The 455,155-nt window shown below is 51.0% G+C and overlaps 1 protein-coding gene, 1 long non-coding RNA gene and 1 other non-coding gene across 4 annotated transcripts; 1 reads left to right on the top strand and 2 right to left on the bottom strand.

Moving 5' to 3' along the window:
* Positions 1-9,005: 9,005 nt before the first annotated feature.
* GRIK4 (glutamate ionotropic receptor kainate type subunit 4) lies at positions 9,006-438,738 on the bottom strand. The gene is given in 22 exon segments (XM_078432856.2): positions 9,006-9,573; positions 9,576-9,804; positions 13,785-13,903; positions 28,232-28,360; positions 32,255-32,480; positions 34,015-34,180; positions 37,719-37,892; positions 41,510-41,619; positions 53,885-53,998; positions 85,650-85,853; positions 92,199-92,306; positions 115,351-115,455; positions 116,142-116,294; positions 126,399-126,560; positions 154,925-154,978; positions 159,556-159,734; positions 169,927-170,092; positions 174,564-174,661; positions 186,534-186,698; positions 308,089-308,220; positions 313,758-313,863; positions 438,243-438,738. Coding segments are annotated over 20 exon segments (3,003 nt in total). The 5' UTR covers positions 308,171-308,220; positions 313,758-313,863; positions 438,243-438,738; the 3' UTR covers positions 9,006-9,313.
* On the top strand, positions 38,818-43,751 carry LOC132660994 (uncharacterized). Of its 2 annotated transcripts, none has more exons than XR_013550042.2 (3): positions 38,818-39,601; positions 41,410-41,609; positions 43,555-43,751. It is a non-coding gene; the product is annotated as an uncharacterized LOC132660994 (long non-coding RNA). The 2 variants fall into 2 exon arrangements; XR_009601997.3 differs by having other exon boundaries at positions 41,451-41,609.
* Positions 396,615-396,699, bottom strand: TRNAR-UCG (transfer RNA arginine (anticodon UCG)). The gene has a single exon. It is a non-coding gene; the product is annotated as a tRNA-Arg (tRNA).
* Positions 438,739-455,155: the final 16,417 nt, after the last annotated feature.

Below are 455,155 nucleotides of genomic sequence, written 5' to 3' on the forward strand. Positions count from 1 at the left end.
GCCCCTATTGATTAAACTGCGAACTAGTCATTGAATTCAGGCGCGTCCCTGGGCTGTCCCCTCACGTGCTACCCATCAGAGCTAAGCCAGGTTACCCAGCTCCAGCCTGCTTTGGTACAAGTCGTATAACGGGGGGGCCCCGAGACCAGGCCCCAGAGGGATCTGAGAGCCAGGGGGGAGAAAATAGGGTTTCAGCATTTCCATCCGAGCTGACAAACTTAAGAGAAGAACTATAAAAAGTTTGAAAACTCCCTTTCTCGTAGGTTTACCAGTGGAGAAAGGCATCCACCGCATGGCTGTGTAGCCTAGAATTCCCTCCTTGTCCCGGAGCTGAGAGGGAACACCAGCTGGGTGGTTCCCCTTGTGCGGAGAGGGGAGTTTCCTCTGCGGTAGAGAATACAGCAGCCGGTCGTCTGAGACAGTGGATGGAAGGGTTGCCTGGCACTGGGTAGAAGAATGGGCACCAGCTGGAGACACATCGACCTGTCTCTATGGGGGGCTTATTGGAAAAAAATAACCTCAGATTCTTCCATGTTAGTTACCCCCTGCGGCTATGCCCCAGGCCACTTTCCTTACCACAAATCACCTCTAAGAAGTCTCCTACGAGTGTCCTGTCCTTCATTTAACCCTTAATCATATATTGTTTTAGGTTAGAGTGCTTCGTGTACTTGCCTTTTAACACAGATTGTAAATGCCTCAAGGGCAAAAACCTTGGTTTATAATTTTTATTCATTCATTGATGAACAAATCAGTGATTAAGCCACTCATTTTGCCAGCACCCACGATGGCTGAGAGCACTGAGCAACGCCAATTTTTTGCTACTGCAGAGACCCTAGAGATTTCTGCCTCCAGGCAGCTCACAATGTTGTTGGCTAAACTCACTGTGTATGGAGAGAAAGATACTAATGGATTCACATACAGTGAGATCACAATGGTTCAAAAACATAAAAATCGCTACAAGACAAAACTTTAATACCGAGTTTCTTTAGTTACTACCATTTGGGTTCTTTTTTTCCCTTCTACTTTTTGGATTTTCCAGATTTTCTATAATGCATATGCATTACTTTATTAATCATAAAAATGAAACCTTAAAGAATCCGTTAAGGAAAGGGACATTTTCCCAAACTCATCAAAACTAGCCAGACTTGTCAGTATGGTGATCAGTCTACCCGCTAGAGTTGTAATTTGTTGACCTTCAAACTGTTACGATGTTTTCACATTTTAAAAGCAAACCACCAAGGGGGAAATATTTGGTTTTCCTGGCAAGTATGAGGAAACTAAAGCTGATTTCAATTATTTTGGTAAAGCAGATCAATCCCATTTGTTCTGAGAAAATACCACCTTGGTGGACTTACACTGAAATGGATAACCCATGAACCAAGTTTTGGTAATATTATTTTGGACGGAAATCACTTTTTTTTTTTTTTTTTTTTTTTTAAATGTTTATTTATTTTTGAGACAGAGACAGAGCATGAACAGGGGAGGGGCAGAGAGAGAGACACACACAGAATCTGAAACAGGCTCCAGGCTCCCAGCTGTCAGCACAGAGCCCGACGCGGGGCTCGAACTCATGGACCGCGAGATCGTGACCTGAGCCGAAGTCGGCCGCTTCACCGACCGAGCCACCCAGGCGCCCCCGGAAATCACTTTTTGAGGATAATGAGGAGAGAAGGGAGAAGGCTGATTGATTTTTCCAAAGCTGGTGTGGGAGTTGGGAGGCTGAATCCCTCTAACCTGTAGAGAAAGCTTGTAGACTGCTGGAAGAAATCATTCCCTGGTACCTACTAACTGGACCAACTCTCCACCAGCCTCTGAATATTATCAAGCTGCTCTCCCCACTGGGTTCATGCCCGGTAAAATAAATGAAGTCATACTTTTGTCTGGCATAAATTATTAAGTTGTTCTATGCACGATTGCTTTAAATCAAGGGTGTATTAGCATATTCCTGCCACTCAATGTCCTACCTGCAGCATTTTCATGTACATTTGGTCTCGGGTGAATTTGCCTCATTCATTCATGCATTCATTCATGGGAACTCAGGATGTGCAAGGAATCCTACACCCTGTGAAAGAATAAAAAATGAAAAAGGCATTTGCTCTGCTCTTTAAGTACCTTCCTCTGGTGGGTGGGGGTAAGAACAACATATGCGTCAAGCACAGATACTTCAATGATGGAAGCGCTAAGGGCCGCGGAAAAAGTTTGAGAATGTTCAGGAGAGGGAGAGGTTATTTCCTCTGTCCTTGGGGGATGGGGATCATTGAGGACTTCACAGTGGAGATGGTCCATAAGCTAGCTCTTCAACAGGTAGGCGTTGGCAATATAGACATGCCTGGGGGAGGGCTTTCCAGGAGGTGAGAATGGCCAAAGCAAAGACCTAGAAGGAAAGCCTGGAAGAAATGGGATAAATACAGACTGGGAACTGGTATGGTTTTATTGCAGGGTAGAGATGGAAGGCAGGTGACAAAAGTGTCAGGAGAAGTTTGAAAGATCAGCCTGGGCCAGATCAGGGAGGCCCTTAAATCCTCTGGAAGTAATGGCAGCCTCAGCAAATCTGCTGCTTTAGTTGAAACAAAAGATGTGCTAGCTGAATAAAGATATTACTTCTGAACTCTGTACTTTACTGGCCAACCAACCCACTCAAATGTTAACAATTTCATTGTCTGACCTTTCTGAACATTGTTTTCTGCCTAACATGGACAAGGCTATTGATGGAAGTATGGGGTGTATAATGGAAGTTGACCTGCATTGCTCTGCTTTGTTCTGGTTGTGTTCAGTAACAACAGTGGCTTTGCCTTTTGTCTGGTCACTTCTTTTTTTTTTTTATTTTTTTTATTTTTTTTAAGGTTTTATTTATTTTTGAGACAGAGAGAGACAGAGCATGAACGGGGGAGGGGCAGAGAGAGAGGGAGACACAGAATCGGAAGCAGGCTCCAGGCTCTGAGCCATCAGCCCAGAGCCCAACGCGGGGCTCGAACTCACGGACCGCGAGATCGTGACCTGAGCTGAAGTCGGACGCTTAACCGACTGAGCCACCCAGGTGCCCCTTGTCTGGTCACTTCTTAACGCTAGAGGAACTTTGCTTTGTAGCTGACAGGGGTGGAGGGAAGAGATTTTAAGAAGTCAGCTCAGGCATCTTCACACTCAACTGGGGAATTGGGGGAAAAACAACTTTTTACTTCATGCATCTACATATACGGTTGGCTTAGAAATAAATTACATCAAAGAGCACTCGGTGAGAACCAAGCCAGAGGATCAAATCCAGCAATATTATCCAGTGGCATGCTGAGGTGGTCACGTAGAGCATCCTCTCTCTTTTGAAATGGGCATAAGGAGCACGGAGACAAGGTCTGGGCTAAACCGCTGCATGCGCATGTGCGCGCATGCGCACGCACGCTCGGTTTACCTTGCGTTAAGGGGAGAGGGGAGCCGCAAAGAAAAAAAATAACTGAAATCTCTCTGTATTGAACTGTTTTTCATCTGGTCCTCTTTAAACTGGTTCCTCAAGTCCTGTCACTACATCTGAGCTAGCCGGCATGCCCCATCTCATGGTAATGCTGCCTGAGGCTGTTGACCTACTTGTGACTTCTCTCCTTGACCTTCACATTTGACCAAGCTTTGGTGATTTCGAAATGCTTGCCTATGCTCACTTGGTGCTACAGGATTACAGATGATGTGGAAATGGAAGTCACATATCTGTTATTCTTAATGGAAAAGCTACCAAGAATCTAATCAGAACAATCCAAGTAGAATAACTTTCCAGGCGGACTCCATGTGCTATGGATAACAGGACGGTTTAACGGGCTGAAAAGGAAAATTGTTCTAAAATGTTCCTGTACATCACAAATTGGGGGGTTTGGTTCTGTATTGATTTTTGACATTGGTTCCACACCTTCGGTTCTGTATTCACACTCCCTTCCCCCCCACCCCTGCAATTTAAAAATATTTTACACACACACACACACACACACACACACACACACACATTTAAAGAGCTCATCATCCACTTCAGACCATTTCACTGCTTATTTCAGTTAGTCTTTCTGTATTCTATAGGGCTAGGCTGTTTGTTTCTGCAGCTAATCCCATTAATATAATTTAAAGAAGCCCTGGAATGAGATAGAGGTAAAAGATCTCTAAACAGTGTCACAGTGTCGGCAGCAAACACGAAGAAACATAATAGGAGAGCTGGAATCTTACCAAAAGGAACACCGTGGGTGACAAACAAAACAATAGCAACGACAAGCTATCTCTTATCAGAGGAGCGCCCCATTCGTCAACAGGAATTAACCATATTGCACTCCAAGCGAGATGAAGCACAGTCTCATTTTGCTGGCCATCAGAAAGGTTTTCAACACCCCCAAGTCACAAACACCCCTGCTTCCTCCACTAAGCCCATCTCAACTACCCAGAGTCCTTCGCCCTTCTGAATTTCTACATGGTTTATAGTCCAGATCACTTTGATATTTCATGCTTTACTCCCTAGGTGAGTTTTGTCTATCCAGGCAGAGTACAGATAATTTCTTCCACTTCTTCACTACTTGGCCACAGAATCGAAAGTAGCACTGTGTGTTAAAGAAATACCCTCTCAAGATCACTCCCCAACCTGAAAAAGGGCCAGCAGGATGAGAGGTCTTTTGGTCCCTCTGACTTCTCTGGCATAGTCCAAAGAGAACATCAGATTAGGTGCAAGAATATGAAAGCTGGCAGGATCTTTCAGCTAATTCTCTAGCAGATCATTGTGCTTACGTGTTTGATCTCCATCCTCCACGATATGAGCTCTGCACACGCTAACCCACTACTAGGGTCAAATCCCCAGACACAACCGCAGTCACAATGCATTGATTCCCTCAACACGCTTCAGTACGTTCCAGCCAGGGAAATATTTATATGCATGCTCTTAGCTAATATCAGGACAGCTTATATGCTCAATTGCTTTACGCCCCTTCCTTCTTAGGGCCTCAAGTCTGCCATTTCCAACCGGAGAGGTGGTTTTCTACTTTATTGCCTTTGTAGACTTCTTTCTCTCTCGACACTAATGCTATTTGTGTCATGGTAAAATTAGGATTTTTTCACTCATTAAAAAAATTTTTAATGTTTATTTATTTTTGAGAGAGAGAGAGCGTGAGTGGGGGAAGGCCAGAGACAGAGGGAGACACAGATTCCAAACCAGGCTCCAGGCTCTGAGCTGTCAGCACAGTGCCCAACACAGGGCTTGAACTCGCAAACTGTGAGATCATGACCTGAGCCGTAGTTAGACGCTTAACTGACTGAGCCACCCAGGTGCCCCTCATTCATTTTTGATTGAGGAGTAAGACATTAATAAAAATTTGAACAATTACGTTCTATCCAGAGTGACAACTTCTCGTGCCTGGTTGTCCTTAATATGTAACAGGTTTATTGACCCCTTTAGTTCTAAAACTTGGGAGCCTTTTTTTCCTCTGGAAGCCACATCAAGTTGTGAAATATACCTATATCTTTTTATATAGAGATACATATAAATTTACATTCATATTTATATAAAAAGATATTTTAATAAAATATTTATTTTTTCTCTAGGAGAAGAGCTTTTTGAAGGTATGACATCACCAATCTTTGAGGGACACCGTTGGATGACCAGATTAACAGACCCTGGGGACACTCTTTGGGTAATGGTGGGGACTTGCCTGTGGGGAGAAAGTCCCCTTTCGTAGAGAGGCTGGGAATAACTCATAGCTCAAGGCAACTAAAGGTTTAATTTCTGTCTTCAGAAGGCCCCATAGGAAGCACCAGCTTTAAGCAAAATCTTTATGAAAGGATTCCTTCTCTGAATTTTCCAAACAGGCCTCTTTGTTACTCCCCCAAGAGAGTGAACAACCAGTCAGGGAATTAAATCTCCCTTATCGTTTCCAGACTATTTTACCTTGCTGCTCACACCCCATTGGCGGGAAAGGCACAAACGGTTCTCTCAAGCTTCACTCCAACCACCAATCTGCCGTGTCTGAAATGCCCCAGCCCTTTCTGGCCTCATGTATTTGACTCCTACACCATGGGGAAGTCCCCCTTGGATTCCAAAAGAAAATTCAACTCCTTGGAATCCAAAACTAATAAACTTTCACAGAGTGGCCCCAGGTGGATTGGTTATCATGATATGTCAGTCTCACCTAACCAATAAGACGGCCGGCTGGCAAGTTCCCAGGATGAATATTCTCATATGAGCATTGGATTAGAGGAAGCCAAAAGATTTTCGGCCATCTACACGCTCAATTTACACCCCACCTGGGTTCTGGGGTAGAGATCTTGTGACGGTTGGGGCCCTGCAAGGCAATTAAAAGAAATAAAGCAAAGTATTATATTTTAATTGATGTAATCTTCAAGCTCCCAGTGGAATCTGGGGTGATATCTGACTAGAGTTACCCTAGGTAGCAATAGATGGCTATTCTGTGAAAGTGCATTTAGGAAGACAAAACCCTATGAATCCTGAACTTCATTAACATGTGTATCCGTTTGGGGGGGGGGGGGGGGAGGGCAGTGGTTGGCTCAGACTCCCAGGACTACAAGTTGAAAGAAGCCACCTAGACTTTCCTGGGATCTGAACAAAGAGCTCAAGGGGGTGGGGGAGTGGAGAGGGGAGAAGGGGAGGAAGAGAGAGAGATAGAAAGAGAGAGAGAGAAGGGCAGGTGGAGGGGAAGACACCAAGTGGGTTTATATTTTTATTTGCTTTTAGGGTACCTGGATGTCAGACACACCAAACTATTCTCCCCAAACCCAAACAGCTTTCATCCATCACTAGCACTTCAGGGTTTGTTTCTGTTTTATTGTAAATATTCCAGTTGAAGAAAGATAAACAGACAAGAAAAAACTGCTTTGTACAGTATACAGAGTCAGATAGAAAATACAGAATGGAAAAGAAAGCCAACGACGAACAGATAAAAAGCGGAGACATACCAAGGAAGACAACTAGTTGGGGGCAGGTTCACTCACCAGCTGGAGTGAGGTGCAGCGATAGTCCAGCAGCTAATAGAAACTGTCTAGCGCTGTCAGTCTTATCTTTATTCCACGCAGTGAAAGAAACAGACTTTATAAATGATTCATGGGGACATTTATTTCCCTAATCCATTAAAAAAAGGTTTGCTATTGATCAAGATATCCTGCTCATAAAAATGAGGTTGGTTTTTTTGTTGTTGTTTAAAAAAAAAAAATACCCAACGCTTCCTGCCCCAAATGTGATCTAACAGTAGGGACCACATTGTGAGAAGCAAGGAATGAAGCTGCGGGTTGGAGCAGTGTGGCACCATTGGGGTCTGCGGTCAGGGGGCCTGCGGTGTCCTCCCCACCAAATCCGTGGGACTTGAGGCAAGGTGGAAAAAAATACTCGTGTCCTCTTGTAGCTTGTCCTTATTTGATGGTCAAAGAGGAAAAGGAAAAAAAAAATTGAGATTCATGACAGAGAAGGTCAGCCTAGGACAACACTGGCATCCCTTACAGGAATAACCAGGAGACCATTTGTGCCCCCCCCTCCTCCCCCCAAGGTTGGGTGGATGTCAACCTACCCAAATGGTAAAAAAAACAAAAACAAAAAACAAAAAACAAAACCCATGGAATTAAGCTCATCATCTTCCAAAGATGTCTTTATTTTAGTACATTCAGAACAGAAATGTGAGGACAGTTTGATTCAAGGTGGTGGCGGTGATGGGGGGGTGGGGCTGGGAGCGGCTGATTACTTTTCTCTCCCTCTGGATTTTCGAAGTTGACAATCAGAAATTGCATAGAATTTGTTTTCCATCAGAAAGTGAAGACTCTCTGCGTGAAACTCCCAACTGGTGAAGCCAAGCAAAGGTCAAGGTCAAGGTCAAGGTCAAGGTGAAGCAGCGGCTGGGGAGCCTCACCCCGCCCATCAGATGAGCGCTCCCTACGGACCCTGCGAACATCTCACAAGTACAGCAGTAACTAGCAGCCATCTGCTAGCCTGGAAAGCATCAGTAACTCAGATCTTGCAGATGAAAGAGAAGTTAAATGCTTTACTTAAAGTCACGCAAGGGGACTTTTGCCCAAGCTGAGGGTAGGACTCAAGAGTTCCCAGGCCGGTGTATGAGCTGAGACACCCCACCTGTCTCCGAAGAAGCTGGCAAATTCTTGATTACTTAAGGTCTTTCCATTTAATACACACAGCGCGCGCGCGTGCCCACACACACACACACACACACACACACACACACACACATTTGCACCCAGGTCTCACATCTAAGAAATCACCCGATCCGTGACAGCCTAGGGGATCTGGCTTCACAGGCAGCTACTGGGTTTGGTTAAAGAGATAGCGTTGACAGAGTGTGCACCATACTGACAGGGCAGCCCCATCCTTCCTTCCCTGTGAACAGCACGCTCCGGGGGAAGCCAAGGCCAGGGTGTGGGAAAAGTGTATCACCTGCCCCTGCTCCTTAAGCAAGGCCCCAGGGCACCTTGTACATTCTGCTCTCCTCCCCTGTCTCTCTTCTTTAGAGATCACATTGACAAAAGACCAAATCGAACCGGTCATAGTGAAAGTCAGAAAGAGAAAGAGAAAGAGAAGACGTATTAACCCCTGAAATCCCAGGCATTTCAAGGTCTCTCTGAGTAAACTATGAGTGGGTTGGATTTTGGCATTTAAAAAATTACTTTAATGGACTTTTGAGACTCTCCACCTCCTTCTTCCCAAGACTCTTCTCCTATACTCCCCATTATCCCCAATCCCCACTCGGAAGAGAGAGGTCAGCACCTGAAATCAGACGCACTTGGCCGCTCGAAATCCTAAAATCTAGGAAAAAGAAACAGGGATTATTTAGAATTCCATTCCCTAACCCAGCCTCCCCCTCCAAAAACAAAAACAAAAAAACAACAAAAAAAATCCCAAACAAATGAATAGAACGGAGAAGACAACAAAGAAGAAAAGGCGGGGGCGGGGGGGGGGGGTGGGGGCGCGGTGCAAGGGAGGGGAAAGAAAAGGAAAATAAGAGAGCATTAACAAAAATATACAAATCCAGAAAAGAAAAACTTCCCTGTTTAGTTTAATTTGTTTGTTTTCCTGTAAGAACTAGACCCAAGGTACAATGGCCCCTTCCTAGGGGAGAATTCCACTGATGGTTCCACCAATTCATTGGACAGGTCTGGGCAAGGCCCCCCACCCCAGACTCTGTAATTTTGGCGGGAGGGAAAGGCCCACTGGGAGAAGGTGGGTCCTTGAGGTCGGGAGGGCGGGCGTCCCCTCGCCACTCGGGGTGCAACGTCTCTGGGTGGACCCAGCTCCCGGACCAGGGCGCTGGCTCTGGCTGGGGCGTCAGGCTCTCCGCTCTGTGTGTCAAGTTCCTGGATCCAGGCTCCGGAGAGAAGCGTGGACGCTGTACAAGTCCGGGCTCCCTGCGGAGCGCAGCATCTGCCCCCCGGCCCTCCCGCCTCCCCACCTGGCCTCCGCGTGTCCGGCGGCCCCCGAGGCTACTCGGGCTCGCTGCTGTTGGTGGTCTTTTCCCACTCCAGGCTCTCCTCGCTGCGGGCAGGCGACGGACGCGCCCGCAGGCCCTGGAACCTGCGGCACTCGGGGCAGACGCGGATGTGTGTGCAGCCGCGGGCCACCAGGGCGGCCTCCTGGGCCAGTCTCTGCGCCAGCTGGTCCGGCTCCCCGGCCCCGCACAGCTTGCCGTTGCTGAGCGTGGCGGTGCCCCGCGGCCGGCGCTCCTCGGGGCCGGGGGGCCGGGGCGGAGGCACCCCAGCGCGCCGCCGGCGGGGGTGGACACTGTCCTGACACAGGATGATGCTGCGGAGCTCGGTCACCATCTCCTGGCAGACGGACACCTGGAGGGAAGGAGGAGGTCACAGCCTAACCTCTCAGAAAGAGCCCCTGTGGGTCTCTTGAGCGTCCCCTGCGTGTCTCTGCAGGAGGGGGACTGGCGGGCCCGTGTCTCAGAATCACATGATCGTAGGGATGAAGATAACATGAAGGCCTTGCAACCCACCCCCTCCTTCCACCTGCCACTAAACATTCCAACGCCCTCCATACCCTAGAGGTCAACAGCCCTGCCAGCTGGTTGTCCTGTCTTTGTTCGGAGGCCTCCAAAGATAACGTCCTCACCATGTTGGGAGATAGACCGTGAAATGGTGCTTCCTTCTACTGAGCTCACAATCCCTCTGCGTGAAATTGTCATCCATCGATCTCAATTAAATCTGTAACTTGAAGCCTAATAAATGAATATCCCCTCTTCTGCAGGTCTGTCAAGTATTTGAAAAAAGCCATGTCTCCAGGAACTCTCTGTTCTCAAGCTAAAGACTCATTCTTTTGATCAACTGGGTATAGCTGGAGATGATAATCACTGTAACAAAAGCAACAACAATCACCACCTCTCCAGGTTCATAGTCTCCTGATAGGAAACCCTTGGTCCATCTATGTTTCGGAACGTTTTAGATTTTAGGGGCGCCTGGGTGGCTCAGTGGGTTAAGCGACTGACGCTTGATTTCGGCTCAGGTCATGATCTGACAATTGGTGGGACTGAGCCCCACGTTGCATTCTACTTGGGATTCTCTCTCTCCTTTCTCTCTGCCCATCCCCCGCTGAAAACAAATAAATAAACATTAAAAAAAAAAGAGAATGATTTAGATTTTAGAGAGGTAATAAAGCATACATAGAATATATTGCACGTCATACCCCGTGGGGTCTAGGGCAGACTCTATATATTCAAGCACATTAAAAGTTGTTAAGAGTGGGGCGCCTGGGTGGCTCAGTCGGTTGAACGTCTGACTTGGGCTCAGGTCATGATCTCGCTGTTTGTGGGTTCGAGCCCTGGGTCCAGCTCTGTGCTGACAGCTCAGAGCCTGGAGCCTGCTTCGGATTCTGTGTCTCCTCCTCTCTCTGCGCCGCCCCCCCACCCCACCCCATGCTCATGCTTTGTCTCTCTCTGTCTCTCAATAATAAACAAACGTCAAGAAAAAAAAATTTTTTTTAAGTTGTTAAGAGAGTAAAGTCTGAGAGTTCTCATCATAAGGAGAAAACTGGTTTTCCTTTTTTCCTTCTTTTCTTCTTATTGTATCTGTGTGAGATGACACATGTTAGCTGAACCCATTGTGGTAATCATTTCACAATAGGTGGAAATCAAATCATTATCCCGTATGCCTGAAACTTACACAATGATGTATGTCAATTATTTGGCAATAAAACTGGAAAAAGCACATTAGTTATTTATGTAGCAAAGCCTATGTACCTTACACCAAGTGAGATAAAGACCATAAATACTAACATTAGCTTCGCACCGGTTCGAATGTTGTCGCCAAATGCGTTTTGCATCAAATTTATAAAAAGAACTCGGCACTTTCTAAGCTTTTTAGGCTTCAGAATTGTGGGTGAAGAATCACAAGCCCGTGTTACTGCTGCTACCACTTCTACGTCTACTACTCCCGCTGCTATGTCTATGATACCCATTTCACAGATGTGGAAACAGAGGCTCCGAGAAGTTATTTACCTTGTGAAAAATTACTTGACTCATCGATGGCTGACCCGGATTTTGAACCTAAACCCACCTACTCCAAAGCACATGTATGCTCAGTTTAGTTCTCTACTCTGTGCTGGAAGGGATGCTTTCCTGGACTCTGATGGAAGAAGAAACCCGCTCTTTCATGGTCTTTCTTCCAATCTTCCGGTTCTGTCAACAGGACAGTTGTTCTACCATGGCCAGATAGCTAACGGAGACTTTACTCTTCATTTTGGTTCTCGGAAGTCCTCGCTGAATTTTTTAAGGTACATCCAGACCATGGGTGAACTCTTGGGAGAACCAAATGTGCACAGATCCTCTACTTAAAGCAGCTACAGAGAAGTAGTATCACCTGATGGGATACGGCCAGCATCAAGAATGAGGACCTGGGTTCTGGACCTCCTACTGTTACCAAATATCAGAGGTTCTGGGCAAGCCCCTTAACATCTCTGTGCTTCTAATAATGACTGTAACAGCTAAAACAATACCACCTGCCTACTCTATTTTATGTGGCGAGACACTCATTTGTTGGATGCCAATTAGGTATCAAGCACCGTGCTTTGGGGGGAAATATAGAGACAGAGGACACGGTGCTTTCTTTCAGGCAGTGTTTAGTAGGAAGGCAGATCCAAAAATAATTGCAACACAGTGTAGGAGTGCTCCGTGCACAGGTTATAGTGGTGACGGAAAGGAGGAGAAATGATCAACTCCTCTCATCCAGGGCAGAAGGCACGAGAAAAAGCTTCACAGGGAGAAGAACACTTAGGTTGAACTAAGTCTTACCAAGTAAGTAGCACCACCATTTTAGCAGTGGACAAAGAGAGAAAGCCAGGAAAGCTGGAGGGAGAGATAGGAGGGGAACCAACAAAGCTTGGTGCCGGGAAAGGCAAGGGAGGAGAGAGCTCCTGGAAGGAACTGTCCACTTCATCAAGGGGCACACTGAGGTCCAATAAGGCCCAATGGGTTCTCTGGTTTTGCCCACTGGGAGGGGTTAGACCTCTTAGCAATGACCTTTCAGTGCAGGGATGGGGAGGAGCCAGACTGCCTTGCATTAAGGACTGGCTGGGAGGTCCGGAAATGGAGACTGAGATAGTCGGATCACCTTGGTCGGCCAGAGGGAAAAGACAGCGCAAGAGCAACAGTCATCCTGTTATTATTTTAAAACAGAGGATAAACTTGCGCATAATTTTAGATTTTGGGGAGTCAGCAGGCAGCAAAAATAAAGGGGAGAACGAGGAGGACCCTAGAATAGCCAAGGAAAGATGGGATCAAGGGGGAGAGAGAGGGATGCCCGGGAGCATCTGCGGTGGGCCGCAGGGGTGGTTTTAGCTGTGGGTAGAGTTTTAAGCGGGAGTTGTAACTTGGGGCTGCCCACTCCTGATTTCCTGGGGAGATGGGAGATAAAATCAACCTCTGTGCACGGAGGGGCCAAGAGATGTGAAGAGTGGGTGACGGTCTGGAAGTATTAGCGGGTATGGGAAAGAGGCTGAGCACAGAAAAGTAAAAGGACGGGCAGGCAGTGCTGTACTGACGGCCCTCCCCCCACCCCCACCCCCACCCCCGCCTGAGGCTGGACTCCACTGATGGACGGGCACACGTACACTCCTGTCCTGCTAGGAGCTGTTTCTCCAGCATCAGTGAAGCCAGGAGGCTCAGGGAGATCCAGGGTTGAGAAACCGAGAGAGAAGCGACTGTACTTTAAAAGCCGAATGATGCGATCAGCACATAAGGATTTGTGCCCCTTCTCTGAGGCAGAAAAGGACACAGTCTTCTTCCTTCTAACCAGACCCTTCAGTCTGTGGGAAATCTACATTAACCCAGTTGCGAAGCCACAGGTTCGGGAATTAAAGTTACTCAAAATCCCCGGGGGAAAAAAGACGTAATTCTTGGGCTCACGTAAATTGGGGTATCTCTAAACACCTTTGCCGGGAAGCGAAAAACATCCTAAAGATCCAAGAACTAACGTCAACGGTTTCCACTGGCAGCCTGGTACGTTTGCCTGTTTTTCTCTGCCATACCACATCTTAAATTGTAGTTGTAAAAGGCTTCGTTGTGCATAAAACATTCATCCCATATGTATTTTGGCCGTTTCGGAAAAGAATCTGCAGCTCAGAGGTTAAGTGCGCTTTCTGTGGCTGCATCATTAGTAAGTGATAAAGCATGAACCCAGATCTCTCGCCCTCAGGATTGAGATTCTTTCCCCTGCACTGTCTTGTGGGCGTTCCACCCTTTTATGGGGTCTCAAAAAATGATTTTTGTACATGCCCGAGCCCGTCTGCCAACACTCCAGGTCGTACCCCTTTGAAGGTTTACCTCAGTAGCTTCCGAGTGTCGGAGGGTCCATAAAAACTCCAACATAGCCATAAAAATGGCCACGATTAAGCCACAAATAAGAACCACAAAGATTCCACCAATATTCTCCATTCCCAGTCCTGTAAGAAAGTGAGAACAAACGAAAGGTAACGTAAGAGGGCTGGAAGACATTATTATTCCACCAAAGATGCTGAAGGTCATTTACATAGCCAGAACTTGAGTCGTGTAAATACTTTACACACATATTCCTTGATAGAGCTATTCTTTTGAAACAAACAAACAAACAAACAAACAAAGGAGCGGCATTGATGGAGTAAAAGAGGGGAGAAGGGATCTGGTTGCAAAAAGAGGAGACTAGAGAGAAGCCTTCAAAAAGCCATCTGGGGGTGGGAGGGGAAGGTCATTTTAAGAAAAGGGTCATTGAGGGGCACCTAGGTGGTTCAGTCGGTTAAGCGACTGACTTCAGCTCAGGTCATGATCTCATGGTTCGTGAGTTTGAGCCCTGCATCTGGCTGGCGGTGTAGAGCCCTCTTCGGATCCTCTGTCTGCTTCTCGCTCTCTGACCCTCCCCGGCTCCTGCTCTCTCTCTCTCTCTCTCTTAAAAATAAATAAACATGACAGGTGTGCCCTGGGCAGCTCAAGACTTCAGCTCAGGTCATGATCTCATGGTCTTTGAGTTCGAGCCCCATGTCAGGCTCTGCGCTGACAGCTCTGAGCCTGGAGCCTGCTTCTGATTCTCAGTCTCCCTCTCTTTCTCTGCCCCTCCTCCACCCACACTCTGTCTCCCAAAAATAAACATTTAAAAAAAAATTTTAAAAAAACATTAAAAAGTTTTTTTTTATGAAAAGAAAACAAAACAGATTAGTGAAAATTTGATTTAGCCTACAGAGACATGATAGCAAAATACCTGTAAAGTCTAGACGTTTCATAAAAAATTTAGTGAATCTCTATAACACTGGGTTTATCGGATATAAAGCAGTTGTTTTAACTGAACTGTCGGTAGAAAAAATTCCGTTTACATTATCTGCGTCAACATGTTAGTTAGACAGTAAAACTTTTTATCCCTCCAGACCAGTGTTTGTCAAACTGGGCTACCCAACAGAACCACCTGGGAAGCTTGTTCAAAATATAGATTTCTAGTCCTTACACCAGACCTATGGAATCCATGTCTCTGAAGATGGGGCCTAGGAATCTGCATTTTAAATGTTTTAAATGTTTTTACTCATTTTTGAGAGAGAGAGCGCGAGCGAGTGAGCATGAGTGGGGGAGGGGCAGAGCGAAAGGGAGCTGCAGAATCCAAAGCAGGTTCCAGGCTCTGAGCTGTTAGCACAGAGCCCAACGTGGGGCTTGAACCCACAAACCGCAAGATCATGACCTGAGCGGAAGCCAGACACTCAACCGACTGAGCCACCCAGGAGCCCCGGAATCTGCATTTTAAAATACATTTCACCAGTGACTCTTTTCTAGCCAGGCCTAAAACGAGTGTGCAGATTGGTATTTTCAGAAGCAAGGTACATGACTAAGTTCCTTGAAGTCAGGCAGTTCCCAGTCGCCTCCTCGCTGCCTAGCATGATATGCAGCACGTACTCAGTAAATATTTGTAGGTTGTTTCATTTCCACAGTGTCAAACACTGTGTTTAGCTACGTAACTGGATGCTCTGTTTGGTCTCAGAGAAACCCAAACTTTAGGGGCAGTGTCATAAGCACAGGAGACCCTGATTCCCCAGGGGCCACATTCATAAATCAAAAAGCATCTTTTATCCAGGAAAATGCCAGGAGGGTAGCTTACACCCTGGGCTGGTCTAGAACGCTTGCATGTTTGAGTGTTTGTTTAATCGGTGAGGGGATAGGGAGCTATGTCAGTGTCAGGGAAAGCCAGCCTCAGGCAACACTAAGAAATGAGCCTAGTTCAGGAGCAGAAATCCGACACTACTTTCTGCACCTTGGATAGCTGGAAAAATAGCCCCACCTAGTCATTTCAAGACTCCCTGGCTTTCCTCTCAGGAAGCCTCAAGTGTTGCTTTTTTTGTTTTGTTTTTACAACAGCCCGGCTGGGTGCAGTGCCCGCCCACACTGATAATTTGCTACCACGGCTTACACCATGAATGCATCGCAAGGACCCTATACTTTGGTCTGCAGGTCTATGCAGTTGACTTTTGGAAACCGGTGCAGATATGAATCCTCTATTTCGAATAATCAAAAACAGCGGGGTAGTTAAAAACTCAATAATAAGGGAAGGCATAGAGGGTTTGGAGTAGATTTCTACTTTCCAGGAGGAAGATGCTTGGGGTTCCTTTGAACACCAGCCCCAGGTTACTGGGACCATTTGGGCAGAAAGTTGTTGACCATGGGAACAAGAGGATCCAGGTGAACGGGGCAGACACAGGGGGACACTTGAGAAAGAGGGCACAGAGGGGCCTGGCTGGGGCGTTCTGGCACATGCTCCAGCAGCAGGTTAAGGGGTGGCGAGAGCCGGGTGTTCAGATGTGCATCTGAGCCTCATGGATGAACCAGAGCCTCCAGCTGGCCCCTGTGGAGAAGGCCGGATGAGGGCCTCAGTGAAGGGGAAGGTGACCACAGTGATCCCAAGGATATCCACCTGTTCAGGTAAACGGAGTCCCCAAGCGACCACTGAGGTATAGAAGACTCTCTGATCACTTTGCGATAGTTCTGCCTGATACAGGAAAAATCCCCAAAGAAAAATAAGGAGCCTTTCTTCCCCTTCCGACTCCGTCTAGTGAACACCCATTCTCTCTCCTTCCTTCCCTGGCCAAGCTTTCTGAAACAGTTGTCTATATCAGAACTGTTTTAAGACATTTTCAAGCCCTTAAAACCGCGTACCTTTGGAGGCCCCGTCTCACATAAAAGCGAGAAGAAGAAAATGCACCCACATCTCCTGTTAAATGCGTTTTAAAAATTTTGCTCGTGACGTGGCTGAGTAGCAGGCAACAGTTAATTTCTAATGGGCTGTGATTTCTCAGCAATCATCGCGCATACCAGGGAATGTTTGCAAAACGAGAAAAAAAAAAATCTAAGCAAAAAAATTGTCTCTAAATGTAATGAAGTTTTTATGAATATTAAATTTAAAAATTAATGAAGTCGAAACAATGTTACATTTTGGGGATATTTAATTAAACATGTCTTAATTTAATTTTGCCGTTTCTTTTTGCGTGTTAGAGCTAGTACATTTTTTCAGACCTCAAACATAATTTTGGATTCTTGAAAAGCTTTTAGGCCCTGGGTATCTGAAGAAGAAAGTGGTTCTGTTCTGAATTTACTTTTTGTTTTTCCTGTTCACTCATCACCCCATGTGATTTTGTCTCGCATCACCAAAACCAACCCCCTACCAAGGTCACCAACGAACAGTGTGTTTCGAACCTACTGGAAGTTTTCCAGTCCTGATCTTAAGTGACCTCTTGGGGCACCTGGGATTGCCAAGCACTCTCCCTTCTTGGCTTTTTATAAAGACATCGCTGTCTTGCAACCTCCTCGGTGCCTCCGCTTGCTCTGAGGCACATTCTCCCATTTTCCTGAATTTGGTCTCTTGTCTCTCCTTCCCGCACTGGCTCGTACCAAGTCCTGGTGATTTTACCTCCTACATGCTTTTCAACTTCTTACCCTGCTAGTACTTCCCTAGCTCAGGCTCCCACTGTTTCTTGCTGGGACTGTTGCATGAGGCCTCCAAAATGATTCCCTGCTTGTAGTCATATAACTCAACTCTACCCTCCACTAAGTTTGCCTGAGTGATCTTTCCAAGATGCTAAAATCCAACCGCAATAACATCTCTAGTAACTGTTCCCAGTTCCCAGCGCACAGCATTCTGTTCCCAGCACCCTACCTTCTGTACCTTTACTCCCACTGGCACCTCTCCCTGGAGCCTACCAGCCCCCCCCCCCCCCCCCCGCCAGCCCCCAGACACGCACCAGGCTAACCTTACCCTTTCCTTCAAGACTTAGCTCATCTTACCTGGCTCTGTGAGTTATACCGCTTTGGTGTTTCATTGACAATGCACCGTGAATCATTCTAACGTTGCATAAAATAGTACCCTAGTTTAACCTGATAAATCTGGATTTCCCGCTAGGCTGTGAGTTCCATAAGGGGACGATCCAGGTCTGGATCGACTCTGTAACTCCACCATCATGGGGCCTGGCCCCATAATAAGAGCCCAGTAAATGTCTGCAGAAAGAACGAACAGAAAGCAAGAGGATAAAGACATCTCATATGTGGAATCCTGCGTTATCAAAAGCTTTGGATCCATACTGTGAAATGTATTCATTCCTAATTCATTTTAGTTTGAAATAATAGTAAAGTGCGACAGCCCTTGTCGCGTGCTCGCAGCCCGATCACAGAGGCAGAAGGCCCAGACTGCACAGAGTGGCTGGCCAAGGTGGGACTGAACACTGACGGTGAACCTACCACGTGGACCAATGGTACCGGGTCCCAGGCAGGTGCAAGGGAACTGGGGAGGGTTATAAACAGAAAGGTGATCTGTGCTGGGAGAAGTCTGATCAGATTAGGGAAAGCCTCTTGGAGGAGCTGAGGTTTTAACAGGATGCGGGTAGAAAGCATGAGTCACCAAAACACCCCACGGTCCTTCTTTCTCAGCTCCTCGTGTTTCAGGGCCAGCGTGTCAATCATGGCTGTTGGCTCAAGAGTGCCGATTCCTGGCTGAGCGGCCTCCCCACCCAGGAGCGAGGCTTGTATGCCACCGGTGCCTTTAGGAACTTACTGGAAAGTGGAAGCAAGAATAGATTGCTGGCAGAGCCTGAGTTGAGAAACAGATGGAGCGGGAGCAGGCAGCGAGCTCTAGGAGAACACAGTGGTTCCACTTAACACTGTCATCAGTCACTCTGCTAAAGTCAAATGCCTTCCGCAGCACACAGCCTCTACGCTGGCATGGGCACCCTCCAGTCCGACCACAGGCCCTCGTTGTGCTCACAGGCGCCCCGGCCCTTGCGAGGGGACGGCCTGCCAATCACCCCTCCCTTCCCTTCTTCAGACGGCCCACACAGACGCCACCTAGACAGATGGCTTTCAGACAGAGCCTCTCTTGACACGTAAGTCTCGGAGCCTCAGCTATGCCCCAGCCACGAGACTGCATTCACTGACATAGAATCGAACTCCCCCTGCAAAGTCTTGGTTGATTCAATCCTAACGCCGGCGTCACTCATAGCTTGTCCACAAATACAAATTACAGTTGACAAATGCCAACAGACAGCATTCCGTGTCTCTAGAACTAACAGAGGGAAATGGCAACCTGGAAGGGACTGCCGGTGATAAGACTGGAATCTCCACCCAACTGCTCTGCCATCAGCTCTGACCCGGAAATAATCACCTCTTGGATTCAGGGGCACATGCGTCTCAGGCCTTAACACCCTCTAATACCTCCAGATGGCACCGGGGAAATTTGCGACGGAGACGCAGGGAAGTTCCTTTTGAACAAGGAAGGGGCAGGGCTAGCCTGGGAGGCAAGAAGGCAGAGGCCACAAGAGCCACAGAGGGAGGTACCAAGAGAGACTAGCATCAGCATCCCAGCAAGGGAGAGTATAATTACTCTTGAACAACAGTCAACATACCTTTCTTGAGAAACCTCCCTGACCTGAGCCCTCCGCTGTGTGCTGAAGTGCTGTGCAAAGTTCCACACTGAAAACGCTTGACGAGACCATGAATTCCTTGACCAATAGGACTTTCCAGCACTTTCTATTTCAGAATCACCTTCACCTACATCCATGCAAATAGCTTCCGTGGTCTCATCTCCACGGACTTATTGATTGTAAATAGCAACTTCGCGAGTCCGTGTGGGAGCTGACCTCTGTGACCTTCCCAGAGAACATAGAACAATTCGTCAGGTTTGCACGACTGAGGACTGTGAGACAGTAGGCATCCCACTTACTCTTACTGTGACATTCATTGACTAGAACTGGCTGAGTCTGGAGACAGTGATGGAAGGAGAGCAGGCGAATGGACACGAGATAGAAGAGGGATGGCAGAGGCATCTGATAAATTTTGCAATTTATCAAAACATAAGCCTGGGGGAGGCACTTTACAATTTATCAAAATATGAGCGCGAGCGCCTCGGTTTTAAAAACATGTGCTATCTCATTCAATTATCATTAAAAACGCTGTGAAGAAGGCTCACTGTCGGCATTTTCCAGTTAAAGAAACAGGAATTCAAGGAACTTAAGCTAAGTTGCCCACGTTTTCAGGGCAGAGGTGTGAAATCTACATAAATCTGACTACCCAGATAGTGTTCTTTATAAAAATAGGGCCGACCTTCATGACTGTTTACTATGAGCAAGGTTACCAGGCTAAACATTCTAATTTCATCCTAACAGTTGCCCTGTGAAATTGGCACTGTGTTTACGTCCATTTTTCCGACAAGGCAAGTGAGGTACTGGAGTCAGCTAACTTGTCCGTGGTCCTGTGGCCAGTACGAAGTGTCAGATCCAAACTGAAGCCAGAGCCTGAGTCCTTACCCCCAGCCCACACTGCCTCTCCCTGGAACCAGCGTTCCTGATGCTACAGGGAGAGGGGATACAGAACTCACCCTGACACTTTGATGACTGAATTCATTCCTGGGACCCCTCCCCCAACCTCGCGTGACCAGAAAGAGGGTCCTATTAGTTCCGCTTATAAAATTCCCTGCTCTCCTTGACAATGTTACATCGAATGTTTGAATCGACGCTTTATCGACCTAACCTTGGCTCAGTATCCAAAGTTGGGCTGCAGCCTTCGGAGTGGCTGACCTCCTCTGATGCAGACACACTGGACCACCGTCTACCTCTGTTCCTGATCGTGCTTTCTGGCACCCCCCCGGGAGTTTCTCCGTCTCTCAGCAATCAATCTGATTGGATGAGGGAGAGGCTTCCTCTGCGAGCATCTCTCTGAGACACTATCTAAACTCCCATATTCAGATTTCCCGTCTTGGCTCTCTCCAGAGAAACCAGAGAACCGGGATAATCAGGCTGGGCCCCCTGAGAAGAGAGAGAGAGGATAACAGCCCCAGGTTCCATCCCCCATCCACCCCTTACCCTCCTCTTGCTGAGATGTCTCACACTTTCATTCCCACTGTGCCAGACAGCAAACTTCCTGCTCTCTAAGGATTTTGTGAGTCAATACCACTGGCCTCTTTTCCATCCTTGAAAGGGGACCCTGATTTTCACAGCCTGGTGGTGTATTTATGTTCCTTTGAAGACCGATTGTGAGCCTGTGTTTTTCAAGATAAAGGTATTTAATTTCCTTGGAATTTACCGACTACCTTTTTGTCTGACAATTGTTCTGCAAAGCCTTCAGTAACCCAATCCCCTTGAATTGGGGTGCCGGCATTCTGTGAGTGGCTAACGGGATTTCTTTTTATAGGGGCAGAGTGAGAGAATAAACAAGTGTTGCTGAAAAGAAAAGGCAGAAGAAAATGCAAGCGCTTGGAATGAAGCCTGCTGCTTTTTGTAAATTCCCACGTAGCCTACCACACGCTCCACCATTTCATTTTTCAGCTGCAGACGAAGGCAGATGGTCACTGAGCCATAGGCAGGGAAAGAAATTGGGGAGATAAAGCGAAGGGGTAATGTTGTGGTTGCCACCAGAGCCAAGGGAGGCCTGGCAAAAAGACTCAGGAGCAGTGGCTCCATCCCAATGTTAGGGTTCTTCTCCGAAATTTGGCAGCGATGTTTGAACTGTAATATTGGATTAGAAGCAGGGTAGCACCAGATCCTTTTCTTTGAAATTGCTCGCATTTTAATAGGATGATGAAGTAGAGACGAATTACGTCAGCTACTGCACGCTGCCTGCTACCTTCGGCAGATCGTCCTCGACTTAACGACGGCGTCACGTCCCCGGTAAAAACCCATTGTAAGTTGAAAGTATCGTTAAGTGGAAAGTGCATTTAATACACCTAACCTACCCAACGGGATGGCTTAGCCTAGCCTACCTGAGACGGGCTCAGGACGTTAGCCTATGGTTGGGCAACATCATCTCACACAAAGCCTGTTTTGTAACAAAGTGCTGACCAAAGCGAAAACTAGAACGACTGAACGGGCACCGGCGGGTGGTCGGTGTATCGACTGCTGACCGGGGTGATCTCGGGGTGACGGGGAGCTGCTGTCCAGCGTCACAGGAGAGGAATCACCCTGTATACCGCTAGCCTGGGAAAAGATCCAAATTCAAACTTCCAAGCACGCGGTACATTAAAACGTGTATAGCTTACGCACCATCGTAAAATCGAAACACTGCCAAACCATCGTTAAGTCAGGGACCGTCTGTACTTGAAAGCAAAGTGCCTACAGCCACTGTCAGCTTCAGAAGTCTCTGCAAAAAGGACCTTCTTCACAGTTCACTTCATTGCCGTCCCTGTCTGCGTGCTCTACGTTCTCCCCCTTCCCTTAGGCACACGTGAGAGCCCACTGACTCACATCACGAAAAGAAAGATCACCTACGAGCTACTCTGGAAAGCAAATTAAAGCGACTGCCCTTTGTTCAGTCTGAGACACAAGGGGAAAAAAAAAAATGTTCCCGTGGCTCCACTCCGGGCAACCACTTAAAGACTTAAAGGAAGAGATCCTTCGGGTTACACGGGTCCTGTTCTTCTGCCGCAGGAGGGGCTCCGTTGAGCAGTAGCTTATATTCCATAAGTCTGATGGCTAATTTGCCAGAGAGAGGCCAAGCAATGCAATGGTGCCTTCCGTTCCAGGCTGGTGCTTCTTGCTTGGCTTAGAGGAGGTCACACGGACTTTCGCTTGGCTTAGGAAGCCTTTGTCGCCTCACTGAGTAACGTTTGTCTGGGCTTCAGCCATGGCAGAAATGGGGCCGCTGCATTAAACGGGCACTAGCTGCCGTGGCTGGGAAGGGAGCCGAAGCCCCAGCTCTTATGATGATTTGCACCGCGTCTCCCAGACAGCACCCTTTGGACAAGACTGCGTATTAATACAGCTCACATCCTTTTCTTCCAAAGGACGGCGGCACAGAAGCAAGTTAACCCCGGCCAGTTGATAGAACCCTAGCATCTTCTGGGGCATTTGGGACCCGGGCAGGAGGACTTGTGCTATTTATTTTTCCTTTTCATCTGTTCCATTCTCTTCTCTGTGCCAGAGAACATTTGGTCCCCAAGTGCAGCTGGGAGCCTCCTGTCACTATGTCCTACCTTCCCTGGGAGCCCAATCTCCCTGTCTGCCTCCCTTCTCCAACCCTCCTGAACTCTGCTGTCAGATCGGTCCTCCTCAACCTCTGTGGCCCGGGGAAGGATTTCCAAAGCTAGTCCCTCGGCAAAAATTCTAACGTAAGTTTCCTCTAAGTTACCGAATGTCTACCTCAAGCCCCCATTTCCACCTGATTGCCACAAATGTAGATTTCTCAGTCATTTCAGGTTTAAATTTAGCTAAAGGCAGTGTTGTTTCTGTTCCTGCTTCACCCCAGATATATTTCAGGTCCGAGGATAAGAAGGAGGTGATGTGCCATGGGGGTGGGTTAGGTATCTGGTCTTAACGCAGGATTCCACTTAGATTTCTAGTATCTTTGGAGCCTAGGAAAATGCAACCCTGCCACAGGACCCTCCCTGCCCTAGGTCCCCATGTCCCATCCCTCATGTCCCTTCCTCACCGTGGCACGACACATATTTCTGGGGCTTTCCAAACTCCAGAAGTAAGCAAAAGTCTCTTTACCTCTTAGAATCCCCAACTAGTTCCATCTACTACTGTCTTGTGTCCCAGCAGGGCACAAGTCTCCTTCTCAGGGACCCTCCCGATTCTAAAATATCCTTTTCCTGCTCAGAAGCTCCCTGTCCCGGCCAGGGTGTTTTCTGTCTGGTATGCAGACTGGGTGGCCTGGGTTTTCTATTATTTTTCCACTCTCTAACTTCATGCCAAGCTTCCTTTAGTTATTAGCCTTCTGTATGGCAAAATATTCTTCTGGCAAGTCAAAAACCTTGACTTCCAAGAACAGTGTCTCTGCCGAGTTGCAAGAACTGTTGAAACTTAAAGTCAGTAAGTTGATTCTTTCTTCCTCCCGAGGCAATGACTGTCCCCTGAGACCATGTATGCCACCGAGAGCTCAGAATTCCACTCGACAGCACCTGCTTTCATCATGCCACATCTTACCCCAGCACCTCTGAGATCTGTAACTAACACTCTCAAACCCAGTCCAGTGTGCTATCATAAGCAATGCTCAGGATGTTGATGGGGCATCGTCCTGGAACACTAATTTCACTCAGAGTTGAGGTACAAAAAGCATTTTTACATTAAATAAACGTGCCTATGTTTTGTTGTAAGTTGCAGAATTCCTGTATGTTTTTAGGATAAAACACAGGACTCAGGATATTCCAAGCATGGTGAGCCGTTTTAGCCTATGGCCCCAGCCCCCCGGAGTGTTATGTTCAGTCTCTGCTGCTACCAATTCCTTCCATGGAAAATCCTGGGACATGCTGGTTTGCAGTCCAAATGCCTTTATCTAGTTTTCAATGCTCTCTTAACTCCAACCCCATCTTACTTATCGAAACCAACTTCTGAGTGTGGTGACTGTGCTCTACAACATTCCGAAAGCAGTGACTCCTGATAGAGGCTGCAAGGTTCAGGCCAAATGTCCCTAAAGCCTTCCCTGACCATTGCTCAGAATTAATCACTTCCTCCCCTGGGCTTCATAAACACTTTTTTTTTTTTTTTTTATAGTTCTCATAAGGCATTCCTACAGTGCAACCATTAGAGTGATCATCTGTGCCTCTCTCTAGGTTTCAAGCCTCTTGAGGACAGGGCCATGTCTTACTCCTTTTCATAATCTCAGAGCCTAGCACAGTGCCTGATGTGCTGTGGTTTACCATGTGTGCTGGATGCAGTGGGGGCTATGTGAACACTTTCTACGCCGACACCTGGGGTGTCAAGGTTCCTGTTTGGGAGCCAACAGACATAGGAAGTGGTACCAGTCTGGAGGTCCATGAGATGATTGCCCACCCATTCATTCATTCATTCATTCACTCATATTCATTTATTCATATTCATTCATATTCATTCATTCATTCATTGCTCATCCTTTCATCAAATACTGATGCCAGATGATCATGCTGGTCACTGAGATACAAAAATAAATAAGACACAGTCCCTGCCTTTGAGTTTTTCATACTCCATGGGGGACAAATGTCAATGGAAACAAAATAGATGTCACAAGTGTTGATTTTAGAAGAGCTATCTAGCCTCGAGGAGCACAGCCATACTTGTGGCTGTGGACGCTGTTCAGACCTCTCACTGTGCCTTAATTGCTCCCTTAGGCCTAGATTCTGGGATAAAATTAGTTCTCATTTCCTTTGTGACAGTCGGTTTTGTGGAGGGTTTAACACGATTTGTGTCATTCACTCTTCACAATAGCCCCGGGAAGTGACATTATTATTATCATCCCTATTTTCTAGAGAAGGAAACTGAGGCTCAAAGATGTTTCATAGTGATTATAACGAGGCCTTTTATGGAGTGGAGTCCATTTGACCCAATGTCCATGATCCTGAACCCTTCTGAAAACTGCCTGAGGGAAGAGACCTAGCCTCGTGCAGACCGTAGAACCAACACGTAAGCAGGAGAGTAAAAGTCTGATGAGCTTTCACTCATCAGAAGGAGGGTTGGGGAGGGGCGCCTGTGTGGCTCAGTCGGTTAAGCGTCCGACTTCAGCTCAGGTCATGATCTCGCGGTCCGTGAGTTCGAGCCCCGCGTCGGCCTCTGGGTTGATGGCTCAGAGCCTGGAGCCTGCTTCCGATTCTGTGTCTCCCTCTCTCTCTGGCCCTCCCCCGTTCATGCTCTGTCTCTCTCTGTCTCAAAAATAAATAAACGTTAAAAAAAAAAAATTAAAAAAAAAAAAAAGAAGGAGGGTTGGGGAAAGTCCACTAGACTTTAGGTAATACCTAGAGAGGGAGAGAGATGATCCAGACTGGGGACTGTGAGTGACAACTCTAAGGCACCCAGATCCTGTGTCATCATTCCTATACTTGCCAATTTTGCTGCCTTCCAACTGTTCCTCTGTAGGATTAGCAGGATGCATAAATAAACACAAACAAAGAAATATGTGCACAAAAGGGAAAGACCGGTGGCTGAGTTCAGGGGTCAGGGATGAAAAGGGAAACTGGAGACATGGGGCCAGCTCAGCAGTGAGCCTCAAGGGGACATGTAGATCAAATGGGGGTCGTGTTTAAAAAGGCAGGGGAGCTGGGGAAGACTGCAACTAACTAGTGGGAAGCAGGAGGGGAGGGAGATCTGGAATTGGAAGAGCCAGTACAGGCCTGGGTGGCAGGGGAGCGGGGGGTGCGGGGGGCATGCAGGATTCTGTGGGGGTCCCTGCACAGCTCTGAGCCCTTGCTCCTTGCCACCTCCCATTGAGTTCTAGCCTCCCTCATCGAGAGTGTCTCTGCGTTAACCCGTAAGTTTGGTTGGCTGCTCAGAGGCAGGAAGGACTGGACCTAGGGGACAGCTCTGGGTCTGGAGGTTGCTCAGGGAAGTCACTGAGGCACCATTTCATTGGTTGCTTTACTAACGTGACCAAGGAGAACACGGCCACTGGTAGCTTTGGACAACTAGCAGCCAGTAGCTTTAATCACACATCTCACAAATATGTATTGGGTACCTACTATGTGCCAGGCTCTGTAGGGGGCGCTAGGGACACAGAAACAAACAAGACTGGGTCCACATCTAAGGTGCCGTCTACCAAGCAGAGGAGATTGAGAGCTGCAATGCAGAGTGTTGAGTTCTCTGTCCAAAGTCACAGAAGCGCCCAACTCCCTGTGGGAGACCAAAAGCCACGACTGTTTCCCTCCATCTGCTTGGTAAGACAGGGCCCTTCACTACCACTCTCAAGTTCACCGTTACCACAGAACAACATTGGCGTAAGTTAGCTTATCAAGGATCGCCTCTTATTTTGACTATTCCAAGCCCAGACCGCTTGAGATTATTTTCAGTCCGTGTGTCTTTGGATGGGGAGGGGGTGGTGCAGGAGCATTTTGCTACCCTGTCTTCCCTAAGGACCGACCCGCTGTCCACCTCAGAGCTACTCGTGGGACTCTGGCTCTGTTCCACGTGCAGCACACAGAGCCCTCGCCCACAGCACAAATGTCAGCTGCTGCGTCTCTCCTCAGGGTGCTTATTGCCTGCAATACCCCCTCCGCCCCTCCCCCCCTGGTCAGGTCCTGAGTATCTTCAACACCTACTTCATTCTATCAAATCCACAAAAGTTTCCGGAAACTTCTCTCTGTACCACCCTCATTTCTTTCTTCCTGTTTTTTCTTCCGAACAGAGTTATAGCCTCCTCCCCACTTGATCTTTGGGGAGTGGAGAGCCAAGACATGTGTGGTCTCAGGGGGTTCCTGTGAGGGGAGGGGCAGAGTGTCTAAATTACAAAGGGCCTGCCCCCCCTAGGTCTGTATTCCTGAGCTCCTTCCTTGCAGGAGAGAGATCCACAGACAGACACTTGGAAACACAAAGTCACTCATTCACTGTCTCATCACGGATAATCATTCACGCTGAGCAGAGATGGAAACACATGGTATTATTCATTTTATTCCTGAGCTGCCTTCCTGGGGGGACAGCGTGTAGAGGTAAATTTGTTGTGGATTTTAGCAAGGCTGCAGGAGATTGCGAGGGTGACCACAGGATTTATTGCCCCAACCAGGACATTGTGAGACTTAAAGGGAGTTCTAAAGATAACTAATAGGCATTAACTGATCTATAACAGATGTAGCATGGGACTATCCTTCGCAACCCCCCTACAAAATATCCCGGATGCTCAGGGACCCTCAAACTCCTCAACCACACATATCAGTCAGCGACTGCTTTCTATCCAGCGTGATTTAACCTTCATTCATTCATTCATTCAAATATCCACCTGCCAGGCCCTGTGGACCACCCTATGAAGAAGACAGTCCTTGTCCTCACGAAATTTGCATTCGAGTAGAAGAGGTGGACAGTAAACAAAGAAATGCATAGAGAACAGAACATGAGGGAGTGATGAGGTCTGAAAAGAAAACCACAGCAGAGCTCACGTGATGGGAGGGATGTGTGGGGAGGGGAGGGAAGACCTCTCTCGGGGACCCTCCCCAGGGAGGCCAGGAGGAGGCCACGGAAGGCTTGTGTTTTATTCTGAGAAGGGAAGGTTTGTGCAGGGGAATGCTGGGATTTCCTCGCATCACGAAAAGATTCACTCTGATTACTGATGGAGAAGATGCTGTCGAGGGGCAAGAATGGGAAAGGGAGACCAGCAGTCGATCGGCTCTGGGACTAGCGAGCCGATGGGCACTGGATGCCTCCAACCAGCCCAGACTCTGGGCCAGGACTGGCCTTCAGCCCAGCCCAGCCCAGCCCAGCCCAGCCCTCCGTAGCTTGCAAGGCTTGCTGTCCGTGTGTTCCAGCAATCATCACCTGGACTTCGGACGCCAGAAACAAGGGACAAGCGCGCCTCTAGAACAGGAGGGGGAAGCCGCTGAACGCACTCACCTTTGGCTCTGTGATCTTCCTCCTTGGGGCACTTGCCGCCTTCCCACCATTTACGCTTCAGAATTTCGAGGCGGTTGTTCTCCTGCAGCTGGAGAATGGCCAGGTCGAACTCATCCCGGAAAACCGAACCTGTGGGGTCACAGGAGAGCCCAGAACACAGGGCGTGAGTGCCCTCTCAGGCATCACTCTGCTCCTTTCCCCAGTAGACCTCCTCACCAGTTTCCCCACCTAACATCAGGAGAAGAGAAACAGAGGTGGCGGGGGTCCCCGCAGGAGCATGGCTCTCCCCTCTGCTTGTTCTGAGGACCCTCCGTGCAGAGGAGGGAGTTCTGGCTTCATGCAGGGCACTTGGGCCTTCCTACTTTCCTTCTATGCTGACTGGTCTGTTCAGCCCATGGCCAAGAGCCCAGTGTGGGTCAAGTTGAAGCTTTTCAGACAGCATTGTGGCCCTACTCACCCACCACTTTCTACTAAGGTTACCCAGCCTGCCCACTGACACTCAGGAAGCTGGCTGCAAGGCATCCCGTCTGCCTCCTCCAGGTGGGAAATCTGTGCCATAAACCTCTCCCTTGGTCAGTTGTCTTCTATTTTATCTAAATTAATTTCTCAGGCACTTGCAACTCTTGCCACATTACCCCTGACAACTGTTTACCCAGAGCAGCCTCCAGTGAGAGAAGCATCACCCCAGAGTGTGACGGAAGCCACCTCTCATCTGTGTGCAGAATCCGGTCACCAGCCACCCCAAACTTCCCACCTGCCTGCTGAGTGGCCGACAACCCTCCGTCCCCATCCATCACTCTGTGCACACCGCTCCTCCCTCTGTCCTCAAACAGAAGGCTTCTGTTCAGTGCAATTCCTTTTTAATTTTTCTAATGGAATATGGTCAAGGAGCTTTGGTTCTGGAATTTGGCTTTAATCACAAAAATAGGCTTAAATGAGACCGTGGAAAGCTCAATGTCCCAGCACAAGCTGAGGCCGGAGATCATAGAGAAAAGGCTGCCAAGAGGCTGGAAACCAACTAAGCTGCTCAGTTTTCTTGCTCAAGCTCTGTGAAGGCCTGATGTGGACAGAGGCCTCGGGGCGGGGGGTGGTGGGGGAGGCTATGATGAAGGATGGAGGCAAAAGCTCAGAACACGTAGATTTGTGCTCTCAAACCGTCACAGGCACGGGAATGACCTGGGGATCTGACTGACCCGCCGACTCTCATTCTGTGGGTCTGGGGTGGGGCCTGAGATTGCGCATTTCTGACAAGCTCCAAGGGGATGCCCCGCTGCTGGGCCACAGACCGCGCTTTGACAGGCAAGGAACTAGATCAGCTCCCAGATCTCTTTGGACTCTGACAGCCCATGACACCACAGATGGAACCTTCCCTACTGGAGATACAACCACGCTTGGGCGGGTGAACCCCAAGCCCGCAGCACAGAACATGTCTATGCAACTTATGTGGGCCCATGTATAGTAGGTACTTAATACACTCGTGCAGTGGATGGCTACTCGAACTAACAGATGGTGCTAGGTGGTGAGACTAATGAACATTCCAGGTTTACAGACGACTGTCCAGCCCAGCCAGGCATTTCTAGCATTTCCAACCCAACCTCAGTGGCACACCAGGGGCCTTGAGAAAGGATTATTCTGTTTATTCCACATTTGCCTACTTTGCTCCTAAACCACTTGACTAACTGTCCATCTCATTCCTTGTACTGTTTCTCTTCATTTCCCTCGGTCCCACCACATTGCTTATTCTCTGGTTATGCCCTTACCTCCCGCAAAAGAATGACACACATGCTTTCTTGGACGTGACCTCAACTCAGATAAATTCTGGCTCATCAGTGGGTGGTGCGGTGCCCTTCTCAGCCTGATCTGAGAACCCAGACAAGCCCGTACCTCACTTCCCCACCTATCCTGTCTTGTCGAGCTGGTGGGACCCCCTCCGGCAACATGGTCCAGTAAGCGAAGCACTGAATTTGGAGACAGGCTCAAACCCAGCTCCTCTACTGACTGTGTGACCTTGGACAAGAAACTTGCCAGCTCTGAATCTCAGTTCTCTCCTCTAGAGTGGGAAGGACCACATCTAACTCACAGGTGGGATGACATGTGAAAATAGCATCACGTTAGGGGTGCTTGGGTGGCTCAGTCGGTTAAGCATCCGACTTCGGCTCAGGTCATGATTTCAAGGTTTGTGAGTTCAAGTCCCGCATCGGGCTCTGTGCTGACAACTCAAGAGCCTGGAGCCTGCTTTAGATTCTGTGTCTCCCTCAATCTCTGCCCCTGTCCTGCTCACACTCTGTCTCTGTCTCTCAAGAAGTCCATAAACATTAAAAAAAATAATAATAAAAATAAATAAAAAGAAAAAAAAGAAAATAGCATCACGTCAGACATAGAATAAATGCGTTTCCTTCCCTTTTTCCTTCGTCATTGATAAAAATTTCTAGAGTTGGTCCGCTTTAGGTCAACTCTCTAATAGGTGTGTTCCATGAAAACTTTGGAAGCATTTGACTTTACAGTCAAATTTCTTAAATTGCTGGAGTATCATCAAGGTGCATCTCACATTTGTTTTGTGGTTTACTCCACCATCTTGAAATAAAATGTAAGCCAATACATTTCTCAAAGGGGCCCATGATTTGCATATTAATGAACATCAATGAAATATGATGGTAAGAAGGGAGTACGTGGGTTTTCAAGGGCCCCGAGTGAGGCGTCTAGTTTATAGAATTCGTAGCATCAGAATTCACAGAGTTCGAAGATGAACCGTATCATTGCCTACGGTCACTGGTGTGGTTTCTGATCGGTGTTTAAGGAGTCATCTGCTTTTATCAAATAACACAAGGGACTATGGAAAAAATGGGGAGGGCACCAGTGTTCCTCCTGAACAGGCTAAGTATGAGACACTGTAGTAAGGCACCTGACTGGATTATTAGGCTTATCCTTCAGTTGCCCCAATTTACAGAATAACTGAGATTCAGAGAGCTTAAATAACCTATCTGAGGTCCCACAGGCCGGAGCCAGGTGCATTCCCAGGTCTGCCTGACTCCAAAACCATGCTTTTCACACTCCACAGGTATATAGTGAAGCCTACAGAGTTCTGAGTTAGGTAAAGATCAAGAGAAGGCATGTGTAAGGTAACAGCAAAGTTGTGTATACTGTATATTGATCTCCCCACATTGGTCTGATGGCCTCAGTTCCTGCCTTTCCCCCTGCTGCCTTGTACAGGACAACCTCCTATAAGAAGAGTGTTGGGCGAGGACAGCCCTATACGGCATGGCTCTCAGCGGTTGGGTGGGGGAAGGGTCCATGTCCCAAGCATCTGGGGAACATTTTCAGGTTCCCTCTTCAATCCAAAAAGCCGGTCAACGTGTTCCCTCTCATCTTCCGGTTGAGGTACTATCAAGGCATGAATATCCTTTAGAAAGCACAGCTGGGATACCTTTCTGGAAGCCAAACATCCCTACCTTGGTATAAAACACCGGAAGGTACACAGCTAAATACAGAGTTCCACTACCTATTCTCAATTACCTACGCTGATTTGGAGTAGATGGGTCCACGAGACCCACAAATGAATTGAAAGCTACCCCATCAATCATGTCAGTCTCCTTCTGTAATAAGCCTTTCACCAGGGACACTAGCAGCAAAATTCATGGAGCTTCGCCATTTCTTCCTTCTCCTTCCCACTGCTAGTAGAGAGACCCTCAAAAGGGATATGGCCAAAGGGCAGGAAGCAGGAGGAGGGAGAACAAAAGCCCTAAAGAGTCCACCGAGGGCATCAACCTGCCCTTTAGTAATTAATCAACTACTAACAAACCGATGGCTAGCCCTTCGATAACTAAAGATTGAGAACTGATCACTGATTAGTGGAAGTATGGGGGTTTGCTTATTATTTTTTTAACCTGGAAAATGCCCACCTAAAGTCCCTGTTAAGTGGTTCTAGAACGGGGTTGTCAAATTCAATGTTGCATTCAGTGGTCCTAGCTACTCTGACCCTGCCTGGATGGAGCCACCCAAAGAGGCTGGTCCGCTCCCGCATACCGACTGGCATGCCAATCCCATAGCCCTTGGTGTCCAGCAGGCCCCCAATCTGAGTGAGGTTGCAGTTTCGCTGCCGGTAGTACTCATTCATGGTAGATTCCAGAAGGAAGGCGTAGTTGGAATTCAACACCCTGGCGATCCCCTCCTCTGTGCTCTTCACAAACACGCTTGGCTGCTTAGAATACATGTAATTCCACATGCGCTGGTAGGTCTGATAGCGGGAATTCTGGGAAAAGAACACACGGAAGCAGGCTTAGGAAAAGAGGAAGGAAATGTTTTCCTAATGGGCACGTTGTCAGCGTGGAGCCTGATGTGGGGCTCGCGCTCACAGACTGTGAGATCATGACCTGAGCCAAAATCCAGAGTTGGACGCTTGACCACCTGAGCCACCCAGTCACCCCAGGAAATGGTGGTTTTAAAAGGGAGGGAATCAAAGTAGACCTTAAAATCCTGGCCCCTCTATTACTCAACCCCCTCATTATATTCAATAACCTTTTCCCTTTTCATCTCTCAACTGCCACCGCATCACGGCAGGAGGCGGGGATTGTGCCTACGATAAACTTTTACAGAAAAGCAAGGAAAGAACAGGGTCCTAAGGCACTATAAACTCTGTCTACTGGTTTGATCATTGGTTTTGCCCCATCTACCCTTGAGAGGTCTACCACTGCCAACCTCCATGTTCTGACAGAATTAAGAACGGAAATTCTGGAACTATCCTTTGCTGTCCTTCAGGCTGGAGGTGGTGGATTCAGGTTCATCAGGACGTCTAAAGACACCATCTGAAGGAAGAGTGCCGGCTATTTTCTGTTGATCCTAAACCAACTTGTCGATCACATATCCAGCACCGGCTTCTCTCTTACAAATAAGAACAAGGCCGAGAGAATTCTGGGGGTCTATCCACACCTGGGTTTGCACAATGCCTTCAGTGGTTATGGGGCCAAGAGACACTGAGACTGTCTAGGAAACAGAAAACTGAAGGCCTTGGACCTGTGTCCTGTGACAATGGACTTCTTGGGCGGTAGGTTGGTTAGACACCTATTAACTGCAGGGTAAGTCTGCTTTCTTAGAGATCCCGAAGCATATGAAAACTGCCCCTCTTGTCTGGCCCAGATCTGCCAGTCTTGGTGATCAGTCACTTGGTTTGTTGGCTAATACACAACTGCGGCAAGGTCTTCTCCAGAGCCTTGCAAGGAAACCTCAAAGCCAACAGGGTCCCGATCTGACACCTGTCTAGTTTGGGATATGTGCAATCAGTTCATACTCATCTTCGTGTTCCTTATACTTCAGACATTTGTGTAGTGTTCTAAACTTGCTTTATGTAAGTACTGCCGATAAAATTTAACCCACTTAACCAAACTTAAATGTATACATTAGCCTCAACCTATGCAGTAGTAGAAATAAAAGTACAGGTTAGATTTGCTGCATTTACGTGTATTTTTCTAATCGCCACTAAAACAAATACGAAACTATTGCCATTCAAAGATAGTTTCAACACGTCATGCTTAAAAGCATCTCGACTCCCACTAACGGTTCTTGCACAACACTTTGGGAGGCTGAAATTAACCCCAAAGTGCTTTGGGGACCTCATTCCAGGGGTATTTTGCAGAAGGGGGGGGAAAAACAAGCCCCAAGTGAATCTGCAGACTAGATGTTCAAAAGAGATAATGGGATGAGGATTGATGTTTTCATCTGCAGAGGACAAACATCTCAACTTTATCCTGCCCAATTCCCCATGTTGGTGAGCAACCAAATGGGTTTACTTGGAAGAAGGTCATGCTGGAGCCTCCGTGAATTGTGCCATACTCAATGGCGGTCTGGTCAGCCAGGTCATCCACTGACTCAATGGGCACATCCATGCGTTGCACAGTCAGGAAGGCTGCTAGGTTGGCCGTGTAGGATGAGATGATGATCAGCGTGAATGCCCACCTATGTAGGAAAAGACCAGGAAGTCATCGTTGCCCAGGCACGCCCAGGAGTCTTAGCCCCCGTCCCCAGTCCTGCTGCGACATAGGGGAGACCAGGTGTCCCTCTTTGGAAGGAGCTCCCAGCTCAGTCGGTGAAGGGAAGAGAAAGGAGGCAGGGCATATGATGTCAACAGAAATGAATCAGGTGTGTGAGGTTGCTTGGGAGACCATTAATTTTTTTTTTTCTTGTTTCCAAAAGGAGGTGGTTCTTGGGTTGCTATTCAAAAGAGGTGTGTCCATGCACATGAGACCGTCCGGGAGACCATGAGAAATGAGATAGGGAATGAGCTAAGGGTGCCGGCTCTGGGGGCTCTGTTTAGAACCCGAGCTGGGTCAGCTGCCCCTGTCCTCTCATGATGCAGTCCACCATCAGATGAGCATCAACCGTGTACTGAGCACCTGCCCTGAGCCAAAGACACAATCTCATGTAACCCCTACAACGAAGGGAGGCAAAATTCTTATCCCAATTTTGCTGATGAGAAATTTGCCAAGTAACACAGTGATACATCCGTATTTTAAAACCAGTCCTACAAAACCAGAAACCCTTTGAGATTAACTGGTGACAGGCACCTTTGAAGTGCGAAGAAGCTGGAATTAGAAACTACCCTTACAATGGGCAAGCTATTTCAAAACAGAAGAGTGTTTTATTGGGTAGAGCAAACTCATTTAAAATTAGAATAATTTTGCAAGTCAGGCGGTATACATGTTAAAGGCGTTAAAACTAGTTTGTTCACTTAAGTAGGTTAAATAAGCCCTCTCCCATCTGGTCAGCAGTGTGGATCTGCATCCCAATCCATTTGTTTATGGGAATTCAAAGACACATCCAAGCACAAGTGAGGCTGGATAATCACAAATTCGGAATTAGTGGAGTCTGAATTAATGAGGCTTTAGTCATTATGAAGACATTGCCAACTAAAGCGTAGCGTTTGCCACAGGATTCAGAGCAGCTTCCAGGAGACTTTTAAGAGTGGGAAGTCCCATTGTCTCCTTGGCCTCTGTGTCCAAGGACCCCTGCTGGTGGACTCCCAGATGTGAAGTGACGGGCATCTACTGACTCAATGGGTGCATCCGTATGCCAGACCACCAGTGAGGTGAGCTGGTTTAGTTCTGGCCTTGTTCCCCTCCCCCTGTGAGACCTTAGGGGAAAAGCCACATTCCTCCCCTGAGCTTGCCCGCTCAGGGAGAATAATGCCTGCTCTGCGTGTCTTTGGAGAACTGTGAGATCAAACGATTGGTGACTAATAATCTGTAAAGGACCAGATGAATGTGAGATACAGAGAAATGCAGGGATAGACCGTTACGCCAAACATGGGATGACGACCATCTGGTCAACTTCCCTATTTGTGACCTATAAGTGCCCGGTGTCCATCCATTCCTAAGACCTGCCTTCCTTGCTGCTGCCTCAGCTCATACACGCTGCTGGAAGTTCTTTCTCGTGACCATCCCCCAGAGGAGGCCAGGGAGGTGGGGTGATCCATCCCTAGGTGGAGGCTAGCATTCTGAAGCTGTTTGTGCCCTGGCTAGTGCCGTGAGTTAGTGAGCCCTGGGTGTGGCCTTGACTTCAGAGTTGGCTGGGGAAGTTCCCTCAGCCCCACGGCTACACTCCAGCGTCTGTTCCACCCTGGATGGCCATGTGTCTCTTTATGCCACTGGTCACAAGGGAATGGGTCAGAGAACAAAGTAGCTAAGGGCAAGCCTATCTTCTCTGCTGAGGAAGCAAATCACACACTCTCTCCAGAGGGGTCAGGGGAGCCCTGCTCCCTTGTGAAAGGGGCATCACTGGTTGCAAAGTTGGCATTCTTGTTAGCAACGTGGTATTTTCCGTCACTTGCTCTGGGCGAGGACTCTAAGGGAGGCGGCGATGGCCCTGTCTTCTGACCTCACACTCCTGCAGGGAGGTGACCAAACTGAGACCTTGATTTGATAACTCAGAACTCCGAGAGGCAGAGGGGCTCCCTAACAACTCAGGCACCCCCCCTTCCCACACACCCTCAGGAGTGGCGTAATGGAGCTCCCCTAGGACAGCTATTTAAAGTACTGGCGACCCTGTGGGCCAGGGCGGCACAGCCTGCAAGACTAGTGGCCTCCCAAGTGCTCAGGCAGACGTTGTCTGCAGGAGGGAAGTCCTGGGGGTCAGGGATCTGACAGGTGGATGAACCTGACAATGGGGCCCTACGTGCAGTGCATGGGAACACCCCCCTCTGGAAGGCAAAGCCCCAGGTAGAAAGAGATCAGAGTCTGCAGCTGACTTCTGCAGGGCTTCTGTCCAGATTTCCAGGATTTTGAGGGAACTCTGTGATTTTCCCTGCCAAGACCGCCCCTTTTTCCCGGTGGAAAGTTAAACCGGGTTGTCCCAGTTGATCCACTTGGTGATTTCCGGGCACAATCTGGGAACGGGTGAGCACCTTGCCCAGATGTTTTAAATCCTACTGTATTCATCATTTAGCAGAGAAAACAAAAATCCCAGCTGCGTTTTCACCTCTCCATCAGCTCTAGTCCAGTGGTTCTGGTAAATGTCCAGACACTGGTGTCCAAGGGTGAAAACGCCACTTTTCCTTTGGTTTACACAGGCTGAGAAGGAGAGGAGAGAACCAGGGTTGGAAGTCCTATAGGCTGTGACAGCCAAACCTGACAGCGGGTTTTTACGTGAGGGTGGGGACCGGTACTCTGCAAATGTGCCTCTCTGTGCTACACGCGCACACACACACACACACACACACACACACACACACACACATGTATGTCTGTTTCATTCCCCCCATAATGCTCAAATAGCAACTATGAGTCCACACATTTATGTATCATTTTCAAGTTTGCAAATTGTATTTCCATGCATCGAATCATTCGACCGTATTCTTTTCGCCCTGAACGAGCCAAGAGGAGACGGGAGTTTCAAGCTGAGGCTGGCGGACTGCCCGTGTGGACGGCTCCTGAGGTCCTGTCCGGCTCTGAGCCACTAAGAATTTGCCTTTCCCCACACCTGCCGAGGTGGACAGGTCAGGCAAGGCCCCAGAGCCGGGCGCAGAGGGACAAAGTTGGAGGAAGCTGGTAGAGGAGGAGAGATGTGACAGCCAGGTTTGAATTCTTCCAGCAGCCAAGTCCTGTTTCACACTCACATTTGCATAAATCTGCATATGCCTTGGCAGGCCCAGCCACCCAACCTCAGGTCATTTTCAGGTCAGCAAGTTACAATCGCTTTGCCTTGGGCCTTACAAGACTGTTTTCTGCATCTCCTTTCCTGCCCTGGCTCCCCTCTGTATCCAGACCTCTGAGGCAGAGGGAAAGAGGAACCAGATAAGATGGCACAAAGTGTGCCCAACCCGGTGCTCCCGGGCCTTTTGAGCTGGCGGAATGCAACCCAGCTCCCTGCTAATCTGTTTTGAAAGGCAGAGCTCTCTGTGAGGTTCCTGCCTACCCGCAGCCAGAGCAGGGCTTATCTGACGACTCCCTTGGTGTCCCCACCCCACTGGGCCTGGCCCCTTCTCTGCCCCGGATCTTACCAGACGCCACTGACACAGCGGGTGGATAAGGCTCGGGGGGCGATGGTGGACCCCTGCTGCATGAATCCCCCAACGGGAAACCAGAGGCTGTTGCCAAGGGAGTACTGATTCACCAGGAGGTTGCACCGGCCTTGGGCACAGGGGTGTGGGCTGTACCACTCGTAGGGGGTCAACCTGTGGGAGAAAAGGAACATAGACTAGTGCCACGGAGGGTGGGCATGATGGAAAGTGCTGGAGTCAGTGGGAGCGGCTCTCCTTTCTGGCCTCGCCTCTGTGCTTCGGGACCTGGCCTGTGGCCTTGGGTAAGCCACTTCCCTCTGCTGGACTTGGATTTTCCCAACCCCCCAATTGAGGGGGTTGGAGTATGTTGGCAGTTTTCAAACTGTTTTTCTTTCATCAAAAAAAAAAAAAAATGTTTTTTTTTTTTCCCAAATAAATTATGATGTGGAACTCCAAACCTAGAATAAAGTGACTGGAAACTGGGAGTGTCAGGGGTGGACAGCGGGGAAGCTCCGTTTTCTGCACCCCCTAGTCCCCAAAGTGGTCACAGAGGGATCCCAGGGCCCCACAGAGCCAGTTAGAAAACTCTCAGCCTAGGGGCGCCTGGGTGGCTCAGTCGGTTAAGCGGCCGACTTCGGCTCAGGTCATGATCTCGCGGTCTGTGAGTTCGAGCCCCGCGTCGGGCTCTGTGCTGACAGCTCAGAGCCTGGAGCCTGCTTCGGATTCTGCGTCCCCCCCTCTCTTTGCCCCTCCCCCACTCATGCTCTGTCTCTGTCTCAGAAATAAACAAACATTAAAAAAAAATTTAAAAACAAAAACAAACAAACACAGACTGCTGGGCTGGGCCCCTGATGCTCCTGATTCAGTAAGTCTGGGTGAGGCCTAAGAATATGCAAGTTCTTCCGTGATGTAGATGCCACTGGTCCAGGGACCACGCTGAGAAACACTGGCCTAGACCGTCCCTTGGGCCGAGGGTCTCCACCCTGTTTCTGTTTCAGACTCACCTGGGGGCGTTGAAAGAAACGTCAAAGACGAGATTCTGCTCCCAGAGGTTCTGATTTACTTTGTCCAGGTGGAGCCTGAGCATCAGGAATTTTTAAAGCCCCCCAGGTCAGTGGGATGGGCACACGGGGTTGAGAAGGGCTGCTCTAAGCTCCCTGCCCCCACCTTCCCTCCCTGATGCCCAGAACACCCCGTCTTCCCGCCCACCAGACGCACGCCTTCCCTCCTCTGCTCAGTGGCCCTGGCCGGTCGCCCACGCAAAGCATCCCAGCTCTGAAGAGAGAGATGTGTCTGGGCGTGTGCCGAGCAGGGCAGGCACTGTGTGCTCACAGGGTACTATTCGCATCACTGGTCTTCCTGTCCCTCCCCCAGCCTCGTCGGCACTCACTCTACAGTGGCTCGCCCACATTTCCACTGCCGCCTCTTGTTCCTGAATATGATGCCAGCGTGTCATCGTTGGCCCGCGTCCTGACATGTGCTCCTTCTCTCTGTGGCCTACGGAGCTGGCTTGCGCTCGGTGGTTCCCAAGCCTACAGGCCACTGGAAGTGAGCTCCAGAAATACAGATTCCCCGGCCCCGGCCCTAGAGGTGCTGAGATGACGGGACCTGGGAATCAAACTTTTTAAAAGCTCCCTGTCTGACTCGGATATCAGCTGGCTTGGGAACGGCTGCCTTAGATCAGTGGTTTCCAAACATTTCTTTTCACCTCTAAAATCTTACCCAGCAGTACAGTAGCTCAAGAGATAAAAGCGGAACTGGTTTGGATGAAGAGGAGTTGAGGCTCCAGAGCTCAGGCTTCTTCTCACCTCCAGAGTCTCTGGTGCCTCCCAAGAGCCTTCCTGACCTATGGAACCCTATTTGAAAACCAGTACCTACCTCAGGTCGGTAAATTATCCTATGTTCATGTACATACACACACACACACACACACACACAAAGTGGTATAATCAGACCTTTAGTACATTTTTTTGGTTAATCTTTTTGTTAATGCTGGATCCTGGGGGTAGTGAGTGAGAGTGTGTGTGTGTGTGTGTGTGTGTGTGTGTGTGTGTGTGTACGCGTGTGTGCGTGCCGCGTCTAGGGCAGGGAAGAAGGGTTGTTGAAGCCCCTGGGGCTGGTTGAAAAGCTTTAGGCTGCAGTGGGCATGGTGAAGCGGGCTTGTATGTCTGTATGTCTAGGAACCAAGCCCTAAGACTATTTCCAGGGCCTTCGGGGTCCCTCGAGAGCTGTGGCTGTCTACCCGCGGGGGCTCAATCGAAGGGGGCAAGAGTGGATTTCAGAGAGGTGGAGCCAGGGCTCAGGCAGACAGCTTCCTAAAAGCTGCAGCACACAGTGTGGTGGAGAGGAGAGAGAAAGTGTCACGCAGCGTGCCAACCTCCTGCGTGTCTCGTCCGTTGTCACTGACAACAGATCCTTGATAGTGGCAATGCCTACAGGCCCAAGGGGGTAGATGAGTGGTACACAGCAGCCTTTGAAGACTACTGGCTTGTAAGCAAGGCCTTCCTCTGTCTGGCTGGATCTCACGGGTTCAGGATGACTTTCCTCAACTTGGCTTTGATCTCCACTGGAAGAGGCACAGGCTGGGTGATAGAATACTCCCTGGGCAGGCTGGGGGCTGCCCTGGGGGTTAAGCACTCCGCTGCCCCTTGGGGCTCCGTGTTCCAGCTGGAGAGAGCACATGCTCTCCCTGAGCCACTGGGCAGACATGCCCTTGGGGAAGACCCTGCCAGGCAGAGTTGGGACGTAGGCTAGAATCATCTGGCCCCGCCACTGTGGCCCCGAGGCAAAGGAGACTGCTATGGAGGCAGCTGGAACGGACACTGCCAGTTCCCTTGAAGCTCATTCTGTGGTTCTTTGCTCCTGGGTAACAGCCCTTTCTGGTCCCCCACTATGGTCAGCTGAGCACTGAGCAGGGAGCTGGGATTCTGAATGAGTGACCTGTGAACCCCAAGGGCTTGTTCTGTTTCCAGATAGGTAAGCTGGCTCTCCTGAAGCCCAGGCTGACCCAACGGCCCAGCCCCAGAGAGAAACAACCCTCTCTGTGCACATTCATGGGCGGCCTTAGCCATGGGATGCTCTCAGGTTCTTCTGTAGGCCCAGGGATAGTTTCTATTTCTAGGGAGACGGGAGGGATTAATTGTCGCCAACCCCTGATCTGGACCAATTGTCTCAACTCAACACAACTTGCGAATGCCTCTCTCCAACCCGTCCTCCTGTCGTGTACCACCCTCCATGGCTCCCATTCACCAAGGCAGCTGTGTTTTCACTGGCAGATCCAGGCTAGGGGATGGGCCAGACCCTCTCCAGAGGGAACCTCCTCCTTTGCCCATGCCACGAGGCCTCTGGTCCCCTCACTCTGGATTCACAGGCTCTTGTCACTTAGCACTCTGCAGCAGATCCTGGCGAGGTCTGATGCCAGGACAGCCAAATGCATAGTGATCAATCCTGTCTCCCTCCTCCCCACCACTCTCTCTCCCCAAGCCCCCCCCCCCCCCAAGCAGGGGGCTCAGAGATGGGAGGGAAGAGGAAGGGGAAAAGGAGGGATGCAGAAGCAAATTCAGACAAGCTCACCTGTCTTCACCATGCACCTTGGGGAACATGTGCATGTAGGTGGGGGAACGGGTAGTGCCAGGTGGACAGCAGGGCAGAGGGCAGGTGGGGTCCTGAGTCCCTCTCCTACCCCCTCCAGTGTGGTGCCAAGGTGTCCTGCTCCCCACCCCTCCCATGCAGTTCTCCGCAGCGGACGCGAGGTGGCGGTGTGAGGACAGGGACGGGGAGAGGAGCGTTACCGAGCCACCAGGAAGAGGACGCAGCTGACGGCCAGATAGGCTAGAAGCATGAAGAGCCAGACGCCTGGAGAAAATGGGTCCAGGAAGGAGAAATAGCCAGGTTTGCGCCCCTGGAAATGGAGACAAAACCAAGATTCACCATACACATTCAGTCAGGATGGCCCTTGGGCAGGGCAGGGCAGGGCAGGGCGGAGGGTATGGGGAGTGCGGGTCTGGCCCCAGATGGCATTGCGTCGGGTTCTGGGTGACCGGTTTCAATGGCACTGGGACCCAAGGTGCAGAGGGGCTGCTCCAAGACCTATTCAGCCCTGACCTCAGCAGATGAAACAAAGGAACAGCTGGAGGCATGTCACTTCCTAGGTTGAGGAAGGCTTTGTGCTGGGCCAGTGGAACAGCGCTCAGCGCCCCCTACATACTGCCCTGTGTCGCCCCCGCCCCCGCCCCCGGGGACGGCATGGCGGGCTCAGGGGCACCTTAGAGCCACTGGTGTCTGCAGTGCTGGAGTACAACAGCACCCCTCTCGGACTCTCACGTCTTTCTCATGAGGATGCTAACGTGACAGGCCCCTTGATGTTTTTGTTTGCGGGCTGATCTCACACTGGGTGAGATTTCTCCCGTAAACCTCAGGACGGTGCCATGAGGCAGATTATTATGTTCATTTTACTAGCGAAGAAACCAAAAGCCAAGGGCAGTCAAGAGATGTGTCCAAGGTTACACAGCTGAGGAGTGGAAGAGTGGAGTCTCAAATGCACGCCTTCTGACACACAGCTCAGGGCTCTTAGCGTAATGCTGTGGGGAAATGTGGGCTGTCCCCAGCCCAGGGATGTGCCTGGCCAGAGTCAGAGGCGACAGCGGATGGAGCCAGGAACAGACACCTGGCCACCAAGCTCCCAGACATTTTTCTGGAGGACAGCAAACTGGAATGAGCTGTCTGCAGCTGTGTGGTCTTGGACGAGGGCACACCTTTCTCTGGTCTCGGTTGGAGGTACCTTAGATCAAAGGTGACACACTGGTGACTTACCACAGACAGCCCTCCCCTAATCTGTCTACCCTGCAATGTTTACCTATTCTGTATCCGTTGCTAACATTACATGATTGGGAGATGTCATGTAAAAATCCAGGTTTCTGGCTTTTTCTTCCTTTGTTTTTTTTTTCCCAGCAAAATGGGGCTTTCTAGAAACACTGGGCCCACCTTGTCAACTGGCTGGAGCTCAGTGGTGGTTGCCCCCTCTACATATGGCCTGCTCTCTCCAGCTCGTCTTTCTCTCTGTCCTTCCATACTGCTGCGGCTTCTCTGGGCAAACAGACATGAATTCTAGTGCCCTGTCGCTCATGACTACTTCCTTCTGTGTCTCTCAATTGAGAAATACCCAGGGGGGAAAAATCTTTCATTGTTGCTTTCTGAATCTGAAACCCCATTAGATGCTCAGTGTCAGAAATCTATACCGGATTATATCACAACGAGTGAATCGAGAAAAATGACAGCACTATTTAAAGCTGCCATATTTGGTTATGGGTGATAAGGAATGACACACAGTCATGGGAAAAACTCCTGGAGACTCAAGTTATAAAACACAGAACACCACACAAACGAGGATCAAGACATAAACATAGCTCCACTGGAAATGTATCAGTCATGCTGGCAAGGGAACATCTGATTCTTCCTGCGATTGACTGACGCCAACCAAAAGAGCAAGGAGGGGGCAGTTATTTGAGATTTGGGTCTGGGCGTCTACCGCCTTGGTCGGGGCTGAGCCCAAGCTGTTTAGGTGATGCCAAAGAGAAGTACGTTCCTTGCAGGCTCTGAACACCTGCTATTGGTTTTTTTTTTCCTATGCGGATGCATCAGAACACTTCCTTCCCCGAAGACATCTGAGTTACTGGTGCTTGGGGGCAAATCAGGTGTTATATGCCACAGGCATTTCTTCCGAATAACAGCTTTTCCTTAACCCAGAGATATATGATGGTGATACTTTCCTTCTGGAGAACTCAAAATGTTTCGCGATGTTCCCTTGATTTCAATACCCGGTCCTCTCTATTGACAGATGGAAGAACTGAGACCCGGGGAGGTTAAGTGCCTTGCTCAAATCAGTGGCGATGCCTTCCATTTCTCCGGTGCTCGTTCGTCAAGCTGCGCCATAGAGATGCCACTTCTCTTTCGTTCAGATGGCAGCTGTACCGCGTCTCCCTCTTCCTCCTTTATCTTTGCAACTTGCTCCAATAAACTCCCTAATTAATCTCACGCCTGCTCCCCAATGCCAGCAGGATCCCAACCTACTCCATCTCAACCCCTGAAAGTGCGCTGACGCATTATTTATTTATACCCATCATCATTTATTTTGACTGTGTCATATTGATAGGCATTTGTATTGATTTATACCTGTCTCTGTTGACTGCGAGTTGGGCCGGTTGCTTCTGGGGGACGATAGCCACTTTGGAGGCAGATAACTGATTATATCCAGTCTATGCCCCAACCATCTAGGACAGGCCAAGCCCCACGGACGGAGCTGAAAATCAGATGGCACCAAAATTTAACTAGTTCCTTGACTTTTGTACCGTACTTCAGACTGACCACACCAGCGCCAGCATTCATGATGCTGTCTGATGGTGGGAAAGATTCAAGGGGCTGGTCACCAAATGATGGCAATCCCAGCATGGTAAGGCCCTTTGAATATTAGCACAGGACCTGCAAAGTGGCCCTAAACTCCCCTTGCATGTTGAAAATCCCTCTTATCGGGGCGCCTGGGTGGCTCAGTCGGTTAAGCATCCGACTTCAGCTCAGGTCATGATCTCACAGTCTGTGAGTTCGGGCCCTGCGTCGGGCTCTGTGCTGACAGCTCGGGGCCTGGAGCCTGCTTCGGATTCTGTGTCTCCCTCTCTCTCTCTGCCCCTCCCCTGTTCATGCTTGGTCTCTCTCTGTCTCAAAAACAAATAAAAACATTAAAAAAAATAATTTTAAAAATAAAGAAAATCCCTCTTATCCACAAAAACAACCTGATGCGTGATACTGAATTCTATGCGTACTAGAAGAAATGAATTATAGTCAGAATGCTGCTGCTCTCCCAGGGTCCGGAGCCAGATGCGTAAGGACACCAGAGCCAGGTGACTCAGGACAGGCAGTGAATTGAGACACAGACTCTGGAGCTAGCTTGCCCAGGACTGAATCCCGGCTTTGCCACTTACAATCGAGTGACCCTGGACAGGTGACTTAACCTCTCTGGGCCTCCGTTTCCTCTTTTGTAGCATGAAGGTAACAATAAAACCTACCTCAGGGGGTGGTTTTGAGAGCTAGGTGAGTTAACACACAATGAGGGCTACATACATGTTGGCTTCCCTCTAATGGTAGCCATGAGGGAAGGGGGAGGGAGGAGGCAGTAAGTGACAAAGGATGGAACTTCTTTTTATATTGATTCTTGCTCAGCAGACAAGAAATCCCTTTTTCTGTCTTGTAGTGACACACGCTAAAGATGCTTGGGGGGAGAACGCCACGTGGCCACAGTCACTTTCCGTAACTCCTACTAGCATTCCTGTGTGTTATGACACACGAATCGTGAGGATTCGCCAGGGCTCTCCAGGGAAGCCATTAGCGCAATACCAGGCTCTCTTCTGGAAACATGGCTTTTAGAAGCCAGCGATTCCAACCTTTGGAACTCAGTTCCGCCTCAGCCTTTCCGCTAAAGTCACGGAGTGGGTCAGACGTGTGGCGGGTTCTTCCGTGTTTCTGGAAGGGCTGTGTATCCTAGTCACCATTTCCTTAGCGGTGACATCACAGAAATTAGTGACGCTGACTCTCTTCCTGCCCCCTCTGCTCTCCCCATGCCCTCCATGTGGTTTTGCCAGTCTTTAGAACTAAATGGCAGCATATTCAGAGTCTTCTTTCAACTACTGGCCGTGGTCAGCGGTCAGTAAAAACTCTTTAGGGCTGAAGCGATAAAAGAACAAAGTCTCCGTGTCTCCTGGAAGAGGCAGAAGAAGATGATTTCCTCTTGTCCCACCCTGGGAACCCATGGACAGCTTTCCTCAGTGTGTCTGCAATGGGCTGCCTTGATCATAGTTGGGTCTGCCATGCACTTCCCACCCCTGAAGCCAAGAAGAAAAAAAAAAAAGCAAGCAATTCATCCCTCCTCACAAAACCTACCCACGTGGGTTTGCTGCCTATGTAACCCACATACTAGCTTATCTATTTTCACTCTGCTGATTGGAAGTCTAGTATGAGGAGACCTGAGTTCTAATCCTGGCACTGACCTTGACTTGCTGAGCGATTCTACACAAGCTGCTCAACATCTCTGGGTGCGATTTCCTTCTTCCAGAAGATGGGACCCAACAATCAACATGAAGGGGGAATGTGAGAATTACTACAGCAATGTTGATAAAACACCTTGAGCTTCTTGGGATAGGAACGCTCAATAAATAACCCAGATTAAAATGATCATATGCTCAGGAAACCATATTTCCATTATATGGGCTATCATGTTGCTTAGCTTTAAGGAACAGAACTCGATTCATTTTCTGTTTTCTTACAGCAGCGTATTAAGCAGTATTAGAAATGACTCACTGGTTTACTTAGCATTGTTCTCCATTTTTCTAGGCAGTCTTTCCAAAATGAAACCGACCTTCTTGAAAACATGGGTAATATATCCAGCGAAAACGCTGGGCATTAATTTAATGTTGGCATTTATTTCTCTCTCACTTTTTAATTACTGTCTTTTTTTTTTTTTTTTTTTTTTTTTTTTTTTTTTTTTTACTTTTCTTGACAGAGAAGACTCTAGCTAGGAGTTAAGGGAAAAGAACAGAGTATAAAACTTTCCCATTTGTTAATCAGAGGTAGAGCGGGACAGTACAGGGAGAAAACAGTAAAGTTACGTTTTCAAGGTAGTCCAAGGTGCTCTGGCTGGCTTGGGACACTATATAGGATAACAGAGTACGATAGAGTATAGTATGGCATAGTATAGATAGTATCCTCAGATTAGAAAGGATTTTGAGGGTAGCCTAGGTGGCTCAGTTGGTTAAGTGTCTGACTCTTGATCTCAGGGTCATGAGCTCAGGCCCCTCACTGAGCTCCACACTGGACGTGGAGAACTTCCAAACCCCCCCCCCCCACCTTTTTTTTTTAATGTTCATTTATTTTTGAGAGAGAGAGAGGGAGAGAGACAGAGCATGAGTGGGGAAGGGGCAGAGAGAGAGGGCAACACAGAATCCGAAGCAGGCTCCAGGCTCGGAGCTGTCAGCACAGAACTCCACATAGGGCTCGAACCCATGAATTGTGAGATCATGACCTGAGCCAAAGTCAGACGCTTAACCAACTGAGCCCCCCCGCCCAGGTGCCTCCCTCCTTTTTCTAAGTCGAAAAAGAAAGGATTTTGAAAATTCCGCTGACACAAGGCCTTGACGCAGAGAAATACACCCAACTATACCATAAAGATGGGTAGTTGGGAGTGTATGAACTTGCAGACCAGAAACTCGGTTCAATACAACTTCCACCGTTGTGCTCTTTCCTCTTTCCATGGCACCGCTAGCCACCGCTAGCCTTAGAGTCCTTCCGTGGAAAACGGGAATCCCGCTACCTGCCTCAGGGGATTACTGTATGAAACCAGAGACTATAGGCGAAAGAGCTCCATAAATAAAGAGGTGCCAGGCAGATGTTAGTCAACACACAAGTATCCTGGACGTACACCCAACCTCGCTGAATATGTCAACTCTGAATTTTTTAAATGTAATTATGCATCTGGGGGCTCTCTATGCCAAATGTCAAATCTCAGGTTGGCTTCCGGCACGCTCTGATGATGCCTTGCTACGACAGTCAGTGCGTGCTTGAGGAATACAAACTTACTTTAATATTAATCTGAGCAAAACATCATTAGGCAAATTACAGCTGCAGAAAGAGAGCAGAAACTGCATGAGACGCTCTAATGTTAAATAGGAATGTTTTCGTTTTTCTGGGCTCTTCTCCCCTCCATTCACACAGATCTTTGAGAGCTTATGGTGTGCGTCAATTTCATTAAACCCGGCACTGCAGATGGCCTAGGGGTTCTACTGTTACAGTATATGCAGAACTTCTCAGTAAGAATGAAGGAGTCGATATGCCAAGGAAATCGAGACAGTCTTGAACTTCAGATGTCCTGTCACTTGATTCCCATCCGTAGAGTACCAGGGGACACCTCAGATTCTAATGGCTGGACTCTGTATGTATGGCTTGGGAGATCATCTGGCCCCGGCCAGGGATTCCGATGCCCCGTCAGGTGGGTACGATGCTGCATGTAGGATACGCGGGCTCAGGGCGGGAGGGAGAAGTGAGTCCTAGTGGTAGCCATGTAGGCCTGGAGCAGAAGATGCCCCCAGGATGCCTGTGATATCTGCCTCCCATCTCTTCCTGTTCTCAAGACCACTGGAGTCAAGGTCAGGAAGAAAAAAAAAAAAAAGAAATCTATTTAGGGCATTCGTTCTGCTGCTTGGGATACTAGGCCTCCTAACGGAAGTCAGGCTCCTAGGGCTCTGTCCTGTGCCATCAGGAGCCACAAAAGAAGGTGGTGCTCACTGCCCACAGGACCACAGGGTACTTCCCTCATCCTCCTTCCTGCCTTTCTTCTCTCCATAATCACGAAGCTAATATTGCCTGTTTGGGATGATCACGTTTCCATACCAAAAATCAGATCATAGAAATGTATGGCCTGACAAGAGGGTACCTTCTCCTCAACGTATCTCCCACTAGGATCCACTTGAGGAGAGATGAAGAATAGTGCAACACAGCATATGAATGCTATGCTAGAGGTGTGGGCAGGGGGCAGCCGCTCGGGGAAAGAAGCAATCGGCTCCATCTGGGGGACTCACACTGAAGAGCAAGTGCCATTTGAGCTGGGTATTGAAGGCTAGGGAGGAGTCTGTTACATGGTTGAGAGGCAAGCAGATGGGCATGAATCCAGGTAGGGGACAGGAAGAGGCCAGCTTGATGGTGAAGCGGCGAGCAGTATGGGGTACAGATGCCTGCGGTGAGGCGCGGAACAGGAAAGATCAGCTTTATTCTCCAGGCTGAGAAGGATGGACTTTGTCTTGCAAATGATGGGCAGCCAGTGAATGATTTGAAGTAGGAGGCTGATACGATTGCATTTATTTAAAAAAATAACGGTAAACTAAAAAACTACAATCCTCAGCAAGTCACATACATTTACGAAATGTAACAGCTAACACTTTCTTGTGTATATGTCGGGCACTGCTGTAAGTGCATTACTTATGTACTGCTGTATCCTCATGCTGTATCCACATAGGGCTCGAACCCATGAATTGTGAGATCATGACCTGAGCCAAAGTCATGACAACCCATTTTCGCAGATGAAAAAACTGAGACACGGGTGATATGCAGCTCGTACGTGTTTGATCTGGTTCCAGGACTTTTCACTCCACTGTGTCTTAGTGAATGTTGGCAATGCCCTTGACCCCCCTTTAAAAAAATTTTTTTTAATGTTTATTTATTTTTGACAGAGAGAGACAGAGACAGAGCATGAGTGGGGGAGAGGCAGAGAGAGAGGGAGACCCAGAATCTGAAGCAGACTCCAGGCTCTAAGCTGTCAGCACAGAGTCCAACGTGGGGCTCGAACTCACGGACCTCGAGAGCATGACCTGAGCCAAAGTCAGACACTTAACTGACTGAGCCACCCAGGTGCCCCTAGGCTCCTTTGATGAAGATACTGTACTGCATAAGAAACACTCTAACCTCAAGGAGAACACAAGCCACCATAATGGCAGGTTAGAGACAGAGAGCAGCAGGTTAGGGACAGAGAGAGCCTGAACCAGGTGGAGTCATTGGGGGATGGACAGCATACTTGAGAACTGTTTAGGAGGTGAGCTGACCAAGTGAAGGTGGAGGGGTAAGAGAAGTGAAGGGCAGCTCAGCTCACTGGGCGGAGATGTGATGATCTGAGATGGGACAGAGGAGAAGCAGGCAGAACTAGACTGAATACAGCCTCTGACACTGTTTTTGAGGTGCCCGTGAGACACCCAGGGGCCCGTGAGACATCTAGGTGATGTCTAGTCGTGTGTTCAAAATACGCTTCTAGAATTCAGGGGGGTGGTCAGGGCCAGATTTACAGATTTGGTAGTGGGTGAGATTACCCAAGCAGAGAGTTGTCAGAGTGAGAAGGAAAATGGGTCAGGGACATTCATGGGGTAGACAGACAGAGAAAGAGGGGTCCACAGAAATGCAGGAGAGGCAACGATCAGAACAGCAGGAAGAAACCGTGACCTGGATCCCAGGAATGGAGAGAGTGTTCAAAAGCGGGGGAGGGACCAACAACAACAAATGCCAGAGCCAGAATGCTCAGCTGGCCTCTGACCGGCAGCGAGTAGGTGGTCTAGAGAGCGAAACATTCTTCTGATTTTGGCCCTAGAGATGCCTGGGCAGAAACAGACGTTATACCCCAACAGTGAGAAGGAGAGGACCACATAATTACCTCTTGGTGATCCCATGTTCAAGAAAAACCCTAGATAATCTCAGATTGCCGGAAATTCCCAAATTATTTCTGATTGCCTTTCGACTTCACAGACATTCCTGCCATCCTTATTATTTTTGGAGGGTCCTGCGATATTTTCTAAACCGGCATTTATACTCCGGGTTAATTATTTTAACTTTTGCACACAGGTTCGACTATCGCCAGATGCTCACTTTTTGCTAATAATCACTCATGACTCAGGTGACCTCAGACATAGAATAAAGATAGAGATTCTAGGTCATGAATAGATTATAAGTGAAATTAAATTACCATATAGTTGTTCACAGGTAACTATCGATTAGAGAAAATTCACAATAAATACTCAGTATTCAACTTTAATTTTGTTAACACCATTTTATGAAGGATAGCTTCTCTGTGTAATTTTAGATCTAGGCTTTTGTGGTGAACTCGGCTGGGCTATCCTTCGGCATCCGCTGTTCCTGCCAGTTCAGGGTACAGATGTTTCAGATGCGGCCAAGTTCACCTCCAATTTGTTCTCACCAGGTCTCCCCTGGTTTCATTGATTCAGGATTGTTCTCTCCCCAGCTGACTTTTTGGTACTTTCTGAGCAAACTGCCTCACACACAGAATGCATTCAATAAATATTTGTTGAATGAATGCATAAACTGTCAGTTCTGCTTAGTGTAAGCTGTTCACGCCAATACTCAGTTTTTACCCAGCTCGGCCCCCCGTTATAAATCAGATCTGAGCAGCCATGTGGCGTACTAGGCTGGAAAAGGGGAGGGGTCCTGAACAGAAAGGGGAACCGTATCAGTTAGGGTTCTCCAGAGAGACAGAACCAACAGGGTGTGTGTGTGTGTGTGTGTGTGTGTGTGTGTGTGTGTGTGTGTAAAGAGATTTACTTTAAGGAATTGGTTCATGCCATTGTGGGAGCAGTTAAGCCCAAATATATAGGGCAGGCTGGAAATTCAGGCAGGATTTCTAAGCGACAGTCTTGAGGCAGAATTCCTTCCGCTTCAGGAAACCTGTTTTTGCGCTTAAGGCCTTCAACTGATTGGATGAGGCCCACCCACCTTAGCAAGGGTAATCTCCTCTACTGATGATAGCGGTTAATCACCTCTACAAAGTATCTTCACAGAAATCTAGGCATCACAGCCAAGGCAAGCTGACACATAAAACTTCACAACCCAAGAACTAATGCGGTCATGGGTTTGTGGTGGTAGGAAACACTTGGCCAACAATCCAATTAAGGGTGTCCAGAGGGTTGGTGAATGGGAATTTTGTTCTGGCCAGAGCTGATATTCCAGGCAGTGGTGGCCTGGGTGGTGAGGGCAGCCTAACAGCAGATGTCCCCGGGCAGTGAGTGGAAACCCTTGGTGTCAGGTGCCTTCACCCCCACAGTCCATCGGGTCATGAGCGAGGCTCTAGAATCCTTGGCATTCATCAAGAGATCAAGGCCAGAGCCTAGTTGTACAGCCTGGCCACAGCAATGTGGCGTGGAGAAAGCTTCTATGTCCCCATTACTTTGGGGTGCTCCCTCAGGGCTCGGTAGCAAGATTGGGGTGGGTTCAAGAGACTGTGCTGGCTGGATAATAGCTGAGGGATTAGTGATAGGTGTGACAAGAACACTGTCCCCAGAATTAGGAGACTTGGCTTCCAGGCCCAGCCCTGTATTAGTTCCAAATGTGACTTTAGCTTCCTCACCTGTCACTTTGGAATTATAATACCTTCCCTCTCTTCTCAAAGAACAGTCCGAAGGACCGAATGAGAGAAGGCACACAAGAATGTTTTCCAGAACACGTTATCCAAAAAAGATCACACAGATGAGGGGGTGGCAAGCCTGGTGTCACAGAGAGAGCAAGCTCGAATCACACCATTCCTGGGTTTGAACTCTGCTCTTTCACTATTATAAGAATAACCCGAGTATACTGGTGTCCTAGGGCCTGCTATGACAAAGTGTCAAAAATTGGGTGGCTTAAAAAAAACAGAAATGTATTGTCTCAGAGTTTGGAGGCTAGAAGTTCAAAATCAAGGTGTCAGTGGGGCCGTGCTCCCTCTGAAGGCTTTATAAAAAATTTTTTAAACGTTTATTCATTTATGAGAGACAGAGAGCACAAGCAGGGTAGGGGCAGAGAGAGACGGAGACACAGAAGTGAAGCAGGCTCCAGGCTCCGAGCTGTCAGCCCAGAGCCCGACGCGGGGCTGGAACTCACAAACTGTGAGATCATGACCTGAGCCGAAGTCGGACGCTCTACTGACTGAGCCACCCAGGCACCCCTTAGACGTTAGGGGAGGACTCCCTCCTTGTCACCTGAAGCTTCAGGTGGTCCTTGGCATTTCTTGGCTTGTAGATACATCATCCCAACCTGTCTCCAAATTCACACGGTCTTCTCCCCTGTGTCCCCATTTCTCTCTTTTTATACAGACACCTCTCGTTGGATTAGGACTCACCCTAATCCAGTATGACCTCATCTTAACTTGATTGTATCTGCAGAGACCCTGTTTCTAAATTAGGTCACAGTCACAGGTCCTGGGGCTTAGGACCTCAACATGTCTTTTGAGGGGATACAATTCAACCCATAACAAGAGTCCATAACATCACAGGTGTCTGGCACATGGGAGGCGCTCCATGAACCGGAGTTCTCTTCGTCGTGAAAGAGAGGAGGGGGAATCAGAATCCCCCTTAATTCACAAGACACACACATCAGTGACAGCGTCTACAGAGACCAACTGCTCACATTTTTTTCTGTTTTAGCCTAGAGGGCTTGGGATTTCGATGCTGCCTCCCCTCTCAGAGGATCAGCCTCCTCTCCTAAGATGGGCCGTGATCGTGACGGATGCTGAGGCCCAGCACGAGACAGCGCTCTTCCGAGCTGCTTGAATGGGCTCTGTGACGAGGGGACCTTTCCTCCTGCAGAAATGGGCCGTAGCGGCTACCAGCTCCGTGCGCCCAGGCTGGGACTGTGAATACAGGCAATCCCCTTTCTGCAGGGCTGGGATTTGGGGCCTGGGAAGGAGTCAGAAGCCAGAGGGTCACTTCTTCAGCTGGCCCGTGGGATGAGCTCTTGATCCCTCCCCTGTAGGGCAGGCTTTGGTGGTGGCAGGTAACACACTGGAAGACACCATGTTAACGTGACCTTGGACACCTATAATGACTCGAGTATTGGGGGGGGATCCACGTAATAGCTGTGCGCTTAGGGACAGTTTGGATGAAAGGATGAGAACAAGTTTCTTCTGGTTCGGTAAGAAAACTACGGAAAGTCAACTCTGCACGGGCAACGTAACTATCCACTTTGCGGATGGGGTACAGCCAGGGTACCCTGGCAGGCCCGTCCTCCGCTGCCCATTGGTGTGCTTTCGCAAACTCCTGTAGACGCTCACTGTACTCGCGCCAGCCAACCTAACCAGAGAAGCCTTTCTTTTCTTTTGTTTTTCGAGGACGCAGAAGAGGGGACAGACCAGAGATAAGCGATGTTATCTATTCACCAGTATGGATAACCCAGAGAGGAAAGAGTCCACATTCCCTCACCAGACGCAATGCTTGGCGTGAACCAAGGTGCACCGGGGAGTCGGTGAGATCCTTGAAAAGGCTGGGATAACTTATCGGGACTGGGGACCCTGTCCCTAGGCAGAAGCAGAGTGACCACTCTGTGGTCCCACACCCTGTGCACCGAGGGATGAGCAATCACTCTTGGTCATCTCTATTCAGTGAGGCAGAAGCAATTTTTACTGGAAAGCCCACAAGTGTGACTTTTCCATTCTTCCTGTTTGCAAGTCCGTGCAGCTGATGGGGGAAAAAATAGCCCAGCTCATTTGCATTTAAGTCTTGAAATCTAAATATTTCCGTGAGTCATTCATTATTACCATATAACTCAGTGTTTGCATGCAAATAACTTTAATGACATAAATGCTTATAAAATAAGTCTCTTACCATATGAACTCGGTAAAGAATGCTAATTCCCAGAGTCATGAATGGCTTGGAGAAATCAATCACCTTCTCCCGTTCAGCAGTAATGGTGAGGCCTGCCACAGCCAGGTCTGCTTTCTGAAAGGGACAGAGAAAGCCCATCAGTGGGGTGGCCATGTTAGATGCAGGTATGGGGACTTGTGACCAGAGGTCATCACTACTGGGGAGATGTCACTCTGGTCTGGTTTCTCTGTGTGGGAAGTGACTCTAGATAGTCACAGTACATCCCAGGCCTGAACATAACAGGACATGGGTATTGAAGCTATAGCTCATGGTCATTTGAGGTCAGACCCCTCTAAATACATCAGTAAGTATAAAGAGCCGGGGGCATCACTACAGACCGTTCAGAGATAGTCTCGCAACGCCCTAGGCGAGGGAAAACTGGCACACAGGCTGCTGGATTCTCAACATCAAGTAGTTTTTAAATTCAACTTCTTAATTTGCTCTGTCAACAGAACTTGATAGAGTTGCCAGGTTGTAGAGGACGCGTGGTGGGAGGCAGTTACAGCGAAAAACAAAAATGATGTAACCACGGAAATGAGAAACAATCTAATGCAACCCCACTCATTTCATGGTGAGGACACGGAGGCTCAAATTGAGCTGGTGGCCCGACGTCACAGAGTCTGTCCTTGTCAGAGCTAGGGCTGGACCCGGGGCTTCCGGGACCACTGGCCACTTACATTGCTGTTAAGGTTAAAATTCAGGTGCCATAGAACTAAAAGAAGGGTCTCTGGCCCTTCATGCAAAACCACCAGAATCTGTTCCAAGGACATTTCCTTCCTTCCTTCCTTCCTTTCTTTTCTTTTTCTTTCTTTCTTTCTTTCTTTCTTTCTTTCTTTCTTTCTTTCTTTCTTTCTTTCTTTTTCTTCCTTCCTTCCTTTCTTTCTTTCCTTCTTTCCTTCCTTTTCTTTTTCTTCCTTCCTTCCTTCCTTCCTTTCCTTCCTTCTTCCTTCCTTCCTTCCTTTTTCTTCCTTCCTTCTTCTTCCTTCCTTCCTTCCTTCCCCTTCCTTCCTTCCTTCCTTCCTTCCTTCCTTTCTTTCTTTCTTTTTCTTTCTTTCTTTCTTCTACTTGCACCTCAGGTGCCCAATTTGGATAACAGTCTGTCCTGAATTCAAGCCCTCTGGGTAAGGAGATGCTATAGGCTTCCTCGATGCTCCTCTTGGCCACTAAGTCCTTCCTTGAACCTAACTGAAACCCATCCTCTGGCAAAGCAAATTCAATTTCTTCCTATTGGGTCGGCTCCCTTTGCACATGCTATGGAGGGGACAAGCCCAGAACTGGTACACAGTTCTGGTCTGCGTGCTGCCCTCATCAACTAACTTAGCCTAGTCGCTTCATGTCTCTAGATGTCCTTGACCTCATCCTTAAGCCAAGGATGTGAGGTGAAGACAGGGCGAGGACCCTTCCCAGAAATTCTCTAACAGGGATTCTCCACATCTAGTCTCTGACCACCAGCATCAGAATCACCTGCAGGCCTTACAAAAATGCGAATTTCTAAATTTTCTTAATGTTTATTTTTGAGGGGGAGGGAGGGGCAGAAAGATCTTTTAAAATGTTTATTTTTTTTGAGAGAGAGATGGGGAGGGGGCAGAGGATCTGAAGCGGGCTCTGTGCTGACAGCAGAAAGCCTGACATGGGGCTTGAGCTTACGAACCGTGAGATCATGACCTGAGTCGAAGTCAGATAGTTAACCAACTGAGCCACCCAGGTGCCCTTAAAATGCAAATTTCTGAGTCACATCCCAGACCCCTGAATCAGACTGTGCTGGCGGGTCACCAGCATCTGTATTTGTAACAAGTTGCCCACGTGATCCTGACTACCACAAATATTGAAGAGCCATGTTTTATAACCGGGGCGTGTATCTCAGACTGGCCTCCACTGGTTTCCATTTCAGCTTAACTCCTTCTTCTAATTCTGGTGGATCAGCTGATGGAGAAGAGGTAGAGAGAAATAAGAAAGGGAAGTGTCCGACCATCTACAAACAGGCCGGGCTGTTCTGAACGAGTGCACACACATACACACACACACACATGCACGTACATGATTCTTCCTAAATCACTGCAAAGAAAATAGAGAGATAAACACGCTGGCCCTCATTGTGCACACAAGGGAATCTGAGATTTGTGTACAAGAAGGATAAATCCATTGGCAAAGGTCAGTCTCTTCTGCATTTCAACCTTGAGTCTCCACTCCTGGTCCGTGTTCCGTCTGCCAGAGCAGCCACGTGATCCTGGCGTAGGTTAACAAACTCAGGGCCTTATAAAGTGAGACCGGGCTTAAATAAAAGAAACAAGGGTGAAGACGTAAGAGATTTTTAATAAAAAATAAACATGTGAATGCCTCATTGTGCTCATTCTGCGTTTCTCCAAGAGAGCGCTGATTGCTGCTATCAAGTGAATCAATCCTTGAGATTAAAAAATGAAGTTTGATGAGAAGATTGTTAACACCTTCATTTGGGACACTTTGGAGGGCTGCTGGGGCCTTTCAGAACCTCAGCCCCCCGATGACAGCGGCACTGGCTGGAGGCCCACTCGAGAGCACAGGTGTACAGCAACAGAAATCAACCAAGCACAAAGGCCCAGCAGGTGCGATGTCAGACTCATGAGTGTGGGTTTCCAGCCAATTGGCAGCCCAAGCCCTGCATGAACCTTCGGAGGAGACGAGTTAAGTGGGTTGGATTGAAGGAACTGAAGAAAAGATCAGGAAAACCAAAACTCATAAAACGGGCAAAGGTACACAGCTTCCGGTCCCTCCTCTGGTTCTTTAAGAGCACATATTCCATCCACCCCCCAAATTAACCAAATTCAACAACTCTATCCCCAAGGTTTTTAATTTTTTGATGTTTGTTTATTTTTGAGAGAGAGAGAGACAGAGCATGAGCGGGGGAGGGGCAGAGAGAGAGGGAGACAGAATCTGAAACAGGCTCCAGGCTCTGAGCTGTCAGCACAGAGCCCGACGCGGGGCTCGAACCCACGGACTGTGAGATCATGACCCGAGCCGAAGTCGGACGCTCAGCCGCCGAGCCACCTAGGCGCTCCTCTATCCCCAAGTTTCTTTTCCTCACACAGCTTTCCTCCAAAAAGGGCAAACTTTGAATTGAAATTTGGAAATCATGGCACACGTTTATAAAAGTTGGCCAACAATGACATTATGGTAAAACAATTCCATATGGAGAGAAAGGTGGAAATGGACGGTGTCACAGGAGTGACACTTTCCTGGGTGCTTACAGAACTACCACATACCCAGAGGGGGTGTGTGCCCCAGGCTCCGACAGGGCATTTCTGTCCACTCACTAAGAGATGCTTCCCAAACTAGTTGGGGGCAGGGGAGGCAGGAAAGGAGGGGTGGGGTGGGAAAAAGCTAAAAGAAACCACGGAGGTGTGCTCGTGGCTGTTTCTTACACTTAATCAACTTAGTATAGAATAGTAATTGTCTACCCTGGCTTCCGTGCATCCTGAAGTATCAGCAACAACCTCTCAGGGTCAGGTTATTCCAAAAGATGTGCCTGCATTTTATTTCATCTGAGTTAAAAAGACATTCTGCTACAGGAGCACCTGGGTGGCTCAGTCGGTTAAGCGTCTTACTCTTGGTTTCGGCTTAAGTCACCATCTCACACTCCCTTGTGTTGGAGCCCCGCATCGGGCTCTGCGCTGTCAGCACAGAGCCTGCCTGGGATTCTCTCTCTCTCTTCCTCTCTCTCTCTCTGCCCTTCCCCCACTCACGCTGTCTCTGTCTCTCTCAAAATAAATAAGTAAACCTTAAAAAAAAGACATTATGCTATACAGCCATCTTCGATGAGACGATATGCCACGAAACCAAATGGACAGCCAAAGGGAGGTGGGAATGTTAAACTGTTAGCAACTGTCAGTGTGGGGGAAGGAAGGAAGTACGGGCATGCCCATAGCTCAGGCCAGCCCTGCCGGGTCTCTTGGCTGCTCACAGCAGGAGGGCTGTGCTCTCCCGTGGAAAAAGCAGTAGGCAGGACATCTCAAGACCCGGCTCTTGTTGCAGCTGGGCCACAAACTCATGGTGCCCGTGGGCAAGTCATTCCCTTTTCTGGGCCAAAGTTGTAGCCACTGTAAAATGAAAGGGTTCAACCAAATGCCCTCTAAACTCTTCTTCCAGCTCCCAGACCTCACACTTGGCATTTCGCTTTGCTAGAAGAGGCGGAGCTTAGTTTAACCGACTCCTTTTGCTCAAGGAGATGACGGCGGTCGGCAGAATCGGATGCTGTGGAGCAGTTGGGGAGAATGAGCTCGGAGGAGGAAACTGCCAGACATGTCGGGCCAAGAGCAGCAGTCGACAGGGACCCCAGGCAGGGGAAGAAAATCCAGAGAGGTCGGGAAAGTGCACCACCGTCTGGAGAGCAGGTCCGGGAGCGGTCCCACGGGCAGGGAAACCAGCAAAGGCTGGGACCCCCAGAGCCAGAGGAAGAGAGGGAGGGCTGACAAAAGAGAACTGGTAGAGAGTTCTGTATGCAGCATGGTGTTCCTGATCTTGGGGTGTTGAGTGAGTGTGTGTGTGTGTGTGTGTGTGTGTGTGTGCGTGCGCGCGCACATGCGCGGGCACACAGGGGCATATAAATACATTCCCTCCGAAAACCCGCTCTCCTCCCCATTTTCAATTGAAAGTGTTCTTTGAAGAGCTTCATGTTCTGCCTCTGAGAGATCCCCCTCTTTTATCTCCTGGATGTTTGTAGAATTTACAAGGGGAGGGCAGGCTGGAGCCAGCCTGGAGGTGACTTCCAAAACAGACTATCCTTTGCCTCGTGGAGTTTAATAGGGGTCATGCAACTGCCTCCATTGCTATCAAAGCCTGGAGGCCCAGTGTGGCTGCCGCTCTCCTCCCGGGAGCTGGGGCTTGGCTGGGAAGAAGGCGGCAGGTTCCCAGCAGGGCTCCCGGGTCGCCTGAACCTGCTGCCGCCACCCTGCGCCTCCCTGAGAACACCACTACCGCCGGGAAGGCGGGAAGGCGTCTGATGGCCGCAGATCCCGGATAGCCCGAAGGGAACGAAACACTCTTCTGTGTCCTTCTCCTCTTTCAGAGAGCTGCTGCCCTCTTTCGGGCAACATGCGCTCCCACCCCCTCAGCAGTGCCCCAGCAGCACTGGCCGATGGCCTCCGGTGGCCTCAGCCCAGCCTCCCCCTCCCACCTCCCAGAGAACCAAGCTAAAGAGAGGTAGGACAGGGCGGAAGGCCATGTGCCCAGAGCAACTTGGCCTCTCTGGGACTCATTTTACCGGGCTATACAGTGTGGACAATGCCTGGGAGAGTCCAGAGAGATGCTGGACCTATGTCTGGAGTGGCCGTTGACACAGGGCTAAGACTCAGCCTTCTGTGTGGGGCAGACCTGTCCTGACTCTGTTAGTACGCACTTGTTTGCTGTGTGACTTTAGGCGAGACGTTGAACCTCTCTAAGCCCCAGTCTGCCCGTATGCAAAGTGGGGGTCATCACAGTGCCTACCTCCTAGAATTGCTGAGAAAGCGAATGGTTCAAAGTAAGTACTCGGTAAATGTTTGCCTTTAGGATGATAATCTCAACAAGGGCCTCTGGAGACGATATCTTAACCCGGGATGAGATATCTTAACCCGGGATGAGTAGGAACATCTGGGCGGGGGTGCTGGGGGCAGCCAGGCTGTTCTACTTCCAGGTAGGGCAGAGGCCTCTGGAAACTTGGCCCCTGGTGGTCTTTCCCGGGTGACCTGGGACATGCACAGAGCTGTGCTGACAGGACGTGCTTCTCTGGTGTGGCTGCCTGTCTCTGAAGATTCACCTAAGGACCCTCTGAGGCCTCATGCTGTCCCCATGCTTAGAAAACTCAGGGAAAAAATGGACACTCAGCTTGGAAACCAAACTCAGTCATTTCCCACAGTGTCTTCCTTGTTATGTGATCCTCCTCTGGGGACAGCAGATGAAATGACCTCCCCAGCTTCCTTTGAATTCTCAGATCTGCTGTGCTATCTCTGATGGGCTTCTAGATCTTTTTTCTCTGGCTTTTTTTTTCTACCGGGTCCCCCTCCCCACCCCAAGTCCTCAGTTTCCTGCCCCCTGGGCAGCGGGGGGCCCAGCTGTTTTTCCATGCCAGCCCCTTTCCGCTCCTTTGCCAGTCACATCTGCACATCCCTTATTTCACCTGCTACTCAGGCCCCATAGTGCCTCCCATTCTTTGCTGCCATTTATTTAACTCTGTAATTGTGTTACTTAACTCTGGAAAGCTTTGGGAGGCTACAGTTGGAATGAGAAAATGCTACACAGAATGAGGTTGTACTGAGCATTCCTGGAAACCTTCACTCCAAGGTAATTGTGTCTGGAGATCCCTTGTATATCGAAGAGGCTTACCGAATTCCAAGCAAGGCCGGTCTGAGGCTGCAAGATGGGAGCTGGCATAACGCATATAAATACCCAGATAGGGAGGAGCTCCGTCCGAGTCCATCAGGGAGGCTTGCCAGGGAAGGATAACTAACGCACATTAGGCCCTGGCTGAGGATGATATGGGGCCACTGAGCAGGCGCTGTGTCCCGGGTTCCCCCCTTGAGTGTGGGCTCTCGGGGTAGGCAGCGACAGCCTGCACAGCCCCCAGTGTCCCCTCCTCCTCTGCAACGCTCAGCATTCCCTCACCCCTCTTTACAGACTCTCCACCTTGCTGTGGGCAGCGTGCAAGGTGCTGAGATACAGGCGTGGCCCCGTGCAGCAGAGGGCTTGCAGTCCGGAGGGGAGGTGGACAGTCATGAGACAGTCGAACTATTTGTAAAGTGACAGCTGCAACAGGTTTTATAAAAGGGTCATATAAGGCACCATGAGAAGGTACAAGAGGGGGTGGATAGAGTCTGGGAGGTCTATGGGGGCTTCCCCCAGAGGAGATGCAGTTGCCTGAATAGGAGCTACCTGTGAGAAGGCCTGGGGTGAGCACGCCCAGTGGAAGGACCGCATGTGCCAAGGCCCCGAGGCAGAAAGGTACTTGGTGCATTCCAGAGATTGGAAGAAAGCCAGAGTGGCTGGAGAACACAGGACTGAGGAGCCTGCTATAAGATGAGGCTGGAGAGGCAGGCAGAAGAGGCGACAGCTTGAAAAGCACTTGGATGGCCCTGAGTATTTTAAGCAGTGGATGGCCTACAAGATACAGTTTGGAATACTAACCTCGCTAACACCTATAGCCCTTCCTGTGTGTCAGGAGCTGGACCGAGCACAGTATGTGTGTCATCTCACTTACCGCTCACAAAACCCCTAGGAGGTAAGTTACTATTATTATCCCCATTTTACAGGGCACAGTGAGGCATAGAGAGGTTAGGGAACTTGCCCAAGGTTGCACAGCAAATAAAAGGCAGAGCCGGGACTCCAACCTGGGCAGTTTCATTTCAGAGGCTGTATCGTGAACCTGCACCAAATTCAATTGGCTCTAGTGAAGAAAAAAGATTAAAGAGAGGCAAGAAAGGACCATCCTCATTATTATTTTCCCATGTTCGCTATTTAAAAAAATTTTTTTTAACATTTATTCATCTTTGAGAACCAGAGGGAGGCCGAGCATGAGTGGGGGAGGGGCAGAGACAGAGGGAGACACAGAATCCAAAGCGGGCTCCAGGGTCTGAGCTGTCGGCACAGAGCCCGACGTGGGGCTCAAACTCGAGGAGTGCGAGATCATGACCTGAGCCGAAGTCGGACGCTTAACTGACTGAACCACCCAGGCGCCCCGCTTGTTTGCCCTTTATACCACTCCACACAGGGCAACCTGATGTCCATGCCCCCACTCCATCAACATCAGCCAGCTGGACATGGTACCACGTCCCAGAGATGCTTTCCACCCCTTATCCTGCTGAACCTCCTAGCCAGCCATTCTTCTCAGCCCCTTGCCCGGCCCTCCTGAATGAGGTCAATGTCAAGGACACACAGCCCTCCCTCCACGTCTCTGACTCCATTGCCACGCATCACCGGCACCAGGCCAAATCGGGCTCACGTTCCAGCCCTGCCAGTCCCCGACTGTGACAGTGGGTAGGTTTTACATCCCCTCCAAACTCACTTCTCGCTTCTGTAAATGGAGACGATAATCACCAGCTCGGGGCTGTTGTGAGGACAAATGACACGTAACGCGCAAAGCACGGGGCCCGGCATATACAGAGGCTCAATACATAGTGGCTATTAATATTCTTTTTCTACAAAGATGAACTTTGACACCACGACAACTCTACCCTTCCTCCCTCTTAAAAAATTATCCACGATCCCCACTCCCCTGAAGTCCGCCCTCATGAACTCCTGTGACTTCAGCCTCACTTCCCAGGACCCCTTGGGCTCCCCCACCCTGCACCAGTCTGGCTCGGCTGACTCCAAACACCTTGTACTTCCTGACAGCAGTGGCTCCCAAGGCGTTGCTTCCTCCACCTAGAATGTCCAACCCACATCGCCACCTACCCTCCAAGGCCCATTCACAGCTGACCTCCTCTGCAAAAACTTCTATGGCCTCCCCAGGAATGAGCCTGTCCTCATATCACCAAAGGTGATAAGACACTGCTTATACCACTCACGTGGCATAGGCCATATAATGCCCTGGATTCGAACAGGGGGCCAGGGCTCGTACTCGAACTCTGTACTTACTAGCTGTGCGACCTTGGGAAAGGACTTACCTTCTCTGTGCCTCAGTTTCTTCTTCCATCAAGTGGGCATAACAGCAGTTCCTACCTTCATGGGGCCTCTGTGGGAATTAAATGAGGAACCCGTGCAAAGGCTCTGCCTGGCACAGAATAACTCAGAAGATATTAGCCCTTCTAATTATTCTTAGTGTCGTTGTAGACATTCATATCTTAGCTCCTCATTGGATTATAAGAAGCAGGGACAAGGATTTTAAAATATTTAATGCATATAGCATTTCAAAGTTGCCATTGGTCTCATTTTACAGAGAAACCGAGGCCCAGAGAGGTTAGTAATTTGCTCAAGTACACAGAGCTAGGACAAGGAGGAAGTGAGCTTCAGACCCATATGGAGTATTAGGACCATTTATGTGGCTTTCTGATGGCTGCACTGGGCACAGTGATTTTCCCAAAGTGGGCACACGGCGAGTCCCTAATGAACAACCAGGACGGCCCACGGTGCAGGACACGGGAGGACAAGCCACCAAACGTGGCCTGCCCTCGAGTCCCTTCATGCTGACAGCAGAATCAGGCAGATGTCTGACACGTGCCTGTAAGCAGGGGGGATTTTATCAGGAAGTCAGAATGTTACAACCAGATTCAGGTCATGACCCGGATCGGTCAGATACAATCCTCATCCTCCAGCCTAAGGCAGACTCGGGGCCCTGGATCCCGGCCAGAGGGCTCCCTTTTCCCCTTATACCCTCCCAGGCCCAGTCCCCCCATAAGCCCGCTCAGGAGAGAGCTTGCCCAGGTTCTGTGCTTACAGGCGGCTGTCAGGGGAGAGGTGTTCGTTCTCCCCCCAGGAAAGTCTAGGGATGGTGAGGACAGTCACGTCCTCGCCGGGCCCGGTGGCCGGAGAGAAGAGGAAGGACTGGCTCCATGGAGCCAGTTTCTAGACTCTGGCCGGCCCTCAGTCCCTGCTGTGCAGTGGCACAGATTAACATCTGCAGCTCAGCCCATTTGAAATTAGATTATCTGCTTACTTCCTGTCTTTTGATCGATTTACCTGCTGGGTGTCTTCCTCCACCCCCCTCCCCGCCACCCCCCGCCTAGTGAGATGCCCAGGGACCTGCCATGACTCACTGAGGTCACCAGGCAGAGCGGCAGTGGATTCTGAAGGAGACGGGGGAAGCTCACTCCCACTCCTGGCGCGAGCTTCTGCAGAAGTCATCACTTAGGCCTTCCTAATAACATGCCTGAGAAGGGCGCACATCTGCTCTCCTGCCACAGGAGGCAGGCTGTCTTCCCCCTCCTCCCCGTGGGCACTGGGGCCGAGCATGAACTCACTCTCAGGGCTCACATGCCATCTGCACGACGTCCGGCGTCCTCGTCCACTGGGGACACTGGATGCCAGCCCCACCCCTTCTGCTTTCAGGACATGGGAACAGGGGTAAGGGCAAAGACAAGAGCACCCAGTTAGCACGCATGCCCGCACGCACCGACCAGCCAGCACCCGGGCCCCCGAGGCTGCCCGCCCCTATCGAGGGGGAGGCTCTGATCAGAGCTTTCGCGAACCGGTCTGAGCCCAAATGTGTGGGATTTATCCGTGCTCACTGGGCTGGGTCCGTCCTCAGTAATGCTCGGGGCGCAGAGGGCCAGAGCAGCGTTAGTATTCCTGGGGAAGCGGCGATGTCATTCGCAGGTCCGAGGGCTCCCCGGTGCTATTTCTCGAGGTGACAGTCTGCTCTCAGGGTTGGATGAATTTCTTTAGAGTTAAATTAAAATCCCCATGAAATATTTAGTTGGCTCAGCTCAGGGCTGTATTATTGGCCTATGCGGGCAGATTTCAGTTAAGAACCAGGCTGAAGGTAAGAAGGGGTTGGCAGGTCAGCCACCAGTGAAGTGGTGGAGCACCGGAGGGTCTGAGCAAATGTTGACCTTTGACCTCTTGTCATAGTCTCCCGTTCACGGGCCATGGGCCTTCTTGCCTTTTGGGGAGAGACAGATGTCTGTTTAAATCCCAGCCCTGCCATTCGCCAGCTGAGCAAATTACCTCCAGTCCGGGCTTCAGTCTCCTCCTCTCTAAAATGGGTGAAATAGGGGCGCCTGGGTGGCGCAGTCGGTTAAGCGTCCGACTTCAGCCAGGTCACGATCTCGCGGTCTGTGAGTTCGAGCCCCGCGTCAGGCTCTGGGCTGATGGCTCGGAGCCTGGAGCCTGTTTCTGATTCTGTGTCTCCCTCTCTCTCTGCCCCTCCCCCGTTCATGCTCTGTCTCTCTCTGTCCCAAAAATAAATAAAAAACGTTGGGAAAAAAAAAAAATTTAAAATGGGTGAAATAATGTCTTTTATGTTTGCTGTGAGGATTAAATGTAATAACCTATGTAAACGGAGCTCAGGTGCGGTCCTGCCTCTTCCTCTCTCCCCTTCCAAATGTAGTTTTTCAAGGGTCTCTTGAAAAACGAAAGCAGATTATGCTGTTCTAGTCTGTATTGACTTAATCTTTTTTATGCCCATGGCCCCTTTCAGCACTCTGGTGAGGTCTGTGAACCCCTTCTTTAGAAATGTTTAAAAATGATTATTCTGCCTGGGTGGCTCAGTCGGTTAGGCGTCCGACTTCGGCTCAGGTCATGATCTCACGGTTTGTGGGTTCAAGCCCCGCGTCGGGGTCTGTGCTGGTAGCTTGGAGCCTGGAGCCTGCTTTGACTTCTGTGTCCCCCCTCTTTCTCTGCCCCTCCCCCGTTAGCACTCAGTCTCTTTCTCTCAAAAATAAATAAAATAAAAAAAAATTAAAAAATGATTATTCTATTTACTGTATTGCATAAGTGTATTACACAGAAATACAGTTGTCAGGCTGTCTGGGTGGCTCAGTCACTTTAGCGTGTGACTTTGGCTTAGGTCATGATCTCACGGTTCGTGGGTTCGAGCCCAGCATCGGGCTCCGTGCTGACAGCTTGGAGCCTGGATGGAGCCTGCTTCGGATTCTGTGTCTCCCTCTCTCTCTCTCTCTCTCTCTCTCTCTCTGCCCCTCCCTTGCTTGCGCACTGTCTCTCTCTCAAAAATAAATAAGCACTGGGGGAAAAAAAAATCCAGTTGTAAAATATTTTTACATCTTTGTGCCACAGTGACCTTGGAGCTACAGGTAGGTCTAAGACCAGCACTATACTGACATGACTGGTGACAAAGTCACAGGTATGGTTCATATCAGTATGCTTTGTTGCCCACATTCGTAATTAAAAGAAATAACACATTTCAGTTTAAATTTAGAAACCAAATAGATGTAAATTTTCCTCTTCTAAGTTTATGGACTCTCCTGATGCTATCTATCCTCAGACCCTTGGGCGGGCAGGCAAAGAACCCACAGAAACTTCTCAGCTTACAAACAGTACAGGCTGATCCTTGAACAATGCAGGGGGCGGGGCGCTGACCCCCTGCCCAGTCGAAAATCTACGTAAAACGTTTGGCTCACCCAAAACTTAACTACTAATAGCCTACTGTTGACCGGAAGCCTAACCGATAACAGTCGATTAATTCGTATTTTGTAGGTCATATGCATTAAATATCATATTCTCACAATGAAGCGAGTAAAGAAAATGCTATTCAGAAAATATGTCGTACTGTATTACACTACTGTACTGTATGTATAGAAAATAAATCTGTGTCTAAGTGGATCCAGGCCACTCAAACCCAAGTCGATCAAGGGTCAGCTGTAATCGTTGACCACGGCCCACGGGCGTCAGGGCCCGCAGCCTACTCACCACACTCCGGCCATGCTGGCCTTCGTCTTGCTCCTCCGACAGGGCAAGTTCATTTGCATCTGCACATCTACGCTCTTCTCCGGCTGCAGGGCTCTGCCTTGGCCTTGGCCTTGGCTAGGCTGGCTCCTTCCCACCGTCCAGATCTCCAAGTGGTTTTCGTGTGCCCATCTAACGGACCCCTCTCTCTGACGCTCTGTCTTATTGTCCTGTTGTGTCTTCTTCACAGCAAACATTACAATGCAAAGCTGTCTTATTTATGTGTTCATTTCGCTGTTTATTGTCTAGAATGCAAGCTCCAGGAGGCAGGAACCTGTAATGTGTTTTTTTTTGCTACAGCCTTATGAATACCCCATTTCCCCCAAACTGATAAATCCCCCAGGCCACGTGACAATAAAGTCACCAGCAGGCCGTGTGTTAAGAGGCACTAGATCTCTACTGGCAAGCTTTCATACTTCTGCCCGTCTCCCACTCCCGCCAGCTGCCAAAAAAGCCAGGTGGGATCTGGGGCACAGCGTGGGGCCCCGCCACTGAGCGCCGCTAACTGGCCCACGGGGGGATCAAACTCGCAGCCCCGACTTCATAAGCAGGGGGCTTGCTCTGACCACGCCAGCCCTACAAGGTTCCGGGCCTACGCTGTGAGAGCACGTTCAGGTTCAGACAGGCTCAGGCAAGTGGCTTCTGCTGCTGGAGGAATCTGACAGCACCACTAGCCCACGATGCTGTCTTTCTTTTATTTCCCTTCCCACCTGTCAGTCTTGTAATGAGAAATGGTGCCACTCACAGGCCTGTTATTAGGACTGTTTCGGTGCGATGAAATCAAGCAGCACCAGGTGATGGAAGCATTGCTGAAGTTACAGAAGCTTCCCCTCCTCCCCCGTCTCTACTCCAAGCCGACAAGTCCCCTCCACTGTCTCACTCAGCCCTCACTGTCCTGTTGGACAGGAGGGAGCCCCCAGCTCTGCTTCAGACTGGCCACTGAGCTGCCCCACGGCACGAGCAAGGGTGAGCGGTGATCTGACCAGTCAGATCCAAGAACCGGGTAGCCCCAGCTTTGTTCTCGTCTCTTATCAATATAGGCACAAGTCAAAACCGTTGCAAAGGGCAGGAGGGGAGGGCATTTTCTCAGGGATCCCTGTAGTTTTTTGAGGAGAGAGCTAGAGACGTCATCATAAACCTCTGGCCACTCTTCTTGGGTGGCAAAGTCCATCTGGTCGACTTCAGAAAGGTGTCCCACCTTGTTCATATGGGTCATGTGCCTACCAATAATAACATCCTCAAAGTGCTTTCCCAAGGCTGCATTTGGCTCCACAACAACTACAAGGTCAGCAGTAGCCAATTTAGAGACTGGGGAATGAGGCTCAGCAGAGTTATGTGGTATTAAATTGGGGGTAATGGTTGCCTTTGGGAAGGAGGGGTGTATAGAGAGAAAGGAGGCGTGTTGGCGGGGTGGGACAAGGGGCCCTCAGCGTGCTGGTCATGGTGTTATTTCTTGACCCGGATAGTGATTCCATAAGTATGTCCCCTTGGTGACAATTCATCAAGCTGGCACTTAAGATTTATGTGCTTTTCTATCTGTGTATTTAAATTAAAATGTTTTTCAAAAAGTTAAGTGATTTGCCCGAGTAGAAGAACGAATGGCTGCCTTCACGCCTGACACTGAGCACCTTGCTGACTCCGAAACCCACAGGGGCTGCAGCGGCTGCATTAACTGTGCCACAGTCTGGGAACTTCACACACCCAAGAAAGGGACACTACTGTGGATCTCTGTTTAAACGCCTGAGTGATGGCTAATTCAAGAAGGACGGGAAGGGACAGCTGGATGTTTTAACGCGATTTGCATTCGCATCTGGATGGAGAAAAGTCTAGCTCCCTAGTCTGGTCCAAACAGCTGAACAGACTGAAACTTCTGGACGAGCCAACTCTTTGTCCAATGAACACCGGGCAAAGCCCCGGGGAAGCCTGGCTTTCCCCTGGGGAAGCCTGCTAGGAGCTGCAATCACCCTCCAGCACTGAGTGGTTCCCATTCTAGGTGGGTCTTGAAACCTAGAGGAGAGGGGAAATTCAGCCTGTCACAGATTCAACAGCAATGCTCTCGTAGTGCTTTGTGACAGAGAGTTGTCAGAGGGCCCCGGGTTTAAGTCTGCCTCTTGGTAGCTGTGTGACCTTGGGCAACTCACTTAGCCTCTCTTAACTTGTTGTCTCATGAGCAAAGTAGGAAGGGTAACGGCTTCTATTTCACTGGGCTGTGAGGGTAAAATGAGCTAATGTACAGGGCCTGATGCAGAGGAAATGTTCATTGATCAACAAATGCTCACTGCCATTGTCACGCTCTTCCTGATCCTGGCATCCTGCCTCTATCCTGTCTGTTCTCTTTGAAGCCCCCAGGACCTGGCCTCTACTCTGGGCTGCGCCATCCTGCCTGGGGCGGGGTGGGGGGGGGGTCCTCTGAAGGCTAAGCCCTTCTACCCGATTTGCTCCTATGTGAGTCCCCTTCACTTTCGACGGACACCAACGTACACGCGTGCTGTTACCTGACGCCATCCACCTTGTTTTGATCTCTTGCCTGTGGCCCCACTGTTCGCCACTCCCCAGCTGCCAGCCAGGGCCCCAGTCCACTGTTCCACTGCCATCCAGGATGTGGTGGGTCTGCTCAGGGTGTCTCCCGGATTTGGATAGGGGATCCATTTGGCAAGAGTCGACAGCATCTTTCCGAGCAGTCCAAATTCATTGAATGGACCCCAGGCTGCCATTTTAAAAGAGGTGGGCCTTTGTTCTGTTGCCTCAATTGCAAATGTGGACGCAGTTGGAACAGGAATGTGTCACCAAGCAGGGGAGCATATCTGAGGGCTGCAGAAGATAAGGAATCATTCCACAGGTTCTAGAAAGGGTGGAGCAGAACAGGGCTCCCGGCTGCTTCGAGAGCTGCCAAAACACCACCATTGGCACGATCAAGACAGGCCTGGTTCTCATGCTGACAAATGGCGGGATGTCAGCTGCTCCTGACAAGCTATGGGATGGCAAGAAAAATAGCCTGTGAATAAGCCCCTCAAAGCATATAACGATTCTGGCCGAGAACTGTGAGACGGGGAGGCCAAGCCATGGCAACAAGCAAGTTGAACACCACAAGACCTTCTGGTGCAAATTCATTTCTGTGAGTGAGAGATGGCCAGAGGACAGAGGGAGCTGTCACATTCAGATTCTTTGAAGCAGGCCTATTTATTCACAGGGAGACAAGAGATGAGCGGGGCCTGCCTGCTGGGGCAGGGCAGGGAGCCACAGCAGCAGGATCTGATGACTGAGGTACCGCTAGGTAAGCAAAGCCTGGTATGTGTTCGGGGCGGCTCTGTGTGGTAATTAAAAGAACACACCGTGGACCCATCTGAGCTTGGAGTCCGCCACTTTGCAGCCACCACGTGGCTTGGATGAGTTCACCTCAGGGCCTGTTTGTGGATCTACAAGACGGGGGTAAGAAGACATTGCCTTGTAAGGTTCTTTAACGATTAGATGAGATAATATTTGCAAAGTGATTGTTAGTACGTAGTGAGTGCTCGGTCAAAAGCGCCCGTTAATTATCTTTAGAGTACTTTCCAGCCAAGGGACAGGCAGAAGGTCAGCACAGGGAGCCACAAGGGCTTGAGCACGGCACATGAGTCTCAGGTGAGGTGACTCAGACGTCCGGGCAGGTGATCCGGGAGCCTGCTCCATGATGCTCAGGCCACTGCTACCCCTCAACACACAGACTCAGGAAACAAAGCCAGCAAGTACAACGGGACAAGGTTTACTCCAAGGGCAGTTGGAAGATGAATGTATGTGATGGGGGCTGAGAGGATACCCAGTTAGGCTAACTGAAGATTCAAGAGAGGACAGAGGTGAGCTGTGATTCGGGGAACAAATTAGGAGACGGGGGTCGGGGGGTGGTGGTCAATTTAAAGCCAGACAGCCAGCCCTGGACATCCTTATACCTTGGCGAGAGGAAAGAGGGGTGAGGTTGCTTATGCAGGGGGGTGAGCTGGAGGCCCAGCTGTGCATTGTGGGGGAAGGCAGAGATTTATAGGAAGCCTGTGTAGGCCCGATGGCTGCTGCGAAAGGGCAGCCCCAGAGAAGACATCAACTCCTACAGCACCAACCTGCTGAACGCACCAGCATATCTAGGCCAATTGTGTGCTTTCCCTGTTGCTAGTCAAAGGGATCATCTGAAAACTTGTACCTGGTTCTTAGCATCAGGCTGTTCTGTCCAGGCTTGAACTTTCTTGGGGCCAGGGGGTGTAATGGTCCGTTCTTTTGCACATGCCTTCACAGCATCCCATCCATCCATCTATCCATCCGTCCATCCATCTATCCCTCTGTCCATCCATCCATCCACCCACCCATCCATCCACTCATCCATCTGTCCATCCGTCCATCCATCCACCCACCCACCCAACCATCCACTCATCCATCTACCCATCCACCCACCCACTCATCCACCCACCCACTCATCCATCCATCCATCCATCCATCCATCCCATAATTGCTGAGTGCTAGTGTATCCTGGGCCTGTTCCAGATGCTACCAGTACACGAATAAGACAGATGTAGTCCCTGATCTCAGAGAACTCACATTCTAGTGAAGGGAGATGCACAAGAATCAAATAGTCCCATTATAAGCAAGAGGATTTCAGATGGTGATGATCTCTTTGAAGATAATACAACAAGGTAATGTGGTAGAATGTAACTAAGAGAAAAGATGGGGGTTCCTTAGGGTGGCAGAGAAAGAATGTATCTTGGAGGAGGTGACACCTGGTTTAGATCTAAATAATGAGAGGGAAATAGTAGATTGGAGACTTGGGGAAAACAGATTTTTGGTAGAACGAAGAGCAAATGTACGGGTTGTATGTTGGCATGAAGCATGCTGTGTCCAAGGAACCAAGGCAAGGCCAGTAGTGATGCAGCAGAGAGAGCGAGAGCCAAGTGACAGGAGATACAGGGCCCTGGGGGCTCTTGATCAGTCCTTCAGATCCTAGGGATATTGGTGAAATTGTGGCTGATGCAAAACAGGGCACAGGGGGAAGAGATATGCTCATTTAACATGTGAGCAACAGTAGCCCAGGAAGATTCAGCTGCTAATTTACGATTCAGGGACAGACCTTGACTTGCAACTCAAGGTATTTTTCTCTAAGCCTAAGAGGACATGTGGACTGCCTAGCACCTTGTCACCTAACACAGGTGCCTCTTCCCCCAAGAGATGGCCCGGAGAACCTTCCCTCCAATTTCTGCTCCTTGTGCCCCCCTTTCCCACAAGAAAAGGGCAAGAAAAGAGGGGGGCTCAGAACAGTACAGCAGGCCACCACTATTGCACGTAGCATCTGGAAAGCTGCTGGACCTCCCCACTGTGAGAGCAGGACTGGTTATGGGCTGCTTGCTCTGTTGATCTGGTAAACTTAGGTAGTGTCCAGGCATGGTGTGGCAAAGAGGAATCAACCCAGGTCAGCCTGGGAGAGGGAAGGACCAGCCCCGGGTGCCTACATCTCAAGGGAGCAGGTGCACATCCCTGAGTGTGTGTGTGTGTGTGTGTGTGTGTGTGTGTGTGTGTGTGTGTGTAGAGGGGGATGGATGGCAGGGAGGCTGAGGACCTGAGCTTTAGGCCCAGAGACGAAGTACAAGGACAGCCTCCTGCAGAGAGAGAGGGGTAACAGGCGACAGGGACAGGAGAGGGCTTGCACTCCCTGTGAGTTACCACATGACAGGCACACTATGGAGACTGTAGTTCACTGATTTCTAACCCGGAGTTGGCTGCCATTATTTCCACTTGGAGAATGAAGACCCGGGGGTCAGAAACGCTGGGTGACTTGCCCTCACAGCTTTCACCTGGAAGAGCAGAGATCTGCACAGGTGGCCCAGGGGGCAGGAAAGGGGTGTGGGGACAGGGGTGAGCATGGCCACTCCTTCCATTTCTGCACCGCGTGTATCCTGATGACTCCCAACTGGAGAGCAGGCCCAGCTCTGCCCTCCCGCTGGCCTCCCTCACCCACGACCTCCTGTCCTTCTCGCCCTCAGAGTCCTGCTGGCACTTCAGACCCATGTCATGTACTCCGTGTATGTCTTCGTCTCCTAAAGGTACTCTCTTTCTATGTACTATTTCTCAGTTCATGACTTTACCAGCCACCTGTCATCCAAAACAGAGAGCAGGAGTCAGCCCGGAGTCTGCCCTTGCCCTCCCTCCCTTGCTCTCTCCCCATTCAATAACCAAGCCCCATCCATTTTACTTCTGCAATGCCTGCTTAATCCATTACCGCAACTCGACTCTCACTGCTGCTGCCATCATTCAAGTCTTCATTTGAATTATTCAGTAGTCTCTGCACTGGTCTCCTTGCTTCCAGTTCCTTCCCACTCTATCCATCTACTGAACTGCACGGGCACCAGCGGTTCTCAAAGTCGAGAGGCATAGGCACCAGCGGTTCCCGAACTGGAGATCACGGGCACCAACCAGTGCTCTCGAACTTGAACGTGCATCACAACCACCTGAAAAACCTGTTAAAATGCAAACTGCTGGGCCCCACTCCAGAGTTTCTGATTCAGTAGGTCGGGATGGGGCCCCCAAGTTTGGATTTTGCACAAGTCCCGGATGATGCTGATGCTGCTGGTTCAAGGTACACAATTTGAGAACCACTTCCTTGGGGTCTGTTTCTACACCAAGGACCTACTCAGGTCAGTCCTCTGCTTAAAAAACAAACAAACAAACAAACAAACAAACGAACAAACAACCCAGAAACTCCCTACTATCTTTTAAATCTTTAAAATCGAGCCCAAACTCCTGCGGCACCTGGGTGGCTCAGTTGGTTAAGCACCCAACTTGGGCTCGGGTCATGGTCTCAGAGTTCATGGGTTCGAGCCTCGCATCAGGCTCTGTGCAGACAGGAGATCCTCTGTACTCCCTCTCTCTCTGCCCCTTCCCCACCTCTCAAAAAAAAAAAAAATCTTAAAAAAATAAAATCAAGCCCAAACTGCTTACAGTGATCCTCACCACCTGGCCTAGCCATGCCTTTCCCGCATCACCTCAAGCTACTGACCTCCCTTCAACCTGTAATGAGCCTACATCGCACTACTCACGTTCCTTAAGGCTGTCAAATATTTCAGACTCTGCGTCTGCCCACACAGTTCCCGGCCTGCAACTCTTTCCCCCCTGGAGCTTGTCCACTTCCTACTTGTCCATCAAGGTCCAACTTGACTGTACCTGCCTTTCAGGCATCATAGTGTGTTAGAAGGGCTGTGGACTTTGATGTCAGCCAGGCTTGGCTTTGAATTCCAGATCAATCCCTTGTTAGCCGTGTGACCTTGAATTAGCCTCTCCGTTAAGCTGGGGTTAACCTCAGCGTCTTCATTATAAAATGTGAATCATAATAGTCATCTTTTAAGATTGTTGTGGGAGAGGAAATGATGTATGATAAATGTCTGACAGGTAGTAGGTAGTCAACAAACAATAGCTATTATTATCATTAGCTCTGTTCGAAAGTTCTGCCTGGCTTCCTGGAGACGAACAGTTTCCTTTTTCCTCTGTGTTCCCACAAAGTTTTGTATGATTCCATTTTGCGTACATCACATACTATGGTCTCATTATTTTTATACATTGGACCTCATTCCAAGTATAGCTGGGGCCATTGTATGACTTAGAAAAAATTGATCCTCTCAGCAGGCGTAGTGGGCACATGGTTTGGCAAACTAAAGGCTTCTCTGTAGGAAGAGAATCTACAGGTGGATCCATGCCCCCACCACTGCACATGCTTGGTGAGCAGTGCGAGTGTTAGGTTTCAGGCCCTGTTCACTCCTTGTACAATATACTACCTGTACAACTGTATTTGGAGGTTCTATGTATATAGCATGTGAGTTCAGGGCAAGTAAGAACCGTGTCTTATCTACCTGAATCCACAACTGATGTTGAATCAATGTACCCACGGGCAGGTAATATTGGCTGAGGATGGGAAATACATCAGCAGGGTTAGTTAGGGCTCTGGCCTCAGGTGCAGGGGTAGGATCCTTACTCCTGTGGAGAAAGGGAGCCCAAGGACCAGGGGTAGACTCAGGCTTGAGGAATAATCAGGAGCCGAATTGCTAAAACTAGATGGTGAACAAGAACGTACTTTGGGGACTGAGACAGAGGTTAAGTGCCCAGGTGTTGAACTGGAGTTCGAGAAAGAGTTCTTAGAGCCCAGAATATGAACGAGCCTGCAGATAACATCTTACCTCTGCCATATGGGGTGGGCAATCAGGACCAGAGTACCCTTAGAAGATACTAACATACCATTTTCTATAGCTTCCTTCCCCACCCCTGCCCCACATCAATTCCTTACTGCCTGTCTCTTCTGCTGAACAGCAAGCCAATCTCTTAGAAGGCTTTCAGATGCCTTAATTAATACATTTCCATTTCTTTTGCAGACCCCTCGCTCCCCTTAACAGCTGGCACTCAGTGGGGAAGGAGGAAATAATTCCCAAGAAGTGAGCCTCTGACAATTTCCCAGCCTGCTTCTAGACGCCCATGGGGTTTGGAGGAATTCCCAGTCTGAAGCTGCTGATATAACTCTGAACACGACTGAAGCCCAATCCCCCCGAGAGTCCCATGTCAATTCCTGTCGAGGTCTTTTCCTGAATCTGGGCCGACCTTCTCTGGACCTCACACTCTACAAGGCCACTCTAAGGGAGATAAGGATTGAGGTTGTGTACCTTCACAGGTGATGCACAATGCCCTTACTTGGCCCCGCCTTGCTCAGGGCTGAACTCACATCCGTCGTGGCCACACCGGAGCAAACATTTCTCTGATGGGTCTGTACTCCCCCTACCTCCACACCACCTCGTCTGTAACCTTTCAAAGGCAGAACCAAATCTGATCTGTCCTCTTACCCCCACCGAGGGTAAAAGGGCACAGTGACCTACACATAGTACGTGTTAAATTACCTTCTGCTGATTGATTATTCAATTGATAGCCTGGTTTTCTAAGCCTTGGGTTGACATCTGCATTGACATAAACTCGCTGATGGGTGACCTTTCTAAGTTTATGCAAAGAACGCTTATTGTACGGCACCTCGTTCCGTAGGATTCGAAGGAACTGTTTCTTAATGCTTTGCTGTGTTCTAGAAATTTCTGCTTGTCTGCCTGCCCTTCTAGCTGGAGGGCTCCTAGAGGGAAGGAACCTGGGTTCAAATCCGAGCACTTCCAGGTGTTGGCCTCTCGGGGGCTGTGCCTTCTTAGCCTCTAAGAAGGAAGCAGTTACAAAAGCCCCCACCCCCAGGATTAACGGCAGGGAGGACAGAAGTGTCATCCGGGTGTCCCTCTCAAGCTGGCCACTCAGAGCCACCTGCAGCCTATTCCTTCCTCCCCGTTGTTCCAGCAGATCGGGAAGGTTCGGCCGCAAGCGTTCTGTGTGCCAGTCAGCAGTTCACATGTGCTCTTTGCAGCGCAGTGAGGAGAGCGCAAGATTGGGGTCTGGGGGGGGCAGGAGTCCGGGCTCTGGCCACCCAGGGTGTATCTGCGCTTGCGTTAATCACTCAACTCTGAGCCTCCATATCCTCATCTGTGCACGCTGGAACAAGAATTCCTGCCTCTCGGGTCATATGAGGGTTAGATGAAATGCCACGCGTGGAGTTCCTATAAAGTGCCTGGCCCTTGTCAGGAGTGATCAGCCCCCTCTCCTCCTACGTGCTTTCCTGGGGGCTCAGCTTGGAACTCAGGAGAGACGTGACCAAATGTCTGGAGCACAGGAGACCCCCATCCTGATTCACCACAAAGCCAAGGGAAGTAAGAGGAAGAAAAAAAAAAAACCCTGAAGGCCTTAGCAGAACCCTCTGGTGGATCTGGGGGCTCGTCCCAATCTTGCGGGGTGCGCGCAGGTCGCCTCTGGATGGGGAGAGGGAAGCAGTCCCCAGAGGTAGACGGGACAGCCCAGCTGTATTGGTGGCCGCCGTCACAGTCATCTCAGAAGAATGGGAGTGTGGCTGCAGTCTCAACACTGCTTTTATTGGCTTTTTATCGGGTAGGTAAAAGGAGGTGCGTGGCAGAACAGAAGCTTTGAGAACTAGAAATGAGACAGAGTCGTGTAAAGGCAGGGACTGCTGAGAGGGAGGGCGGAGGCGGCCGTGGCCCAACATGCAGTCCAGGGCTCTGGCCCTTTTCTTCTCAAGGACAATGGTCTGTGAATAATGAGCCAGACAGGACGGATTTTCTCCCGTCCGGGTCTCGGGGAGTCGCAGGCCAGCACTGCGACTTGACCTGCATCCCTCACGATGCTCTTCTAGAAAGGGCCATTCCCAGAGTCAAACAGCCATCCCTCTTTCCCTGAGAGGCAGGTGCCCAAACCCACACTTAAAGGCTTACACAAGAGGGACGTTCACCCCCACTCAATGGGCCCTAGAATTAAATGGTGAGATCCCCACATGTCGCCATCTTTTTCTGGGCACCTTCACTGCCACTGCCTTGACTCGAGGCCCATCCCATCCACCTGATCCTGGGACAGCTGTCTAGTGAATACGCCTGCATCTGGTCTCCCCAAATCCAGTCCATTCCCCTCTCTCCTGCCAGAGGAACCTTGGCGACCAAGCCAGAGCCAATAATGCCGCTCCCTTCTTCCAACAAAACAGACCATCTTGCTCTTCAACAGCTCCCCATTAGCCTCCTGGACAGAGTTTAAATATCCAAACACACGAGTCCTATCACAACGGGCCCCTGTCTACAGCCCTACTCTCCTCTGCTCCTTCCCATGTCTGACTTCAGCCACACAGAACCACTCACGCTGCTCAGTACGTATCTTGGCGTTTGCCGCATCTAGAGCATTCTCTTCTACCAAGAGGATCCTTCTCCATCCTCAATACTTCCCTTTCCTTGGTGAGCCCTTCCCCGTTCACACCTGTACCACCTTGCCTGTCCTTCTGCCAGACCTGTCCTTGCCCCTCACTACCCATCTGACCGTGAACAGGTTCCTCATCTGCAACATTTGATCGCTGTGTGGACTAAATGAGTTAATACAGTCAAGTGCCTAGAACAGCACCTGTCTCATAGGAAACACTCAATAAATGTCAGCCATGATTATTATCACTATTAATACAGCGCGTATCACATGGTACTGTAATTCTTGCTTTACCTTTCTGGCTCTTAGAGTAGACCCTGGACTCCTTACTGGCCATTCCCCACATCCAGATAGTGCTTGTCAGGGAGTGGGTACTTTGATGAATGAATGAGTGATCACTGAACCCCATCTCTTCCTGATTTGAGTAAATTCAGAAACCAAGGGGAAGATAGAGTAAAATTCTCCCTGAGCTTGGATATCACATGGGGGAATGCGCTGAACACTCAGTTTTAGCCCCTGGATTGGTATCTTTCTTTTAAAGAATAGAATTCTCTGACCTATTTGCAGTTAAAATAGTCTGGCTTCATGGTGAAAAGTAATCCCAGGGGGACTAGTTGTGGTATTTTTTTAGTTCAGCAAAATGTCTCTGGACAACCTTCCCAAGTGGATTGAGGCCACGGACAGCCCACAATACCAGGCCTCTGGCAAACTCGCTCCCCAATCCTCTCTCAAAGGGGCCCGGCAGGGGAGATGGAAGGAGGCATTTCGGCTTCATTTACACTTAACTCATCAAAATGTCACTGGAAAGAGCGATTTGATGTCAAAGGCTTACGAGCCTTGGTTCTAAGCCTTCCAAAGCCCTTTTCTCTTTGAACCTAAATGTGCCATTCTGCCAACACGGTGTTGAATGCCAACAGGGTGGTTGGTTCTGAACTTTGAAGCCAGAGGAGGCTTCCTCTTCCCGAATGTGATTTGCAGCTGGGTCCCGAGGATGTGAAATGCAGTCTCTCCCCTTCCTGGCTACCAGTCCTCGGGGCTTAACCGACAAGAACGCCTCACCCACACTGGGGGAGAGAGGAAGGGGTCACAGAAGCCGTCTGCCCGGCTCTTGCCCTTCACAGATGGCGTGCAAACCCTTCATAGGCCAGAGCCAGATCTGGGTACCAAGTCCTGGGCACCCTCCAAATCCTCTGCCTAGGAGGACATCTCCAAAGTGAATGCCAATGGTGGCTGCGGGGACCCGAGGCTGCCATTGCAGCAGGTGAGGTCGTGTCCTGCCGCGGACTGGTGCCTGGGCTTGACCCTGCTTCTCTGCTTGCTGGCTGTGGGACACTGGGAGAATCATTTTGTACTTCTAAGTCTCCGGTGGCTTATCTCTACGATGGGGATAACGACATCTACTTCACGGCGCTGTTGTCAAACGGGTAAGGAGCGAATACTGGTGAAAGCAGTTTCAGATGGGAAATCACTGCAGAATCTTGTGAAGCGTTACGGAGACAACAGCCCGGACGGATATGCCCCTGATGGCGCTGCTTCCCAGTTATCCGCCTTGGGAAGAAGTTCTCGCGCCTTGGCCAGGACTCCAAAACCCTTTCACAAATGCTCCACCCCCCACCCCGTGCTCGGCCCGGTCCTGACGGTCACCCAACCCTGACACTGCTCCAGCCTCGTGGCGGGCTCTGCGTCCTCCCCCCGTCCCCGCCCCCATTCTCAACTCTGGGCAGCTCTTGTCCATAGGGAGTTCATTTTGAACAACAGCCAACCTTTCTGCTCCACAGCGCCCTCTAGCGACAACCCCTTCTCCTGCTTTCCCATAAAAGCAAGGCTTCTTTACAGACCATTCATTCCTCCCAGTTTCGACCCCTGCCATCGTATCTCAATCCGGCCACTCACGAAATTGCTCTTGCCAGTGACTTCTGTATCGCTAACTTTCTGTACTTCCTTTCAAGGGGTGGAAAACGTCTTTACCCATTTTCTTTCCGGGGCCTTCGGCAGCCTCCCGAGCCTGTGTTTTCCTCCTGGGTGATTCCTTCCCCACTCGTGGCTTCAGCAGCCACCTCCGATTCACCGCGCACCCTAGCACCCACAGCATCAGGGTGCCGAGCCCACTGTAGCCAACTCCTTGCTGAATGCCTCTACCTGGATGTCCGAAAGGCATTTCACAGTTCCCCATTCCAAAGCTAACTTCGTCCTCCCTTTTCCTCGCAGACCTGATTTCCTTTTGAATTTTCCACCTCAGCGACTGGCATTACCATCCACCCCGATGTCCAAGTTAGAAATCTAGGAGTCTTCTTACTGAAATACCTGTCTCTCGTGGTCCACTCTCATTTGGTCCCTGTGTCCTGGTGACTTCTGTATTAACATATACTATGACCCCATTTTCACTTGTGTAAAATACATATTCATTAAGAAATCAGAAGGGAAGGGGTACCTGTGACTCAATCAGTTGAATATCCGACTCTTGTTTTTGGCTCAGGTCATGATCCCGGGGTTGTGGGATCGAGCCCCGCACTGGACTCTGCACTGAGTGTGGAGCCTGCTTAAGATTCTCTCTCTCTCTCTCTCTCTCTCTCTCTCTCTCTCTCTCTCTCTCTCTCTCCCCCTCTGCCCCTCTCCCCCACTTGTGCGTGCTCTCTTGCTCTCTAAAATAAAATTATTTTTAAAAGAAAGCCAATTTAAAGGATTCACTATCTGACCACTGACAAGTAGCATCTATTATAAGCCTTTTAATGGCTTAACCAAAGAAGCAAGAGGCATCCAGACAAGGCATAAATGAGGTAGCCCCACGATCCAAAAGTTTACTCCTGAAATGAGTCTAAGAAAGCCAAGACCTTTGTTGCACAGGCAGGCTCCCCTGCCTCTGTCTTGTCCCACTCTTCCAGCCGTCCACACTCCACACTGGGGGCCCTTCGTCACATGGGACCTTCATCAATGACCGCTGCCTGCTTCCTAGCCTCATTTCCCACCATGCTCTGTTTCAGGCATCCTAACCTAAAATGGAAATATCCATGCATCTTCAGCCTGGCAGCTCATGCTCCTTCCCTCCCGGCACGCTCTTTGCTCTCCATGTCCCTCCTGTGCCTGGCCAACCTCTCTTGGTCCTTAAAGACTCTGGTCAAACATGACCCCCTGCAGGTGTCTCTCCTACACGTCACCAGCAGAATCAGGAGCCGGTCCTTCAGCCCTTGGTCCATACCCTGCTCTTCCCCATCAATGCCTTTCTCACTTTTACCCAACTTTCACCCAACTATCTCCCATCAAAGAGAGACCCGGGAGCCACCCACTCATCTTTGTATCTGAATACCTTGAACAATTTCAATTAACACTGTAAGTAAGTTTACTGGAGTGACACAGGAGGATCCCTGAGACTGTTCCTGGGGTACCTCCTTCTTCACACTACTTCACTCCACCCCTTCCCCTCCAAGTTCACCTCCATCAAGACAAACCATCACTGTGGGCAGGCCTGCTACGGGCTCATCCGGGAAGGATCTGACTGGGGCCAAACGAATCCAGATCCGAGAGCCTCCCCAAATAGATTCATCCCGCTCACCTCTGCGGCTCAACCACAGGACCGGGGGGAGAGGCCACCCACCTGGTCCAGTTTATGTGAATCTACTTGTCACTCCAAGCACATTCCCACCTGTAATGGGATTTGTGCCAAAAGACATATTCCGATGATTTCCAAACAGATGCAGAACACATGCTTGAATGCTCTTCTACAACTAATAGGCCATGTGTCCAAGCCCGAGAGCCTTGGATAAGCAGGTGATAATGGACGTGAACTCTGAGGCTCTCGAACACCCACTGGAGATGGCCCACGCCTCTGTACTTCACTCCGTGTCACTCAGACATGCGGGAAGCTGTTGTGCTCTTCAGACTGTCTACAGAAAGAGATTCCTTAGCCAAGGGCTATCGGCCCCTTGTGTGTGGGGTGTGATTCCCCTTTATATCTAGCCTCTGTCTCTCTTACTGCAGGCCAACCAGGCCTCATCTTGCTGGCTGTCCAGGGGAAGCGGGTGGGCAGCCTTGTCCATGCACACCCCGGGGGCCTCACCCTTTACACGGTCTCTTCCCCCAGATGTCACATGTGCCACGTGGGTGAGCAGCCCCCAAAGCCACAGGCGTGGACAGTGCGCACGGACGCACTGGCCCAGGAATGCTGCGCCCCCATGACGGAATCTCAGGCTTACCCCAGTGTGATGTTGTGAACAACTGTTTTCACTTGCAGCTGTTAACAGATGACGGGCTTAGTTTCCTTTTTTTTTTTCCTATGGGGGAAGGCATTCTCCTTGAACAAGAGGGGGTCACGGAGACACAACCTGGTGTACCTCCAGGAGCCTAATAATAATCATTCCTGAGGGGTGCCTGGCTGCCTCAGTCCGTAGAGCATGTGACTCTTGATCTCAGGGTTGTGAGTTCAAGCCCCACGATGGGCTTTGAGCTTACTTAAAAAAAAAAAAAAATCACTCCTGGTCCAAACCAGCTAAGGCTCACCTCCGGGCTCCCCCAGCGAGGAGGGGGATGGAGTCATGCTCAGTTTTACCCGTGGCCCCTGGACAGATGGCGTGACAGCAGCTGTGTCCTAACAATCCATAGCACATTCTGTCACTGGACAAGGCCGCAGGCAGGAAGGGGGTCAGCTGCTCACACCCATTGGCTGCAGCTTGAATTAGGGGAGCTGTCACTGTTGATTCAAGATCTGACTTGTCTGAAGGCAGCCACAGGGTTTGGGGCACATGGGGAGGTGACACCCTGCGGGGTGAACCTCAGCCGAGGAGACTCAGCAGGTGCATTCTCCTCCCCATCGCTACGGGCTGTCCGGTGAGGCGGCACTTTCCTGGGTCTCTCTGAAGAGCGAACACTCAGCTGGGCTTGGAGCAGAGCTATGGCCAGCCCAGGGACATACTCCTTTAGAAGGACGGACAGATGTCCTCTTGGCCTGCCATTCCCCTCCCTTCCCCCTCACTTCTGCTGCCTTGGAAGTGCACACCCTCAATTAGCATGGGAACTTCCCCCTTGGGCTCAGTTTTCCAGGGAGCCCTGACTTAAGGCAACTCCTATGCCTCCTATATGTCAAACCCTCTGTATGTGTGTGTTATTCCTCTGTATGTGTGTGTTATTTTATTATTATTTTTAGTTAATTTACTTTTTGAGAGAGAGACTGAGCAGGGGAGGGGCAGAGAGAGAGGGAAAGAGAGAGAATCTCAAGCAGGCTCAACACAGCACAGAGCCCGACACGGGGCTCGAACCCACGAACCGTGAGCTCATGACCTGAGCTGAAATCAAGAGTCAGACGCTTAACTGGCTGAGCCATCCCAGGCGCCCCCATGTGTGTGTGTGTTATTTTAGATCCTTAAAATTCTTCCCAATGAACACTGAAGGCTTGCAGAAGGGACAGAAAGGATAAAATAACTTGGCAAAGAACACACAGCCAGTAAGCGCATGGACTGAAACTTTAGCTTAGGTCTAACATCGGGATCTGTGCTCTCTCAGACCATGAGCGCTGAAGCCAGAGAGCCCAGGGCTTCAATGTGGACTCGGTACTTATTAGCTATGTGATCTCTGGCAGGTTACTTGACCTCTCTGACCCTCCCTTGCTTCGTCTGCAAAAGTGACAGATTTAGATGTGGTGAGCTCTGAGGTTTCCTTCCGTTGGGACATTCAAAGCCCTGCCGTTCCAGCCTCTGCAATGTTTCTGTACGACAGGATGGATCTTGGCTTTAGGACTAATGGAAGCCTAGGGAACATCTTGGCAGACACATCGAATTGTTGAACCTGGGGAAGGTGGTGGTCCCAGCATCACCCGTTCCAGCCCAGAATCAATCCCAGTGGCATCCAGACAGCCTCTGGGCTGGGATGCTCGTCCCATCCTTCAGATACCAGCTCCAGCGTCACTTCCCGAGGGAAGACTTCCCTCCCCTGCCCTCTCGCCTCTCGAGACTGGATCCCACTGCCCTCTGATACGTCCTCACGGCTCCTTCTACTTTTCTTCCCTTGCGCTAACGGTTTGAAATTCTATATGCATGTGATCCTTCATTAACATCTGTCTCTCGCTGGTAAGTTTCATGAGGGCAGTGTCTGCGTTTATGGGGTCCCCCCCACTGTATCTCCAACATCTGGAATAGCAGAAGGCATTCAATAAATATTTATTGAATTAATGGTTTAAGTAATTAACTAGTTGATATGAGTAGCTATGTCTAGATGAGACCAAAGCAGCAAGGGTTTGGGCTTGAAAGCCAATCTGGGGTGAAGTTGAAGATCCCTGGCTGATTGCCTAAGTCATTCAGTGTGTAGCCGCGTGTCCTTGAGTCCCAGGCTCCTCCCCTCTCCCTGCCGGTCCATGTCATAGCTCATTAGGGGGCTGATAAGGGGACTGGCTGTATACTAACTCTGACATCCCTGAAGTCGCCCTACCAGTCACCAGGTAGGCCAAGGAGGGCTGAAGAAACGGACTCAAGGTGACCAAGTTTGCCGGTAAGAGAAGGAAAAGTCATGGCAGTTCAGCTTCCTGGGGTTTAACCACCGGGCTCCACCTCTGCAGTGAAATGCAAATAAAAAATCTGTTTTTTTTGGGGGGTGGGGGATGAGGGGTTGAAGCATGGGCACCATCAGCAGGGTGGGCTCGAATCTCAAAGATAGCAGACAGGGTCACCTTGGTGGCTCAGTCGGTTAAGCATCCGACTTCAGCTCAGGTCATGATCTCACGGCGTGTGAGTTCGAGCCCCGTGTTAGGCTCTGTGCCGACAGCTCAGAGCCTGGAGCCTGCTTCGGATTCTGTGTCTCCCTCTCTCTCTGCCCCTTTCCCGCTCACACTCTGTCTGTCTCTCTCTCAAAACTAAATAAAAACATTAAAAAAAATCAAGATAGCAGACAGCTCTCTGAGGAAATCTTCACCCCTATGCCCTGCCCCTGTGAAATGCTCCCTGGGCTCCCTAGGCCTTCTGAGGCCTTCTGTGGCCTTCTGTTGACTGGTCTGTCCTCTGTATGAGAGCCTCTCCTTGCCAGCAAGGCCTCACTTCTGAAACAGCTCACACTGGAGGGTTCAGAGTCTTGCTATGTACCCTGCCGGGTCACTGCAAATGCTGTCTATACAGCCAGGCAATCTCCTAAGCACCCCTTCTCCTCACCTCTTAAATAGCTTTTCATGCTCCTGTCTATACAAACCATTTCACCATGAGGCATCAAAGACTGCTTATTTAATACCCAACAGATATTTTTATCCTTGAAGACGATCATGGCAAAAACGTATCTCGTACCCCAAGCCTGGTACATATAAAGGGTTAAAATCGTATTAACTCAAGAGATAAAGGGCAGAGAAAAAAGAAGGAAGGGAAGAAAAGAAGAAAGCCAGGAAGAAGGGAAGAGCAGTGTGGAGGGAGGGAGCATGAAAAGGAAGGAGAGAAGGCGGGGCCCAGTTGGAAGGGTACCTTTCTTGGTGACATCAAAGTCCAGCTGCGGTGGGGTGCGGCGGTGAGAACAGCGCAGGCCCGGCTGTTATACAGATCTGGGTTCAAATCCCAGCCCTGTCTCATACTAACTATGTGGCTTCAGACAAGTCATTCAAGCCCTCTGAGCTTCAGATGGCTCGTTTGTAAAGTGAGGATAACATCGAGCTAAAGGGTATGTTTAAAGAGGATTCAAGATAATGTATGTAAAACCCTTGCACGTTGGCATTCACTGGGAGGCTGCAGGGGCTCCTTCTGCACATGGAAAGCACAGAGAGGGAAAGGGCTTGGTTCAAGGTCGTGCTAGGAACCCAGGTCTGTGCTCTCTGCACTGAGTGCCCATCACCAGGACCCGGCCACAAAAACTCGGTTACGGAAATAGGGGCCGTGAAACAGTAACGACTTAATTAATTTGTACAGCTGTTAACAGTGTGTGCCAAGAAAACAAGAGATGTCCCCCAGGAAGAACTTTCTATATCCTTGCTCTAACCAAACAGATGACTGACATTCTATGATGCTCACCTGCATTTTAACCAACTCCCCACATTCACCCTGAAAATCTACAGCCTGTCCAAGTGCACCTTGGCTCGGGTCTGTAGAAGCACGTTAACGACAGCAGAGAGTAGTACGAGAAGTAATAACGAAATAGCCGTAACCGTGACCATCTCCTCTGACGGTTGAACCTTTTCCCCCTGTTATTTTACCATGTCTCCCTTGACCGCCACTTCTCCAGTGTCAAAGTCAACTGATGTGGTGTGTTCTATTCTCCCGGGCCCACCCAAGCTCTGCCAGGGGGTGCTACCGAGCCGTAAAATCGTCGGAACGAACAGAAAGCACCAGGCGTATCCAGAAAACGGACCCCGAACCCAAACCTCAAATCCGTATTAATTGGTCAAGACCTCCATTACCTGTTACAGGTGCTGAACTGGGAGAGCCACAGGGCAGGGATCATGGCGGTCTGCATTACTAACGTTTACCGCCAGTGCCTGGCTCAGTGCCGGCACGGAAAAGATTTGTGCAAAAAAATGGACAAATACATGAAAAAGGCATGACTGCCTGAATACGTGGATGGTTCATGAGCATTCGGCAAACCTCATGCCCTTCAATTCCCCCTCCCCAGCCCACCCCCAAGTCTAGACCACCTGTTCTTTCCTTACCCTAGCGATCAGCTCCCCGACCATTCCCGTCCAGGTGCCATTGGCCTCAGGAACACCGTACACACCATCCCCGACCAGGCGGATCTTGTAGTTGAACCGGAGGATCTCTGCCAGCTCCTTGAGCATGTCCACACAGAAGCCCTCGTAGCGGTCATTGCCTTCCATCTCCTGGTGGTTCCCCTTCAGCATTAAATACGGGTTTTCCTGCAGCAAAACTGGGCAGCTGTCATTCTCATCTTAGCCCTGGTGTCTCAGCCACGAGGGATGGGGGTGCCGGGGCAGAGGTCGGGGAGGAGACGAGGTAGAGGGATGGAAGTGACTGGGGCGATGGGCTGCTCTGGAGGTGGCAATAAGCTCCCCTCCTGGCCTCAAGACACTTCTCTTACCAGGAACACACAAGGGTCTCAGTGCACAGAGGGTCAAGCTGAAGCTCCTCCCTCTGGTGCAAGGTCATCATTTGACCTCACCCCCTTCCCATCCCTTCTTTCTTTCCCTTCTGTTTGTTTATTCCACATGGACCTGTCACAGGGCATTATGAGATACTAGGATACTGACAATATAGCGGGTGAGGTAAGAACATGTACTGACCAAATGCAACCCAAGGCAGAGCAGGTCCAACCACGAGAGCTCTGGGAAGAGGGGTGGGTCTCTCTGGGGAAAACGTCCAGAGAAGTTTCCATGGGGGAGGTAAAACCCAAGCTGGGTTCCAGAGGGGGATGGAATACAGATGGAATAGTGTTAATGGAAGGCATCAGAGGCAGGGGAAAGGCAAGATCAAGGGCATAATCTTGAGTGCAAAGGAGCATGGCCTCTTTAGGGGACAACGGACCCTCCATTCAGTTGGAGCATGGCTTGTGTGCCCGGAGGATAAATTAGGGTCAGAGGGGCCTTGGGTGCCAGGGCAAGGTGGGTACACAGCCTACATACATAGTAGGGGAACATGGATGGTTTGAAAGACTTAAGGATTAAGAATATTAAATAATAAGAGAGAGCATCTTGGGGCTAGGGCAGACTCTCTCCTGATGTGAGATACTGAGTCCTGAGCCATAGTTTGGCTCAGGATAGAGCGCAGAGAGCTGGAAGAAACACAGAGAGGGCCAGGCTTGAGGGCAGGTGGGGTGTGGGGTACAGAGGGTAGGGGTCCTCAGACTATTGGAGCCTGGGTGGATGTCCAGAGGAAGGTGTCATCACGGGCATGGATGGTCTGGAAGGGAAGACGATTGGGGACGTGTTGAATTTGGGGTACCGGCAGGCTATCCCGGAGGAAACCCCTGACCGAATGCTTAAAATGTGGACTGAGGGCAAGACCGGGGCAGGGATTGGGAGGCCTCTGTACAGAATGGACGGCTGAAGCTGCAGGAAATGTGAGGCCATCGGCGGGGGAAGAAATGGGGGAGGACAGAAGGGGGACAAGAGGACAAGGCCCTGATCTTAGACAGTGGGAAAATGAAGAGCAGCCATAGAAGATAAAGCAGAAGCAACCAGAAAAGTTGAAAATCAGGAGAATGGGGCCATGAGAGCCAAGGAGCAAGGAGGTTCAGGAAGGAGGGTGCACACGTTCCCCTGCAGAGATGAAGCAGGGCTGTGAAGGGGGCCCCTGGCCAGGTGTTGCTGGCAACCCTCCCACGGCAGGTGCAGCGGGGCGGCAGGACTCCACAGGAACGGGGAGTGAATGCAAGGTGCATGAGAAAGAAGGTACCGGAACTTTGAGAAGTCAGGAGATAAAGGCAGGCAGGCACACGGCCTCTCCACCCACCTTCTACTGGCCTCGTCTCTCCTCCAGCCTCGGTTGCCCCATCTGCAAACCACTGGGCTGGAGGATTCCCCGAGGGCCCACCAACACCACGACTTACAATCCCCCAAGCTGGAGGCAGCTGGAGGGGCAGCAGGGTGTGGGCAAGGGGGTGGCGATGGTATCTGAGGATGGGAGAGGCCAGGGTGTATTTGCAGGTAGAAAGGAAGAATCCCTTGAGAAGGAGAGATCAGAGAAGGAAGAGAGGCGCTAGCTGGTGCAGTGAGGTCCTGGGGCCAAGTGGAAAGAGACAGGGCCAAGGCGGCAAAGAAGCTGGGAAGGAGGCCTGTAGGTGAGGTGGAGACATGGACGTGGACACAGAGAGGAGGGGAAGGGACAGAGGTGAGGGAATCCGTGCCAGGCCCCAGAGTCACGTTGGGGCGGGACTGAAGGCTTGGTGTGCAAAGGGCTTAGCAGAACTGCTCAGGGGATATGACAAGGAAGGGGTAAGACGTGGGCCCAGGGAGTACCAAGGCCCAGAGGAAGTCGGGAGGCTGACCGTTGATGGGTAGCTGTGAGTGGGGATGGTGAGGACGACCGGGCTTGGGACCCGCACGAGATGAGATGGCTGAGCATCAAGGTGGAGATCATGCTAGAAGCTAAGAGACACAAGTGCTGAGACACTGGTTTGCTGAGCTCAAGTCAGAAGGGGCTTCAGGGTTGGGGAGGGCTGAGAGTCAGACAGCCCAGAAGTCATGAGGGGAGGGTACAGGAGGGTGATTTTGTGAGCGTGAAGTAGGAGAGAAGAAGGCAGAAGGCTGTTTGTCAGGGAGAGGGAGCTCTGTGTCGAAGGTGGCCTGGTTCTGTTTCATGGCCAAGTTCACTGCCATGTCCATGAGGTGGACCAGTCTCCTGTCTTCCACACCTGCTGTCCTCCACTCAAGGGTTTCTCTCTGCCCCAGCTGCTCTCCCTCCCTTTCTCCCGCCTAACCTAACTCACCTCTGTCCTTGGGGGTCCCATCGCCTCCTCTGATGCCAACTCATTTCTCAGAACTCTCACTGCCTCACATGGCCCAGTCATCCTCTAGGCCATGCTCCCAGGTAAAATGTAAGTGGGGCCTGGATGGACTCTTCCCCTTCCCTGGTACCCCTATCTGGCTCCGGCACCAGGCCCTTGTGGACTGAGTGAATGCACAGGGCTTGGCTGGGGGTTCCAGCCCTGGGTTGGCAACATCCCAGGCTACCTTTACTTATCCCAGGGAGTACCATGAAATTCTTTTCCCAGAAACATTCTACTCTCAAATTAACTTAACGCTCACGGGCACGTTCATAGTAAACATACAAAAGGCCAATCTTGGGGGCGCCTGGATGGCTCAGTCAGTTAAGCATCCCACTTCAGCTCAGGTCACGATCTCACGGTTTGTGAGTTCGAGCCCTGCATTGGGCTCTACACAGAGGGTGTAGATCCTGCTTGGGATTCTGTCTTTCCTTCTTTCTCTCTCTGTCCCTCCCCTGCTTGCGCGCACTCTCTCTCTCTCTCTCTCTCTCTCTCGAAAACAAAATAAACATCCAAAAAAAAAAAAAAGCCGATCTTGGAGGGAGGAAACGTGGGAAAGCCAAACTGTCAGGAAGGTTGGGGCTCCCCAGCACTTTGAAAAATGTAGGGGCCGAGTGCTGGCTTGGAGCCGGAGCCCCTCTGTGCTGGCATGAGGGTTGGGAGAAGGGAAAGGGGAACACAGGCAAAATGTTCAACTCAGGGTAAGCGCTCAAGGAGTTAAGAGCTACGGCTAATTCTGTGTGTGTGCTATTAACCAATAAATCATTCACATGTCCCAAGTGTACCCAGACAGGAACAGGAGACGACAGGGATATGTGCTGAGTGTTAAGGGGTGAGTCGTTCAGGATTACTGTTTGCCAAGGATAACCCACAAATGGTCACTGGGGACTAAATTAAGATAATCGTTCCTCGTGAGAGTTGTAGCAGCCATCTTAGACACAGAGGCACAAGAAAAGACGTGTGTCCGGATCATACTTACCATGTTGTTAAACGTCACCCGACACCAAAGTGCCCTGCTGTCACAGTTGATGAACACACGTGTGCATATGTGAACCACATGCGCGCGTGCGCACACACACAGAGTCAGATTGACTTTCCCCATCTGGAAACACACCCCTGTGGTCTCCGTGTCCCCGTAGGTCTGTGCCAAAGCTCTCAGCACCGTCCAATTTTAGCCCCTGAGAGGCAGGAAGTACAACCCAGCAATGTCCCCATCTCCCTCTCAAACTCGCGTTGGCTTTTAAGGGACATCCTTCTACCCTGTAGGAAGGAACTCCTTTATTCAAATTCTAATCGCCGAGCTCCTACTTTGCGTCAGGAACCCCAATCTTCGAGGAGTTCCCATTCTAGAAGGGGATATAGAATGTAAACAACAACGTCTGATAGGAGAAATGCCACCACGGAGGTGTGGGCAAAATGCTAGAGACAGGGGAGGGCAGGAGTCAGGTTAGGGAAGATTTCACGGAGGAAGTGACATCTGAAGAGAGGTCCGAAGGGTGGGTGCAGAGGCATTTCCAGTTGGAAATGGGATTTCGGGGGAAGGGTATTCTGGGCTGAGGGAACAGCAGGGGCAGAGGCAGGGAAGGGCATGATACAGTGAGGAAGTGTCGTGCAGTCTGGTACTGCTAGATCCCAAGTTGCGTGGAGAGGAAGCAGGTAGGGCAGGCTGGGCTTGATTAGGAGGGGTTTCTACTCGGAGTGCAGGGGTGGAGGGTCCTGGGCAGTGCTGAAGGATTGTAAGTGACGAAATAACAGCATAATTCTGATTTCAGAAAGACCACGCTGACAGAGGGGCAGGGAGTATGGGGAGGTAGACTGAGAAATTGAGAAGGGAGCCTCTCAGGACTTCGTGCTCAGGTGAAAGAGGTAAATGGGCCTCAGTGAGAGCACGGGCTTTGGGGACGGACAGCATGGGACTCCAGAAGCCTGCGGGCGGGAGGTCCCAACAGTGATGCTGTGTGCTGACCCCCCCCCCCCCTTGGCCAGGACCGCAGCTCACCACTGCCCAGCTCAGCCAGGCTCTAGGAGCCCTCAGGGGCTGTGGTGATACCACCACTCTCCAATCTTTCTGGCATTTCCAGGTTGGTTCAGAGAGGCTAAAGCTGGAGCTGACAGTGGGGAGTGACCAACAGTCTGGGAGCTGGAACTGCTCTCTCCATCCTTCGCTCCAATCGTTTCCTCCTTCCGCCTGGAATATTCCTTCCCGGACAGCCACCTGGCTCTCACCTCTCCCCGTCAGGTCTCTGCTCAGATTTCCCTGGCTCAATGGGTCCAAACTGACGCCTGTGATCTCAGCTCTGTCTATTCCTGGGTACCCACAACAGCACCCAGCATAGTGTCCCCCAAATATTCACTGAAAAAGTGAATGAAAATATTCAGTGACTCCGTGTCTCACATGAAGGGAACACTCAACAGTGTGGCATTCAAGTTCCTAAGCACCATAGCCCGTTTTCTGGCCTCCTGTTCCCTCCTCTACCAATGCCCATTTCCTGGAAAAACGGCCCTTTTCAGCATTTCCTAAATGCCCACAGTGCTGTCCTTCATTCACCTCTCCCTCCCCATCTCTCCCTGTCTTTTGGAGCCTGTCTTCTGTGTCCCTTCTTCTCCGGGAGGCTTTGCTAACCTTCCTGATGGCATGGGAACCCCTTCCTCCTTCAACCCCCATAGGGCTAGCTGTGCACCTTTTTCCTGACTTTTACCCCAGTCTGCCCGCAGATCAAAAATTCTAGTCTAGGGTTCCTGTGCCCCAGGAGTTCATGAATGAAGTGATGGGGGTCCCTGAGCTGTTTCATTATCTCAGAAAGCCTAAAGAAACAGACGCATTTGCAGACCTTGCACATGTAGCAGTGATAAGGCTGAGCAGACTACCCAGCGCATCGAGTCTCTGCTTTGGGCTGGACTTATATCAGTGTGGCAGCATTGGTTATCTCCTGCTGATAAGATACTGTGCCAGGCAGGGAAATATGCTTTTGATTAGTCAAAAGCAGAGAGTGAGGGGAGAGAAACAAACTAATTATTGCTTAATATATGCAGTTGGTTTAACGGATACATCTTTTAAAACACGAGATCGTCACGGGGGAAGAGGCCGACCTTGGCCGTGAATGCACTTGACCCAGGCCACCTACTAAATTATGACCTCTTTGAGGCTAGAGACCGAGTCTTCTTCATCTTCGTGTCTCCAGGAATGAACACGGTGCCTGATCCATGGGGAGAAGGGTTTGGTAATTGTTGAGGAGAATTGAATCAAATAAAAAAGGCAGATGGTCCCTTGCTCTATAGATTGAGAACTTTCTTTTGACCGTCTGGAAATGAAGAAACAGGCCATAAAAACCCACTGGAATTCAGATGTCCACTGCAGGGGGGCATCTGGTACACAGTAGGCACCAAGCAAAGTAGGCTGCCGTGAAAGAGTAGGGGCCACCCCGGTGGACCGGATCCAGCCCCCTGCTGGGCTTCTCTGTCATAAGGTTCCCTTCCCCGGGCCATGCACAGCACCCTGGCTGTCAGGGTGCCCCTGGAAGAGGTATGCACAAACTGTGGTGTCTCTTCACCCCATCGCTCTTCCCCAGCTGCTCTGGAACTCATCAAATATCATTTCCATATGAAACAGCAACTCGAGTTTAATTACACTGTCATAAATTGGCCTCGGTGCTGTGATTAGAGCGCCCGTCTTGTGTTCACTGGGACCCCGGGAGCTCCTGGAGCTGGAAGAGGCACCGTGGGGAGCTGCAGCTGGGAGGCCCAGGACCACCCCGCTTACCAGGATGGTGGTGACAACCAGGGTGGTGTTGAAGAGACTGTCGGAGATGTTGGAGGCGTAGAGGCGGCTGTCCATGCTGAGGCCATCAGCCACGTGCCACTGGCCAATCTGAGGAGACAAAGGAGAGAGGGCTGGGAAGAAATGGGGCAAGGAGGCGGCTGGGGAGAGCGGGGTTGCTGAGGTCACGCAGGCCTCCAGGGTTGAGAAGCAGCAGAGAGGCCAGTCCCCTGCCTTCGGCTGGGCTATATGTAAGGCACAGAAGGAGGCAGGGATATGGAACATGGACAAGAGGGGCGGGATTAGGGCAGGGTTACCGTTCCATAGGGTTGACGGGGTCAGGGAAGGTGGAGGAGGGATCGGAGAGGGGACAGGAAGATAGGGGCAAAGACCCAGGAGAGGTAGAGGAGGAAAGCAGAGAAACAAATCAGGAACCGAATGCAGTTTGGCGACATTCTCTCAGACAGAAGGGAAGGGACCAAGTGGATCACATTATGTTGTGGCAGGCATGAGCCACAAAGCTCCTTCGCTTCAGCCTTTCCTTTCCGTGATTCTGATTATCCAGATAAGAATCAGAATGGTATACCGGACAGAAGTGACATCGCACTAGGTCCTTCAGTGAACGTCGCTGAGGGTTCAACGAGTGAACGAACCCGGAGAGGAAAGAGCTGGGTTCTTGCCCTGGTCGGTTCACTTGCTGGCTGTGAGAACCCGGGCAAGCTGCTTAGATCTTTCTGAGCCTCAGTTTCCCCAGCTATCAACGGGGGTGGTAATGTGTGCCTTGCCTTCTTCTCTGAGCCAACCAAGACCACGGATGCTCCAGTTTGAGGCTAGGTTATTCAGCCAGGCCCAGGAGCATGCACCTCAAATGCGTAACCTCCCCCCAAAATTACTGAACCTCTCTGAGCATGTCTCCTCATCTACAAAACGGGAATAATAGCAAACCTTCCCTGGGTCATAATCAGAACGTATTTAGCCTGACACTATTTTCCTCCCTCTTCCCCGTTGCCTTCACTTCTAGGGGGAAAAGTACACAACTTACCCAGCTCTCCGTTCTAGAAAGTCATCTACACCTAAGCTCAACATCACTGGGTTTTCAGATGGTTTGTTTTCTCAGCAGAACCCTTTTTATAAATACGTATGTGTGCGTGTGTGCACACGCATGTGTGTAAATACCAATATATTTCTACTAGCCGAAGCCCCTGGCAAATCATGTCTGTTGCTGAGTGTCCGAAGTGGGCGGCCAGGAGACGTGGCTGACAGCTGGCTGGAAACCCAATGAAACGCACACATCTATCTCTGCCAGGCACCTCCAGGCACCAGCAGCAGCTTCCCTGGAAAACCGTCACAAGTTCCATGGATGCCATGTGGCTCTGCTCACCAGAGCTGGGCTCTGGGTTCCCCTTGGGGAAAACTGAACAACAACGAAGACGCATCTCACCCTTGGTCCCCACCCCCTCCCACTCCGTAGGGCCAGAGGGTTGAGGGTCTTGGGGAACAGTAATCACCCCTCTGACATCCTGGCCTGGAGCTTGAAGAGGGGAAGGCCAAGCCACAGGACCGATGGTGTCCACGGGTGAGCCTTTCACCTGCCAAAGGGGAGATGACCCAGATGACCCCAAAACTCCTCTCCAAGACTCTGTGAGGATGCCACTTGAAGAGGGGGTGGGCAGCTTTCTCCGCCTCCGCACGGGCAGAAGGGTCCTGGACATACGCATATTCATTTCTAGTTTACAAGCAGTGTCTCGTGCACGTCCACACGGGAGGTCCCGTTTGACAGATAAAGAAACTGACATTGAAATAAAAGAGCCTCCCCAACTTGTCCTGGGGCCACCTCACCCACTGGCTGAGAGGCCTGAGCTTCAGCCCCAGGCGCGTCTTCCCAAGGAAGCCTCCGTGGCCGTCCTGCCTGGCTCTTCCAATGCCCTACTGCACGTTTCTGCTTGCCTGTCTTCCCCACCAGCCCGTGTGGGGCTTGGCCAGTTTACACTCATGCCCCAGCATCTCGCTTAGGGGCTGGTACTTGGAAGCAGGGGAAGCCATCATCTCATGTCAGCAGGTTGCTGCTGTTGGTGAAACATGGACAGAAGGCGAGGGAGCCTCGTCTGGGTCTCTGGAGCACCTAACTGCCTCTCAAAGGGACCAGCCACATCAGGTTCTTGCTGCGCTTCCCTTCTGCCTCTCTCTGCAGGCGAAATGGGTGGGGAGAATGAGGGATGAGCTTCTGGCTTTTCAAGCACAAAGGGGAAGGGGAAAAACAGAGACCAGACACCTGCTGGGCTAGATGTGTTCTATCATCTCTCTGAACTCTCCCCGCAACTTTGCGGATAGTGGTGGTGTTTTGATTTATAAGGAAACTGGGGCTTGGAGAGGTTTAGTGCCTCGCCGAAGCTCATCCACTCGGTAGTGGTACCCGGGCTTGAACCCAGAGCTGTCCGGCACCCAGAACGAGACTCTCCTGTCTCTGCTGCTGGGCCTTGGGTAGGGACGCCGAGACGTGCTTCATGAAAGCGGGCCCAGCAAACCAGAGAAAGGAGCCTCAGCCATTGGGCAAGAACCCCGGACAGAGCTTTCCTCTCCTGGGTTTGGACCCTGCACAAAGTCAGGCGGAAATGACTATCCTCTCGGAGGAGGCTCATTTGAAGATAGATCCGGCCCGTCTGCAAAATGGCGAGAAATGGTTCCCCGTGGTCTCTGAGGGTGGGAAGGGCCAGATTTAGACAGAAGGACATAAAGAACGCTTGGGCTGGATGTCAGCATTTGGATGTCTGACACAGGAGTGAACTTCTCAGAGTCCTATCTATAGTCACCGAAGGGCCCGCGAGACACAGCTCCCCCCAGCCTCACCTTCCCACCTCGGCTGCGCTCAGGGGACCCGATCTGCATGAACCGCCTGCCCCGGCCCCGGACTCCCCGATCTTACCCAAGCCACGAGATAAGTTCCCACAAAAGCCAGGGATAGAAATGATTTACCCGGAGCCAGATCTGAGAAGCCTGAGCAGTGTACTGCCCCCACCCCCCACCTCTGGGGACACAGCAAAGAGACTAATTAGCCCCTAAGCGCTAGTCAGGAAATGCATCTCCCACCCACCCTCCCATTAGCCCCCAAGAAATTAATAAACTCGTCAGATGCAACAAAGCGGCTTGGCAGTGATTCCTCAGAGCAATCTAATTGCAGAAAGGCGGTGGGAGGGAAAGCGAGAGACAGAGCCAGGCGCCCTGGGATACAGGCTAATTGCCCCACCCACCGGGCACCTTCCATGCCACACACATGCCAGCGGTGGGCAGGAGATCCGGCTCTCATCGCTGACAATCTGTGACTCTGCCTCCAGCCAGATTCCCTCGCTCCACCGTGCTGACGCCTGCCCTCAAAACCTCCTGCAGGAACAGCTGTTTTGTAAGCCTCTTGCACATGCCCACATGTGTGGGCCTGATTATGTTCAAATAATGTCTTTCCACGGGCCTCCCTCTGCACTTTCTGTCTCTGCCACTTGTTCTGCCTTTCCTCCGTGTCCGTGGACTCGGGCAACACCGTTAGCCTATACGGAGCCTTAATGCAGGTAAGGAAAAGGCCCCCTCCTCCTGGGCTGATGTGGCCCCGCCCTGCAGGTGCACAGCTGGGCAGGCCGGATTTCAGCCTCCGCTCGCCCTTGAGCGCTACGCTGTGTGCATCACGAATGCAGTGGCCCCGGAGCGGGAGGACCTGAGTTGAACTTGGGTTCTCTGCTTATGAGCTGTGTGGCCTTGGGTAAGTTACTCAGTCCCTCTGAGCCTGCTTCCTCCGTCTACCAAGTGGGGGTTAAAATAGTGATTATTACTTCATAGAGTACTTAGGGAGATTAAATGAGACAGTGTATGGGCAAGTACTATGCAAGCGTTCATTAATTTTTAACGCCGCGGTCTGAGGCAGAAGGTGGATCTCTTCTGTGCCCCACAGAGGGCTTTGCACCGTGGACTTGAGTTTATTAGACCGATGAGACCAGCGTCTCAAAGTCTGGTTCCGGGATCAGAGTACCAGGGACAGAAGTACAAATTCCTCGGCCCCACTCCAGACTGACTAAGTCAGAAACTCTGACTTAGGAGAAGGGTCCAGCCATGTGCGTCGTAGCAAGCCCTCCAGGGGATTGCGATGCAGGATGAAGGAGAGCATCGCAGGAAGAGCAGCTCAGACGACAAACATGATGACGGGGAAAGGCGAAGGCGTAGAGGTTAACAGGGATTCGGTGGTGGGCCACGAAATGTTTAAAATCCAGCTCTGCAGGAAAAAAAGGCTCCGATTTGTAACGCTGGGGAGTAAACACTCCCGGCTAAGGTTGAGTGCAGGCTACCAACGTGATGTCACGGAACAGAGTCGGGAAGAGATGTGTTTAGCAGCCCTCGCTAGCTGGGGCAAGCTGGCTCCATCACCACACTGAGGCCCACCTGCCCTCACAGGCTCTGTGTTGGATGCTCGAAGTAGATGCTTACAACTCTCATTGCCACTTCACTTTATTAGGAAGGAAAGTAGGGGCGCCTGGGTGGCTCCGTTGGTTAAGTGTCCGATTTTGGCTCGGTCACGATCTCACGGTTTGTGAGTTTGAGCCCCACATTGGGCCCTATGCTGTCAGCACACAGCCCGCTTTGGATCATCTGTCCCTTTCTCTCTCTGCCTGTCCCCCATTCATTCTCTCTCTCTCTCTCTCTCTCTCTCTCTCAAAATAAATTAAAAAAAAAAAAGGGAAGGAAGGAAAGGAAAGTCCATGTAAGATCATAACCAACCCAAGTCACAGAGCTGGTGAGTAGAAAAAAAACAGGATTCAAAACAAGGCCAATGTGCTGCTTAATGGAGATCATAATTTTGAAAATGAATGTGTACTTTGTCTCACAACCCATTCTGCTGCTCCTACAAGAAATATCTTATGATTGGAGTGCTCAGTCGCATATGAGCATTTCTGAAAATAAATGATACGGGATGTGTTTGCACGGGCACAGAAAGTATCATTTACCCAACATTCCTAAAGGACACACGACTTATGCTAATTTGGGTCCATACACATTAATTAGCGTCTTGCTCCTTAAGCACTAACAGTTTGGAGATTTCAATTATTTACCCGAAAATTCTGTGAAAGAGAATTCTACTTTCCACTGTCCTCTCAAACAGAGTGAGCGTCTTGACCTTGGTACGGTGTCATTGTTACAAAGCCAGTTATTATTACACTGTGCTGTGAGATAACGTTGCTATGGATTGCTGAAATGTAGATGGCCACTTCGTTTCTGTGCTTTGAGAAGTTAATTTGTCCACTTTTCACAGCGTCTACTCTCCTTAAGAATTGTCACTTGGTAGTGCTGTCGGGACAGCTGCCTTTGACCCCAGGGCGAGCAACCAAGGGACCAGGCTGGAAGGAACCGTGGTAAGGAGAACACAGATAAGGCTGGCCGGGGCGCCGGGGCTCTGGTGAATGGAATCCGTGGCATCGATACAGAATACCCACAGTCCTTTGGGAAGGCCACTGGCTGTACAACTGAATGAGTGTCTGGGACCGGCATTTAATTGGTGTGTGACCCTGGGGCAGTGTAAGCAAGCTGTTCAGTCCTTCAGCAATATGCCTCGGGAAATGCCTATCCAGGGCCATGACCACAGGGGTCCCCTGCTGCTTCCCGAAAGAGCTGGTAGCATGTCACGTGGAGTCTGGAGTCCCGCATTAGCATCTAGCACTGTCACCACAGGGCCTGGTGGCCCTGAGCAAGTGGGCAAACTTCCCGGACTCTCCCCCTTCCCTGGCCTCCACTCTAGTCCTGGTCCCCATGGAATTTCCCCTGGACGAGGTTACACTCTGGGCCTCTGTTCTGCTCTCCACATAGCCCTGGGCGGTCATCCCTACAAAATCTCAAATATGATCGCATTAGCCCCTGCTTAAAACCTTTCAATTGTCCCCCTTTTGCTTTTTAAGGACAGAGATCCTTCACACGGCCCAGCAGGCCCTGCAAAGCGGGCCTCTGCCCACTCTCCACGCTCACCTCACACGGTTCGCTCCAGCTTTCTCTGCGTTCCAGCCACACCTACGTGTTCAAGTGCAACAAGCTCCTGTTGCCAGGGTCTGTGTGCACGCAGACCCCTCTAGAACTTTCTTTGCTGCATACCACCCCTGACCCCTAGCCTTCTCTCAGCTCTTCGGGGGTTGGCAAATCAGCCTACAGGCGAGATCTGGGCCATTGCCTGTTTTAGGAAGTAAAGTTTTATTAGAACACAGCTAACCACCCCCATTCACTTACGTAGCATCCATGATTGCTTTCATCTATAGGGGTAAAGTTGCAAAGTCTAAATATATGTTTTTTAGATGTTTATTTATTAATTTTGAGAGACAGCGTGAGTGGGGAAGGGGCAGAGAGAGAGAATCCCAAGCAGGCCCCACGCTGTCAGCTCAAAGCCCTGGCGCAGGGCTTGAGCCCCTGAACTGTGGGCTGAAATCAAGAGTTGGACACTCAACCGACTGAGCCACCCAGGCGCCCACAAAGTCTAAATATTTGCTATCTGGACCTTTGTAGACGTTTTCCAAACCCAGACCTAGTTCCTAACAGTTAATCCTTCAGGCCTCAGTTTGAGAGTCACTCCCCCCCCCCCCCCCAGGAAGCCTTTCCTTTTTCTCCCAAAGTCAAACTTGTCCCCAAACCATATTCTCTTTCCTTTCAGAACATTTGGCTAGGCTGTAATTGTGCACTTAGCAACGAGACCATTGCTCACTGCTTGTCTTCTTTTGCTCTGTCATCAAGGGAGAGCCCTCTGCTGTCACCTGAGGCGGGTGGTCCTGCCTGGAGCAGCCACACCTGCCTCTCCCTCACAGCCCTCTCCCTCCCGCCTAGAATCACTCCGGGCTGTCATTTTGCCCATTTGCTCTGTCCCAAGTAGGTAAAATAGGGATTCGCTGTGAAAGCCCTGAGGGATTTCCTCGCATCCCTGCTTGTGTCTGTGCGTGTGCACTCTGCAACATTTAATACTTTATGGGCATTTAGATGATTGTTCTTTGCACTTAGCGCTGTCGGGATCCAGCTTCTACAGAAGCTGACGTAACTCCAAGGCCAGGTGAGTCCTTTTGCTCCACAGTCAGAGTTTGCAAATACTTATCGATCACCCTTGTGTGCTGGGCACTCAGCCACTGGTTGGCTTCCATAAATTTCCCAAATTCTGCATAACAGCCCTGTTATTCTTCCCACCTGAGAGATGTAGACACTTCAGACGACAATAATAATGCTTAACACAGGCACTTCATACAAGTTATTATTGGGTGAATGAGCAAATTCGTGAAAGAAAAGAAACCGAGACTCAGAGATGTCAGGCAACTTGCTGTGGGTTCCAGTTAACAGAAGGTTAAACTGGGATTTGAGCCCATGTTCTATTTACTACTCTACTGTCTGGTCAAGTTGGGGCAGGTGTAGGCCATCTTGACCTTAAGACCTGGATCTTCCCACATACCTCTCTGATCACTATAAACTAGTTTGTTGGTGAATACAGCCCTGAAGACGGTCCGCTACAGACCCCACAAAAGTGATCCTGGTCAAGGTGCAGGGTGCTTGCTTAGGGACTTGACACAAGGGAATGCAGGGTTCGGGCGGGGGGGGGGGGGGGAGGGATGTCCCAGAAGATCCACATTTTCTTTCCTAGTCTGCCATGCCTAAGCTGTGTGGTCTTGGGCAAGTCACTTAACCTCCCTAAATCTTTTTCATCCGTAAAATGGAAACAAGTGAACCTACTTGTCCATATGGCACGGCATGACTTGATAATCAACTGAGATAGTGTTATGATGGCTTTTGATGGGCCACGAATGTGAGATAACGGTAGTACAGTCTGGTGGCAATGCAGCTGACCAGAAGTCAGGAGATTTGACTTCAAGTTTCATCCTGCCCTTGCCATGTGGCTTGGGAAGTCCATTTTGCTACCGATAAGATAAGGGGAATCTTCCTTCCCTTCTCTACTTACTGGGATGATCTGAGACGATCACATGTGTGACAAAAGCTTGAAGTCCTATCCACACGGAAGCTCTTTTCATTCCAGATCCTTGTTCTCTGGGACCATCCAAAATTGGATAAACCATAACCACGGACTCATTTTTTTTTTTTAAACCTCAGGTTCAGGGTTCAAAATCGAAATGCTCATTAGGAAGGATGCATATAATAATATATATTGGCATCTCGTTGAGTGCACAGAACTGTGTGACATATAGGCTGGAAAAATGACAGTCAGGTGTGAGACACTATGGCTAGAGACCCCAGGAATGAATTGAGATGGGCTTACAGATTCAGAGTCTCCACAGTAGAGGACTGTACCTCGTTTGATTGAAGGCCAGTTAAAAGGCTTGTAATGTAAGCCGCTACAGTAAACACCCCGGGCATGAAGGAATTAAATGTTTACTGAGTTTAAATCCAATATCTCCAACCATAAAAGTTTAGTTTCAGTGGGAGGTGGGAGACTGGGTCAGAACTAAGGACCCAGTTGATTGCCTGAGGGGTGATTTGGGGAACAAAGGGTGTTGCTGATGTCGGCCAAAGACCGTCCCTTAGCCAAAATATTCTTTCAATACAAAATATGTGTTTCCATGCAGAATGTTGTGAAAATTCAGGATCAAAGGACCACAATGGCAAATGCCAAAGATAAGAGATCAGAAACAAGCCTGGAGGAAACTGGGAAGACAGTGGTATATCAAAGGAATTTCACGGGTAATTTCTATGAAGCCACGACCCAGTTGGTCTAAAGCAGTGTTTTGTTCAATTGTGGCTCCCCCCCATTAGTGGGCTAGGAAATCAATTTGGTGGGGTCAAGACCTGAACCTTAAAAGTGAAATATATATCCGGACTATATCAGAGCACAACGCGCGTGACAGGGGCAACCATCGTTTCATAAGCTTTTGTTTCGGTTATGCGCAGCCGTGCTGTTAACGTGCATCTTGGATCGCAACCTACATGCGGTTCGTGCTCCAAAAGTAGGAAAAAAGTATCGGATACCTTGCCTGTTCACTATCATCAGCCCCTAGCAGAGTCCCTGGAACAAAGCTGATGCTCAATAAATACTTTTTTGGCCTCAATAAACTCCTAGTCCTAGTCACTTATAAAGACTAACTATAGGAAAATCATACAAGCTATTGCTTTTGAACATTTATTTACCGCATGCCAGATACTGGACTAAATGCTTTATATTCATTAACTTAATCTTCCCCACCACATGACTAGGGTGGATGCTTCTATCATCCCGTTTTACAGACTAGTAAACTGAGGCTCAGGCTCGGGAAGATGAGGTTTCTCGCCTAAAGTTCCACAGTTAGGACAGAGTCAGACCCGGGCAGGTCCACGGGACTACACTGTCCCCAACATATTAATTCTCCTGGGCTGTGGATGTGTAGTTAAACAGTTAGGGGACATCTGAATTGCTATTCTTTATCCACTGGTATTTGCCGTAAGGTTCCTGAGAGTCTGCATCCCTGAAGTCAGCCTTTGCTTTTCCCTCTCTTTGATTCCAACCTAGAAGAGGATATTTAAATAAAACTCGAGGAAGGGAAGCTTCAGAATTCCAGCCTCCCAACCTGGCTGTGCCATCAACCGGCTCTGGTCTCAGAGGCCCGCACCAGACTACCCGCTCTGGGAGGCCCTTGTTTGGGCTCGTCACGCTCCCCTTCACTTGGGGATGCCCCCCACCCCCAACTCAGTCAAGTCCCCATCATAAAGACTCATGCAGAGTGCCCCGAACCTCTCCTTTGCAGCATGCATCACACTTGTAATCACACAATTATTTTAGGTATTATCTGTTTCAAGCCCATCTCCCCTACTAGACAATACACTCCATGAATGATGAGGCCCTGTCTCATTCCCTATCATATCCCTAAAGCCTAGCATGGAATCAGGGCTTAGTAAGTAGTTGGTGATTGCATTAATAAATTCTTCTTCGTAGTTCTAGCTCCCGGGACAGTGCTTGGCCCGTAATGTATAACGGGTGCTCAATAAAGATCTGATTAATTGCATTATGAAATTCCTTTGGGAAAGTCACTTCTTTTTTAGCCTATAAAAGAAAGATATCGTCTAGTCTTATCCAGTTCTAACCTGAATTCCTAAAAATGCTGGGTATATTTTATGATGTGGTATAGTGTTTCTCAGTGCCTTGGGGGCAAAGCCAGGGAGAGAGAGCTCCGAGAGGGACAACACAGAGGCCTTGGGCAGGTGACTGGAAGCTCGGCTACCCGGGCATGTAGAAGAAGCACCATGAAGGTGGCCATCAAGAAAAGGGTGTAAGGAAGGGCCCTTTCCTTCCTGCCATGAAGTAGCTCTCTCTGAGCCCCGTGGCGGATGCCTGGCATTTCTCCATTAGAGCTTGGTCTTGGGGCTAAGACCCTGTGTTTGGTTAACATGAAAATAAATTGGAAGCATTAGCATTTCTCCCTTGTGGATACCATTTACGAAGGGATGACTGGTTTGATGCGAGGGAAGAAAGGAGTCTTCTACTCAGACCACACCTGAAAAACTGCATACTGTTGTTCCAGGCACCCTCTTTAAGTGGAGCTTAAGTGGAGCACCTTCTTTAAGTGGAACACACTAGTGAGTGTTTTCCAAGGAAACTGAGCAGGCAGGTAAAGATATTAAAATCATATTATATAAGGAAAAAGGAAAGGCAGACATGGGAAGGATACATGTGTGGACCCAGGAAACAGAAATAAGGACAAAAGGAAGAGGCTGCAGAAAGAAGTAATTCTGCCCCATAGATAGAAAATCTTTCTAACAAGAGCTTTCTACTTTCTATAGGCAGTGAGTTCCGCGACACTGGGGGCATTCAAGCACACACTCTATTTCAGGAAAACACATTTGCAAGAATCCAAACATCTGATGAGAGTATTGGTCAAGAGGACCTTTATGATTCCTTTTTGGCCCCAGGATTGTAAGATCTAGATTCTACTTCTTATATCAAGGGAACCAGAAGAAAGGCCAGGGCCTCAAGGAGCAGATGAGGCCCTCTGGCATGATAAGATAACAAGAGAGGAGGGGTCTGGGGTGGTGAATACAGAGAGAAAAGGCCACCGTAGGACAAGTGCACACATTCCTGGTCTTCTCTCCTGGCTGTATCTGATCACAGTCGATTCTCATCATTTGCACTGAATGACATTCACTAAAGTTGCCACAAACACTGAACTAGGGAGATGCGGGATTAGGTTCCTAGGAGCCTCTGTTTACAACATTTTCATCAACCAGACCACACATAACCTCGCTTCATGCGTGTTTCTGCTTACCACCACCTTATTGAATATATATTGTCAGTTCATTGATATTAAACAACAGGCTATAACTCACGCCTGAATGATGCTTTCTGAAAACCTGTATTTTGTCCGTAAGGCACATCACATATTTCTTGAGCTTAGCTCCACTAGACAGCATGTCTGCACTAAGCTGGGGGGTCATTTGCAACAGCAAAGTGACCAGGAAAAAACACACCGGTGTGAAAGACATGACACTAAGTGGGCCACAAGAAAGGCCACGTGTTTACCATACCAGGGCTGAAACAAGAAGGCAGACACTGCCTGTTCGACCTCAGCTGGGAACGTGCCTGTCGGCTGACTCACATTTTTCACTGTTCTTTGCACGTCTTATTTTTTTTTTTTTTTAATGTTTGTTTATTTTTGAGAGACAGAGTGAGCAGGGGAGGGGCAGAGAGAGGGAGTCACAGAATCGGAAGCAGGCTCCAGGCTCTGAGCTGTCAGCACGGAGCCCGATGCAGGGCTCGAACTCACGGACCGCGAGATCATGACCTGAGTGAAAGTGGGACTCTTGACCGACTGAGCCACCCAGGCGCCCCCTCACTGTTCTTTGCCCGTCTGAGGAAGCACCATGAGCCCAGACTCTGGGATAAGGTGAATTTTAGGGAGTGGACAGGAATGGAATCCACCAATAATGAGGATCGGATGCACTCTGTGCGTGCTCAAACGTTGGGCTTTTGCCAAGATGTGCCCAGACCTCCATCCCGAATCCCGAACCTTTGGGATGCGAAGTGGCGTTTGCCCCGGCCCTCACCACTTCTGCCCAACAGAACAAACCCACAGCGGCCATTTTCGGGGACTCTAGCGACAGATAAATACCATCCAGGACAGAAGTGGAGCTCAGTGCACAGCAGCTCGGACTAAAAACGCCACCCTCCAAAGATGCGCTCGGGGACTTACTAGGCTCTCTGACCAGCTCAGGACTTCAGCAAATTTCCCTGCTCAGGGCAGTGACAGTGCCCAGACTGCCTTTCATTTTTGTGGTTTTGTTTCTCTTTGTTGGACAGAAGTGCTTTGGGAGTTGAATAATTTTCTTTATCAGGCCCTCCTTTTCCCTCGTGTGGTCCAACATCTCACCGACTCTCTTCCAAACGTCCGGGTGGGATGACCAAACCGGTCTGGCTCAGACTGGCACGGGGTGGGTGCATGGCAGAGCCTGTAAATATGAAGGGCCAGCCGCACATCCCCCTCTCACCTCCCAGAAGGTGGAAGGTATTGCAAATTAGCTGCCAAGGAGAGAATTTATCAGGGAGCTCAGGAATGCTTGAGATTTTTCATCTTCCAAGGAAATTACTGCCAATGAACATGCCACAGTCAGGGCAAGGAGAGAGCCTGGCTTCATTTGTTCAACTCACCAGGTGGAGAAGTGTCTTGGGAAAGCAGTTGTACTAATAACACACGACTCTGGGCTCTGAGCGGCAGATGCCAATTGAGCTAATGGTTCTAATGAAGTGTCTGCGCTTGAAGGAGGCTGGTTGTTCCCTGTCCTTCAAGACCTGGTAAAATGCTCAGCTCTCAGGGAAGGGCTGAGAGTGGCCCATCGCTGCCCCAGGAGGGATGTGGGCCCACAGGGCGGCGGCTGGGCCTCACTGTACTCCGGGCAGATGGGGAGTTTCTAGCGTGGGGGTGTGGTGTTAGAGAGGCCCTAGATGGTCCAGATTTCCCCCAAGGAATGGAGCCTTGACTTTTGGCTCTTGTCTTCGCCCCTCCCAGAGCCACTGCAAAGTGGTGGTACATGGGATGCTGTCACATTAAGGAGCAGAGGAAGGACAGAGGTCAGGGATGGAGAAGAAGAGAAGGGGAGAGGAAGGCAGTGAGGAGCCTACCCTGAAGGAGGGAGGGAGGGCTGGAAGGCAGAGCTTATTTCCCTCAAGCACGGGCCGGCCTTCGCAGCATGCTTGCAGCGGGAGTGATGAGGGCACATGGCTCAGCCCTGCTTTGTCCTTCTCTCTGCCATGAACCAGCCGACAAGCAAGGGTCCGGGAATGCCGCGTTCCAAGATACAGAGAACTATCTACACAGACATCTTCATGAGAGATGACAGGACTCAATTTTGCACCGTAAAGGAGAATCCCCCAAACACATCTATAAACAGCATCTCATTTTGTTCTCACAGTAATTCTATAAAGCCCGCGAAGCAGATATTATTACGACCATCAACCCTATTTTACCGGGGGAGCCGCTGAGGAACAGAACTCTGGGGACCGTGACAGCCGGGGCCCCTGCACACGGCTCCCCGTCACCTCCCTGGGTTTTCCTTCCCCACCCCCCCGCCTTCACTCCCCACACCTCTGGTCTGTGGCGTGCCCATCTCGCATCAGAGCGGATGACGCTGCTTCATGAGACCAAATTAGCAGTCAGCCTCTTCCAGCTCTCCCAGGCATGAGCTGGCTGAAGAGGCGCAGAAAAGAGTCACTCTGTACTGGCAAACTTCCCCAGGCTGGGCTCAGGCGGGACGCGTGATGGGGCACAGTGCAAGAAATATATTTAAACTGCGGCACTTTGAAGCCCCGCTCGTCTGCCCAAACGCGGCCCCCCGTTTGAAAATTTAAGTAGCTCTAATTTGTTTGCCGGCTGATGTGTGAATAAGCTTCTGCAGTCAGTGAATTTCCCATCAAAGCTGATAAGCAGGAAGTGCCAGGGCTCTGGGAGAAAGAACCAGATGTATGTGGGCCAGGGAGACAGGGGGAAGAGAGGGCCCTTCAGGTCACGGCCTTCCAAAGCCAGCTCATCTGCCCCTTGGCTGTCATCTGGGGGGTGGCCGGGAAAGCCAGATGCCCTCACAGGAGGAGGTACTGAGGAGCCCTTTAATTAACTAGAGAGGTGCTGCTCTGGGGGCATCGAATGAAATGAGAAGGGACACATGGATGGTGATTTGCAGGCCTTTTCATGTCACGGCTTCGAATTCCAGCTGTCAGCAGGGAGGCTTGTCATATGAACTCTGAACAGACTGGGGAACAGTAGCTTTAGAGAGCTCTCGTGACAGCATCCTAGGTCCCCAGGGCTCTGGCGTCCCTACGGGATGGGAGGGCTCCTCAGAGCCGAACGGCACATCCCGAATGTTCCCCACACAGTCCCCGGACCCTGGCACACGCCAGACCCCCGGTCGCCGGCTCATCCCTTTCTCCAGGCCTGTGCTGAGCCCCACTCTCGGCAGGGGAGGGCCGGGTCTGCCCCGAAGGGGTGCCCAGCCCTGGTGGGTGACCGAGAACACCACAGGAGAGGCAGAGCATCTGGGCGGTTGTGGCACCAGGGGGGGCTCAAGGTGAGCAGGGCCCAGGGTGTGACCGCCTCGCTGGGGAGCGGCCATTTCACTCTGAGAGCCAACAGGGCCACTGAGGGGTCTGAAGCCCCGGGCGACACACAGGCCCATCCACATTCTCCGGCGGGAAAGCCGGACCAGATGGCCTTTCGGGTCTCCGCCAGCTCTAAGAATTTATGATGTTCTAGGAGACGTCGGCTATTTCAAACCTCACGCCAATTCCCTTCTCCTGACTCCTTAACTAAAAGGAAGCCGTAAGTGACTTCTGAGTAACCTTCAAAGCAGGCCCCCCTCTCTCCCCGAGACAGGCCGCCTCAGAATTTCCTCATCAAAGGCAACGTCGCTGGCTCGTGGGGAACGGCCCGCCGAGTGGCCTCCCCAGCCGGCCCCCTCTTTTCAGGTCTGTCCCCCAGCCGGGGAGCTGGCACACGAGGCCGCTGATTTCCAGCAATCAAACCCCCGCTCCAGCGCTCTGAGCCAGGTTCCGCACAGGCAGCTTCAAAGGATCTGCATATTTATGGTAAACTCCTTCCCCAGACTGAAAATGTATTAGACGGTAGCAGGCATGACACTCTCTGAGCAGCGTCTCCCCCTGGCGACCTGTCTGAGCCGTGATGGCTGTTCTCATTCGCGCAGATGGGACCTGGGCTGTCACCGAGGCTCGTGAGGCAGGGGCCGGGGAAAAGGGCACAGATGTGGGGCAGCGCCTCCCGCATGGACAGGAGACACCCCCACCCCCCCCAACCCCGGCCCTCACTCTTCTCCCAGGGCCACCTGCAGACAATGGTAGCGTAGGCTCTCATCCGACACGGTATTTTTAGGGGTTTCTGGTGTTCCTGGTTTGTTTGCTTCTGAAGTGGGGAGCGGGTCTGGAGGTGGGGACGGGGTGGGGGGGACGCCACCAGCAGGTCTGTTAAAACTGCCATCGAAGCAGCGGAAGATATTTCCCGCGTCCCCGGCCATGATAAGACATGTGGCTGGCTGCCTTTACACGACTCAGGGGTGCCATCAAAACAAGCCACAAACACTGCACCATCCCAGACGTCCCCGCCAAAGGGGCAGGCGTGCCTGTGTGTGGGCCTGCAGGGAAGGCAGCAGGAGAGGAAAGTCAAGAGAGGCAGCCTGTCCTCCTAGCAAGCGGTGGGACCTGTAGGGACTCAGGAAGCTGGGGCTGGATAGCCTGAAGCTTCTGGAGGACATGGGACCCCTGAGTTCTTGGTTTGCAAGGGTGACTCACAAAAGCCATCTGGCCCATCCTCCTGCCTCGTTAGAACTACACGCAAGTCATTCCAGAGAACCAGCCCCTCAAAAAGCTGAGTTTACATCAGCTTTGGAAAACGAAACATGGCCATCAGTTCCCAAGGCTTTTTACTCGCCCACTCTTGGCCAGATCTGCAAATCTCTCCATCTCCATAGGAACAGACTTAAGTAGATAAGTGGTCCAAGGAAAGGGTGGCTCAGGGATGGTTTCTATGAAAAGTTCATGTGAAAATAACCCCGGGTGTTTTGGGGGGAGGGGGGCACGTGGAACAATGAATTGACCCCAAGGTCCCGATTTCAAAGTGAATCAAAAATTTGAAGGCTAATTCCGGAAAGGAAGCTAATGCAGGGAATGGAAAGTTAGTGTTTGTGAGGGTGGTGCTCTCAGCTCTGTGCCATTTGGCCCCATCTGGAGTGTGGTCCTCAATTGGGGCCTCGTGTTTTAAGAGAGGCCCAAACAAACCCAGAAGCGTCAGTGGCACCAGATTTGGAAGCCACGTTGCATTGGGAACGGTTATGGGCCACTGTTTGCCGAAGGAAACAAATCAGAGAGGCCACTACAGTAACTGTTGACCACAATTTCTGCCTTTCCCCAAAGACCATGAGCCCTTGAAGAAACCATGACTCCTTTATCTTGCATTCCCAGCCCTTGACACAGAGGAGGTGCTCAAACAGTGCTAATGCTAAATCTTAGGAAGAAGAGAATGAATGAAGAGAAATCGAACTATCTTCAAATATATGAAGAGTTGGTAAAAAGAAGAAAGAAAGAAAGAAAGAAAGAAAGAAAGAAAGAAAGAAAGAAAGAAAGAAAGGGTGAAAGAGAAAGCGAGCCATTCCGGCTGCTTCTGAGGGCAGAATGAAGAGGCAGACTTTGATCTAGTACCTGGAAGACTTGGGAATGTGTCCTTGGGGAGGTAGTGAGTCCCCCAGCCCAGGACGGACTCAAGGAGAAGCTAGGTGGCTGCTTCTCTCGGGGTCCCCACGGAAAACATTCTTGCATCGGGATGGGACATTAGACTAGACGCCTTGGAGGTCTCCCCCAACACATTCTGGGGCCAAGCTGCAAAGTAGAAAGATGTGGACGTTGGGGCGCCTGGGTGGCACAGTCGGTTAAGCGTCCAACTTCAGCCAGGTCACGATCTCGCGGTCTGTGAGTTCGAGCCCCGCGTCAGGCTCTGGGCTGGTGGCTCGGAGCCTGGAGCCTGTTTCCGATTCTGTGTCTCCCTCTCTCTCTGCCCCTCCCCCGTTCATGCTCTGTCTCTCTCTGTCCCAAAAATAAATAAAAAACGTTGAAAAAAAATTAAAAAAAAAAAAAAAAGAAAGATGTGGACATTGAAGATAACTAGACCTGGACTCAGTTAAGCCTGGAACGTACTAGCTGTGCGGATGTGGACACATTACTTTATCTCTCTCTGTCTCAGTTTCTTCACCTGCAAGACAGAGAGCGGCCTTCAGGTACGGCTGATACAAGATGACAAATCTTAAACATCTCTGTATACCACCCAGTATGGGGTGCCATGAAGGAGACACCCAATAATACAGTGAGCTAATACTGTCATACGTCAGTAGAGCCAGCTTGCTACCCAACCGTAGGCAAGCAGAAGACAGTGCCAAGCAAATCTAGTGTCAATCATCCTTGGGTTTAACGAGGACAAACGTCGAGGGGCCAAATCATCCACATCCCACAGAGGAAGAAAATGGAGGTACTCCTCTGGTGATAATACAGTCTCACAGGAAAAGTGAGATCTGCATCTTTGGCTAGGGAGGTCCGGCCCCCATGTCTTAGCCCTCCCTCTCCCAAAGGCTTAATTAGAGCCTGTTAAGTCACTTCCGATCCTTAGATGAAAGGTGTGCTCATCTTATTACAGCCCTCCCAAAGTCACTTGAGGGCTGCTCAGAATCTCTGACCGTTAGACTAAGTGAAATGAAGGAAATCAAGGGCCCGCTAATGCTGTACTTCTATTTTTCCCTTGTCTCTTTCAAATCTGATTTATCCCGAATGAAGTAGGGAGATTATACTATTCCAATGCCATCCAGGGCATCTTCTGGGAAATGAGAAGGGAGACTGTGGGATGGAGAAGGGAGATCTCACATCGGCAGCACTGGAGGATGGGCTTAGGGCACCTAGAAGCAATTGCCTTGACCTCTATGGCCATAAATAAGCAATATGGAGCTGGTCCAGGTTCAGAAATGTCACTTAGAGGATACTCTGGGGAACATGTTCCCCCCTCCCAACAGAATTCCAAGATGGAAAACACTCTCTAAACAGAATCAAAATAGTAATTTTTTTTAAATGGTAAAAAAAAATAACCCTGGATTCTGAAAGACTATTTTTAAAATGGTAATAATCCCTTAATCAGCCACCAGCAGGGAATATGGCATTTGGTTCAGACATTTTACCAATTACAACCCACTGGGTCCCTGTGTGGTGCTTTCTAAATAATCAAAACCAGCTCTTAATAGTCACTCGCCCAGACAGGAAGAGAAAGAACGAAACCAAAGCCCGATGAGAAGACACCATTACTGAAGAAAGCCCAGCCCAGCAGGTCACTGGGAGCAGGTGGCAGACAAGCCACAGGCCTGTGTACAGTGTTTTGATTTGGGGGCTTAGGGATTGATTCCAGGGAAGTGAGGGAAAGCCAGGAACATGGGCTTTGGAGCTGGACAGGCCTGAGCGTGAATTTCAGCTCTGCCCGAAATGCTTGCTAATAGTGGGCTTTGGTCAAGTTCCTGGTCTTTCCTGAGCCTCGGTTTCCTCATTTGTGAAGTGGGAGTTTATCTGCCTTCAAGGGCTGTTCGCCAGGTCAGAAGTGATCTGTGCAAAGTGTCTGCGTGATGTCTGGTACACGACAGGTCCTCAAGAGATGTTAATTCCCTTGTTCCTGGTCACTCTCCCTTCCTCTGTCAGCACCACCTTGGATGGCATTGGAAGAATGTTAGAGCAGAGATACTGACATTCCTCCCACCCTGGAAAAGAAACCCAATTAATCATCACTCCCCAAACCACTTCTTCATCCTATAATAATCAGGGGAAGGACACCTATCAAGAGGCAAAGATTCAGCTGGTGATTGAGATGGGACCTGGGGACCAGAACTGCAAAGCTGCCTCCATGCCCATGATACAGTGTTCGCTGATATTCACAGAACCTGAGCTAGACAGGAAAGCAGCAGGACAGTCACTAGATCTGTTGAAGAAAAATGGGTAATAAAAGAGGATTATCACAATCCACTTAATAAATCCAGTCAAGAGTCGTGTCCCTGGAGAAAAAGGAGCCCTCTTGCACTGCTGGTGGGAACGCAAACTGGTGCAGCCACTCGGGAAGACAGTGTGGAGGTTCCTCAAAAAAGTTAAAAAGAGAATCACCCTGTGCTCCAACAATCGTACTATTGATACCAAATGATTTCACTCATGTGTGGAATTTAAGAAACAAAATAAACGGGAGCAAAGGGAAAAAGAGAGAGAAAGACAAATCAAGAAACAGACACTCAACTACAGGGAGCAAACTGATGGTTACCAGAGGAAGAGGGTTAAATAGGTGATGGGGATTAAGGAGGGCACTCGTGATGAGCACCGGGTGATGTACGGAAGGATTGAGTCACTATATTGTACCCCTGAAACGAATATAACACTTTATGTTAAACAACTGGAATTTATATAAAAACTTAAAAACTTAGGGGAGCCGAAGGTCAAAAATACCATCTTCTCTGACGGTCACACTGGCTCAGAAAGATGGGGATGGGACGTGGGGAGGTCGAGAGGAAATTCTATGCACAGAGAACGCTATTTGTCAAAACACAGCCCGTGGCCCACCTGCACTGTAATCATCTATCTGGGCGCTATCAAGAATATGCAGATTCCTGAAAGGCACTCAGTTTTTCCGACTCAGAATTTATAGCTATGGGGCTTGGGAATGCACAATTATAGCAAGCACCGTTGGTCGCTCCGTGCACATCTAGGTTGGAGATGCCCTATCTACACCGACAGCATGTGCCGCCAAAGAAGGACCAGTAGCTGCTGGTTGGGATGTCCCAGAGCAGAACCCTTTGCTGGGCTGGGCTGGGCTGGGCTAGGACCTCGGGGCCGGGGGCTGGTGATGCTGTTTCTTAATGACCCAGGCAGTCCTGCAGCCTGGCAGCTGGGAAAAGCCAGGCTGAGTGGCAGCTGCTAGAGAAGCAGAGTTAAGAAGAGGTCCTTTGAGCCTAATCAGCTGTCATTCAAGCAGAGGGTGGGATCAGGGTCACCAGCCAACTGCCACCGCAGGTGTTGCTTGGGTGATGGAAGGGGGCTCTTTCTGGGGGGCAGAAAGCAGGCCTGAGGTCTAATGGGGAGTGTTTCAGAGCCTAGAATTGGGCTTTCTATGGAGTAAGTCTGGGGCTTGGTATGAACATTATGTTCTTCTAACTACTGCTTCCCCACCATGATTATCTCCACGCACTTCATTTCCTTACCCTATTTAATTTTTTTTTCTATAGCACTTATGACTACTGACGCTATATTATACATGTATTTGCTTGCCTAGTGTTTGTCCCATACTACGATATAGGCCCCACAAAAGCAGACACTTTGCCCATTTTTTAAAACCTGTGCTTAGAAAAAAGTCTGGAACATAGTAGGCATCAACAGGTATTTATTGAAAAAATGAATGAGCGTTCTTCACTTCACATCCCTGAGCACAGTGGGGGCTCACGGAAGAGTCAACCTAGCAATTTCCCTCCAGGCTGGAGGCTTCATTTGTTCAGGGAATTATGAGCTCGAGGGCAAGATCTGAGCTTAATAACCCCAAATTACACTTATTTTGGCCCTGTGTCACCAGACTCTGAGCTCTTTCTCAGTTCAGGGATTGTGCCTTCTGCAGCCTGGTTCCCTCTGTGCCCAGCACAGTGCCTGACACATAGCACATCCTCATTTATTGGTTAGCTAAATGCGATGACCATTTGGTGATATTCTATCCCAGAGTTTCTGGCTATCTACCTAAACCTGGACTCTCCTTTTATCTTGTTTTCCAAGAAGGGTGACCTTGCCTTGTGGCCTAGCATAATCGCTGTCGTTCTGGAAGGCACTGCACTCAATGTCATGAGAAGGGCTGAACTGCAGCCTCTCAGACATGGGGACAGGATGGTGGGACAGAGATGTGGCAGGGACTCCACAGCGTAGCCTAGGGTTTCATTGGGGCCACCTTGGGTGCTCAATGACCATATCAGTTCCTGGGTCCTAATCAAGGCTTACCCAATCAGACCTTTATAGGGTGGAGTCTAAAAATCTGTATTTTTAACAAATTACCCAGGTGATTTTGATGCATGATTTGTCTGTCATAATGGCTAAGAACTTCAGCGTCAGAGTCAGAGATCTCTGGGTTCCAAACCAACTGGCATTACTAACCATTCAAGACCAGGTCAGTCCATCTCCTTGAGCCTGGGTTTCTTCACTTATAAAATGGGGATTAATAAAAGTACCTATCACAAACTACCAACTAAGACGAACAAACCCTAATGAGGATGAGACAAATAACCTGAATAGTCCTATAACCCTTAAAGAAATTGAATTTGTAATTTATGAGTCCCCGCAAAAGAAATCCCCAGGCCCAGATGGCTTCCCCTGGAGTCTTTTACCAGACATTTAGAGAAGAATTAACAGCATTTATATACAACTTTTTCCAGAAAACAAGAGAAAGGAAAACTTCCCTATTCATTTTGTGAAGCCAGTATTACCCTGTTACCTACACCACACAAAGCGGGTAAAAACAAAGCAAAAAACCCCCTACGCTCACGGCAGGCCAGTATCACTCAGAAGTTAGATGCTAAATCCCCAACAAAATATTAGCAAACCAAATCCAGCAATGTCTAAAAATTATACACTATGTCCAAGTGGGATTTATTCCAGGTGTGTGAGGTTGGTTAAACATTTGAAAATCAATTAATATAATCCACCATACGATCCAGCTAAAGAAGAAAAAAATATGATTGTATCTGTTGACCCAGACAAAGCACTTGACAAATTCAACACCCGTTCACGGTAAAAATTCTCGAGAAGTTAGGAAAGGGAACACCCCCAACTTGATAAAGAACATCTACACATCACCTACAACTAGCAGCGTGTTTTTAAGTTTCATGGTGAAAGGCCGAATGCATTCCCCCTAAGGTCGGAAACAACTTAACAGTATTAACGTTGAAGTTCTAGCCACTGAATAAGGCAAGAAAAGGGAATGCATGGCATCCAGATTGGAAAGGAAGAAATAAGATCGTCTCTATGTGCAGGTGACAAAGAATTAAAATACAAAGAAACTGAAAGTACTTAGTTTGTAAGGTTAAATGAGAAAATACCTATGACACACCTAGCATGGTGTATGGCCTGTGGCAAGAACTTAAGAAATGAAAGCTGCTATGTGATGACGGTGACCATGGAGAAGGAGAGAAAGAGAAAAAGAAGGGAAGAGGAGGAGGGAGAGGAGGAGGAGGAGGAATTGGAAGAAGAATCTTAATGATCTCCCGGAAAGGTGAGACCCTTCAGAGGCCCTGTTCAGCTACTCTGACAGCCAGATGTTCTCCAATACGTCTGTTTCCCGCTCTAATCAGTGCATCATTTCCTATTTCTCTGGCTTTTCTAAGGCTGGAGAAGGGCTAGCCTAAGAATAGAGGGTTGATTATCCGGGCGATGGAGAGGCTGGGAGACCTTCAGAGGCACCTGGGATGGCTGTCAGAATCCCTGTTTCCTCTGATGCGAGAGGACGGGAGGACGGGAGAAAGGGAGAAGGAGTTGATGGAAGAGAATGTGGAAAGGAGTGGGGAGTTGGAAGGGGCCTCAGAGGCTGGAGACGTCCTGGGCAGACAGGAGAAGACAGGTAGCAGATGGGAGAGGAGGGCTGTGACCAGCATCAGCCGGGCGTGGGTCAGTCACGAAAGAGCTGGCGGAAGAGGACCGGCCATCCACTCCGATGCTGAAGGGATCCAGTCGGTTCCTTCCCTGCAAGCTCTGGAACCTGACACTACTTCAGGGTTAGGGCGAAATTCAGGGAGTAGAGGAACCCAAAATAGCGGGCCAGGCCTGGGAATTCCTTCCTTATGTGATTCCCTCTCACCACCCCCCCCCCCCCCCCCCCGCCACCGGCGTCCCCTACAGAGCATGACTGACTGCTCCCTCTAGCTAATCTGCTAGAACAGCAGTCCCTGACTCATGCCAGCGGACGCGGTGGCAGGAAGCGGGGAGGCCTGTGCATGCCAGCATCTGTGCCCAGGATGCGGCCCGTAGCTCCTGGGGACAAGGGAGAGCAGGGGCCATCCTGATGACAGGGGAGAAACGGGAAGGCTGGGGACACGGAAAGGAACAACGAGGAAGGATGTGCCACCATGGCGGCAGACCAGGACTTACCTGCCGGAAACCGTTCCTGGTGAACTGTAAGATTTTCAAGGCATAGTTGGACCTCTGGCCTTTGCTGTTGAATTCGATGTGGCCGGTGAGACCTTCCAATTCTACCTGTCCAAGAGAGAGTGAGTTACAGCACCAAACAGGCCCCGTCTGCCACTTGGCTCCAAGCATTCCACCCGTGTGTTCTTCAGGATGCCCAAGAGAAATGAGGCCATCAAGGTCCATTCTCCCACCTGTCTCTCAGCCACAGGAGCTGGTGACTACAAATGCGATGTCTCTGGAACCAATTCAGACTTGGCTGGGGCTGGAGGAGGAGAAGGACGCCCCACACCCAGGGACCTCGCAGCTGCCGTATAAACCAACACAATGCCGAGACGGGAGCCTGAACTCACATCCTCCCGTGTCCCTCCTCCAGGCTGTTGGCTGCTAGTAGAATCTGTCCTCTTTGGAGGACACCCACCTTCAGGCCTGCAAGAAGTCAGGGAGACCTGACTCTCAATGCAAAACGCGAGCTACGGTGCACCAGGCTTCTCTGCCGGGAGGTCTTCTTCGTGGGCTAGAGAGCCATTTCCGTCCCGCTAGAGGACACGTGGGCAGCACAGCACCAAGCCCGGCCCCCTGGGTGGGACTTCCGGGATCAGAGGACAAATGTGATCCGCGGTGCACCGAACGGGGTCACCGCAGATGGCTGTTGTCTCTGGGACTGTGATGTACGGCGGAGGCCCGGAGGAGCAGGGCCTCGAACCGGGGATCCCCCCCCCCCCACGCCCCGCAGGGCCCCTGCCGCCCCTCACCATGCGCAGGTAGTTCATGAGGCTCGTGCCGTGCTGCCAGATCTGGGCCGAGCCGCAGGACAGGGGCTTCACGCCGATCTCCTGGCTCCGGTTCAGCTCCTGCACCGCAGTCACCACAGCATAGACGGCGTCAAACAGCAGGGCCGAGGAGAGCTGGGAGAGGGCGGACAGCGGGCCGGGGGGCAGAGAGAGAGAGGAAGGGATCGGTGTAAAGGGGGAGGGGGAGGGAAGGGAAAGGAGGAAGAAAAGAGGAGAGGAAGACAAGGGAAAAGAGAAACAGAAGAAATAAGGGCACCTCTTTGTCGCCCTTGGCTCACCTCCTGTGTCTGGACCCGCTCTGCTCCTCACCTACGAGTCCAGGCGCTTGCCCAAGGCAGACAGGGGTGGCAAAGGCTTCTCTGGGATTCGATCATCAAGCTATCCCTTTGGACCCCAAACGACTTCAAGGCTATCCCTTTCTCTCTCCGCTCCAGGGGTGTAGCAACTTCCATTGCTCTCAGAATCCCCAAGAAGGGGATGGAGCTGCCTACCTCAGGACAGGGAAGGACCCGGGACACTACGTTCGGATATGCCCGTGCCACAACACTCAGCGGAAGGTCCCTGACCCCTAGAAGACCCCACGATGTCCTTTCTTCCTGGAGACACCATCCTACCCTCAGTCTACTTTGTGCCACTCCGTGTAACGGGTAACTGTTGAAGCACAGGGTTGAGTTCAAAGCCCGAAGATGAGCAGGACCCTATTCTTGTGACAGATTACAGCAGGATGGAGGAGGCGTGTGGGGAGGCGGGACCCAAATAAGAGTAACGTGAAACTGAGTGAGGGGGCGCACAAAGGTCTGTGGGGTCCATAGAGGAGGATCCCGTGGGGTGATGAAGAAAATGTTTCTCGGAGGACACGGCGTTGGCACTGAGCGCTAAAGGATTTTGGTAGGACTGTCATTGGATCTGGGAGGGGGAGCGGCTGGGAAAGGGAGAAAGGCACTCCAGAAAATGGAGAGGTGGAGAGTGTGGTGTGCACTTGCGGGGGGTGGGGGGAGGTGGGAGGGGAAGAAGCAATAAACCAGAAATGCAGACAGGGGTCGCGCTGCAGAGGGAATTAGAGCCAGAGGAAGAAGCCAGTGAGGTCTGTTCATATTATCACCTCCCTATTAAATTGCAAGCTCTTCGGGCAGGACCAACCGAGGTCATAACTCTGTATCCCTCACAGCATCTAGCACCAGGACCTGGTATGTGGCAGGACCCCCCAAGACATGTTTCTTGAACTGAATGAAGCTTGGGAGTGAAATCTGCCCACAAGACTCAGCCAGAGCACTACTCGATGAGGTCACTTGGATGTCCGCAGCTTTGGGGAGGTGCAGAAAAACAGAAGATGCCCGTCCTTGAGGGGTGGGCCCTCTCAGGAGGCAATGACACCACGCTGGGCACACAGTGTCCCTGACAAGAAAAACCTACGGGGAGTAAATGATGATAGCGTCAAACCATACAGGAGCCCTGAGGGGAGGCCCCGGGGGAGCAGTGAGATTGGGGTCCGGAGGCCCACACACCATCCGATTATCAAGCAAGCCCCTCCACTGAAGAGCGACATTGCCATGGGCAATTCAGTACTGTCCCCCTGGACGGTCCCCTGCTGTGACTTCTTACAGCCTCCTCCTACCTGGCCAGGCCCTGGGAGAGACACCCCTCCGAGGGCGGGGGCAGGGAGGCCACCTTGGGACCGCTGGGATCTTTTTCAAGCTCTCAAGACAGAGTGTAAGCATCTTGAGGCCGGAGGTGCAGGAGAAAGAGCTTGAAAGCGGGAAGACCAAACCCAGAGTCTGGATCCCAGCCCTCGCGCAGGTGCTGAGCGATCCCAAACACGCCGTGGAACCTTGGAGAGAACAACGGTTTCTGCAAACGACTGGCAGCATCCTGCCTCACAGATCCGCAAGGTGCTCTGCAAACTGCAAAGGTCAGGTGCCACCGTTCCTGAGGGCGGGGGCCGCGCACCCCCAGGTGCGGGCAGGTGTCAGCTGAGGAAGCAGTTGCTGGCTGAACTAAGGCTATGGGGAGTAGCGAGAACGGGGAGCTGCGAGGCAGGAAACAGGCTGGGAAGAATGACTTCTTCCCTTTGCACTTCTGCCACCTGCCTGTGACGGCAGCTGGGGAGGCTGACTCGGGATAATCTTTCTAAAAGGCAATTACAGGGGAGAACAGCCCAATAGAGTTTCTCTGCCCTGATCCAAGCTCACTTGTACTGTAAAACTGCCTCGCGCGTGTATTCATTCCTCCCCCTTCTTAGCCCACCCCCCCCCCCTTCTCTCGCTCCTTCTTTTCTTTCTTCCCACATTTATTCAGCTTCCACCATCTGGCAGCACTGTAGACCTCAACATCTCCCATTCTCCTCTGAGACATCCACACAGGCAGGAGCACCGGGTCCCCGGTGTCTGCACTGGGCCTTCTTCCCTCTCAGTGCCATCTTTTCTGTCCCCTGGTCCCAAAGCACCCTGTGGCCAGGACCGATAGAATCCTCTGCAGTCCTGGTGACCAGCCACCTCCCCCGAGTCCCTCCCACCGGTCACCTTCCGCTCTCTCTCCTCTAGCCACTGCCCTTCCCCTCTGCAGCTCAGCTCCTTCTTCATTGATTTGAGGGTCACCTGCTGGCACTTGAGGCTTCCCAGCAAGCCTACAACTGTCCTTGTCCTTTGCACATAATTCATTTTCCCCTGCGCACATGTGGCTCCTTTATTAATGGACCTCTCACATTTCCTTGCCAAGAGGACATATGGAAATGATCAATGCCACAGACTCTCCCCTTCCAGCTTAGACAAACGTTGACCCGAGGTGAGGGGGGGGTTGGCTACCCCTACTGACATTGGCCCCTAGACCCTTCTGTTTGGCTATTTAAATGGTACGGTAGGCTAATTTCTGTCCCGCCTTCTCCTTTGTCTCCCAGCTAATCTCTCCGTCCGCAAAGTCTCAAAATCTCAGCCTGTTAGGTTGGAAAGGATCCTAGAAATCAAATAGTCCAACTCTCTCCTTTTACTGATGACAAAACCGAGGCTCAAAGAAATCATCTCCTGCCCAAAGTCACCAAGCAAGGCAGTGGCAGGACCAGGACCAGATGCCCGGGATCCTCTCCTCAGTCTGGTTTTTCCTCCTGTGTCTGCAGCATGGTCTTTCCACCCTGCTCCCCGCCACCACCACCAACCCCCCCCCCCCCCCCCCCGGTCTCCTCTTGAGAAGCTGGTGGTGAATCCTCACTCTGTCAGATTTATTCTTGTGCCCGGCCTCACGGGACTACATGGGCAATCTTCTAGATGTGGTCACCTTCTCAACAGCAGACAGGAGAGACTCTTGGGCCAGAGAGTCAGCAGGGGAAGGAGAGTGGGCAGGCCTCTCTCTTGTCCTGGGTTCGGCCATCACCCACTGTGCCTCCTGTTCTGATGGGTTTGTTTTCACGCTAGCCTCTCCGTTAAGAGCCATCTGGAAATTCTGTTGGGACAGGACTTATAAGCAGGACAGAGGGGCAGTGGGAGGTTACTATCAGTTGCTTAGATCGCGCCCTTCTCCCCTTTTTCCTATCAGAACCCCCATTTTGTCGCGGGACGCTCCATCCCCCAAGCAGCCATGTGCTTCAGGGGTGGCCGACCCAGCACCAGCCCTCCAGTGACGCTGAATGGTCCAAGAGTCATCCCATCCCCCTACCGATAAGTGATTCAGGACCGGAAAAGTGGCCCAAGTCTGTCCAAGGAGACATGAACTGAGGCCCAGAGCAAGGGGCCCCTCCTCAGAAGAGCTTCCTGTCTCTGCCAGAGGCAGCCCTTCTTCCTCCACTGGGCATTACTGTGTTGGGACGTGATGCCTGGGCCGATAGCAGTCAACCTAGCTCCAGCCTGAGGATGGATCTGACACCAAGGGGAACGGAAGGAAACCCGATTTCCAAACACACCAGTCCCGAGTCTCGACTCTCGACCTGCTGTGACTTGAGGTGACACATTTCCTTTCTCTGCATAAAGCGATTTAATACAGGATTCTCCCTGCTGGAAGCTGGATGTACTTTAACCAGTACCGAGGCCACAGGGATACCCTTCCTCCCAGGACACAGCTGCCCCAGGCCCCCCAGAGAGGCCTGGGCCGCACCCCTCCAGAGGCCCTTCTTCTCAGGAGGTGGCATGCTAGTCCCCGAGAGACCCCAGTCCCCATAGACCGGCAGACGCAGCTCGCCGCGCCATTTCTCACACCCTCCCACCAGGCCCCACGCTCCTTCCTGTCACATGCTTGTTGTTGTTCCCACTCGTCTGGGATGCGGTTTTCTTGGCTGATGTCCTCTTATTAGCAAATGATCCGGATGCCGGGAGACTGGCGTGTGGCTGTTTGCCGTGTTCCTTGACGTCTCTGGGGCCTTCAAGATTCTTCCAGGGCTTCTAGTAATGACACCCCAGAGGGGGATGCTGGGGGCAGGGGCCGGTGGAAGGGTCAGCCTCAAGGCCCCTGTCTCCTCTCCATCTGCATACTTCCTTCAGAGAGGCGACACGGTGACTGTCCCCGGTGCGCTCGGGGCTTCACGGTCCTCTCCGCGGCTCAGCCTGGGCCGATCTGAGCTGAAGACCTCCCAAGCCCCGAACACCATCCCTCCAGACTCCCGTCTCCTCAGGGCGCTCCGGACAGAACCCGACCGCCCCTCTCTCGCAGGCTCCTGGCAGCCCGCCCTGGTCTCTCACCTGGATCTTCCAGCGGCTGCTCTGAGCCCCGGCCGCCCGTCCTGAACTCCTCCTGCTCATCTGCCCCCAGATGCCAATCTCCTCCACTCAGCCCATTTCACCTCCGGCGCGACAGCCCGTAATGTCTGCCTCGTCAACTGTCCGATCGCGCCGCCGATCTCCATCCCCAAGCAGCTCGCTGCTTTTCTGCTTGTTTCCTCCCTCTGCTATTATTTACTAATTTAGCTCTGGCAAGCATTTGGGATTGCGGTTGGGGGACAAGCAGCTCTGGTACCAAAACAGCACTCTGTCCAATGCTCCACTCTGAGGCCCCAGTCCCCTCTGTCTTCGCTCCTTCTCTCTTCCATCCCATTCACCACCCTTCCCTCCACCGCCCGGCCTCTTCCTGTGGCTTCCGTGCCCCATCTGTGAGTGTGTCTCTCTTGTCTTGTCTCAGCTCTTCCCTGTCCCCGTGTCTTCTAAATATTAAATCCCCCAAACGGCTCAATCCTTGTTTAAAATCCTCTCCTCTTTCTTGGCACCAAAATGGTGCTTGGCAAGGAACTCTCGATTCTCTTGCTTTTTAATATTTTTATTTGGTTCTTCATTGTTATTTTCTTTTGAGCTGTTTGTAAATTGTTTAGGGGAGTGCAAGGCTTAGTATAAATTAAGATGAATCGATCCGACTCAGGGAGTTGTGGCTTGAGTTTCTTCCCCTTCCCCTGAAGGAAAAACTAAGAGTATCTCCCAAGCACACACCTGTAACCCTCACCTCCCCCGATGTTCTCGCCCTAGTTCTCCCGATGCCCATTCTCTTGGATACCCGTTTGTCTCTGAACCTCTGCAGCTTAATCTCTACCCCTCAATATCAGACCAGGACAGGAACCATTAAAATCTCATCGAGTAGTCCGTACAATCTGGGTTTTATTCAATGAAATAAACACTTAATGACAAACATCTGTTTGAGCCTAAATTCTAATTACTTAACCTAGCCATCTGTAATTTTAATGATTTTCCGCGATTTTTGTTCTTTGCAGCGTGATTAATGGGGCCGGCGTGGGGAAGTGGCGGTTCTGTGTCTCCGTCCTCGGCTCTCCCGCCTGCAGCTTGCACAGTGTTGGGCAGGGGGCACGGGCGTGGCTTGCGGTCAGCCAGCTGGTGGTGCCGCCCGGGCCCGGGCGGCCACACTCAGCTTGAACCGCTGAGTCCCGCAGCTCGGAAATGCGACGAGTGCAGAAGGCACATGGGGCGTAGGGGAGGCGGCGGAAGAGAAAGGGAGGGAAAGGAGTCATGGGGGATGTCAAGCGGGGGAAGGGAAGAGTTGCGGGGAGAAGACACGAGAAGGAAGAGAGATTGGAACGGAGACTGAGGGCAGAGGAGAAGGGGGAAAAGAAGAGGGCCCTGGAGGCAGCAGAGAGCAGGTCCCCATGGAATTGCTGGCTGCAGCCTTTTTAGGAAGCTCGAAGGGGAGACAGAACCAGCCTGTGCCTTCCTGGAACATGATTACTTCTCGCCTTCCAGCTCCCCGGCAAATGAAAGGGCTGGGCTGTTTGTGCTGGGAATTTCAGCCCCCAAAGAGACAGGAAGAAGCACCGCTTTTCAAAAGGCAGTTGCTAAGTGAGAATCCTCAAGAAGGATTTGTTGCTGTTTGAAGCTGTTCACCCTTTCTTTCCACATTCTTCCGGGTGTGGGGTTTCTGTAACACTTTCCCTTCCCTCTCTGGGGGGTGGGAGGGGTCGCACCGAGACCATGGGTGCAAGGCTCCTGGCACCGAGAGGCAGGCTTAGGCTCTAATCTCACTCTTCTGTGCCTCAGTTTCCTCATTTGCCACGGAGGGGTGTGTGACCACTCTCGCTGGCTATTGGGATGTCGTAAGGAGGAAAAAGAGGTGGGGGTGGGATACTTCCGTGGGAAGTGCTGCCGTAGACTTCAGCTCTGTGCACGGATGAAACAAATGGAAGGGAGCGCCCCGGTCCCCTAAGCTAGAAAGAACACATGTCCCGATTTTGCTGGCAAGAAAACCACAGGGTTTGGCCAAGAGAAAGCCGACTGAGGTACAACCACAATCCGGGACCCAGGACCAGCTGTGCCCTCCCGGTGACCGGGGCTAGGTGTCAGGCTTGCCCTTAAGCTCCTCACACCTCCCCTCTGAAATAGGCTTGTACTCTTGTTCTCCACCCCCAGCATGGAGGGAGCCTCTGGACACGCCCCCTCCCTGAATGCCCCCCAACATTCTTGAGGAACATAAGGTGCTGAGGCTTCGGGAGGTCTGAGACTGGGATTGGGAAGGAGAAAAATGAGGTCAGGAGGGTTGCTTCCACGTGACAGGACACGCGGCCCCGGCTCCACCCGGCACAGCGTCTCACACACTAAGTGAGCAGCAGGGCGGTCTTGGCTTCCTCCTCCTCTGGGATGCCCTCCCTGATCGTTCCAGGCCGAACTGAGGGGCTTCACTCTGCTTCCACAGGGGGAGCAGCATCCCTCTCAGGGGACATTCTGGGAAACTGATTAAGAGGTCTGGTGTGTTACCACATGATCTGTTACTGTCCTGCCACCACTACCACGAGACTATGCCAGGCTGGCCTCCCTGCTGGGCCAGGGGAAGCAGGAGAGATAATGTGGAGCAGAACTGCCCTAGCCCAGATTCACTGAATGAGTTGTTTAGACGAGCTGATCCCCGGCCAGATTAGGAATCCGGAGCTAATCCCTCCCCCCCTCCCCCCCTCCCCCCAGGTGCTCCGATGCACGAGCGGCACAAATGCTTCGCGTTACACGCTTAGTGAGATTTAGGGGCTGGTCGTTACACAGCATTTCTAGCAAAAGCGACCTGATGTATTTACTGATGCCTATCCCAGTGGCTGGCAGATAGCATGTTGAATAAGCCCATTCAATGAGTAACTGTCACTTTAAGACGGCATTATAGCCCACTTTATCTTCCCGAGAATCTTCTAAAGTGGTCTAGCATAATCAGCCCCAAATTATAGATGAAGAAGAATCTGAGGCCCCGAAGCGTTACAAAACTGCGACCCAAGATCACAGAGCAAGAAAACGGCAAGGCTGGTATTTAAATCCAGATCCTGTGCCTCCGAGGCCAGTACTCTCTTCGGCACGTGTGAGCACGGCCAGCCCTAGAGACCCGTGAGAGGCACGGGGCTGGCTTCCTCGTTGGGTCCTTACAAATTCCCCCACTGGGTCCCAGGGAAGGCCTCTCGCCTGCCTGCTTGTGGTCAACATGAATGCTGATGGAAGGGCTGAGACCCTCAGAGAGTAACTGGAAATACGTCACACGGAACCTTTATTTCACGAGGGCCAGATGCCAAACGTGGGACAGCCTGGGTTGGAGAGCAGGCAGCAGTTTCCTTTCCTGATGTTATGCTGTGAGTCTTTCCGGTCCGCCAGCCTCATCCAAATACCGGAGCCACGGTGGCAGGACCGGGAAGACAGGCCTGCATCCGGCTGGGAGGGATGCACCTGGTCCTACCGCGACACTGTGCTTGAAGACATCCCGCGCTGTCCCTGACGCATCTACCGGCAATGAGAATCCCCCTTCTTCAGATGTTTCACCCCTGCCAACTCCTTTCTACGGATTCTCACTTCTTTTGGGTCTAACATACGTTGTTGGGATGTGCCCCTTAAGCCTTTCTTGAAACTCAGTTCTCAAGTGCCCTTCTCCCACCTGGCTCCTTGATCAAAGCCCCCTGAGCTTTGCATGAGCTCTGACCCTTTAGTTACCTCTTCCTCCCTAAGATTTCTACCAGGCTATGCAATCAAAGAAGTACAATGTTTGCTGGGAGGTCACTCTGTCCATGCCCTTGCCTTCAGCAAGTCTGCCACTGGATGACCGCCTTGGCCAACCACTTAGGTGTCCATTGTGCAGATGTTCAGAAATGTCCTTGCCCCAGACGTGTATCAGAGGCAGGCGTGCTCCTATTTTTTACATGTTTTTTTTCCATTTTTTACTTATTTTCAGAGAGAGAGTATGTGCACAAGTGGGGGAGGGGCAGAGAGAGAAAGAGAGAGAGAGAAGGAGAGGGAGATGGACAGACAGAATCCCAAGCAGGCTCCGTGCCGTCAGCAGAGAGCCCAACATGGAGCTCGATCCCACAAACCATGAGATCATGACCTGAGCCGAAATCAAGAGTTGGATGCTCAACTGATTGAGACATCCAGGTGCCCCATATGGCTCCCATTTTAAAAGCCACAGAATGTCCCATTCCAGTGGGGTGCCCAATTCCCCTGCACCTCTCAGGCCTACTTCTTTTCCGGTTCTTTCTATCTCTAGCTCACTGTTCCACCTGCCTCACTTACTCACTCATATGACAAATACCCACGAACTACTTTCACTTCCCCAGGCCGACTGACAGAGGCAAGAGAGTGATGGCCCTAGAAAGAGGTAAGATGGCCGAGCAGTTAAAACTCTGAACTGGGTTCTGATGCTCGTTCCTTTGTTCACTAGCCGTGTGACCCTGGGCCGTTCACTTAACCTTTCTGAGCCTCAGTTTCATCAGCTGCGAAGTGGAGATACTGATGGCAGCTCCTTCAGAAAGTTATGTGAGCATCACCCAAGCTGTCTTATGGGGCTTCGTGGGGCTGACACGTCACACGGCTGGGACGGGACCTAGAAAGCCAGGCAATCCCAGTCCCCTGAGAACTTGCCTTTTACCAGACGGACACGAGCACACATACTTGACCTGTCCTCACAGAGTAAGGACATCAAACCCAGCGGAGTATGCCAGGGACGGCTTCCCTTCCATCACATACGCCGCAGGGGAAGGGAGTAGAGAGAGGAAGAGCGTGGGTGAGGGCATAAAGGAAGCCTCCCCGGATGAGGACCTACTCAGGGCGGTGGTCCAGTGTGATGGAGAGAACCGTGGACCCGGAATCAGGAGTCTCCGACTCGAATTTTGCCCTGCAAAAGCCCTGGCGTTAGACTTTGAACAAGACCTCCACGGCCCCACCCTTACCCCCATTCCCAGTCTGGGCTTCAGTTTCCTTTATCGAAAAATGAGGAAGCAGATGAACTAAAAGTGCCTTCCACTCAGAGGATTCTTTTTTTTTTTTTTTAATGTTTATTTATTGAGAGAGAGCGAGCGCCCACGATCAGGGGAGGGGCAGAGAGAGAGGGAGAGAGAGAATCCCACACAGCCTCCACACTGTCAGCAAAGAGCCTGACATGGGGCTCGATCTCACAAACCATGAGACCATGACGTGAGTCAAAATCAAGAGTCAGCCGCCTAACCGACTGAGCCACCCAGGTGCCCACAGTCAGAGGATTCTTGGATCCTAAACTCAGGCAGGCCCCAGCAACAGCACGACCGGGAGTCTGGCCATAGGGGACGCGCAGACATCACTAAACGACGGCTCCGTGGCCCTGCAGGGCGGTCAGCCTGCTCCCCTCCACCAAGCTCTCCGTTTACAGCTCATCCCCGTCAAACCTCTCTCGTAACCACTTCCCAGCACCCGTACACACCTCTCTTTGAGCTGGGTGGGGCCGGGCAGGGCAGGGCTCTAGGAGGGAGTGTGTGTGTGTGCAGGTGAAGGGGCACCGGGGGTAGCGGGGGCTCCGGCAGGTACTTACCGCAGGGCCAGTGAAGGGCACGTGGTCGCAGTTCTCCTGCCAGGACTGGTTGAGGCTCTGGGCAAACTCTTGGAAGAAAGCATGCGACTGGTTGAAAATGGAAAATCCCAGGATGTTGACACGATCATCCACGAGGCTGTCCATTCTCTGGAGCGAGAACTCCTGGAAGACCCGGCAGTCAGAGAAGAGGGTTAGGTTAGCCAGGGAAGAGGTGTGGGGACGCACTTGGCTGGGGCGCATCTGGGGGGCACATCTGGAGGACCAGAAGGACTTCTGGTCCAACGGACACTTGCGGGTGGGCACCCTGCTCGGTACTCAGGGTCCAGAGAGAACCACGAGTTGTTCTCAGAGGGCTCACGGTGTTGAGGGAGGGGAGGAGAAAAGAAGCGAAAAAAGCGGAATGATCTCTAAGAGAGGTGTGTGCGACACGTGCTGTACGGAGAGAGGAAAGAAAACAACAAAACTAACGTGCCTGGTGGAAGCAGGGCTGTGTCCAAAGAAGACGCGACCCCTGAGCTGAGTCTTGAAGGAGGCAGAGGCATTTTCTGGGTGGGGAATGTAGATGGGCAAAAGCGATGCCACACAGAAGTGGCCGTGATACAAAGGCATGGAGGTGAGGAAGTGTGACACCCCCCCCCCCCCCCCCCCCCAGCCAGCTGCCTGCGATGTACTTGGACAGGGCATGGCTCCTCAAAGTGTGGTCTCCAGAGCACCTGCCATCGGAATTCTCCCGGCTGTCTTTTTTTTTGGTTTGTTTATTTATTTAGTTTTGAAATCGAGCGAGAGAGAGCATGAGCAGCGGAGGGAGACAGAAAATCCCAGGCAGGCCCAGTGCTGTCAGCACAGAGCACGATGATGTGGGGCTCAAACTCGCGAACCATGAGATCGTGACCTGAGCGGAAATCAAGAGTTGGATGCTTAACCAGCTGAGAGCCACCCAGGTGCCCCAGTCTCGCGGGTAACTATTTATTTTAAATTTTTTTTTTCATGTTTGTTTATTTTTTGAAGGAGAGAGACACGGAGTGTGAGCGGGGAAGGGGCAGAGAGAGAGGGGGAGACACAGAATCCGAAACAGGCTCCAGGCTCTGAGGTGTCAGCACAGAGACCGACACGGGGCTCGAACCCACGAACCGTGAGATCGTGACCTGAGCTGAAGTCAGATGCTTAAATGACTGAGCCACCCAGGCACCCCTCCCGGGTAACGGTAAAGGGAAAAAAAAAAAAAAAAAAGTGACAATCCCTGGGCCCCACCCAACACCATCTGAATCACCTGAGCTGAGGCCCAGGAGTCTACGTTTTTAGCAGGTGCCAAGGCTGTTTGCACACCGATGTCTGGGAGTCACTGGGTGAGCACGTGGGATGCAGGGGCGTGGAGGATGGTGAGAAATAAGGCCGGAGAGGTCAGCAGAGGCCAGAGCACAGGGGCTTTCTCCTGTAGGTGATGGGACCCGAGGGGACTGTCAACAGAAGAGTGGCCAAACCAAGTTTGCTGTGGAAGAATCTCAACCTGCCGGTCTGCACGGAGGGTTGTGCCTTCACTTGTTATATTTTTTTCCATTCATTTAACAGACATTCAAGTGTTTATCATGAGCTAGACACAGGCACAAAGGATGTTCTGGGTACAGAAGATACGAACAAGAGAGACACGTGTCTTGCCCTCAAGGAGCGTGTGGGCTGATGGAAGAGGCAGATTGTAAGCCCGTAAATAAATAGATATAATTTTGGTCATCTATGGGAGGCTGTAGTTGGTGGGGGGGGGGGGGGGTGCTGCTACTTTAGAAGAGGCAGTCAGAGAAACCCCATGCGCAGCAGTGACATTTAGAAACTCAAGGGAATTCTCCCAGGACCCGTGGCCCTCTTGCAATCCCTGGGCCGGAGCCAGCTGATCCCTCAGCAAGCTAGAACCTGCGGGCATGAGTCCCATCAAGGCTAGTCCGTGTCAGAGGGAGAAGAATCGCCCTCCTCAGGCAGGGCTGAGCTCAGCGTCCAGGACCTCTAAGGCTCTAGGCAAGGAAACCAGGCAAGAGGGTGTGGATTGGTTTAGCTCACCAATCCTGCTCCTGGAAGAATTCTCCGAATGCAAGTCAGGTCACTTTCACACACTGAAGTCACATTCGTCACACGTTCGCTCTGAGTACCTCACACACGGCTCCACACCCCGTGGGCACACAGTAGTTACGGACCCCAGGACTAACCCATCGGCCACTCTGCCTGACATGACAGATGGGAGGTGCCTGGGGCTTACTTTCCGGCTGGGCAGAAACATTGCTTTCCTTCAGGCAGACTCCCTTCCTTAAGACTTAGCTCCTCCAGGCCCCTGGCCTGGCCCCTCACATCTAGAGCCACTGCCAAGGCCACAGGTCTGATCTCCCGTGCCCAGAGTCTAGCCTGATAAACTGCAGCTTACAGACCGAAGCTACAAAGATTCCTTTGGATCCTCTCATCCCTGACAGCGTGGAGTCGGATGAGGATTAGGTAGATGTTAGATCCTGCCACATTCCCGTTAGGGGAACACAGACACCTCAGAGAACGTATTGATTCACAAACTGATACGATCTCCGAGCTCTCAAACAGGGCAGCTGTCCATGCACCGTGGCCTCCCAGCAGCACAAGGCACAGGTGGCTAAGAAGAAGAGATGCATCTGGCAGGGGAGGGGTGTGGCGGGACAAAGAGCCAGGCTGCTGTCAGGCAACTGAGGGGCCTCACCAGCTGGAAGATGTCCCCTCTCCCTTGGTTTCCTTGTCAACGTGGCCACAGATCATCTCTCCCCCTCTTCCTCCTCTCCCCCACGCAGGCTGACAGAAGGAGGCTCATCTCAAGGGAGCCCTGACGTCTCAGGTGTCTGCAGACTCACAGAGGCCATAAGAGCATAGAGTGACTAGGGCTTTGGTGTTCAAATCCAGGTTCCGCAAATGCGTGCAAAAGGCTTGGCATCGTCTTGGGCACACAGAAGCGCTCAACGTATGACAGTGACCAAAATCCGACCCTGAGATCTCAGGCAGCTTCTGACCCTCTACCTGAGTTCCATTTGCTGTGGAAACCTGAGTTGGAAAGGCGTTTCCTTCAACTCTGTGTTCTGGGCAGAGGAAGAATGAATGAGTTAATTACCGACACTTAAGAGACAGCCCCTCCAGAAGTCAGCCAGGGTGTCTTTTTGCTTTTAATTCCTACCTTCTCATCCCTCAATTATATCCTTTTTCAAAGGCCCCCTTAAGATAAAAAGATCCAGCAGCTTCCTTGATAACTCAATCTATTTATAATGACTCACGGGAGAGCTTGTGGAAGGACAAGAAAGGGGGCGGTGTGTTCTCTTATCAAAATTTCCCGGGACACTCTTAGACTCTGCTCCCTGAGTGCCCTCTCAGTTAGGAAGTGCCTCTTTATGTCTAAACCTGGCCTCTCCTGCCGCCGTTGAAGGCTGATTTCTAAATGAATATGCAAAACCGCCAGTTTCTATACAATGAACATCTTCTAAGCCAGCGTTTCCCAAAGTGTGTTCCTCAGGACACTAGCTTTTTCCAGGATGTTAACAGGAATTGCACCACAGCAAGGTTCCACGTTACGGTAAGAACAGACTGCTTAGGACACCTGCCTTTTCACGATTCGTAACACACGCTAGCATGTTAAAAGGCTTAAAGACGTCCTCCAGCAAAGCAGCTCGTTTACGTTCTGTTCAACCCAGAACCTTCCAAACATATTGACCATGGAACGCTTTTCCCCTCCAAAACCTGAGCGTCTCACAGTAGTGCTCTACAAAATGTGCTCAGGGAAACGCTACTCTAAACGCATTCAAGCAAACATGGATTATAAACCCCAAATCAAGCGGTGGAAACATTTTGCTGAGAGGGATGTTTCCTAAAGTTAACACATTTGAGGATTGGAGGGGATTAAAAGCCATCTGGTTCCTGCTGCCCACCACAAGCTCTAAGAATGCACACCTGGCTCCCTTGGGTTCCCTATGTTCCCCTAACCACACAGCCTGGCTGGCTGCAACCTTCCCTGAAAGGAGAGGAAAGACTGGAAGCCGTGGGGTGGGACAGATTCTTACAGGAGCCTTCATTCTCTTCTTGTAAGTGCTTCAGGAAGGGAAATCCTAAGGGTCCCCACTCCCAATGGGAGTGGATTCCATCGTTGTGACACCGCGGGAAAGCAGGGGGAAGAGCAAATGGTAAAGCCGAATGGCAGAGGACGCCAAGACCAAATCTTCCGTTACTCCAAGTCTGAATGAATTTGTGACAGGCTCTGTACTGCACCTAGAGCAGGGCCTGATACCCAGAGGCTCTTTGGTAAATGTTGGCTGAGGACTGTTGATTGAAGATGTTTCTCATTGACTGAGGACCCTGGGGTCCTCAGCGCGCCTAACTCTTACCACTAATCCACAGTCTTGCTCCTAAAGCAGGCGTAAGAACACGCGTAAAATTTGCGCCACCCCCCGCCTGTCCTCTGGACGTCGCGTCGCATTATCGTGCTTCAAAAGACACATTCTTGACAGCTTGTTTTCTTACCACTTGGCTTTCGCATCAGGACATTCTTAAATGTGTACGCACGCACGCACGTACGGGTGAGGGCGTGTGTGCGAATTCTTGAGTATGCAATGATTTGCAGGGAACTCGATAGCTACAGCCGAAGGTCATGTCGTGAACGAATTCAGGGGTTACCCTTGGATGAGGGGTATTTTGAACAGGCGTGGAGCAGGGCTTGAGAACACCATGGAGAGGTCATCGTCACGAGTGGCACAACCCGTCTGAGTGTCCCCTCACTTTCTCCAGCAGGTGGGACGTTTCCAGGGTCCTGGTCTACCAACGGGCATCTGGTCACGTGCCAGCTGCAGAGACTTCATGGCTCTCCAGCCGCCAAGCTTGGAGCACGGGCAGGCTGTGAGCCCGGGGACAAGGTCGGGCGACGAGAGCGCAAAGCGCAAGAGGTTTGAATGGTCCAGATTCAGTTCTCTAAGGAGAAATGCAGAAAGCCAAACAGAGGCCCCCGGGTGCAGTCCATTACCTCACCCTACATCACCTGGGCCTGGGCCCGCGTCAAACGGGGAAGTAGCGGAAATGGCATTCTATGATGTTCTATTTGCCCTACAGCCCCTTCTCCCTTGTATTTCTAACCCAGTAGCATATTACTCTTCCCCCAGCTACATAAGCTAGAAATTCCAAATTTTCCTTCATCTTTTAACTCCCCATCCAGTCCATTGCCAACTTTGTCAAATCTGTCTCTTGCACGTCCCTCGAATGTCTCTTAAGTCTGTCCCTCCCTTCCCGTTTTTTTAAAGATTTTATTTTAAGTTCTTTTATTTATTTTTATTTATGTTTTTTATCTTGAGGGAGAGAGTAAGAGAAGGGGAGGGGCAGAGAGACAGGGAGACAGAGAATCCCAAGCAGACTCTGCAGTGTCAGCACAGAGCCCGACACGGGGCTCGAACTCATGAACCGTGAGATCATGACCCGAACCAAAAACAAGAGCTGGACGCTTAACCAACCGAGCCACCCAGGCACCCCAAAAACTGTACCTTTAAATAATCTCTACACCCAATGTAGGGGTCCAACTCACAACCCTGAGATCAAGAGTCACCGGGCGCCCCCATCCCTCCCTTTCCAATCCCACCAGGTCAGGCCTTCATCGTTTCCCCTTTCTAACAGCCTGTTAACTAACCAAGGCCACACATCCGATCTCAGGAGACGTGGCCACTCCACTGCACAACCCCCAGGGGCCATTTACATCGATGGCAGTGTGAGGGGTGGCCCCTGGAGTTGTGCCGTGTGGCAGTCCCATCAGGAGACATTAGGGTGCAGCAGAAAGAACACAGGGTTTGAAATAAGACAATCCTGGGTTCTAATCCTGACTGGCCACAAACTAGTTGAGTGATCTCGGGCAGGTCAGTAACATCTCTGAATTGCTGCCTGGTCACCTGTAAAATGCAGAGAATACCTGCCCTGCAGGGATAATCCATGGCAAGCGGCTGGCGCAGAGTAGGCATTCGTAACCTGTGAGTTCTCGTCCCTCCAAATGCCGTCCCTCCTCCACGCTGCCCCCTTCTCTTTCCTCTTCCTGCTCCCCATGCTACAGCTGGATCCTGACAAAGGGAAATATCGGGCTTGGGGGTTTCTCCTCTCTCCTTCTCTTCCCCCTCACTCTTCAGGAAGCTTTTCTTAGCTACTCGTCAAATGAGAAAAGTTTTGCTAAATAAGTTGCCATAAGGTGTTAATTGCTTGGTGTGGCTATTTGTGTCAAGACAGAAGGCTTGGCGTTCCAGATCTTCCAACCATAAATAATTACGACAAAGCAATATTCACAATAATAACAACCGCTACAATTAATTGAGCGCCTACTATGTGCCTGGCCGAATTAAGCACTTCACACGCAGGATTTCAATCCATCCTTACGGCAGCCCCATGACATAGAAGCTGCCACAGTCATCACGTAGCTGAAGGAACTGAGGCCCAGAGTGGTGATGTGGCTCTTCTGAGGCCACACAGCTGTCAACAAAGGGGTTTGGATTCAAACCCAGGCCCAGCTGACTTCAAAGCCAGGGCTCCGTGTTCTCATACCGCCTACTACTCACCACTGTGCGGCCGCGGTGGGGAGAGCCACCAAGGGTCAGGGGTGCTACGAGCTCACTGGGAGAAGGCGGTAGAATTGCCAGCAAAATGGAGTTAAAACTGACTTCAGAACACACGACTCGTAAGACCGATGAGATTTGCAGCTACAAAACGGACACTGATAGACTGAGTAAGGGGATCACCACACATCGACTAAATCTCGGCACGAGAAGGATTGTAATCACAAAGGGAAGGGGTCTGGGGCTTGGTGGGGGTCCCAGACCGAGCAACTAAACGATGACCCCGAGAGCACGGGCGAGCCAAGGTTTGTGCCACACCACGTATGCTCAGCATGAAGAGCCCAGAGAAGGAAAGTGAGCGGACCCCAGGGTGCAGCAGGTGGGAAGGAAGTGGAAAGAAAGGCGGTATGATTGAAGATGTGTGTGGCCGAGGTGCATCGAGAAGTGGGCAGTGAACGCAGCTTCGTGAACTTGGCCGTCTTGCGTGAGTTGCTCAGGACCCTCAGCCATCCCTAAGACGCCTCTGCGGTCACCATCGTTTGCGCCACAAACGCTTCCCTGCTGGCTTGTCGGCTCTCTCGCTCATTGCTGCGTCCCTAGTGCCTAGAGAAAGGCAGTGAAAGCCAAAGCTGCCTCATTGGTTTAATTAAACGATTAGGAGAATAATTGTTCCGGACAGAGCAGGCATAAATGTAGAGTTATAACGTTTTAAGGCACATACTATCAATTGGTACTTTGTCCTCGATTTTCCTCACTGAAATCCCATATTCCGAAACCAATCTTTGCTTTTTGCATTTTTTAATCTCTTTATTTTTATCTCTTTTAATTAGACAAGTTTTCTCGTTACAAAGTGAGGGGGAAAAAAACACTTCACAGTGAGGCTTAAAAGAGATCACGTACAGGAAAAGCACTATACAAACTCAAAGGAAGATACAAACTCCTTGAGTGATTAGCATTAGTAATAGTAACAATAAAATCGCTCAAGGAATGCATTTTGCGTGCACTTTCAGGCATCGTTAACAGGCAGCGAGGAGGCAGCATGGGGCGGAGGCTCCCAGATTGTGCCACAAAGGCGAGCCTCTCTGTTCCTGCGTGAAACCCTCAGCTCCTGGTGGCCCGTGGCAGTGGCCCAAGAACCTGAACAGCTCCCTTCCTGCCACGCCCACGGACAACCCCTAAAACGTGCCATTCTGATGCCTGATGGCCTCTGGAATCTCCCTGAATTCTGCCACCCAGACCTAGTTGGGTTCTGTCTTTCTTTGGTTTCTATTCTTTTTTTTTTTTAATTTTTTTTTAACGTTCTATTTATTTTTGAGACAGGGAGAGACAGAGCATGAACAGGGGAGGGTCAGAGAGAGGGAGACACAGAATCTGAAGCAGGCTCCAGGCTCTGAGCTGTAAGCACAGAGCCTGACGCGGGCTCGAACTCACAGACCATGAGATCGTGATCTGAGCTGAAGTCAGCCGCTTAACCGACTGAGCCACCCAGGTGCCCCTGGTTTCTATTCTTTTTTTTTTTTTTTTTTTAATTTTTTTTAAACGTTTTTATTTATTTTTGAGACAGAGAGAGACAGAGCATGAACGGGGGAGGGTCAGAGAGAGAGGGAGACACAGAATCTGAAACAGGCTCCAGGCTCTGAGCGGTCAGCACAGAGCCCGACGCGGGGCTCGAACTCACGGACCGTGAGATCATGACCTGAGCCGAAGTCGGCCGCTCAACCGACTGAGCCACCCAGGCGCCCCCCCTGGTTTCTATTCTTAACAGTGGTGTCTTCAAACACACCCTTGCTTTGTGGCTGCTTTCGCCCAAGACTCTGCCTTTGATCCCTTCACCTCCATGCCCAGCCCTGGCCTCTCACTGCCTGAGAGGGGAGGCCAGCAGCCTACCTCACCTAAAGCCCAAGTCATTTATTAAACATCTATTTATTACTGAGTTAATAACATTCACTGCTTCTGTCGTCACGGCTCTGCTTAGCTCACAAGGCACTTCCATAGATCACTTCTGGTCCCCACAAGGACATTCATATTCCCATTTGCGGGAAGAAGAAACCAAGGTGCCTGGGAGTTAAGTGTCTTACCCAAAAGACAGACACAGGATTAAGACCCGGGTACTGGCATAGAAGATCAGTGCTTATTATCCCATTTCTCCCGACTGTGCACCCAGAACCAGGTCACCAAGAGGCACAGGATAAACTAAATACATGTGCCCTTCCCTGAGGTTGCTCAGGATTGACAACCTTTTTTTAAGAACTTTTTTTATGTTTTATTTTTGAGAGAGAGAGAGAGCGCAAATAGAGGAGGGGCAGAGAGAGAGCGAGACACAGAATCCAAAGCCGGCTCCAGGCTCCGAGCTGTCAGCACAGAGCCCGACACGGGGCTCGAACTCCCAAACCACGAGATCATGACCTGAGCCGAAATCGGACGCTCAACTGACTGAGCCACCCAGGTGCCCCCATGACTGACAGCCTTTTATGTTCTCACCCCAGGAGTACTGAGAACACCAAAGGATTCCAACTTCTTAGGCTGTTATGATGAAGCAAGATATCCTTAAGACTTTATCATTCCCATACTTGAACTCCTGATCCTTCCTCCCCCATCCGATTCCCGCCCTTGGTTGCCTACTTGTGAACGTGACCATCATCCACCTGCCGTTCAGTTTAGAATTTGTAACTCCTTCTCTGTTTCTTTCATTCTCTCACGTTGCCCATCTCATTCAGTTGTGCATGTATTCATTCCTGGTCATCGAGAACATTTTACATCCTCCACATCTCTTGAATCTTTCGCCTGCCCACCATCCCCACCACCTCTGCCTCAATTCAGATCTTCACCAGCTTGTTCTTGGACTACCAACTAAGCCATTTACATCTCTCCGAGCTCCTTCTCGGGGCTACTGCTGGAAGGATCTTCCTAAACTATACATTTGATCACGAGTCCCCCTCTACTTCCCAATGCTCTTGACCGCAAACAGGGCAAAAACAAACTTAGGTTTACGCACACGTCTTTTCATGCTGTGAACCCTGTCTACTCCTCTGTTCATTCTTCACCTTGACCTCCTCCATCCCCCAAGACAGGCGGGACGAGCCCTTGCCTCAACCCGGCCACCACTGTAGATATACATATATCATCAGAACTTTATATCATGTGAGTTTGTCCAAAGCTGCCTTCCAAGGACTGGGTGCTCTGGAGACAAATGCGCTCATATCACCAGCACTTACACTGGTGCACGACACAGAGAAAGAAGTCAACACTTTTGGTTGAATGAACCTAAGAAGAGAGTGCCTGGCCGCTTGTCCCTCACCTTACCCCATGGACAGCATGGACCTTTCAACTTCCCGAGGCTCTTCTCTATGGCTATATCCATTCATTTTTTCCGGGGACCCAAGGCATGGCGGAGGCCAGGTCCCAGACCCCTGTCTCATAAGTGCCCTCTCAGCTTGTGTCAGGAAAGCCCTGATGGCTCCAGCCATGAGGAGTCCAGAGCGGTGGGTACCCGTGCATCCCCTCCCTCCCCACACCCGGTTTCTGTCTGTCTGTTAATCTGCATCAAAGCCTCTGCTCTCTGCAGGCTGGGCAATCGCTTTTGTGGAATAGGGCTTTGAAGAAAGTAGCAGCTGGGAGGCTAATTCATACCTGTCAGTGAATTCCATTTAATGGGAGATTTGGTCCTAAACCTCTCAGCCCCCAGATCTCCTGGATTCTTCTCCCTACATGCCTCCTATTCATTTCTCCCCGTGACCTAAACACGCGTATCTGTTCCTCCCAGGGACCCAGTCCCTTCTCTGCTTCTCTTTCCCAACACGAATCCACAAACAGGACTTCAAATGCAGACCATATTCCGTCTCGTTTATTGATCTGTTCCCTGTACCTTACCCCATGCCTGTGTTTAGCAAATGCTCAATATACACTCGTTAAATGAATTAACGTTCACCTGTAAACACCCATCAGGGTGGGATCGCCTTTCCAAAGCCTTTGGTCATTTGCTCCCAGGAAGAGGAAGGCAGAGGCTAGGGGGAAAGACCTTCCTATTTCCACCCCAGCAGCCGTGACCGTCTTCGTTTTGCACTTAGAAATCTGTTCTGTGCCTCTGGGACTCAATAAGTGGTTATCAACTGTGAAGCTGAAACCTCCGTGGGTCAAACTGACATGAGAAATAGTGGACACTGTGCTCTCCCCTTAGGCTGGGGATTGCTACTGCTTCTCTGCAGGTCTGCTTCCTTTATCAGACATCGATTCCTTACTTCTGAGGTCCCCTGCACTCAGGATCCATTGATCAGGCCTCCCGTCTCCACATCAGGCGCTAAACCTGCCTCTTCCCAGGTCCCAACTCATTAGCCTCAGGCACGTAGAGACTCGAGGCATCCCTTTCACAAGGGACATAAGGAGATTCTGAGGAAGGTGAGTGATGCGGTCAATCCGTAGCCCTGGCCTCCTACTGACTCTGCCCCTCGGCATCTCTGCAGCAGGACCAAAACGATGGGCTCCCGCAGCGGCTGGGACTCTCGCTGTCTCTGACATGCTCAAGATCAGTCAGGACGAATGTGACTAAGGCAGGACCAGAACCCAGGCCACCGGGCTCTCAGACTGTTTCCCACAGGGGAGGGAACTGTAATACCAGGAGACTTTCAGATCTGGGCCATTTTTACCTCATTCGTCGCACAAAAGATATGAGCATCTCCTATAGATGACACATCCCACTAGGCACTAGATACACAACAAAGCCTGTCGCTGTCTTCAAGGTCTATATATACCTACTCGGTGGCAAGCCGGAGGCGAGTCCCAGACAGTTGGTCAGTACAAGTGCTAGGGGTACGGATCAAGGGGGTCCCTTGTATCAGAATTTCTGTGGATTTTCCTAAGCTGAGGGCTGGTTGCAAGACAAGGCCTGACGGAAGAGCAGGAGCCACCCGGATGGAGAGATGGGAGGAGGAGCCCGGAGCCCCAGGAGCGAGGGTGTGTGATAAATTCAGGGAACTGTACGTCTCTCAGTCTGGCTGGGGCGGGCTATGGGTGGTGGGGAACAGGGCAGGGTAAAGCCCAGAGAGGGAGGTTCGTAAGAGGCTGCTTTGGACTTTATCCTGAGGGTAATGGGGAGCTACTGAAGGATTGCAAGCAAGAGAGAGCATCTGGAATGGTTTCCAGAAGATCTTAACTCCTGGGCAAGATAAATCCAGTTTTGAAATCCAGGGGGGTTATTGCCGGAGGCTTCACCCGGTTGGGCAGATGTCACGTTCACTGCTGGGCTGGGAACGTGAGGTGTCAGAACCGCAAAGACGGGGCTGGGGGGAGCCTCGGATGGTGATTAATTGAGCTGCTGATGCCTCTGACACTGAGTGGAGCCTGATGCTGGTGACAGAGAAGCTGGATTGCTTAATAATAACATTACTTGATACTCCTAATGGTGCTTGTAATACAATAGCACTTATAATGTAATAATAATAATAATACGATTTGCCATAACGTCTTTTATTCTCAGACTCCCTATGCTTTCCAAACATTCAGTAAACCGCAAACATTCTTCTCAGCAGGGCCCAAATTCCTCAGGACCAGGAGCTCCTGTGGTGCGAATGCAGTGCCAAGTGGCCTCAGTTTCCCTCTCCGGCTCTCAATCTTCTCTCTGGGGCTGGTTTACGGACCACCAGCAGGGACTGGGGTGCTCCCTGCCCAGAGCCCTGCAGCGGGCCAGCAAGGAGAACCTGGCTGTATCACCTCTCAGGAGATACGTCATTTCCTGTCCCAAGACTCTCCAGTCCCTTCTTCCTGGTTCCACGGCTGTATCTCTTGTCTATCCTTTCAGCAGGTAATGGCGGGGACAGATGGCAAAAGAAATAAACCAACATACAAGGTTGGCAGCGTGGTAGGGAGGATTGGAAGGTGGCCCCCCAAGAGTCCCCCCCCATCCCACAACTCACTCACTCACTCTCTCTCTCTCTCGTCAGGACTGGGGCTATGATGGGTTCTACTTCCATGATTATGTTATGTTATAAGGCACAGATTATCCAGGTGGTTCTGACCTAAGCACTTGAGCACTTTAAAAACAGTTTTCTCTTGGGGCGCCTGGGTGGCTCAGTCGGTTAAGCGGCCGACTTCAGCTCAGGTCACGATCTCGCTGTCCGTGAGTTCAAGCCCTGCGTCGGGCTCTGGGCTGATGGCTCAGAGCCTGGAGCCTGCTTTGGATTCTGTGTCTCCCTCTCTCTCTCTGCCCCTCCCCCGTTCATGCTCTGTCTCTCTCTGTCTCAAAAATAAATAAAACGTTAAAAAAAAAAAAAAAAAAAAAACCAGTTTTCTCTGGCTGGTTACAGACAAGGAAGTCACAGAGATTGCAAGTGTGAGAAAGGCTGACATAGGAGGAGGTTCTGTTAGTGAGATGAGATCGGGATGTCACAGAGGACCAGAGAGTGGCCTCTGAATGCTGAGAGCAATCCCCAGCCAAGAGCTGGGAAGAAAACAGAGATTTCAGTCCTGTAACCACAAGGACATGAATCCTGACAACAGAAATGAGCCTGGAAGAGGTCCCCGAACTGCGGATGAGAAAATGGCCAGCCACCATCTCGATTTCAGCCCGAGCCGAGAGCCCAGCCATGCCATGCTGGACATGTGACCTACAGAACTGTGAGCTAATAACCGGGGTTATTTTAAGCTGCTTTGGAGTTATTTGTTGCACAGCAACAGAAAATTAATACAGCACGGAAAAAGCAATAAAGATCAGTGTGATAAGGACAAGGTGTGGGCTGGGAGGTCACGGGCAAATTCTCAGCTCCACAAGCTCAGCACATGTTGATTGAAGGACCCCAGACCGGGCTCTCAAACTTCTCTGGTTCTCACTTTCCTGCTTCGTAGAACTGGAACACCTATCTGGTGGTGATATTCTGAGGACTCAAGATCCTGGACGTAATGCTTAGAACGGTGTCTGCACATGGGTGGTACTCAGAATCAGGAAGCGATCACTATTTCATTGCCAGCTATGGAAGCGGGTAGATTTTTTTTTTAAATATTTACTTATTTTGAGAGAGAGACAGAGAAAGTGCCTGCGCGTGAGGGGGGGGGGAAGCGGCAAAGAGAGAATCCCAAGAAGGCTCCCCGCTGTCAGTGCCCAGATCGACTTAGAGTTCCATGTCACAACCATGTGACATCATGACCTGAGCCAATATCAAGAGTTGGATGCTTAACCGACTGAGCCACCCAGGCCGCCCTGTAAATGGGTAGGTTTTTATGATCAGACCCGTGATTGGACATGACCGGGGACTACTGGGTCACCGGACAGAAGGGGAGGCCGATTCCTCTCTCACTGAATTAATGGCACTTCTGAATCGTTAACAAATTTGTGACAGAGGGCAAGGCAAGTCTTCCTTTCTCCCAAAGCTCTATTGCACAGAAGGCCTGGGCAGTCACAGGGGTCCATTTCCATTACGTTTCTAGAGATTCTAAACCAGAGGAGTCCCCAGGGTCTACTTCTTATTTCAATTTGATTGATTTCATATGCACAGTCTGGTGCACCCAGTCGGCGACACACACAGGCGTAGATGAGCGTGTGCGCGTGTGTGGGTATGCGTGTAGGGGCAGACAGAGGGAACAACTTTCAATTACTGTTAAACGGATGATACACAAATATCTCAACCTTAGTTCTGGGAGCCCCGCGGGACCCACGTTCACTGTCATGCTGTTTGTCAAACATCAGCAAAGGGGTTGTCTGATAATTGGCTCCTCCGATGCGAAGCAGTTTTTTCCGCCTCCGCTAGGGTCTCAAAACCCCCTATCGAATGCTTCTCCGGTTTCCATCGATTTTCCTGGCAATATTCATTCCACTCTTGCATCCCCTGCCCCACGTGGTAAGGATTCAAGTGCATCTGGAAGCTCCTGACTCAGCTTTAAAAACCAGACCCCAGGGCGAAGCCCAGATGCCGGGCTCCTCCCCCAACCCAAGCTCTGGGATAAAGGCCTAACTGGGTCATTTCCAGTTTCAATGATCCCGCATCCCTGCTACCGGTGCCTGGTTCTTCCAGGATAATTGACCACAGTGCCTCATTCCCCCACCGCCCCCTCAGATATACCGATTAATCAGCCCCGGCTGAGACCAACTCTTGCTTTGGGTAGACAGCAGATGAAGAAACACGAGCGGCATATCTCAAATATGGTAGTTCTTGGAGAAGCCTCCTAGGCAGCTCGGGATGACTCTCTCGGTCACCCGGGCTGGCCAAGGGGAAGGTTCTCGCCCAACGTGACTTGGTGAGCATAGCCACACATCTGCAGCCCAGGCAGGCCGTGGCTCGATTCAAACGCCTCCTGGTCCGTAGCCCCCTACCGGGTACGGTCAAGAGTGAGGAGAGAGGAAGTTTCAGAAGCTCCGAGGCAGGGGTGGCCATCTGAAGAGCAGCAGTAACACAGGAGGACTGAGTATTAGACACGAGTCCTGCCGGCCCAGGGCTGCTGGAGCTCCAGCTGAAGTTAATCTACACCACCTGGTACCTTGAGTCGGGTCTGGACCCGTGCCTTCTGTCATCTGCCCCCTTGACGGCCACCACAGCCGCCTGCGGCTTTCCTTCCCCAGGGCTCAGGCTTTGAAGGTCCTGCCAATAAAGAAGAGCAGAGGACGGGCCACTCTGCCAGTCCAGGCTGAGCCTGCTTCACGACAAGGAACGGGGCAGAATCGTTCGTCCATCGGATACTTACAAGTAGCTGGCTTCATGAGCACATCAGGGCCACCCCACTATAGGACCGGCCCAATCTCCCTACTTTTCCCCAGGCAGCCCTGGCTTCACTTCTCTCCTTAGGTCAGTAGTGCCCATCACCTTGCAGGGGGACAACTGTTGACAGCTATCCACGTGAGCCTCAAGTGTCTCAGGCATGTGTGACAAGCTACGTCCGCACTCGAGGTGTTAACTCGGGTCCACTTGGGACTCAACCTCCCCTCTCCGCCCGCCTTACACAGGACAGCAAAGCTGGCTGCCTGTGTGAGGAATGAAGGCTCTGAAAGGTTCTCCCCACCCCAAAACACCTTCCTCACCAACTTCACAATTTTCCACATTATCTGCTTCCTTGGTTAAGGCCTTGGTTAAAAAGCAAATGTTGTCTAAGGCATTAAACTGTGTGTATCCTTCATTTAGATAGAACGTCCTGCCCATCCCCCTTCTCCACCTGGCTAATCCCCAGAGATTCTTTAAAGGCCCCTGGGGTGCAGCCTCCTCCAGGAAGCTTTCCCTGAAGCTGTCGGGCTAGGCCAAGGGCGCCTTGTTTGATGGTCCCATAACGCCCTGGGAAGATCTTCCTCGCTTTATTTAACCTGTTCACTTACAATAATTTACTTGGGTTTATCTCTCCATCTAGTGTGACCTCCTCGATGACGGAACTTTATTCATTGTTGCATCCCTGACACAGTGAGTCCTCCGTCAGTGCTGATCCAGTGAACGTGTGGGCCTGCGGGCCGGGGGACCTCCGGTCCCCACTCCTGGCTCTCACTAGGAGAGCTCAGGTGAGTCATAACTCCCTCCTCAGTTATGTCCACAACTGTGAAATGACAAGATTTAGCCAGATGCTCTCAACGGTCCCCAAATTCGATGCTATCCTCATCCATTACCATATTGGCACAAACTGAGTTTTGAGACCGGGGAGGCCCGTCATCCATTGGGGAAGCAGGCTGGGCACAGGGGACAGGATGGCTACTTCCGGGCAAGGGAAAGTAAGAGAGCCGCACAGCTCAAGAGTCAGGGGTGCTCGGTCCCACTGTGGGGACCTGGCCTGTGGGGGCCACGGGAGAGATATGCAAGGCGGACAGAGACACTGAAAAGCCGTGTGGAGGAAAATCACCTACTTCACGTGGTAAACATGCTGGTCAGGAGAAGTCACTCAGCCATTATCATATAAATGGAGTCCAATTCATGAAGTCAACAGCATTTCAGAGTCGAGAGATCTCTGGAGACCCTCTAGTTTATTGCCAGGGGAGGAAGGACTTGTTCAAGGGTACACACATGGTCAGTTGGTGGGACAGCCAAGACAAGACCCTGGGCCTGCCAACGCCAATGTTAAAAAGTCCATCAACTCTGTGGGGCAGATGGGATGTCATCTGACCCAAACCTGGCTTTGCTGGCTCTGGTTCCATCTGTCTCCACCCCCCTCCCTCGCTCCAGCCGCATTGCTGCCCCCACACCCTTGCTCAGACTCATGCCTTACCTCTGCCTACGTATCCCTCAGCCATTCTCATTTCTCACCATCCTTTAAAACACGATGAAAGGAAGCCATATCTGTAAACCTTTCTTCACGCTCCCGAAGAAGCACCAAATGCTCCCCTCCTCTGGCCTTCCATACCTCGCAATTACAAACAGAGCTCTTCAAGCCCCACCACGCAGCTGCTTGGATTCCCCAGCATACAGTAGGCACTTAATAAATCTCTGCCGAATAAGTATAGTCGATTTTAGCATTTTCCAAAGGTAAGTCGCTAAATCACGGCTGACTAACCACTTTATAATCCTATAACTCGGGCCAAGGGGCTTCCAGCAGTCAGCCACAGTCTCCCCAAGTGCAATTGCAACGAATAACTCTTCAGTCAATACCTCCTAAATCTCCTTCCAATTCTCCCTGCCATTCCTCTTTCTGAATACACCCCCTCCGTACCAGCGACCTAGCTCAGAGCACAGGCACAGGGGGGTCAGCAGCCAGAGAGCACAATTTTGGAGTTAAGAGCTTCTCCTTAAGATGCTGGCATACCCGCGTGTGTGCCCAGGAGACATTCGATACTGCCGGACCCGCTACGTCATAGGGTTGGCTTTGGAGGGGGGTGGTACAATGGAGGTTCAGACAGACACATGGGGAGCTTCCACTCCATTACTCCTTTCCTAGTTACACTAAAAACATATTTATTCACCAAAGTGTACTGTATTATGCAGGGTAGTTCTTCTAGAAGGCTCAATAAAGGTGAAGTATGTAGATTGACTTAATAATTTTGCAATGAACTACACTTTAGAATCAATTGCTCTGGCACTAGAAAGTTGTCTGACTGATGGATTGTTAGCTGCTGGCTAGCTCTGTGTGTGCATGTGTGTGTGTGCAAGAGTGTGTACCCGTACGGTGTGTGCTTTTGGTAAAAGACTAAGCTACAGAAGACGCTTGAGCACCGTGGGAACTGTCATTCTAACTAGGTGAGAAGCCAATTGTGAAAGGTTTCTGATATTAGCTCTGATGAAACTAAAGGCAATAAATTGGGAAACTGAGGTTTAAGGATGGACATACCCAACAGAGAAGCAGGAAAGAAGGAAGGGAAGGGAATAATGTTTACTGGCAGCCCACTGAGGAGTTCCACGTCCTTCACAAATATGTTCTGTGAACGGAACACAGGGTGCTGGGAAGGTATCAGGGGAGACCCCCCTGAGGAAGTGACATTTAAGTAAGATCTGAAAAAAGACAGGGAGGGTTGGCTCACCAAAGCAAGGATCAGAAGGGACGGACAGTGAGCACTTCCTCTGGAATCAATGGTTTTCTTCCTCCCTGTCTGCCCTGGCTCCCCTTTCTGTAATCATTTCAGCAATTCCAATTCCTTAATCTCTCTGATAGACCTTTAGAAGAATAAACATAGGCTTGGTCTGCTTGACAGTAAAAATGAACTCGGAGGAGAAAAACTGGCTGCATATATTCATTCTGCCCAAACAAGACAGAGACAGGGGCTTAGAAGGGTTATTCCTTGCAAGGACTCATTGGGACCTGGCTACTCTTTGGGAAGCCGAGGAGCTGTTGGCTGAACAGAAACTGCTCTCGTGGGCCATGCAGGCCCTCCAAGTTCATGGTCATTCTCCCTCACCTCCAGGAAACATTCTCAATCTGAGGGTGCTGTGATGTGGAATGCCCCTGGCAGGGTGTAGGATAAAACAAGTTCAGAGCTGGAAAGACCCCAAGAGATCACCTAATACAACTTCATCATTAAAAAAAAAAATGTTTTTTAATGTTTGTTTATTTATTTATTTATGTTGAGAGACAGAGCGTGAGTGGGGAAGGGGCAGAGAGAGAGGGAGACACAGAATCCGAAGCAGGCTCCAGGCTCCCAGCTGTCAGCACAGAGCCCGACGCGGGGCTCGAACCCACCAACTGTGAGGTCATGACCTGAGCCAAAGTCGGCCGCTCAACCACGGAGCCACCCAGGTGCCCACAACCTCATCATTTTATAGATGAGGAAGTCAAGCCTGACGGGGGCACAAATGTGATAGAATGAAGTGGTTAAGTGCTAGAACCACCTGGGATCATGACCTGGCTCTACTACCTTGAGTTTTAGGAGCCTCCCCTAGCTCATCCCTAAAATGGGAATAAAGCGGTGCCTCCCGCTTGAATGGTCTTGAGGTTTACGTGAGAGAATAACTGAGAAGCACTAATGACAGAGCCTTGAGTGTGGAAAGTATTCACTAAGTCAACCATCATTACTGCTGTGTCACTCAGCTAGTTCACAGCAGGGCTATAACTAGAAGTCATAGCTGCTTCTCTGGCCTGTCCTCTATCTGACGAGGGCTCCTGCCGCTGCAAACCCTCCCCATGTCTCCCAACATGGCACGGCCAGCACCCAGCCCCTTCTCTCTAGATTCCCCAAGGGAAGAACTCTGCGGTGGCCGTGGCCTCTCTCTACACCCCACAAATGGCAGTCTGCCCTCCGGCACAATGGTGGGACCAGGAGCACCAAGGTGTAGGCCCGGCCTGGGGCACCACAGTGCATCGGTGATCACGGCACCCAGCCAGCCATGCCACCGACACCTGCCAGCCCAGGGCCCAACTATTTCCTGCCTTTCGCTGACATTTCACCACTCGTGACCCTTAACCTTAACTCTCTACGCTTCTCCCCAGAGGCTGCAGCTCCTTCCTTTGGCACCGGGCCCATCTGTAGTCTCTGGCAACAGATTAGGGTGATTTTATCTTTTCTATTAGGCGGTGATTGCAAATCTCCCTGGGTTCATTAGTAGCTGGTAATCCCTCCAGATTTATTAGCTCAAACTGTGCCTCCTCCTTCACCTTCTCTCTTCAGACGACACCTCTGCTGCCTCAGCGGCCAACTGGGCTTTGCCCAAAGGCCCTTAATTCCTCGCGTCCTCTGTCCGAATTTCCATCAGTCTTGCCGAACAGTGGTTCCTCTGCCAAAGCCCGAGGCCGAGTGGAGGACAGAGACTCCTTCCAGACTCCAGAGGGGAACGAGCTCGGCGAATCCATAACAGTCCTGAGCGTGCCCCACCTGGAGGTGCCAGACGGGACCGCCATCCTGGACACGCACTCCAGGGGCCGACCCTTTTAGTTTTTTTTTTTTTTTTTTTTTTTTAAATTTTTTTTTTTAACGTTTATTTATTTTTGAGACAGAGAGAGACAGAGCATGAACGGGGGAGGGGCAGAGAGAGAGGGAGACACAGAATTGGAAACAGGCTCCAGGCTCTGAGCCATCTGCCCAGAGCCCGACGCGGGGCTCGAACTCACGGACCGCGAGATCGTGACCTGAGCCGAAGTCGGGCGCTTAACCGACTGAGCCACCCAGGCGCCCCCGACCCTTTTAGTTCTAAGGGAGCCGACACCCTTATGACTAGGTGCTAGTCAGACTTCCACGTGCACGATCAGTTGTCCCGTAACAGACTTGCCAGGGCTTCACACGCTAATCGTTTTTCCAGCACACGTGAAAGATATGTGTGACAATGATTAATAATTTAATAATGTGGCGGTGTGGCTAACGGATCACCAAACCCGTTTCCTCATCTGCTTGGGTGCACAGTACCCTGCTGGCAGGTAGGCAGGTAGGTGCAGGCATGTGACTGGGTGCTAGCCAATGGAATCATGAGGAGAAATACTGTGTGTCGCTCTCACAGCCTCCTGTGTCTGATCCGCCATGTTTTTCTCCCATTCCGGGCCACTAGGAGGACATTTTTAAGAGCCGGAAGAAGCCTAGGCCCTCAAACAACATTATGGAAGGCTGCCCACTTATCAGGAACACCCTCTGGGGGCTTGAGTTGAATGAGAAATATAGTTCAGTTGTGTAAAGCCAGGAGATTTAAGGGTTTATCTGTTATGACAGTTGGTATGACCTACCAGATGCAAAGTGTTATCAATAGCTGATTTTTAATCTCACCCGAAATTTTTGAGATGGATATTATTATTCCCGCTTTACACATGAAGAAACTGAGGTCCCTAAGAGCTTCAGGGGGCACACAGCCAGGAAGCTCCTGACCTGGGGGTTTTCACCAGTTCTGACTGGGTTTTTAACACACTGGCTACTTTCTCTCCTCACAAAGCTTCTTAATCAGTAGGACTCTCAACTTCAGCCATTCTTCAACAAAGAAGCCTTGCTTCTTTTGATTTGCAAACTCCAGAGAGAAATAAGAAACACATCTGACCACTTCACACCCATGAGGATGGTGATTATTAAAAAATAAATAAATAGGGGCGCCTGGGTGGCGCAGTCGGTTAAGCGTCCGACTTCAGCCAGGTCACGATCTCGCGGTCCGTGAGTTCGAGCCCCGCGTCGGGCTCTGTGCCGACAGCTCGGAGCCTGGAGCCTGTTTCCGATTCTGTGTCTCCCTCTCTCTCTGCCCCTCCCCCGTTCATGCTCTGTCTCTCTCTGTCCCAAAAATAAATAAAAAAACGTTGAAAAAAAAATTAAAAAAAAAAAAATAAATTAAAAAAAAATAAATAAATAAATAAAATAACTAACAAATGTTGGTAAGGATGTGGAGGAACTGGAACTCTCACACATTGCTGGTAGGGATGAAAAATGGTGCAGCCACTCTGGAAAATATTTGGGGGGCTCCTCAAAAATGAAGCATAGAATTTCCATTTGATCCGGCAATTCCATTCCTCGGCTTATACCCAACACGACTGAATGCGGGGACTCAAACAGATATTTATATACTCACGTTCATAGCAGTATTATCTCCAACAGCCAGAAAATTGAGGAACCCTAGTATCGGCTGATGGATGAATGGATAAACAGAATGGTCTACACATACAATGGAACGTTATTCAGTCTTAAAAAGGAAGGAAATTCTGACACATGAATGACCCTTGAAGACGTTACACCAAGTGAAGTAAGTCATACACAAAAGGACAAATAAGAGGTACTTAGAACAGGCACATTCATAGCAACAGAAAGAACAATGGTTGCCAGCGGTCAGGGCAGGGTGGTGGGGGGAAGAAAGGATGGGGAGTTATTGTTCAGTAGGTGTGTGAACTTTCAGTTCAGGAAGCTGAAAATAGTTCTGGAGACAGATAGTGACGACGTCAATGTGAGTGTACTTATTTCTACTAAGTGGTATACTTAAAAGGGGCTAAAATGGTAAATTTTATGTTTTGTGTATCTTCCCACATAAAAAAAGTAAAAAAAAAAAAATAAAGCTGTGATGCCTGCCATAACATGGATGAACCTAGAAAACAGTGTGCTGGTGAAATGAGCCAGACACAAAAGGACAAATATTGTATGATTCCACTTGTATGAAATATCGAGGAAAGGCTAAGGCACAGAGACAGAGAACCTGTAAGAGGTTACCCGGGGCTGGGGGGAGGGGGATGAAAAGTTACTACATAATGGGTACAGAGTTCCTGTCTGGGGTGATAAAAAGGAAAGTTTTAGAAACAGTGATGATGGTTGTATGACATTGTGAATGTAATTAATGCCAAGTAATTTTCTTGTTTGCCCTGCTCTGCTCCCTGTTTGGGTCTGGACTCTCACCCTCCCTCTGGTCTACGTGCCAGGACTTGCTTCCTTCTGGTTCCCGTCCTGATCTCTGGCCAAATGAACATCCTGGTTCGTAGTTTTCCATTAAAGTTTTAAAAGTTATGAAGTTACCACTCCTCTGCCCTGGGCTCCCACGTTAGCCAGGTACCCACAGAGGCCTGTTCCCACCTGTTCATTAGAGATTTGCTTTGTTGGGACTAAATCGCGACCCATCAGAACCAGAACCAGGGCAAGAAGCTGTTTCACCAAACCTCCGACCCCAGTACAAACTATCCCAAATCTCATTCTGAAATAGATGTGTAAATAAAAGCCCTGGACATCTGTTTTGCTGTTTGCTACAACTGTGTGCCTCCAACATCTATAAATTTCCCACCAATGACACCCTCCTCTGGTCAGGAGAGGGCCTGTCCCTATACCCTGGTCTCTCCCATCTCGCTGAAGTGTCTCTCTCATTGCCTGACATCTCACTGTCACTCCTTCACTGAGCCTCGGCCTCTGCTGTACCACCAGACCTGGCTCTTCCCTGGACCTGTCCAGGCCTCCCTGGCTCTGTCCATGGTAGCTGCATGGTCCTCCTGGCCAGCGAGCTCTGGCTCACTTCCTTCCCTGTGTCAGTCACCCCTGGCCCCCAAAGCTCGGGACTGGCACACTCAGTCTCCTGCTGCCCAGACCCCGACAGAGAGAAAAAACGGCTTTCTATAGGGTCAACTAAATTGATGGGTTAGAAGTTTGATTCATGATGGATATTTTTCTCCCAGCTCTTATGATGGGCAATCAACTGATCAAATCTAGAGCAGTCAATCGAATTCATTTATTACAGATGCCCTAAATCAACCAGCCTTCTTTTTTTAAATTAAAAAAAATTTTAATTTCCATTTATTTTGTCATGCAAATGTAGTTGACATATAATATTACATTAGTTTCAAGTGTATAGCACAGTGATTTGACAATATTTTATGAAATGCTCACCACGAGAAGGGTAGTCACTATCTGTCACCATAAAAAGTTATTATAATATTATTGACTATATTCCCCATGCTGTACTTTTCATCCCTATGATGTAAATTTTTTTTGTAACTGGAAGTTTGTACCTCTTAATCCCCTTCACACATTTCACCCATCCCCCCACCCTCGTCTCCTCTGGCAACCATGAGTTTCTGCTCTATATGTGAGTCTCTGTTTTTGTTGTTGATTTGTTTTTTAGATTCCACATATGAATAAAATCGTGTAGTATTTGTTTCCGTCTGACTTATTTCATTTAGCATCATAGCCTCTAGGCCTATCTGTGTTCTCACAAATGGTAAGACCTCATCATTTTTATGGCTGAGTAATATTCCATCACTCACACACACACACACACACACACACACACACACACACACACACAATCTTCTTTATCTATTTATCCATCGGTGGACACTGGGTTACTTCCATATCTTAGCTGTTGGGGATAATGCTGCAATAAACATAGAGGGTGTGTATATCTTTTTGAACTGGAGTTTTCACTTTTGTTGGGTAAATATGGACAGAAGTGGAATTATTGCACCATACGGTATTTAGATAGGCAACAGACACATGAAAAGATGCTCAATCATCACTGATCACCAGGGAAATGCGAAAGCAGAACCACAATGAGGTACCAACTCACACCTGTCAGGATGGCTAGAAACAAAAAAAGGTAAGAATAAGTGGTGGTGAGGATATGGAGAAATTGGAACCCTCACGCACTGTTGGCGGGAACGTAACCGGTGTAGCCATCAGGAAAACAGTATGGCAGTTCCTCAAAAAACTAAAAATGGAAGTATCCATCAGCCTTCTTAATGCCTAGAAGGGAATGAAGTATGAGAACCTGATCAATTACTCAGTAATTACCAACACAAACAAACCCTACACTGGTCAGTTCAGCCATGTATAGTAACTAACCTAGTTCTATTCATCCCTTGGAAATAAATAAGATGGCATTACAGGAGTCACTATTACAGGCCATTAGAGGCTGGGTAGCAGATAAGTATCGCCTGTTCTTTTTAACACATGGGAAGCATCAATAGGACTTCTAAAAATAATACCTTCTCTTTACGAAACGTGTATTGTGAGGCGGTTGCTATGTGGTTATCATCTCCAGAGGCAGGTATCATGAGCGTCCACTTACAGATGAGGTGTCTGAGGCTCAGAGAGGTTAAGTTACCTGCACAGGATCACACAGCCGGTAGCTGGTCAAACTAGAGTGCTAAATCACATCTGCCTAATGTCAAGGCCCATGCTTTTCCAGCTCATGGTGGTAGCTTTCAAAAAGCTAATCTGAGCACCCGCTGCATCACGGTGGCAGAATTCAGAGAGCTGGGCCATGATGGTTATCCCCGAGGAATTCAGAGAAGGAATATATAAGTATTAAAGTCCAGGCGGCATGTGTAGGTGGGGGAAAGGGATGTGAGAAACATGGAGGGAACTCATTCCCTCTGTACAAAGCCCCTCCCTCTCTGTTCCAAGGCTTCAACTGCAACTAGGCGGGAAGAATGGACTTACAAATAGTTTCTTTACTCTTGATAGGGGCCTGTCCTTTCTAGAAAGCCAAAGCACTAACGAGAGGCTTCCAGAATATTCTCCCACTGATTCTCGCAATGGCTCTGCTCCTATTTTCTTGAATGTTATTCAGCCATCATCACTCATACAGATATAATTTTTTTAATTTTTCCTTGCAAACTTACAAACTGTGTGAGTCCTGTTAATTCCAGGTTCAAAGAACTCTCTGACTGAGGCATGTTCCCAGAGCTCATCACATTCAGTTTCGGGCCCCCCGAAGAAAAGAAAGCTCTTTGAAAGCTGCAAGTATCACAGTGCTATATATAAAACAAATACAATGCCTTAAAAACACACAGTACTTTTCAATTGACAATGCAGTTTTGACTTATCCTCACAACAAACTTGTGAGGTTTTATCATCCCCATTTTTTTTTTTTTTTACAAAGGAGAAAACGGGCTCAGAGAGTCAGCGTGACTCCCCCCCAACGCCACACAGCGTATAAAGCAGAGTGGGGCATAGACCTGGGTCTCCTGACTTCACAGGCCTGTGCTTTTTCTCCACGAGATAAATCGTCACACTCATTATTATCAGTCCTGAAAAGAGGCGGTGGCAGTACATAGCGTGGGTGATGCGTTCTTAAAAATCTCCAAGCCAAGCAACTCCACCTCGTTCTGGTGACTGTCCTGGGAACTCATATTCCAAATGACTGGCCTCCTTCCATCTGCTAAGTCACGGCTATGACTTGCTACTTAACTTTGTCCTCCTTTGCTGACGTGGCTGCCCAATGTGGGGGGCACCCCTGGCGGGGGTGCATGAGGCAGCCCCTGGCTTGCCTCTTCCCTCTTCTTCCCTCCACTTCCCAGCTCCCCAGATGGAACCCGATTGTACTTCCATCTCCCTTTACTCTGCTGCCAACTTCCCCGGGCTCCCCCAGATGCCTCCTTACTTTAAGCAAATGCTTCTGCATTGCTCTGGGAATAGTCTAATCCTTTTCTCCCTTTTTACATGTTAATGCCGTGATTTACAGCAGCAGTGCTGGATAGGAAAAAAAATAAATAAGCAAACAAAGAAATTCTTTCTGTTCTACATTTTGCCCGGTAGTCACTGGGAGGGGGCATGAGAGGGACTGGGGTGCTGGTCGTGTTCTAATGCTGGATCTGGGTGCTGCTTACACAGGTGCAATCACCTGAAAAACATTCACTAATCTGTGCACCTATGATTCGTGTGGTCTTCCGTATGTATGCTAGGACTCCATTAAAAATCCCAACCACAGGGGGCGCCTGGGTGGCTCTGTCAGTTAAGCGTCCAACTTTGGTTTTGGTCAAGATCTTGCGGTTCGAGAGTTCGAGCCCTGCGTCAGGCCCTGCGCTGACAGCTCAGAGCCTGGAGCCTGTTTCGGATTCTGAGTCCCTGTCTCTCTGTCTGTCCCTCCCCCACTGTGCTCTCTCTTTAAATAAAGAATTAAGCATTGAAAAAAAAAATTCCAACAACAGAGTAGGCAGTTGGGTGGGGGTGGTGAACTGGGAAACGCTGAATGGCTTTCTGGCAAGCCTGTGTTGAGGGAGTCCCTATACCAGAAAAGAAGCCACACTCGATTCCTCCAAAATGTCTCGACTCTGAGAGCAAAGGCCTCCGCACGCTTCAGGGATAGCAATTCCACAGCAGCCCCGAGAAAGGGCTCTTCATAAGAACCTACATACAGCTGGAAAAGAATACAGATCACAGAGTCCCAGCCTGTGTCTGTGAGCAGGCATCTCCTCAACCGTGCAGGACATTTCAGGAAAGCAGGTCCCTAAATCCAGGAGGGACACTGCATGATCCCCTAGATCGCCCACCACATATGTTGGCTGAGAAGGTCGTAACTTCTCCAGAGCCTTTTTCACTTTAAGATTTAAGAGTCAAACCTGTAGATGTCGTGTTCTGCTCCCCAACCTAGCAGGGATCTTAAAATTCATTGACATCGGCCTTAAATCCTCTCAGTAAGTAACTTTCAAGGATGGATGTAAATAGATAAATGAACAGTAATTAGCTAACATGCCCATCCTGGAGCAGGCAGTAAGTCTGAAGTGACTCACTGTTTCCTGGACTTGCCATGTCCTTTCAAACCTCCAGAGACGTGGATAAGCTGTTTCTTAGGCAGAACGCTCTTCCTTTTTTAATCTAGAAAAAACCCTTAACCCCCTTTAAGGCATAGCCTAAAGGCCTCTTCTTCGGTGAAGCATGTCCTGCCTGTCCCACATTGAGCAAGTGGCCCCTGTTGCAGGATCTAGAGTGCTTTGTCTACACATCTACTAGAAGTTACCCCTTTGCACTGCAGTAGGTACTTTGAGTTTTCCCAAGGCAGGCTTGGTTTCTTATTCTCATTTTCCTCCCTAATGCCTGGCCCGGTCCCTGTTACACAGGAGGTGGTCAAAAGCACGTCTGCATGAAGGGGCCACCGAGCTAAGTGATCTCGACATCCACGCATTTATGAAATAAAATAAACCTCTTCTCTGAATGACTGTTTATGACAGCTCTGTTTGTAACAGTCAGAAAGGGGAAACAACCAAAATGTCCCTCAGTAGGTGGATGGTTAAGCAAACCGTGGTACATCGACACCGAGAAATACGATTCAGCAATAAAAAGGAACGAACTACTGATTCATGCAACTTGGATGGTCTCAAGGGCATCACACTGAGTGAAAAAGGTCATACACTGCACAATTCCATTTATGTAACACTCTCAAAATTATAAAACTGTAGAAATGGAGAACAGATTAGGGGTTGCGAAGGGTTAGAGGTGGTGGGAGGGAGGGTGGCGGGTGAGACAAAATGGCGGCATGAGGGAGACCTTTGGGTGATGAGATGGGGTCGTTTTGGTTACAGTGGCATTTACATATATCTACACAGGTTTGATAGACTGGATATTTTGATATCCTGGTTTTGATAATCACACCGCAATTATGTCAGATGTAACTAAATGGAGGAAACTCAGTTGAAGGTACATGGTACCTCTCGGTACCTCTCTGTACTATCTTTGCAACTCCTGTGAATCTATAATCATTTCAAAGTAAAGTTAGAACATTTTTTAAAAAACCAGTTCTCTGAGGTTCCTTCTACGGAGTGTCCATCCTTCACCACAACCTTGCATATTTCTTAGTATTTTACGGTTTCAAAATGCCTCCGTGTAGATTAAATCATGCAACCCTCTGACATATCTGTTCTTATCCCCATTTTACAGACAAGGAAACCAAGGCTCCATGCTTGTTGAAGAGCACACAGTGTGTGGCAAAGCTAGTTCTCCAACCTGAGTCAATAAAATTTCTATAGACCTGTTTTTCTCATCTGCAAAATAAGGGGATTCGGCAAAGGCAGCCTCTGTAGGTGGATCCGGTTCTAACCTCGTACGATGTGTACTTTTGGGGCCCGGCTGTCCTACCTTTGAGCATTAAGGGTCTGACAATCCATGGTTGGACTGCAGGCCAGTAACTGGACCTACAGAGAAGACACATCCACCAGAGGACTCAATGCTAGGTAGCTGGTGGCATTTGGATGGAGGCAGTAGACTCCCCCAATTCCCACCCTCCCAAGGCTAAGAGTTGTTGAGATGAGAATCCCACTAGCTCCTGGACTTCCATGTTTCTAGAATGCCCTGCCTCTCTGGTTGGCTTCTGTTCCTCTGCTTTAATTTCCCCCATTCCCCATCTCCTGGGCTTCATTCCGTCACACCCCGCTGACTCTAATTATTGATACTCTGTGCCAAGGAGGTGAGCTGTGAAAATGTCTTACCAGATTAGTGAAGATGTACGTGTAATAGGCCGACACCATCCCGAGTTCAGCTGCCTGCAAAGGGAAGAGAAGGAGATTAGAGAGAAAACAAAAACCCACTAGAAGTGAATGACAGGAAGGGCTCCAAGTGTCTGCCATTTGTCTGACCCCCTTCCCTTCGGTTCTTACATTGCCCTTGACTTGGAGGATGACTTGGTGGAGGGTCTCTCCCCTGCCACCCTGCTCTCCACCCCTGCAGTGACACTCACAGCAGCTGATGTTCTCATGCACAACACATTCCCACGGATATAACCAGATATTATGGAAACCAAAATGGCTTTAAGGGAAATGAAGCAAATAATAAAACAGGCTAAAATAATTATCTCCCAAACTATTAGCAATAACAATGGCTAGTACGTACCCACTCCTTAGTATGGGCCAAGCACTAGAAAGCATTTCGCTTGGGTTAAGTCGATGAGGTAGGCACTATGACTCCTCCCCCACGCCCCATGTTGACAGCCAGGGACATCAAAACACCAAAGGGCTATGGAACTGGTACAAGATCATACATCTCATAAGTGGAAAAAGATGAAATTAAAGCCAGGCGGCCTAATTTCAGTCCTTTTCACCAAACTATACTCTCCCCCAGAGGACCGTGATATTGATGGAGGTACTGACAACTCTCAGGGGCCGAGGCAGAGTCGGGAGAGTCTGTGGGTTGTAGGCAATTCCCAAATTAACTCAACCCGACAAATGCGAGCGAGCCAGGCTCCTAAGAGTCTTTGAATCTGCAGTAATGTAGGAAACAAGTGAATCATTTGCAAACTTTGGTCCTTTATTAGTAGTAAGGAACAAGCTGCTTGTGACATGCCTCACCCTTGATCAGAGCACACCCGCGTGTTATCGTCCCAGAGTTGGGAGGCTGTGACTCCAGAACAGCCTCCCTCTTGTCTGATCTTTGTAGCCATCACAGGTCCCCCACACCAACCTCCCCCGTCAGTGTGCCCGGCTTTGAGCATGACAGGTGCCACAGAAGCCGACAAGTAGATCAGGTAAATAATGAGCCCGGCTCTCCCCAGGGTCCTCATGCCTTCTGACAGTCAGATTTTCATCATGTATCTTGCAGCCCCAGGGCCACTGGGAAACCGCTTCTGTCGGGACTATGGAGGTGCGTGAGGGGAAAACAAGGGCCAGGGTGATTACATTTTCCTGTTACAAAGTGTTTTTCTCTTGAGGAACTCTGGTAACTTTGTGAACGTTCTTATAGGAGCCCCCACAGACTCCTCTAAGAGCAGGCTGGAGTCCTTCTATTGCCACGATTCCACTGGAGACCGAAGTACAGAAGGGCTCTACACCAGGGCAAGACGGTGCTGGGGTCGGTCACATGGGGCTCGAGGCCTTGCTTCCTCCTCAACTGCCAAGAGGCTGGTATGGCCTGATGCCCATCCCCGCCCCCCAACAGTCCATATAAAAGTGCCGTTGCCGGTTCATCACTGCCTAGATGGGTGGGAGCCCCCTGGTTACAGGGATGGGCAGGGGCCAGGGGACGGGGAGGGGGCACCGTCAGATAGTTAAAACCCATTTGTGAAGTCTGCTACCCAAAGATAAAAGACAAGAGATCCTTGGTTTTTAAGACCGGAATTCTGGGTAAACACGAAGTTTGTTGCCGGAACAGCTGCTCAATAAAGTAGGGGATTACTCTGCAAATCCTTCTGAAATCGAGAGACAGCAAGCAGAGTGTTGCCAAGCTCCAGGGCCAGGCTTGCGTGTGCACACCGAGCCTTCCGGAAGCTCCCTGTGCTCTCTGCTCACACTGCTTCCCACACTGAATCCATCCTTCGTGGAGCCCCACCCCCCAGCCCCCAGGGCTGTGCTGTAACCCTGGAGAGGAGTTGCCTGCAGCCCCAGCCCAGACCCGATGCAGGGCATCCCTGCTGGGGGCACTAGGAAGTCAAACGGAAACAAAGGGAACTGGTTTCCGAAGCCTCGCTCGTCATTGACGGGCTTGGTTCTAAGGTCACAGGGGCTGAGGGCAACAAGTGGTCCCAGGAAAGCCTGCCACTGGTCACCCAGCAGAACCCTTTGCCAATAATTGTCATTACGGGGAGAGTTTTCTTCAAAAGCACAGCCATTGACAAAAAAGTGTCGTGAATGAAAATACCCAGTATTGGCAAGGGTGCCATAAGATACCTATACACTTATGGGAGTATAAATTGTTATGGCCTTTTTAAAAGGCAATCTGGCAAATCATATCAAAACCCTTAAAAGCATGCATATCTTTAACTCGGTAATTTCACTTCTGGAAATTTATGCTAAGAAAATATTTGTGAACGTGCATAAAGATTTATGTACAAAGATGCGCATCCCACATTGTTTATTACAGCAAAAGATTGAAAACAACCTGTACCTCCAACGATAAAGGGATGGTTAAATAAATTATGGTATGCCCACATGATAAGAAATGATGCGCCATTAAAATATTTGCAGACAAATACGTAACGACACAAAGCAAAACGCATGGCATATCGTTGAGTGGGAAAAAAAGCAGGTTACAGAAGTACATGGGCCGTGCGACGATCATTTTGAAAACAAACAAATGTGTCTACAAAGGTAGATAGGCTAGACCACAAAATTTCACAGTGGCTGTCTCTGGGTGACGGAATGTCTTACTTTTCCATGTGTCCCTGTAAGATTTTTCTATCAGACCTCAAAGTCAAGGCTTCAAGAAAGAAAGAAGCAGCTATGATGATTTCTATTTGCTTCTATGTGCTTTTCTGTACCTTCTAAAATTTCTTTTTTTTTTTAAAAGTTGAACTGAATAGAGGTGAGAACGGTTATATGGTTTTTTAAAAATTTTTTTTAACGTTTATTTATTTTTGAGACAGAGAGAGACAGAGCATGAACAGGGGAGGGGCAGAGAGAGGGAGACACAGAATCTGAAACAGGCTCCAGGCTCTGAGCTGTCAGCACAGAGCCCGATGCGGGGCTCGAACTCACGGACCGTGAGATCATGACCTGGGCCGAAGTCGGATGCTTAACCGACCGAGCCACCCAGGCGCCCCTGTACTTTCTAAAATTTCAACGACAGACATATTATTAGAAAATAAAAGAGCCCGATCACGCATGCTGGGAGCCATAAAGCATTCCGGAGGTTATTACACTATCATTATAAGGGATGCCCCCAAAAGGCTTCAGCCTGGAGGCTGTCCAGGGATGGGCTCTGGCTACTGCAGCAGGGACTGTGCATTGTCCTGACTGCTCTCTGCAAGGAAGGGGACGATTATCTTACTCCCTGCCCCCAGCTTCCCCTAAAACCTAGAGGATTTTTTCCATCATTGATAACTTCATTGATCATAGGCCCAGACATAAGAAAAGAAATACAGAAAAAAATTCTGTGTGAGTGTGTGTGTGTGCATGTGTGTGTGTGTGTGTGTGTGTATGTATGTGTGAGAGTTGGAGTATATGCTCCCAGACAGACGTGGGTTTGGAGCTGTGCAAAATTACTATAGCAACGGGCTGAAGGGACAGCCCTCAGTACTGAGAGAACTCATTCAAATCTCTTATTAACTCTGAGACCAAAACTAGCTGAGGAGGGGTGGGTAGGAGAGGGAGAGGGGGAAGGGGAGGAAGAGACAATCAGCTGAGTGTCTGGCGGGCTCCTCACAGCTTGGCAGAGGTTAACAAGGAGCCTCGCTCCCCCAGTGGAAGATGGCAGGTTGAGTTTAAATGTGCAATTAGAGGGGCCCTGGAAGAGGCCAGTGTGCCTGGGGGAGCTGCTGGGAGCCACAGGGGAGCCCGCAGCAGGGTCTGTCTGGGGTTACATGGCTAGCCCAGCCACCAGCCCAGGAACTGGTGGCAGGGGACTCTGAGGCTGCCCAGATGTTTCCAGCTGTTCCCCTGGCACCTGACTTCTCTCTTGGTCTTCCTCTGTCTCTCTCTCGTTCTCAGATGGGCCTCACTCACAGAGCTCCAGGTTCTCTTACTGTGAGTTCTGATCCAGGGGCTGCCACCCTGCCCCTTGTATTCTGAGGAGGGGTAGGTAGAAGAAACTGCTGATTAGCTGTCAGAGACAATGGGTACCGGCCCGACTCTGCTCCTCACTGGTGGAGCCTCGGACAAAGCCGTTCCTCTCCCAGAGTCTCAGTGTCTTCATCTGTCGAGGGAAGACAGGATACCGGCCCCACACAGTCATCGAGAGGATTATGCTGGGATATTACACAGCAGCAGTCTGCAAACTAGTACACCGTACGGGGATCACAGAGGACGGTACACACTCACGGGACTGCCCAGCTTGTCAAAATACGGAAGTACTTTTGAACCACTTGGCACACAGCCTCTGCCCCAAGTGCCCTGCCCCCACTGCCCCAGCCCCTCCTGGGAACCCACCGACCCTGGCAGGGTCTTAGCTGGGGGCTGCCCGCCTGGCTGCACCAGGAGTTAATATTTTTATAACATCATCCTCATTCTGCTTTTTCTTTCAGCTTGCAGGAGCCATCCATCGCAAGTGAAGCACAGAGAAGTCTGCCAGGGTTCGGAGGCCATGACCCAGGGAGAACACCCAAGGCAAAGAGGGAGCAGGGCACCAGCTCAGGAGGAGAGAGGGAGGAGGGAGAAGGATGCTCCCCGCCCACCGCACCCGGCCCGGCTCCCACCTTCAGGAGGATGGTTTGGGACATGGAGGCGTTGGCATGGATGATGATGGTGGCTGTCTTGTCGTCCCGGATCTCCTTGAGGAGCGGGGTGGGGTCTCGGGTGTCATCCAGCATCCGGACGGAGAGTGTGTCCTTGGAGATAAGGAATTGCCGCAGCAGCCTCTCCAGGTTTAAAAGGCCTGGAGGGGAGAGAGGATGAAGCCCCTGAGGGTCCGCCGTGCTGCCTGGGGAGACACTGGAGCAAAAGCGAGACAAGCAAAGACCGGGGCTGGAGGCGGGGTCGTGGGTCCGGCCCTACTGCCGGTGCTGAGCAGGCGTCTCAACCTCTGTGGGCTTCGACAGTCCCTTCTAAAGTAAAAAGGATGCTCCCGAGCCCCTATGGCCTCCCCCAAAGCCCTCAGCAAGGCTCTTCTAAAGAGAGACGGAGGTCCCTCGAGTGGGTTGAGGGCCCACTCTCCTTCCCACAGCGCTCGGGAGCGGCCGAGACCAGGGTTCAGAGACCAGCGGGCTTGGGGTCTCCCCCTAACTTGGCCACCCACTCATGAAGTGACCTTTTCATGTGGCCGGGGCTCTTGGCCTCAGTTTCCTCATCTGAAAAACGAAAGTAACAGCAGCCGGCTCCCAGGACGGTGGCGAGGACTAACTGAGATAATCTGTAAAGTGCTCAGGCCCACGCCTCACCCATCACGAACGCCCATGGATGTTCACAGATGTTCCATCTAGCCCTACAAGAGCCCAGCCTTTGTTTTCATGTAGATGTGGGGGAGGCGTTTCCTCAAGATCATAAGGCCCAGTTAACAGGCCTAACAAAACCCTTTGAATTCCTCAGAGCAGGGTGGCTGCATTAAGACCAGGTATCATTATGATGGTAAGAGGACAGGCTTTGAACTGCACTCCAGCAGGCAATAACGTGGGCCCAGAACAAAGCGAAAATATGGGATTGTGAGCGAAGGACTCTCCCCACCACCACCTCCCCCCCTCCCCCCAGCTGTCTGCTGTCTAGGAGCAGGGGTGGGAGGAGGGTTTCTGGAATGTTATCACTGCGACACAAGGGTCTCAATTCAGCTTTGCCTCTGAAAAGGCAGGCCAGGAAGAAGGTGTGTGTGAGGGGTGGAGGGTGGGGTCTCCCGGGAAGACAGTGGTCTCAACTCCAACGGAAAGAGAAGCAAAGGCATTCGTTCCCAAAAGCAACGACAAGAGTAACAGTTATTGGATCCTGATTGTTTCTATTCTGTTCCAGAAAATGGGCTAAATATTCTACGTGGCTTTTCTAAGTCCTCACCACAATCCTACGATGCATTTTAATCCCACACACAGAGGGAAACATGAGGCTTTTGGACCCGGCTCCATACCCTGGATGGCAAGGAAGGACTGGCTTTCTAACCAAAGGCCCCTGGGCTCCGCTCTCTGCCCCAGCTACAGGATGTTCATTGCAGGCCTGTCTTGAACGTGACCCCAGACTCCCCTGGTGCAGATTCCTCACCCTCCCGACCCTCAAAGGTCAAAAGGTGAGAGAGAGACCGGGAGGGGGGCGCGGGGAGGGCTCTGAAGGGCATCTCTTCGACCTCCCTTGATTTGTAGAGATGATGAAACTTGCCTAGTCACACAGGGACGCAGCTGGGACCAGAGTCCCCACTTTGTCATCTCCAGCCAGCCCTCTTCCCATGAGACCGGGTGCCTCTCAGGACACACGCATAAGCAGCAGCACACACAGAACCTAGGAGGGGCTCGGGGGCGTGTGTCTTACATCTCTGGACTCGGGGACGAAAGCCCCACACCGGGCATGTTATCTGACAAGGATGAGGTGGCAGGGTGGAGCCCGAGGGCCCGGCGGTGAAGCCAGGGGCTCTGGGAAGGTAGTGCCAACCCCCATCCTCCCACCATGGGTCCCAACAAGGCGGTCCGGCAAGCCGGCAGCTGCAGCAGGAAGGGAAAACTCTGGGAGGGGCGGGCGGTCATTCAAAAGAGGCTCCATGGGGCACCTGGGTGGCTCAGTCGGTTAAGCGTCCGACTTCAGCTCAGGTCACGATCTCGCGGTCCGTGAGTTCGAGCCCCGCGTCGGGCTCTGGGCTGACGGCTCAGAGCCTGGAGGCTGCTTCCGATTCTGTGTCTCCCTCTCTCTCTGCCCCTCCCCTGTTCATGCTCTGTCTCTCTCTGTCTCAAGAAGAAATAAACGTTAAAAAAAAAAAAAAAAAAAGAGGCTCCAGAACCAGTGGGCCTCTCCTTCCTTCCCCCACAGGGTCTCGAAGGAGACTTGTGAACCTCCACTCCCACTGCTGTCTGTGCCCCCTGCAGCCCCTCACCACCACCCCCATCAGGAGGGGCTTGACCCTCACCAGCTGTGTGATCTTGAGAAGTCGTCTAACCTCTCTGAGGCTCCGTTCCTCATCTGCAAAATGGGTGTAACAGGGGAGAACTCACTGAGATGCTGGAATGTGTGGTTTCACTGTTCCTTCCGCATTTACTCATCCCCACAACAGCTCAAAGGCAGGTGTGGCTCAGTGAGGCCGAATGAAAAGGGACTAAAGTCCAAGCCTGTTCAACCAACATCTGTGCGTCCCAAGAAGCCAGGCACTGGGCCCATAGGACGTCAGCAGAGAAGAGGTATCATACAGGCCCTGCCCTCTGGGAGCTTAGAGTGCAGGGACTTGCAACTAAGTCTATAACAAGGTTCCCACCATACCCATATTTTGTTTGATGGGCTAAATCATCTGGGTTTCCACGGGGCAGCCTCTTTTAGTTCTGTGTGTAAAATGGAGAGAATATTCACCTTCCTGGAGAATATTCACGCCTTCCTCAGAGGTCATGAAAAGCAAAACCCCACCTGCACGAAGGTCGGAGCACCTGACCCCAAAGACCCTATACAAGGGAGGCAGGGGAGGCCACAGCCGGTGCTCCTGGAATGCTGGCCATCTCTTTGGCTCAAGAAAAGATCTGCCTGGGCATGCTATGGGGGAGAGGGCAGCTGGAGGGGTGAGTAAGGGAGTGGAGGCAGAGGGCAAGGCTACTGGTCCTGGAATGTAGCAGGGAGGGTCTGTAGAGTCTCTAGAGTCAGCCTGGGAAAGAGGCCAAATCCCCTGGGATTCCTCGGAGTGGCGGTGCAGTTCAGCGGGATGAGACGGGGAAGCTTGGAGGATGCCACGGGGATTAGGCACAGCATGGAGACGCTTGGCCAGGGCAGCATAGGGGCAGTTCATCCCTTTAAAACTGGCAGGTGCCCTAAGCTTCCAGGGAAGACCTCCTAGACGTGAGATAAACTGGGGACCCTGCTTCAATTAATGCCCAGCGTGCCTCACCCGACTGCCCCTGGGGTGCTTTGCTGCCCTTTCAACAAGGAAGTAGCACCCCCCCCCCATCTCCTCCAGCATACTGTGCACATGCTGAGTGAGAAGCAGGGTGGGGACAGGGAGGGGAGAAGGGCAGCGAGTGCTCGGAGGGCTCTGCATCCCACCCAGGATCTCTGATCCGTCACCCCTTTCCCAGGCTGGAAGCAGCAGACAGGGAACAGGGTGGCAGGTGAATTCCAGGTGCTGCTGGGATTGGTTAGTTCTGGTGGCTCCCTCCACCCCCACCCCTACCCAGCACCTCAGTGTCCTTACCTGTAAAGTAAGGATAACAACTGCCTTACAGGGTTAGTAAGAGGATGTCAAGTAAAGCAGAGCAGTATCCGTCCCCTAGAAGATGCTTCACAACTCTGGTTTCCATTCGACCCCTCCCCCACCCATTCACATCCTAACTGTCCTTTCATCCCATCTCCTCCTCTTCCCAGATTTATTATCCAATCCGCAAAATACGGCTCTTGGTTAGAAACCATGTAAAATATTTGGTAGCGTATACGCATGCATATATGTATATACATTATAGTATATGCATAAGCACTCAGTATTTCATGGTGGTGGGTAGGAATCCCACTTCAAACTCTTCTGCACACACCCAGCGTGAGGCAGGGGGCACAGTGCTGGCTGGTGGGCTGAACTAGAGACTCCCAAGGAAGACTCCCAGGGAAGACTCCCTGGGAGACTGTGGCGTGGGAGGGGGGGTGCAGAGAGAGACCCCACATCTCAATAGAGCAGGGGAGCAGCGGTGCCAAGTGGGGAACAGACACCATGCCACTTGAGGAGCAGCTGAAGGAAGGGGGTGCCTGGCTCAAGAAGGGGCAGACTTGCTCTTGGCAGCCTGAAGGACGACACCCTAGAACAGGGTGGATGGAGGTCACAGGGAGACAGATTTAGCTTAACCTAAGGAAGAACCTCTGTCTGAGCTGTCTAAAGATGCAGTGGACTGCATCATAAGGTAGTGAGTTCCCCGTCACTGGAGGTAATCAAGGAAAGCCTGAAGCCCCTCTTGATGACTGTCAGAGAGTGAATTAACCCAGGGAATGGTAAGTTGCTCTAGAAGAACACTGATGTTTTTCCAGTCTAGGGATTCTTCAGTTCTATGAATCAGAAAGGGATCCCTTTTTCTTTTTTATTCCGGGCAGTGGAAGGAATTTGCAGAAGGGAAAGTGTGGTTTAGTTACATTAGGAACATTAGGAGTTTTTCAGCGCAGTGTGGCATTTTCCAATCGTCATTCTCTTCCCCTCGATCTGTTTAATGGCACTAAGGGATTCGCCGAAGGCTGCTGCTGCCACCAGAGGGGTTAAGAGCTGTTCTCTTCCCAGCTTCCCCTCCACCTCCACCCCAGCCCTCTTCTCCTGCGGGGCCCTTGGCCCAGCAGCAGGTCTGCCTGCCAAGTCCAGGGCTGAGAGGGACCTGGGGAACCCATTAGTCTCGCTCAGGATGCAACGGGATGGATCGATGAGAGCCTCAGCAGGCCGGCTGTTCTGGGAAGAAGGAGGGAGGCTGGCTTCTGCAACCGGAAGGCAGGGGGCCAGGCAGGGCGGGAGGAGGAGAGAAGAGCTGTGAAAGGCACAGCCGGGGTTGGACAGGGCCGTAGGACAAGGACACAAATACCTAAGTGATGGGTCTACAGGGGCACAGAGGACCCTTGTATCAAAAAAAAAAAAAAAAAAAAAAAAGAATAAACACCCATTTCGACTGGCATCCCTCTCTCTCCACAGGCTGATTCCCTTGGCTACGGGCTTTGGTTCTAGAAAAATGCTAATACTCCCAGAACAGACAGCACTTTGACATCTTGTGGGAGGCAGCTGATGTAATAGTGACCTCAGAGGTCTGTAGCAAGGATTTAGGGAGATAACATGGTTCACCATTGCACCCACTGCCCTGAACCTGGAAAGGCTCCATTTCCCTTCTCCCCGTGCCGGCCGCACAGGCCTCAGGGTGTGTCATTTTCAGTTTTCAGACCTTTCCTCGGCAGCAGATCCTGATGGAGGGATGGGAATGAGAGTCTACGGTGTTGCCAGTAGGGAAAAGGCACAGAACAAGTTCAAGGGCCTGAATGGTGCATTTCACCTGCTTCTTGGTTTTTGTCTCATCCCACAGCTGGGCTTGGCCCTGAGGCCAGGCAGGGGAGACCAGGCTACAAGAGCCAGAGGAGGAGAGAGACAGGGCCTGGGGGACGAGGTGAGGCTTCCTGCTCACAGGAGGGCTGTCCTCTGCCTTGCCTGGCCCTGTGGGCCATCTTCTCTGATGGTGAGGGTGGGTGTGGGAAGAGCCTGGCCTCTGCACTCCTGCTGTCTCCTGGAAGGAGGAAAGAAAAGGTCTCTCTCTTCTGCCTTTTCCACAGTACTTGGAGAAGCAGGGGGAGGAGGTAATAAGAACCATGTGTGTTAAAACACTTAATCTCTCTTTTCCTCATGCATCTAATAGGAATGTTTATGGAGTTCATCTCCTATGGTTATCACGAAGTTTGTTTGTTTATTTATTTTTAACGTTTATTTATTTGTGAGAGAGAGTGTGTGAGCAGGGGAGGGGCAGAGAGAGAGGGCGACACAGAATCCAAAGCAGGCTCCAGGCTCTGAGCTGTCAGCACGCAGCCTGATGCGGGACTCAAACCCATGAACCGTGAGATCGTGACCCGAGCCGAAGTTGAATGTTTAACCCACGGAGCCACCCAGGCGCCCCCATTATTGTGAGATTTAAATGGGATACTTTAAAAAGCCTTAGCAGGGTTTTGGGCACATAGTGAGTGCTCAACAAATGGTTAATTTTTTCTCATATGAGGATAAGGCCTCCCACAGTGAGTGCCTCCTGGGGCTGGCATGGAGAGGTCCACTAGTGCCCCAGTATTTTCACAAGGGGGTCTCCTCCACCCCTTGCTGCCATGACCTCAATTACAGGATACAGTAACAGTGAGTAAATGTTTATTATGTTCTGGGCCCCCATACCTTCCACCCGAATGCCCTGAAAAGCAGTATTATTCCCACTTTACATAGGAGGGAACTAAGGCTCAGAGAGGCGCAGTGATGTGCGTGATATCACACAGCTCCTGAGTGGCGGAGCAGCTTGGTTTGACTCCAAAGACGGTTCTCTTTTACTGCACATTCTGCACTTCTCTCCAGCTGTGCCTCCTCCCCGGGATCGGAGTCTGCTCCTCTCCCACCACCTGGACTGAGTTTCGCAAGCACAGGGACAGTAGGAGGACAGAGCTGAACTCTGGTGGCTGTCCTCCAGGTCCTGACTTGGCGTTGTTCACTAGGGCTCCAACGGGGGCGCCCGGGGAAGCTCAGTCGGTTAAGCGACCCACTTCGGCTCAGGTCACGACCTCACAGCTCGCGGGTTCAAGCCCCGCGTCGGGCTCTGGGCTGACAGCTCGGAGCCTGGAGCCTGCTTCAGATTCTTTGTCTTCCTCGCTCTCTGCCCCTCCCCCGCACGCACTCAGTCTCTCTCTCTCAAAAACAAACATTAGAAAAATTAAAAAAAAACAAACAAAAACGGGCTCCAAGAAGGAAGGGAAGGAAAACTGGAGTGTGCCTCTTGTTTCCTAAGTGTGGCTGCCGTGTCATGCTCGGTGTATGTCATCCTATTGAATGCCCTCGGCCATCCTTCCAGGGATGTGTCGTTGTCCCCACTTTATAGGCAAGACAACAGGAGGCTAGAGAGTTCCGAAGTCACCTTCCCAAGGTCACACAGGAAGTAAACAGGTGGCAGAAGGCATAGCGGCACACGACATGGCCACAGAGAGCGTAAATACTTAGAACGCCAAGGCGAACGTAAGAAATATACATGTGATTTGAACTTCACACAAAGGTACCAGGAAGATACGTAATGCCTGTGACCAAAGGGAGTCTAAGGCTCTGGGTCCATCCCGAGCGTCTCAAAAGCTTACTGTGTGTCAAGGCTGGGTGATCTCACCAATGGGGCCTCAGGGGCCATGGTGGGAACCCCAACTCTCCTCGGAAGCCCCCAAACAGCCACGTCCCCTACGCTCAATGGTGATGACCAATATGGCATGCCCAGGCCCCTTGCCTCTCCCCCAGCCTCATTACAACTAAGCACTTGTGGGTGTTCTTTCTCCCCCGATTCAAGAAAAAAAAAAAAAAAAAAATGTAAAACACAATACAACTCTACTTGGTCCAAAACCCGCTTATTAAAAATCTGCTTTTGGAGAGAAGGAGAGCGAGTGGTACGATTCCCCATGGAATGATCTCTGTTATGCCTAATTCCGATGGCTGGAAAATAGAATTAGATGCCTGTTCCTAATTCAAATTTCAGTGTCTTCTGGACCTGCATTAATAAGGAAGGATGGGGGCGCCTGGGTGGCGCAGTCGGTTAAGCGTCCGACTTCAGCCAGGTCACGATCTTGCGGTCCGTGAGGGGCGTGAGTTCGAGCCCCGCGTCAGGCTCTGGGCTGATGGCTCGGAGCCTGGAGCCTGTTTCCGATTCTGTGTCTCCCTCTCTCTCTGCCCCTCCCCCGTTCATGCTCTGTCTCTCTCTGTCCCAAAAATAAATAAAAAACGTTGAAAAAAAAATTTAAAAAAAAAAAAAAAAAAAAAATAAGGAAGGATGGCAGAGTTTCTCCTCCGAAGCTCTGAGCTACATTTCCCTTCAGTCCCTGATTTCTTCACCCTTTGATTAGATTTTAATCCTCCTTGCCCTTGAACTTCTCCTGCGCTGCCCGCCCTTCCCTGGGCCCTGGTGGGTGGGACCGGAGTCACTCAGCAAGCCTCAATGGATGAGTTCTTCAAGCAGAGGCAGCACTGTGTGGTCGATGAGTCCCTCCTGGGCTGTGGCCCGGCCTCTCTGGGACTTGGGCAGGCTCATCCTTTTCAGGACGGGGTCTGGGCACGGCCATCCTGCATCCCGCTCAAGGGAGCGAGGGGACACGCTGCTCCAGAGAGAGCTCTGCCCCTCAAAGGACAACGTGCCCACCCTGAGCTGGGGCTCTGAGTCTGTCTGTGCAGACCAGGAGGGCGGGAGGGGCCGTGGAGGAGGACATTCCGGCTCAGAGTCAGAGGACCTGAGTTAGAGTCTCGCACCAGCTGTGCGACCTCAAGCAGGTGCCCGAGCAGCTTCAAGACTCTGTTTTCTTGGCTCTGGAACGACCGGGGAGGAGGGAAATGGAATGGCAAAATCGTAATTGAAAGTGCTTTGCCATCTGCAAGGACTCGTATGAATGTCAAGGAATATTGTGATTCTAAGGGAAAGAGCCTTGGTCTAGGAGGCAACAGACTCTAGCACAGTGCTCAGTCCACAGGAGGTGCTTAACTGACAGAGGAGTAACTTCCTTCCCAGGAAGAGCTGAAGCGGAGAGAGCAGGGCTCACCCTACGCGCAAGAAGGACTGAGGCTAGACGTAAGAAAGAACTTCCCATCAGGCTGGTGAGACATTGGACTCGGCACTAGGGAAGGGCTGCAGGAGGATCTCTGCCAGGAGAGATTTACGGCCTGTCCTTTGTCTCTTAACATTCCTGCCGTATGCATGGAGGGCACCAGTTCGGTCCTGCCCGAGTGGGTCTCTGGCAAACATTTCTAGGGGAGAATCCTTGAGTTTGCGACACCATCCGGCGATTCGAGGATGCCGTACGAGGAGGGCCAGCTGGTGGAATGCGACGTTGCCCAACTCCCTTCTATCAACTACTAGCATCCGGTGGGCTTTTCTATCAGCAGCCTTTTGGGACTCATGGTCAAAACTATTTGGAAGGGAAGAGGTAAGTGGTTGCTTTGGCCACAGGACAACTCAGAGCATCCGTGCTAATGTGTGCTGTGAATCTCCATGAGGGGGAAACAGAATGAAGTGTTTATCCAAACGTTTCTCCTTTTCGTTTTTTATTTTGGCCACAAAACACTTCTCGTCTAAAGCAGTGCTGTCCGGTAGAGCTCTCTGGGATGCCGGACATGTTCTGTGTTTGCACTGTCCACAGGTGGCCAACGAGACTGAGGAACTGGATTTTGACTTTTATTTACCTTCCACATGGGGGAATTCCAAGACCTCAAAACCCACTGGGTCCTTGTAATAATTAAAGAAACTATATAGAACGTACACAGGGTTGGGACTGTTACTTTGTTTCTTGGGTAGCCCCGAGTAAATCATACATCTGTGTTTATGCGAATAAGGGAATGAATACCCATCACCGGGAGGCCGTGGGGTGCAAGTGCCTGGTAAAGAAGGTGGTTTTGACCCTTGACAGGGAAAGGGCCTTTGTTTACAGATGCTGTAGCGATTCGGGGTAGAGAAAAGACTTAAGCATGCAGAGCAGTTCGGGGAACCCATAAAAAAAAAAAAAAAGGAGCCACGATGGGAGGTGACAAACCTTTGCCAACAGAGCCCACCCAGCCCTGCAGGATGAGGCCTACATAGGCGAGGTGCACAGGACACAGATGCCTGGGGCTCGGGCACTGGGCCCCAGGGGCAGGTAGTGGCCAGCACCTGCCTGACCACATGTGGGTACACAGCTGTCACTGGAAGCACACAGATGCACAGATTTGCTGGCTTAAATTAGCTAAATCTCATAAACACTAAATTTATGTTACAAATCGTCTGACAGTCAGAGACACCGTATTTCTAAAACCTGCATTTGCAAAAAAATGCTTTATCAGGAATTGCCCTTGGACCTCGTTCCATCAGCAAAACCCGCTCTCCAGGGGAAGAAGCTTTTCAACCCATCAAGTACAAAATGCATCCAATTTTATATTTTCCCTCTCTCTCTCTTTTTTGTAGCTCCTTAACAATGAGGCTGAAAATGTGGGAATTGAGTCTGTGGATGCAAAAAGGCTTGGAGGTTGGCCAGTCTCCCTGTAACCCAGTTCTCTCTGTTCCGCCCATGCCTGGCAAAGGGTGTTCCTGGATGTCTCTCTCTCTCCCTCCCTCCCTGCCACCATATAGACAAACAGCCAAGGACACATGGGAATCATCCCCGCCATCTGAGGGAGCCCTCCCCAACCTGGCTTACTCCCAGCCAGGGGCAAATCGATCAGGCTGAAATCCACAAGCCAGGACTGTGTGGGGTGGAGCCCGGCTGGGGAAACTTACATTCTGCTTTGGCACAGATGAGGCAGGCGGTGGTGCAGTTGAAGAAGTTCAGGATCCCAGCTACAGCCACGCTGATGTCGGTGTTGCTGGGGTGGAGGTTCAGGGTTGTGAATCTCTGGGACTGGAACTTGATAAATTCCTCTGGGGCCACTTTGAAATGGGGGACCTGGGAGGAGGAGCAAAGAATAGGCAGCAGGGAGGATCCAGGATGAGTGAAAAAGCCAGCAAGCCTGAGTGAGGCGGGGCCGTGGACAGTGGATTCTTCCGCGTAAGAAGAAGGTCTACGGAAGACCTTCGACGCACGTCGGTGGAGGTGCAGCTTGCGGGATTCGGGACCCTCACCAGAGGAAGAAGACAAGATGACATCCTTGATGTTGTACTTGACAGTGCTTAAAACAGGACCACCCAGGATGAGAACCGCTTCCACCAGAGACCCGTATAAACATACTGTGGGCCTTGGAGCTGGGGTCTGTGGCCCTGAGAGGCCAAAACAATAGGTCTTTATTCTCAGAACAACTGCCCACTGCAAGGCAGCCAGACAAAAGGCTCGGGGAGGCGTAATCCTTATGATATTTTATTTGTAGTTAATAAATCAGAGCAGAGACGACAGAAAGAGAAAAACACTGCCCTGGGGACTAAGCAAGGAGTCCCATCAGACCAGCCTGGCCGACAAGTGTATAAACCAGCTCCCAACAAACTTCCTATGTGACAGCCTGGACCGGGTGCCTCCACAGACATACACATGGAGTAGGGAGCGCCTGCCGCAGGCTAAGGAGCCATCCAGAGAGCCTCTGAACAGAGCCAGGTAAATAAAAACCTGCTCTGGCTTCATTAGGACCGTGTCAGCTTCTCTCCGCGTCTATTACTGATCTTTCCGGCAGGCACTGCCCCTGCCTGCTGCCTCTCTTCTCCCGGGAAGAGATATTAACAGGCTGTGATGCTGCTTTATTGGCAGCTTAGGCTATTGGGTGGGTAATAGGAAAGTTAAAGCGTAATAAGCTGCCATCCACCTTGATTTGGTTTTGTCACCCTCATCCCTGGTAGCCAGAGCCAGGAGAGCCGAAGGCTACTTGCGTCTATCGGAGATGGACTCAGGAAACCTCAACCCCTGTCCTTCCTTAGGACCAGTGCACTATGGGAGGGCCAAGGTACAGCCAGCATGGTTTGGAATGATGTTAAAGCAAGCGGGACTGGGGGTAGACAGCAGAAAGGACTTCCTGGTGGTGAGTTCACCGGCTCCTAGAGTGGGTTATTCAGAAATGACTGCAGACGCTTTCTTTGCCTGGGCCAGTCCGAAGTCTGGGATAATGTTGAGACGGTGTTTATAGGGGTCTGCTACCTTGTCCTTTTAAGATTCTGGGAGAGGTCAGCCAGAGACCAGAGCTCCTCTGAGACTGGGGGCAGGAGAGAGCGAAGATTTAGCAGAAATCAGGAAACTCTTGAATTCAACTAGGATTAGCCCTTGAACCACAGAGAGGGCACCCAATATTTTCTAGCAGAGACTGAAAAATGCACACCTGGAGAAACCCTGGCGAGTTATGAGACAAGACTCAGAAGAGTGAGGTGGATCTAAGGGGTGTCACAAGGGGTCCTTCTTCCCAGTTTGTATTTTGCATCCCATACAATCTGTCTATAAAGAACAAATGCGCCTTAAAAGGAGAAACCGTTCACCAAGGAGCAAGATGGAGGCCAAGGCCAGGCAGGGGCAGGGTGGCCAGGCTGGCTAGCCGCTTCCTGTGTGGCCACCCAGCCTACTCGGTTCCAGCTAACTCACCCCCAACAGAGTGTAACCTTAGAGACACCCTTGAATCCACAGACCCTAGAGATGGATCAGGAAAAATATTCCAGATATTCAGGAAAGTGAAGGACAAATGAGGATTTTGGGGAGGAGGAAATGAGAGCCTGTGTATGAAGGACACAATGGCCCAGTACCTAACATGTAGTAAGTGTTCCAGTAATGCCTACTTGCTTCCCTTCCCCTTTTCTCCCCAAATCTAGGGGCTCCTGAAAAAGCTCTTGAAACTCTTCCGTGCAGGGGTGAGGCTGGAGGGGCCTCCCCAGAAAGTGGAGTCGGTGGGAAGTCTTCCGCACAGCCCGGCCATCTTGCAGGCGGCTGGAAAACCAGCCAGCTGCTCTGATGGGCCCAGGCAGGGTTGGCCCGGGCCAATCCAGCTGATTCTCTCTCTAGGACAAAGATCAATCCGTAATTGATTTGCAATTGCAAATGCATCCCAGCAAGTCATCGTGGAGGTGTGTGGGGGAAGGAGAAGTGAGGCAGAAAGCGAACTCCTCGGTGAGAACTCCATTTCTTTTCCCTGGAGCGGAGGGGAATCAGTGTGAGGCAGTTCAGCCTCATAAAATATGAAAAGAAATGCATAATCTGAATGGAAAGGAAAGGATGCTCTGGAAGGGACATGACCAGACAAAGGAGGGGTAACCGGCTGGCTGTTCCCTGGGCAGCACAACCTGTCCGGCTGGTCAGTGGCACAGGGGCCAGGGTGGCAGGGTGGGGAACACGGTTATAAATCAGGGTCTCTGCCCCTGGCCTGAAATGCCAAACAGGGTTAAGGGATATGTGTTAGCGGAGGGAAAAAAAAAATCCACTGAACCCCACGAGGAGGCCATTTTGGAGTGGGGGCTGGGGGGTGACTGTAAGGGACAGTGAGGCAGTGTGATGGGGAGGGGGGTGAGAGGAGAAAAGAGGAAACGGGGAGCTGAAGTCTTGGCAACCTCACTTGGTGAAGATCACAGGGACTGCTGGAATAACAGCCTGCCAGAGATCTGAGCTGTTTCTTGGAGCACGGCAAGAAAGATTTAAATTAAACATCAGCTCTAACTTCCTGGGGCCAAGGCCTGTCAGATGGGGGGGGGGGGGGCGCTGAGTACAGGGGTGGCGGGGGAATGCAGTGAAGACAGAAGCACCTTTTTTGGCCTAGGATGAGTCAAGAATCATCTTTCAGGACATCTGAGGGGGTAGAGATGGGGAGCTCTCCGCAGAGACCTGGCCTGTGGCAAGAAGGCTCAGGGGGCTTAGCCTATAGGGCAGTGGCCCAGGGCTGGGGAGGCGGGGGTGGGGGGACAAGACCAGCCACAGGACTAGAGCTAGGACGGCAAAACACTTTAAAGTGCAGGTAACGGGGCGCCTGGGTGGCTCAGTCGGTTAAGCGTCCAACTTCGGCTCAGGTCATGATCGTGGAACTTGCGAGTTGGAGCCCCACATCGGGCCCTCTGCTGTCAGCGTGGAGCCCGCTTTGGATCCTCTGTCCCACTCTCTCTCTGCACCTCCCCCGCTTGTACATGCTCTCTCTCAAAACTAAATTTAAAAAATTAATAAAAAAATAAAGCGCAGGTAACAATTCTGAGAGTGGGTTCATGAAGAGGCAAGATAGATATCTGGGCAAAGACTCAGGGATTCGCCGGGCGTTCTTCTGACCGTGAGAAAAGTGGGTGACATTAAGGGCGTAGGCTCCAGGGGACAGTAGGGGGGTGGTGGTAGGCTCCAGGGGACCGGGGGGAGGGGGTTAGGCTCCAGAGGATAGAGGATAGGCAGCAGGGGCGGCTTGCTGAGGCAGTATCTGTCCCGTGGTGGGTTTTCTCCTATTTCTAGAATCAGATCCTCCCAAAGCTACTGCTCCTGGAAGGCTGAGCCTCCAGGCCCCAGAAAAGGTGCAAGACTGATCCTTCCTTCCTCTGTCCCTCTGCCCTGCCCTCTCCCCGGCTCCTGACCTTGCACCTCCCGTCACCAAGCTCTGTCTGTTCTCGAAGGACCCTGGCTAGAAGGCTCTTCGGGGCAGAGAAGGGCTGAGGGGGTACTTTGCCACTGTCTCCCAGGGATGTATGTGAAAGGGAAGACTGACAGATTCCTGGAGAAACTAGGAAGGGTTCCAGCAATAAGCGAAACAACAAAGTTTCGAGTTCGTTTTCTCCAGGGGAAAAGGAGGGAGAGAGTTGATGGAACAGAGAGCAGGCTATTACTCAGAAACTCATCCCCAACTGTCTTTATCCCCCATGGAACTGGAACCAGTGGAAATGATCTCAACACTGAAACGACGGAAGCTCAAGTTCAAGGTGACACCTGAGGAAGAATTCACTGATTGAAGAAGTAAACACTGGAATTGGTGAATGGGGAAGAAAACCAAAGACAACCTTTTCCTAGAGAACTTAGACAGCAAGAGTTTCAAACTTTATTTTAGCAATAAAATGTAGCAGTGCCTCCCCCGCAAAGGCATTCTTTGCCAGAATCGCCGTATCTAAACAGAATCATGAAGCAATTCCTGGGGAGCTCAGACTTCTGTCTTCTTGGTGTCCACAGCCTCTCCCTCCACCCATCACCTCCAAGGGCCACCCCCCCCGCCCCCCCGCAACACCCCGCCCCGGGACGCAAAGACCCAGAGCAGCTCAGTTTAAAAGTCCTGTTGTGAAATCTCCCCTCCGTGTCCCCTCCACCGAAACAGCCTGGAGAAAAGTAAGTACCCAACAAAGGACCACTTCTTTTCACTGTTGTGATGTTGCTGTTGTTGGTAAACACCAACCAGGCCCCAATGGGCTCCTCCAGACCTTGAGAATCCATGACATCTTTGGGCCCAGGGCACAGGTTGCCAGCCCGGAGACAGTCCCCGGGCTGGCGTAGCACTCACCTCCTTCTCCCCACAGATGTTGCTGATGATAGAGCTGGAGGCCGGACTGGAGGAGGGTCCCAGGACGGCGACCACCCCCTTGGGGAGGATCTGACACACTGCGGCCAGCAACAGGACGGAGCGTGGGCAGCAGGAAAGGAAACAAGGCACTCATCAGGCGGGACGGGGGCCGGCTCCCCTGCCTGGGGTTCAGGCTCACGCCCAACCTTCACCTGCAGGACCCTCACCTTCCGCCACTCTCCCCCCAGCCTCCTCCCACCTTTCCAAACTCAGTGCCTCTCCTCTTCTGGACTATGGGGCTCCAGGACAGCTTTATTGGAGTTTATGGAAGGTATTAAATGAGGAAATGACCCAGGTTATGACAACATACGGCCACAGCCAACAGGGTGTGTAAATTGTCTTGGCTGTCACTGAAGGACGGGGGCTAACGGCGGAAACCTGCGGATTCCATCCTGCCAGACCTGCAGCGAGGGTGCTGGGAGCCTCAGCATGGCTGCCTTGGGGGCTGAGGGCCCAGCTCACAGATCGGTCACCTGCCGTGCAGTCTGTCAGCCCCTCAAATCTAAAGAGGAAGGGGAGGGGCGCCTGGGTGGCTCAGTCGGTTGAGCGCCGACTTCGGCTCAGGTCACGATCTCGCGGTCCGTGAGTTTGAGCCCCGCATCGGGCCCCTGTGCTGACAGCTCAGAGCCCGGAGCCTGTTTCGGATTCTGTGTCTCCCTCTCTCTGACCCTCCCCCATTCATGCTCTGTCTCTCTCTGTCTCAAAAATAAATAAACGTTAAAAATTAAAAAAAAAATAAATAAATAAATAAAGAGGAAGGGGAGGGGCGCCTGGGTGGCTCGGTCGGTTAAGCGTCCGACTTCAGCTCAGGTCATGATCTCACGGTCCGTGAGTTTGATCCCTGCGTCGGGCTCTGTGCTGACCGCTCAGAGCCTGGAGCCTGTTTCGGATTCTGTGTCTCCCTCTCTCTGTGACCCTCCCCCATTCATGCTCTGTCTCTCTGTCTCAAAAATAAATAAAAAAAAATTTAAAGAGGAAGGGGAGGAAGAAAGGCAGACAAGCAGTGGGACAAAGGGTGGTAGAGAGGATACAGAGAGAAGAAATCAGACTCAGCTAAAGCCAAGGGAGCAGGAGGGAGATAAACAGAAAGAGAAAACAAGAGGGAGAGAGAGAGAGAGAGAGAGAGAGAGAGAGAGAGAGAGAGAGAGAGAGGCAGAGGCAAGGAGGAGTCTCATGTCTCGATGGCATCCCCTGTCACTCTTGCTCACCTAGACCCCAGCTTGGTGCACCTGCTTCCCCGAGTGTGTTGGGCCCTTTGTGATCTTGGGCTTCCCCACGGAGAAGGAGCCCTTCCTTCCTCTACTCTGGACACTCACCCTGTCAAAGAGCACCTCAAATGCCCTCCTCCTTGCGCCTTCCCCGGCTCCTTTGTGTGGAATTAATCTTCCCCATCTCCCCCAGGGCCCCTGAGGCCCCTCGTGGATCCCTCTGTACTGAGACGCTTGTAAATGTGCCGAATTCAGCTTGTTGCTTAGATGTCTTTCTGCTCTCACTAGATTTCAAACCCTGTAAGGGCAGCAGCTGAGCCATACTTGTCTCTAAGACCCCGCTTCTCACCTCCTCGGTGTCCAGCACAAGGTTTTCTAGGTGCCCAGCTCACAGTCATTGAACGAATGAGTGGAGGGATGGATGACTATGCAATCAGAAGAGCAGGAGAGAATCTCAGATTTTAAAACGCTACAGACTGAGCACCAAAGGATGGGAGAAAAAGGAGGTGACAGAGAGAACCTGACCGTGGTATCAGAACCCAAGAGTCGCCCGCTGGAATATGCACTGAGGTTCCAGGACACCCTGCAAGGCATTCTTCACTGCACAACTCGAAACTTGACTCTGGACACATTTTCTTCCTACTCACGTCAAGAGTCAGGCTGAGCCATTTCCAAGGCCAGTAAACTGAGGTTAAGGGATCAGTCCAAGGTTCCTTACTGGGGAGGCGGCTGCAAAGCCACACCTGCAACCTAGATGTTCTTTCTCCTAGGGTGGGGTCCTAAACATTGGTCCACACAGCCACGTGATGGCCCTCAGGGGCCCTCACGGGGGGAGCACCAGAGTCCAAATCCCAGTGTTGCCGTTTCACACACAAACCACAGGCTGTCCTCCCAGCCTGAGGCTCACGCAGGGATCCCGCCACACCGGGCATCTCAGCTGCGGGCCGTGGGTACCCGAGCGGAGCTCATCTGTACTGTGCCTGAAACATTCCCAGTGACAAAGTAGCCACAAGCCGGCTTCATCTCTGAAGACTGCTTTTCCAAGTTAAAGCAGTTGGCATGTAAGTTAGGCCATGTGATCTCAGCCAGCTTAACTCTTACTGGCCACTAGACGCTCTAAGTTCGTCGGCCGTCAGACTCCTGCACCTTAGTGCGTCTTAGTTCCTGATTTTACCGATAAGGAAACACCACCCGAGGGATGTTCAGTGACTCCTCCTTAGAGGAGTCAGGCACCTAACAAAGGTCAGAGCCAGCACCGGAATTCAAGGGTGTTGACCCCATCCTGTCCGGTGCCCATTTGGCTATCTCGAAGCCCCCCCCAGCTCCCTGCAGCCACCCCACCCCTCCCTACCCACCCCTCCGGTCCAGACCCCCATCCCATCTCTTTCTACTGAATCTGCTTCCCGAGGTCACCAGTGACCTCTTAGCAGTTTTCCCATCCCATTCTCTTTCTGCAGCACCTGATGCGGCTGACTGCTGTGTTCTTTTGAATTTCATAACCGTCCAACCCTGATTCTGGTCAGTCTTCTTCACTTCCTTTGCTGATTCCTCTTCCTTTCTCCACCTGCTAAATCCAGGTTTGATCTGTGCCTCCCTCTCCCCGGGCAATCTCACCCTTGCCTTGACCTCTACTCTCCTCCCTGCCCAGGTGATCCCGTACTCCGACCTATGTCCTGGGTTAAAGGTCAAGTTCCAACCACCTGCCAGACATTGCCACGGGGACTTCGCTCTGGTATCACGCACCCATCATGTCCATGGCAGAGAGGAAAGCCTGTCTTATTTACTTCTGTATCCTCCATACTTAACACAGGGCCTGTGCTTCATAGTTATGTGCTCAATAAATAGTTGCTGAACCACCCTGCTGCCTGCTCAACACTTTCCATGGAAAACTGGAAATAAGCTACAGGTCCAGTCATAAGGGAACACTTACCTTAAATGTCGGTCATATACCCACATGGAGTATTATTTAGGTATTTAAAATGCTTAGGAACAGTTTATGACAGTATTAAAAATATTTATGAAATAATATTAAGAGAAAGAAGCAGGATATGAAATTATACATATATCCACATGAAGGCTACAACCAAGCAAATACAAAAAACAGGCGCTCAGGAACAACTGTAAGAAGATGTTATAAAAGCCCGCATTTACTGAGAGCTAATTATGCACTTTATATGAACGGACGTATTTAATTCTCATAACGACCCGATGACATAGGAACTATGACTGTCAACTTCATTTTACAGATGAGAGAGTGGGACAGAAAAATTAAAGGGCAGAGTCGGGATTCACACCCTCAGTCCCTGAACCCAGGTCGGCACCTTCACCTTGGCACCCTGCAGGCTCCCACCGTCCCACGGTGATTAACTGGGACGTTAATGGGGATCGCTTTGGCCAGTTCGACGTTGCATGATTTTCTTCCCCCTCTTCTTTTCTGGTACTTTCTATAATGAGCATCTACTCATTTTATAACACATCATTATAAAATACAGAAGGCATAAAAAAAAAAGTTTCTTCCAAGGAGGAAGTAAAATTCAAATGTGTGTGATTTCCTCAAGATACTACCTTTCCTGGGGCGCCTGGGTGGCTCAGGCGGTTAAGCGTCCGACTTCGGCTCAGGTCACGATCTCAGGTTGTGAGTTCGAGCCCCACATCAGGCTCTGTGCTGACAGCTCAGAGCCTGGAGCCTGCTTGGGATTCTGTGTCTCCCTCTCTCTCTGCCCCTTTCCTGCTCACACTCTGTCTCTCAGAAATAAACATTAAAAAAAAAAAAAAAAAAAAAGGATACTACCTTCCCAGCCCTTCCTCCCATCGCACAACTGACTATTCCACACCACCCCACCAGGAACATACTTCCAATTTTCCTACTCGAGCCTGGTCCCAAGTAGTTCTCCCTGACCGGACCTGGGATTCTTAACCTGCTGCCTCAGATCTGGGGGGTAGAAGTCAGTGGTCTGTGAACACTTTGCGGGGGGAAAGCGACATCATTAATTTCTCTCCTAAGTAAAACTTGGCATTTCCTTCAATTGTGAACATAGGCGACAACCACGGTATCTCAACAGTACGTGTGACTTTGTCACCAACGGACACCCCAAATCTTTTCCTGCCACGTTGCAGTGCTTCAGACAATCTCAAGATAACATTTATATCATTATTTCAAAATCAGGCCAGCAGTTGCACCTGTTGCTAGGTGTGGCCATTTAATACCTTAATGAAGAAGCTCATTTGTTAATGTATCGTTATACAAATATTTTTAACTCATTGCCATATAACTGGTTTCCTTGGTCATCCTTTCTATCTTATTCATTTAAAAACACTTTTCTGAGAGGGAGTCCATTAGCACTATTCGCGCCCCCAGGTGACCGTGGTCTAGGCCCTCTCTTGCCCTTCGGCTTGGCAAACTCCTACTGATCCTCCAGTGCCCAGCTCAGACCTTGCCCCCAGGCAAGAACACACTTCCCCCTCCTTCTACCACATCACACTGTGGCTCTGAGTCAGTCCTGCCCTGGAGCTGCTGAGACAGATCCTTCCCTGTTCTCTGAATTCCTGGCCAGCTTCTGCCCCAAGCTGGTTCATTATGTTGGGCCTCAATAGAGAGAAGCTTCTCCTAAAAATAAATTCTTTTAGAAGGCTACAATCCCTTATTCCCAATTCCAAAAATCCGAAAGGCTCTGAAACTGGATGGTTTTCATCAAGCTCATTTGGTGGCAAAATCTGATCGAAACAGACAGATGTGAGGTTATTTATAGTATGCGAATATTTGAACGTAAGTATGCATTTATTTGAGTCTGGGGTTCTGCCCGAAGCCCCGCTAGAGAGGTTACTTGATGCATGGTGCGTGCACCTCATGACTTTTCCCGTAGCTGGAAAGTTCTAGATTCTAAAAACATCCAGCCTTAGAGGTCTGTGGACCTGTGCCGTTCCGACCATCCATTGTCTATCTCCCACAATAGACTGGGAATCCCTTGAGGGCTTGGGTCACATTAGTTCGGTTCTGACAAAAAGGAACTGTTCAAAAGATGTTTGCTCAACTGAATTGAAATGATCCAAAATGATCCAATAATCCCCATGGCCTGGGGACCTCCTGGGGTCTGGGAATCGTTCTTTCGTTCCTTACGAAGGATGCCTTGCTCAAGAAAAATGGAAACTTTATAAAGGGCCTCAGCTCTGAAACCTCTGGAACGCTGACTCGATGGGCCCGGCCCAGCTGCATGACAGCCCTGGGCAGTTTGTGAGAGGGACCGCTGGGGAGGGAGGTGCACCTTACCTCTGCCTCCCAGGGGGGCAGGGAAGAGAGGGAATGGAGACGTGAATGACATTGCCATGGCAACAAAGTTTCCCAGCCAGCAGAGGCATCGGAAGACCAGGGTCAGAGAAGCTGCTGGAATAAAAGACCATGATGGGGTGTTGTAAGGGGAGAATGGGGTGGTTCTTCCCCTCAAGATGCCAGTTCTGGCCTTGACCCTGAGTCCTTCTCTTGACTCTTTACAGGGAGAGGAAGGGTCTGTCTGTGATGCAGACGGCGTAAGAGGGGTTAAATGTAGGCATCGCTGATTACAAGGCCCTCCAGGGCAGGGGCAGCTTCCTGGGTGGGGCAGGGTCCTCCTCACTCACAGCCTGGCACTCGATGAGTCACTCAGTGGCTCCCTGAGCCCCTTGGTGAACAGGCCTGGCCACGGGGAGCTGACAGTGAGGTGGACCAGCAGGGGCTGGGAGAACTCCGAGCCCCCTTCCGGTCAAAACACCTCGCGATGCTAAAGCCCAAGTCGGGCGGGAGGACAGGGTCTCTGGGTCTGGTTACGCGGCAAACCCAGTGCAAAGCGAAGCCTGACTGCCCCGGAGCAAAGCAAACAACGGCCTCCATCACCCTGGAAGAACCAGCCTGTGCCAGAGCCTGCGGGAGTGTGCTCCATCCTTAACCCTCCGAGAGCGGACAAGGGCTGAATGGGGGGCCTTGCCGACCCCCGAGCCGATGAAGGGGGCATGTGACGGTGACAGCACCAGGCCTCTGAACCATCCTGCGCTGGGGGGGGGAGGGTTCTCCCTGGTCAGAGAACTCAAGTGCCGCTGGCTCCCCCCACCCAGGGCGTCTCTTGAAAGCCCTCAGCCTGGTCCTGAACAGCACCACCATTTACTGGGACATTCCATGTGCCAGGCGCCGGGCTGGCAGACGGGCCGGCGCCCTGAATTCTTACAGTCACCCTGCGAGGGAGAAGTTGGTATACGAATTCTCCTTCTACTCCTACTCCTACTTCTCCTACTGCTGCTGCTGCTGCTTCGTAAAATTTATCGAGAGTTCACCCTATATTGGGCACTGCTCTCAGTCCTGTCAGCCCATCGCCTCATTTAATACACACACACACACACACACACACACACACACACACATACACACACAAAAAACCCCTCTTAAAGTAAGAACTTTTATTATCCTCATTCTATAGGCGAGGAATCTGAGGCACAGGAGCTAAGCCCAAGGTGCTGGCAGAGCCCAGGATTAGGATCCTGGCCCGTCCGACTCCAGACCCTGACCCCGAGTCTACACCGCTCTCCAACCCCGGCCCTCACCACTGCCCCACAGAAACTCTCTGCTTTAGCCACGCCCAACTGTCACTGTGCCCCCAGCCAGTGTGGCTTCCTGCCTCGAGCGCTGGCCCGTGCCACCCCGCAGTCCACATGGGTGCCTTCTCTTCTCTTTGCCCGCCAAACATTCCCAAGTCCAGCCCAGAGGCACGATCTGACCACCAGCTGCAGCTAAACACTACGTATTTCCACCCGCCCTCTGCCCACGTCTGAGCCACGCGGCACAGCTACTGAACTTTATGTCACGTTTCAGACGTTTCTGGGTTTTAACTGCCTCCTGGGAAAGACTGTGAGCCTCTGTCTCCCCACCTGCCCCCCAGCCATGAGGAGGTTGGATCAGATGATTTCAATGCGTTTCTGAGTCCACATTACACACATGGGATGTGGGGAGCTCAGAGAGGGGGCAGTGAGGGATGTTTGTTGAGTGACTCATCGCCGTTCATAAGACTTTCTCTTGGCTTCTCACTTTCTCCCCTGACGCGGACTTGGATTTGGTCTACTGAACTGATGGGAGGAACGCTTGCCCTCACTTACTGGAGGCAGCTTTGCATCACCCGAGGTCATGCCGCTGGACCCTGTGAGGCGCTCGGGAGCTCATGGAGGAAGGGCAAAACCCTGCGGCCCGAGCACCCCACGCCGTGCTCCTCTCCGCGGGCACAGGGGCCGCGTGGGGCCGGATAACCAGTGCGCCTCTGGGTCTCCAGGGGAAACAGTGTGGACAGCTGATAGCACGCTTGGCCTCACAGAGACAAGCCAAGGCAGAGGCGAGGGGTTGACAGGGAGGCCCCTGCTTCTGGCTCTGCAGTAAATTAAACTTCAAACTGGCTCTGGCAGCAGCAGGGACAGTGCCTCCGGGCGTCTGGGTGATAAGGGGGCGGGCGCTCAGTTAAGCTCAGATACGGCAGCCGCGGGAGACGCGCTGATCTGTGGAACAGAGCCGGGCAAGGCCTGTGGGAACCTCCCTGCACGAGAAAGGCTGAGGTGCAGATAAGATACAGAAGCAGGGAGGGAAAGGGCCAGGCGGGAAAGAGATGACCTAGCAGGTCTCGTCCATCCCTCTCATTTCAGATCTGCGGGCTGCGCGGAGGGAGTCGGGAAGCCAAACATCAAGAAGCCCGAGGCAATGACGGTGACAGGGCAGGGGTGAAGGGAACCCCACGTGGGCTTGAGGAAGCCTTACGGGCGACCCTCACTTTAAATAAGCCCACTATCTGAAAATCTAAGTGAACCAGAGACAAGAGGAGGTGATTTTGCACTTGTAACTTTCCAGCGTCTGGGGTTGTTGTTAATTAATGCCCCGTCTGGTCCTTCCCATCTCCCAGCCTGGTTTTCAACCATCAGATGAGGAAGTGGAACCCTGGACGTCAGCATCTTCGGTTTCTTGACACTTTGAGATCTTAGATTCTTGAAAGAGTCGTTGTTCTCCTCGATGGATAGTCCCGCCCCGAACATAATTCATTAAAGCGTGATCTATCCAGAACTTTCTGAAACCCACCTACTGCTAATGAAAGTGGACAGCATGGTACGTTGCTGGATTGCTACCGCAAACTTAGAGCTGGCCTCTGCTTTCCACAACCAAGAACCGCTGGCGTCTCCTTCGTCCCCTTGGAACAGAGCTCCTGGCCGTGGGTGACAGGTGTGAGTCTGGGGGCATTGCTCAGGGCCCCAGACTGACTCAGATAGTTTTAAGTTAATCATGCAAATTAGCCCTGGGCCACCAGCCTGGGGAAAACACAGCCCATGACACTGAGCAGCAGCTGGCTTTGGGTGGCCCATCACAACTTCCAAAGGCTCCACGCTGTCAGGTGCATCAAGTCCGGAAAACTGGAAAGGGAAAGGGAATGTCCAGTTACGGCGGACGCCCCGTGAGGCGTGCTGACATTAAGACAGGCCACTCGAGAAGAGCTGGGAGGCAGACGGTGCTGTCACCTCCAGGTGGCTGGAGTCTGAACACAGGAGAGAGGGAGAGGATGATAAGACAGGAAGGAAGCCTGCTCAAAGGAGACGAGGAAAGAAAGCCAACAACAAAGTCCACAGGGGCCGTTTACCGAGTACCAGTAACACGCACGGTACTAAACATCTCACCTCCACCGACTCATGCTGTGCCCTGAGCGACCCTAGGAGGTGATATTACCATCACCCTCATTTTACAAACGAGGAAACTGTAGAGGTGACTGGGTGGTTCAGGCAGTTAAGCATCTGACTCTTGATTTCTACTCAGGTGATGATTTCCTGGTTTATGAGTCTGAGCCCCACATCATTGCGGTGCCTGCTGGGGATTCTCCTCTTCTCCCTCTCTCTCTCTGTCCTTCCCCGGCTCATGTTCTCTCTCAAAATAAACTTAAAAAAAAAAAAAAAAACACAAAAAACAAGGAAACTATAGTACATCCTATGCACACACAGCTAATAAACAGTAGAGCCAGGATTTAAAACTGACCGGTCTGATTCTAATATCCATGTTTCATTCTTTATAACACAGACTCCCCAACGTAGGGATTGCAGATCTACCGTCCCTCCTTGATCCGGGGACCCCATCTCCCTCCTATCTCCTTCCCCCAACACGGCCACTGAAGTCCAGTCCCTGCCTGGAATCAGCCGAGAGCACTAACCCACCGCCTGTTCTCTCCCTTACTTCGGGAGGGAAACAGCTGGGCTGGAACATTCCTATGAACTATCTGGGTGGTGTTTAAAATCCATTGTGGGGAAGCAGCTCTGGCTTCAGATGAAAGGCCTTTGGGGTAGAAAGATCCAGAAACCCTGTTTCTAACGAATGCTAATCATGCCTCAAACACAGTGAGATGTAAAAGCTGAACCATGGGTTACTAGCTAATAAAATACTTGCGCCTAAAAGAAGGGCATGAAAAAGACGCCCCAAAGCTCTGTAACGTGGAATAAAAGTATCCGTTTCCTTCATTCCCCTGATTCATCTGGCTAAATATTTTAGATGTATTGACTTTACTAAGACAGGCTGCATGGGTCACTGGGAGAGGAAATTTACATCTGCTAATGACCCCCAACCACAACGGGCAATCTGTGCTCTCTGTTCTGCCCCAAGAAACCAAAGGGAAGGAGGGAGGAGCTGGCTTTTCAAAGTACGCACCGCAAAGCTATTTAGGAACCTAGATCCTTGTCTGGGACCCAACCTCCTAGACAAAGATCCACGACAGACTGGACTAGGAGATCTCCCAAGACGTTGCTGGTATTTCTGATTTCATTCAGAAGGTGTAGAGACATTTGGAATCTTCCTTTCATTGTACTAGAATTTCATCTCTTTGACAGCTAGGATTTCCATCTGCTCCTTGCTGGATCCCCATTGCCGAGAAGAGAGTCCAAGAGGCACTCACTAAATATTTATTGACTGAACTAATGAATAAGCGAAGGACTATTTCCGGTACCTGTTCCCTCATTCCCCTGTCCACAGGAATCTGTGTCAATAGATCCTGTTGGACTCAACAGTCCTGTTCTGTATGGTCCCTAAGAGTGTTCACTCTCCCCAAGGGTCGTTATCAGGCCATCTGGCCAACACCTGTGACTTGTGACATCTGCCATGGCAAGATGAGCTGGACCCATCAGATCCTCTACCTTGCAAATTCAAACCAAGAGGTGCCGAGGGAAGTTGCCACTGACGTGCACGCTGAGCAGAGACTGTAAACCCCTGATGGCAGGGACCGTGTCTACCTTGTTTTCTGCATCGTTCCCAATGCATGATATTCCGAATCATGCCTGAAATAGAGTAAATGCTCACTAAAAGTTTCCTGAATAAATAGACATTGGGCCTGCATGGCCATTATGGAACAGGTGCATGATGAATGAGCCAGGGAAAGCAATAAGCCAGAGAGGGAACAGCACAGATTCGATATCCCAAGAGCCATAACGGAGCTATGAGACAAAGATCCTAGGCTTCCTCCCTTCCTGCCCTCTCCGAAGCCACACAACGTCCTCCCTACCACACGTGGGCCAGTGTGATATGTCTCTTCTCTTGCAACACTAATGGTCCAGATCAGAGCAGTGCTGAGTCCACACACAGAAGACCAGGTGTCTCACATGTACACCTGAGCAGGTGGCTCTTTTATTTTAGTCCGGTTTTGCCAGTGAGCGTAACCAAAGGCTGACGTGTGTTACAAAGGGAGCAGACGGGGCAAAGTCTTGGGGAAGAGACGTTATCACCTCTCTGGGCTGAGAGGCTCCTCTCCTTCCCTCTGCACTGGGGTTGTTCATTTCCAGCTCAGCTACGAGCACCAGCGCACCGAGTGGGAAGCTCATCCTGTAAAGTCGTCAAGGGGATACCAGCAACACACCACAGAATTCCAGGGAGGGCATAGCAGACGGGGTGCCGGCCTTGCAGGGTGACCACGTGAATGCAGGCTTCCGGACCCGCTCAGCCCTCAGCTAGCTCTGTGGATGGGCAAGATAATCAACGTTAAGATACTCAACGTTGAGCCTCTGTTTCTCTTATAAAGTGGGGCCAATAACACCTAGCTCTCAGGGTAGTAGCATCAAAATCAGTGCCTAGCACATAGTAGGGGCTCCACGCATGTGACTCGAGTGACCTGTTGCAGAGGGTCGTGTGTTATTTTAAGTGATTTAAATCTCACACCAACCTGCAAGATTTGCAAAGTAGAGGCTAGCACTCACATTTTGCAGATGAAGAAACTGAGTTAAACGGGAAAAGTAACTTGTCCAAGGTCACCCACACAACAGCCAAACTCCATCCCAAGTCCCACGGTGCTGCCCTCACCACAAAATTGCAAGACGGGTGATCAGATGTGCCTGGATTAAGCTGGCCCTGGGCTGGCCATACCTCTCTTAATCACACACAAGGTTTCGTTCAGCGGTTTGCGCACGATACGTCCAGGAGTTGGATGAATCAATAGATGAAGGAATGAATGGGTGGGTGAATGCACGAATGAGTATCCTGTCTTAATTCTACTCCACACATAACTGGCAACGAAACCTGGGGACCTCATCCAGACTAAGCCCTGTGGGGCCTCCTGGTGCATGTTTCTCTCCCTCTCTTGGGAACGGCTGATCGCAGGCCTGGTGTGGGGTACAGCTCACACTATCAGCCCCTCCTCTGCCAGCAAGGAAAGCAGAGGGCAGCCCTGCCCATTCTACGTACTGGTTTCTGCAGTCTCGTACTCGCTGTCTCTGAGAAGCTCAAAGATGTCCACTTCGACCTTGGCCTTGCCCAGCCTCTCAGGAGCGCGGTTGATGCGGTTCTTGGCCAGGGTGATGGAGAGCCGCTCCCCTCTGCTGCACTCCATGGGGTCATCCAAGATAGCAGCTGTGGGCAGGCAACCACACGGAGACAGTTGGTACCCTCTCCCGTCACCCTCCTCTTTCTCCAGTCTCCCCCCACTGCCACCTTCCTCTTCCAGGCAGCTCCCCGCGTCCCCCTCCACCCTGCCGTCCTCGGAACTATTCCCAAAGCCAGCTCTCTACATGCTAAGGGTCGTGGTTCGTAGCCAGGCGCAGCCATGAATTCTAATGTGCATCTCTACCTCAGGAACCCCATCACGTCATAGCAAGGCCCCGGGGGCCAATGTGTACGAGGTCCTGAGACCCAGGCGTGGCGATACGCTTGGATGTACATGTGCACACCGGCCCGCGTGTGCAAAGGAAGGGAGACGGTGGCTGTCCTGTGAAAATGGCATTCTGGGCCTCTGCGAAACTCTCCCTGAGATGAGAGGGTTAAAGGAAGCCAGGCATGAGAGGGAGAGCTGTGGCACGAAGGAGCAGGGTCAGGGTCCTGCCGAACCCGGGTGCTCCCGGCTCAGACACTGACGAACCATGGCAGCCGGTGAGCGAGGCAGTTTCTCTGAACTTCCTTTCCTCACTGAATGTTAACAGTAGTAAGAGAACCTCCGGGGGTTGGTGTGAGACTTCAGTAAGATAACGTACGTGGGTGACACATCACACGGATTTCATCGGCGTGACTTAATAGGAATGGTTGGAGGGAGGTGGTACCGATAGCTGCCCAACTTCCGGAAGCCCTATTCAGGTAGCACAGAGGCCCAGGTTCGGATCCCAGCTCCATCCTGAATTAGCTACGAGACCTCAGTTTCCTCACTTGGAAAATGGGGAGAGCGCCCAGTCCTTGGGCTTCTGTGAAGATTACGGGAACAGTGTATGCAAAGTGCTCAACATAGTACCTGGCACATGGTATAAACACTCAACAAATCGAGCTCGGGATATCGTTCATTCTCTCGGCAGAGGAAGTTACAAAATCGAGCATCTCTACAAAGCTCGTATGTGAATGCTCAGAGCAGCACTATTCATAATAACCCCAAAGTGGAAAACCCCAAATGCCCATCAACTGACGAGCGAATAAGCTAAATGTGGTATATCCACGCAATGGAACGGTACGTGACAATAAAAAGGAAGGAAGTTCTCACACATGCCACAACATGCATGACCCTCGCGAGCATGATGCTAAGTGAAAGAAGCCAGACGCAAAATACTGCATATTGGATGATTCGTTTATATGGAATTTCCAGAATAGGTAAATCCACAGAGGTGGAAGGTAGATTAGTGGTTGCCTGGCGGCAGTGGTGGAAAAGCTGGATGGCATGGGGGAGTAATTGCTAATGCACACACAACGTTTCTTTTCGGGGTGATGAAAATGTTCTAAAATTGATTATGGTGATAGATGCATGATGCTGTGACTATACTAAAAACCACTGAGTCGTATACTTTTAGTGGGTGAATCGTGTGGTATCTGAGTTATATTTTAATAAAGCTGTTACAGAAAAAAAAAAGGAGAAATATGAAGTTTATCTTTCAGAGGTTTGAAGGCTCAGAAAAGCATCACGGGGAATCACGCCAAATAGATTTCACCGACTCGTGGCCCTTGAATCTCTGTGGCTGGTGTGGACTGAAGAGACCCAGGTCCCATGCTGTCTTCTCTGGATCCTGCTCCCATACCTACTGTGACCCATTTTCCAAACCAAAAACCAGGACACAGAATATTACAAAGCCTTTTTTTTTTTTTCTGATTTGTGGATGTATTTATACGCGTTGCCTTGTTGAACGATGAAAATCAGATTCATTGACACAGGTTGGGCCATACATTGGGCAACGGAGGTGCATCCAAAGACGTAGGCATTTAAGTGGGCTTCCGTGAATTAAGTAGCAAAGTCCTCACACACCTGGCGTGATCACCACCTGCCTGAGGACACCCACAACCTGCCCAGGTGGCCTCAGAAAAGCGAGACCAGGATGAGACTACTACTTGGGAAGCAAAAATCTAAACGATTGTATGGGGCTGGCCCAGGAGGAGGACCCTGGGAAGAGAAAAGAAGGGCAACCTACAGAAATGATTTTCAAATGGTGTTCCTTGGAGGGCCCTGGGTCCCATTAGGAAGCAGCGGGGGAGGCCACATGGAGGTCTCCAGCCCACGCCAGCTTCAACCAGCACACCTCCCCATCAGTTTTGGATATTTGGGGTTCCACGTAAGACTCGATATGAAAAAAAAAAGTCGCACCATTAAAAACAAAATAAGGGGCACTCAGGTCATGATGTCACAGCTTGTGGGTTCGAGCCCCGCATCGGGCTCGGGGCTAACAGTGTAGAGCCTGCTTTAGAACCTCTGTCTTCCTCTCTCTCTGCCCCTACCCTTCTCATGCTCTCTCTCTCTTAAAAATAAGTAAACATTTAAAAAAATAAAATAAAACACAATAATATAAAATAAAATAAAATAAAATAAAATAAAATAAAATAAAATAAAATAAAATAAAATAAAATAAAATAAAATAGAATTAGAAATCACTAGTCTAGGGGCGCCTGGGTGGCGCAGTCGGTTAAGCGTCCGACTTCGGCTCAGGTCACGATCTCGCGGTCCGTGAGTTCGAGCCCCGCGTCAGGCTCTGGGCTGATGGCTCGGAGCCTGGAGCCTGTTTCCGATTCTGTGTCTCCCTCTCTCTCTGCCCCTCCCCCGTTCATGCTCTGTCTCTCTCTGTCCCAAAAATAAATAAAAAACGTTGAAAAAAAAAATTAAAAAAAAAAAAAAAAAGAAATCACTAGTCTAGCCTTAAAGCATAGAAAAGAGACATCTGAAATGCCAGGAATGGGCAGAGCCATCCCACACAAGTCACGGGAAAGAGGGACTAGATCCATGGCACGTGAGCTTTACGTTAGCGGGCACGCATTTATTCAGTGACAACATTAGCGTAAGTGCTTAGTAGACACGATCTCACTCAATCTCTGCAACACCTCTGTGAGAAGTGTGTGTTCTGTGTGTTATTCTCATTTGAGGATGAGAAAACAGAGGTCAGAGAGGTCGAGGGACCTGCCCCAATTCACAGGGCTGGTGAGCGGTAGAGGCAAAAGGTAACCCCAGGTCAACCTCACGTAGACCCTGGGCCCTGAACCAAGGCTCATCTTCCTTCGGTGCAATTTGTCTTCAGGGGAATTTGCTGCCGAGAAGAGGGTGTACCAGGTAGGTGCGTCTCAATCAACTCAGGCTGCTGTCACAAACAACCACAGACTAGGTGGCTTATCTAGCAACCATTTTTTCCTCACAGTCGTGGAGGTGGGGGATCTGAGATCAGCTAACATGGTTGGGATCTATTACAGACACCTGCCTTCTTACATGGTCCTCAGATGGCGGAGAGGGAGGGACAACGTTCTTTGGACTCTTCTCAGAAGGGCACTAATCCCATCACGGAAGTCCCCCCCCCGCCCCCGACCCTTGTGACCTCATCAAAATCGAATCCCCTCCCCAAGGTCCCACCTCCCCCAAGGTCATCTTGGGGGTTAGGATTTAACACATGCATCTCGGGAGGACACAATTCAGTCCATCGCAACAGGGTGCACGAGCCTTTCACACACCATAAAGAAAGTCTTGGGGCCCCTGGGTGGTTCAGTCGGTTGAGTGTCCGACTTCGGCTTAGGTCAAGATCTCGAGGTTCATGAGTTCGAGCCCCGCATCGGGCTCGCTGCTGTCTTGCTGCTGACAGGCTGACAGCACGAAGCCTGCTCTGGATCCTCTGTCCTCTTCTCTCTCTGCCCCTCCCCTGCTCCCGCTCTCTCTCAAAATATAAGTTAAAAAAAAAAAAAAAAAAAAAAAAATTAAAAAAAGAAAGTCTCATCAAGGCAAATCAACTCTGAAACACTAATAGACAGGACCCTGGGCCTCTGGAAATTCCCCTAGCTAATGCTCCCAACCCCCAGTAAATTTCTAAACTGGGAGCCTTTTTCTCTTTGGGCCATATGACCTCGCTCTCCCCAACTTTTCCATCGATCACCTTGTAAATATTAGTAAATCACTTGTAACCAAGTAAATTAATAAAACAATCTCTCGGAAAATGCCCACGTCCCCTGTAAGTCTGGGAAGGAGCTCAGCCCTCTAGGGGGGCGGGGGGCGGGGGGGAGCTCCCTCAGCGATGTTTGGATCAGGCTCATGCTATCGACGCCTCACTTGTCTCTGTCACGTCAGTACACGAAGGGCACAATCCCACCTGGACCAACAGGAGGCAACACACATACGATCGTCTGTTCCGGGTCTCTTCTCCTCGACAGCACACCTTCAGGACACATGCTGGGAACTGAATGTGTCCCCCCCCCCCCCCCCATTCACATGTTGAACCCTCAGCTTCCAAAGTGACTGTGTTTAGAGACAGGGCCTTTCAGAGGTAATGAAAGTTAAATGAAGTCATGAGGCTAAGTCCCTGCTCTGAGAGGATTAGTGTCCCTGCAAGGAGGGACACCAGAGAGCTCTCTCTTTCTCTCCCCCGGTGTGAGGGTGTGGCAGGAAGGCAAGCCAGGGAGCAGGCTCCCCCCAGAAAATGAGTCTGCTGGCACCTTGACCTTGGACGTCTGGCCTCCAGAACTGTGAGAAATAAATGTCCGTTGTGGATGCCACCCACTCTGTGGTGTTCCATTATGGTGGCCCGAGATGACAAGGAAAATGTGCCAACACCAACCCAGATGTACAGGACGGCCGCCAGCCATGGAACACCACATAATCAACTCACAGAGCATCACTGGACACACCCGGAGACAGAGGGATCATGACCAGGTGGGGAAGAGGGAATGTGGCAATGTTATATTAAGGGGCATATGAGGTCCCCTGAGCACCTCTTTCTTCTTTTCCTCCCCACTGGGTTCAACGAAGGGACTCTGCAACTCTCTCCAACCTCCATGCTGTTCTGGGCACCACTTTTCAATTCAGGGTTTAGGTTTTTGACAATGATCAACTCCTGTCTGGGAACAGCCTCAACTGGGTGGCTGGTTGGCCTCGGCCATATTGAGGTCAGAACCCAGATTCCGGGGCTGTGGGCACAAAGGATGAGGTACAGGCTCAGGCTCTTAGGACACCAGAGGAACACGTCCCCAACAGGCAGTCACCAAGAGCAGGCTTGCTGTTTGGCAGTCCCTGGCGAGGGGCCCCGTGTGTGTCTGGAGAGCAGCGTACTCAGGACTGAGTGAGCAGCTGACGCTCCTGTCCCCCAGGCCTGGCTGTCCGGTTACGCCAGGATGCTGCTCAGAGTTCCTAGCCGCCTGCCGAAGGAAGAACAGTATCATCTGGCACATCGTCCAGCCCCGGGGATGGTTCTTCAGAGAAGTCAACGAGGAAGCATGGTAATTACGGCTGGGAGATCGGGGGCTACAGCAAGGACAAGGCTGAGACGGAGAGATGCAATCAGGGGCCAGGGTCTTTCTCATGCTTCCGGCCATGGGGACTCTGTGCCCGGGGACTCTTCCACAATAAGCCCTCAACATGCCTCTTTCATGCCCAGGGAGCTGGTGACCCCTTACATTGGGCCTTTCTCCCCACAAGCCAAGAGCTTTACCTCTGCCCAGTTCTCTCAGAGTTCCTTTCAGGCTCATGCGAAGGAAAGGGTGGCCTCCCGACTCTGTGCCCACCTCCCCTCCAAGGTTTCCTCCATGTTCTAGACCCAGACCGAGGTCTACTCCAGAGAGGACACCTCCCCTGGGGCTGGCTGGCCTGGCTCTGCCCACTCTACTCCCTTCTGGTTCACCCAATGAGTGTGGCCATGATTATCACTGACCTGCTCAAAGTTCTCAGGCCTCCCCATTATCCAATGGTTGGTCCCATTTGAGTTTCTAAGATGGCATCAGGGCCTCTGCACTCTGGCTTCCGCAGAGCACTCCCTTTCACCCCCATAGCGACAGCGCCCCTATATCAGGACCAGGACTGGCCTACGTTCCTTCCTCCATTGCCTCTGCTGACACTGGCTCCACCCCTATTCCTCCTTTCCTTATAAGGACCCTCCTTCTTCCTCCTCAGACCCACCTCTTCCAAGAAGCCCTCCTTGACTTCCCCAGCCCAGTACTCTCCTGAGATTTCCCCAGCGACCACTCATTGCCCTGGAAGGGTGCTTACCTTAACATCGAGGTCTTTCTGTAACTTCCCTCAACTAAATTGAACCTTAAAAGCTCAGAGTGATCTCTCCTTCCTTTGAAACTCCCAGGTTCCCCGTCCCAAATTAATTCCCTCTTCCTTAAAACTCCCACAGAAATTTCTCTGTACCTCTCATGAGACACTCATCACTTTTGACTTTTTTATTATGCCTATCTGTTTATCCGTCTTCTCTCCCGGAGGCGGCCGGCTCCTTGAGGGTGAGGGCCAAGCCAAATTCATCTCTGTACCCTCACGATTCCAGACACGTATGCCGGAGGCCCTTAATGAATGGTTATTGAGTGAGTGAATAATAGGAGGGGGTGCAGAAGCATGAGATATCGCTCAGACTGAGAACAGTCCCTCGGAACCGGCACTGCAGGGTGCAGGGCCCGCGTGGGGGCCTCTAGGGCACCTGGGGGCCGGCCCACCAGCTCTCCCTCCCCGAATTCTCAACAGCCTGGAAATCACCCCTCAGGTTGGAAAAATCAGCCTCCTTTAATCCCTTGGGTCTTCTAGAATCTCTCTACTCAAGATTTCCAAGCACTTTGATAACTTTTATCTCTGTAAGGTGGGTGGGGGGGGGGGCGGTGGGGGTTGCAGAGAATTACGGGAGAGCCTTTACGGGCAGTATCTGTAACACCGCCCGCAGCTGTTAGAGCCCTGTGCTCAGAGAAAGAGATGCTTGGAGCCTCCAGGGAACCAGTCAGCTTTGCTCCCAGGCCGAGCCCCAGCCCCAGGATCACCATTCACCTGACACCAGCTTCCCATGCTCACCTCTGACTTCTCGAGGCTCTCTTCTTACCCCTGATGGTCCCTGTCATCCTTCCTGTTGGAGGAGGTCACATCGCTGTGTGGGTCGCTCCACCAGAAACCCACACCCTTCTTCCTCACCTGGGGTGCAACACAGGACTGCCATCTGCCCCTGGCCTTGCCCGGCCAGCTCCCCCTCACATTCTGGACTGTATTTGTTTCCTGGGGCAGACGTGGGGTGGGGGGGGCTTAAATAACAGAAATTTCTTTTCTCACGGTTCTGCAAGCTAGGAGTCCAGGATCAAGATGTCAGCAGAACTGGCTTTTCGGAGGCTTCTCTCCTCAGTTCATCTCCCTGTGTCCTCACGTGGTCTTTCCACAGCTGCATCTGTATCCTAATCTCCTCTTCTTATGAGGACACTTGTCATTCTGGATTAGGGCCCACCCTAACGACTTCATTTTAATTTAATTACCTCTTCAAAGACATCATCTCCAAATGCAGTCTCTTAGTTAGGACTGTAACATATGAATTGCAGGGGGGCGGGTCAGTCTTGAAATACGTTGGACTTGGGCTCAGGTCATGACCTGAGGATTCTTGGGTTCGAGCCCCGCATCGGGCTCTGTGCTGACAGCTCGGAACCCGGAGCCTGCTTCAGATTCTGTGTCTCCCTCTCTCTCTGCCCCTCCCCTGCTCACACTCGGTCTCTCTCTCCAAAATAAAGAAACATTAAAAAAAAAGAAGCAGCATATGAATGGGGGGGGGGGCACACTAGTGAGCCCATAACCTGGACCTTCACCTCCAGCCATTGCCCAGCTCCCACCCCCTCTCCCAGTCCTCAGAGAGATTAATCCGAGGCCACTTTCTGGAACTGCCTTCACTTTGTGCCCCCACCTTTTTTTTTTTTCATGTAAGTATGTGAGTAAGTAAGTAAGTAATCTCTACACCCAATGTGGGGCTTGAACTCATGACACGGGGATCAAGAGTCACATGCTCTTCCAATTAAGCCAGCCAGGTGCCCCTTTCCAATAGGCTCAGATAATGAGGTCTCTGGTTCTAGGAGAGCCTCCCCACCCTCCACCCCCCGCCTTGCCACCTCACCATGCCCAGCTGTCCCCTCCTGACCCTCTGCCTCTCACCACACTTCCCTTCCCTCCTTTACCTTCAGTCTCTCCCCAGACCAGCTCGTTCCCTTTTGCTAAAACGTGCTCAGGCCCTCCCCTCCCCCAGGGACCCTCCATGGACCACAGTGACCATGTGTCACCCTCTGACTGTCCCTTCCATCTTACCTCCGATTCGAGCCAGACTTCTCAAGTGATGACTCAACTGTTGCTAACTTCACTTCATCTCCTTTTCCCTTAAACTGCTGTAATCCGCCTTGTGCCCCCACCACCCCACTCGGACTGTATGCACAAAGTCACTGTCAACAACCATGTGTGCAAAGCCAGGGGACGCTTTTGATTCTCCGTCTAACCGCATCACTAGCTGGCAGTATTGTTTACTATCTGACGGGTGTTGTTCCAAGGACATCGTATGATTGTTCTGCTTAGTTCCACACAACCCCACAGCTTACGGTCCCGTTTTACAGGTGAGAACACAGAGACAGGGGCAGGTGGAAACAACTTGCCCGAGGTCACACAGCTCTTGATGGCAGCCTGGGTCCACAGCCTGTGAGCTGCCAGACCACTTGGTTAAGCTGCGTCTCAGTTTCCTCTGAACCTGAGGGTGCTGAGTGTTCGAGTCCCAAGTTCTGAGTCTTTTGTCTGAAACCCTCAATTTCCTTGGCTTCCATGACAAGAAGTCCCTGGCATTTTCTTGCTGCTCCTCTGACCATTCTCTCAACGTCCAGTCTCTTGCCTACCCTTTAATACTGGTGAGGCCCCAGGGTCTGTGCAGAGCCTTCTTGTTGCCTCCCTCAGAAGCTTCCTAAGTGATCTTGTTCACAGCCCCCTCCAGGAGGATGTCCTAGGTCACCTGCCTGATGACATCTCCACGTAAATGTCTGATAAGCATCTCAAATTTATTAAGACTCAAGGCAAACTCATCCTCTTCCCTCTTATGTTCTCCTTGGCTTTAGCTAATGGCAGCACCAGCCATACAAGCATCATGGCCTCACCCCAACTCCTTACCTCCAAAGGCCCCGGCTTTGCCCCTCACTGTATCCCGAATCAGTCCCCTGCTCTCCATCTCAACACCACGGTCCAAGTTCAGTCCTTTCACGTCGGCTACTCAACTGCAACCTCTTGACTCTGGTTTTCCCACCAAACTTGCCGCCACCACCTGGCAGTCCCCCATCATGCCCACACACAGCTGCCCGTCACTCGAAGGTGCAAACCCCTGCTTTTAGCTTTGAGTCTCAAAATAAATGGAACTCCTTGGCATGGCAGACAAGACCTGGCTCTCCTTCTCGAACCTTATGTTCCTTCTCTGCTCATCCCTCTCTACCTTCTGGAAATACCAAACTACCCTAGCACCACCTAAACCCACACACATGCCGTTGAGTGCCTGCACGTTTTTACTCAGGCTCTTCCTTCTGACTTCCCACCTTTGCTCACGGATCACTCTTATTCAGAATGAGTCCTCCACTCAGACGCCCCCTCCTTCCAGAAGCTTTCCCTGAACACAGAAGTTGATCAAGGGCGGCAAGCATGCATCCCCATAGAATCCCATGCATCTTATACTCTATTTCAATGATCAGTTTCATCTTTAACTTCCCCTCTTGAATCTTTTCTATCCCCAGTGCCTGGCATCCTGCCTGACAACAGGAGGCACTCCGTAAATGTTTAAGCCAAATCTGTCTTGGCTTTTGAGGGATGTTATGCCAACTTCTAATCCTTCCTTCAAAATTACTACTCTGACCCATACGTATATGGCCAGCTGATGTTGACAAAAGCGCAGTTAGAAAAAAACGGTATTTTCAACAAATTATACTGGAACAGTTGGATATCCATACGTTTAAAAATAAAAAAAAAAATAAAAAAAAAAAGAACTCCCAACCCTGCCTTGTGCTATGTATAAAAATTAACACAGAATGGATCCTAGCCCTAAATGTAAAACCTAATGCTATAAAACTTCTAGAAGAAAATATTTGTGGCTTTTAATTAGAAAAGACTTCTTAGACATGACACCAAGAGCCAAACCCATAAAATAAACAACTGACAAACTGGAATTCATCAAGATTTAAAATGTCTGCTCTTCCAAAGACACCATGAATGGGAGAAAAGACAAGCCACAGACTTGGAGAAAATATTATACAGAAAGCATATATGTGATGAAGGACTTACATCCAGTATATACAAAGAACTCTCAAAAACTCAATAATAAGAAATCAAGCAATCCAACTTTTTAAAACACGGGCAAAGATTTGAATAGACAGTTCACCAAAGAAGTTACATGGGTGGTGAATAACATATAAAGATATGCTGCTCCACATCATGAGTCATAACAAGATGTCACCATAAATCTTTTTAGAATGGCTAAAATTAAAAAGCTCAACCACATCAAGCTGGCGACGATGTGGAAGAATTGGAACTTTCATAAGCTACGGGCGGGAATGTAAAATGGTGTAACCACTTGGGAAACACTTTGATCATTTATTTTTATTTTTATTACTTATTTTTGAGAGAGAGACAGAGTGTGAGTAGGGGAGGGGCAGAGAGAGAGGGGGGGAGACACAGAATCCGGAGCAGGCTCCAGGCTCTAAGCTGTCAGCAGAGAGCCCGATGCGGGGCTTGAACTCATAAACCGGGAGATCATGACGTCAGCTGAAGTGGGACGCTCCACCGACCGAGCCACCCAGGAGCCCCAACGGTTTGATCGTTCGTTAAGAGGTGAAACATGCCCCAACCATATGACGCAGCCATTCCACTCCTAGGTATTTATCCAAAAGAAAGGAAAGCTTGGGTTTAAACAGAGACTCGTACATAAATGTTCACAGCAGCTGGCTCTGTGATAGTCAAAGATGGAAACAAGCATCGAGAGGGAAGTGAGTAAATACACTGTGGTATATCCATACAACAAAAGACTACTCAGTGACAAAACGGAATTTAGGAAGCCAGACAGGGGCTCCGTGCTGACAGCGTGGAGCCTACTTGGGATTCTCTCTCTCTGCCCCTCCCCTGTTCTCTGTCCCTCTCAAAATAAACATTTAAAAATAGAAAACTTTCACTACTTTGACTGTGGTGATGGTGTGAAGGGTGTACCTATGGCAAAACTTACCAAATTGTATACTTCAAAATACAGGCAGTTTACTGTAGGCAAATTATACTTCAACTTAAAAAAAAAATGCCGTGATGAGAAAAAAGTTACTACTCTTCTGGCTCCTTCCCACTTTCTCCCCACCCTCTCTCCTCACCCTCAGCAAATGAGACATTTTAAACTCTGTGGTCTATACCTACTGCCTCCAATTCCTCTGCATCTTCTCTGTCCTGAGCCTCCGCCATCGCTGAATTCGTCCCCAGAAATCACCAAGGTTCTCCCTCCTTCCAGATCCAAAAGTCTTTCTGTGGCCTTTTAGGGTTTTGAGGCTCTGAGTCATATGCGACTGGAGGCTTTTTTTGGGGTTGCCGTGTTTTAACATCCATGCTATGACCCTAGTCTGATCTTCATTCTGGTCACCTTTGCTCCAACCCTGCTCTGCCTCCAACTCCCTTCCCTCATTCATTCATTCATTCATTCATTCAAGTTTATGTATTTGCTTTTGAGAGAGAGAGAGAGAGTGCAAGTAGGGAGGGGCAGGGAGAGAGGGAGAGAGAGAGAGAGAGAGAGAGAGAGAGAGAGAGAGAATCCCAAGCAGGCTTCGTGTTACCAGCACAGAGCCCGCCGCGGGGCTCGAACCCACGAAACCACGACATCATGACCTGAGCCGAAACCCAGAGTCAGATGCTTACCTGACGGAGCCACCCAGGCGCCCCTCCTCCCTCTTTCATACAGCCCTAGCTGGCAGTGTTCCCCAGACCTCACCCTCCGCATTCAGTCCTCGGTCCACATTTTCTTCATTGTGTACTTTCTCCCTTGAAGGATTCATTCTCAACTAACAGCTCCACGCAGGTAGGTAATTCCAAAACCCCTATCCCCTGCCCCGCTGCCCAATCTCCACGCCAGACTCCTATCTCTGGGTGCTAAAGGGAAATGTCTCCTTGGAGGTCCCGCCAAACTCCATGTCCCAAAGGTAACCCATTATCTTTTCAGAGAACGGGGGGCTCCTTCTGCCTTCCCAGTTTCAATGAATGGCCCTTCTCTTACACGTGGCCCACGGCACAGCCGTCCTGCACTCTCTCTGGCCCTTTGGCCACTCCACTTGCCCACCGAGGACCCCTGCTCTCTTTCTGCCTCCCCTGCCACCAGCCCTGCCTCTCTCCCGCAATACCCCTTACCTGTTTCCCGCCTCCAGGCTCTCCTGCGCTAACCCAGCGTCTCCACATGGCAGATTCACCTGCCTGGTGCCCCCGTCCTCCACAGTCCGGCGCCCTGACCCAGGCACGTGCTGGACTGCTCTGGCCCATGCTGATTCTGCCCTCTTCCAATCCCCTAACGTGCTCACGGTCCGTGCCATTCATTTAGCACTTAACCCGGTGCTTTGTAAGTGACAGAGGCAATGCATCCATCTACTTAATCATTCCTTTGTTTATTAATTCATCAAATACCTATTAAACATCAATCTTAAGCAGGGCACTATGTACACAGAGACGGGTAAGATGTATTTCTGCTTTCAAAGCGTCCAGATAGGGCCATCAAATCAAATGGCCACAACCCAATATGGTAAGTAATAGGACAGAACCCCATTATGATCCACCCATGAGCCGTCCAGGTGCACTGGGAAATGGCAGAAAACTATGACTGGGTCTTTGGCTCTCAAAGACATTTCCGGGAAGGGGTGGAGACACTCAGTGGTGTAACGGAGAAAAATCACAAAGCCCCCAGCTTTTCTGGGAAAGAGAGAGACGTTTTAGGGAAGGCCTCACGCACACACGTGTTCAGTGCCTCCTACGCACCAGGCTTCACAGAAGAGGCAGCCTCGAAGTAGGCCTGTGAGCTCCCTAGAAAGGCAGGGAACTGAGGCGTGTTCCAGTGTGCAGAGCCCCCAAAGGCGTGACTGGTTCAGTGGATGCGGGACCGGCTGGAAGGGAGGACAGAAGCCCGAGCAGGAAGGATCTTTGTCCTGCCAGGGACCCGGAAGGTTAACAACAGAAGGACCTGTGACAGACGGTGACATCATCAGATTTGCATTTTAGCGCCATCACTCACAGCACTGAAGATACAGGGGGGTGGTAACTGAAATTTGAATAGGGAAGGTGAGTTTGGGGGTGACTTTAATAGCCCAGGAAAAAGAGGTGAGGCAGGTATTGAGGGGCAGGACAACGAAGATCAAAGAAGGGGGGGCAGAGCCGAGCAAGATTCACGAGGTGTAGGGCAAGGGTGGCCGGCTGTGGAGGGGGAGGAGGAGACACAAAGGGCTTCTGGCCTGACTACTTAGATGGTGACGTCACTGACCAACATCAAGAACACAGCGGGGTAACGACGAAGGCTGCTCTGTTTTGCTTCTGGAGAAGGGCGCAGATGATGAGATTGGGGTGGTACTCGTTTAAGTTTGGGGCACACCGTTTAGCAGCGGACAGTCACTGGCCTGGCTCCCAGAGAACCATCCAGGCTGGACACGCAGACCTGGGAGAGCGCAGGGCGAGGCTGGCAATGACAATTTGGATCTGCCAGCGAGGAGAGAGGAGGAGGGTCGAGTCAAAGACCCCGGGGACTCGACACCTGGGGAGAATGTGGAAAAAGGGAAGCTGATGCGAGAGGCTGGACGCAGCGGTGAGGCCGGCTGGAAGTCAAACGAAATAAGGACTGGGAATTGTCCATGAGATTTGGCAACCAGGAGGTCACCAGGGACCCCGGTGAGAGCCATTTGAGGGGAGGGGTGGGGGCAGCACGCAGACCCAGCTGCTTGAGAAGGGGCTAAGAGGGCCAACGAGTCAGGTATAGCTCTCTTCTGGGGAAGGAGCGTGATTAGGGCGGAGGTGGAGTGAGTCACATTGCCCAAGGGAAGGGGCTATAAATTCCGAGGACAAGGGCTCAGAAGAAGGAGCCCGAGGGGAGGGAGAAGCGGATAATGTCAGCAGCAAGGGGGCACTTTTGGAAGCAAGTCCTGCAAAAAGGCCAGTAAGAAAGAGCCTAGAGCACAGGGTACAGGTTCATGCAGGCTGAGGGAAGGGAAAAGCCATGGCAGAGACTGCTCGCTGGCCACCAGGGGTTCCTTTTTTCTCTTCCTTTTAACAATGAAACACCCTCAGTGTTACCTGGACACGTGACTGCCCAGCTACAAACCACATTTCCCAGTGTCCTCTGCAGCTGGGGGAGGTCTGGAGCTGAAGTGGGCCCGTGAGTTTGAGTCGAAGTAACCACGGACCATCGGGCCATCCCCATGCCCTAGACGCTCCTTCCTTTTTTTTTTTTTTTTGCCAACTGGAAATGGTGACATTGGAAATGGTGACACTCCAGGAATCGAGTGGAGGGGAACTATAGACTGATAATGGCAACAAGGCTTCTTGGCTTCCCTCCGGCCAGCCCTGAATCATGACTGACCTATAGACTCACTCACACTCCTGAGCCATACCCTTCGATCTTTGAAATTCGACACGTTCGGTCTCTCTGCTACTGAAGCTTAGCCTATGTTCCACCTCGGTGCTGTCCCACAGGAATACAACGCAAGCTATGTTTGTAACTTTAGGTTTTCCAGGAGCCACATTTAAAAAAGTAAAAAGATATTTAAGGGAAGGGAAGCAAAAATAATATAAAAACAGGGAGGGGGGGCAAAAACATAAGAGACTCTTAAATATGGAGAACAAACAGAGGATTACTGGAGGGGTTGTGGGAGAGGGGATGGGCTAAATGGGTCAGGGGCATTAAGGAATCTACTCCTGAAATCACTGTTGCACTATATGCTAACTAACTTGGATATAAATTAAAGAAAGAAATAAAAACTAAAAAAAAAAAAAAAAAAAACCTAAAAATAAACAGGTGAAATTATGAAATTAAGTAATACATTTTATTTAACCAAAATTTCCAAGTATTACTATTTCTATATCTAATCAATATAAAAGTGTTGAGGGGCCCCTGGGTGGCTCAGTCGGTTAAGCATCCGACTCTTGATTTCAGCTCGGGTCACGATCTCACCATGTGGGAGTTCGAGCCCCATGATGGGCTCTGCACTGACAGCATGAAGCCTGCTTGGGATTTTTTCTCTCCCTTTCTCTCTGCCCCTTCCCCACCGACTCACGCACTCTCTCAAAACACATAAATAACATCGAATATATATAGACGTATAAAATCGTTGAGATCTTTTGTACTGTTTTCATACTAAAACTGTAAAATCCAATGTATCTTTTGTACCCAACAGTACATCTGAATTCAGACAAGCCGCATTTCAAGCGCTCAAGAGATAGTGCCTCTCATCCTAGACCATGCAAACGTAACACTAATCGATACGACTCTAAATAACCATTTGGGGGAAGGGGGGTTGAGACAGACTGAGCTTGGGAGCTTTATTTTCTCTGAAAAGAGGCAAGACTGTCACCTTCTGAGCCGTCACGGCACAGATGGGGGAGACGGTTTCAGGCTCAGGCTTAGAAGAGGCGCTCCAACGTGTAAATAAATGTCTTTGTGTCGGCCAGGTGGAAAGGCAGAGAAGTCGGTGTCTCTCTGCAAGCAGCCTCAGGGCAGGCAGGTGCCAGAAGTATCAACAGTGGGAGTTACTGGGTGGGAGGGCAGGACGAGGGGACAAAGGAGGTGAAGGCACTACCAGGAGAGGGTTTGGTGAAACCCACAAAAGGTTATCCAAATGAACAGACCCTGCGGGGCTGAGAGGCTGCATAGGACTTGGACATGTGGATATGGCAAGAGCGTTACCAGTGGGAGCAAGATGGAAAAGGGGGGAGTATATAGGAAGACTGTGGGGTTTGAAATTTAGGGTTTCGGAGGCAGAAGAGGGTCAAGCGTTGCCACAATCCAGGGGGTGGATTAGACAGTGATGTGGACAGGAGAAGGCCGCTGGAGGTGTCCCTTAAGTATCCTCAAGGTAATGGGACTAGAGGGATGGACTCATGGACACAGATGATCCAGCGAGAACAGAGAGGTAGAGAAGAGAGGAGGCGGTGAGCCAGGGATCACAGCCGTGCACGACAACGGCAGGTGCAAGGTGAATGGAGACACGTCCTGGGGGACACCGCAGGACGGGTGGGATGTCTGTGGGCTGCACTGGGAAGCAGGGAAATACATCTGCCACTCTCTCGAGTGAACAGCTGTCCCCGGAAACAGGTGAAAGGGAAGCATTCCATGGGACAGATTTGGGTTCCCCACAGAATGGAGCTCCGTGTCAAGCTGAAGAGGGCCCACAGGGAGGTCCGGAGAGGGGGTACGAACTGGGGAGAAAGCACAGAGCGGCAGGGGGAAGTGAGCCCAGGGAGGACGGGCGGTGGGGCCAGCACATGAGAGGGGGGCACAGTGCCATTTCCTGGCGCCACGAGTGGCTCTCTGGACGGTGAACACCTCGAGCGCAGGAACCACGTCCCATCGTCTCCCGTGTCCTCCACCGGACTCAGCACAGATCCAGGCAGACACGAAACACGCGTGCCTTCCAGACTTGTCAAGAGACCTGGGCCTGTGGGCGCCTGGGTGGCGCAGTCGGTTAAGCGTCCGACTTCAGCTCAGGTCACGATCTTGCGGTCCGTGAGTTCGAGCCCCGCATCAGGCTCTGGGCTGATGGCTCAGAGCCTGGAGCCTGCTTCCGATTCTGTGTCTCCTTCTCTCTCTGCCCCTCCCCCCTTCATGCTCTGTCTCTCTCTGTCCCAAAAATAAATAAACGTCAAAAAAAAAAAAAAATTAAAAAAAAAAAAAAAAAAAGAGACCTGGGCCTGATGTGTGTTGACTGTTGGACTTTCACAGCACGGTTCACCTTTAGCTTCATCCCTTAATCCTTCATGCTCCCATAGTTAACAAAAGGACATGACCCCTGAGAAGAAATTTATGAATAAAGTCCCTGCCATAACCAGCAATTACATCTGCATTTAGTGCCTTATTAATACGGCCACTCTGTAAGGTCTCTGCATACCCCATTGATATTCCCAGTTAACCCGAAGCTGTTCCTTTCTCCCTCTGGATTGTGCTGTCTCCCTCTGGGTTCTCTCTGGGGGAGGACAGTCCCCAAGTGTTCTCATGGTCACAGAGGGAGCCACCGGCTTCGCCCGTGGCAGCTCCCCTGGCCGGCTTTGGCTGGACCAGACGCACGATGGTGGCAGGGCAGTGCCTGACATACCCACGCTCAAGGCTCCCTGCGCACAGAGCCAGGCAGGGGAGAGAACTAGCGGGTGCTGGAGTTGCCTGTTTGTCTTTTCTAATAGCTGCCGGTGACAGCCTTCTGGCCGAGTTATGGGCTAAAGCAGAAGGAAGACAGAGGCTCAGGGAGTGATGGGGGCTGGTGGGAGCCCTCACGGGTCTAGCACATCCAAGGATGCCAGGGAGGTCTGCCTTGCGTCCAGAGGACGCTGAGCCCGGGTCAGCTTCACTGTCCGGGGGAGTTCAAGTCGATGAGCTAGCAGAGCAGACGCAGTTGAGAACACAGGAGGTGGAGACACGAAGCAACACGGGCCCCTGATCTCCAAGACTCAGGGACTAGCTGGGGAGACAAAAGTGGGGAGTGAGGCAGACAGCACAGGCAGTGTGCCAGGCAGACTCTGCCAGGTGAGCTCGGCGGGGAAGCGGGCAGGTGCCACCCCCAGAATCCCTCCACCTCTGAGTCACCGGCGCTCCACATGGTCTGTGACTCTCCCCCATCAGTCTTCATCTGGTTACATCATCATTACCTCATCCCCCTCCCTGAGTCTATGGAGAGACCCTAAGCCATTAGAGGACTGAGGGGCTCTTGTGTTTGTCTCTGCATTTTCCCCAAGAGTGTGAAGAAAGGAGGGCCATGCCTCCTATAGCTTATAGCGCAGGACCTCGTCACCTCCAATCAGAAGTGACAATTACAAGGGGAACTAGAAGTCTGGCACCTGTGGATGATGCTGACGTCTCTCTACTCAAAGAGGGCAAGTAAGAGATAATGACCGATTAGAGCAGCTTTGAGTTCTCTGCACGAATATGGCCAGAAGAATCCAAAAGGCCATGACTTTGACTGTTTCCGCCTTATGGTTACCTGTCTCTTTTCCCAGGAGGTCAAAGCACAAATAATGGATCCTATTCATTGTCCTCATCCCCCCTGGGAGTGAGACCCGGACAGGGAACATTTGTCCAGGAGGACAGTGGGGTTGAGAGAGTAAGCTAGGGCCTCACAAAGGGAGAAGAACAGAATGTTCATTTGCTCATTCATTCAAAAAAAAAAAAAAAATTCAGATAATGTCAGCTGCTCTGTTGCCTTCTTCCTAATGTGGGAAGAGAGGAGCTTCATATCAACAAAATGTGTCAAACTTCTAACTCACATTGTAATTCCTGTTTGTGATTGGGGAGGACAGTCACTGTTCGCTGTGCTGGAAAGCAATGTTCCCGTGGAGCCTCCGTCTAGAACGTAGGTAGGAACTCTGTCTCACTCCCCATCAGCCTCCCAGAGGCTGGCACCTCCCACATAGTCCACTGACGTCTCAAACATCTTCCGTAGCACCTCACCAGAACAAATACCTCTCAGGTCTATCCTCCCTCAAAAACTCATTACGTGTGCCATATTTCTCCTTGAGACTAACTTCCGTTTTAGCTGGTGTCCCTGGGCACCTCAGGGTATCCCTGGGGAATCATGGAGGCAGTGCTTGGTGGAGGGGATGGTGAGGAGGGGCTGGGTGGCCCCGTCAGGGGAGATCAACAGCCTTTGCCACCTAGGGTCCGGACGAGCAGCCCAACATGCGGGAGTGAGACACGCTGACAGGGGCATCTGCCCAGGTTCTGTGGCGGGACTCGGCAGACCACATCTGGGTCTTGGCAACCTCACGCCTGACTGGCTGAGTTTCCTGAAGACAATGCTGTGGCCGTCATCAGAATATTCAAACGCACAGAGGGACAAGGGAAAAGAAATAGCTCTAACCTGCAGGAGATAAAAAGCAACCCCCATTCAGATGCCATATGCCACAGAAGGAAAAAGCTAGTAAATTTAATTTAGTATAGACTATGCAATTACCTGCTTTAAAAATTAAGGACTGAGACCATAAACCCACTAAACTCCGAATCTTCATAATGAGCAGTTAAGTGAGAGAGAGAGGAGAGAGAGAGAAGAAGCAGAGAGAGGAAGGAAGAAAAAGGCAAGAGGAAAGAGAAAGGGTGAAGGGAAGAGGAAGGGAGGAGGAAGGGAGAGAAGGAAGAGGAGGAGGACAAGAAGGGGAAAAGCGGGATCAGCAAGAGCGTGAGACAGGTGCCAAGTCAAACAGGGCGAAAGCATGACACACGCACGTTCCCAGGGGAATTTTCTGTGCTTGGGGTCTGCTGATTCTGTTGCCAGAAAGACGTAAAGTCACAACTGCAGGCACAGATGAGGACAAAAATCGTACCCTGTTGAATAGAAAATATTCACTTTTTTTTTTTTCTTTCTACTCCTGCAACCACCAGCCCGCTTAGAGCGGGGTTTCTCAGCCTCAGCACTGCTGATACCTGGACCAGGAATGTTCTTGCTATAGGAGGTTTCCGGGGGTGGGGTGGGGGGCACGTAGTAAGTTTAACAGCACCCTGGCCACCATGACTAGATGCCCGTAGCACCTTCCCCAGTTGTCACAGCTCCCCCTCCCCCACCCAACGCCTCTGGATACTGCCGTTGGCCTGGGGCAGGGGGAGGCAGGCTGCCCCCCGGGGAGAACCACCAGCTTAGACCCCTGTCACCTCACAACTCCACTCTAGCCTCAGCAGCTCCCCTCCTTTCCTGCTCCACACCCCCAGCCAGCACTTTGAGGGTGTCACCTTCACTATTCAGAAGCACCTAAAAGCATCCCAGGGTCTACGGAATGAAGAAAATAATACTGGATATCCACTCGGTGCCAGGTTGTGAAAGAGACCGGTGAGCTGGACTGAGACCCAGACTCAAGATGTCACGCCCTTGTTGGAGAAAGCAGACAATGAGCATGTAAAGAAGGATGTACAGGATAACTGCAGAGAGCAGGAAGTGCCATAAAAAACTAGGGTACACCACGATGGAAGGGGTCAGGGAAGGAACATCTCTGAAAAGGCGTCACCTGAGCTGAGAGGCAAATGAGGAGGAGGAGGAAGCCATCCATGGGGAAGAGGGCAAGGACGTTCCGAGCCAAAGGAGCCCGACAAGAAAGGCCTCAGCAGGTGCTGGCGCTCAGTGGCTTAGTGAATGAGGGGGAGAATGGAAGAAGGTGAAGAGGGAGACAGAGGGGATCATATTGCCTCATGGGCCATGGTGAGAAGTTGAATCGTATTCTGGCTGCAACGGGCAGGCACTGGAGGGTTATAAGCAGAGCTGGAACTCCCTGGCCCAGCACTACGCTTCATAAACTAGCCTGTAACCCACGCCCAGCTTCATCAGCTTCTACTCCTCTGTACAAACTTGAGCTTTGCATTAGGAGCCCCTGGAGGGGTATGAAAGCAAAGACTGCCAGGTCCTGCTCCCAGAGTTTCTGATTCAGTATCGGTGTGGGAAGCACCCCCGCACCTTCATTTCTTTTTTTTTTTTTTTTTAATTTTTTTTTTTTTCAACGTTTTTTATTTATTTTTGGGACAGAGAGAGACAGAGCATGAACGGGGGAGGGGCAGAGAGAGAGGGAGACACAGAATCGGAAACAGGCTCCAGGCTCCGAGCCATCAGCCCATAGCCTGACGCGGGGCTCGAACTCACGGACCGCGAGATCGTGACCTGGCTGAAGTCGGACGCCTAACCGACTGCGCCACCCAGGCGCTCCAACGCACCTTCATTTCTAACAGCTTACCGGGAGCTGCAGACATCGCTACTCCAGGGACCACACCCTGAACAAACTTGACTCTTTTCCGAGATATGTCTTCGATCCACGCCATTTCCATTTGGAGACTATGCACCACTCCATCCCTCCTCTGCAATCTCGATGCATTGAAAACCGGGTTGTTCTCAAGGTCTGGCTCCAAAACGAACTCTCACACGTACCTTCAGTGGTCACCCCAGGCAAAGGGGCCACTCCCCACTGCCCAGCCATCATACAGATTTTGTTTACAAGTGACCTGTAATAGACACACTCATCAGAGACTCTCAGATCCCTTCTAAACCATGACCTCTAACCAGGGAGGGACCCCATCTTCATCAATCTGTTTCCAATCCCTCTCTATTTTCTGTTTTGAAGGAGGTAAGTTACAATTAAATCTATTGCTTCTAGGAATGACTAATATCGTGTCCTCTTTCCACCTCGCACCCATTCGGATGCCTGTTATAAAAAAAAAAAAAACACAAAAAAAATAAAACAAAACAAAAAACCAGAAAACAACAAGCACTGGTGAGGATGTGGAGAAAGTGGATCCCTTGGTGCACCATTGGTGGCGACGTAAAACAGTACAGCCGCTAGGGAAAGCGGTACAGGGTTTCCTCAAAAAAATTAAAAACAGAATTACCATGTGATCCCGCAATTCCACCTCCGGGTATATATCCAAAAGAGTTTGATGTATATGGGTGTATATCAAAGAGATGTTTGTACAGCCATGTTTATAGCAGCATTACTCACAATTGCCAAAACATGGAAGCAATCCAAGTATCCGTCAAGAGATGGCCGGATAAACAGAATGTGGCATATAACTATAACGGAATATTATTCGCCCTTAAAAAGGAGTGAAATTCTGACACACGCTACGATATGGATGAAGCCCGAGCACATTCTGCTAAGCGAAAAGCCAGACACAGAAAGACAAATACTGTACCATTCCACGATATGAGATACCTCACAGTGTTCAGCTTCATAAAGACAGAAAGTAGAAAGGTAGTTGCCAGAGGCTGGAGGATGCGGGGAACGAGGAGTTATTATTTCACGGGTACGGAGTTTTGCAAGAGGAAGAGAGTTCTGGAGACTGGCTGGTGGCAATGGTTGCAAAACAACGTGAATGGACGTAATACCACCAAACTGCGCACGCAAAAATGATGAAGGTGGTTTTGGGTTATGTATATGTTACCACACCTAGAAATGATTTTTTAAAAAAACACAAAAAAATTGTGTGTTCTTTTATAGCTTACAAAGCACTTTCGGCCATCAAATCTCACGTGTATCTATCTTGTGCTAATCCAGGAGATAACGGTAAAATCCCACCAGTCCCCCTTTCATAGATGAGTACGCAGAAGCCCAGAAAGATTAAGCCCACTCGAGAACACGCAGCTGACGTGTCGAGGGATTAGAAGCAAACATCAGATCCTCTGCTCCACTACAATACGCTGCCAGGTATATCACAATGCTTCTCCTAGAATGTTCTGTGTAGTAAATCACCTTTAATGTGCTAAGTGATGCATAAATAGTAGCTGGCTAGTTGAGAGGAAGGAAAGAAGGCAGGGAAGGGAGGAGGGGACAGAAAGAATTATTTGACTTGCGGAGGCTTCCTCTCTCATGATTTAGGGAAAGGGGGAAAAAGCACTATTTACTGGATGTTACCATGTGCCCAGAAGTTTGTATATGTTTTTCCTCTTAACTTTCACATACCACAACCCTATATGGTGGGCATTACGGTTATCATTTTACAGATGATGATAAAGAAAAGAGACCCCTGAAATCAGGGGTCTGACCTCTTTCACTATGACTTTGAATCCAGATCTGTGTGACTCTGGGCTCAGGCTCTCACTCCCAGGAGACACAGAGTTCTAGAATGTTTGGTTGCCAGCATGAGGCATCCATGTCTTCTTGCCTTTGGCTGGCAATCAACCCAACTCTCTCTCTTCCTTCACCACCCACCCACCGGAGTAACTCGAACTGAAAGGGGACGCTTTCCTGAAATTTTCTCCCCTCCTCATGGACTCACCCACCAGCTGTATTTTGCCCCATCCTGACCACCCACTCTGTCTAGGCTTCAGGATGAGGAAAGTCAGGGCCTATGGGAGCTTCTCTTCTCCTCTGCTTTCCTCCTGGCCCACACAGGGCTACGTACCATCTCCTCCAAGGAGCCATTGGTCCCTCCTCTGTGTCACTGGACACACACCTCCCAGGGACTTCACAGGGGGCAGAGAAGAATCACACCCAGCCAACCACGCCTTTCTCAAAGACCTCCCCCTCCCTCCTGAAGGAAGGTACAACTGGTTCTGGTGCACCTCTTCTACCGAGCCAGCACTCACCCCTCCCCAGGCTGACAGATGAGCAGCAGGGGTGTGTCCCATCCAAGGCTGGACAGGTTCCCAGGGAACCCACTCTCTGGACTCACAAAGACATCTCAGACCACCTCTTCTGAGTCAGTGCTTTCTCCCACCCTTGCCTCCAAGTAGTCTGCTATCCCGAGCTGCCTGAGCCAAAGGCATCCACAGGCCACTCTGTTACAAGAATGTGGAGGGATCTGAGTTCCCACTGATTAGAAACAAAGGCTCATCGACCTCTGCGTAATGAACTTGGTTGCAAATGTGGCTCCAGCCCCTGATTTGCCATCAGAATCTATCATTTAGTACTTTCCTTCCTCAGCACCCAGAACCGGTTAATCTCCCAAACGTTACCCCACTCCATGAATCTGAGGGTAATGAGGTCGACTTGCGCTTTTATTTATCATTAGAGCTGGCAGACCCAAAGGGTAATTTAGTGTTTGAAAAGGCTGATTTTAAAACTTTATGTCAGGGGACGCATTGCCAAATGCAGTCTAATAACTGCATCATTAAATACAGACTAAAGTCTTTATTTAAATTCACGTTCATTTCACCTCTGTCTATAAAACATAGGGATGTACAACGGAGCAAGCCCTCAATCCTCAAAACAAATTTCTCTCGCTCGGTTTTCTCCCCACATCAGTCGTCCTGGAGTCGGTGGGAGTTCGCTGGGTGTCTGATCCTGTCTCTCGCACTTTTCAGCCCCCCACTCATCAAAAGGACACTCATTGTTCCCCAAGCTTCTACAAGGCAACACTGTGCTAAGCAGCGGGGATGCCGAGTCGACGTGCTCCCGGTCCCTGCCATCGAGGAGCAACCAGAAATGAAATGAAAGCACGTTTTCCAACGTGACAGGTTCAGAACACTCTTTCTCCAGCTATCTCCCCGAGTCAATCCTCACTTCCTTCGGGTCTCTGCTCTGCGTGGCAGTAGAGCACCGAGTAGGAAATAGCCCCTTGTCTCCACTGTCCCCGACGCTTCCCCTCACCCTGCTGTGCATCGGTTTTGTCCCCAGCACTTATCAACATCCGGCACACCGTGCGTTTCCTCATATGTGGCGGGCTGGTCCCGACTGCCACGTAAACCTGTGGGCAGAGGGTTGTGGGACGGGCGGGGATTTTGTCTGTTGTGTTTCCCGCTAGGTCTCCAGCCCCGGCAGAGCAGTGGACACACAGCAGGCCCTGGAGCCATACTTGTCGGTGAGGAAGGAGTCGATGCTGTAGTAGAGGTACACGTACAGGGACTCTGGGGTGCTGGGGAGAGACCTCCACTTTCTGTGGGGGGTCATCCAGGAAGGTTTCACAGAGCAGGAGGCAGTTACACCGGGTCGTGAAATATACATTTACTGGCTGGGGAAGGGAAGTTGCCTAATCCACAGGCAGAGACATGAAAGCACCCTGTTCATCCAGCAGGGACCGGGGGTAAATGGAGAGAAGGGAGAAAACGAAGCTGGCGGTGGTGGTGGTGAGGGGGGTGGGCTGTGAAGGACCTTTTAGGCCATTTAAAGGGATCTGAACTCGGGGCGCCTGGGTGGCTCAGTTGGTCAAGCGTCGACTTTGGCTCAGGTCAGGATCTCACGGTTTCTGAGTTTGAGCCTCGCATCGGATTCTGTGCTGACAGCCGGGAGCCTGGAGCCTGTTTTTGATTCTGGATCTTCATCTCTTTCTAACCCTCCCCCACCCACGCTCTGTCTCTCATTCTCCCCCTCTCTCAAAAATAAAATAAAAAAAAATTTTTAAATAAATGAAGGAATCTGAACTTTATCTCAAAGGTGCTAGTTGAGCAACCTGTTAACAGTACCTGGGGCAGACCTCCAGGCGAAGTTTCTAGGTCCCTAGCTGCTGTCCCAGTACAGGTCTCTGCTAGTCAGCCCCCAAGGTGGCCCCTATGACGTCAGCCTCCTGGGATTCACAGCCCTCACACCTTACCAGGGTTGGTCTGCCCTGCAGCAGACAATAGGAGTGATGGGATGTCACTTCTGACACCGTGTTCTATCTTAGGGACACACACACCACCACCACCACCACCCCCCACCACCACCCAGGCTCTGGTCTGGGGACAGCAAGCTGCTGTGCATCGACCAACCCTATGGAGAGACCCACAAGGTCAGGTGCTGAAGCCTCCAGCCAATAGCCACCGAGGAACCTAGGTCTGCCAACAGCCACGTGTGTGAGCTTAGAGTTGACAGCGGCCATGGTCAACAGCACAGCTGCAGCCTTGTGAGAGACCCTGAGCCCATCCACCCAGGTAAGCAGCCCCTGGATTCCTGACCCCGAGAACCGCATGAGACGATAAACACTGCTTCCGTCACTAAGTTTTGGGATGATTTGTTATGCAGTGGCAGATCACTAATAGAGCCTAAATCCTGTTCAAGAACATCCAGTGACCACCAACACCCCCCCCTCCACCCCATGCCTTGGGGACAGAGACTGGAGTAGATAGAGATGGAGGCTGTCCCTTCTGTAAAGGTCACCAATCCGAGATTCCTAATGAGGTCAGGCAAAGAGGAAGGGGATGCAAAGCCCAGCGGGTGGGAGAATGCCTGGCCCCCTAATGCACCAGGACTCTGGGGCGCTGGCCACCTGCCACTGTGGCCCACATGGGTGCCAGAGGTGCAGGAAGAGAGAAGAGCACGGGGCCGTTTTACTGCCATCCCGCAACATTTAATTCATGAACTCGTCAGAGGGCACCGTTAAGTAGCGTCTGCATAGCAGTAACAGAGCAGATGATTCAGGGCAGATCAGACTTGGCTTAGAGGCTGGCCTTTCTCTGACAGGTCTATTAAGCGTCGTTAACACCACCACCCCCCTTTTAAAGTTTATTTTACATTGAAAGAGAGAGAGAAAGTGAGAGGCAGAGACAGAGGGAGAGAGAGAATTCTAAGCATGCTCTGTGCTGTCAGTACAGAGCCTGACGTGGGGCTCAAACTCGTGAACTGTGAGATCATGATCTGAGCCTAAACCAAGAGTCAGACACTCAGCCGACTGAGCTGCCCAGGTGCCCCCTCGTTAATACTCTTGATAAGACGGCTTCGGTGCCCAGGTTCTCAGCCACGCCAGACGCTTTTTCAGGGAAGTTCTCCCAGCCTGCCATGGCACCACAGGGTCAACTGTCTACCAGGGGACCACCGAGTGGCAAAAGAGGCTCGGCCTGACCCCAGCGACCATATTTTATTTTCTTTGTTATTGAGATATCATTACCATATAACACTGTGTTACTTTCAGGTGTAGGCACGCTGGTGTAATACATTTATGTACCGCAATATGATTACCACTGAGCTAACATTAGGATCACTTAACATTTCTTTCTGTGGTGAGAACAATGAAAATCCAGTCTCTTAGCAACTCTGAAGTTTACAGTATAGTATTGTTGACTATAATCACTATGCTGTGCATTACATCTCCAAGCCCTAACGACAATAAAAATACCTCGCAAACAACCCAAGAGGGGTGAACTGTGTGATGGGGAGACAGTCCCGTACTCTCAAACTCCACTTTCCGCTCTACCATTTCGTGTTGGCCCTTGGCAATGTGCGTGGTTTGTCTGACCCAAGGGTTTGCCATTAGAGTCTCCATGCGGTTTAAATAAGCCGCATATCAAGCGGCCCCCATGGGGTCTGGAATACAGCAGGTGCACGGTAAAGGTCTTCTCCCGGATGATACGTCAGAGACCTATTCTACCCCATGCCACTCCACCGACGCACTGGAAATTCCCCTTTTCTGCGCTCCGTGCGCCCATGAAATATCCGCAAACAGTTCCTGTCACTACTGTCATGTTTTATAATTTGCGAAGTGACCTCGTTAGATCCTTAGATAACCTGCTGAGGTCTAAGGGGCCAGTATTGGTAGCCTAGGTCTGCACAAGTCAAACAGGTGGCAAAAGGAAAAGTGGGGACTAACTTCCAGGCCTTTTAGCCACCTAACCCCTGGCGCACCTCTATGCACATCCCCAGCCTTTCCCCCTTAGGGGTTCCTCTTGTGTGGTTTGCATGCGGTTTCACACGTGAGAGTCCAGATTCTTCAATCCACGCCACATTCTGGGAAGCTGGGGCCCCAGGCTTGTCAACAGACCAGGTGCAGAACAGGCAGAGGCCCAGGGGCGTTCCAGAACATGGGATAAGGCGTGCCATGTCACAAGGCTCTCATCCAATACCAACTCAAATGAAGCTAAAAGTATTGAAATCATAAAGCAACCCAGGGTGCCCAGGGCAGAGAAAGGGGTGGGAAGGAAGAAATGCTGGGCTCCCTCATTTTCCTCCCCACCCCCAACACCTAGCTGCACCTACCTCTGTCTTTATCTCCTGTCCCACCTCAGTGGCAGAGGGGCCACACATGCATCATCTAGTCCTTCCGCAGTCACTTAGATTTTCATCCATTCATTCATCCATTCCCTCATTCACCTACCCTCAGCTGGGCCACCACATGGCTCAGCAACCCCATGCCATGATCCTACCATGGTATCTTTGACCCCCCACTCTCCTACCTTGCCTTACAGATGACAGAGAGAACACAGGCTATCAGGTCCCACTTTGCCATGGTTAATTCTGTGTGTCAGGTTGGTGATGTGACCCAGATACACGGTCGAATACAAGTCGATGTCACTGTGAAAGCATTTTCTAGGATGTGATTTCCATTTAAATCAGTAGACCGTGAATAAAGCAGACTACTCTCCATCATGTGGATGGGTCTCATCCAATCAGGTGAAGGCCTTATAAGAAAAAAACTAAAGGGGTGCCTGGGTGGCTCAGTCGATTAAGCGTCTAACTTACGATTTTGGCTCAGGTCATGACCTTGCAGTTTGTGAGTGCGAGCCCCACATCGGGCTCTGCACGCTGACAGTGTGGAGCCTGTGTGGGATTCTCTCTCCCTGTCTCTCTGCCCTTCCCCTGCTCCTGTTTGCTCTCTTAAACAAATAAACTTAAAAAGAAAGAAAAGAAAAAGGCTAAGATTCCCAAGGAAGAAGAAATTCTGCCTTCAGACTGCCTGTTGGCCATTTGTATGACCTCTTTGGAAAGATGTTTATTCAGTTCCTCTGCCCGACTTTCATCAGATTGAGCTCTTTTGTTTTTTGTTTCACATATGATTTCATATGTTTCATATATAACTTGAAAATATTTTCTCCTATTCCATAGGTTGTCTTTTCCTTTTGTTTCCTTTGCTGTGCAGAAGGTTTTTAGTTGGATATAGTCCCACGTATTTTATTTTTGTTGCCTTTGCTTTGGGTCTCATACCCAAAAAATTACTTCCAAGATCGATGTCAAGGAACTTACCCTTGATTTTTTCTTCTAAGAGTTTTACGGTTTCAATGCTTAAATTTAAGTCTTTAATCCATTTTGACGTAATTTTATGTATGGTGTAATACAGAAGTCCAGTTTCATTCTTTTGCATGTGGCTGTAGTTTGCTCAACACCATTTCTTGAACAGACCTTCTTTTCTCTATTATATATTCTTGGCTCCTTTCTCATAAATTAATTGACCATATACACACGGGTTTATTTTTGGACTATGATGTTCCATTGATCTATGTGGCTCTTTTTAAGTCAGTACACACTGTTTTGGCTACTCTAGCTTTGTGATACAGTTTGCAATCAAGAGTATGATGCCTCCAGCTTTTACTTTGGCTAGTAGGGGTCTTTTTTAGCTGCATACAAATTCTAGGGTTGTTTTTTTCTATTTTTGTAAAAACTGGCATGGGATTTTGATAGAGATTAACCGAATCTATAGATTGCTTTGGGTAGTATGGATTTACACCAATATTAATTCCTCCAATCCACAAGCTCAGAATATCTTTCCATTTGCCTTAATTCCTTTCATAAATTATAGTTTTCAGCGTACAGATTTTTCACCACCTTTGCTAAATTTATTCCTACGTATTTTATTCTTTCGGATACTATTATAAAGGAAATTGTTTTCTTAGTTTTGCTTTTTGATAGTTCACTGTTAGTGTATAGAAATGCAACCAGTTTCTGTATGCTGATTTTGTATCCTGCAACTTTACTGCATTTGTTTGTAGTTTTAACAGTTTTTTGGTGAAGTCTTTAGGGTTTTCAGTATATAATATCTTGTCATCTGAAAAGAGAGACAATTTTATTTCTTCCTCTCTGATTTGGATATTCTTTTCTTTTTCTTGCCTAATCGCCCTGGCTAGGACTTCAGTACCACGTTGAATAAGAGTAGTGGACATCCGTGTCGTATTCCTGATCTTAGAAGAAAAGCTTCCAGCTTTTCACCAATGAGTATGATGTTAGCTGTGGGTTTGTCTCATGCGGTTTTATTGTGTTGAGGTATGTTTCCTCTATACTCAGAGAGTTTTTAATCATGAAAGGATATCTGCATCTACTGAAATGATCTTATGATTTTCAGCCTTTCATTGCAGTAATGTGATGTATCATAGTGACTAATTTGCTAACGTTGAACCATCCTTGCATCCCTGGAATAAATCCGACTTGATCGTGATGTATAAACCTTTTAATGTCCTGCTGAATTTGGTTTGTTACTATTCTGTTGAAGATTTTTGCATCTATGTTAATTGGGGATATTGGCTTGTAATATTTTTTTTTTCTTGTAGTGTGCTTGTTCGATTTTGATCTCAGGTAAAGAAGTAAAGTCTCATAAAATGAGATTGGAAGTGTTCCCTGCTCTTCTACTTTTTAGAAAACTTTATGAAGGGTTGGTATTAATTCTTTAAAGGTTTGGGAAAATTTACCAGTGAAGCCATCTGGTCCTGGCTTTTGCTTACTGGGAGGGTTTTGATTACGGATTCAACCTCCTTAGCAGTACTTGGTCTGTTCAGAGTTTCTAGTTCTCCATGATTCAATCTTGTAAGTTGTATGTTTCTAAGAATTTACTCATTTCCTCTCGGTTGTCTTTTTAGTCTCTATTTCATTGACTTCTGCTCTGATCTTTGTTATTTCCTTCCTTCTACTAACTTTGGGCTCAGTCGGTTCCTCTTTTTCTAGTTCCTTGAGTTGTTAAATTTGATTGTTTATTTGAGATCTTTCTTTTTTCTCCATGTAGGGGTTTATCACTATAAACTTTCCTCTTTGAGCTGCTTTTGCTGCACCCTATAGGTTTTAGTATGTTCCAGTTTTCTTTGTCCCAAGATATTGAATTTCTCTTTAATGTTCTTCTTTGCCCCATTCGTCATCTAGTAGTATGTTGTTTCACCTCCACATATTCGTGAATTTTCCAGTTTTGCTCTTGTAATTGATTTCTAGTTTCACACCATTATGGGTTAAAAACATATGCTTGATATGACTTCGATCTTCTCAAATTTATTAAGACTTGTTTTGAGCTTAACATGTGATCTATCCTGGGGAATGTCCTCTGCGCACTTTAGAAGAATGTGTATCCTGTTGCTGCCGGATGGACTGTTCTATGTCTAATAAGTCCACCCGGTCTAATGTATTGTTGAAGTCCAATGTTTTCAAGTTGTACTTCTTGAGGGTCTGACCCTGATGTCTGCTACACTTGCGAACTCTCATTTATGGGCTTTATCTGTGGAAATCCTTTGCAGCCAGGGCTGAGAGATTTATCCACTTGTGGGGCTCTGCTTTGCGGTCAGGAGCTTTGGGATCATTACCAGCCTGCTACCACTTTTTATACTGATGTTGCAACTTGCTAATTCTTGGGCCGGCAGTATAAATTCAAACCTCAAGCCCATTAAGGGTACCCCCTGGTTATAAAGTCTCAGAGAGGCTATTTATTCTCACTCAGTGCCCAAGTTATCACCCTGTGCTTAGGAGTGGACTATTTTATAAGTCCCATTTCACTGAGGGCGTCTTTGTGTGGGATTCTCAATTCTAACACTCTGTCTTACACAGTTCCAAGGTCTTGCCTCTTACCTCTTCATGGCCAATGAAATCCAAACTTCTTGAATCCTAGCAATGCCCCTACTTCCCCTTTCCAGGCTGCCACAGCATCAATTTACATGCTTACCACTTCACTTTTCTGCTTTCTCTTCATTTTCGGTCCCTGGTGGGTGTCTTACTTTCCTTCTTGTTCTGTTAGAGCTCAAAGGTTTGTTACTGTATTTTATCCAGCATTTCTTGGTATTTTCTAGGAGAGGGGTTTTCGGTTTATCTAGCCAGCCATATTGCCAGAAATAAACATCTGCCGTACTTTAATTGTTTGCCTGAACATCTGTCTACCACCACCACCCCCCCCCCCCCCCCCCGCCCGGGTCTGCAAGCTCCTCGAGACGGTACTCTCAGTGGTTACAAGCATGGGCTTCAGAGCACAGGCTGACCGGGGTCAAAGCCTATTCTTGCCATCTACAACTATATAACACTGGGCAGGTCGCCTAATCTCTATGCCTCAGTTTAGCCATCTAAAAACAGTAATAACATTAGCATCTACTGTGTTGATGATTAAATGAACACATGCGAAAATCTTCAAATGAAAACCAGAACACTTAATACATATTGCTATTATTGTCAGGGTAGCACACAGCAGATAGAGGCTCAGCAAATATGTATTGAATTCATTATTTTCAACTTTATATCCTCATTACCTAGCCTAGTAATGCTGGCCCATCACAGCAAATACATATTTGATGAGTTAATATGATGATATGAGTGAATGAATGCATCAATATTTATGCATATTCTCTTTACCGTCCCAGGGGAAGAGACACCCCTCACCTGTGTAAGACCAAGACTTCCAGCAATATCTTAGCTCCTGCCCTTCTCCACCTTTTCACATGCTTTGTCTCCTAACTCCACCTTCCCACCCCTCTTTCCCCTTAGAATATAACACGCTCTCATTTGTCCCATGTAAAACGCACATACACCACACACACACACACACACACACACACACACACACACACACACACACCCCTTCTTTGACTAGAAGTCTCTTTCTTGCATATCCTTGGCTATTCACCAAATTCAGCTTCGGGACCAACTCCTTTCTTGACCTTCTGAGCCTGGGGCAGATGTCCTTCCCCATGAGCCACTGTTCCCTGCCCGAATTTCCATCCCAATGCTTAAGCACGGCATGGTAATTGTCCATATGCTAGAGGCTAGGGCATACAGCTCTCCTCTTGGCATCCCCAGTGCCCAGCACAGAGCCCAGCATGTGGCAGGTGCCCAATAAATGCTGACACAATAAATGAATGACTACAAGCCAGTGATGACACAATATTTTTGCAAAAAGTTTTTTAAGTTTACTTATTTACTTTGAGAGAGACAGAGATAGTGTGAGTGGGGGAGGGGCAGAGACAGAGGGAAAGAGAGAGAATCCCAAACAGGCTCCGTGCTGCCAGCACAGAGCCCGAAACGGGGGTTGAACTCACGAAACCGTGAGATTATGACCTGAGCTGAAACCAAGAGTCAGACGCTTAACCAACTGAGTCACCCAGGTGCCCCATGGTGACATAATATTTATTATTCCTACTCCCATGAGCTAAAAGAGAAAAAAGAAAAAGGGAAGGAGGAAGGACGGATGAACCTTCCATAGTTGCAGCCCCATCAGCCTCGGGATTAGCTAAGTGACTCCATTAGCTGTGAAAGTTCCTAATTAGATTTATCTTTATGGCTGTCCTGATGAACAGGCCTGGAAAAAATGATGGCCAGGGGCTAGGAAAGAAGCCGCATCTCACACATTTTGACACAGTCTGAACTTCTAGGTTCAACTCTCTGTCCCACCAATACACTAGCTATGGAGCAACTCTGGGCTTCTAGTCTCTCTGAACCTCAGTTTCTTCACCTATAAAATGGGCATAATGGTAACAACACTATCATCGCCTTACTATCTCCCAGAGTTTTGTGAGAAACAGTGGGTGTGCGTGCAGGCATGCATACGCACCCTGTAAACAATAGAGTAAAACCCAAACATTCTCGGATGTTGCTGTGACGTCTGCCCTTTCTCTCCCAGCATCGATCCCCACCACGTGCTTGCTTTGGCCAGAAATTATCTGCCCCAGAGACAAAGTCTCATCGCATGAAATACAAAATTAAGCCTAAAATACCAAAATGTATACACAGGGTGAGGAAAAAAAAACCCCTAAAATTCATTCAAAACAAAGCACACCCTGCCAGCCAGTCTCCAGTGGGACTGGCCAATGGCAGATCCTTCTTTATAAAGGACAGAGCAAGGTCAGAGAGGACACAGAGCCTGATGGGGTGATGGGGCCGGGGAAGAGTTGCCTCTGAGACGGCGGGAACGCGTCTTCAGAAAGGCTAGCTGGAGTCAGAAACTGCACTTTGGTTGACTTCCCAGTTTTGCTGAGGGTCAGCCCTCATTAACTTTCACTGTGTGGCATAAACAGATGCTGGGAGTTGAGGTCGTTTTATCATGCCACTGTCACCCGAGTGGCTCTGCACCGCAGAGTTTGGAAAGATTTGTGTGTGTTTGTTTTGTATGCCACGCCTTCGCTATAAAGGAGAATCATTCAACCTTCCTGCTTCCCCGACTGCACCCAGGGGGGCTGCAAACCTGGTGAGTCTTTCGGTGACTTCTTACTGACTAATTGCAGGCGCTCCTTAGGGTCTGGCAACAAACGTGGGGGTCCCGCGCTCACGAAGGCCCTGCTAACATGCACGCATTTTGATGTTACTGGGAAATGTCAGGGAGACGGCCCAGCCACCGATTCCCAAAACTCACGCTTTAAATGGTATGTTAGTTAAGCTGGGAGGGTGTCATGGCAGTACCCAGGCAGGGAGAAGGGGAAGAGCTGCCCGCGCGCTGTTGACGAAGGCTTTGTGCACCACGAAGCGCTGCCCAGATGTTATAATGTCCCATATTCACAGTCAAGCCACTTCCTGCGGCCCCTCAAGAGTCCCAGTGAAGGACACTGAGGTTGTCTCCCCATCCATTCTACCCGCCTCGCACACTGTACGACAGCAACATGGTTTAGGGACTGAACCCTGCTCTGGGATTAGTTTAAATCAGAAGTTAGCGTGCTATGTGGCCCATGAGCCGAATCTAGCCTGCCACCCATCTTTTGGGAGGGTTTTTGGACGGCCTGCAGGCTGAGAACTGTGACATTTTAAAATGGTTGGGGAAAAAAAAAAAAAAAAAGAAGACTATTTCGTGACACGTGAAAATGATGCGACATTAAAATATCGATATCCATAAATAAAGTTTCATTGGAGCACAGCTATGTTCATGTGCTTCGGCCACTACAAAGCACCATATGCAAAGACTGTATGGCCCACAGAGCCTAAAATATTTACTATGCAGCCCTTTATGGAAATAAAAAGGTTTGGTGATTCCTGGTCTAAGTCAATCACAGTAGTCTCCTACCAGTGTTTCTCTTGTAAGAACCCAGACTAAGCCATTCAGAGCCAGGCATTCCCCCATGACAATAATTGGTTCAGGGTGGTTAGCTTGCTCCAAATTGGCCCATTAAGACTCGTGGAGAGAGAACTCTGTCTGGTGCTCATTCTCGTGCTAGACCTGAAAACATTGCTACTGAAAGCCCACAGTATCAGGGGGGGCCAATCTCAGGATAAAGCCAATGCCACGGCCAGCGCACTCAAGAGGTGGGAGCAACCCGAATCCCTGCTGCCATCACTGAATCACCAGAAACAAACAACAATGGCTCCTGCCCGCCCTGCCTCCCCCCCAAATTCCACTTCCTGCTGTGGAAGCTGATTCATTATCTTATCCATTAAGCTGCACTGGGTTTGGTTTTCTGCTACTTGCAAACTAAAGCAACCCTCAATTTTCTGGCCATTTGCACATGCTATTCCCTTTGTCCAGAAGGTTCTCCTCTCCCTGTCCCTTGTCCCGTCAGCCCTGCTCATCCCTCGAGTTTCACAATAAATAACAACATCTTAGGAAGGCCATCTGTGACGTCCTAGACTAGGTAATGTCCCAGGGCTATACACTGTCCCCATCCACAGAGCCCTGGACTCACCCTTCTGTAACACACACCATGTATCTACCATTAAGTGTTTGTCCCTGACTCCTTGCTAGTCTTCTCGTTCCGTTATAGCCCAGACCATGTTTGTCTTGTTCTCCACTGTGCCCTAAGTGCCCAACGCGGTGCCTGGTAACTAGGTGTTATCTAAACGGCATACAAGCAGCATTTCCCTGCCTATATTTTGTGGAATAGCAGTGTCCCATGAGATGTCATTAGGTAAGAGACACCCGAGACATTCTCATTTATTCGTGCCTGTGTAGACCAATTAACATCCGGTGATTATCTTCAGCTACTCCCTTTTGTCTTCTGCAATGTTTCACTCCGTGTCATATACGACCTATATAGTCAAGAGACACTCAACTGTTATTAAGTGTGCAAGGTCTGAGATTTAAATAATTCCAAGGAACAAAGCTAAGCCATTGTCTTCACCGCAGGATTTCTCAGAGACCTCGTTACACCGCTGGGCATCGCTGAGGCCCTGATTCGGCGCTGCTAAGAGTGGAATGTAACATGCGCCATTTTCCAAACTTATCTGCCAATGGTACCCTTTTCTCTAAAGCAAGTCATACCCATGGGGTGCCTGGGTGGCTCAGTCGATTGAGCCTCCGACTTCGGCTCAGATCGTGACCTCAAGGTCGGTGAGTTCAAGCCCTGCGTCGGGCTCTGGGCTGACAGCTCAGAGCCTGGAGCCTGCTTCGGATTCTGTGTCTCCCTCTCTCTCTGCCCCTCCCCCATTCATGCTCTGTCTCTGTCTCAAAAATAAATAAAACATTAAAAAAAAAAAAAAAAAGGCAAGTCATACCTTACTAGACTAAACCTAAAGTTTGTGGAATGCTGGTTTATAGCCTTTGGGGAAAAGACAAATATAGAGGCAAAGCACTAAGAGGTCCTCAGAAGTCTCCAGAATAAAGTAGCTAGTCTGCAAAAACACTCCGGAAACACGGATGTTAGGCACAAGGCCCCCTAGGTCCTCAGAATGGGAAAAGCGAGGCAGATAGCTAAAAGCAGGGGTGTGGTGCAGGGGAGGTCCTGCACCCACGTTGTGTCCTATTGCTGAACAACGAGCCACCCCTGCTCCCAGGGTAGTGTTAAGGGGCACAGATTGTGTTGCACTGAGAGTAAGGGATGTCCAGGCAAATGGGTCCTCAGGGGTCCCATAGAGGCCAAGGACAATCCCCTGGCTCGCAGCTCAGCCCGACCTTTATCCTGCACGGGGAGCTAACACCATCCCTGACACTTGGATTGTTGGCCCTGGAAATAATTCCTCTCTCTGGTGAAGTGGGGGCCAGTTACTCTGCATGGTTCCCCACTGCTGGCTACAAGAGTGGGCTCCACCCTGTCGGTTCTCTCAACTGCGAGGGATCTGCAAAATCTTTCATTAAGGTATTGCCGAGAAGAGGTCCAGGGGAACAGCCCGAGGCTTCGGGTTCCCTTCTTGTTTTCTGACAGCATCCAGTGCTGGGAGTGCAGAAAGCCCACCCCCAGAAGCCCAGAGGGCAGGACCCGCATGGAATCAGCATTTCCCCTCATCCAGTCTCTCCTCCACAGACACGTGAGACATGGTCACAGCTCTCTGATCACTGCAGACCGGTGGCTCCACGCCCGAGAAGGAAAACCAGTGTTTGAATGTAGCCCTCCCCCTTTTTTGGAGACCAAGTCTTACTTTGCAACCCCCAAAGTAAAACAGAGAGGGCTGGGGGACTGAGGTTTCACTGCTGCCCCCTGACCCCACAATTTTTCTCCCTTTTATAGCTAAGGAGGTAGACTGATGATGGATAGAGAGAGGCTAATGGTTACTGAGGCCTCCCTGGGTCACTGGAATGTTCCATATGTTACATAGTTCTGCCTCCTAACCCCCTGGGAGACAGACAGTACCATCATCCACGTTTCGCAGATAAGCTACCCGAGGCTCAGAGAAGTTAGGGGACTTACCCAAAGACATAGCCTGAGAAAAGTCAAGCCACGATTTGGCAAGAAGCCCATTCTCCTTCCAGTAGGTCACCCTACCTTCCAGAAAGGCCCAAGACAAGTATCATGGCCCAGTACACAACACACGCCAGGCCCAGCCTAGCAGCTGCCTCCCCAAAGGCTGCTTTTAGGGAGTCTGCTGGTGTCTGCAGGGCTGGTGGCTCCTGATGGCCAAGGACTCGCCACCAGTGGCCTCTTGGGTCCACTCTTGGAGGCTCTCCCCTGCCGGGAGAGGGGGCAGCCCCACCTGATGCTGCTGCCGTGCCACCGATGAGACACTCACGGGCCATTGAGCTGATGAGCAAGTACACGGGGCTCACTCAAGGGTGGAATTCTGTACCTCCTTCAAGAGCAGAAAAATCAGCTCCACTGAACTGTGTTCTTCAGGCAGGAAATGAGCTGAGCATAGGCTGGGATGTCTGGCTGCAGGTGCCTTGTACAGTGGGAGGCAAAGTGGAAGGGGAGCGGAGTTATCCAGGCTGCATCAAGTCCGCAGAGAAGGTAGCCGGGTCGCAGCCTCCGGGTGTGGTAGGCCTAAATGCTCCCCGAAACCTGCTTCCTGCCTCTGGAGAAATGAAGCCGCCCAGGGGCCAGAATCCGAGCTGTGTGCTCACATCAGGTCAATGGCAAATCTGGAAGATCTACAGGGTGGGACTACTGGGATCATTTTGCATGAGGGACTGAGAAGACACAAGAGAGGAAATTCTCCCTGAGAGAGAGCGAGCGATGGTAAGCTTGGTTTAAGCGTTTAAGAACTGGCAGGAAGAGAAATGATCTGGGGTCCAGCATTGCTCATGGATATCACCCTACGCTTTGAGTCAAATCCTAGAGGGCATGCAGTGAGGAACAAGCAAAAACAAGAGAGAGGTTTTCTTTAGGATACTGAGCAGAGAAGCCAGTGCGGTTTCCTTCCCTGTGCAGCAGAGGGGGACACATTTCCTCCACGTTAGGACACCACAGAGGACTTCAGGGTCAGGAGTCAGAGACGTGCCGGGAGCCACTGGGGCCCACAGAGGATCTGAGGGCGGGCTCCAGCCATTTGCCGGAGTGTGAGGCACGATACAGAGAGGGCGCCTACGCTAAACTGTTATTCCTCAGGCCGGTGTGGCAAGAGCAATGCCATCCATCAGTTTCGGGTGGTGCCGGGGACCAGCTTTACCATCAGGCCGGAAGCATCCCTCCTGTCTTGGGGAAGGCACCACGGGTGGGGTCTGGAATCCCGTAAACAGATGCTGCTGGGGGAGGCACACGTCCAGCACTCAACCCCAACAATTAACCTCCGCCACCCTGGGCAAGCCACTTAACCTCCCCAAGTAAGTTCCCTCCTCTGTAAATAGCGACAGTAACAGTTTACCCGCCAGGTCATCGTAAGGAGCCAAGATGATAGAATGTCTGGGACCTCACAAGACGCAGCAGAAGCAACCAAGCCAAGATGCCTCCCAGGACAGGAGGACAAGGCCAACTGTGTCTTCCGTTAGCATCACCATGAAAGTCATTACGGGGATTGAGGGGCTCTCCAAAAGCACTTTGTTTTCCTAAATGGTTTTCACTGCTCATTTGCTTAGCAAACCTTTTCTGAAGAGCAGAGTTAGCTCTTCCTTCCCCGGGGCTCTGCCATCAGGGCTCAGCCCACTGGCTGGATAATGCGTGAATGTTCTCCTCACTACAGACTGTGGACTGCGAAGGCAGGCACTACCCTATTCACCCCATTTGCCCCTATATCCTCCGTGCCTAGCCCAGGCCTTGACCAGAGACCATCTCAATCACTGTCTGTTGAACAAATGGACTTTGAACCTCTGCCCTGACTAATTCCAAATTACCAGAGCCCAAAGTAATGGGGTTTCAATGTAATTAACATGGACACGTTTTTTTGCAATTCAGATTGATATCTCGCTTCAAAGGACGCCACTGAAAAAGTGAAGAGACAATCCACACAAAAGGAGAGGAGATTTGTAAATCATGTATATGCTAAGGGACTTGTATCTAGAATATATAAAGGACTCCTATAATTTAATGAAAAGACAAATCACCCAATTAAAAATGGGCTAAAGATCCGGATAGATATTTCTCCAAAGAAGATATACAAATGGCCCATCTGCACATGAAAAGATGTTCAACATCCTTAGCCATTTGGGAAATGCAAATCAAAACCACATGAGACAGGATGAGGACAAACACATCCTGGCAGGAATGTAAAATGGTGTAGCCCCTTCAAAAAAACAGTTTGGCAATTCCTCAAAAAGTTAAACACAGAATTACCATATAACCCAGAAATGCTACTCCAAGAAATAGGCCCAAGAGAAACGAAAACATGTGTCCACCCCAAAACTTAGACACTAACGTTCAGAGCAGTGTTATTCACGTTAGCCACAAGGCAGGAAAAAAAAAAACCCTCCAATGTCCATTAAGATGAATGGATAAATAAAACGTGGAACATCCACACCATGGAATATTATTCAGCCATAAAAAGGAATGAAGTCCTCGCACATGCTACAAGGGTGAGTCTTGAAAACGTGACACGTTCGAAGCCAGACACAAAAGGCCACATTTTGTAGGATACTGTTCACGTGAAATATCCGGAACGGGTAAATCCACAGAAACGGAAACTGGACAGGTGTTTTCCAGGGGCTGGGAGGGATGAGGGGGTTGAGGAATGACTGCTAAGAAGGTACCGGGTTTAGGGGCACCAGGGTGGCTCAGTTGGTTAAGCATCCAACTTTGGCTCAGGTCACGATCTCACGGTCCGTGAGTTCGAGCCCCGTGTCGGGCCCTGTGCTTGGAGCCCGGAGCCTGCTTCCGATTCTGTGTCTCCCTCTCTCTCTGCCCCTCCCCCATTCATGCTCTCTGTCTCAAAAGTAAATTAAAAAAAAAAAATTAAAAAATTAAAAAAAAAAAGAAGGCACCAGGTTTCTTTCTTGAGGTGATGCAAATGTTCTAGAAGTGATGGTGTTAATGGGTGCACTCATCTGCACACATGCTAAAAACCACGGACTGGTTTACTTTAAGTGATGAGTTGCAGGGTTTGTGAATCCTATCTCAGCAAAGCTGCTCCAGAATACAAGACAAAACAGATTCGGACGATTTCATTTTTCTGACATCTCACTCTTAAGACTCTTAACTCTGGAAAACAAGGGTTTGAGCTGTATCTTCCCTACCCAATCCCCTCCAGCATCTAAAACAGGGCTGGGTGTAGAACAGTACACCTTCGTTGCGTTGAAAGTCATGACTATTTCAGCCCAACATGAAAACGGGGTATGGAGACTCTCGTTTGAATTCAGTATCATCAGGGTCATGATCTCCTGGCATCTAGAGGGGACACGCTTACCTACTTTACTTTTGTCTGACCACAACTGGCTAGGACGGTTATGATCTCTATTGTGAAGAGGAAACAGAGGGCCACTGAAACTAAACGCCTTGTCCCAGGCTGCAGTTGGTGAATGACAGTGGTACAAACAGATTCCAGTATTGATGGCCTCTCTACTATTCCCGTCGCTAGGCAGAGCCACCCTAACTTTCTCTCTCTCACTCTGTCTCTCCCAGCAGGCAGGCAGACAGACACACACACGCACAGCCCACACTGCTGTCCGCTGGCCCAGGGTTCGGTATCTGCCTCTGTTCCCCAGCCTCTGGCCGGACGCCCTCGAGACCTCTCAGATTCACCTAGACAGGCTGAATGCAGAGCAGGGCTCAGGCAAAGCAGCTCTGTTCTGCTCTGGGGAAAGCCGGGCAAAGCTCCAGAGCTTTCTTGTCGTCGCCAAATCACCCATCCTTCACTCAGCCTCCCCCCATCCCCCCGACCCCCCGCCAAGGACATGGTAAGAGGAGCAACCCACACTCTCAGGATGACTTCCCTGGAGGCTGCAAGATGGAGGGGGGGGGGGCACGCCCAGGAGGGGGCACCCAAAGGGCATCTTCCAGCCGATTCCGGCATCCCTGCAGCCTCCAAGCCAGGATGGAACAGGGGCTCCTCGACCGCACTGCGCAGAGAAGGCAAACGGGCCCCGAAACCTGCTCTGTGTCACATTCTTGGCCACACTCTGCGCCTTGGCTGCGTAAACAATGGCAACAGGTGGCCCTTTCCCCTGCTTTCAGGACCAGAGAGCAGAACAGAAGAGAAGCACCCACGAGGAGATCTCTGAACGGGAGCCTGGCCCCTCAGCGAAGCTATGAGCTCCCTGCCACCTGGCTGCCATAGAGGGGGCCATGAGACACAGTCAATCTACAAAAGTGGGGTGACTTTAAAAGGGAAACACAGGGGCGCCTGGGTGGCTCAGTCGGTTGAGCGTCCGACTTCGGCTCAGGTCACGATCTCACAGTTCATGAGTTCGAGCCCCGCGTCAGGCTCTGGGCTGATGGCTCAGAGCCTGGAGCCTGCTTCCGATTCTGTGTCTCCCTCTCTCTCTGCCCCTCCCCCATTCATGCTCTGTCTCTCTCTGTCTCAAAAAACAAAACAAAACAAAACAAAACATTAAAAGGGAAACACAAATTTAAACTGATGACCTTTTAGGACTCATTCAAAGGCCAGCTTTGTAAGACTACCCAGGAGCATGAGAAGAAGCCGCGGAACTCAAGAGGGGAGCGGAGATCCCCACTCCCCATCCCACTGGGACTCCTTTGGTCTTTGAGCCACTCCTCGATGATGGGCTGGCCCCACCCCGGCGGGCTGAGCATCCGGCAATATGGGAGGGGGCCACCATGCTGAGGATGACTCCCCTTGCACAGTGACGCCCTCTGTTCCCCACTCGTGACCACGGACCACCTCCAGGAGAGCCGCCGCCTCATTTTCAAGGACTTCTACTAAGACAGAGCTGGATTTGAAGTCTCAGGAAGGACACCTTAAGGGTTTGTTTTCATATTTATTTATCTCTTTTGAGACAGAGACAGGGCACAAGCAGGGGAGGGGCAGAGAGAGGGAGAGACTGAATAGCAAGCAGGCTCCACGCTGCCAGCACAGAGCCCGAGGCGGGGCTCGATCCCGCGAACCATGAGGCCATGACCTGAGCCAACATCAAGAGCCGACACTTAACCGGCTGAGCCCCCCAGGGGCCCCTCAAGAACGAGATCGTCAAACTCTCCTGCTCCCTGGCTGAGTGGCCCTGGGCAGACCCTGGCCCATCTGGGGAGGGTCTTTTCCTCATCAGTCATCTCTTCTTCTCAGGTTGTGAGGGCAGGGCTTGGTATGAGGATGCTGTCACCCGGTGGGGAACACTGGGTGTCTTATCAGAGCCCACCCCAGTGCCTGGGAGCAGGGGTCCTCAAACGGTGAGCTCCCTGCCCCCAGCTATGTGCTGGAGGTACAGATAGATCCCTGGGCCCCACTCCTGACACACCACGTCAGTCCCTGGGCTGGGACCAGGGGACCTTCGTTTCGACAAGCTTGCCGAGGACTATTGTGCTCCCTTGTCTTGGAGAAGCGATGTTCTCAAAGCACAGAGCCCAGCCTGGAAGGCCCGCGGAGCTGGGAAGGGAGGGGCAGGGCCCGGGAGCAACCTGCAGACCTGTGTTCTGCTGGAACAGCGGGGCTGCTCTTACCGGATCCAGGTGGCTGCCCTACCATGACCCTGACCTGCCTGCTCCCTCAAAGCTGCATCCCGCCCCTCCCCCGCCCCCACAAAGAGCCTTGCAGCAAGGGCTCCTGGGAACTCTAAGGAGAGCCCAACAAAGCAATAACTCCCCTCTCAGAGCACAGGCTTTGGGAGTCTGCCTGCCAGCTTCGCCAGCCCATTCATTTTATTTATTTTATTTCATAAAGCTACCGATAGGGCTTCCTATGCAAATGACTCCCAGATGAGATGCAAATTGGGATTCCGAGCCAAAGAACCACCGAGGGTTTTTTTTTTTTCTTTTTTTCTCCCCCCCCTCCCTTTTTTTTTTTTTTTTTTTTTCCTTTTTTAATTGTAATAGCACTGCAGCACCCCCTGCCTGGTCCTCTGCCCTCCACTCAGCAGCCTCCTTGCCACGTGCTTCCTGCTGGCAGCCACGGGCAGGGCTCTGCTCCCTCCTGCCAGGCATGGGTTCTGTGCTTGGGAGAGCCGGTTCACTGTGCATGGGGAGGGGGCCTGGGTGGTGAGCAAGCCCAGAGGGGGTCTTGTCAAGGTGAAAGCATAGCTTCCTCTCCCCCTGAGATTCTCCTGCTGGAGTCTTTCCCCGCCCCCCCCCCCCTCCTCTGCACCAGTCACATCTGATGCAAACATTGTTGCAAGGAGACTTCTCCTTGCTTAACTTTCGCGGTTGCAACCCGGCTTGACTGCCCATGTGTTTCTTTGAGCCTTGCAGAGCCGGGTTCAAATCCTAACACAACCACAAGCCAGCCACGGGACTCTGAGCAAATGACTTCATTTCTCTGAACTTCCATCCCCTCATCGGTGATGAGGATAATAATGCCTACCTCCTGACTTGGTGAAGATCACGTGGAATAATTTATCTAAAGTACTCAGTACAGAATAGCTCATCAGTAGACTCTTATACCATTTTTAAAAAATGGCACATGGGAGAGCTCACTTTGAGGAGCCTGTGTACGAGAATGAGAGAGGGAGGAACAGAGAGAGAGGGAGAGAGAGAATCCCAAGCAGGCTCTGCACCGTCAGGGCGCACCCCAATGTGGGGCTTGAACTCACAAACCGTGAGATCATGGCCTGAGCCAAAATCGAAAGTCAGACATTCAACAGACTGAGCCACCCAGGTGCCCCTCAATAACATGTTTTTAATGACCGTCGTCATGGGAGAGACAAAGAGGCTCCATTTTTGTGCTCAGTAGCTTATCCCTCGTCTCTCCACAGAGTGGTATCAGCTGGGGGTGGGGGGGTGGGGTGGGGGACAGCCTCAGGTCCTGGTCTCAACTCTGCTACAAAGTAGCTATGTCAACTCCAGCAAGTCACTGCCTCTCTCTGCCTTACTTTCTCCACCTCTAAGACGCGGAGGTCACACCAGGACCTCTGAGGCTCCGCGCAGAGCAAACACCTAGGGATGCTCTACGCCAGACTTTGGCCTCCCCTCGGCTCCCCCTGCACTGCCAAGAAAGCCCATTAACAAATGGCTCTCGCACACACAGCACAACATCAAACTTGGGACCTACTGCCAGATTGATTTCTCTTTCTCATCCGTCAGCAAAACAAAATAATAAAAGCAAATTTTCAAGTAATTCCGAAACTTTTCGCCACCCCGCCAGAGCCCATTAGCCCTCCCCCGGGGAGTCATGTCGCGGCTGCCTCAGTGGGACCGCCCTTCTGCAGAGTGGCGGTGGGTATTTCCCGTCTCTTGGCTGCCTCTCCTTTGTGAGGCTGTGGTAACTGCACTTGGCTAAGCCTCCGAGTCTCAGCTGAGCAAACCCAGACCTTTGGGGTCTGACTCTTTTTGGGGAGTTCCTCTGCTCTGTTTTGCTGCCTGGAAAGCTCACGGCAGGTTGATCTGATCCACACGGCAGCATGATTTCCACAAATGGGGGTACACGGGGACAATGGCAGGGCTGTTCGCTTCTCTGGAGCTCCTCATCACCATATGAGAGTTGGGCAAAGAGAAGCCCACTGGTCGTGTTGCAGCCCCTCCCCCAAGTCATGCCCACAGCACCCGGGGCCACGGGAGCAAGAGGGGGCTCTCTTCTAGCTGGCACCACGGCTGTCCGGGTCCACAGGACAGCTACTCTGGAGTTTGGGAGGGCTCTGTGTCCTCCCCAGCCACACCAGATCAGCAGAAGACTGTGATGGGCAGGGAGAAGAGGGAGGAAGTGTTCGCAGAACTCACGGGAGCACAAACCAGTACAAGGGGGGGCCGAGTACAGTTGTGACTCTGCCTACAAAACCCCCAAACCCATGCAGCTCTCACTCCTGCTTAAATACACCCACCCTAGGCTGAAGGCTCGGGGGGCAATAAGACGAAAGAGGAGAGGGTGGCTTAAAACACTCAAGAACAGCCCCTGAGCCCAAGCCAGTGAGTTAGAAACAGATACCCACGAAGTTTTCAATCCAGGCAATGGATGGTCAGCAGACCATCCATAGGAGGCTGATTGGATTAAGAGGTTCTCAACCTCTTCTGGGCTCAATTCCCCGGCCCCACTCCTGACACACATACCAATGACATGGATTGCCTGGAATTTGGCTAAAAGGCATTACCATTGTCCCGAGAAAGACAGGGATGGTTTGTAAGAGGTGCCGGGGAAGAGAAGCAGATTTCTATAATAATCGTAGGCAGATGGAAGGCTGAAGCTTGCCCAGCCTCTCTTGCTCCCAAAGGACCCTGGGTGATTCACTGTCCAGTGGTTTCAATAGAAACCTTATCTTCCACATGCAAAATGCTACAGCACATCTATGAGACACCGAAATTCTCAGAGGCAAGATATTAATATCACCCTCATAAGCACGGACAAATATTAATGGAGGGCTCAATACTGGGTAGCGAACACTGCCATCTATCTTGTGAAGGGTCTCAAAGAACAATAACCTGATGCCAATCCCCCAGCCACTCCTTAAATAATTGTAGGGGGAAAATAACCAGTAAAGACAGAAAACAAGTGGCGAGTTGCCAGGAGAGAGAGGCCGGGAGCTCCAGAGGAATCTCAGGATCTGAATGAAGTCTTGCCCTAGGTGTGCTGTGAGATAATCCTGGAAAGGTGACTCTAGGGTGGGGGTGGGGGTGGGGGTCACTTTACTCTTTGTTGAAATGAGAGTTTGGAACGAGATGACATCCAATGGTCAGCAGAGGAAGTAGGTTTGGAGTCCTATTGTGAATGATGAGTAGGAGTGAGGGGGGCATTCAGCATCAGATGAGAGCCAGGTACAAAGACTAGAGCCAGAAAAAGACAAGTCACGTTCCATTCATTCATTCGTTCATTCATCATTCTCTCCAGCTAGTCATTACTCTCTCATGTGCTGGGTGCTTTCAAGAAGCCGGGGTCACAGCCAGGAACATTACAGCATCTGTTTGCCACACAGCAGCCCAGGACACATACCCAACTCTCTCTTCTCCCTGCAGACATGGGGGCCTGCTTATATCAAGGAGAGGTTTAAAAGTGATCAAAGAAAAAAAAAGCGAGCAGAAAATGAGGTACGAGAAGAAGACAGAATCAATTATTTCAAGCAAATTAAAAGCGCTCAGCAGGGGCGGACGGAGATGGAAGGAAGAAGGAGGAGGCTAGGAGTGTGTGTGGTAGACTCAGCAGCCAAGTGCTTGAGGACGGCCACAGAGGGGCGGGGAGGGGGGGGTTCACCTGTCCGCAGCCTTCCCGAGACCACCTTCGGAAACGACCGCAAACCCCCCAACCAGGGTTCGGTGGTGAATGGAGAGGCTGAAGGCTGGTTCTCAGAACAGAATCACATTCCGGACCGTGCTTCTTAGAGAGGATACTGAATTAGCTACATTAATCCACAGAGGCGCCTGGCTCGGGGTAGCAGTGATAAGCTTAATTAAACCATTGAGTTACTGGATCATGGGCTTGGGCTGCAAACAGTCAAGTTCACACATCATGTTAAGGATTCAAACCCACATGGCCCTCACCTTGGGTCTTATTTGAAAAGCATACTTGAAGAGGGCGAGCCTTCAGAATTGGTGTGTGTGTGTGTGTGTGTGTGTGTCTGTGCATGTGTCTGTGCACGAAGACTTTGTGCCAGGTCCTGTGCCCATTTCTAGAAACCATGTTAAAATTCCGATTAAATTATCTGACAATAGTGTGCACAATATTAACCACAATACAAAACATATTAACAGTAATACTGGGCTGTGCTCGCAAGAAGTCATTAAGCTCAAGTATGGCGAATGGCATATGGAACCAGGAGTCCTGGAAGCCTGTATGCCTCCTCTCCCCGCTCACACACACCTCCGGACTCTTCTGAATATTTCTAAAGCAATTTCTAAAGCCTTAGCTATTTGTCTGACTTTCTCATGAGCCTCAAACCACCTTAACACTCCTGACTTTACATCTAGGGTAATCCGTTTATGGGGGTTTTGGATTTTTTCCATCACTCCCTGGCCTCCTTCCAGACACCTTCACCACCCCTAACATAGACTCGGTTTGCCACAAACCCTCAGAGGGGACAGGACTGCGGCGTGTTGAGACAGGCCGGGGATGCCCAGGTCTTGCTCAGAACTGAGTCGCCGGGCGCCTGTTAGGACATGCAGTTAGTTAAACAGCTTCCGGCTAATGTGAGCTAACGACCAGCAGATGAAAAGGATACGCTGAAGAAGCGCCTTCTGCTCGCCCACTAATTGCTTGTTTGTGTAACTGATGATCATGGTACTCATTAGGGGTTGTTAGCACATCAAGGCAGTGCCTGCTGCTATTGGGGAAGGCTTGAGTTTGTGGACTTTAATTGGTTGTTGGGAGTTGGGCAACAGCACACACATAGCTGTTACTTCAGGGGTGCTCTACCTCACAGAGCCACCGGTACTGAGAGCTTGCTAGGTTCCAGGCATTTTACTTCATGTAATTCTCCCAGCAAGCCTGCTAGGAAGGTATTATTATCCCTTGTTTTAGAAATGCGGGAACCCTGGCTCAGAGAGGTTAAGTGATTTACATAAGGTCACACAGCCTACCAGTGGTACAGCAGGAATTCCAACTCCAGAGCCTCAACCACACAGTTCAACTGTCCCCTTCTTCCAACACCTGCCTTCATACATCCTGTCTTCATAAATTCAAGAGTTGTCTGTGTTTGAAATTCTACTGAGTGATATGCTAAGAAAAGGTGAGAAAGCCTGAGCTCTACCGCCTCTCTTCTGAGGAATCTGGGTTTCCTGATGATGACGGAAGAGACCTTTCCATCTGATGCCTGCAACTCCTGCATATTTCTTGATTTCCCCCACAGCACGGCTGATTACAAATGGCAACTTCATTCCACCTTTTGGGATGTGTGCAAGCAAGCTACTGCCAGTCTGCTACCTTGGACAGTTCCTTGGCTCCTAGGGTGTCTTCTCTGCCAGCACTCCACGTTCTGAGTCCTTGGTCTCTGAGGGCACAGAGCCCTCCCCTCTAGGCAGGACAGAAGAGGGGTTTGGAGGAAGTAGCAGTTAGCACGGCTCATCTTGCTCCCATGACTTATGTATCTACCTCCCTACTCGTCCTACCTGACTGTTCTGTCTTATCTGCTTATCTGCCTGTCCTCCCTCCCTACCCGTCCTACCTCCTTACCTATCTAACCCACACTCTAGTCAGCAGAGCACCTCTGCTTACACGTACCAAACTAGATGGATGTTCTCTGGCAAAAGACGCTACGGATCACAAGTTTGAGCTCCTTAAACGACTGTGTTTCCTTCAAGTTTTCAGAAGGGGACATGACATTCTGGCTTAGAGAAGTTTGATAACTTTCCCAAGGTCAGCGAGCAAAGAGGAACAAAAAGACATCCTTGCTCTTTAGGTCCTAGGACACTCGGCACTGTGGGGGAGGCTGGAGGAGGAGGGAGAACACTGGTCCGCTTTAAATCAACCCCAGATGCGTTATCAATAAAGACACTGACATTTAAGGAGCGCTTTCTACTTTACAAAGCAATATTACAAGAAAAAATAATATTCAATCCATATAGTAACTCTGTGAGCTGTGTGTACGATGGTGTCCATCTGACCCAGGGAGGGGTTAAAAACCACACTCAAAATCGTGAGTTAATAGCACCATTCGAATCCCAGCGCTGGTGCTGGATGGCGAGTCCTGATGCTGGATGGCGAGCCCTGAGGGCTTCATTCAGGCTTAGCGTTCAGTGGCAGGTATTACTGTCACCAGATGAAGTAGCACAAGGGGCTCCCATTACCCTCGAATCCCTCCCAGGTCACATAACTGACATCATCAGTGGGGATGGGGCTCGACATCCTGTACTCCAAACCCAGCTTCATCTCCCTCTCAACCTTTGTCCTGACCCCTAAATAAGCAAAAGCACCAATTTCCAGAAAGATCTTTCACAATTTTGCCCACCTGTCTGACATCACAAGAATCCCTTTGACGTATGGGACAGAGGTTGTCTGGTCCCGTTTTTCAAGGTCAGTAATGCTCTAGTTGATTCTAATTTAAAATGTTCATACCCTGTCCCCAATCTTTCACTTCAAAGAATTACTTTCCAGAAAAGCTCCCGTAAGTGTACAAAGACTCGAGTACAAGGATGGAAACAACCCACATGTCCATCAAAAGGGGAATGTTACTCAAACAACAGAATATTCATATAAAGGAAGAGCATGTAACTTTTAAAGTGAAGTAGGTACATTTATATAAACTGAATAGAAAGCTGTTCACAATATAGTGGGAAAGGCCAATTGCAATACAATACGTAGAGGACGATTCCCCATTTGTTTTGGAAAGAAGAAAAGTATATAGATTTAGTATGAATAGGAAACAATCTGTAGGAATGTTCCTCCATGGTGGTTAAGCTGGCAGGTGGGGGAAGGGAAACAACAGGGGCTGGGAGTAAACTTTCTAGAAGAGTCCAGCAGACTCTGTCAGGAATTGCTCCTGTTTCCACTGTTTGCCCTCCAGCTGGGACTAAGATAGAATCTCGAGGCTTCTCCCCAACAGTCATATTTGGGCATCAGTATAGATGCTTCGGGCCAAGGTCATTGCTAGTTACACCCCTACCCAACTCCCTCAGCCCCCAAGGCCCATCCAATTCAGAATAAAATCAAATCATAAAAGTGAAACACAAATTTATTTACCACCATGGTAGGATTGGGCCATTTATTTCTATCAATGTTCTACCCAGAAATTGCCTTTTAAATGGATAATGATGATTGTGAGGGTCCAGTTATTACCTTGAAACCTCACATTTTGATCTATCCAATGCTGTTCTCTTATATAAATAACAGTTATTACTGCAAAGTGATTTTTTCCCTTGCACTTCCAAAGCGTTCCTGCAGGAGACGGCAAGAAAATGGATTCCATTAATATTCCACTTAGAACGGTTGCTTTTTCCAGCACTACCTTCCACATACATCTCCTCATGAGTCTTTATTTTTACAAACACCATTCCCTCCACCCCGTACCGCCCCACTCCCTCCGCCTATCTCTCTTCCTGCTTCCTCCACGCTGGAGAAACAACACTCCATCCCCTGGGTGGTCAGTCCGTAGCTGGTATGAGGCCGCCACCTGTTTTGCCAGAGACCCAGCGCCGAGTAAATGGTGGCTGACATTATTATTGTCACCATTTGCAGCCCTACTCCCCGCACCGGCCAGAGAACAAGGCTTTCAGCATTTTTTCCCCGCCCATTTGGTACTAATTAAAACCCCAAAGCAAAATGCATAAACAACCAAAAGTCACACTGAGTGACATAAGCTGAGGACGGTGGTATCCTGGGTTCGGTCCCATGTCCAGGCCTGGTGGGGGGAAAGGAGGCGGCTGAAGCCCCACACAGCTTCTTGAACATTCCCGAGTCCACGCGGAGTCTGATGGAGCCTGGTTTTAACAGACCCCCAACAGTTTCTTTAATGCTCCCTCCAGCCCCACTCCCTCTGGAAATAGGTTGTTGTTATTAGGAAGTATTTATTAGGAAGTATTCATGAAAGGCTCTGTCACCGCAAAGTGCTTTACAGCCATTGCATGGGAGAGACCAGGGGCTGGGAGAATCGCACTCCTGAAGTCGCTGTCGCGAGAGTCCTTCCGCAGAGCACCTAAAAGGACCAAACCTGTCATTCCCTGCAGCAAACCCAGATCCTGACTTCCCTCCACACAGTGCCATGCCGTTTGTTACAGTGAAGGGGCCAGTTCACACCCTGAAGCTCTTTCATTTGCAGTAAATCATTTTGTCCTGACCATAATCTTTAAAGGCAGATAAGATTGGTCCCATTTTATAAATGGGACAATTGAGGCTCAAGGAGATTAGCTAACTTGTTCAAGGGCATAAAGCTAGGAAGTCAAAAAATATAAGTCAAAAAAACATTTGTGAGACCTCATCCGTGTTAAACCCTGTGTTGCCTCCTTAGACACATCATCTATGCAACAACTCCACAGTAATTGGCAGGGCTAGGACCGTCCTTATGCTAACTCTGATGATACCCAACCTTTCCTCAGTTCCTGAATGAGATCCCCATCTCCAGATTCCCAGATCAGGTACATTCCTCTACATCTCTACTGCTGCACCTGCTTGGGGCCATTGGGTGTTTCCAGGCCTGTTCTCTCAGCCTGACCACTCCCCCAGGGCAGGCAGGGACTCATCTTACTCCTCCTCTCTCAAGCCCCAGCATCTACCACAAGGCTCAGTGGCACTCAACAGGTTCTGGCTGCAGGAAGGAAGGAAGGAAGGAAGGAAGGAAGGAAGGAAGGAAGGGAGGGAGGGAGGGAAAGACAATGATTGTGATGCATATATATGTGTGAGTATTTGCATACGTGGGCATGTGCATGTGTGGGATACCCAGGAGAACAGAGGCATTTTATGTCTGACCTGGAAGGGTCAGAGATATGGGGAGGGTGGGGAGGGTCGGGTCCCTCAAAGCAGTCTCAGCCCTTGGGTTCATATAAAACCAAAGGGAGACGCTGTCTCCCTGGTAAGGTGAAGGTGCACAGGAGAGGTGGGAGAGACACAGGAGATGGCCCATAATCAGAGCGTTTTGCAAAGCACATGGCCAGGAGAAGGCTGAGGGAGGCCACCGCACTTTATAGATGCATTAACGAAGGCACCCACAAGGAAGGGGACCCGCTCACAAGGAGGAGAAAAGTCCCTCCCGCTCCGTGGGAACACAGTGGCAGGGAACCCGGGAAAGCCAGGATCTCAGGCAGATACCCGAGATAGCTACCCAGGTCACCAGACAATGTTGGATTGCTTCCCTGGCAGTTCCCCCGCCCTCCGCCTGCTGGGGCTCACTCTCTATGGGTGGGGTGCACGGCAGGTCGTGACGCTCAGAGGCCCGGCTGAGACAGGGCCATGGGGCAGCCGTGGATGATGTGGGGTCGGCAGGTTCCTGAGCGGATGCCCCAGCCCTTACCCTTACTCTAGCTGGAGTCTCTGCCCTTCATGTGAAGGTGGGGAGTCTGGGGCTGAGAGCCACTGCCTCTGTGAGACACCAGCTGTGATTGTCCTCAGTCCCCTTGATCTTCAGATCAAAAGCAGCTGCCTGGGCAGCATGTGACTGTCCCAGTGGCCTAACTACAACCCACTGCTATGCGCAGGTATAACAGATTGTAGATTCTAGAGTCCCGCCAGGCTCAGGCATTTTATGAAAATTCCCGGAGGCTGAGAGTGGGCTCAGAAGGGGAGGGGGGGGGGTTGCAAGAGAGAGCAAGCTAGACCTATGCGATGCCAGACATCTGGTTGGATCTGCACAGGCTCAGCCAACTGCCCATGGAGTCCAGATCCCAAGCTGTTCAATGTCATGCAAACCAGCCATCTGCATTTACCAAATACAGACTCTGGCCACCAGATGGGCTTTTCTGGTGGACAAGCTTGCAGCACGTGAGGTCTGCTGGCTGGAGCACAGTCGTCTGACACGGGCAATGGGTTTGGTGGGCGTGTGGTCCTGTTAGTGCGATTCTGTTTACAGCCACAAGAGTCACCTTTAGCCTAGGCCTGCCCTTTAGATATTAGACAGGCAGGGACTGGGCCAGTTCCGTGTAAATTCACCACAAGTACGAGACAACAACTGTATCATGTAGAACTAATGCTGAGCATTGCCACCTGAGGATCGAAAGGCTATCTATCCACAAAGCAGTGTACGATTCTGGCTCCGATGTATTTAGAGGAGAGAGCGAAACATTTTGTCTCCCAGAAAATCAGAATGGGAGAGAAAACTCTAGAAGCAAAAGAGAAAAAGGAGGATTTCTCTCCTATGGGCCTCAGTTTTCTCGTTTACAGAAACCTTCCTCTGGCGCCCTTGCACCTTACGACTCCCCGGGGCAGGGAGCAGGCCGAATGTGCAGATTTGCAGCCCCGTGAGAGCTCTGGGAGGTGCTGCAAGGCTTGCCGGGGAGGCACCGCAGAAATGTCCAGACCACCCATGGAAAGCTTACGGGGCCAGATCAGCTAAGCTGGCCCCCCTGTGTGGCAAGCTGTGTCCTAAGTACTTTTGAGACAGCAACCCATTTCACTCCTACAGGAATTCTCTGAGGTGGGTATTCCACACTATCTCCATACAGATGAGGAACCCCAAGTCTGGCTCTGTATCACTATGCCATCCTGCTCGAGTGCCCCTGACCATTGAGGATGCGTGGCTGCAGGGTGGGCGGGGTTATCAAACTGGGCAGTGGAGGTCTGGGGGACAGGTGTGGATCAAGGACTACCATGCTCCTTTTAAACTGCCAGGCTGCTCTGAAGAAGGCATCCAGACATGCTGTTAAAGTTTCTCCGCCCCAACTTTTTGGCTCTGATCTTTCAACGAACAAAGGGCTACTGTGCTTCTCTATTTGGACAAGTCAGAGCCGGCTCCCCACTGGCTGCGTCTCCAACAGCAGACCCCCGCTCCACGCCTGCCTTGTCATCAGGCGCCAGGCCCTCCTGTCTCATCGAGATGAGAAAGGGCCACTGCTGAGCTTCGGAAGGAAGGCATGAACAAGACGCGGGGAGAACCGGCTCTCTCAGCTTTGCCAAAGCAGGTGGTACCAGAGATCAGAAATCCGGGCCGATGGCTCGTTGAGCCAAGTAGCATCCTCCCGACAGTTGTCTGTTGTTGCCAACAAGCGTGGTTCCTCCTGCCTTTCAGGCCCCGCTTGCCCAGCATGGAAAACACCAGCTGGCCCCCCACCAGCTTGCTCCAGGTCACTGGCTGGGGCAGGGTGTGGGGAGGGGTGTGGGGTGGAAGGTGATGGACTCTGGCAGAAGAATATGCCATGTAGCTCATCTTCTGGGCAGAATGCCCATGTCATGGAGTTGGGTAGGATGCCCTTGCTGCCTGGCACTAAGGTTGTTCAAGGGCTTTGCTGACCCATCCCTTAGCCCCTCTTCTATATCACACGATGCGCCCTTGAAACCGTGGTCTTCATAGTCTCAATCTCACTTTCCATTCTCACCTCAACACACCCCTCTGGGCTCATCTCCTCCACTCTGAGATGGCCCTGGCCAAAGTCACCGATCACCTCCATCGCTCTGAAGCCCATGGGCAATCACTCTGCTTAGCCTCTCAGATACATCCATCAGTGAAATACCTTCTTCCTGAAGCTTCCCTGAGAGCTCACTCATCTGTTTCTTCTTAGCTGTGGTTTCGCTTTCCTGCCTCAATGGCTGTTCCCTCTCAATCCCTCCTTCATCCCAGACTTCCAAATATTGGGGTGCCCCCAAGACTCAGCCCTGGGTTGTCTTTCCTCTCTACACTCTCTCAGGTGACCTCACCATTCCCGTGGCTTTAAATTCCACTTACAGATTCATGACTTAAAAATATCGTTCTGGGGCACCTGGGTGTCCGACTCTTGGTTTTGGCTCAGGTCATGGTCTCATGGTTCATGAATTTGAGCCCCTCACCGGGCTCCATGCTAACAGCACAGAGCCTGCTTGGGATTCTCTCCATCTCAAAATAAATGAATAAACATTAAAAATATATTGTTCTACCTGCTTATTGTAAAATAAAAGAGAAACGCAGAAAAGCACACAAAACAAGTAAACAGCTTGGTGAGTTATTACAAGGTGGATGCCCTCATAATAACTACACAGGTGAAGATCTAGAGCTCTCTTGGCCATCCAGAAGGCCTGCTGGTCTCCAACCCAACCAGAGCCCCATCCTCTCCTCTGAGCATAGCCGCTTTCCTGACTTTTATAGTAATCTCTTGGGTTCCTTTTTTTCTTTTATGGTTTTGTCACCCACGTGACACCGTAGTTTAGTCTTGCCCATTTCTCGAAATTCTTTCAATATTCTTCAACTTACAGAATTTCTCCTTCGTCTCCTCCTTTTCTTTACAACCTATCCGTTCGTCTGCCCGTGGGGTTTCCCACAGTCTGGAATCTGAAGCCTGCACACTCCTAATGCAATTCAGCATGCAACTGTCTGTGTTCCCATCCAGAGGCTGCATCAAGCTCAAGTCCAAACCTTTAGCCGAGACTATAAGCAATGCTGCTATGCCCTTTCGTCACGAGGCATATAATGTCTGCCTTTTGTTCTTTTTTCAGTATTAGCAACTGTTGTTGCTCAGTGTCTGAAATCTAAACCTAGATCCATTAATTCATATTTCCTTTAGTTTTCATATATCAGCCTGGATCATTTTACACAAAGACGCTACATCCACCTAGTAGTTGGTTACCCAGGGTCACAGTTCATAGAGGAAACATAGCAGACGTGCTCATTGCCTTTTATTTACCTGGTTTTCAAGGTAACAGATTAGCTTCCTGTCATCCTCAGATAATGACCAATTAGGTAAGTTTTTAAATGTCATTATGAGGGGGCACCTGGCTGGTTCAATCGGTGGAGCACGTGACTCTTGATCTCGGGGTCACAGCTCCGAGCCTCACGTTGGGTATAAAGATTACTAACAAAAATAAACCTAAAAAATGTCATTATGGACTCACGGATATACACATATTAAGCCCGTGCTTAAACATGGGTTTCAATTCACTGCAATTATTATCTTTATTAAAGCTCAAATTGTCCCCTTGACCAACGGGAATCTCTTTAAGTTGGCCTTTGACATGACCTGTTCCAGTCTTATTTTGTATATTTCCTGCCCAGACCTGGGGAATCTGTCATTTCTCCGGGCAGCCCTGGTTTTTTAGTGGGAAATGGTGCAGCAAGACCATAATCTGGTTGCATCTTTTGGTCAGTTTCTATGCCTTTTTCAGTGGATGGAGCCAGGGGCGGCAAAATAAAATAGAGCCATGATATCGCATATATTATGTGTGACATATAAATACAATGTCTATAAAACATGCACGCAAAATTTATAAAATAAAAAATGCAGTTCAGGTCGACAGGGTTTTTACCTTCTCTACTACTTCTATACTATACTATCAGCCCCTTCTACACTATTGATGATCTGTATTTCCATTCTTTTTACACTGACACTCCTGGCTCACGAGGAGACAGCAATGATGGAATTAGAACAACCCAGAATGACTCATTTGCTTTATCCCACACCAGACATACAACAGTCTCAGACCAACAGTATCAATACAAACACTACTATGTGCAATTATGATTATTAAAAAGTCTTAGAATGTTTTTGGAAATGTTATCTCTATTTCCACCTTTTTTTTTTTTTTAACGTTTATTTATTTTTGAGTGAGACAGAGAGAGAGCCCAGGTAGGGGAGAGGCAGACAGAGAATCTGAAGCAGGCTCCAGGCTCCGAGATGTCACCACAAAGCCCAACATGGGGCGTGAACTCACAAACGGCGAGATCGTGACCTGAGCCGAAGTCAGACGCTTAACCGACTGGGCCACCAAGGTGCCCCCTGCCTCTCTTAAGACTATGTCTATACTGTCAGATCATGTCGACATCGCATCGTATACTACAGCCCTTCCAACCCTCACATAGTTCTGGTGATACAAGGAACTGTGTGTTTAATGTTCACTCCCGGGCTCGTGTCAATGTGTCTCTGGTCATTTGGTTATCGGAACTCATTCTCTAGCAGGTTCCTGAGGAAGGACTTGTGGGAACAAAATTCTCTGAGTTCTTACACGCTCTTCTGACAATAGTTTGTGCTCTTAATACTTGAAGGTCAATCTTGTGGAGTATAAAATCCTTGGCTCTCACATTCACATTTTCTTTCTGGAGCACCTTTAATATGTCACTCCATTTTCTTCTGTCATAACATGTGGCTGCAGAAAAGTCTGATGACAGTATCATTTTCTTCCCCGTATCAGTCACTTACTTTTCTGCTTAGATGCCCTAAGGATTTTTTTTTCTTTTCCTTTAAAGCTCAGGAATTTCACTAGAATATGTCTTGGTCTTTCTGGGTCAGTATTTTCAAATGTACAGTGTGCTTTTCCGATGTGCTGCTTTAAATATATATATTTTTTTAATTTCAGGAGATTTTTTTCCTGAATTCTAATTTTTAGGATTTGTTTCATTGTCTCACTTTAATTTTTTTGTTTCTGTTTTTTTCTTCAGGGATACCCATCACCCACGTATTGAATCTTCTTTGCCTTCTTCAATATTTGTCACTTTCTTTCAAACCATGGTTACCTCTTGATTTCTTTTTGGTTTTAATTTTGTTTTCCTCCTTTACGTCTTTTATTTCTCATAAGGCATTATTGACAATGTTTATTTGCTTTCATGTTCTTTGTCATTTAGTCTTTATCTGTAAAACAATATTTTTTCTCTTATTTCTAATTCTTTTTTTTTTTTTACGTTTTTTCGTCTTTATTTATTTTTGAGAGAGACAGAATGCAAGCAGGGGAGGAACAGAGAGAGAGGGAGACACAGAATCGGGGCAAAGAGCCCAATGCAGGGCTCAAACGCATGAACTAGGAGATCATGACCTGAGTCAAAGTTGGATGATTAACCAACTAAGCCACCCAGGTGCCCTGAATTCTTAAATTCTATCGCTAAATTTCTAAGTTTTTCTAATCCCGATTTGTGTTAGGTTTCATGTCTGGTATCACTGCTAAATTTAAGCTCATTGTGGAAACAGCATGTTAGTGGGTTGTTGTGTTTTGCTTTGTTTTGCTTTGTTTTGTTTTGGAGCAGGTCTTCCTGCTTTGGACACACCTGCTTTCACTGCCTGCAGGGATATTACTCTCATTCTCTCTTACAGGAACTTTTATGGGGTTTGGATACAACCAGTTCATTTTTGTGTGAAATGAGTTTTCCTGAACTTTGATAAAGAAGCTTCGTGCAGGTGCCTTTTCTAACTCCACAGAGCTCCCTCTTGTACGGTTCATGTGATGTTAAAAACACAGAGGCTTGCTTGCTGAGATCTCCTGGTCCTGTTCTCTTCCCCCATCTCTTACCTGGACTTTATTATGATTTCCCCAACGCTTTGGGTTTTGATTCCAACCCCTGCAGTTGCTCTCCAGGGGGGACTCTGGCAGGGAGCCCTGGCAGGTCAGGTTCAAGAACATGCAGGAACCATCCCAGCCCCTTCGGCCTGCGTGCTGGGCTCCCTGCCCTCACCTACTACTGTAGGGAGCAGAACCAAGGCGGCCCCCCAATTTCAGCTGCTCCTCTCGAAGTGCCCCACCAGAATCTCCACTGAACATGTGTTGCTACTTGGAGGTTCTCCTGATCTCAGGTCCATCTCTCCTCTATCCTCCCTGCTCATCAGGTATGGACATCAATAACCAGGTATGGGCATCAATCAATAACCAATCAACAAGTCTTCTATTTGTTTCATGGGTCCTCCCCATCTTATTGTAACTTGGGACTCCATGGGGGAAACCCTATCACCTAGTTTCGTTGTCACTGTTGCCTACAGGGTTTTGGCTTTGCTCTCCCATTGTTCTGTCTCCTTTACGTGGGGATTTGGGAAGGTCCAAAAACTGTGCCACCACTATCTCACCAAAATCTCTCCTGCTAACTTTCACATATTATCTCCAGGCCGCATGTCTCACCTGACCTCATCTACCCCAACTACTAATCGATATGGCCACATGGAAGTCTACTAGGTGCCTCAGACTTAACTTGGCCAAAAGAAGCCAATTTCCCCCCTCCAATCTACCATCTCCAACAGTCTTCCCCCTCTCAATAAATGGTACCACTTCCTCCCCCCCCCCCCGCCCCCCCACCAATTGCTCAGGCCAAAAACCTCTTACCCTCACACCCCAAATTCACCGTCTCCATCAGCCCTGGCCATTCTCCCTCCAGAACACATCCCTGATTCAATTACTAGGTCCCGCCTCCATGTTTTGCCCTGGTCAAGGCCTCCTCTTCTAGACTTTTGGCCTCCCTGCCTCCACTCTCCCTTCAGGGTAGCCAGGGTGGTCTTTCTAAAGCATAACTCACCTTATGTCATTTCCCTTGTTTAACGCAACCCAAAGGTTTCCCACTGCAGATCACCAAATTCCAACACCTCACCATGGCCCGTAAGACCCTGCCTAATTTGGAGCATATCATTTCCTTGGATTCCATCTCTTTCCACTTTCTCTATATTCTCTCTGTTCCAGACACCTGCTCTTGTTTTTGTTTTTGTTTTTGTTTTTTTTTTTGTCCCCCAAAGAGCCCCATATGCGTCTCATCTCAGGGCCTTTACCCCTGCTGTTCCCTCTGGTTGGAATGCTATTCCCCTATGCTTTTGCTAACACTGCCTTTTCCTCATCATATAGGTCTGAACTCATACCCTAGGCAAAACTGTTCACTACTTTATCTTACTCTTAGCATTCTGCCTGTATTTCTCTTTTTCGTTCATTCGTATATATAAATATTGTCAGCATGTAGATCTTCCACCACCACCGTGAAAATTCTCCTTGTGGACGGTGATACCACCTGGTACATATTAGGTGCCCAATGAATATTAGTGAATTATTTTTCCATATACCTCTGGATGTGGCCAAGGGAACCAAGCCCTCTGCCACAGCAAACTCTAGAACATGAATATTTTCCTAAAATTGCCAGCTGCCAGCCTCAACCTTTCACTCAGGACAAGGCCCTGCCTAGGCTTCTGGATAAAGTGTCTGGACCACCTAATTCCTGTAAAGAGTCATGAACTCTGTTAGAACCAACACTCCCTTTCTAAAACCAGTATTTTATAACACGCCTTTTCTATTCTGAAATAAAATTCACATATAACCGCACACATCTGTCTCATTGTGTTTGAAAATCCACATAATTCTGTATAATACAAAGAAATAATTTCACAGGTAATTTATAATGAACTATTTTATTATGCAAACACTTGAGTATGACTAACCCGTAAGACACGATGAAGTAGATGTTTGCACCTTATGCAGAATCACCGTGAGCACAGCAACTATAAATTCAGACCAACAGGGAACGTTGTGTTAGCAACTCAAAGGCCACATGCTGAGTTGGCTACACTAATGAAGAGTGATGGAATTTTCCAAAACGTTGAACAAGTTTTGGTAAAGTTCAGAACACAACAAAATTACTTAGTAGTTACATTAGTGGAAAATTCAATGCATGCTCAGCTTTTCCAAAAAAATATTCTGTATGTATAAATAAAATGTAGTTCGTGTCTAGGTTCAGGTATTTATAGGTCAGTAAGTTTATCACTTACAAACATGTCCGGTAGAACACCTAAGTCTTGCAGGAAGCAGGATACGTCTTCATTGTGGACTCTCCTGAACCTTGTAGAGTGCTGGCCCATTAAACACCCGTAATGCTCCCTCCTCAATCATTGTGAAGCCAGAAGTGACCCAACACAGTTACAAAATGCCTCCTCTGTTAATATTACTGTAAAATACCAGCCTTGCTCATGGTCACAAAAACTGGAAACAACCCAAAAGTCCTTCAGCTGGTGAACAGATAGACAGACGTGCTGTGGCCCATCCATACGATGGAATACTATGTCGCAATAAAGAGAAATACACTTCTGTTACAGGCAACAACACAAATGACTCTCAAATGCATTATGCTAAGTGAAAAAAAGCCAGACTGAAAAAAAGGCTATACTACTGTAGGTCTTAGAATACCATAGACTAAATGGCTTGTAAACAACAGAAATTTGTATCTCATAGTTCTGGAGGCGGGAAAGCCCAAGATCAAGGCACCAGCAGATTCAGTTTCTGGGGAGGGCTCACTTCCTGGTTCACAGACTGCCGTGTCTTCTCTATGTCCTAGCATGGTGGAAGGGGAGAGGGAGTTCTCTGGGGCCTCTTTTATAAGGGAACTAATCCCATTCATGAGGGCTCCAGCCTCAGGAACCTAACCATCTACCAGTCTATAGCACTGCCTGATTCCACTTCTATGATCCTTTGGAAAAGGCAAAAAACAAAACGAAACAACAAACAAAAAAACTACAGAGCTAGAAAACAGTTTAGTAGATGTCAGGAGCTAGGGTGGGGAGAAGGTCTGACAACAAAATGACACAAGGGAGTTTCTAGGGGGTGATGCCACTGGTCTATATCTTGGTTGCAGTGGAGGGTTAAATGCTCATATGTGTTCGTCAAAACTCACAGAATTGTGCACTATAAGAAGTGAATTTTACTATATGTAATTATACCTCAAATTATTAAAGTATTAAAAAAAAATCGGTACCACCCCCACTGAGAAACACTGGTACAGAGCTTCTTAGCTTCAAAGCATTTTCAGATGCCCTGCCCACTGTGAGGAAGGCTGGGCAAGACTCACTGACCCAGTTCTGGAAATAAGCAGGAGAGCACGTGGGAAACTATATGGGACTTTATATGGAAAAACCAACATTTAGGTTGATGATCTGGTTCCAAAACCTGAAATTTACCACTTGGGTATATTTGTGTGACCCAGGGCAAGAACATTTCTCCTCGAACCTCAGTGGCCTGTTAGTCCTGACACTCTCTGATTCAATGATTTGCCCTAGGCTGTAGAGCTCGTTAAAGGCTGGTTAATGACAGGCTTCGAAGTCCTGACCTGATTGTTACCCATTACCTTCCCTGTGTTAATAACGAGGAGACTTCTCACAGGCCATGCACAAGGGAGACCCAGCAGCTGTCCCCTCCTGCTGAGGGTCAGCACAAAAGCCAAGGGATAGGGACAAAGCCCAAGCACAGCAATGGGTGGAAATCGCCGGCAAAGGGTATTGGAGGCAAGTGCTTATTTGCATGTGGGATAGGAAGCCCAGAAGGTGGCAGGCAAGTCTGGGCAAGGCAACTTTGTGACAAAATCAGAAATCAAGGCCATTCTTGCTGCGAACTGTCCTGACTTTGACAAGGTCCTCTTTGAGGACCACAAGGTCCTTTGAGGTCCTCTTTGATGACCAGAAGTACAGGGATTCTCAGGGGCTATTTCCCACCCCCCCTCCGCCACCTCTCCCCATCTTACTCTGCTGCCCCATTTACAGAACACTTACGGCTCAGTCTTTCCTGAAGGCTGCCTGTCTAATCACCTTTAAGGGGTAAAGGAAGACACTTCACACCATAGACCTTTAGAGGGTCTTCCCAGTCAGGTGCCTGAGCTCCAGCTTCCAAAGGAAACGCTTAGGGTACCTTCAAGAAGAGCCAATACTAACTGAAGACTGTTACAGACCCTGGGGCCTTACCCAAACAGGAAGGAAGGCCAGTTATCAGAAATGGAAACCTATACCCCAATCCTATTTCCTTTCTCCCTCTTCAGCTCACCGCAGCCTTTCAGAATTTGAACCCTTCAAAATCTTTTGTTTACGGTGCTGCTACTGAGGCGCCATTTACTGAAAGGCTGTGTTTCTGAATAAAGCCCTGCTAGTTACCACCTCCTTTAAACTTCCTTAAGGAAAACATAATTACCAAGTAAATCTCATTTGGGTTCACTCAATGCTCCAAAGGCTTCAGTACTGACTGTCTTTACCCCTTCAAAAGATTCCTTGAAGCCTGGAGACACTTTGTGTGCATGCAAATGAAGAAAGGGCAATGTTTGGGGGAAGCCTGTTCCTGCCTCCCAGGGTGGGAATCGCCAGTTCCTTCCAGACAAAGTGAGGAGGCTGGCTCCCAACTGAATCAAGATGCCTCCTCGGAAAAGCCTCACAATCTTTCTGATCCTCAGCTAATCCAGCTGCAAAATGCCATTACTTCTATCACGGTGGAAGCGGTAGGATCAAGCAGAGGGTTCTGAAAAAGAAAAATGCCACCACAGAAAAGCAAGAAATTCTCCCCTGGAGTGAAAATGGTTGGGGCTGATTGAATGTCACTTGCGCCCTGCGGTAACCTGCTGGGCACCCACTAGGGTGGCGGCATAGCACAGTGGGTGAGCTGGCCCGAAAGCCTAGTGCTGGGTGGGACTCCAGCCACTTCCTAGCTGGGTGCCTTAGCTCAAGCTAACTTCAGTTTCCTCATCTGTAAACTAGTATTTCATTCCTAAAGATGCTGTGAAAACTGGGCTGAAACCTGTAAATTACCGAGAAGAGTACCTGACACATAGACGGGGTCATTAAATATTATCTATGATGGGGCGCCTGGGTGGCTCAGTCAGTGGAGCATCCAACTTCAGCTCAGGTCATGATCTCATGGCTCGTGAGTTCGAGCCCCGCATTGAGGTCGCTGCTGTCTTCTGTCCCTGGCTCTCTCTGCCCCTCCCCCACTTGCGCTCGTTTGCGCCCTCTCTCTCTCTCTCTCTCTCTCAAAAAGAAATAAATCTTATAAAAAAATGTTATCTATGATGATTCCTTTAACTGCCTGTATTAACCATGTCTGTCATTTTCTGGATTGAGGCTTGGACCTCTGGGGCCTTACAGGCCACAGATGGACTGACCCTCTCTCAGGGTCAGCCAATTCCTAAAGATGATAGATAATTACTTTTCAAATACAAACCAGCCAATCCTGAGCCCACACCTCCAACCACCTCCTTTATTGGGCTCTTCCACGCCAGGCCACCATCCACCTGCCCTCATCATCCCAGGCAACGGGGGACAGCCCCTCTGCTCCACAACCCACAGGAATGACTCAAACCAGCCAATCCAAAGCCTACTCGCCTTGCCTCACCCCTCCCTTCCCACAAAAACCACAACAACGGATCTTGCCCACATGTTAGCCTCACTCCCCTGCCTCCAGACCGGCCCTGGTGTTTCCCCACGTGTCCCCAAGGTGTGGCATGTCCCCGCCTCTGGGGGAACTGTGAGTCATCTCCTGATCTGTTGGCTTCACCAATACCTCAAGTTTTCTAGTAACACACTGTATTTTAAAACACTGCCTTTGTCATAGCTTTTATTCTCCCCAAACTGCTCTCCTGACGGTCACCCACGATGTCTTAATTGCCAAGCGGGTGGCCTCGTGTGTGTCCATTATTTCTCTTGCCTTTACTCTAGTATCTGGGTTGGATGACTAGCTCACAACTTAGAGGTCACCTATTCCAAAAAGTTTTCCTGAACCACCTCCCCGAGCTCCCCGACCGGTGGCCCTCCTATGTGCTCCCACAGCGACTGTAATTGCCCATTTTTGTGGCTACAGACCTGCCCTTAGCAAGTCAGCTCAGGAGAGCCTGAGCCGCATCCTCCCTGCGGTGCTAAGCCGAACACGTGGTGCTCGGTAACCATTACTTGAGTGAATGAATGACTGCACGAGGACATAAACTCATCCAGTTTTTATAACTTAGCAGCCCTCAACTATTCACCCCTCTCTCTTCTGTCCCCCATTCTTCTCTCTTCCTTTCCTCTTCCTCCACCGCCTCCTGGCTCCTCTGTCCTTCCATCACGCTCGGAAACACAGCAGTTACCTCTTTGTTCATTTCCTTTATTGCAGTATGTCCCCCTCCAACGCATACGGCACCCCCCACGGTAAAATTCTTAACACATAACTAAAATCTTCAGTCTACATCCATCCCTGCCCCTCCCCGGCCTCTGCCCTCCCCAAATAAATATGAAGTCCCAAATGCTCATCCTTGTGCTGGCTCCTCCCCTCTTCCCCCCCTCCCCCCACTCTGCCACCACTCCAACCTCCAACTACCCATGGCTATGCACCATTACTTCCCATTGGAGAGCTTACTGCCTTCCCTGAGCGAATCCCGACCAAGGCAGGGCACACACACACACACTCAGCCTGCCCCCCCACACTGTCCAGGCCTGGGATCAGGGTGGGGGGCGCTCTCCGGCACCACCCCAAATGACCCCTTCTCCCCCATGGCCGTAGAACTGCAGGGGACTCAGCCTTGAGACCTGGAGTATGGTGGGAAAATCTGTATTTGCTCACGGCCAAAGACACATCAGAGGATGTCTGGAGAAAACAGTCTACAATAAACCAGAGTCAAACACAAAACACGGTGTTGATCAATTTCATGACCAATCCTGTCTCGGCAGACCTTAATGTGCTATGACTGTGACCAGGAGAAGTCATTTTAATGGTCATGCCAGCAGGAGCCCTTGCTTCTCAATCTCCCCCCTGCCCTCCTCTCTTCTCTCCACACACACACACGCACACAGTGTGCTCCACTTTCTAGATATGGGGCAGCAGAGTGTTGTTCCTCAGCTCAGGTGCACTTTGCTTTACATAAATTTGTTTCCTGAAAGAACCTGAATTTTTACAAATCAAATCTCAGTTTCCCCAAATCTGACTTTTCTGGTCTACTTATCCCTTTCTCTAACTGATCCCGTAGGAAACAAAAGTTCCCAACATTTCCTCATGTTTTCGCCTTTTGTTTTCAGCCTCTCTTCTCGGCCTCTCTGTCACACGGGCAAGGATGCTGTGTAGCAGAAGGAATCTAGCTAAAACCTCCATGCACAAAGAAGGTCCCTTCCGCTCTATGTCTAGCCATTGCCCATTAGTTTTCTGTTTCGTAAATTCCGATTTTGAAAATGAGGTGGGAGAGGGGCGTGTCTAGCTCTCCCGTGCCAGATGCATCTGGTTCTGAAATGAAACGCCTTTTTCGTATGGGAAGGGGTGTCTACAGATAACTCTGACCCCTGAGGCCTGAAGGAAAACGAGAAGGGCAAGCAGGAGGTAGCACTAACATGTACGAGGTTGCCAGGCCTCTGGGAGCCTGACTGCACATCTCAGCCCATCTTCACAACTAAGAGACAGGTATCACTATCAGTCTCCCTTTACCAAAAGAGCCAGCATTCAAGATCCGAGGGGTCAGGCAGGGGATCCAAGGTCCCACAGACAGGGGAGTGTCTGAGCTGGGATCTGAATTTAGATCTGACTCTAAAACCTTCACCTGCTACGAGGTAGTCTCCGGAAGGAGGCCCTCTGTGCAACTAATCCCCCCCACCCCAATGACCTCTGAGGCCAGAGGACAGGAAACACTGCCTCATGTGTGTCTACGCAAGTTGCTATACTCTTTCTGTATGTTAAAAGCCCGTTGTTTTCCTTCTTTAAAGCTCTACCTCGTTCTAGAAAGGACGGGGGGGGGGGGGGGCGGGTTTAGCAACTCTTGTTAAAGCTAGACTCAGCCAGTCATGAACGATGGAGAGGAGAGTTATCATGAAAGGGAAACCAGCCAGGATGACGGGGAAGGGGGACAAGGTCCAGGCAGCCAGCTAGGGAGGCAGGCCGCAGACAGAGTAAGGAGCTTCCTGTGGCCTCGACGTAAGGGCCCAAGGCAAAGAGGCCAAGGCAAGGCAAGACTGAGTCAAGGCAGGGCACTGGTGGACGGACCGTGTGCTGGGAGACAGGCATCAGCAGGGGGGCTGACCTTCCCGGTGCATCAGACTCCAGCCCTGGACGTGCATCTCTCTGTCCGAGCTGAGGACGGCACAGGAGGTAAAAAAGCACTATGCTCAGCTTCCTCCTACAGGCAGCGCTCAATATGCGCTTGATGCTCTCCCTCCTTTCTTCCGTCTTGGGGCCAGGATTAATCTCATGCTGGGACAAGGCTGTACTTACAGCTGCAGGTTAAGTGTCCCCAGCTTAGAATACCAAAGAGAAGCAGGAGCACGAAGCCGGGCAAAATCACTCTATTCAACGACACCAAGCTCTTTCTTAACCTCAGCCTAAATCCGGCTTGTGGCTGTCTACGTCTATTTCTTCTCGCTCAGTCCTCAGGGAAAATGGAAACTGGCCAGCATCCACTTCTGAATATGAATGCTTTAGCAACTTAGACACGTTAGCCGCATCACTCCTCAGTCTATCAAGAGGGAGGTTTCCCCGCTGCATTCCCTTCCAGAATGCCCCGGTAAAGGCAGAGGAGAGGGGTCCGGGGGGCCCCGACTGCCTTCCAGAGGCACTGGGAGATGGCATGCTGCTACCTTGGGAACTCCACTGACAGTCTCGGCGCCGCTGTCTCGTGGCTCCAGCGCTGAGCCCCGTCTTTGTTCTTGGTAAGGCATCAGAAGGCAGGAAGGCATCGGAAGAGAAGGGAGACCACAGGCTTCTCAGCACCCAAAGCAGCAAGCACATGACTTATGACCTTCCTTTCCCGGAACCATGTGTGTGTCTAGACAGACACTTAAGGGGGAAAAGCCGCACTGACTTAATTCTGTTTGCACTTTCCCCAAGCCCTCTTGCAGCAGGCGATGGTCTCAGTTCAGGGGACACAGCTGGCACCAGCGAGGCTCTGAGAGGTGCGCCTTGGTGATTTTCTGCCCCAGCACAGCGTGGAGCTCAGTCCCCATACGTGCACATTCAGCCAGAATGTCACTGTGGGTTAGGTTTCTGCACTAGAAGCCCCTACACACACACACACACACACACACACACACACACACACACAGAGAGAGAGAGAGAGAGAGAGAGAGAGAGAGAGAGAGAGAGAGAGAGAGTGCTTTCCACCAAAGAGCTCTTTTACCACCTCGTTCAGCCTCCTCACGTCATCTTGGTGAGACAGGAAGCAGGATGATTCTTCCTTCCCTTCTTTCAAGGAAATGGGGACTGAAGCGGTCAGCTGCTATAGCCACAGACACAAACCAAACTCTGGAACCCAGTTTTTTGGCTTTGGGGCTCGAATTTCCTGGCCCTACACGGTCCTTGTAAACAGGCTAGGCGGTCGGGGTGGGGGTGGAAGAGAGGGGAGGCGAACCCTGTCCTTCTGCACCACCTTAGCATTGCTGGGGCCTTGGCAGGCTCACAGCACCTGAGAGCAGAGTCAGGAGTAGATTGCACGAGGGCAGAAGAAACCCAGAGGGGTGGCAGGGTCCCCACCCTGCTGACAGTATGAGTACTTCCAACAGGACCCCAGAGCACTTTTCTGGAAGCATCTGCTCCTGCCCTGCAGGGCTGCTCACCACCCGTGTTTGCAGTCCCTTCCTACTTCTCTGCCCTCAGTCCTGCCTGCTGCTGCCTTAGCCCAGCCAGACAGTTCCCCCCAACCCCCTGGCTTCCAGAAAGGCAGCCAGGTCTGCCACAAGCATGGGGCATTTGGCCTCCAGTTAAAAAAAAAATTAATGTTTATTTATTTTTGAGAGAGAGAGAGACAGACCGAGACCTTGAGCAGGGGAGGGGCAGAGAGAGAGGGAGACACAGAATCCAAAGCAGGCTCCAGGCTCTCAGCAGTCAGCACAAAGCCCGACACGGGGCTCGAACCCACGAGCTGGGAGATCACGACCTGAGCTGAGGTTGGATGCTTAACAGACTGAGCCACCCAGGCGCCCATCATTTAGAAGTCATTCGGTCATATGTGGCAATCTTCTGGCTGGACCCCAGACTGCCAGTCTGAGCACCAGGGGCTGCTTCCTCACCATCCCCTCCCCTCCCTCTTGAGTATGAAGTGGTCCCCACAGCAAATATTTATAAGATTTGGCCCCTGATCCCTGCCAAGACTCCATCTCTAACCCTTCAAGCTAAAATCCCAGCTCAGGGTTGTGCAAATAGGCCATTGTACCAGGGCCCGAACCCACTAAACGTGGTTCAGGGAGCTATCATGCAGCAGACCACCCCTCCCCGTGAACCCCTCATTAGGGGTCTACTCAGGGATGCTTTCTCTCCGAGCCCCTGGAGGAGAAGATTCTCTCTTTCTCTTCGCCCTCTTGGAAGGGATCCTGTGCAGGGTGAGTGATGGCTGGGGTGGGGGCGGGCCAGGGGCCTGAGCTTCCTTCCTCCCTGTCTACTGGTCACACTGCGTTTCTGTTTTCCCAGCCAGCCTGCCAACTCTTTGAAGGCAACGACTGCATCCTTTCTTTGCGTCCTTCGGTTTGCGATCTGAGCCTGCAAATAGCAGGCACTCGAGTCACGTTGGGTAAATTAATGAGTTCTGTAATTGCACCAACCCAGGTTTGAGCTTCCGCAAATCAGGCTCTGGTTCCTCCGCCTCAGCTCTGACACGGTCACTCCCATTTCAGAAACTGTGGCCAGCTCCCTACTGCCCTACAGAACGGTCTGGACCCCTTGCCCTCCTTGTATCTAAGATCACCGCCATCAGGCTCCCGCCTACCCTCTGGCCCCACTCTCCTCATGGCGACTTCCCATGCAACCAGTTCTTAAGCGACCCCAAAGCCCCTTCTCTGCTCAGATTGTTACTGACTGGGTGCCTCTGCTTGGTTTATTTCCCACGCCTGGAATCCACTGCGCTCCCCACAAAGAAAAGGCTCAGGAAGAGGAGGCTAAATTCATTTGAATTTAATTAAAATTGGAACCCAGAGGAGGCCGTGTCGTATTTTCTGCTTCAGTTTCTCCCATTCTATCTGCAAAGTGAGACTCTCTGTGCCCGAGTCCACTGCCCCCACGGCAGCCAGCCAGCGAGTCACTGTGGAGCCTGGCGCGAGAGAGAACGCTGTAGGAGCGTGATGCTTCCTTTCCAGTGGCTTGGGGCCACCAGGATTCAAGAATCCTAGAGCCCTTTGCAAATGTCATTCTCCATACCTGACTGGAAAGTCATCGGTGGGGAAAACGAATGTCTAGAAGAGGAAATGTGAAGGGGCGGGGGCAGACAATCGGGGAAAGGGAGAGGAGGGTGAAGGAGCAGACATCCGTGCCCCCTGTTGGGAGGTGCCCAGGGCTGCGGGTTCTTCTGATCAGATGGACTTCACCGGCCAGCCTCTGGGAGGCTCGTGAGCTTTTGGTCTCTTTGTTTGTTTTGAGAGAGGACTCACAGCTTTCATTGGCTATGACTCCAAAAAGGGCTTCTTTTTCCTGGATTATCTGCTTGCCCTGCTACAGGAGGCAGGGAATCCTGTCTCTTCAGGATTCTGTCCCCGGCCCTCTGCTCCATTCTGGTGGGAGCATCCACCCCCAGGGCCTCAATTACAGTTTGAAAAGCAGACTCCCAGCACCTGGTCTGGACCAGCGCTCGTGACCCTGTGCGAGCACAGACGTGGTCAATCCCTATCGCCAGCTGCATCAGTCTTCTGAGCTCCAGATCCACGTGCATATGAAGTTACCCACAGGAGGCACAGCCCCACTGGGAAGCCCAGAGGCACTTCAGAATCGGCAGGACTCAAACTGAACACCTCCGGTTCGCTCTCCTCACTGCAGCTGCGGCAGTGTCTCGAAAAAGAAATCTGATCACGCTCTTCCCTGCTTCTCACTCTTTAGTAGCTTTCCCCTGTACTAGGCTAAAGTCCAACCCTGCTCAACAGGATTGCTAAGGCCCTTTATGATCTGGCCCCTATCTACCCTTCCAGGCCCATCTCTTTGCCCTTCCCCCACCCCTACATTTCATGAGAATATCAGGTACTCTCTCACTCAAGCCTGTGAGCATGCTTTTCCCTTTGACGGCCCTGCCTTTCCATGCTCTGTACACGCGTGCCAACGCTCACTTTTTATTTAAACTTCAGTTCTCAGTTTATGTCACGATTTCTTCTAGGAAGGCTTCTCTAGTGGCTTGATCAGGTCACAGGCCCTTGCTAAGTGACCCTTCGGTACCCCATCCTTTCCCCTGTGAGGTACGTATTTGACACTTTTCAATCAGCGCTTAGTCCTCTGTATCGTCCTCTAGATTCTAAGTCCTAAGAGGCCACAGACTGCTTCTGCCTGCTCACCACTGGGTCCACAGCATGTGGTTCAGTGCCTGATACACAATAGGTGCTCAATAAATAGTTGCTGACAGACAATATAACTGGGAGAATAAACGAATGGAGGGAGGGAAGGAGGTGGAAAGAGAGGGAAGGAAGGAGGAAGGAAGATATCAGTCTTTTCCTTCTGAGAGTCCCTTGTCTTTACTCCCGTTTGCAACAGACACAGGCACCAGCACTTTCCTTTCTCCCAAAGCCCCAGATTGTGGATATAAACTCAGGAAGAGCCTCCAGGCCGGGTGAATTCCTGGCATCATTAAACTTCACTCCTACCGAAAAGCCAGGATAGCGCATCACGCACACGGCATCCCGTGTGGGGTGCGGCACCATGTCTTGGACACAGCAAGTTCTCGGTCCTAACGACGGACACTGTGGACAGCACCGCCAGGCGTCAGTTTAAAGCATGCCCGTCACACCCGTTATCTCGCACGGAAAAGGTGGAAGAGGAGCAGAAGTGCAATGCTGTGAGTAATGCTGGGCATGCCGTGCGCTCTGGGGTACGACGATCAGGGTCTGAGACCCAGATCCCAGCCTCCCTTCTGTTCCTCTCAGTGCGACCGGGAATCGGCAGCAAATCCCTTCTCGACTCACTTTCCCGTTCTGTAAAATGGAGACTCGAGCCCTCCTCTCTCTCTCCTCCAAGGCTGCTGTGAAGAGATAAGGCTAGCGATGTCCCACCTAGGCAAACGGAACCATGAATATTCATGTTGTACATCTCCTAGGACGACCTTAGCGGCCGCAGCTCATCCAGTCACTTGTGGCCACCTTGCAGAGCTGGTCCCGTTGTCTCCCCTCCTCCCTGAGAAATCCTTTGTAGCCAGCGAGGATGAAAGAGACATAGCCACATCTATTACCTCCTACAAGCCCCGGCCATAAATCCCACTGCAATTAAACCTAGCCTGGGAAAGGGCTCGAAGCACAAAACACGCTGCTGCTTTTGCATTTGCCAGTTACCACATGACAGTTACTGAGGAGCCCAGTGTCAGCCACGAGGGGTGGGGGGCCCACGCAGCCTTCTTCCTGAGCCCATACGGAGTTTACCAGCCAGGGTCTGGGGGCTCACGGCACAGGAGCACCACCCCCCGAGCCTGCCGATCAAATCTGCAGAGGGCACAAAACTGGGAGGGCGTGCACTCAGCCTGTCAGGTGACAGGACCCAGATTCAGAAGGACCAGAGGAAAAGAATACTGAGGGCACCCGACAAAATAAAATCTCAGGCGGAAAATGCAAAGTCTTACATTTGGGTTCTAGAATTCAATAGCAGGCTTATAAACAGGGGGACACTTTGGGTAGGTTTACTAAAAGAAAAAGATGCGGGGGCGCCTGGGTGGCTCGGTCGGTTAAATGTCCCACTTCGGCTCAGGTCATGATCTCATGGTTTGTGGGTTCGAGCCCCATCTCAAGCTCTGCACTGACAGCTGGAAAACTGGAGCCTGCTTCAGATTCTGTGTTTCCCTTTCTCTCTCTGCCCCTCCCCTGCTTGCGCTCTGTCTCTCTCTCTTTCAAAAACAAGTAAGTGTTAAAAAAATTTTTTTTACAGAAACAGGTGGGCTTTCCTCATTCGTTACTAAAACCACAAGCGTGATAAGGGCCGACGGTGACGAATTGCTACTCATTTTTTAAAAAGCACAATTTGGGTTGTGTTAATAGCACAGCATGTGGGTCAGGGAGGGGACGGCCTCTCTGATCTCGACTCTAGCCGGATTAATGCTCAACACGGTGACCAGGGTGGTCACCACTCTCAGAAGGACAATGACAAACTAGATGAGGACAGAGTCCAGCTAGTGACACGGAGAGGAATCAAACCACGTGACAAGTGGCTGAAGGGGCAAGAAATACTCATCCTGGGAAGAGGAGATCTGGAAGGGGCATGGAGACCGACTTCCAGGGTGTAAAGGACCATCAAGAATTAAGAGCCCGCTTCCCTAGGCCCGTGAGGGCCAAACCAGGGCTTGCAGAGGGAAGCAACAGGCTCAGATTTGGACTTGACATCAGGAAAAACCGACGCTCAAGAGGCAGCAAGCAACCTGTCCCTGGCAGGATTTAAGCAGAGGAGGCATTTAGGAGACGGCAAATATGTGAGAATCTGTGGCCTCAGCTGATATTGCCTCTGCAAAGCACAGAACTGTGCTGGAGAGTTCCTGACTGAGCAGAACAACGGTTACAGACCGCTTTGGCTGAGATGCTCCCGGAGACCAGCAGGCCAAGTGCAGAAGGGGCAGAGAGAGAGAGGGAGACAGAGAACCCCAAGCAGCCTCCACGCTGCCGGTACAGAACCTGACGCGGGGCTTGAACTCACAAAACCGCGAGATCATGACCTGAGCCAAAACGATGAGTCGAACGCTTAAACCTACTGAGCCACCCAGGCACCCTTCCTTTTTCTCTCTCAAGTCCTGCCTCTCGGGACACAGTTTCTGCCACTTCTGCCTCCTCTCCGCTCAGCGCCCAAACCAGCATACCACATGGCTGGACATCAGGACACAGCGTCTCCAACAGCTCTTCTGAGGAGGCTTCCGGAAAGCATCCACAAGAGCAGGTCGGGTGCCCCTGCACCCCAGCTCCCTTAGCACAAAGTATTTTCAGTACCAGAGCACTTAAACGTTTTACAGTTACCACCTACTAATCTAACGTCTCTGCCGCACGAAGGCTGAAGGAAGGCAGGACCTTGGCAGGTCTGTCCGTTACCGTCTCTGGGGCACCTGGCACCATGCAAGGCCCACTGCAGGTGCAAAATAAGTATTTCTGAATGCATGAGTATATGAATGAACCGGATTCTAAGTGAAGGGACTCAGAGTACAGTATGTTTGGGTGGACCCAGGACTTCTAGGCTTCTCATCCCTTCAGAACACCCCTCCTGTCTCCTCTGGGTCGTATGTCACCTTTGAGGCTTTTCTGCCCTGACCTCAAGTTCTGGTGAGGAAGTGCCTTTCCCCTCCAAGCCAACAGGACTCCTGCAGCTTCCAGATGCATTAGCTAGCTACACCTTATCACTGGATAGTACCATTGCCAGCAACATCTGGGGAAGTTCTTTCCTGGGAAACAGGAAAGACTGATCTGTTTGATATGGTTTTGCCAGACACTAGAAAAGGTGGTCTCCCTTCTGTCACGGGAATCTCTGCCCTGGGATTCTATCTTCCTGAACTTGGGCTATCCTGGGAGATGCCCCTTCAATGAAAACACGCCCCACTCCAGGGTGTGACTTGGCAGTATTTGAAATGGATCCACAACACCCCCAGGCCCAGAGGCATGAACCACACCAGGGTTAATATGCTCCTTCCCCCTGCACGCCTTGACCTAGGCTTGTGGCAGAGACAGGTGAGGGTCCCCAGGAGGTCTCTAACTAGGGCCGACAGATAAAATGCAGGATGCCCACCCCAACCTGGCCAGCCCACTGAAAATGTGAAGCCCCAAGAAGATAAATGCCTTTGCCCTATGCCTGAAATGCTCCTTCTGAGGAGTGAACACGGCTGATCTTAAAATGAACATTTTATACCTCACTTTTGTTTACCTTCTGCCTCTGCTTGCTGCTGTTGCTATTAATATTTAATGTCTCTCGAGGAAGGCACGCTTCCTGGACATAACAGGCTCTGGCGCAGAGGTGCTCACCGCCTCTTACAACTTAGAGGGGCCCACCCTGAGCCCTACGGCAGCCAGGGCACCCTCCCCACCTCCTACAGGCATCCTGGGTACAGCTGGGAGGTTCTGCGCTGCCCTCCAGAGAATGATAGTCTTGGAGTCTGCTGAAGGTTTATTTATTTACCTGCTTCCTGACTCACTGGGCCTCTGGCAAAGAGGCCTCTGGGCACACAAACAGATTTTAAAATAATACAAATCATTAACATTTAAAGTAGTAAAGCGGCAACAGTTCATCCCGCTTTCCAAAGCTGGCAAAGCGGCTGAGAGAGAGGAGGGGAGCGGGGGTGTGTGTGTGCAGGTCTCCATCTGTGCAGGTCAGACCCACTGGGGAGTCAGAGTCTGGAGGTGCGCTTTCTTCCTGGGAGAAATACCAGGGGTACCTGGCGCCCCCTGCTCACAGAAACCCCCATTCATTCCAACCGATTAAGAAATGCTCTACGGTGAGGGGTGAGTGGCAGTGATCAGGAGAAAGGGGCCCACAAAGCTGGTGCCTTACACAGCCGGAAGCGGGGACCAGTTTACCCCAAACTGGGGCCAGACTCAGAACCAATATTTGCTTGGCCGGTGAGGGGTCAGCGTGAGACAGCACGGTCTACCAGAAGAACGTGGGTGGAGGGCCAGAGGCCCCAGCTGCATCCTGACTTTTGTCATTCACAAGCCGGGTGTCTCAGTCAGACCTCCTCACCTCCCCATGCCCCGGCTCAGTTCAACTCAGTTTTCTCATCTGACAAGTAACGGCGTTATTTAATTTTAGGGCTGGAAGATGCCCCAGAAAATATCTAGTCCAATCTCCTCGCTGTACAGAGAACATCTGGCCTCCTTACTGCTCAACGCTGCGGTAAGGATTCATCGGCACACAGGAAGGACACTGGTACTTTATGGCATCAGGATTTAAGATTTGGGGTCAGTCATTTCATTTTGTTTTTGTCTTGCCTCTCGCTGGCCACGATTCAGCCGCGACCAGAGGCATCTCTGAAACAAAACTCAGAGTTCCTTTTACTTATCAGAACGTGCTGCATGCGCGTGACTACTGCACCGTCTGATCCCTATGAGGGAGGCAGGGCGGGTGGGGAGAGGGGGTAATCAGTGTGGCAGATGGGAAAATGCAGACAGAAAGGCACACTCTATGTCCCATGGGTCATAAGTGGCTAAGGGAGGACTTCCTGGTCATCTTACTCTCTGTCCAGGGTTCTTTCTTCTACACGACTCTGGGTTTTTTTGTTGTTTTTTTTTTTTTTTTTTTCCTGTTTGTTTGTTTTATTTTATCTTGTTTCGGAAAACTGAAAACTCTCTTTGGTGTAACCGGAAAACCTCAAAGAGCCTCAGAAAGAAAGGAGCTTTGGGAAACGCGTGAACAGCTGTCCAAAGCATTCTGTGTATGAAACAGTTTCTAGATTTGTCTATTTGCAGGGATAGCCAAAGGTGTCATATAAAAGGTAAGTATGGTTACTATTAAAATCCCACATTGCAAAACCAGATGGCATTAATTCCCCAGGACTCCTATCAAACTGACCTTTTGTTTTCTATAAGCTAGTTAGCATTTGGAGAGAATCCCTTAGGAAATAATTCCAAAACCCTGGTAGAAGGTGATGAAAGGGGTCAAGGAAATGAAGCCTCATTTTCAGATGATAACACTTAGTCCAGGAATCTCTGGAACTATTTCTGGAGTATCCCTTCCCTGGCCGGTACCATGTCTTAATTACCCTCACGTCTCCGGCACCCAACACAACCAAAGTCACAGAGTGGGCACGCTGGCATTCTAGATTCGGGGGAGGGGCTACAGTTGGCTCTCAAACTTCAGGATTCTCATGAATCACTGGGGTGCTCCTTAAAATGCAAATGCCAGATGTGAAGATTCTGCAAGTCTGCGTTTGAAAGAAGTTCTCCAGGGAAGATTCTAAATAGGTGATCTTCGGCCCCCACCCGCCCTTTGAAAAACACGGACCGGAAAGGACTCTGAGTTTCCAAGCTGGCAGTCCTCCTGAGGGCTATTAATATATCTCCCATCCATAGAGTCTGCCCCCAGGCTCTTGGGTTTTATAAATATCCCTAGGCCAAGCAGGTAAAGGTTACCACCCAGACTTTGCTCAGGCTCTGGGCCATTAGCAAGGAGCCAGCTGGCTTTGCTGGAGTCCTAGGAACACCCAGGCAAACCTCCCTCAGTGAGGGAGAGGGTGGGGGGTGGGAGACGGGAAACGGGCATCTGCGGACAGCAGTCCTCGGCTGTCGGCCACGGAGCACTGGACTGCCGCACAGCAGAGCCTCAGCCTGTGCAGCAGCCAGAGAGGAGAACATCAGAAGGACAGTGGGGGCTCAGCGACTGTTTTCTGGCCCAACACAGCTGAGGGCAATTAACCTTTGGAGGGGCAGCTTCATTTCTGGAACGAGCAGCTGCCTCTGTCTTCTGGAGCCTGTTCACATTCCCACAAGGAGCATCGGGCTCAGGGCATCTCCCTGGACGTGGCTCCGTTCCAGGGCCCAGAGATTCAAAAGGGGGAGGAAAAAAAAAAAAAACCAAAAAACCAGAAGCTGGCCAATCTGCCAGCTGCCAGGCTATACCTCCGAGCCCCACACTCATCCCCGCCTCTGCCTGGCTGTTAAGTAGGAAGATATTTCTGGTTTCTCCCTGATCAGGATTATTCATCAGGGATTTCTGGTGAGCTGAGATAGAGGTGGGAGGGGGTGGGGAGACTCACCACACACAAATCCCACTTCGCGTTTTTCTCACAAAGGGTCTCTCGCGTGTATCAAAGAAGCAGATCGAAAGCTTCATGCCTGTGCCCCCCGCCCAACCCAGAGCAGAAATGAGGGTTGTGGCCAAGATTCGCTTCCTCAGCACCTCGCCTTTATACCCATTACTACATCACCAAGTCCCTTAGGGTTCCGAGCATGTGATGACATCCAAATGACTATTCCTTCTCCATGGCTCACGGGGAGACTGTATTTTCCAGAAATGGTCACACCTCCCATTCCGTACGCTTGTCTCATGACGAGACCCTGGCACACTTCCCATTGAGAGGTGGGGTCTGTGGCCCTCTTCCGGAGTCTGGGGACGGGGGGTGGATTGGGCTATGATGGAAGTGATGCTATGTGATTCTGTGAGGTCAACCATAAAAGGCAATACAGCTTCTGCACAGTTCTCCGGGGTTGCTCAGTCTTGGGACCTAGCAGCCGTGCTGTGAGGAAGCTGAGGCAGCCTGAGGAGGACCCCACATGGAGAGGTCCGTGCGGAGGAGAAGAGAGGTCCCTGGTCTTCAGTTCTGGATGGGTCTCCAACCAGCACAACCTGCCAGTCACCTAAGTGAGCCATGTTGAAGCGGATGGTCTAGGTCCACACACACACTCACACACATACACCCTACTCTCAGCCACCCCCGTCGATGCATCATGGAGCAGAGACGAGCCTTCTGAACCCACCCCCACTGAGCCTTGCCTCACGGAAGGTTCGTGAGCGAAATAAATGACTATAGTTGTATTAAGTCACTCTGGCTGTCCTGCCTATCGGTCCCTCTCCCTTACCTTTGCCAGTCTGTCACCGAGAGGGCTTTCTGAGGTTATGACGCCATATGGATTCTTGGAAAGAGACAAATGAATCTGCAGGGGGACAGTTCAGAGTTGATTCTGCCCTCCTGGACAGGTCCCTCCTCAGGCTTCCCCTCGACGGTTTGCCCTGAGCAGAGGGGCTGTGCCTGGCAGGCTGGTGGCCAAGTCAGGGGGTCTCAGCCCGTGAAGTGATACATTAAGAGCTGCCAGCTCCAGCTCCCAGGGCATGTGGTTCTAGCTCAGGTACACAGCCCCCGCCCTGTAGCTCTCTAGAGCTAGCTCGTCTCCATACTTTCTCACACACAGCCCCCTCCTTGTCTCCAGGTCTCTGTAAATGAGCAGCACGATGCAGCATCCTCCTGAGGAGCCCAGCGCTGGCAGGGTCACCCAAGCCTGGGCGTGGGGGGTTCGATGTTGATAAATACAAAAAAGCCCTGCTTGGTTATAACGAGAACTCTGAGGAGCCTCAGGATCTTTGCAAGAGTCAGAGAGGATCCCTGGCTATTTATTCCTTTCACGGTGCCTGAGATAGTGTCAGGCCGTGGCCATGTGGTGTCAGAATCCAGTATGGTAACATGGTGATGACAACAAGAACAGTGCTTGTAAGGGACAAGGCCCCCGAAGAGAAATCAGGAGACCCCCCCCGGGCAGGCACCCCACAGAGGGGCTGGGACTGGCCGCCATCAATTCAGCCAACAGCTTCCCAGGGCCTTGCTCTTAAGCCCTCCTCTCTCAACCTTCCATAGTGCTCTGATATGGCATGGAACAGACCACCTGCTCCCGTTTGTCTGGTGTGACTAAGATCCCAGCGGGTTGAGTATTTCCTGGGCCAGAAATCAACCTGTGAGGGGTTCCCTGTGCTCCTAAAACTTCAGAAACCACCACACACAGCCTATCAGCCAGGAGTCCAGCTGCCGTCCCTTCGCCCGTGTGGCTTATCCAATGGCCTCCGTGCTCCCGTGTTCCGCAGAAGAGGAGGGACTCAGGGCAGACTTGAGCAGAGGTTCACGTACAGACCCATGAACACATCCCCACGTGCACATTCACACCCACTCCCTCAGAGCCCCAGCAATGGACACAGTCACAATGAAAGAGGTGGGGAAGCAGGAAATGAACAAAACACGGGGGCTGAATCAGACAGGAGACCAGAAGAAACCTGGTCTGAATGTTGACAAGAAATCTACACAGAGCGGCTAGAGGGGTAGGTTTGGGGGTAGGTCAGGGTCGGACCTTGGGCCTTCCATCCCTTCCTGGGAGAGGTGTGGATTTCAGGGTGGATCATCAAACTTCCATAAACAGGCAGGAGGAGGTTTCTGTGCTTCCCCTGAGTGGATACCAAATGGGCCTGGTCACGGTCCATGACCATGGAACTGTGCAATGCTCAGACCAGGCTGGACAGCAGGAAGCAGTTCTGGGACCCAGTGCTGGGAGTAAGGGGGTCCTGGAGGCCTCACAGCAGCTACAGGAGGATGTCAAAGAGTAGTCTGAGATACTAGGCCTCTGGAGAAGCCGAGTGGAAAATGAAGATTGGCTTTGGACTTTGGCATTGAACTTGACCCCCCCAAAAAAAGAGGTCACGGAACTGTGTAAAAAGTGGCTTTGAAGTTTTATTAACCATGACCCACGGGGAAAAAAAATATCTATCACATCATTAACCAAGACCCACATACCTCTGTGTATAAAACCGAAAGACTATTTCATGAGACAATAACTCTTTGCTGTCTAGGATGCCCCTGGTGTGTTCTAGTCCATTCTTTTTTAGCTTGCTACAATTACTGGTTGCGACCCACTAAATTGATGTCCCAACCTACTAATGGGTCCTGGCCTGCAGTTTGGAAAGAGTGCTCTAGAACAAGGGTTGGCTAATGATGGCCCACGGGCCAAATCCTGCCACCTGCGTGTTTTTACTGGAGGTGAAATTCATACAGTTCATCTGATTTCAGACATGTGCTTCAAAGGGACTTCATACACGTGCACCAAACTCAGGGGCATTTGGTGCATATGCATTTACAATGTCGTGCAACCATGTCTCTCTAGTTTCAAAACGTTTTCATCACGCAAAAGAATGCCCCATCCCCTTTCGGTAATCACCCTCATCCCATGTCCCCCCATCCCCTGGCAACTACTAACCTGCTTTCTGTCTCTAGAGACTTGCCTATTTCAGATATTTCACATGAAGGGATTCATAAGATATTTGTCCCTTTGTGACTGACCTCTTTACATAGCGTTTTCAAGATGCATCCATGTTGCAGCATGTATCAGGACTTCATTCCTTTTTTTTATGGATGAATAATATTCCATTGTATGGACAGACCACTATTTGCTTATCGGTTCATCTGCTGATGGACATTTAGGTGGTTTCCACCTTTTACTGATGCTATGGATATTCATATACAAGTCATATACAAGACATTCATATACATATGATACAAGAATATCATACACAAGATATTCCATACAAACATATGCGTGGACACACGTTTTCATTTCTCTTGGGTACCTACTGGGGAGTGGAATTGTTGGACCATATCGCGATTCAACGTCTAACTTTTTGAGGAACTGCCCAACTGGTTTCCGCAGCGGCTGCGCCATTTTATATTCCCACCAGCAGTACACAAAGGTTCCCGTTTCTCCACATCCTTGCCAATGCTTGTTATTTTCTGTGTGTTTTTTAACGCTTCTCTATTTTTAAGGTAGAACCATCCCAGTGGGTGTGAGGTAGTAGGTCACTGAGGTTTTGATTTGCATTTCCTTAATGACCAGTCAAGTTTAATATCTTTTCGTGCACAGATGATAGACATTTGTATATCTTCTTGGAAGAAATGGCTATTCAAATCCACTGCCCGTTTTTATTTTTTTTTTTTTTAATTTTTTTTTTCAACGTTTTTTATTTATTTTTGGGACAGAGAGAGACAGAGCATGAACGGGGGCGGGGCAGAGAGAGAGGGAGACACAGAATCGGAAACAGGCTCCAGGCTCCGAGCCATCAGCCCAGAGCCTGACGCGGGGCTCGAACTCACGGACCGCGAGATCGTGACCTGGCTGAAGTCGGACGCTTAACCGACTGCGCCACCCAGGCGCCCCCCATTTTTAAATTAGGTTGTCTTTTTGTCGTTGAGTTCTTTGTATGCCAGATACTAAATGCTTACCAAATATATGATTTGCAAATATTTTTCCCCATTCCGTAAGTTGTCTTTTTACTTTCTTGATAACGTCCTTTGATTCCACAGAAGCTTTTGATTTTGATGAAATCCAATCAGTTAATTAATTTTTTGCTTATGCTTTCGGTGTAAAATCTAAGAATCCACTGCCACATCTAAGGTCCTGAAAATTTACCCCTATGTTTTCTTTTAATAGTTTTGTAGTTTCAGTCCTTATACTTAGGGTTTTGATCCACTTTGAGTTCAATTCTGTATGTGGAATGAAGTAGGGGCCCAAACACATTCTTAGCAGATGACCTTTTCCTATGTATAGAAAATCCTGAAGAATCCACCAAAACACTACTAAAGCTAATAAACAAATTCAGCAAAGTGGCAGGGTACACGAACAACATAAAAAAAATTAGTTGTGTTTCTAGGCATGCCTGGGTGGCTCAGTCGGTTAAGTGTCTGCCTTCGGCTCAGGTCATGATCTCATGGTTTGTGAATTCAAGCCTCACATTGGGCTCTCTGCTGTCAGTACAGGGCCCACTTTGGTTCCTCTGTCCCCCTCTCTCTCTGCCCTTCCCCTGCTCGTTCTCTCTCTCTCTCTCTTTCTCAGAAATAAGTAAACTTTAAAAAATTACTTGTGTTTCTAGGTATCAGCAATGAATAATCTAAAAAAGAAATTAAGAAAACATTTCTATTCATGTTAATGTTAAGAAGCATTAAATAGCTAACAATAAATTAAACTAAGGAGGTGAAAGATTTGTACACTGAAAGCTAAAAAACATTCCTGAAAGAAATTAAGACGATCTAATTAAATGGAAAGACATCCCATGTTCATGGATTAGAAGACTTAATACTGTTAAGGTAGAAATATTCCTCAAAGCATTCTACAGATTCAATGCAATCCCTATCAAAATTCCAATGGCATTTTTACAGAAATGGAAAAGCTGATCCTTAAGTTCATACAGAATTGCAAGGGACCCTGACTATTGGAAGCAATATTGGAAAAAAAAAAAAAAAGTTGGAGGACTCACACTGATTTCAAAAATACCTACAAAGCTACAGTAATCAAAACATTCTGGTACTAGCATAAAGATAGACAGGTAAACCAATGAAATAGAATTGGGAATCCAGAATGAATCCAAACATCTATGGCCAACTTATTTTCAACAAGAGTGTCAAAACTATTCAATGGGGAAAGAATAGTCTCTTCAACAAATGGTATACCACATGCTACCTGTTTTAGTAAATTAAGTTTTATTGGAACATAACCCTGCTCATTTGTCTATGGCTGCTTGTATGTTATCATGGAAGCACTGAGTAAATCACAACGGAGACAACATAACCCACAAGTCTAAAACATCTATTATTTGGCCCTTTAGGGAAAAAAAAAAAGTTTACAGACCCTTGTATAAAATATTGCATCTCATACCTACCTGTGGGGCATTCCTTCATTCAACAAACATTTATTGAGCAATTACCACATACAGCAGGTGTTGCTCTAGATACAACACTGTATAAAACAGACTAAAATATCCTCCTGGAGCTTACATTCTAGTAGGTGAACTATCCAGGACAGCCCTGCAATCTAAACAAATTCAACGGCCCCTTGGGGAGGAGAAGCAGTAAGACTGTCTGCAAATTACAAGCAGGCTCCCAAGCTGAGATAGAAGCTATGAATTCCCTAAGCCTGGGCTCACCTAAATGCTCCCTGTTTGTTGGTCCATGTCTCATTCAGCTGTATCTCCGGAGTGGGGGCCAGAGGTGCCTAGCAAGCAATGAATCATACGGCTCTTTTAAAGATCCTAATACGGTTACAGCATTGCTACAGAGGACAATGGTAAGTAAAATGCAGTCCCTACATTGCAGAAGATCCCAGTCTAGTGAAAAATGAACCAAACGCACATCACCATAAAACACTATCACTTAACGAGCACCTGATAGGTGCAAGGCACTGTGCAAAAACTTCTCTAGTTATTACCTCATTCAATCCTCACGGGAACACAAGAAAGTCTGTTATCACATTTGATAGGTGAGGAGGCCGTTTCAAAGAGCTCGGTATTTTGCACTTGGCCACGAAGCTCGCGGATGGACACCAGAAACCTGAACCGAGACTGTATGAGTCTAAGGTTAACCATTCGATTATGAAATAGAGACACACAGAGCTCTCCCAATTGTCAAAGCACCTGTCTAGGCTCTAATGACACAATGATGATGGAGACCAGTACTCCTTACACCAAAGCATCCTGTATCTGTATCCACCCTGACCCGGAAGCAGGACCTGGCATAATTCACCTGCCTGCAGGAATCTATTAGTGATTCAGAAAGCAGGACACAGACGTTAATGAGACAGTGACAGGAACACCAGGTACATCCTCAGTGCCCCCCCCCCCCCAAGAGGCTTAAATAACAGTATTTCAAAGGAATTGCTTGGGGAGATACAAGAGACAAGGAAAGCTGCAACAAGGAGAGGAAATGGACAGACAGCAGGATTTACAAATGATCACAAATAGTAGGTATGTGCTTCTCTCCGGTTCACCCAGCCCACAGAGCTGGGGCTGAGCTGAGCAGTAGGCTCTAAAGGCTTCAGAGCACGCTGGAGAACCTATCAACTGACCAATAAACACAACAAGTCTAGGTGAGCCCTTAAGTTGTATATATTATCTCCTTCTCCCCCTCTGCTCTCTTCAAAACATATCAGCTCAGGCCAGGCTACCTCTTTGGAACATTCTACTACCTTCTTGGGAAGCAGAGGGCAGACTGAGAAGACCCGAGGCCTTGGGTCAGAGATCCAGGTTTCCCCACTTAGCACCGCACTGTCTGTTCACGTGGCCTTTAGCCACAGGTGGTTCTTTAAATTTAAATCTAAATTAACTTAAACACAATTGATAAGACAGCTCAGTTGTACTAGACACATTTCGAGTGCTTGATGGCCACACATAGCCCATAGATCCAATATTAGGCAAAGCATCCATAGAATATTTCCATCACTGCCGGAAGTTGTATCAGCCAACACTGATTTAAAAGTCCAAGACCACGGCCACCCGGGTGGCTCAGTCGGTTAAGCGTCTTGACTTCGGCTCAGGTCGCGATCTCACAGTTTGTGGGTTTGAGCCCTGAATCTGGCTCTGCACTGACAGTGTGGGGCCTGCTTAGGATTCTCTGTCTCTGTCTCTCTCTCTCTCTCTCTGCTCCTTCCCCCACTCGCATGTGCGCTCTGTCTTTCTCAAGATAAATAAATAACCTTAAAAAAAAGAGTCTAAGACCTAAAGGCAGCTGCGCTTCCTCTTTGCACCTTATTTTCTTCATCTGAAAAGGGGAATAACACTACAAATACTGCCCTAACAGGACTTGCCGCGGGAGTAAAATGAGATCACGAACTCACAAGTGTGCTAATGTATTCTTCTTTCCCTTTTGATATAATAGGTCTTCCTCCCCTGACCTCTACCCAAGCTGCTTTCTGCAGGGCTCAGCCCTTCAGAAACATCCCTACCCCTGGCTCAGCTACTCTTTCCCAGACTGTGACCCATGGAGCGAAGACAATGGGGAGCATTAAAAAGCAAAGTGAAACAAAAATACCCACAGGAGTGAGCCCCACCTCTCAGTCCGCATGTTACTGGATCTCTTGGGAGCATTTGTTAAAGCAGACCACTCTTCCCTTGGCTTCCAGAAGACCACACTCATCTGGTTCTTGCTGTTAGATCCTGGCTGCACCTTCCCATCTCTTTAATCTCTTTTCCTTCCTTCCTTCCTTCCTTCTCTTTCTCTCTTTCATCTTTTAAAAAAATATTTATTTATTTTAAGGGGGGAAGGAGCAGAGAGAGAAAGAGAGAGAGAGAATTCCAAGCAGGCTCTGCTCTGCCAGGGCAGAGTCCAATGCAGGGCTTGATCTCACGAACCATGAGACCATGACCTGACCCAAAATCAAGTCAGAGGCTTAGCCGACTGAGCCACCCAGGCACACCCATTCTTTAATCTCGTATTGTCAAAGCACCGAGAGCTTTGTCCTTGGTCCTCTTCTCTAGCCACACAAACCTAGGGTCACGGCTTTGAGCATTATCTGTAGGCTGATAAGTTTCAAATCTGTATCTCCAGCACAGTCCAGGGCTTGAACTCCAGACTCACATTTCAAATGCCAGCCGCCAGTCCTCCGACCGGCCTCTCAGACTGAGCCCAAGACCGAACTCAGGCAGCAACTCCTTCTGAAACCGGCCCAGGTCCCTTCCCCGTCTCAGCAAACGCCAACTCCATCCTTCCGGAGCCAAGCCAAAAGCCCCGGAGTCCCTCTTGCCTCCCCTCTTTCTTTCACATCTCCTGTTTAAGCCATCAGGAAATTCTGCTGGGTTTACCTTGAAAATCTGTGCAGAACGCCACCCGTTCTTGCTGCCTGTGCCAGCCGCCCACATCTCTCCCCCGGAGCCTCACATCCACATCTCTGACCTTACCTCCTGCAGCTCTGCCACTGCTCCTGGCCAACCAGCCACGTGGTCCCCGCGCCGTGCCCTGAAGGGGCCAGGCCTGCTCCTGCCTGGCGGGGGCCTCTGCGGTTTTGGACTTGGTTCCCCCTCTGACATGCTCTTCCCCTCACGTCCGCATGGCTCCTTCTGCCACTTCTTTTAAGCCTCTATTCAAATGTCACTTTCTCAGTGAGGCTTTCCCCGGCCACCCTGACATTTCACACCCCTTCCCTCGGACACTCCCCAGCCCCCCTCCCTGCTTCATTTTTCTCCCTAATACTCACCCCTAACAGACTGGATACACGCACACCTGTACCTGCACATACAATGCACACAATTCACTGTTTATATTCTTTATGAGGCGGGGATGACTGTTTTAATTCACCGCTTCACACCCAGTGCCTAGAACAGTACTCAGTCCAGAGGAGGCACTAAATAAATATTTGCTTGGTGAATAAATGGACCAAGAGGCCCTGGTATAGACCTTACACTTCATGGGGCTATGGAGGCCTCCGTGGTCACCAGTGGCCCCAAGTCCAGAAGCTCAAGGGCAAGAGCCCTGGAGGAGCCAGCCTGATCTTTCCTCAGAAAGTACAGTTTGCCGCAGGCTTTGGAGGAATGGGGCTGGAGAGCATGAGCCACCAAGAGGGGATCAGGGCAGTGGGACAGCACCTTGCCACCCGGGGCCAGAGGGCCACACACAGCCATACGAACTGAAGCGACTGTTCTATTAACACCTAGTAGCGATGGGAACCATAAAGCAGGAGACAAAATATGTGCTGGGGGCTGCCAGTGATGCCCGCAGGAAGAATTCCCTGAGCCAGACAGGGTTTCTCCCCATTATATACAGCAGGAGGGTAATGGAGTGTTAATTAAAAACTCTTACCTGGGGCGCCACCACACTGGGGGCAGATGAAAGCCAAGAGCCCACTTGCCCTGATTACAACAACACACTGACAATATATAAAACATATAAACTCAGGGTGGGGTAAATGGGCTCCTGAGATCTGTACTCCCTCCGTCCCAGGGTGGCAGAACCAAACAAGCCTCAGGACCATCAGAAGCTCAGGGAGGTTTGAGGGGCTGGAGGGCAACTAAGAAGCAGGTAGTGGCCCGCTGGGATGGTGGGACGGGAGCCGCAGAGATGAGGAGTGGCGGGGGCGGGGGAGGGGTGGGGGAACCCAGGCGTCATGGCATGACCAAGCAAAATCGCTTCCCAAGGTGAAGTACAGAACAAAGGTGAGGGTAAGGATATTATGCATATTGCCTGGAGATGGGCATCTGGGGCAGAAGCAGGGGGGAAGTCAGCCCCATGTAAAGAGCTCCGAAATCCTGCATCTTGTTAAGGTCTCATCCCCCCGGGGGGCGGCCACGGTTCTGCGCAATTTACAGACGAGGAGCCAGGGCTCAAAGAGGTTCACTGGCCCAAGGTCACGCAGCAATCGGCGGCCAGGGACAGAATGTGAGTAGGGGGTCCCTCTAACTCCAAAGCCAGCGGTTCTTAACAGCAACCCCTACGAGCCTTTCTGGAAACCTGGGGCACATTTTTGCCCTCCATGTGTAGTAATGACTAGGCATTTATGTATTGAAATCCGTTTTGTTACTTCCTTTTAACTTATCCTTTATATCTAAGACATTATGTGTTAAGTCACGTGCGCAGAAAGGTTATATACTGTCTCTAAATTTCATTTTAGGACAAAGTGGCCTTTTACAAAAGACTCGTTATAAAATGGATTGGGCTGAAACTGCGAAAAAAGGCCACACCACACAAGGCCAGAGAGGCGAGTGGCATCACTTTGGCTCTGGCCAAATCACTCCACCCCCTACCCCTGGGACCCTGGAACAAGAGAAGAACAGGTTAGTGCAGGAGCTGAGACCCCCTGTCAAGACCACTCTGGGCCCCCCCACTCACTGCTGCCAGCCCTTCCCAGAGGGACGGGCCCCACCCCCACACCACCCCAATACAAATCCCACCCTGGGAGTGTGCAATGGCCCACATGCCTGAGCGTGCTGCTGACACCTTCACAAAAGCCATTCTGCGGCTGGGGAACTTGTCCCCCCATGTGCTTTGCAGCTCGCTCCTAGCTCATCTGGAACCCCGGAGCTCCCTCCCCTCTGGCAGCTGGCGGGGGCTAAAGGAACGCATGCTGTCCTAAAGGTCAGACTTTTGTGAGACAAGTTTGAAGACAGCGTCCTGTCAGGCATTTAGGATTTGCAGTGAGCTGATGCTTCAGGCTGTCCCTTGTCATCCCCCTTCACTAGCACAGCCAACCAAGGGCTCAAACGGTCCCCCCTTTGAGAATAGAACTGGCCGCTTAATCCCAGTTGAACTGCAAGGCAGAGCTGGCCCTGGATGGGACTGGAGGGCCACAACCAGAGGGACCAAGAGAAAAAGTTGGGGACAAAGGTGACTTTGGGTGGGTGGAGGCAGAAGGCAGCTTCTTTCATTAGAGGCAACACGCAAACACCAGTGAAGTCCAGCGGTGACACCGGACAAGGGCCACATCAGGGGTCCAGAGGTGGGGCTGTTCCACACGTCTTATCTACTCCTTGGGTCTGTTTCTCTTCTGAGACACGAAGGAGTTGGACCAGAAGATCTGTAAAGGCCTCTGCTCAGGTGTGACAGCCTATGAGCTGGGGTTGGGGGGGGGGGGGGGCGGGCCGGGGGGGGGGGGTGGGGGAGGTCCGTTCATTGGCAAGGACGGTCCAGAGAGCAGAGCAGGCTTGCTGTCGCTGCTGAAGGCGCCAGGGTCTGGGCGTCACCCTGGGCGTCTTCCTGTCCCTCACGTCCATCCCTGCTGCCACTGTCTTCCTTGGCCAAAGCCTCAACATCCCTCGCCTGGCCTGTAGCACTGGCTTCATCCCAGCTCTCTCTCCCTGGTGCTGCCTTAGCGCCATCCCAAGTCCATCTGGTTGCCCCTGGTTCTCTTCCAAATAGAATCATGAGGAAGCCCCCACCTACACCGAGTCCCCACCGCTCCCAGGATAACACCTTGACTCCATGCTGGACACAGGGCTTCAAAGCCCCTCTCTGACCTCAGGTCTCTCACTTTGGGCCTCACTGAATTTGAGCTTCCCGGGCTCCTCCCCTGATATTTCTTTCTAGAACCACCTTGCTGAAAGTTTAGCTTAGACTTCACCTTCCCTAGGAGGCCTTCCTGTACCCCTGGGCAGAGCGGAGCGTTTGCTACTCAGTTCATATCGTGCCTCCAGTGCCGTGCGTACTGGGTTATAATTATCTGCAGAGACCGCCTCCCTCGTTAGACCCTGAACACCTCAAGATGTGTGGGACCCGCACACATCGTCCCAGACGCGAGGCAGGGAAGACTGACCTTCCTAAACCTCAAGTTCAATCTTGGCTCCAGCTGGCTTTGTAGCTTTGGGAAGTCCCACCTCCTCCCTGGGCCTCGGTTTCCTCATCTGCAGAACTGAGTGCATAGGATCTGATTCTGAGGCTCCATTCTGGTCTGATGCTCTGGGCCCTGTCCCTCCCTGCCCACCGAGCAGGACTGTAAGATACCACGTGGGTGCGTGTCTCTCCCTGGCTGCCACTGGGGCAGACACACTTCGGCATAGACATGCTCAGACACAGCCCCTGCGGAGATTCATCCTCTTGCTCTGCACTCCCAGGGTTAATTAGCCTGCAGCATCCATAGGGCTCCTTTCTCCTTTAATAGCCAATTAGATCTCGTGAGCTCTATTGTCATTTGTAGGACAAGTCACAGAGGCGCTCCCATCTTGCAGAAGAAGGTAGCCCAGATCCCTCTGCTGGAGAGGGAGAGCCGGAGGTCTGCTGTTGGAACAGGGGCTTCAGGAAGAGCACGAAGGGAGGTCCCCTCGGGAGGAGAAGAGTGTCCAGGCCCCCAGGCATGTGAGAGGCATGTGAGAGCTTCGTGCTTGCCTCCACCCGGCAGACCACGGGGCAGGGCTTTGCGTGACTGGTGCGAGGTCCCTCGGGCCCACGCCGGTGCTCTCATGTCAGAGGGCTCCTTGGGGGCGGCACACAGCTGGGTCCACGGGCAGTGGTCTGCATGGTGACTCCATCTGCCAACCCGCCAGGCCTCGACAGGGCCGATCGACATCCAGCCAGACTGCTCTGCTAATGACACTGCAACTCACCCTGGTCACCAAGGGCGTCGGCCTGCCGCCGCTTCAGCTCAAGACGGGGCTTTGGCTGCGCTAACGAGGCAGGGATGGCTCTGCCCGTCTCCACCCTCCCCACCCGTGGCTGCCTTCCAGGCCAGATCCCGCAGGCTGACCTCTCTCCCTCTTCTGCATAAATGAAATTTCTGACAAGCATGGCCTGAAGCACCCTTGGCACCGAAGAGCTAACGTCTCGATGTGGCCAGAGAAACCTCCCTCCAACTTCGCAGTGAGAACAGAGTGAGTCGTTCTCAAGGGGGCCTGGGTGAAATATGTGCCTTGGAAACAATCCCTAGGCAAGCCGCAGGAGGCCCTTCACTGGCAGGTCATGGCCGTCACCCTGGCTGGAGGGAGAGCCAGGGCCTCTCTGGAAGGACAGACTGACGCCATGACAGGCTGGACAGTCGGGGTGGGGCGGTGGTTGGGTAGTGGCAGACAGAAAGCCTCCAAGCACAAGCCCAGGGCCACCAGAGCTGAAGGCCACTGGCCCATCGACAGCCCCTCTGGGGTCACGCAACAGTTTGTAAACTCCCAGCTAGGAACACAGGTCACCCATTTCTGTCTACAGGTGCAGCTTAGCTTGTGTGAGGGATCCCTCCCCCACCTTCTCCTGGGCCTGGAGGAGCGGGAGGAGGGCTCTTAGCCAGGGGTCTGTGGGTCTCCTCCCGTGGGACTGTGATCATAGATGGTACAGGCCTCCAACGGGGTTGGGGGGCAGGGGGTGAGAAGCAGAAAGTAGCCTCAGCTGAAGCTCAGGATCGTTTTTTTTTGGTTTTCTTTTTTTTTTTTTTTTTAACCTTCCTAAATGCTCTGGAGGGGAAAAGGAAATAATAAGGTTCCTGTGATCAAGCCTGAGGATGATAAACTAGGAAGAATAAGAACTCCAGGAGGGAATGGGGAAACATTAGGGAAGGCTGCAGTGTTTTATGGTCTGTGCTGCTTTTCTTTCCTTCTCTCTCTCTCTCTCTCTTTTTTTTTTTTTTAAAGGGAAACAAATTAAAGGGCTTGGATTTTAATGAGGCTACAGAAAGATACAAATTATCCTGAGTTTGTTGGAGGGGAGTGGGAATAGACTCCAGGCCTCCTCTTTCTCCTTAGCCTCCCGCTCGCCCCACTGTGACCTCCGGGAGATTCAAGTGTCTATTTAACCACACCCAAGTGACCTATGAATCAGGCTCCAGGAGGCCGGTGCTGGATGGAAGGGACCTCAAAAACCTCATTAATTTCTACTTCTCAAAGTGTGCTCCCCACAATACCCTTGGGGGCCACAGTGGGGTGTTGGGAGGCAGGGAGAAGGGAACCTCATCCCTAAGCCGCTGATGCTCTGGCTTTGACCACAGCGGTCCCATCTTTACCTCCTGGGATTCTGTGTGTGATCTTATCTGCACAAAAGGTTGAACCACTAAAAACAAGTTTGGAAAACACTGAGCTGGTCTGATCATCTCATTTTACAGATGAGGGCGTCCAAGGCTCTCCAAGGGGGAAGAGCTCAGGTCATACTGCCAATGAATGGCGACGCGGAGATTCAAGCCAAGGTATCTTGACATTTAGGCCGGCGTCCTTCTTCCCACGCCACTCTCCCCCCAGCCATGCTGTCTGCTCTCATAGTTTCTTCGGCCGACAATGCCGAAGCGATGCTTCAAATCCAGACCCCTCCTTCACGTCCCAGAGCTATGCATCCAGTGTCTGCACCAGTACTGCTTAGATGTCCGTGGGCACCTGCAGTCCCCCACATCTGCCGCTCACTGCCTGCCCCTTGCTGGATGCCTGCCTCATTGGATGGATCATCTGGCCACCCAGGCACCCAGTGGCAGCTCCAGGATTTTTATGGTTGGGAATAAAAGGCGGTCGGGCTGAAAAGAGGGGATGGTGCTAGTGAACTTGTCTCACAGCTAAGTCTGCAGGACAGGCATACTGCTCTTCCTTAGGTTATATACTTAATTGGGGTGCTAGGGATGTAATGGGAGATGTCCTCCTGACTCAGCCACTACAGTCATCCTAACTAGAAAATGGGAGACATCCTTACCTCCTCCCTCATGTTCACCACCTCCCCGCCCAATCGATGACCAAATCCTACTAAATGGACCTCCAGAACGACTCCTTACTTCATGGTCCTTCCTCTATTTGCTCTATAAGACAGGTCCAGGTCTCCTCACCTCTCCTAGATCAGCTTTGGAGGGCAGGGACTCTGCCTTTCTTACCTTCTTCTGCATACTCAACACTCTCCAAGTACCAGACGCATACTGGGTAAATACCTGTTCAAAGGATGAATGAACAGACGGACGGATGGATGGATGGATGGAAGGATGGAAGGATGGAAGGATGGAAGGAAGGAAGGAAGGAAGGAAGGAAAGACTACTATAACCTTCTCTTGATTGGTCTTTTTTATCACCCTCTGGGGCGCCTGGGTGGCTCAGTCAGTTAAGAGTCTGACTTTGGCTCAGGTCATGATCTCATGGTTCATGAGTTCAAGCCTCTCATTGGGCTCTCTGCTGTCAGTGCAGAGCCTGCTTTGGATCCTCTGTCTCCCTCTCGTTCTGCCTCTCTCCCTGCTCGTTCTCTCTCTCCCTCCCTCTCCCTCTCTCCCTCTCTCTCTCTCTCTCTCTCTCAAAAATAAATAAACATTTAAAAAATTACATAAAAAGTAAAGTTTTATCACCCTCAAATATGCCTTCCAGCTTACCGCTGAGATGACTTGTCTAAAATGTAAATTTCTAGGGCGCCTGGGTGGCTCAGTCAGCTGAGCATACGACTTCAGCTCAGGTCATGATCTCATGGTTCGTGGGTTCGGGCCCTGCATCAGGCTCTGTGCTAACAACTCAGAGCCTGGAGCCTGCTTCAGATTCTGTGTCCTCCCCTCTCTCTGCCTCTCCCTTGATCATGCTCTGTCTCTCTCTCTCTCTCTTTCTCTCTCAAAAATAAATATACATTAAAAATTAAAAAATAAATACAATGTAAATTTCCAAGGCGCTCTCCTCACCTAACCCCTCTCTGAGAGTTCGCTGTTACTCCCAAAGTTCTCTGGCACACTGAGTCTCCATGGCTTGGCCCTGGATTCCTCTTCAGCCTCACATCCCTGACTCCCTTACTGTCTTACTTTTTATTCTCCTTTGGAGTATCCTTCTATCTTCTTTTCAACCCAGCTCAGGGGACATCTCCCTTAGAAGCCATCCCAGCCTCTGCCACCCCTGTTCTAGGCTGGTGGGCACCTTGCCTCCGGTTCCACGGTGCAAATCTCCTTCCCTGCAACTGCCACACTGAGTTATCATAATCTGTGTGTCATTTCTCCCACTAGACTGCACACGCCTTGAACACCAATCCCGTGTCTTACTCGTCTGTCTCGCCAATGCCCAGCAAAAAGACCAGCACGACGAGCACAGTTGGGTTTTGAAGTGAGTGCATGTGCCCCCATGCAGTTATTTCTGAGAACTGAGACCCCCTCAAACACCTTCCCCAGAGCTGAGGGTGCTCTGAACAGACGGGTGTCTCCACCATGGACGAGCCAAGGCTTTCCCGTGACATTTTCTGACGGGGCACTGCTCTTGTGGGTCTACTCCTATGACAGGCTGGGTGTGGGGACACGAGTAGAGTGGCCCCTTCCTTAGCTCCCACCAAGTACACGAGCACAGTTGACCCTTCCTACGTCCCACCATGTACACCGGTATGGTAGACCCTTCCCTACCTCCCACCGTGCAACAGGGAAGGCAGCCATTATAGCCGGTACCACTAAAACTTGGCTAGTTGTCCACGCTGGGCCATCCTGTCTTCCCTCTGTTGCCTGGCTGGTCTCAGAAAGGATGGGATGGGAGGCCACCCAGAGAGAGGCCATGCTCAGGCCAATCCAATGCACACAACAGAGGAGGGTACCCTCCCAGCAGCCCCAGACGGGAGCAGCGAAAGGTTGGGTGCAGTGTCAACCTACGGGGAAAATTCCTAAACTCTAGGCTACAGAACGTGTTCCATCCAGCTCTACAGTGCGTGGGGGGCTCCAATGTGCCCCTCAGGCCAAGGGCAGGGGAGCTGGAGGCACGTGCGTCCCACTGCACAAGAGGCGGGAAATAACCTGAGTTCAGGATACAGGCATTAGGACTAAAACAAGTGAGTTTGTTGTTTGGATTTTTTTTTTTTTTTTCCTATCAGACCATGCCAGAACAAAGCCACTAGCCCCCAGAAGCTGGGTTCAATGAAGACAAAGGAAACCGAGTCCTCAACTTAATGCTACTCCCTCTGCAAAACCCTCTCTCCCACTTTCTTTAAAAGAGGCTGCATATTGCTTCAGATTCTGCGTTTCCCTCTCTCTCTCTGACCCTCCCCCGTTCATGCTCTGTCTCTCTCTGTCTCAAAAGTAAGTAAACGTTAAAAAAAATAATAATAGGGGCGCCTGGGTGGCGCAGTCGGTTAAGCGTCCGACTTCAGCCAGGTCACGATCTCGCGGTCCGTGAGTTCGAGCCCCGCGTCAGGCTCTGGGCTGATGGCTCGGAGCCTGGAGCCTGTTTCCGATTCTGTGTCTCCCTCTCTCTCTGCCCCTCCCCCGTTCATGCTATGTCTCTCTCTGTCCCAAAAATAAATAAAAAAACATTGAAAAAAAAAATTAAAAAAAAAAAAATAATAATAATAATAAAAAAGAGGCTGCATAGAGTGGAAAGACAGACTTTTTTGGAGTCGCCTCACAGCCTGAGTTCAAATCCCAGATGCATCATTCACTAGCTATATACTCTAGGGAAAGCAGCTTCACAATGCTGAGCTCAAGTTTCCTTAACTGCAAAAAGGAGGCAGCAACATATGCTTATGTGTGAATCACGGAGGTAATGCATGTGGAAGTCTCACACTGTGCCCGTGACACCACAGTGCCCAGGCACTGGTACCTGCTGGTTCGCGCCTCCGTCCACTCTCAATCTTCCCGACCTTAGCATCTACACACTTACAGACTCCTAATCCCCATCCCAAATCGGGGAATCGGATCACAGTGAGAATAAGCCCATTGCACGGGAAGGTAAAGTTTAGGGTAGATGACTGGGGAACAGTGAGGCCGAGGTAAGACAAGAAATACACAAGAGCATCATCGGGGGGAAAGGAGCAAAAAGCCTCCAAAACAGGGGTCCCCGACTGCCCCCCATTTGGTTGGAACACACTCTGAAGTTTGCGCCCTCTTGTTTTTACAAGAAGCTAAGGAGGGAGACTGAATACGACGGAAAGTAATAAAAATGATTAAAGGAATTAGGAGGCTTGACCTATAAAGGGAGGTTAAAGGCACATAATATGTGGAAACCAGAGAACTGGGCCCTACGAGGACATGATAACTTCCCATAAATATGCGAGACAGAGCCACATAAAAGAAGGGCAAGAATTATTTCAGGCAGCTTGGGACACCATTAAAAGAAGAAATGGCCTGAAACTAAAATAAGAGAAAGTTAAATCTGGACCTTGGGAACAATGGCTGGTGTGTGTGGGGGGGGGGGGGGGGGGGGGAGGGGGGGAGTTAGGGGACAAGACGGCACCTGGCTGCTGATGCCAAGTCATCAGAAAGTGAAAGCCACAGGTCCCAGGGCTGTTGTCCCCGTTTGGGAGAAACGGCCCCTTCGGGACCCATCTCGGCTGCTCAGAAGGTGTTCTCACTCTCCACGCTGAACTGCTGTCTCCAGGCATCCGACTCATGACGGGCAGGGCCCTGGCTCCCGGTGCCCAGCTGCCCAGAGTCAACTTCGCTCTTGAAATAGAGAGAGACAGGTGCAGCCAGCTCCTGCTGCGGCAGTTGGTTCGGCCGGCTGGAGCATGAGGCCAGGAGGCCAAGGTCACGAGTCTGAGCCCCGTGTGGGCTTTGCCAGGGTTGCAGTGACAGAACGTGCTAGACAAGAGCTATCCCCACCGGTGCAAATGTGCCTAAGAGCACAAGCCCCACACAAAAGGACCATCCCCAAACACGGGGCTGCAGAGTATTATTACATGTGAATGCTACTCACCAGCACCCTAACACACTCTCAGGAGTGAGCATTTTCATGCAGTACTTGACCACCACACTCTAAAGCTTCTCCCAGGCCTGGGGCGGGGGTGGGGTGGGGGGTGCGCGGCATTCTGCCTGAGGGCCTCCGGCCTTGGCTATGGCTGCCGAGGGGCAGCTGTGCCTCTGCACAAGCTCGGGCCGACGCTGCCTGTGAGCATCTCCCCAACCTGTTTGCACAGATCCTCCCACCCAACCATAAATCATTTTTACAGCGCTTCTCAAAGCTCACATAAAATTTATCTTGCTTTTTGCCTGAAATTGACTCAAAAAAAAAAAAAACTTTAATTACAATAAGAGACACCTGGAGCAAAACACATAGAAAGCCCATTCAATACTCATTTATTCATGCGATCAATAAATATTTATCGAGCACCAGGAACGCACAGGCATTGTGAGGCTGATGGAGGCTACAAGATGAAGAAGGGATTCTCCCTGCCTTCAAGGAGATTGCCTTGGTGCAGGTCGGGGCTGCTACCAATAGACGGCACAAAACACAGTAAGAGAGGCAGGACGGGATGTCTGTTAAAGGAAGAGCCAACTATCAGGTAGCTCGGAGGAGAAATGAATCATTCTGATGGGGAGGATCGGGGAAGTTTTCAGAGAGGAGGTGACATACGATCTGGGTGTCGAGGAAAGAGTAGAATTTCGTCAGTTATACAGAATACCATGAACAAAGCCGAAGCCAGGGGGTCAGGAGAAAGCTGCATGTCTGCAGGAAGGGTGAGTGGCCCAGTAGGACTAGAGAACAGGGCCCCAGGGTAGGATGGGGGAGGGTGCAGAAGAGGACAGTAAAAGGGAAGTACGTGTTGGTCAGATCGCAGAAGAGCTTAACCCACACCAATTATTAGGTACTTTACTTTATAAACCCTAAGAAGTTCTCTTTTTTTTAATTAAAAAAAAAATTTTTTTTTTAACGTTTATTTTTTTGAGACAGAGAGAGACAGAGCATGAACGGGGGAGGGTCAGAGAGAGGGAGACACAGAATCCGAAGCAGGCTCCAGGCTCTGAGCTGTCGGCACGGAGCCCGACGCGGGGCTCCAACTCACGGACCGCGAGATCATGACCTGAGCCGAAGTCGGCCGCCCAACCGACTGAGCCACCCAGGCGCCCCAAGAAGTTCTTGAGCTGTGAACAATGGCCAGGTCTACATGTTAGAAAGAAAACACGGGTTCAAGGTGTACAACAGACTCAAGAAGAGGAGATGGGAGGCAGGTAGAATGTTCTCCCAGGCAAGAGGTCGGAAAGACCAGGGTAATGGCAGTGACCATGGGAATTCTGTTTCTGCAACATTATGGGCACTTTATAGCAATACTGGAGCAGAACATTTCCTCAACCTGTTCCTTTTGCCTGGAATGTTCTGCACCCCATCCATTCGGCTCACTTCAGAGGTCAGCTCAAGCATTTTCTGGCCCACCCAAGCCCTGTCCCTGCCCTGTGCTCCCAATGCCACAGGGACATTCTTGCATCCAGAACCCAGCACCTCTGTTATTAGTCATCTGGTTACTTGTCAACCTCTACCATCAGACTGTGAGGTCCTTAAGGGTTGGACTCTGGTCTTCTATTTATCTCTGTATTCCTGGGACCTGGTCCAGACTGGGCACCCATAAAGGGTTCTGTGATAGAAGGGAACATCCCGGAAGCACTCTCTGTGCATGCATTTTCTCTTTCACACCCACACACATAAGCACACTCCAATGGGGTCCACACAGGGGCCAGTCCCTTGTCCAGTGCCTCTCGGCCATCCCACCCTCACAGTGAGCCCCATCGCCCTACTTCCATTGTAAGCTATCCCGCCTAGCCTCTCTCCACCCCATTAAAATATGACAAATTATTTTCAGCTCTCATGCAGGACTCCATATTGGGTTATCTGGGCTGAAACACAATCTGTTTGCTGATATCAAAATGCTGCTGCTCACCCCGGGGATTAACACTCTGACAAAATCATTAGAAACCTGATGGAGTGGCGAGGCCTCCTGAGCTTGCCGAAAGCTCATTCCTCAGCCTAATGAATGCCTTCCTCCCGGGTATGTGCTTACAACCCATCCATTTCCCGGCATCTTCCTGGCCGGGCAGCCTAGACACTCTAGTGAATACCTCCAGGAAGGTTCACACCAGTAGGCTGGGCCACCTATCAAGACTCCCAGCTAAGAATTGCCCTTGTAAATTCCATGGCTCTTAGACGTTAATAATAAACATTTGATTTCTACTTCCGGCTAGGATGGGATAGTATGTGGCAGATCAATACTTCCACTGAGAACAAGGAGAAATGATGAATAAAATACAATAATCTTCTGTTTTAAGGCAGCATAGACCTGTTGGAGCAACGAGGATCAGAGAGGCTACAATGACAGAGAGAGGAAAGTGAGGGGAGGTGAGCTGATGTTCCCTATGATGTTCTCTAGTAGCTTCTAACCTGGAGGGATTTGCCATTTCTGGGCACAGGATGAGAGGCTGGAAGGCCAGGCTTTGCACTGGCATCGGGTGGCGGCTAGGGAACCAAAAAAAAAAAAAAAAAAAAAAAAAAAAGCCAGCAAAGCTTCCAACAGAGTTAGGACTAGAAAGAGAAAATTAGAAATCTAAATGACTTCAAATGCATGGCCAGTTTTCCCCTGAGGTCATTTACAGAATTCTCAAGCTGATGGAGCAGAAGGTCAAAAAACAAACAAACAAACAAACAACCTAAGCACAAAGCATCTATCAAAACAGAGATTTTCCTGTAGTTTCAAGGTACTGAAGAGACAAGACTAGAATCAGGACCCAGCAGAGAAGGGAACCAGTGAACACGCCAGGCTCTCAACGCTGGCTACTCCCTCGGGAAGGGGTGAATCAGAAGTAGATTAAGCTATATCAAAACACGACGCAGTTTGGACTCAGTTCAGTCTTTAATTGGATTAAGATCATTAGTTTTACTCTGCCTAGCAAAGAGTGAACTCTCTCTTGAAGATTACAGTGTCTATAGCCTATACAATGCCTAGCATTCAATAAAAAAAAAAATTATTAGGCATACCTAGACATAGAACCATATGACCAAAATCCAAGAGGGGAAAAAACAACAACAACAACAACAACAGATGATAGAAACAGATCCATGGGTGATTCAGATATCAGAGTTAAAAGGACTTTTGATGAATTTGTTCAAAAATGGAAAGTGAATGTACAAGATAGATGAAAATAATGAATTTCACCAGAAAATTGGAAACACCTGGAACCACCTGGAAATGTCACAAGTGAATAATAATAAACATCTTAAAGAACTGGAAGTTCATTAAAGGAACACGGTAAAGTGGGAAAAGCATTGGGACCCAAGAATAAAAAGACAAAGGCTTGTGGTCCCTGTTCTGCTTGTATCTAACTAAGAGAGCCTGGGAAGTCACTTTACTTCCCTGAACCCTGGTTTCCCCATCTGTCAAACAGGCTAGAGAGCTACTCTATCTACCTCAGGGCATCAGGAAGATATAATAACATACACGAAAGCTCTTTATAAATGACCAATCATTACACAAATATAAGGTACCATATTATATAATAGTCTGACATCAATTCAAAAGCAAGTGTTTCAGCTCCATCACCTAAAGTATTTTCTGTTTATGACAAGTAATTTGCATGCCCTTGACTAATGCCCGTAGTGTTATAAAGGGTTTTTACCAGAGAAAGCTAAGACAGGAATAATAGTAAAACAGCCAATGCTCAGTTATGCTGGGGTTGAGTATTCACTCTGCGGGTTATCCCCACAGGACATTTGAAAATCCTAACCTAGCTTCTCCCCCTGCTCAGCATGCTTCTGGATCATCCCCTTCTGGTTTCCAGATGGTGTATGCTCATGGAATGCACACCCATATTAATGTATGCCAGAAGAAACATAATCAGCAAGGTAAATCTAAAGCACAAATACCTCAATGCCTTCCAAACCCAAAGGCAGTAATATCAGGACAGTCTGGTATTTTGATTCTCCACACTCTGCTAGTATACGGAATGGAGAGTAATGGATTAACTTTCACATGTAAAGCCAACACAGCCCATCCCCTCCCAGTAGGACATTTGAGCTTCCCTGGCACGGGATGGACAGGCACAGTGCTACGCCTTTTAGAGAATAAAACTATCGTAAGGTCATAAGCTGGCCCGAGTGGAGATTTCAGTCTCCCAGGGAAGATGCCATGTACCCAAGTAATGACCATACGAGGTATAATGTGATTCAAGTACCATCGGAGTGACAGTTAAAGAAGTACAGGAGTGTGCGTGAAAGCTGATTTGGGATTGAGTTGATCACAGACTTGGCCAAGGTAGCAACACAGTTTGGCCTTGAAAGACGGCAAAATTGGAAATAATCCCAGCAGAGGAAAGAGGATGAGCAAAGACACAGAGCTAAGAAAATGCAGGGTGGGTACAAGGAATTGAGTTCAGTTGGATAGAGTTATCAATCATGAATAACTTTTTTTATAAAAGAAACTCATATTTATTAAGCATTTGCTACGTATTATCGTTTTATACAAATTATTCCAACCGGATTTGGTTCTGAAGCCCATACACTCACCGCCTCTGAGGGTAGCATTACTGACCCATGGCCTGAGTGGCCCTATCAATAAGTGTGGGACCTTCTGCACACAGCTGGAGCTGCAGAGGGGTAGGGTGGCAGATGATCCGGAAGTTGTTTACACAGAGATGGTATTTACAGCCACAGAGTGGAAAAGACAGCCCAGAAAGGGTGAGGGAAGCAGGAAGAACTCAAGGAAGAAGAATAACCCGAAGAGAGACAAAAAAGGAGTCAAGAGTAGAAAAAGTGAGAAGGAAGACTCTGGTCTGATGGAAACCATTACCAACAGAGATTCGAATGGAAATTGAGATCAAAAAGGAAGGTGTAGTCAAAATGGCACCAGTCACCAAGAGGTAAAGAAGGATGGGAGGAGGAAGACCAAGAAAGCACCATTTAGCACTTTCTGATTTCATTGGAGTAAACCAAGAAAGCACCATTTAGCACTTTCTGATTTCAACGGAGAGAAGAAAGCCAACAGCAAGGTGTACGCATGGTGAGAAAGCTGGCCTGACCCAAGGATGTGGGCACAACTGAGAGATTTCAAAACTTTCCCGATGGCAGGCATCCTCTGGGGATGTTTTTCAAAAATATGAATTTCCAACTCTAGTCCCAGTCCTACCAATCAGAATTTCCAGAAAGGAGAGTCCGGGAAGCAGCCCAGAAGATTCTTAAGTCACCAGGACTAGATTGGTGTTTTCCAAAATTGAATGAACGTGAGAATCACCTGGGGATTTGGCTACACTGTAGATTCTGGTTTTGTAGGTCTGGGGTAGGGCTTGAGAGCCTGCGTTTTAACATATTCCCAGGTGATGTCAATGCTGCTAGTCTGAGAACCATATTTTTCATGACAATGGACCAGACCAAGGCTACCTTATCCCAGACAGCTAGGTAACAGCACCTGGCTCCTCTTGGCAGCTTTCGTTGTTACCACCTGAGGACCGTACTCCTGGCTCCTTTCCACACTCACCAACAGATGGCAGCAGATCTAAACGTCATCTTCCAACAGAAGCACAGGCGAGATTTCCATCCCATCCCATCTGGACTTCCTAGATGCCTTAAAGAGCACCCTTTATTCACTTTCCCAAAGTGGATCAGGTGAGCACAGAAATGCTTCCCTTGACTACTTCAACAGAGATAGAGGGTGAGTTCTCCCTCTGCGAGGCTCTTATACCATATATTGTCTCTACTATCCACTGGGCACTTAAAATATTTTGCCTTACTATAGTTATTAAATTGTCTTGCGTCCTCATTCAATTTTTCATGCGTGTTAGTATTATCTCCCCAAGCTCTTAGAGGTCACGGAATCAAATACTATCCTTCCTCTCAACCTTGACTTGTGGTTTGCCCATAACACTGAGTATGAACGAGTGACTGGATCAATCAGCCATCAATTAAATCAAGTGCATATTCTATTTGTTTCACTCTTTCTTCCCAGGAAAGAAGAATGCTTAGCAGAATTTGTTAATGGTCTGGAAAGGCTCTGTACTTATCTGCAAGTCTGCATTCATGATGTATCCCTTGAGAATCTTACAACACATCACTAGGGAAAACTTCTCCCAGCCTGGCAAATAGACGCTCCAAGACTGACGTTTACTTTATCCAGGGCAGGATGGCAGGCTGCACTAACCACAGTATCAACTGGCCCATCAAAAGAAATACTGGTTTTTCAAGACGATTCTTTTCTATGGCTAACCTAGCATTATCAGCCAATATGCTCCTCAGACACAAAATTCACAACTTTCCACTCTTTCTTGCTGGTTAAAATACTTGGGGCTGGTTAAGATTCGTACCAAAGTCCTTTAGTTTTGCACTAGACTATGGCTATTTTGCAAAGTGGCCCCTGAGCCTTGATTCATCTTTCTTCTGTGAGCTCAGTCATAGGCCCTCCACATGGTTCTCTCCCTAGAAGACTCCCAATAACACCCCGATTTATATATCTGTCCAAGACTTCCTGTCTGAGTTTAACATGTTATTTCCATTTGACACTCTGGCATCTCCACTCGGACATCTGTGGATTCCCAGATGGAATCCTTGATCTCCCCTTATCCTCCACCCCAACCAGGCTTGCTCCTCTTCCATTCTCCCCATCTTAATAAATAATACCTCTGGCTACCTAGTTGCTCAAGCCCAAAACCTGGTCATTCTTGACCTTTCCTTCATGCTCTACGTCCAATCTACTACCAAGACTGGGCAATTCGACTTCATTTTTTTTTTAATTGTTTATTCATTTTTGAGAGACAGAGAAAGAGCACGAGGCAGGTAGGGACAGAGAGAGAGGGAGACACAGAATCCGAAGCAGGCTCCAGGCTCTGAGCTCAGCACAGAGCCTGACATGGGACTTGAACCCACGAGCCATGAGATCATGACACTTGAAAAAGAACGATTCACTTCTTCTACTGTTCCCAGATTGTAAGCCAACATCATCGCTGGCCTGGATTATTAAATGGTACCCCCAAACTATTTTTTGATCTTTCAACTCACTCGTTCGTTTGTTCCCTCGACAATTTATGGAGTGTCCACTCTGTGTTAGTCAAAAGAGCGTGACAAGCTCAGGAAAGACCCATAAACAAACCTGCTAGACCCTAGGCACTTATGAGGCATGATGACACTGAGGAAGGGTGTGAGCACCAGGAGGGAGGGGAGAACGTATCAGGGAACACTGCATGGGGACTGTGACATCCAAACTGCATTTTAGAGAATTTTGGACAAAAGCGTTCTGGGTGCGGTGGCAGGTAGAAAACTGTGGCATGTTCTGGGTGTGTCAAGCACAGCCCAGAGTTGGCAGAGTGGGTGGCAATGTGACTGGGAGGGGTAAGTAGGGGGACTCTCTGAACTGACCTGTGTCCCCTGAAATTCATATGCTGAAACCCTAACTAACCCCCTATACCTCAGAGTGTGACTGTATTTGGAAGGAGGGCCTTTAAAGAGGTGATGAATGTTAAGATGAGCTCATTGGGGTGGGTGGGTCCTAATCTGATCTGACTGGTGTCCTTATAAGAGGAGGACATTCTGGACACACAGAGACAAACCAGGAGTGCACCTGCACAGAAGGAAAGACCACGTGAGGAAATGGTGACAAGGTGACCATCTGCAAGCCAAGGACAGAGGGCTCAGGAGAAACCAAACTTGCCAGCACAGTGATCTTAGACTTCCAGCTGCCAGAACTGTGAGAAAAGAAATTTCTGTTGTGCAGGCCACCCGGTCTGTGACACTCTGTCATGGCGGCCATAGCAAATGAATCCTGCTATAAAATTGGTACCACATGCACCTGAGTTGGGACCTTCTCCTGGAGGTCACGGGCAACCAAGGAAGGGTTTAAGCCAAGAAAAGACTCTCTATCCATCTATCCCTCACTCCCCATCTCCAATGTGGGGACTGGGCCAGAACTAGAAGTACAGTCCAAAGGTTTATCTGCAGAAATGATATCTTACCTGAGGGATGAATAGGAGTCGGCCAGATTGGGGGGAAAAAAAAAAAAGGCAGCAGGACAAGTAATGGTCTAGACAGAGAGAACAGTGTGTGTGTAAGCCCCTGACACAGGAAGGCTCTTGGCACAGGGAAGAAACTGGTGTCAGGTCGGTGTGGGCAGAGCTCGGGGAGAGAGGGAGGGGGTCAAGGCTAGATCATGCCTCATAGGCCTCAAAGGCAAGTGTGTCCCCCCTCTGGAGAATTTTCCTGGAAATTTCCAGGCCAACTGGAAGGGCCTGCTTGGGGCAGAGGCTGCAGCCACAGCCTCTGGTTGCTGGCATCTTTCCTCCCACTGGGCAGCCAGGGAAGCCCTCCCCGTGGCCCCGACTGTCTGCCCATCAACGCCAAGGTGACACCACCAAATTGTCTTCCCAGCCAGTGCTCTGAGAGACACCAGGATTTGCATTTCAATTTGACTTCGTTCTGATGATTCCAGCCAAAGCTTGGAAATCGCTCCCCCTGCCATTCTCTGCCCGATTCTGTTTTCCTTTTTTCCCCCTCCACCCCTGTGGAGGGCTGTTTTTTTTTCCTTGACGTCCTGCTCCTCGATGCAGAGAAAAGTCATCCTTAACAGCAGTTTTATTGCCCGGTGATATTAACACAATGAAGGAAATCACTGCTAATTTTTATGAATTATCTCATCATCTGCAACTAATTAACAGCTGCTCCAAGAGCAAGGCCACAGGCTTCCCCTCGGAGAGCCTTTACCACAGCCCTACCCTTGCCGGCAAGGAGGGTCCTCTGCTGGGGACGGGCACGTCCTCTCCGACAGGGCTCCCCACCTCGAGGCCCCCAGCCCCAGTGCTGCGCTCTCCTGCCTACCCCAGCCTGGGGAGGCAGCACTGGGCAGACAGGCACGGTTGGCGGTCTCTAAGCGGCCCGTGACGAGGATGATTTAGGTTAGCTGGAAACTTTATTAAAATCCAGTCTAAGTGGGCCGCCGCTGTGCTCTGTTCTCATTACCCTCCCTCTCCAAAATCAGGCCTTGGCCTCTGTGCCACGCTGAATGTGTCTATAAAACTGAGTGAACAGGCAGCCAACAGCTAAATGGCACTTAATCAGGGGATAATCCAGACCCAGGTGGACAGTAAATACTTGGAGGGGCAGAATGAAGAGAGGGAGGGAAGAGAAAACAGCAGAGGAGGAGGACAGCAGGGAGGTTACGATGCATCTGTTGCAGCCCCGAGAGAGACGAGAACTGCACAGAAACACCGAACCCCAGGCTGGGGGCGACCACGGCTTGAGAAACAGAGGCCCAGAGAGTCAGCAGTTCCCGCAACCCGGGACTCGTTCTCCTCCTGGGTTTCCCTCCCAAGCCCTGAGTTTCTCCAGTCACCGTTCCCGCCGCAGCCTGGCTGTCCCCCGACCCCTCTCTACCCCTCCCTCCAACCCGATCTGACCCTGTGAGACTCCTCTCCTCAAGTCCCCCGGCCCCCTGGCATCTGGCCAAACCCCCAGGCAGCCGCTGGCCGCGTCTGCACAAAGGGAAGGCCACTGAGGGAAGATGTAAAAGGGGGACAAAGCCTGAGGCCAACCCACTCCATTGTGGGGTGGCACCTCCCTGGGTGGGGCTCGGGCATCAGAGCCAAGCAGGGCAGGGGACCCCTGGGATGCCGGGTCACAAGCATATACAATCTCTAAAGGTCAAATGCTTCACGCAGCGTCTTCCACTATAACTAGAAAGGCTGGAGACAGCACATTGTAGTGACAGATAGATAGGACGAGGTATGGGGAGGGCGCACCTGAAATCCCCCTCCCAGGTCTCTTCCTCCCTTCCAAACTCTGACACAGCCAGTTAACAGCTTCCCCCCTTCCCCCAACCAGAATGTTCCAGGCTCTTTGCTGTTCTATTTCAAGATGCATAACTTAGCTCATTTAGTCCCTGTTTCCTGCCCCAATGTCCCCATTTTCAAAGCCAGTGGGTATACGGTCCCATGTGGAACAAATTCCTCCTCCACAGCAGCCCAGGATAAGAATGAGTCATACATTTACTCATTCATTCCAGCAATGTTTATTTACCACCTGCTATGAGCAAGGCCTGGGGAGTGCAGGTAATAAGAGAAACCAATGCCTAAAAAGCTCCCATCGCTGTTGTCTCTTGAGTCACACACACCGTGGAATGGGTACACAGGAGAGGCAAAGTCCTGGAGCTAGAAAGGGTGGAAAGGGAGGTGTCTTACAGGAGGAGCTCACGGGTCAGCAAGCCGTTGAATGATGACTAAAATCCCACCGGCCGGCAAGGTGAGAGGGTGAGCATTCCAGGCAGAGGGAGCAAAGGCCCAGACACCTGAGAGGCAAGGATGTTCTGGAGACTCCCATGTGTCTAGCGGGTGGGAGGCAGGCTAGTGAGTGGTCATGTGGCAGACATGGGGAGGAAGGCGTGGTACCGCACGATGATGCCATCTGGAAAGTCTGCAGCCTGCCTACAAAGGCTTCAGATAGCCTGAAAAGAAGTTTGCACTTTCCTCTAGAAACACAAGACTACGAAAGAGTGGGTAAGTGAGAGGTGACAGGGAGGGCGCCAGGGGCTGGGAGGGGTGGCAGTGGGTGTTGAGAAGGTCAGTGAGCCAAGTTCTCCCCATGAGGCAGGTCCCGCTCTCCTCCAATACCCGGGTGGGGAAGCCTTGGCTTTGGATCCTGGTGCGTTGGGGCCTGGAAGTGCCCAGGATCCCCGCCACCTGTCACTTTCCATGGTCTTGGCTGCCACACTCCGTGGTTTAGGCAGGATGGGGTCCACCCATCTGAGAAACCTTTCCTCAGCATCCCGAATGGCACATTCCCTGCCCCTCCCTAAGGGGCCCCCCAGGACTATGTTAGGTAAGTGGCCTGTACCCTGGGGACCGCAGACGTCTCATCCTGAATGGCTTGTCAAGCACCGCAGGAGAGCACAGGGAAGCCAAGGACTCCAGCCTCCACGGACAAGAAGCTTTCCATTCTCTTCCTAAGCTGTTTACTCAAAAAGTTAAGCTTGGTCCAAAGAGGAGAAGGGCACTGGTTTTGAAGTCAGGCAGGTTGGTATAACGGGCATAGGGTCTCCAGAGGCAGACGGGGCTCCAGCCTCATACCAGCTGTGTGACCTTGGGTAAGTCATTTAACTTCTCTGAGCCTCAGCTTTCTCATCTATGTAAAATGGATATGACAACAGGATTAAATAATTTTAATCTTTACATTTTATTTATTTACCTTGAGAGAGACAGAGACAGAGAGTAAGAGCAGGGGAGGAGCAGAGAGAGGGAGAGAATCCCAAGCAGGCTCCACGCTGTCAGCACGGAGCCAGATGCGGGTCTCAAACTCACAAACTGTGAGGTCATGACCAGAGCCAAAATCAAGAGTCGGATGCTTAACCCACTGAGCCACCCAGGTGCCCCAGATTAAATAATTTTGAAAAGCACAGTCCCTCGCATGTAATCAATACTCAATAAACATTGCTATTATTATAAGCCTAGACATTTCTGGCCCCCAGAGGCCCAAATCTTACCCCCAACTTTTCTCTCCCTTTTAGAGTACTCCCTCTCACCCCCATCACCACTCCCTCTACCTCAACGGATTGCCCCATTTTATATAAACTCTCGATGAGACCCCTTGCCTGCTCTGTGGGGCCACCTGCCAAGCCACCTCCTCTATTCTCCTTCCCCTGGGGTCTCCTGCTGATCGTACTTCTCAAGGATTCTCCAGGCCCTTTTTCTCGGTGCCTTCCAGGAAAAGAAGCACCCGGTACATTTAACAGGGCTGAATAAATAGCGATAATAATATATGTTCAGCCATTAGCCGCATAAGTAATCAAAGATCACTGCCATATGATTCCTGGTTAAACATCATTTGGAATCTAATAAATAAGTGGCTATAAATAAAGGCAGCATGCAGACTCGTCCCTCTGTGCAGTACAGCCTCTGGTCTTATTTTTAGCCTAAAGGTGCCTTCAGCGCTACTCCTATGGTTCAATTTTGAGTTAATTTCTCTCTCCCAAATGTCTGAACAGGAAGCCTGCAAGGGTAGGACACGGAGGAGGGCACAGGTACCGGGTCTGCCTTCTGCTCCTTTAAAGAACTGAGGTGTCCCAGGGGTCTTGGGTGAACCTTTTCATGCCCACCTTCTCCCCGCACCTCCCCCAGGGGCTCCATGGCGGCGGGGAGGGGGGGGGGGCACCACAGCAGGGAGCAGGAAAGGGAGATAGCTGGTGTGGCGGACAGAATAGAGGGATGCCGCCAAAAACCTGGGTTCAAACCCACGGTCTTCCAGATTCTGTTTGAGTGACCGTAGCCTCTCCAAGCCTCAGTTTCCATACCTAAATACCAGACATTATCAACTCTACCTCTGGAGACTCTCGCAAAATTTAAATTATGCCATCTATAGAAAGTGATGGGCACATATTAGGGGCTCGGTAAACATGGATGTCATTCCATCTCTTGTGACAAGGCCTTCTCAAGGGCTGGTCCATCACCCTCCCATGAAGCCCATTCTGGAGGGAAGCGGGAGATGGAAAGGCAAAACGAGCCCAAAATGCCCGTGTGCCCATGGTCCCCGGACCACCACCGTCACCATGTTTAATTCTAGAGCTGACCCTCTAGCCCTGGATGCCTCCCTGTTTTGTACTGCCCTACGAACTCCTTCATGTCTGAGAGTCCTGCCTTTTCCTATTTAGAACATTCACCAAACAGTTTCTGTCCTGCACTTCCAAAGAGGCTGGCCCACTGCAGGGTGCTGTCAGCATTCAATAAAGCATTCAGTAAGTACCAGGGGATGGAGAGACAGGTTGGACCAGCTTCTAGGTCTCCAAATTCCTTGCCCAGAGCAGTACCTCCTACATCATGTTGTTTCTCAAAGCACTATAGGATCTGTCCCTTTCTGGAAGGATGACAGGCGAGCCCCTGGGGGATGTTATTCTCTCCGGGCCCTGTAGCAGGAAATAAACACAGCCCTCCCAGCCAAGCCCAGCTGAGCCCACCTACCATGGCCTCAGAATGACATTCAGCTTGTAGGTTACTCCTTTAGAACCCTGACGTGTTAAATGAACATGATGAAGGGCTTCCTGTTACACAGTCTCTTCCCGGCTCTCTCTCCCCATGTGGTACAATCTCGGTCACAGTCACCTGGCCGTCCTATCGAGCTCCCTCCACCCAGCAAGGAAATGCACTGGCTTGGCTGCTCTCAACTGCCGGGTTCTCCTGTGAGATGGCTGATCGTGAGAGGAGTCAGGCAACGTGGGCCGAGGACTGGACTTGGGGACGGTTTCCGAGTGCGGGTACTGTCCCCTGAATAAGGCACTCCTCATGAGAAGGCTTTCCAGTGGCTCAGCCTCCCATCTTGGAGGCTGTCCAAACAGAGGAGCAGAATAATGGCCCCCAAAGACATCTACCCCCTAATCCCTTGAAGCTGCCAGTGTGTTACGTTTCATCTACTGTTGCAGATGTGATTTAGGTTATAGACCCCGAGATGGGAGATTATCCTGGATTATCCCAGTAGGCTCAATATAATCTCCTGAGTTCTTAAACTCGGACAGCCTTTCCCGGCTGAGCTGCCACGTGAAAATGACTTGACCCCCAGCTCTGAGGATGGAGGAGAGGGGCCACGAGCCAAGGGATGCGGCAGACTCCAGAAGCTGGGAGCAGCCTTAGCTGACAGCCAGCAATAAAACGGAAACCTTGATTTTATAACTGCAAAGCACTGAATTCTGCCAAAAACTCAAATGAGCAGGAAACAGATTTTCCCCTAGAGCCCTCCAACAAGGATACAGCTCAGGCGACATCTTAGTTTTAGCCCAGCGAGAGCCATGCTGGACTGCAGAATTACAGACTGGAAGATAATGAATTTTTCTTGGTTAAGCCACTAAATTCATTGTAATTTGTTATGGCAGCAATAGAAAAACTACAGTTGTAATCATTGTGATTATAGTAATAATTAATAGAACTGCTGATAACTATTATTTATTGACCTATTAGTTATCAGGCACCATGCTAGCCATTTTGCATGTGTTATCACACACATAAGCCTCAACAATCATCCAGGTTGAGTAATATTACTCCCCTTTTATGCTAGAAAACAGCTGCCGAGTAATTTGTCCAAGGTCACATGCTGAAACTGTAATTCAATTCTGACTTTGTCAGTAAAGCCCATCCGCATCCCGTTACCCCATGATGAGACCCAAGATGATGTTTGCCACGACGTTGAGCAAACTGTTGCTATTTTTAAAGAAACAAAAAACAAATGAACTAACGCTTCTTACGTATTACTAGATGCACACACCAGGCACAGCACTTCACACATCTCCTCTCAATTAATGCAATAACGTCCAATGGCAAACTGTTATCTCCTGTGTACAGATGGGAAATTGAGTGCAGGAAAGGTGGTGTAATTTGCTTAAAGGAATATGGACAGTAAGGGAGAGTCATAACCATGAATTTTTAATCCAACGCCGACTTGTTCCCTAGTGCCCAGGATATGAAGCCTCAAATGTGAACTCCAAGCTCCCCGAGGGGACCGCCCTTATGGCTTCCCAGTAAGACAGGCACTAGCTCATGACCCAAAAGGGAGCCTCCCACCCCACGCTACCACCCCAAGCCTACAGCAGCGGCCCTCCAAGAGAGCATGGCCCCCGTCTGCCCAGGGGCCAACATTGCTCTCTGGGCCAATGAGGCAGAAGCTGATTAAACACGGGAAGAGTCCCAATAGGGGCAATCCACAGATGCCTTCACTCATTTCCACGAACTCCACTTACATCCACTTAATCTTAATTCCTTTGGCTCTCTGGCTTTCCCAAATTGGCTCTGACGGGGAAATTAGCATTCAACCACCATTTCCAGGTAAAGGTCCCTTTAGGTTCAGAAACCCCAAGAGCTCCACAAAGTGCAAGGAGAATTCCTTACTGGTGATCTTCGCAACGCTCGCCCACTTGCCCAAAGTCTGTTGGTCTGAGACTTCCAGGTGGCTGCTGGTGGCAGGTGGGCGGGGGATGGGGTTGGGGGCCACCTGGTGAAATTCTCCTCCCACACAAACTGATGGCTGGTGCCTCTTTGGAACAACTCCTTAGCAGAGCTTCCTGCTGAGGCCCCCAGGGCTGTATGTTTCCCTTTTCTGTCATCTCGGGGAAAATCCCTGTTCTTTCATCTGTGAGCTGAAAGCTCAAAGTCTCATGTTGTTAGATCCCTGCCACTGGGGCGAATTTATGAGTGTTGCCAGCAAAGTGGCATTCCCTCCCCTGCCCATGTCACTCCCTGCTTGAAAGACCATGTACTAGAAAGGATGGGAAAAGCAGATCTTGGAAGAAGCCACAGGGGTGACAACTCAGCAAACCTCCGGCACCAGGCTCCCTAACACAGGTGTGTTTACCCAGGTGACACTGGAGCACCTTGCTGCAGGGGTGACACCGGCTCTGGGTGTTGAGAGCAAAGCCTAGCCTGTGAAGAGCCAGAGGGGGGACGTTTCACAGGCATAGGTGCGACCTAGATGAACGTCCTTTAGCCCAAAGACTGGTCAGCCAGGGCTTGGTGGGAATGGGTCCACCAAGGGCTCTGAACCTGGAGACCAGACCCCACCAGCCTGGAACAGGTGCTTGTGTTCGACTGGAAGCAGTTAAGGGGAGGGCCTGCCTGTGATTTGGGGGCCACACGCTAACTGGGAAGAAGAAAAAGAACCCATTCGGAGGAGGGTGACCAGGATGCTGAGAAGGAAGGAACAAAGGTACTGATGATGCGTCTCTGGAAAAAAGGGAGACAGGAGGAGCTGTGAAATGACAGTGTTACAGATCTCAGAAATGCCATCACCGGGAAGAACAGAGACCGGCTCTGCATGCTCTTGAGGGACGGGCAGTGCTAGGACAGTAGGCGGAAGGCACAGACAGACAGATGTGGGCTCAGTAGAAAGAAAAAGCCATAGTCGGCACTACTCAGAGTGGAACGGGTTAGACTGGGGTTCCTGCCACCGTCAAGATTTTGTGAATCTCAGCACAAGTGGACAGGCGGAGTTCAGCACCGGGAAAATCTGCTGGCAGACAACAGGCAGGTACCCTGGCCAATGCCGGAAGCGTCAGGAAAGAGCTGGAAGCAGGTGGCAGGGTCGCAGCCGGGAGGCTGGGTCCGGATTCAGGTCCCCAGGCCCTCAGAAGACGGAGACCAGCAAGGCCCGACCACAGGCGCAGGGGAGCTTGCGCACAGGCAAAACGTCAGAGTGAGGTCTCAGACTTGATGACAGGACAGAAGCTTGAGCACCGCAGTGGCAGCACAGGTGGGGGATGATTGTAAGTCACCAGCCTAGTGTTTGGATCTGAGGGGACGAAGTAAGACCAGCAGCCAAGATTCACTGTGATGCTGAGTCATTAAACTGCTGGCTTAGGCTTCCTTGGAATGGGATCAAGATTGGCCCCAGGACCCGGGGTTTGCTGCAGGGATCAGAGAACACAGGGACAGGGAACCAGCACTTAGAAAGGGGCACTTGTTCAGAACTGCTTCTGTGTCAAGGGAGAGGACCATCGTCCCTGGTTTCCAATAGCTGGCAAATGTGAAGCTCCTTTGGGGCGTCCCTTGGGGCCACGTTATTCATTTGTTCAGTAGCTATTTAGTGAGCACTTTCTATACACCACGCACTATCTGACATGCTGGGGAAGTAGCAGAGAACAAAACAAAGGGCTTTTCCTGACGGGAAGACTCAGACGATAAGCAAGTAGGACCAGTTTGTCAGGTGGTGATAAGCGCCATAGAAAAAATCAAGCAAGCGAGTGAGCGAGAGAGAGGGGGTACTGTGGGGCAGGGCGTGGCCTGCAGGAGATGACAGCGGACCATGCAGACATCCAGGGAGGAGAGTTCTAGGCAGAGAGCCCAGCAAATGCAAAAGCGCTGAGGTGAGAGCATACCTGGCACGTCTGAGAGGAAGCAAGGAAACCCGTGGGGTCGGGGTTGGTCTGGAGTGAGCAAGAGACGGAGCGGTAAGAGATGGGATGGAAAAGTAACACAACGGTGGGGCAGATCGTGGAGGGCCTTGTGGGACGCTGGAAGGATGTTTCCTGTTACGCTGACGTGAGATGAGAAGGCCCTGGGGAGGTCAACAGAGGACTGAGTCCAAACAGATCGAATGGCACTCCCATTCACGAAATGGTGGAGATGGGAGGAGCAGCAGGCACGGGGAGAGGAATCCACACCCCGATTCTGGATATGTCAAGTCTGGGTTTCTCTTAGCCATCCACATGGGGAGGGTAAGCAGGGGCAGGAGTCTGGAGTTGGGGGAGAGGTGGGAGCTGGACAGGAGAGGAGAGAGCCATAAACCCGTAAAGCCCTGAGACTGAATGAGGTGTCTAAAGGGCGGGTGTGGAGGGAGCTGTCTTAGAACCCTACGGCGCATCCATATTCAGAGGTCAGAGAGCTGAGGAGGAACCGGCAAAGGACACTGAGAAGGAAGAGCCGGCAAGGCAGGGCAAGAATCAAGATAGGAGTGTGACCAGAAGTCAAGAGCAAGAAGTGTTTTGAGGAAGAGGGAGTGAGGAGCTACGTCAGTGCTGCTAGGAAGATGAGGCCTGGGGACAGATGACTGGATGTAGCCAGGCGGGCATCCCTGGCAGGGGCAACGTTCTGGGAGGGGGTCCTAATGAGACGGTAAGAGAGAAGAGGGAATGGAGGCAGCTTTGATCAGGCAATTCTCTTGCAGAGTTTCCATGTAAAGGGAAGGAGGGAAATAGCGGCTTAGCTGATGAGGGATGTGGGACTAGGGTGGTTTTTAAGATGGGAGAGCCTTCAGATCCCTTAGCCAGGACCTGGCACCATCATCCCAGTGTGGGAAGCCCACCTGGGGCGGGGGCGGGGGGGGGGGGGGGGGGACGACAGAGCTCATCAGGATGCTCTTCGGCTTGTGGGGTCGATGGAATTCAAATAAGGGACAGATGGGTACACATCAATGACGACACACGCACAAGCACGGGAACATTCGTGCGACTTGCATGGAAGATTCTGGAAGCAAGAGCTTTCCCAACCAGGTGAGGATTCTCAGCTCTGAGAAAGAGATGAATTTAAAGCAGGGTTTAGAAAAAGGGAAGGGGGGGGGGTGCTGGGTGGCTCAATCAGTTAAGCATCCGACTTGGGCCCAGGTCATGATCTCACAGTTCATGGGTTTGAGCCCCGTGTCAGGCTCTGTGCTGACAGCTCAAGTGCCTGGAGCCTGCTCCAGACTGTGTCTCCCTCTCTCTGTCCTCCCCTGCTCACACTCTGTATCTGTCTCTCTTTCAAAAATAAATATATACTTTTTTTAATTTTAAGAAAACGCTGCTAAAAGGAAAAGGGGAAGGGCGCCTGGGTTGGCTCAATCAGTTGAGCGTCCCACTTTGGCTCAGGTCATGATCTCACGGTTCACGAGTTCGAGCCCCACCTCGGGCTTGCAGACGGCGCAGGGCCGGCTTCGGATCCTCTGCCTCACACTGTTCCGAGTGCTTTCTGTGTGGCAACCCACCGGCCTCTCATAAATGCCTGAGGTGGGACTCCCGTTGCCCCACCTTCTAGACGAGGAAATCGAAGCACTGAGTTATCAAGTGCTTGCCCGAGGTCACGCAACCAGTAAAGGGTGGAGCTCAGACTCAAACCCAGGCAGTCTGGCTAGAGCCCATGCTCTGGCATACGACATCTACACGATGCTGGAACCTTCCAGAGCCAACCCCGGTGCTATCCACAACACACCTGGCTCCGTTCTCCCTCGGCCGCCAGCTGCCGATAAACCTGGAATAGCCATGGGAGACACCTGGGCGAGCCCTAGCAGAAGGGATGAAGAGAAAGAGACCCACAGGGACCCTGTCATGGGTTGCCACAGATGGTCACTCGCCCCCCAGTCGCAGGTTTCCTCAGTAGGAGCACACAGAGCCAGAGGAGCTGAGAGCATGTGGCTAATGTCTGCCCTCGGGGTAGAGTTTCAGAATGGCGAACCTCTCCTCCGAGAAGGGTAACGCACGCAGAGAATCTCAACGCCAGAGAGCCCCAGCCAGGGCTGCAGCGCCTCCCAAATCTAGCACAGTGGCACCATCTGCCCGGCCAGGGGCTTGGGTATGCCAACACAGGCACACGCTGTGCCCCAGCTGGTCTGGGCTCTCTTCCCTTTCCACGGCCCTCTTCGGCGGTGTGGGCTTCGTGGGCCTCGCCAACCCAGCCACCATGACAGCTGGACCCCATGACTCAGCTCCACGGGAAGAAGCACACAAGACGACACGGCGGGGGGGGGGGGGGGGGGGGCCGCTGAGCAGCCTGACAGGTGTCTGCATCCTTCCCGATGCCCAGCGTTCCTCAGCAGCCAAGGCCCAGGCCCCGTCAAGCTGGTACGGATCCCGCAGGCCAGAGTAAGTGTGGCCGCTGTCTTGCCCGGAGCCAAGCCGCAAGGCTGAGAGTAGGATGTCTGGGCTCTGCTCGTGCACACCTGTGCTTCCCACCCACTCAGGCTCACACGCACCCAGGCACTTGGCTGAGGTCTGGCAACAGCTCCCACTGGTGCCCATGCTTCTCCGACTCCCCCATCAGCGGCCGCGGGGAGACAAGAAACACCTAGACAAATTTCCACTGACGAAGTGAAAAGAATCCGCAGGGCTCTGTGTCTTATCTGGCTTGCCCATGCAACTGGGGCCAAATGAGGTCACGGCCTAAGTTCAGTAGATGGTCACCTCCATCCTAAGGCTTATTAATGGCTGTTAATGAGAACACGATGATAATGGACTGTCTCCCTATGGGAGTAGGAGAACAGACCAAAGGCCAAAGCATTCTATCCCAGAATCCCAGGTTGAAAGTGGTCTTAGAGGTAACAGGCCCAACCCCCACCTGGATGCTGAAATCCCCGTCCAAACTATCTGTGGCCACCTCCAGCTGTACAAGCCTCGGTACCCAGCACGGGTCATTCCGTCCATCTAACAAGCGTTTCTTTACATCAAATCCAAATTTCTTTCCATAATTTCTACCTTCTCCCCATAGCCCCCCCCCAAAAATAGAGCTTGCTAAGGATTCACTCCCACTGTGAGGGGCACAACGAGAGCCCAGGGGGAAGCAGGCCGTTCTAGCACAAGTGAACAGAGGCAGCCACACAAAATTAGCCATAATCCGGGAACACCAGACCACCCCTTCGCTCTGATAGCCCTGCTCCTGGGACCTTTCCCGGTTTTGTCCCAGAGATCAGTCACGATGTATTTAAGAAAACACAACATTTCCTACTTACTTGTCTATCTCCTTCAGCTCAGCCTGATTTCATGAGGTCCTGGGTGTCAGCACGCTGGCCTCTGGTGGCTCTCGGTCCCACCCATCAAGAGAATACTGCCAACAAGCTATTCAAGACTCTGTCACTTTGGCTGTCTATATTGCCTCTGCTCACCAGAACCACTCAGCCACCACCTGGGCTGTGCCCTCTCCTCTCCTCCCTTTGAAGCCACCACTCTCCTCCGTATGAGCTTGGGCAAGTCACAAACTCTGGGAACCTCAGGATCTTCTTCCATTAGATGTGCTCCCTCCCACCTGCCTTGCAGGTTGTTGGGGAACTTGAATTCATACGTGTGTAAGAACACGTTAAACACTGCAAACCACGGCACAAATGCCACCAGGCACCTGGGAGTCAGGAGTTGTGACACCTGCCAAAGGGGTCCTTTGCTAACCTGATTGGGAACTTGGTTTTTCTTATCAGTAAAATGAAGCCCGTCTGTACCAAATTCAATCCCCACTTGTCAGCAGAAGAGACTGTGGCTGGAAGCCGTACTTCACAAAAGCGTTCTGGAAAGGCTAAGAATTTAAACTTCCTGAAGGCATCCTGTGTGAGGCTCTTGGAAGAAGACAGGCTGCAGGTGAAGGCAGGTGATGACATCGTGGGCTGAGTGACCCCACACAGAACACTGGCCTGGGTGCCTGCGTAGATACAGCTGAGGCTCCCTGCTCCCCACTGGAGCTGTAGCAGCAGGGGTGAGTCAGGAGGCAGGGGGAGACAGCCTTGGACAAGCATACATGCTGTAGACACACACACACACGTGCACACACACACACACAGACTTTTTTGGTAAGATATTTACTCTTCAAATTACATGTTATACACTTATTGTTAAATAAAGCTGCTTGCTTTTTTTGAGCACTGACCAGTATCTGGGGAGGGAGAAATCTGACAGGTCAGCTCAAGTTTCAAAACTTGCCATCAGTTCATGCATCCAGCAAACATTTAGAAAGTATGACTATGGGGCAGGCACGGTGCTAGACCCAGGAATACGGACGTAATAAGGCAGGCACAGATCCCCTAGGGTGCTGGGCAGGGGAGAGACCGGTGTCTCAGAAATCCTTCTAGGAGACAGATGAAGGAGAAAGTCATCAATTTCTATTTGTCACTAATGTGAAAGACCAATTGATTGCCTATATGGGTGACTCAATTTGGAAAAGCGATGAAAAGTTACGTGCCCATCAAAATTCCATAAATCACATCACGTGGCAACATTAAGAGAGCCCCCTCCTCAAAAACACCCCCTAGTGAATCTTTTGCAAGACACAGAATTCAGCTGGCAGATTTGGATCTCCGTGTGTCAGATATATTTAATACACGGCAGAACAGGATAAAAAAAACAAACAAACTGTTTTTTATCCTTCCCTCTTACCTCCCCCAGTTCTCTTATTATCTCCATCTTTATAACATTTGAATGTTCTATGTTTAACGTTCTCTCTCCAGGACTTGGAGCTCATTGGGGGAAACCAACCAAGTAAAAAATGGTAGTTGTAAAGCGCCTGGGTGTCCTAGTAAGGCAGAGTGTCAAATAAATCCAGACTCTTGCTACTTTACCACCCAGGGAAACTTTAAACAAGAAAGAGGTCCAATTGCTCCAAAACCTGCTGGTGGGTCTGATGCCACCCACACTCCTTCGGACTTCTGTGCCACGGCGAGCAAGGCTCTCAAATCCCCAGCCCTCAGTTTCCCCATCTGCGAGATGGGCGTTCTCTGTGCCCAGAGGAACTTATTTGCGGGTAAAAGAGTCGACCAGAAGCTAGAACTCCATCAGCAATGGCTCCATCTGTCAAATCCTTTACCAGGTAGAACACGATAGAGTTAGTATGACCGTGCGGATAATGGGATATCCCTACCGTCCCCGGGGGTGTCCCAGCCACAGTGAAGGAGAGTAGAAAGAGACAGCTTTGGGGACAGGTTCAAATTTCAGTATCTATGTGACCTTGGACGAGTCCTTTAAACTCTCCGAGCCTTCGTGTCTTCATCTGTAACATCGGGTCGTTAATTCTGACATGGAGATTGCCCTAAATCTGTGAATACTAGCACGGTGCCCGGCAGAGGGTAAAGCCTGTCCGAGCGGGAGGTACTCTGGTGATTGTTATCCTGCTGCCATATCCTCAGTGCTTGGCACAGAGCACTCAACAAACAGCAGTCCAGCGAATTAATAAATGGAGAACTATATCACCGTACTTATCATTACAGCCAAAATCTGCTTTGGAACCCAATCAGGATCCTTAGGCCACTCCCCTTCTCCATTGTCAATGACAGATTGGACATTTTCTCCTTCTCCTCTCTCTCCTTTCTCTTCCCCATCCTCCAGTAGGTCTATGCCTTTAATCGTATATACGTAAGACCAGAAGACAGTACTTTAAAACGACAATACCAAGCATGTTCTTGGGGAAGCAGGGGGCCAGGGACTCATCCGCACATCCCATTCATTGAGTCTGAGTGATACACTTGCATACACGAAGTGTGTCCAAGGTCGATCGCCCTTGGAGTTCAGAGTCTGGTGGGAAAAGGCCAAAACAGCTACATAACCCAGTAGGTGCTGGAACAGGCGTTAAGTACCAGGGAATGGGAAAATGGCAGGTAAGAGATGATTTCTCCCCATGAGGGACGGGGTAATCGCGAGAAAGGACTCTGCAGAGGAAGAGCTACTTAAGCCAGGGAGAGCAGTGATGGGAGAGGAGGAGAGAGGGAGGAGAGAGGGAGGAGAAAGAAGAGTAGTGGTGGTCGTTTTCCAGGCAGAGAAGACGGAATGGGAAGAGCCGGTCCCAGGCACGCGAGGCCGGTGGGGAAAGCCCAGAGTCAACCTTCCTGGTATAGTTGGGGAACAGCAAATCAGTGTGGCTGAAAGAGGGGCCGAGGAAGGAGTAACAGGAGACAGTCTGGAAAGCTAATACTCAATACTTGGAGTATTGGAATACTTGGAAAGCCAAGTACTCAATACTTAAGCACATTGAGTACTCAATGTGTTCTGGGCAAGGGTGACCTTTGCTCATGTCAGGAACAGGATGGGAGAAAACCACCAGAGACAACACTGCTGACAGTGAATCTGCTTCCCCGGTGGCCAGGGGACCCCGCCAGTGGGCGGCAAAGAAAGCAGTGTAAGAGGAGTCCAGGGGACTGGGTTCTAGTGCCGGCTGCCATCAGCCCGGCCACCTACTCGCGATGTCCCCTTTAGGCCGTCTTCCTCATGGATAAAATGAGCAGCTTAGAGAATGGGATCCTCAGAATCCTTCATGGCTCTAAGACAGGATGATGAACCTTCGAAGGAATGACGGGCTGTAGAGATGGGGTGGGGGTCTTCTCTGAGCACTTACTAACTTGTGGCTCCCACAGTCATCACTCAGAGAACCCAGAGGGACAGAAGCAAAATCAAAAGACATTTTCAGAAGACAGATGACTGAAGGGGGCTGACATATGTGTGAGAGTTTGGGGAATTTATGCAGGCAGCCTCACAGTCATAAATAAAATCCCTTTCTCTTACCCAAAACCTCATTCGGGGGGTAAACACCGGGCACTGTAATAGACAATTTGGCTGTATCTCCCGCCCCGTGCCTCACTTGAATGAAAAGCAGCCGTCCCCAGGCACGGTAATGGGTCTGGCCACCTCTTTACAAACATCCATATTGTCACCGGCGGACAAGCAGGGCTGAGGATGGAACAGGACGGGCAATTCATCTCTGAGATTCCTCACCCCTTCACGCAGCCTCACCCTCCGAGCTATCTATCCTGAGGCGGAGGGGTTTGGAAGGAGCCCAGATCACCAAACGCAGGGAGACGTGACCCTGCGGGAAAGGGGATGAACAGCACCCTCTGCAGGTCGGGGGAGACTCCTGCACCCCCCACCACCCGTGCTGGCCCAGCCCACTGTGCACAGGGCTGCCCGCTGACAAGCACAGCTACTTGTTTTCTTGACCTACTTCTCTTCCCATCCCTGCCCCACTCCAGATCCCCTCCGGAGCCCACAGTAATTAGCACCTTTCCATCCATTAGGTTCAGGAGACTTTTAGAAAAGCTCCCGGCCCCCAGGATAACCAAGGAGACGGCAAAACGGGTCCTGGCACTGTGGCTCTGGTTTCCCTTTTCTTTTCTTTCTCTTTGTTGGCTTAACTCCGCTTCCTGGCCTCTGCAGGGGATCGGGCCCGGTTTGACCTTCCAGCCTGGCTGGAAACCGGCTGCAAGTGGCCTGGCGTGAACCAAAACACAGAGGGCCAACAGAGTCTTGACAGAGCTGGACAAGCGATGCTCCAGGGGTGGGTATGGGAGCACGAACGGTCCCTTTGAAGCCCTCCGTTGTCAGCGTAGCAGCCAAGAGAGGGCTCTGTCAGCTCCTCTTTCTGCTTCCCTCCCAGAGAACAAGTGTCAGGAGAGCCAAGGCCGTGAGGCGCTGCCGTTTCTGGCTCAATCCCTTTCCGCTTCCCATTAGCGACAAATGGAAATTGATGGGTTACCGCTTTATCCACTCATTTGGAGGGGGAGAAAACCTCGCAGCAAATGCTGAATAACTGTAGGCATCTTATAAATTAAGCATCTTAAGGAGATGAACCGTTTTGCATTGCTGCTAAGCAGAATTAAATTAGGTTTTGAAGTTTCGGTAGAAACAAATGGGGAAGAGGGAGGGAAGGTTTTGTTTTTTTAATTCCTTTTCTCTAAGCATGCAGAGTGGCGTGTCGAGGGCAGGGTGAGGGGAAGAACTAAGTCACCTGTCTGCATTTCTGATTCCAATCAGCTGCTGCTGCATATGCATGGCGAAATGAGCCCACAAGTTCACACGGGACAGCTCGCTGAGATGCAGTCCGGCCTCTGGCCCGTGGTGCATGGTCTCGCCAGGTCTCGGCTTCTGGCTCACCTCTGCCCACCCTGGGCACCCCAACCACCATCAGCACGCCAACCTCTGGGACTGTGGACCGGTCCTGATTGCAGCCGGAGAAATGCTGCAGCTTAAAGCCAATTCCCTGGGACTCGGCGTCATGATAGCTTCCTTCCGTATCAGCCTCTAAAGCTTTCAGGTTCAGGTTTAGGATCTAGGATCCTGCCTTGTTGACACTACCCCATTTCCCCCCCTCCGCAGCTCAGTGTGGGAAGAGGGGCATCGGTACCCGTCTATATAACTCGCCTAGGTCTGAGACCTTCCAGGGCTGTTGCCCAGCCTTGCTCCAGGGGTCCCGCTGTTAAACCAGCTTTCCTAGGACCAACGACCCACCTGCCTGGGCTTCTCACTGCTGTGCCCCCTTCTGTCCCCACTGACCCCCTTCCCCATCCACACACACAATTCCCCAATCCCTGACACTCCACGTCAGTCCTGGGCCATCAGACGACCACACAGCGTATGCCGGACCGAACCAACTCCTTGTCCCTGAGGCTGACGCTGTGTCCCCGGGACCCAGATCTGCAGCGCCTCAGCCTGCAGTTAACGCGCCTTGCTCGGTCCTGGGAAAGAAGAGGCACTTGATTTCCCAGGCACTCCCAGTCCTCGCTCTAGGGACGAGGTCGCCGACAGGGCAGGTGGCAGCATTGCCTGCCCACGCCTTGAGTGGGCATCCCAGCAGCAGCAAGGCCGGGGAGAGAACATGTGTCACTGAAGGGGCCTTGCCTTCCCTCTCCAGAATCAAGCCAGATACCAAGTCAAGGGCCCCGCCAAGGAGTTGGCCAGGGTCACTAAGAGCACTCCCTGACTTGATCTGAGGCACACTCTCCGGGGAGGGGAGGGGAGGGGAGATCTCTTCCCTGATCTCCAGCCCTGGATCTGGAATCCCCACAGCTCCTCCCAACCTCCTCCTTCCCCTAACAGCTGCCCCTTCGTGCGCCAGGCCGAGCCTTTCACACACTGCAACTGGGGACTTGGCACCCTTAGTCTCACAAGGGGGCTGGGCACATTGACCAGACCGGAGCTGTGCGCCTGTCGGCTGCCCCCTGCCACCACTCCTCCTAGCCAGGCTAAACTCAGGAGGGCACAGTGTGGGGCCAGATGTCCCCGGTGGACACCTGGGATTAACAGGAGGAGGCATCCGCCAGGGCTGGGCTGTCCCCAGGGGGCCGTATGAGCAGCACTTACCGATCCTCAAGGAGTGTGGACTGCAGGCGACCATCACGAGCCACGCGGGAAGCAGCACCAAAGGCGCCGAGACGCGGGGCATCTTCTATGAATCCTCATGGAGCCCTCTGCTGGTCTGGGCATGACATAACTCTGCGAGAGAGTGGGGAGGGGTGGGGAGCAGGTGAGTCCCGTGCCCCTGCTAGGTAGCCACCCACCCAGCCCAGTGACTAGAGGTAGTGCCCAGAGGGCCCCCGGGGAGAGGGCCCGCAAGCCCCACCAGAACCGCCGGTGGGAGAGCTCCAGGCCAGCTCCGGGCCTCTGTCCTTCCTCCCTGTCCCCAGGCCCACAGAAGCCTCAGGTTCTAACTCCATCCCGCTGATCAGATCGGGGGCACACGGGTGTAAAGGTGACTAAATGATGTGTGGGGCTCCACCGTTCTTAAATCTCTAACGGGGGATGAAAACCTTCATCCGCTCTTACACAGGAGCCATGAGCGAGCAGAGGAGGGAGGGGTAGCAAGGCGGTGCCACGGCCCTGGGACACACTACACACACCGCTCGCTGGGGAGTGGAGTGGGGACGGCGCCGCGTTCGAGTCCTGCTCCTCCACATGCTAGTTAGGTGGCCTTCCTGAGGACTTCTCTCGGCCACCCAACTCCGTGTCCTCACGGGTAAGCCCAGCAGGACAACAGCCACGTGGTAGAGCTGTCCTGCACATCGAGATAACGCCGGACAAGCGGCCAGGCTATACAACAACAGTCCCTCCCTGGCACACGCGGGAGAGGTCTGTTCTCAGCAAATGCTGAGGACAGAAGCACGCACACCAGGTCATCGGCTGGTTTCCACACCTGCTCTTGCTACCTGCTGAAAACCAACCCCTCCCCATCCTTCTTGCGCCAACCCCTCTGCCTCCAGAGGCAGGTGGGCCTCTGACGTCAGAACCAGAGCTAGAGAGGGGACTGGGGCGGGGGGGACCTCCCTGAGACCTCTCGGACATCCTGAGAACCGAGTCGATAGCCTGCCAGCTGCACCCCATCAGTGGGGTGAAGGTGGGGCCAGGAAACACGTGGCTATGCCAATCCCGGGTCACCCTGGGTTAGGAAAGTAGTATTAAAATGATTCTTCCTCCACCCCCTGGACAGACAACCCAATAGATAGATGGGCAAAAGACTAGAGCAGGTATCCCACTAATAACTACATCCAAATGTCTCTTAACATTTGAAAAGGCGCTCAGCTTCACTGGGCATCAGGAAATGCAATTTCAAACCACAGTAAGTTAACACTATGCACCCAGTGGAAGGACCTAAAAAAAGGACAGTACACGGAATGCTGGCAGGGATGTGGAGCCCGTGGATACGACTCTAGAAAAACTGGTCTTTATGCTCTTGAAATCCGGAGTTTTGCACTTACGCTAATGCCCCAGCCACCCCACAAGGAGTGTCTTTTCAACAAAAATGCATGGATATGCTCGCCAGAGATGGATTAGAATGTTCGTGGCAGCGCTCTCTGGATTCCTCCAAACTGGAAACTACCCAGATGGCCAGTAGCAGAATGGAGAAATACAGAGTACATTCGCATGATGGAATGTAACGTGGACATGAAAAATCAACAATCAACAACCCCACGTAACCGTCCGGATGAATCTCATGAACGTGATTTGAGCAAAAGAAGCCAGGCACAGCACAGTACGTACAATAGGATTCTTTTTATAAAAAGTAGGAAAACAGGGGCGCCTGGGTGGCTCGGTTGGTTAAGCATCCGACTCTGGTTCAGGTCATGAGCTCACGGTTCATGAGTTCAAGCCCGGCGTCGGGCTCTGTGCTGACAGCCCGGAACCTGGATCCTGCTTCGGATTCTGTGTCTCCCTCTCTCTGCCCCTCCCCTGCTTGCACTGTCTCTCTCTCTCAAAAATAAACATTTTTTTTAAAAGTACAACTGTTAGAGGTCCAGCAAGTGGTTACCCTTGAGGGTGGGCGGTGACTGGATGGGAACAGGTGGGGTCTTTTGGGGGTGCTGGCGATGTCCCGTTTCTTACTCTAGGCGGTGGTTACACAAGGGTGTTCAGTTTGCGAAAACGGAGCTCTATACTTACGATTACGTTCGCTTTTCTGTGTGTGTGTGTTACAGACCTCGGGTAAGTCTGTTTACCGACATCCCCCTCCGCCCCACACACACTCAATGTTCCAGCCACACCCAGCACTTGGCAGTTTCCTGTGCATACCTTGTTCGCTCTGCCTGATTCTCCTCTCCTGCACCCCTGCCCCTGGCCAGAATCCCGACCCTCTCTATGTACCCCTGCAGCGGCCTAGAGAGGCTTTGACAGAACGTCTCCCCATTGCTGCTGCCTTTATGTGCACACACATGGGATCAGTGTGGGCTTCCTAGGGGCAAGGACAGCTGCCAGCATGCTGTTATATCTCCAGAGTCCACAACAGATGCACAGTTTGTACTTGTCCGATGGAAGGCCTCGAGCAATCACCCCTGCTATTGGGAGTCAGAGGGAAATAAAGGTAAAGTTCAGAGGCAAAGACAGCTCTGCTTGTTGGCCAATCCGGCCCAGAACCTTTGTCCTTTAATTCATGGGTATTGGTGCAATGACAGATTATGGCGAATACCGTCTCAAGAAAAGCTTGACATTCTTACTCATTATGGATGAAGTCGATCGTTCGGTGATTGTCTCCCCAGTGCAATGCAAGCTCCGACAAAGGAGGTGGGGGACGGGGCAGAAATCTTGTTCCTCTGTCCTCAGGGCCTGGAACAGGGCCCAGCATATATTACAGCTGCCGTAAATATTTGTTGAATGGGTAAATAAACGGTCAAAGAGGAAAGAACTGTAAAAAGCTGGTTAGGCTATATAAAAGCAATACTAACCATAATCATTTATGTCAAATGCCTCCCATTTATGCCCGATCAGCACGCCGCATGGTAATTATTATTCAGACTGCTAAATAGGTGTCAGATTAGCCTGTGTAAATTCTATGTGATGACACAACTACACCCAGTTCGTGCGGGCCTGACTTCTGTCGTTCGTGGCGGAAGCCTAGCTAATTCTGGAGACCACGTGTGAGGACCACAATGTCTGAGGTCCCAGGCTGCTCTTCAGCCTCGACTGTATAACCCAGGGCACAAAGAAAACAATCTCCTCTCAAACCTTACAGGAATAAAGAGAGCCATCGTGTTACATGACTGTAACGCTCAGTGGTTTGCAAACTTCTTTCCACAGTCTCTTTCTTATTTAACACACAGGACAAACTCTATTACAGGTGAGGAAGCTGAGCCCCAGAAAGGTGAAGTGCCCAGTTCAAGGTCACATGGCGGCTATGGGGCAAAGCCAGGGCTGGCCAGGTCTCTGACTCCACTGGCTTTTCTTGTCTAGCCTAACCACTTACATACGAGCACAAGAAGATGAAGCTTTCAGATTCTTTGCCAAAAAGCACAACGAAATTTCAGGTCTTGTTTTCATTTTAATGTTTAGATGAATCTGGTCTTAGAACCAAAGAGGGCAGCCGTTAACAACTAAAAATATTTTTAAAACATTTTTAAATGTTTATTGATTTTTGAGAGAGAGAGAGAGAGAGAGAAAGAGTGCAAGCAGGGGAGAGGCAGAGACAGAAGGAGACACAGAATCCAAAGCAGACTCCAGGCTCTGCACTGTCAGCACAGAGCCCGATGCAGGGCTCAAACTCATGGACTGCGAGATCATGACCCGAGCCAAAATCGGACGCTCAACTGACTGAGCCACCCAGTAGCCCCTCAACTAAAAATATTTTAGTAGTTTTTTATTTAACATTTGAGAGAGAGAGAAAGAGGGCATGAGCAGGGGAGGGGGAGAGAGAGAAAGAGAGGGAGACACAGAATCCGAAGCAGGCTCCAGGCTCTGAGCCGTTTGTTAGCACAGAGCCCAGTGCAGGGTTCAGACTCTCGAACCGCGAGATCATGACCTGAGCTGAAGTCGGACGCTCAACCGACTGAGCCACCCACGCGCCCCAAAAACATTTAAATAATTTAGGGATAAAAGAGACATGATCCCGGGGATACTGCACCAAGGCCCGCTTCCCACTAACACTGTCCCTCCCTGGGGAATGTCTCCTCCTCCTGTGGCTCCTTACCACCTGCGTGGTGTGGCTTCCAAATCAGCATCCCATGCCCAGCGCTCTGCCGAATGCACAATACAGCTGCCTCCTGAAATCTCACTGGTGTTGCACAGCACTTGAAACGCTCCCCGTCCCAGGCGAAAGGTATCCTCTCCACCACGCGCGCCACCTGCTTCTCCTATATCTTCCTTCTTTGTAGGCGGCACCACACCCCACTCATCACCCAAGCCAGAAAGCTGAGAGACGCCCCAGATTGCTCCTTCCCCACACCCCATTCTGAGCAGTCACTACTTGCCGACAACTCTGCCTCCGTGACCTTCTCTGCATCACCACGGACTCCCACGCTCCCCCCATCCGGGTATTCTACGGCAGGGACCCAGACCTTGGCAATAGCAGCCTTCCTGGCCTCCTTCCCTCGGGTCTTTCCCTCCCTGGGTGGCTCCCCATTCGGCTGGGGGTGGGGATTCTTACTAAAACCCAAACACGATCATGACACCTCCAGGCCCAGTCTCCCCGAGCTCTCCGCTGCCTCAGGGATCCAGGGCAAACTCCTCACTCCAACAGGCAAGCCCTTCGTGACCTGGCTCCCGCTCACCTGTCCCTACCGCCCCCCACCCCGCACCACTGCACCTGACACTCTAGCAGAGCCTGAGCCCCGACTTCTCAAACATGTCACCTCTGGGCCAGCTTCCACACCGGATATGGCCTCAACCCGTGGTGGCCTGGGTTTCTATAGGCTAAACTGCATCCTCTCCCCTCTCCGTTTTTCTGTGATCCCGTCCCCATATGCTGCCACCAGGCCTGGAACATTCCTCATCAGGGCACACAACCCGCTATGAGGATGCTATCTTCCCACAGAACCAGCAGCAGTGATGGCAGGGACTGTGACAAGCACCTAGCATGCTACCTGGCACATAGCAGGTGTTCAACTAACATTGGTCAAATGAATAAATGGACAGATGACATCAAAAAGGCATTTGCTGGAGCGGGCGGCTGGCTGGCTCAGTCAGTAGAGCATCTAACTCTTGGTCTTGGGGTCATGAGTGCGAGCCTCACGTTGGCGACAGTTTACTTAAAAAAATAATAACAAAGGAGGCATTTTGTAAAAAGGCATTTGCTGAGTTTACACCAACATGAACCAAATTCCCGGTCTGACTCGTCCATTTTGTACATTTGCTGCGGTTAAAACCAACAACCTACGCAGACATCACGGTATAGATCCGGGCAAAGAGTAATCACAGCATGGGGAGGGAAACAAGCATTCACTGCTCTTTTTGGGCAAAATTTAAGTTCGAAGCAGGTATCTAAGTATGGATTCGGATCTCCCAGAGTCTCTGACAGTCCTCACCTGAATAGAGCCGGGCCTCACTAAGGTACTTTTGGGAACCTAGAAGGCAGAGAATCCAAACAAAGCCCTTTCCTGTGTCACTGAGGGCACGGTTCTAGACACGGGTAGTCTGCCCATCGGGCCACACCTGGATGGAAGCCAGGCTGGTTTTGGCTCTGAACCTCACTGAGGGAACGCTCCCAAGTAGTTGACTCCCCCTTCAAAGCCCACCTCCTCATCGGTTTACATGGGAGCAGCAATGCCTACCTCACAGGGTGATGAGCACCAGGAGAGCAGGGAACGCGTTGGAATTTTCCACCTGTGTCTCCAATGCCTCGCACAGGCTGACACATAGTAGGCACTCAAAAAATACCTGTGGAAATAATGAAAGAATCCGGTCAGCTAATGCATGTGGAAAAGGCTCTGTCAGCATGGAGTGTTCCCTTGTGACTTACATTTGGAGCCCTTGCCCACAAGGAACTCCCAATCTAGACCCAATTTCTCCACGGCACAGGCTCCCCCGTGAACCTCCAGCTCCCACCGTCCACCGTGGCAGGTAGTACCTGATGGCAGGCACACTGCCCCACGAGTGCTGGGAAGACGTGCTACGTACAGCCCCAGCTCTCCTCTACCATTTACCCGCCCAAGATGTTTCCTCATCCAAACACCAAAAAGCAGACGTCACCACTTCTTCTGAAAGGAGAACCTAATTTCCATTTTTTTAGAATCTCAGGACGGGTTGGCTTCCTCAAGGCAGAGGATTCCTTGATGTCTCCAGACATCTCTGACTGCCCCCCTTCCATGCTTATATATATATTTTTTTAAGTGTTTATTTTTGAGACAGAGAGAGACAGAGCGTGAATGGGGGAGGGTCAGAGAGAAGGAGACACAGAATCTGAAACAGGCTCCAGGCTCTGAGCTGTCAGCACAGAGCCTAATGCAGGGCTCGAACTCACGGAGTGTGAGATCTGACCTGAGCCGATGTCGGCTGCTTAACCGACGAGCCACACAGGCGCCCCCTATGCTTATATATTTTTTTTAATTTTTAAGTTTATTTGAGGGGCGAGCAGGGGGGAGAGGGGCAGAGAGAGAGAGGGAGAGAGAGAATCCCAAGCAGGCACCACACTGTCTTCACGGAGCCCGACGCAGGGCTTGAACTCAGGAGCCGCAAGATCATGACCTGAGCCGACGTCAAGAGTTGGTTGCTTAATCGACTGAGCTACCCAGGAGCCCCCATGCTTGTATTTTGAATGCACACTCTTATTCACTGCGACGATTCTCCCTCTTATTCACTGCGACACCTTCTCCCTCTTATTCACTGCGACGCCTCCAGCACCTGGACAGCGCCTGGCGCAATGGCTGCAAATACACCTCATGAAATGGGTGAACGAACGGGCGAGCGGCTCTTTAACTCTACGCTTACTGATGCCCTCTCTCCCCATCACCAGACTGTGACGGGATGCAAGGGAACATCCCTTTTGGGTATCCTTCTGACACACCTGCCATGTTGCCTATACCGAGGAGAAGCTTAGTAGGTGTGCCTGTAGATCCCCAAGAGTGTCAGTTCGTACTCACAGACCGCACAGCCTGCCCATGGCTCACTGTGTTCAGGCAGCGAGCACGCCGTCTGGACCCCCCTGGCCCAGTTGTGCTAAATGGCCTCTCGTCTCCCGATTTGTCAGCAGTCCCTCTGCTGGTCTCTCTCTCGTCCTCACGGGCCGGTTACGCTATTAATCGTGATTTTCCAGGGTGGGTCCGAGAGGAGGCTGACAGCTACCAGATGGTGTTTGGTGGCAGGGAGGACAGAGGAAATTCAGAGGGGCAGCCAGATTAATTACAGGTTTCCTCTCATGTGTGGGCAACAAGATCTTGATTACTCCTCATGATGCTCCAGGCTCCTCAAGACAAATGGATGTGAGTTTCTCTGCTGTTCTGACCCCCACCCCCCTGCCCCCCGGCTGGGAGAAACTCCCAGCAGCAGCCAACAGCGTAGACAGAGTGTGTAGGGAGGCAGGATGGCAGTGTGGCCAGGACAGGGGAGTGGAGCCCCCCCACCCCCAGGCCCCATGGCCTCCTTAAGGGAGAATCAACCTTCAAGACCTGATATGGTTGGGCAGCATGCATAAGTATTCTGTGTCCCTGGCAAGTAGCATGACACCAGGACATAGGTCTGTCCCAGGAGGCAGGGACCTGGGTGCTCACTGGCTCTGGGAGATAGCTCTCCGGGCCTCAGTTTCTCATTCTGTAAAATGAGGGAATTGGAGTCAACGATCTCTAAGTTCTTTTAAGTTGTGCCATTCCGCAGTTCTAGGAATTACACTCCGCGGTAATATGTGCTGACTATTTACTTCCTCTGTGCAAAGTACTATTTCAGATCCACTGCTCCTCAGAAGAGCCCTGTGAGGCAGATACTCTCGTTCTCTCCACCTGCAGACATGGAAACCAAAGGGGGGAGGCTGAGTGAGATCTACTAAGGTAACTCGCCTGGCCAACGGGAGCCCCAGGTCACCAGCTCCAGGACCTAGTCCTACTATCCTCTACAAGTGCCTTCTCTCCTATCCCAAACCTGGCACACAGTTGATACTTGAGGAAATACTGCAAGTGATGATAATGATTATCATGATGTTGGAGAAGGGGAGTCGAATCCAAGGAGATCTAGGCCCCATCTGCACATTTTTCAAATCAGGAGACACAAGCCACGGAAAAATGAGTCTGAGTGTGTCCCTTGGCAACACAATCGGTCCAGGTGTCCTCAGCTTTTACCATTTACCATCAGGAGATGCTCCCAGGACTTTGTGATGAGACTGTGCCAGGTTAGCCAAAGGTGGCTTGTGTCGCCCTGAGAGTTGGACCTGGCCTGACTCAGCAAGATAAAATACAGGGACGTGGCTGGCCCAGCCCAGGCCTGATATCAGGGGAGGACATTTAGGGAGGACAGCAACCCCAGGTATCTGCTAGTACTCAGGACACGTGACAAGGGACGGCTGTCCCCAATTCTTGGACACAAATGAGCAAGACATGGTGAACAGCCAGTCTCCTTTCCCCTCCAAGCCGCCTCCTGTGTAGGTATCAGACTGATGCCCTCAATCCACTTCTAAACAACTGCCTCTTACCAGGGACCAGAACAGACGTCCCTGGCTTCCATTCCCGGACGCCACTATGTGTCCTTAAGCTGGTTACTCAACCTCTGAGAGCTTCATTTCCACAAACGTAAACCAAGGGCAATCGGACCTCCCTCGAAAAGCTATTGAACTAGTCAACGTGAACCTCCCTTCTTTCCTCTCTCCACCCGCATTCCGGGCTCCCTCCGGTCCTGTACACAGGTACCCCGGACCACACCTGCATCCTTTCCCAACAAGATGGTCTCCCAAGCCTCTTGCCACTGCAGGGTGGGGGTGGGGGGTGGGGACGGTAAGAACCTGCCAAATGCTACTCCAAGCCAACGCCATACCACAAGCTTTCCCTGAAGAAGTTAGTCTTCCTTCCTCGCTCAGACTCAGCCTAGCAGAGGAAAAAGATCAGGGATTGGCGGTGGAGAGCTGACTTTGGCCCCATCTCTTAACCCCTCTTCTGTAAAGTGGGGAAATTCTACTCCTACCACCCCCCTTATAGCGTTGCCAAGAGGACCAAATGAGTGAATGAGCAGAGCGCTACTTTGCAGGTGAGTGAAATGCTTTCTAAGCAAAATGGTGTGCATATCGTTCCTTTCCGGTAGCCTGGCCAAGGTGTATAAATACGCTTAATACCGCTACAGGATTTATACTTTATTCATTCAACAGAATATTTCCACTGAGTGTCTACCAGCAGGCATTGTCCAGGCCCTGGGGCTTACAGTCAGGGGAGGGATATTAATCCCACAGCCAGGGCACAGGTGCCACAAGTACAGACAATGAAGGAAAAGTGCAGGACGCTACAGAGTGTGTGACAGGGGGACCTCATGTGGCAGGAAGGGAAGGCTTCCCTGAGGACAGGATGTTCGACCTGAGTTGGCCAGGTCTCTCAATGGGGACAGAGGGAGCAGGGAGAAGGAGATCCCAGACAGAGGAACGACACGGAGGAGACCCGGACTGCTGGTGGAGGCCAGCGCAGTGCATTTAGGAAATGGCAGGGGCGGGGTGCCTGGGTGGCTCAGTCGGTTAAGCGGCCGACTTCAGCTCAGGTCATGATCTCGCGGTCCGTGAGTTCAAGCCCCGCATCGGGCTCTGTGCTGACAGCTCAGAGCCTGGAGCCTGTTTCAGATTCTGTGTCTCCCTCTCTCTCTGCCCCTCCTCCATTCATGCTCTGTCTCTGTCTCAAAAATAAATAAACGTCAAAAAAAAAAATTAAAAAAAAAAAAAAAGGAAATGGCAGGGGATTCGTAAGGCTAGAAAACAGAAACATCTCCGTGTATCTGTTGTGTTTACGTCCAGTCTCCCTCATCAGGCGCCCCCAGGTCCCGGATATGGCTCTGCATCTAATGCCGGCTGCCTCCATGAACCTCGTACGGGACCTAGCTTCCTTCACAGGCAAGGTGAGGAGGCCACAGCATATGGATCTCTTTCCCGGTGCAAAGGACATGGCTACCGGGGAGAAGACGGGGAATTAATCACCCGCCTTAGTGAGCCAGGAAGAGGATCCAGGGGTCGGATACGAAGGGCAAGACTGGCTCTGGATGGTGAAAAATGTCCCTGGCATTTATCTGAGGCCACTAGGCTGGGCCCTGGGGGAGACGAGCTCCTAGCAGAGACCACGTGAGCCGAGGCTTTGAAATAAAATTGCCCAGAGCCGGAGCCGTTGGTAACACATTTAGAGCAGAGAGACCTTGCAAGAGTGTCCACAGAGGAATAGAGAGTGAGCAGGGGACAAGGCAGTTGCAGAGAGAAGCTGCTTTTTCAGGACAGCATTTTAATTACCTGCAGATAAACACAGCTCTCCCTCTCCTGCTGTCTGGGTGTCTGGGAGGAGAGGGGCTATCCTGGAGAGGCTTGTCGGCACTGCAACCTTGCATACGGAGATCTGAGATCTGGAAAGGGCAGGCCGTGCAGCCTGGGAGAAGAGAAGGCTAGGCTGGGTGGGAGCCGCCTGACGCGGGGAGGGGAGGTGCATCAGAATTTAACCATCCGAAGCCAGAGCTGGGTTATTATAGATTCACAGGTGATGGTATGCAGACACTGTCCCAGCTCCACCGAGGTTAAAGCCAGAGGAAAGTGCTCTGATGTTAGTGACAAAGAAGCAAGCCCGGACCTGAGAGCTGCTGGGTCCCAGACACAGAGCTGTCCCTTGGCCTGGCCCCACCACGTCCAAGTAGAGACCTCACTGCGTCTGTCCTGTCCACAGTCATGTGCATACCAGTCTTTTCGGTGTCTCTGACACCATCGGCAGAAAGTAAGGTCCTGTCGTCTTTTCCTAAGTCCTAGCCAGAACGGGACAAAGCAGCTATCCCTAGGTGTATTCATTCCTCGGGGAAGCCTGGGACATTCCCCCTTGTACTCCCAGGGATACGGGAGGAGTCAGGGTGAGGAGGATAAGGAAGCTAGATATTGTAAAATAAAGGTGCACCAAAAAGTAAGGGGTGTCCCCTTCAAGAGGCAAAGCAATTGGGCTTATTGTGTGGGTGTCGCGCAAGCTGAGCACGATCTCTGGGAATCACCTAAGAGCCCGTGCAGGGTCCATCTACCCCTTCCTTGCCCTCCAGCTCCGTTAGCATTGATGGCCTTCTCCTGGCACCAGGCTCCATGAGAGGCAGAGAACAGTCACTGGCTGCTGGCCAGTTGCCCCCTGGAGAGGGTTCTAGAACTGCAGTCAGGGTAGGAGGGGAGACTTGCTTTTCATTCTGAAGTGTTCTCTACTGTGTGCGTATTAAGAGATTGGATTGCTTTTTCAATTAAGAAATCTAGTGAATAATTTAAAAAACAATAAAGAATCCCAACTTTCTCAATGACTGGCTCTCAGGTGGGCACGTTGCTTACGTCCCTGAGCCTGGGTCCCCTCCTCTGTACAGTGAGGCTAAGAACACCTCAGGTTCAAGTGCTCAGTGACTGACTGCTGGGCCTGCCCAGGTCCCTCACGGCCTCTCTGGGCCACTTGTCACCAGCTGCCAGAAGAGCAGGTGTGGCTGTTCTGAGCTGGCCCTGGAGCCTGGTCCAAGGACACACTCCCGTCCCAGTCACACTCCAAGCCAAACACTCACCTCCCCTCTGCTCCCCCCACTTCTGCCAGCTACCGCCCACCATCCCAGTCTACCTTCAGCCTCAGCGCTCACCTCTGAGCACCCCATACACGCACGAGCTCTAGTTCTTGGCTGGATCCCAAGCCCTGGGCAAAAGGAGGGCCTTCCCCCTGAAGGAGACCCCGATTGGGGGTGCCGCTGTGTTCAGCTAGTCTCTGTGGGGGTCAGGAATGCAGAGGGCATCCTCTCCAGCGGCTGCCCTGGGCTTCTGCCTTTGTCCCACGCCACAGAAGAGAGCACAGCTCTCATTCAGCCTGCTGATGTCCCATCACTTTCCCTGTGCCATGACCTAGAAGAAGTCACGGAATCTCCAGGCACACGACGCAAGTCTGTGGGTTGGAAGTCCGGGGGCATACACAGTCTCAGAGCGGCCTCAGGGAAATATGACTTCCTTAGCTAAGCAGGGGAGCTGTCCCCACACTCAATACCCCCCACCCAGGGACCGTGGTAAAACGGGCACATAACCAGGGGAGCCCAGCTCCAGCTGCCAGAAGGGGAGAGAAAGGCAGCCAATGAGGCTGCCCCCTGGGCGGGGCTAAACGCCGCACACTCAGTGATGTGCTGGGCAGTCACGGGCCATCGGACCTCTCGGATGTGCGGTCTGTCCTCAAGGAGCTCACTGAGAAGTATGAGGTCACAAGCAGCACACTGGTGAATGCAGGATGCAGGGCAGTAACGAAGCGGCTTCCACAAGGCAGGGCAGCCTTCGCCGCCAAACGGGAAAGAAGCGCTGGGAAGACAGAGGCAGAAAGCATCCCTGGGCCTGGACAGGTGAGCACGATTCTTGGACAGTGTGGGCACATGCTGAGCCTTGAGGCACACGCTGCTTAGGAAAGGAGACCTTCCAGCACGTGCCAGGAAAAGCAAAGGACAGTGTCCAAAGGACAGTGACTAACCCACTTGGCAGAAGCACGCTATCCAGAGAAAGGTAAGTGTTGGGGTCAGATTCTAGAAGGCCTCGAACGCCAAGGTTAAGGAGCTTGGACTTTATCCTCCAGGCAATAATGAACCGCCGAAAGTTTCTGGGCAAGGGAGGGCCAATACTGGAGTTGCGCTTTAAGGAAATCAACGTGCCCAAGGTGTGCCAGATGGCCTGGACAGCAGGGAGGTCAGTGAGTGGGCACTTAGCCACGTGTGAGGGGCTGTGAATGGGGGGCGAGTCGTCCCTGAAGGGAACTGGCCCCGCACTGCCTGAACATTAGGGTACTAGATTTTCCCACAAACTGGAAATCAAAGCTTCTGGGCCACCGAGTTTTGGGTAGGGACGCAGACTTCACGGATCTCCAAGGAAAGCAGAGCTCGCTCGAGGCAGCTCCAGAGTTGCGGCCTCAGCAGGACATGGGATCATCAAACATTTGGCAGAGACTGGATAGGGCCCAAATGAGAGCGACCGGGGTCAGGAGGACCTGGGGTCAGGAGGCCTGTGTTCAAACCTGGCTTTGCCGCTGTCCCCTGCAGGACCGTGGTGTCCCGGGTCCCCAAGTCTCTCTGCCCCTCAGTGTCCCATAAAATAGCAGACAGTGCGACATGCCCTGTGTCACAGGGGGGCCCCAAAACGTTTTCATAACACGTGATCAGAAAGTCGGGAAGGTCTCCTTCTAAACTGATCTCTCTGGTTGGTTTCTCCTTACCTCCTCCATCCCCACCCCCAACGTTTTATTCTCTGTCTTTTGTTCTAGAATACACGCTTGACTCCCCGTCTCTCAGATTGATCGAACAGATGAGTGATTTACCATTGTTTCCTCCAAAACACCTAAGACAAGGTTTTCCACCTAGTTAGAGCTCAATGAATGTATGATTAATTAATAAAAGTGAACCTATAGAGGATGTTTTAATCCTATCCGTCACCGCCCCCACCACCACCCTCCACTCAGTGACTCATCTTAGTAACAATGCTAGGGAAAAAAAACAATTAGGATGGCAAGCTGGGAGATCTCCCCCCTGCCCCCCATCTCCATCCGCAAAACTCTACATAATTCCTCCCAGAGGAAGGCAGGACAAGGCAGGGGTTAGGAGCACAAACTCTGTGTCCACTTCAGACCATTCTCCGAGCCGGGGCTCTGCTTCTTACTAGCAACGACCCTGGGAAAGTGGGTAGCCTCCCCCAAACCTCATCTTCCCTGCCCACAAAATGGAGAAGATGGGAGACGTTCCTAAGGCGGCTTTCAAAGATTCGCTGTGATCTTAGTAGTGTTGGTACCGAGCTTCCTGAGAGCTGTTACTATGTTATTGTGACTATTGCTGTTATCGTCCCAAGCCAAATCACCGTGATTTGAGGGGACTGGCATTTGGGTACAGACTTCCCATTAGTGTGGAGGACTGGGAGCGCTCTGTGACTGCCAATACATCAAGCTTCTCGTAGTTCTCACCTGGAGAAAGCACCTCAGGTTGAGCTCTGAAATGCCTCGACCCCCAAGCCAATCTAACATCCTGCTATCAAGTGGCATCTGGGGCTGGGGGACACAGAGTGGATCAGTCGCCCTTCTGGCGCTAACCCAGCGTTAATGGTGCAAGTGAATTACAAACAAGGCCCACCTGCTGTGCTCAGCAACAGAACCCGGCAGGAGGGTAATTGTCCAGAACTTGAGCACAGGGGGACACAGCAGGCAGGGAACACATTAAACATGGGGAGGAACGACTTCCCAACACTTTCCTTCTCCATACAGACCCAAGGAGAAGCCAGCGGGCAAGGGGACGCGAAGCCAGCAGGCGCCAGATGGGGAACGCTCCAGAACTGCAGAAGAAAGGTCTCCCAGCAGACCACAGCTGGCTGTCCAGGCCAGCACCTCCACAGATCCGAGAGCAAGGGAAGAACATCCAGCTCCACGCAGCCTGATACTCCTACATGAGCTTGGATGCCAAGGATGTCCAGCATGGCCAAGGGCTCCACCCCACAGGAGGGCACCCTCCGTGATACCAGCCCCCACACGAGTGACCAGGGGTAGACGACGGGCTCACCAAAGCTGGTGGAGGCCACGGTAGCACGAAGACCGTTCATCTGCTCATCCATACACCCAATATGCATTTATTAGGCATTAGGGGCAAGGGGGGGAAAAGCTAATATGACACAGACGTGCTTTCAAGGAGAGATAGGCAGAGACATCGGTCACTGGGCACAGGCTAGGCTGTGCAGTCACTCAGCGAAGGCCCAAAGCAGTGCTGCTATAAGGCAGAGAGCTCCAGCGCTACCCAAGCACAGCTCAGGAGGCTTTGTAGAGACAGACCATTATGCCCATCTTGAAGGCTGTAGATACACACACACATGCACACACACACACGCACCCTTCATACAGACGTGCATTGCATACCACATGTGCATCTACATATACGTGTAGCCAGGTTTTAGGCATCTAACAGGGAAACATGAGGCCCAAGGCTCTCATATTTCCACCAAGTTCTTAACATGCTCTGAAGCCGAAAGGAAAAGGACAAATTCAGGCACACAGCACAATGCAAGCCTTATCTTTGACCATCTTCATGGTTCATGGTCTCCTGCTGGCAAGGTGACCCCTTGCTCATTTCCCCTTTTACTGCAAAGGGTCATTTGCCAATGACCTGAGAAATGCCTTTACTGAAGGGACTTTCCTCCCGGGGTTGGCTGCAAGGGCAGCCTTCCTCCTCCTCCTCCTCCTCCTCCTCCTCCTCCTCCTCCTCCTGAGAGATCAGACGATGAAAAGGGGCAGTAACATTTCAGGCAGGCGCAAGCTCCGGAAGGCTGGGCTCCAATCCCTGCTTCCCCCATTTACTAGCTGTGGTCAAGACACTGACCTCTCAGCCTCGGATGTCTCATCTATAAAACAGCAACGTAACAGCACCTACCCCACAGGGCCGTTGGCAGTTTTAAACGAGAAATGCATATAAAGTGCTCAGTACAGTGCCGGCACATAGTTAAGCGCCCAGTAAATATATTCCAAATCTAATTCGCAACGGCACCACATTCCTACTACCTGGGAGCAAACAGCTCTACTGATTTTGTCCACACGTTTAATCCAGCAAAGAGCATTTCCATTAGCACAAGTTCATTCATTCAATAAGGATTTACTGAGCACCTAGTGTGTGTGAGACGCGTAAGGTCTTATATAAAATGGCAGGGTCCCCACCCTTGAAGCATTTACGAATCATAAAAGAGAAACCCGCCTGGGTCCTGCAGAAGTATACACACACACACACAATCTTACACACATTTATACACATAGGCACACACGTTTGTGCATACACACATAAACACGGTCCCCTGCCCCTGGAAACTGGCCATCTACGTCGGAAGTACTATTATCTACGTCCTTTGACTTGGAGTCTAGGCAGAAGGCAGACTGGTGATGACTATACTGTTTCTGGAAGAGGAAACTGAGGCTCAGAGAAAATAAACGTTTGGCCCAAAGACTAGGGAGAGGGTGTCCCGGGGACTAACATCACTGGGCATCCACTCTGTGCCATGCATGTGCAGGTGAGTAAGCCTCTTCCACGTGTTTTCGCTATCCGGTCCCACAAAACCCCTCTGAGGCCCTCGTCAGAACCCGCCTGCAAAGACGAAGAAACAGCAACTCAGCAAGGGTAAGCGATTTGTCGAGGATCACAAAGCTAATATGCGAGGGGCCAGGATGCAAACAGCATGTCTGACTCAGACCCGCCAGCTTCTCCCACGGGAGCAGAGAAGATTTAGTACATGGCACCGGTCTGATGAATTGCGGCCCGTCTGGCTGCAGGCCCAGCAGTCTGTGCTTAGACCCTCCCATAAATACTGGTGGCGGGCCTCCTATGCACCCGGCATTGCGCTCTGAAGTGTAACCCTGAGTCCCCCAAGTTCCTCGTGCACTCCATGCATAGTCCCACCTCAGGGCCTTTGCATGGGTTCTGCCCTTCGCCTTGAACATCCTTCCCCGGAAGACTGGCACATGCCCTCGCCTTCTTCTAGACCCCGACTCAAATCCCAGTCTCAGGAGGCCTTCATTCTCCCTGTTCTATTTTTCCTTTCTTCCCAGAGCACTTACCACTTCCTAGCTTATTATGTAATTTACTGCCTTATTTATGTTCCTCATGTATACGGGTTGCCCCTACACACACCTTCCAAAACGTAATAAGCTCCCCAAGACAAAGAATTTTGTCTGCTTGGTTCTTTATGTGTCCAACGTACCTAGAGCAACGCCTACTATACAGAAGGTGCTCAATAAATGTAGTGAAGCAATACGAGAAACGCGTGAGCAGTAAGTGGGTATTAAGACTCTATCCTCAGAGGGCGGATAAGGCTGTGTGTATTCTGGGGCGGGGGCTGTGGCCTCCAGGAGTCTCCCATTTCTTTCTGCTGGGGGAAGGGAGGCCTCAGGAGCATGAAGATTCGAGGACTTCCTATCGATTCCTGTGACAATTCAGACACAAAGGCAGCACTGGAAGCTTCCTATTTACAATGTTCTGACAGCAAACAAGATGAAGTGAGAAGGGCATCAGAGAATTTCAAGGCGTTCTCGTCCTGGATACAAGGAGAACCCAAGGCTGTGTCAGAGCCCAGCTGAAGTCAGGAAGCCAGGCTCTGCTTATCAGCACATCCCGAAGGGACAGGAAGACGGACGGAAAGGCAGGGTGACGGTGGGTCCTCACAGCCTGGAAAATCAAGAGAGTGAAGGAAAGCTAACTCTTGGTGAAGACAGATCCCAGGATCTCAGTGCTGCAAGGGACCTTGGAAATCACCTAATACATGGTCCTCACCTCACAGATACAAAACCGAGGCTCAGAGAGGGTAAATGACTTGATCAAGGTCGAGAACTGGTGCCAGACAGAGCAGCCTCTAAAACCCAAGTCTCCTGCCTCGATCAACACCCTTTTCACGTAGTGAGTACTACTAAAATGTTTTGGGGTTTTGTTTTTCCTTTATTTTATTTTCAACTTTTTTTTTTTTTTTTTTTTTATTTTTGGGACAGAGAGAGACAGAGCATGAACGGGGGAGGGGCAGAGAGAGAGGGAGACACAGAATCGGAAGCAGGCTCCAGGCTCCGAGCCATCAGCCCAGAGCCTGACGCGGGGCTCGAACTCACGGACCGCGAGATCGTGACCTGGCTGAAGTCGGACGCTTAACCGACTGCGCCACCCAGGCGCCCCTGTTTTTCCTTTATTTTAAAGAGAGAGAGAGAGAGAGAGAGAGAGAGCGCACACATGCACGCAAGCAGGGGAGAGGGGCAGAGGGAGAGAAAGAGAAACAGAGAGAGAGACAGAGAGAGAGAGACAGAGAGAGCCTCAAGCAGGCTCCATGCTCAATGCAGAGCCCAATGTGGGACTCGATCCCACAACCCTGGCCTCACAACCTGGGCTGAAATGAAGAGTCAGACACTCAACCGACTGAGCTACCCAGGCGCCCCTAAAATGTTTTGGTGTTTTTTACTATCTTCCACAAACCAGCCCCGTACTAGGTGCCGGAGGCACATGACAATGCAGAAAACAGATAAACATACAGACGGCCATCAAATTCAAATACGAGGTGCACAGTGTTATCATGGAGGAAGTGTGGCCTGGTTGCCATAGGAACACTGGGAAGGGGTCCCCCATGCCACAGTCGGGGCATCAGGAGGACTCCTCAGAAGCAAGCATGTTTAAGCTAAAGTCAGCCAGAGGGAAGGGGAGTGACCTGAAGGGGAGAGGAAACAGGGATCTTCGGGGATCTGAAAGCAGTGAGAAATGATGCCCAGAGGGAGGCAGGACCCTGCCATCTAAGGCTTTGGCAGCCACACTTAGAAATTTGAATGTTATCCTAAGGGTAATGTGAGCCATTGAACGGTTACAACTAAGCGAGTGACACAATCAGAATTAATTACTTCTAGAAAAATCACTCTGACTGCAATCCGAAAACAGTGTTAGAGGGTTAAATCTGGAGTCTGGGGCGATCGGTTAGATGGGAGCCGAGGTCTTGGGGAGATCTAAGGGCGACCCGAACTAAGGTAGCAACAGGGAGAGGCAAGTTTGCATCGGAGACCTTTTTAGGAGGTGGAACTAACATACCTGGTGATAAGTCGTGGATGGTGAAGAAATGGGAAGGAGTTCCAGGCTTCTAGAATGAACAACTGTGTGGATGCTGGTGCCACCGGAGGAGAAACTCGGGTGGCCAGGGAGAGAATGACACCCCACCCCCAAAGAACAGAGGGATGAACCATCAGGAGAAAGGGACAGCGAACCCCGGGACGGTCAAGAGCACCTGTGGCACATCTGTCAACCAGGAAGACGGTTAAAAGCGAGCCCTTGGAATTCTCCCATCCGGAGCTCAGACCGTTTGGGCCTAAACTCCAAGTTCACTCTTGCACCTGTCCGCGGTGCTCTGGATTCAGCTGAGCCCTGTGCAGGTGTGACTTCCTTCCCAGGGGCTGACCCTCTACTCTTCTAAGGTCAAGGGGCCATCTCGGATAGGAAGGATGTTAAGAAAGGCACAGAAAGCTATTTCTCACTGCTGAAAAAGGTGGGCCCCTGGTTATCAGGCCACTTTGGAAGTCGTAATTGAGAGACGGCAGAACGTAGTAATGAAGAGCTCAGACTCTGGGGACAAACCGCAACTCCACCACCAACTAGCTGTGCGATCTTGTGCAGGTTACTTAACTTCTCTGTGCCTCGTTTCCCTTGTTTGGAAAATGGGGTTCAAGATAGGTGCCTTTGCCCAGAGCCGGGAAGGTGAAGTGAGTATTTGCTAAAGAGCTTAAAAGAGGGCCCGGCAGATAGTGAGCACGACCTAATTGTTAAATTAATGAAAATACATGCATAACATGGGGATTTAGATGCCGTCGCCAAGAACAAGATAACGGGGAACAGGGGAGGTGCGGTTTTGCAGGCAAAGGGGCTCGGGAGGAAGAAGCCTTCTGCAGTGGGGGCTTTAAGCGCTCTAGCACACTCCTCGCTGGGGAAAAAAACTGGGCTGAGCCAAATGAATAGATTAAACCAGGTTTAGCCTCAGATCACTCCAAGAAGTCATTATTCTGGGTGTGGATCCTCTTTGAGAAGTAATGTTTACTTCGGAAACACAGCAGTGGCACCCCAAATAGCTTTGATGTATGATGTGGAATTTGACCAGCCTCCGTTATATTAGGGGAGGTAGTCCTGTTTTATGCATCAAGCTCTCTCTAAAGCACTGAAATTTACAGCATATTTGCTATGCAGCTCAGCGAAAGGTGTATGAATAAAGAAAAGCCTGCTCAATCAACACTGCTCAGCCAGGGAGCCCGAGAAGCTTCTCACTCGGGCTGCGACAGGGGTCTGCCAAGCGCTGAGGCGGGGGGTGGGGGTGGGGGGGGGTGGGCAAAGGAGCCCATCCCTCGAGGGCACCCTGACATTGTGTTTCTACAGCCTCATGTTCCTGCTTCCACTTTGTCACTTGCTAGTGAAAACAATACAGTCCAAACACGAGGTCACTCGCTTCCCCCGAGATCACAGGCTCCGAGCCTTGCCTCTGGGAAGGAGAGGAAAAATATTTGTTCACGTGTCTGCTCTCCCTCTTGCCACCACCCCCGCTTTCCCTTCCTTCCTGCATCTTCTTTTTCTCTTCTGTTGTTCCCGACTCCTCCCTCCCAGCCGGCTACCAAAGGCCTACGTCCAGGGCAGCCCAGGGCACCGGGGTCCTCAGACACAAAGGAGGGAGAAGCTCATTTTGTATGAGCTGAGTCTCCGGGTCTCTGGGAAACTTCCAGAAAAGGTTGCTCCTGCCCAGCCAGACATCTCTGACCACGGTCCTAAACTCCAGTCCCATTCTCAGGGACTCAGGACGCAGAGAGCAACACCGTCTCCAGGGAGGAATCCTGGCCGGTCCCCAAGATGACCCAGTACAGCTTTCCTAAACTGCTTTTCTTAGACCAGCTGGTATAAAGACCAGCCCTAAGCAAATCTGTTCACTCATTTGTTCAACCAACACTTCTGAGCATCTATTCAGTGCCACGCACCGGCCTAAGGAGTTAAAATGTTGCTGTTCAACACTCCTGCCCTCGGGGAGTACTACAGAGTGCCATGGAGGGGGCAACGGGCGGGGGGTTGGGGGGGATCCTAAGTTCCCCTGGAGATGGAGGTCAGAGGAGGCTTCCCAGGAGAACACCATCCACCCTGAGGTGTAAAAGAGAACTAAGACAGACAGACATGTCTGGGGCAGCTGAGTGGCTCAGTCTGTTAACCATCTGACTCCTGACCTCAGCTCAGCTCAAGTTTGTGGGTTCGAACCCCACGTCAGGCTCTGTGCTGATAGAGCTGAGCCTGCTTGGGATTCTCTCTCTCTCTTCCTCTCCCTCTGTCCCCACCCTGCTCGTGTGTGTGTATGTGCACGCGTGCATGCACACTCTCTCTCAAAGTAAATAACTTACAAGAAAGACACGTCCAAGAACCTTCAAGGCCTCATTATTCATGACAGTCAAAAACTAGACATCCCAACGCTGACCAAGCACAAAATCAATAAACTACACATATCCACACAATGGAACACAGCAACGAAAACAAACCGTAACATGGATGAATCCCACGAAGAGGAGGTTGAACAAAAGAAAGCCAGACGCAAGAGATGCGTATTGTAGGACTCTGAGTTCATACGGTTCAAAGAGAGGCAAACTGGGAGTCAGGACAGTGGAGACCTTGGGGTCCCAGGGACTAGCTGGGCATCTGTGGGGGGTCAACTGTGCTATTTCTCAACCCAGGTGTTGGATAAGGGTGTGTTCACTTTGTAAAATTTCAAACCCGCACTCTTATGATTTCTTTACTTGTTTATACAGTTGACAGACTTCCATGAAAAAGTTTACATTAAAAAAATTTTAAGGGGCGCCTGGGTGGCTCAGTCGGTTAAGCGTCTGACTTCGGCTCAAGTCACAATCTCACGGTTCATGAGTTCAAGCCCGGCGTCAGGCTCTGTGCTGACAGCTCGGAGCCTGAAGCCTGCTTTGGATTCTGTGTCTCCCTGTCTCTTTGCCCCTCCCCCACTCGCACCCTGTCTCTCTCTCAAAAATAAACATTTAAAAAAAATTTTTTTTAAAAATTTAGACAAATGAGAGATAAGCTGGCAAAGTAGAGATCCTGTTCATCTTCAATGCCCTTGGCTCCCTTCTTTCACTATCCCTCTGCTACCACCCAAGTGACCTTATGCCCCTTCCACTCTACGCTGTACCTCTCTCTCTGTAGCCACACCGAAAGCATCAGATTAATTAATTCATACTAAATTGTCCATGACTACAAGCAGCTCCACAGTACTACCCCTCCCTGGGGGATTTCCTTTTTGATAAAGTGGATTTGCCTGAACTCAAAATCGTAACTACTACTGGGCAGGAACAAGGAGACATCAATGGCGGGCACCTCCCTAGCGCCCTTTACAGCACCTGAAGCCACTGCTCAACCTGGAGGCCGTATGACATGCTGAGTTTCTCGCTTCTTCCTGGAGAAAGGGGCACGGTACAGGGAGGCACCTTTTGCAGGGGGCCCTGGAGGGAGTAGACGAAGAAATGTACAAATGCTCGGGGCAGAAGGAAGCTGGCGGGGGTCACGGGTGTGTCCACGCACAGCTCGCCAGGGAATCTGCAGTTGCAGGTTGGCAAAGAACAGACAGGATTTTGACCTCTGCCTCTTAGTTTACGTAGCTGATTTAGCGTGCTTTGGGCAGCTCCGTCGTTTCTAAGAATTACCCAAATATTTCCCCGCTCCTGAGCAGGAGGGAATTGCTAGGTGTGTGACCCCACAACCAGATACCTCTGACAAAAATTCACAGCAGCCAGAGCTGGAGCCCACGACCTAAGGCTCCAAAGGGATTTCTGGCCACACCTAGCTGCCCCCTACTGTCCTCCCATCTTCTCAGTCCGGAAAGGGGAAAAGAGAAGGAAATAAATCCCATGACTGTTCAAGGTCCCGGGGTCCCAGTGGTCCGTTTTCTCCCAGGCTTTGCTCCCTGGCTGTCAAGACTGAGCGCAACTGAGCAGGGGGTGGGGGAGACGGTGGCCTCTAGCTTCCCCGGGGAAGGAGGAGATAAAGGCCACCCGGTCTGGCCATCTGCTCCGGCATCCAGGCAGTCATGCGCCCGCTGGCTCCCTGAGCTGGACAAGGAGACTGGCAGAGAGAAGAGAGAGAAAACCCCTGGGAGCTGGGAATCGTCCCCCTCCTGCCTGTGAGGGTCTCATGAGAGCTCTGGAGATGAACCTCTATGGTCTCCCAACTCTGTTCCCAAACCTGCTGTCTCCAGATCAGTGGGTTTTCCAGACATAGCAACAGGTCCCCCGTCTGACAGACTCTGCCCTGAATAGATCCCCAGGGGAACAAAGACTTTCTCTGAAGTGCCTCTAGGGAAAGGCAAGCTGCCAGGCTGGGAGTCTTGCACCTGGGAGAGCTCCTTCCAGAAAGGCCAGAGCAGGGCCCTACAGACAGGCTCTGCAGGGAGCTAACCAGGGCTGGACCCCTGAGGGAGCAGAAGACTGCGTGTAACAGGTGGAGGCCTCTCCGGGCTACCTCTGCTCCCACCTGGGAAGCAGCAGCAACGGACAGAAAGGAGGCGTGAATCCCTCCCGCACCTTCCATGGGCTGTGCGACCTCACACGCGGCCCTGGCATGTAGCGGGGTCTCAGCGAATCTTAGCTGTCATGTTCAACAACAAATACTCTAACCACCTCCGAGAGAGACAAAGAGAGTGCCATCAAGCACAGGGCACCACAGTCCACCTCTTGGCATTTATTAGGTGACTTACAACATGTCAGGCACCACGCCAAGCACTTTACGTACATTATCGCTCTTAATCCTCCCACAAAGTGCAAGCAGGTCTGAAGAGCCCCATTTTAGAGATGCGGTTCGGCAAGGTGCCGCTGCTGTTCTGACATTACACAGTTTCAAGTGGAAGCAATGTGGGATTTGAACCCACGTTTGGCCCCCCCAAAGTCCACACTGCTAACCGCTAGGCTACCCCCACATGCTCACAGCTACTCAGCTGCATAAGCTAAGAGGTTTGCGGCGGCCTTTTTTGCACATCTCATGGTAGACGTTCTGCGAGTGGGATGCTACTCGCACGAAAATCTCCCAACCCGGCCGTGCTTTCTTTCTGCCTCTGCTTGGCTCCTCCCGGCGACCACCACCAAAACCCGGCAGAGGGGAGAGGGGTTCACATGCCCTGCCCCTGCCCTGCCCTCACCCCACACCCCAACACGGCCCTTCCCCTTTCACCTAGGAAGCTTTTCATCTTCATTTAACCCCTTTACTTGAAAAAGCTCCGTCAGTACCATTTTCGCGCTTAGAATTGATCATAGAATAGTAACAGTGAATAGCTTCTCGGGTCCCTAATTGAACACCACCAACGGCAGGTGCAGCAGTCTCACTTCAGATGCGGGGTAACGTGCTGGAAACTTCTAAGCCAAAAGATTTTTTTTTTTTTAACGTTTACTTATTTTTGAGACAGAGAGAGACAGAGTGTGAACAGGGGAGGGGCAGAGAGAGAGGGAGACAGAGAATCCGAAACAGGCTCCAGGCTCTGAGCTGTCAGCACAGAGCCTGACGCGGGGCTCGAACTCACAGACCACGAGATCATGACCTGAGCCGAAGTCGGACACTTAACCGACCAAGCCACCCAGGCGCCCCCAAAAAATTTTAAGATCAATACATGAGAACACACCCGTGCTCGGGGGTGCAGAGACGAGCCGGAGCCTGCTGGATGCAAGAGGGCCTGCCGTCTGCTCCTAATCAGGAAGGGCTGGGATGCCTAGGAGATGGGCCCCCGAGTAGCTGCCTCTCTGATTCAGAGAGCTGCGCGAGCCTCACATGGCTTCAAATATTTAAGCACTTTAAATATATGCCGATGATGATAATTACCCTGCCGACGGCATTTCATCCTAAATGAAGGTTCAGGCCAAGAAGGCGCAGAAATCACTGTCACCGCACAGACAGCGCTCTTGCTTGACTCCGGTCCTCGCCATGGCACCAGTGGCCCCGAGGGCAGCTGTTACCCAAGGCAAGAGGCAATGAACTTAGAGCCAGGTGACAGAGGTGCTGCCATCTGTGTCCCTGAGTGAACCAGGTGACTACTAGGTCTCCCCATCCATAAAATGAGGATGATGCCGTGGCGGGCCTCACAGGCTCTAAGCGAGGAAGAAGGAAACCACGTGTGAACTCTAATAGGAGGGTGACAGACATGGACGGTTGGTGAGGCATTAGCGGTGACTCCCCCAACGCAAGTGTCCCTAGGAAGCAACGCCCCGCAGAGAAATGGACCTTAGTGTCCCCATTCTTGGCACACAGAACGAACGTGCCCAGGTTTCCGGGAGAAAGGCCTGTTCACCCACGAACACAGAGGTCTCTGGAGGCTCTGGGTGCAGACACCTGCAGGGGACTGGGAATCCCCAATTCAGCTGGCGCTTCTCCACCCCTCCCCCCAACCCCCGCAGGACTCCCTGGGCAGTGCGCCTCGAGCACCGAGCACTGAGCACCGTTCCTAAAAGTTTTCTGCAAGATGAACTGGGGGCGGGCAGAAAGGGGAGGGGCACTCAGGAAAAGCGGGACAAGTTTCAGACCTTCGTGACTCACGGCCTAGAGCGAACATGGAGGCAGGCCTGGCCGGCACAGCAAAGCCCCTAGAGATGAGCACAGAGCTCTAAGTGGCTCCAGGATGCCAAGAAGGCATATGCTGCAGCTTGAGAATGCAGGTGAAAATAAAGAAGGGAGATGAGGACAGAAAGGGAGCAACCGGGTACGGAAGCCCCACCATGAGCTGGGCCCTTCACATGCTTTGTCACCTAACCCCCATGAATCTCACAGGTGGCTGCTCCCGTCCCCAGTTTTCCAGATGAGGAAGCCTGCAGAGGGAAGGGCGCGTGCCCCTACCTGCTGCGTGACAGTATGTGGCCGTGCTGGCCTGCAGCCGGGGCCACCCGGTTCCAAAGCCCACGTTCTCACCCCGCACCCCACCAAGCTCCGAGGCTGGGGCTCCAGGCCGATGTGTCCCGTGCGCCTCCTGCAAATCCAGATAGATTCTGGGGAGCTCTGGGGTGAGAAGAGATAGGACACAGACCCTCGTCCTCAAAGAGCTTTCAACGTAATTTGAGAAGCAAGCCCAAGACTCATAAGGCCGTCATAACAATCAGCCCTAAATTATGAGAATTAAGAGTTCAAGGAAAGGATCATCTTCAAACTCTTTTTCGTGACGTCAGCGGGGAAAGACCTCTCCTGACCTCATGGCCCCTACCGGCCTCCACCCTCTCTCTCCTCCGATGACTGGGTTTCTGAACTTACGAGACTTGTCACATCTCTTCCTGGACCCCAAGAGGCTCCCATCCCACTCGGAGGCCTGGCCCTGGATGACACGTCTACCCAATCTGTGCCTCGATGCCCGAGATGTGCACCTGTGCCCTGGCTACTCAGAGCGTGGCCTAGAGACCTCAGCAGCAGCATCACCCCAGAGCTGGTGAGAAATGTGGAACCTTGGGCTCCACTGCCTTCTTTTTGTTTGTTTGTTTTTAATGTTTATTTATTTTTGAGAGAGAGAGAGAGAGACAGAGCATAGCAGGGGAGGCATAGAGAGAGAGAGAGAGAGAGAGAGACAGACAGACAGACACAGAATCCGAAGCAGGCGCCGAGCTGTCAGCAGAGAGCCGGATGAGGGACTCGAACTCACAGATGGCGAGATCATGACCTGAGCCGAAGTTGGACGCTTAACCGACTGAGTCACCCAGGCGCCCCAGAATCTGCCTTCTGACAAGGTCTCCAAGTGATTTGTGAGCACATTAAAGTTTGAGAAGTGTTCTGGAACTCCCAACCAGCCTGGCAGCCAGCACTGTCAGAAATGGAAGGCATGGTGATGATAATGATGCTGGCAATGAGAGATGTGACAGCTGACATGTTTGGGGTGCTGTCTCCGAGCTAAACGCTGCGCTCCATGCTTTCTGTGCATCTCTACTAATTCTCACGAAAGCCCGGGAGGGGCCGGTGCTAGGATTACTCCCATTCTACAAACAAGAGAAGTGAGGCAGAGATGGGCTAGCCAGCTCGTCAACGACAAAGCAGGGACCTGGACCTAAACCATCCAACGCTATGGCCCCTGCACATTCTTATCTCCTTGGCCAGAGGGCTTCTCCAAGAACTTAGACGTCACCTGGGCACACGTTCTCATCTCACAGAGGAAGAAACAGGTCTAACAAGAGAAGGGGCCTTGCCCGAGATCCCACAGCCAAGACTCCAGAACCTGGTCAGTGTACTTCCCAGCATCCCACACCACCCTTCCTCAGCACCTGATAGTAATGCACAAAGGGACCTGGAATAATCTTAAAGTCGGCAAAACTAAATCATTAGCTCTTTTTTAATTTGTTTTTTTAACACTTACTTACTTTTGAGAGAGACAGACAGAGCGCAAGTGGGGGAGGAGCAGAGAGAGAGAGACAGAATCCGAAGCGGGCTCCAGGCTCTGAGCTGTCCGCACAGAGCCCGACGCAGGGCTCGAACTCAGGAACCGTGAGATCACGGCCTGAGCTGAAGTCAGATGCTTAACTGACTGAGCCACCCAAGTGCCCCTCATTAGCTCAACATGATATGGACTCAGGAACCATAACAGCAGCTCACCCCCAAGAGTTTCTCCCTTACCGGGAGCTCGTGAGACAGGGTCCCAGCCACCCAGAACACAGCCCGGCGCCCTGAGAAGAAGAGTCAGGAGCTAGCGTCTCTTCGGATGTCACGTTTTCTTGGCAGCGCAGGGACGGGTGGAGACGGCTGTTAGCTCAGAACCACGGCACAGGTATTGCTTCAAAGCCTGGACTGCCTCCTCCTCCCAGCAGGCTGCCAGGAACACACGCAGCCCAAGACTGTGATTCACTGCTCTCCTTCAAGCATGTTTCAGTTTGTTTCCGAAACACTCTCAGAATATTATCACAAAATGGTCAGGCAGCCTTTTGTCTGAGCTAAAGAGCAGGCCCCTGGAGGCCTGGCTTGCCCACTCCCGCGGGGCTCGGCTCGCACGTCTGGGCTGAAGGGCCTTCTGTTCACCCCAGAGACTGACAGGTGAAAGGCGGCCAAGGCTGTGAAGGACAAGGAAGAGGCACAGCCATGCAGCCTGGGGCTGGGAGGAAAGAGAGGCAACTCTCCAGCCACTTGACTTGCAGAACGAGCTCAGTGGGCTCCTAGACCCCAGCCGGGAAGGGGTGCTCCCCGCCCTGGGCCCACTGCACCCCTGCCACCAGCACAACCACCGAGTACCTTTCGCGTCTGGGCCGGGCGTTCTGCACCAGAGTTTTGCCAGTCCAAACCGCAGGCTCACGATATTGGATTAACACTAGGAGGGCTGGGCCAGGTCCAATCCGCACGGAGGCCTCTGGCCTGGTGCAGACAAAATGTCAGGCTCCAGAGGGGGTGGGCAGACAGTGCCTCTGAGGGCAGAGCATCCTGCCTCTCCCAGCGAAAGGCCAGCTCCCCAGCTGCCCAGCACGGGGGGGATGCCAGGGAGGCCAAGGTGGCTGGAGCTGTCGATACAAACAACAGCGGGCTGGCGGGGAAACTCTCTGCCGGGGAGGACGATTGGAGGAGAGCAGGAGGGAAGCTGGGTTTATTCACACCTGCTAGAGGTGCTCTGGCCTCCTCTGTTTGGGAAGAGGGGATTGGCCAGAGGCCTGAGCACGTAACCAGGTGCACGTGTGGCCCAGAAGAGAGATTCAGGGAGGCTGGGAGAGCACGAGGAGCATAGAGGGGGAGCAGCTGGAAGGCGAAGGGCAGAGGACAGCACCGGGAGCGGCGGGAAAAACAGCGATTACCATTTCTTAAAGGTGTGCTGACTTTGGAGCAACCTGGCCCCACGTGGTTGGGATTTTATTTCACGTAATCCTCAAACAAGCCGATGAGGGAGATACTGGTATTGCCCCCATTTCTTGCAGCGAAGAAACTGAAGCTCAGGTAGCAAGGTGATTTGTCCAAGACCACGTGGGCGTCCAGTGGTAGAGACAGGATACAAACTCGGATCATCAACCACCACCCTGAACCAGGTCTGTTCTCACCACGTGCTTCCCACCTCTCCAAACCCCCACTATCGTCCAAGGCCCAACTCTGGCCACCTCCTCCATGGTGCCCTCCCGGACTCCACTGGGCTTCCCCAAGCTGGCCCAGGCCGGAATGGCTATGGCACTGCCATCCGTGCGTGCAGGCCTGCTTTGACTACCTTGTTTGGTGGTTATTGCATCTTCCGGACTAGGCTGTGAGTTCCTGAGAGGGCAGGAGACACGCTCCTCACGCCCGATGTCCTAGCATAATGTAAGGCATACACAGCTTGCTCAATAAATATTTAAGGAAGGACGGAGGGAGGGAAGGAGGGAAGAGGGATGCATTTTTCCCTGAAACCCTCTTTACTTCGCATTTATTTTTCATGGTGTAGGAGGGAAAAAATGAGAACTGAGCATGGGGTTTTTTACCCTTTCTGGAGAAACCTCCCACCCCAAAAGCTGACGAGACTGCCAAGGCCTCAGGGCCCGCCTGGGCCCCGCGGGGCAGGCTCCCACAAGACCCTCTCCTCCTCTATCTGACAATAACATGGACCAGCGCACGGTGCCGGGATGCAGCTGGCAATCTTTGTGGCTTCACGGGCTTTGGCTCTCCGCACAGGCTATGTGTTGTCCGGGGGATGCTGGGAACCCAGTTCCTGGCTTTAGGAACCTACTGTCTCCAAGGGATGCTCTCACCCAAAGGGGCATGTGACAGTCAGAGAGGCCCAGCGAACACCAAATAAACAGGTTTTCAAGAGTCAGAATCCTCATTTCTGCCAAGGGAACGGGCAGCCAAGAAGCAGTGAGTGGTATCAGGGGTGGCTGGGGTCTCCTGATGCCAGGGACTGAAGATATATTTCCAGGGCAAGATAAATAACTCCTCTAAGCTGAGAAGACAGCATTCAAATCCATGAGCTGCCAGGGTCAGAGATGTCACATCAAGGCCCAGGGGATAAAGACGGAGCCCACTCACCCTCCTCCCTCTACCCACCAGCTGGCCAAGTGGGGAGTTCCTCCCCGCATCCAAGCCACCCTTATAGCACCCCCTCCATGGAGCAGGCCTCCCTCCCTCCCCCAGCCTTCCTTTAGCACGCCTGCCGCAAGCTGCCCCCTCTCCCCCAAGGCTACGGTTTTCAAAGCACTGTCACAAGCTCTCCCCTTATCATCACATCGTGGGCATTCTACGCCCATCGTGCAGATAGGGAGACTGAGGCTCAGGGGAATGAAGGGGCACGGGGATTGTGGGCAGCACCTTGATGTGAGTTCAGGAGTTTTCTCTGGAGTGTGCCTCGCCATTTATTCTGCCGGGGATATGTTATGACCTGAAGAATGAGCCGACTTCGGCTCAGGTCATGATCCCACGGTCCGTGAGTTCGAGCCCCGCGTCGGGCTCTGTGCTGACAGTTCAGAGCCTGGAGCTTGCTTGGGATTCTGTATCTCCCTCTCTCTCTGCCCCTCCCCAACTCGCACTCTGCTGGAATCCTGCTGGAATTGGGGAGTGCGCAGACTGATGGGGGCCTCTCTCAAGGGCTCCTCTCTGCTTGTCTGGCTCAGCTGCTCCAGGCAAGGATAGTCAGGCCTTTGTTCATGGCTCTAGCAGGTGCCCCCAGACCGCGTGCTCATGCTGCCTGGGGCCCAGGAGCCGAGGGGCCAAGAGCTGTACTTACAGCTTTGCAGTGCCTGCCCCTCAGGACAGGTGGCCTTTCTCCCCAGGAGGTGACTTGGGAGTTCAGGAGCTTCTGGCCAGCCCCGGGGTTGTGTGTGTGCAGCAGATTGATAAAAGGATGGCAAGGCCCCGGTCATACAAGGCAAGCAGGCAGGAGGTGAGGACCACAGGGAGGGGACTTGGCAACAGCTGGTCCTGCAGGCCTCATCCCACTGCCCAGCCTGGCGCTCCCAGAGGCACGGGGCCCAGGAGGGAGCAGGGAAGACAGAAGGAGAGAAAACTCCAGAACCGGGGGGGGAGGGAGCGGAGCCCGCCCACCCCACTGCAGAGAAGCACGGATGGACACTTGGGTGAAGAGCCCACGTTCACAGCCAACGCCGGCAGAGCGGGGACTAGAGCTCCGCTTTACGGCTCTCAGTCTGGTGCTCTCCCCGCACCTGCTATGCGCCTTTTCCTCTGGGGAAGGAAGACCAAGAGAGCGAAGGCTCCCATCTAATGTCAGTTCTGCGAGTAAACGGCCAGTGGTGTAACTTCTTATGAATAAAGATCTGGAGTAACTTAAGCTCCATGATGCTCATTCATCAACCAATATTAGTGAAACACCTACTATGTTCTATCCTTGGGGATTCACAGTAAATAAATTGGACTATGACGCAGATGGCCAGTGAACCATACAAACCCACCTGTACCCCCAGTACCGGCCCAGGGGCTCCCAAGAATAGATCAGCACGGCCAGGTCTGCTCCTGGGTGCCACTGACTCGTGTGCCTGGGGCCTCGGGCAGAAGAGACCCTTGAGCCTCCAGGCACCAGGTGGCACTCGGGAACTGGTGTGCTGACCATCGGTGTTGGTCAGTGCTCAGGCCGGCTCTCTGCCAATCACATCAGGTACATGCAAACATTCTATTGTGTTCTGCCCTAGAACATTCTGGCTAGGTGACCCTACCATCCTCCTGAAAAGCCCTGGACAAGGAGGCATGGGCTGACAGAACGGTGAGAGGGTTTCCAGACTTTGTAGGTGCAGAGCAAGGACTGGACAGCAGCTTGGCCATCCTTGAGATTGGATCCAGATGGAGGTTCAGACAGAGTGATGGGCGGCGCGAACTCTGGGGGGTCTCTCGGGGCTCGGTGCTCCCCGAGGAAAGCCCGGATCAAGGTGAGCTTGAGAAGGGAGCTCATCTGCAGGCAGTATTGGTCTGGTGGTGGAAAGACGGTCAGGCCATCGGATACAGGGTCCTAGAACCGCAACCCCGTGTGGTCCTGAGACAGCACAACCTTTTGAACAGCTTGCCTTCCCACTCAACACAAGTCATGCTTCCTCCTCTGGTGGCACAGGATGCTCACCAGTTTTCTTCCAAAAAAGTATCTGCACCAAGTCAATCAAACAGGTAAAATGGCTTCAAAGTTCTTCCTGGTGTCTAATGAGAGTAACTCAAACCCACATTCCATGACTTGGCCGCTGTTCCCCTGGGGGCAGAGTCCTGGGGGCGTGTCACCAGCATGTAGGGGAACGGGCAGGGAACTGAGGCCCCCTTTCGTGGACTGCCAACAGGCTCTAGATCAATAGCAGCTGTAACAACTCAAAGAGGTACTCATACATAACCTTTTTATGTGATTCCCCCAAGTGAATTCTTTCTTAAAGCATCTTTTTTTGGGGGCACTCTGAAATAATTAAAGTCTTCCATCAAATTATCCTAGAGATCTCTTTCCATGAAAAGCCTTTAATTTCATCCTCCTTAATGTAATTCTATCCTGGCAGATGAACTTGGCTTTTCATATTTCTTCAGATATTGTGTCAGGGCCCTTAATCGGAGGTAGAATCTGAATGCAAGGGGTGTGGAGCGGTGTCTGTGCATCAGAGCCTGGGGCGGGGCAGGGGTGGCCACCACAGACACCTCCCCACACCCTCATCTGCCCGTCTCCCCCTGCTGACCAGTGGGTCCCCCCACGTGTCAACTCCACCTGGAAGTGCTGACTCACCGGTCCACCCACCACCTCCCACCAGACACCCTGCTGACACCATATCTCTGGCACTCTGCTTGGAACCGGGGATGAATAGATAAGACAACACAGGCCAGATGGAACTTCTGTCCGCTGAAACCCCGACCAAAACGTTTCCTCTACTGGACAGATGGCGCGGTCCCTATTAAAAGGGGGGGGGGGGGGACTCCAAGATCTAAAGAGAAAGAGCAGCCGAAGAGCTGACCCATCAGTCATTTCCAATGTTAATGACAAGAGGCAGTAACACTGAATGCCTAACCTAAAATGAAGCAGTCTGTTAATAATTCACCCAGGCGTCTGGGTGGCTCAGTCTGGTAAGCGTCCGAATCCTGATTTCAGCTCAGGTCATGATCTCACAGTTCGTGGGTTCGAGCCCCATGTCAGGCTCTGCACTGACAACACAGAACCTGCTTGGGATTCTCTCTCTCCCTCCCTCTCTCGGCCCCTCCCCTACTCTCTTTCTCTCTCTAAATAAGCGTAAAAAATTTCACTCATTTCTCTTTCTGGCTCCGTTTTCCCTCCCGGCTGCTCCTTGGTCATTCCCTTCCTTATTGCCCTCCCGCTCGATCTCTTTCCCAGCTGATCGCACTGTGAAATTAAAATCTATTTCTAAATATTTGTTTAAAATGAAGTCTCATGATTGCTGGTCTTTACTTTTATTTAACACGGGTGCATTTCACCTTACCGAAGTCTCTCTTCCACCCCATGGCCTCCCCATCAGATAACCAGATGCATGAAGCGGTCTCTCTCTGGTGTGGTTTTCCGAGCTTTTTTTCTGGGGCAGCAGGCGGGCAGGGCTGGGGGTCAGGAGGGGAGGCGGGAGCCTGTTCACAGTACTGGAAGAAAGACTTGAGGGTCCGCACTAACGGGTAAGGAAGGTGGAAATGCCAGCAATTCCCAAGGCATTCCAAAAAATGCAAAATACTCTGGGAAGGGTAAGAGATCAAGGGTCTGTCCTGTGAAGGACTTCACTCAGTTTGCCTTCCCTCCTCTGTGCCAGCTGGCTCCAGAGACGGTACTGAGACAACCAGGAATTCTGGGGTGGCCAGTGCAGAGAGGCGGGCGAGACCTCCAGGAGCACCTGTGGGCTATTTAGAGTGCAGAGCCTGGATGGGGGGCCAGGAGGGGACTGCTGGGGGATGGAGGCCACCAAAGGCAAAAATTTGCTAGAGCCTGGCCTGGGGCCCAGCCTTTGTACCTGGTTACAGGTGAGAGGCTGCAGTGAGCACAACCACACAGCCCAGAACTCTGTCCACAGGTGCCACACTGAAGGCCACAGAAAGGACTGGGCAGCCCGTCCTTGGGTTGTCTGTAGGTGTTGCTGCCTGAGGACCCCCACGGGGGGCCTCAGGAGCCCTTGATGAGAGGCTGAAGCAGTACACGGAGATGTTTGGATTTTGGCATAATTATTGCGATAACAATTTAATCATTTAAAAACACTATATTGTGTTGCTCTAATGAAGAGAGAGGCTCTTTTCCATATTGTTTGTGCCATCTGTGAGCAATTTTCACATTAGCCTCTTAGAATGGCAAAGCGGAGGCCCGACAGTGATGTAGAGGGGCAGAATGGGGAGGCGAGGACGTGGGGGAGGGGAGAGCAGGGGAAGGGAGGAGAGAGCTGAAGCCCAAAAAGGGGAGGTCGTCAGCCAGGGGTCCTAGGGCCAAGGGAGGGCCAGCGAATGGAGCTATGGCTCTGCCTTTGCCGGCGCTTCACAGCCAGAGGAGAAAGAAGTTCCTGAAATTTGTGGGAAGGACAAGGAAAGGCAGAATAGCCCAGCACTATAATTTTCAAACTGTGGGTCCTTGAAATCAGTTAAGTAGATTGCAACCAGAATATGTTTGTAATGACATAGGATGAACTGTATCACAAAGAAACAGTGCTCACCGCTGAGAGAAATCAGGGCAGCCTGGACAAGTTCCAGGGCAAGGGCAAGGAATGCCCAGGTAAGCCTGTGACGTCTTGTGTCAGCAAGGAATTGCTCCTAGGCTAACAAGGGCGTATCCAATATTTTTTTAATTTTGTGTATTTTTTTCATTGATTTTTTTTTTTTCAAATTCCAGTATAGTTAACATACAGTGTTTATTAGTTTGGGGTCCTATCTGATGAGCAAGAATAGTGAGGGTAACGGATGGAAAAACACTGAAACATACACGAGTCCCTAACTGTAGTGGGATGAAAGGTGGTCCCTCAAAAGCTAGGTCCACATCCTAATCCTTGGAACCTGGGAATATTACCTTAGATGGCAAATGGTTTGATTCAGCCGAAGACCTTGGGGGGAAGGCTTACCCTGGGTTTTCAGGTGGGCCCTGAATGGGATCACACGTATCCACGTGACACAGAGACACAAGGGACCGTGTGGCCAGGCAGCAGAGACTGGAGTGATGTAGCCAGAAGCCAACGAAGGCCTGAAGCCCCCAGCAGCTGGAAGAGGCATGGAACAGATTCTCCCCTAGAGCCTCTGGAAGGCACACAATTCTGACAACACACAATTCTTGACTGGGGGCGTCCGGCCTCTAGAACTGTGACGGAATAAACTGCTGTTTTCAGCCACCCAGTTTGTGATCACTTGTTACGGCAGCCACGAGACACTAATACAATAACGACACCCAGAAAAGACAAAGCCAAGAGCGATGAAGATAGGAACCCTCACAGCACACAGACATAGTATTTCAGTTTGATAATACAACTATCTGGGGGTAATCTGGGTTGGGCTCTGAAACGTATTTCTTGGATCACATCAGAAAGACGGAAAAGCTGGCCCATCTCTCCGGCTGAGATTCTGGACGTTGGAGTCCAAGTGCAGACAAGCAACTCACTTCTGCCCCCTGCAGGCTACGTGGCCTGGAGCAAGTCACTTACCCTCTTTAGGCCTCCTGTCCCACAGAGTCCCTGTGTACTGCGTCCTAAAGGAACGTTAGTTGTTCCATATTTGCTGTTGTGGCTAATAGACACATGAAGACAAGCACAAACTATACCCCATGCCGTGTTAATTATTACAAAGGCCCTTTGCTGCCCCAGCTGAGAAGCATCTAGGGATGCCAGAAGTGTAGAGTGAATGGACTAAAATCACGCAAGCAAGCCCCTTCCTTTCAGCGAGGAGGAAACTGAGGCCCAAAGAACAATGCCTTGGCCAAGGCCGTGTGGTTAGTAAATAACCAAGATGGGACTAGATCTTAGTCTTTCAACTGCCAGTCTAAGGCAGAGGCACACTAACTCCAACTCCCCCTAAGACAGCACGGCCACCACTCCTGGTGGCCTCTTTCCAGCCCAGGCCTTTGTCCCAATCCCAGGGCCCTACTATAAGCCTCCTTTGTGTCCAACCCACAGGAAATCCCCCAGATGCAATGCCCATTGATTATCTGGGAGAGGCTTTCTGCGCCAATGAGCTTTCTTTGCACCAAACAAGCTCACAATATCCTATGATTACCTGTTCAAATGATTCCAATATTTCTCCCTGACAGCTCCAAGTGCCCGATCCCCTGATCCCATCTGGCAAGGGGCCTGCAGACCTCCAAGCAGCCAGCTGATCAGAGACAAGAAAATGGACCGCGAGGAAGGCCTGAGCAGGGAGAGGACCCTCGGGGTCACCCGCCAACCCTCCAGACTCAGTGCAGCCCCGGCAGCTTTCCTGACCTCACCCAGGACTCGGAGTGATGTTCCTTCCCTAGCTGATAGGGGCTCTGGGCTGGGCAGGCCGTGTAGACCGCTCTATGGCATCACTCAGCCAATCTGCAGCAACAGAGACGAGGCTAGAGGAGTCCTTGTTTTCAGCACTGAGCCACCCAGCCCTGAAATTAACCTGAGGATGCAGGTTTTGGGGTCAGGCAGATCTGAAGTGGAATTCGAGCTTTTCCGCTTCCTGGCTGTGTGATCTCGGGCAAGTGACTTAGCTGTTGTCTGAGCCTCGTCTGTAAGAGAGTGGTAGTGATATGTACTCGACCGGACTGTTGTAAGGATTAACGAGATCGTGTTTGCAGAGGGCTTAACACAATGCCTGGCACATCATGCAGGCCTAATAAATAGGGGCTGGAAGAAGCACAGACAGAGTGGTGGTAGTCGCTGAGGCAGTAATAGTTCTATAACACTCGGCAAATGGCAGGCGCTAACTAAATGCTTATTAAATAAATTGAACAAGAAGTTTTCCACAGGGCTGTAAACGTCTGCATTAAAAGCTTTCCCCATCCACATGAACCATTATGCCTTTTAATCATCTAGTCATCCAACAATTATTGAGCACTGCTTTAAACTGAATATACCCGCCCCCCAAACTCGTATGGTGAAATCCTCACCCCCGATGTGATGGCATCGGGAAGGGGGAGACTTTGGAGGTGATTAGGTCATGGCGGCGGAGCCCTCGTGAATGGGATCAGGGCCATAATAGAGGCCCCAGAGAGCTCCCTCACCCCTTCTGCCACATGAGGTTAGAGTGAAAAGATGGTTATACTGAACTTGCCATGCCCTTGGACTGTCAGCCTCCAGAACTGTTAGAAACAAGGGCCTGTTGTTACCGAGCCACCCAGTGTGTGGTATTTTGTTGTAGTGGCCCAAGGGGCCGAGGCAGGCACTGAGTAAGCGTCAGGTGCTGGGCTGGACCCGGGAATACAATGCAAAGGGAGGCAGACAGAATGCTGCTCTCAACAGACCTCCTTGGGGTTCTAAACCTTAGCCGCCTGGTGGAGGGGAAAAGGCCATGTTGAGAATCTGACTGAAAGTTTCAGACTCTTTTCCAGAAAAATACACATCACTACGTAATGTGTAACATTTCACCAACATTCAGGGGGCTCAGAAAAGGTTGGCAAGGAGAATGTCTGACCTAAGCGAATTTTGCTCCAGCCGCAGTGGTCTATTATCACTCCCGGAACCCCTTCTGACCAATCTAGCAGAGGCTGAGGGGGGCCTTCAAGGAACCCCCGAGCCCGGTAAAAAGAGCTTGATGCGGAGGGGTGGAGACTGGCATCACTCGCACAGGCCATCATGGTGTATCACAGGCTTGTTCAGAGCGAGAAAAGCTCATCGGTTCATTGCCTGATGCACAGGGGTATCTGGTCAAATCTGAGCAGCCTGGTCTCATGTCTGCAACCTGTCTGCTCAACTTGGCTTCACCTGCTGACCTTGCGTTTTCTGACCATTCTTGGGAGGGGTTCGGCACCTGGCGTTTGTCCGGCTCCAAGCTTTCTACCGCCCACGCAAGGCTCTGCCTCCCATCTGGCACATGGGCTACAGCTGCCCACTGTTCCCAGGTGCTTGTTACAGATCTAGCCTCATTTCCCCTGGCTCATCCATGCTGGGCCGGGACACGATCCTGCCATCAGGCCTTTGCTTATGCCGTTGTCCTAGAGAGAAACCCCACCCCCTCCCCACCCTCACACTGGTGAATCCTGGGGAATTTTCACCTATATCCCAGTCCACGGCACTCTCTCTTCTGTATTCATCTTCCACAGATGCCAGGAACATGTGCACACGTCCTGTCTCTGCCCATGGGAGCTAAGCCCCTCGAGGGAAGGGTCTCTGTCTGACCCACCGGTGAATCCCCTAGAGTTTAGCACAGTGCCAGGCACCTAACAGGTGGCTCGGTCAATGTTGCTTTCTTCTTTGGGAAAGCAGAGACGGTGTCCAGAGAGGGCTGGGTTGAGGGCTGGCTGGGAGGCTGAAGACACTCGGGCATGCTAGCTGAGCCCAGCTCAGGCTGAGGCACTGTAGGGCCAACCTCCTATTCCATCCACCCTGGCTGGACAGCTTAGGGTCAAATCTTCTGGAACAAAGTAGCCAGCTTGCATCTGATGAGAGAGAGAGCTCGTAATGGTTCTTAGAGGGCCATGTCTGTCATAGCCGATTTGAAAGAACAATCTAATGGGTTCTTCCTCCGGACCTCCTTATGAAAGCTCTGTTCTCCAGTGCTATCTTTATGACTTAGCTCTGGCTAAGCCGTACCTCGGGATCCCTCAGTGAAGGGATTACTGACCCAAAAGCCCAGTGGGTACAATCCATCATGGCCTGGTCTGTTCCTCTGGCCCCTCCGCTCCCGGGGCTGGCCCAAGCCCCAGTGGCTCACATCTGGCCTCATCCACAGCCCTTCTCCCCAGCCACACTAGGCATGCATGGGTCTCCACATTTTCCCTCTGCCCCTTACCCCCATAAAGATCCATAGCCAGCAGTGAGGCGCCTGGGTGGCTCAGTCGGTTGAGCATCCAACTTTGGCTCACGTCATGATCCCATGGTTCGTGAGTTCGAGCCCCATATCAGGCTCGCTGCTGTCAGCCTGTCAGTGTAGAGCCCCCTTCACACCCTCTGTCCCCCTCCCTCTGCCCCTCCCCTGCTTGCGCTCTCTCAAAAGTGAATAAATATTAAAAAAAAAAAAAAAAAGATCAATGGCCAGCAATTTTTTCAAGCTCCTAGGACAGGCAGGACCCCAGGTCTCTGTGACTGTTATAAGAACCCTGGGTGCTTGAACTGCGGGCTGGCAGATGGCCAGGACCCAAGGGAGACTTGGGTCTGAAATCAGTCGTTAGCCTGTTGCCCTTGGTGTAACCCAGTCACATCCTACGTCTCCCTGACCCCTGGGATCTACGAGCTACAAGGGATAATGGATTCTATTACTTATCACATGAAAAAACTAGGGCCCGGAGAAGAGAAGTACAAGGACACACAAGCAATTAGTGGCTTTTAAATCAAGATCTCCTACTCCAGGGCTCCTCAGCTGTACGATTAAAATGAAAACTGAGCACCCAGTTAAAGAGGGCCCTGGGACCCTCAGTCCATGAGCCACAATCAGGAAGCCTGATGACAAAGTGACTGCAGCAGGCCCTGGGGGCAAGGGGAGTGCCAGCCAGGCCCAACAGGTAGAATGTGTTACTGAGAGATCTCCGGGGGCTCCCTGGGACAAAGAGAGTGACAAGCAGGAGCTGGCATAGCCGGGCTTCCTGGAATGGAGGAGAGAGCTGGGCCCGGGCAGCTGCCAGACCCTGCCAGGCAGAGACAAATTCATCAAAGGGCCGGAGGCTGGGCCATGCCTCAGAGCCTGGTTTAAAGGCGGCTTCCATCCACCCAGGCGCAGGTACCGATCAATCCATAATCCAGGGGGTAATTAACGGACTTTGAGACCAATTCTATCTCATATGGGTGTCATTGAAGAAGGAGGCCCACCCAGCCCGTTCAGCACCTCGACATGCCCGCCTGCATAAGCAGGCCCCCAGAGCCTGACACGAAGCGGGAGAGCTGTGCAGGGCGGGTCGAAGGGCCTGGTTAGAGTCCCAGATCTGCCTCTTACCAGCTGCATGAACCAGGGCAAACCACCTAAGCACCCCGCGCCTCTCGGTTGCCTCAAATGGAAACTAAGCACAATGAGACCTGTTTTAGCGGAATAGCACGAGAACGAAGGTGAGGTGCGCAGGAAAATCACTTCGGACGCTGTCTGGGCACACAGGAAACCCTAGATAAATGATTGCCTGTTTGCGGTTTTCATAAATCAGATCACCACTGCCAGGCTCTTCGGGAAATACAAATTGCAGAAATGCTCCTAAGCCTAGATGGTGGCCGGCATCTGAGTGCGAGCGGGGGACGGCCGCAGGAGCTCCCCTTACCCCAGGGGACCAAGCACGGGTCAGAGTGGCCGGGAGAAGCCAGGGGGCCCCGCCCACCGCCCCTCGCACTCAGCGACCCGAGAACTTCCAGCTGCAGGCACCTGCGACTCACCCAAGAACTTTCTAGTCTCTGCAGCCCACGCAGCCCACGTACACAGGCAGACGTGGCACAGTGTGCAGTCAGTGGCCAACGGGATACCTTGCCCACTGCTCTGCTGGATCCCTCACAGTCCCCAGTGGCCTGGGTGCTGGTTGCCCACAGTGACAACCTCGAACCCACTCTATTGTCTTCTTTCTCTTTGCTCTCGTTTCTCAGGCAAATGATGGTTCCCCGGGATCACCTCCCGAGTAACCACCTGCACTTAGGGTCTTCATCCCAGATGGGCCTCTGGGGAGCAAGCCTGACACAGGGTGTGGGCCGGGCCCTGTGGCGAGGGCCTGCTCTCATCACCTAGCAGGGGGGCAGGAGGGAGGGAAGAGGAAAGAAACTGGCAAGGACGTGGGCAGAGCCTTCCTATGGAGAGAAGGACGGAACAGAGGAGAGGGTGAACCCACCAATCCCGTTAAGACCAAAACTGAACGCTGGGAGAAAAGGTTGTGTACCACTGAGTCAAAGTAGAACAGAGCGTTCACGCACTCCCCAATCCCAGGTTACAGCAGGGCTGCTGACGTCGCCAGAAGGATTCATCAGGCCAATTTTTAAATCCTACCAGACATCCTGAGACAATGAGTGGGTAGGCTTGCAGAAAGCCCACCCTGTGCCAGGCTCTTAGATCATGCCCTTGGACCATATAGATGTGTATTCAGAACGTAAGAGCTTCCCTGTCTCCAAATCTGGGGTCACCTTCCAACCAAGGATAGAATCACACAGTTTCTGTAACGGAAAGACATGGAGGGCGTCTCCCCCAAATCCGAGCTGATACATTATTCCCCTTCCATCATTTCCGCAGCACCCTCAAGGCGAGCATATATAATGCGTGCACACGCACAGACACACGTAGGAACATGTATGCACACACAAAGGCACAAACGCATTCTCCCTCCCTCTCTTTCTGGACTGCCCTGCACTCCTGGCCAACTCCCTCAGTGCTATTTGCCTCGTACATTCCATTCACACTTTAGCCCTACGCAGAATTAAGAGGATTAGCTCTTATCGAGAGCTGTGTATCTCCAAAGCTCTTACCAACATTAGCTAATTAAACAGACACGGTCCCCTTTCCCTTGGCTGTAGCATGTGGAAAAGTGTAAGACATGAATTAACAAGACCCGGGTTCTAGTCCCAGCTGGGGAGCCACGTCTCCTCCTACAAGATGCAGAGAAATACAGGCATGCCTCAGAGACGTTGTAGGTTCAGTTCCAGACCAGTAAATCAAGGATCATTCCGGACCAGCTCAGTAAATCAAGGATCACAATAAAGCAAGTCAAATGAACTTTTTGGTTTCCCAGTCCATACAGAAGTCATATTTACACTATACTATAGTCTACTAAGTGTCCAATAGCAATATGTCTAAAAAACAATGTATGTCCCTAAGTTAAAAAATACTTTAGAGGCGCCTGGGTGGCTCAGTTGTTTAAGCATCCAACTTTAGCTCAGGTCACGATCTCATCATTTGTGGGTTCAAGCCCCACATCAGACTCTGTGCTGACAGCTCACAGCCTGGAGCCTCCTTCAGATTCTGTGTCTCCCTCTCTCTCTCCCCCTCCCCTCCTCGCACTCTGTGTCTCTCTTTCTTAAAAATAAATAAACATGAAAACAGATACTTTAGTGGCACCTGGGTGGCTCAGTCGGCTAAGCATCCGGCTCTTGATTTCAGTTCAGGTCATGATCCCAGGGTCGTGGGATTGAGCCCCATGTGGGACTCCACACTCTCTTCCTCTGCCCCTCTCCCCTGCTCACTCTTTCTCTCTCTCAAATAAAAAAAAAAATAAAATGGTAACAAAAAATACTTTATTGCTAAAACAACGTTAACCATCATCTGAGCTTTCAGTGAGTTGTAATCATTGATCACACAGATCGTCATAAATAAAACATAGTAATCATGAAAAATTCGAAATATTGTCAGAGTCACCAAAATGAGACATGGAGACACAAAGTGGGCAAACGCTGTTGGAAAAAAACGGCACCAACAGACCTGCTCAAGGCAGGGCTGCCACAGACCTTCAACTTGTAAAAAGCACAGTATCCGCAAAGTGCAGTGAAGCGAAGCACGATAAAACGGGTGTGCCGGTAGTTACTAGAATACCCCACACAAGAGATGAAGAAACAAAGGGTCTAAGTGGCTCACACGAGGTCAGTCAGCTGGGAAGTGGCTGGCCTCAGCTGCAAGCGTAGGTCTCTCCAGCCTCCAGAACCCCTGCTCTCTCACCCACGACTACATACAGATAGTGGTGATCATTCCCATTATCCTCACACCCCAAGATGACCCGGCAGAGGCCGGCCCTTCCGGCTCAAATGACTGTCTAGCCCAGAATCCCCACCGCCCACACACAGAGCTCTACGCTTCCTAGGTGCGTGACTGTTTGGAGTGTTTTTTTCACGCACGCTCAGGTTCACATCACGTGATCACGGCCCCGCTCGCCTCCCTGGACTCAGAGGTCATTTCCCTTGCCCCATGCCCCCTACCCCATGCCCACAAGAGCCCCTAGCCCAGGACTCCACCCGTGACGGCAGCTCAGAGCCATGGCGTGGTCTCAGCCTGGAGCAGAGCAAGCAGAGGTCCCCTCTTCCTTCCACAGATTTCACAGAGAAAGCCCCAGTGCCGGTCACTAGCCACCAGGAGGCAGCTCAATTAACCAAGCTGTTAATGAGGGATACATTTACAACTTCTATTGTCAAGTCTAATAATTCCCTTCAACTGAAATCTTTTGCCTTCATTAATGTAATCGGTGCCTATCAGGGCATGATCAGAAAAACTCTTAGGATTTCTACCCATCATGTTGAATCCTACATGCCATATGTTTCATCGCTGGGACTCAGGCTCAGTCAATTCTTCCGAATGCTGTTACCCCTTAGCAAGGCTAATAAGGTTTTGTTTTTTTTTTTCTTCAAAAGTCTTAATAGGATAGAGAATTTGAAGAAATCAATGAGTAACTAATTACCCATTAAACATTATTTGCCCAAGGGAGCCTGGGTGACTCAGTCAGTTAAGCATCTGACTCTTGATTTTGGCTCAGGTCATGATCTCATGGTTCGTGAGTTTAAGCCCCATGTTGGGCTCTGTGCTAACAACTCAGAGCCAGCTTGGGATTCTCCCCCTCTCTCTGCCCCTCCTCTGTTCTCACTCTCTCTTTCTCAAAAATTAAAAAAAAAAAAAAATAAGAAAACAAAACAAAACACAAACACTATTTGTCCAGTACTCTGAGGACACAGAAGTATTTCAAAAGATCCTCGCTTTCTGAGAGCTTAGAACCCTGGAGGAGTAAGAAAATTAGCATAACAAAAAATGAGATAACAGGTTGATAGGTTCCTGTACTAGAAATATAGGAAGGAATCATTCATTCATTCATTCATTCATTTATTCAATGAAACACCATTTAGACGATATTAATAGTAGAGTCTATTACAGACATACCCTGAAAGTTCAAAGTGGCGAGAGGTGTCCAACAGGGATAGAGATAAGGTATATCCCCAAAGAGCCTGCAGGAAATAGGCTATGTAAGCAAAGTGAGCGGTGGACAAGGTAAGATGACAAGGAAGTCAAAAGAAGAATGAGCAGAAAAGATGGAATTAGCCGGGATGGTTTTGTGGAAGCAGCAGGACCGAAGGTACCACTGGCCTTGTAAAGAGGTAAGCTGGGTCTCGGGCTCCCCGTCCCTACGAGGGGACCCTGAGCCCCAAAAGCACAGCGTTCCCCGCCAAGCATGAAAAAACTGATGATTAATCTTGAAAAATGAGAAGCTGGTACGTTCAGGCCCGCTGGCTCCATTCCACGCTGTGCTCACCAGGCCTGCAGTTAGATCAGTCATTCTTTTGCCTCAACATTTACCAAAGGCTGGTACCGAGGATGCCAGAGAGGGCGAGGCCCGGTCTCTGCCCTCACTGAGCTCCCGGTCAGGTGGGGAAGAGAGGCAAGCACAGTCCGGCGACAATGCAGAGGGATAAATGCTTGTACCACACACACACACACACACACACACACACACACACACACACACGAGGGGGGACATCCAGACGCGGGCGGGGGGCGGTAAGGCAGCAGCCCCAGAGGAGGCGATCAGTTCAATCCTGAAGGGCAGGCGGGAAGTGGGTGGGCAGACTGCAGCCACGCAAGCAGACGATGATGACAAGAGTACAAGAATTACAAGAATTACAATGCACCACTGGTAGCCTCCGTTTTGGAGTGCCTCCCTTTGGTGGCAGAAACCGTGCTTGGTATTTCACACACCCCCTCGCGCACGCACACACCACTTCCGATCATGGTGGAGTAGGTCTGTTTGGGGATACAGGCGGTCCTCGTAGCGGCACGACATCTTAAGTATTAGTGCCTCGTTGGATAAAGCAATGACTTTCTCATGGCCGTGCAGCCCGTAGGCGGCAGTGCTGAGATTCAAATCTGTGCCCACTGTGCCCATACTATCTACTGTTCTGTACTTTGGAACTTGCAGGGGACGGTCACACATGAATTCCTCCCTGGCCACCCTGCACAACTGAGCCATCCACAGGTCCACGCAGCCAAAGGAGCGACGCCGTCGGGGGGCGGGGGGGGGGGGGGGACCCGTCCCCAGCCTTAGCGCTCCGGTCTGGCATCCCTGGTTCTGCCTCAAGCTGTGCCCCGCTTCCAACGATCAACTATGGCAGGCTCTTTCAAGACTCCCTGCTCTGACATTCTCCGACTCTGGCTCTAGTCTTTTTTTTTTTTTTTTTAAGTTTATTTATTTATTTTGAGAGCGAGAGAGCACACAAGTGGGGGAGGAACAGAGTGGGGGGGGAGAGAGAGAATCCCAAGGAGGCTCCACACGGTCAGCACAGAGCCCGACGCGGGGCTTGAACTCACGAACCATGAGATCATGACCTGAACTGAAACCAAGAGGCAGGCGCCCAACCAACTGAGCCACCCAGGCGCCCCTGGCTCTAGTCTAAAAGGCCTGACCAAGGCACCAACAGGGAAAAAGAATGTAGTCAGAGTGTCCCATCAACATGTTTCATGCGGGCCAGCCTATGACTTAGCAAGGACCTCCCATCCAGGAGGGGAGACCTCCCCAGAGCAGGGGGGGTGAATCCCCAAAGTCCCTGAAGTTCAAGACGCCCCAGGGGGTTCCTATCTCCCTGTTTTTCCTCACTTCACCCTCTCTGAAGTGGGGCTGTCTGAAGATGCACCCCGTTTGCTCCTTCCAACGCCTAGAGTCTGCTCCACGAGCCACGAAGAACATGCCACATCGTCTTCCGGGCACGCTCCTTCTGGAGAACAGCGTTCTCCACCGTCTGGTCCCCCGCTGACCCCAGCTCTCCACCTGCCAGGGTCCCCCGCCCTCCGCTCCCAGCTCCTGGGCCAGGTGAGAGACAGGTGGGAGGGACAGCTCACTAGCAGGACCCATGATGCCAGAAAGCTGTCCCTCCCACCCACTCCCTCCTGCACACACACAGCAACACGGTGTTTTCTCAGGCTTAAGGGGCCGGGATCCAGGAGTGCTGCACAAGAGAATAAACAATCTCATCTCAGAGTGTATATTTTGTCTTCATTATGCCACAGTGAAGGTGTTAATATACAACTTACAACATATTAATCACCCCTCTAACTTCCAAATGCTAAATGCATCATTAACATGCATGTTTTCTTCAATTACTCGGCTGTTCTGGGGGAGGGGAGCAGTCGGCTGTCTCCTAAATCCGTCTCCTGTGGATGGCTCAGAGGCCATAAAAGGCAGCCTAGGCCCGTACCATGGAGAGCGGGAGGTCCTGCTCCCTGCCTGGCCCAAATGCAGGCTGGTCATAAAAAGCACAACTGAAGCCAAGAAGCGAGGGGGAGAAATCCAAAGAGGGAGCAAAAGGCACAGGCGGGGGGGGGAGAGAGGGACGTGGAGGAATCGAATCCACACCAAAGGATCACAGAGGCCAACGAGCCTAACCGCCTGGTTTCATAAATGAGAGGACTGTGGCTCAGAGAGGGTAAGTGACATGCCCAAGATCACACAGCAGGTTAGAGGGAAGATCAGAAAAAGAAGGGGTAGAAAAACTGAGTGTGGAAGAGGAAAAGGCAATAGGAGGACAAAGTGGCAGGAGGCAGGTCTGTAAAACAGTACAAAGAGGGAGAGAAAGCAGCAGCAGAGAGGGAAGAACAAAGGACGAGTGAGAAAGGGGGGGAAATCTGAGCCCAGAGCGGTCTCCAGCGTCACCCCCAACTGCCCAGCCCCCCAGGCAGGAGGCAGCTGGGCAAGGGGGGTTAACACCTCTGATAGGGGACACACAGACTGGGCTTGCGGGGGAGGGAGAGGCTGGGGCTGGGCCTCTGCCCCAGGCCTCCAAAACATAGCCAGACTAAATATGACACGCAATTAAAATGTCATTACCCCACAATGGTGCTATCCAAACTTCAGTCGGAATTTGTTACAGGCGCTGGTGGCTACAAAATCAATTTGCTATTGTACTTCAGCAAATCAGATTCAATAAGCTCCCTGCTAGTGGGTTGCCGACCAGCCCTGAATGGAAGAGGGAAGAGAAGAAAAGGCTTCTGCTGCTAGGTCACTTTTTTGTCCACAGGCTGCCATCCAGCCAGGCCTGTCCACCTTGAGGGGGAAGCATCCAAGGTCAGCACGCGACGGCGCTTCCAAAAGGGTGCGACTGGGGGGTGCTCGGGGCCCAGCGAGCAGAGAAGCAGGGCAGGAGAGCAGGATCAGCTCCGGCAGGTACCGTCCTGGGCCTCCCAAAGACGCAGGTCCTGATGATAGTTAAAAACCCACACAAGTCATCACAACCCATGCGGCGCTTTGAAAATACCAGCTGTTGGAGCCTCACAACTTGGGAGGTGAGCATCACTGTTTTGCCCACAATGAGGAAAAGCTTCAGAGGGGTTAGGAGCGCGGCCAAGGTCACCCTCTCGGTAGGGGTTGGGCAGCGACTATGTGTGCCAATGACAACAGCGTTCAGCCCTGAAACCACCCCTCCCCCCCCCCGCCCCTCTGCGCGCGCGCGCACACACACACACACACACACACACACACACACACACACACTCATGATACAGCAGAGTCTGCAAAGCCCCCAGCAGAGTGTGACCAGCGGGGCCGGCCCGAGAGCCACCATAAAAGCGCCCCACTCAGCCTAGCGATTCTGAGCACTATCAAGTCTTCCACACAAGCTGCCGCCCATCTGTCTCCTCTCTTCTAAGCCCACTGCCACATTCCAGGCCAGGACCCGGGATGCCTGAAGCAGCCTCCTCGCTGCCTCTCTTCTCTCCGATCATGCACGCCAGCTCCAGAAACATCTTCTGAAATGCCACACTGACCTTGACACTTCCTTGCTCATAAACGTCACACAACTGCCTCTGCTCTTAGCTTCTGCTCCCACCACTCAACTGAGAACGCCCCCTGCCCCCAGCCTAGAGTCCCCTCACTGACCTCCTCACTGCCCGACAGATGCTGTCAGTCCCATCTTATTGTCTCTTGGTAGCCACTGTTACCTCCTCCCACCTCCTTCCTGGAAACTGCCTCCCTGGGTTCCTGCGGTCTCACTTGGCTTTTGTTTGTCCTCTCTGGTCACTCCTCAGGTGGCTTTTCTTCCTTAGCTTGTGCCATAATTTCTCGTGTTCCCCAGCTCTTTCCTCAGTCACCAGCTCCTCTCACCCCTTACATGACTGTAAGTGACTTCATCTGAGCCCATGGCGTTGGCCGCGTCTCTACCCAAATGAAGCTCAAATCTGTGTCTCGAGCCCACATCTCTCTCGTAAATTCCAGATCCCGTCAATTAGCCGCTTGCTGGATGCTTCCCTGTGGCACCCCGAACTCAACATGCCCAAGCTGAACTAGCCAACCCCCTTTCTGCTCCCAAATGATTATTCCTCCTAAATTCTCTCTCTGAATGGCGTCACCACCCCGTTATCCTGGGAATCACTCTCCACATGCCCCTCTCGCTTACCCACCGCACAGATGCTGGCAGTTCCCTGCCCGCAGCCCCTGGCAAGTGCCCGGACACCCCTCCACAGCACACACTCCCTCATGGTACGTCCTCATCCTCCCTGTTCCTTCTGCACACTTACTCTTAGTCCCCGAGCTCAAGGATGGAAAGAACGACCATACAGCCTCTTCCCCTCACCCTCTGCCACTGGCTTGGCCACCGTCTGATGTGGGATCTGGAGATGCTTGGCAGAGACCTTGCCCTTCTGCAAATGTTTACAGTGCTATGTAAATAACCTTTCCTGGAGATGATATATGTGGCCTCCCTGCCCTGGGCCTTCACAGGTCCATGCCAAGTGGCTGTCAGGGTGGCTGTTCAAGTGAGACACCGAGGAATGTGGGTCTGCACCAGAGGGGTGGGGAAGGGGATATAATAAAATACCGTACGAGGACAAATCTGGGCCCCATGCCATGAAAAATGTGAGTCTGTCCTTGACTTCGGTGGCAAATGAGGCGTGAAAACATATCAAAATGTGATATTCAATATATGGATGTATTTAATATTTTATGAGACTGGAAATCGGTTACCGAAGGTTTGAACGATAAATCAAGCACCGAGCAGATGAACTTTTTCAAGTGTCTGCACCTGATATGTGCCACTCCCCAGGAGGAAAAGATGGAAGAAAGAGGGAAAAAGAGGGCAACAATGAAGGGCCTAGAGACTCTGGAAGGTGAGATCCAGAGGCCCCGGGACACAGCTTGTTTAAACCCCTGCCCCTTTGCACGTTCCGCGCTGGCTGTCTACAAGCCCTCTGCACCTTACTTGTCTAAAGAACTTTATTCATCTTGCAAAATCCGGCAACTTCCTTGGGAATTCTCTCTAAGCGGCTTTCCCTGGCCTTGTACGCTCTTGCCCCAGACCCACGGGAAGCAGGGCATGTGTTACTCTGTGTACAGTGTGGCCTGGTGTTCTGTACGTGACAGCTGGGGACTTACACACCCACCTCCCTACCACACTCTAAGCTCTCTGGTGATCGAGACCAGGTCTCCCTCACTTCAATATCCTTCAGCGCCTGGAACAGTCTGGACACACCACGACGGCCCAGAGGCTCAGCTAGGAACTTGCTGATGGTTTTCACATTGTTCTTTGAAGTCAACTTCATGGAGACCCTATGCTCTAAGTAGTACCTGTCCTGTCCAACGGGTGAGAAAAACAAGGCTCAGAGCGACTGTCACCCGTGCCTAACACTATCCTGTGCTCACCTAGAGGACAGGCGGCTTATGTGCCCTCCTGCAGCAAGCCCAGAGCCTTGCCTGGGGCGAGTCTTCAAACATTTGGTGCATGAATGACTACTGATTCCTAGCCTCCCTCAAATACTCATTTGGATGTTGAGTGGCCCTCACATCCATCTATCCCAGGGGACCTCCAACCCGGTGGATCATCACGATCACTTTGGAAATTTTTGAAAACTCATGAGTTCTGGGCCTCGCTCTTGGTATTTCCAGTTAAGCCTGGGGTGGGGGCTGGCCATGTAAAATTTTTTTCCTTACAATGGCGCACCTGGGTGGCTCAGTAGGTTAAGAATCTAGCTCTTGACCTCAGTTCAGGTCATGATCTCACAGTTCATGGGTTCAAATCCCGCATCCGGCTCTGTGCTGACAGTGCGGAACCGGCTTGGGATTCTCTCCCCACTCTTCTGCCCCTCCCCCACGTGTGTGTGTGCACGCTCTCTTTCAAAATAAATAAATAAACTTAAAAAATTTTTCTTTCCTTATAAATTTTTTTTAACATTTATTTTTGAGAGAGAGAGGGAGACAGAGCATGAGTGGGGGAGGGGCCGAGACAGAGGGAGACACAGAATCAGAAGCAGGCTCCAGGCTCTGAGCTATCAGCACAGAGCCCGACAGGGGGCTCGAACTCATGGACCTTGAGATCATGACCTGAGCTGAAGTCGGACGCTTAACGGAATGAGCCACTCAGGGGCCCCTTTTTTTCCTTATTAACATTCCCTGGCCTATTCTGACAATGAGGCAGATTTGGGGACCACCAATGTGGCCCCTCTAAACCTCTCATTTGAATTGTGACTACGTTTTTCTCCAGCTCAGATTTTAGGGCTCACAGAATCCAGCTGGCTGGCTGTCCTTCTTAGGACAGGAACTCTTTCTGCTTATTATCACCTTCCCCCTACTTCTTTTTCTTGTGAAATCCTCCCATGTCTCTCCATTCAGGGCACAGCTCCCACTGCTTGGTGGTGACTATGAGCTTATTTGGACTCCCTGGTCTGCGCCTACACCAGTCAGGGCTGAACCAGCCCCATTCTGAAATCTGCCTTGGCTGGACCATCAGCTCTTCCCAGACAGTGCTCCCCCTTCCCGGCCAAAATGAAAGTTATCTTCATTTAGTTCCTCTCTCCCTGAGACAGGAAAAGAAGGGAAATATTCGATGGGGCACCATCAGCTATGCCAGGGCGCCTTGACCTTGACCCCACTGACACGTGGGGCTGGATGACTCCTGCGGAGGCTGCCCTGTGCACTGTAGCAGGGGCGGCAGCACCCCTGGGCTCCGTCTACTTATGCCAAGAGTGCCACCTCCACCTGTGAAAACCGAAAATGTCTTCAGACATCGCCAAATGTCCCTGACGGGCACAACTGCCCCCAGTTGAGAACTAAGGAGCTAAGCCGGCAAGGGGGCAAAGGACTTATCTTTGAATCCCAGCTCTGGCCCTACCCTACATGCATTTCTTTGTCTTCAAGATAGGATCAATGACATCCCCCATGCAGAGTTTTTGAGAGAAGAAAATGAGACCGAATTAAATAAACTACTTAGGTGAACATGCTAGAACAAATTGGGAGAGGTTTTTAGAGCAAGTGATGAAAGCCCATCCATAGTGGGGTGCAGGTACACCAGCTTTCAAGTGATAAACTAACTCAAATAAATAAAAAGCTCTGATGTGTAGCGTTTGCTGATATCTATGCTGTGAGTAGGCCCAAAATGGCCAATTTCAAGCTACCAACCTGATGTTACTGAACGCGGAATTGGGGAGAGATGTGTAGAATCACTCTCTTGAGCCAGCCAAGCCAATAAAGTTAAGTGTGACCTGGGCAGGCAGGTGGCAGTGGGAAAAGGTGGGCCTGTGGCCTCACTGGAAAGTGCCTCCCTGCCCAAAGATGTTCAAAGTCATTTCAAAGGAACAGCATTTCTGGACAAAGCACGTCTGCGCATGGGACCCAACCCCCCTGCCCCCAATTTGTGATCTCAGCTCTGGAGAGTCCCCAGTCAAAAATCATTCCTCAGCCTTCTTCCTCCTTCTCTTCTGCCTTCAACCTCTCTTATCAGAGCTAGCACTGAACACAGTGGACATGTTTCTAGTATTAACGAAATACTAATGAAAACACAGTAAGAGGGTGCCTCGGTGGCTCAGTCAGTTGAGCATCTGACTCTCGGTTTCAGTTCAGGTCAGGATCTCATGGATCGTGGGATCGAGCCCCATGTTGGGCTCTGTGCTGACAGTGCGGAGCCTGCTTGGGATTCTCTCTCTCTCTCTCTCTCTCTCTCTCTCTCTCTCTCTCTCCCTCTGCCCCTCCCCTGCTCGTGCTCTCTCTCTCAAAAATAAATAAACATTAAAAAAAAAAAAAAAGACTGGCGTGTGCTCCTTCACTTCTCTGGGCCGTTATTTTCTCATCTTCAAAATGGGCTATCAATGCCCGCCCCAAAGGGCTGTGATGCCAAGCCGGTCCCTTCCTTCCTCTTCAGGCGGTCCCCATTAGGGCCATTCACCCAATCCCAGAAAGGGCCTAGCAGTCTCTGAATGGGGCTGCCGGCCTGTGAGAAGTCAGCAGGGTGGTAATCAATTCCTACAGAGTTCTATTTTATCCACTAAATGGAGACTGGCCCCAGGAAGCAAAAATGCTTACCAGTTGAGAATCGCAAAAGGATGTTTCCTACACCCTCATCATTACAGAGAAACCAGAAGTGGAGGGTCCAAGGCCTGTCAAAGGTAACACCCGAAGAGGAGGGGCCAATCTGCATGGAGCTGGCCCTCAGGAGCTCTGGGATCAATACCATAAGTGGTGCAAGCTGGAAATTTAAGGAGATGCCCGGATGAAAGAGAAGGATGAGAGCAGACAGAAGCCGGCCCCAGGGTACCTGGTGGGTGCCTGAGCTGGGTGGCAGGGACCCAGGCAAAATCAAAGGCGAGGATCAATGGCCCAGAAGGCTAGAGTTCCACTTCAGTCCTCTGGGCCCGCAGGGGCCTGCAAAAGTCGGGGCCCACCCCAAGCCCGGGGCTCCACGTTTAAAGAAAACACCAACCCCTTAGCCCCACGGTAGCAGAAAACAAAATATGGAAACGCGCCCTAGGTTTGCATCATTTATGCTGCTATTTTTCCGTCTCATTAACTCTGGATGAAGAACACATCCGGGCCAGCTTCAGTTGTGCCCCATTCAGCTTTGAGTCAGTTTTACCCCAAACTCTCAGTGGCTTTTTACTTTCCGCTTCCCCCACGCGATGGGCCTGTTTATCCCTTATTTATTTTGCTCATCTCAGCCCCTTTACTTCTGGGAGTGATTCCAACAACAGCAACAACAACAACAAGGCACCACCACACACACAATCAATTAAGAAACAAGCTGCTTGCAAATCGCCAGCAAAGGAGAAAAAACCTCCCCTCCTCGCTATGGCCTCCCTCCCCCTTGAACATGGGGATCTGATCTTTAAACAAAATGCCACGGATGTTCTGTGTGATTCGAATCGGGTCACTTGCCCAAGGCCCTTCTGGCCCAAAATGAGGGAGCAGGTGAGTTCTCGTGAGTCCTCGATCTTTTTTTTATTTTTCCAGGTCCCCGACCTCTCTGGGTGTGTGAAGCAAGCAACAGATTTACCCCTCCCCCGATTTCACTTTTAATACATAATACAAAACGTTCCCGAAGGGGATCCCCACACAGCCCGGAGTGGAGGAGCAAAGTGAAGACCCACGTCCCTCCTCAGCCCTCTTGAAGGAACAGACAAGAACCAGGCAGGCCTTGTGGGGAGGCCCCGAGAGTGGGAACCCCACCTTCCCGGGGTTAGCCTGAGGCACTGCTTCTGGAAGGCTGCCATTTGGGCCAACAAAGCTGATCTGACATTTCATTTGCAGGAAAACACTTTATCTTTTTTTTTTTTTTTTTAAGACAAAGGGAAAAAAAAAAAAACCCCGCACCCTCATAACACCTTTTCAAAACTCTCTAGGCTCTGAGCAACCCATAAAGTCTGACAGTACAGGTGCCTAAGGAGTCAGCCTGGGGCCAGGAGGGGCTGGGTGCCTCACCCCCACCCCCCACCCCCTACCCCCCCACCCCCTCACCCCCCCTCCACCCCCCCCCCCCCAGAGAGGCAGCCTCCACTGAGAGCAAACAGTGTAGCCTTTGGTGAGATAGCCTCAGGGTCCCCACACTGAGGGCCTCACCTCCCGGCCCCCCCTTCCACCAGTTACATTTCCATCTAAATGGGAGCTGCCAACACCGTCCTCCCCAGAACCTCTGCCAGAGGGCTTCAGCCACCTGCACAGGGGTCAAGGGGTGAATTCCAGTTCCCTTCTGGAGCTTTTCTCCTGGGCCCTGTGCTAGGTGCTCAAGCCAAGGCCAGAAAGGATAAAACCAAAAACCAGACAACAGTTTTAAGCAGCCCCAAAGCCTTTCACCTTTGGGTCACAGGCCTTCGGGGCCTTGCTGTGTTTGACTTGCTCTCAGAGTGACAGATCCCAAGAAGGTGCAGCTTGGGAAAGGCCCAAGGTGCTTATACTTCCTACTGCCCTGTTCTCTCCCTATTGGAAGGAGAGCTTCAGAAGCAACCCTGAAATGAAGCCCACGCCCCAAAAGTGCCGAAGGCAGGCTGCCTTGGAACTGGTGCCACAAATCTCTGATGAGAGCGGTTTCTGCTCACAAAACAGGTCACTATGGCCTTGGAGGCCTTGGAGGAGAGAGCTGGTGGGCCAGGAATACAGGATCTGAGACGGAGCTGGCAAGATAGATAGAGACTCAATCACTACACTGATTCCTCTGAACCTCTCCCTCCCTCGATGAGCCTAAAACTCTCCGGTCTGCATCTCCCAGATCATGGGGGTGGAAATATGTAAAATTCAGACGGAGAAATGAGAGCAGGCGTGAGCCCCAGAAAAAGGATGAGGCATGGAGCACCGAGCTGTCCCCTCCATCATGCCTGCAGCCACAAGCCACGGAGCAGGAACGGGCCCTACCACCAAGTCCAAACATGGACTCTCAAGCGTCTGGTCCAGAGAAAGAAAAAAATAATGGAAGATAATGGCCAGTTATGAGGCTGTGGAAAAACTACCAAAGGGAGGTGCTGTTTTCTCATTCTCTGCACGTTACAAAAAGAAAAGAAACATCTGTCTGGCACAGCCTTGGTGACATCCTGTCCAGATACAGAGGGTCCATAAGGCCCCCCTCTCCAAGCCCTTAGTTTACAGGACCAGGAATCGAGAAGCAGCCTTCTGAAGAACATTACCCTTTATGGGAGATCGCAAAATGCTCACAGCTTTCCCACCGCTGGACGTATGCCCTTTGTCATGGGGCTCCCTAGCCCTTCCAGTTAAGAGGCGTCTCTTCTCCACCTCCTGAATCTGAGCATGGACATGTGACCTCCTTTGGCCAACCAGATATGAGCTGACATAAAATAACAGAAGCTCTAAAAGTGGTTGTCCATTAGGATTTCCCTCTTCTGCTCCGAGGAACCTTCTACTGCCACATGAACGAGAAAATATAGGGTTCACACTGACAGTTACGGGCAAAGAGGAAGGATGGATATCTGTACCTGTGTCTCTGTTTACATCCACCTATAATATATATGGAAACAGAGGCCTAGAATAGCCTTTTGGGAAAGGGGGAGACTCTATGGTGTTTGCCCCAGCAGAGACCGAGTGAGGCCATCCCAGACCCTGCCTTAGTCAAGTCAGTCCAAACCAAAAGAACAACTGTGCTAACACAGAGCTGTGAAAAACAATAATGTTTGTTTGTTTTTTAATGTTTGTTCATTTTTTGAGAGAGAGGGCATGAGCAAGGGAGGGGCAGAGAGAGTTGGGGAGACAGAGGATCCAAAACAGGCCCTGAGCTGACAGCACAGAGCCCGACACGGGGCTCGAACTCACGAACCGTGAGATCGTGACCCGAGCTGAAGTCGGACGCTCAACCCACTGAGCCTCCCAGGCGCCCCATGTTTGTTGCATTAAGCCACTAAATTGGGGGGAGGTTTGTTACACAGTGGACGTTAACCACCACGCTTTGCCATCCACTCTTCAGAAAAAGAATTGGTTGGTTCCCTCAGGGTTAAGGCGGACTGGACCAAGCAGGCCAGGAAGCGTCCGGGGGCCAGTGAGGAAAGACCATAAAGTCAGCACCAGAAGGCTGAATTCAAACTACCATTCTGCCACCTGCTAGCTGTGTGTGGCCTCAGGCAGGATCCTGACTCGGAGCTTCTCACCCTCACAATGGGGCTGGCAACCTCTTGCAAAATGTCGTTGTGAGAAGGAAACGACAGAATGGATGGGAAAACCCTGGACAACACAGCAAACGCTCCATAAGTCCTCGTCTCCTTTGTACTCAGCCACACTAGACGGCCAAGGGGTCCTTCCACCTTGATGCACACAAGAGTATCAAGTGCAGGTCCCTCTTAGGACCCACGCTCCCTGACCTCAGATCAGCTTAAACTGCAGGGCCACACAGGGGCAGGAGGGAATCTGTCGCCAAGACAGCCACTTGGATCAGTCGCTGAGGCGCTTGGTTTTTAATCTCTTTGGAGGAAAGAGACGTTTCATCCAACATTCACTGCATCAGCAACTCTGTAAGTAAAATGCAGAAAACACAATGTCTTTATTCATTCCATCAAGCGGTAATTAGGGCCCAGAATAGGAATCTTCGTCGGCAGGCACTCTGGCTCCTAAAAGCCAAGCAGGTTTCTAATTGGGCTACAGCACGACTTTGGGGGCATCGCAAGGAGGCCGCTGAGGAGGGACTCATCCAGAGCCGCAATTTCCCTTTTCCTCTCATACCTGAGGAGAAAAAAATTAGCATGCTGCACTGTACCAGGAAATTAGACAAAGTGGGAGCCGCACCAAATAGGCAAAACACACACAGCCCACAACCTGGAGGACCCCCGCAGATCCCTTAATGTAAAATGTTGGCAAGGCGCTCGGCTGAGGCAGCCAAGTACGACGGAGAGGCAATTTGATTTTTGTTGTTTAAAAAGAAGCAGCGAAAGAAATTGCCTTCACGTTACACCGAGACTCTGCTGTCTGCCATGGGGTTCAGCTGAGGGAGTTGGAGGGCTGAGGCAAGAGCAGGGGAGAGGGCAACACCTGTCGGGTAGAGCCAGCCAAGAAGGGGACGAGCAAGGAGGGATCTAGCAATCACGGAGCTCCCAGAGTGCTTTGCATGCTTCAGCATCCCCCTGAGTCCTCTCAAGAACCCCACTTGGGAAGCATCATCACCCTGTCACAGCGGGAGGGGCTTTGCACCCTGTCACCCAGCAGCTAAGGAGCAGAACCAGATTGGAACCCAGGAGGAAAGAGGTCAGCCTTCCAAGGTGAATGGAGATGCTTCTGGCGACCAGGGACTGTAGGAACAAAGTCACCTGAGGTTGGACTGGCGTGGGGCTGGTGTGTTCCCAGCTGTGTGAGAGTAGCCACTGACCAAGCCAAGGTCCTGAAGCAACCACCCCCCCCCACCCCCCACCCCCGCCCTCCGATGCCCCGTCCCAGTATTTACACATAAAGAAGCACCAGGTGAGGAGGTAACTGGATGGAACACATGTCTAGCTGCTGAAGCCCCTTTTCAGACTCCAACCCCCCATCCACTTACCTCCCTACCCCGGCCCCTTCTTCTATACATTCTAGAGACACAGATACCCAGACATAAACAAAGATACATAAATACAGATATTCATCCTTCCTCTTTGGAAATAACTTTGTGGGCTGGAATCCTACTCCGGCCGTTTCCCCACTTCATCTCTGAAGCTCTCCCTGGCTCCCCATATCCTACTATCCAGGCATAACTCACCGTTCCCTCATCCGTGTCCCCACAGCCCCTTTGCCCACACTCACCGCATTGTATTATGTCTACTGGTTACCAGGGTGGTGTCCCTTTCTAGAATGTCAGAAGAGAGACAATTTCTTATTCATCTTTGTATCCCGAACACTGAGCACAACGTAGGACACACAGTGAGCACTCAGAAACATTAGAGGAAATCAATTCAGCAACCGAGTTTCGAATACTTACTATGAGCCGGGTGTTAGGGGTACAGTGATAACAAAGGGATAAACAGGCAGCCCCTCAAGGAGCTCAGAGTCAGAGGAGGGGGCAGACAATTAGGGACCTAGGCTACAGTCCAGGAAGGGCTCTGCTGGGTCAGAACAACATCCTGGAAGAACACGGTCTGGGGAGGGAAGCTCTGGGAAGAGGTTGCATCTCAGCCAAGACCTACGGAAGTGTTGGGAGTATCGGTGAGAAGAAGAAAGATCTGTGCCAGGCACATGCAGAGGTCTAGAGAGAAAGAAACTAGAGAACATTCTAGAAACTATAATATCATAGGGCAGTACAGCTAGGGTACAAAGTGTGAGATGTCACTGAGTAGCAGAGGACAAAGGTGGGAGAGTTAGCATGGATCAGACTGTTCCTCCATTCACGCGATCAGTGAACACAGGAGCTGAGGACCTTCTCTCCGTGACGTACTGTATATGGCGAATGGGCCAAAGTAGTGTGCAAGAGACACAGTCTCCGGCCATGTGGAGCTCACAGTCTAGACGGGAAGAAAAGAATAAAACACAAGAAATACTCTCAAAATGTGCTAGAGGCTACCAACGAAACTCATCAGAGCAGAGACAAAGAAACAACAGGGGCAGGAAAATCTCTCGATGGGGAGGCAACGTGGGACCCAACGCGCTGGCCACGACCAGGTAGAGAGGATCCAAACAGAGGGGACAGTATGTGCAAACCTCCTGGGGCAGGAAAGAGCGTGGCCTGCCCAAGGGCTGACATAGCTAGTGGAGGAAGAGTGTCAGTGAGGATGGGTTCAGTTGTAAGCAACAGAAAGCCTTCCGAAAAGTGGCCGGAACCATAAAGACGTTTATTATCCCACTCAAGAGGAGACTGTCGATTACAGGCTGGATTCTGCAGTTTAGTCATGTCTTTGGGGACCTGCTCCCCCATCTGTACCCCTTCGGCATTGGCAGTGTCTCGCCTGATGGTGTCCAGGACCACATCCTCACCCAGCATCTGAGAAGCAGGAAGGGTGCCATGGAGCCAACAACTCCATGCACAAATCTCCCACCTTTCCTACAAGCTGCCGGCAGACATTTCCCTGAGTCCCAAGGCACAGAACCAATCACACACCCGCCATGAAACCAAACACTGGCACTGAAGTCATGGCATTACCATGATCACCCTCCTGGCACGGAGGTGGAGGGAAGGGCTCATCTCCCCTGAAAATACCACCACCACTTTCATGGAAAAAATCCCCTCTGTGTGAACACAATCAGGCTTCTGCTACAATGGAAGATGGGAGGAAAGAGGAAATGGCTGTTTGGAGGACAACCAAATCAAGAAGAGTGCACAAGCTGAGGCTGGATAATTACAAGGATGGGCCAGATCATACAGAGCCTCATAAGGCACAGCAAGGAGTCAGGATTTTATTCATTATCCTTAAAACCACTGAAGGGTTTTAAGCAGAGGAGTAACATGAAATGGCCTATGTTTTGAAAATGCCGTGCTAAGGGAAGGACAGGAAGCAAACGTGGAAGTAGAGAGACCAAGGAGGAGGCTACTGTCCCAGGTCAGGAAAGAACATGGTGGCCTGGACTGATGGGTGGTAGGGGAGTTGGCATAAATTCGAGACACATGCGGGAGGTGCCCCGGCTGGACGTGATGGGATAGGAGATGGGAGGTGAGAGATGGGAGAAGTCAGGGATGACACCCATGTTTCTGGCCTTGCAAACTGCTGGACGCCATTTCGTGAGACAGGGGAAGATTGAAGGAGAAACAGATTTGGGGAAAGAAATCAAGCATTTGGGTTGTTGGGGGAATATATATATATATATATATATATATATATATATATATATATACACACACATTTGCGATACCTGTAGGACATTTGAATGAGAAATCCAAGTACACGGAAGGAACTGCAAGATCAGAGCTCAAGAGAGGAATCTGGAAGTCATCTGTATAGATGGTATTTAGCGCCTGGGAACAGGTGCACTCACCTAGCAAGAACAGAGAGCGCAGAAGCAAAAGAGAAGGCGGCCTGGGGCCGACACTTGGGACATCCGATATCTAGACAAGAGGAAAGGAGGAACAAGCACAAGGCGGGGTGGGAAGGGAGTCAGGGGAGTGCAGTGTCCAGAGCCCGGAAAAAGTGTCTCCAAGCAGAAGAGGGTGCCGAATGCTGTTGAGAAGCCAAGATGAGCAAAGGGTCCGTGGGACCGGGCCACATGAAAGCTACCGGTGACCTGCCCAGGGGGGAGGGGAGGTGGGGACAGAGGTCAGACTGAAGCAGGCAGGAGAGTGACTGGGAGGTGAGGGAGCTGGGCCCAGTGTGCCAACGACTCCGCTCATGGCCAGGAAGAGGGGCAGAGCTGGAGCAGGCTCTGGTCCGCATCCTCTGCGGAGAGATGCTGGGCTCGGCCTGAGAGGGGGTGGGAGGGGAGCAGGGAGGTCCGAAGTGAGAGAAGGTAAGCAAGGGAGCCTTGGGGAGCAGAGCGGGAGTCTACTAGAGAAGGAGCAGACTACAGGAAAATCTTCTAAGGTCAGGAACTGAACCCTGATTTTCAGCGGGGCATTCCCACCCCTAACGGCCTCCAGGGGATGTAGCGCTGAGGGGGGGGATCAATCGGGAAAGTAGCGCAGGGTCCATCATTAAAGAAAAACAGGTACATTTCTGTAGGAATCCCCGGCAACCATCTCTAAAAGGGTGAGTGCAGCCATGTTTTGGCGAGCCAGACAGCATGTCCCCAAGGGCTTACACACAATCTCTGAGATGCTTCATTTCTGAAGAATCTGTAATTGGCACTGGTTCTTCAGCTCGAACATAAAGTTTTCCGGTCCCTAAAGCCTCTCTGTCAAGTACTTAATGACCTGTAAACCAGTTACATAAACTAACAGAGCTCCAATTTTAAGGAACCTAGCAGCAAATCCTTCTGTAAAGTGACTTTTTTTTTTTTTTTTTTTTGATGATGATGCAAACGGCCTTGACCTAGTGGGTTTTCCTAAAGAGGGGCCCACCTGCATTCCTGGAGCTGTGCGGTCAGAGCAAGCACAGGTGATTTGTACCGACATCTTGTTATTTCCTAGGACACTGACACGCATCTGCTCAAATTAATTACTCTTCCAAGATCTCTCCCCTGACTCATCTGATGGGCCAAGCTCCTGTGCCGGCAAACACAGATGAGGAGGGGGAGCTCGAAGGGGGGCCCGGAACAAGGACCGTGCAACTCAGCAAAGCGGAAGTATCAGCACTTCCCTGGCACCAAAAACATTGGTCTGTGAGCATCAATCCAGAGCTTCAAACAAACACCAGAGCCCCCGGACAAAGACAGGGGACAGCTGTGTGTGACTGCCCTGACCTAGGGAAGTTTCCGAGGAGAGGCGGCAGTAGAGGGGAGGGTGGGAAGGGCAGAAGGGAGCAGGGGTGCACCCTGAGTCATCTGGGGTTCACCTTTCCAACACGCTGTTAGGCTAAACTGACGACATGAGAACTCTGGCTACGATGAGAAGACCTCAGGAGGAGGAGCGTGAGGTGACATGGAATGGCACAGATTTGTTCAGGGAAGGCGGCTGTAGGATGGCCCTGGTGACGGATTCGCTCCCCTGCCAAGCAGGGGCACCGTCATGCCCAGGCCCACCCGCCAGAGGCCGGCTGTAGGCCCGGGAAGAGGGGTGAGACAGCCCAGTCCCCAGATAGGGCCAGATCCTTCCACGTGGGGTGATTTGCCTCTGTTCACCCCTCCAGACCAGAAGGAAGTGACTGTCTCAAGCCTCAGTTCAAGAACAGCCTCCAGAAAGCCAAGGAAGGGAGGGAGCCGAGGACTAGTTAAGGCAAGACCCTTAAAAGTTCCTCAACCTCTCAGCACCAAAAAAGATGGCCCTACCCATCTCAGGGGCTGCTGAGAGAATCAACAATGGGTGTGAATCACTTAGCAGGTGCCTGGCATTAGTCAGTGTGCCACAAATGAAGGTTAGGTGGGGCCTGGAGAAAGGGACCCTGTGGCACAGGCTGCCTCCTAAGGGCCTAAGATCCCACTGACATGGGTCACTCGCTCAAGCATGAGTCCCTGTAAGGTCGGATTTGGAGTTCCCAAGAAGACACCCAAATCCAAATCAAGGGAAGGAACAAAGCATATCTATGCACCCACTTAATGACTCCACAATCACACTGAGTCCCAATTACATCTCAGGCCCTGTGCACAGCCTAGAGGTACAGCAGTGAGGGAGACAACAGGCCAGCAGCAGGTGGCTGGAGAGCAGGGTACAGGGGATTAATAACTAAGGATTCGTCTGGGACCGCAGACCCAGGCCACCAGGCTGATACACAAAGCCAAGTGTTTGTTCCAGGTAGGACGTCAGGGCCTGCGTGACAGTTTCACTCTATTGCCCTAGGAAAGACCGAGTCAGAGGCTGTGAGGAAATGTCCTGCTCAGGCAGGATGAACTCAAGAAGTGAGGCTCGAGGGCCTGGGGGGAAGGGCGGGGCAGCTGAGAGGAAGCAGAGGGAGGTCAGGGGCAGGCGCTGGGGTGGAGGTGAAAACACTAAAGAGAAAGAAGAAAGAGCCAAGGTACTGAGACCTCCAGGTATGTATGTACCTCTACCTATGCACATACCTCATACATGGGTATGTCCTTGAATTGGCAAGATGCACCAGTAAGAAAGACCAGGGTCCCAGGGTTGACTCTGCCCCTGCTTGATGTAGTGACCCTGTGACCCTTACCTCCCTCTCTGGCCTCAAGGGTTTGGGTCGAATGACCTTTAAGGCCCTTTCCTGTTCTGGCCTTCTGGGAGCGAAGGAGAGAGAAACCTTTACATGGGAAAATGCCAGCTGCCGAGGCAGGGCTGTGCATGGGTCCCCCCGGCCCTTTTGGCTATCAATACCTTTTAAATATATATTAAAAGAGACAAATGTGCTCTGCCCTGCCGAGGACAGCCATTATCATGGACAGACGGGCAATGCAGGCAGGGGGTGGTGAGAGGCCCAAGGGGATCCTCTATGGGAAGGGTCATGTTTTGTTGCCTGAGTCCCCCCCGCCGGTAGGCACAGAGTGCAAACAGGAAATGCTCCCAAAGCTAACGGGTCAAAGGCTCAGTGTCTTTGTGCATTTTCCCAACACTCTGAGCTCTACCCTCCAGCCCAGTAGCTTCATCTTATTCAAGAGGCCCAGTAGAACGAAACATGGGTAACCAACACGGAGGAGGTTCCAGTGGCTGAGCCAAGAGGAGTTCCTGACACTATCTTGGGCCAAAAGTAGGAGCCTCCAAACTGTCAAGCCCTCCCAAGGTAGGTCTTCACCATTCAGAAGGTGGCCAGGGTAGGATGTTGACCTCTGCTAGGAAGAGGCCTACAGCCTGCAAGCTGTCTTGTTTGGCCTGGGCAGTGAGTTAAAATTACAAAGTAGAATGGCTCTCCCAGACCAGCAGCATCAGAATTACCGGGAGCATCAGAATTATTCATCAGGATTCCTGACTCTCTACTGATTCAGAAACTCTGGGGGTGGGACCCAGCAATCTGTGTTTTCACTAGCTCTCCACATGATGCGGATGCCCGGTAAAACTTGAGAACCACTTAGCTAGTATAACTAGATAGGGGTCATTCTTGGGCCCAATACAAGCTGTTGAACAACTGCCTTCCACTTGGCCTGCTTGTGACATTTATGTTACCAGCCAGCCGGGTGCCATACTGCATCTGACTTTGGTGACCCCTGGCAGAGAAGGTAGTTCCAAACTGAGCAAAAGCTCTTGATGACGAAAGAACTGGGGAGGGGGGGAATCTTTGATGAATGAAAGGGTAAACAAACGGGGTATGCACACACAATGGAATATTGTTCAGCTTTTAAAAAGGTGGAGCGTGGGGCGCCTGGGTGGCTCAGTCGGTTAAGTGTCCTACTTTAGCTCTGGTCATGATCTCATGGCTTGTGAGTTCGAGCCCCATGCCAGGTTCTGTGCTGACAGTTCAGAGCCTGGAGCCTGCTTCAGATTCTGTGTCTCCCTCTCTCTCTGCCCCGCCCCCACTTGTGCTCGCTCTCCCTTTCTCTCTCTCTCTCTCTCTCTCTCTCTCTCTCTCAAAAATAAATAAAAACATTTAATGAAAAGGTAGAGCTTGAAGACATTAAGCTAAGTGAAATAAGCCAGATACAAAAGGACAAATATTCTGGGGCGCCTGGGTGGCTCAGTCAGTTAAGCATCCAACTTCAGCTCAGGTCATGATCTTTCCACTGTTTTCCACAGGTCGTGGGTTCCTGCCCCACATGGGGCTCAGTGCTGATGGCTCAGAGCCTGGAGCCTGCTTCAGATTCTGTGTCTCCTTCTCTCTCTGCCCCTCCCTGCCTGTGCTCTGTCTCTCAAAAATAAATAAATGTTTAAAAGAAAGACAAACAAAAAACAAAAGGGAGGGGCTCTCTATGAGAGAGCTAGAGTAGTCAAATTTATAGAGACAAAGAGAAGAATGGTGACCCAGGGGCTGGGGAAGGAAGGAATGGAGAGTTAGTATTTAATGGGTACAGAGTTTCAGATTGCAAAGTTGGAAAAGTTCTGGAAATGGATGGTGGTGATGGCTGCACAGTAGTACCTCTGAATCACCTGCCCATATCTCCCCGTTATTTCCAGAATTAAGTCTTTTCTTTTTTTGATTTTTTTTATTACAGTAAAAAGCACATATCATAAAACCTGCCCTCTTAACCATTTTAGGCACACAGGTCAGTCGTGTGAAGTTTATTTACATTGTTGTGAAACAGATCTCCAGAACTTTTCTTCTTGTAGAAGTGAAACTATACCCATTAAACAACAATTTCCTTTTGTCCCTTCTCCACAGCTCTGCAACCACCATTCTATTTCATCTATCTATGAACTTGACCATATACCTTGTATGAGTGAAATCAAGCCACATTCATCCTTTTGTGACTGGCTTATAGCACTTAGCATAATGTCCTCATGTTGTAGCCTGTGATAGAATTCCCCTCCTTTTGTAAGGCTGAATAATATTCCATTCTATGTATGTGCTACATTTTGTTTATCCACCGATCCATCACTAGGTATCTGGGTTGTCTCTGCCTCTTGGCTATTGTGAATAGTGCCACTATGAACATGAATGTGCAGATATTTCTTCAGATCCTGCTTTCAATTATTTTTGGCTATATACCCAGAAGTGGGATTTCTAGATCATACAGTAATTGTACTTTTAATTTTGGGGGGAATCATATTATTGTTTTCCACTGTGGCCCACCAACGGTGCACAACTCTATACCCCTGTCGATACTTAGTATTTCTTTTTTTTTTTTTTTTTCTTTTTTGGTAGTAGCCTTCCCATGGAGCGTGAAGTGATATCTCACTGTGATGTTGATTTGCACTTCTGATGATTAATGATATCAAGCATCCTTTCATATGCTCATTGGCCCTTTATTGATCTTTGGAGAAATGCCGGTTCAAGTCTTTTGCCCATTTTTCAGTCAGGTTGATTTTTTTTCTGTTGTTGGGTTATATACAGTCCCAACCTTCTTAATGTGAAACCCAAGGCCCTTCCAGACATGGCCCAGCCAACCTTTCTTCTTATCTCTGATTATCCCCTACACCACAGTTCTCAACTGGGGGCAACTCTGCATGCAGATGTCTGGCAAGTCTAGAGACACAGTTGGTTGTCACAAGTCGGGGCTGTAAGGCTTGGCTATAACTGGCACCTCGTGGGTAGAGGCCAGAGAGCCACTTCGTATCCTACAATGCCAGGGCAGCCCCCATAACAAAGAATCATCCGACCCAAAATGTTGAGAACGCTGTCCCGCACTATTCCCTGACACCAAACTCTTCCATTCATTATTCCAAACACTTTGCCCTTGGCTTACACCCTTGACTCCTGGGATGCCTCTCAGGCCACCCCACCAACTGAATCCTACAGACCCCACTCCTGCTGTAAGACTTTCCTCACTCATCTAGCTCACAGTAACTCCCTGCCCTCTGAAAACCTACTCGAGATTAGCCAGTAAAGACTCTGTATTACTTGCTGCCTCCTCCTCCCGGTGAAACCCTATCCCCTTCTGTGCTTTCACACAGTAAGTACCAGATATGTACTTACTGATCAGTTGCCAGGCAGTAAGAGGGAGAGTTGACTGGCAGGGTGGTCACCTCGCCCTAACACTCCCAACACCAAGAACACCATACTCCAAGAAACTTCTGCCCCCACGGACCCCAAATCCAGGCACCGCGAAACCTGAGGACAGAACCATGAAGAGAGCCCCACCTAAGCTCTTTCGCCTCCCTCTGGATTCTGGGCGTCCCCAAAGGCAGGCCAAGTCCAGCCACAAAACAGCAGAGATGAGAGCTCCGGACATCTGTCTTGCTCACCTCCAGCCGCCCGCCCTCTTGAGTCTGCATGCCCACTGTCTGTGGGCCGAGGCTCACAATCCAGGGCGATAAACTGAATTCATGAATACGATTTAGCAAACCCGGGAGCCAAGTGACTGCCAGCGGTTTTCATACAGAGCCCTGCAGGGCTGGAACAATTACGCCATATCAGTTTGGAATTAGAAAGATCTCTTAATAATGCAGCCGGCTGCTCCAGCAGCGGCATCCTTGTCCAACAAGGCCATGATCCACCCACCCAGTGGGAAAGGCAGCTCACCAACCTCCAGCCGCCTGCTGCCTCCCCGTGAAAACACACCCAGCACCGCAGCTAACCGGTACCTGGCCCGGGAATCCGGGCGCAACACCAGGCGTGCCTGCTGCGTGAGCCAGCAGGCTGGCCTCGCAAGCAGGATCTGGGACGAATGCGCTGGGCCCAAACTTCAATCCTGAGCAGCTCTGACTTGCCCGGTACACAAGCTGCCGTCCCAAGCACCTTAACACGCCCACCCCGACCTGGAACCCCATTCTGGAGAGATCAAGAAAGAGCGTAACTCCCTTCTGTCCCTATGTCTCATGCGGTGCTAAGCGATTCACATAGGCCATCCTATTAGATGTCCTTATCCCTATTTGGGGTGTCAGAGACTGTAAGTAACGTCTCCGAGGTGACACAGGCAATAAACGGCAGGGCTAGGATTCCAACCTTGAGCCATCCGATCCAAAGCCATGCTGTTCTCCCCATGCGACATTAGAAGAATCCTTTTTCCATGTCAAAATGGCTCCACGATTCCCTGCAACCACTCATCCCCGCCAGCGCCGCCTTCCCTGGGGGCCTCTCACCCCTGATTGTCAGTGTCATTACATGAGGCTTCTTTTCACCCCAGCTCCCATTATATCATCTCAGCCTGGCATTGTAAAGCAGCCCCATCATAAACATCAGCTTGATTATAAGCAGAGACTGTTGCCTCTAATAAATAAGCATGCGTAATGTATACAGAGGGAGAAAGAGACACCTCTATATTTTCAGTTTTGTAAAGACAAATCGCCTCGATTGTTTAATCAATAAAAATGCCTCTCTAACTCCTACTGTTATTACAAAGCAATTTCAGACAGAGTGAAGAAGAAGCATCGCATCTGTATTCCTGTCAGGACAGACAGGGTCTGATTAGGCCAACAGATGAAGATCAGACCCATCACCCATCCACGGAAGGCCTGTCTGGTCCCCCCCTCACTGCCATGCCCGGGCACAGGAGAAACGAGCAGGTGTCTTGATTTCAACGGCACATTAGGTTTGGGGAAGGCCAAAGCACAGAGAGATTCAGCTAATCAGGGATCCCTAGGGACAAACACACTCTACAACTCAGAAGGATAAGTCTTGCTGGTGTGGGGCAGAAGGAGGGGACACTAAAAGAGGAGGGTACTTGTCCTAAATGTCCTCACCGTCATCTCTAACCTTCCATCCTTCCAACCCCTGTCAAGTGCAGACACTCTGCTTCTCACAGTGAACAAACTCCTCCTCCCTGACCTTCCTGCTTCCCGTCTCCTGGTCCCTATGGCCCTGGTTCTTTACCTGAAACAAACACGTGACGACAGAGGGATGGTCAAGACGTCACAGAAAGTTTGTCACTGATTCACCCAATGTCCACATGAGAAAGTTTAAACTCTGCTCTCTAACTAATGGCTCTTCCTGAATCGGCCTTGTCTTCTTCCAGACTCATCCCCTCCCCATCCTCCTGCCCATGCGTCTTTCCTCTGGCTTCTCCAAACTCTTTGTAGTTTCCTGAAGAACGTACGCTTTACGCCCCTCCACCTGTGCACGTTCTAATCCCTCCCCTGAAATGCCATTCCCCAGTCCTCTCTTGGCAAACTCCTACTCACGCACTGAGACCCACTCATGTGACCTCCCCTAAGGTCCTTCCGTGCTCCCCACCTTATGCCTTGCCCCAGAGCCCCGCCACCCCATGCACACAACTCTATTGCTGCACTGGGCGTGTGGCACTCTACGTGTTGGCTGACCTGCTTCTATGCACCAGTGACTTGCAAAACGTATATCTCCAGCCTTTACCTCTGTCCTGAACTCCAGACTCCTTTGTCAGCTGTCTCCTTGCCAAATGTTCTTATGCCTCATGGGCTTTTCCAAAACATCACTCCAAACTCCCAGCTCCCAAACTTGTTCTCCCCTATGTTCCCCCATCTTAGAAAATCGCACCATAATCCAACCTGATGCTTGAGCCAACACTCAGTCACTCTGAATTCCTCTCTTTTTTCCCTCGTGTTCCACAGCCAAACACAAATCCTAACAATCCCATCTCAAAAACATATCTAATGTAAAAGAAACTCAGTGGAGGAAAGATAATCTTCTCAAGAAATGGTTCTGAGGGGGGCCCAATGCCTCAGTTGGTTAAGTGTCCAACTTGGGCTCAGGTCATGATCTTGCGATTTGTGGGTTCAAGCCCCATGTCAGGCTCTGTGCCAACAGCTCGGAGCCTGGAGCCTGCTTCGGATTCTGTGTCTCCCTCTCTTCTCTGCTCCTCCCCCACTCATGCTCTGTCTCTCTCTCTCTCTCAAAAATAAACATGAAAAAAAAATTTTTAAAAACAGAAATGGTTCTGAAACTCGTGAATATCCATTTGTGCGCACACACACAGACACACACACAATCAAAACAAAACAAAACAAAACAAAACAAAACAAAACAAAACACCTTAACCCATACCATACCCCTCACCGTATATAAAAATAGCTCAAAATGAATCATGGACCAAACCAAAAAAATCTAAAATTATAAACTTCCTAGAAGAAAACATAGGAGGAAATATTTGTGACTTTGCATTGGGCAATGAGCACTTAGATACAATACCAAACTACATTCCATAAAAGAAAAAAAATGACAAATTAGACGTTATCAAATTAAGAGTTTCTGCTCTTCCAAAGGCACTGTTAAGAGATATGAAAAGAATCCAAAAGAGTTGAAAACAGGGTCTCAAAGAGATATTTTTACACCCAATTTTATAGAGGCATAATAATCCAAAAGTATAAGCAATCCAAATGTCCACTGACATTTGAAGAGTAGTATGTGTATACAATGGAATATATCATTCAGACTTAAAAACGAAGGAAAATCTGTCCCATACTATAGCATGGATTATATACCTTGAGGACACGGTGTTCAGTGAACTAAGCCAGTCACTAAAGTATAAATACGGAATGATGCCACTTAACGAGTAGCCAAATTCAGACAGTCAGAAAGAACGGTCATTGCCAGCGGCTGGGGGAGCAGAAAGTAGTGAGCTGTTACTTAATGGGTGTAAGATTTCAGGTGTGAAAGATGAAAAGAGTTCTAGAGATTGGTTACACAACAGTATACACGTATTTAGTGCTCTGGTACTTTACAGGTAAAAATGGCCACGATACTAAATTTGTGTTATTTTTACTACAATAAAAAAAAAAAAAATAGAAACTACAAAATCTGGACCGTCAAGATAAAAGCCTCATAGAGGCTGTCTTCCGAAACCATTGTCTGAATGACAACAGAGGAGTGGGCTGTGATAAAAGAATTATTTTATGATAAAATTTTGTGATAAAAGAATATTATAAAAGATAAAAGGAGGTTTTAGTCTTCCTCCTATTTTCATAAATATCCTGGGGTCTTATGATTTAAGAGAGAGGAAGAGACAGCAGGTGTGGGAGACCAGAAAAGGACAAACCACAGACCGGGAGAAAATATGTGCAAATCACATCCCTGATGAAGAACTTATATCCAGAGTATATAAAGAACTCTCAAAATTCAACAATAAGAAAACGAACAAGCAATACAAAAATGTGCAAAAGACTTAAACAGACACCTCACCCAAGAAGACAGACGGACAGCAAATAAGCAGATGAAAAGATACTTACATCATTAGTCCCTGGGGACAAGCTAATTAAAACCACAATGAGGTATCGCTACCTATCCATTAGAATAGAGAAAGATATTTTTAAAATTGAAAAAAAAATTTTTTTCAAAAAAGGACAACTGGGTGGCTAAGCTGGTTAAGTGTCTGACTCTAGATTTTGGCTCAAGTAATGATCTCCCCGCCTTGCGCTCGCCAGCTCTCTTTCTCTCTCTCTCTCAAAAATAAATAAACTTAAAAAAAAAAAAAAAAAGAACACCACCAAGTGTTGGTGAGGATTCAGAGCAAATAGAACTCTCCTACATCGCTAGCGGAGATGCAAAACGGCACAGCCAGTGGTTAGTTAAACACGCGCTCACCGGATGACCCAGGATTTCCACTCTTGGTATTGAGCCGGGTGAAATGAAAGCTTACGTTCACATAAAAATCTGTATGTGATAGTTTACAGCAGCTTTACTTGAAACTGCCAAAAATGAAAAACGGCCCAAATGTCCTTTAAGTGGTGAATGAATAAACCAGAACTTTTATAGATGGAATACTACCCAGCAGTAAAAAGGAGTGAACTATTCATTTATGAGCAGCATGGCTGACTCTCAAATACGTGACGCTAAGTGAAGGAACGCATGGTGGGTGCTAAGACTCCAAAAGCTACATCCTGTATGATTCCGTTTGCATGACTTTTTAGAAAAGGCAAACCCAGGGGCGCCTGGGTGGCTCAGTCGGTTGAGCGTCCGACTTCACCTCAGGTCACGATCTCGCGGTCGGTGAGTTCGAGCCCCGCGTCAGGCTCTGGGCTGATGGCTCAGAGCCTGGAGCCTGCTTCCGATTCTGTGTCTCCCTCTCTCTCTGCCCCTCCCCCATTCATGCTCTGTCTCTCTCTGTCTCAAAAATAAATAAATGTTAAAAAAAAAATTTTTTTTTAAAAATAAAAAAAAAGAAAAGGCAAACCCATAGGGACAAAACTAGACAAGTGGCTGGCAGGGGTGGTGGCAGGGGAGGGGCTGAAACGGGCCCAGGGGAATCTGCAGGGCGATGGGAAACGCTGCATGTCTTGACTGGCGATGGTCACACAATGTGGGCATTTATCAAAATTCACAGAACTTCACGCTAAATGGTGAATTTTAGTGCATGTAAAGTGGGCCTTAATAAAAAAGAAAAAAAAAAAAGGAAAGCACACGTATCTGAATCCTGCCCGATAGGCTTGTGTCGTTGTTACCAGGGCCACCCTCTGCCCAAGCCTCTGTCAGCTTTCAGCCAGCCTGCTACTCAGTCACTTCTTGACTTTTCCTCCCTATAGTTTACTCTTAAAGAGCAGTCAGAATTACTTTCAAATATAAATCAGATTATGTCACCCCCTGCTTAAGACTCCCCTGTCTCCTCGTCTCATTTGAGAGCAAAATCCAAAATTCCTTCCGGGCCCCCAAGGCCACGCCTGGAGCTCTGGCCGCACACCCTCCCCTTTGTGTGCCGCGAGCCAGCCACTCTGGCCATCTTTCTGTCTCTCAAGGACACCAAGCATGACCTACGTGGGGGATTTTGCTCCAGCCTAATCCCCCCTCCCCCGGAAGGCTCTGCCCTGACCTCCGTGTGTGGGGTTCCTTCTGACCTTCCAGGTCTAAGAGTAAAGTGTCACCTCCTTGGAAAGGTGCCCCGCCAGTTCCCCCTACATGCCATCACGCCAGCCTTAGCCTCTCCAGAATCCTCGGTGCCAGGGCAGGCACAAAGTCTGCATGGACTTCCTGGTATCTTCAGGAAGGAATCTGCCTCCGAGCCTTCCAGGGCACTCGCCTTGGGGTGAGACGTGACTCAGGCACGGGGAAGGCACAGCGCTGCCTGCGGGATGTCCAACCCCCCACCCCCCACCCCCCACCCCCCTGGGTGGGAGCACCTAACCCAGAACTTGCAACAGCCAGTGAGGGGCAGAGCCAGGGCTCAAACCCGGCCGCTGGGGGGTTATTGGCATGAGCAACCCTCTCCACCTCTCACTCTGAGTACCTGTGGAGGTGGGCCACACAAGACAGGAATACATGACAGGGCACCGTAGGGGGCGCCCAGCCCCCTTCCCCCATCCTGCTGTGCAGCTCCAAAATGGTTCTCGGGTTCCAGAGTCTGATTATACCGTGTTGGACTAAGAGCCAAGCATGTGTGTGACTAGGCAGCTCGTTTACAGAAGGAAGGGAAGGTGGCTAACAGCGGCTCGCCCGCTGCCCGGTATGTCCCAGAAGTTTTTGTTGTGTTGTCTCATTAACACTCGTGACAACCCCGTGCGGTTGGCAACAGCATCCTCACTTTTACGTGACCTCAGAGAGGGCGCCCCCACTGTAAGTGGCAGAGCCTTCTGGGGTCCACACCTACAGCTGGTTCCATCGCGTGCCTACGGGCAGCTCTAAACCCCCCTCCTCTCTCTGGCTTCTTGGAGGTCTTTAATCCAGCACATTCTCAGCCCAAGAGCGGAGACGCAGACCAGAGAGCCCCAGAGGACTATGGACTGTGCCCACCTGGGCCCCTCCATGTTCTTATTTCCAGGTTGCTGTGGGTATAGACTCACGGCGGAGACCAGCCTGGACCACACGTCCCCGCTCTGGGGAAGGCAACCACCGCCCTACTCTTTCCCTGCCCCCCAGCCTTGTTTCTTTCCTTCTCCCGGTCTGCCCTGTCTCTCCCTTTGTCTGCCCGTCTGATTCTTTGTCTCACACACGCGCATGCACGCGCATGCACGCATTCGCACACTGCACCCCCTTCTCTAACTCACTCCCTTCAGCTGTTCGGCTCACTCTGCCAAAAGGGTAGGATCCTGACAGATCAAGGCTCTGGAAAACCCGCTGCAGGGGATCAAGGGGATCAAAAGGATGTCTGGGCTGCGGCTGTGGTCCCCAGGGCCAGAGCCAAGGAGTCTGTGCACTGCACAGGGGCTCGTGGCTGCTGGGCCCTGCTCGGCATCACCAATCCTCGTGAAGCTCTCGGCACTGTTAACCACCCCCAGTGTGGCTGTGCTGCAACACCTGGCCGCCAGGGGGGAGGGACGCTGTCCAGCAGCTGCTTTGGGCCAGCACAGCTGCAGCCCAGGGGTGAGGCTGTGCAGGGCTGGAGACAGAACAGCACGGACTGGCATAATTTCACGCCTGGCCTTTGCTAGCCGACAGGTGAAACGACTCTGTGATCCCCTAGCTATCTAAATTAGTTGCATCTTAAGAGCCCCCTGTCCGGCAGGAAATGTCCCGTTAAATCTTAATGATCTGCCTTCCGAGAAGCTCCCCGGGCCTCCTGCTCCCTTAGTGGATACCTGGCCCTGGAAGAGCAGAGTGGGACACGGGTGGGGGAGAGGGGAAAATGAGCACCCAAGACATGCTGCCCGGAATGGGGTCCCATGCAGCTTTCATTGGGCAACTGTCTTCAGAAGCTAAAGGAAGAAGGTCCTTCCAAACCAAGAGATCTCTGTCATCCCATCCTGTGCTTTCCACAGGACTTCACCCCCTCCCACACTCAGACTCTGAGGCCACCACCCACTCACCCACCGAGAAAACCACCTGGCCCCCCTCCATCTCAGGCATTTGCTTAACGGCTCGACTCCACAAGATACAGAATTTGGGACAAAACCGTACCCCACCCTACTTCTCCACGTGTGCAGCTGAGGCTGGGACAAGAATCTCTCTTTGAAAGGAAGATGCCACGTGACCTTCAGATGATTCATATATTAACTACCTGGATAAACAGTTTCTCCTATATTCTCATTATCACCTCTCTTGCTGAAGCAACAGTGCAGTATTTCTCTTTTATATCCAGGATGGAAGATGCTTCTGGTGACTCCTGAGGAGAGGAGGAAAATGACGAGGGAAGGAGAGGGCAGAGCTTAGGAAAAGAGGGAGCAGAATCCTCCCAGCTCCCCACCCCAACATGGGCATGCCCAGCGGGAGCTACGGTAAGATCTCAAGCAGAAGGTCACCTGGAACCAAACAGCAGCCAACCTTGTCCCTGGCACGGCACAGGCTGGTAGGCACAGAGGGGATTTGGGCACACAGGCTCACGAGGACCCAGCCAGCTCCAACGGCTCCTTGCATGACCTTGGCCATGTCACCATTGGGGCCTGCCTCTCCAGAGACACTGCCACTTGCTCCTGGCCAGCATGGCTGTCCATGATCACCAGAGCTACAAGCAAGGTTCTTCATCGACCCTTGAATTAAACCCTACACATTCTTGGCTGGACCCTTCCCTTCCTCTTCTCTCTCATCTCCCATTACCTTTGGCCTCCACCTGCTCGGGTCATGAGAAAGCCAAGCACAGTTGTGTGAGCTCTCCCTACTTCCTCCACCACCCCTGGCCAGTCAAAACTCACCAAGTCAAGAACCCCTGCCTCTCCACACTCCCATCCCTCTCCTGGGCGGGGTGGGGGGGGGCAGGAAGGGAGGCCCTGGTCCTCCCGAAGTCCAGCCTCTCCCCGCAGAGAAGACAAATCTATCACCAACTTCCATTATCGCAACCCAGTTTAAAGTTATTATTATGGATTCTTAAGATGTCAACAATGAAGAATCCTATTGTCCCACTAATTAATTCAGCAATCTCCCTGAAATAATAGGAGTTGTAATTATAATTCCAAACTCACCCCTCGACCACTGGAATCAACTAATTAAACAACAATTAGCCAGCACCAGGCTTTCATGGGGAAGACAGACCATTCCTTTTTATAGCTACAATTAGGCAACACATTCAATAATCAGAATGATATACAAATTCACTCAGGAGCCCAGTAAATTACGACCATTCATACTCTGTTTTCCTATGGTCGCCTCCTAGAAAACGAAAGGGGCTGTATCTTCCAGTGATGGCTGAATGTCGTCTGGACCCCCTTTGAGCCAGTCTGCTCAGGGCCCCCCTCAGTAGCTTTCTGCTGATCAGTTCATCAGCACAAGGTGAGGGTGGAGGGTGCTGGATGCCCACACCGGGTTCTGCCGGCATCCGTAGCGATGCCGAGCAGGAGGTCAGAGGGGCTGGCGGTTTCTGGAGGGAGAGTGGCAGAGAACCAGCTAAGAGCAGGAGTTGTACATACAGTGGTACCCGGGTCAGTGTGTGAGGCACGTGCCCCCAGCACACTCACTCTCACAAGCACACCCCGTTCGGGAAACCCTTGGCATCTCCTGCAAAAACATCACGGTGGGGAAGGAGGGCTTGGAGGATGGTGCTAAGACCCACATGCCCGAGGGAAGTGATGCAGGTGGGTTTCTTGAGGAGCCACCCAATCGGGTGCGAAAACTAAATCAGGTAAAAGGCAGTGGCTGGGCCAGGAGAGGGGAGGAGAGGCGTGAGACAACAAATGGAAAGACACCCCCAGCCCGCCCCAGGCTGAGCAGAAAACTTACCACGCTGCAGATTTTGCCAAAAATACGCCTGTCCTCAAACGGAGCAATCAAAGGGTCGTGGCACGAATGTGCGTAACTGAATCATCTCAGCTTGTCTACCTGAGGGAAGGGGTGGGGGCGGGTATGGCAGGGTCCTCTGAAGGCTACTGGGAACAGCCCTCATGTGCCCTTTCCTAGAACTCACGGAAGGCAAAGTGGGCGGGGGGGTGGGGGTGGGGGACTCAAAAAAGCACAGGAGAGCTTCAGGAGAAATTCAAGGGAAGGGATTCTTTTGCAGAAGATGTGGGAAACCCCTCGATGGCAGGGACCCCTTCCCTGTCACTCAGTATGGACCCGGGCACACGACAGGTGCTCAACAGACATGGATTGAACAGAGATGCCTGGTTCTGGGCCACTCCTCTGCTCAGTGGGCAATGTGGGGAAATACAGAAGAAAGAGCTCCCCCCACTGTGGACTGATCGAGGCGTGCTTCAGCAGAGGGACAGCAAAGGATGCTCTCGGTCTGTTCATTCACTCCTTCAAACCCATTTACTGGGCATCTACTCCATATCCACTGCACGCCAGGCACCAGGGGCTGCAATATGAGCAAGACTGGCCTGATCCCTGCCCAGACACGGTCAGTCCTAGGGAAGGGGGACAAGCCAACAGCCGGGAGGAGCAAGAAACGCAGTGATGGGGAGGTGGAGGGCATTAGAGCCTTCCAGAAGGAGAGAGACGTGAAGAATGCCAAGGAGGAAGCCAGGTGCCTTCATTTCCCCATCTGTAAAGTGGGAGTAATAAGAACACCTGCCTCATAGAGCTGTACTAAGAACTCAACGAGAAAAAAAAAAAAATGAATTAAGTGAAAAATATCTGCGTAAGGTGCTCCAACAGGTCCTGGGGCAGAGCACGCACTGTTCAAGTGTTTGCTGTCATTACTATTACCATCCCGCCATCATTCTCGCCTTGAGGGAACACCGTAACCATGGCGGTCCATCCTGCCCAGAGACTCCATCTTGGATACGTGCTCTCTGCCCGGTTCCCTGCCCATTCTGGCATAGCCGTATCGCATGTGGCCCACTGCTCCATTCGCCCACCACGTATGGAGCCCCTGCCACACCCTGACACATGCTAGGGCATGTTGGGACCATGGAAGGGGTTCCCAACTTGCTCTCAGGAAGCCTACGATAAGGCTGCAGAGAAGGCACGTGATGAAGGACTAAATCTCACATCAGGGAGTCTGTCCTGGAGGCCCTGGGTTGGTCCCGGAGGCCAGAGGATGTGCCAGGAGAGGCTCTCAGGACTGAGCCAGTGGAGGGGAGTCAGCAGGAGTCCCAAGGCCTTGCCATTAGCCACGCTTCAGCCACCTTCTGTCCAGGCCTCTGAGGCACAGAAGAGCCGGAGTGAGAGCAAAGGCTTAGCTGTTGGTCCAGGCCGCCCCTACCCAGAAGGGGCTGGCAGCGGGTCCTGAGCCCCAAGCCCTGAACCTCTGTGGCTCCCTGGCTCCTGGCTCAGGCCCATGCACACACCGTCTGTGGTGGGAGGACCACAGACTGCTGGCTGCAAGTCTAGCCCCACCCGCTCCCCCTGCCCCCTCCCACTCTGCTCTCTCCTATACCGGCTCCCCACCATCTGAGTCCCAAATGCTCCAGTTCCAACTTTCCAACTTTCCATCCTGACATCCACCTCCTCCTCCCCCCTCCTTGGGCGACAAGATTTGAGCTGACATCAAAGAACCTGCAAGCTTGAGCTGAAGGTTGCTGAGCTGAGGCCCAGGGTCCCCTGCAGCTGTGGGGTAGCATGGGTGGGCGGTGGGGCCCGGACTAATTCACTGAGTCCCTGTTTTCTGCTCAACTTCTCCATAGCAGCAAATTGCCAAGGCCCTTTTCATCATGCCCCAGCTCTTGGAAACCATAAAGAGCCTGATTAAGCACCCTCAGAAACACGTTCAAGGGGAAATTCTCACACACGCGAGTACTGATTTATCCCCTGATGACAATGGCAGGATTAGCTTTATTGATCAAGCATCACCATCAACAACAAACATTTATGGGGCTCTCACTCTGAGCAAACTGCCTGTCCTGCTGCTCAAGCTGGATCCTGAGGGCCCCATACCGAGTGAGCAAAACCAACCGGGCTCGTGGCCTTGGGGTGACTACAGTCCACAAGTGGTCACACTGCTTTAAATACACTTAATACCTCAAACAGCAAGATGCTGTGATTTTTATGACACCGGAGCCTAGAGCTTTCTTCGATCAGTAAGATACCATAGAGTGAGTGAGTGAATGAATGAATGAATGAATGGTGTACACTCTTGATTTTCTCTCTCCTTGCAGAATATTTAATGGCCTTACTTGGGTCATTTCATTGCTAATTTCTAGCTCAATCAGAAGGAGAGGGAGGGAGTGGAGGAAATGTAAAGGAGAAAGACACAAATCAATCAGTGATGTTCCCTTCAGCACTTCGGAGAAAGGTTTTGTGGAGAGGCAGATGAAAACTAACAGCTACGGCAGAGCGGGAATTATCTGTGGATGGTATTTGCGCAGGACTTCCGGCATGAATGGCCGTCTTGCTTCCACTCTGCCTGGAAACCTTCCCAGGAAAGGTGATGCTTTAGGAGAGGATGAAAAAGGAGAGGATAGGAGGCAGCCTCCTCCAGCAGGGCCAGGCAAGTCCTCCCAGAGCCGGCCTGTGAAGAAGACAGCCTCTCCCACCCTGTTTGCCACCACAACACGTGCCTACCTACTGAGTTACAAGGGACTTGATGGAGAGGAGCCTGACTCTCTCCCTGATGCGCTCCTCCTTCCCTTGCTTGATTCAGACCCGAATTCTTCCAGGCAAAGGCAACCAGGCCTGTTGTAGAGGGAATCCCCTCCACTGACTTCCTGCTAATTCAGAGGGAGCGGGCTCTGTGGCAGACAAAGGGAGGAGGCACCAAGCAGACCGGCCACCCAGAAAAGGATAAGATGCCGGGTCATCTCGCAGACTCTGGGGTTTCCCCCGGGGGACACCATGCCCTGGACAGGGACCGGGCCAGGGCGCAGGGTGTTGGAAAGACACACATCAACAATGGGACTGGCTAGGGAGGAAGGGGAGAAGAAGGGAGGGATGTTGAGTGAGACCAGAGGGATGATCAGTGGCAAGGACCAGGGAGCACTGGTCCTGGTCATGGTAGGAGGAGCACAGATCACAGCTCAGAGGGAAGAAGAGCACTGGACTTGACCCTGTGGATCTGGGTTCAAGACAGTTCTGATCCTCACTAGCGCGACATGTCTGGGGGCCCTGCCTTCCTAAAAATCAAAATGCTTCAGCAGGGGGAAGGGATAAGAAATAGGGTCACAGGGGCTATAGAAAGCAGGAGATCCTACCCAGGCGGCTGGGGGGGGGGGGGGAGTGGGGGGATGGGGGGTGGAGGAGGAGAGTGCTGTGCACCTGGTGCGGAAGGCACCAGCCCAGGGCACATAGCACCACACTGCGAACTGTCCTCACCAGGCCTTTGGCCACTGCACACTTTCTGAACCAGAGAAAACTCCTAGTAAACTCCAAGCCAAAAAAGAAGAAGATGTGAGGCCCTAGAAATAAGGAATGTATGCAGGAAGGCAAAGGGAATCCCTGGGACCAGAGAAGAGGAAAAGTCCCAGGAAAAGTCCCAGAATAACAGCCTTACTGGTCATCCAGCCACAACAGCGGGGTAGAGGCAAAGTCTGCAGGGAGCAGGTTGGAGCTAAGTGTCTGATGAGACTGACCTAGAAGAAAATTCTTCTTCTTCTTTTTTTTTCTTAAGTTTCTTATTTATTTCAAGAGAGAGCGAGAGAGAGAAAGAGCACAAGTGGGGGTAGAGAGAGAGGGAGAGAGGGAGACTTCCAAGCAGGCTCTGTGCTGCCAGCACAGAGCCCATCGTGGGTCTCGACCCCATGAACCGTGAGATCATGACCTGAGCCAAGATCAAGAGGTGGACACATAACTGACTGAGCCATCCAGGTGCCCCGAGGAAAATTCTCCTGAGAGGCTACTGGTAAGTACCAAGAAAATGAAAGCAAAAAAATTAAGCCAAACAAAGCAGTTATTAACTTCAGGGAAAGAAAAAAACAAAAAGAAACATAACCATAATATAATAGTCCGCTGTGAATAATACTCAAATAGGCACAATGTGAATCCTGAGTATTGATTTAACTAAAATTTAAATATTCTATATAGAGGGTAAGAGTCAGAGGAGACGGCAATGTAAGAGAACTAAATCCTCATTACCATAAAGAGAAAGTCAACAGATAATATAATTAATGCATTAAACCGCACTACACGTATTATTTAGACCTATGTATGTATGTAAATGTCAGAAGAAACATACCAAGTTGAAAGCCATCGCTTCTAAGGAGGGAGGCTGAGAGGTAAGAGAAGGGTAAGGCAGAGAAATACTGGCTGTTGTTAGAACCCTTATAAGCCTTTTGACTTATAACTATGAGCAAGTATTACAATCAGTGATTTTTCTTATTGGTAAAATACCCAAAATGAAGTTTACCATCTCAATCACTTAAGTGTGCAGTTCAGTATAGTTGCAAGTATATTCGTGTCATCGTGTACCATGAGGTTTCAAAATCCTCAAACCCTGACCTTCTACGGTTGGCAGTAGAGGGAGGCTTTCCAGTGAGACGGACAGCAGGCTCTTTCTTCCCCTACCCTTGTCCCCTAAGCGGCATCTTGTCCCACTCATTACTGCAGACACCAACAGGATGGACTCAGAAAACAGCCACCATCCCTTTCAAATAATGCTCTGCTGTGGACACAGTTCCTTTGCCGTAATCCCCAAAGCACAACTAATGAGACTAGAATGATTCGATAAGACTTTTCTAACAGCCTAGAAATACAAAGGGGAAAGGAGCAAGAGGGACACTCATCTACCCAATCTGCCCTTTGTCGGTCCACTTAGACCCTCTCCGGGGCTCTCGCTTTACCCTTCCTAGCCCCTGCCCATCTGTACGGAGACAGTCCGGCTTCCTCCAAGTCTGTATTCGCCAGAGTAAGGCCCCAAGTTTCTCCTCCGCCACCCTGACGTGCTCTTGACCATTCGTGTTTCCTAGTTAACAGCCTTCCTCTTGTCCCGGTGACCGCCACTGTGCAGCGTTACCCTTTAGGGAAGCCCACACCTCCTGCTCCAAGCCAGAATTCAACATAAAATCCCCAGTAATTTACGAGGGGACACTCACATATGGAAATGAGAAGGGGGGGACAAAAAAAGGGGGGCTCTTACTGTGGACAAAGTAGTAAACTTTCCGAAGCCTCAGTTTTCTCATCTGTAAAATGGGGGTGAAAGTATCTGTTTCAATCTCCGGGTGGTTCTCAAGATCCCATCAGATGATGGATAAAAGGCAGCGCGGTGAACTCCAAAGTCCCTCGCAACTGTGAATTATTACTGTTAACAATACTTTTTGAAAATTAGCAGACTACAAAGAGATCTTTGAGTGGCGGGAGACCAGAGCACTGAAGTTAAAAGCCTCCACCACTGGGGAGCCCTGTCCCAAAGTTAACCATGGGGTATTCTTGTCTGGTTGGTCTGTTATCCAACCTGCAACAGTGCCAGCTGCCCTGCCTGGAGCTACAGACGCCCCGGGCACAGTCCTTGATGCCTGAGGCAAATGGCTCCAAACACCTGTGCCACTTCCCCTTCATAAAATAAAATTGCTCACTAATGCTCTCCGGCTCCTTTCATACGAATGGCAACAGCCGTTGTTCTTATTGGATTGTAGATGAATCACTTGGAAAATATTTTTGGGCACATTATAGAGGCAATAACATAAAAGTACCTGGAAAATGGTTCTGTTTTGTTTTCCACTTTGCAAACCCAAACTGGAGCCTGGGGTTGTATTACATATTTTTGTCTTTTTTTTTTTTTTTTTTAACAGAACTGTTTTGCTCATTTCCTCTCCGTGCTGGGAAAAGGGACATGTTAATCACTCCTGAATGGGAAGCAAAACCCTTCAGAGGGTCTAGCTCAGTCTTCGGCAGGAAAAATTTCAGCGAGGGGAGAGGTCAGCCTTAAAGGCCAGCCTTCAGATCTAGGAAGAGGGACAAGTAAGAATGTCTCCACATCTGCACGTCTGTCTCCACTGAGGACAGGAGAGAAGAAAATGGCAGGAAGACGCTGTTAAGCTTAGTCTACAGATGTAGCTTTCGATCATCTTAAATAGACCCTGTTTTTAAAAAGCATGGATTTATCTAACATCTGAGGCCTTATTCAGTAGGAAGGAATGTGGGATCTGATCTCCTTTCTCCACAGTCAACTCCAGGCTGGATGACCCCCAACAGGTTGCTTAACATCTCTGGACCAGTCACTTCCCCAAAGAGCAGAAAGTAAATAATATCTTACCTCCACCGGAAGATCCTGAAATCCCCTAGGGTTCAAGAACTACAATTCCTCACTGAAGGGTCTCTACCAACGAATACTTTTTTTTTCCCCCTTTTCATTTTTCAGCTAAAATCTGAGACCTAGAGTCTGAAGGCCCAAAGTGCAAGACCAAAAGCTGCAATGTTACCAAACCTTGGATATAGGACTTAACCTCTCTGGGCCTCACCCACGTGTCCATCAAGATGACAGTCACTGGCACCACAGCTAATGCTCACTAAACGTGGCATCATCCCCCTTCCAGCTTAAGTACCAAAGTCACCCTCCAAGCCCAGAACAGCCGCATAGCTCAGCTCTTTCCCCTTGATTTCCTGTCTTACTTTACTCCCTTTAGGAAAAGATGGCTTTGTCCATTCCCTACCAACTAATGTGCTATTAGTTAAGTTTTCTCTTGTGGCCAGATATTACCTCTGAATTATAAGCGGAAACGCGGAGATGTAAGAAAGAGCCAGGGGGGACGGGAGTAATTAATGAGACAAAGCCGTGAGCCAGACCCCCTATTTCTGCTCGGGTCTCATTAACCAGCCAAGGCTGCCCTGGGTTGGAGGCCCTCTTCCCTTACCTGTCCCTCCCCACTCGGCTGTTCTCTGTTGTACCTCCTACAATATTGGATCTGTTAAATGCTTTATATTCCGTTTGCCAACGCAGGGATGATTCAGAACAAGATTGGGTTATTACAAATTCAGGAGGCAGTACACACACGGCTGTCATGTTTCAGTTACCCTTTCTCTCAGTTTAATAAAATTTGCCACACTAATACAAAGCCATCTTTTATCGTTTTCCCTGCAGTTGTAACAACTTGTCCAGCTCCCTCCTGCTAATTAAAGGAGGGGATACAGCAGCTCATTGGAAAGCGAGTTTCCGGGGAGGCTGTCAATATCTTCGCAGCCACTTAGCTCTGGTTCTTATGGTCCTTTAACCACCCGCTCCTCCATGATACGAGCCCTAATGAGGTCAGCAGCTGGTGGCGACAAAGCCGGCAGAGCCGCGCGCGCGGTGGCGGTGGTGGCCGGGCACCTCCGCCCGCTGGCAGGAGAGCAGCACAGCGCTCCCCACGGGCCGGATGACGCGGGCTCCGCAGTCCGTCCTCCCACGCCTGCCCCAGCATCACTGCCTCGGCCCCAAGCGTGTGTCACCTCCCTGGTGAAGGGTCCCCAGCAGGATAAGCAGGACTGGGGCGGAGGGAAGGGGGGAGGGGGTGTCAGACGCGCCCCCCTCGCCCCGCCCCCGCGTGGAGCAGATCACCGGAAAGGGGGAGGAGGTGGGAGAGAAGGAAATGGGGGGGGCGGGGGTGGGGAGAGAGGCGCTATAAACAAAGAGCTGCCCTTGTGCGAAGTCCTGAGATGGGTCCAAAGCAGCCGACTTCCGGAAGGCCCACGCTTTGTTCGTCATCCCACTCGGGAGGCTTCAGGGAGCGAGGCGGGGAGAAGGGCGGCCGTCTCCACTGAGAACATCTACTTCCGCGCCCGGCCCCATCTGTCCGGCTGATTACCTGCTACCGCAGCCGGGCCGCTGCCCTTTCAGAATAAGGAGGCGCGGGCGCATCGTCATTCCGGGCGCAGGCTGCCTCCCCACGCGGGGTGGGCAAGCGCCCACGGGCTGCGTCTGCAGGGAGCCCAGGGCCTGGGGAACTCCCACCCCCCCAGGGCAGGAAGCCTCTCAGTCTCTTGCGTCTGATGGGTGGGCGAGTTGGGGGGGGGGGGGGGGGTGAATCCTGCCCCAGGAAGCACCTGTCTCCTCTCTGGGTCCTAAGACCCTTCCCAACCGTGAGTCGCTGGGACCCCACTCCTGACGTAGCGTAACGTCGGAGAATCGGAGCAGACAGGGCCAAGGGCAACGCAGGGGCAGGGGCGCTCTCAGCCGGCTGCCCCTGCCCGCCCCTCGGCTCAGCCCGGCCCCCTGATTAGCATGCGGCGGCCGTCGCCCCCTTCCGTCGCCCCGCGCGCGGCAGCCCGGATTCCCGGGCCCTCTCGCCGCGCGCGCACACTAATAAGTTTACAAATGGAAGCCGGTGGCGCCGGTTGCAATAAAAGGCAGAAGCTCCGCTCGGGCGCTTCAATGAGAGCATTTTCCCCCCTAACAAGGGGCTGGATTCAGCTGCCTGCCGCCGTCTGAGCTGGACGAGTTGCCAGAGTAACGAAAGCCTAGCGCACACGTGGTGAGAGGGAGCCGGGCGGGGGCTCCAGGCTCGGCCGGTCACCGCGCCGTCCACGCCCAGGCCCCAGGACTCTTCCTTCGGGCCACCAATCCATTCCTCCCGGACGTCACCAAGCCCCACTCCCCAGCTTCCCCACTGCACATGTTCTCACCACGATGGCGACGACGACCCCCTCCCCCCGCCCCGCACTCCCACCCCGCGCCAACCCCCAACTTCCAAAGGCTTCCACAGGCTCCCTGGAAGTCTGTATTGAATTCATGAGACACAGCTGGCACACTTACTCCGGGAGGGACAGATAATGTACCAGGCCCTCGGGCATCAGTCGGGAGTCAAACGAGACTGGTGGCTGGTGCTCAAGGTAGGCCCGGGAGGCACAACCGATCCCAGAACAGGCAGATGGGGATTCATAAACTCTCTGAACAAGAGGTGGGCTTCTATGAAGCTCTACGAAGGGTGGCGGGGAATTCAGAGCCAATAACCAGGAGTGCCACATGGAATTTCCTTGGATGGAGGACCAAAGGCCAGAGTTCCATGAATGCTTAGGTCAGCTAAGCCAAAGAAGCCTGCTGGATGGTGAACAAAGGGCACCCATCCCACCCTTAACCACAAGATGGCTGCTGCCGCTCCCTGCCAGCCGCTGGCCTAGCTTGGCCTCGGACTGAACTTAGTTTTTGGTCCTCAGTTCGTAGAAGTTCACATTTTACTCCAGAAAGTTCAAGTTGTCACCCACCCACCCTGCTTTCTTCCCCGGAACCCGGAAATATAGGGGTTGTCTTATCTCTTTTTTACAAGCTTTTCCTTGGGCACTAGTTCATCCAGGCCCTAGAAAGTGTCCCCTAGAGCCCAGAGAGGCTGGGGGATAGGAGAACTTGGAACTTGGCCCTCCTGCACTGAAGGCTTCCCGACAGCTGCCTTCCCCATGGCCATATGCTAGTAACCTAGGAGAAGCTAGGTCCAAACACAGTACTCACTGGCCAAGCACCCCCTAGGCCATACAGGAAAAGAGGCCAATAATAGACTCCGTCCATATGTCCAATACAGAAAGAGCCTACTTCGTTTGTAAGGGACAAAGAAGGGGTTTGCCTCAGGGAGGGGAGGGTGGGGTAGGCGCTGAGCCAGCTGGGCCCCTGCCTGCATGACTGACATCTCAATAATCACACGCTTCCCACAGCCCAGTGGTCAGAATGCATCTAGTTCAACCACACAAGGCCAGAACAGGGCTCGTGTCCGTGGTGAGGATCCCCACCGCCACCAAGCAGGTGGGCCACACGTCTTTGGGGACAGCCTGCCCACCCTGGTCCCTCAGACCCAGTTTCTCCCTTTTCTCCACATGACAGCCCAATATCTAATCAGCACTAAGTCCTGTGGATTCTGCCTTCTAGAGATCTCTCAAGTTTGTCGACTTGCAGACCTTAGTTTCAGCTTACATTTCTCGTGAATATCTGTCGCAGCCTCATGATTTTTCCACCTCCTGTCGTCTAGCCACCCTACCATCCCCAGAGGATCTCAACCTGTTCCCTTATGGATAAATCCTTGCCGGTGGCTTTCTGGTGCCCTTAGCCTGACACAAGGCCCTTCACGTCTGATCTCTGCCACCTCTCTGGCTTCTCTCTCCCTTGCACCTTGGCTCCAGCCTGCCAGCCGTTGCCCAGACACAAATTCTCACTCAATTCTGGGTGTCTGTTGAAGCTCTTCCCTCAGCCTTACTATGCACTGAAAAGGGCGGGCCTACGCCGGCCGACTCCATCTTGTTCTGTGTTCTTCACCTTGACCACGCCTCCTCCCCTTGAGTAACCTCCCGCTCACCTGTTCAAACTTCCTAATCAAAACACGCCCCGGTGACCTGCGTAACAGGACTCCGACCCTTCCCCAGCCAATCGGCTGAGGCCACAGCCATTACCTCACCAACTGCCCCTAGACCCCAATAAAACCTTTGTGCTTTTGAAACTTGCTCTCTCTCCCCGGTATCTCACCGCTGCGTCGGTGCAGGTAGGGGATTGAGCTCGAGCTAGCTCGAATAAAGGCTCTTTTGCTTTTGCATTAGACTCGGCTCCCTGGTGGTCTTTGGGGATCACGAATTCTGGGCATAACAGCACCACCTCTGTTTCTTCCCTTGGCTGCCTCCTGTACATCCTTCTGGACTCAGCTTAGGTGTCACCTCCTCCAGGAAGCCCTCCCCATTCCCTGAGTTTGCCCCTCAAATATACTCACCTGTTCTCCTTCTCCACTGAGCTTCTCAGGAGCAGAGCCCGGCTCCCTCCTGACTTTTCAACAAGGCCTTACTGGCAAATGATCAAAAGTGATCAGAAGTCAGATATGGGTTTGATTCTCAGCTCTTCCATCTGGGAAGGTCATTTCATTTCTCTGAATCACAACCGCTTCCTTATTAAAACGGATAACGGGGGCGCCTGGGCGGTTCAGTTGGTTAAGCTTCCGACTTGGGCTCAGGTCATGATCTCACAGTTCGTGGGTTCAAGCCCCGCATCAGGCTTTCTGCTATCAGCACAGAGCCCGCTTTGGATCCTCTGTTCCTTACCACCACCCCCGCCTCTCCCACGCACACATGCTGTCTCTCTCTCTCTCTCTCTCTCTCTCTCTCAAAAATAAATATTAAAAAAGCAACTAAAACAGCTAACAATATTATCGTAAGACTTGGGGCTAAACGAACTAATGTGTTTAAAGGATGTCGCACAATGCCCAGCACAAGGTAAGCGGTCTGTTCTCGCCGCTACGTGTATTTCCTCGGTATCCAGCACATAGGGCATGTTTCAACCACTTAGCCACGCTTGCTGAGTAAGTGACTGCGTGAAGGGAAGAACAGCACGTGGCTTAGAGTATCTTCACCAGCCCTGGCCCTTCTCCCCCAGATGGGCTTTGGTTTGTTGGTAGCCTGTTTCATGTGGGTCCACAAAACCTGGGGGCTGGTTCACACTCCTAACATCAGATGTATGCAGTGTAGACAAGAGTCAAACCCCGATACGTGGATGGGTAAGCAGCAGGAAAGAGAAACACGGATAAGTCGGAGGGTCTCTGGGCCACCCTGGGGCTTGGGGAGGAGAGAAGCAGCTGCGGGAATGGTCGTGTTCTTCTGGAAGACAGACAGTGTCCTATGTAAAGAGGCCTCCCCCGCGTCTCCTTGTCTTTGCTGCGTCCTGACCCCTGGGGAATATGTGTGCTGCTCCTCTGTGTGGTCTGGGAGGCCCTTCCTCTCCACAAGACCCTCTCACAGCTTTTGCCTTTGCCGGGGCAGAGGACGCCCAGAGTGGCTCTCCAGCAGCAGAAGGAACTAACGGGAACGGAACGGCTCTGGTCAGCAGCACCCCGCTTCCTCCGAGGCAGGAGGGCAGGGGGCCTCGCTGGTGGGTGGGCAGGGCTGGTGGGTGGGCAGTAGGGCCAAAGTAGGAGGGAAAGAAGAGAAGGCGGCTTCAAGCCCAGCAGGAGCTGCCCCCAGATGCAGATCTAGAACACAAGGCGGGAAGTCTCCATCAAAACGGGCTGAACTTCAAAGTCTGCCGCAAGCTACCCTCTCCTGCCTGCCTCAACCCCCCGGGGAACTGGGAATGCTCGCGTTCCTGTTCCAAAGCTGCTGCCTCTGAGAGCCACCCTCCTACGGAGACCACACACAGGGGGCTGGCCAACTCGCTCCCCTCCCGGGCTGTTTTGCAATTTTAATTTCTCACCTTCCTAAACAGCCAAGATTGATAGCATACTTGACAGAAATATTTAATTTTCCAAATGCCTATTATTCAAAGGCTGTGGAAATCTCCAGCCCTCATATTTCTGCATTAATATCCATCTAGCGCCAAGGCCAAAGAAAGATCTTCCCAGAGGCATGGGAGAGGGGAAGAGGAGGAGGGGGAAATCCTGGGCAGAGAGGAATGACCCCTAGAAAACCACCCACGAAGCTCACACCACTCTCCTAAACCAAATCAAACGTTTAGGCTTTTTATCGTTGTTATTAACATCCCCGAGTGGTTACTACATGCCAGGTACGTGCTAAGCGATTTTAACAGCTATCTTGTCATTTAATTCACAACTCTGTGAGGCAGCCACTGTCACTATCCCATTTCTGAGATGAGGAAACTGAGGCACAGAGTAATCTAAAATCACCCAACCAGTAAAGGGAAGGGCTGAAATTAAAGCCCCCATTTTTACCGAGTCTTACCCACCATCATACTGTCTCTTTTGTACACATGATAGAAATACTCTTTTTCTAGTAAGTAGTACTTCTATGCTATAGTCAATTTCATCTCCTATCTCATTAAGTAGATTCACTGATAAATTCAGTGTGCACATATGTCTGAGGTCCCTGTCACACACGGAGCACTGCTGTGGGGAGAGCATAACACACGGAAGGTGAGGTCTCTTGTCTACCATGATCTGAAAATCCATCTGGAAAACTGGTCATATATGATCCCTGCGCAATCTATACAGATATCGAATCATTATGTCGTGCACCTGACACTAATATCATGCTAAATGTCAATTATGTCTCAATAAATGAACTTAAACACCGGGCATGTCTGCAAACAAAACAAAACAAAACAAAACAAAAACAAAAACAAAAAAACCCAAACCGGGCATGTATGCAAACAATGCAGCAACAAAACAAAGCAGTCTGATAACACCACCTACCCAGGGGACTCAACTCTGAGATCAAAGAAGAAACAAGACTTCAAAATAAATAAGAGACCCTCCCAGACTCCACTCTATGCCTAATGCAGATAGAGTTTATTCACACTAAATGCAAAAATGGACATGAAGACCAGGGAGGCAGGCAGGCTGGCAAGGGCGACAAGAAGCAACTGGTAAAGAGGAGAGAGGAGAAGATCATGAAACAGACAAAGGACCCAAGAAGTTAGCGGTATGGGGCCACGTGATGTGGGCCACAGAATATCCGGGGGATAGCTCATGTTTATCATAATGACCCCGAGTAATGAGAAAAATGATCAAACTGTGTTCTGTGTACAGGGAGCGCCCAGGTGGCTCAGTCGGTTAAGCGAATGAATGCCTCTTGATTTCCGCTTAGGTCATGATCTCACGGTGCGTGAGTTCGAGCCCCACGTCGGGCTCTGTGCTGACAGTGCAGAACCTGCTGAGGATTCTCGCTCTCCTTCTCTCTCTGTCCCTCTCCCCTGCCTCTCTCTCTCAAAATAAATAAATAAACTTAAAAAAAAAAAAAAAGATGCCTGTTAGTGAAACTTTTTTTTTTTAACGTTTATTCATTTTTGAGAGTCACAGAGAGACAGAGCATGAGCAGGGGTGGAGCGGAGAGAGAGGAAGACACAGGATCCAAAGTGGGCTCCAGGCTCCGAGCTGTCAGCGCAGAGCCTGACGTGGGGCTCGAACCCACGGACCGTGTGATCACGACCTGAGCCGAAGTCAGACGCTCAACCGACTGAGCCACCCAGGCGCCCCTTAGTGATACTTCTCTCATGGCCATTTGGATGGCAATGTTTAAAGTGGCCAAAATATATATATATTTTCACATTTTGGCACTTAAAGAAGGAAGTTATACCCTGTAACTCATTCTGTAGTGAAGCAGCACAGCCTGACTAGGACTGGGAGCTCCCGGTGGAAAGATTCTGTCTGGCCCTCTCTGCTCAGGACGCAGCACTGGTAAGCACCCGACAAAACATGACCGGCCTTCACAGGGGTGCTGGTGCCCACATGCCTCATGCATGCACAGCTGAGAAGATAGAGGAAGCTGGGGAGCCCGGGCCCCCTCCAAAACCAGGCCTGGGGAGCCCAGGACCTCACTTTCCCAGCTCCCAGGAGGCCGAGCTTAGAGCAGAATTGCCACTCCTTGGCCCAAGGGGGTCTTTGCTACCCCCCACGGAGTCACCACCACCATTCCTTCTCTGGAAGGAATCCTAACATAGGTTGTCAGCACATAAGAAAGGAGGTGCCTCTACCTCCCTTTGCCTGCTCCTAAATGGATCTAGTCAACTGCTGCCTGGAAAGGTGACGGAAACAAAGCCAAACAACAAAGCAAAAAGGTGAGCGTCCCTTTGGTGAGCAAAGCTCATCACTATGGTGAGGCCCTATCAAGGACCTCAGAAGTCTCTGTAAAACCACCCACTCACAGGTGATGAGCCAGAGCAAGAAGAAAAGTAAGACACAAGACAGGGACCCACCGATGGAACCCATGCCATGTCCGAAAGGTGAAAACGTCTGCCTGCTTTCTTTCTACGTGAACCTAAAACGTCCCCTGAAGCCATCTCGCTCCCCTCTGTCAACTGAATACGTTGAACCGTCACGGGCACATCATCGACTCACTTGTTCATTGTTCATTGACTCACTTGTTCATACCTCTACGTCAGCATGACTGAATGAACCAAAAACATCCATGAGGCTTTTTACTTACTTCATAAGGGGGAAAGGAGCTAATATTTCCCAAGCACTTACTCTAATACAGACACTTCACGTAGGCTCGTCTCATTTAATCTCGTAATAGCCCTCTAAGGTAGATATTATTTCCATTTTATGCGTTTAAGAAAACTGAGGCTCAGAGAGGTTAAGCAACTTGCTCAGAGCTGCAGAGCTAGAAAGCATCAAAGCAGGGGTTCTGTTTCCGGACCATCTAACCCTGAATCCCAAGTGCCACCAACAATGCCTTCTCGGCAAAAGAGCAGAGAAAGGCCTCTGGGGTCACGGGTCTGGAGACAAGGAAGACCCCTCTCACTTCACATAAGAATGTTCTTCCTTTCTGGCCTAAGCTCGTCTGGCATTTCAGGGGCTGACTTTCATGATAAATGGGCCCAGGGCACACACGAGATGTAATATGTCTTGATTTAGTGAAGCGCTTGATAGGTCGTCTGATGAAATTTTACTTGCAAAATTAATTCAGATTGTCTTGGCTGGGTGCTCCCATCACCCAGACGGCAGAGAGGCTGAGACACTGTAAACAAGTGGTCAAGAGAAGAGGCTGGGACGGCAGGAGTGCAGCATCAGAGGCAGGTGACTCCAGCAGCAGGAAGTAGAGTGTTCTTTCCCCTAACACAAGGACAGGTGCCTGCAAGAGGTGTGCAGGGAATGGAAGATGAGCTGGACATGAGAGGCCCTGGCCGGGGAAGAGCGTTCGTCCTCGGTGCTTGCCAGTGGCAGGGGGCAAAGGAAGAGCAAAATGACCCCCAGGGGCTCCTGCAGTCCTTAATTCTATGTGGTCATCACACAGGGCCCAGAAACGCACTGATGGAGGCAGAGGAGAAAACAGTCAGCCTCGGAGGCTGACACGGGGCAGCTCCAAGAGGCAGCTGCCTGCCTGAGAGTCAGGGTGATCTAAGCCTATCAGGCCAACTTTGCAGCGGGAACGGGAGGCTGGTGACTTCCAGGGGCAGGAGGCTGCCCGGAGGGGTCAGCCAAGTGGGGGATGTCAGCCCACCCCAGGAAGGGGAGGCTGGAGGCCCAGGAGGGAAGGGTGGCAAGATGGAGCAGGGGGGAGTGACTGAGGAGGAGGAATCAGAGGCGCTAGACTGACACAGGGGCGGGAACGTGACTGTCACTCACAATTAAGGACAGAGTGGAGAAGAGATGAATTACTGCAATTATGAACCTATGGAGCACAGCAGGAAAAAAAAAAAAAAAAGAAAAAGGAAAGAAAGAAAGAAGGAAGTGTTCTCCTGTCCTCTCGTGTGCATGCATAGTAGGTAAGAGGAAAGAGGTGCCATTTTTGTTGTCCTAAAGCAAAGGCTAGGTGTTAAGCCCGCTCCAAAGACAGATGTCACCCAGGATGTTGAGGAAGTAAGCAAGAACCTAGGGACGAAAGGAAACTAGGCAGATCCAAAAGGAAGCAGGTGCCAGAGAAACCCTCATCCCCGTCTCTCCGTGGCGTTGGCAGGAGGTAAGCGGAATTGATCGGATAGGGGGTGGAGGGGTAGGTGCTGCCTCCTGGACGCACCCTGTGTCATCCTGGCAAAATGACTTGAGCTGACTTGCATTTTAAACGGCTCACTCTGGCTGTGATATTAAGAATAGGCGTGGGGGGGGGGGGCAGGTAGGATGCATGGGGAGGGGGAGAATGGAAGCAGGGAGGTGGAGAGGGAAAGCAAATGGGACTGGGGTGGTGGTAGCCAAGAGAAGGGGTTAGATTTGGGGCATATTTTGAGGATGGAGAAAACAGGAATTGCATATGGGTATGAGATGAAAGGAATCATGAATGAATGAATGCATGCCCCAGTCTGACTGCATTATTATGTGGACCCAGGGGCAGTAACCTTTTCCTTACCCAGGCTTACCCCCACCCCTGGCAATCTTCTCTTCAGTTTAAACCTTGACCTATAGCCCACCCCTTCCAACTGTCTGATCCCCGGCTTTCATCCAAGTTCAACAGCCCTTTGTATGCCGGCATGGAAGCCTAATCACCACCTGAAAGTGTATTTCTCTAAGAACCGGTTTCAAGTCGCCAACAGCCAATTTGTAAATAAACCACTAGAAATATGACCTCTACATAAGTAGGAAGGGCCCGTATAAACGCTGTCATTGCCTAAATCGTCAAATCCAAGGCAAAGCAATTTCTGTTGCCCCTGAGACTAATGGCCTGAGCCCGGCCATGATTCTCAGTGGGCAGGGGCATCTGTAACGGTGACGGTGGGAACAAGCCCCAAGGCCTCTCATGATGACAGAGTGGCTGGGGACAGATATAAAAGGAACTTGCATACTTTGTGCCACTCACAGCTCTCCTGGGAGGCGACAGAACTGCAGGTGGAGGGCAAAGCCTCTGCCCCTCCTCCCACCTCCCTATGGAGACACTGGACGCTTCTCAATTCTATCTGCCAAAGAAACTGCCTAGAAGTGGGTAGGTCAGGAAAGGCAGGTGGGCCGGGAGAGGGAGGGATACCTGCTGTGTGCATCTGGCAGCAGCCTCAGCCCCACTGTGAATTCTACTGAGGGAAGATGAGCAAGTCTGGGAGTGCTGGCTAGGCTAGCCAAGCACATAGCAGACCCGGTAGAAAGCTTTCTTAGCAACCTCGGTGCAAATCCGACTCAGAGAAACAAAAGCCAGACCTCTGAGTGCTGTGTCAGCTGCGGAGATGCTTCTCCACTCCTCCTCTGGCCCCGCTGCCTCACCGTGGCTTCTGGTTCACCACTCAGTAATGAGAGCTCCCACACCTAATGAATAAACAGGAAGCCGCTAGCTGGGCTCTGCATTCGGAATCCCAGCCTGCGAAGAGCACAGAAACACCGTGCTTTCTGGGGCTTCACGTCTCCATTTGTGGGAGCGAAGCATGAAGTCATGATAAGGATGGGTCAACGGCACAGCGACACCTGCACTTTGACCCAAGCGTGCAGAGCCCGGAGGGCGCGTGGGCAGCAGCTTGTGGTCTGGTCTCCCAGGCAGCTGGAGCAGCCGCCCCGCCAGTGGGCTCCCGTGGGCCACCCTTCCAGGATGCTGGCATTACAGTGTGGCTGCAGTCTCCTCCCCAGACCTCCTCCAGGGATGGCCTCCCCACACCCCCAAGCTGAGCACATTCCTCATCTGGCAGGAGGCGGAAAGATGCCCAGGAGCTCTCCAACCGAGCCCCTCACAGGAGACTGGAAGGGATCAGGGCCCCGGACCTCCCCCCTTGACTTTATGCCACACACCAGCATGGGGAGAGGGAAGAGAAACTTGGAGAAAAAGAAAACCCAGGGGGAGGCAGGAGCCCGTGCGGGGTGGGGGGGGGGGGGGAGCTATAAGACTGAGAGACACTGTGGTCCCACACGGAGATGTGACCACCGCCCTGACACCAAAACAGAGGGCGGAACAAGCTAGGACACATGCAAAGGCTTTCATGGCAAAGAATAATGAATTGCCCCCGCCGACTATTCAGAGCAGAAACTTGTCCCTGCCAGTGATAGCCTGGGTTCAAAACACTCGTGCAATCCACGGATATTTTTGCTAATCCCGTCTGGGCCTGACCTTAGTTTTTTAATGTCAGATATTCATCCACCTTTCTTTCATTCAGGGAGCTTTGTGGCTGCTGATAGCATGGGGCAGGTACCAGGGGGCGCTGTGGAGGTAGGGGGGCAGGGACCGGGGGGTGGGGGTGGGGGGTGGCGAAATCTACAACATCCGCCTTAAGGTAAGTGTCCCTGCATGGAACCCATCACAGCAGCACCTCCCTCCAAAGTGGTTTCTTGGGTTTACAGCCTGACCTTGACCCTGGGGCCTGGACCCTCCCCCGGCCCCTCCCCCACTCTGCCAGTGTTGAGAGCCCACAATCTGTTGGGAGCCCACAGTCAGCTTCTGTACAGGGTGAGAAATCTCGGGGCACAGGTGACAGACGGGCAGGCAACGCGCAGTTACTCGGCCTGTTCAGAGTCAACAGTACCAGTCCTCACTCCTGGCCTGTTCTCTGACCCCTTTTAACTTCTCCCCGCCTCTCCAGGCCCAGAGGACTCTCTCACTCACAGCTCCAGGCCCTGAGGAAGACAAGTGCTGCTTTCTGGTTCCAAATATAACCCCCGAGTTCAGATCATAACTTCTTTTTCCTACAGCTTCTTGGAAAATTAACTGATTTCTCATTTCTCTAGACCTGGGTCTGGTTCCCTCCGTATCTAACACTGTTGATCCTCTGACCCCACTCCCTGTTGCTGCCTCCTCCCTTTCCTTCACCGCTCCAGCTGGCCCCTCCACCTCTCTCCTGGAAACCTTCTCCTCTCTCCCGGGTGGCCTCCACGTAAACAATTCTAGCCTCGGGGACTGCCTGGAAGCAAGCCACACGGTTGGCCACAGCATCTCCTCATCCCTTGTGGTTTCCATGGCACCGCCTCGCCTGGTTTTCCTCCCTCAGTCTCCCCGAAAGGCTGCCCCACTCACCCCATAAGTGTTGACTCTCAGGTTTGGTCAGTGACCTTCCTCCTCCTCACCCCACACTCTCCCATGGCGATCTGTCTAAACCCTCACTGCTGCCTGTTAGCTGATGACCCCAAACCTTTATTTCCAGTGTCTCTTCTATCTAGAGAGTTGGGGGATATGCATCATTATACGGTGTTATAATGATGCATATCCCCCTTGCAAATTACCCCTAATCCTTCGCGCCTTCCTCCCCACCTTTTCTCACCTAGCTAAATCCCAAGTCCCCCTGCCCTCAACTACACATCTTCTCCATGCCCGCACCTCAGCACCCGAACATTTCTGGACAAACCCACACGACCAGCTGGCTACTAGCACCTTAGTGTATAACCAGAAGCTTCCAATAGGCGCTCATCATTGTCCTGTCTGCAATTCCCCCCACAGATCCCTGGGAGAGCGACCCCAACTCCCTCAGACTGGCATTTTACACCTTTGCCCATCACGTGTAGCTCATGGCCTTGACCCCCAGTCCACTGAGAACACAAGTCAACGGGAGCCCCCTAAACTTCCCACCACCTGGTCTACAGACTTGCCTCTGTCTTTTGTCACATTCTCTGTCATCCGTCCGACTATACACCAACCCATTTGTTTTCCAACCCCTCCCTCTTTCAAGGTCTTCGTTCTGGAAGTCACCCACTCTCCCCTATTATCAGTTTGGTCACCGTACCCCTTGTCATTTCCACCACTATACACACGCGCTCTGGCGTCTCCAGACTTTAAAAATAAAATGCGCTCAGAGCACCTGGGTGGCTCAGTCAGATATTAGGCATCCGACTCTTGGTTTCAGCTCAGGTCACGATTTCATAGTTTGGAAGTTCAAGCCCCGCATTGGGCTCTGCACTGACAATGCAGAGCCTGCTTGGGATTCTCTCTCTCTCTCTCTCTCTCTTTCAATAAGTAAATAAACTTAAAAAAAAATAGAAATAAAAAAAATAAAAATAAAACGCGCTCACTGGCACCTTCCATTCCAACCCCTAGCCACGACTCCTGTCCCTGCGTCTGCTCACAGCATCCCTCAAAGACCTTCCCACGCTCTTTCCCCCAGTCCCTTCCTCCTGTCTGCTCTTCCGTAGCTCCTGTCTGGCTTCTGATCAAGGTCCCCAAGGACCCCCCTATTGCCAAACCCTGCAGACACTTCTGGACTTGTCTCCTTCCCGTGTGACCCCTCAGCACCATGGACGCCGTTGACTGCTCCCTCCCCTCCCCATTCTCCAGGCCCTCCCCCGCCGTGAGATGCTGGGTACCACACTGCCCTGGCCTCCTCGCTCCCTATCTCCATGATGCTCTCTCCACTTCTGCCTGGCTCTCAGCCCCCAGGGCTCTGTCCCCACCCATCTCTATTTTCTCCACACGTTACCGTCTTTCCTCCTAATCACTGGCGACTCCCCAACCTGGACCTCTAGCCTGAGTAAGAGACCCACATCCGACTGCTGACCTGTTATCTCTGTACTCGGTCATATAATCAGCATCTCAGATGGAGAAACCCCAGCCCCTTCCTCCTCAAACCTGTCAGATGTCACTTTGCAGCCTGGTCCTCCTCCTAGGCGCCCCACATCCCTCCAGATCACTGGTGGGTGGCGGTCCCGTTGATTTTATGCCAGCGTGCACCGTGACCGTGGCATCTGCCCGTTCGGCCACCACCAGCCCCCGTGTTTAAGCCACTTCTCCCACCTCCTGAGTGGTCTCCAGCTCCCACTCTCACCCCGCCACGGTCCCTTCTCCCCATGGCTGCCAGAGTGGTATTTTTCAAATATAAATCAGATCCTGTCACCCCTCAGCTCAAAATCCTTTAACGGCTTTTCATTGCACTTGGAATCAAATCCACGCAAGTGACAAAAAACCCAACTCAAACTGGCTTAAATGATAAAAGCTAATTTATTGATAGCAGAGTGGCTGGACGTGTTGCAGAGCTTACGTCTTCATACCTCGATATCCACGGGTGCCTTTTCCAGATGGCACCCCGGGCAGCTGGGGGTCAGGGGTCGGGGGGGGTGTGCTCAGGCCCAAGGGGCTCTGTCTGCTCAGAGACTGACCACCCCCCCCCCCCCCCACTCCACTGGCTGCCCCCAAGCCAGCCCTTCTCAGCCTCCGCTCTTTTTTGTCCCAGGCTCCTGCTATGAGCTGAGTGGCATTTCGGGACACGTCACCTTTCCAGGCTCAGGGCCGGGATGCTGGCTGTACCTCCCCTTGCTCTCTCCTTCTCTAAATCCTTTTAAAGGAAAGAGCCCTTTCAACACCTGCTACTACTGCTCACATCTGGCCGGACGTTATCACTCTTTCTTTGCTACACTTTGCGTCTGTCCACAACTGCCACTAACTGGGCCTCCAGGGGGCATGTCTCTTACGGGAGGACCAGCCAGGAAAGAGAGCATCCTTCCGAGCCCACCGATCCCTCAGCTGCCTGCCACGGTGAAGCAGGCCCCGCACAAGACCACAGGCCACGTATGGCGCCTGGGCCTGCGTGTCTGACGGGCATCGTATGGGCGCAGGTGTTCTTTGCCCTTTCTCCCCTGCAAATTCCGCCTCCTCTGCTGAGCGACTTTCGATGAATCTCAACCCCTCAGGACTCTGGTGTCCTGTCTGTAAAATGAAGGGGCTGGGAGAGTGACCTTCGGGTCTATTCCGGCTCTGACATGCAACGCTTCTCTGGCCTAGAACGTGAGTCTGGAGTCGTGCATCCGCACAAAATGTCTGACCCCAAAGAAGTTTGCTGATGCAACATAAGGGGTCTCGGGGCTGGGGTAGGCGGCCCAGGGACGTGCCTCCACTTTAGGGCGTGTGCCCTTCAGGTCTCTCTGGAGACCCCCACTCTCCACCTGTTGGCCCTCCATACTGCCATCACAATATCCTTCCCAAAACCCCAACAGGGTCCCGTCATTCCCCTTAGGCCCTCCTACCTCGAAAAGAACGTTCTGGTCCCCCCCAGCAAGGCAATCGGGAACCACGCCGCCTCCAGCCGCTACTCCTCTCCTCCCTCCCGCAAGCCTGACGTCCAGCAGAGCGAGACGGTGCACCCTTCTCTGACCACCCCTCCTATTCCCACGCCACCATGCCTTGGCTCGGGTGTTCCCTCTGCTTGGAATCCCTTCCCGGCCTCCATGCCTTTTCCTCAACTTCATGCAATTCTACCTAACGATCAAGGCTCCGCTTCAACGTCCTCTGTGCGTCCTCACCCACCCCTGCCGCACAGTCAGAATTAAAGGCCCATCACCTGGACATCCGTGTCCCGGGCCTTTTACTTATCTACACGCCTACCACAGCCAGCACTTGTAACATGGCCCGAGGCCCGGTGCAGGCGGGGCGGGGGGGGGGGGGGGGGGGGGGGGGGGAGCAGGGGCCTCTGGAGAGTCTGGCAGGCCTGAAGGAGCGGCAGGCTGAGTTGCGTCCTGGCACCAGGTCAGACTCTCAGCTGGATGCCTGTGCATGCGTCTCCCCGGCGTCCTTCCCCCGTGTGTGCTCCTTCAGGAACACTCGGGAGTCCCCCCGACAGAAGGCCAGGCAGCCTGCTCACCCTGGCAGGAGCCCAGCAGCCGTGCGTTGCACATTCCCCTCGCACCCAGCACATTTATCCCGCTAATGAGAAGTTTCTTAAAGCTCTAACAAGGCTCTCTCCACCGAGCAGGTTCATAGCAGATTCTTATAAAAAATAAATTCAGCGCATTAGTGGACCCACAGGGAGGGGCCCGAATGTACCAAATACCGAGCAGTTGCTGTCTTTTAATTAAAAAATAATGATGAGCTCACGTAATTTCTGGTCTCTCCCTAAGAAAGATTTTCTGATGTTCCGTGCAGAGAACGCGCATGTTTTTGTTAGGACTAAAAACGACCTCTGAGTGGCTGGAAACAGGAAGAAGTCTTCCGTGCTTTGGGCTCACCAGCTCCAGGCCCCACTCGGGCACCTTCTCCCCTCGCTTATCCGATTACTGTCTTGAAAGCGTGTGTGAGACCTCACGCCGGTGTGACCAGCCTGAGGGAGTCCCGCTCTGCTTCACCACATTCGTCTGTCTGTCCCTGCAGCCATCCAGCCGCCCGCTGAGGTCCCCGGGTGCTAGGAGCTAGACACGCAGAGATGCCCGAGGCAAGGTCTCCGACCTCCGGGAACCCAGGGTCTAGCTGCAAAGAGAGATGTCAAAACAAACTAGCAAAGACACTAAAGGCCACGGTGGAGGTCTGTCTGCCCGGGGTGCTGAGGGGGCAAGAGAAGAGGAGTGTTTTCTAGGAAAAGCTTCCAAGTGAGGCTTCCTGGTGGAGAGCACCGCACCGGCGCCTGAGGAGGAGGACGAGGGGAGGAGGGGAGACAGAGGAGGGAGCACTCCGTAGTGGGGCGGCCCAGGCAAGGGCCTGTAGCAGACCAGGCGCCAGCGTGGAGAGGGAAAGCTGCTGGAGCCCGGGGGGGAGGTTCCCGGGGGGAGCCTCTGCACGCAGGAGGTTTAAGCTGGACGGCCAAAGCGATGGCAGAGCCCCCTCACCGTTCGGAAGCTGTGCTCGGTCCCAGAACCTGGGATTAGAGATCGAAGTCCTAATTGGTTTCTCCAGCAAGATTCTGAATCTTGGAAATATAAGACTTCTTATGTTTCCGTTTTAGAGCCTGTCCGTGGAGGCCTAAAGCACCCCCAAATTCCCTCCTTAGTCCTAGGAACCACACAGTAAGGAGCTGGAGGTAGATGGGAGGGTGTCTGTGACTCAGAAGGGGCAGGGACACATAGAAGTGTCCACGGCCCCAGGCACCATGCTTGTGCACACCAGAGACTCCAGTCTCCGCCTTCCACACACTCTGTGTGGCAGGACACCCACGGGGTCACGCTGTGCCCAGCCCCCTCAAGGTGCTGCACTGCGGCCCAGACTGCAGCCCCCCTCCTCAGAGTGGATCTCTGGGGAGAAGGAACCGGGCCATTGGAACAGCAGGTGCAGAAGCCACACACCCACAGCCTGGCAGGAAGCGGGCGGGCACGGTCCCTCAGGAAGTCCCTCGCTATTCCAGAGGGAATCGTTCCAAACTGTCTGGTCTGTTCTCACAGGCTCACCCTCCCTCCCCTCTCTCCGCCTCCTTGGAACACACCCCTGATCACTTCTCTGGACCACATCTAGTTTTAGGCCATTTTTCTTGAGGTGCAGCCCTGAGAAATCCACAGGCAAACCCCCATCAACGGGGGATGAATCAACGCGTCTGAAATGGCTCAATTAATGCTGTAAGGGGTGGTTTTCAGCGAGGGAGGATGTCATCCCAAGGGACCCTGGGGGGGGGAGGGGACGGGGGACGCAGAACCCGCTGTGTCTCAGGGCCAACACCTGGACCAACCGCAAAGACCAAGGATTCCTGGTCGCTGGCCACAGAGGTGCCTCCGGGAGAAAGTGAGGGTACCCAGGCCACACTGTGGGGCACCTGGCCACAAGGTGGGGCCCACAGGTGAAGTGTGAAGCCCTCAGGCCCTGAGCCACGCCCCTCGCTGAGGCGGGAAGGACCCTGTTCCATCCACGGCTCATCACACAGCATCAACGGAATGAACTTCTCATTATGGAGTGCAGCTCAATGGTTCTCAATAACTCTTGCTCTGTCTTCATAAAGCCTGAATTAAAGAACCTCTAGGTGTTGTTATCTAAAGATTCTTGGAATTGGTGGTCCCTACCTGACAATTATAATCAAGATTTCTGGAGTCCTGAGTAGTTAAAACCTAGTAAACAGCTTCAACTCCTCCCTTTCAAAATTCATAGCTGTTGCTATTTCTTTCTTTTTTTTTTTTTAGAGAGTGATGTTTATTTTTTTTAATGTTTTCATTTATTTGTGAGAGAGAGAGAGGCAGAGTGTGAGTGGGGGAGGAGCAGAGAGAGAGGGAGACACAGAATCTGAGGCAGGCTCCAGGCTCTGAGCTGTCATCACAGAGTCCGACGTGGGGCTCGAACTCACGAGCCGCGAGATCATGGCCTGAGCCGAAGTCGGATGCTCAACCGACTGAGCCACCCAGGCGCCCCTGTTGCTATTTCGTATAAGAGACAGGGAGTCTGAGAGCAGGGGTCCTGGAGCCAAACTGTGTACATTAAAATGTCCTCATTTTCTGGCTGTGTGACCTTTGCTGAGTTACTTAACATCTCTGAATCTGTTTTCCTCACATATAAAGAAGGGTGGGGTGCCACGGTGGCTCAGTCAGCTAAGCAACCAACTTTGGCTCAAGTCATGATCTGGCAGTTCGTGAGTTCGAGCCCCGCGTCGGGCTCCGTGCTGAACGCCTCAGAGCCTGGAGCCCGCTTCGGATTCTGTGTCTCCCTCTCTCGCTTTGCACCACCCCCCCAGCTCATGCTCTGTCTCTCTCTCTCTCGAAAATAAATGAACATTAAAAAAAATTTTTTTTGAGTAAAAACTAAAAAATCATGAATAAGGGTTAATAATAATAATGTCTTAAAGCCCTCAGAATGGTTGCTTACTACATCACAATTCTTCAACACATGTCACTCATTATTACTGTTATTAATTTTACTCTCCATGGTAGGATGATTGAAGGCTCCCACCCTCTCACATTTGCCTCGCTGTATTTTTAAACGATCTTCAACGAGCATCTATCATTTTATAATTAGAAACAAAGTATCTTAGGAAAATAACCTTCCATTAAATTGACTTAATATAGTTTCAGCCAAAAGAACAGTCTAAAGACTAGAAGACAAGGTGGTTTTGAGTGAGCAGAGCTCCATGCTCGGGTTGACTCCCAAACACACAAATGTGCTCTCAGGGGCACCTGGGTGGCTCAGTCGGTTAAGCGTCTGACCTTGGCTCAGGTCATGACCTCACGGTTCGTGAGTTCAAATCCTGCATCGGGCTCTACGCAGACAGTGTGGAGCCTGCTTGGAAATTCTTTCTGTCTCCTTCTCTCTCCGCCCCTTCCCTACTTGCGCACATTCTTTATCTCACAATAAATAAAACTTAAAAAAAAAAGTGAGTAGGACCAGCCCTGCCCTGAGGAAGTGCCTAGTCGTCTGGGGAAACAGACCCAGGAATAAACAGTGTCAACACCCTGAGTGACAGGTGCTCCAGGAAAGTTGGTTAAGGTTTAGTGGCGGCTCAAAGGAGGGGCAGTCAGCTCTGCCCAGAGGGAACAGCCCAGCAAAGGCTTACACTGGGTTTTAGAGAATGAGTAGGAGTTCGGTAGCTGGGGAAGAAGGCAAAGACAGAATAACACCAGCAAAGTCCCTGAAACCTGAGCTAGCACAGCACATTCAAGAAATTATACCTAGGGGCGCCTGGGTGGCTCAGTCAGTTAAGCATCCAACTTCAGCTCAGGTCATGATCTCACAGCTCACAGGTTCAAGCCCTGCAACAGACTCTATGCTGACAGCTTAGAGCCTGGAACCTGCTTTGGGTTCTGTGTCTCCCTGTCTCTCTTATAAATAAACATTTAAAAAAAAAAAAAAAAAAGAAAGAAAGAAAGAAATTATACCTAAACCCTGTGCCTGGACCCCAACCTTCGGTGGGGGGGGGGGGGGGGGGGGGTGGGCGGGAGTGGGGTGTTGTAAGGGGGAATACACTGAAGTGATGAGCAGGGCCAGTTGGGGCAGGCCTTATACAACAAACAAACAAGTGGTTCTTTGTATTTTTTTTTATTTTTTTTATTTTTATTATTTTTATTTTTTTTTTTAACGTGTATTTATTTTTGAGACAGAGAGAGACAAAGCATGAACAGGGGAGGGGCAGAGAGAGAGGGAGACACAGAATCGGAAGCAGGCTCCAGGCTCTGAGCCATCAGCCCAGAGCCCGACGCGGGGCTCGAACTCACGGACCGCGAGATCGTGACCTGAGCCGAAGTCGGACGCTCAACCGACTGAGCCACCCTGGCGCCCCTGTTCTTTGTATTTTTGAGGTTACAGCCCTCTTTGAGAACCTGATGAATGCTGTCAACATTGTACCCCGACCCTGAACCCTATCAGTGACCCCTACGTGCTAATAAACCCCAGGTTACAAACCCCGGGTGAGCATCCTCAGGAAGAAACTTGGTAATATGACCACACCCCTTTGCTGAGAGCCTGCACTGTGTGGTTTGGGTTATTTCCCCCCCTTAAAGCAACATGCCATACTTTCTCATGATAAAGCCACCCTGCTCTCTCCCGGCTGGATGCCCAGCTCTGTGGGACCTCGGTGATCTCTTGCCAGACCCTCTGACAAACCCGGGGTCACCATCACGGACAGGGGCTCAATGAACCGAGGCCAGGCCAGCTCACAACGGGCTCTGTTCTCATCCCCATCTGCCCTACCCTATGCCGTCTGTTGCCAAACACTTTCTGCACCTGTGACAAAGTCACAGCCAACCTCCCCCCCATCCCACCCCAACAGTAACTCAAGTATTTTTAAATTCCTTTTGGTGAGCAACCTTGGAAGGCCTTCAAGAGCCAAACAGCCTACAGCTGCCGGTTCCCTTTACCTGGCTGCCTCCTTACCCCCCAAAGGGATCCACTGAACCGCCCCAGCACACACGCCCTCTGCAGAGACCCACTGTCCGGCTCCCAGCGGAGGCATCTGCCTTCTGTGTCTGGCGACCCTGTTCAGCTGGGAGAGGCTGACATGGCTCTGAATATTTAACCACTTTAAATACCTTGGATAATGATAATAACTTTGCCGATGGCAGCTCGAATTAAGCTCCGGATCAAATAGGATTTGTGGGACCTAAAATACTTCCAGTTAGATCCCTGGCCAGCTTCCCTCACGGTAAATGGCCACAAGGGGCAACTGTGTATCCCAGGCAGAGCACTGGACTTGGGAGTCCAGCTGTAAAGAGGGGCGAATAGTACTCTTTCCCATGGTGTCGTTGTAAAAAAGCAAAGGAGACTGTGTTTGCAAAACGGCTTCCTTTGGTGACCCATTGTGACACGGATATGAAGGTAAGGGACCATTACCACTGCGAGTTTAAGATGCTCACGGTTCATCCACAGGGGTCCACCCTGTGATTTTCTGGACCTCTTACCTAGAACCTCTTCAAGACCATAGTGACGCAAGGCCCAGGACCATCCCATGAAGCTACCCCAGCACCCCAGCAAGGGGGGCCGTGCTCTCGTCCTACAGGGAGATGATCCCTCTTAGGGCACCTTCCCCTCAGCAGAGTGCCCCAGTGCTAACCTCCTACCTTAGGGAGCCCTCTCCCAACCAGAGCCTGAGTCCTCTCAACTGATCTAGAAGTGGCTTTGGCCTTGGGGATTCCCCAGGAGCTTTGGGGGCAGGTAGTCAGGGCCACTTCCCTTCCCTTGCACAGAATTTCCCAGCACAGAGAGTCAGGAGAAAAGAAACCTCTAACCTGGCCCCTGGCCCAGCGAGGACACTGGCCTTCCCTCTGCCGGGAGGCTCCTCGCCCATCCTGGGATACAGTCGGAGCCCTGAGTCCTGGCCTGGAGTCACCACTGTCATCGTGCAGACTCAACTTGTCAATGAATCGCACTGACTCGCCCATGGAGAAACGAGCCCTTCTTTTTCTCCTGACTTCCTCCTTCGCTAGGATGAGCTCTAGGTGACTGACCAAGTAGGCTGCCTGTTTAAAGGTCTCAGACAAGCAGCAAACTCCAGCCCCTGGCCTATCTCGGCACTTCAGAAGGAGAAGGAGAACCTGAGGCAGTGTGCCCGGCCAGCCCTAAGAGGCAAGGAAGCCAATGATAATGGCTAATGCAATACAGACAATTTCATTACTAATGTGAAAATTGATTCTAACTCACGGAGAAAGAAAGGGGAAATATGCTTGGAATGTTAAGTCCCAAGGATCTGGAATGGCTGGATGTGCCTGCCCTGGGAGAGGGAGGCTTCTGCAAGGTAGACCTCGTGGTGGGGAATCAGACACCTGCCTGGTGTGGACGGGGGTGGGGGCAGGGGTGGCCCCGGACACTGGCTACCTCCCTATACAAGCACCTGCCTGTAACCAACTGCTGTGCTCCATTTTCCTTCCCAGGAAGGGACAGCATCTCCACAAACATCCCCCTCCCCACTGACCTGGTACCAAACCCGTCTGAGAAAGGAGACCCACCTGGAGACAAGCACAGACCCGGAGGGATGTGCGGAGCTTCAGACACGGTGGGTGCCGTCAGATGCCTGTTTCTTCCTGTCTCCAAAGAAAGCCTTCTGCCCTCATTACGGCTGTGTAATGTATGAAAGTCGGTGGCTGTGACATCAAAACACACTTTTGTTTATTAAAGCTAAGTAATTAGGCCGAGGTTCTTATTTAAACACTGGCCTTGGCAATAAATCACAAACTTGCTCTGTGGTTTTCCTTGCTGTATGACATACGAGTATCTATACATCCCTGCCCTCCACCCTGGCTGCATCCTCTTAGCAAGGAAAAGGCTTGTTTGTTTGGGCGGTTTTTAGGAACAAATGAGTATACGTTCCAACCTGTGCACAGAAGAATGTGTATTTATTCTACAACAGATTCGCTCATTCATTATTGAGCAACTACTTTGTGCGTGGCGTGGGGCCAAGACGGAAGCGACAACGAGGGGAAGGCCATTCCACGGTGTGGTGGGGGTGGGAGGGCAGCTTTGCAAACGCACGGCCATAATGTATACATGCACATACACCTGGCAGACGTGGGTAGAAAGTGTTGGGAGACCAGAAGAGAAGGAAGGCTTAATTCTGTCCGGGGGAGGGGGGTGGGGTTTGGAAAGAACTTCCAGGGGGCATTTGCGTCCGGTTCCAGGGAGGACTCCCCTAGGCAGTACAGAAGCTGCTCTGGCGAGGTCCCCGAGGTCGCATTCATACACATGCATCTGCCTTGTCTTTGTGCCCAATAAGTAGCAATGCAACATCCCTATTAAGGACAGTGACTATTTTGTTTAAAAAAAATTTTTTTAATGTTTATTTATTTTTGAGAGAGAAAGAGACAGAGCATGTGCAGGGGGGAGGAACAGAGAGAGGGAGGGAGACACGGAATCTGAAGCAGGCTCCAGGCTCCCAGCTGTCAGCACAGAGCCCGACGCAGGGCTCGAACTCACGAACCGTGAGATCATGACCCGAGCCCAAGCAGGACGCTTAACCGACTGAGCCACCCAGGTGACCCTGACTATTCTGAAGCTTGCTATGCAGCTGGGACTGTAGTGTATTTACACTTCTCCAGCTAGGTGCTTTCCCCACTGACCGCCACCCACATTTCCCCCTGCTTTCCATTCCCTCAATTTTAAACAATCCAGTAGCCAGGTAAGGAGAGGATGATGGAGCTGTGGGAAAGAAAAGGAGGAGCCCTATATGTCCACTCGTGGGGCAAAGAGTAAGGGACAGTGACACAGAGAAGTTAGGCTCTCTCCTTTAGCCACACTGCAAACCTTCAAACGTCTGAAGCAGCCACGGGGAATCTTCTCTCCCACCTTCCTGCAGCCCCTTGCCACCTTGCCAGCCTGCTCCGGAATGCACTGCGGCACTTGTCAGCATGTCTCAGAGCGAGACTCTTGGCACGGAGCACAGAGCACCGTGAGCACGCTCTCATGAGGGTGCAGGGTGGAGAACAGGCCCCTCGGCTGAGCACGCGGTGGTCCTCAGCACGCACTGGGCGGCCGGAGCTCGTGGTCAGCCCCACTGCCAAGGATGTGCGAGGCCCGGCCTCCCCATCCTGCGACCATGTAATTGATTTTTTAGAAAATCTATACGCAAGACTTCCCATTCGCTCAGGGCTAATTCCATCGTCTTCGGTTTGGGCCCATCTTTCTGCCTATCGATCGTTCTACACGCTGATTAGGTCAGCCAGTGGGGTAGCCCTTTCCTGGCCGGCCTGGTGCCACGTGTGAATTTGACAGTCTGCCTTCTCTCTCCCCATCCAAGACCTCGATAAATATGTCACCCGGGACGGACCCAAGGATGACGCCCTTGGCACTAGAGACCTACAGAAAGGGCTCAGTTAACATTCGTCACACAAATATGAGTTCTTGCTAGGTCTATCCCCATCCTTAATCAATGCCCTGGGTCCGACTGTTCAGCCAGCTATGAATCCACCTGTCTGTACCGCAGGGGAGTTTATAGCCTTCCCTTCCTTCCTTCCTTCCTTCTTTCCTTCTCCTCCTCCTCCTCTTCCTCTTCCACCTTCTTTTTTTTACAGCTTTCCATCTTATCCCTAAAGACACCATCAAGACATGGCTTAAGACCCTCTGAGATTAAGACATCCATGTCTAAGATACTCAAACGTGGTAAGCTTTTGAAAAAGAAAGGGAGGGGGCTTGGACCCGGCGTGTTCTTCCTGAACTGCTCCCAGCCCTGGTGGGTGCCTCTCTTGTCTTCCCAGAGCTCCAAAACCAGCTGCTTCACAGACTCTTTCAAAATATTGGCGGAAGAGGGCACCATACTTATGTTTTATCATATTTTTTAACCTACCTTTTCCTTGTTTGTGAAAACATTTGCCTGTCTGCAGACTTCCAGCACCTCTCACCCTCTCCACGATGTCTCAGCGCGATGCTTCCAGAACCGCCTCTACACTTTCCCACTGCTCCCCGGAGAATGAGTTTACAGTCACCTCTTGTTGGTCCTGGTTCCCAATGCAACCCTGGCTTTGTCCCACCGAGGTATAAATGCAGCCAGGCGGCCAGCAGGAGCCCGCTGAGTTTACAAATACCTGATGCACATACAATCGTGCCTCCTGCCGAAAAATTAACACCAGGCCCGCTGACTTGAAGGCAGGTGACGGCTTCGTTTTCCTATCTTAAGGACGGCTCGTTGTGCACGAGCGAGGGGTGAATAGGCGTGGCAATGCAAATGTGAGCATATGTGCAAGGATGTGGATATAAAAACTCGGTATTCACTGAGCTCCTGCTGTAATAATAATAGTTAATATTTTATATCACTTCGCTCAGGTACTAAGTGCTTCATAGATTTAACGCACTAATCCTCACTACAGTCCTGTAGGTGAGTACTGCCATTATCCCCGCTTTGCAGCAAACAGAAGCCTGCAGCTGTAAGCGGGGGAGAGAGCTCTCTCGGGATGGGCACCCAAGCAGCCCGGACTCAGACGCCGGGCTCTCAACGATGGCTGCCTCCCCCTAGGCATGATTACAGACATCGGCAAGACCCCGTCCCAAGCCTTACACTTCATCTCCTCTAGACCACAGCGTCTTTACATCTAGACCCCCCACTACTCTGGGAACATGCCATTCCCACCACTGCGTGAACCACGTTTTCCACCACTGTGCCCTCTGTTCACACCACCGGCTCTGCCTGGAACAGCCTTTGTCCTCTTGCCCACTCAGAAAACTCCTATTCATCCTTCAAAGCCTAGTTCAATACCGTCTTCTCTGTGAATCGTGTCCTAGGGTCCCCCTAGGTAGAATGATTTGTTCCCTCTCTCCTGGGCCTCCAGCAAGCTGTCTGTACTACGCTATGGCAAGCCCGTCTAGATCAGGCTTTATAAACAGTGAAAGATTCTGGAACGGGGATGTAAGAGCTGACAAAAATAGCAAGGATAAGTCTGCAGGTTGTCTGGGGCTTTCACTTACTAATTCATTCAATAAATATTTACTAGATACCTACTGTATACCAGGCACTGACTGTTCCATTTTTTTTTTTAATGTTTTATTTATTTTTGAGAGAGAGAGCGCGACTGGGGGGGGGACAGAGAATCTGAAATGGGCTCTGTGCTGACAGCAGTAAGCCTGATGCGGGGCTCGAACTCACGAACCGCGAGATCATGACCTGAGCCGAGGTCAGACGCTCAACCAACTGAGCCACGTAGGTGCCCCTGGCTGTTTTTGATGCTGGAGACAGAGCAGTGAATACAACACAGATATTCCTGCTTTCACGGAGCTTACATTCTAGCGAGGGGAAACAGACAATGAACAAAACAAGTAAAATATACAGCATACTAGCAGATAGGAAGTGCTGTGAGGAGGAATACAGAAGGGAGGGAATAGAGAGCAGGAGGGACAGACAGGGATGTTTTCCCTTTGGATCCTAGTCCAAGACTCATTCTCAGCTGCCACTGGAAGGTGCCAACCAGAATGCCAACCAGCAGGTGTTCCTTTAAGAAGACCCTGAACTTGGACAGGGCTTCGGAGAAACTGCAGGGCCCCTCAGCTGCCTCCCTTCCACCTCTAGCGGTGGAGACAGGGAGTCAAACCACCCCGCTCACCCAAGGAGGTAGATGCGGATGCGAAAGAACATCTGAGGGCACAGCCGGAAGGGACACGTGTCCACAGCGATCACATCTAACATGAACTGAGTGATGTCTGTGCGCATGGGCACATGGTGCCCAACACTTTCCATGGATTATTTCATCGAATCCTCACAGGTCTATACGGTGAGGGCTACTGTTATTCCCCTTTAATGGAGGAGAAAACTGAGGACTGGAGAAGTTAAACATCCTAACTAAGGTCTCTTGGAGTTTAAATGATGAGGAGGGGACTTAAACTCAGGTCTTTCCGATGCCGAGGCCACTATGCTGCCTCCCTAAGCCCCAGAAGTCATTAGTCTAGAGCTGCACCAGCTCCTGTTGTCTGGGTCACCCCCGACACATGCCCAAGAGCAGACACAAAGCACAGCACAGAGAGAGAGGGATTCTCCAAGCTGAGCCTTATTCCAAACGGGGAGCCTGGACAGTCCTGGGGGGAGGGCCGGCTCCCAGGCTGGGCATTCAATTTTGCAGTCAGAATGAGGGGGGCCTGGCTGAGGAAAGAGGCTCCAAAACCTGCAGGTGGGCCCCCGCCAACATCTCCCCTGCCTCCTCAGGCCCGCCCAGCGCTGCTGATCCACACCCCGACCTTGCCCGCTTGGTAAGAGGGTTTCCCCACTGCCCCCCTTAGCAGCCAAGTCACAGCGCAGACATGGTCGTCCAAATATGCCCTTGGCTGCCCCCATGGGGCTTCTCCCTCCTGCCAAACCCGGCTCCCCGGGGCTGCAGGGCTCCTGGTCACTGTTTCTTCTTTCCCCAAACCAGAACCAACTGCAATATTTTCACCTGCACTCCTGGCCACATCTGCCCTTGGGGGTCACGCGCCCTCCCAGGCTGATCTCTTCGCTCTCCCGGCCCTGGTCCCTGGCCCACCGCACCCCCTCCAGGCGGGGGTCTCACTTCCGGGACTGGTCTGAAATCCATGCCCAATCGCTGCATTAACCGTGACCCAGAGCCCCTCCTCCTCGCTCTGGTCCCCATCGAGGGACCAGGTCTCCCAGGTCCCCCCCTCTGGTTCTCTCCTGATGTGAGCCAGAGCAAGCCCAAACCAGCTCACAAGACTAGGTGTGATACTTCTTCCCAACTGTGCCTTCAGCGACATCATCTTGGTAGTTTAAAATGGACTGTGGCAAGACCGTTCCCCCCATACACGGGTGTTCACACCGTGACGAGAGCGTTCACACCACGGCAAGAGCGTTCACACCGCGGCATTCGGTAAACACCACACATCAGGGCTTCCTCCAGAAGAGCTCCTTGTCAAACACTGACCAGCTCGCCAGCGGAAGTAAACCCTCCCAGGATGACCAGCCGTTCCAGTGTGCCCAGGAACATCCCAGGTTTAGTCCCAGGTGCCAGGAAACCCCTCAGTTCTGGCAACTGAAGGCACCCTCAGCTCTTTACCTCTGCTGATCTTCCTCAGCCAGTAAACCGTGCTCAGGCCTCTCGGGCTGAGGAACCCCTGGCGGAACCTGTGCCCCCGCCTGAAGCCTTTCCTGGTCTCCCCTCTCCTCCCAGCCCGGCCGTGGTGAGTGACTCCCAGCTGCCCCAAAAGAAGAGTCTGAGACAGCAAATGGTGATGAGAAAAGGGAACCCTCGTGCGCCGCCGGTGGGCATGCAAACTGGTGCAGCCGCTGCGGAAAGCACTATGGAGGCTCCCCCAAAACATTAAAACGTGAACCACCACATGATCCAGCCATCCCACTTCGGGGTATTCAGCCAAGGACGATGAAAACACGATGCCAGAGCCGTATCTGCACCCCAGTGTTCGCTGCAGCCTTATTCGCCACAGAAAAGACACGAAAACGGCGTAAGTGGAGTATTGCTCAGCTACGAAAAACAAGGAAATCCTGCCCTTTGCAACAACGTGGATAGAGCGAGGGCATTAGGCTAAGTGAAATAAGTCACGCAGAAAAAGACAGACACCCTATGACGTTGCTTATATGTGGAATCTAAAAAAGAAAGAAAGAAAGAAAGCCAAAAGCAAACATCCAAACGCCTAGAAAAAGAGACCAGACTCGCGGTCACCAGGGATGGGGAGCAGGGAGAGAGAGGGGGAATCGGAGGAAGGTGGTCAAAAGGTACAAACTTCCAATTATAAAATAAATAGAAGTCCTAGAGGGTGCCCTGTATGTGCCAACTGTCATTAACACGGGTGTAGGCTACACAAGAAAGCCATTAAGAGAGTTGATCCTAAGTTCTCATCACAAGGAAGCAAATCCTTTCTCTTTTTCTTTTTTGCTTTCTCTTTTTATCTATCTACCAGCTGATGGATGCTGCCTAAATTCCTTGATCAATTCCACAATATACGTAAGTCGAACCATCAGGCTGGACGCCTTAAACCTACATAGGGAGACACACACGTCAATTGTATCTCAGTAAAACTGGGGAGAAGAAAGCGCCCTGTCCTGGATGGGGAAACCGCGGTGAGGAATTCTGTAGCTAATGAGCCTCGCAGTCCCATCTAGGCGGTACCAAGTACTAGGAATGCTTTCGTTTTCACCCTGTGGAGTTTCGATACGCGTCTCTTCCGTGTTTGGGGAAACATGCTATTAAATAACGCTGGTGAGTGGATGGTATATCAACTAACAGTCTTCAGTGTAAGGTCCGTGCAGTGAGTGAGTCTCCTCATCAGCAGGCAGACCCAGCCTGCAGCAGCTACAGACATTCCCTTCTCGTTTTCAGGGAATGTGAGTGTAAGGCCTTTCCACGACCAACAAAGATATTTCTCACTGATTTGGGAATCATAACGATAAGTTGACTTCTGACAAGACTGTATTTTGATGAGATTTATCCGTGTATTTTTCAAAAAATACATGTTTGTAACCTTTGGCTAAAAAACTAAAAAAAGGTGGCACAAAAACAGACACTCAGATCAATGGAGCAGAACAGAGAACCCAGAAATGGACCCACACACGTATGGCCAACTGATCTTTGACAGAGCAGGAAAGAATATCCGATGGAATCAAGACAGTCTCTTCAGCAAGTGGTGCTGGGAAAACTGGACGGCGACATGCAGAAGAATGAACCCGGACCACTTTCTTAACACCAGACACAAAAATAAACTCAAAATGGATGAAAGACCTAAATGCAAGACAGGAAGCCGTCAAAATCCTCGAGGAGAAAGCAGGCAAAAACCTCTTTGACCTCAGCCACAGCAACTTCTTAACACATCTCCAGAGGCAAGGAAACCAAAACAAAAATGAACTACTGGGACCTCATCAAAATAAAAAGCTTCTGGACAGCAAAGGAAACAATCAGCAAAACTAAAAGGCAACCGATGGAATGGGAGAAGATATTTGCAAACGACATATCAGATAAAGGGTTGGTATCCAAAATCTATAAAGAACTTATCAAACTCAATGCCCAAAAACCAAATAATCCAGAGGAGAAACGGGCGAAAGACATGAATAGACACTTCTCCAAAGAAAACATCCACGTGGCCAACCGACACATGAAAAAATGCTCAATATCACTCAGCATCAGGGAAATACAAATCGAACCACAATGAGATACCACCTGACACCTGTCAGAATGTCTCACATGAACAACTCAGGCAACAACAGATGTTGGCGAGGACGCGGAGAAAAGAGGATCCCTTTTGCACCGCTGGTGGGAATGCAAGCTGGTGCAGCCACTCTGGAGAACAGTATGGAGGTTCCTCAAAAAATTAAACCTAGAACTACCCTACGACCCAGCAATTGCACTACTAGGCATTTATCCAAGGGATACAGGTGTGCTGTTTCGAAGGGACACATGCACCCCCATGTTTATAGCAGCACTAGCAACAACACCCAAAGTATGGAAAGAGCCCAAATGTCCATTGATGGATGAATGGATAAAGAAGATGTGGTATATATATACAATGGAGTATTATTGGGCAATCAAAAAGAATGAAACCTTGCCATTTGCAACTCCGTGGATGGAACTGGAGGGTATGATGCTAAGTGAAATTAGTCAGAGAAAGACAAATATCATATGACTTTACTCATATGAGGACTTTAAGATACAAAACAGATGAACATAAGGGAAGGGAAGCAAAAATGTAAAAACAGGGAGGGGGACAAAACATAAGAGATTCTTAAATACGGGGAACAAACAGAGCGTTGCTGGAGGGGTTGTGGGAGGGGGGATGGGCTAAATGGGTCAGGGGCACTAAGGAATCTGCTCCTGAAATCATTGTTGTACTACATGCTAACTAACTTGGATGTAAATTTTAAAAATGAATTAAATTTTAAACAATTTAAAATAAGAATCTGAGAATCATCTAAACACTTGACTTTTACCCACCACCCTTCACCCATACGCAGTCAACCCCTAGGTGTCCTGCCTCCTCCTTGCTGCCAAAGCCCCCGCTCCCCCTGCCTTAGTCAATACCTAGCCTTTGCATAGGGTCATTGCCAAACTAGGTTACTGCTCTCTATGCCTCTGGTCTGGGTCAAGTCCCACCCATCCTCCATACTGCAGCCAGAGTGGTTTTCTTTCTTTCTTTCTTTCTTTCTTTCTTTCTTTCTTTCTTTCTTTCTTTCTTTCTCCCTCCCTCCCTCCCTCCCTCTCTCTCTCTCTCTCTTTCTTTCTTTCTTTCTAAGTTTATTTATTTACTTTGAGAGAGGGGGTGGGGGAGAACAGAAAAGGAGAGAGAATCCCAAGCAGTCTCCACACTGTCAGCACAGAGCCCGATGTGGGACTTGAACTCACAAACCATGAGACCATGACCTGGTTAAGCTAGACGCTTAACCAACTAAGCCACCCAAGGTGCCCCTAGAGCAATTATTTCTAAAAGCAAAGCTAATCTATCTATCCTCTATTTAAGATTTCTCAGCGGCTCTCTGTAGCTTTCAGGATAAAGTTTAAACTTTTTTAGCGCACACACATAAGACCTTCCATAATCTGGCTCCGCAGGGAATACCCCAAGGTCACTGACCCAACCCTTGGCCCGACATCCTGGGGCCAGACAACAGGTATGAGATAGAGGGGTGCTGAAGGAACCAGCATCCCTGGGTCAGCTGCCTGAGTTCCTATCTCTGGTCCTCTACCAAGGACATGTGGGATCTGCAATTTGGGCCTGCTATAAAGCTGATGCCCCCAAAATAATGAATGAACGAATGAATGAATGAATGAACGAACAAACAAACGAACGAGCAAAACCAGGCCTCATCCTGTAAGTTTCCAGACCCCTTTTCTCTGTCTTCCAAAGAACATCTCAAAGCACTTAAATCCCCAAAGAAATGTACCAGGCCGACTCTGTCCTCACCTGGGTCTCCAGATACTTTAGAAAACTCCAGTTGGGAAATGAGTCATGCGAATCCACTTGGGAGAGACTAGTGGCTACAGGGAGGCCAAGGCTGGTACCAGAAAACAAAAGATGCTCATGATGAAGCCAGTGAAATGAAACCAAGGTTGGGGGGTGCAGGGGAGGAGTCCGCATTAGGGAAAGAAAAACGAGGACCAAGCAAGCAAACTGTTTAAGCAGTCTACTGAGATTCAGAAGGGAAGGACAGATTAAATCAAACCTCTGACAGGCAATCAATGGACATTCAATTAACAGTTACAAAATTACTCATTTACACGCAATGTCTAAACAATACCCTTTCCCCCTCAGGGAAGATCTTGAGCCAATGCCTCCCAGTTGTTGGGACATTCCCGGATAGCCCAGCAGGGTCCCTGTGCCCCTGCTCAGGTAGACCCCAATGGGACACACAGATCAAGAGACCCTGGGGTGCAGGGTGGGCCTGGGCAGATGCAGAGAGCCGGGCCTGGGGCTGGGGCAAGGATGTTCAGAGCAGGTGGCCAGCTCACTTGAGGACTCGGGAGAAACAACCACAGACTCAAAGAGGCCAAAATCAGAATCAAGCAACCGGGCGAGTGGGCACAGACCCTGGCTCAGCCTTTGGAAGTCCAGCTCCCTGAAAACCATGGCACTTCGGAGGCAACATACGTGCCAGGGGCACTGACATCCTTCTTCACGTTCAGGGCATCCAGACACAGGGCAGGACGGAGGCCTCCGTTTTGGAGTCAAGGGGAGAAAACGGAGGGCAGCCACTTCACGGGGACACCCCAAGGTCACTGACAAGACCCTGGGCATGACATCCTTGGGCCGGAACCTCGAGGCAACAGGGTGCTGAAGGAGCCAGGCAGAGCCCAATTCTAACTGTGACCTTGGGGAGGCCCCTCACAGCTCGAGGCCTCAGTTTCCTGCTGCAGGAAGAGGGGATCATACGGGTGCCCACCTCAAGGCCGGGTGAGAGCTGGACAGCAGGCGTGTAGAGCGCCCAGTCCAGCGCACTGGTGACGCCCGGTGTCCGAGCACTATTTTGGGCAGCATTATGGAGCAGGTGCATGGTGGGGGCAGGGAGGGCGAGAAGAGGAAGATGCCCTTCCTCCTTCCATTGTTCCCGACAGCTACATGCTGAAAGCTGTCTCGAGTACTACCTACACACACAAATCCCAAGTCCCCTCCCATTTTCTAAGCCCTCCAGAAGCCCAGCTTGAAGCAAAGCAATTTCTTGAGGAAAGTGTGAGCGCGGTCTCCAAATATCTGAAGGCCCGGCACCTCCCTTCTGCTCACGCGGCCCCGTTTTCCCTCTTGATCTATGACGGGCCAGGTCTCATCATTCCCGTTTTACAGATGAAGGAAACCAAGTCACAAAGAGGTTAAATGGCTTGCTCAGGGGGCACCTGGGTGGCTCAGTCAGTTAAGCGCCCGACTTTGGCTCAGGTCATGATCTCACGGTTTGTGGGTTCAAGCCCCACATCGGGCTCTGTGCTGACAGCTCAGAGCCTGGAGCCTGCTTTGGATTCTCTGTCTCCTCTCTCCCTCTGCCCCTCCCCCGCTCACACTCTCTCTCTCGCTCAAAAATAAACATTAAATAAATAATATATAAATATTAAATGATTTATTAAATATCAATCAGTCAATGGCTTGCTCAAAGTCACAGAGTAGCAGGCCTTGTCTTTCTTAAAGTATACTCCTTCCAGCCCACGCTGCTCCTGAGACGCAAGCAGGACCGATGAATTACAGGGGTTTGAGGTGCGGTCTACTGCAGGGGAGAGGGGTCTAACGATCAGAGCTGTCCTCACCCCCAAAATGCTCTCCGGCTCCAAGTCCCCTCAACACCCCAGGGCCCTCTCTCCCTCTTCCTACACTCTGACATCGCGGAGCCTACGGTCTGTCCCTCGGTTTGTCTGAGAAACTCCTTAGGTCCCTGCCCTGCCTGGCAGAAACCAGCCTGCTGTCCCAACTCCGGTGTCAAAGGCAGAGGTGCCCACTGATCGCAGGCATGGGTCACTGCAAGAAGTGACTTTCCAAAGTACGCATTTTAAGCACAGGTAACTGAAATAGATACCTGGGAGGTATCCACCCAGCCCGGAGGGTGGCACTGCCACCAGTGACAAATGCTCTCTGACAAACGTTAACATGCAGATTAACGACTCCCCGAACCAGACCAGGAGTGGAGAGCTGCCCCCAGTAACGGTCCCTCCCATCCCCTAGCCAGTAAGGAACCTGCAGGAGCTAGGTCCCCCTGTCACTCCGCTCCATGAAATATCCTTCTCTGCATCCTCTTCCCACAGGCCATCGACCAATTCATTTGCTCACCATTATTTTTAAAACTCAAATTTTATTAGCAGTGGAGCATGAGTAATAAATACTAATACACTGTTTGCACTTGAATTAGCCCTGCATGTCCTGGGACCACGGGGCCATTCGTCAAAGCCAGACTTCCCCCTCCCACCCACACTTTGTGGTTGGGACACAGGCCCTTCCAAGGTCACAGACTCTCGGGCACCAAGCAAGAACCGGAAGGTGCTCTGAGGACTCACCCTTGGGGCTCCCCGATTCCTAAGCAGGGCACCGAGCTGCCTGGGAGGAAGGGCAGCTATGGTAGGGCTGTTCTGCCAGACGAACTGGATCTCAGGATCCCAGCTCTCCTGCTTACCAGTCAAGTTGACACGGTGCAAGCACGCCTGCGAAACCACCCGGAACTTCCCTTTCCTCATCTGTGAAATGGGCCAGTAACACTCACCTCCCGGGGTTGCTGGGAGCATCAAATGGAGAAGCTGGATACGAGAGCACCCAAAAGCAAGCACGCCCGTAGCGGAGATGGTGGCCGAGGGGGGGGGGACACGTGGGAGGAAGGCTTCTCTCTACCAAGAAGCGTAGGATATGCGTACCACCCTCACCCGCTTCCACGGAAGGATAAATGATGGCCAGACCCTTTCCCGGTCCCCTCCCCACTCCCTGCAGGGGTCTCACACATTCGCTCTCGAGGCATATTTGTGGAACACTGTTATCCCACAGAACACACACCTGTGTGCAGCTGCCAGGAACTCGGCGTTGAGCAAAAAAATGCGGTCACTGGCGCCCAGGCTGGGCTTTCGACCCCTGCCTCTAGCAGCTGTTTCGGGGGCTCATACTCAGCTGGAAGGAGTCACAGACAAGGGCAGCCTTCCGGCACAGGCAGGGACAGCAACCGGGCTCCCGAAAGAGCAGCTCTGGAACCTTGCTCCCTTCTTGGGCGCTCCACGGTCTCACCTCTTTCAACAAACATGCTGCGAGCTGCCAGGCACTGGGTTGGAGTCTGGGGCACAGAAGTGGCCAGGACAGCCCAATCCAGTCCCTGGTTCCCCAGAGTTCACGGCCCAGTCAAGGAGACTCCAAAGGGAAGGAGTGCTGGAGGCTATGGAGCACACAAGACAGACCTCGTTCAGGCTGGAGGAGGCAGCAGGAAAGGGCTGCCTGGAAGAGGAATCCGTATACAGGAGTGAAGCAAGAGAAGGAAAGGAGGTAGAGGAAGGGGTTCCAAGCAAGGTAAACAGCATGTGCAAACATCCTGGGGCAGAGAGCCAAGGCTACACTGGGCAGCTAGAGTGAGCACTGCAGACGGGTAAGTAGATGGAATCCCCAAGACAGGCTCAAAGGAAGGGTCCTCATACTCCCTGCCCTCAGTCAGCCTCCAGTCACATGGGGGGTAACAGGATCAGTGTCCCAGAGATAGACCTCAGACAAAGTAAATCATAAACAACCAGAACTTGCTAAATGTATTTACTCTATTCACAGTGTATATGTCCTTGCTGAGGGCCGGGATGTGACGGGAAAGGCCTGAAAGGGGTTAAATCAGGGCAGGCCCCCCAGAGGAGGTGAGCAGGCTCAACTGGTAAAGAAGCTGTCTGCCCTCCGGCACCCTGAATGAAGCCACCAGGCCCCTTTTTCACCATCTGATTGGAAACCTTGGACAACAATGAGGCTTCATCCGTTTTGCCAGTTGCATATAAACACAAACACAATGCCACCTCTCTCCCGGCAGACAAGGCCACACGTCAGGGTGGCTTAGTCTGAGTTTGGCTGACTTACTTAGCCAAATAATACGGGCAACAAAAGCACCTGACTTCCCATCTTCCCCCCAGCCCCCAGCCCGCTGGAAGATGCCAGCGTGTGCCTTGGCTTCTGAGCGGGAAGGTGTCTATGAAGATGCAAATACATTAGGAAGAGCGGCTCCCTCCTCCTTCTACGACTGCTGGGAGAAATACTGCGTTCCCCCTGTCTCACCTGGCAGGGATCCACCCCGGAGGGCTCCACGCCGCCCCCTCCCCACCGCGACCCCGGAGACCCTCGCACTGAGCTCAGCACGGCTCGCTCCTGTCCAGACAAACGCGCTCCTCCTGGCTCCTGCTTCCCACTGACTCGCATTCTAGAGGCGTCTCCAGATTGGGACCAGCACGGCAACAGTGGCCGCTCGCACATTCCACCACAAGCTGCCGGGCCCAGCAGGAGCCTGGCACAGTCGGATTTGCGACGACAGCACAGGCCAGGAGTCTCGCCCCCGGTTAGCGGAGGAGGCGGTCAGGGCAACGCTTCCGTCCTTCACACTCCGCCGAGAACGCCGGCCCCGGAGTCACGCCTGACCTGGGCCCCCCTCCGCCACGGGCTGGCTGGGTGACACGGGGCAATTTACGTCACCTCTCCGAGCCTCGGTTTCCCCACTTGCAAAATGGGGTTTGTTGTAAGGGATCAAATGAGAAAATGCACAGGAAAGGGGCGGCACCCTGCCTAAAATGTGTTCAACAAATATCACCTTCTATTTCCTATTAATGCCATTCCAGGCCTCCTCTTCAAGCGACCAGACTTTAGCCATTATAACCACTTTTAAAAACTTTTAAAACAGAAGTATATGGCTCGTATACTTGGCTCAGCCGGTTAAGCGTCCGACTTCGGCTCAGGTCGTGATCTCGCAGTTCGTGAGTTCGAGCCCCGCGTCAGGCTCTGTGCTGACAGCTCGGAGCCTGGAGCCTGCTTCGGATTCTGTGTCTCCCTCTTTCTCTGCCCCTCCCCCACTCATGCTCTGTCTGTCTCTCTCTCAAAAATAAACATTTAAAATAAAACAAAATGGGGCGCCTGGATGGCGCAGTCGGTTAAGCGTCCGACTTCAGCCAGGTCACGATCTCGCGGTCCGTGAGTTCGAGCCCCGCGTCAGGCTCTGGGCTGATGGCTCGGAGCCTGGAGCCTGTTTCCGATTCTGTGTCTCCCTCTCTCTCTGCCCCTCCCCCGTTCATGCTCTGTCTCTCTCTGTCCCAAAAATAAATAAAAAACGTTGAAAAAAAAATTTTTTTTTTAAAAAATAAAATAAAACAAAATAACACAGAAGTATAATGTATGTACAGAAAAGTGCACGTACACGTAGCACTCAGTGAATTTCCCATATGATCGGTTCTCACATCAAGACACGGAGCAGGTCCCAGTCTCTAGAGGGAGCCCCCCGCCCCCTCGCAAGGGTAACTACTATCCTGACTTCCGTTACCGAAGATTGCCTTGCCTGTTCTTGAATCTTATGTAAATAAAGTCACACAGTATGTACTGAAAGCACCTTATGATTTAAGCTGCCCGTTCACAGATGCTACCTGATTTGTTCTTCCCCAAGCCCTAGGAAAAGAGGCTCTTTATTGTCCCCATTTTGTTGCTGGGCAGAGGCTTCGGATATGGTAACTGAGATGACTAAAGCTACACAGTAAATAGAGACAGGGACTCATGCTGCCAGGAAGTCCCCTCTTCTAAGAAGCTTCTGTGGATCGCTCCGAGGAGAGTCGTCGGCCTGTCCTGCTCTGTGCGTTTCAACCCGGACCCTGGATCTCAACGCACAGCTAACCCGGGCACGTACCCGACAGGCCCATGGGTACTGCCCGCCGTGGGTCCGTGTGATGCCTCTCCCCGCCTCTTCTCCCCACGTCTCTTGGGATCACAAGTCCCAGAGAGCAGGGCCTGCCTCTGTGGCTCATTCGGCACCCTGTCCAGGATGGATGGCTAGAAGCTGGGGAGGGCCGGCCAGGGAGGGGCGGGGCAGTGGAGCAGGGCACTGGCTCCTCTGGCTCGAAAGGAGGCTCCCTGTGAGTCGGAGGGGGCGCGAGACAAGAGCAAACCAGGGGTCAGGGGAACCCCGATTCTGCAAGCCGAGTGACCTTGGGCAAAGTCACCTCCCCTCTGCGAGCAGTTCCCTCAACTGTAAAACGAGATGGTCGGCCTAAATCTCCCTTGATCCCTAAGTCCCCTGCGGTGGATACAAGTCACCCCAGGCCCGGCCCCAGACCCCTCTCAGCCCACGACCACCCATCAGCAGAAATGGGCACAGGAGGAAACCAGGCTGACACGGCTGACCATGGCCAGCAGCAGGTGGCAGGAGCCACTGAGCCCCTGTTTCCACATGTAGCTCCTGATCACGCCCCAGAATCCAGGGGGTGGGAGGTCAAGCAGGACCTCCTCTCTTCCCCTACATCCTGGGTCCCTCTTCCTAGCCACGCCCCGCCCTGCCCACCGCCCTCCGACACAGCTAACTCCACGTGCAAGTGAACGAAGTTCAGGGCACACACGGTCCCAGCTCACCCTGCATGTCTGGAGGAGCATCCACGGGGCTCAGGCCTCTGCTCCCCGAGCCACCCCTCTGATCTCAAGTCAGAGCCCCTCACCCATGCATGGACCGCCTCTGTTCTCACTAGACACCCCTGTCCAGTCCCCCCAGCCCTTCGTGCCAGGCTCGGCTGGGTTGAAGGACGGCGTGAAGTGCTCAGGGCCAAGGTCCAGGAAGACCCACGGTTGCTCTTTTTTTTTAACGCTTATTTATTTTTGAAAGACAGATGGACAGAGCGTGAGAAGGGGAGGGGCAGAGAGAGAGGGAGACACAGAATCCGAAGCAGGCTCCAGGCTCTGAGCTGTCAGCACAGAGCCTGACACGGGACTCGAACTCACAAACCGCGAGATCATGACCTGAGCCAAAGTTGGATGCCCAACCAACTGAGCCATCCCGGCACCCCCCCACCGCCCCCGCCATGCACAGTTGCTGTTTGTACTGGTTCTGTTCATTATGGGTCACGCTAACCCTGCAATGCAAGGAGAAAATGTATTTTGAGATCCTCACAACTGAACAAGTCTGAGTTGAAGCAGCCCATCCAAGCTTTCCAGAACTAACGCTCATCCCTAGCTTAGGGATGCCACATCCACGGCCTCTGCAGACAAGGGGCTCACAAAAGCAGCCGACCATTCTGCAAATATTTATTGAGCACCTACTATATGGTGGGACTGTCCTAGTTATTGGGGAGGCAATGCTGAGAAACAGACCCAGGCCCTGGGCCAGTGGAGCTTGCGTCTCATAGGGCAGACAGACCATGACCCCTGCTGACCTCCTGGAGGCATCAGAGTGTGGCCTGACCCTCCCCCAAGAGAGCTGCTCCAATGGAAGTCCCTCCTCAGCGGAGGCTGGAGGGCTGAACAGAGACACCTACTGGCTCCTTGGAGAAGCACAGGCCACCGTGGAGAAGCCATGGATGCGGAAAAAGGGCAGTGCTGTGGTTCAGCTGCGTGACCCAAGGCAAGCAAGTAACTCCGGCTCCTGGAGCACCCCTTCTCTCCTGGGTCAGATGGAGCTAATAACCCCTACAGTGCCCAGCCGGGGCTCCAGTCATGACACGGGACAATGGACACAACAAGACACAACAAGATCAGCAGCGGTTATCGGCTTAGGAACACGGGACAAAGGGCGGCTCCGTCCCAGCTCCCGAGGCCCCCGGTCAAGTATCCCCCTCGGCTAACCCCCTCTCCAAAGAGGAGCAGAGGGTCAGAGGGACGGCCGGCCTCGCGCTGATGGAAATGCGCTTTCTCAGCCGACTCTCCACTATCCACATAGCCCGGTGGCCTTGTTACTTCCAATCTGCACCCCACCTGGCAGATCGCATGTTCCAGCCTATTTACTTTGGACTCCGGCAGGACTCTCACTTTTCAAAGGAGAATGGGACGGTGCTATTTCAGCTCAAACTGGTGAGCTTTCTCCACCTAGCTGCCCACTCTGTACTACTAGATTTGGGTCATCTGAACTTTTTGGCCCTTTCGGGGAGGGGGCGGGGTATCTGCAGCATCCCCTAGCCTCGTAGGAGCTCAAAGGAGCAGGGGGCCACCTCGGTCCTCAGCCACCTGCCCCCAGGACACGAGGCCCAGTGTAGCACCGGACAGATTCAGAAGGGGTCTGCGCACGTGTCATATAAGGGCCCGGTCCTGGGGCACGCCCGGTCAGTGCCACTCTGTGGCCGTGCCTGGCACACCAGAGGCGCTCAGGAGACGATCACTGGGAATGGATGTGTGGCCACTACCCACAGAGCCCTGTGGCCAAAGGTCAGGCACCTACCCGCCCATGCGTCCTGGCCTTAGCCATCTCTCTGAGCTCCACCAAGCCATCTGATCTTCCCAGGCAGGGGACTCCGTGTGGGGAAAAGAGTCTTGGAAAGCAACCCAGTGAGGAAGAGACTGAATGCTGGCTTTGCCGCTTGCTCATGAGGTATCTTCACAGCCCGAGGACTGGAACAGGAAGAAGGGTAGAAGTACCTTCCGGGGTTCCCAGGAAGGGTGCAGAACAAGGACCCATGGGAAGTAGACTTGGCTCAGTATCAGGTAAAACCTTCTGGTATTTTTTGAAGAAAATCGCTAGCATTTCCTGAGCGCCTTCTGTATGCCAGACTGCATGCTGGGTGTTCTCACATGACCCCTCGTTTCCAGCTGCCGCACAAGTGGTCAAGCGCATGGCCCCGTGGCCAAATTTATACCGCTCACTAGTACATCACCTTGAGCAAGCTATAGGATCTCTCTGGGCCTCAGTTTACTCACAGGGTTGGTTGTTGGTAGGTCAACTTAGCATACATAAAGCATCTAGAACATAATAAGTGCTCAGTAATGTCAGCGTTCAGAAGACGGGGAGGAACAGGAGGAACAGGAGGAAAAGGAGGCAGCCGAGGCTGGATAACTAGCCAGCGGACGTCCTGTCCGCAGATGAGAGGACAGCGTCAGGTAGGATGCTGAACAAATGATCAGGTTCCTTCCAGGAACAAGGCTCTATTTTTCATTACCCTGGGTTTCAGTTTTCCGAGCAGGAAAATAGGCATTTCTGGACCAATGCTGCTTGATTCTGTGCAATAGTCTCAACCTTGGGCAGAGCAGGTGCGCCCAAGGACCACTGCCTCCACTATTTGCCCGGAGCGCGGGCGACCTTCAGAAGGCACTGGGTGTGCAGACAGAGCCCTGAGCGGGGGACGGGAGTCCTGGAATCTGACCCAACCTCTCCACCAAATTAACACTGGTTTTCAGCTAGTTACTGAAATTCGGAGAGTCTGGGACGATACTCCCTAGGTGCCCCATCTACCTCTGAGAGAGATCCTTGGGGCAGGGGCAGAAATCACCAAGAAGAACACTGGAAGCCTTTGACTATGGGATCCCCACCAGGAAGCTGCACTGGCAGCTTCCGCATAAGGGCTGATTGTCTGACGGGAGCCCAGGAGCAGAGAGCAGCTGGGGAGAAGCTCCACAACCACCCCCAGGAAATGACTCCCCAGGGGTCTTCTGGCCCTCCCTCTAGTCTTCTCCGCCTCTGAGAGAGGTAGCTGCCTCCAGAAAGAGATGCCCAAATTCCTACCCTGTCTCCATCTTGCCGGGGACGTTCTTCTATCATGATCTGACGAACTAAACTAGGCTAGGGGAGATGCTGGAAAGATCACCAAGCTCGAGTGTGACAGGGGTGCTCCATCAGATTTCTTCCAGAGACACCCCGTCACGTCTCTGAGAGTCCAAGACCCCAGCGAGACCTCCCTCCTGATGATGCAGGTAGCCACGCCAGCCAGCTGGGCCCCAGGGCCCTAAAGGGGATGGTTGGTAAACTGATGCTGGTTGGTGTGGGCAGGGTGGGGCGGCTGTGACCTCGAGGAGCCAAGGGTCACCTGAGCTCCATCAACACTCAAACTTCTCATCTCGACGAGAGAGTCTCGTCAATGGTTCACGGCGCTGCCCTGGTCTGGCTTCCACCCCAGGCCCTCCTGGCCCGGATGGAAAAGACTGACACAGGATTCAGGGCCCACTCAGGAGCTCTGATGAGGGTGGTCTTTAACCGATTCCCCCACATTGCCAGTGACCTCTCGCTTGGGGGTCAAAGAAATCAGGCCAAGGAAAGACAAGCAAAGCACCAGAGTGTAGGGAAGATTTATGCCCCTCCAAGCTGGCCTCCTTGCCTACAAGATGGGGGACAAGACAGTGAAGCAGCCACAGGGGGACTCCAGGAGGTGAGGGGAAACCCAGTACATGTGTCACATACACGTGCGTGCACCCACACAGGCACAAAGAAATTTCTGACACCTAGTTTGAAATCAGACCACCTGAGGGGCGCCTGGCTGGCTCCTTTGGTAAAACATGCAACTGTTGATCTCAGGGTCGTGAGTTGGAGCCCCATGTTGGGGGTAAAGTTTACTTAATGAAAAAAAAAAAAAACAAGAAACACCTTTTTTTTTTTTTTTTTTTTTTTTTTTTTTTTAAATCACACCGTCTGGGTACAAATTCCAACTCTGCTAATTACTAGCTAGGGGACTTTGGGCTAATTAATCATCTACAATGAATCTCAGCCTCCTCACCTATAAAATGGGTACAACAGTACCCTAAATAGTACCTAAAATAATAATAGAACCATAAAGAGTATCTTCAAGGTTAAAGTTCTTAAGAGGATGAACTAAGATATGGAAAGAGCTTTGTATTGTGCTTGATATATACTAGGCATTTGAAAAGCACTAGCTGTTATTATTATTACACTTTGTCCTACTACTTGAACCTTCTGCTAGAGACAAAAACACAGGCCATATCTCTGCCCCCAAGGAGTTCACAATCTAAGAGCCTTCGAGAATTAAGATCATTCCCCTGGTTGGTGCCAATCCAATTGGGTTTGGATGCCAAGATGGGACCAAATGGTTTACTGATGTCGCTCACTGCCTCCCCTCTCGCTCCTGTGCGGAGGGCCACAGAGCCCCCCGGAAAGGACGCAGGCCGGGGAGCCTGGAGCCCTGGGCTGGCACCCCAGCTCCGTCACTACCCACCTTATAACTTGGACCAAGTGACTTCACCAAAAACAAGTCCCAAAGGGCCATGCCCCATCTCCCATCCCGTCACCAGCCTCGCCAGGGACGTGATTCCGTGGCGGCTCAGGAGCCGAGCCGGGCTATGAGAAACTCTGTAAAGATGGAAACGTAACTATACTTGTAACGGCCACGGCCACGACCGCAACCATTCGCTGGCCTTCAGGGCACCTGCTGAGATGCTCCTAGGCTCCTTCGCTCTCACCCAACGGCGCGCTGCTGCAGCTGGAAAGGCCCGGATTTGAATCCCGTGCCATCGGGGCCAGGCGTGGCCGACCGCTGTACCACACAGCCTCTGGCGCAGGGAAAAGGGTGTCTCGGAAAGACCGAGAGCAGCAGAGAGCTGCCCCCAAAAGGTGAGGGCAGCACTATCCACTCCCGAGACCCCGTCTCCCTGCTCAGGAGCCTCCGGGCTGGAGAACGGCAACTACCCCGGCCGCCCCGACGGGTGCTGCCATCCTCCACGCCTTCTTAAAATCTTTCTTTTTCATTAAGTGTCCCTTGTAGGCAGCCTCTCACTTTTGCATCTTAGCCTCCTCTGGGCTATTGATTTCTCATTCTATTAAATCCTCCTCTTTAACTCTGGCCCTTAAATGCCCATTCTCAACTTGTGTTCACTCCGCAGCTGCTCTCCCAGACCACCGGCTGTGCCCCCCCCCACCTCCATCCTGGGAGTCGTGCCCCCTCCACCTCCCCCCTCCAGAGAACCAGCAGAGGATGATCATCATGAGTCAGGCGCTGCGTGACGTCAGGTGTGTTATGTGCCCGAGATCGCAAAGAGTAAACTGAGGCAGCCGGGGGAGCCCCGGCACACCCCACTCCTGGAAGCCCAAGGCCCACACGGCCCTCCTCCCCTCTCCTCACCCACCGCGTTCCACCAGGAATTTCTCTCTGGAACCAATACTTGTGAAACAGGACTTGGGGCCACTTAATAAGACAAATACTCATGTAGCACCTGCCCAGTGCCAGGCACTGGGGACACACTCCTGTGAGCGATGCTCACAGCGAAGCTGGGCTCGGGCCCCCCCAGGGGTGACACACACAGGAGTCACTTCCCGCACAGCAGCCTGGTGCCAGGTCGGAGGCGCCCGCCTCGCTCAGGGCTGCTCAGAGTCCCCAGGCCACCCAGGCTCCATCCCCAAATGCTCCCGCCGCCTGCCTCACAGCATGTCTGGGAACACACACACTCGTCAGCTCTCCCTCAGGCCGGCTTCCCCTTCTGGCTTCCCTATTTCTGATGCGGCATCACCATCCTCCGGGGCTGTAAATCTCAAAGTTCTCGGCGACACTTGCCCCTCCCTCATCTGCTGTTCCCAATCTGTCCGTGCGTTCTGCTGTAGTTTGGAAACGCCACTCAGATGCACCCTTCTCCTGCCATCTCCCCCCCCGGAGCCCTCAGACCCCTGATGGGGCCCTCACTCCTCTGCCCAGGGTTCCTCCGTGAACCCGATGCACCAACCTGAACCTTTTCCTTCCGGCTCTCAAGGCTGGTTACCTCTGAGTCAGTTCTGCCCTGCCCCTGCCCAGCCAGGCCCCTTCTTCCCCGGCCCTCAGGACGTCCCCGGCCCCCACTCTGCCTGGGCAGCCCGCCTTGCCCACCGCGTCCTTCCTCCTCCTCACCGAGCTCCAGCCCCATGCGGCCGCCAGCTACCACGGTGGCCCGAGCACGGCCACACAGCCCTCATGTGTGTCCTCCTGTGCTCCCCACCCAAACCCCAGACCTGCTTCGCTGGGCCCTGCCTCGCGGAGGTGTGTAAATGGCGGAAGCGTTGAGCTGTCCGAAGAAAACCTGTGTCGAATCTTTTCGCGGAGAGCCGCCCCCTCCCAGTTTGAGGCCCAGGGAGAGGGGAAGGGAGTGGTGGGGTTCTGGAGCGCTCCCTGAACTATGACGTGGCTCCGATGGGTGCCCCTCCCCCATCTGGAGAACTGGAGGTGCTCACGTGCAACTCACCAGGTAGCTGGGGCGACTCCGTGAAATGAGCAGAGCGTGCGGTCAGTACAGCGTTCAAAACGATGCCCTCCATCCTTCCCACGAGTCACCTTGCCCGGTACTGTGGCATAAATTGTTTTCTCATGGTGGACGTGTTAAACGTAAGGCATACCCTGCTTTCTGTAACTGAACGTTCCAACCAACCAACAACTATTTCTTACGTTCCCACTCTAAGCAAGGGGCCAATCTGTGGGTGTTGAATGACCGCGCACGCTCGGTGAGGAATCGGGGACCGAAAAGGCACGAGGCCAAGGCCTGGCTCCTCAAGGGACTTGCCTTCTGGGTGGGCGACAAACAGAGACGGATAAGCAGCAGGAGCAGGCAGGAGCTGGCAGCGTAAGAGGAGCCCAGCTGCAGGTGCTCTCAGCATTATATGGGTGAGGCCAGTGAGGCTCAGAGAGGTTAAGCAATTTGTTCAAGGGCACTCAGACAGTGACACCAGCAACCCTGGGGGGTGGGGCGGGGCACTGAGACTCCCGAGACGTGCTCACATGTTACAAGCACCACCTTTCGTAGGAAAGGGGGTGTGGCAGCAGGTGCTGGGAAGCGGAGCCTGTAGGCTGCCCAGGGAGGAGGCTGTGTTGGCATAACCCGGGGGTGAGCTGCTAGCCCCAAGCGGGACAGTGGCAGTGGGCAAGGAAAGGTCAGGCTGGGCACCGCTGTCTAGAACCGAGGGCCAAGAGGGTAAGGCGCAGAGGAGTGGAGTGGGGGAGGCAGAAGGACACAGAACCGAGGGGTCCGAGGTGTCCAGACCAGTGCCTGGGAGGAGCAGGAACTCTCTGCAGGAGGCCGTCAAGAGGAAGAGCTTGCCTGGGGTGGGGATGGCCGGACATCCGGGGTGCTGGAGCAGCCAGGCGAGGGGCTGAGGGTGCAGAACCAAGAATCAGCCAGATCCCAGACCTGGGGCGGAAGTGGGGACAAACGACCGGCCCACCCCACGGGGAGGAGAGAATGTTGCGCAGACACCGGGGAACGTAAAGATGAACCGAAGCATGGGATGGGGGGAGAGAGGGCCGAAGAGCGGAGACAAGTTGCGGCACTAGAGCACCGGGCCGGGAGTCCGGCGGCCTCGGGAGTGGCTGCGGGGCGTCGGACAGGTCATCTGACCTCTCCGAGCCTCGGTTTCTGGGGGCTCGACGATACCTCCTTGAGGGTGACAGTACAGATGAAATGCTTGTAGGGCCCTAGTAGAGATCAGATGAAGCATTTGGAAACCCGTGGCACTCGCTCCACGCATAAGGGATTCGTACTATGCAGAAGTAACAGAAGGTGCTTTCTTCCCACACGCTCACTGCCACTGCCCCCCCACCCCAGCCACACAACCGCCACTTCCTACTTGCTGCTCCTCTTGCTTTCCAGCAAGCTTTACCCTCCCTCACCCAGGACAGGTCTTCCTGCCCTTCTCCCTTCCTTCCATCTCTTTCCAGGAGCCCCTGCGGCCCAGCGGCTGGGACCTCTTCTCCAGGGTCCCCACTTTTCTCCCACTCCACCAAAGTTCCCTCCCTCTCCATCCCCGGGGAAAAGCAGACTGGAAAGCCAGACCAAGATGCAGACCCAGTGTCTACGAAGAACTTTTGGTGCTGGAGAAAATGTCAGCCAATGATCGAGACGCCTGGGGGGGGGGGGGTGGGGAGGGGGAAAACAAACCAGAATGTCCTCCCCAGGACCCCTCCGCTGCACCCCACCTCTTCCCCACCCAGCACTGCCAAGAGCTCCGGGGACCAGCCTGGCCTCTGGTCTCCGGTGGCAGGCCCACAGGAGGACTGCGGGACGGGGCTGGCCACGCAGGCAGGAAGCTGGTGGGCAAGCCCGGGCCATGGCTCCCCACGGAAGGTTCGTTCCGAAAGAAATGAACAAAATACGGAAAATTAAACAAACCCAGACACTGTAATGTGTGCATATTAGATTAACTCTCCAAAGGGTCGCGACCTTGAGGAACACATCCAGCCAGTGTGGAAAATAATAAACCTGATTAATGATGAGACATGGGCTGCAGCTTCAGCAAATACAACCAGCCTGATGATGCCCGGTGGAGTTCCTGGGGCTTCCGTCCCAGGTGGGAGCGGAACACGGCTGACCTCTCCAGACCCCTCGCCCCGATCACACGAGCACAGACACTCAGGGAGCAAAGTGGGACCGCACTGCTCTCTCAGCTGCCCACTGCCGGCCCAGACCGCCTCTATCCCAGGGGACAGCCTGCTGTTTGCAGATGCTCTGGGAAGTGTCCCCGTCACCCAGGTGACCATAGGGAGCTTAAGTGAAGGTACTTCTCTTTGTTCCTGGCAGGACTCCGTACTCCTGGCCAGTCCCGGGACCACTCGGTCTGGTCTCGAAGGGCCCCAGCCGTGCCCAGAGCTCCCCTCCTCTTTCCAGACAACCCAGGCCCTTGGGAGACATGCCCAGGAGAGCCACTGGAGGGAGGCAGGGAGGTGGCACCTCGTGGCATCACCAGACAACAGCACCAGGAGGAAGATGGCAGCATGAAGTAGAGGTGCCAAGAGCCGTGCAGCCAAAGGTCCAGCGGGGGAGAAGCTCCGGCCGCAGTGCCCCACCACTGCCAGGCAGGCAGGCCCCAGGGCCCTGGCCCAGCCCCCCACCGCGGCCTCCCCCTCCCCGGCCGGCTGGCCAACTCTCCCCGGGCTCCAGCTCCTCCTCTCTCACTTTCTTCAGCTCAAGGGAGCCAGGGAAAGAGACACAGGTGCTCTCAGTGCCTTGAAACCCCTGTCCCAGCTGTCGCAAGCCGGCCCTCCACCCTGGCCAGGTCTGAGCAGCTCACCGCTCTGCCAGTCCTCACTGGAGAGAATCTCAATCAGCTCCCCTCCCCCCCCCCTCCTCCAGCCCCCTCCCCCATCACACGCCCAAATGCAGGTCTCCAGAGTTTCTCCCTCACTTCCCACTCGGGTGAACTAGGGTGAGATGGGTGGGAGCCTCATTAGTCCAGGGAAAAGAGGGTCATTCCTGATAGGACGCCGGTCCCCCGAAGCGAGCCGGCGTGTCGGGTGGGGGTGTGGTGGTGGCCGGAGTCCAGCGCAGGGGCAGGGGGCAGCGGAGGCAGATGGCAGCGAGGAAAGGGGGAGGGGGGCCCCGTGGGCTCCGGGGCTGCGCTGGGATGGGGCAGTGAAGCCGGGGTCGGGCGGGAAGCGGGGGTGACGAGGGCTGGGGGAGCGCGCCGGTGGCGGGCAGGGGCCGGCAGCCCTGCAGGGGGGCAGACGCTGGGCTGGGAGTTGCACAGGGGAAGGGGAGGACCAGAGCGGGAGCACCGCGAGCCCGGAGGAGGGCTGCGGAGGGAGGGAAACGGGGATGGAGACTGGAGGAACTACGGAGCGGAGCGATGGGGGGTCCAGAGCCCGGGAGACGCAGGGATCCGAGCGCAGGGGACCGGCGGGCTGAAGGCGGGAGAGGGGAGGCAGGGCGCCGGGGAGACGGTGGGGGCGGGGGGCAGGGAAGGGTGCGGGGCAGCGGCCCCGGGGGGACGGAGAGGCGGAGACGTCAGAAGTAGGGGGGACGGGCGCGGGAGGGGGCGCGCGCGGGGCCCGCGCGGCCGGGACGCGGGGGGCAGCGTAAGGGGCAGGCTGGGGGGACGCCGCGGAGGGCCCTGCCCTTACCTGGGCGGCTCCGCACTCCGGGGGTTGAGCTGGGGCCGGGCCGCCGGGCTGTTGTTTTCCGGTTTTCCCTGCTTCCGCAGCAGCCGCGGCGGCCCCAGCGCGATCCGCCGGCAGCCGAAGGCAGTCTGTGTCCGGCCGCGAGCGAGCGAGCGGGGAGCGGGCAGCGCGGAAGGAGCGCGGCCGAGGCGCGGGGCGCCGCCCGGCGGCCAGCGCCGGAACTGCGGCGGCCCGCGCACGCCGGCCGGGGGGGCGCCCCTTCGGGGCCCGGCGGCCGGGCGGCCCGCACGCCCCGGGCGCCCGCTCCGAGCCTCGCCCGGCGCGCCCCGAAGCCGAGGCGCAGGAGGAGCGGGCGGCCGCGGGCAAACTTGCCGCCGCCCCGGGGGAGGGGGGGGGGGGGACCGAGGCCGAGCGGGAGGCGCGGGGCTCGGGCGCGAGGGGCGCGCGCGGCCGGGCGGCCGCGGGACGGGAGAGCGGGCGCTGCGGTGTAGCGACCTCGAGGGCGGGACCCCGGCGCGGCCCGCGCCCTGCACCGCCCGGCGCGAGGGGGGCAGCCCGCTCCGGCCCCCGGAGTTAGGGCCCGGCCGGCTTCGGCGGGCGAAGGGCGCCCCCTGGTGGGGCGCGTGGGAAGCGCACGGGGGACGAGCGTGCCCGGGGGCCGGAGACTGCGGCCCCGCGGCGGCGAAGATGGAGAGCGGGAGGTTTCGCTGGCGGAGGCAGAAGAGCGAATGGTAACCAGGGGGCTGGAGAGACAGGCACAGCGTGCGTCTAGGAGGTCCCGGGCGCTGCTTTCTGAGTACAAGCGTCTGGGGAGGAGCCGTCTCCTCGGGTTACGGATGAGGACCCCGAGGCTGGGAGAGGCGCACGGTCCAGCCCGGAGCGCGGGGCCCCAAGTGAGCAAGGGAGCGAGGGGCGGGGACCGGGAGGGCAACCCAACTGTCTGACACGCGGGCGGTGCGCGTTTTACTATGGCGCGGCTGCCCTCAGGAGGAGGCTGGGGACCCGGGCCCCGATCCCGAGGAAGGAGGCCCGAGGCCACGTGACCTCCTCAAACGTTATTCCTCTTTTCCACCCCGCACGTCGGCCTTGGGGAGGAGACGAGCGAACTGATCGCAGAGCCCTCCCGTCTTCGGCGGCCCGGGCCCCCACACCCACTATCCGCACACCCACAGCCTAACCAGACCCTCCGGGGGCCGCTTGTCCCCAGCCCCACTGGTTGGGCTTGAAGGGACGGGATACTCTCGTGGTCAGTGCATTCCCCAGGGAAGGCCAGCCGTCCTGCTCTTCCCACTCCCCTACCACCCAGGCCGCAGGCCGGAATGTGGCTCCCGACTTGACTTCCCATCCCCCACCCCACACGCTGGCGCGGTGCATGCTCTTCAGGGAAGACATTATTTAGCACCTACTGTGTGCCGTGACTGCCGCACTTAACAGTGTCGTTTTCGATAACCTTGGCCTCAACTTTGCAAGGAGACACTAACCCCACTTCGCAGGGGAGGAAGCCCGCAAACCAGCCACGCCGGGGGCGAACAGGCTACACAGAACCCAGTTCTAATTCCAGCCTTAGTCCCTGGGGCTGGCGCCTCATTTGGCGAAATGGACAGAAGGACGGCCCTGGGCTAAGCAGCAAGTACATTACAGGGGCATCCCTGGGATCCTTCCTGGGCAAGGGACGTCACGTCCCTCGGCTTCCGTTTCCACATCTCTAAACCGGAGAGAAGCAGACTAAATAATCTCTAAAGTGACTTCAAACTCTGAAATGCCAAGCGTGGATCCAGGGCCCTAAACCGGAAGGGTGCAAGATCAGCAAGAGGATAGAAGCTGTCGGGTGGGGGAGGAAAAACACGAAGTGCAATGCTTCATCTTGTTCTTTTGCCTGGTGAGCTCCAGCCTATTAACCAAGGAGGCGGGAAGGAGCTTTTGACAAGGTCAGAGAGATTGCTAACAGGTCTGAGGTGGCCTGGGCAGTGACCTACTGAGGACCCCAGTCGCTCCCCTCCCTGTGGGGGTGATTCTGACTTTCTTTCCCTTCAGGCCTCTGCCCCTTTCCAAGTCGGATGGTTGAGAGCGGTGGTCAGCCCCACCCTGGCGCCAGCCCCGCCCCGGCTGTGCCTTCTTTCTACTTCTGGCTGCTGAGTGCTCACAGCTTGCTCTCTACTTCCTTTACTCCTCGACCTCAGTGCCACTTGCCCATCAGAATTTGATTCCAGACAAGCTAAGTTCCCAAGCTCCGCTGGGGGGTGGGGATGGGGTGGGGAGGTTAGCCCAGACCATTTTGGAGATTCCACAGGGGGCTATGTCAAAGGGCTGGTCCAGCTCAGCTACCTTCAAGGATGCTCTCCTCTGTCTCTCTCTCTCTATTTTTAGTTTATTTATTTACTTAGAGAGAGACAATCCCAAGCAGGCTGTGCACCGTCAGTGCAGAGCTGGACGCGGGGCTCGAGCTCACAAACTGTGAGATCATGACCTGAGCCAAAATCAAGAGTCGGACGCTTAACCGACTGAGCCACCCGGGTGCTCCTGATGTCTTGAATGAAAAAGCAGAGTAAAGCATCCCTCACAGCCTGGGCGTCATGGGGAAGTCTAGTGGATCTGAGGAAGGAGTCTGTGCTCCTGGATTTATTTATAGCTTCTTCCTTCTTTGAAAGTGCCTCAGGTATATCCACGAAGAACACTCGATCTGAAATTTACCTACCCTGTCTTTTCCAAAGGTGCCTTTGGAGGTTTATCACTAGTGCGTAACGAGCCCACTGCATCGGTAGGGCCAACTGAGGACCACAGTGACCAAGTGACTTGTGCACGCTTGACTTCATGGGACATGCCATCAGTGTGCCACTGTCTCTCAGAAACCAGTGCAGTCTCGAACTGATGCCCCCGCCTTTAGACTGGCTTCCTAACGCCCCACAAATGGCTGCCCGAGGGATGGACCTAAAATGAGCCCCCAGCTCAAAACCCTTCCACGACCCCCTATGACCTATAGAGTAAAACTGAGTCCAACACGCCTCAGCATATGTGCTCCCTGCTGACTTCTCCGGCCTTGCCCATCGTCCACCACTGCCCGTCTCATACCCCATCAAAGCCAAGCTGCCCGCAGTTAGTTCTCTGGTTCTCCTGTTCTATGTCTCTCTGCTTTAACACATTGGTTTCTGCCTGGAGACACCCCCACCCCCATGCACACACACATACACACAAAACCCAGTTTAGGACTCTCCTCCTACAAGAAGTTTCTCCTACCCTGCTGTCTGGTCTCTTCCCAGCAGAATTAATTACTCCCCTCTCTAGAATTCTCTTGCACTTATTAGAGCTTACGGTTGCTTACTTGTTTCATGTCTGTGTTCACTAAAAGACTACAGACTTGTTCTCTTGGATTTATTTTTAGCTTCTCCCTTCTTTGTATTAGCCTCAGGTATATCCACAAAGCAGAATAGCTGTTCTTAAATTTGCCTACCGTCTCTTTTCCAAAGATCCCTTTGAAGGTTGATCACAAGTTCCTAATGAGAGTATGAACTTAAAAAATCCATATGAACAGCATAATGCCTGGGATAGTAGGTGCTTGGTAACTGTGTTGAATGAATGAAGCAACATGAAGTAAGGGCTAGGGAGGACTGCCATTCTGGAAAATCAAATTTGCTTCTGTCGCTGGTCTAAATGAGCCAGATGGGATTACCTGACCGGCGGTATGGAACCACGGGTCCCTGCTAAGCTTGAAGCCTTTACGAACGTAAGCTGAAGGTGGGGTTCGACTTGAGGGGCTTGAGGGTGAAGCCAGCAAGAGCCTGACGGAACATCCTTATCGCCACGCGGTGTTAAAAATGCAGCAACCCCCGCTAGCATACTACGCTCAGACCCCAGATTACATGAAAATAATTCTGTGTCCTTCTCGTCACCTGTGTGGGGGACAAATGGTTCATTCCTGAGGGATAATGTCTAACAGAACCACTTTAGAAGCAGAATGGAAATTAGAGAGAGAATTGTTCTTTGATTTTACTTCGAGTTTTTACTCATGCCTTAAAAGGATGCGCTGAGTGTTGGTTTTGCATAATGACATTATGGCCAAGGGTTGTGTGCATGTGGGTTTCGACGTACATAGCCCCCAAGCCTGCTCGGAAGAAGACTCTGTCGAACGGGGAAGAAGCCCCACCTCCGCTCGACAACTATGTTATCCTGCAGCTCCCTTCCCCCAACCTCTCTTATCTCCATTCGCTTAGTCTAGACATACAGAATACCGCTCACACTGAAATTGCAGCGAAAACTTGGATCCTCCTCGCTCAGAATACAACCTGCCTCTCCTTCTGTGGTCCTGCTCCTTATCCTAATGTAAGAACCAGAGTCGTTCCCACCCTGTGTCTCGGTTTCCATTTACTGCTCTGCAGAGGAGATCAGCTGCCATGGCAGTCAGTTCTTCTTCAGGAAATCTTCGGTGCCTATTACGTGCCAGGCACTGGAGACGAAATAGAAAAACGAGGTGAATCCAGGGCTTGGCCTCTTGGGGTTCGTAGAGGTAGTACATCTCCTTCTAGTGCTTATGGCCCAATTCTGAGACCAGGTCGTTTTCTGTATGATATTTCCCATACAGTTAACTCAGGTGCAGGGTCGCAGTCTAGGCTGGCAGACTGGGTGGGGGTGGTGGCAGGGGCATGCGGCTTATGGCAATTCCAGCGTTGGGACCGAGGTTCCTCAGCACACTCGGGCTTGGGTGGGCACCCAGAATGCTCTGCCTGGAGCCTCTACAGACCTATACTGCAGCGGGAGGCCCGCCGCTCGACTGCACCTGCATCCTGCGTGGGAAAGGGGCAGTGGCGTTCACCTGCACCATGAAGCCTGGTAACCGGTACCAAGGTCGTAGGATAAAATGCATTTTACTTGTGGTGGGCTTTACACTTCCATACCCACCCTTCCTCATTTGCTCCCACGCTCAGTATAGGCAGGTTCCATTATACCACGGTATCGGTAGAAACCATTCAGTGAAGTGGTTTCTATCTAGCAAAGCTGAGTTAAAACTCAGGGCTTCTGGCTCCAGGAGGGAGCTGCGCGAAGGACATCGGACAAAGATCACTGTGAGGAAGGAAGGGGTAAGCCCACCTAAGTGAAATTGGGTGAAGACTAGGCAAAGACTAAAGAAGCTGTACTTTTGGGGCTCCTGGGTGGCTCAGGCGGCTGTGTGTCTGACTCAGGTCACGATCTCACGGTTGGTGAGTTTGAGCCCCTCCCATCGCATCAGGCTCGCTGCTGTCAGCGCATAGCCCGCTGGGATCCTTGGTCCCCCTCTCTCACTGCCCCTCCCCCACTCACACTGGCTCGCTCCAAAATAAAAAATAAATATTAAAAAGAAAAAAATCTCTCTTCCTCTGCCTCTCTCTCAATAAATACATAAAAATTTTAAAATTATAGGAAAAAAGAAGTTATGCTTTCTCTCCCCCTTCCACTGTTGTCCTTCTCAATCTCCAATAACAAGAGTAACTTGAATAACAAAAGGCAATCCAGTTGAGCAGGAGGGAGAGGTGGGAAGATGAGGAATAGGGGTGCCTGGGGGGGCACATTCTACCTGGGGGCAAAGCACAAGCACGTTAGCAAGGGAGGGCACACAGGAGAGGGTCTACCTTCCCAAGCCAGCCACCTCAGGATACCAAGATGCCAAGATAAGTAAATAAATGAATAAGATGCCACATGTCACATTACCCCAGGTGTTTAGGGTCTGCAGTTGACCCAGAGAACGGTTTTGTCTGTACTGTGGCATTAAGTCTTCCTATGAACTATTATGAGATGACCCCAGGATAGTATAAAGGTAAAAAAAAAAAAAAATGTGTATGTGTATATATGTGTCTCTCTACAGATAGGTAGGAAGATACATGATAGATAGATAGATGCATGTGAATGTGCATTCCCAAATACGTGTATATTTCAACATAAGGTTGGCCAGTTCTCTTTTTGAGCTCAACAAACCAGTAAATCAGCAAGCAGCTTCTATCTGCCAGGAATGATATCGGGCACTAAGGGGGACAGAAAGAAAAACTGGACATGGTTCCTACTTCCAAAAATTTATGTTCCGGTGCCCTTGATTTTCCCTTGTAAAGGAAAACCTTTACATTTTCGCTCATAGTGAGTTTTAGGAGCCTGTGCCCTCTGAAGGAATTCAGAATAGTAAAAAGAATGAGATAGTAGGATTTCTCTTCACCCAGGACAGATTTCTTACGACTCCTAGCTAAATGAGGGATGAGTTACATCCAAGAACTGTACTACATAGTGGGCTATGCCCAAGTTTGAATATAGAAGAGGCGCTTTTTTCTTTTATGTTTATTTCTGAGAGAGAGAGACAGAGCTGGGGAGGGGCAGAGAGAGAGGGAGACACAGAATCAGAAGCAGGCTCCAGGCTCTGAGCCGTCAGCGCAGATCCCAGCATGGGGCTCGAACTCACAGACTGTGAGGTCATGGCCTGAGCCGAAGTCAGACACTTAACCTACTGAGCCACCCAGGCGCCCCTAGAGAGGGTGCTTACCAGCCAGCCGCAGTTGTGACAAGTATTGTGTTCTGCGATGGCTTAACCCTCAGCTGTTTCCACTATTGTTCTTCCAGATTCCAGGCAAGAGTCTTAATTTAGAAGAATCCAGTTACCTTAATTGAAAAAAGACTAAAGGAAGATGTGACACTTAAGACCTTTCCTATTTGCTCCATAACCAGGACAAACGGATAGAAATTACAGGCCAATTTTAGCTCAAATAAGAAAGAATTTATGAGTCGCCTCAGGAGATAATGAGCTCCCCAGCATTGGAAGTATACAAGCAGATGGATGGCCATCTGCCAGGATTGCCAGAGAAGGGATTCCAGCATTGGATTAGGAGGTTGAATGAGGTTTCCTCCATCTCTAATTCCTTGATTCTCAGTCTGTCTCCTTGGCCCAAGGCTAAAAAAAAAAATAAATAAATAGAATAAAATTCAATCTTGGGAGAAATGTAACTCCTATTGTCAAAAGTAAAAACACGCCGTATGCATTTGGGTTTTTCTGTTTAGATGCATGGGCACTTTCCTTTAAATGTAGTGAAGATACTTAATATTAGAAAATGCAATAATCACTTAAATGCTTCATCGACAAAATTAATATGATTGATACACTCAAGCGTTATTAGGTAAATAACACTAATGGCCTTGTTAAAAAAGGAAATCTGTTTACAAGAAAGGACGGCAGTTCCAAAATAAGACCAATCTGAGTAGATGAACGTCGTGCTTGTTTTTTAAATGACTTCTTACAACACGCACACATGCATACACACTCAGGAAGGAAAACAGTGAGTGGAGGAAAATGAACACGTATCTCAATATATCTACTGCTTTTATGCCTTGGAGTCAGGCTGTACCACCTGCTGCAGGAAGGATGGTTTTCTTCCTGCATTTTCAAGCATTAAGCACTTTGGTGAATCTTAGCCTGCACAATAACACCTTGTTCCTCGGAATACAAATGGACTCGGAGGTCTCCTCCGCTCCCCCCCCCACCCCAGTCTGATGGAATGCACTGCTTTTCGAACGCTAATTAGGCCGGCAGTAGAGGTGAGACGGTCGACTTAAAAATTGGGCGGGTTAAGGGGCGCCTGGGAGGTTCAATCGGTTAAGGAGTGAAGCGTCTGACTTCCACTCAGGTCATGATCCCACGGTCCGTGAGTTTGAGCCCCACGATGGGGTCTGTGCTGACAGCCTGGAGCCCGCTTCAGATTCTGTTAAGAAGCATTAAAAATAAATTAAAAAAAAAAAAAAAAAGATTCTTGGCGGGGTAAGAAAAAGAGAGAAATGAACTTGGGGAAAGAAAAAAAAAAAAAGGCAAAAGCAGCCCTGAGCGCAAAATACCTACACATAGATCGGTAGACATTTAATAACCAAAATAGAATGAGAGTCTCCTCTCTCCCAACCCGCAGAGACAAGATTTTTTTTATTTTTATTTTTTTCACGTTCATAGATAAGATCTGCTTCGTGACATGGTTGGATAAAGAAGTGGGTGGGGGCAGAGGGGAGAAAGTTTGTCAAATAACAGTTACCGCGGGGCGTGGTTTTCAGGGTTCAGCTGGCTTTAGTGAACAATTTCTTCTCACTGGCTGCTCCGTGCCCGGTCCTGTCCTAGGTGCTGGGGACGCACGCCTCAGTAGACGCGGTCCCTGCCCTCCAGAAGCTCCCTCACTCCTGAGAGGCATGGAGAGGCATCTCTTTAGGAGTTGGCCCCTGTCAGTTTCAGCCCTCAGCTCAACACTGCCGCCCATGCACCCTACTCACTAAAAACAAAATAAATCTCTTGCATATATATGCAAATAGATAGCAGGCATTCTCAAGAGAAATACCTTTCGATTCTATCACGTGGGCACCTGGCCCACCTGCTCTGACACAGCAGGCACTAACAACTAGCACAACACTTCACCGTTTATAACACGCTCTCACAAGGCACGATCGATCGTATCTGTTGTTCATCACGGCCCTGGGCTTACCGGTGTCACCCGCATCTCAAAGATGGGAGAGTAAGCCATTTAGTAGTAAGTTATGAGCCTTCAAGTTGTATCTTCCAATTTTAAACCAGAAAATTCCCCTTCCGCTACTCTGCCATCCTGATGTAAGACATACATTTTTTTTTTTTAATTTATTTGTTCAGTTTTAAAATTTTTATTTTGAGCGGGCTCCATGCCCGTGGGGCTTGAATTCATGACCCTGAGATCAAGAGTCATATGTGGGGCGCTTAGGTGGCTCAGTCTGTTGAGCGTTCAGCTCTTGATTTCAGCTCAGGCCATGATCCCACAGTTTGTAGGATCGAGCCCTGCTTCAGGCTCTGTACTGACGGTGTGGAGCCTGCTTGGGCTTCTCCCCCTCTCTCCCTTTCTCTCTCTCTCTCTAGCCGGCGCACTCTCTCTCTTTCTCAAAGTAAATAAATAAACATGAAAAAAAAAAAAAAAGTCACACACTCTACTGACTGAGCCAGCCAGGCGCCCCCATGATGTAATGTACAGAACCTGTGGAACAAAGTGTTTAATTGAACAAATCTCTGCCACTTCTTGGTTAAGTGAGCTGCAGTCCAAATTCCTGCTCCTTAAAGTTCCAGGCTTTTGCCTTGTAACTGAGCCAAGCCAATTTTGCCTTGGGCCAAATGAAAAGATCAAAACGTTCTTGAGAGAATGGAAAACATTGGTAAGACCAAAACCCAAAGTAGCTAGAAAAATCAACCTATCACTTGAGACAAGAGCAAAAATTAAATCTTTATTTTATTTTATTTTAAATGTTTATTTGAGAGAGAGAGAGAGAGAGAGAGAGAGAAGGGGAGGGGCAGAAAGAGAGGGAGACACAGAATCCGAAGCCGGCTCCAGGCTCTGAGCTGTCAGCACAGAGCCCGATGCGGGGCTCGAACTCACCGACTGCAAGATCCCGACCTGAGCTGAAGTCGGATGCTTAACTGCGCCACCCAGGTGCCCCTAAATCTTACTTTTAGATCCATCTTACTTTTAAAGTAAGTTCCAGTGTATTTTATTTATATCTCTCTTATCTCGTGCCTTGTTTTGTATCTGTCTCTCCCAGGGGCAGGGTCTAATGTTTATTAATTGCACAGAAAATATTTGGAAAACATACCCTAGGACGACATACACTGTCCACTCTGTGTATTTTTAGTCGCCGGCATTGAAACCGATCTCATATGCATTCTAGATTCTTAATTCAGACAGAACCAGACTATTCTTTGTGTTTAACAGAGCACATGGTTGCCATTTAATAAATGTTAGATAATAAAAATAGAAGCAATGCTTCAAAGTAGCAATATCTGAAGAATCTCATTAAACACAAAGTAAGATAAACAAGCTACCGTCGCACATCTGGATTTGTGTAGATAGGCAGCTTCCCCCCTCTGGCTGCTACAAAAGACATGGGCCAGCTGGGATCTCACCCGACGTGCCGGACGGCATTTTTCACCCCGACACCATGGTGAGAGAAAGAAAAAAATGGACTCTTTTGTCCAGCTCTCTTCCCTAATTATACCTTGGGTCTAAATAAAGAAAATACAGCACACGTAATCAGAAATAATTTGAAGCAAATGGAAAGCACCAGAGTGGAGGGTTTAATCATGTTATCGGTGGCGAGGGTCAGAGGAAATGGACAGATAAGGGCACCAAATTATCTACAGTGGCATGCAACAGAGAAAGAGACGCAAAGCCAGAGGAGATGACTCAAGAAATTAAGTTTGGTTTCCAAGTTACTTCCAAACTGTTTGGCAGCTGAAGGAAGGAAGGAGCAATGACATCTCCAGCAGGCACTCTGCTCATTAATAATGTCCTAGCAGAACAATAACCTCGGATAATAAGAAATACCATGCTGTCTCCAGAGGCGAGAGAAGTCAGGTTTACTTTCCCATCCGCGGAGTTCCGTTGAATAGGGTGTGTGCCACCTAGCTGAATGAATTTCGAGGAGGTTCAGACATCGATTAGGGGAAATGTTTCACACCAGCGACATCTGGAAACAAACCAGCCAGTTCAGGGAGCAGGTGGGGACATTTCAGTTGTATTGAGCCCCTGAAAGGCACACCGGTGTTTTGAGGTTCTAGCTGCCCCGTGTGGGGAGCGGGTACGGGGTGGGCAGCAGGAAGCAGAGGAAATGAGAGGTGGGAGGGACGCTCCCCGGGGGCAGAGCTACTGAAGGCTTCTCTGCTTGGGTTTATTACAGTGTTTTATGAAGCCGTGCGACAGGTCACCCAGACATCTCCAGCCAACACAGGCCCACGCTGGACTAATGTAACGTTACCAAGTGGCTTGTAAAAGGTCACCAGATCTTCCAGATGGTGGAACCTACATAGATTGTCTCCTGTCTAGGATTTTAGAGCCGCATCATTTCCTAGCTCTTGCCCGACCGTAGCCAAAACCACGATTAAAAATTCCGAGATTAGGACAAGAATCTACGAGACGACTCGTCATTACTCTCGTTCACTTTCCAAACTATCTTCCTTTCTGTCTTTCAGTTACCAAGAAACATAGGGATATTAGGAAGGCTTGGGGGGTCTAGGTTAAACAAAGACACCCCCCAGCTCTTAATATCATTGGATCTTTGGGGGAGGGACTGAAACTAAACACAAAGCCCGCCTGGCATCTTGCTGGGCCGTCATGCAGCGGTCCAGATCCGAAAGCACCTCAGGGTAGATCCCATCGAGATTCTTTCAAATCTTTTTTTTTTTTTTTTATGTTCACTTATTTTTGAGAGAAAGAGACAGTGTGAGAGGGGGAGGGGCAGAGAGAGAGAGACAGAATCCGAAGCAGGCTCCAGGCTCTGAGCTGTTGGCACACAGCCCGACATGGGGCTCGAACCCACAAACCGTGAGATCTTGACCTGAGGCAAAAGTCGGCCGCTCAACTGCCTAAGCCACCCAGGAGCCCTGTGGCTTTTTTTTTTTAAAATAAAACCACTCACCAACCTTCGCATTTTCACAGATTATTCCAATAATGTCATTGCTTCAACAGGCTTTGTAGGCCGTCCGATGACCAAACACGTGTGGTAATTGAGCTCTTACTAGGTGCTTAGTGTTGTAAAGGGCAGGCGAGAAGCAAGAAAAAATTGTTGCCATTTATCAAGTGTTGACTACGTGCTGGGTACTACACGCTTTACATTCATTTATTGCTTTGTTTTCATCCACACAAGCCCATGAGGTGTGTGAGACAGCCAGGTCCCTGTGACAGGAGCTCTTTAAGCACGGAGAACGAGTGGGAGCAGAGATGGAAGAAGGCGCTGAGTCACCCCGTATGGGAACAAAAGTATGTGATCTTTGAGGTACTGTTTTCTCTTCCATTTAAAAAAAATTTTTTTTAATGTGTATTTATTTTTGAGAGAGAGAAAGAGCGCGAGTAGGGGAGGGGCAGAAAGAGAGGGAGACACAGAATCTGAAACAGGCTCCAGGCTCCGAGCTGTCAGCACAGAGCCCGACACGGGGCTCGAACCCACAAACCGCGAGATCGTGACCCGAGCCGAAGTCGGACGCCCAACCGACTGAGCGCCCCTCTCTTCCAGTTTTCAAAAGGTATGATTCACATGCCACAGAACTTACCCTTTTTAAAGCGTACGGTTCAGTGCTTGTGTATTTGCGAGGTTGTGTAACTATCACCACCGTCGAATTCCAGAACATTTTGATCCCTCCATACCCATTCGTATTCTCCCATGTCCCGGCCTCTGGCAACCGGTCATCTGCTTTCTGTTTCTATGGAATTGCCTATTTTAGACACTTCATGTAAACAAATCCTACACTCTGTGGTATTTTGTAACCGGCTTCTTCACTCGGCGTGGAGTTTTCAGGGACCATCCTGTTGTAGCACGTGCCCGTCCTTTGTTCCTTTTCGGGGCCGGATGATATTCCATCGTGTGGATGCGCCTTTCGTTGACCTGTTCATCAGCTGATGGGACTCTGAGGTACTTTGCACTCCGAGGTCTTGTGGACACAGTGTTCCGGTTCTATATCCAGCCAGGACACTAGCAGGTATGACCCAATACAGTGACGCTGCAGAAGCCCACTTGCAGCTTCTTGGGGGACATCTCTGTTGACAGGCTGCTGTCTAAACTCAACGTGTCAAATGAAACTAACTTCTCCCCACGGCCTCTCTCCTTCACGCTTCCTCACTTCTGTTAATGGCAACACCAGTCTCTCAGGTCCACGAGACCGTCTTTTCTTTTAACTCCTCCTTCCCCCGCACGATGACTTACACGCCGACATCTGTAAATCGTACCTCAGTGACACCATTTTCCCCTCCTCTGTCCCGAGCGACTTCGAGCCTCCCGTTGGCTATTACCACAGCTTTCCGCCAGCCTCCTTAGGTACTAACTCTCCCCTTTCCACTCTACTCTGACTCAGTTGCTGGAATTGTCCTTGTTTTGTTTTTTTTTTTTTTTGAATTCAGCTGTGTCCAAACCTGTCCCAAGATCAAGCAGCTGAAATGAAATGTAAATTTCTGCCCCTTGGTCCGGCGTAAGTGACTTCTAATTCAGTCAGGGAGGACGACAGAGGAGTGACAGTCGTGCACCTGTCTTCGCTATTCGGTCGTAGGCACCTCTAAGGGAACAAACTATTTCCACAGCAGGGTTGTAAAGACAAGGCTTTGGTGGAAGCCAGACTTTCTCTTGAATTCTAACTATTCCATGAGGATCATCAGAGTCATTACTAACTTCAGTTACCTCATTTGTATTTAAAAAAAAGGGGGGGGGAACCCCTTACCTCTTGGGGTGCCCATGGAGATTAGAGGTAACGCACTTAGGGGTAGGACCTGACATGCGGTTCGCACACAGTGCACTGTAGCTCCTGCTTTTCATCCTCCCAAGACATAGCACACTACTCTGCAGAGTGGCTACTCGCCTACACTCGTATTGCTAAGTGGAAAAGGGGGGGTCTGGTGGAATGCAGCAGAAAAGCACAACTGCAGAAAAAAATGAGGCAAAGCGAACAGCAACTGGCAGTTGCATAAAAATGAAAAAAGTGAGCTCGAAAAGATAAGCAAGACATACATGGCCAGGTAGGTTTCAGGCTGGTGTAAAAGCCGAGGTCGAGGCAGGACCTGGGAGGCAGGGTGAGGGAGGCGGGGAGGAGGCTGAGCCTTCCTGGAGGGGAAGGGTCACAATGGCTGGGAGAGGGAAATCGAGTCGCCCAGATAAATTATGACCGTCTCAGAAACTGAGCAGAGTTCAGTCTCCACACAGCAGTCACCATGAAGCCACCATGGTTCTTGGGCAGGCCAGTGACACGAGGGAACTAGCGGCTTTTTGGAAAACGGGATAGGGAGCCATGTGCATGACAGACAGAGGAGCGGAATGACCTGGTCGTGGTGGGAACAGAGCAAGGGGTAAATCAGGAAGGCACTTTGAGAGAAAAAAAAAAAAAAAAAAAAAAATCACAGGCCCTCGTAACAAATACTGTAAAGGATCCTGGTGTTTTGCCTCTTTCCTCTAAGGCCCATATTTTATCCCCCCCCCCCCCAAATATTTCAAACACCTTGCTCCTCCAACTCTTTGTTTTCTGAAACAAAGCTAGGAATACACTGACCAATTAATCAGTCAACCCGCAAGTCATGGCTGCCAAGATACTCTGACCCAAGATAGAAAGATCCCTGCTTATTTTAATCTGCCTACATGTGCCCGGTCTTAACTGCAATCTGCTCAGAACTTCTCTGAAGAGACAGGAAAAAAAAAAGTTGAGAATATAAGCCAGTCAATCATAACTCACATTTAAAGATCCAGAACCTTCCCTACATACTCCTCTTACGGTGCAAATACCCCCACAGGAAGCAAACGTTAGGCTCTCTGTGTCTTTGAGCCAAATGTCACTGACTGCCCAATGGAGTTAGAATTTATCTTGAAGAGGCCACTTTCTAAAAGGAAAAGAAAAAAAGTGGAGAAAATTTGAGGCTTTTACTTTCAATAGGTGGCAAGACATAGAGACAGTTTTGTTGTGTCTCTTTTCCTTTCACTTGAGCTGTTAGTTCACAGACATTTGATTGCATGAAAGCTTCCAAGTTCTCTAAGACTTATTCTTGCTGGCTGGACCAGTTTTTCTGATGGTGCATTTGCTTGCTAAATAATCAATCCAGCTACCTCATGTTCCGGGCACTCAGCTTTTGTGAATTTGCCAAATTTCATAAACCTTTCAGAAGAGGCCATCACTCAGGACACGAGTGGGAACAGAGGTAAGATCTGTCAGTCTCTCCTCAGCCAATGCTCAAAAAGTCTCCTCTAACGGGGAATGTCAGATTTGCTTCCACCAAAGCCCCCAAGATTCTTACAAACCGGCAGTGAGATTGGGACAAAAGAAGAAATGTAAATAATGCTTCATCAGACTGTAGATAATACTGAACTAGAGACATCTATCAGAAGAGATTCCAAAGAACGGGAGAAAAACATTTCTAAGGACAGACTTCAGTGAGTGATGTTAAAATTATATTCTTATTTGGAGAAACACATGAGGTCAGGAAAGGATAGAGCTTACCTGAGACTACCCAGCGAGAGAGCAAAGCTCTACCTCTGTGTTCCTGTGCTATCAATTTCACAGGACTATCAGCACTGGAGGGACCTAAGAGAACAATCATCTAACTTCCTCAGTATAAGATGAGAAAACAGAGGTCCAGATAGGGTAAATGACTTGTTCTAGGTTAGACAATGAACTAATAATATAAGAGCAGAGAGTAGAAAGAACTTTACTTTGGTCTTGCTTCCTTGGTCTTATCATGGCTCTCCCTAAGGATTGGAGGAGAAGGCAGGGAGAAACCCCAGAAACCCTGCCACAAATGGGACTCCAGGCCACTATGTCTGGGCTACAGGGTTTGGGTTCTCTAGAAAAGGTCTCAAAGTATATGAAATTCATACTCATATGAATTTGAAAATTGTTTATGGTCTTCACTACAGTAGATATGGCAACATATGCATTTTCAGGAAGATAAAACACGAAGTCTCATTAAATAACCACAATATAACTCAGTTTCCCATTAGTTAAAAATATAAGCAGCACAGGACGCCTGGATGGCTCTGTCGGTCAAGCATCCAACTTCGGCTCAGGTCATGATCTCACGGTTCGTGGGTTCGAGCCCCGAGTTGGGCTCTGTGCTGACAGCTCAGAGCCTGGAGCCTGCTTCAGATTCCATGTCTCCCTCTCTCTCTGCCCCTTCCCCCACTTGTGCTCTCTCCTCAAAAATAAACAAAAAGTTAAAAAAAAATAAGCAGCTCATATATTTTAAGGAAATAAAGAGGTTTCAAAACAGCCAAGATCTAGCTTTAACTGGAAGATAAACCCAAGGAGTACTAGCACACTGCATACACATGATTTCGAAGTTTCTGGAACATCGACTATCAACCACACTCCACCCCATTATGACAGTAACACCAAAGCAGCACACATCCAACATACAGGTTTCTTAAAAACCAAGGTTCTTACTAAATCAAGTTTTTTCTTTCTTTCTTTACATTTAAAAGAACAATTAGGTTAAAAGAGTATATTATAGAAGCTAGCAACAAATTTTGAAAAAATGAACATACACTCTCTCCTCCCCTTCCTCCTTCTCTCTCTCTCTCTCACACACACACACACAAACACACACACACACACACACACGAGCCTAGAGTTTGGACATACAAAACCATTATAAAACATGAAATATGGCTGCATTACTAAGAGAGATATTTACATATTCTAAATTCATTAATCATTTTTCACCATCCCTGCTTTACGCATTCAACTCCTAGAATCAAACACCACCACCACCACCATCTTTGGACACCAATCGCATGCCTGGAAATTTCTCGTTCCCACCTCGCAACAACTCCGTTAAGTATTATTGACTCTCATTTACGGCTGAGGAAGTGGAATCTAGAGGGAACCTGCTTATGGTCACACAGCAAGTAAGCAGAAGTGAATCTGGATTGTCTTAGTTCAGGGTCTTTTCACCACACCATCAGTTTTCCAAGTACGGTCTCCAAACCCCTGGCAGTCCCCGAGACTCTTTCAGGGACATAAAGAGTCATAACTATTTTCACTGAACTACTGATTTGGAAATTTGTGTCCAGCACCATGAAGCTTTCTGATGAGATCAGTCATTGAGGTCAATAAACGTGAGCTTTGGATACCATATAAAGAAACGGGGGCGCCTGGGTGGCTCAGTCGGTTAAGTGTCCAACTTCAGCTCAGATCATGATCTCAGGTTCGTGGGTTTGAGCCCGGGGTCGGGCACTGTGCTGTCTGCCCAGAGCCTGGAGTCTGCTCTTGATTCTGTGTCTCGCTCTTTTCTGCCCCTCTCCCGCTCATGTTCTCTCTCAAAAATAAACATTAAAAAAAAAAAAAAAGGGTCAACATTTGAAGGCCTACATAATTCGGCAAATCAGTGTTTCCCAAATTACTGATACAGGATATTACAAAATTATGCATAGGTAAAAGATTCCATCCTTCACCC

Source organism: Panthera onca, chromosome D1 (assembly GCF_046562875.1).
Source record: "Panthera onca isolate mPanOnc1 chromosome D1, mPanOnc1 haplotype 2, whole genome shotgun sequence".
In the NCBI taxonomy this organism is placed as follows: Eukaryota; Metazoa; Chordata; class Mammalia; order Carnivora; family Felidae; genus Panthera; species Panthera onca.